The sequence below is a fragment of the Pinus tabuliformis genome, chromosome 7 (genome assembly GCF_031772625.1).
Source record: "Pinus tabuliformis cultivar Carrire ecotype Pingquan chromosome 7, CPIR1, whole genome shotgun sequence".
Classification (NCBI taxonomy): domain Eukaryota; kingdom Viridiplantae; phylum Streptophyta; class Pinopsida; order Pinales; family Pinaceae; genus Pinus; species Pinus tabuliformis.
In genome coordinates, this window is record NC_142293.1 from 1,504,525,873 (window position 1) to 1,505,102,588 (window position 576,716).

At 39.2% G+C, this 576,716-nt stretch overlaps 1 protein-coding gene and 1 pseudogene across 3 annotated transcripts; both read left to right on the plus strand.

Moving 5' to 3' along the window:
• Window positions 1-31,442: 31,442 nt before the first annotated feature.
• On the plus strand, window positions 31,443-442,434 carry LOC149253542 (diacylglycerol kinase 7-like). Of its 3 annotated transcripts, XM_089459952.1 has the most exons (12): window positions 31,445-32,159; window positions 130,520-130,642; window positions 130,781-130,918; window positions 131,102-131,187; window positions 174,151-174,238; window positions 207,032-207,107; window positions 266,661-266,743; window positions 329,207-329,277; window positions 346,896-346,973; window positions 437,686-437,773; window positions 441,782-441,898; window positions 442,092-442,434. In XM_089459952.1, the coding sequence occupies exons 1-12, from the start codon at window positions 31,797-31,799 to the stop codon at window positions 442,257-442,259; spliced, it is 1,479 nt and encodes a 492-aa protein (XP_089316078.1). In that variant the 5' UTR covers window positions 31,445-31,796; the 3' UTR covers window positions 442,260-442,434. The 3 variants fall into 3 exon arrangements, 2 of the variants coding, with proteins under 2 accessions (XP_089316079.1, XP_089316078.1); XR_016267102.1 differs by lacking the exon at window positions 437,686-437,773 and having other exon boundaries at window positions 31,443-32,159; window positions 442,092-442,229; XM_089459953.1 differs by lacking the exon at window positions 346,896-346,973 and having other exon boundaries at window positions 31,444-32,159.
• LOC149253543 (uncharacterized protein At4g28440 pseudogene) lies at window positions 254,637-260,635 on the plus strand (annotated as a pseudogene).
• Window positions 442,435-576,716: the final 134,282 nt, after the last annotated feature.

Here is a 576,716-nt window from a genome sequence, read left to right on the forward strand (position 1 = left end):
GGAGACGATTGTCCAAAAATAACGGTGTCCCTTGTGTTGTCCCAGTTTATTTCAGTTGTTGATCTGTATATTTGTGAAGGCTTCTATTGTGTTTATTTCGATGTTTATATGATTAAATGACTTTTTAAGTAAAGAACAAGCAGGAGATAATAAACCAGAATTAACAATAGGGATTTCTAATGTGTTACATCCATAAATTTTCACATGGTATCAGAGCATTACAGATCATAGGAGGACTGAAGACACCAGCAGAAATCTGAAATTTTCAGCAGAAGCAACTGTCCCGAGAGACAACGTTGTTCCAGAGCAGAAGCAGCAAGAGAAGAAGTGACGCAAAGCCTTCATCATCATTTCGAGCTAAGGAAAGGGCCAATGCAGAGGTAGAGAGAGGCAGAAGAGGCTCACAAAGAGCCACATCATCCTGCTCAGCCAGGTAGGATTAACATAATTGGCCGGAAGGGTAGATTCAGCCTTTGCCAGGATTCCACAGAGCCTGAAAGGCTCAGTTTCTTTAGTTGTCGGGGCTTGGGGAGCTGTGGGAAAATTGTGATTTGAGGAACTGGTGGGACGTTGTTTCTGTCGATACAAAACAATTTCTAAGGAGACAGAACCAAGGTAGAGGGAGTCACTACCTCGATGGATTTCTAGCCAAGGAATCCAGATTCGAGTTACAGTTGCAAGAACAATTAGAGAGGAGCGGTTCGACAATGACCAGAGAATTTCCAGGAGGGAAATCAGGACTTAGAGGGAGATTTCCATGAGGGGAGTCGAGACTCATAAGGAGTCCAAAAGTGGAGCTGAAATGGTAGTGAACGCACTGAGGGATCAGGACAGGTTGGACGGGGCTTCCAACTTTGTCATCTGGAAGGCCAGGATCGTGGAAGTCCTGGATCGACATCACATCAAGGATTTTGCCTTGAAAGTAGTGGCTATCCCAATTGACCTAGCGGAGAATGAGAAGTATGAGAAGGCAATGGCGAGGGCGAAGTGCATGATCCTAGACGGGGTCAAAGATCATGTCATACCACATATTGTTGAGAAGAACATAACAAAGGAGATGTGGGACACCCTCACCACCTTATACCAGGGCTCTTCCATGCAGCGGAAGATGCTATTGGAGAATCAATTGAGATCATATCATATGCAGAAGGGAGAGAAGATAGATCAATTCCTTCTCAGGTTGCAGGAGATTCATGACCAACTTATTTTCTTGGGGTCTACACCAAATCCAGAGTTTATAGTCAGGACCACCCTAAATGCAGTCTCCGAGGAGTGGGAGACATTTGTCCAAAGTATTTTGGGCAAGGCTACTCTTCTCAGTTGGGAGGATATGTGGGTAGCTCTTCGACAGGAAGAGATCAAGGGGATGACCAAGGTGGGGAGTAGTGGTAAGGGAGCTCGAGTCAATAAAGAGGAGGAGGAGGATGTGGCTCTAGCATCTGCAATATAACAAGGAAAGAGGAAGAAGAAGGACATCTCCAAAGTCAAGTGCTTAAACTGTGGGGAGTTGGGACATTATGCATCTCAGTGCCCCATGAAGAAAGGCAAGGGAGAAGCTTCCTATTCAAAGGCAGCTCCAGCTAAGGTTGAGAAATAGGTCGAGACTGATGACGATTGTGCCATGAGTGCTCATGTGCCTCTAGAGAAGAGGTGGGGAGACATCGAATTGTAGTGAGGAGGACTACATACTAGGGATAGGATCCTTGAGGTACCCAAACTCTTGGATCACATCTGGCTATGGGAGCCCTTAACGATAGTAGCATGATGACAGGTGTCAGGTGGAGCAACAAGACAGGGCTAGAGTGCAGAAGTTTGTAGCAACACAACTGAGGTTGCAGCAGTGCGATAGGCACAGAGGTGCTTGCAGCAATGCAGTGGCAACAGAGGGAACACATGATAGAAGCAGACGCAACTTCAGCATCACGAGGCTTCCAAACTGACCAGGATGTCAGTACTTGGGTAAAGTCAGTTACTTACTTCTCGGTAACTGAGTTGCAGTGCAGAAGTTAGCAGTGACAGTGTTATGGGCAGCATGATGCAGCATGTTGAGAGGGAGATGCACTACAGATGTAGCAGTGGTAGCGGCAGTGTCATGGGCAGCAGTACAGGAAGCAGCAGTGCATGGGATGTGAGGTAGTAGGCCAAGCATCAACACAGGTATCGGTGCAGAGGATCAGTGTGATGTTTCCATGGTGAAGCATTATTAGAGCAAATTCCTCACTAAGAGAGAGTGTTGATTTTTGGTAGCATCATATGTGCTCTATCCATGAAAATTGGTGGAGAAGCTAAGGCACATGATATCTCCAAGACCCAAAAATTGTTTGGGGAAATTCCACCCGGATGGAGAGATATTAAAATAATTAATATTTTTAATGTGACCCTAACTCTAAACATAGGAAAAATTAAAATATCAAATGCGTATTAATATAATATGGGTGAGAAAGTTCAAAATAATGAGGATCAAGCCAAATCTAATCTTAGTTGTTGATTAGGGAGTTAATCTCGGCCTTAGAATCATCAACAAGAAAAGTATAAGAGGAGGCTTGAGGGTCAGTTGGAGATACACCAAGTTGATCAAGAATTTGATTTTCTAGGGTAGGGTTTGCTGAGAAATCGATTTAGTGATTTATTTTAGCGAGGGGCAGTTCGGCAAAAGGCCAAGAATACATAGCATAGAGGCAGAGATAGTGTCAGATAGACAATGCAGAGATAACCTGGGTTGACGCAGAGACAGTCAGAGGTGACGCAGAGACTTGGAGGGCTAGCACTAAGGAAGTAGGAGGCCGAGAAGATGACACTGGGCCAAATGAGTTGCGTTGTGTTGTTTTCATGGGGAAGACTGAGAGCTGCTTAGCTGACGTTGAGCCATAGGAGGGTGACGCAGTTCCAGAAGATAGCTTAGAGCATCATCTTTTGTTGTCCAACAAAGGAACAGTCAAAGTTATTGTAGGGCTATTCATCCGATTGTTGATTAGCCATAATATCTGTCTCCAAAGAGAAGTACTACTACTGAGGACAATATCTAAAGGGTGAGCCATTTCTGGCACCCTAGTTGTATCAAGAAAATTGCATAATAATAAAACCCTCATATCTAAGGCACCGATTTTCCCACATTGGGTTTTTCCAGGGACAATTGTCCAAAAATAACGGTGTCCCTTGTGTTGTCTTAGTTTATTTCAGTTGTTGATATGTATATTTTTGAAGGCTACTATTGTGTTTATTTCGATGTTTATATGATTAAATAACTTGTTAATGTAAAGAACAAGTAGGAGATAATAAACCAGAAATAACAGTAGGGATTTATGATGTGTTAGATTCAAAAATTTTCATAAGGCCAAGGAATTCTATGAGCTCAAAATGGGCTCCATGTAAGATGAAGAATATATAACTGTTGGCTTGATGGGCCCTGACCCAGGTTCAACGTTAGTCATCCAAGCAAATCCCTACACTACAAGCTCTTTCGGCATCAGCCCGCGGAGCGCGGACCAAAGTCTCACCCAAAGCAATATGGGGGGCTGTAGGAACCAACTTTCTGCACCCTGAGATGGTCATCATGTTGATTTATACTTCTTGATCCTTCCTTTATGTAGATTGATCCGTCCTTCAGTACCTCCACAAAGGTACCCCACTGATCTTCACGCAATCCTAACCAGAGGCCCAGGCACTTACGCACCTCTGCGGCTACGTTATTGTATAAGTTCCCAAGTTATCTTAAGTGTTACCTAATCTACCATGCATTTACAATTATCTTCGCGTAATCCTATATTCTTGATCATGTTCAATTAACAGATATAATCGAATACATTCGCGCATTAAATAAGCATTATAATGTAAACCCAGATCGTGTCATAAGATAATCAGATGCATTAAACAAAGACAAAATACATAGTGATTTACAGAATAATTTTCTTTATTGATATCTCAAGTTCAGTACAGACTCTATCCACCTTGCGCACACAACTGCAAGGGTCCGCACACTCAGCTGCGGACTTCCACCCTAGGCCTCTGCGCACTCAACTGCAGAACCTCTACCTACGCTAAGACCCAAGAACACTTAGAACTTCTTACCCAAAACTCTTCTTACCATTACTACTTTTTCCTCCTTAGACTCTTCTAAGATTCCCTTTTTTATACAATCCCATGGTCCGCAAACCATGTGTAGTTATTTACAGTTGACATGAGACTTTACAAAACAAGGGCAGACAATCTTTTGACATCTTCGCACTTCGCGACCACAAAATGCGAAGACTTTACATCTTTATTACAAAATTTAGGCCTTCTGCCCCAAAACATGGGCTTTTAGCCCCAAAACTACCTCTTGGGGGAACCTGTTCCCAACAAGCCCCCAACACAAACATGGTGACTCGCCCTCGAGTCACTCTTCGGGTGCGAAGATCTTGGCGCGAAGACCCCCCAGCTCGACCTATACGACTGCTACCTTGGCGGTGCACTGCGCAGCTGCTTGCTTTATTTCCTCGACCAACTGCTCCGTTGCTGGCCCTGCACTGTCAACCTGAAGCTTCTGCTGAGTCTCCTGCAGACTAGCCAACTTGCCTTCAATGGAGGTCGTGATCAAGTAGGCCTCGTCCAACCAAGGCTTCAAGCACGCCTTTAGCACTGCCTCTTTGTGCTGAGCTGCATCTACCTGCTCCTTCAATGCCTTGGCCTCCTACAGCTTCACGAGTCTCTGTGTGAGGGCAACAGTACACGTTGTCCCTTTTACCTCATCGTAGCGCTGCTGCAACTCTTGCGCCTTTATTTCCAACCTCTTCACAGTAGGGTCTTCTTGTAGGCTGGTTAGTACTTTGAACGATTGTTCGAAAAGTGTTGTGCAGTCTACCACTGCACTGTCTACTGCTGCTATTGCCTCTGTTATAGCAGTCGCGCATTGCTCCTTGACTTCTGGCAGAGTCGAAGGCTGGACCCTCAACTGTAATTCTGCAATTTGGAGGTTCAGCTCCAGTTGAACCTTTGCCAATTCTGTGCAGGCGTCACACACCCCCATAGAAAGTTTGTGAATGCACACATCTATCGGCTCATCCGCAAGAATGGCCAACTCTGAGACCATTCAGCATGCTTCCTCCACGACCTCAACTATGCGCTTGTTCTTATCAGTCACATCGTTTGCAGTGGCGATGGCATAATCTCGTTGTACGACCATCTGAGCATTGTTAATGTTCTGCTCGTTGATCACCAGCAAAGTGTGCTGTTCGCGGGCCCTCAGTTCCGTGATCACCCCATCCTGTAGTAAGTGGAGCGCCTCACTAGGAAGCGCTGCCAAGTTCAGACCTACTCCCTTAAGTGCACTGACAACGGGCATGTCAACTTTGGCCTCTGTCGTCAATGCTCCATCTAGCAGCACTATGGCTCGGGAGTCCTTAACATGTAGCATCCCAGTGGCTTCTGAAGTACCAATGGCAAAAAATGGTGGATGACGCGCTGGTATGTGATGCCTGAATCTACAACTTTCGCAGATTCGCCTGAATGGCCCCCAATGCCTGTTGTTGCTACTGCTCAAACTATTGCAGCAGTTCAGATCCCCCTCTGTTAGGGTGATCGGGTCCATGGACGTCTTACTGGCATTGGACTTCTTCCGCGGCCCTACTTTTTCCTGTCCCCTTGGATGCTTGATACGGAACAGAGGCATTTGCGGGTCCGCTCCTCCCTGCTCTATCTGATCGTCCTCTTCTTCTGGGGAGGGTGACTTCTCTTTGTCAGAGCCATGCTCCTCTCCTCCTGCCTGTTCACCTGTCTCCTTTGTGGCAGCGCTATCTGACTTAGCCTTATCCTCAGTCTCCTTTCTCCTTTTCTCAGCCAGCTGCTCCATCTTGAGCTTGGATTCATCCTTCTTCTTCTGCATGGTTGTCTTGCTAGATCACGTCTTTAAGTCCGAGGTAGTGTGCCATTCTGCCGACCAACTGTCAATAACCGCTTGAATCGCATCATCCATCGCCAAGTAGGGCAATTCATGCCACTTCTACCTGGGGTCCTTCCGCATACAGCTGCAATTTATCGAAGATAGTAGGCGACAACCACGGCTTGTGGTTGATGGCCATGTGCACGTTCATCTCCATTAAGATCCAAAATATCCTGTTGTCCTTAATCCACTAAGGATCCTTAGTCGCCCATAGCGAAGCATACTTCACGGCCTCAGGCAGGTCCAGCGCAACCGAGGGAAATTGGTTGTCTTCAAGTAGCTCCCAAGCTACCAACATGATGGACATCAAGAGCCACGCATAGTGGAATGTCTTACTAAGATCCTACGCCTCACGGTAGTTCACAAGGAACTCACCGCAGAGGTAGCACGCCCAATTAAACTGAACCCCCTCCACGCATTGGGCCACTAGAGCTATGACGGGTGCCGGTACTTCATTGGAGCGACACTTAAGCATGACCTTTCTTGCCAATATCTGTGTGGCCACTTTGATCGCAGGGTTGGAAATACTTGTAATCGCATAGCACGTGACTTATTTACTAATTCGAACTTCTTCTTCATGGCCTTCGCCAGGGCCAATTCGCCCTTCTTTCCACCAAACATCATAGCCTGATTCTCCCCTGAATATGGAAACCTCATGATCCTATGGATCAGTCTATCAGTGATGGGTATTAGCTTCTCTAGCCATAGATACCCATCATGTACCAAGCACAGCAGCTGCTTGATTACTAGCAAGGTAATGGGTGTGCGGTTATAGTGCAGCACCCATAGCAGGTTGAGCAGGCTTGCCTTATCCACGCCTTTAAGCCACTTTTGCGATTCCAATGTGGTCATCCCGATGGTCTTATGGAGGACGCGGTGCATCAACTGGTCTGTCGCCAAGGGAGGGAATTGCTCTATGTCAGCTAAGTCCCAACCCTCCAATTTCAACATTGGAATCCTCCCCAAGTGCGGTCCTTCAAAAATAATCTTGTCCGATAGCAGAGGTGTGTACAAGGTGACCTTGCTCTCGTCAATGTCCTTAGGCACCTTTTCCTTTCCCCTGTGCAGAGGGACATACTCAAGTAATTTAGTAATGGGGTTAGACCCCTGAACTTCAACGTCCTTTGTTTCTATACCAAGATCCTCATCGTCCATTGGGATATCCTCAATTTCTTCCTCCTCCGGTTCTATGTTAATTATTTTTCCCTTTTCTTGAGCGGTGGGCTTGTCCTTCGGCGGGGGTCTCCTAGGTGACACGTACAGCGGTCGTGTCGCAGCCTGCTTTCCTTTCTTGCCTTTCACACCTTCCTAGGTCTGGGTAGGCCTTGGTCTAGGCGACCGTGGCGACTTGGGTATCTCTGCAACCTCTAGAGCAGTTCCCTCTACTTCCATAACAACCTCTGTTGCTTCCCCAATATCTATAGTTTCTGTTGGTGTCGACATGACACTACTCAACAGTTCTTGTGTCTCCTTTGGCAATTGCTCAATCACTGAACTCGCTATCAGAGCTTCAAAGAATTCACGATTCATACACATCTAAGAGCTCAACAACTCAATGCTCAAAATGCCAAGTGTTCTTCATTCGGCAGCCACATGTAATTTATAGGCCCTTTTGAATTCAAATCGGATCGTTCCCCCCAAAATTAGTTCATTAATGTTAGATTGGCAGCAGATTTTCAAGGATCTCGCCCATAAATTTTGTCTTAAATGCCACCACCCCCCCCCCCCCCCGGCTCCATTTGGTTGTTTTTTCATCGTTAAATCATGAACAGTGAGTTTAACAATCACTTTCCAACTGACCTGCGCAGGTTTATCCCAAGTAGCGAAGCCTTCTGTGTGGTTGTGTTGTCTCTGTGACATCTCCTCGTTCCGCGCAATTTCTTCATCGGCAGTTCCCCAACCCGGGCAATGTAGTTTATAGCCTTGTGCCTCCTTTCAGTTGCCTAGAGTGCTAAGACTGTGCTACCTTCATATAGTCACCTAACTGGATCACCAGTGTATGGCATCAATCGGCTACCATTCACCTTTCCTAGGAAGGGCTCCCCATTTAACTTAATCAATTGAACTGCTCCATCGTCTGTAATCTCTTTGATGACATAAAGCCCCAGCCAGTGCATCCTAAATTTCCCTGGAAATTTATCAAACTTGTTGTCATATAGCAAAACCAGATCATTTACCTTGAAGGTGCGTAGTTTAATGTGTCAATCATGCCATGCCTTTTCGCACTCCTTTTGAATTTGTTGATGAAATCCAGCTAGAAATCGGTCCTCTTTAAGCTCTGCTAGCTGCACGAGCCTCTCTTCCAAGGCTACGCGGTCTGCCATTCCTGTGATTTCTGCTATGCGCAGACTAGGTACAATGTATTCCATTAGCATCACAGCTTCTACGCTATACACAAGTCTAAAAGTCGTTTGCCCAATCAACTTCTTGCAAGTCGTTTTGTAGGCCCATAGCACCGCTGGTACACACACATCCCAGTCACTTATCTGAGCATTGTATACCTTTGTCAGTGTGTTCTCCAGTATCTTATTGAATGCTTCCACCATCCCATTGGCATGTGGGTGATAAGGCATGCTCTTCTGATGATACACCTGAAATTCTTTCGTCAACGCGCTGGTCGTTTCATTAAGGAAGTGCATACCGCTATCGCTCATCAAGAACTTTGGATAGCCAAATCTCGTCAATATGCATTCAAAAAGAACCCTCGTTGTTGTCGCGTTGATACAGTCCTTCACAGGCTACGCCTCTGCCACCTGGTCAAGTACTCTATCGCAGTGATAATGTACCACGCACCTATTTTCTTTCCCTAAGGCTAAATTGGTCCCACAAAGTCAATCGCCCATTTTTCGAATGGTTGTAATGTCACCTATGGTATCAACGTCAGTTCATCCCTCCGCAATGGACTGTCGGCCCTTTGACATGCGTCACAGGCCCTACAATATGCTTTTGTGTCCTTATGTAGAGTTGGCCACCACAATCCAGCATGCAGAACCTTCTGTGATGTCGCTTTTCCTGCATAATGTCCTCCTACAGCTCCTCCATGAGCCTCCGCGACGATGCTGCTTCGCTCAAGGTACATATCGTCACAATGTTTTATTCGACCCCAATTTGTACAAATGTCCTGCAATGACAGAGAAGTCTGTTGCGCACACTACTAACTCCTTCTTCTGTTGGCTTGTATACCCTTCTGGAGTAGTCCCCGTTGTCAGGAATTGTATGATATCTTCAAAGTGACTGTCTGTGACGCGCACCACAAAGAGCTACACGTTAGGCAGTCCTTCCTCCAAATTAGTGGGCTCCTCTCCCGTTTCGATGCGCGATAGATGATCTGGTCATGTGTTCAATCGTCCAGGCTTCACAATAACTTTGAAATCATACTCCTGGAATAATAAAAACCACCAGCAGATCTTCGCCCCCCAACACAGGCTTATTAACCATGTATTTAAACTCAAAATGATCCGTATACATCTTAAAATGTCCACCTAGCAAATAGTGCCTGAACTTTTGGATTGTGTATACCATGGCTTGTCCTTCGCACTCTACAGTGGAATAGTTCTTCTCAGCCTTGGACAACTTCCTGCTCGCAAATGCTATAGGATGGTCCAATTCCACCTCACCCACCTGTGTCAGCACGACCCCCAACACGATACATGAGGCATCCACGTGCACATGAAATTCCTTCTTCTAGTCTGGAAAGACTATGATTGGTGCGATGACCATTTTCTCTTTCAGCACATCCAAGCTCTTCTGGCATTCATCACTCCAACAGAATGTAATCTTTTTTCAACAACTTCTCCATGGACGTGGTGATCTGGGCATAGCTCTTGATGAACTTCCTATAGTATCCAGTATGCCCCAGAGTTGCACACAGTTGTTTCACATTCCTTAGTGCCTCCAAGTTGATTATCACTGCGATCTTCGCGGGGTCTACCATCAATCCCTATCTGCACACCACATGTCCTAGCAAGATCCCAAAAGGCACACAAAACAAACACTTCTTCAAATTGAGTGCGATCTAGTATCTTCGACATGTATCTAACATTAAGCGCAGACTTGCCACATGACGCTTGACCAATCCAAACATTGTCCAGTCGTCAAAGTACACTTCCAGGAACTTATGAATGAAGTCTTTGAATGCCACAATGACTATGCGCGAAAATATTGTTGGCGCATTCTTCAGCCCAAAAGGCATTACAGTATATTGAAAACATCCCCATTCCGTCACAAAGGTTGTCTTGCTTCTATCTTCAAGCGCGATTTTGATCTGATGATACCCAGAGAACCCATCAGTGAAAGAGTATGCTTCTTGGTTGCCTACATTATCCAGGACTTCATTAGTGAACGGGGTCGGGAAGGGGTCATGCACGCAAGCATCATTCAACTTCCAAAGATCCACGCATATCCTTATTTCTTCTTTCTGTTTCTTTTCCTAGACCACTATCGGGCTTACCCAATCGGATTCTTCTACTTGTTCAATAATTCTTGTCGCGAGCATCTTATCCAACTCAGTGCGAACCCTTTCATTATACTTAGGATTAAGGCGGTAAGTTCTTTGTTTTACAGGCTTCACATCCGGTTTCAGGGTGATCTTCATGACACCCAGGTCTCCTATTATCCCTTTTAGATCAGAAAACTTTGTGGGGAACAAATCCTGATATTCGCGGAGGAGCTCAGCAACCTTGTCTACTATCGCATCATCCCAATAGTCCCCAATATTTGCAAATTTTGGTTCCACCTCTGTGCCAATGTTGACCTGCTTAGTTTTCAACGGCGCGGTTATGTCAGGATCCTCTATCTGTGGACCTTCAACCTTGCAGTGACCTTTAGTTTCCAGAATATTAACTTTTCGGGGATCCTTGTCTTCTTCTTCAACGGTCACATTATAGCATTCCATTGCATGGCTTAGCTGGGTAGTTCGATCAGGTTGGATCAGGTCCAAAGGATCTCTCGGTATCCTAAAGCCCGTTGCTTTAACCTCCTGTAGCGCCGCGTCAACATAATCAAACCCATCCTCAAAGCTGAACGTCATTAAAAATCCCTAGCACAAGATGTCCCATTCTTCTGTGCCATGGCGGAGCTCGGTTTCCAAATACCAATTCATTGGTATGACGCCCAGGGTATGACAAAACAGATGCACCCATTCAGGTTGGGGCTCTACGCCATAAGCCTTATTCCATTTAGCCAAGTGATCGTGTGGGTCATCTCTTCCATCATACTTATCTGTCATTCGCACTTTTGGCTACCCAAAACGTATTCTCATCATCCTCCTACAGTCGCGCTAATCACTGAAACTATCCTTGTGCGTACCCCACCATCTTACAAGCGTAGCGCGCAGTACCCAGTCCAAGGCCTGGAAGCGATGTTTCTCTAGTACTTCTCTTTCAAATGCATCCAAAAAGAAATCAACATCAGTTAGCCCATCATAATGAGGCAGATCCCTGACTTCAGATGACACACAGTGCAACGACTTGGTCATCATATTACAACGCAGCGTCGAAACTTCATGCAGCCGGTTCTGCCAATGCTCCAATTCTTCATCGAATCTGACGAGCAGGAGCTTTCGTGATCCATGCAATGCGTCTATACACTGTCAGATTCACCCAATCCTGGTCTCGCGCCGTTATCCTGTAAATCTGGTCCAGATCGTTATCGCTTTCATAATCTTGAACTGGTTCTGTATAGCGCAGTCCCTCTACGGGATCAAATGGCACCACTACATAGAGCGACTTGTTTTCAATATCATCTTCCACTTCTTCAGGTTCATTACCCCATTCATGTCAGTGGCCCAATCGATTCCAAGGAGAGCAGAGTAAGGATTGCTATCATCCACAATCTCTATTACCTCAAAATCCGCCAGTGCACTTGTGCCCTCGATGTCAACTGTGACCCCTTGCAACCTCCCCATTGGGATAATTTTCTGTTGATTCGTCATCCTTAACTGTATCGGAGACCACTGGAGCACAAGTCTCCCCATTCTTTCCCAGCTCTGTTTTGGCAAAACATTCATGTCGAACCCCAGATCCAGGATAACTTAGTCCATCTCGTATTCCCCTTTCTGCACAGTGAGTCTCATCTCCCACCCAGTCCTTTCCTTGTGCTTTCCAATCTTCCTGACCATGCACAGTTCACTAGTAGCGCCATTCTTACCAGTGCACCGATTGATTAGTTCTTGCAGGCCCTTCACAGCCTTACTATCACGGAGCAGCTTCATGCAGGTCTCCAAGAATGTGGTAATCATGGATGGGTCCATTTCTTCAGTTGGTTTCTCCTGACATCCCGAGGTAGAGGCCTCAGCGAAGCTTTTCTTTGCTTCCATAAATGTTTATTTTGTGCACTCCAGATCAAACCCAGTCTCCTTTTCTAGTGCTTTGTGGACCCATTCGCCTTCTACAGGCTGCTTACTTTTATCCTCTCCCATTGTAATTCCGCTTCATAGCATAATGTTTACCTTGGGGTCTTCCTCGCGGGGCTCAGCCCTCATCATTTGGAGGATCTGTGTCGGCCACAGAGGCTAAGCCCCCTTTTCGTGAATCTTAGCCAACAATATTGGGCAATCCTCAGTCGCATGGTCAAAATAAGTACAATAGCGACATAATAATCGTGTCAGATTTAGATGGTCCCTCGCGTAGTGTCCTAGCCCTCCACAATTGTAACAAATTAGTTGTCCTTGGCCTCTCCCAGGCTCTCCTCCACCTCGACCTCGGTCGTGCCTCTGATACTCACCTCGTGTTCTCCCAACGCCTTGGTCTAGAGGTCACGTTTCTGTCTACACTCTATATGTGGGTGTCCTATCCATCATCAATTCGTAACTTCGACAATTGCACTCATCATGGCCTACTGATTGACAAAAATTGCAAAACAGTTGTTGCGGTGTTTGTAAAAAATTCTATAGTAAATGGCAATTATCAGTCGTATGTTTCCCTACTACCTGACATATAATACACCATAGCGCAGGCCTTGCACTTGGCCTTTCCGCGGCCTCTGGTCGTAGAGGCATTGGTCCTCCTGCTGCAACATAGTTCATGAAAACTCAGCATTGATCCTTGTCATGCCCCTGACCCTTGCATTTTATGCACCAAACTTCTTCGCGTGCCTATGCTCGAGCAATTCTGTCCTACTTCAGACTTTGCATTTTGAGACAAAGTTTTTGCAACTATGCATGAATCTGCTAAAACCCCAGATTCGGATCTTGCATTGGCATTTCATGCAGTCTTGTTGCAATCTCCAAGGATTTTGCCTAAGTCGTAATCTTCTGTTGTCACAATGCAACCCTTAGGTGAGGCGGGAGCGAAGCCATGAGCCATTTGCAGTGCTGCCCATTCGTCAAATTCATATTAGCTTCGCAGATTTTACACTTCAATCTCTGATCTAACTCCCAAGGGGTCTCACCTGGTTTCATTGTGATTTCCTTGAATCCCACAATCAACTGCGCTTAAGACTTAGTCCTACTGAATTCTTTATTCAGCACGGTTTGGATCTCTGCCAGCGTAGCTGCCTGGTTATCATTAGAGTACTTGATGTACCAGGTTAGCATGCGATCCTGCAAAGCACTAACCAACGTCACCTTTTTCATGTGATCAACCACGATGCCCTGAGCTTCCCATATAGCCTTTATGACGAACCAAAATTGGTTCGGGTCCTCATTCCCTACGCCCTTGAATACAGGTAGCTTTACGGAGTTCGCCATATTGAACATTGGAGGTGGTAGTGGTGTGGGTGATTGGGTGAGCACTGGAGGCAAGGATGGAGGTGGTGTGGATGGATGTGATAAAGGTGGAGGTGGTGTAGGTATTCGCGGGAACCCTTGTCTTATCAACTGACTAGCGCTCAGGGGAGAAATATGCAGTGTTCCTTCGTTTTCACTTAAAGGAGGTCCGATCAGTGGGTTGTACTCAAGACCTTTTCTTTCTTCACCCTTGAAAGTTTTTCCGCTTCGCGTAGCTCCAAACATCAAGGTAACTGCATAACCGGTTGTTCACACAAGAGCATCTTAATCCAAGTATTCAGTGATTTTAAATACTTACCTCTTAGTCCCTTGAAGAAGCGGCGCTCTGCTTCGCTGTAACTAATAGAGGTATCGACCGCGAACTCTGTCACAAATCCTCCTATGATGCGGTCGAGCCAATGGTCGACAACGACGATTTTATCTTCAGAAGCTTCCAACCCCCTTACTAGCTTCGATGTCCAAACAATCGCCTTGTCAAGCCTCCATCTTCCTTGGTCGTCTGCCAACTTTGCAATCAACTCATATAACTCAACCGGGAAGGAACAGAAGAAGATTTCGTGTATTTTTTTTACCAGGTTTCAATTTCTTTCTTAGTTGGATTCCAATGATACGATATCACACATCTCTCATGCAGATCCTAGTCTCGGAAACAAAAAATTTGTTGGCTTGATGGGCCCTGACCCAAGTTCAGTGTTAGTCAGCCAAGTAAATCCCTACACTACTTGCCCTTTCGACATCAGCCCACAGAGCGCGGACTGAAGTCTCACCCAAAGTAGTATGGGGGGATACAGGAACCAAGTTTCCGCACCTTAAGATGGTCGTGATGTCGATCTATACTTCCTAATCCTGCCTTTGTGCAGATCGATAAGCTTTTAGGGTTATCGATGTTCCCTCTCTTTTGTCCTTCATACCTCCGCGAAGGTACCCCACTGATCTTAGCACAGTCCTAACTCGAGGCCCAAGCACTTACGCACCTCTACAACTACATTATTGTATAAGTTCCCAAGTTATCTTAAGTGTTACCTAATCTACCATGCATTTACAGTTATCTTCGCGTAATCCTATATTCTTGATCGTGTTCAATTAATAGATATAATTGAATACATTCGCGCATTAAATAAGCATTATAATGTAAACCTAGATCGTATCATAAGATGATCAAATGCATTAAACAGAGACAAAATACATAGTGATATGCAGAATACTTTTCTTTATTGATATCTCAAGTTCAATACAGACTCTATCCACTCTGCGCACATAGCTGTAGGGGTCCACGCACTCAGCTGTGAACTTCCACCCTAGGTCTCTACACACTCAGCTGCAGAGCCTCTACCTACGCTAAGACCCAAGAACACTTAGAACTTCTTACCCAAAACTATTCTTGCCACTACTACTTTTTCATTCTTAGACTCTTCTAAGACTCCCTTTTTATACAATCCCATGGTCCATGGACCATGGGTAGATCTTTACAACCGACATGAGACTTTACAAAACAAGGCAAGACAACCCTTTGACATCTTCGCGCTCCGGGACCACAAAATGTGGAGACTTTACATCTTTATTACAAAATTTGGGCCTTCTACCCCAAAACATGGGCTTTTAGCCCCAAAAATACCTCTTGGGGGAACCCGTTCCCAACAATAACAAAATTTATAGATATATTGAGATATGTGCCCTATCTCAAGGATGAGAAAACAAATATACAAAGGTTCATCATTGGACTGCCATTATCATTTAAATACCATATTGAGTTTGATGAACCTCAGTCATTAGAGGAAGCCATCAAAAAGTTGAAGCATTGCTATGAACAGTAAAAGTGCAAGCCTGAGTTCAACTGTGATTGGAAGGGTAACAAGAAGACTAAAGGAAAATGGCTCAAGAAGCGAGGAAGATCTTAGGATGTAGGTGAGAAGGAAAATATGCCTCCTCATAAGAAGTTCAACGCAACTGAAAAAGAGAACGGGTCTCAACCTTTGGAGCAGCAAAATAAAGGCAGTGGCATACAACCATTGAAGTGTTGGATTTATGGTAGATACCATCACAAGAAGTATTAACCATTATATCAAGGTGTCGTGCCTAAGATCTAGAGTGCTCAGGAGGCGTAGACTGTTGGATATGTAGCTCATGGCATTCCTAGGATCAATGCAATAGTTGATAACAGGCAAGCAGACCATTAGGCATCCATCATCGAGATGGAAGGTAAGATTTGTGATCATGGATCAACTTATAACTATATTAGTCCTAAACTGGTGGATCAATGTCATTTAGACAAGGAAGTGCATGCAAAATCTGGTTGGTGCAGTTGGCCACAAGACCAAGAGAAGAGTTCACCATTGGGTGAAATCTTGTACATTTGAGTTTAATGGCATGCCTACAACAACAAACCTAAATTTTCTTCCGCTAGCTACATATATCATGTTTTTGAGCATGGATTGGTTGTTTATTAATAGGACTAAGGTAGATTGCTACGAGAAGTCCTTTGAGTGCCTGGATGAGGTTGGAGAAAAGAGAGTCTTACATGGAAAGCAGAATCCTGCAATAGAGAGAAGGATTACAACCATGCAAACTAAGCGCAACTACAGAAAAGGATGTTTATTGTTTGTAGTACATATTTCTAGTGATAAAGGATTGGATAATGAATATGGTGAAGTATTGAGGATGTATATTATCTTACAACAGTTTTAGGATGTGTTTCTTGTATAGATTCCAAACCTTCCCCCTCATAGGGAGGTGGGTTTATCTATTGAGTTAATACCAGGATTAGCACTGACATCTAAGGCACTATATAGGATGAGCACTCCTGAGTTGGTGGAATTGAAGTTGCATCTTCAAGAGATGCTTGATAAGGGATACATAAGGCCAAGTGTATCTCCTTAGGGAGCACCAATGTTGTTTGTAAAGAAGGACAATACTCTTAGATTGTGCCTTGATTATAGGAAGTTAAACAATGTGACCATCAAGAAAAAGGTATCCATTGGCCCAGATTGATGGTTTGTTTGATCAACTAAAGGTTGTTGTAGTATTTCAAAAGATGAATATGAGAATCATGATATCATCGGGTCCTCATTAAAGAAGAAAACATATATATGACTGCATTCCATACAAGGTATGGGCACTATGAGTTTATGGTAGTTAATTTTGGTCTTACCAATGCTCCAACCACCTTCATGTGTTTGATGAACAATGTCTTGCTCCCTCACCTGAAGAAGTTTGTGATAGTCTTTGTTGATGATATTTTGGTATATTCAAAGAATGAGTAAGAGCATGCAAAGCACCTGGCAGCAGTATTGAGATTGTTGAGATCGCACAAGTTGTATGCCAAACTCAACAAGTATAGTTTCTTTTAGTCTTAGATTCATTACTTGAGACATGTTATTTCTAAGGAGGGGATATCAATGGATCCATAAAATATTATGGCTAGTATAGAGTGCCCAACTCCAAAGAATGTGAATGAGGTCAGATAAAATATGGGATTAGTAGGTTATTACAGTAGATTCATATGAAACTTATCCAAGATTGGATATCCTATCACATCTTTGTAGAGGAAAGGAAAAAAGTTTGAATGGATTGTTGAGTGTGTATCTAACTATGATAAGTTGAAGCAACCGCTTACCATTGCTGCAGTTTTAAAGATTGAACATCATGATAAGGACTTTGTGGTATGTACAGATGCATGCAAGGAAGGACTTAGTGGATTCCTAATGCAGGAACGACGTGTCATTTTCTATGAATCATGGAAGTTGAATGAGCATGAGTAAAATTATGTGACTCGTGATCTTGAGTTGGCAACTATAATTCATGCATTGAAGATTTGGAGACATTATCTCCTTGGCAGGAAGTTCATTTTGATGAATGACCATAGTGGACTGAGGTACTTGTTTGACCAACCCAATTTGAATGCAAGGAAAGAAAGATGGTTGGCTACTCTTAGTGAGTTTGACTTTGAAATAAGGTATATCAAAGGCAAGGCGAAACAGGTTGTAGATGCATTCACTAAGAGAGTACAAGTGAATCATATTCTAGTTGTGAGCTCTTATGGGACAAAATTGAAGGAGCATATCTTACATGCATGGTAAAATGATGAGAGGTACTAGCAGCTGAAGCAAATATTGTAGTAGCAAGGCAAGGGTTATAAGGATTAGAAGTATCACCTCACAACATATGGCTGGGTTAGATTCAGGAGCAAGATCTATGTGCCTGATAATAGTGAATAAAAGAAGCTTATTTTGAGAGAGTTTCATGGAAACCCATATTCAAGCCATCCCGGATACCAGAATACTTTAACAACTATCAAGAAGTTCTACTCTTGGCCTAATTTGTAGAAAGAGGTGACTAAGTTTGTCACAAAGTTCTTGGACTGCCAACAAGTGAAATCTAAATGAAATCATTTAGTCGGTTTATTACATCCTATTCAAATTTCGGAATGGAAATGGGAGGTCATTTCCATGGATTTCATTATAGGATTGCAAAGGACATCAAGGCAACATGATTAAATAAAGGTTGTGGTTGACAAGTTGAGTAGGGAATCTCACTTCATTACAGTTAAGTCTACTAATTCAACTAGTGAAGCTACTCAAATATTCATTAGGGAGATAGTGAGGTTGCATGAAGTTCCCAAGAGGATTATATCAGATAGATATACGAAGTTCACTTCCAAGTTTTGGAATGAATTGTTTGTAGGCTTTGAGACAAAAGTAGCCTTCAGTAAAGTTTATCATCCGCAGGAAGATGGATAGACAGAGAGGATCAACAAGATCCTTGAGGATATGTTGAGAATGCATGTCATGCATAAACAAAGGAAGTTGGAGGAGTATCTTCCACTGGTAGAGTTTGCTTATAATAAAGGGTATCATGAATCCTTGAAGATGAGTCCATTTGAGGCTCTCTATGGGAGGAGTTGTAATACTCCTATCAGTTGGAGTGATCCAGTGAGCAAGGTGTTGATTGGACAAGATATGTTGAAAGAGATGGAGAAAGAGATGCAAGTTATGAGAAAAAATTTGAAGGCAACTCAGAATAGGCAGAAGAGCTATGCAGATCAAAATAGAGTATTTAAGGAGTTTCAGGTTGGAGAACATGTGTACTTGTGTATCAAGCCCAAGAAGAGTTCCTTGAATATTGGATCATGTGCCAAGTTGGAACCTCGTTATTGTGGACCCTTTGAAATCCTTGAAAGGATTGGACCAGTGGCATATAGGCTTGCTTTTCCTCCATTAGTGAAAATCCATGATGTTTTTCATGTTTCTTTGCTTAAAAGATATGTACGGGATGTTGATCATGTGATTGATTGGTTTTCATTACAGTTGGAACTAGAGGGAGAGTTCCATCCAAAACCTTAATGCATATTGCAATGGAAGAATCTCATGCTCCGAAAATGAGAAATAGAGAAATTTAAAGTGGAATGAAAGCACCTTAGGCCCGAGGAATCTACACGGGAGATGGTTGAACAGATGCGGGTGTTATATCTTTCTTTATTTGTTGGTTGAAGCAAATGTGCTATATATATATATATATATATATATATATATATATATATATATATATATATATATATATATATATTATTGTAAATATTGTATCAAGTTGTGATTATAGAGGTCCATAAGCAATATGTTTTCATGTTTTCAGTTTTTAGTAGTTTTGTCTTGTCATAAGAGTCATAGAATGCTGAGGATGGTGTTCCCCCAAGGGGGAAGGGTTCGTAACCACCTTAGGTTAAATTTTCATGTAAATAAATAATGTATGGACATTATAAAAGAAAAACTCAAACCAAGGTCATGTGACACGTATTCCAAGTTGAATGAAAGGAAAAACATTACATTGAGATCCACTTGTGGTTAACTATTTATTGGCTATGGAAATTGGCATTGGTAAGAGGCAATAAATGGAAAATTAATTATTACAGGTCAGCAAGGACATGAGACAATGATCCAAGTGGATGTTCATGGCCACCCACCCATTCCATTTGGACCCCCACCATTGTCTCTTTCGGTATTTCAGTTTCCTTAATTGTAGCACAATTTACTATTTTTGGCAGTTTTTCGAGTCCTGAACTTCCGGAGTCGTTTTGAGGCCCTAAACGATGTTTTTTGGGAAAATCGGGGCGAACATGGATTATGGATTGATGTTGGCCACTCGGAAGTTGTAGTCCTCAGATAGATATCTCTAACAAGGTATTGTGTGCATCAAACAGAGATTGTATGCCAACAGAGATCATATGCCAAAGTTACTACCCTAGGAAGTTGATGTACCAATTTACCCAAACGAGGCCCATAGTTTTGGCGCTTCATCTCCTAAGGTTGTATTTTTGGATGTTTATGGTTTTCCATTGTAATAAATAGGCCTCTGAGCCTCATTGTAACACAGTTCAGAGGCATGTAGTCGCCACATATCTTCTCAGAGATAAGCTACCATCGCTCAAGCTAGTCTTATTTCCATTCTCTTTGTAAGCATATTTCAATATTTGATATTAATGAAATGATATGTATTTTCTAATGCATCTCTGTATTTATGGTTATATCTGTAATTTGTTGCGTTCCTATTTAAGTTTGGATCAGTGGGATCAGAGCGGTCTGCTCTTTCTCTGTTTTTCTTTTCATGTCCCCAACGAGGTCGGGATATAAGGAGTTAGGGCTCGAATTGGTCGAACCTTTTCAGGACCAGCCTCACAAATCCCAACGGCCTCCCATGACGAAAGAGAAGAAAGACGAGGGGGCAAGAAATCCTTTCAAAATCTTGCTCGAAGAAGCCCTCAAGCGACAAAGGAACGTGATGATGGACCACTTTTCCCAGATCCTTTAGTGGCTACCCAAAGACGATGCATCTCCTTCCATCAACTACTCTGGAAGCGCCACGCCCTTTAAGGCACAAGTTAACTTTGACATCCCCATATTTGAAGGTCAAAAAGATGTGGACGTGATAGATAAATGGTTAAATCTGTTAGAGGGATATATTTTTGTTCATGATTTTTCCAGCCGGGAAAAGATTACTTTTTCACTTCTCAAAGTGGCCCCCCATGTCAAGGACTAGTGGGAAACCTACTGTGAGAAGGACGAAAGTACACCCTCAATATTTTTAGTCGCACCCACATAGAATTCATTTCGAGATGTCATCAAGGAGTAGTACTACCCTGTCGAGATCAGTGAGGATAAATACATAAAGTGGACCATGGTGCGGTGGGGAAGGGACCAAGACGTGCCAAAGTTTACCAATGTTTTTCATACCCTTCGCACGAAGTTGGGTATCAAGGATTCTGAGCACCATTTGGTACTCAAGTACCACAGTTTTCTACACAAGTACATCCAGGATGAGATGGAATTCTTGGACATCTCCTCGCTTGACACGGCGTATTGATACGCTGTCAAGATTGAACAAAAGCTTAAACAGAAAAAGAGAGACTTTGTATCTATGAATCTGAAGCAAGGGAAAGTCACCCCCAAACCGTATAACCAAGGACAAAGCCAAGGCGGGGTGACCCAAGACAACCTGTCGAAGCCGCAATAAAATAACAACACCACAAATTCAAAGAAGGACACATGAAAGTGGTGTGATTTCCAAAACAGCCCCACTCACAACACAAGTGAGTGTTGGGCCAAGAAGTCATTGGTGGCCGAGTTGAAGGCTTTAGAATCAGATGCAGGTTCTAACTCTAAATCAGAACCCGACAAGAGGAATGACAAAGGGAAGAAAATTATTGATGCGGAGCCCAGCGCTACTATTGTAACCACCAAGATCCAGAAGAATGAGCGCAAAGATCGAGAGGAGGGGGAACGTTTCTTCCACTCACAAATGTGGGTGAATGGTTCGCCGTTGCAATTCATTGTTGAAAGTGGGAGCCAAAGAACCTCATTTCAGCAGAGGTCTTGAAGTGGTTGGGCCTACCAACCACACCACACCCAGAGTCATACAACATTGGGTGGCTTCACCAAGGACGAGATCTTCAAGTCAGTCAGCAGTGCTGCCTTCCCTACAAAATCAAGCCTTTCACGGATGAGGTACTGTGTGATGTTTCTCCTCTTGAAGTTTGTGATGTATTATTAGGACAACCATGCTTGTGGAAGCGACATGCTATATATGAGTCTAGACCTTGCTCTGTTATTATTTCTTTGGGTATCCATTATACAGGATACCGGAGGTAACCCCTCCTACCACCATCTCTTTGATCTCTGCTAAGCAAAGCAGTAAGATCATCTCCCAGACTGGGAAAATTGTTTTCTTTCTTATTTACTCTCAAAGTAAGGGGAATGTCGTAGCCACATCCATGGCCCTGGGGAAGGGTTCCTCCACGCAACAGAAGTAGGTTGCGACTACAAAGACAGAATCCACTCATGTATTGTCCGAGGTTGATAAAGCGACTAAATTTATTGAACGCATCCAACACATCTACCAGTAGATTCACGACATCTTAGAGAAGTCAAATGGAAAGTACAAGCAACGACATGATCAACATCGGGTGCCACATAGGTTTCAGGTGGGCAACAAAGTTTGGTTGCATTTGCAGAAAGAACACCTTACCAGAGCCCATCGGAAGCTTAGACCACTGCGATATGGTCCTTACACCATTACTAAGGTTATGGGAGACAATGATTTTGAGCTCAGTATTCCCCCATTCCTTGGCTTGCACCCAATGTTCAATGTGGACCGTCTTCAACCATACTTCCCATCATTACCAGACACATCAGCATTGCAGAACAACTCACACCAACGGAGTTAAACCTAGACTGCATGGAACATGCCACAACTGATCGTATTATGGACACACAAGTTAAGAACACTCGCTAGCATAAGATCCAACTATATCGGGTTGTCAAAGTGGCCAACTCCTGCACTAAGGCAAGTGGCTCACTAGAATCCAAGTTCGGCAGAAGTTTCCCCATCTCATGGAGGCACTCAATGCAATGGGGATCATTGCTTCCTAAGGTGGGATGACTAATCTAGGTGGATGTTGGTGGCCACCCACCTATTCCATTTGGACCCCCACCACTACCTCTTTCAGTATTTCAGTTTCCTTAATTGTAGCACAATTTAATATTTTTGGCAGTTTTTCAAGTCCCAAACTTCCAGAGCCGTTTTGAGGCCCTAAACAACATTTTTTTTTTTGGAAAACCAGGGCCAAAACGGCTTTCAAATTGATGTCGTCCAATTGGAAGTTGTATTCCTCAGATAGATCTTTCTAACGAGGTATTGCGTGCGTCAAACGGAGATCGTATGCCAAAATTATGACCCCGGGAAGTTGATGTACCAATTTACCCAAATGAGGCCCATAGTTTTGGCGCTTCATCTCCTAGGGTTAGGTTTTTGGATGTTTAGGGTTTTCCATTGTAATAAATAGGCCTCTGAGCCTCTTTGTAACACAGTTTAGAGGCATGTAGCTGCCACATCTCTTCTCAGAGATAAGCTACCATCGTCCGAGCTAGTCTTATTTCCATTTTGTTTGTAAGCATATTTCAGTATTTGATATTAATGAAATGAAGTGTTATTTTTGTTGCATCTCTGTATTTTGTTGTGTTCATGTTTGAGTTCGGTGGTATCAGAGCGGTCTTCTCTTTCTCTATTTTTCTTTGCATGTCCCCAACGAGGTTGGGTTATAAGGAGTTAGGGCTCGAATTGGTCGAACCTTTGAAAGACCAGCCTCGCAAATCTCGACGGCCTCCCATGGCGAAAGAGAAGAAAGACAAGGGGGCAAGAGATCCTTTCAAAATCTTGCTCGAAGTAGCCCTCGAGTGACAAAGGAACACGATGATGGACAACTTTTCCCAAATCCTTAAAAGACTACCCAAAGGTGACACATCTCCTTCCAACAACTAATCTAGGAGCATCACACCCTTTAAGATAAAAGTTAACTTTGACATCCCCATATTTGAAGGTCAAATAGATGCATATGTCATAGATATATGGTTAAATATGCTAGAAGGATATTTCTCTATTCATGATTTTTCCAATTGGGAAAATATTACTTTTTCACTTCTCAAAGGCACCCCCCACATCAAGGACTGGTGGGAAACCTACTGCGAGAAGAAGGATGAAAGCACACGCTCACTATTTTCAGACGCACCTACACGGAATTCGTTCCAAGATGTCATTAAGGAGCAGTACTACCCTGTCGGGAGCTATGAGGATAAATACATAAAGTAGACCACATTGTAGCAGGGAAGGGACCAAGACGTGTCGAAGTTTACCAATGTTTTTCATACCCTTCGCATGAAGATGGGTATCAAGGATTTTGAGCAGCATGTGGTACTCAAGTACCGCGTTTGTCTACACAAGTACATCCAGGATGAGATGGAGTTCTTGGACATCTCCTCGCTTTGCATGATGTTTTGATACGTTATAAAGATTGAGAAAAAGTTTAAACAGAAAAAGCGAGACTTTGGATCTGTGGATCTGAAGCAAGGGAAAGGCGCCCCCAAACTGCGGAACCAAGGGCAAAGTCAAGGTCAGGTGACCCAAGAAAACTCGTCGAAGCTGCAAGAAAAGAACAATATCACGAAGTCAAAGAAGGACATAGGAAGGTGGTGTGAGTTCCATAAGAGCCCCACTCACAACACAAGTGAGTGTCGAACCAAGCAGTTGTTGGTGTCCGAGTTGAAGGCTTCAGAATCAAATACATGTTCCGACTTTGAGTCAGAACCCGATAAGAGGAATGACAAAGGGAAGTAGATTATTGATGCGGAGCCTAGTGCCACTGTTTCCACCACCAAGATCTAGAAGAATGAACCCAAAGATCCAGAGGAGGGGGACCGTCTCTTCCACTCACAGATGTGGGTGAAGGGTTCGCCGTTGCAATTCATTGTCGACAGTGGGAGCCAAAAGAACCTTATTTCAGCAGAGGTCATGAAGCAGTTGGACCTACCGACCATACCACACCTACATTCATACAACATCAGGTGGCTTCACCAAGGACGAGATCTTCAAGTCAGCTAACAGTGTTTCCTTCCCTACAATATCAAGCCCTTCACGGATGAGGTAATGTGTGATGTTGCTCCTCTTGATGTTTCTGATGTATTATTAGGATACCCATACTTGTGGAAGTGACATGTTATATATGAGTCTAGACCTCACACTGTTATTATTTATTTGGGTAATACGTTATACAGGATACCTGAGATAGCCCCGCCTACAGCCATCTCTTTGATCACTGTTAAGCAAAGTAGTAAGATCATCTCCAAGATTGAGAAATTTGTTTTCTTTCTGATTCTCTCTCAAAGTAAGGGGAAGGTCGTAGCCACATCCATGGCCCCCGTGAAGTGTTCCTCCATGCAGTAGAAGAAGGTGGATACCATTGTGGGAGAATACAGGGACATCTTCTCCTCACCCACAGGGGTACCCTTGCACTGTCAGGTCAAGCATCCACGAACCTGGGATGAGAGTCTTCCCTATTTGCAACACAGTTATAATAGAGCTCTCCATAGCTCGAATGGTCGCAGTCCCTTTCAAGTGGGTCTAGGATTTCAACCATTGTGTCTGATTGATGTTTCCATGCCTCATGCGACTATAAAGACAAAATCCACACATGTATTCTCCGAGGTTGATAAAGCGACCAGATTTATTGAACGCATCCAACACATCTGCCAGCAGGTTCACGACATCTTGGAGAATTCAAATGCCAAGTGCAAGCAACGACATGATCAACATCAATTTCCACACAAGTTTCAGGTGTTGCATTATTGATCTGCCTACATCCCTATCATAGTGTCTCCAGTTATTATTAAGTAGGTTTACGAAGATTTCATCTTGTAACCATCCAATGTTCATTTTGAAGGGGATTGTTGACTTTTGTGACCTTCCCTTTATTTCTAAAAGGATTTGAGAGTGATCATAATCATCTCCTCCCCCAATCCATTGATGAAGTAAACTGTGCCTATGGACCAGGGCCTCTACCAACAAAAACCTATTGATGTGTTTAGCCTCTCTGTCTTCTCCAAATCAATGGTTCCCTCAAGCAGGCTTGATTTTGATAGGTTTCAAATAAATGAGATTAGAAGAGGCAAGATGGTGGGCGAAAAAAATTGAGAGGATATAAGGTTTGGCTCACACCCCCCCCCATATTCAACAAACCCTATTGAGAAATTAAGATCCCATCCCAGAATTAAGTTGTCTCTCTTTACAAGAGACTTCCTTAAAATACCAGTCTAGAAACTCATCTGCTCTTCATGCGTACCATAGATATTTAGAAAGGTAAAACTTATTTCCAATTCCACAAAAAAGCCTTCTAACCCCAAGGTAGAAGGAATACTTCGAGTACCCTGAATCTTTCGGGTATCCCATCCTAAGGCCATACCCCCAAAGCACCCCCTAACATCCATACTAATGAAACTTCAAAAAGGTAAAAGTATTTCAAGAAGGGTTGTGACATGATTCCCTACCCCCAAGTTTTCTTGAAGAAATATAACCTCAAGACCTTCAGTGTGAATGAATATTTTGAATGCAAGTTCTTTGGGATTACTTGCTAACTCTATACAATTTAAGGATAAAACAATCATTGGATCATCACACATTGAACCTTCAAAGCTCCAAGGGCCCTATCCATTGAAGATTGTTTACAAGAGGCAAGCTCCTCCCTAGCTCTAGCATGTGTAAGAGAAATATTTGACTTCCTTCCCCTACCTTTCCCAGAACAAGGAGAAGCAAGATTGTGACCTAAACCTCCCTCAAAAACTCCAGGAGCCAAAATGATTTGTCTAGGTCTTAGATTATAATAGAAGGATTTAAAAACACTCCCTTCAAAAGATTCAGATTCTAAGGATATAATCAGGGATGAACAACCCACAAAGGCTCATAAGAGATCAAAACAATAATGTTGCAAAGAAAGTGAAGTAACAAGAGTTTGAATATCTGCGACCTTCTGTTCACAATGGATCTCATACCAATTCTTATCCAGATTAGATACAAGACAAGAGATAAGAGAAACATGAGGGGGAGGAAGAGGAGTACCCATCGGATCATGTGTCCATGTCCATGTTCTCGGAGAGTGTGTCCATGTCCACGACTCTCTCTGGTTGAGTGTCCATATCCGCTACTCTCCCTGACTGAGGATCCATGTCCACTTCTACCCCTGTGTCCTCGAACATTGGTTGTTGCTTCAAGTCAGGGGCTTATTGCAACTCCACTTCTCCTGAGGTTTGGTTACCTTGTCCTTACATGCCTATATACTCCCCCTCTTTGGCTTGTACCCCCACACTAGCCTTCGTTGACTCTCCACTTTTTTCTTCCACGGACTCTCTACTAACCGCTGTAACATCCACTCCTCCAAATTTCCTCTGCCTCTTATTTTACCCTGATTGAAATTGCTTCGGACTGAAAGACAATGCATAACTACCTGCTAGGTGTCCATGCTTGTGACCACTATTGCATCTAAAGGGGATCCCTTCGTAATCCATATCCACCAACCATTCCTTCTCCTTTCCAATGTTCAATGACTAGTATAGTTTTGCCCTCATGTCCAAATTGATTAGAATTCTAGCCAATTGACCATTCCTTTGTCTCCCTAAATGAATAATCAGCCATAGGAATTTCCACAAAGTGTACCTATGTTTGTAAAGCTTTGTGTATTCCACATATGCACCAAAAAACCTAGCAAATGAACCCAGATTGGCATTACAACCATTCTCTCTCATTGGGCATCAAAAAAGGGGTTCCAAAACTTGAAAACCACAAGGGTTGAGTCTATAAACCATACCTCTTTGACAATCATGATTACATCCTCCCGATTTTTGAAAATCAAATGAAACCACCCTTTAGCTAATCACCTAACCTCAGGGGAGACTGATACCTTTCCATTAATGTTTTGGTCTCTCCAAGCCTTCAGGGTTCCCAAACTGAAAACCCTTCTTCGTGCTCTTCCAACTATTGATTTCTTAGCTAGGTTTGCAACCTCGTTCATCTCCACGTTGTCCCCAACACAATGTTTGTATTGGATTGACCTGCTCTCTCCCTTCAGCACCTTCTGCTTTTTCTTTTTCTTTGCTTCTTTTTTCCGAGTTCTCTGAACCTAGTCGTCCCTATTTTCCCCTTCCCTAGTTTCTTCCTTCTCCCCACCCACTTTCAACTCTCTCTGAACAGGGAAAGGCTATGGAGTAGCCTCTGTTGTATTTCCTACTCTTTTCTCTAGGACTTTTCTGGCATTTTGCTCCAAATTGGGGGGAGCCTTTGCATTGGATATCCCTGGTTGGATGATAAGGCTAAAACCCTCCTCCACTTCCCCCCTTGCCTCTCCTTATTCCAGTGGTTTCCTTACAACTTTATTTGGTCAAAATATATATGTGAGATCCCCACCTCTCAACACTCCAAAAGACCCTAAATCTGAAAAGAGTTCAAATCAAATTTATTTCACAATCCTAATCTTCTCAACACCAAGTTCCTCACCCTTGTGAGGTAGAAGTGTGTAGCAAACGCTATGGGAGACCGACAAAGAGAGCAAAATCATTGCTGCCTAGATCCAGGTCTCTTCTTTCCCTTTTGTGTTCACGACTGCCTCCTCCAGGTGTTCTATCACATGCAAGCCATATCTAACAGGTACTTCCAAGTGTGGTAGTAGGTTCCAACCTAGACTTTCACTACCATCCCTTTCAAGGCTTGAAATCCCAACATTCGCCAGAGAAATGAAAATAGACCCCAGCGAGGCTTTCCAGATCATGGTCCAATAAATCCATACCAAAACAACTTCAACCCATGATTGCCACCTCAGCGCTGAGCACTTTTGTGAGAGAAAGCTTGCTAGAAAAATGCTGAGATAGTAACTCTGTAAAATATAGCTATGTAAATAGTGAAAAGTTTAAAATAACCTCCCTTCCTCGAAAAAAATGTTTACACAACTGAACATTCTCCAAACCTTGCAAACTGTAACAGTTCCGATGCACCCTCCCAAGACGGTTAGCGGGGTGGTCCGCCTTCAAATCCTAGCCTTAAACGCTCAAGGCCTTCCCATCCTTCCCCGGGTGATTTTATATATTGCTTAGAAAAAAGAAAGAAAGAAATTATTTTAACGTCCACAAGGCTAAATATAGCCTATGGGGCAGATTGCTTCTTCATTTGCTTGATGTATTTGGCCCTTTTTTTGTGAAGCTTCACAATAAATTCTCCCAGCTTCTTGACAAACCCCTCGCTAAATAGATTATCCCAAGAGCTAGCTACCAGCATATCTGCATAACTTTCCCTGTTGTCTTTGAAGGCCTCACATTCTAAAATGAAATGTTTTTATGTTTCCACTTTTTCGGAAAAACAAAAAATGCATACCCTTTCCTCCCACACTTCCTTTGGCCTTTTCCAGCGCCCTGTTTCACAACGAAGTTGATGAGAATTAGTCATTACCTGAGCAATAAGAATTTTGGCTCTCCAAGAGATATTGGCCTCTATGTATGCTTTTGGTTGATGATTATGAGTGGGATTAAACACTTCAATATAGTAATTTTTCTTTCTTCCTAGCTCCTTATCCCAAATACGTTTATGGAACTTTTCCATAACAAAAGCTTTTATCTCTTTGCTGTTTATGGGACATGTGTTTAAGCAAATACCCCATTTACTAAACCATTTGTTATTTTGCTGCATCCAATTTTTTTTTCTCTTGCACAATCTATCATTAAAGACAACCTTAGGCCATCTACCCTCTTCCATTTGATCAATTTTTTTTAAATACCTTATGACTCGCACCATAGCAATTGCTTCAATAGGAGCAGTCCCTGTTTCACTTAACAAAATATCATAAGGAACTGCACTTTTAATCTTAAATTTGTTTGTAATCAAACGCTTCTAAATTTTCTCAATTTGTCTCCACTGCATGTCGAAGGTACTGCTAGCCCACAGTTCACAACCATAGAGAATCACTGGAATCACTAGAAGCCCAAAAAGTGTTTGAGTGGTCTTCCAGTCCCATAACTCTGCCTCTCTACACCTATTTTGAAAAGCATAAAATGCTTTCCAACCACCCAAAGTTCTTTTCTTTCTACAACCATTCTAGCTTAGATTTTTGTTGAAGTCAATCCCAAGGTATTTGTAATCCGCAACTTCTTCCAGAATGTTGCCTTCAAAGTAGAACTTATGTTGTTTATGTTTTCTTTTCTTAGAGAAGAGCACTACTTTCGTTTTGCTGATATTGATTTGCATCCCCAAACTTCTACAAAAATGCTCAAGGGATAGTAAGTGCTCTTGCAAACCAAGCGCTGATTTAGCAATCATAATAAGGTCATTTGCATACAAAAGAAGCCTTATAACAAACTCGCACAAATAGATACCATCACCCCCTTGCGAATTTAAGCACTCCTCAAGCTTGTTGATATATAAACCAAAAAGGGTAGGAGACAGTGGGCAACCTTGCTTGACTCCGATATCACTTCTAAAAATTTCAGGAATGCCTGCTGGAGTTCTAATTTTGACTTTCACATCTTCATACAACCTATGCACAGCTGCTCTCAAATGTTTAGGAACCCCAAGTTCCTCCATTCTCTGCCAAAGTTTATCCCTAGGAACCGAGTCAAACACTTTTCTGAAATCAACAAAGCAACAAAAGACTTCTTCCTTTTTCTCCCAAACTTTTTCAATGATGTGCCTTAAAGTTATGCAATGATCAACTATGGAATGTTTAGGTCTAAACCTGCTTGCCCTTTAACACGCTTATCTCTTTCTTCTGCCCACTTGCTAATTTTGTTTTCTAGCATTCTTCCAAATAGCTTTGCAAACAAAGGGTTTATCATGATGGTCCTATAATTGGAGGGATTATTGATGTCATCGCTCTTGAAAAGAGGTATTGCCAGACTAGTTGACCAATCTGTGGGGAGCCCTTGTTGTATGATGTTGTTGAATATTTTTTTAATGTGAGGTGCAAGAATCTTTGAGCCCCACTTTAGATATTCTGCTTGGAGTTCAGCTAAGTCTTTTGCTTTTCCAACAGCCAACTTCTTGATACCCATCTCTACCTCTTGTATCGTGAAGAGTTCAGTGCCAGTGTTGACGAAGGGGGGAGGGTCAACCTTGGGAACTTGCTCATAGAGTTGCCTTGCATAGTCAAACCATTTAGACGCTGTAATATTATTTCCAATTTGTATCTTTTTCGGTTGGAGCTCCTTCCAAAATAATTTGGGATTATTTTTCCCAAGGAAGATTAGTTCTTCCCTCCTTGAAACCAGGAAATCACCCTTTTTCTTGCTTAATAACTGCTTGTACGATTTGAGCTTTATGTTATCCTTGTTTGACTCTTTCCACATTCTCCTTGCCTTTTTGCATTACTCATCAAACCAAGCATTAACGGAAAGCAATTTGTTTCAGAGTTCTTAATTTTTGTTCTTTTGCACTTTGCAAGTGCGCATTGAATTAAATGTGTTAATTCATGACTATGAAGGCTGTGAATTGTAATTTTCTCCTCCTCAAAGAGCCTCTCTAGCGTTATTTTGAAGGTATTACAATTTTCTGGCATCAAAGAGTTCTGCCCCGTGAGAGATTTTGTTGAACATGCTGAAAAATTAAAAATAACTAATAAAAAATTAACTGGTCGCATAACTAATAAAAAATTAACTGGTCGATTTACGAAGTTCCGACATAAAAAAGAAGGTCGGTAACACGATTAACCATGGAATTTTTTAATAGTGGAATGTGTTGACGTTAAACGAATTTTTTATGATGTGAAAACTAAAACTACTCTGGGCTAATACAGAGAACCTATTTATTGAACATATTTGTACATTTTGTCTTTATTTACTTACTAGACACCATTGAAAGGAGCGGCCATACCTACGTAATTAAATACCGCGTTTCTTAAAATCCATGCTTCTCTAGAGTCTTACTAATTACACGCTGTATCTTCTCGGACCTCCAGCGGCTAGGTTTCCCATCGATAACTTGTAACTCACACACCCTTTTATCAGCGAAAAAACTCTCTGCCAAATTGCGCGGACCTGCCCGTTTGATACCTTCAAACAGACGGCCTCGTCACAGACAGACGATCCTCATAAAATCAAGACCCCACAAAATTTATTTCCATTCGCGAAAGTTGGTGGAAGCATTTGTAGTCTCTGGGTACCTATACTACCCATGGCAGACTCCCAACCATACAGACAATCTATGCCGAAGATCCTTGACATTCCGTTCACCTTTATGCACTGTCCTTTCTCACACTAACCTTACGTTGATCCTCTGAAACGCCGCTATAGGGTTGTTAGTGCCATGGAAGAATCACAGGCAGGAGCTTCTGCTTCTTCGCATGTTAACGGCAAGCAAAATGCCAAGCTCGCCCACACGGCGGTCAAATCTACCTTAATGGAGCCTCCTGGAGGTCTTTGTCTGCAGGGGCGGAGCATAAACACAGAAGAATTACGGAGGCACACTGTGATTCCTGAGTATTTGAGAAATGCCATGGCCGATGCCGTTCGCTCAAAAGGATTTGTGTACGAAGAAAGGCGTCATAAAGGGACTGGAGAAGAAAATTCACCGGAGGCTCCGGTTGTAGTCTTTATCAATTCAAAGAGTGGCGGTAGACTGGGACCAAAGCTTAGGAATCGGCTTCAGGATTTAATCAGCCAAGAACAGGTCCATTTTGTTTTTGAATTTTCTTTTAATTTTTATGCTGTTGTGTTGCTTATGGTTTTTTACGCAATTTCTGTGTAGATCATAGCGCATTTATATATTCACTTTAATACTTAGCTTTATTTTTCTAAAACTGGATTGCACTTGATCTTTCCAAAAATATTATTTGATCATAAGAGATTTTGCTGCACGGCACAATACAATACATTCTAGAGAATATACACTATAGGAATCCGCGGGCTGAATTTAATTGCCGGTCGATTACGTTATATTTGTTTACAGATCCGCCGGCTTAATTTAATTGCCCAAACGTCAACCATTTAAGCCAAAATAAGGTTACTTCAGCAACTGTTAAAGCTTATTATTTGTCAAGATTTTATGAGTAAATCCTGGGACTAAACAATCTCCTTTCTGGTTCTTCAGGAGTTAGTTAGCCGAGAACGACTGTAAACATATTTATTTGTCAAAGTTTTATAAGTCAATAATGCTGTTGCAGTTAATTAGCAAAGAACAAATCAATCTGCTTTTTCTGTTGTTAGTACTAAGCTAGCCGAGAACGACCGTTAAACCCATTAAAAAAACCTAGAAGTCAAAGATGCGGTTGCAGGAATTAACCAATAGCAAATCTATCTGCCTTTTTGTTCTTTGGGAGTTAACCAAGAACGGATCAGTTTTGATGAATTATTTGAAAGCTTTAATGTTTTTTCAGAAGAAATGAAAGCTTTAATGTTCTTCAGAGGCTCATGAAGAACATTAAAGCTGCAGACTGTAGTCCATTTATACCTAGGTTAAATTTTGGTTGCGGTTCATCTTTTTAAAATATCATGTAAGTTTCAAATATTTTGGGAGACAGCAGAATACCAAGTGGTCGAGATAGATAGACGAGAGAAATCGGTGGGATTAATTTAATTGCCGGTTGATTAGATTAAATAAATTAAGTCTGCTTTACGTGCTTTTAATGCTAACAATGTGTTCCTGTTAAAACGCAATTCTAAAAGGGGAAGATAGGCTATTTAACTTGCTGTAGCATAATGCCCCCTGGTAAAGCCCGTTCAGGCAGATCCATTCGAATGAATAACATACTGATCCCGTGCTTGTTTACCCGAAAGCAATCTGGATTATTCACACACACTTGTTCTTTTAGAGTAAAACCTCAGGGTATATTGTTCACAATTCTTTAAATCTGACGTGACGGGTCTTGTTTGCCCAAAGGCATCCAGGATTACTCACGGCACATACGGCTTACTCAAACGCACCTGTGCCTTTGGAATAAAGCTCGGGGCATTTTGCTCATAACTTTTAAAATCTTACGTGACGTCAGAGCCTTGTGTGCCCGAAGGCATCAGTATTGTTCACAGCTTACTCACACGCACATGTGCCTTTAGAATAAAGCTCAGGGCATGTTGCTCATAAATTTTTAAATCTTACCTGACGACAGGGTCTTGCTTGCCCCGAGGCATCTAGGATTATTCACCGGTTACCTACATGTACCTGTGCCTTTGGAATAAAGCTCAGGGCACATTGTTCACAATTTTTTAAATTTTATGTAACGCCAGGGCCTTTTTGCCCGAAGGCATCCAGGATTGTGCACGGCTTACTCACACACACCTGTATGCCTTGAGAATAAAGCTCAGGACATGTTGCTCACAATTTTTTAAAAATTGATGACATCAGGGCCTTGTTTGTCTGAAGACATTTAAGATTATTCACGGCTTACCCACCACACCCTGAGCCACACCCCTGAGCTTATGTCTATTCCTCAAATATTTGGCAATCGGACAGACGCAGTTAAAAATTTAACCAGGCCATGTCCGTCGGATTGCATTCGGGAATCGGTAATCGAGATAAAAATGCCCCACTCACAGGCACCTCTGCCTTTGGATAAAGCTCAGGGAATACTCACAATTTTTAAAATCTTACATAACGCCAGGCCCTTGTGCCCGAACACATCCTGGATCATTCACGGCTTTTTCACAAGCACCTGTGCCTTGGGATGGAATTTGATGGACATTGTTACAGTGTGTCTTTGGTTGGAATTCGATGGCAATTGTGACAGTGCGATTTGTCCTTCACTTTTTTTGGGTTAAAAATGATTAAAACGAATATTAGAAGGGTTTCAGAAATTGACGGTGATTCAGATTTGAAATTCCTACTTTTCCCTGTCATTTTGATTTTGGAATAAAGCTGAGAGCCTATTGCTCACAATTTTTTAAATTCAGATTTGAAATTCCTACTTTCCCTGTCATTTTGACTTTGCCGGTCACTTTGACTTTGGAATAAAGCTGAGAGCATATTGCTCACAATTTTTTAAATCTTACATGCCAGGGCCTTGTTTTGCCAGAACGCATCCGGGATCATTTTGGTTTAGAATCAGGTCAAGGATTCGTTCACAAATTTTTAAAATGAAAATAAATAATAATCATTATTCTATTTCGTCATATATTAATTTCATACAATATTAATACATGTATGGTATTGATATTAAATTTATGTACGATATTTGTGTGCCAGATAAGGATTTTTTTTCACATATTCAGTTTAATTGCAAAGTAAAAAAATATATGATCTTCGAATTTGAAGTTTAAGAAGAAAAGCCATACTTTTATATAATATAAGTTTAAGAAGAAAAGCCATACTTTTATATAATATAAATGATAGTACTAAATACATCTTTCATAATCAGTTTATTGTGAAATTGTAATTGTAACTAATATCTCTAGAAGCCAAGTTCAATCAGTTCATTGTCAAACTGGAATTGTAAGCAAGCCGGACATAATACCATAATACCATAACTAACGAAGGCTCAATACTTATTGTATTTGCTTTATAATAGCGCAGGCTTGTGACCCGAGCCTGGATGACTTTTACCTTGTTTAGCCACAACTTCCCTTCTAACTTTTGACACGGGTAGGGTTAGAATTGCAAGTACTAGAATTGGATTCCAATTATAAACTGATAGTGTTTGACCTTTTCTTCCATTCATGGTCTCTAATTCAAATCATATTACTAAGGGGCGTAGTATCCGGGAAAGTTAGTTCCCATCCATTCTTAAATGTTGTTGATCTTTGATGATATGGATTTGTTTAATGAGGAAAAAGCTTTTAATGGTATTGTTTTATTATGATAGATTTTAGATCATGATATTTATGTTTAAGGGCATTGTTTTTTAGAAAGAAAAGCGATATTATATTGAGGCTGTTAGATCTCATGATACCACATTGATATAAGAAGACAAATAGCTTACAATAAAAACATTCACATAGGATCACAAGATGAAAACCGTTAGCATCAGCATTGCCAAAATGTGCTACAGATATGGCAAAATACAAAAAGAAACCACATGTTCCCATAGCATCCAAATTAAAGCAGGCAGAGATCTATCCTTGGCACAAAAACGAAACTTGAACGACAGACATACTGCATTGATATAAATTTTAGATGATGATATAATTTTGTTTATGTTTAAAATTTATGCTGGATTCTTATATGATTTGTGGTTGAAAAGAAGATTTATTGAGAAAATCAGGGAGATTTAGATAATAGGTTAGAATAGATGGATTTTTAGGCCATTTTTCCCTTTTTTTTAAATGCAAGGTGAAATGGAAAATCACCAACAAATTCAATTCCCATTGGTTTGAAGGTAATGTATAGAGAAATGACAATTTGAAAATGGAAGTTCATTGATCTAAGCTTAGGGGATTGTGCTATGAAAGGGTTTTAGGAAATTTGATGAATTTCAAAAATCTATATAAGGAACGGGCTTACAATAAAAACTAATATAGATCTATTTTAAGCATGGATCTTTTGAAAAAAATACATAATTGACATTAAAATATTTTACATAACATTTGAAACATTTTTGAAAAGTATAGGATTCAAACATCTTACACATTTTTTTTACTTCTAATTACTTCACCTGAAATTATATTATGTCATATGGACAAATTCAACATGCATAGAATATTCATTTTTGTTTTTTTAGAGAATATTTTATTTTTATTTTATGAGGGACACATGTCAATTCCACGTTGAGCATGGACAAAATTACACATCGCCCTCATATTAGGTTGTAGAGTGAGCTTCTTGGCTCAACAAGCAATCAAAAGCAAGGCTAGAAGAACCAAAGAACAAATTGGAGCACCTAAATGACCAAATAGTGAAATGAAGAATAATATAGGACATGAAAAAGGAGATGGAAAATATGGAAAAAGAGAGACTAGGATTGTTGACATGGGGAGGAAGCATTATGGTGACATAAAAGTAGGGTTATATGTTTGGGTGAAGCAGACAATAATACCAAATTCTTCCATTGATATGTACAAGAAAGAAATGTCGATAACATTATAGGTGAGATAAAAGATGCAAATGTCATTATTCACATGGATCATGAAGTCATAGCAAAGGCAGTTTTATCACATTGCCATGATATATATGTAGATCTAAAGAAGATAAACATTAAAGACATATTAAACATTCGATCAAAATTTAATAGAACGATGAACTAGGAATACAACATGATTTTAATGCCCCCTTGTGGATGAGGAAAAGAGTTGGATAAGGTATTAGGGGCTAAACACTAGCCAATTATTTAGGATTTTTAAGGTTGTGCTATAGAAGGATCTTGTTGGTGTGCTTAAAGGGTCCCGAAATAATGGAATTTTTTTTAGCCAATTAAGGAGTCGATAAAAAATGAAGTTTTTGGGGTGTCATTCAACTAATAATCATAGCTAATAACCCCAAGAGAGAGGATATAATCTTGCCATGTAACATCTATAGGATTAAAGCCAAGGTAATATGAAGGATAATGACGCCAATCCTTTTAGAGGCCATAGAGGGAGTAATTTGGGTTCCTAAAGGGAACATTGATACTTGACATGATGGAAGTGGTTGAAGAGCCCAACAAAATATAAAAAGAAGTGCCTATGACCTCTTTTATTAAACCAAATATATTGAAGGCATATGACATGGTACATTGGACCTGTCTGAGCTTATTCATTTTACATATTGGATGTAGTGTTTTAGTGGTTCTTTGGATTGAGAAGTGTTACCCAACAATATCTTATTTTGTTCTAATTACTAGAACACCGACAAGATTTTTCAAATTCTCATCTATCGCTTAAGGAAGGGTTGTCCTCTATGGCTTTTATAGTTTCTAGTGGTTACTAGGGGGATAAGAAAGTTTTTAAAAGCTTAAAATTAAAACAGCTTCTAAAAAGAGTCAAAGCAACAAGAGACATGGCCATTACTCGCTTGTTGTTTGTTGATGACATATTATTCTTTGAAATTGGTTCCCTATAGGAAGTTGAGACTCTACAAAGGGTACCACAAACATTTCACTTGACTTTAGGGAAGCAAATTAACTTTTAAAAGTCAACCTTTGTTAATAGATGGGATGAATCACAAATCTTAACCATGAAAATCATTTCCCTCTTTCAATCAAAACAATTTATTGAGTGTATGAAATACTTAGAGATCCACATCAAAGCAAATGATTACTTAATAAAGCACTAGATGTGGATCCTTAAAAGAGTAGAAAGGAAAATAGATGCACGGTACAATAGATGGTAGTCCTTGGGGGAAAGGCTAACCCTTATAAAATTGTTATTGAAGCTCCTTTGTATATTGGAAGATGATGACAACCATTTGGTAAACATAGAGAAGTGTTTTAGATATCTGAAAGACAAAAATTCATTCCTTTGGCTAGATGGTGAAGAGTGTCAAAACCAAAGTGAGAAAGGGGTTGGAGATTGAAGGGCTCAACCAAATTCTCTAACACTTTTGTTCTGAAAGGAGAATGGAGTATGTTGATAGTGGAGGGGTCATGGTAAGATTTAATGAAGGCCAAATACATACACCCATTAGTCATAGAAGGATGGATCAAATTGTCTATTAAAAATACTAGTGGAGGGTGTATATGTTGGAAAGCAATGATAGAATCATATATTATCATTGGGGAGAATCTGTGATCATTGATAAGAGATGAAAAAGGGTCATAATAGGCATAGACCCGTGGATTGGAGAGAGTGAAGCTCCAAGATTGTTTTAGGCGATAAATTAACTAATGGCATAACATAGACATATATATTTTATAAGATGCATATGATAGAGTGGAGCAAGGCTTTTGGTTAGTAGGATAGAAAACATTGGAGATATTTGGATTTAGAAAAAATATGGGCTATAGATTGGGAGAGTTGTAGATTAACCTTCAATACATCAACAATAAGAGATAATGTGAATGATCTTTGATGGTTTACGCCTTTAACAAAGCTAGAGGAACCTATAATGTAAACATTAGGTATAAGATGACCATATTAAATAACACGTAAGGAGTGGAAAATTGGAATTAACTAAATCCCCCCTATGAAATGAGAATTTTCTATAATTGTATATAATTAACAAAATACTCACATGGGACAACCTGCATAAGGGATTGTAAAATGGCTTATGCATTGTGTGAAGATTATGAAGATATTATATATAACTCCCTTTTTTGACATACTCTTTTTCCAAAGAGGTGTGGACAACATTTAGGAAGCTCACTAGAAGGAGCGGTGCTTGGTATCAGTTGGAATTGGAAGACAAAGAGACAAGTAAAGAACATCAAGCTCCCCTAGTGTTCCTGCTTTGCGCAATTGGCTAGTTACAAGATGTTGCTATTTTTCAAAAGGCTTTGGAATTTAAAAGTGTTTTACAAAATCCAAAGGGCCCACATAGCCTATGGACATAAAAAAGAGGAAAGTTCCAAGGAAAACTCATTAATTGGAAATAGATAAGTTGAATACTTATGGTTTCTTTAATGGAGCATCACATGTCCAAATATTTGAGAGAGTGGAACATTTGTAGACATCAATGTCTAAGTGGACACACTTTCAATGTCATTAGGGGGATAAAACAAACAATGAAATAGAGATTTGGGTAATGGCAATGCTTATATCTCTAGCATTGGAAACATAGCTAAGAGAGTTGTAGGAAATTAGTGATTCTAAGTTGGTCATCTTAGGGATGGAGTGCATAATAGAAAACATGAACTCGACTCTTTGTTGCACTATGTACAAAGCATTAAAATTTAAATGTAGTTTCATGAAATCATGTTCCATAATGTGTTAGGGAATATATCAAATCACATATAGTTTCTTAAAGCAAGCACACAATAAACAATTGGGATAAATATCAAAGACTAGTGATTGGGATGGTGAAGTGGATGGTTTGTAATCCAAAATAATCATTGTTTAAAATTCTAGATGATGTTTAAGCTAATTTTATTCAGTTCATAAATATTTGGGTGGACATTTTTAGTCCTGGATGATGTGGTATATGATTGTGAGCCTTATTAGTACCCCAAGCTATGACTCTAGCAATCCATTAGCTTGTTGACCACTATTAATTAGCATTGACCAATGTAACTTATAATGTTTAACATTGAAAAAAAATTAAGAAAATATTTTTCAAACATTTGATTGGACCATAAGTTAAAGTTCTAAGTGTAATCTCTGCACACTATAATGCCATGTCGATAACTGTCTCACATATTTTATGCCATAATTTATGGATATGGTTGCAATTTTCATGCGTGATTTATAGATATTTGTGTAGTGGTTTTCTATTCGCAAGCTTTGTAGGAACCATAAAAAATAAAATTCTTGAAAATAACTCATAGTGAGGTAAATACCATATCTATCTGCAGTTACTTCCCACCATAATTTAAGCAAGTTTTCACATAAAAAATGGATAAGAATAAAATGGAGATAAATATACTTACCTAGAGTTACTTCTCACCATTATTTATGTTTTCTTTATGTAGGATTAAAACTATAAATGTGTAGACTTACTAGTGGTTGTGACCCAATAAAGATTATGCAAGTCCTTGTGTGTGAGAAAACAATTAATTTATCCACTTCATATATCAATTCATTAGTTCCTACAAAAGCCAAACTATAGGATTCGATTTGCCTCTTGACCATTATTAATTTAGCATTGACCATTCCAGGTTATAATTTTTCCTGTAATTTTTACCACAACATAATTTCTAACTTTAGTGGCAAGGAACACTTATTTTATGTTGTGGAAATTTTTTGAGTCTCATGGATTGTGTTGTGAAACATGGTTTTATTTAATTACACCAATAAGTGTGTCTATTTTTAGAGGATAGGTGTATATTTTGGAATAAAGCTTCTATAAGTTTAATTTAATTATCAATAATTATTAGGTAGATTTAAGCTCCACAAATTATTCCAGAATATTCTTAATAGTAATCACAGATAAAAAAAATGAGTTTTATCTCAAAAGTAGTTATGCCCTTATGCTCTTTTAATTAATATGTTTAATCAAATAAATATGTCATATGAACATGAGTTATGGCATATTTATTGGCTTGTGATATTGTAACAAAGCTTATTTACAGATTAAGAATATTCATGGCAAAGTGAGGGTGAATCTGCATGGTTAAGAATTTTGTTGTCTGTTTTGTTTTTTAAAATGTATATATGTATGAGTTCAAGCTTATGTGATTCATAATGTTTTGAAATAATTCTTCGAGAATGATGAACCACATTGATTGGTTTGAAACGTCGACTCGAAATTGTTGGTGTGATTAATTCGAAAGAATTATTTCAAAAAATGTAATATGTTCAACTCGTATATTGATTGTTTTTATAATTAATAATAATAATTAGCCTAGATCCATCTAAACTATGGATCTATCAAGTGTTGAGAGGGATCAAATCTCTCGAGGTGAAAACCTCTTTTTTGAGTGCAAAACTTGAGGAAATGTTTGCACCTCGAAAGATTTTATCTCTCTCGGCGCTTGATAGATCCAGAGTTAAAATGGATGTAGACTGGTTTGAGTGGTACACAACCACACAAAATTTATCTAACATATGATTAATCTAATCATTTTAAACATGTTAAATATGTCTAGGATTAATCTGATAAGTTCCTTATCTTCTACATCTCATGTACATTAGGCATGTATTTATATTAAAAAAATGATTTTAGGTTGAGCTTGGGCATAGATATCTTTTAAACATCTTTTTTTCATAGGATTTTTCTTTTGCATCTTGTACTGTGCATAAGTTGGTTGAATATTGTTTTTTTTATTGATATGCTCTTTGTTATTCATATTTTTGTTTCCTCTATTTTTCAGGCTTTTCAATTGTCATTCCCTTTGCCTTTTTTTGGTCGATTTCCTCTTTATTGTGCATTTTTTTTTTTGTATTCTTTACTCTTGACACTATTCAATTGTCATTTGTTGTGCCCCTCTTTGTCAATATGATCCTTGATATTTTCTTGGATATGCTTTTTGTTGTTTAATTGTTTGATATTCTCTTTAATTTGTTATTGTCGTTGTTCAGTTGCCATTTGTTGTGATTATCTTTGTTGATATCCTTCTCCCTTTGTTATTGACACTCCCCATTGAGTTCCATTTCTTATGTCTTATTTTGTTGATACATTGTTTGTTCATTTCTATATAAGATGGATCTAGACTAATGACTAAGATGGATCTAGACTCTTTGGTTTTCATTTTAATTTAATATGAATCTAGGTTTATGAGTATTGTAACACAAAAGTCAATGCACACTATTAATCTAATTACTGTGAAAGCAATACACATTATTCATCTAGTTACATTAGATTGTAATTTAACATCTACACTGAAATCAATGCATCTAGTGCAAACAATCAAATAGGATTAAAAGTCAACATTTATGCTGAAATTAATGTATCAAGTGCAATTAATAAAATATGATTAGAAATCAACATCGACACTGAAATCAATGCATTGAGTTCAATCAATCAAATAAGATTTAATTCAACATCTATACTGAAGTCGATGCATCTATTTTAGTAATATATATCTAATCTAAACTTGAGCTAATACCTTATATATCTCTTTACTCCTTTAATTTAGTGAAATTTCAATAATATTTAATATCTTATCTTTCTAATTTTGAGAATTTGAAAGATTTTTAAATCGAGCTTCTTTTACCTTTGTAAAGACTTACTTCTTCTTTCTTTATGATTAATAATGTTCAATATTATATAACATCATATAATGTTAAACATAAATTATATATTATTATGTTAAATATTATATAATATTTTATTTTAAACCATTAGAGAACTTTTAAGGTCTAAAATGGGCCTCCTACAAAAATGTACAACCAAAATAAACTTTATAAGAACCAATAGGATTCAAGATGATGATGTCAACCATGGGGGATGATTCACCATTTTTGGAGTAAAAAAGTAAAAAGGTTAAAAAATAATAAAACTACTTTTTCAATTTGTATTTTCAACTTATCTCCTTAAGGTTTTACTCAAATTTCGAGCGAGAGTATTCATTGGATGCAAAATTTAATTCTTCATCCAAGGAGTATCCATGTTGCATACTTTCGATGGTCACTACTACACAAAAATGAGAAATGCATGAAAAAATGTGTTTGTAATCACTTTTTTCATGTATTTATCATTTTTCGTATAGCAAGGTCCATTGAAAGTATGCAACATGGGTACTCCTTGGATGAATAATCGAATTATGCATCCAGAGAGTGTTCCCGCTCGAAATTTGACTAAACCCATAGGGAAATAAGTTGAAAATACGAGTGAAAAAATAGTTTTTTCTTTTTTCCCTCTAAAATTTAATGATGTAATCTAATCTTATTTTATTATTTCCACTATTATTTTATAATTTCTTTGGGAGGCCCATTTTAGAACTCAAAATTCCCCTAATGCATTATAATAATATGTTTAACATTCTAACACTATGTCTAATATAATATGACAAAATCATGCTATCTTCAAAGCCCAATGACATTCTTGTCTTTGTGTTGTTCTTCAAAGTCTGAGTATTCAGGGAGCAGTGTCTCCCCCTCACAACAAAACTCCACTGCTTCCCAACATTGAAATTGTGATCATAAATTGGGCATTCTTTATTGAAGTTTCTCAACACACCTCGCCAAAAGGAGGAATTGATGGCCAAATCTCCATAAACAATTCACATTTCTTCTCTTTTTATGGAAACATAGGCACAACAACCAACAAATATGCACAATCATTCGCTTTGAACATCCTTTTGAGAGTTGCGAAGGATCTGAACCTCTTCCCCATTCATATCTATGGAGGCTCCAAAGTTGTTATAGACTGGATGAATGACACATCTCGATTGAGGAACTACACATTATTGTTTGTATATCAAAGAATTATTACAACTCTGATGCACCTCACTTATATCACATTTGATCACATTTACAGGGACATGAATCAATGCATTGACAACCTCTCAAAGAGTGGACTAGAAATGGATAAGGGTAGTGCAAAGCTCATTGAACAACAAGATGGCCACACCAAAAACATCTTCTCAACCTATGGCAATAATTAAATTAAGATATCTCAAGAATTTATGCTTATTTATTGCTATGAAAACTCAAATGGGCAGTATTTTATTTTTCTCATTCTAGATGCAAGATGCATGTGAACAACTTAGAAATTAGAATCTATATTTTAGATGCACACCCATGGGAAATTTTAGGATTCTTCCCTTTGGTTACTTTTTGTGGTTGTTCAATAATCCCCACCAATATCATATCAACAATGTATAAAAAAGGAAGGAACTATAAAAATTTATCATAAGGCGATGATAAGATCTATTTTTATATAAATATAAACAATTGATACCATTTGGGCTACAATAGCCTTTGGAATGTTAAAGGCATATACAAATGTAAATAATATTACTAGTTTTTTTTTCCCACATAAAAGAAAACAAATAATATAATATTTTGTATTATACTATTATCTTATATTAAAGCTCTCTAGCCTAATGCATTGATATATATTATAATATATTAAACCTAATAATATTATATAACAATATGTTAATATTAATATTAAACCCAATATTATATTAAAACTCTTTATATTATTCAAATATCTAAACTTGTAGTCATCTCTCAAGTTATAGTAATGGCAATCTAGATAGAAATGTCCAAACATTCACCTCTTTTTCTATCATTTTGAAGTTTATTCCTTTTACTTCTATCTATTTTATTCATGATTACTTCTATTTATTTTTGTGCTAAGAAATACATAAATAATGGTGGGTAGTAACTCATGGTAAGTATGCTTAATTACATAGGAATCCCACTAATTTTAGTGAAAATACTAATTTAAATATATATATTTACATGAATATATACCCATTTTTTATAATAATACATTTTGAAGTTTATTCATGATTACTTTTATCATTTGAGATTGGAGTCTAATCATTCTGAAGGTTATTCATGATTACTTTTATCATTTGAGATTGGAGTCTAATCATTCTGAAGTTTATTCATCATTACTACTATCTATCTTTGTGCTAAGAAATGCATAAATAATAGTTGGTAGTAACTTCTGGTAAGTATGCTTAATTACTCCCCGGATCTGGGTGATCACGTTACAATCGAGGTGAGGTAGTTACATGCCAACACTACATGAGGACTTAATGGGAATGGATGGGGGCCAACCATTCTTTGAACTCACCACAGGCCACATTCATTGTAGCCACACGACGGAGGTTCAGGCGAGGACAAGGCATTTATGCATCAAGCGAGACATGAATTTTGTTATTGTTGTGCAACTCGACATTCATTCCCTTAGCTTCTCTGCTCCGCGAGTGATAGTTGTTGGGGGTTAGGAGAGGCAGTCAGACTCAAGTGGTTTCTTATCAGAGGCAAAGATTACATAGGTTTGTTTATCATGGTGAGGGAAAGGGTTCAAGTTAGAAGAGATGGTAGGGGTTGTGGGAACCAACCTCTCCCTCCCTAGTATGGTTAGGGTGAAGAACAATTTGATGAGGACATGTTAATGCATATCCACTACCTCGTTGTTGCCATGGAGGCAAATGAGAGAAGGAACACAGGAAATAGCCACTGGGCCATTCATAATTTGCTTGGTAGAAAACTATGGGAGCAGGAAGAAGCTAGGGAGAGAGTCGAAGGTGGGATATCTAAAATCAACACTCACTTGTTCACATGTTGATCCAGGGGATAAAAAATATGCCCAAAAATCAAAGTGCTCGAATTCTCACGAAACGGGCGCTAAATCATATATCTTAGCATTTTGATTCCAATGACACTTGAATCACCTCAATCTAACACCGTATGAGAAAGTTATCGCGTTCTGAAGTTTTTGGCAAACAACGAAAAAGTCAACTTGCAGGGTTGACTGGGTAGACCGTAGGATGACATGGTGCTAATGTCAACAGGGTGACTGTGTAGTCTGGTGGTCAGACAAGCCAATCAGGATGCGACATGTGGCATGATCATACAATGGAAATTGGCGAGTTTCTATTGGTTGTGGTGATTGTGGTTAGGCCAACCACAAGCCACCACATGGCCCAATGAAAGGCCGCCACATCGCCCTATGGAAGGTCACCACGTGGCTTTGGTTTTGGCACCAAAATTATGGTTTACGGACCGAGTGACCTCCACGGGGTTCGACCCCACGACCTCACTGGCACAAGCTGCCCAGCTAACCACTAGGCCATGCAATGGTTCTTATTATACATAGTAGAAAATTTTTTTTTTTTATTATAAAGCAGTTTGGTAGTTTGGGGGGTGGGGGGGGTTGGGTTGACGGGCTCAACTAATGGGCCCAACCCCGAGTTATATGGCATGGTGCATAACTGTGGTGGAAGGGGCAGGGAGTTGGCCCCCAACCCCGATTCTATTGTTTAATGGGTAACCAACAATGGACAAGGTGAGAGGGGAAAGCACGTGGCACCCAACCCGAAGTCATATAATAGTAATGCGACTAGGAGCGGAGGGTCGGCGGGTGCGTGGCCTCTGCACTGTGCCCCAGGTCACATTGCACCTGGAGGAATAGGGACGCGACCCTATTAGCGCACTTAACCGTCCTACAATTTGCACCTTTATCGATAGATTTGTGGTCGAACCTGTACAAAATTGTCATTGTGTAAGGCCGACAAAGACAAAATTTGTTGCCAGTTTTGACAGAGGGTCAATTTTTGCAAAACAATTTGCAGGGAAATGAGGAAGAAGGCCTAACTTGGCCATTTTTCAGCCTTTTTGAGCCTAAAAAGAGACGATGCAGGGGTTTTTGGGTGTTCTGGACACAATGAAAGTGTTATTTTTTGCAATTTAAGCATTGTATGTTGATGTAATTTCAAATTTGAGCATATAATATAAATGGCTAACATTGGAAGCTAGACCCGAAGACATAGCCCAGGAGGGGTGAACTCTATCATCAAATTATTGTTTTGTTAAGTTGCATGTTGTTTATTTTTCATTGTTTAAGTCTACAAAACTTAACTAAGTTTACTAAGTTTATGTGCTTTTGCAATTTCAATCCATTTCCCATACGACATAAACTAGCCTGCAAAAGTTTACAAGAAACCTTCAATTTTTAATTTCAGATCTGTTTGGTATTAGAGCATGGTTGTTTTGAAGGTTTGACATGTTTTCCAATTGTTTTCTTGAATGATTACAAGGTCTAAATTGAGAAGTAGAGAAGGAGTGCTTGAAGAACCAAACCCTCAAATTGATTCAAGGAGGTCACAAACTCCACCAGTCATGGCACATGAAGAAGAACAAGAGCTAATGTTTGAGGATGAGAGAGCTTTTAGAAAGGCTTTCTATGATATGTCTGAGATGGTAAAAGTGTTGTACAATAAGAGGGAAACAAGGCTACAAGGAGAAAGTTAAATCATCCAAAAGGTAATGGTGGTGATGGGAGAAAGCCTCCAACTCCACCTCCTTCAACTCCATCTACACCTCCATCCACACATCCTTCTTCACCTCCTTCATCTCATGGACCTACTCCTCCTCCATCTCCAAAAGGACACACTAAGTCTCCTTTAATGGAGCTTGATGTCAAGTTTGAATTGCCTATGTACAATGGGGAAGTAAATGCTGAAAAGTTGGATAATTGGGTTCATCAAATTGAAGTCTATTGCAGGATTCAAAAGATTGATGATGATGTTACAAAGATCCAACTTGCTTCTCTTCGTTTGGAAAGTGCAACCCTCATCTGGTGGGAGGCCAGAACTCAAGAAGATTTGAAGAAAAGTGGTAAAATTATCTCTTCTTGGAATGATTTTATAGTTGCATTAAGAAGGCAATTTTATCCATTAGCTTACATGCAAAAAACAATTATGGATTGGAAAAATTTTAGACAAGCTAAAGGTTAGAGTGTCCAAAGTTACACATAAGAATTTAGAAGAAGAGCTTTAATCTTGGGTGTTGATTTGTCTTCACAAGATACTCTCCTTAAATACATAGGTGGATTACATAGTTATTTGAGACATACTATACTTATGTTTAATCCCACCAATCTAGATGAAGTATGTGTTCAGGAAACTCATTTAGAATCAAGAGGCATGGATGTTCCTCAGGAGACTAGCAATAAACCTTCCAAATCTAGAGACAAACGAAAGGGGAAGTTTAAAGGCAAAGGCAAAAAGAATGCTACTGTCAAGAAAGAGGGAGAGAAACATACCTGTAAACAATGTTCAAAAGAAAACCATGATGAATACCATTGTTGGAAATTACATCCATAAATGAGACCAAAGAAGTTCAATAACAAGGGGAAACAAAAGACTGTTGCTACAACTCGACAAGATCTAGGATATGATTTAGGCGATGAAACCAAAATCACAACCATGGGAATGAAAGGTATAGCTTCTAATGCAAGTACCAGTTATTCTAGTAAGCTTATTGAATCTCAAAATGATAAAGAAAGAAGTGAGCTTTTTCATATCAAGGTCCTCATAAAACATACCAAAGCTGATACATTGTTTGATAGTGGATCCCAAGCCAATCTTATCTCTGAAGCAATTGTCAAGAAACTAAATCTAGAAACTACACCTCATCCTAAACCTTACCCTTTGGGTTGGGTATGTGATGATGCCAAATTACAAGTGACAAGAAAATGTAAACTCAAATTTGTCATTACTGTTAATTTTATAGATGAGATAGAGCTTGATGTTATACCACTTGATATTTGTGGAATTGTTTTAAGGAGTCCATACTTGTATGACTGAAAAGCCATATTCTATCGTCATGAGAAAAAATGTCATCTTTTTAAAGACAGAATTAAGTATATTGTTAGAGGACATCGCAAGAAGATGAACTTATCTCTTGTAAGTGCTGGTCAGATGAAAATGTTTGTAAATGCTAATAAGAATTTTATGTTGTTGATGATTAAAGCTAAAGATATTGCTGAATCTGAAGCTTTCACGAGATTCAATTCAAAACTCAAGCATGAATTAGTTGAAGTTGTTAACACTTATGACAAGATGTTTCAGGAACCTGAAGGGTTGCCTCCTAAAAGAGGAATCCAACATGAGATTCACTTGCAGCAAGATGCACCACTTCAAAATATTGGCATGTATAGAATATCAGTTTTGGAGAATACAAAGATCAAGAAGCAAATTCAAGAGCTGCTTGACAAAGGGGTCATTAGGTCTAGCACATCTCCTTGTGGGTATCCTATTGTTTTGGTTCCAAAGAAAGATGGTACATGGCACATGCGACTGGATTTTCGAGTTTTGAACAAGATCACGATAAAGAATCATTATCCTCTTCCTTTAGATCAGTTAAAGGAAGTTGTTTACTTTACTAAGTTAGATTTGAGAAGTAGTTATCATCAGATAAGGATTGTTGAAGATGATATTTGGAAAATTGCTTTCAAGACAAAAAAAGGTTTGTTTGAATGGTTAGTTATGTCGTTTGGGCTTTGCAATGCACCTGCAACATCCATTAGAGTTATGAATGATGTGTTGCGACCATTCCTTGATGATTTTGTCATAGTCTACTTAGATGATATTCTAATTTTCAATAAGACTCGTGAAGAGCATGTCAAGCATGTGAAACAAGTTTTAGATGTCTTGAAAAAAGAGAAGTTGTATTTGAAGATGTCTAAGTGTGAATTTTGGAAAACCTCTTTGGTTTATTTGAGCCATATTATAGGAGGGGATGAATTGAAGATTGATCCTATTATCACCCTAAAATCTTTGTCTCTAAGCTTTGGAAAGTTGCCTTGTTTTTAGTCATAGTCTTATAAGTTTTCAGTCATCTCATCACAATTAGTGTCATTCTCATTTACAAACCCTTCTTCTAGTCATGGTGTTAAAGGGTCTCTAGGTCATTTCATGCTTTAAGGGTTAGGTCATAAGGTTAGAAGTCTTTTAAGGTCATATCTCTTTTCCAAATAAAGTTTCACAGCCTCATTCCATGTTCTAGAAGCCTTACCAGGTGTTTAGAAGTCATATCTCACATCATTTTGGAGAAATTTTGAAACTAGCTATGAAATCACTAAACTAGGAGTTTTCGTAGCGTGCTACGAAATCCCTGAAAAAGCCTGTTTCAGCATAAAAAAACTCTGCTTTCTGCGTTTACTAGTCAACTTCCAGAAGGGGTCCTGAGCAGCTGAGAACTCAATTTTGAAAATTGAAAGAGGATTTTCTTCCTAACATACCAAACTACAAAAACCTCTTTCAGTTTCTTCAAATTCATTCTGAGGTGGGAGGAATTTATGGTTAAACTTGCGCTACGAAACTGCTGAAAGTCAAGCTTGGTCTTCTGGTTTTAGCAGTCTTTTTCAAGATCAGTTTCTGGTCACATGAAAAGGTATTTTGGAATTCTGAAGGAGGTTTCTCTTCATCAACTCTCCAGCTACAATAACCTATCTCACTTTCTTCATAAGTGTTTTCAGTTGGGAGATAATAAGCTTTCTTTGAAACCCAAAATTCAGAGAACGGATTTTTCTTGTTTGACACGTGTTTTTCAAGGATAGATTCTGGACAGCTGGAGAAGTGTTTTAAAAAACCAAGAGAGGTTTTTGTTCTAGACAGCATGGACTACAAAAACCTCCTTCAGTTTCGAAAAATGTGTCATGGATGAGGAGATAAAGGCTCTGTCCCACGTGCCATTTTCAGGGATCCTAAACCTAAAAACAGGGAAACATGTTCCCTAATTTCTAGGGTTTGTCTTCAGCAGTCAGATGACCACGTGGGAGGCTTCATCAAATTCGACTTCTTGAGGTTGAAAGTTGTCAAAAATGCTTTAAATGCTTAGATAAGGTTGTTGTAATCATGATAAGGAGTTACACTCCTAGTTGTATTAGGTCTCTAGGACTGCTAGTTAGGTGTCATTTGCATTTAATAGTTAGTTTTAAGTATCAATAGGTGTCATAGTAGGATGAATTCGAATTCCCCTCATGCTGGAGGAGGAATCTCAGTTATGTAAAGGGCTCTATATATAGAAGAAGATCTAATGTACAAAGGGTTGGAAATTTTCAGAGAAAGACTCATATTGTGCCATTGTAGAAGATTATGTTTTTATGAATGCAGACTTTGGCTTTACTTCTCAGGATTCAGAAAGAGTTCAATGGTGCAATGGTGGCTTGTTTATGTTTGTCCTTATCTCCTTATTTGTAGTAGTATGAATGTATGATACTTAGAATTCATTGGTTATGCTCTAACTTCCTTCATACATTTGTAGACTATGTTTTCCTTTATGCTACTGATGTACCCTTCATATGTTGAATTCTAGATGCCCTGACTTCCATGTAAAGCTAATTTTATTGTCATACTAAAGCATTTATTGACTCCATAAGCCCAATGGATGCTTACTGATCATGTTCAACCATTCATATTTCTTCACTTGTTTCATAGAGTTAGCCATCTAATTCATTATCAAAAATCTTTAATCTTGTGAGAGAGCCCTCTCAGGTTGGGGAGGCTAAGCCTCAGCCAAAAGTTGGTTTGAAATAGTTACTCAAGGTCTACCTGATTATTAGCCTATCAGGGATTGGAAGCCTATCAGGGGTTGGATTTTGTGATAACAGATCCCTCGAAAGTTGATGTCATTGCGAATTGGCTTTAACCATATAATGTACAACAAACAACAAAAAGCCTTTGACACATTGAAAGAGAAAATCAATACAACACTAGTTCTAGCACTTCCAGATCTTAAGCAACTATTTGAAATTTAGATTGATGCAAGCGATTATGCTATGGGAGCAGTTTTGATGCAACATGGTAAGACAATTTGTTATCATTCTGAAACCTTTACCAATGCAGTAATTAACTATCCAATGTATGATAAAGAGTTGTATGCTTTGGTACAAAGTGTGGAGAAATGGAAGAATTATTTGATGGGTAAAGAAATGATTATTCATACTAACCATAAACCTTTGAAATATTTACAATCGCCAACCAAGCTACAATAAGCTAAACATTTTAGGTGGATGGGATTCCTACAACAATTTCATTTGGTAATTAGGTATAAGAAAGGTATATACAACAAAGTTGCAGATATGTTATCAAGGCCTATTGTTAATGCATCTGTTATTCTTAAGCATAACTCAATTATGCATGAAAATTATATTGAATAGTATGTTAAAGATGAATATTTTAAGGATGTTTATGCAACTTTGAGTCAAGGTAATTGTTATCACTATAAAAAAATATTGGACAACTTGTATGGTTTCAAAGTTGTAAGTCAGTCTTGGTCAAGTCATTTCTATTGTTTTGTTTAGGGAGTCTAAAACATAGGATAGAGTCTTGTTCCCATTGTTAAATAAGGTCAACAATCTTGTTTTAACTATCATTAGTCCCACATTGGTTCATAGGTGTCATGTGTTAAGATTGTTTTAAAGTTGGCATGCGCTACAAAATCAACTAGGAGTTTTCGTAGCGCAAACTCATAAAAATACAATGTGCGCTACAAAAACAGGGATTCGTAACTAGGAGATTTCGTAGTGAAAAACCCAGAATTTGCACTGGTTGCGCTACGAAATCGGGGATTCGTGCCAGATCTTGTCTAGTTGTCTTTTCCATCAAAATCCGTTAATGTTTCATCACCATGTGTCAGTCCTTGAACCATGCCTATCACATGCAGCCATTCATTCTCATCATTAGATTCGTTAGATGTCTTGTACACATTATTTCAAATTTCAAAAAAAGTAAGGTGAGGTGAGTTAGTCTTGGTTTTTCCCGTGTTCCTTTCATGCATAAGAAGACAATTGGAAAGCTTAAGGACGACACTCATCAGAACTTTTTGAAAGCTCAAGCGAGGCAGTTCTCAGTTTCAAATTCAAGCGAGGCAGTGTTCAAACCAATACAGTGCAGGTTTATCTTCAAGTTTCTTTGCAGGGATTTCATAGACATGTCTGAAGAAAGGAAAAATCACAGATCAGGCCGGTGTCTTAGAGCTGAGCCTGAAGGTTTAGATGTGCTCATGAGAAGCAGAGAGGTTGAACATGCATTCAAACAGGTGGGCTGTTGGAGATTCTGCGAAAAACTTCAAGGTGGTCATGTTCAAGTAACCAAAGATTTTTCTTTCAATTTCGCTGGTTTGAATTCAAGAGTTGGAGTGCTAGAAATTCCAATTTCTCTTGAGGTCATATCTGCAGTCACCAAGATACTAAGAGGCTAGGAAAGATGGTTCAAGAACTTTAAATTCGAAATGGCACCCTGCCAAGAATTTTTGAAGCTAGAATTCATAGGCTCGGACTTAACCAAATCAGTGCCCAGAAGCTATGTAAAGGATTCATATGCCAACTTGCTGACATGCATCCAAAGATATTTTACCTGTGAGGGAAGATATCATAAGGTGTACTCTTACCATTTTAAGCTCCTCTTACATTTCACTGGAAAGATATCTCTTGATTTACCTTTTTATCTGTTTCGTAGCTTAGGCAAAATGTCTGATAAGGTTCAATTGAAGAAAGAAGCTTGTGAAACCTCCTTATTCCATCATGGGTTGATCAAGTTGATTGTTTTACATGAGCTTCAGAAGATTGGAAGAGAATGGTCTGCTTTCTTGTTTATGACAGGCTTTAAAACTGAAATAGGACTTAGTCCTAAGGCTAAGGAGATTTCTTCACCAGCAGTAAGTCATCAAGAGGAAACAAGATCAAGAAGATTTGTGAAATTGAAAGCCAGAAAGCAGGTGAAGGAGCCTATGACACCACTAATAGTTCAAGACACACCCCAACAGTCACAGAGAAAGAAGGTTCAGATCAATGAGGTGGTACAAGAGCAGTTTGTTGATAAAACTGTCCAAAGAAGAGTAACAAGAAGTCAATTAGCCAAGGAAAAGGGGAAGACTGTGATTGCTGATGAAAGCCCAGCCTCAAAGGGAAATTTGAACGATCTACTCCAGGCCATCATAGAAGAGACTCCTCTGGTCCAAGCAGAGCTACTTGAAGCCAGCAAGAACAAAACCAAAAGAGTTAAATCTTCCAAAAAGCTTCAATTTGGTGATCAGGTCTCAGAGTTTGTGTTCAAGCCAAGAAGACTTGTGAGAAGGCATTCAAGAAGGATACAAGAGGCACAGCCAGAAGCAAGTGAGACAGGGGAGGTAGTAGAATTACATAAGGAACCTGTGGTTCTATCAGAAACATCATCACAATTGCACAAAGATGACAGAGGTAAGACAATTATCACTCATAAGGAAGAATGTAGCTTCGAGGAGGTTAAGAAGAAATTGAAGCTTGCCAAGGAAACATGCAGTTAAGGAAGGAAACATACAACAAAAAAGCAAGGAAACATACAGTTAAGGAAGCCAATTTCAACAGAATGGAGGCTCTGTGAGAAGATAAAAAGGCTTCAATACCTGAAGTAGTTCGTTGTCATGCTCAATATTTCACTTGGAAGGTCCCTACAATAAAAGAGGCAAGATATATCAGAAGGGTCAATGAAAAATTAAGAACTAGTATCCGAAGGATGAAAAGACAGATTGAAGATTTGAAGATTCAACTAAATGAACTAGAAGAACAGCCTCAACATAAATGAACCTGATAGTAAGTGAAGAAATTTTGACACAATTTTGATACGAAACTTACTTTTTGAAGATTGAAGATTATTTTTGGATGGACAATGTCAGTTTTGGTTGGCTCATTAGCATATGGAGAAGCCATTAAAAATCCCAAGAATGACAAAAAACTGTGTTTTTGACTCACACAGCAGTTTCATAGCGCGCTACGAAACTGTTGAAGCTGCCAGTTTTGTTTTTTGAATCAATTTTGAAATGAAAAAGGGGGAGCCATTATGAAAGAATGCTGCTGTAGAAGACACAAAAAGGCCACCTTAGAAGTTTTGAATACTAAGCAAAGGAAAATTCAAAGAATGAGAGGCATTTAATATCTCCAAACTCTGCGCTACGAAAACAACAGTCATTTCGTAGCTCAGACAGTTGTCATGCTTCAACCAGCTTCTAAGGGGTTTTGTCTTAGCACGAGTATATAAGCAGGACCTTTGGACTAATTCAAGGCATCACATGTTATTAAAACGGATAAAATGGTTAGCAGAATTCGAGGAACCACTTTGAAGACCACAGCGAAAAAAATAGGGGCAGTTTTCCTAGTATCCAGGGACAGTTAAAGGACAAGTAATCAAAGGCCAGCATGAAGTTTAAAGTCATCACTCAAGCCAAAGATGAAGAGGGACAGATGTCAAAGAACGAGTTTGTTTTCATAGCTAAGGTTGTTGCCAACATAGATAAGGAGTTACACTCCTAGTCAAATTAAGTCTCTAAGATTGTTAGTTTATAGTCAGTTGTAATTAATAATTTGTTTAAAGTTCAATAGGTGTCAAGATTAGAGAAATTTGAATTCCCCTCTTGCTAGAGGAAGGAATTCAAGCTTGTAAGGAAACTCTATATATGACAAGAGATGTAATGCACCATGGGTTGGAAATTTTCAGAAAACACTCATATTGTGTCATTGTAGAAGATTATGTTTTTATGAATACAGACTTTGGATTTGCTTCTCAGGATTCAGAAAGAGTTCAATGGTGGCTTGTTTTATGTTTGTCCTCATTTCCTTATTTGCAGTAGTATGAATGTATGACACTTAGAACTCATTGGCAATGCTCTAACTTCCTTCATACATTTGTAGACTGTGTTTCCTACATGTTTCTATGTGTTAACTGATATATTAAACTTTTGATGCCCTGACTTCTATGTTCAACTAATATTGTTGTCATACTAAGCATTTTCTGACTCCATAAGCCCAATGGATGTTTATTGACTATGTTTCAACCATTTACACTCCTTCATTTGTTTCATAGAGTTAGCCATCTAATCGATTATCAAAATCTTTAACCTAGTGAGAGAGCCCTCTCAGTTTGAGGAGGCTAAGCCTTAACCAAAAGCTGGTTTGAAACAATTACTCAAGGTCTACCTGATCAGCAGCTTGTCAAGGTTAGGTTTTGTGATAACAGTAATCATGTTGAAGAGTTGGATTATCATGTTCATAACAAGTTGTTGTATCGTTTTAGCAAGTTATGTGTTCCATAGGGTAAAAGAGTCAATGTCATAAGGGAAGCCCACACTTCTCTTATTGTTGGTCCCTTTGGTATAGGTAAAACAATTACTCAAATTCGGAGGTATTGTTATTGGCCTCACATCACTAAAACTATTTCATATGTAAAAGGATGTTCGATGCGTGCTACTAGCAAGCCAAGCAATAAGAAATTGGGTTTGTACACTCCACTTCCTATTCCTTCTCATCCTTGGGAAAGTATTTATATGGATTTTATTGGAGGACTACCAATGTTTAGGAAAGGTCATGATTATCTATATGTTGTTGTGGATCGTTTCAGCAAAATGTGTGTGCTAATGTTGTAACACCCACATCCCACATCTACCCAAGTAACCAACCAACTGGGGTAAATATGTGACGAGAGGCCACTATAATGGGATTCAACCTCCTAAGTGACCTTAAGGAAGTGGAATCAATGGAAAAACACCACACAGACCTTCCACATCAGCAACAAAACTCCTAGGAGCCATCCCAACCACTTAGATAGCCAGCCCGTGAGACCAACTAAAGTTTTAGACCACTACACCCCCAGACGCTCCCTTGATATGGACAAAGGTGCATCTGGGAGGCTCCAAATGCTCCCACAACATGGGTATGCATGCATCTGGGGACTTTTCTCCTCAGACCTGTGCCTGTGACTCTAGGATTTGTGCCACTTTTTTCAGGCCCAGAGCCCAGGTCACTCCCTGAACTCAATGACAGGTTCATAAATGAATTTACACAGAAGAACAATGATACATTTGCAAAAATATTGACAAGGTCTAGATTGGACCCCTACTAGCCATGACAAGCATTTCGTCAAACATGTCACAAATATGTAATCTATAGGTTTAAACAACATATCTGAGCATAGGGGTCTCATACTTATCTGAGAATCGCTAAGAAGCATTGTTCCCTTATATCATTAGCTGCATTATCATCTATTCGGTCATAGATACAATTCATTCATTTACAATTCAAAACATTAGGAGAGCCATATATCATCACTGTCATAATACATGCTTATAACCAACATAATAACAACAGAAATATCAAGGATACATTAGCCATAGAATCCACATATAAACCAATACATTTACACATAAGATACCAAGGAAAGAAACTCTTATTAATGAATGCAAAAGCTAACCCGGGATGGGACTACCACGTCCCACCCAACCATAGACTGGCATAGTCAAATCTCTCTTAAGCCAATCACCCCTGTGCCATATTCCAAGCATGAATGTGGGACTCAAACCAAAAGAACCAACTAGGGCATCCCGAGGCTAAACTGACTCACCCTCATAAATAGAAACCAGGCTTTATCGCAATCCACACCGAATCACTAGGCCAAAACAATAAACATGTAATAACAGGCTTTACCATGATCTCCACCAGATCCTTACGCCAAAACAAGCATGGATGCCACCTGATTTCTCCACGTGAAGAATTTTCCTGTCTCCTAGTCTCTTAGGCTTTACCGCAATCCACACCGGATCACTAGGCCCTAAACCGAGACTCCACCCTCTAGGCCTTACCATATATCTTGTCATTCACCAGCAAGGATTCCTAGGCCTAATCAAGGGCAAACACCTCTAGGCTTTACTGTATATCCCACCATTAACTGGTCAAGGATTCCTAGGCTCACCGAGGCACACAATACCTAGCTTTACTGCAAACCACAATCCGATTCAAGGGTCACTAGGCCAATGGCTTTACCAGAATCCACAGTCTGGTTCAGGGATCACTAGGCCATGTGTTCTTTCTTTCAGAGATCCACCTCACTCAACTTCAAATCCATCTGGAAATCTAGCTCTCAACCAAAACATGAGAACTCCATCACACCATGGCTATTTGTAAATGGAAAGGCTAGGCTGAAAACACTGTCACACTTGGAAAAACCCATGCCATGATAGTAAAGAACCACACGCAATACCATGCATGCCAAATCTAGAAAGGAAAACACACATTGAAATCGATACCTACAAAGAATCTTGTTGTAGTTGCTTGATCCTGCTCTTCCTTGCTTGCTCCTTCATTCCTCTTGCCTCCTTTGCCTTTCTTGATCCAATGCCAAAGTGCTCCAAGAAAAATCTAAGTGTCCAAGAGTGAGAGAGGGAGAGAGAATAAGGAGAGAGCTCCGAAGCTAAACTGACAAAAGGTACCAACTGATCTGATCTGGACTTAAACAGGAACGCAACAAATTACAGAGATAACCATAAACACAGATATGCAGCGGAAATAATGCTTCATTTCATTAATGTAAAATACTGAAATATGCTTACAAACAGTAATGGAAATAAACCAGCGAGGGCGATGGTAGCTTATCTCTGAGAAGAGATGTGGTGGCTACATGCCTCTGAACTGTCTTACAATGAGGCTCGAAAGCCTATTTATTGTTGAGAAACAATGGAAAACCCTTAACATTCCAAAACCTAAACCTAGAAGATGAAACGCCAAACTGTGGGCCCCGTTTGGGTAAATTGGTACATCAACTTCTCGGGGTTGTAACTTTGGCATACGATTTCCGTTTGACGCGTACAATAGCTCGTTAGAAAGATCTATCCGAGCACTACCACTTTGGGAAGCGCAACAATGGTCCATGGACCCCAAAAAACATCGTTTAGGGCCTCAAAACGGCTCTGAAAGTTCAGGACCCAAAAAAATACTAAAAATAGTAAGTTGTGCTACAATTAAGGAAACTGAAAATGCTGAGAGAAACAATGGTGGGGGTCCAGGTGGACTTGGCAGGTGGCCACCAATATCCATCTGGATCATTCCTCCCCCCTTAGGAAGCAATGGTCCCCATTGCGTTGAGTTCCTCCATGAGATGAGGAAACTTTTGCTGAACTTGGTCCCTGGTGAGCCACTTGCCCTGGTGAAGGAATTGGCCTGCTTTGACAACTCGATACAGTTGGATATTCTGTTGGCGAGTGTTATTGATATGTGTGTCCATGATCCGATCAGTTGCAGCTTGTTCCATGCAATCTGGATTTAATTCTGTGGGTGTGAGCTGTTCTGCAATGTCGGATGTGTCTAGTAATGGTGGAAAGTATGGCCGAAGGCGGTCCACATTGAACACTGGGTGCAGGCCAAGGAATGGGGGAATGCTGAGCACAAATGCATTGTCTCTCACAGCCTTGGTAATGGTGTAAGGAACATATCGGAGTGGTCTCAGTTTCCGATAGGCTCCAGTAAGGCGTTCCTTTTGCAGATGCAACCAGACTTTGTCGCCCACCTGAAACTTGTGTGGCACCCGATGTTGATCATGTCGTTGCTTGTACTTGGCATTTGATTTCTCCAGAATGTCATGGACCTGCTGGCGAATATGTTGGATGTGCTCGATGAAGCTGGTTGCCTTATCTGTTTCGGACTAGACATGAGCCGAATCTATGTGAGTAGCTGCAAGTGGCATGGCCACGTCAATGGGGCATAGTGGCTGGAATCCCAAGCCCACCTGAAAAGGGCTGTGGCCAGTAGAGCTGTGAAGAGCTCGGTTATAGCTGTGCTGAACATAGGGGAGGCTCTCGTCCCATGTGCGTGGATGCTTTGAGTTGTACATGCGCAGAATGTGCACAATCATCCTATTGACAACCTCTGTCTCGCCATCAGTTTGAGGATGGAAGGCTATGAAAAAGCAGACCGCTCTGATACCACTGATCCGGACTTAAACAAGAACGCAAAAAATTACAGAGATAACCATAAACACAGATATGCAGCGGAAATAATACTTCATTTCATTAATGTAAAATACTGAAATATGCTTACAAACAGTAATGGAAATAAACCAGCTAGGGCGATGGTAGCTTATCTCTGAGAAGAGATGTGGTGGCTACATGCCTCTGAACTGTCTTACAATGAGGCTCGAAGGCCTATTTATTGTTGAGAAACAATGGAAAACCCTTAACATTCCAAAACCTAACCCTAGAAGATGAAACGCCAAACTGTGGGCCCCGTTTAGGTAGATTGGTACATCAACTTCTCGGGGTCGTAACTTTGGCATACGATTTCCGTTTTACGCGTACAATAGCTCGTTAGAAAGATTTGGGAAGCGCAAGAGTGGTCCATGGACCCCAAAAAACGTTGTTTGGGGCCTCAAAACGGCTCCGGAAGTTCAGAACCCGTAAAACTGCTAAAAATAGTAAGTTGTGCTACAATTAAGGAAACTGAAAATGCTAAGAGAAACAATGGTGGGGTCCAGGTGGACTTGGCAGGTGGCCACCAATATCCACCTCGATCATAATCCTTAAAAGCCTTTTTATCAATTAGGCCTCTATTTTCTTCATTTTCTTTTATTTTCCTTTATTTTCCTCCTCACATGCAACATGTGACCTTTCACCTTCCTTTCCTCCTAATTTCCATTATTTTCATAAGTAAATGTGCCAAAAATGCCATTTTTCCTTTCTAAAATCTTTGCGATTGCCTTTGCCAATTTCTTTAGCCATAATAAACCAATGAACACCCACACTAGGATGTCTTGCCCAACATTCAGCTTGGAATAAGTGTCCCATCAACCATGGTTATTATTTTGCCTTTATTAACTTTTATTACATGGAATTTTCACAAGGGCTATTACAAATGCCATGTAAGAAATAGATTACAGTTGAATAGACTGCAAAGATGTTCTTCCAAAATGTACAGGTTCACTTTGGGTTACCCACTTCGATTATTTCTGATCGATATTCTTGATTTGTTGGGAAGTTTTGGTCAAGTTTCTGCGAACTCATGGACACTAAGTTGAAGAAGAGCCCTGCATTTCATCCACAAACCGACTGTTTAGAAATCTAGGGCATCAAGATTAGATTATTTCTCTATTAATGATAACTAATTGTGAATGCTTTTTACTTCAATAGAGTAGGATCTTCTCTTTAGTTAGATTATTATAGTGTTTTTCTTCATCAAACATCTTCCAAAGCATAAACAATAAAGAGACAAGAGACACAGAATGTAGGCTATCAACCAGACCCAAAACTTATCCCACTTGAGAGGAAAACCCAAACGAATTCTTCTTCTCATAGAGACTTCAATTGACGAATACCAAGACCAAGACCCTTGACCTATTTTCCTTTCCAAGACAGAGTCACAAGGCTTCCTTGATGAGATTCTTCTTCCTTGAGTCAACGATAGTCAACCCCTTGCTTCTTCCTCCTTGGTCATCCTTCAAAGTTTTCGGCCCCTTGATTCAGGTCTGCAACTTTTAGCCCTAATTCAAAAACCCCAGTTGCAATTTGTATCTCAAACTTCTTCGCTTTGAGATGAAAACTATTCCTCCTTACCTCAGCTTGATTCTTCAATTGAATTTCTCCTTGGTTTGACCTTTGATAGTGTCTTCAATACCTTGGCCCCTACTGCAGCATACAACACCTGTACTTGACACGTGTGGAGTGTACTCAACCCAAAGCAGACCCAAAAACGATGCTAAAGACTTCGCTCTTCCTTTTCCTCTCTTTGTTGGTGATGAGGCTTCTTCCCAAGTGATCTTCGCACTTCTTGTTGCAGACTTGTTCTTGACCGAATTGCTTGTATCCAAATGAATGTCGAGCTTCCCTTTTATAGTGATTGCCCATGACAATTAGTCAACTTGACTTGAGCTATAGGCCGACATGTCTTTGGGGTAGTTCCATTACTTCATTTTGAAGCCGACTTGTAGGAGGTGCTTGAGCATGGCCTTAGAGGGCCTTTTTATTCTTTTAATGACTCATACAAATATGTAACATGCCCAAGAAGGGTCCTTCATACATGACATTGACTCAATTTGATTTTTATGACTTGATGACAAAACCTAAAGGCTCACAATGGGAACCTTAACTAAAATAAAATTCCTTGATCAGGAAGCCCATGATTCAAGTATTACAAAAATAATTTTATTTTTTGCTTTACATCAATTACATAAAATCATTATTATACATGTCATTATGAAGACCGACCCTAGTTACATTATTCAACACCGACAACCAGACAGAAGTAGTGAACAAAACAATAGTGCATCTCCTTCGAGGATATTGTGGTAAGCGTCCTAAACTTTGGGCTGCGCATTTGCATTACATTCAACATGCCTACAATCGTGTCAAGAACTCATCTACGCAAGTATCTCCATTTGAAGCTTGTTTGGGTTATTTGTTAAAGTCTCTTTTGGATTTCATCTTTGGTAAAGATAGCAGTAAATGGACATAGTGATGTGGACAAAGACAAGCATTTCATTGAATAAATTCAGCTAGTGCATCAAAGAGCACAAGAAGAACTAGAGAAAAGCAAAGCAAAGTACAAAGCAAGACATGACAAGCATCGGGTAGATCATGATTTCCAAGTGGGAGATCAAGTTGGGTTGTATATCAATAAGGAAGAACTACAAGGTGAAGGTAAAAAGCGTAAGTTAATCAAAGATGGTCCTTTCAAAATCTTGGAGAAGATTGGTAACAATGCTTTCTGATTAGATTTGCCACCTTACATGCAAATTTATTCTGCTGTGAATGTGGAAACTTGAGATTGTATGAGCCTCCAATGGTTGATGATCATGAAAAAAATGTTCAGATTCCATCTATAGAAGATTTTGCTCCTGAATATTTAAATGAGTTGCAGGAAGAATCAATTCTTGACAGGAGGATCAGGACTTCACGCAGAGGCAATGTGGAGTATCTTCGAGTGGGGCTCAAAGGCACCAATCCAAGTAAAGCAAGGTGGATTGAGATCGAAAAAGTGAGGGAGTTGTACCCTTACTTAGTTGTTGAGTAAAAACAGACTTTTGGTGGTGTTGAAAATAGCAACAAGAAATGCTAAAAATAGCATTTCAGGATATACTTCAACTTTGTTGAAAATAACACAAAATAGAAATGCTAAAAATAGCATTGCTATAAATAGCATTTCGGGATATATTCCAATTTTGATTTGTCCTTGAATCAAAATTGAGAATTAAAATTCTAATTTAGTCTCACTAGCTATTTGAAAAATAAATAATTAATTCATTTTGAGTTAATTAGTTGGAGAAATTCAAACATGAAGTCTTTGTGAAGACATGCAACAGTTATCCCTTTAATTGAGGAAGTTATCCCTTAATTAAGAAAATAAGGATGAGTTGTAATAAGTTAGCTCAGTTAACTGAGTTAAGTCCAGTTAAATTAGTTCCAAACAGTTTGTGGAACTAATTGTGAGTTCAGTCAGCTAATGCATGCATGCATGCAACTAGTGTTCTCCAGATAACTGAATATTCTCTCATAAATAACTCATGCATGTCAGTTCAGTCAGAGACCTAGTTGAGATTAAAGACAGGGACATTGTACTATCAGTTGGAGGAATTTTCCTATAAAGGAAACTCATCCATGCAGAAGGAAGGTTCCTTGAGGATTGCGCAGTTTGTGTTAGAGCAGTGTGAGAGCAGTGTTACACTGGGTGAAGGAGATCATCCCAGAGGTAACTGCGCAAGGAAATAGGAGGCTTGGAGGACTGAAGGAAGGCATATGTGTTGTCTACTCTGTCTATGAGCAGTAGTGAGGGATTGTACTAAGAGCTAAATAGCTTGTGAGCTAAAGCTTTGTGTAATCCTAAGATATTTCCACTTGTATGATAATACAGATAGCGGGGTTTTTAGTTGAGACTTTCCCCAGAGTATTCTTCTGTGTTTCATGTGTGATTGAATCTTCTTCTCTGTTATATGTGTTCTGGTTGATCTTGCTCAAAATCGATTAAGCTTCCGCAAGTTTGATCGTAGAAGTAGATTAAGTATTTTGCTTTAGTACATTGCATAATCAGTTTAATCTACATTTTCTCTACAAGATGTGTAGAGAGCAAAATTTCTACATGGTATCGGAGCGAGGTTTTGTAGAAAAACTCCTACATAGTATTGGAGCAATGGTGAGTCTTGCTCTCCTCAGTCTTCCTAAGAGCTGGCATAGCTACCAGAACTTAGTGAATGGAAGAGAGAAACTGCTAGATTGGGAACGACTGTGGTCGGATCTAATGCAGGAGGAGATCAGGAGCAACACCAGAGATGGTTCTTCATACAAGGAGGATGAAGAAAATCTAGCCTTAGCCAGTAAGGCAAGGAAAGGGAAGGAGAAGGATTCTCATTCCAAATCGAGTTCTTCCCATGGTGGGAAGAAGTTTGACAAATCTAAAGTGAGATGCTTTAATTGACATGAGGTGGGCCATTATGCAACTAATTGTCCATTGAAGAAATCCAAGAAGGGATCCTCGAAAGGATCTGAAGGTGAGGCATTGGTGTCTCAGTTCGAATTGGATTTTACCCTCATCGCATGCATGGTTTCATCGATAATGGGTTGTGGTTGGTTTCTTAATAGCAGAGCATCATTCCACATGACTGGCGATAAGAGTTTGTTCAGTACCTTGGAGGAGAAAGAACTCCAGATGCGCATAGAGATGGGTGATGATGGAAAGTACCATGTTTCAGGTGAAGGTACAGTTGTGTTTCAGAGGGAGCATGGAGCTCCTCTCACCCTGACTGATGTGAAGTATGTGCCAGGACTGAAAAAGAAGTTGGTATCGATTGCGAAGTTGGAGGACAAAGGCTACGATGTTGTCTTCAGTAAGGGAAAGGTTTTCCTTAGACACATCACCATGGGACAGGTGAAACAGATCGGTTCATGGGTACAGAACCTGTATGCTCTTGAGGTTCAAGATGCATGAAAAGCATTGAGGAGTAAAGCAAATGTTGGAGATTTGGTGGTTGAGAGGGAGAGTACATTACCTCTCAACATGCAGCCTCAGAAGAAGTCTCAGACAATTGTGGAGGAGCCACAATTGGTGAAGCAGTTTCAGGAGGTTGTGGAGCAGCCACAAGTGGAGAAGCCGAGAGGAGATCGAGTGGAGGCATCCACTCATGCAGAGACCTCCAATAGGGGGAAATGTCGAGCCAAATGGGCAGAAGGATCACATGTAGCCATACCTCCAGGTGTGAGGTGGGGGGATGTGAAGTGATAGTCCCAAGAAGGTTGAAATAGGGGCAGGATCCTTGAGGTAGCCAACCTCTTTGATTAGACCTTGCTACGGGAGCCCTGACGAGGAGTAGCAGGACTGGCTGAGTGGGTAGAGACAGATGCAAATGGAGCGGCAGAGAGAGCTACAGTGCAGGAGTCCCAAGACAGCGCAGAGCTAGCAGGCTGCAGCAATGCGAGAGGCACAAGAGTGTTGCACCAGTGCAGGATGGCACAGAGAGGTGTGCAATGGTGCGAGATGCAGGGAGTTGTTGCAGCAGCGCAAAGGTCAGAGAGGGAGCACTTGTCAGCGGTAGAGGGAGCTTCAACATCAGAGGGTGTTTCTAGCCCAACAGGGAGGTCAGTTGGGAGATCAATTACTTACTTCTCAGTAACTGAGTTGCAGTGCAGCAGTGGGCAGCACGATGCAACATGATGAGAGGAGGTGCAGTGCGGATGCAGTGCTGGGAGATAGGACTAGCAACAACACGGATGCAACAGGAGGAATCAATGTGATTGATGTAGTCAGAGATCAAAGTGACAGAGGCTAGAGCAGTCAGATACTGAAGAGCATAGAGGTGCAGAGTTTTCAGTCGACAGAGGCAATAGTAGTCAGAGACTTTGATGACAGAGGCATCATTCTAATTCAGGTTGGATATTTTTTGTGTTTCTAGAGTTGCTGGAGCAACAACACTTGAGAGAAGTGTTGCATGCAGAACATTCCAAAGGTTCAGGATCGGGTTCGAGTTGAATGCCTTTCTTGTTGAGAGGGAGTGTTGAAAATAGCAACAAGAAATGCTAAAAATAGAAATGCTAAAAATAGCATTGCTATAAATAGCATTTCAGGATATACTCCAACTCTGTTGAAAATAGAAAAAAATAGAAATGCTAAAAATAACATTGCTATAAATAACATTTCGGGATATATTCCAATTTTGATTTGTCCTTGAATCAAAATTGAGAATTAAAATTCGAATTTAGTCTCACTAGCTGTTTGAAAAATAATTAATTAATTCATCTTGAGTTAATTAGTTGGAGAAATTCAAACATGAAGTCTTTGTGAAGACATGCAAGAATTATCCCTTTGATTGAGGAAGTTATCCCTTAGTTAAGGAGATAATGATGAGTTGTAATTAGTTAGCTCAGTTAACTGAGTTAAGTCCAGTTAAATTAGTTCCAAATAGTTTGTGGAACTAATTGTGAGTTTAGTCAGCTAATGCATGCATGCATGCAACTAGTGTTCTCCAGATAACTGAATACTCTCTCATAAATAACTCATGCATGTCAGTTCAGTCAGAGTCCCAGTTGAAATTAAAGACAGGGACATTGTACTATCAGTTGGAGGAATTTTCCTATAAAGGAAACTCATCCATGTAGAAGGAAGATTCCTTGAGGATTGTGCAGTTTGTGTTAGAGCAGTGTGTGAAAGCAATGTTACACTGGGTGAAGGAGATCATCCCTGAGGTAACTGCGCAAGGAAATAGGAGGCTTGGAGGACTGAAGGAAGGCATATGTGTTGTCTATTCTGTCTATGAGCAGTAGTGAGGGATTGTACTGAGAGTTGGATAGCTTGTGAGCTAAAGCTTTGTGTAATCCTGAGATATTTCCACTTGTATGATAATACAGATAGTGGGGTTTTTAGTTGAGGCTTTCCCAAGAGTATTTTTCTGTGTTTCCTGTGTGATTGAATCTTCTTCTCTGTTATATGTGTTCTGGTTGATCTCGCTCAAAATCGATTACGCTTCCGCAAGTTTGATTGTAGAAGTAGATTAAGTATTTTGCTTTAGTACATTGCATAATTAGTTTAATCTACAGTTTCTCTACAAGATGCGTAGAGAGCAAACTTTCTACAGGTGGTCCAAAAGCTTCTAGTGGGGAGGAATGATCCAGGGGATCAAAAATCTGTTCAAAAATCAAGGTGCTCGAACTCTCCCAAAGCTAGTGCCAAATCATAGATCTCATCGTTCCGATTCCAACGATGCTTGAATCGCCTCAACCTGACACCATATGAGAAAGTTATCACGTCTTGAAGTTTTTGGCAAACAATTAAAAAGTCAGCTTGTAGAGTTGACTAGGCAGACTGTACGATGATGTGGCACTCACGTCAGCAGGGTGACTATGTAGTATGGTGGTCAGGTGAGTCAATCAAGACGTAACATGTGGCATGATTGTACGATGGAAATTGGCGAGTTTCTCTTAGTTGTAGTGATTGTGGTTGTGCCAACCACAGTGTGCCACATGGCCCAATGAAAGACTGCTATGTGGCCCTATGGAAGGCTGCCATGTGGCTCTGGTTTTAGTGCTAAAATTATGGTTTATGGACCGACCGACCTCCATGGGGTTTGACCCCACGACCTCACCGACACAAACCGCCCGCCTTACCACTAGGCCACGCAATGGTTCTTATTATACATAGTGGACAATTTTTATTTATTATAAAACAATTTGGCGGTTTGGGGGGGGTGGGCCAGCGGGCTTACCTGAGCTGCCCAACCTTGGATTATATGGCATGGTGCATAACCGTGGCAGAAGGAAAAAGGGGAAGGGTGTTGGCCCACAACCCTGATTCTATTGTTTAACGTGTAACCAATGACGAACAAGGCAGGGTGGATAAGCACGTGGCACCCTGCCCGTGTCCAAACCAACTTCATATAACTATAATGTGACGAGGAGCAGAGGGTTGGCGGGTGCGTGACCTCTAGCTCGTGCCCCAGGTGACATTACATCTATATGACTGAACAGGGCGCGAAGGAAAAGGGACGTGACCTTATTGGCACACTTAACCGTCTGACAATTTACACCTTCATCGACAGATGTGTGGCCGAACCCACACGAAATTGTTGTTGTGCAAGGCCGCCAAAGACAAAATTCTTTGCCAATTTTGACAAAGGGTCAATTTTTGCAGAACAATTAGCAGGAAAATGAAGTAAGAGGCCTAACTTTGCCATTTTTCAGTGTTTTTGAACCCAAGAAGAGCCTACATAGGAGTTTTTGGGTGTTCTAGACACAATGATAGTGTTATTTTTTGCAATTTGAGCATTGTATGTTGATGTAATTTCAAATTTGAGCATATAATATAAAGGGCCAACATTGGAAGCTGGACCCGTAGACGTAGCCCAAGAAAGGTGAACTTCGTCATCAAATTGTTGTTTTGTGATGTTGCCTGTTGCCTATTTTTCATTGTTTAAGTCTGCAAAATTTAACTAAGTTTACTAAGTTTATGTGCTTTTACAATTTCGATGCAGTACCCACAAGACATAAACTAGCTTGCAAAATTTTACAAGAAACCTTCTATTTTTAATTTCAGAGCACATGTGCATGACCTTAAGGATTTTATCGAGAGCAATGGGAATTCCCTTTCACTCGCTTCCCCCTCTTCCGACATCCTCCAATTCGAATGATGGGATAAAAGAAATTGTATTTTCCCATCAAGCATAAACACATGCCAGTCTAACTCACTAAGAACCTCAAGCTAAGAAACAAAGGTTGTCAACTGCCACAACTCTCCTAAACCAGCAGGACAAGCGCTGACCTTAGCCAACTAGATTGGTATTGAGGGCCAAACCAAGGGAGAATCCTCATGGAGGGAGGCCGACTCTTACATTGGAAAAGCGTTCATCAAATGGGGGCGTCCCCCTTGGCATCCTGAAGGACACAATGACCTCATTCTCCACCTAGAGCACTAGTAATAGGTTAGGAAGGAAAAGGTTCAACAAGGTAAGGTTCCGAGGGAGCAAGTGCATCTCACCCAGTCCAAGACTGACCAGGGCAAATAACAAACCAAATAGACATGTTAATTTCCCAGATATTCTCAGAGTCTCAATTTTCCATCTTACTTTGTTGCCCTTGTTTACTTAATTTTAGTACATCACCATTATGGTTCATAACTCTTTGGGGGACCATATGATTTCCCTCTAATGGGAATATGGTCTCTCCAATTCTCTCCCTAGGACACCTTTTTTTTATCTACAAACAACTCCTTGATATAGACTCTTGTAGACCTCCATGAGTATATTTTATGTAAACGTTTAAATATTTTGGCTTTCTTACGTAAAAAAAAATATGCTTAATTACATAGGAATCCTGCCTATTTTGGTGGAAAGACTTGCTTAAATTATGTTAGGTAGTGACTATAGGTAAATGTATTTATTTACATGAGTATATATTTATTTGTTTATATTAATAAATATGATATAAGTAATTGTTATATGGAATTCAAAGCCTAATATGGACATATATAATCTTTGAAAGATATTTTTATTGAGTCAACATTTAAATGTTTACACTCATTTATGAACACTACAACATCTCCCTCATCCTAAATTTTAATTAAGTGGACATTAAAATAATTTGACCTAGTTAACATGACGTTAAATTACATTACATTACATAACCTTTTACAACATTGTTGCCATATTAGGCTGTAAAGCACCTCTTATTACGATAATTTAAAATAAAGTTATAAGTTAGTTAACTTTTGTGATTTTTTCAAACCTTGGAAATATAAGATGTTTCACGAGGTAAAGAAGTAGTTTGATGCCTATTGATATTTCTCTACACTTAGTGTAAGTAATAGAAAAATGTGTGAATTTTTAAATGAGAGAAAATTGTTATATACTGTACTAAATGATATATGAAATTGTGCACTAATTAAACACACAACAAATTAACAAATATAAGTTTTCACACCATGATGTTTTTAGATTTAAACTTTGTTAAAATTTAATAAAATATAGCTCTTCTATATACATATATAATAAAAGAATAAAAAATTGTGCTTTCATATTTTCTTATTGTGTGAGAGACACTCTACACCCCAATATGGTAGTAATATTGTAAAATGTTGTGTTGAGTTGATTAAATTATTTAAAATAAAAATAAATTTTAAAACATATTGATACTTGATATATATATTTACGACTTGATGCACTTACCACCTCATTTTTAAAGGAAATTCGAAAAAAAAACCTACTCTCTTTCCGTTCCCCTCCTGCATTTTTTTCCATCCCACCCTATTTTCTTTGCAATTAATTGTGATTGTGGTTTATAAGGGCTTCACAAGGTTCTATATTTTCATCTACTTGCAAAATAGGGTTCTCTTTTTCCTACCAGCTCGAAGGGCACAACCTCAACCCCATGGTTGACCTCCGGAAGTTTGCGGCTATGGCTGTCAAGCCGATGGTTTTTCCTTCGAGGTTGTGCGTTGCTTCATTCTGCCACTTCCTGGCCTCCAGAACATGGATCCTCCTCCTGTTCGGCAAAATTGCATTCCTCTTCTCATTGCACAACATCAACTTCATCTTGAAGACCTCGTGTCATTTGGTTAGAATTCCGAGTGAAGGGTTTGGATAAGTGCAGGATTTACATGTGATTTACACACACAATGTTAGATTTGAAATTAATAAAGTTTAATCTAAATATAAATATAGTTAACAATAGAGCACAGGGTTTGGATGAGTGCAGGACTTACATGTGATTTACGCACACAATGTTAGATTTGAAGTTAATAAAGTTTAATCTAAATATAAATATAGTTAACAATATATATTATATATTTTGGTTATTACATTGAAGGATAACAATTAGACATTTAATTTTAGGTCATGTACAAAGTTTAGATGTAAAGTAATGTTATTTTAAAGATAAGTATATTATTTTTATTTAGATAATCAAGTAATTAATGTTTTTATTTATATATATAGGTTATTTTTATGTAGATATATATTTTGAAAAAGTTTTAAAATTATACTTAATTTGTATAAGGAAATAAATAGTAATCTATGAAAACTAAAAATATAATATGGTATATCTTTTTGCTTACATCCATTTTAATTCTGAATTTATCAAGGGTCCAAAGGATCAAATATTTTAAGTTGCAAATCTCTTTTGAGTGTAAAACTTGAGAAAAAGTGAGCCGAGAGGGATCAAATATCTCAAATTGCAAATCTCTCTCTTTTTTGAGTGTAAAACTTGAGAAAAAGTTTGCACCTCGAGAGATTCGATCCCTTTTGATGATATATGGAGAGTTAAAATCGATCTAGTCTAGCCATAGAAAATAAAACCCTAAAACATTGACATTTTTAATGAAATCTATGATAATATAAATCTAAAAAATTAAAAAATATAATGATTTTTTTATAAATAAGATTATTTTGGATTTTTTTTTCAAAATTTGATGATTCAATTATTCATGACATTGTTATTTTTTATTGGTTAAATCATATTTTTGAATCTATAAATAGATTCAATGCAGTAAAAAAAACCCCAAAACACTAGAATCGTACAGAGTCTACAACTCAGATTTGCAAATCTTATAATTTTTTACCAAATTTCAAGCATAATTAATAAAAAGTATACTAAAAAAATCAAATTATAGAAAAGTTAAATTACATAAAGAAATACAATACTTAACCTTATTAAAAACCAAACAACTAATTACTCATACATAATTAAAAAAATGCCTAATCTAATTTATAGAAGAAATCCAGGCATTTTCCAGTTAACTTTACTCAAATCCACCAATTTTTTTTAATAACTTTAATTTAAGTTGTTTAATCTTGCCGCAATGATTTTTCAAAGTTCTAATCCATTATACATTCAAAAATGTATTTTAAATAACAAAAAATCATAATTTTACTTAAAATTATATAGCTATAAAAAAACTATTTCATTTATAAATTAAACTACACCTTAAAAAATATTTTATAAATTAAATCTCTTAAATATAAATATTAATTTAATAAATACACGCCTAAGTTACTCATGACAACTCATTAAGTCACACACAATATACACACCTCCAAAGTTAAAACTTCTACCCATGTTTTGAGCTCATAACCCATTACAGTAATATGCGGAACGAAAGAAAATAACATAAAATGTGAATGTTTTATTTATCTCTAAAGTCATAACTAGATGTAATTAATATAATAGTTTGATGAAGTAAGGCTATTTAATTCTCGACCATGATTAAGAGTAATATATAAATATAATTTTAAAAATATATATTAATTATTATAGAGAAGTTTATAATATTATATAATAATAATAACGCTGTGCAGGGAATAATTATTATAATTTTTAAAAAAATAATTAGATATGTTTTCAACAACTAAGTAAAGGTATATGTTTTGTTTAAGGTTATATAATTTTCTCTTGAAAATTTAGATATGTTTTCAACATTTAAGTAAAGGTATATGTCTAGCTTTTGAAAATTTAGACATGCTTTTAACAATTAAGTAAAGGTATATGTCTTGCTTTAAGGAGTTTCTACAGCGGCATAATTTCTTATGGGTAATTTACTCATATTAAGGGATTCCAAAAACACGATAAGGCACTTACATTATGACATTTTCCCTATCAACCCTCAACTCTAGTTAATATTCTAACATATATAATTGGATTTGGAATCTCTTTTGGAGATAAGTTATCTTCATGTTTTATGCTCTACAAACTTCGCAGCGAATGAGTTATTTACCCAAGCAGTGGAGCATCCCACCGAAACATTGTGAATGAACTCAAGAGTGTCATTTTGACTAGTCCCTTGATGAATAATTGGTAACTCAGTTGGTATCTATGTTGAAATTTTTTATTGTTCATAGACTTCAACTCAGTGCATGGGGGATGAATTGGGTTTCCTTCAATCTGGTTAAATTGACATGTAGGTCAAATTTTGTCTCATTTTAGGGGTGTTTTACAAAAGGTATACAAATCACTTCATTGCTTTGATATAGTTAAGTATAGTTATAAACTAAATGATTTGGATCTGGACTAGGATGATGTTTTTCCTAAAATTAATATAATTTCACTAAGTTGATCTTTGCATAACTTTGCTATGCCTCCATGCACATATTTTGTTTAATATAAATTCCCAGTTATCATTAAAAATATACCACATAAGTCCCCTAAGGAAGGTGTAGTAGCGCGAACCTTCCCCTCCCATCCTTACATCATGACCGCATATAAAAGAAGACACCGCAACATGCAAGCTACCTGGTGAGCTGCATGCTTGTGGGTCACCTCAGAGGCTCACTTAGAGATGAAACTAAGGCTCTAGCATCAAGCCAAGTGCCATGTTGCACATGTTAGTTTTATGGTGGATGGTGGTGGAGTTAAATGCTTATACAAGCATGATGGATCACACTCATAGCCAGAGTACTTCATCACAATCTTCTTAGGAAGTGGCAATCATGGAAGTCCTTCACTGTAGGATTGATGGCACATTGCACAAACAAAGCAACAATTCAAGGCTACACGTAACATTCTCATATATTGATTGGTGCACTCAGACTCCGGGCCTTGTGAACATCCTTGATATTTTTAATATTGGGCGAACAAAGGCACCCCTGAATCTATATCAAGAACATGTCGAATTACTAGGGAGTTGTTTCCCTTCTCACTAAGAGTTTACATTTTGTCAATTTAAGTGTTCTTGTTGCCGACCATGTAGTGGGCTCCTTGGCATTCCGAGTAAGCCTATTCTCAATCAAATTTTGCTTCCTTTGCATTGACTTGTGTTTGGTGTGAAATTTCCTTAATTGCAGTAACTGGACATTTAATCTACTATCTATTGGAGATTATTTGTCTTCAAATAATTAATTCGGAAAATAACAATTAATTCACCACTGCAATATTCACAAATTTAAATTCAAGAACTGAGAAAAAATGCACACATAAAAATTTGGACACCAAGATCTTTGGACAATAGTCCCTGGAAAATCCCCAATGTGGAGAAAACTAGTTCAGCAGATAAGGGTTTTATTATTATTATTCAAGAATTTGATAAATACAACTGCTTGCTTGATACTAGCAAAGCTCCAACAAATAATAATCTCCACTGGCTAAATAATTTGGAAACATAAAGTCTCCTCTGCAAATCAATTCAACCTCCTCCCAACCTATTTGCACTCCTCCAGGCAATTCACACTGTTAGTTGGAAATGCGCACTGGCTCCTCCAGGAAAATTTGCTTAGCCTCTGAAAATCACTCCCTGCAAGTAAAACGGGCTCCGACAATTTGGTTGACCCACTCTCTCTACTTTTGGGTAATAGATCCGACAATGGCACACTGAAACGAGCTTCTCTCTGCAACTTGCATTGACTAACTACCTAACTCGCACCGTTAATTTACCCTCCTCTTATGTGGATAAAATTGATCTCCTTCCCGCATCTGAAAACTGGAAATCATTATGGAAATATCCTCTAGAAATATTTTCCCAAATCTCTACTGAAACCCCGTTGCTGGTGTCTCCCTCTGCTTCAACTGCGCCCTTGCTAATTCGATGCAACTGGGTATGTCGAACTGCTCAAGTGTGTCTCTCCAAACCCCATCGACTTGATCTTATAATCTTTCGTTGAGCAACCAACAACCATGATCTAATCACAATCGATGGCTAAGACCATCTTGACCCCACTAAGTGACTTTTTTGAAAGTCTCTAAAGCAAAATCGATTTTCCTCAATTAATCCAATTTAATTAACCAAATTTCCTAAGTTAGATTTAGGAAAATTTTAATAATTGCCTAATTAATCTAATTGAAGTGTTTTCTTGCAAAACCTTTTCTGGGTATTAGAGAAAATGTGTACCTCAACCTCATAGACACCATAGGGACTAGAACACTTGTCCACCAGTACCAACAACTAACATTTGGTTGGGACATTCTGTGGATTTGTATCTCCTTTGCAAATTCTTTGATTCAGATTGGCCTCCTCACCATCCTTTGTTCTATGTAACTCTCCCTTTATAGCTAGTTCGTATCCCTCTCAATTGTCGTCCCCTGACTCTTTGGAAAATTCTCATCAATTTATGCTCTATCACCTCCCCTATTAGCCTCTCTCATGCTTTCTTGTCTCTACTTGTCCATCTTGACTCGCTAAACTCTGAGCCTATTATCTTTTCCATTGTTAGTTATTCCCCTCATTGTCAAGCTTGTGCCCTTAAGTTTCCCTAGATCACAATGCCTTGCGAAAGATCTGTGGTTTCTTGCAAAGGGAGGGCCAAGGGTCGTTCCTCTGTCTCTTCACCAAACCCCAACTATATGGTATCAACTTCTCAACTGGGAGCTCAGGCACAAGCAAGGTAATCTATGGCCTGTTACGAGCAGCTCATCCTTGAGCTTGTCTGCTAGGAAATTGTGTGTCAAGAGTGGCGTTGTTCAAGCTAAGATTAGAGACTGGATTCCTAGTCTAGGCACCACCTATCAATTGATATTCTCAGTCTATATGTAGGAAATCAATGTTTATTGGCATAAAAAAGTCCTTATGGGGCGCATCCTCATAAATAACAACAATGCTCAACAAGAGAATGCTTACATGTTGGCATAATTGGAGGAGAAATTGGGACGGAATGGATCATAAAATAAACATCCTTGTCAACAAAGTGTATGTACATCCTTTTCCTTGGGAATGAAGTTGTTCCACAGTAGATCGCCAAACTGGACAAGTCAGGACAATAGCTTCTATGCATTTTCAATTTTTTGCTTTCAATTCTCGTAATGTTTTCAGTCTAGTTAGACCATGGTATGTTAGAAGCGGGTTTCATCAGTCTATGTATTATTATTTTTGTTTATCAAATGTTATCGTCAAGTGAGGTATATGTAATGTAACCACCCCTCCCGTATTCACCCAATTTCACTGGCCTACTAGGGTAAACATGAGATAGAGAGCTACTATGACATGACCCGACGGCTTAGATCCACTTAAGGAAGTGGGGACGACAAACTGACCACATACTATAGGGGTTACAAGTCACTAGAGGTTGAATAACCACCCCATATGGCCAAGCCTGAGTTGGAACCTTTTTTCTATACCTTGGGCCCACAACTGCACCTACAACAAGGCATGCATGCGGTTATAAGCCTCCAATCGCATGCACAACATTGCATCCATGCAGTTATAGCCCAATTTTTCTAGTTTTGAGCATGCGGTCCCGGGTTCAGTGCCACCTTTTCAGGTCTGCCTCCAGACTACTGCCCATAGTTGCTTGAGACTTTCCAGAATCATATTTAACATGGCAACAAAGCTAAACATTCAATCTCAACTCAAAAACTTGATCTAGACTGCCTAAAACATAATAGAGATTTTGTCAAACACACAATAAACATGTAATTTATAGGTCATGAATGCATATCTGATCATAGAGTCTGAAATTCATCTGAGAATCATCGATAATGCCCTATGCCCTCTCCACATAGCTGCAACAACACTTTTTTTCCGAAGAAAGAGAATTCGTAATTTCCATTAATTTCAGAAAATTACATGCTGTAGATGCTGAACGCATATGCTGTAGTGTGGATAAACCACTTACAAAACAATACTTCAAGAGAAGTAATGCAGAAAAGCCCTCAAAAAAGGGCAGCAAGAAAAGGGTATGTAAACCCCAACAGGAGGATACCCCTACCCATCTCAAGCAAAATAAACGAAAATAAAACAAAAAGCTCCTGTAGAATGAGCAGAAAGTTCGAAATGGCCGCCAAAGACAAGGAGTAGAGGCACGAAATGGAAGGGAGCAGCCAAGGTAGCCACCCCCCCCACCCCCTCAAAAACTCTCCTCCCGAAACCGAAGAAGCCAGAAGAAAAAAACCACCCATATCTCCAAAGAAGCCAGAAGAAACCCACCAGAAACAGCCATTGAAGAAGCGGCACGAATCGGTGCAGGGCAGACTCCACACCTCCGATCCCTCAACGCTCCCAATAACTGTAGTGGTAAGCCAGCTAAAGGCCAAAAAAAGGATCCAAAGCCTCAGCAAGGGAACCCATCAGTCCCCAACCAGAGCAGAGGCGTTCGGATCCGGGGGCAGAGGCGGCTAGGGCAGCCACCTCGCCCCCCCGAAGAGAAAGAACCCCCGCCCCCGCTCCGCGGCACAGCACCAACTAGAAGGGACCGTCAAAACAGAGAGACTGTAGTACCAAGACCGCTGAAGACCGGAAGAAATAAGGGCACGCTCCGCCGCCGCCCAAACACAAGGCCGGAACGCAGCCTTATCCGCCGAAAACCAGAAGTAAATGGGCACGCTCCGCCGCCGCCCAACTCAGTGCACAGAATAAGGCCGGAACTCTGTCAAAGATAAGCAGAGCAGGCCACCAACCCGGGTAACGTCCAACGAGGATGATTGATTCAGAGTCGCGCTGAGGAAAGGAGAAGAAGCACGTCGCAAGGGAATAGAAACCCCCGGAGAGAGGTGAGCCGAGTCCGAAATCGCAGGACCGCAGACCGCCAAAACCCCAGACGCAGCGAAAACCTGGCCTCAAAACAAGACTTTGCCGCACTCCGAAGAATCAAAGCACCAAGCGATGGCGGTGGGTGGGCTCCCGGAAACACCAGAGGCAAAGCCCCGCCGCCGCAGGCGAAAAAACTCAGCAACCAGGGCCGAGAAGAAACCCTAGCGCGCCGCCTTCCATGTAACTTGCGACTTAGATCAGTCTTCATAGCTGCAACAACACTTATTAGTCCATACATTCATTAATCGATTAATAACTAAACCATTCATGACAAGAGCCATAGGAGATACTCATCATATGAACAACATATAACTAGAAAATAACAAACATATAAACCATGGAAACTTAGCCATAATATCGCCAACATAATCTCTACAAATATACATGAATCACTATAGAACAATAGCTCTTATTAACTTATGAAATTACCAAGTCAGGGACTTCCACGTACCACCCGACCATAGATTGGGTTGAATCGAATCTCTCTTTCAGCCAATCACCCCTACGCCATATTCCAAGCATGAATGTGGGATCTCATGGAATAAACCAAACAAAACCAAACCAGGGCTTCCAAAGCAAAAACCACCTCAACCCTCAACCATTGATTACACCTCACGGTCGGACATGACTAACACCAATTAGATCGGTCTCTACCCAAGCTGTCCAGGGCTCTAGGAACTAGTGACTCAACACACAACTTTCCAGGGCTCCAAAGCATTTGTCCAACCCTGCTTAGGGACTAATAACTCATTTCACTAAGGGCTTTAGAGCGTTTGTTGCAACCTAGGCTCCAGGACTAGTAAGTCAACCCAAACTGTTCTAGGGCTTCCAGAGCGTTTGTTTAAACCCATAGCCATAAGGAATTATGAGCATCAACCAGAAAACAATCAAGTGGAAAAACCCACAACACCAAGGTCATCCAGGAAATAGCAAGGGAAGGCTAAATCCATTGTCAATCCAGGCAATCCTCCATGCCAATGACAACACATAACTAGATAATCACATGCATATACCATGCATCCATAAATTAGCAAGGAAATCACACATGCAACCTGTTACTTGCAAAGCAATCTAGCTGTAGTCGCTATTCACCTATTCCCTTGCGCTTTCTTGCTTTCCATTGCATTCTTTCTCCAAATCCAATGTATGCTAAAGTGCTCCAAGAATTCTCTAAGTGTGCAAGAGTATGAGAGAGTGAGAGAATACAATCGAGCTCCAAGCTAAAACTGAAAAAAATAATTGTGAACTGATCCTCATAAGCTTTTTTATTACTGAAGCCTCTATTTTCTTCATTTTCCTTCAATTTTCCTCACATGCAAATATATGACCTTTCATCCCCCTTTTTTCCTATTTCCCTTTACTTCATATATAAAATGCCAATTATTGTCACTTTGCCTTTGCCAATTTCCATAACCATTAATTAATCACCAGTGATACCCCATCACTCTGTTTTGCCCAACATTCAACTTGGAATACTTGTCCCATGATTTTGGTCTTATTTCTTTATGTACATAGGAAAATCAACTAGGGGATATTACATGTAAGCTCAAGTTTTTAAAACTAAGTCTCTAATATGGTTTCCCACTAGGGAAACTAGAAATAGACAATCACGAATTATGTAAATTTTTGTAGTAATAATACAAAGTGCCTTATTTTATATATATATATATATATTACTCAAATATAAAAAATAATCTGCATTGTATATTACTCAAATATAAAAAATAATCTACGTTGTATTAATTTTTTTTAAAAGAAACAATTTACAATTTTCTATTAAATACTTTAGTAAATACATTTATCAACCTTTACATTTTCAGTAAATACTTCATCAACAATGTTTAAAATCAACCAAAAGAAAGCTTATTTCTTTCTTGCCTAACTACCGTGCACACTTTAGATATAAATAAATTGAAGGAATAGATTAGAGGAATAGATTGGAGGAATTGGATGAAGAAATTAGATTGGGGCATATAGCTCAGCGGTAGAGCCTGAGTGTCGCATGGTTCGAGTCCTGCTATGTCCATCGGAAGGGACAGTCATTGGCTGGCCCCATGACCCTTCATACAATCATCGGGCGGGACAGTCTCGGGAACAGTCATTGACCAAGGTCAATGGCTAGGTGGAGGAGCTGGCCCCATGGACCCACATGTTGAGACGAGAGAGCTTGTGGTATCATTTTCATGCTTGGCAAGCCAGTTCTCCTTCTACCCTAACCTTCAGGACTGGGTTGATAGCAAGCCCCATTGACCCACATGCTTTTTATCTTGGAGCTTGTGGTATCGCTTGAACTTGGCAAGCCTGCTTCCTCAGCCCTAACCAGATGGACAGCCTCAACAGTGAGGTTGAGAGTCATGTCTGTCCCCTCCAGGCCCACTCGTCTGTCACTAGACGGGTGGTAAACCTCCCATTGAGGCAAGGCAAAAAGTATTCATGGCTCCCTAACGTTAGTCCGTTTCAGATAATGTAGTGGAGGAGTGTTTTGTTCATTTTTCTATACCCTGCGTGCAGACGGCTTACGAGTACTAAGCTTTGAAAAATAGGTTAGGGGACAGTCTTACAAGGCATGGTGTTCCTGGGTTTGTAAACGCCATCTCAGGAATGAAATTGACTATACTCATATGCGGCTCACTCCATGCAGGTAATATTGAGCTTGAAGCAACACTGAGCCGTAAGCCATTGGGTGCAAATAATAGTACGTCACACCTTTAAAAAGGGCCTCAACACCCCTATGCCTTGTCCTTGGCTCTGAGTCATTCTCTAAGTAATTGATTGGGTTGATGAGCTGGCCCCATAGACCCACATGCTTTTGATCCTGTGAGCTTGTGGAGTCCTAGGAGTATGGCAAGCCAGCTTCCATCAGCCCTAACCCTTCCTGTTCCTTCTAAGCTTAGTCCGGAGGTTGTTTGTGGAAGGGAGTGTTTGTAAGTGGGTTTTGATCATTTTTCTAAGCCCACCCTACGCTCTTTTTTGACAAATTTTTTTTACCCAACAAGGTTTTGTTCATTTTCCTATACCCACCCTACGCTCGATTTGGTTGAAGTTTCGGAGAAGCACCTGAACTCTAGGAACTTTGAGAAAAGCATGACCTCGGCGAGGCAACACTCTGTTAGAGCTAATGCCCTCCTAATTAGAGCTAGGGTGTGGGCCCTATCTCAAATAGAGATAGGAACAGACATTGACCTTGGCCCAGAGGTAGAAGTTTTGTTAGGAGTTTTTGCTCAAAGTTAAGGGAAATGACAAAGGCTCAAGGCTCAATGGGACCCGTATCAGGGGATCCCCTCTGGGCCAAAGGCTCAAGGGTCAAGGAGGGGCCCCATCAAGGTTGGCCGAAGGCTCAAGGACTTGCCCTTCGGGCAAGACCACTGAAATGAAAGAAACAATTTACAATTTTCTATTAAATACTTTAGTAAATACATTTATCAACCTTTACATTTTCAGTAAATACTTCATCAACAATGTTTAAAATCAACCAAAAGAAAGTTTATTTCCTTCTTGCCTAACTACCTAACATGCTAGATATCTAATAGAGTTTATATACTCGCCCAAAAACCCCTAATATAACAACATACATGCAATACATTGTTTAACAAACATAAATATTAACTAGCCAACTCCATAACACTGGAATCAAGACTGAAGTCTTCTTTATTCTATGCCATCTGCCCCAACTGTTTAGGAGCAATGCTTAGACCTTCCTCTGCCACCTCAACAACAATGTGATGCTCCTCTCCTCCTGCAGCCAAAGTCATCGTTGCGTTTCCTCCCTCAAACTTTCCTCGTCCACTTCCATCTATCCCAATCCCAAACAAGGCTTCTAATTTAGGGACGCGATGCTCCATGCAATCAAATACATTGTATTAAAATTGTCAATGATGATAAAGTTCGAATAAGGGAATATGTTATCACTACAAAATAAAATAGTGTTAATGTGAAATGAAACATCAACTTGGTATGTCACTTCTTTTTAATAATGCTATTATAATTATCGTAGTATTGCATTGATGACAACATATTAAAGAGAATAAGAATTGCCATTGCATTATATAAGATAAGAATTGTACTTTTTATAATCATTATATAAAAAGCAACCACATGAGAATATCTCATATTAATATGAAATGTGCATTTTTTTTCTTTGGGAACAATATATTTCTTATTTTAGTTGAAATTTGAAATATATTTAAAATAGAAATTTTATGGAAGTTTTGGCTATCATTAAAATGAGGTACCCTGCTCATTAAGCCGTTGCCCCTCCAGTGTATTACATGGATTAAAACTTTAGAAAATAGTTGTTAATATCATTTGTTACACCTGAGCCATTTAGAAAGTGTTCACTATAGACTTTCACAAAAGTGAAATAAGGCTTCATCTGAAATCACATGGTTAAGAATATGCTAAAAAAGACATAAAAACATAATCGACATAAGTACATGATATCCCACCCATAGATGCTTAATACACATCAAAACTTAAAAATTCGTTAGAGATTATGTCACTCCCCTCCAATGTTCCTTTTTTGAAACAAAATTTTGTGGCAGCTGTAAAACCATCTTTGGAGAGGGAGTTCACTTGAGCATTATGTTTCTCTTACACATGAGATAAAGATATGCTAATGAACTGTCTTGAGATGTCCTTCAAATTCTACACCAGAGAGAGTAGACCTCTGTTGTAAATATGTAATTGCTCATACATCCATATAATAACTAAAGTTAAGAACCTGTAAACCTAGAGAGTGCTAAGATCCTTGTTCAAAGGATATTTTAAGAGATAGTAAATGGCCTTGACTTCATTCAAGTTTTTTATTTCCACCCCTATGTTTACCTTAGTGGAGAAAATGTGAGTGTTCATCAGATATAAAACAAACCCCAATTCATAGACTTGACCTAGGCTCTTGTAAGCACCAATAAATAAGCTCTGGGGAGAATTATTGTTTTCACAAAATCACCAATGATGCGCGGGCTTTTGGGAACATTGGTGGACTTAAAGGAAGAAAATAAGGCCAAAGCATGAGCTTGTAACCTAAAAGGATGAGGGACGACCATCCTCAAAGATGCTAGCACTCTGAGCTAGCCATTTCCCTCATACAACTAGATACAAAGGTGCCCTATAGGCATTTAGGTCCCTTTATATAAACTAGTCCTTGAAATTTTCATCCACCATCCCCTTTTTCCACAAATAAGAGAGGCCTAAGTGGTCTTCCACCTCCCTTAGACTTGCACCGAGAAGGGGCTGCCCAGATATAAATGAGAGCTAGTTCCATTATGTTGATCACATAGTGAACACTGGCTCAGACCTTGGAAATTTCTCCTTTGGATTAACCACTGCATCAACACCTTGTTGCACAAAACAAGCCACATGAAGAGGACATATTTGGAAGGCACTCTTACGTTCCATAGCTTAGCCTACCACTAGTGTTCCTTGGCCCTAACTCACTTCCAATCAAATCATTGCTTGGTTGAGTCATTTGGAGCATCCTTCAAATGAATGTGTGCTTTTCAAAGTTCTTCCACAAATTCCTCCCAACTACATCCCATCTCAACATCCATGCCTAGTTCTTGTGCTAAGCACTAGCCTTGAGCCCAAAGAATTGTAGGCTAAGGTTTTCCAACTTTATTTAGTGTGCATCTCCATGGACATTAAAGATAGGTTACTAGTATTGTTGGAAGAAAAATGTTATGACCACAACCTATAATGGCATTCGAGCCAATCTTCACTTGTGTGTGATTCCTAGCGTGTTATCCCATGTATTCCCCTATCACCAAAAAAGCTTGTGTCAACACTTTCTAGTGATTAGAGACATTGAATGCTCTTACTTTCCATCTTCAACCAATCCATCAATGTGTTTGAGGCCATATACTTTCGAATAATAATTTCTCTTTACACGCTGTCCCCATAAATCAATTGCAACATAGATTTTGCTATTAAAAGTACCCATTTTTTTTTTCTTGTATCAAACACAATATCAACATAAACACATAATTTCAATAATTTATATTACATAAATAACCAATAATAAAGACGATCTTAATAAAAATATTCACACCTAATAAAAATAAGAATGAAAAGAATTAATATAAAAATATATCATACAACTACATGCAATATATAAAACTGTTTTTGTATGACTAAGAGCTTGTTTTTTTTGGAGGTAAGGAAACAAGTTAACAACGTAAGACCCAAATGCATTTTGCAGGAGTGAAAGCGTCCCCTTACAAACCACCAACAAATACTTTCAAGTAGTGTAATTGGCGTAATTTTCCTTGAATAACAGTAATGAGTCAACCTCCATTATGAATACTATTTAATGATGTTAATGATTGTTATTCATTATTGATTTTGCAAATTAATTATAATTTTTTTTCCAATAAACCTAGAAAAAAGAGAGCGAAAGCAATGGGATAACAAGATGAACCAAAATCGATGATACTGTTAAGGGCATCTAACCCATAAAGATTACGACACAAGATGTCAGTACGACACATTTTGAAAACATACGAGTGTACCAGTAGAGCCAGTGGCTTTATGTTTAAAAAAATTCCCGGGTGATGTTATAGTTCATCCACGGTCCTTTCCCTCAGGTTTACTCATGGTATATTTTCTTGAACATTTGGCGAATTCGTTTTTTATCAGCAACTTAGGTCACCACACATCCTTTTACGAGAGGAGAATACGGAAAAATGCCCCAGGCAAATGGCGTGGACAGCCTTTTTGAATTTCTTTAAACAGTCCCCGCCTTACACCGCCTTCCGATGATAACAGAAGAACCTACCAAATTTTATTCCATTCGTAGAGGTTGGTGAAAGCATGTGCAGTAACTGCGTACCTATGGTCATGGCAGACTCCCAACAACACCGGCAATCCATGCCGAGGATTTTTCACATTGCGTTCCCCCGTAAGACCCCATTTATCCTGCCACCAACCTTACGTCGATCCCATAAAATTGAGCCTTGTTCGACGACCTCCCGTCTAGGGTTGTTAGTGCCATGACGGAATCACATGCAGGAGCTTCTACTACTGCGGATGTTAACAGAAAGCAAAATGCCGAGCTCGACAACACGGCCATCAAATTCCCTATAATGGAGCCTCCGAGAGGTCTTTGTTTGCTGGCATGGAACATAAACACACAAGAATTACGCAGGCATACTGTGATTCCTGATTATCTGAGAATTGCCATGGCCGAGGCCGTTCGCTCAAAAGTATTTGTGTATGATGAAAGGCGTCACAAATGCAATGGACAAGAAAAGTCACCGGAGGCTCCTCTTGTGGTCTTTATTAACACTAAGAGTGGCGCTGGCGCTAAACTGGGACCTAAACTTAAGAATCAGCTTCAGGAGTTGATAAGCCAAGAACAGGTCAATTTTGTTTTATTATTTGAAAACATTTCCGTATATATTAAAATAATAGTTATGCGATATATATTAAAATTTTATTAGCAAAGATGTTAATGTAATCATTTAGCCAAGAGTGAATTGGCTTTTCTGTTCTGCAAAAGTCAATTTTATTTTATCACTCTAATGTTCGCTTGTGGCTTTTCTGTTCTGCTGGAGTCAATTTTATTCTATCACTCTAATGTTCTTCAGATGCTTGTGGATTTTTTCTCTTTGCGGCAGAGCAATTTTTCGCAGTGTAGATTCTAGTCCTTTTATGTGGTCACTTAAATACGTAGGCAATTCTATTTTTCAAAAATTAAATTGCCCGTGATGTTGCTTAAAATGTTTGTGCCCATAGTAGTCAGGTGCTTTGCCCAGGAAGCTAGTTTTGGGGTGCAAATCCCTAAGTGGATGCGAGATTACATGCCTCATCCCAGTGTGAACATTGCTGTCTATTTCATTTTCATATGTTGTGGTTATTACATTACAAGCTATAATCTCATGTGCCTAACAATTGTGAGATGAAGATAGTTTATAAATTGTAAGACATTATCTGCACCAAAGGTTTTACCAATTTGGAAGTTGACTTTGGCATATAAATCCCAGGTTGATGTGGTAGCATCCTCCCTCACTGTGGTACTAACCTTCTTGACATTTTCCAGTGTCATGTCATGTTACACACTGTAATACTAAATCCCTGGCGTCATGTGATAACATCTTTCCTCACTTTGATACTAACATTGTTGACAGTCTCTAGTGTCATGCCTTGTTACACGGTGCAAACTTGAAAAGTTAAACTAAAGATAAATCTGCAGATATGATTTTCTTTTTGTCTTTTTGCCCTACAGAGCGCAATGCAAGCTGGACAAGATAAACCATACAGATATTCACGCTGTGTTTTCCAGACATCTTGGGCATATTATTGACGTTTTTTATTATCAAAATATATATAAAACCTGCAACATGTAATATTATATGACGCCAGTGCCGTTAGATTAAATTTGAAAAGCATACTACTTACATTTTTTTTGGATCGAAATATAAATATATATAAACTTTGTAAGGAGTTCTAAGAATGTCCTACCTAATTAGTCTAGTGCAAAATTGGGACTCCGGCTACTGCCTCTATACAAGATAATTACATACATTTTCAGAACACAGAACCATACTTGATAGAACAAAAAAAGGTTTGACAATATTCAAAACAAACCAAAAACATCGCTAACCCGTTACATAGCTATCATACATGTGGATCCTTTGAGCCAATCGACTTGCCAATATCAGGATGCTGGCCATTCCCATCTGCTACAGGGGTCGGAATTTCTTCTTCAATAAGGGCTGGTAGTTGTCTGTGTTGTGCTTCATTCATGATCATATTCAGAGAGAAAACATGCCATCCTCTTCCTGAAGGCAGCGTCCTCCATCTTCTCCTTCTCCAATCTTGTGCTTACAATCACTGGATAGAGTTGTTCTGGCAAGGATATGTCTTTCTTCTCAAACTCAAACCTCTGACGAGCTTGAAATTTGTATATATCCTGCAGCTTATCCCTGAATCCTACAAGTGGATGGTAGATGCTTACATTGGTGAGATAGTTATTCCAGCAAGGATGTGACTTTCTTCTCAAACTCTGACCTTGATGAGCTTCTTGTCATACGTGTCCTGCAGCCTCTCCCCAAATCCTACAAGTGTTGAAAATGATAGCAGGAAATGGTTCCTTAATCTGTGCCTTAATCAAAGGGACCTCAACATGTTCTTCCTTAGCATGCTCGAATTCCTATAAGTTAGGAATCTATTCCTATAAGTTAGGAGCTATTTCCTATAAGTTAGGACAAATTCCTAAGATTTAGGATGAGTCCCTACAAATTAGGACGAGTTCCTATAATTTTGTCTCTTTGAGATCACTGAAACTATTTCTGATGCGATGTCCTTAGGCTTGTATATATAGTAGTTTGTCCATCATAAATGAGCCGATGTGTGTTTATGAACAATTGTGTCTTCATATAAAGTTATGCCAACTTGTAGGTTGACTTGTAGATGATTTATTTGAGGCCGACAACAAGGAGACTTGATGGAAGGGTCTTTGACCAAACAATAAATTGATTTTGACTTAAATAAACAATCCTAAAGCCTATAATGGAGGCTTGACCTATGACAATTGACCCAAGCATGAAAACCATGCTTTAGCAAGTTAATTAAAATAATAATAAAATTCTTTTTGCTTTCTTTTGACAAATATTACATTTTGACTTCAAGCACTGTTATGAAGACTGAACCTAGTTACATTCTTCAACACTCCCTCTTAACTAGGGAGGTATTCATATTTACATATAACCATAGAGGTACATGGAAGATCTCAAAACACATCATCTATGAAGAAGTTTAGGCACCACAATGCTATGGACTAGATTCTTGACTAGGGTAATCTATCCATTGGTCTCTCAACAATTTAGGCATCGCAATGCCACGAACTAGACTCCTGACTAGGGCAATCTATCTGGGTGGGACTAAGATGGACTCAAGCTTTCAGACTCTCTAGGTACCATCAAGCTTACTTACTAACCATCAACCTAGGGATCCAGGTGTGTATCCAAGGTCAGAGCTCTATGACCAACACCACCCTTCCAACTTCGGGACCTAGACATCAACACAAAGTGCCGGCAAGATGTCTTCCTAGGCAATGCTTCATTCACAAAGCTTCAACACTCCTTGATCTAGCAAATCAAGGACAACAAATCTCTCATGATCAACCTCATCGGTAACCAACATGCTATCAAACTTCGAGAGATTTATTTGTACAAACACAACCCCAATCAATAATATATTTTCACATGTTCATAAACAAATACAAACCTTTGGGGTCTTCCAGACAACTTGATGTTGTTTCTCAACTTTTCACAGTAGGACAACTTTCCTAATGAGTCTTGACAAAAGATTCCTTAATCATACAACTTCCTTTCCTATTTCTCATGCAACAACATATTTCATAAATCGATCTGGCTTCTCAGCAACCCTTCAAAAATACATTCTCCAATTTCCTTCTCTCACTCATGGCCTTCACTAAAACTTATGGCTGTTAGTCCTGGTCTAGTGCATGACACATGAAGTAGAGAACCATATCAGTCACTCCCTCTTAGTCAGAGAGGATCTAATCATTCCTGTATAAGGAATATTCTCAACGGTCCTCTTATCCTAGGGAGATTCCTTTCATTCAAGCTCCCTCTTAGCTTAGGGAGATTTCATCCAGGTTCCCTCTTAACTTAGGGAGTTCTACTTCTTTTTTATGACATCAGAGAATCTTTCATGGCTTCCATCCTTCTTATCAGAGTCATTTATATATCATGCTTATCACATCAACTTTACTTTCGATCATCTTCACCATCTTGAAGATGATGTATCTGCACAACTTAGATAGCAAGTACAACCAAAACTATAGAAGCATGAAGTTAGCCATATCAAAAATTTATAATAATGGAAGCATTAGACTTTACAGATATAATCAACTAGAGACTATACTTCAATACTTCAACTTCTTGCATAGGTTTAGATACAAATCGTAAATCACATTCACAACTCAAAATATTAAACTCATCTAGGGTTTCAATATTCTTTCAACGATATGACAAGTTCTTTCATATACCAAACCCTAGAAACAATTCAAACAATTAATGTGTCTAACAACTATCATAATTCATATGTTAGACTCCTCACTAGGACTTCATACATATCTTAGATTTCATGTAATAGACTCAGCAATCAAAACCGATTACAGCTCAATCAACAACATCATCCTAGGGTTTGATGTACACCCTAGATTTCTCATATACACAATCTTAATAATCACTATATAGATAGATTCCAGATTGTCATATCACACATATTAGAGAATTTAACTACTACTAGGGTTTAGCTGCAAAACCTTAGATTTCGCAAACAACATCATCCTAGAACATCAAACATTGACTTGGGCTTGTTTCCAAACCCTAGGATTCATGACCATCAATAATTAGGTCAACACTCATATCTAGGAAATCATCATTATGCATAAGCACATCATGTGTCAGGCAATATTAATACATTAGACATATACCGATCTAGACCAAGCTAGGGTTTCAATTAAATGAACAAATACCTAGGGTTTCATTCCTAGGACTTTAAATACATAACAAGGGTTTTGCTTATAGACCCAACTAAACCCTAAGGATCTAGGGTTTCAATTCATAAAGTAAACCCTACTTTACCACACCTTCAAAGGTTCAGGATTTCAGACAACATCATTTCAACCCTAACTAGTTAGGATTTTCATGATCATACCAAAACCCCAAACATGACATCAATAACAAAACTTCAAATAGCATTTCACAATAACCCTACGTAATTTTAGGGTTTTAGAGATTAACATTAACATACCCTTAGGTACAGTGATGTGTGGTTTAACGGTAAGACACATGGGCGAAGCCCGGGAGGTCTGAAGTTCAAATCTCATTGAGTACAGTGACCTGCTGTGGTGGCGGCTAGAGGGGCGGACCCCCCTACCGTGGGTGTGCTCTTGCTAAAACCATAGGATCTTAGTATACCCGACTTGCAGGTGGTTGGTTATGCTCTTGGTGTTATAGTGGCAGCAATGAGGTTTGATCCTGGGTCTCCCGTGGATTAAACTTGATAGTTACCGATTCACCATGTGGTTAAAAAAAAAAAAAAACATTAACATACCCTTAGGTTAGGGTTTTCCGAAGAACCAATCTAGGGTTCTAGAAGAACAATCAAGGATGTAAGGAGGGTAAATTTATCAAAAGATGAATCACCCTAAATAAGAATCTTTCTGATTCAAGACAACAAGATATAACGATGTTAGTAATATAATGCAAATTTCAAAATAAGATGAAGAGAATTTTATAAGATGTATAGTCTAAGACATACCTGGAGATGTTTCTTGACAAACCTTGTAGGAATTTCTTGAAGTGTAAGCCATGATCTTCTATACGTGTGATGCATATTTACAAGCAAAACATGTAATACCAAGAACATGATTTTAATCTAGATTTTCTATGTAATGGAGGATGGAATCAAGTTATTCTATTTTGCTTGACATCTAGATTACTTTATAAATCCTAGAAGATAAGGGTTAAGATTCTTTATGTTCTTTTATCTAGACTAGAAATATGTGGACCATCTAAGATTAGATATAATAAAAGCTTATAAATAACCGTACCTCGAGTTTTTTTTTTTTTTTGTAAAGGTTTAGCAGGACTTTATATTAATATGATACAATAGAATACATGATGCAGAGTGGGAGTCGGGGGGACCTCCCTGTGTCTGCCTTTTTATAGCTGAGCTGGTCTAGTCTCTGTTGTTGTTTTTTTTTTTTGATTAGAACATGTACAGCCTGTAGAATTATCGATAGATGCATTCTTGGGAGAATCAAAGGAACATCGCGCCCGTTATGCTCGATGGTCTGCAATGTTTATGGTGTTGCACTTTGCTTTGAGTTCCCCCTCCTCCAGGTCTTGCCAGAGGATGTGATAATCTTCAAGATTGGATTGAACGCCAGCATTGGCCATGGCATCGGCCAGCTTGTTTGCTGTTCTTCGAACCGCTTGAAAGGTTATACCTTGGATGTTGCTGAGATGGCCCTGTAGATCCTTCAGGATTGCCGAGAGCCTCTAGCTGGGTGTTAGCTTGTCCACCTGAGTGCCGTTTTGGAGTTTTCGCATCATCTTGATGACAATCTCCGAATCTCCTTCCACCACCAGCGGTAGAAATTTGTAGCGATCAGCCAAGGTGATGCCTTTGATGAGAGCGATTAGCTCTGCAACATTGTTGGTGTTCGTGCCCAGATTGCCATGGTAGATGAGATGGATGTTCCCGGCGTGGTCCCTGATTGCTCCACCGTAACCAGCTTTTCCGAGGTTTTTCTTTGACGTCCCGTCGAAATTTAATTTGAACGATTGACATGGAGGCATACCCCATTTTTCCTGCTTCAGCGCAGCGGAGGCCTGGTTTCTGCCTGTAGGAGTGGGCTTGGCTTTGAGATTTAGGATCTGGATTATCCTTTGGTCATTCGGAGACGTGTTCCCTTCTTGCTGCATTATATCCATGGCATGGATCGATTCTGTGATTAGCTGTCGCGTCTTTCTTGTTAGCCTTTCCGCTGTCATCGTCGAGTTCTTGAAGATTCTTGCATTACGCTCTTTCCAGATGATCCAAACTATGGCTCCCGGAATGAGATTCCATGCCCTGTTGACCAGATTGTTGGAGGATATGGAGGATCTCCAATTGCTCAGTGTAAGACAGATAGAGTTCCTGTTTCTGTCGGATTGTCTGAAAACAATGGCCATGTCATCCCACAGAGAGTAGGCAGTGGGGCAGGTGTTGAGAATATGATTGAGAGATTCCTGATCATTTTCACAGAGGACGCAGCGAGAGGGCTCGATGAAACCTCATCTCTGAAGATTGTCCCAAGTGAGTGCTCTATTATGCAGGACCAGCCAGGAGAACAAGGTTATTTTGGGCCATGTTCCTCTATTCCATAGAGCGTGCCATTTGGGATCCGGTTGCCAGTCAGGAGAAGCCGCTATGATTTTGTATGCTTCTTTGAGGCTGAAAGTTCCTTTAGGATTATTTCCCCACCGAAGAATATCTTCTCTATTCGATGTGAGGATTCTGCGCTGGTCTAGTTCATGTAAGAGAGGGTATATATTCTCATTGTGGCCTTGGGATAGCCATTGCTCTCTAGTTAGCCATTTTTGCCATGTAGTAGCCGATGTTCGAGGTTGCCAGTAGTCTGCTACCTTCCTCAACCCTGCCTCTTGCATGTCACTTTTAAGAGTAGTCCATTTTGGTTGGTCCAGGGGGGGAGTTGTTGCCAAGCATCCTCCCAGAAGAGGGCGGTGTTGCCTTGGTGCACTTCCCAGAAGCTGTGCTTCTGAACAATATGTCGATTTTCCCATACTTTGTTCCAGAGGGGGGATCCTTGAGTGTTACCAGTGAGCCTTATAAGGTCTTTGTCTTGGACTTGATTTGTATACTTTGCTTTCCATAAGGTGCCCCAGAGGGAATTAGGATTTTCCACCCATCTCCACCAGATTTTCGCTGCCACAACCTTGCTTAGGATTTCAGGATCTCTTAAGCCCAGTCCTCCTGCCAATTTTGGTTTACATATGTCTGTCCACTTGAGGAGGGCCCATTTGGTTTTCTTAGAATCTCCATTCCAGAGGAAGGATCGCTGGATGTTTCGAATGGATTTATACACTGTTTTAGGTGTTGCTAGGGCCGAGAGCATGTAGGCCGGCATTGTTTGAAGAACTGATTTGACCAGCACCAGTCTGCTGGCCATGTTTAGGGCTCTGTGAGTCCAGCTACTTAATCTGGCCTTCATTTTGTTAAGGAGGTCTTCCCAGTTTGCAGCTTTGGGGGCATATTCCGAAAGAGGGATGCCAAGGTATTTGGTTGGAAGGGAGTTCTTCTGAATTTTGAGAATTTTGCTGAGATTTCTCTGCACAGGAATAGAAGTATTGAAGAAAAATAGTTTGGATTTTGTGAGGTTAATTTCCATACCTGAGGCCTCCGTGAATGTCCTTAGCACCTTGCTGAAGGTTCGAGCTTCCTTCACCGTGGGGGTGCCCATGAGCATTGTGTCATCTACGAATTGCTGATGTGTTACTGTGGGGCCTTGATGTGCAACTCTGATGCCTTTGAGCTGATTCTTTTGGATTGCTTGGGATAGAGATCTTCCCAGACCCTCTGCCATGATGACAAAGAGAAAAGGTGACAGGGGATCTCCTTGTCTAATACCTCTGGACGGGAGGAAAGGTTGTAGGGGGCCGCCATTCAACATGATTGAAAAGAATGCTCCTGAGACCATTTCCATTATCCAATTTATCCAAATCTGACTAAAGCTGAAAGCCTGGAGGATTGCTCTGATGTAGGTCCAACTAATTTTATCAAAGGCCTTGGAGAGGTCAAGCTGAATGAGCATACCTGGAATCCTTTGTGTTTTGATAGAATGCAGCATTTCCTGGGTGAGAATTATGCTGTCTGTTATCTGCCTGCCTTCAACATAGCCTGACTGTTCAGGAGATATGATAGAGGGAAGGATGGGCTTGAGTCTGTTGGCCATCAGTTTTGATAGGATCTTATAGAGGACGTTGCAAAGGGCTATGGGTTTGAACTTGTTAGGGGAGTCAGCATGATCCGTTTTTGGAATTAGGGTGAGGAAGGTGGCATTGATGGCTGGCAGCACTCTCTTGGTTCTGTGAAAGTTCTTAATCAGAGTGAAGAGGTCGGCTTTGATAATGGGCCAGCAAGCTTTGAAGAATTCAATTGTGAAGCCGTATGGTCTAGGGGCTTTGTCAGTGGCCATGGTAAAGACCACTTCTTCAATCTCCTGCTCTGTGAACTCTCTTAAGAGAAGGGAATTTTGCTCCTCCATGACTAAGGGGGGAATAACATCAATGATGTTATTGATAGCTTGGGTTCTATCATGATTGGAATCAGAGAGAAGCGAATTGAAGTATGAGCGAAGTTCAGATCCTATTTGCTCACGGGTAAAAACTTTATCTCCATCAGATTTTGTGAGGGATAGAATACGGTTGTTGGCTCTATGCTGAATGGTTGACTTGTGGAAGAAGCTTGCATTGCGTTCCCCATGTTTTAACCATTGCACCCGAGATTTTTGTTTCCAGAGTAGCTCTTCTTGTCTTAGCCTTTCTTCCCATTGCTTTTGAAGGTTTTATTCCTGAGTTAACCTTTCCTCATTGGGTCCTTTTGTGATTATTGTTTGTTAGGGGCTCGCCATTTTCCCCTCGAGCTCTCTTTTGGCTTGAAAGATGTTACCAAAGGTGTTCTTGTTCCAGCGCTTGAGACTAGCCTTGATGATCTTGAGCTTTTGCTGGAAGATGTACATGATGTTGTCGCTCTCTATGGTGGTTTGAGTCCACCAGCTCTGTATATTTTGCATGAAGGTTGGATGATCTATCCAAAAACCTTCGAATCTGAAAGGCCTGTTTTGAGGCTTGTCCATATTGGTGAAGTGCATCTGCACCGGCCAGTGATCGGATCCCCCAATAGGCAGAATGCTGGCTTCCATGTCCAGATTTTGGAGCATGATGGACTCCGAGATAAGGAACCTATCGAGCCTCGATGCAACCTGCCTATTTCCCCCTTGCTTATTGTTCCAAGTATACAAACCGTTGACCGTGGGAACATCTATGAGTTTAGATGTAGCTATGAAGGTGTTGAATGCTTCCGCATCTTTATCTAGTCTTCTTAAGCTTCCTTTCTTCTCCTCTAGGGTGGTGATCATGTTGAAATCACCACCTAGGATCTAGTGGTTGGCTCCATGGTGTTGTCGGATCTCATCCAGGTCTTCCAACATCTTGAATTTTTCTTGGATTCGCTGAGGTCCATACACATTGGTAATGCATATCGTTTGATTTGATTCTGGCATGTTAAAGATGATTGATAACGAGTGCTTAGTGGACAGAGCATTCTGCATGAAGAACTTGTTTATTCCAAAACATAAGAAGCCCTCCTGCCTGCCCAATGGCTTCTGTGCTTATGCAATGATAGCCTTTTGCAAAGAGTTTCTTAAGCGTCTCTATGCCGTTGGAGGAGCATTTGGATTCTTGAAGAAGGATAAGGTCTGGTGATTGCATGAAAAGACGGTTTTTTAAGATTCGTCTCTTGGAGGTGCCATTTAGCCCTCTGATGTTCCAGGTTGTAATCTTCATTGAGTAACCTTCGGTGTGGATAGGACCAGAGCCCTAATTTTGCCTTCATTGATTAGGCGCCTGCCGAGTTCTTGTATTTGTTGTTTTGTCGATTTTCTCCCCCTTTTCCTTCCCGGACCTTTCGGCTTGTATTGGTCCAGATCCAGGTTGGCTTGGATGCCTGTTTGGCTGCTGTTTCCCCATTGCTTTTTAGTTGCATTCTGATTGATATATTCTAACTGCAGATATGCCATTTCGATTTTCTCCAGGTGTTCCTGGGGAATGGCATCCACTCCCTGTTTGGACCATTGCTCGTTGACCGCTTGGAGATCTAGGTCACCTAGGATCTCTTCCAGGGGATTGGAAGGAGTGGTTGAGGGTGGCTGGTCTGAATGTGTTTCTATGCAGGGAGGGGCTTGTAATGAGATATGGCTTGTATCATTCTGGATGGTATTGGGTTGTGGGTTTTGTTGCTGTGGCTGGGCTTGGAGTGAGTCCAGGTTTGGGATGGAGGTGTTTGTAGGGTTTGATGACTGAACATGCGTGGGTGGAGCTTGAGCAGAGGGGGCGGGGGGTTCCAAAGGGTTCTCGTTTGGATCAAGGTTGCCCAGCACTTCAAAGCTATTCAGCTGGGTGGGGTTTCGGTTGGAGGAGTATTTCAGAGGATTTTTGCCCTTTTGCTTTTTGTTTTTCCTGGAAACTGGGATGAACTCTGGGGGCGGGTTATCCACCTTGTCTGCTTGGGTTTGAGGTGGGGGTTGATTCAGGGGGCACCCATGACTGAGATGTCCATGCTGTCGGCATTTCCTGCATCTAAAAGGGATGTTTTCATAGTCGATGGATTGCTTCCAATGAATTTCTTTGTGGATCAGATCAATATGACCTGGGAGGGGTCCTGAGACGTCCATGTAAACGTAGATTCTAGCATAGGCAGTGTATTTACCTTGAGATGTGAGATCTGAGGTTTTGATGAAGATGCCCAGCTGATTCCCGATGGCTTCCAAGATGCGCTTATTCCAGTAATCAACAGGCAGGGAGTAGAGTCTGAGCCAAACTGGAACCTTTTTGAAGTCTTCCTGTTCAGGAGCAAAGTTGGGTCTCCAGAACGTCATGTATAGTCCTGCCGAGTTGTAAAAGTATGGGCCTCCTTCAAAAGTGTGATCTCTGTCATCCCTGTGAGCGAAGATGACTGTGAAAAAACTTCTTGCCCCCAACTGAAGTTCATAGTTCCCTTTGGGCTTCCATTTCTGGTTTATCCACCAGCAAAGAGCCTTTTCATTGAGTCGCACTCCCATGAAACGACATATTAGGGCATGTTTACTCATGTGATCTCTATATTCTTCGATCCAGGGGTCTTCGATGATCAAAGATGGTGTTTCCTCCGATAACGGTTTGCAGGGGGATGGGCCTGTTGCCCTGTTCTGGCTGGTAGTGTTCCCCGCGGCCGTGGATCCATTGGCATTTGAAGTAAGGTTTGCAGCCGGATCTTTGCCATTGGCCCTAGATCAGGAGCCTGATGGGGTATTGGCGGGCGAAGAAGGAAAGCTGCCGAAGACAGAAGAGCCGAAGGCTGGGGGGGTCGATCCCCCCCCAAAGGTGGTCATGGAGCGATGCGGCTAGGGTTTGCTTCAGGGTTTGTAATGCTTTAGAACCAGCGTCCCCCCAAATTATAAAAAGCCAGTTGCTGATCAACCGTACCTCGAGTTTGCATAACTTGAACTTCTTTAATTGAGAGATCAATGTTTTATAGGACTTGATGCTCTCCTTGGAAACTGTAAACACATTGTTAGATGACTAAAGCATAGAAATCACAATACTTACTTGAGTTAGAAGTTGTTCTCAAACTGTTGAATGTTGTAGAGAAGGCTTGCAAGAAAATAGCTGCTACAAGACTTCATATAGGCTACTTCTTATGTTGTCATAAACGACTTATTTTTGCTGATTGAATTTAGACCTCATAACACGTCTTATTGTCATCTTTCTAGGATGGATTCTTGTCTTCTTCATATTGGTGTCGGTTCCTTCTTGAGTGATAGTATCTTTGGCCTGTGCTGCAGACTCAAATATATCTCAAATAACTAGGACCTTATTATGCAGTAACTTTGGATCACATACTTCTTAAATTGTAACTTGCTTTAAAGGTTACTCATATTGTATGTCTCAAATAATGACCTTGTCTTTTCATGCTTCTTAGAAGGTTCAGATTACCATTGTATCTAGGATCTCCTCGGACTTATACATCAGTTTTAGATGATCACAAGATAAAGAGTGTATTTAATCTGAACTAGATAAAATAACAGAATCGATCACTCTGAATTTAATCTGAACTAGTTCACTGTCGTATACTGAAACTGTGTCACTTGATTCCACCGAAAACCTTTTGAGCAAGATATATCTCTTCTAGATTGTGAATTCACATATCCTTATTCTCTAAAGGTTGATCCAAATTCCTTTACTGTGGTTAGCATAGCACCGAACTATGGTTACATCGAATCTGAAGTAGCACCGTGACCTTCTCCCTGTGATATCGTTGAGACTTTCTTACTGTGATGACATCAAACCCTTCTTCAAACTGCCTCTGACCATGACCATAACTCTGATACCATGTTGAGAAATCCAAAGAGTGGCAGTTAAACGATTTCTCTTATCCTAGCATTAACTTGTGATGTTTTTCATTATTATTATTTGTTCTTTCGAATTATCTTTTCTTATCATCAAGACTAATGCCAAACAAATAAAAGGAGAATACAAGATATAGGTACACTGCCAAGGAAAAACCCCACTCTAGGGGAAAACCCAGTCCAAATTCTTCCTTTAGTAGATTCAAAAGATGAGACGACCAAGACCCTTACAATTTAGACCCAAGACATCCTCCATCAAGTCATCCTTGAAACTGTGTGAGCACCGAGTCTTTATCACTGTGATAGACCGAATTCTTATGATTGTGAGAGCAACGAAATCATCTTCACTGTGATATCATCGGGACCTTGTCACTGCACTAAGACCTTGTCATTGTGACAAACCTAAAATCTTGTCATTGCTCCTAGACCTTGTCACTGTGGTATCACCGAAACTTTGTCATTGCACCTAGCCCTTGTCACTGCACCGAAATCATCTTTGCAATTATAGTGAAGTCATCTCTTCATTATACTATGCCTTCACGGAAATTCTCTCTCTGAGTCGCCGAAACCATTTCTGAGATCATTGAAATTCCTCTCTGAAATTCGAGCTCTGAATTGTGTTTGATGCGAAGTCCTTAGGCTTCTATATATAGTAGTTTGTCCATCATAAATGAGCCGACATGTTTATGAACAATCGTGTCTTCATATAAAGTTAGGCTGACTTGTAGGTTGACTTGTAGATGATTTATTTGAGGCCGACAACAAGGAGACTTGATGGAGGAGTCTTTCACCAAACAATAAATTGATTTTGACTTAAATAAACAATCCTAAAGCCTACAATGGAGGTTTGAACTATCACAATTGACCCAAGCAAGAAACCCATGTTTTAACAAGTCAATTAAAATAATAATAAAATTCTTTTTGCTTTCTTTTGACAAATGTCTTACATTTTGACTTCAAGTACAATTATGATGACCAAACCTACTTACATTCATCAACAATAATAACATTAATTATGAAGACCAAACCTGGTTACATTCTTCAACAATATAACATTACATTGTAAAGTTTTGTGAGTCCCATGATTTTTGTTCCCTCTACTTGGCCACTATGGCTGAAATGTACTTTATAATATGGATTATGTAAGGCCTAGAAGGGGTGCCCTTCTTTGGTTTAATGAACTAATCACACATGAAAAAATGTCCATGTGGGCCCAATGTCAAGTGTGTGGTAGCGTGGTAATAGGCTTCATTTTGACTTTTGGGCATCTTCTCAGTTCTCAAGGAAATTCACATATCTTGAGGCAATTTATGTTTTTGAAAGCATTGGTCAAAACGGTTGAAAAGTGTAACTACGTTCGGGCTTCACAATGACATGTAAGTGACTCTTATAAATGATGTAATGAAGAAAAATAAAATTATTATTGTAAGCCTTGCTTCATGGATTTCATGAGCAAGTGATTTTATTTTAGATGACTCCCATTGAGAGTCGTAGGATTTGTCATTAAGGTCAAACAATTAACGTCATGTATGAAGAGCTCTTCTTGAGCATGTGTAAAATGTATATGAGTCAATTAAGTGTCTAGAAAGCTCTCCAAAAGACAAGCACGATTCTCCTCTCTCGAAGTCGGCCTCCAAACAAAGTAAAGATCACGTCGGCCTACCTTATGAAGTCACATCGGTTCACATGGTTCATGTCGGCTTAATATGACATGCAAACTACTATAAATAGGTGTGAAGGCACCTCGCATCAGCATAGAATAGAATTCAGATATCTTCTCTGAGTTTTTCGGTGATGAAGACAAAATTTCGCATGAACAGTGGAAGGATATATTTCGCATATCTCTTTGATTTTGGATGGGTAGAACAAAAGACAATTTCGGATCTTTGGCATAGTGAGAAGGTTCGGATATCTCTGAGATTTTCAGAGGTAAAACAAAGAAGCAAGCTCGCATAGGAATGTAGAAAAATATTTTGGTAAAAGAGCTTAGATCAGGGTACTAAATTGCAATAGAAAAATTTGGTATTGTCTCACAGTCAAGAGTGGATCTTGGTCTCGGTACAGCAAGAGAAGTTTTGATGATATTACAGTGATGTCTCCCCACTGTCTCACGAAGAAGGTCTCGGTCTAGCTATGATTCGGTGCTACTGTTGAAGAAGAAGTTTGTATCGCTATAGTGATTTCAGTGCAATGTCTTCTCATGACTACAATGATCTCATATGGTGCGAAGTCTGAAGTAAAAGAAACCAAGAGAAGAATGAACGAGAAGAATCGAGGACTTGTGTCTTGGTCTTGGAGAGGATACTAGGTCAAGGGTCTTGGTCTTGCCATCTGTCAATTGGAATCTCTATAAGAAGAATTTGTGCGGGTTTTCCTCTCAAAGAGTGAGAGGTTTTGGCCCTGCTTATAGCATACATGATGTGTCTCTTGTCTATTTATTTTCATGTATTGGTTACTGTTTGATGAAGAAGAATACTAATAATCTAACAAGAAGAAGATCCTAATCTATAGAAGTAAAAAGCATTCACAAATAGTGACTAATCAAAGAGAAATCACCTAATGATAATGCCCTAGATTTCTCAACATGGTATCGGAGCGAAGGTGCTAAAGCCAAAGGAAGGGCATCTAATCAAAGATACACTTAAGGATCGAGTTTCAAGAAAGGAATCTAAGCAAGTCGAAGGCTATCAAAGCAAAAGATCAAGATGTACATTGAAAAATAAAACCCTAGATCGAAGAATAAATCTACTACAACAAAAGTTTTAGATCCTCTAGTCATCATCAAAAGACCACAAAGACCCTCATCAAGTTATATACAATGCAAGGTAGCTCAAAGAACTTTAAAGACAAAGATCACATCATCTTGAAGAAAGTCGAAACCCTAGAAGCAATTCTGATTTGCACTCATTCACTACCAAAGAAGTCGAAGTATCTTGAAGGCTAGAAGGCATTGTCATCATCTTCAAGGTTATAAAGCAAGCAAGGATCCTCTCCTTGTCCTTGAAGAAGATCATCCGAGGAAGCAACAAATCATCCTCATCAAAAGGAGCCAGATCAAAAGGTGTTGTCATCATAAAAGGAGAAATCTTCTTTATTGAAGAAAGGCTTTTTCATTTGGAAGAAGATCATCCAAGAGGGAGCACTAATACGTCTTCTTCAACCATCAAAGTGATCAAGTAGAAGATTTCATCTTCACTTGTCAAGTAAGTATCTTTCATCCTTTAACTAAATTTGGTAAAATGACTTCATATTTGCAAGGAGATCTATAAGCTGGTTGGATCATCAAAATTCCTTGCATGAAAAAGGAGGATAGACATAGTCCTCGAAGGAAGTGAAGTCATTAAACACATCAACGGAAAAGGTCTCCTCTGAATTCAAGGAATGGGATTCTTACGAAAAGTCCACTCATATAACAATATTGGAGACAACAAAGATATGATAAGCTCGTACGACTATTCTTTGAAGATGCGATAAAGAAGGTCACATAACTTAGATTTGATCTACACAAAGTTGAAGGTATCAAAGAATGAATGGATATCTCCATAAGATCTCAACTGTAAGATTTGGGAAAGATGATAAGAAGATAATCATCATTGTTCTAAATGCACTAACTAATGAACAAGGTAACAAATATCCATGAGGATAAGAAAGTTACCTCATTCGACAACTTGTGGTTTCTATGCAAGATAGAAGAAGACAAGTTGAGGGCAAAAATGTTGAAGGTTAAAGGACTCAAACATTTGCAGGAAAGAAAGGGAAGAAAAAGAAAGAAGAGCATCGCTGAGATTCAATGCTATGGATGTAAAATTATGGACATTACAGGAAAGATTATCCTAAAGAGACAATATCAAAAGAGGAAGAGAAGAAGCCCATATCACCAAAGAAGTGGAGCCTAAGAAAAGAAGTCAAAGAAAAGAGGAAGTAAGAGATCTCTACTATGCTGAGATAGTCTCCCTCACAAAAGGTCTTGTCATAGCTCCTAAATATTTTATAGGATATGGCTATAATAAATAATAAGATGCATCGTGGCATCATGGAAGCATTAGAAACAAGAGCTTGTGACATCACCATAGGGAATCATGAAGGACAAACAGAACAAAATCCATGGCAATCAAATATGAAGGATATATCTCTTGGGAACCTCATTGCAAACTTAAGGAAAGGAAGAAGTCATCTAGGACAAGGCTCATTTTACATCAAGTCAAAAAGGAAACATCTACCGGATAGGGATATACAAAATCCTCAAGATTCTATGATGGAATCCTCATCGAAGGGTTCACCAATCTAGAGAGGAAGCAAGTGTTTCATCAGGAACTCCAACTTGTGGAGTGCATGGGATGATGGTATGATGACATAAGCGATGTAGCAGATAAAGGGGTTGAAGATCTTTTTAATCAAGGAAGCTGCTGAAAGAAGCCTAGATGACCTAAAGGTAAATGAGGTATGTATGCTTGTATTTAATATTATAATGTTATGTTGTATGGTTGCAGGCTTATGGATCACTACTTCTATCTTGAGAAGCATGAGCATGGGTAAAAGATCTCCTCCTCTGAAAGGATGCAGGAAGGCATAGGTCACACTAGATGAAATCAACATAATATGTCCTCATATGAAGTATGAGGTGGTTGACTACAATTAAGGAACTCTAATTGGAAGCTCCTGGGAATGAAATGTGTGAAGAAAGGAAGGAAGAGATTGTGATATATGCAACCATGATAAAGGCAATCAACATCCAAAAGACCAAGAAGATTTGACTAGGAAATCTCCCCGAAAGATATGAAGACTCTGACGGAAGTCTGAAAAAGATGGAGACCCTTGACAATGGATATCTTTGGGAGATGTGTCAGCATGTATGCAGGATGTTGATACCTACAGGAAGATGTCATGATGAAAGACCATTAGAAAGGTAATTTTAATTTAAGTGTTCATTTCTTATTTTTGAAGAAAATATTTGGATGGGCTTATGCAGGACTGCCAAAGGGAAGAACAGTGGATGACTTCCAGGAGGACCATATAGAAGAATGTAAGATCCTTCTGAAAATATGGCATGAAGAAAGCAACATGACATGAAGCAAGCCCGGATGAAGACTGATGGATGACTTCTTGATGAAAGAAATGGTGACATGACTGACTTGTGGATGAAAGTGATGGATGGTTTGTGCCTTATAGAGAAGCTACAAAAGATGAAAACTCCTTGACAAAGAAATTCATGACATCGAAGGAAGGAGCTCTTTGAACAGCTGGTTGTTCCATGATCTTCACATGAGGAGCTGCTGTAGGTCCCTAGTTAAGAGGGAGTCTGAAAAGAAGTTTCTTACTTGGAAGAAACTTGGAAATTCCTAAGCCAAGAGGGAACTTAGGTACATTCCTTTTGTAGGAATGAGTGCATTCCTTTATTGGAATATGTCCTCCCTATTTGAGAGGGAGAGATAGACACATCATTCTGGTCTTCACCTGGGAAGACAGAATGGAGGATTGGGTAATCATCTGGCATTTGATGCTCTTTGAGGATGGGATAGGGCATCCAAGGTAAGCGTAGTTGTAGTGGACCAATATTCTTTTAGGATTAGCTACCCAAGAGAAGAATAGTCCAAAGAAGGTCATACTCTTTGAACACCTAGGTGGAGTATGTACCTTGAGAGACAATGATTATGGTGTCTATTAATCATTGGTCTCGCGAGCATTGTGCTCTGAGCATGTCGATAGAGCTGTTAGTCAAGGCCATTCCATGTGACAATGCTGGTTGATATGATGCTAAATAGATGGGTTACCATTCCAAATCTTCTTATGAGAAATTCTTCAGATTGAGAATGACCAAGTACCATTATGAATACCTCCCTAGTTCAAAGGGAGTTATGAAAAGTCTAACTAGGTTTGGTCTTCATAATGACATGTAATTGTGACTCTTGTAAATGATGTAATGAAGAAAAATAAAATTATTATTGTAAGCCTTGCTTCATGGGTTTCATGAGCAAATGATTTTATTTTAGATGGCTCCCATTGAGAACCTTAGGATTTGTCATTAAGGTCAAAAGAATTAATGTCATGTATGAAGAGATCTTCTTGAGCATGTGTAAAATGTATATGAGTCAATTAAGTGTCTAGAAAACCCTCCAAAAGACAAGTACGATTCTCCTCTCCTGAAGTCGGCCTCCAAACAAAGTAAAGATCACGTCGGCCTACCTTATGAAGTCACATCGGTTCACATGGTTCATGTTGACTTAACATGACAAGCAAACCACTATAAATAGGTGTGAAGGCACCTCACATTAGCATAGAACAAAAGTCAAATATCTTCTCTGAGTTTTTCTGTGATGAAGACCGAACTTCGCATGAACAGTGGAAGGATATATTGTGCATGTCTCTGTGATTTTGGATGGGTAGAACAGAAGACAGTTTCAGATCTTTGGCATAGTGAGAAGGTTCGGATATCTATGAGATTTTCAGAGGTAAAACAAAGTAGCAAGCTCGGATAGGAAAGCAAAAAAATGTTTCGGTAAAAGAGCTTAGATCAGGGTACTAAATTACAGCAGACAAATTCGGTATTGTCTCACAGTCAAGAGTGGATCTCGGCCTTGGTACAAGAAGAGAAGTTTCAATGATATTACAGTGATGTCTCCCCATTGTCTCATGAAGGTCTCGGTGCCACTTATGAAGTAGGTCTCGGTATAGCTATGATTCTGTGCTATTGTTGAAGAAGAAGTTTGTATCGCTACAGTGATTTCAGTTCAATGTCATCTGATGACTACAATGATCTCATATGGTGCGAAGTCTGAAGTAAAAGAAATTGAGAGAAGAATGAATGAGAAGAATGGAGGACTTGTGTCTTGGTCTTGGAGAGGCTACTAGCTCAAGGGTCTTGGTCTTGGCATTCGTCAATTGGAATCTCTATAAGAAGAATTTGTGTGGGTTTTCCTCTCAAAGAGTGAGAGGCTTTGGCCTTGGCTCATAGCCTACATGTTGTGTCTATTGTCTATTTATTTTCATGTATTGGTTACTGTTTAATGAGGAAGAACACTAATAATCTAACGAGAAGAAGATCCTAATCTATAGAAGTAAAAAACATTCACAAACAGTCACTAATCAAAGAGAAATCACCTAATGCTAATGCCCTAGATTTCTCAACAAAAACTATTTTGAGCTATTTTGCATGTATTAGAGCTTCTCATGCCATGCCATTCACTAGTTTTATATTTCTAACCTTGTTTGCACATTTTGAGACATGTGTCACCTAATTTGATGGGATGTCCAACTTAGAGAATGTATTTGAGGCTTTCTTATGGCATGTGTGGACTTATTTGGATCTCCCATTTCTTGAGTGCTTGGTTTGCTTGATTTTGAGTTGGGCTCCACCTTGTAGAGGTCACTCATTTCTTTTTGGAATTGTTTTAGTTGGGCTCACCCTTCTTGAATACTTTTATTCATGATGCATGACAAGTTTCACCTTGAAGACCACAATCTCATATTGGAGGAACCCCAGGATGGTTAACTTGCATCCCCCAGGATGGTTAACTTGCATCCCCTATGGAAGGTTTTGATCTTGCAAGCCTCACACATGGCCTTGATGCTGATTTGTATAAGGGGATTTTTTTGATGCTTTAGAGGGACGTTTTACCTTGGAAGTCACATGTCTACAGTTGGAGGAAACCTAGAGGGGTCAACTAGCATGATTGGAGGACTTTGTGGAGGATCACCCCTTTTGAGGCCTTTGACGGCTAGACATTGTACATTGGAGCCACATTCCTCCTCCTTTGGAAAAGATGCCCCTCTTCCTTGGGGTATTTGACTTGGTTGTTGTATACGTGGCTTGACAACCTTTTCTTAATTTCTAATTTATTGCTTTTACTTCTTCATAGGCTTAATTTACGCTCTCACATGAAATTATGTTATTTTATTGTAAAGGAAGGTGAGCGTCATTGTAAATAGAGATCCCCTTTGTCATTATCACTCATGGTTAGATTTTTGGAGGTCTCACCCCTTGGATCTTCTTGGAGCATATGGTTGTGTAAAGGGTTCTTTCTTTATGGATGATTGTTGTCAACTCTTGAAGCTTCTATATCTTAGTGATTATTTATTGCATAAGGATTAATGGTGAAATTCTCAAGTCTTCTACAAGTTTTCAATATCGATCCATTTCAGGGGTAAGTCTACCGGTTGGAGGAAGATATTCTAGGGTATCCACTTCCCTCTTCCTTTGTTGGTTTGGTGATTATTTGGTACCTTGCTTTTCTCTTTATTTTGGCTCCCTATTAAGGAGTACTAAGTACATTCATCAAGTCATAGTTGATCGTGTTGGTGAAGGTTTTTCCATTGAGGTTCCTTCTTGTAGACCTTGATACTGATTGTTGATCTTGATTGGGTGAGTGATTACTCTCCTTCTTGGTTCTAATGTCGAAGCCCTAATCCTTGAAAGAAATAAGCTAATTCTTAGGACAACTTCTTCTTAACTTCGTAAGCCATTTTATTCACCTTTAGTTCGTTGCCATTGTTGGATTTGTCACTAATCTCTACTTTCTTCCATCTCCTATTTTAATAATGTAAAATCCCCAACACTCCGTTTTATTGAGACTACTAAGGCCCAACAAATTTTACAACAATTTTATGTTTCTCTCATCAACATACTTGCACATATCACAATAATATCATTATTATCGTGATATTATCACCAAAACTAGACTTTGCGATATTATTGCCTCAAATTATTGCAATAATTTGCCCAATCAAAATTATCACGAGTCAAATGGAAATTATTGCCTTGCTGTTGGAAAAGGCAGTATAAAGTTCCGATTTGGTACTTTTAGGGTCATTTTCGTTTTTTCTTGTGCTGAGATTGAGCTCCGAGTGTTGTGTGAGTTTTGTGATCACTTTTCATCAAGAAAACAAGGGAAGATCCATAGTTTTCTTTGCTATCAACTGAGCATTTTTGGAGTGGAGATTTACTCTATTATACCATATCTATATCTCCAATGTAAATTTTTTTTGCCTTCCTTTGTTTTCCAAGATTAGTATAAATTTAGATTTTGCCTCTTCTTACCCTTTTTTTGAATTTCCAACAGCTCACTATGCAAATGAATTGGATTTTGGGGTAAGAAGAACTTTTATAGGAAAACCCTAGTTTTTCTGTCGCCCATTGTGACCAAACTGTAGCTTGGTTTGACGAATCGTCAACACCATTGGAAAAGTCTCACTGAGTTCTATAATAGGTCTATTTTTGTTTTTGGTAATTTAAAACTTCACTAGGAAGCCATTTTTTCCACGAGGCCTCACTTTGCCGCCTATTAAAATCAAATTTCTTCATATGAGCCCCCTGTACTCTAGTACCACTTTACCTTTGCATTGGTTGACGCACGTGTCAAATTTCATCATGAGTAACCATTTTTACTCATGTTTTTATGGTCCCCTTTGGGCGTCCCCCCATGTGGGAACATCATCAAGTCTTCCTTGTCTAGAGCATCAGAGTTGAGTCACCTTTGCATCTATGGAGTCTGTTCGAGTCCCCTTGAGTCCTGTTACAATGTTGCATACATGTTTTTGTTGCATTCATCCCATTGTGCTTATATTTGGCCGCCAGCTATACTGCTCCATCTCTAAAACGCCTCCGTTTGAGTAATTGACCATCTCCTTAGGAATTGAGTCAGTCGTTGCCAGCTCAACCATGCATATTATGCTCTGACAAGGGAATTCGTTAGCCCACCACTCATATTGTTTCCATCCATCATCATCCTTGGTGTTAGTCCATCAGTCACTTTACTATGATCGCTCGTGCCTTTGTTGAGGACTTCTCATTGCCTCAACTTTGGCTGACCCTCTTCTGTCGACTTCAACACATTTTCCAGAAGTGTGGTCTAGAGGGCGGTGTACCTTGGTTCCAACCTTCATCTTTGTTCGGTGCCTCAGATCATCATTGCCTTTTGACTTGGTTGTTTCTCACGTGCTTAACCCTAGCTCATTATCGCATGATCGAGAATTGTACATTTCATGGTCCGGTGATCCAACAGATTGTACCAATGTTTCCCAGGTGTGTGTGAGATGTTACAGACCTCATGAGGGGGTGACCCTTCAGGTAGCCCCCCACATGCCCAGATGTTTGTAGATTTTGATCTAGCCTTAGATGTAGTTCTACAGATTTGATGGGTTTGGTTTCAGCCGCTTGCAACGCCCACAACATGCATGTCTCCTTTAGATGATCTATCAGATTTTCAGAGCCCTTTCCTGTTCAACATGGCTTCTTTCGTTGTGATCCCCCTCACCATGTCAGCGTGATGGGCATTTTGTCTCATATGCTCAAATGTTATTGTATTCAGTCTTGGCCTCTATTTTTCTAGGCACATTATGTATATGGGATTCATTGTATTATTTTCTGGCCCATTGATGCCAACATATCATGTATCATGTACTTTGTTGCTCATACCCACATTGCTGGGTGCACCATTATTATTTGTACTTAGTTATCTCAGCGGGTATGGGTATGCCTCCCCTACCTCATTTGAGATCATGTACTCCAAAATAAAAGGAGACTTATATCAATTTAGTAGGTCTCGCCCCCTCCATTCCTCCGTCCTTCCTTGCATTGCTTCAACTATATATCTCTCTCTCTCTCTCTGACTCCCATTTGGTGTCTCATGGAAGTGTAACCTACAATGTATTTCGGTCATACGATTTGCTCCTAACACTCATACATTGGGGGACAATCTGTTATCACCTAAAAAATGATCACCTAGCCATTTCTAACTAGGTGGATTGAAATACACCATGTAGGATTAATTTTACCATAGTAAAATCACTTTCACCATGGGAAATAATTTAATAAACCATTTTTATTAAATTATTTCTGATTAAAATTAAAAAACCCATGAGAATAATTATTAAATCACTGTTTGATAGTTATTCCTTGTCACATTTGACTAAATCACCTAGGAATAATTAATAAATCACTATTTATTTATTATTTCTTCATTCTATTTTTGGAATAATTGTTAAATCACTATTTGATAATCATTTCAATTTCACACCATTCTTAATTCTCGCAAAATAATTAATGAATCATTTTATTTGTTAATTATTTCTAAATAAATATATTTGACCATTTTGAATATCTTTTCCCTCTCCAAGAAATATAATAAAATATTTTTAACGGTTAGATCTTGATTTGGTCAATATTATTTTATTATTTTCCATTTTCGAGATCAACCCAATACTTTGTTATAAATAAGAGGGTTTTCCATTCATTCTTCACCATGATCATTATCATTGTCACCATTATCGTCTTTTCACATCTAAGCTCCCACTAGAGTATTCATTGTTTTGGGTTTTTCTCACATTGAGAGAGAGAATAGATCACTGAAGTACAAGGACATCAAAAGACCCATCCCACAGAGGGGGATTTTTAGACCCTTGTTGTAGATCTTTTTCACCAGGTTTTATTAATAAAGATTATTCATTTAAAAAAAGTCTTTCCATATTGGGTTATTACATTGGATATCTATTGTTGTTTTCTGTTTTGGATTGCATACATCTTTTTGCTGCAGGGTTTTCTTGTTTTATTATTGCAAATCTTAAGAATAAGCAACGACATATTGTTGTTAGGGTCACTTGTCACCAGTGACTTAAGTGAAGTGTTTTTTGTACATCTTCTTGAAATCTTTACACTAACAAATGTTGACTCCACAAGGTTTTTAGCTACACGGTCGTCAACAAATGGCGACTCCACTAGGTCTTTAGCTACACGGTCGTCAACAAATGGTGACTCCACTGGTGTAGTAATTCCGATCCTTGGTGACTGTCGTTTCAGTGGTTTTTTGTATTTTCTTAGCTATTTTTAACCCGTCAATTTCTATTTTTAGTTTTTTATTTGTCGATCAAATTTTTGGATTTTGGTGGTTTTCTGGTTTTTTCCGCAGGTCACAGGTACTAGTCGAGAAGGAGACAACAACATCTGTGCGAGATCTGCCAATCGAAAGTCCCGGGAGCAAAACACACCTTTCAACCTTAGATTTGCGTTCTAGAATGCCCTTTTTGCCCAGATTTCTGTGTTTCCCACTGTTTCTAGGTCAATACCCGTGTTTTGAATTTTTTTCGAGATTTTTTTTTTTTTTTTTTAATCAGAATTTTTTCAGATTTGTTGAGTGTTGTGTGCGGACTGGGAAGGGTTTCTTATCTCCTTTTGAGTCTCCCCTAGGCCTAGATTCTCTTGGTTTTTCTCTGAGGAAGGAAAAAGCCCCCTAGGGTTGAGGAGTCTAGGGTAAAACATTTTTAGCCACTAATTTGTAGGGTCTGATCCATTATTTTACAACTCTTTTGGATAAGTTTATTTGCCCTTTTCTCCCTCTAGAGTTTGGGTTTTGCCTTTCCCCCATAGGATCCCCTTGAGTATCCTAGGTTTTGGAGCTTCTTACCTATCTTTTTCAGTATTTTCCACTTCTGATTTTCGCTGTTTGTCTGCACCTTTACAACTGATTAGTGCCTCTAGATCACAGTCCTTTCGACATTAGATCTTTTAGGCCATTTATGTGTCTTTGAGTAACTTGTTTTCCTTCTTTTGCTTAGCTATTTCATAGCCTTTTTAGGTGGGGTTTTGTGTGCTTGATTTGCAGTTTATTTTTTTGTCCATTTTCAACGTTATTTACAATATTTCAACACTTTATTTTGAGCAGCACATGGCATCATAAAACATGCTCAATTAACTCATCCACTTGACACATCATTTTCACACACTCACACCCCAAGCGAACGTGAGCTTGGTTAACACGGCCAAGCCTAGACTTGAAACGCTACTCCTTAATAATTCAACGCACAGATTAAGCCCACTTGGGCACCGGGGCCAAATAATCTGTGCAGTTTAGGTGTAGGATTAGTGGGATAGGCTTCCAAGAACACCCATCGATCAGTTACATTGAGACATAGAAGTTGACATATTAGGGAGCTTAAAATCCTTCACTATCCCACTGTCCAAAGCTGGAGTGCATCAGAAACTCGATTCAGAGGGGGTTAGGCTAGGTCATCTTGCGGGCGGTTCTCCTCGGGGCTACCCAACCGATGGCAGGGAATCCTATGCGGTGGCTGATCATTAAGAAGCTCAAGACTCGACCATCCCCGTGGGACAAAGGTAACTATAGTGACCAATCTTAGGAAAACACCCTATAAGACTAGCTGTGGGCAACACTTGCTTCTCTACTCCACCTTTCTCTGGACAACTCTGCTTGTGGGGACTAGATTTCATCAAGTAAGAAATTTTTTGGAAGGCCACATGAAACAATAGATTTAGGAATTGTTTGAGGATTTAGATCACCTATAGGTTAGAGGTCATTTTTCTTTGATAGGACGCGTTTGCTTGAATTAGAGTGGCATCTTAATATAGTGAGTTTACACTTGGCACCACTGCACTAGGTGTTTGCTTGCTGTTTGTTGCTCTTTTTCTCTTATCATCAGCCTTTAATTTATTGAGTCATCTTTGTCTTGACATCATTGTGCCCCCTAGACGTTTGTCTCGGAGACTTCGTGGCCTTTGCCCCTAGTTTCCTTTAGGACATCTTAATCCTCCCTATCGAGTTAGAGTTCATCCTCCTTGTCCTCCATTGATTCCTCATCCTGACTCTGATTTTGCTGATTCTTCTAGTTCTTCCTTTGATTTTGCGTCTTCCCAACCCCGTATCGCCACCATGCTCAACACCGATGTGGCTGTGGGAAACCCAGGTGGTAACCCGGGTAACCCCACAAGCGGAACCTCCACCAATATGGTCAATCCTACTCCATTGCTTCATTTTATCGCTTGTTTGAGCCTCCCTGATTTTAGCTAGCTCATAAACGACACTCTTCTCCATGACCATAGTTGGCTTGCTATGCCTACCAAGCTTCCTTTCGACGTTCCCAAGTTCGAAGGTAATCTTGGAGAAGATCCCACAAATCATGTTTGCTCATTTCATATGTGTTGTTCATCTAATTCTATCACTGAAGACTCCATTCGTCTTCATTTGTTCCAACGCACCCTCATTGGAGTTGCCACCAAATGGTATGTGGACCAACCACATGCCTCTCATTCCACTTTCGCTACTCTAGCCAAAGTTGTTCTGTCATATTTCCAGTTACCTCTTTGATACGACATTGGTACCGAACTCTTAACCTCTTTCTGTCAAACTTCTGCCACCCTTCTATTTGACCATGTTCAAGAATGGCGTAAAAGGAGGAGCATATGTAAAGCTTTTGAATTCGAAGGCTGTGTCTATATGAATTGGTTCCTTAGATCGCTTTTGGCCCCCATTGGTAAAGATGTTGCCTCCCACTTTCCTTAGTCTGAGGAAGATGCTCTCCAAGTAGCCTTGAAATATGACTTAAATGCACAATCAAGATATGTTTATACTGTCATTCCTGATTTGCCTCGGCCTGGTGCTGCCAATGCTCCGGGGGCATCTCATGCCATTGATGGTATCGTTGGATCCATTTCACACCCTCAACCTCAACCATATGCTCCACCTCCGATGAGTTATGGTCAACCCTAGGGGGGACTAGTTCCTCTTCCTCCTATCCCCCTCCCAATACTCCTCATGGCAACGCTTATCCAGGTCCCAACTCGTCATATGCATATCCCCATCTGCATCAGTTGATGGTTGGGCTAGCTGTTGCTCCACCTGTTTATCCCAATGTTGTCCCCTCTCCTTACTATCCATATGCACTGCCTAGTGCTCTAGCCCCTCCGACACCAGCACCCCAACCCCCCATGCCTCCTCCACCTCTGCCACAACAACAACCTCCTCCTCAAGGTCAAGTGTATGCTCAACAGAGCGCAACCAATCCACCCAATCCCAAGAAACAGAATAAGGAGAAAGGTAACTGGAACTACCCATCTCAAGGTCATCAGGGTAATCAGGGTCCACCACATAATGCACCTCAGGGAAACTAGCCTAATCTTTCAACCCAGCAATAGGGCAGACAACCCAAGCAAAATAAGGGTTTTCACACGAATAAACCTTGTCCCGGTTGCGGTGTATTTGGCCATTATACTCATGAGTGTCCCCTTTTACCTCAGATGCGTCAAGTATGGGAAGCTCAAGCAGCTGCTTCTAGAGGAAAGCATGCTAAAATTGGCAACTAGGGCCAAACTCCATGTTGGTCTTCTTATTTATGGCATTTGATATTTTTCTTGGATTCCTCTCGTTGAGAGGTGTAGGATTGATCTAAAGATCATTTGATTCCGACATGTATTCATGGAGATATGAATTTATTTGTGTTACTTGACAAATTGTCAAGGTCGGCCAGCAACCAAATTACCCCAACTTATCCTCAACGTTTTATTATAAATAGAAGAGGTTTTCAAGTCATTTTGTACACACACTTCTCCTAAGATCTCTCTCCACTTGTTTGGGTCTGGTGGCTAGAGAGATCTAGAGGGAGAAGCCCTAGACGCAGTGAAGAAAGGGTCTTCTAAGAGAGCCCTAGATGCAGAACTAGAGATGCCCTAGCCGCAGATTAAAGGAGACCCTAATTCTCTGTCCTAAAGGGGATAAAACCACAGTGAAGAGAGGCTCCTACGTTGTCCAAAGGAGCCCTAATCCACAGCTTAAGAAGGCCTATATCTGAAGTCTATTGAGCCCTAATTCACAGCTAAAGAGTGACCCTAACTCCGCAGCAATTATACCCTAATACACAGTTACAGGAGGAGACATAATCCGCTGGTCAAAAGCTGTTCTAAACATAGTCAAAAGAAGGCTTAGTCACAACAAGAGGGAGGCCTAGTTGCAGCCTAGAAGGAGACCTCATACGCAACTCAAAAGGGAGCTAGTTGCAGTCACCTAAGTCGCTGTCATGATAAGTGATAAATCCATATTGTTGTAGGTGACATCGTGGACTATTTTGGGCATGATCAAGCTGTTCTTGAACTCGGTATGTTGGGCAGGAGAATCCGCTCAAAGGAGGAGCTAGGGGCTGCTATGTAAGGGCTGTTTGGATCACTGCTTAAAGGAACCTAAGTTGCAGTCCAGTGTTGGGCTAGGCTGTAGGCCATAACCGACAGTTGGAGGCCTTTTAGTAGTTGCGTTCAGAAGGTAAGCAACCCTATAAGGCAACGTATCATTGGAGGACAGTATGAAGGCTATCTGCAGTAAATAGGTGGACTTTGGGGTGTGTTTAGGGTGCTGTAACACACTGAGTTTGTGCCCTAACCAATGATAAGGTTTGCCAAGATATGCTTTAGTCCTTGCAGCATATGAAAGGTGCCAGATTAGCAGCCTTGTCATGATCAGTGAAGCAGCGAATGAAAGAGAATCTCGTTGAAGGAAAGCCTCAGTATTTTGGGTAATTGGTTGAGCTGTTCTAAGCCTATCATCTGCTGCATATCTTCAGTCCTTGGTATCAGATCTGCAACCTCATTGTGTCATCGTTACGGAGAAGATCTTTTATTTAGCAACTCAAGTATTGACTTCAAATCATTGTACTCTGTCTCTCTCTCTCTGCTGAACTTTTGAAGAATATAAGAAGAATTGATTAAGGGTTTCCCCACATTGGGGTTTGTCCCTGGCTGGTGCCACATCTTGTGTCCTCTTGTCTTGGCCTGTCTTCTACTGTTTATGTATATGTTCTATGCCACATGATGTGATTGCTAATCTGAATATTGTCATTGGGCTAATATGAAAAATTGAAGTAAATTGCTCTAAACATAGAACATACCTAAAATTAACAAAGCAGCCCATCGCTCCACCTCCTGTTGCTGCTGCTTCGTCTCAACCGACTGTGCTTACTAATCCTTTTCCTCATCAAGGATATATTGCTGCTCAACTTGCACAAGGTCATGGAGCTCCTCCACCTTCACAATTTGGTCCCAATGATTAATAGATCCTTATGATGAATTCTGACGAAGTCAATACCAAACAAGTCAACCATCAGACTCGATCGTGCCAATATGACAAGCCACCTGCTAAGTCAGCCACTGAGTACCAACCTCAAGTTTCCACTAAGCGTCTGTCATCATCAAATGGTACCTTACAAGTCCCTCTGCGTAAGGTAGAGGTTATCCCTAAGCTCTTGAAAGGTCCATTACGTCAAAACACTGCTTTTTCTAAAGTTGCCCATACTTGTAACATAGTAGATGACATGGCGCAGTCTCTTGTTGCCATGCCAACGTTGGAAGTCCTCCAGACGTGCCCATTCCAACGAAAATCTCTATTATCTCTTTGGATCCTTCTGACGATCTTATGATTGTCTTTAATGTTGACAAAGCGGAACATCCCTCCCTTCCTTCATCTGCTACCTTTCAAATACCAGTCTCCATATGAAACGCCATTGTTCAACAATGTATCATAGAAGAAGGCGCTTCCACCTGTGTGATGGCCGCTAGTGTTTGGAAGCAACTCAGTTCACCTTGTTGAGAAGTCTAGGGCATAGAGATTAAGTGATTTCCCTTCTATGAGTAATTGCTTGTGAGTGCTTTTTACTTCTTTAGATTAGGATTTTCTTTTACTTAGGTTGTTAGTGTTCTTCTTTATCAAACAACTACCAATGCATAAACCATAAAGAGACAAGAGACACAGAATATAGGCTATCAACCAAGGCCAAAACCTCTCACTCTTTGAGAGGAAAACCCGAACAAATTCTTCTTCTTATAGAGATTCCAATTTATGAATATCAAGACCAAGACCCTTGACCTATTTTCCTCTCCAAGACCAAGACACAAGTTCCCTTCCACTACTCTTCGTGCCCAAGTCAATACTAGTCAAACTTCTGCTTCTTCGTTCTTTTCGGCTACCCTTCAATCTCGGCTTCCTTCTGCTTCAGATCTGCACTGTATTTTGGCCCTAATTGCAGCATGTGAGAAGTTTTGCAGTAGCAGGATGGACTAGTGTCGGATAGTGCCGAGGAGTGTCAAGGAGACAGTTGTAGTGGCTAGGAGCGCAAGAGTCTGAGCAGCGTAGAGCAGAGTTGGCAATAATGCAGATGGCACAGAGTAGAAGTCAGCAGCAGCACAAGTAGATTCAGAGGGTCAACGCAGAGACTAGCAGCAATTAGTTCTAGCATTCACATGGTATCATACTGAACACAGTTTTTTCAATAATTTTGGATGTTTTTTTAGTTGCTTCTCTCAGCAACTGAGTTGCAGTACGGATACAGTGCTAGCAGCATAACAGATACAACATTTGAGAGGGATCTATAGTATAGATGTAGCATTGGCAGTGGCAGTGTTAAAGGCAACAATACAATTTGGGTAAGGGGGCATCCACTTTTGAGAGTCCAGGAGAAGAAAAAATTTCCCCAACCCTCCTAGTGCATCTGGTAGTGTCGACTCTAGTCCCATCCTTCTTCCGCATGTTGAAGAACCTCTAGAGTACCATATCAGTTCAGGTCACCATAGGGATGATCCACTTAATCATTCCTCCATCTTACATCAACAACCAGTGCCTTAGACATTGTTGTTTTCCAACAACCGTGTTGTCTAGGTGAGTATTAATTCATTATATCCAAAGCCACTTTTTGGTATAGTGACACCATGTATGCGCACCCAGAAATTTAGTCCATTTAATTCATATATGCAGTGCCAAGTGAGATTGGTCATCCACCATTTCCTTTCTCATATTGCACCCACCATACATTCTTCCCACAAGAAGACATCCATAACATAAACAAATGGCGAACCACCTCATCAAAATGTGTTTGGAGTCCACTACTCTAAATACATCAGGTATGCCCATAGCATGCTACATCTATCCATGCCGATGTTGCAGTTATCGTTATCGGGATATTATTGGCAAGGGACAAAATCGTGAAAAAATCGAGAAATAATCGGGAAAAAAGCGTAAAATACAAAAATATTCCTTTTTTTTTTTCAATTTTTTTAATATCTAAAGCATCTACAACATAAAATAAATACATTGACACATAAATATGATAAAAGAACTAATATATAAGATGTGTAATATCATTTCTAGTGCTACATCACACATAACAGTGAATCATGTCCTGAATAGTAAGTCTTGACTCTTGACTCCTGAGTCCCAACTCAGCTTCAAAATATCAACAAAAAATATAATAATGTATCTCATATCATGAGTCATAATGTCATATACAATGAAATGAACAAAATAACTAAAGTCTAATAGACTAATACTACTGATTTCCTTTGCCCCTCTTGCGAGAAAATGCAATAGCTTTCCCTTTCCCTCTAGATGTAGATGCCGATGGAGTTGGCAGTGGACTCTGCTGTGCTCTAGAAGCTGAAGAACTAGGAGCTATAAGAGGTATACCACATCCTCTACTGGTGGTAGGGGTAGCTTGGGTAGGTGGTGTCACTTTCTCCTCCTGTTGCTCCTCCCCCTCCTCCTCCTCCCCCTCTACGCCTTCCACTACCTCCTGTTCTAACCAATCATCGACAGACTCCATGAGAAGCCTCTCGGCCTCAACCCTCCATGCAGCAGTGGTGTCAATCCCATCCAATGATATGGCCTCCATATCAGGTGTCCTCTCAAGTTGCCTCACCCACAATCGAAGATTGTAGTAGACGTAGACCATGTCATTAAGTCGCTGGGACTCCAACCTGTATAAAGATCATGAAATAATGACTATAAAAAAATTATTGTTTAATGAATTCAAAAAATTATTTGGAAATTTGCAATATTTTAAGTTTTAAGTTTAACTTGTCGCGCTTCTTGTTGTGTATTTTTTCAAATACACTCCAGTTGTGCTCGCAACCTGAGGAGTTACATGTTTCGCTGAGGATTCGAATGGCAAGCTTTTGCAGATGGGGTACCCTGGCACCATACATTCTCCACCATGGATCTACAACAAAATTACAAATAAAATTTTGAATAAACATAAGAAAAAAATGAAATTTGAAAGTTGAAGCAAAGTATGAAGTTATGAACTTGAAGAGACAATGAAATTTGAAACAAACTAAAAAATACTTGGCATTTTAGTCGTCCTATCAGTAACAACCATCTCAAAGCTAAATGTGCCACTTGCCATCCTGTATGTCTCCATTTCTTTGGAGATTTTTGTACGTTCTGTTGGAGATCACACCATCCTTTGAACACAGGTTAAGAATCCATCCATGATTTCAGCATCAAATACGAATCCACATGGGTAAGAAAATGTGGGGTTCAAGTAGATCCCTGCAGCATGAATGGGACGATGGAGTGTGTTGTTCCATCGTTCATGAATCACTTCCCATAGGAGGAGTTGTTTTTGAAACCCCTCATCTCCCTTATCATCATAGTAGGCCCGAATGGATTCTTTGGCTCTGTCCATGGCTTCATACAAATAGCCCATTGCGGGCTTCTCACCATCAACTAATCGAAGAACCTTTACCAAAGGTTCAGTAACGGTGCACACCTCCTACATTCCCGCCCAGAAGTCTTTCTGGTATGAAACTTATCTGCATATGGCCTCTCCCTTTGGTTTGCGGCTCATTGTCAAAGCACGCCACTGCTCTGAAGGAAACATTCTTTTCACATCCCACATAGAATTCAAGAGGGATTGAAGAGATATGAAACTGGTGGCAAACCGTGTAATGGCGGGGAGCACCAACTCTTTATTGTTGGTGAATTTTCTCATCAAGTTAAGCACAAATGCATGATTATATATAAATTTTGTAATGCTTTTTGATGACTCAACAATATCTTTGACAAAGGAATTTTTTCCTATGCCCTTCAACATCAAATCAATACAATGTGCAACACAAGGTGTCCAAAATAAAGTAGGATGCCTCTCCATAAGCATCCTGGCAGCAACAACATAATTTACAGCGTTGTCCGTTATGGCTTAGACAACATGTTCTGCACCCACTTCCAAAATAAACACATCCAGCAAATCACATAAAGTTTTTGCATCTTTGATATGTGAAGATGCATCAATAGATTTCATAAACATTGTCCCCTTGGGACAACTAACCAAGAAGTTTATAAGGGTTCTGCCCTTTTGGTCGGTCCAACCATCTGACATCACAGTGCATCCTGTTTGTGCCCATGATGCCCTAAACTCCTCCAATCTTTTGGTGCAGTCAACCTTTTCATTTTGAAGAATCCGACCTCTAAAGTCATCATAAGAAGGGATTTTGTACCCTAGGTCAACAGTCGCAATAACATCAACAACAGACTGGAAAAATGGATTATTCCTTGCAACGCTGAAAGGAATATCACTCCAAAGGAGAAATTTGGCCAACAACTTGTCAGCTTGTTCTTTCTCAGTTTTTTTAAGCATTGAAGTGATAGATGGTTGTGAACCAGGCGTGGTTTTAGGAACAAAAAATGATGAGGCAGCGACCGGGTTGGTTGTAGATATTGATGCTGAAGTAGAACCAGTGCCACTTCCTTCACCTGAGCCTAACACCCTCTTTGCTAGTTGCCTCTTCATTTCTGCTTTGGCCTCTCTGTCGTGCTCTAATTCTTCCAATGATCTCATGGCTCTTCGGATGATTTCCAGATTTGTATTTGTGCAAGGCCCTACATCAAATCCAGGGATTTGTGCAAGGTGATACTTCAATCTATAAACCCCCCCTGACATATGATGCCCACACAACTTGCAACTCAAGTTCATTCTATCAAACCCTCCATCAGGTTCACCAAATTCCCACAGAGGGTCCAATTTCTTCTACAAGTTTGTAACTTGGTTGAACTCTTGACTCTTGAGTTTTAAATTTGTAAGATGAAGTTTGAAGTTTGAACTTTGAAGTTGAATGGTGAACCTATGGCAAAATAATGATTGCAAGTTACAAAAATTAAAAAAAATTACATATATGAGTAACATGACAAAACACATGGAATTTTTGACAATTTAACAAACAAAAACCCCATCAAATCAATTCAAAAATATTTGATAAACAATGGGTTATCCAAACCCAACCAAAAACATAAAAAAACCAAAACAAAACACATAAATTTGATGCCCATGCCGGTTTGCTGGAGAAAATTGATCCTCTCCTCCTCAACTCTCAATCCACAAGGGTTTTTGAGTCGTTTTTCTCCTCCAATCAGCTTCCAATCGACAAGTTTTTTCTCCTAGGTCACTCCCAATCCACTGTTGCCCCTGTTTGTCGAAATGAATAAAAAAAATATCGTTTTTTGCTAATATAAACCCGCTGTCTGCGGGCCCAACGATTTTTACTAATCGAATCGCGATTTTTTGCGTTGTTATCGCCATTATTTCAAAAAATCGCGAAAAAAATCGGTTTAATAATCGGGCGATTATATCGGGAAAAAATAAAAATCGCGAAAATCTGATTAAATCGCGATTTTCGCATCACTGATCCATACAGAATTGGGGGGCACATATGCCCTTACATCTCCTCATGATCCTTTACAGGATCTTGTGACAGTAGGGACGAATGCTTGAATCCATTATTTGAGCACTTGGAACACACTGGAACTCCACAAACTCATCCAACTAGGGGCATCATTCCCACCTTTGCATGCCAGGTTAGTCCCCTCCATCACATGTGCTTGGGGGCATGATGGCCCCTGGCCACCTTCTCATTTGATTATCATAAGTCTCGGCCTAGACCCCACCGATCTAGGTATGGTCGATTATCGTCTCATTCCTTGGATAGTTTGTCCTGTTGATCTCTCCGACGAGCCATATACACATTGCATTTTGCAGCTCATTGATACCACATATTCAAATATTCTACTCTATGTGATGCCATATTTACCATCTCGTCCCCATGTTTGACTTGGTGGTCAGGGATGACTCTTGACCACTTCTAGTAGTTCATTCCCTCATCTTCTTTACTTAATTCTTCACCAGGAACCATCTTTCCAAGAAGCATTAAGGCCATTTTTAGACAAGTAAGTTCACCTACCTGAAAGTCGCAGATCTGGATTCCAACGGTTAGTTTGTCTGCTACGATCTCCACATGATTTAGGGCCTTCTCCTCCTCTCCAAATTCTCCAACAACTAACTATGCAAATGAATTTGGGGGCAAGAAGCCCTTTTATAGGAAAACCCTAGTTTTTCCGTTGCCCATTGCGATCAACCGTAGATCGGTTTGACAATCTGTCATCACCGTTGGAAAGCTCTCACCGAGTTCTATGATGGGTCTCTTTTTGTTTTTGGTAATTCGACACTTCACTAGGAAGCCATTTTTTCCATGAGGTCTCACTTTGTTGCCTATTAAAATCAAATTTCTTCATATGAGCCGCATGTACTCTGGTACCACTTTACCTTTGCATTGGTCGACCCACGTGTTGATTTTCGTCATGAGTAACCATTTTTACTCATGTTTTAATGGTCCCCTTTGGGCCTCCCCCCATGTGGCAACATCATCGAGTCACCCTTGTTTAGAGCATTAGAGTTGAGTCACCCTTGCATTTATGGAGTTTGTTTCGAGTCCCCTTCAGTCCAGTTATAGTGTTCCATACATATTTGTATCGCATTCATCCTATTGTGTTGATATTTGACCTCTAGCTATATTGCTCCCGTCTCTGAAACACCCCTGTTTGAGTAATTGACCATCACTCAGGAATCGAGTCAGTCGCTGCCATGTCACCATGCATATGATGCTTTGACAAGAGAAGTCGTCAGCCTGCCACTCATCTTGTTTCAGTCCATTGTCATCCCTGGTATCAGTCCATCATTCACTTTATTATGATCCCTCGTGCCTTTGTTGAGGATTCCTCATTGCCTCAACTTTGACGGACCCTCTTCTGTCGACTTCAACACATTTATTCCAGAAGTGTGGTCTAGAGGGCAGTGTACCTTGGTTCTAACCTTCATCTTTGTTCAGTGCCTCAGATCAAGCGAAGGGAATCATCGTTGCCCTTTGACTTGGTTGTTTCTCACCTGCTTGATCCCAACTCATTATCACACGATCGAGAATTGTACACTTGATGGTTCGGTGATCCGGTAGATTGTACCAGTGTTTCTCGGGTGTTCGTGAGATGATCCAAACCTCATGAAGGGGTGGCCCTTCAGGTAGCCTCCCAGATGCCCGGATGTCCGTAGATTTTGATCTAGCTTTAGATGCAGTTCCACAGATTTGATGGGTTCGGTTTCAGCCGCTTGCAACGCCCACAACATGCATGTCTCCTTTAGATGATCCATTCATATTTTCAGAGCCCTTTTCTGTTCAACAAGACTTTTTTGGTTGTGATCTCTCCTCACCATGTCAGCTTGAGGGGCATTATGTCTCATATACTCAGATGTTATTGTATTCAGTCCTGACCTCTGTTTTTCCAGGCACATTATGTATATGGGATTCATTGTATTATTTTTTGGCCCATTGATGCCAGCATATCATGTATCATGTACTTTGTTGCTCAGACCCACATTGTCGGGTGCACCATTATTATTTGTACTCAGTTATCTTGGTGGGTATGGTCTCGCTTCATTTGACATCATGTACTCCGAAATAAAAGGAGACTTATATCAGTTTAGTAGGTCTCGCCCCCTCCATTCCTCTGCGCTTCCTTGCATTGCCTCAGCTGTATCTCTCTCGCCGACTCCCCTTTGATGTCTCATGGAAGTGTAACCTACAACGTATTTCGGTCATGCGATTTGCTCCTAACACACATATGTTGGGGGACAATATGTTATCACCCAGTGTGGAAAAAGTCTGCAAAAAATCGCGATTTAATCCTAAAAACGCGATTTTTTGAACTAAACGATTTAATCCCCCAAATTTTTGGCGACTTTTTCACAAAGGAAAAAATCGTGATTTTTTTGTTATACTCTTGATTTAATCGGGGGTTGACCCAAAAAGTCGGCCTCCATTCCCAGGCCGCGGACAAAGAGGTCGCAAAGGTGAAAAAACTGTAAATTGAAGCTTCCATCCATGCATTTTCAAGTTATTGCATTGTATTGTTTGTCATACTTCTTGCGAGCATAGCAGTCTCATTTGTAATCTGTTAGTTTTGAGGTTGAGATATGTTTTTGTTTTCCAGGGAAAAACAAATCTTTATACTTCATATTTCTAGTTAGAAAACAAACTATACATTGGCTAAGCCTCCAGGCTTTCAGTGATCCAGACTCTAACAGCCACTGCCCCTTCAAAAGATTACAAAAGTACCAAAAGGACAGGCATACAATAGTCTTCCGTAGAAAGAACCCCACACCATCAAAAACATTGTTACAGTTGTTGAACGCTCCCAGAAGAAACAACAAAGAGGAGGTCATGAAGATCAAACATCAACAACCTGTCCAAAAAAAACAAAACCAGTGCCTCAAAAAAGAACCCATTTTTTAGACAGGAACAAAGTACCTGTGAAATCTTGTGATAGCAAAGATCCTTCCTTCAATGGGAGCACGTTTTGAAAGGGAATCTTCTTTAGTGGTGAACTCCTTGTAAATGTGGGGAAAGGTTATGTATCAGAAGTGGGTTTTACCTCCAAGAGTTTTTGAATAATAGATGCCAAGGCTAGGTTAGTAATCTGACATCTACTGTTTTCTCAGAAAATAAGTAGCTTGGAGTCACCAAGCGTTAATTTTCACATCTACTGTGATACTCACTGTTAATTTTCATTGGACCTACCACCTGACACCTTATTACCCAAGCAGATTACAATCCACTGAATAAATGCATGACTTATTTCTTAATACAATTAGCGGAAACAAAAATTAAAAGGGGAAGAGGATCTCAGTCACTGATTACTTGATGACTCATGATATACATTTATTATATTTTTTGTTGATATTTTGACTCTTGAGAGTTGAGATTTAGACAGGACTCAACTTCATATACATATTATATATTAGCTTTCTTTACATGTTTTTGTGGAAATGCATTTATTTGATGTTGTGGATACTCTAGATGTTAAAAAAAAAGAATAATTTTGTTTTTTTTTTTTTTAAATTTTGCCGACTTTAACAAGTTTTTCAACTTTTAGACCCTTGCCGAATTAATCCCGACTTCGACTCTTTTCACATTGTTATCACCTAAAAATTGATCACCCTGCCATTTCTAACTAAGTGGATCGAAATACACCATGTAGGATTAATTTTACCGTAGTAAAATTACTTTCACCATGGGAAATAATTTAGTAAACCATTTTTATTAAATTATTTCTGATTAAAATTAAAAAACCCCATGAGAATAATTGAATAAATCATTATTTATTTAATTTCTCTAAGAATAATTATTAAATCATTGTTCGACAATTATTCCTTGTCACATTTGACTAAATGATCCGAATTTAAGCAGGAACGCAATAGATTACAGAGATAACCATAAATACAGAGATGCGATAACCATAAAAACATAGATGCAGCGGAAATAATACTTCATTTCATTAATGGCGAATACTGAAATATGCTTACAAATAGAAATAACCCAGCTAGGGCGATGGTAGCTTATCTCTGAGAAGAGATGTGTCTGCTACATGCCTCTGAACTGTTTCGAACTGTGTTTACAATGAGGCTCGAAGGCCTATTTATTATTGAGAAACAATGGAAAACCCTTCACATTCCAAAACCTAACCCTAGAAGATGAAATGCCAAATTGTGGGCCCCGTTTTGGGGTGAGTTGGACAGCCAACTTCCCGGGGTCGCGAATTGGTCGTATTATCTCCGTTTGACACGCATGATAGCCCGTTGGAAAGATCTCTCCGAGGACTACAATGGAAAAGACGATTTTTATCAGAAAAATCGCTGGCGGTGGATTTCCCAAAAAATGTCGTTTAGGGCCTCAAAACGGCTCCGGAAGTTTAGGACCCGAAAAACTGCTAAAAATAGTAAACTGTGCTATAATTAAAGAAACTGAAAAACTGAAAGAGACAGTTGTGGGGGTCCAAATGGGATAGGTGGGTGGCCACCAACATCCACCTGGATCACTAAATCACCTAGGAATAATTAAATAAATCACTATTTATTTATTATTCCTTAATTTTATTTTTTGAATAGTTGTTAAATCACTATTCAATAATTATTTCAATTTCACACCATTCTTAATTCTCGCGAAATAATTAATAAATCATTTTATTTGTTAATTATTTCTAAATAAAGATATTTGACCATTTTGAATATTTTTTTCCCTCTCTAAGAAATATAATAAAGTATTCCTAACGGTTAGATCTTGATTTGGTCAATATTATTTTATTATTTTCCATTTTCGAGATCAACCCAATACTTTGTTATAAATACGAGGGTTTTCCATTCATTCTTCACCATGATCATTATTATCGTCACCATTATTGTCTTCTCACATCTGAGCTCCCACTAGAGTTCTATTCATTGTTCTGGGTTTTCCTCACATTGAGAGAGAGAATAGATTGTTGAAGCACAAGGACATCAAAAGATCCATCCCACAGAGGGGGATTTGTAGACCCTTGTTGTAGACCTCATTCACCAAGTGTTATTAATAGATATTATTCATTTAAAAAAAGTCTTTCCATATTGGGTTATTACATTGGATATCTATTGCTGTTTTCTGTTTTGGATCACATACATCTTTTGCTGCAGGGTTTTTTCGTTTTATTATTGCAGATATGAAGCATAAGAAACCACATATTGTTGTCGGGGTCACTTGTCAGTAGTGACTTAAGTGAAGTATTTTTGGTACATCTTCCTGAAATCTTTACACTCGCTGTAGGTCCAAAACTTAAAAATTTAATCAGAGCTCTACAAAATGGCAAAGCCATTGGACCAAATGTGGGAGTATAGTGAACCATGTGTGGGTGATAATAGAACAATGTTAAGTTGCAGGCTATGTAGAATGGAAATGTATGGCGGAATCACCCGCTTGAAATTCTACCTTGCCAAAATCGCAAGGTAGGAAGTGGATATTCGCCCTATCGCTAACCCAGACATTTTCCTTATTGTATTGAATTCAATTCTGTAAAATATGTAACTAGTGTCGGTGTTCATAATTATGTCTAAGTCATGATGTAATGTATTTGTCAAAATAAAAGAAAAAGAAATTTTATTGTTAAAGAGATTAACTTATTAAAGCATTGGTTTCATGCTTGGTAGATAAGGTCATTTGTTTTTAAGTCAAAGCCTCCATTGAAAGCTTCTAGGGTTTATGTCAAGTATGCTTGTCCATGTCATAATGTATAAGACCCTTCTTGGGCTTCATTTGTTAAGAAAAAATTTTATTTTAATGTAAAATATGTCAATTAGGTCTCCTCCACCAAGTCGGTCTCAAGAAAGGACAAGTCAACCCCAACAAGGGAATTCGACTTGACAAACTCACTATATATTGGAGCAACTCGACTCATTTGGACATACACTCTTAACAAGTTCGAATTGCTGTAGCTGGAAGCAGAAAAAGTGCGAAATTCAAGAAGGAAGAACGAAAGGGCTAGCGAAGGAGAAGGAGGTCGTTATTTAGCTAATGAAGTTGAAATTTTCTCTACCTTGCTCACATGTGTGAAGGAACTAAAGCTGCAGGAGGTCCGAAATAATAGTCTTGAAGTTGGGCGGAAATTTTGATTCAGTAGGGTTGAAAATCTGTCTTTGATGCAGTATTGAAGCAGTGTTGATGCAATATTGTTGCAGTCGATATTTGAAGGTTGGAAGAACAGTTTGAGAGTTGACTTGGTGGAGGAGATAGGTCTTTGGGTCTAGGGTCTTGGTTTGTCTCAATTTGAATTTACTGAAGGAAGAGTTCTGACTGGGTTTTCCCCTATTAAGGGGTTTTAGCCCTCGCTGAGTGCCTACCTTTGGTGTCCCTGATTTTCATGATTTTGCTTTGATGATTGCTTAATGAGAAGAAGATAAAGAAAGAACATAAGGAAGTTAATAAGAACATAATAATATCACAAGCAATTATCAACATAAGAAAAAAGTTCTGCCTTTCTAATTTTCTAACATGGTTTCAGAGCGAAGGTAAAGAAGAAAGAAAACGGAAAACTAAAGATCTATTGAAGAAAAGGGGATCAATCAAAGGTCATTAAGGAAAATGATTATATAAGAAGAGAAGCCCACTATCTACAGGAACTATGACAACTTTAGTGAAGGGAGAAAACAAGCTAGAATGAGCCTCCAACTATAGGGCATGGAAAAAGAGGATAGATCTTATCCTCGAAAAGCACAAAGTTTTGAATCTTGTTCAAGGAAAAGTCAAGAAGCCTACTGATGAAGTAAAGAAAGAGAAGTTCAGAGAAATTGAAATCTTGGCCATGAACCTAATAGTGGATGGAGTAACGAACATACTAATTCCATACATATCCAACATAAGATTCCGCTCATGAAATGTATGAGGCTCTCTCCAAATTATTCACCATCAATAACACTGGTCAAATAACAAGCCTCAAGAATGAATTAAGAACTATTAAGATGACAAAAGACGATACTGTATCATCCTACTTTATAAGGATATCTAGAATCAGAGATGAACTCCAAGCAATAGATGCAGTTGTACCAGAAAAGAAGCTCGTTACTACTGCTCTTTTAGGAATACCAAAATCTTGGAGTGCTTTTGCATCAGAAATCAATAGTTGGAAGGAAACTCCAAAATTTGAACGAATGTGGAGTGCATTTAGTGAAAAAGAAGCTCAAATGTCATTAGTAAACAACAAGGAGGAGGATGAAGAAGAAAACACCTCGAATGCATATTCTGTTCATCACATAAATAAGGGAGCGTTCAACAAGTTCAAGGGACCAAAGAAGAAAGTTGACCTATCAATGATTGAATGCTACAATTGTAATAATATGGGTCATTATAAAAGTCAATGTCCCGAGAGTCCAAGGAATAGGAAGAGAGAAAGAGAACATGTGAATGTTGCTGATGAAGCTCCACCAAAGAACAAGACAAAAGAATCCGAAGCCAAAGACTTATTTGCTAGAGACTCTTTGGGATACTATCCCTTGCATATCCTTCTACTTTAAGTTTTCAATGTTTTCATTTATGTTTTGATTTTTAGAATTTGTAGGTCTAACATGTCGAGTTAGAACATTTTTGAATTATTTTGACAAGTTGTAGGTATTACTGAAGATTTGATAAAGAGAGAGCCTTCACCATTTTACTACAGATAAGTATCTTGTTCCTTATTTCCTCTTTTATGTTTAGTTTGCCTCTCATATCAAGATTTTCTTGTATTATATGCTAATAACCCTTCTCTTTATATTTTCGTTGGTTAGGAAAACTTGCTAAATGCTCAAAGGTTATGGAGGAGACTTCAAAAGATAGACTTGGAGCATGGAAGAAGTTTTGTCATTCAAGAATTGATGTGCTACAAGGTTTGTTAAAGAACAATTCAGGGTATGTCTTAAACTACAAGTTTTGTAACAACGTTCTCTTCATAAAAGGTATATTCATTCTCTTTTGAAATTTTCTTTACATCCCTGACATTGTTATGTCTAGGGTTTTGAATCACAAATATTCTTGTTAGGGTGATTAATCATTAGATTGAATCTACCCTCATGATATTATTTGATCATTCTTGTGTAACACTAACCTTTAGGGTTCACTATAAAACCCAAGCCACTTTTTGCTAAGGGTCTGTTGATATTAATTATGAAACCCTAGTTTAGTTAGGGTTGTTGATGAAATCTGGAAATCCTGTTCTTTTGATGTTTAGGATTTTTGTATTATTATGATAGAAATCCTAGTTCTTTAGGGTTCACTGTTAATGTCTAAGTTATCTATTGAAATCCTAGAGCTTTAGGGTTTGGTGAATTAGGGTTTATGAGCAAGACCTTTGTATTAGCTAAAATAAGATTCTAGGAATGAAGCTTCATCTGATTGAAACCCTAGCCTGGAGAAATTTTTTGTATATCTGACTTTGATGTATTGATGGTTGTGTCATGGGTCTACCTAGTACATGTGAACACTGATATAAAATGCTAGTACATGATAATGAAATCCTAGATATGTATATGCGAGTATGCTAACCTAATTGTTGATGCTCATGGAATCTAGGGTTTGTAACAAAACCCTGGTAGAAGATTGATATTCTAGGATATGATGATATTGTCTTCGATATAATTTAGTTTTGATGATAAAATCTGGGATTTGCAACCAACCCTAGTAGTGTTTAAAATTTTGGTTAAAACTTAGATGTATAGTAGAACTGTTGATTTGATGATATCTAAGGCTTTGTGTCTCGAAGATGGATTCTAGGGTTTGTGACACGACCTTAGCAAGAGGTTGAAATCTAGTATGTGTCTCTTGCTGATCATGAACCCAACTTGGTTTGTGTGTTTGAAGTCTAAAAGTCAAAATGCTTTCATTATGTTTATATGATTTTGATATTGTTAACTTCATGCTTCTGTATGTTTGTTTTTGGTTGTACTTGCTATTAAAGTTTTGCAGGTACATAATCTTCAAGATGTTGAAGATGTTTGTAAGTGAAGATGACTTGATAATATTGGTAAGCATGATGAAGGAAGTTATATGAATGTTAATGATCTATATGCTGTAAGAAGGAATGAAGCTGTGAAAGGTTTTTCGATGTTATAGAAGAAGGAAGTGCTTGATCAACCTAAGTTAAGAAGGAGCCTGGATAGAAGAAAGGGTATATCTCCCTAGTTAAGTGGGAGGGCATATTATGACGATGAATACCTTGAAGTAAGCAAAAGTATCATAGATGAATGTTGATGAAGTTGCAAACAAAAGACTTGAGAAGATCCGAGGATGAATTTGGTGTTGCTCAAGAAATGAAAGAAGAAGAAAACTTCTGACAAGTTGTAGTTGGATAAGTTGATGATGATATAAGCAACATCTGAATGAATGAGGACCTTGAAGATTTGTATTTACTTGTATGTATATTTGAAAGTTTATTATTGATTGGGGTTGTGTTTGTATAGGTAAATCTCTCCATAAGAAGAATGAACACTTGGGAAGCATGCTTGGACAAATGGATATATCTGATTTAGTTTATTAGGGAGAGATGAAGCATCTAATGGCAAGATGCTTGGGAGGACATCTAGCCGACCTATGTGTTGATGTCTAGATCCCAAAGAGGGAGGGTGGCATTGGTCATGGAGCTCCGACCTTGGATACACACCTAGATCCCTGGGTTGGTGGTAGAGATTAAAAGTTTGATGATACCTAGAGTTGGCTATACCCGAATAGATTACTCTGGTCAAGTATCTAGTCCGCAACATTGAGTGTGCTAAAACTCTTCGTAGTTCATTTTGAGATCTTCCATGTACCTCTATATATATATGTAATTATGAATACCTCCCTAGTTAAGAGGGAGTGTTGAAAAATTAAACTAGTGTTCGTCTTCATAATTATATCTAAGTCATGATGAAATGTATTTGTCAGAATAAAAGAAAAATAAATTTTATTGTTAAACAGATTGACTTATTAAAGCATGGGTTTCATGCTTGGGTCAATTGATTTTAGGTCAAAGCCTCCATTGAAGGCTTCTAGGGTTTATGTTAAGTATCCTTGTCCATGTCATAATGTATAAGACCCTTCTTGGGCTTCATTTGTCAAGAAAGAAATTTATTTTAATGTAAAATAGGTCAATTTGGCCTCCTCCACCAAATCAGACTTAAGAAAGGACAAGTCTGCCTAAACAAGGGAATTTGACCTCACAGACTCACTATATATTGGAGCGATTCGATTCATTTGGACATACACTCTCAACATGTTCGAATTGTAGTCGCTGGAAGCAAAAAAGTGCTAAATTCAAGAAGGAAAAGGGAAAGGGCTAGCGAAGGACAAGGAGGTCGTTATTTAGCTAAAGAAGTAGAAATTTTCTCTATCTTGTCTCACACGTGCGAAGGAAGTAAAGTTGCAGGAGGACTGAAATAGCAGTCTTTAAGCTGGGTCAAAATTCTGATGTAGTAGGGTTGAAAATCTGTCTTTGATGCATTATTGATGCAATATTGAAGCAATGTTGATGCAGTGTTGTTGCAATCAATCTTTGAAGTTTGGAAGAACAGTGTGAGAGCTGACTTGGTGGAGGAGAAAGGTCTTTGGGTCTAGGGTCTTGGTTTGTCTCAATTTGAATTTACTAAAGGAAGAGTTCTGATTGAGTTTTCCCCTACAGAGGGGTTTTAGCGCTAGTTGAGTGCCTACTTCAAGTGTCATTGATCTTCATGTTTTTGCTTTGATGATTGCTTGATGAGAAGAAGCTAAAGAAATAACATAAAAAAGTTAATAAGATCATAATAATATCACAAGTAATTATCAACATAAGAAAATCTTTTTGCCTTTTTGGTTTTCTAACAAATTCTAGATACTGATAGAAAGAGAGATTAGAGGAAGGAACTAAGGAATTACACGAGAACCACAAACTTTGTTGGACATTGGGTTCAACACTCCCCGTGTGTTTTGCGACATCAACTAGCAACCTCTCGTGGATCCTAACTCTGGCGATTGTCGCAGAGATTAATGCTTGCGGGTTTTGGTCTAACGACAATCGTGATTTCAACAAGTGGTATTAGAGTGACAGGTCTCGAGTTTGAAATTCACCCGACTCGTGCCGGGGGAGGGGGGGGGAAGATTGTTGGACATTGGGTTTAGTGCTCTTTGTGTGTTTCACAACATGGACTAACCGCCTACTGTGGATCCTAACTCTGGCGATTTTAGTGGAGACTAATGCCTATGGGTTTTGGTCTAATGACAATTGTGATTCCAATAAGCTTCTCAAGGGCAAGGGAAACCTAATCCTTGGCCACATCGTTCTTATTACGTTATTATTATTGGATTATCGTTATAGTATCTAGATGCCTCATGATGATCATCTCATAAGAAACATTTATTTTTGTTTTAATCTGATTTTGTATTATCTTGTTAGAACCTATGACTGAGGACAAATATCATATTTCAGTATCTACTATCAATGAGTGATGTACCACTTGAAATCTTATACATTTTATTTTGTAGTTTTATTTTCATATTTGTGTGACAATGTGTTTGTTTGAGGTTGATGTTGCTTTATAAGAATACAAATTAAAAAAAAGGGTGATTATTTTCTGTTTTTTTAAGTTTGCTGATAATTTCTGATATTTTCCACGATATTGCCAATAATTTGAATTTTGGACCCCCGGTGATAAATTGACAATAACAATAAATATAACATCGCTCATCAGGATGTTCAAATATTGTCAAAGACTAGGGTATACATTTCTTATGTAGGTGTTTTATAATAAGCGGCGACTTTGATGGTCAAGCAAATATTGTTCACACGGTCTATTGCTTTCTATATGTGTTACGGTTGTAGATCATTCTTGAAAATAGATCATTTACTCTGTGTTGTTAGAAAATCTTGTTATAAAATCTTTTTACAATGTTTATGTTGTAGATGCTATGATTTGCTTGGATTGATGAATGTTTCAGATTAATAAAATGCTTTTCATGTTCAACAATTAGTGTAACTTATACACATGATATTTTTGGCAGGTCTTTGACCTTTCAGTTGTTAAACCTGAAGAATTTTTTCAGTATGGTCTACATTGCTTGGAAGAACTGGCAAGCAATGGTGACCTTTGTGCACAGGAAACTCGTGATAGAATACGTGTTTTGGTGAGAAATTTTGTTTCGTAAACAACATTTGTGGCCTTGGGCTTCAAATTGAATTTTGTGTTGACTAAAGTAAATTTTTTTGATATTGAAGTCATTATTGAGTGAAAAGATGTCATTATTCATTCTATAATTGTACAGGTAGCAGGAGGTGATGGTACTGTTGGATGGGTGCTAGGAAGTATATCTGGTCTTCCATTGGAAAAGTGTAAACAAATACCACCTGTGGGAATTATTCCTCTTGGCACAGGCAATGATTTGGCCAGATCTTTTGGCTGGGTGGGTGTTAATTTTTGTTTGAGACCAAAAGGTCCAAAACCAGTGAATGTGGTTCTGTGTTAGATATCTTAGATATGAGAAAATTACAGTTGCTAGCAAATTTGAGTTCTTTGGTTGATTTGTAAGAATTTTATCTGTCGTGCATCCATGCTTGTGCTGTAACTTCATTGAAATTTCTTTTAGGGTGGAACATTCTCTTTTGCATGGAGATCAGAAGTTAAGAAATATTTGCTTAAGGCTGTCAATAGTCGAGTATGTCCACTTGACAGGTAGGCTATGTCCCTTGAATGGTGTCATTATATCTAATATTCTGAATTATGCTGAGAAGCAAATGATAACTGGCAATGTTGTTTTTGGGTACTAAATTTAATGTAACTATTTCACTTCATGTTGGCTTTCTTGCTGGGCACTATTGTTTTTTTATGAATAAGTAAAACTTAATCATTTTCGTTGTTAACACTTATTTTGTAGAAACTTCTAGAATCGTGTCTTTCCATAACTTTAATTGAATGTTTAGTTTTGCCATTTACTTTATTATCCTTAAATATACCAGGGGCATTCTGTTCACTACAATTTTTTTCCCGATTTTTAAGACATTTGGTAGCCACTTTACCACAAATAAAATGTATTATCCAAACTAATAAATAACGACAAGGGAAAAAATATATGGATTATGAAATTATAAGTTTTTCTAAAATAGTTTCTTTTTATTGCCATTTTCACTATTAATGCTCTAATTTTGTAAACCATGTCCGTGTAAGGATTAGTTTGGTATTACATTTGGCAGTGGACCAAACATGTCTTGCATCAATATTCACTAAAGTGAGTGGTGACATGAAACTGAATTCAGGTATGACGATTAGTTAGAAGAATCTTAGAGGATCCTTGGCTTAGGTTTTTAGGAAATTATTAGTAATTGCAAAGAGAACATAGTGACTGTAAAGGGGAATGGAGATACTGATCAGCGCTGAAGAGCTCCAAAATGTAATGAATTTCATCAATGTGAAGCAGATATAAATACATTTGAGTTATGACCTGAGTTTCATCTTCCAAGAGGCCCAATGACTATTCCTATTCACCTATGACTATTCATAGTTGTTGGAAGCATAATCCTCTTGGGTTATGCAAACTTGGCTCATTAACTTGAATAGAAGGTGACAATCCTCAAGTGAATGTCAATACTCATGAGAAGTCCAAGAGACCTCTTGGAATATGAAACCAAGGGTCAACCATTTGTCAGGGCGAGGCGAGATGAGGTGAAGTTGCTTGTGTGCATACATTTTTTAGGGGATATTCATTTCTAGAAGGCTTTTCTCACTGCAAATTTGGAATTGATTATTTAAGTGGGTGTTATAAAATATCATTACCAAAGTGTTGATTTGTGCAAGGAAGGTGGTGGCATGCAGACATTGTTGGAATTTCTAAGTCTAACCCGTTAGAAACCCTTCATGTACTTTCTGATTTATTTCTGCCTACTTGTTTTGATTAATTAACAAGTTATTTACCATGTAAACACTGAAAATAAATACAAGTACATGCTCAACACATTATAGATCATCAACTAAAGGAAACAAAACAAGCACACAAGTGACACCGTTGTTTTTGGACCAATGTCCCCGGAAAACCCAATGCGGGAAAACCGGTGCAGCTATCTGAGGGTTTTAATTATTAAGTAGTTTCAGAATACAATTTGGGTGCCAACGCCGACTCACCCAACAGAGAATAATCTCGGCAGTAGTACCTCTCAGTCGGAGACAGATGTTTCCGCTAATACCCCGGATAAACACTCCGATAACTCCCAGCTCCAATTTGCCCCACGAAAACCCCAGCATTAGCCTTTAGGGACAGCATCAGTTCTTTCTGGCCCAACGTCACCCTAGCTCGCCCTATGTTAGCCTCTGGAGGCACTGCGTCAGCCCTTAGAGCCTCTGCGTCACCCACGCTGGCTCTCTGAGGCACTGCGCAGCTCCTGGCTGCCTCTGCGTGAGCCCTGGATGGCTCTGCGTGAACCTCTGGCTGGCTCTGCGTCCCTCTCTCTCGGCTTCTACGTTGATCCTCCTGGTACTATCTCTGCCTCTCTGCTTCTGTGTTCTCTGCCCCTCAGTGGCAACTTTGATCACTCTTTCGACTTCCTCAGCAAACCCTGCCCCAGAAAATCGAAATCTTGATCAACTCGGTGTGTTCTCCAAGTGACCCTCAAGCCTCCTCTTATACTTTTCTCATTGACAATTCAACGATAGAGATTAAGTCCCTAATCAACGACTAAGATTAACTCTTTCTTGATCCATGACTTTTGGACCCTTGTAACACAGTTTTATATTAATTCACATTAATATTTTGACTCCATTAAAAAAATTAATTATTTTAATATCTCCCAAACTGGTTAGATTCTGCCCAAAGCATTTCTGGGTATTGGAGATCTCATGTGCTTTAGCCTCTCCACCAATTTTCGTGGCTAGAGCACATCCGATGCTACCCCAAATCAACAATCCCTCTTAGCGAGCACTGTGCTCTAGTAATACTCCTCATTGAGCATCACCCTGATCATCCGGCATCGGTCCCTGCATTGATGCTAGGCCTGCTGCCCAACATCCTCTGCACTGCTGCATCATGTACTACTACCCATGGCCCTGCCACTGCCGCTGCCACTGCTGCATCTATACGACAGCTCCCTCTGCATCCGTGCTCCTGCCGATGGCCCTGCCACTGCCACTGCTGCATCTGCACTGCAACCCCTCTTATCATGTTGCATCGTGCTACCCATAGCACTGCCACTGCTAACTGCTGCAATGTAACTCAGTTACTGAGAAGTAAGTAACTGATCTCCCAACTCTGACATCTCCGTCAGGCTAGAAACACCCTCGATGTTGAAACTCACTCTGTCACTAACAAGTGCTCCCTCTCTGACCTCTGTGCTACTGCAACAACTCTATGCATCTCACACCGCTGCCTCATGCTGTCCTTGGAATCTTGCACTGTAGCTCCCTCTGACGCTCCATCTGCATCCATCTCTACTGACATCTGCCAGTATTGCTACTCCTCTTCGGGGCTCCCATAGCAAGGTATAATCCAAGAGGCTGGTTACCTCGAGGATCTTGCCCCTCATCGCCTGTAGTCCGTTTGACTACAACTCGATGTCCTCCCACTTCCTCTCAAGTGGCGTATGAGCACTCATGGCACAATCATCATTTGTCTCCACTTCCTTCTCCCCCCTTGCTGGCGCAGCCTTGGTCTCGGAAGCCTCTCCTTTGCTCTTCTTCCACGGACACTGGCTCGCATAGTGACACAATTCCCCACAGTTGAAGCATTTGACCTTGGAGAGGTCCTTCTTCTTCCGTTTCTCCTCCTTTCCCTTAGATGCTAGGGCAACATCCTCCTTGCCGCTGCTTCTCGCCTTGCTTAGCCTTCAGATCTCTTCTTGGCGAAGAGACGCTCACATTTCCTCCCAATCTGGAAGGGTCGCCCTGCCCAGTATGCTCTGGACAAACCAATGTTGCGAAAATCGTGATTTCATCGCGATAACATCAAAAATATTGCGATTTTTTTCATTTTCTTGATAATATCGCTTGGTTTTTTGCATTTTTTTTTTTGCCAAAAAATCGTTGAAAAAATCGCGATTTGATGGGAAATAATCGCCAGGCTCTGGGACAACGCGTTTTATAAGGAAAAAATGAGTTTTTTTTGTCATTTTTAGCAGACAGTGGAGTTGTTTGAGAGTTGAGGAGGAGAGAAAGGCGTCTACTAGGGCAGAGGAGGAGAAAAACGAGAGATTTTAGCATCCCAAGCAAGAGAACTTTGTCTTTAGATCAAATTTCTTCGGCAAATCGTGGTTTCCAGGTATGGGCACCAAATTTGACCATTTTGTTTTTTTTTTTTTTTCTTGTTTTGGCTTGGGTTTCTATAACCCATTGATTATCAATGGATTTTGAGTGGATTTGATGGTGTTTTTTCTATTTTTGTTGCATAGAGTGGAGAGGGTTCATTTTGGAATGAGTTGAGGTTTTTTTTTGTTTGTCAAAAATTCAATGTGTTGTGTCATGTATGTAATTTTTTTTAAATTTTTTTTCAATTTGCAATTCTTATTGTGCCATAGGTTCAACTTCAAACTTCATCTTACATTAAAACTCAAGAGTTCAACCAAGTTACAAACATGCCAAGGAAATTGGACCCTCCGTGGGAATTTGATGAAACTGATGGAGGGTTTGATAGAATGAACTTGTCTTGCAAGTTGTGTGGGCAGCATATGTCAGGGGGGGTTTATAGATTGAAGTATTGCCTTGCACAAATCCCTGGACGTGATGTAGGGCGTTGCACCAATGCAAATGCGGAAATCATCCGAAGAGCCATGAGATCATTGGAAGAATTAGAGCAATACAGAGTGGCCAAAGCAGATCTGAAGAAGCAACTAGCAGGGAGGGTGTAAGGAGGTGAATATGGAAGTGGCACTGGTTCTACTTCCGCATCAATGTCTACAACCAACCCTGTAGCTACCTCATCATTTTTTGTTCTTAGAACCACGTCTGGTTCACAACCACCTATCACTTCAATGCTTAAAAAAAAAGGAGAAAGAACAAGCTGACAAGTTGTTGGACAAGTTTCTCCTTTGGAGTGATATTCCTTTCAGCGTTGCAAGGAATAATCCATTTTTCCAGCCTGCTGTTGATGTTATTGCAACTATTGGCCCAGGGTACAAAATCCCTTCTTATGATGACTTTAGAGGCTGCATTCTTCAAGATGAAAAGATTGACCGCACCAAAAGATTGGAGGAGTTTAGGGCATCATGGGCACAAACAGGATGCACTGTGATGTCAGGTGGTTGGACCGACCAAAAGAGAACCCTTATAAACTTATTGGTTAATTGTCCCAAGGGGACAATGTTTATGAAATCTGTTGATGCATCTTCAAATATCAAAGATGCAAACTTATTATGTGATTTGCTAGATGTGTTTATTTTGGAGGTGGGTGCAGAACATGTTTCCAAGCCATAATGGACAATGCTGCAAATTATGTTGTTGCTGACAAGATGCTTATGGAGAGACATCCTACTTTATTTTGGACACCTTGTGCTGCACATTGTATTGATTTGATGTTGGAGGACATAGGAAAAAATTCCTTTGTCAAAGATATTGTTGACTCATCAAAAAGCATTAGAAAATTTATATATAATCATGCATCTGTGCTTAGCTTGATAAGAAAATTCACCAACAACAAGGAGTTGGTGTGCCCCGCCATTACACGGTTTGCCACCAGTTTCATATCTCTTCAATCCCTCTTGAATTCTATGTGGGATGTGAAGAGAATGTTTCTTTCAGAGGAGTGGCGTGCTTTGACAATGAGCCGCAAACCAGAGGGAGAGGCCATATGCAGATTAGTTTCATACCAGGAAGACTTCTGGGTGGGAGTGCAGGAGGTGTGCACCGTTACTGAACCTTTGGTAAAGGTTCTTCGATTAGTTGATGGTGAGAAGCCCGCAATGGGCTATTTGTATGAGGCCATGGACAGGGCCAAAGAATCCATTCGAGCCTACTATGATGATAAGGGAGATGAGGGGTTTCAGAAACAACTCCTCCTATGGGAAGTGATTGATGAACGATGGAACAACACACTCTATCGTCCCATTCATGCTGTAGGGATCTACTTGAACCTCGCATTTTCTTACCCATGTGGGTTCTTATTTGATGTTCAGATCATGGATGGATTCTTAACCTGTGTTCAGAGGATGGTGCTATCTCTAGTAGAACATGCAGAAATCTCCAAATAAATGGAGATATACAGGATGGCAAGTGGCACATTTGGCTTTGAGATGGCTGTGGTTGATAGGAAGACTACAATGCCAGATATTTTTTAGTTTGTTTCAAATTTCATTGTCTCTTCAAGTTCATAACTTCATACTTTGCTTCAACTTTCAAATTTCATTTTTCTTCTTATGCTTATCTTATTTGTAATTTTGTTGTAGATGCATGGTGGACTCGCTATGGTGCCAGAGTGCCCCATCTGCGAAAGCTTGCCATTTGAATCCTCAGCCAAACATGTAGCTCCTCAGGATGCGAGCGCAACTGGAGTGTATTTGAAAAAATACACAACAAGAAGTGCAACAAGTTAAACATAAAACTTAAAATATTCCAAATTTCCAATTAATTTTTTGAATGCATTAAATAATATTTTTTTTATAATTATTATTTTATGATCTTTGTACATGTTGGAGACCCAACGACTTAATGACATGGTCTACATCTACTACAATCTTCGATTGTGGGTGAAATGACTTGAGAGGATACCTGATATGGAGGCCATTTCATTGGATGGGATTGACACCACTGTTGCATGAAGGGTTGAGGCCGAGAGGCCTCTCATGGAGTCTACTGATGATTGGTTAGAGCAGGAGGTAGTGGAAGGCATAGAGGGGGAGGAGGAGGAGGTGACACCACCTACCTAGGCTACCCTTGCCACTAGTAGAGGATGTGGTCTACCTCCTCTAGCTCCTACTTCTTCAGCTTCTAGAGCACAGCAGAGTCCACTACCAACTCCACCAGCATCTACATCTAGAGGGAAAGGGAAAGCTATTGCATTTTCTTGCAAGAGGGGCAGAGGAAATCAATAGTATTAGACTTTAGTTATTTGGTTCATTTCATTGTATATGACATTATGACTCATGATATGAGATACATTATTATATTTTTTGTTGATATTTTGAGGCTGAGTTGGGACTCGGGAGTCAGGACTTACTATTCAGGACATGATTCACTGTTATGTGTGATGTAGCACTAGAAATGATATTACACATCTTATATATTAGTTCTTTTATCATATTTATGTGTCAATGTATTTATTTTATGTTGTAGACGCTTTAGATATTAAAAAATTTGAAAAAAATGAATATTTTTGTATTTTCCCTATTTTTTCCCCTCGCTGATTTAATCCTAATAACGATTTTCGCAACATTGGGACAAACACCTCCCAGTCTTCAGGGACTGCGTTCAGGGTTGTTCTCACCATCAATTCTTGATCCGGCGTGGCCTCGATGGAAGTTAGCTGATCCCGTATCTGCTTCAATCGACCGAGGAAGGTGTCGATCTGTTCTCCCTTTTGCATTTGGTATGGCCACTGTTGATTTTATAGTAGCATCGTTCTTTGCACAGAAGTATGCTGGTACAATTTCTTTAGGGCCTCCCACATCTCATTTTCCATGTCCTTTTCGGCAATATGTGGTACTACATGGTCCTTGACCCTGTCAAGGATGATGCTCTTGGGCCTCGCCATTGCCTCCTTGTAATTGATGTTTTCCGCTGGGTCAACTGGGATCGATATTGTCCTCAAGGCGAAGTGCTTGACACGATTCCTATCTAGAACGGACAAGATTCTGGCCTTCCAGACAAGTAAGTTTGAGGCTCCGTCCAGTTTGTCTTAGTCTCTTACCCTGTTCACTGTCATCTCGTTGCTCCTCTACTTCCCTCTGGAAGTTCTTGGTGTGACTCCCTCTGAGCCTTGATTTCCCTCCTGGAAACCCTTCTGCCAATGTCGAGATGCCCCCACTCCGATCGTTAGTGCAGCTCCCTCCTCCTTGGTCTTGTCCTGTTAGGTACTATTCTGACTACAATACCCCACCAACTTCACTCTGCAACTTATCCACAACCTCCTAAGCCCCAACAAACTGAAGGTTAGAGCTTTTAGGCTTTGCGCAATCATGGCACCAGCAAAATCCGCACCTCTTGGCCATGGGCGTCAATCTTTCTTGACTAAGAAAGATGACCGAGCACTACGTAGGTCAAGTCTACTCACCTCTGCGACTGTGCTGATCCTCTTCCCGGCTCAAACTTGATGACGCAGGCACTGCGCCACCCCTTCCTTGTTGCTTCTCTGCTAGGAACAACTTTTGGCACTCGGGACAGTTGTTTTCTGCTGCTGTTGCTCTGCTTGGCTGATGTCCTTAGTTCTCCTGTGATCTGCAACCATGCTTTGATACCATGTTGGAATTTTTAAGTCTAACCCGTTAGAAACCCTTCATGTACTTTCTGATTTATTTCTGCCTACTTGTTTTGATTAATTAACAAGTTATTTACCATGTAAATACTAAAAATAAATACAAGTACATGCTCAACACATTACAAATCATCAAATGAAGGAAACAAAACAAGCACAAAAGTGACACCGTTGTTTTTGGACCAATGTCCCCGGAAAAACCCAATGCGGGAAAACTGGTGCAACTATCTGAGGGTCTTAATTATTAAGCAGTTTCAGAATACAATTTGGGTGCCAAAGCTGGCTCACCCAACATAGAATAATCTTGGCAGTAGTACCTCTCAGTCGGAGACAAATTTTCTGGTTGAAACCTCGGATAAACACTCCGATAGCTCCGAGCTCTGATCTATGCCACGAAAACCCCAACGTCAGCCTCTAGGGACAGCGTCAGCGCTTTCTGGCCCAGCGTCTGACCTTTCTGGCCCAGCGTCACCCTAGCTTGCCTTGCATCAGACTCTGGAGGCACTGCGTTAGCCCTTAGAGCCTCTGCGTCACCCACGTTGGATCTTTGAGGCACTGCGCAGCTCCTGGCTGGCTTTGCGTGAGCCTTGGCTGGATCTGCGTGAGCCTTGGCTGGATCTACGTGAACCTCTAGCTGTCTCTGCGTCTGTCTCTCCCGGTTTCTACGCTGATCCTCTTGGTACTATCTCTGCCTCTCAGCTTTTGTATTCACTGCCCCTCAACTGCAACTCTGATCACTCTTTCGACTTCCTCAACAAACCCTGCCCTAAAAAATCAAAATTTCGATCAACTCGGTGTGTTCTCCAAGTGACCTTCAAGCCTCCTCTTATACTTTTCTCGTTGACAATTCAACAGTCGAGATTAAGTCCCTAATCAACGGCTAAGATTAACTTTTGCTTGATCCATTACTTTGAGACCCTTCTAACACAGTTTTATATTAATTCACATTAATATTTTTTCCCTAAGATTAGACTTAGGGACTCCATTAAAAATATATATATATATATTTTAATATCTCCCAAATTGGTTAGATTTTGCCCAAACCATTTCTGGGTATTGGAGATCTCATGTGCTTTAGCCTCTCCAATTTTCGTGGCTAGAGCACATCTGATGCTACCCCAAATCAACAGACATAGATGCAGTTAATCCATGGGGCAATCAAATAACTGAGAGAGGTTCTCCATACTGCAAATCAAAGAGGTTCACATTACCAGCCAGAGAGATGGTAGAATAGGAGCCTGTGGCATCTCTTCTTGTACTACTTTGCGATGAAATGGGTTGCAGGGAGCTTCAAATTTAAAGGATATTGCAAATAATTCGATGATTGTTAGGTTATTCTTATGGTCATGCAATTTTGCTAATTTGTCACCCAATGTTGGTGGGTTTGTTTGCTTTCATCTCTTTCAAGAGCTCTGTTGGGCTGACCCCAAGATAAATAGTTTGTTGCTCAATACTAATTACTTCTGAACATTTAATGTAAAGCTTACTTTTTATGTAAGAGTTGCAGAATTCATTGTCTAGGGATTGGCGCATAAAGAGGAAGTGTCTGAAATGTAAAGGTGACATTGGCTCCCATCAAGATCTGAAAATCAAAGAGAGCACTTATTAAAGGGGATTCATTGCTAGGGGCTTGATTTTCCGTAAGCTTTGGGTATTCTCGTCAAAGTTCCTACATTCTATGTGCTTGAAGTTCTATCTCTTGATGCCCTTTGTAATTGATAGGTGGTGGAGGACTTGCCTCCAAAATTTCCAGTTGAACCTTTGACTTCTTTGAGTTCAAAAGACTATCACAAAATGAATGTTGCATAATTTAATGTAGCAAGGTTTGCATCTTGACATAGTCTTTCGTGACCTATAGAAAGGGATACTTTTACTACCTTCATCGCTGCATTCTCAGTTTGTGTAAAGAGAACATCAAAATTGAAGTGGATGAGGGCCAGTAGGTATTGCAGATAAGAGGGATTAGCGGATTTGGAAACAATTAATGGCAAGTTTGTTGATTTGGGGTAGCATCAGATGTGCTCTAGCCATGAAAATTGGTGGAGAGGCTAAAGCACATGAGATCTCCAAGACCCAGAAATGGTTTGGGGAAATTCTGCCCAGTGAAGGAGATATTAAAATAATTAATATTTTTAATGGTTCCCAAGTCTAAACTTAGGAAAATAAAAATATTAATGGCTATTAATATAAAACTGGGTTAGAAGGTTCTAAATGACATGGATCAAGCCAAATCTAATCTTAGCTGTTGATTAGAGATTTAATCTCAGTCGTTGAAGACTCAACTGAAAAAGTAGAAGAAGAGGCTTGAGGTTCAGTTGGAGATACACCAAAGTGATCAGTCAGTTCGATTTTCTAGAGTGGGGTTCGCTAAGAAAAATTGAACCAGTGATCAGTTGCAGCGAGGGCAGTGAGTGCATCGCAGAGAGGTAGAGATAGTGCCGGAAGACTAGCGCAGAGGCAGAGAGGCAGACGCAGAGCCAAAGGAAGCCACGTAGAGGCCAACAGTGACTGCGCAGAGGGCCAGAGGGCCTGTGTGAGTGACGCAGAGGTTGCAGAAGTGACGTAGAGGGCCAGAGAGGCTGCGCAGAGCCTCAGAAGGCTGACGTAGAGGGTTTCAGGCTGACGCAGAGGCCACGAGGGCTGACGCAGTGGCTCAGAGAGGAGCTGGAAAGGGTTTCGTGGAGCAAACTTTCAGAATATTTGCTTCCGAAGAGAGGTATTACTGCTAGATTATTTTTCTCTATAGGGTGAGCCAGTTTGGCACCCAGTTGTACTAAAAAAAGCTACATAATAATAAAACCCTCAGAACCACTGCACTGGTTTTCCCAAGTTGGGTTTTTCCGGGAACGATTGTCCAAAAATAACGGTGTCCCTCGTGTGTTTGTCTATTTCTATTAGTTGATGATCTATAGATGGTTGCGACTGCATTGTGTTTATTTCAGTATTTATATGGTTAAATAATTTGTTTAGTAATTAAACAAGTAGGAGAAATAAACTAGATAGTGCAGGAAAATTTCTAATGGGTTAGACCTAAAAAATTTCAACAAAGTTTAGCCTCGACCATGGACCTCAAAGCTAGAGGGGCCATTCGAATCTTTTTGCATTTAGTGGAATGAGTATGTTTGTTGTGTAGTCAACCTTTTTATTCAGTGCTAGCCATAGAGTGGTTGGATAATTGTTTTTGCAATTAATTGTTTGCTTGAAATACTGCAACTTTGATATTAGGTGTTACAGTTATAGTCCATTTGGTGTGGTCATATTTTGTTGCATGGTGCATTCTATTTTTTGAAAACAAGGAAAGAGGCCGTATGTTATGCCCATGAAATAAATATCATGAAATTGCATCCTTTGAAATTGTTTAGATTCAACGGGTTAATTCTATTTGGGTTTAGTCTTCATGCATTACCACCTTTCAAGAGTGGTTTTATTCAAAAGTAGTTTTATTTGGATGTGTGTGGTGTCTTAGTATTCGTTAGTCCACTTTGTCTTTTACATTGTTGGTGTGTGCATTTTCGGTTGAAGCCAACACCTTTAATTTTCTAAGCTTGAGATATTATAAAATGGCTTGAATTACTAATGTATTAGAGCTATTGAATACATTGATACACTCTACTATGAACAATATAGTCAAAATCGGCAAGGCCACTCTCTCTGATATTCAACCTATTTACAAAATGCACAAGACAAGATTGAGTTTCTACAACTAGAATCTCAGCTCCAGCGAGATGAACAACAACATAAGAGTCATAATTCTAAACTGGTTCTTGTTCAGAACAACTCTCTTTTAGAGGTGTAGAAAGACTCTCATGAGCAACCAACACATGATGAAATTGATGATGATGGTTTAGGAGCAAATTTAAATGATGATGAAGTTTAGCCTGCACTTCCCAATCCCATCATTAGACCTTGGGAAGAAGTTATTATCAACAGGCATAAAATTGGTCTCAGATATGAAAACGATATGTCCTTTTACATTCTAGACTATTCCAAACCCATAATGTTTCAGAGTGTTGGGTTTCTTCAGGATGGTTCATCTTCACCTGCTCCTCTTCTACAACCACTTCAAATTGTCAGATGCCAACATTGTGATCAAGTTGGCCATGTGAACGATCAATGTTTTGATCTTCACCCTTGTGAGCATTGTGGCAAACATACTCATCATTCAAACAAATGTTCTAGACACAAGACTCTTGCAAGAGAAAAGATTCACCTTGGATGGACTACTTCTTGGCAATGGTCCTCAACAACCAAGAAGGTGTATTGGTCATACCTCAGAGTTTAGTCTTGAGTATGGACACATCTTAAAGTAGAGATATCTTCATCTTCTCACCTGTAACGGATAGGGGGGAATTGATGGTCAACTACTAGCTTCAAAGAAATGTTAAGCGAGACTAAGCAATATCGTAAACTAGAGCTAGTTGCCAGAGTTAGCTAGTGCCAAAGTCATAGCTGTAGGCAGAGATAGATTCATGTTACATGAGCATGACTTGGTTGGTGGCCTACCTTAAACCACTACCTGTAGAAGACTTCAACTTCTACTACCCATCATCAGGGAGTACTTCCACTTTGTAGAAGACTTCAACTTCTAGTGAGATTCAAAATTGTATGAGGAACTGCCTCAAGCCTAGTTCCCAAGTTGGTGTTCAGCCTTAAACCACCACTGTTAGAAACTTCGGGTTCTTCTACCTCATTTGGTTTGTGTTATTTCTTAAACCACCATTTCAGACAACACATCTAACCATTGGCTGCCATGTACTTTGTATTTCAACTCTCTTTCTTGGAGTCATATACACGCCTTTTGATTAAGTGGGGGGGTGAGGGGGGATATTGAAAGCATAACCCTCTTGGGTTATGGAAACTTGGCTCATTCACTTGAATGGAAGGTGAAATGCTTCAAGTGATCGACACTAGTCATGAGAAGTCCAAGAGACCTCTTGGAATATGAAACCAAGGGCAATGAATTGTATTAATATGTACATCTTGCGAGTAATATGAAAAAAATTCACGTTTATCTAATTCTGATCCATTTTTGTATGAGTTCAACAATATTTTTCCTAAATGAATAATAATAATATTTACAATACACCATAATCCCTAGGATTAGATATCAAACACCCTTCCTTAATTCGAAGGGGTGTTTGTGAGTCCAACCATCTTTTTAAACTTTTCAATCTTATATCTTCCAAGTGCTTTGGTGAAGATGTATGCAATTTGCTCAATTGTGGAAGAATGTATCAAATGAATTGTATTGGCCTCTACATGATGTCGAATCAGATGGTACTTCATGTTGACGTGTTGTTAGCACTAATTTTTATGCCCTTAGAGTTGATATAAACTTTTAAAATTAGGTGCAAAAATCAGCTAACGTATAGGAAAATCTGCCCTATGTGTCATGGGAAAATCCTCCTCTCCGTTTGAGGTTGTGCTTGCGAACCTTAGCGGGGTGTCCCTACCTGCTGTTCTAACATGTTAATATGCAACAAGACACTCAAAAACAACAAGATAAAAGTTGTTTGACCAGCAAATTAGTGGCCTAACAAGTGAGTAAAACTTCGAAAATTTAATGTGGAGTAGTCCTTAGCAAATCAAGCTATCACGTGAAAAAATAATGAAAGAAGAAAGTGTATCTAAGTGGCTAATTGCCCAAATAAATAGCTGAAAACTCTTAATAATTTGCCTAGGATAACATTGAATCAAACAAATTAGAGTGAGTGGATCAGAAATGACTTTATTTCATGAGAGCCAAAAGATTGGTTGCACCAAGATGATTAACATAGAACTTAAATACAATGATACACAAACATAAAGTAAAAAGAGCTAGAAAAGAGAGAGAGAGAGAGAGAGAGAATGGCTGCAGAATATGGCTGCTTGCTCTTGCTTAAGACTATTTGAGTTGGAAGGTCTGCCTTCCACTTGCTTAAATAATAATTCCCTTCACTAATTCGACCCAAGATTAGGGGAGGTCGAATGGCTTTTATTGGGCTTTAGTTCACTTGAATGGAGAAAAAATTGAGTTAATAGACCCTCTCTCAAAGTTAAGATGAGGCAAACATCATTCTTTGACAATTTTGACAATTAAACTTGAGTGTTTTTCCCTCTATTTTATATCAATAAATTCGAGTTGGCTGAATTTTCTCTCAAATCCCCATTTTTAGCACTTACCTAGCTTTAATTTTCTTTAACCAATTCAAATTCCTTCTTTTCTCTCTTGTATTTCCAATTTTAGAATGACAACTTGAGTTACTTATAATTTCCCTTTTTATCACTGGAGTTAAGAATTCGAATTCTTGGAGGAAAGATGGGGAGAATTTTTATGAAAAAAAAGGGGGAAAATAGGGAGAGTTTTAAGGAGTGAAATTGTGAGATATTGGAGGAAAAAAATTAGGGGAACGAGTGGAGGGAAATTAGGAGAGATTTTAAGGGAAGGAAAAGAGAAAATTTAGGAGGGAAAATAAATTTGCTCAAGTGCCATGTTACCAATGACTCATCCAATTCTAAGCCACATGTGCATCCTCAGTTGCTGCCACATGTGCAACCTTGAGACTGCCACCTCATGTTGTTGAAAATAGACATGCCTAAAAATAGTCACTGCTAAAAGTAGTAATATGTATGCATGTCCATGCTATTATACTCATTAGGCTCAAAATTTGATGGGGAACTCAGATATGCTATCAACATTGTCATCTCAAGATTGTTAAAAATAGAAAGCTCTTAGAATTGGATGAAACCACCACCATCGGACTCAAATTTCAGTGGGGAGGCAAGATATGTAATCACTGGTGCTTGGCTTCAACTACTAAAAATTGGAAGTTCTCAAATTTGGATGAGAACACCACCATTGCATTCATAATGTAGTGGGGAACCTGAATGTGTAATCAGAGATGTAACCACTACTAAAAATAGAAAGTGCTCTAAATCACATGTAAGTATGCTCATTGGATTTGTCTTTTAGCAAGGAATCCAAATCTGTGATCTGAATCAACATATAGAAAGTTCTTGCATATCGCTTGGAAGTAACTCATTAAACTCAAAATCTTGCAAGGATTCTAAATAGATAATTATCTTTGACATGCGAGGTTTTGGATCCAACCTTCTTAAAATAGTAAGTGCCATGCATTCACATGGAAAGTGCTGACTGGAATCTTGAGTTCATAAGAAATCTAAAAGTGCAATCCATACTACTGTATCATCCCTGCAACACCCAATCCTATAAAAGTAGGGAACCTACAAAAAATAGAATCTCTTCCAAAACTTTACAACAATTTGTTTGGACTATCATTGAATCAATCTTGAAGCTAGTGATACTGGGATCCTTCCCCTAGCCTAGCTCTGTATCAGTCTATGAACCTCTAGCTGAATGAAATGTAATGGTCGTTAACCCTTTGAATTTGCAAGGGGAAAATTTAGGGGTTAGCATGTGCTTTGTTGGTTCATGGAATCTAAGATTCTTGGCTAAGATGATTGTAGAAGTGTTAATCAAAATTGGAGTAGCATTCACCTGTTCTCCTACAAATCTTCAGGTATCTTTTCAAGCTACACTATCTTTTGTTGCTTCTGTAACAACTGCATACACTTCCTCTGTAGTTGAATTTGTTGGAATATTTTGCTTGTGTGATTTCCAAGAGATACTTGCCAATCCAAGACTCAAGAGGTATTATAAAGTAGACATAACATTCACCTTATCGCCATCGAAGTTTGAATTTGGATATCTAGCTAGTGTGAGTTCCTCCATCTTTGAGTATTTGAGCCCAAAGTCTTAAGTTACCTTCAAGTACCTTAGAACTATCCTTGCAACACACCAATCTCCTTCGCAAAGTTTTGTATGAACCTAGAAGGATCCCAATTGCAAGTGAAATATCTGATGTAGTAGTCGTAAGGTAGATGAAACTTCCCACAAGTTGTTTATATTTATTTGCATCCTCAAATTCATTCCCTTCTTTTGATGTTAGCTTCAAATTTGTTCAAAACTCGAGAACCCAAGAAAAAAGATAGAAAATCCCCAAGAAAGATATCTTTGATAATAGAAAATAGGGAGCTATGTTCATTTTGCCTCTTTAGATGGGCAACTTCCAAGTTGTCTATATTTATTTGCATCCTCAAATTCATTCCCTTCTTTTGATGTTAGCTTCAAATTTGTTCAAGACTCGAGAACACAAGAAAAACGACAGAGAATCCCCAATAAAGATATCTTTGATAATAGAAAATAGAGAGCTATGTTCATTTTGCCTCCTTAGATGGGCAACTTCCAAGAGCAATGCGCTAAATACAATCACAATCTTAACAAAACATTAAATGACCTATTCAATATATATTTATCCATAGAGAATATTAACTACTCATGGGCCCTCTTATAATGAGAGCCTATTAAGAAATTTGGGCCTTTATAAGCAAGAGGGTCCTTTTATAATGAATGACCATTAACTAAAGTGGGCCACATGCATTAATAATGTATCAAAGTAAGAGGATTAGGGTAGGAACCCAACATGCCCTCTCTCTTCGAAAGTAGTGTTGTCTTGAAAGCTGAAGGTGAGGAAATTGTTGGAGAATCACTGCTAGTTTCCATGTGGCATTTTCTTTTGGTTGCATATCTTTCCACTTGATCGATACTTTGTTGATAATTTGTTGGCACGATTGGTGCTCTCTGATATCCAATGCTGCTTCTGGCTTGAGCCAAATGGAACCTTCTTCATTGAATTCTAGTATGTTGGTCTAGACTTTTCAATTTGATCCCACAACCTTCTCCAAACAAGACACATGAAGGACTGGATGAATCTTGGAGTGGGCTATGTTACCAATCAGTTTAGTAGGGTTGCTAAGGTCCATACAACTTGCTATGATTAGCAGACACATGATGAGGGCCTACTGTCACCTTGGCCCAAATCCCCACTCTCTAAGGTCAACTTTCTTCAAATAGGCTATGGGAGAATTCTTGTTTGAGTAACCTCAGCCAACCAAATAAATACTAGTGCCTTAAATGTGGTCTATGGATGAGGTGGAGGAGTTATTTGTTTGCTGTACCACTAGTTTTTGTGTATAATTCCGTAGAGGATACTTACAAGAAACAAGATATAACACTGAAATGCACAAGATATCAATTTGAATAGTGAAAATGAGTGTACTAAAAAAAATACTAACCAAATCTAAAGTTAGTTTTGTGATTGGAGCTTTTGTGAGAGGGGTTCTAGTGTTATTTTGCTTGCTGTCCTATGGCTGCATACTGTAAAATCTGTAGTAAAATCTAGGACAACAACAAGTGCCTTTAGAATTGCCTCCCAAACAGTGCTTGAGCACTCCTAGATAGACCCTTTAGAATCATTCCAAAGCATTTTACTAGCAACAAAATGCAATTTCTAGGAATTGTTGAGGTCCAGGAATTAAATTCCACTAGGTACTATGCCTGGAAATTTCTAGCAAATATATTCAACTTATAACTGGAAAATATTGCTTTTAGATTCTAAAAATGAAATAAAAGCAAGGATAATTTGTATAGAGTTTATTGTCACAAAATCTAGCAAGCCTTGTGAAGTGGTACCCTACAAGGCAAGAACTAGACCAAGTGACAACAATAAAGTAGTAGCCCACTGTCACCACAACTACTACCCATTGCTCTTTATGGATTTTCACCAATGGGAGGAGTCTTGGTATATAGGTCACCTAAGAGATATTATATGCTCAAAGGTATAAGGTGACACACAAAGCTTTAAAGGGAAGACTTAACTTAGGTACATGGCTCAAGCGATGAAGAAAAGGCAATGCACTTCCCTTAGACAAGCCAAACTAGGGCACGCTGGAATTGGGGTTTGATGTAATGGCGTGGAAAAAGAAATGTCCCAAGGTCAAAGTGTAAAGAAAAGATTTCCAACAATGAGTATTAACACAACAAAGGCACTTGAAACCTTCAACAAGCCCTCAAGTTGAAGCTTAACCAAACTATGGTTTCTTCTAGGGCAAGAGAAATTATGGATGGAAATGGAGAGATTGGCCGCCAAAAGGAGTGATTTTGAGGCAACCACTATTACCCTTGTTGTTGAATCCCTCCAATTCCCAATATTCCCTTCCCAAGCAAATTCACTCTAATCCTAATTGTGTTGCTTGGCCTTAAGAAGACCTAATTAGTGAAAGATGACTTGATCACCAACAAGACATGGCCAATGCTTAGTCCTAGGGTTGATGGAGTCTATGGATTCTTAAGAATGGGTAAAACTTGCAAAGGGGTAAGGATATTTTGATGCCCTAACAACTAAACCCTAACTATCACCTTTGTGATGGATCAAAATTTACTTGGGAGAGCTAATGTAAGATTCACCAAGGGGATTGTCATTCACATATCATACAATGAGTAATGCATGGAATAATGAGATTCCATATAGTTGATATTCAACAAATTAGGGCATAATAGAAAGAAAACCTAGATCATTAATTTATTCCATACACTAGACATAAATCAGAAATTTCCAGTAATAAAGAACTCACAAGACAATATGCATGAACAATCCAATTATTGATACGAGGCAACTTCTCCAAAGACAAGAATATAACCCCAATACTCAAAATGCTCCATAGATCACATCTCTCCAAAGGTACAAGATGGCTGAGATTCTCCAAGAGAGGTCGAATTGCACAAGTGACGATGAATAGAAATGAAAGGCCTCCCTTTATCTATATAAGGAGGACAATGTTTAATTTTATCCTAAAAGCCCCTACTAAGAAGTAAAATCACAGTGAAACCCTTGGGTTATAAGGCAACCCAATTAACCTTGACACAAATACTAATAAAGCGCACATGTGTGAGTCACAAGGCCTATAAGGCTAATGTCATCCATAAAATGAGCTCCAAACGTCAATTGTTGATGCTATAAGGTGCCAAATGTGATGTAGTAGCATCTAGAAATCATGAATTGAGGATTGGTGCTCAAATCAACTTTAATATCTCTCTATGGTCCCAAATCGAGTTGGGCCACCACAAAGGGGTCTCCATGGGTCTCCCACTGCTTACAATGCCCATCTTTGCTTCAACATTGAGGGATTTCTAGGTGCTACTAGACATCCCAAGTCCTTGAAGGTGATACCATCCTCATTTGGGCCCTGAATAAGCTGCCATCCCTCATATGGTGCTAAGGACGACCTAGTGGTTGTTGGGTTATGCTATATTCTTTCATGACTAGCGGGGGGATCATAGGGGGGCCGGTAGCCCCCCTATCAAGGGGTATGCAGGGGTCATCGAGTGGGAGATCTAAATCTAGAGGGAGATCTAAATCTTCAGGAAAATTTGTAAAGGTGTGCTGGAAATGTGGAAAGGAAGGGCACTATAAAAGGGATTGTAAATCTAAAGCTCTTGACAAAGAAAAGGGATTTGATGATGCTCCTTCTGCAGAGGCGAAAACCACCTCAGTTGAAGGTGGGGATATGTACTTGGCTTCTTCTTCAAGTACACATGTAGATCATGAGGCATGGTTGATTGACTCAGGTGCATCCTTTCACTTCACTCCCCATAGAGAGTGGTTCTGCGAGTATGAGAAATATGATGGTGGTGATGTCTTCTTGGGGGATGATAGGAAGGATAGAATCGTTGGTTGCGAAAAAGTTAAGTTGAAGTTGCAAGGTGGAAGGATTAGAACACTTCTAGGTGTTCTGCATATTCTTGCATTAGCCAGAAATCTGATTTCTGTAAGCAAGCTAGATGATGCAAGTGTAAAAACAGTGTTCGAGAACGATACCTGCAAGATGGTTAAGGGAGCACTGGTATTGATGCGGGGAGTTCGAACTGGAATTCTATACAAGCTGCAACGTAGCACTGTTATTGATGGGTGCAACAGTTCTGTGGTTCCTGAAAGTGGAGCAGAAAATCTAGTGGTCTCTGGAGAAAAGACCATGCTATGGCATCAAAGGTTTGGACATATTGGAGAGAAAGGCCTTCAAATACTTCATGGTAAAGGTATGGTAGAAGGTATGACTAATAGCTCTCTGGATTTTGATTTCTGTGAAAATTGTGTATATGGGAAGTAGAATCAGGTGAGTTTCCCCTTTGGTGGTAAGAGGGCGAAACAAATATTAGAGTTTGTGCACAGTGATATTAGAGCTTGTGGTTTATGGATGCTTCGGCATGTATATATATGTATTGTAACATTGAAAGGAATATAATGAAAAATCAATATGGTAGTCCCGGTTTTGGTATCTAGGGGAAAATCTCTGTGTATATTTGTTTTATGTGTTATGCTCTCGCCTTTTGTTTATTTTCTGTTATTAGAATTCGCATGCAGGGAATTTCTGTACGGGGTTAAAACCTATAATGGCATGCCATGTGTAGGTGTGTCATCCTGAAGAATCATCCAATGTATTGCAGAAAGGCTGAATGTTTTGGGTGCAAGAGTTACCCAGGGTCATGTGTGATGCACTATTGTTGCTCGAGGGCCCAAGTCTTTAAATGCGTCACTTGTGGCCGCCAATATACTAATTTGGTGGCGTGGTTACTTGTGGGTAAGGTGGCTAGGACATGGGCCATTGAACCACCTGACAATCACAATAGAAATTCTAGTGAAAGCAATTAGTCATCAGGGATAATAATAACTATTGCATCTAAGTGAACCAAGCTTGAATGTAATGGTCTATTTAATACAAAAAATAAGGATTCTCTTCCAAAATCAGGGCCCGATAGTCATAATGGTGTTTCCTCCCTAGGTAGGAGTGGCCAAAGGACAACCCTATAAGGTGTTCCCAGCGCATAAGGGTAAGTAACATTTCCTCAGTCCACCCTTCAGTTGATAGATGTTAGTGAAGAATAATGATAGTATGGAAGGGAGAAGACTTCATGGCCAAGTGCCATGGTCAAAGGGACCAACATGATGGGGATCAACATGATGGGGATCCACATCTGTGTATAGATGTGAGGAGGGAGTAATCATGGATGCATGAGTTACCAACTCATCCTTTGTTTTCCACCCCTCTTGTGTGCCTTTTACTTTTTCTTGATTTTTCTTTGTATTCACTGCCTGTAGCTAAAAAGATTAGAGCTTGCTTTGAAAGATATTACAGTTGTAATACCCCTTAATGATGAGTCATTTTATTGCTCATTGGGGTTGGGGCATGCAAGTGTTCCATTTTATGATGTAATGGAGCAACATGTGCTCAGGAACTGGGTGATTGCCATTATGAGTGAGGTGGAGCCCATGCTAGGCTTTTGCCCACATGCTATTTTGTATGACCAGACCATCTTTTGCATTTCGATATTCCTTTCTTTGATTTGGCTTTGTGGCCATGATATGCTTTCTTTTTCTTTTAGCTGCATCAACTTCCCAGGGAAAAGTTTCGGGCCCTACCGATGTATGAGGATGTATGGGTGCCAAATCCTAGAGAACCAATGGTTTGTCAAACTTGAAGAATGGATGTGAGATAAGGGCTTGTAATGTACGATGGAATGTGGTATGTACGGAATAGGCATAGATGGAACTACGCTATCTCAATCAAGGTTTCCCGAGTAGTACCCCTCCTATACCCATTTGACCACTAGGGGAGGTCCTACTGGACTAGGATCGAAGATTAACCCCCATTTAAGGTGAGGGAACAAGATCATGGTCAAAACCCCTCCTTTTAGTTCACCCCCTAATCCATATGAAATGCCCAAATACAAACAAGCATAAGTACCCGATTGCAAAATGTGAAAATTTCACTCTATTGTAGCAATTGGAAATTATTCTTCTAACTGAATATAATTATGTGCAACTTATTTTCTACTACGACAAACAACGAATAAAATTACTACTGCAATTTTCACCAAAATAATATGCATTGTGGAAATAAATCTGTAATTGAGAAAAATAAAGCCACATATAATAAAAATGACACCATTATTTTTGGATAAAAGTCCCTAGAAAAACCCAATGTGGGAAAAGCAGTGCTAAAAATTAGGCTTTTATCATTATATGCAACAGTGAGATCTAAGTACAAAAATATGGATGCCAAATTAGTAATCCTAAAAAAAAAAATAATTTCGCCAAAAATCATTGAGACAATTTTTGTCTCACCCGACACTGATCTCAACTCTAGAACTGGCTCAAACTAGCTGCTCAAAAACACTTGCGTCAACCTCTGCTGAGGACAATTCGTACTACCTCTAGAACTGCTTTGATGTTGTCGTTCGTCCTGACTCAGTCTTCAGAAATGATTCGCTTGACCTTCTGGAAATTTTCCTGGCCTCCAGCAACTGAATCCTTTTCCTCTCAAGCTAAATTGAACCGTCTTCTGAAGCTACTGCTTGTGCAGGCCTTGTGCAGCCTCATTGAGGAAAAACTCGGCCCTCTTGTTGCTGACTCTCTCGCACTAGAAATTCAATGAAATTAACTTTCTTTGCTCCCTCTCTCTCTTGTGTCCCTTTTGGCTCAAATAAGTATCTATATATTTGGAGACTACAGAGCCGTAGACTCCACATGATCGAAATTGCAAGATGACTGTAGCTTGAGATCTATCATTCAGAGTGTCCTCAAACTCAGTCTAGGCCTGTATAGAAATATAGTATCTCGACCCCTCTTTACTGATCACTGTGATCAATGATTTTGGCTTTCCAATAAGTATAATAAGCCCAAAACTGTTTAAACACTCAGATCTAAAGATATCTCTGTGATTTTGACTTCTTGAGATGGTGGAGATAATCAATGTTCAAAGGCTTGCTTCCTTTGCCAAAGAACTCAACCTACTCAGGGTTGATGCATTAGGCCTTCATATCTTTTAAAGTGATATCTATTCAGAGATCTTATCACTTGAAATAATGCTAAGTTCGACGCACAGGACTTTGATCTGCCTTTTGATGAGATCAACCTTCCCATTGCTTGAGAATAGGCTTCTCTATCCTTTTGAGAAGTTTGCAGCCTTGACATGGAAGGAAGGGTTAATATGCATGCCTATAAAACTTCGATCTACCTAGCAGAAGATGTGGATTTGAGAGACCTATTCTATTAGCCTTAGGTGCTACCTCTAAATGTCTAGAAATCGATCTTCTTGCTTTCATAAATTCGACCTAGAGTAAACGACCTTCTTTCTGTCCACTGTACAAAGCCTTAGCTCTAAAACCATGTTGGAAAATTTCAGAATTAGGGCAGCTTATTATTTCATTTTCCATACATGACATTTATCTGTGATATTTAGTTCTTCTTTCTTTGTTTATTATGTTTATGTTCATCATCAAATAAATGCCAAAACAATGCAGATCACAACCATAAGAGAGAGACACCAGAAATAGGCTCCAAGCCAGGGCAAAACCCCTCCACAAGGGGAAAACCCATGAGAACTTCTTCTTATAGAATCAAATCAAAGGAGACTTCCAAGACCAAACCCTAGACCTTTGCTTCCATCAATCAATCAGCTAGACTTCCTCCACAAGTTCTCCAAGGACAACGAAATTAGGGCTCTTCAAAAGAACGAGTTGTAGTACTTCCTTAACCTCAAACCTGAGGTAACCCTAGGTACTACATATGTAGAGTAGAACCTACCTCCTTCGCAGACCTTTTTCCACCTTCGCACCTCCTTCTAGTCGCAGACCCAAACTCTTTCTTATACGAGTTTCTTGTCTAGCTAATGAAGGTCGAATTGGTATCTTTATATAGCCTTTACATGAGGCCTTCAAGCCCTCATAAGGGCAACTTGATTTATTGGAGCATCTAAATATTTCTAATATACAAAATAACCATTTTCTTTTCTTGATACATGAGCCCTCCAAGGGACTTTACATCATGACCTTGACTCTTTGACTTTTTCTTCATAACCCCTAGAGCACTCAATGGGTGCTTTGACCTAGGACAAATAACCATGGACAAGAAACCCATCTATAAATAAATAAATTTTCTTTTACAAAGATTACATCAAGTCATGATACAGTTATGAAGACCAACACTAGTTACATTTCAACAGGTTTCTCTCAGAAAGAAGGAATAGACTATGATGAGATCTTTGCACCGGTTGCTTGTTATACAACCATCTGATACATTGTGGCTCTAGCTACAAGCCAAGGATGGTCTCTTTACCAAATGGATGTGAAGACTGTTTTTCTACATGGCTTCGTCAAGGAAGAAGTATTCGTGGAGCAACCACAAGGCTTTGAAGTACCTGACCGGAAAACTCATGTGTGTAGACTGAAGAAAGCCCTCTATGGTTTGAAGCAAGCTCCAAGACCTTGGTTTGGCCGCATTGATAACTTCTTAATGAAGCTTGGTTTTACTAGAAGTAATGATGATCTTTACTTCAAGACAGTACAAGGTATGCCTTTGATTTTAGTATTATATGTTGATGATTGATTTCTGACCGATAGTGAACCTCTTATTCTCCAGTGTAAGAGGAAGTTACTTCTGAATTTGAAATGAAAGATCTTGTTTTGATGCACTACTTTCTGGGTCTGGAGGTATGGCAGAAATCTGGTGAGATTTTCCTTTCTCAAGGAAAATATGTTGTCAAACTATTAGAAAGATTTGGCATGATTGACTGTAAGTCCATGAATATTCCAATGGAAATGAATTTCAAGAAGATTTGTGGTAAAGCTGCATGACTTGATTTGGCTAATCCTTTTGAGTACCCTCAACTGATTGGGGCACTGATGTTCTCAGTGAACACTAGACCAAATATATGCTTTGCAACCATTAGTTTGAGTCAATACATGATTAAGCGTGCTCATGCACACTGGGTCGCTGCAAAGCATGTCTTGAGGTACTTGCATGGGACCATCAATCTTAGATTGAGATATACTGCCAAATATGTAAGGCTACATGGATACTCTAACGCTGATTGGGTTGGTAGCTCTACTGATAGAAAGAGCACATCAAGGTGCTTCTTTAACTTAGGATCTGCCATGATATCTTGGATGAGTAGAAAACAAAAGTCTGTTGCCCTTAGAATGGCTGAAGCAGAATACATTGCTGCTAGCATGGTTTGCTGTGAGGCAGTATGGCTAAGGAAGCTCTTTGGAGAGCTGTTTGAGCAAGTGTTGGATACTATAGTAATTTACTGTGACAATAAGAGTGAGATTCGACTTGATGAAAATCTCGTGTTCCATGTCAGGTGCAGACACATTGAGATCAAATATCACTATATCCGGATATGTTGCAAAGAGGAGCAGTGAGACTCCATCATATAGTGACTGATGATCAGATTGCTAACATTCTTACCAAGCCTTTACCAAAAGGGAAGTTCTTGGTTTTCAAAGTGCAACTTGGATTGACAAAGGTGACCCTTCCTAGAGAGGGCAGTGATGGACGATGAGCCTTGGATGTGCAAGATCCTTCCCTTGTGTTGACAAGGGGATTTCCCCAAGCAGAGAGGACTCTTGGTTGTGCGAAGATTCTTGTCATGTGTTGACAAGTGGATCCCCCCAAGTGTGTATAGGGTGATGGATATATCTCCTCGATGATGATTCTTCTTCATTAGATTGTAACATCATTGTTCCAAAGCAGAGATAGCAAAGATCCTTGTTTCAGAAAGAAATTCCTCCCTAGTTGAGAGGGAGTGTTGAAAATTGGCAGCTATCGGATGAATTTCTTTGAATAAAATTTCATTTAAGACGTTTGTAGAGTGACTTTCTAAAAATAGAAAGTCATGTCTATTTTTACAACCATGACTTCCAAAAATCGTAAATTAGCTTCCATCAATTCGTAATCATGTATATATATATGTGATGGAAAATCACTTAACTTGTCCTTACTCAATCTCAATTGTTTAATTTTTAACTTAATCATCAATATTATAATTATTATCACTGTTATCCTCTTTATGATATTATTATATTATTATTAAAAAGAAATTCAAGTCTCTTAATCATGGGAATCAATCATTTCATATGTAACTCTCCTCAATTAATGCATATGTTTCTCTCTCTTTTAATGGATTCATTTTTCTCTCTCTCTTTAATGCTCTTACGCACCTCTTACATTCTCTTACACACTTTATTGTTTCGTCATAAAAAGATTCCTCTTACGCCTCTTTAATGCAAAAGTTACACTTCTCTCCTAAATTCATAAGTTACACTCCTCTCCTTTATGGCATAAGCTACAATCCTATTTTGGCATGTGTAACTCCTCCTCAAGGCATAGGAGTTACTCCCTCACGAATTCAACCTCTTTTCTCTTTCTATATATTTGTGCCTCTCATCCTCACTTGACACACTTACTTGTGCTTGTGAAAGGAGAATTCGAACTTGAGAGAGAGAGTTGGAGAGTCTAGAGGAAGATTGAGAGAGAGAGAGTGTCTTGAAGAGGAAGAGTAGATCTTGGAGAGCCAAAGTGATTTTTGAAGAATCGGTTACCCGATTCCTACTGTAGCAAACTGATAATATTTCACCTACTTGTTGAATTACTTGAACAAGTTACTTGCAGTTTTCTATGGCAAATACTGAAATACATACACTGTAGCCTACACAAAATAAAATGTTGCGGAAACTAAACACTGCACTGGAGAGAAATAAACACACACATATACACTTGTTTTTGGACAAATGTCCCCGGAAAAACCCAATGTGGGAAAACCAGTGCAATAACTAAGGGTTTTATTTATTATGTAGTAGTAATCTGAGTACAAATCGTTAGATGCCCAAACTGGCAATCTGATATAGAGAAATACTGACAAGGAGATAGTGAGGAAAAATCTCACACTGCTAGGCAATGCGAATTTGATCCAGGCTCTGGATGGCTGGCCCCATGTTGGCTCTGTGCAGCGTCTGCGTCAACCTATGCAGATCTGCGTCAACCTCTTTGGGGTTTGCGTCACCTCCTCCTTTGATCTCTTGCTGTTTATAACTTCGTTCCTCTGGCGCTCTAGTCTCAGACCCCGACTTCTGGTTCAAGAATTCAACTTCCCAACTGAATCTCGGACTCCCTCTGAAGCTCTGCGCTACTTCATTGAATTGCTCTCTTCCTTCTCCGCCTTGCACTCCCCGGATCTGGAAAACTTCCTTCGGTCTACTATCCCTACCCCTCTCTCACTGCTTCAACTTTACTAAATCACTTCCGAAAACTCTCAACTGCTACTCAGGAAATCGATTCTCTAGCAAAATTGAACTGCTCAAGTGTATTTCTCCAAGCACATCAAACTCCTTATAATCTCTCGTTGGGGCTCCAATGGCCAGGGTTAAAACATAATTGATGGCTAAGATTAACTTGGAGTTGATCCTCGTCTTCTTCTAGAAGATTCACACCTGATATAATTAATACTCTTTAATTAACCAGATTTTCTAAATTTAGACTTAGGGAACCATTTAAAAATGTTAATTATTTTAATTAAATCATCTCTAGGTGGAATTTCCAGAAATTATTTATGGGATTTGGAGAATGCATGTGTCTTAGTCTCTCTGCAAAATTACAAGGCTAGAGCACATACGATGCTACAAAAATCAACATGATTCAGTGTTTTCATCAACTACTGCTATCAGATATCTTCTTCATATTTGGGTGAACTTCTTCATTCTCTCATTATACTTTGTATCACCGTTGAACAATTGATTTCTAATAGAAGAAGAATCTGGTTGGGTTTTCCCCTTGTTGGTTTTGCCGTGGTCATTGACCTATTTTTTTGTGTCTCATCAAGTTCTTGGCTGTCTTCTATTGTGCATATGGTTTATGTTCTATCTACAATTACTTAACTTATATTGCAACATAAAGAAGTTCAGAACTTAAGTGATTGTAATAACATAGAACATCTGATTTTTAACATTGAATTGCTATCTAAATGAATATTGCATGGTTTACTTGTACATACCATGTAATGAATTGTCCTAGTGGTGAACTCCTAAAAGCTCTTCCATGAAAGTCCATTGTCCCATTGCATAGGCAAATGTTTGGAATTTCATTGCTAGAGCATCACATTTTGACCTCCTTATAAACAATTTTGGCTAATCTATCTCATCCTAGACTGCATATTCCTAGGGAACAAAGGATTGGTCCAATTGGTTGGTGATCATTCTCTATTTTTAATCTATAATTTCTCTCTCCCAATTCAACCCTTTCAACACCAAGCTAGGAAACTAGGTCTTGGAGCGAATCCGAGGAATGTAGAGTTTTGTTGGTTGGAGGGCCTAAACATCAAGGGGATAGTATTTGCCACAAAATATATCCTTTTGGTGGGCATCCACTTCAATTTCATCGATAAACTTTCTTACCCTAGTTGTTTTCCCAAGAGTGAAATTGTAGTTTCCGTTGCTTCTACTTAAGGGCTTTCTTGAAGGTTTCATGAGCCTTGGCATAACTAGTAGACATTGTAGGAAATCTTTTCTCTTTGCCTTGACCTTTCGATACTCCAACACTTGTCAAATTTATGAAGTTGTATGTCTCGTGCCCTCTTTTAATGTCCCCAATTAATTTAGTTTTGTTAAGAAGAATTTCCATTTTTGCAATTTGGGTGTTGGGAGATATTTGGGTATTTAAACTTAGGAAAAGTAGGTGGAGGGAGTCCCCACTTAATTTTTGGAGAAATGAAGGCCACCAACATTAGATAAAAGGAAAAATTAAATTGGTATTGGGATGTGGGGCCACCTAAAAGGGGAATTCGAACCCCTTAGGAAATTGAGCTAGGAAGAAGGATGTCGAATTGGTGGGGCTCACAAGGAGAGAAAAGGGGGCAACAAAGATAAATAGAGGGAATAAGCATTATTTTGGGGGCCTTTGACAAATGGAATTTCTGAGTTAGAGTACTCTTGAGCTACTTAGCCAAGACTACTAGTGTTGCTTAACACAAGGAGATTTCCAGGTGGAAATCTTAGCTCTTTCTTCGATGGACTTAGAGTGCCCCACCCTAGGAGAGAATTTCAGAACTTAGTGGGAAGATTTTTGCTAGAGTTCGCGGGTCATATTAGCGCTTGCTTAAGCCAGTTCGAGCTTACAGGAGGAGGCTGTAGCAGAATTCGTTCCACTGAGTTGAGGGGCTTCAAGGGGTGTTATGGCCAACAAATTTAGGAGAAATCTCCTTGAGGGTGGACTATAATTTTTGAGAATTTCAGGGTTGGAGGTTGCTGCTTCAGAGAGAGCCAAATTCACCAATTTAGGGCTTATGCAGAGGTATCACTGGGCAAAATTTGTGTGGTAGAATTCATCTCATTTGTGTCGGGTTTGTGGAGGAATTTCACTCATATCTTTCGGAGGAGAATTGCAGGGCAATCCTACAACCGATTGAGGAAGGATTTATGGCATATTCAATAGTAGTAGATTGTGGGGGACGCAAAACCAGTCAAGGAGGGCATAGTACGAAATTTGGGTAATTCCGGGAGGTCGGAATTAGCCCAAATCATTTATGGGTTTCGCTAGACTAGCCTCAAGGAGGCTACTCCTAATTTTGCAAAATATTTGGAGGAGTTTTGGTGCCCCAAACAACAAATTTTTTCTGTAGTTATTTGGCAGCCAATTGAGAAGAGTGAGCTTAAATTTTGGGTCCCGGGTGGTCGGTTAAATTTGCCCAATCCCTTTCTGGGTTTTATGTGGGGAGACCCCAACAAAAATTGTAGAAATTTCTAAGCACTTTTTAAGGGTCAAATACAGGGCTGTTTCCAGTTGCAGCAATAATTTACACCATACAAGGCACAATTTTTTCTAGAAGCTTTTCCGATTCTTGGAGCGATTGATTTGACACCTGGGTTTGGCCTTGCTTGCTATAGCAAGCCCAGGTTTCTCTTGTCATAATTATTGTACACATAATTTATTATATTAATACAATGGCTCAAGTTTTTGCCCACATTTCAGTGTTTACTTGTGTATGGCCATGCATGCTTGAATTTTATAACTGTAGTTAGTTCTTTGCTTCTGTTATCTACTATAGTTTTCCATGTGGAACATTACAGTGGTATTAGAGCATGATCTTGGCCAGCTGTGGGGAAGCTAGCAAGATCATGGAGGTCTTGGCCATGCATGCATAATGATTGGTGAATATGGGCACTCCAATGACACAGAAAGGGGAGAGTACACAAGGGATCATGGAGGAGTTGATGAGGTAGAACTGATAGTTGAGGAGGCAAAACCAACAGGTCCTAGAGAGGATGCAACAAATGATGGGGACGTTGAGACATACCCAACAGAGAAGCCATGCGCATGCACGCGCAATCCAGCAGAACAATACCCATGGCCAACCTAGCCAACCTACCATGCCTCATTTTCTGGATGAACCGGAGAAGGGGAGGGAACCTGACACCTTTGTAGATTTGAGGAGGTCCTTCATGGATAAGATTGATGAGTATGAGGCATTGGATCCTAGGATCAGGAGGGCTTTCTCGTTTGAGGAGCATAGAGGAAGACAGTTAGAGGATGAGACCAAGGGGTGATTTTGCTGGTGGAGACTTGGTTTTAGATATCAAGAGCCCGAGGAGGAGGATGAGCATGAGGCTGAGGGTATGTAGGGTTGTGAGGAGCATGTAGATACACCTAGTGTGACACAGGAGCCACCCTTGTGGGAGTTTCATTTGGTAGCCCCGATTGACACATTGGTGGAGATAGTTGAGCACACACCCATAGGACCATCCATTGATGAGGTGCGGGTAGGCACAAAGGTACCTAGAGCTGTGATAGAGTTCTTGGATGACAACTACCTACAACAACTTGGAGAGCACCTTGAGGAGTGTGAGCTAGATGAGGATGTTATGCTTGAGGAGCTACCTGTGGTGGGGCAACTCGCGATTCTTGTTGAGCCCATGATGGAGGAGGACGAGCAATCATCTTTTGCACGAGACATTGATTTAGAGCAGACAAATGCATAGATCGTCAGCAAAGCTATAATACCTTTAGAGAACATCTCTCTTCAGGCCTATATAGACGGGGCTTGCAACATTGCTAGGCTTTCCTGCATAGTGGAGAGAGAGATGCAGAATCACCCTGATAGATTTTATGTGTTGACCAGATCAATGAGATGAGGTGACATGAGTTACGCAGGGGGAAGCATTCGCAGGATGGGGGTCTAGTTCCGTGTATGGGAGTTTGTGTTCTTGATCCTTCCTTTGGGGTTGGATGGTGAGGGATTCTGAGTTGGTGTTCGATGGAGTGGGCTAGGCATATAGAGTTGGTCATAGGTCAGGGTAAGAGCCAAGTCAGGGATATTGGAGGCCTTGTTTGGCATTGGGATCTAGGGGCGACTACCCATCACTTACCAGGTGCACAGATTGACTACAACATTGGTGGTATATTTGACCTAGCGATCAAGCGCATGGTTTCGTTGGGGGAGTCTCAATCAACGCCGGTAGTTGATCAGTTTGTGAGGGGACTTCCTGGGTCATTTTGGTATGATGGTTGTAAATGGGATCACAGGATGATCAACATACTCTGGTAGGAGTTTGTCGGAGGAGGTGGCATTGGCAGGCCACCAGATAATGCCTTGTTTGGGGCTAGGGACTCTCTGCAGTTAGTTGGGACTCAACAGTCACTGAGGAGCAACACAATGGTGGCATCGACACTGGTGCATAAGGGGATTCACCTCTTGTGTCTCTCAGGGATGATTTGGAGGCGAGGCCCATGCATCAGAGGGTACAGTGATATGAGAGTGGAGGTGGCGATAAAGGTAGGGTGCAGGTTGATGCGTACTATCTCAGTTTTAGATCTTGACATCCAGTGGCATGTAGGAGCATACAACGTTGAGTAGTGGTTTGCAGGTGAGCACGTAGATGCATGGCGATGTGTTGTGGTGCGCAGGTTTACACCATGGAGTGGGAGGAGGCATACCATTGGATGCAACTCACCTCAAATGCATGGGGGCGCTGGTTGTTCAGCAGAGTCAGGCCTTTGATGGAGTTATCAACAAGACCAAAATAGAGAAAAGGGCATCCATGGGATTACCATTTGGTGTCCATGCAGATTGTTGGTCATACTGGTGGGGACATACATGCCTACTGCTCTCTAGCATGGCTTATAGTTGCTGAGGTTTAGGTTGCTGCCCCATGATGCCCTCAGTTAGGCAATAGGACATGGGAGGCTCACCCTAGATAGTTGGATGAGACACAGTGTGTCATTGGCAGGTGGGAGACTCTCTAGTTGAAGGATTTGGTGGGTGCATGGGTTGACGAATACAGGCTTAGGGATGGTGTGGTCTACTGTTGAGGGAGCAATGACCCCCCCTAAGCTCACATTTCGGGAGGTTGTGAAAATTCCAAACTGGAATCCTATTACAACTACTGGAAATTAGTCTCCTAATTTTTAATTTAATTTAACAATTTATTTATTGTTTGCTATGGCAAATACTGAATAAAGCACATTGCAATCTACATAAATAAAACTGCGGAAGAATAAATGCTGGAAGAAATGCTAGCGCACATAAAAATAATACAATTATTTTTGGACAAAAGTCCTCGGAAAAACTCAACTTGGGAAAACCAATGCAGCAGTTGAGGGTTTTGTTATTAAGCAATAGTGAAATAATTCGAGTACAATCGGGATGCCGAACACTGACAATCCTACAGAGAAAATACTGACAAAAATCTAGTGAGGAATTTTCCTCACCTCACAAGCAAACTTTCGACACGACTTGCCCTATGCTGCTCTGCGCAGCTTGCTAGACGTCTAGCCTCAGATTGGTCTTTGATGAAGTCGTTCATCCTTCTGTTGATTGGTAAGACGCTTCTCATGTAGTCTGGGACTCCTTCCTGACCTCTGGAACTGAAAACGTCAATCCCTCTCAGCAATTCGACTTTGCCTCTAGAAGCTGCTGTACTGCCCCAATGTCAGCCTCTTTGTGGCTCTTCTGCTTCTTTGCAAATGCACTCGCTGGATCTGGAATGCCTCCTCTAACCTCACTGTCTCTGCCCCTCTCACACTGCTTCAATCTCTAGCTCTCTCTTCGGCAACTGACTGCTGATACTCTGGAAAGCGATTTGGCAAGAAATTGAACCTCTCAAGTGTATTCTCTATCACCACATCAACCTCCTCTTATAATCCTCTGTTGGAGCACCAACAGGCAAGATTAAAACATAATCGATGGCTAGGATCATCTCTGGATCGATCCATGTGAGTTTCTAGATGATTCCGCCTTGACTTAATTAATACTGATTAATTAACCATATTCCCTAAGTTTAGACTTAGGAAATATTTAAAAGCTGGTTAATAATCTAATTAAGTCATTTATAGGCAGAATTTCTGGAAACGATTTTTTGGGTTTTGGAGATCTCATGTATTCTAGCCTTACCACAAAATTTCAAGTCTAGTACACATTCAATGCTACAAAAACTAACAGTCCCTCTTAGCGAGAAATGTGTTCTAGTGCTACTGCACACCCTGTAGCAACACCTTGTCTTTGCATCGTCACGCTCTTGATGTCTAGCCATGCTGTGTTGATTTGGGGTTGCATCGGATGTGCTCTAGCCACGAAAATTGGTGGAGAGGCTAAAGCACATGATATCTCCAATACCTAGAGAGGGTTTGGGCAGATTCTAAACAGTTTGGGAGATATTAAAATAATTAATATTTTTAATGAAGTCCCTAAGTCTAAACTTAGGGAAAATAAAATATTAATGTGAATTAATATAAAACTATGTTAGAATGGTCCAAAAGTCATGGATCAAGCTAGATCTTATCTTAGCCGTTGATTATGGACTTAATCTCGGCCGTTGATTTGTCAATGAGAAAAGTATAAGAGGAGGCTTGAGGGTCACTTGGAGAACACACTGAGGGAGACCAGTCAGTTCAATTTCTGGAGCGGGGTTAGCTGAGAAATTGAACCAGTGGTCTGGTGAGCAGCAAGGAGGCAGCAAGTACGGAGTAGAGAGGCGGGATTAGCCACTAGAGATCAACGCTGAGGCAGGAGAGGCAGACACACGGCTTTTCAGGCAGACATAGAGACAACAGAAGATTGCGCAGTCACTAGTTGGGCCTGCGTGGGTGATGCAGAGAGGCCCAAGGCTGATGCAGTCAAGCAGGTGTTGACGCAGAGGGTTTGAGAGCCACGCAGAGGTCAGTCGGGCTGATGCTGGGATTAGGAGAAGTGCTTGAGAATTATTTCTCTTTGTGGGTAAGGCAGTTTGGCACCCTGTTGTACTGAAGAATTGCTGAATAATAAAATTCTCCCTTGCTGCACTGGTTTTCCCACTTTGGGTTTTTCCAGGGACTGTTGTCCAAAATATTTGTGTCAATGCTTGTGCATATTTTTGTTTCTGTATTCCGGTGTGATATCTGCAACATTGTTTATTTAAATGTTTATTGAAGTAATTTCATAAATAACTTATTATGGAATAAGTAGGAAAAATAAATTAGTTGCTATAGTGATAGAATTTTCACATTCTACCCACCAACCACTGCGCAACTCTGATATATGCTGCATCTGTGTTGCTGCTGACACTGCCACACTGTTGCCAACACTGCATCTGCACTGCAACTCCCTCCCATCTATCGCTACTGCAATTGCAACATTTGCAACTGAAAAGCATCCAAAACACTGAATCAACTGTGATCAGTATAATGCATTTGTCACCTGAGTCTCTAATCACTGCTAGTATCTGCACTATCACTGAAGAATTTGCGCTGCTGCTGACTCTGCACTGTGCCAACTGCACTGCTGCCAACTCTGCATTGCTGCCCCCATCATCTCACTGCTACTAGTCTCTGCAACTGTCACTTTGGAATCTCACTGCGTCAACTGTCATTGATCCATCCTGCTACTAAATACTGAGGGCCCTTGTAGCAAGGTATTGACCCAAGAGGTGGACTCGTCAAGGATCCTGCCTAATCTTTGTAGCTCTCTGGGGCTACAACACCAAGTCTCCCCACGTCACTCCTGGAGGTATATCAACAAACATGGTGAAGTCTTCCTCCAGCTTGGAGGATAGCCTATCGATCTCTGTTGAAGCTACCTGTTGGTCATGCTTCTCCTCCTTGTCCTTCTTTCTGAGATGACACTTAGTACTGTAGTGACCAAGCTCACCACATCTAAAGCACTTGACCTTCGACAAGTCCCTCTTCTTCTTCCTCTGCTCCCCTTGTCCTTGACTGGGACCTTTCGATGCGAGGGCCACATTCTCCTCCTCCTTCACTTGCTTCGATCCGTTGCTGCTGCCACTGATGGAGCTCTTTAGAAGAGCTCGCCTTAATTCCTACTGTTGCAAATCGGCCCACATCCTATCCGACCTTGGCAAGGTATCTCTGCCCAAGATACTTTGGACGAATACCTGCCACTCCTCGGAGACATTGTTGAGTGCCAATCACACTAGCTCTGTGGGTTGAGGCGTTGCCCCAATAACTGACATTTGGTGTCGGACCACCTGAATCCTTGTAAGGAAGGGATCTATGCCTTCTCCCTTTTGCATCCGGATGCATCTCAACTTCTCCTCAAGGAACATCTTCCGTTGCTCGAAAATTCCTTGATATAACGTGGAGAGAGCATTCCACATCTGTTTGGCAGTGTCTTTGCCAGCTATATGTGAGACTATATGATCTTGGACTCCATCCAGGATCAACAACTTCACCCGCGCCATTTCCTTCTTGTATTCTTTCTGTTGATCTGCATCCTGGGGAATTGCTACCACTGCATCAATATACATCTTCAGGCCAAACTCATCCAGAAGGAAGGACATCCTTGCCTTCCAGATGAGATAGTTGGAAGCCCCATCCAACCTGTGCTGATCAAAAAGCCCAACAATGGGCCTCTAAAAAAAATGTCGAAAACCTCCTCTTTCCTTCTGCTCAGCTGCTGCTCAACTATTGGCACTCTCTTCTGGAGTGAAAATCTACTCACAACGACTGCTGATCTGCAAGGAAAAATCGATCTTCTTGTGACTAGGAGTTCTCTGAGGAAAATTTTCCCTCCATGTGTGTTCTTCTTCCTTACACTCGACACTAGCTCTCCTCAACTTGCTGCAGAAAGTTAAAACCACTACGTCCTGCTAGAGATCTGCACAACGAAAAATTTGGGTTGTTCCCTCTACCTTTGGAATCCCTCGATCTGGTAGGATCGAATTTTTCTGTTCCTCACGCAGAAAAATTTAACCTCGTCAAGCAACTCGACCTCCTGGCAGAATGACTGTGTTGCCCTTGGGAATTTCAGCGTGTTGCGTACAATGAGTAGTGAGATCACTTCTCTCCTCGCCTTTGAGCTCTCCGGCTGATCAACTACGCTTTGATACCATGTGAAACTTCCGAACTTGAATCCTATTGCAGCAACTGGAAATTATTGTCCCAAGTGTTAATTTAATTTAACAATTTATTTGCTATTTGCTATGGCAAGTACTGAATAAATCACACTGAAATATACAAAAATAAAACTGCGGAAGAATAAATGCTGGAAGAAATGCTAGCACACACATAAAAATAATAGTTATTTTTGGACAAAATTCCCCAGAAAAACCCAACTTGAGAAAACCTAAGTCACCTGACACGGGGATTCGGGACACGTAGGATTCGAGATTCGTGGTGTCGGATTCGGACACGCTGACCCCCGGAATAGGACACGTTATATATTATTTTATTAAAAATATATATATATATATATATATATATATATATATATATATTAAAAATTAGATATTATCATATTTCTTACACAACTTTTAATTAATGATACAAATTTATTGATTTCAAACATAGATCTTCATCTATAGCTATTAGCATGCAAATTACATACAAAATTCAAATAAATGTCAGTGGCACTGGTCACATAAATGATAAATCTATTAAAAATTTAAATCATGATTCATAATTCATAACTGAAAGACAACTTACAACTACAAGATAGTAAGATAAACACACTGACAATTGTAGTTTTCTCATTAAGTCATCAAATCAAAATGTGTTACATAGGTAGTGTTGGTGCAATGCCAATGGCAAATAGAAATAGAAAATATAAAACAACTACAGGTATACAAGCCTCAAGGCATCAATCAGCATCAGAATTAGCATCACTGTCCCCATCATCATGGTCCCCAGTGCTCTCCTCTGCATCCTCCTCCTCCCCTGTATCCATAGTCGCCTCTACATCTGTTGGTATGGAGGTTGACCCCTCTAAGTCATCAAATCTAACAGGCTCTAGCACTGGATCATTGAGATCCATGTTGGCCAATGCCAACTCAACAGTGGTGTCCAGACCCATATCATTAGGAACAGTGTTACTTGGGAGCGGGAGTGAAAGCGGGGAGCGGGAGCGACATATTCAGAAGCTCTTGGTTTGGTGCTCTTGATTAAATATGAGTACCATACCCTAATACATGACAAAATTCAATGGAAACATTGCAATCCCCCAATCCTAAAATCCTGAAAAACTGACAAGTCTGCTGGATTTTAAATGAAATCTAAAATTCTACTTTCTCCATATGAAATCCAATGAGGCCGGAACCACTCTCAAACATCCTGAGTCATTTCATGGTAATGTTAAAAATTTAAGTAAAAGGATGAAAATGAAGATTAAGGAGAATGTCATTTTTACTTTAAGAATTTAACATTACCATGAATATCATATCAATACTAGGGCCTAGACTTGATCATGAAGCTGCCAAAATGCTCTACTCCTTGCTGCAACAGCACAAATCACTTGCCAAATGAAAATATTAATGAGCAAACACGCCCTTTTCTTTCCCGCACTGAGCTTAGCGAGTCCTGGAAACCGGACACGTGTCCTAAAATCGCGACACGCCCTCGGACACGACGTGTCCAAAACGGACACGACGTGTCCTGTGATTTGGATACGAATCCGGACTGAATCGTGTCGGATTCGGGATTCGCAGGGGGTTTAGGACGAATCCGGTGACTTAGGAGAAAACCGATGCAACAACTGAGGGTTTTATTGTTAAGCAACAGTGAAATAATCTGAGTACAATTTGGATTCCGAATACTGGCAATCTTGCAGAGAAAATACTAGTAAAAATCTAGTGAGGGATTTTCCTCACCCCACAGGCAAACTCCCGGCACGACTTGCCTTTTGAAACTCGGCCCTCTGACACTCTGCGGTAGCCTCTACGCTGCTCTTTGCAGCCTGCTGGATGTCTAGCCGTAGACTGATATCTGATGAAGTCGTTCATCCTTCTGCTGACTGGAAAGATGCTTCTCCGACACTTTAGGACTCCTTCCTGACCTTTGGAAGTGAAAACGTCAATCCCTCTCATCAATTCGACTTTGCCTCTAGATGCTGTTGCACTATCCCAACATCAGCCTCTCTATGGCTCTTTTGCCTCTGCAAATGCAATTGTTGGATTTGGAATGCCTCCTCCAACCTCATTGCCTCTGCCCCTCTCACACAACTTCGATCTCTAGCTCTCTCTCTGGCAACTGATTGCTGCTACTTTGGAAATCGATCTGCCAAGAAATAAAACCTCTCATGTGTATTCTCCATCACCACATCGACCTCTTCACCTAAATATAACACATTTTTGAGTGTCCTTAAATATAAGGTGGCTTATGTAGATCTAACCTTTTGCCTTATTTCTTTGCGGCTGGGTTCTAGATCTAATCTTCTGTTTCATAGACGAACCACCTGTTCAATGTGCGGCTAGATCTAGATCTAATCTTCTGCCTTATTTCTCTGCGGCTGGGTTCTAAAAATATGACTCCTAGTTTCGCGAAAATAGCTGCTGGCTCAGTTCCGTCCGCTTCTGGAGGGAATGCTCCTGCCCATATTGTCAGTGAAGCCCTAGCTCCCACTGTCCAGGTGGTCCAGGCCTCACTTGATGAGGCGTTGAAGTTTTCCGAAAGTGCCCTAATTTGCCGGTTCAATGGTTTTTGGCTGCGGCTAACAGCTCTCCACAATTGGATCTCGAAGGTATGGAAGCCTGTCATTTCTGATGAAATTAATATCTACCCCTGTGCTAGGGGTTTCTTTATAATAGATTTTGAAAATCCTGAAAGCAGACAATGTATTCTAGATTCCGACCCTTGGTTTTGGGAAAACTCAGGCCTATTCATGAAGCCATGGAACGCATCATTCGATACCTCAACAGCAGTCATAACCTCAGCACCAGTTTGGGTGAGATTGCTAAGCCTACCCTTGCATCTCTATAATCTCTCCTCGCTAAAAGCCATGGGAAATGCAATTGGGAAATTTTACTGTAGGTGCCCAGAAACAGAGGAATATGCCAGAACCACCTATGCACGCATCTGTGTGGAAATGGACTTCAGCGTCGGATTCCCAGCTGAAATAAACCTAACAAGTAAAGACTATGTGTGGAACCATAAACTCGATTATGAAAGTGTCCTCTTCAGATGTCGATCTTGCTTTGAGACAGGCCATCTAGCCAAAAATTGCCTAAAAGCCTCCCAGAAAAATTCTGCTAGAAGAAACCACCACAGATCTACATGGTGGAAAGGAGCACAAAAAGAACACTAAACTGTCATCAAAGAAGAATACTCTAGAAAAAACTCTGAATCATAAGAAAGCGGGCAAGAAAGAAACAACTCTCAAGACAAGCAGGGAGAAAGCCCTGCCCAACAACAAAAAAGTGAACTCGACGACCCCTCAAGCATCAACAGTTATGAGGATTCGACTACTGCACAAAATAAATCTTCATTTAACAGCAAATCAGATCTCCTAGACCAAAATTCTTCTCCGACTATCTTCAAAAGGACGAACACAATAGATCGCGAAGCTAAGACACCAATGTCCCAAGAACCAGAAGAGATGAAGGAGATGCAAGATAAAGGAAGTTAGAAGACCGTAGAGAAAAAAAAGAAAGCTACAACACCACTCTCGCCAAGAAAGACGAGGAGCTAGACAATTAAAAACTAAGAAAATTATAGGTCCGATAGACCAATTTGGTCTTAGTGGACGTTAACCATCATCATCATCATCATAATCCTCTGTTGGAGCACCAACGACCAAGATTAAAACATAATTGATGGCTAGGATTATCTTTGGATCGATCCATGTGAGTTTCTAGATAATTTTCACCTTGACTTAATTAATACTAATTAATTAACCATATTCTTTAAGTTTAGACTTAGGAAATATTTAAAAACTGGTTACTAATCTAATAAAGTAATTTCTTGGCGGAATTTCCAGAAACAATTTCTGGGTTTTGGAGATCTCATGTATTCTAGCCTTTGCACAAAATTTCAAGGCTAGAACACATCCGATGCTACAAAAAATAATAGAGGTGATCGCTAGGGTGCTGCACGATACACTTTAGGCGATGCAGTTTGAGGTGATACATGGGCATGAGGGACAGTGGATGGTAGACTTCATCTACAGGAGGGTTTCCAAACTCCAAGCAGTGTCATGGTGTATCATCAGGCGTTGGGATAACAAATTTCATTGTGTGGTTTGGCTGGAGTAGGGCATATTGGCATGTGTGGGACAGATTCTTGATACTTGGGGTCCACCTATGGGATACATGCAAGGGTCAGAGATGAGGGTCAGATGGATTCTAGCAGGTAGCAATGCTACATAGCGGCAACTCGTGAGGAGTGGGAGTTGTGAGCTCCCAATATGGTTGGGGGATCCAGGGGTTCGGTTGGCGAGTGGATCACTCCACTTCTCGATGGGCAAGGTTACGATGGACGGTGATCTAATTCTTTCCCAGGCTTTCACATGGGGAGTCACTGAGACCTTATCATATGGAGAGGCAAGTTGCTAGTCAAGATCGAGGCTACCCGTGGACTAGTGGACTTGAGCATTGTTGAGTTGCCCTTGCAGGTTGGGCATCACCGAAGAGGAGGATCCGGTATGAGCATGTTGAGTCATCGCGCATGACCGAGTGTCATGATGTCAGCAAGATAGGTTCATTATGCGACGTCAGGGGATTTTGGCATAACAGGGCTTAACAGTTCAGCTACCCGTAGGGGTGAGCAAGTTTCTACATGGGAAGGTCATCCAGATCTTCCATTGGGTTTTAGTGATTCATAGATGGTGTGGGGTACTTCACCAGTGTGGCAGGGTGATCAGCAGGAGGAGATCAAGCATACAAGGGTTCAATCCCACAGGGATTGGATTGCATCTTTAGGAGTCCACTCTTGAAGTGAACGAGGGAGACTAATCGGTAGAGCAGTTTCACAAGGAGATGATTAGGATTTTGTACTACCATGATGCTCTGCTTCGTGGTAGTATGCAGAGGGAGTTTGGTGCTTATGCTGAGCTAGACAACGAGTGGAGCAAGGGATGCCTCACGCTGATTTGGATGGCTTGGGATCCTGGCAGGACGGGGTAGAGATCAAGGATGATTGGGTGGTACATTTGGGTCCCCGATATTATGTGCAGTGACTATTTGGGTCAGCTGATCGAGAGGGTGCTTGTTCAGGCATTGCTTGAGGACAAACAATATTTGGTGGGGAGAACTATAATGTCCCCAATTAAGTTAGTTTTGTTAAGAAGAATTTCCATTTTTGCAATTTGGGTGTTGGGAGATATTTTGGCATGTAAACTTAGGAAAAGTGGGTGGAGGGAATCCCCACTTAATTTTTGGATAAATGGAGGCCACCAACATTAGAGAAAAGGAAAAATAAAATTGGTAGTGGGGCCACCCAAAAGGAGAATTCAAACCCCTTGGGAAAATTGAGCTAGGGAGAAGGAGGTCGAATTGGTGGGGCCCACAAGGAGAGAAAAGGGGGAAACACAGATAAATATTGGGAGGAGGCATCATTTTGGGGGCCTTTGACAATTTGAATTTCGGATTTAGAGTACTCTTGAGCTGCTTAGCCAAGACTACCAGTTCTGCTTAGCACAAGGAGATTTCTGGGCAGAAATCTCATTTCTTTCTTCGGTGGACTTAGAGTGCCACCCTAGGAGAGAATTTCAGAACTTAGTGGGAAGAGATTTGCTGGAGTTCGTGGGTCATATCAGCTCTTGCTTAAGCTAGTTCGAGCTTACAAGAGGACGCAGTAGCAGAATTCGTTCCACTGAGTTGAGGGGCTTCAAGGGGAGTTCTGGCCAGCGAATTTAGGAGAAATCTCCTTGAGGGTGGACTAGAGTTTTTGGAGAATTTCAGGGCTGGAGGTTGCTGCTTCAGAGAGATCCAAATTCACCAATTTAGGGCATGCGCAAAGGTATCTCTGGGCAGAATTCGTGGGGTAGGATTCACCTCATTTGTGCCGGGTTTGTGGAGGAATTTCACTCATATCTTCCGGAGGAGAATTGTAGGGCAATCCTACAGCCAATTGAGGAAGGATTTGCGGCATATTCAACATTAGTAGATTGTGGGGGACACAAAACCAGTGAAGGAGGGCGTAGCACCAAATTTAGGTAATTCTGGGAGGCCAGAATTAGCCCAAATCATTTCTGGGTTTTGCTGTACTAGCCTCAAGGAGGCTACTCCTAATTTGCAGAACTTTTGGAGGAGTTTTGGTGCCCCAAACAACATAAATATTTTGTAGTTATTTGGCAGCGAGTTGAGAGGAATGAACTTAAATTTTGGGTCCCGGGTGGTCGGTTAAATTTGCCCAAATCCTTTCTGGGTTTTTGTGCCTTTTATGTGGGGAGACTCCAGTGAAAATTGCAGAGAAATTTCTGGGCACTTTTGAAGGGTCAAACACAGAGCTGTTTCCAGTTGCAGCAACATTTTACACCGGGCAGGGCTCAGTTTCTTCTGGGAGCTTTTCCGGCACTTGGACCCATTGATTTGACACCTGGGTTTGGCCTTGCTTGCTGTAGCAAGCCCAGGTTTCTCTTATCACAAGGATTATACTCATAATTTATTATATTAATACAAGGGCTCACAGTTTTTGCCCACATTTCAGTGTTTATTTGTGTATGGCTGTGCATGCTTGAATTTTATAGCTGTAGCTAGTTCTTTGCTTCTGTTATCTACTGTATTTTTCCATGTGGAACATTACGCCTCTTTTCTAGGCCTCTTCACAGAAAGCGAATCACTTTCTTGTGAAGCCTTGAGCCTAAATTGTGTCTTTCTCAAAGAGCTACTAGTGAGATCATTTCACACATTAAACTTAGAATATCTATCATAGGTGATCTTTCTACTACCGGGACTCCTCCCATCAGTTAATGTCTATAAAGAACGAGGGGTTTTGGCTGTGTTGATTTTGGGCCACTACCTCATTGTTGCCTCTTGGTCTAGTTTATGTTTTGTAGGGTTTTCCTCTCCAAGGCCTGCTGAATTTTGTGCCAACATACCTCTTTGTTATTTCTTTGTCATCATTTTTTTTTGACCTCAGGAATTTCAGTGAGGTAAGAATTAACTTTGCTATTGATGTTCTTGTCATAAGTTATTTTCAGTATTATCAGATATATCCCATAAGATAGATACTTGTGAACATAAAGCAACTTGAAAGATGCCTCCTAATCTGTTACATATTTGTTAGCACGAAAACGATACTCATGTAAACATATTTGTTTCAAGTGACACATTTTTCATTAGTTGCTTTCAGACCAGTAAAACTTGTTCTTTAATGTTGCAGTTGGCATGTTGTGGTGAAAATCACAGATGGACAAAATGTAGCTTTTCCTCATGCGTTGAAGCCCCAAAAGCAATCATTAGTAACTCAGGTCAAATCTCATTACTAGTTTATATTCTTTCTGCTCGTGTTATAGCTTTACTGAATGGTTGTGTCTAGTTCGTTTTCAGGTTTTCTTGTCATGTGCTGTCGAGTAATACATAAATAATGATGCTTCTTAGTTTGTGTTTTTCTTCAAGGATTTTTTTAAATACCTCTATATTGTTTTCTGGTAATCATTTTGTTCCAGGCCTAAAAAATTTCAGCAAGAATTAACCATGCTGTCGATGTTCTTGTCATAAGCTTTTATCAGTAACTTCAGATATATGTCATATCAATATTAAGAGATATAGGTCATAAGATGTATATCATGTGCCATAAAACATTGTGCACTGAACTCACATTCCTTTTATGTAAATCTGTTGTTTTGATATATTCTTTTATAAATATGTATAAAGATATTGTTATCCCCTCACATCTAGGGGTAAGTAGAGGAGATTTTTTCTCCTATGATTCTGATAACAGACAGCAGTTCCAGAATTGACATCCATGATTCTCCACAGATGGTTTCCCAAAGACGCTTCCTACTCCATGCTCAGCTCACACATTTAATTATTTGGTGTCCAACAGACATGAGGTAGATTTGTAAAATTACTTCATATCAAGTGTTAACGGCATACATATTTGGCATAAAAGTAGTGACAATGGGCTGAGATTGGGTAATAGATCATGATGCTTTGAAATTGTGCCTCTTGCCTTGTTTCACCTTGGTGGTCATCATCATGTCCTAGTCAAGTGTTGTCACTCTTGGGTAGAGGGGTACCATTGGGGGACTTGATAGGAGTAATGTGTCTATGTTCCAATCCATACAGAATGTTTTCTGTCTTTCCCATCTCTGTTGGCCCTCCTTTTGGGTTGGTTGTTTCATGTCACAGATATAGGTTCATGATTCATAATCCCATGAGGAGGAGCTTGAATACTTGAGGTTGATGCAGCTTTATAAAATAAAGGAAAGAACAAGATATAAAGTTTAAAATGCAAAAGAAAATGAAGAGATATGAATGATAAGTCAAAAGGAAAAGTAAATCTTGAGCTGTACCCACTCGCTATGAGGTCATTGCCCCAAGTCCTATGCATTGAAACACATATCTAAGAAAGACTAAGTGAAATTATGCCAAACCCTCATGCAATAAAATATATATGCAAGAAAAATTTACTCTGAAATGAAGTGAAAGAAAATGGAATACACGAAACAAGAAAAAGGCAAGAAAGAGGTATTAAGATACAATGTCGAGCAATGTCTAACTCAATGCATAAGTTCTCTCTTAACAAAGGCACTCATGTGGATGAATATCCTACATAACCTAGCATAACTATGTAACACCTCTCAGGAAGTTAAACCTAAAACCATTCCATTTATCATCGCACATACTTGTTGATGGGTTTCTTGGGAAAAAAGTTACATCTATTGTTATTGGCAATTTATCACTGTGGGTTCAAAATTTAAATTATCGACAATATCGAGGTAAATATCGGAAATTATTGGAAAACATAAAAAGAGCACAAAAATATTCATTTTTTTATTCTTTTAAAGCAACATCAACATCAAACAAACACATTATCACAAAAGTATGAAATCAAAACTACACTATAAAATGTATAAGTTGTCAAGTGGTACATCAATCATTGATAGTAGACACTGAAATATGATATTTGTCCTCAATCATAAGTTCTAACAAGATAATAGTTAATACAAAATCACATTAAAACAAAAATAAATGTATCTCATGAGATGATCATCATGAGGCATCTAGATACTATAATGATAATCCGATAATAATAATGCACTAAGAAGGTGTGGCCAAGGACTAGGTTTCCTTCACACTTGAGAAGCTTGTGCTTCCATTGCAATTCCTTAGTTCCTCCCTCTAATCTCTCTTTCTAGTAGTATCAAGAATTGAGTTCTTTGCAATAAGGATAATATATGGGGTAGCTATAGGGAAAATATCCACTTCATGCCCTAAGATTTTGGCAAGGTGGTATTTCAGGCAGATGATTCCACCAAACCATTCCACTTAGCTTGCAACTCAACTTTGTTCTACTATCACCCTCACATGGTCACCATACTCCCACATTTGGTCCAATGGCTTTGCCATTTTATAGAGTTTTGATTAAATTTTTAAGTTTTGGACCTACGACACAAAACAAATGTGGAAATTCAAAAAAGGGTAAGAAGAGGCAGACTCTAAATTTATAGTATATACTAATCTTGGAATAAAAATAAAAAGAAGTCGATTTTTATTTTTTTACATATCTGTAAATATGGATATGGTATACTGGAGTAGATCTCCACTCCAAAAATGCTCAGTTGATGGCAAAGAAAACTATGGATTTTCCCTTGTTTTCTTGATGAAAAATTGTTACAAGACTCATGCAACCCTCAAAGACCAATCTTAGCACAAGGAAAAACGAAAATGACCTAAAAAACCCCAAATTGGAACTTATATCCAACAACATGGGGATAATTTCCTTTCGACTCGTGATAATTTTGAAATTAATCTGTGAAAATTATCGCGATAATTCCAGGCGATAATATCGGTGAGTGTGGTTTTGGTGATAATATCACGATATGTGCAACATTTCTTGGCAAATACTTCTCTTATTGGGTATTTACTATTGACATAACTAATAGGGGTTAATGATGATTTTCCCATACCTAAACCTAGCAAGTGGCGTAAATTTTATATTTTACTATGGATTTTGAAGTTGATACCTCATGAGATCTACCTATTGGCATTTACATATGACATGAGTCAATGACACACTTTCTATGTTGCATTGACTTGTGTACATGACATAGATTGCTGGTCACATTTGGAGACTTGGATTCTCTCCTTGGACAATTTATTTTGCATGGACACGATGTGGACATGAGCCTTGAGTTATTTGGAGTATTTTGACGAGGTTTCTTGCCCACTTGATGGAGTTTGTTCCACACTTTATGGAGGACATTATGCCTTTCCTCGAGGATGACACACTTGGAGATGACGTTGCACCTTGAGATAGGAAATGGCATTTGGTTGGAGGGGAAGTTGCACTTGTTGAAGGTGACTTTACACTTAAGGATGGAATGTTGCACTGTTTCGAGGGAATGCTTCAATTTGGTGCCATTTGCATAAATGAATTGACCTATGGTTGCATCTTCCATCTCCTGAGTATCATTATTAATACTCTTTTCGAGCGGTCCAAAATTAGATCGCTTTGAACCAAGGTTGCCAAATCCATGAGAGCGAAGTGGAGGCTTTGATGAAGATGCTCCCAACCTTGTTGGTTGTTTGAATTGAGAGGCAGGATTTGCCTCATTTACTTTAGCATTTGCCTCGTCTTGTTCTTTCTGATATTTTGCAAGTTTTTCCTTGCTTAAACCATTTCCGTCTGTCCCATTCTCTTTAGGTGGGCCAATGCATATTCGAGCTCCATTGCCTTTCAACCCAAGTAATTGTGCTTTAACTCGGGTATATGATCCATTATATTATTTTTTACACTCATTGCAAACCCATGCCAATGATCCCCTTCCTTGGATCTTCCCAACAACAATTACATATTTCCAAAGTGGTGACTTTAGATCAACTTTAGGGTCAGATTCAATTTCTTGTTCCTCTGCCTCATGAATCGCTGAACTTGAAGTTGCCATGATGATGATGTAAATGAAATTGTAAAATAAAATTGACAAATTCAAACTCAAAATTTTATTAAATTGACAAATTCAGATTTCAAACAAAAAAACAAATTAAACAAAACTGAACAGAAATTTGGAAAGCATTGTACACTTCAATAACTATTTAAACAAAATTTTAAGTTTTAACCAAGCATAGGAACTCATTGTAGTTGGTTGGTAGTAAGAAATATCTTGTGATAAAAGCAAATGAATTACAAGGAGTTGGTTGAAATTACAGAGAGCTGGTCAAATTAAAACTCGTGGTACTAGAAAGTTGAGTAAGGGTTTCATTGAAATGCTCATACATCTCTTCTCTCTGTCAAGCAAGCACTTGTTCTATGAGTTGCTCAATCTCATTATAAGCGTTCATGTTTTCTCTTTCAAATACCACCCTAGCTCTAGGGTTTCAACTTTCAAGCAAATAGATACTTAGAAGTAGAAGGCATAAGCAAGCTAAACAATTGTCTTCGAACATGTTTGAACTTTCAACATGTATAGGGTTGCTAAGTATGCAACTAGTGTTTAGCAAAGGCTTAGAGCTTATAGTCACAGTGTGATGTGGAAGCCATTATCAAAAACTACACTCTATGACCAATGATCCATGTCACCCAAGTGAGGGTAGGCCACAACAAAGTGATCTAGCACTAAACTAATGGTGAAGCTTGTACAATGTAAAGAAACTAATCGCTGCTAATGCCATGCCTAAGGTCCAGGCTCCAAATCAATATTTGCATGACCAAGCTGAAGCCTAACAGCCCTCACGTGAAAATCAAAGGTGTTTCGTTTCAAAAGAAATCCATAAAATCTATGACGAGTAAAACAAATATGAAACATCTTTTTTAAAATTCCTTCGTCTATAGTTTTCTTGACATTCCGATTCTCTAAACTAATTGCTGCTAAGTCATATGAGAGTCGAGACATGGCTAGTCGCTAAAGAAATCGAGCTCCATTATGCTGAATATGAAAACCAAATCCACAAACAACCAGATAGAAATACCAATTACATGAAGTTGGCCTTTGGAAGTTGGTCATCAAAGTTTGCAAGTAGAAATCTCGAAGAGATGTGGACTAAGTTGATGGACTAGTAGTGGTCTCCAACTTCCAGTGATTCCAGTGACTCCAAGCACCTGTAGGCTAGTTGCGACTTGTCAGTACTCCTGGCTCCAACAACGGCTATAGTCTGGACTCTCAAGCAACGAATCCATTGACTTTTCCAAGCTCCAATAACGACTCCTCCAACGCTCGAATCTCAAGCAGTGATTGTCGACTTCTCATGGCTCCAACCTCCAATAACAAATAACAAATGAAATGATTCAATGAAGAGCGACAACATGAGTAAAAAGTCAAAACCTACAAGATAAAACATGGCGATTTTAAACCAAGGGAACCATTAAAAGTTAAATCCATTCTCGACGTGGTTTTTTTTGGCATGATCCATTCTTGGCATGCATCTTTTTGCATGGATCCGTTCCCGGTGTGTGGTTTTTGGCAAGGATTCGTTATGTATCTGGATTTATGGGAATAGATCCAAAACTGCTTAAATTCCTTGATACGTCACAGAAATCGGATTCGCCGTTTTCGGAAAACCTGAAACAACGTGCATATGCTTTGATCTCGTTTTCAACATGGTTCGTATCTGGATCCATCTCTGTTTCAACGAACAATGTTTTCGAAGTTTTTGCTAGGCGTTTCTAGTAACTTAGGCAAATACTCTTCCTCAAGTAAGCTCAATGCAACAAAAGAAAGAAGTTACAATGCTTATTACAAAAGTAGAATGATGAGTGCCCAAATGAAAGAAATCGCTCTCCTCAAGAAGGTACAAATTTGATGGATTGATTTCTTGGTCTTCAAGAGGAACTCTTGTGCAAGAGGTGAAGAGAGAAGAATGGTTATGGAGGAGCTTGATAGACGAGAGGGGTCAAGTGAAATCTCGTTGGTCCTCTAATTTCCACCTACAAAACACCTTCAAGTGATATTTCAACCAACCCCTAAGTTGCACGAAACGGGGAAATGGGTACGAGTTTCCGAAACGTGCACGGGTACGAAACGTGACCCCCCCAAATTTTGGAAACGGGGAAACACTATATATATATATATATATATATATATATTAGGACATTTAAGAAATATGTGCAATCATAAAGCATATATGATACATTCTAATTTATTACATTATGATTAAATTGTCAATTGTCAATGCATAAACTATAAGTCTCTAAATTTACATCACATTTACTCATGAATGATCACATAATGAAAATAGAAATATCCAAAATCAGCCACGAGAAATTTCTAATTTCTTGTCTCGTGTTTGATTGGGAGTCTCCTCCTACATAGTCGAACGACCTTAGTGATCTTGATTAAATACAAGTTTCATACCCTAGTACCCTACATGCTCTTGATTATTGGGAGTCTCCCATGCATAGAGGGCTTGGTTCTCTTGATTAAATACAAGTTCCATACCCTAGTACATGACAAAATCCAATGGAAACATTGCAATCCCCCCAATCTTGAAATCCTGAAAAACAGATAAGTCTGCTGGATTTTGAGTGAGATCTAAAATTCTACTTTCTCCATATGAAATCCAATGAGGGCGAAACCACTCTCAAACATCCTGGTCATTTCATGGTAATGTTAAAAGTTTAAGTAAAAGGATGAAAATGAAAAATAAAGGAGAATATCACTTTTACTTACCATGAACTACATATCAACACTAGAGCCATAGGCTTGAACATTCGGTTGCCCCACTCAAAATAATCCTTTTTTTTATAACTTGAGAGACATCTAGAAGCATCTAGAGGATATTTGAGTTGCCCAATAAAAAATTAGAAGCGAAAAAATTAAAAAAAATACAAGAAAAAGTCAAGTTACAAGAGGAAACTCCGACGTACGGCCCGGAAACTCATTTCTAGCTGTACTGGCCACGTTTCCTCCTTGAGAAACGTGCCAGTACGGCCGGAAATGAGTTTCCAGGCTGTACCGTACGGGTTTCCCCGTTTCCGTTTCATTTCCGTACAGAAACAGACCTTGGACCCACGTTTCCTGCAAATTAGACCAACCCTTTCAATCCTCCCTCAAATCTGCGAAAGGCATGAAAGGAATAAAAATTTGGATTAGAAATGATCACAAATGGTAATGTACACTAATAAACAAGTGCATGCAACAAGAGAAGGAAGAGACTTCCTCCCTTGCGCAAGCAAAGAAAGGCTAAGCCTTTCCTACAAGCTCTAGAAGATAGATTGCATGAAGTAAAACACACAAGATTCATCAAAATAAATTTTAAATTTGATGATTTTTAGAAAACTATTGTAAGGACACTCTATTCTCAATCTCGTTTGATTAGCCCCTTGAGAGTAGCTTGCTTTGGTGTGGGTTTTGTTACCCACCGTTTTATGGTTAATATTCCGAGGATAATTTTTTCTCCAAGATGGTCCTCAGCCGACAGCTAGCAACCCCTTGCAGCCATTAGCTAGCTCATTGTGCCATTTTCTCCGACACCTGAGCCAGCCATGTGGTCCCTCGCCCATCTTCCATGATCATATGTTTGAAGGTGGGCCTCCTGTATCTAAAGGTATGCCTTGCCATTTTGAAATTGAGTATCGTAGTTTGTTTATCATTGACACATTTGGGTATGGATTAATGGGGCGATTCGGTGGGAAGAATGGGCTAGGTTTGTGCTTCTGTCTCCTAGACCCCTTTTAGGCATTAACATTGGATTCTAGTCCCGTGGGATCTCTTTTATTGACCATTTAGTTTTAGGTATGGTATTTCATGGAAAACCCCGATTTTGTTTGCGTGGTCCTGCTCCCTTATCCGCTCATATTACCTCCTTTCCATTGATTGCTACCCCATCCATCATTTCTCTCACCTGGGTCCACATTCCTCCATCGGGTCGGCATAGGGTTAGCTCACCCCTTCCCCTTACCCACATCTTGGGTCATGGCTTGGAATGAAGCTTGGAGGTTGATGCAGCTAAAAAGAAAGTTAAAAGAATATATGGCGACATTCAACAGGAAAAATACCAGAAAATGCAAAAGATGGCCGAGACAAAAACATTTAGCACGTGGGCAAAAGCCAATACATGAGCTCTGCTTAATCATGGCCATCACCTTGGTTCCAATAGGTTCTATGAGCCTTCTTCATCATATAGGAACCCATGATTGTCCGAATCCCTGGTGGGCGATGAACCGCCCCACCTTAAAGGGGGAAATTCACTGCTATATCTTATACATAATGCTCTAACCCCTTGAGCCCCGAGCAGTTAATCAAAGAAAATCATAAAAAGACAAAAGATACATAAAGAAGGGTGGAAAAATCAAGCCCGGGGGACCTCACATACCACGATTGCTCCCTCCTACACCTTATAAGCCCAAGTGTGAGCTTCCCTCTTGTTAGCTACCTGTTGTCGCACAAAATGTCTAGGCACTACGACAACGACTCAGATCGGGCGCTGTCACCCTGATCCCCAATATCTTCGTTTAAGTTGTCTCCCTACAACAGGCTAAGGGGGGTAGACCCTACGATAATGGAATGAAGGAGAACTAGTTGGAAACCAGCCAGTTCGGGAGACACAGTGAAGTGACTAAGTACTTGATTTAGATTTAGCAAGATTTATAGGATTTGATTAGATTTTAAGCGACTGATGCTAGTGCCTTATGGAGTCAACTATCTTGCTAGGAAAGTAATTGGTTTGAAACTGTTGCTTGGATGAATGACTATCTTATATGAAGTGCAGATCCTAAAGCTAATATGAGATGCAAGAATCTTGGTTAATTTTAGTTAAATGCCTATCTAAGTTTTAACCCTTCGATCCTTTCTATATTGAGCTTGATTTTATAGTAATTGATAGAAAGAAGATAAAGTGAAGCACAGTAAAGTGTGATTAATGATATCTCTCTTGAAAATATAACATATTCGGTGCCTCCGGCGTTGCAGAGAGCTGTGGCTCTGGCGACTACAAGGTCACCGTTTTAAGTACTATTAAAAACCAAACTTTTCAAACAAAGATGGATAGGTACCTATCTCTCTATCGACCAAGCTTATGCTTGGAAGTAAATTTTAGTTATGTAGAACTAACTTAATATGTAGACGCACAAGATGGTTAGAAGATGAGATGAAGGTAGATTCAAGATTCAGAGTTATATATCAAAGCCCTTAATTGTCAAAATGAATGTTCACTTCACTAGACAAACACTGAAAGATAAACTTCTTAGCAATATCACAATTAGACCACAAGCTTACTTCAAATCTTCTAGATTCTTTCAAATGCAATTATAGCTCAAAGAGAACAAAAACGTCTTCACAAATTAATATCACATGCTAAAAAATACTCAGTTTATGAAACAAAGATATGCCTTTTATCACAATTCCATGAGAAAGTACTTAATTTTCAGAAATTAGTCTTTATGACAGGTCACAATTGCAAGAAAAACTTTATGACAGTAACAATATGACAATGAAAACATTAAGTTATCAATGCTATCTTTATGCCAAAAATTTACCGAAAATTTTCCAAACTTGCCCACATGAATATAAAAATTTTTGAGCCTGTTTTGATGTGATTTCCAGAATTATATTAGATCTGATATACTTATTACAACCAGCATTTAAAACATGAAATAAGCCTAATGATGAATGCCCAACTCAAGAAATTAATTCCTTAATGTATTAGACAACTTAGGAACTGATTTTAGGCTAACCCATACCCATATGAAATTTTTTCACTGTTATATTTCAGACTTAAGAAACAGAATTATTCAGAGATAACAGTCACCCAAAATGTAGATCTGGGCCAAATTTTTGATACACATCAAACATAAATGACTTATTAATATATTTAACAATTTTTGTAGTTAATTTCAAACCACTTAGATGTGTTTTTCACCATTATTAGAAATGTATATGACTGTTGTAGCAAACAATGAGGAAAAAGAGGGTTTAGAGATCAAACCCTTAGGCCCTATGCCTTGAAGATCACTTGCCCAAGTTGCCAAAAAAAATTTCAATACCCGAAACACAAATTTTTACCAAATTTTATACAAAAACCCACCAATGATCAGCTTTAGAAAATTAAATATTCAGATAAAAAATGGAGCAAGGAGAATCTAGGGCTAATGAAGGCTAGCACTAGGCCCAATAGAACTAGCGTTGGGCTAGGAAAAGGAAGATTTGGGCTTAGGAGCCCCAAAACTTGAAACCCTTGTTTTGAAAAAATTATTTTGTTTCAGATCTTCAGATTTATTGCAAAATCTTTAATAGTTGACCCTGCAAAAATATTTGGGACCCAGATCTCCTTGAAAAAATCTCAGATCTTAAGATTTACTTGGTTGATTTCTCAGATCTATTCCTGCAAACAATCTTTGAGTTCAAATATTTCCCTCCAGCGGCTAGATCTGGCTTAGATCTGAAGATTTCCTTGGCTGATTTCTCACATCTATTCTCACACAAGTGAAAAGAGAAAGACCCAATACCCAGTATGTACAAAAATAGAGAAAATCTTAAAAACTCAAGTATTAAAATTCAAAATTATGTTATAAAATTTGAGACATATACAAGTAATAACAAATCTATACAAATAATTTACAGATCTATACAAATAATTTATAGATCTATTAGATTTGAGGAGTACAAGTCCAACTCCGCTCCCAGATCTGATAATCTAAGGCTCTTAATAGCCAAATCTATCAATTTTTCCACAAAATATTTAAAAGATTTTGAAATTTTAGAGAGGTACTAGCCCAAAAATATCCTGTAGAAAAAATTTATCGTTAGATAAATCTTGGAGCTTATATGAAGTAGGCTATTTAGAAAATATGTGTTGAGAGTTGGCTGGTCCAACTGAGGATTATCCCGAAACGCTCAATGAGAACTTGAGAGATATTCTGTAAACACTAGATCAACCATCAAACCAAATAGAGAAATAAATTAACAATAAAATTCTAAAGAAATAGAGATACCTGTTAATTCAATAAAAATTAAAAATGTTACCTTAGATCCAACAAACTGAATAAGATACTTGTATTCAAATTATTCTAAGAGAACTATTGATTGATAGTTTTCACATAATATTAAGTAGAAATTAAAACATTGTTACCATATATTCATGAAGAGGAACACCACAGTAGTTGAAACCTCAAAGACTTTTGCATTAATTCAAAAAAGTATATAAGAGAGCTTGAGAGCTTAGTACATGATTCAAAGATCGGATGAATCAATTGACAAATGACTTCCTATTTAAAGATAAATCCTCCAACAGTTAGTTCGAGTGATCCTCGTCAAAGCAATCTCGATCGTTGATGAAGATTAAAATTTCTTTTAATCTCATCCGTCGAAATATTTAAATATTTGGGAAAATTCGAAATTTTTAATTAAATGCATTTTAATTAACTTAGAAATAGAAATTTTGAGTTAATTTCCCAAAAATTTTGACTTTGACTTAACCCCGAGGGATTAAAGGTTTAAAATTTATCAAAATAATTAATTTACCTTAGTCCCGGAACATTTTAAAATTTATTTTTTCAGGACCAACAAATTTTGCCTTTAGAGAATTTAAATTTACTTAGGACCTAGAATTAATTAAATTTTTGGCTTAGGATTTTAATTAATTTTTGAACAAAAAATTTAATTAATTAACCTATGAGGGGATAAATTATTTTTCCAACCCTCAAGACACTCTACATCATGATTTTTTTTTTTTTACATCATAAGGGGGAAAACCCATTTGTAATAGACCCTCACAAGTTACTCATTTTTGCGACAACAATATAATCTAGCAGACCAAGTAATCTGTAATAAAATAATCTAACCAAATAGTTAGGATTATTCCCAAATTACTTTTACACAGACTTGATCTAAAACACTAGGACTCACCTAAGATCCTAGTGACAAAATCCATTCCAGCTTTGGGGTAACACTGGAGGGGAAAACTTTGCCAAGCATCCGAGAATGGATCAGTGAGACGAAAGACCTCTTAGAATGGAGATCGTCACTAGAAAGGTAGGTTTACCTAGGTTGTTACATACATGATACGGTTATGTTGAGATTATTTACATCATATACATGCAGAATGGGTTTACATTATAACATAATGATCAGACTGATGATGATAACTGGACGACACGGACACATCGATCAAGTGCTATCCCTTGTGTCGAAAAAAGGGGGTGTACTGCTATGGGTCGTTGACACATAGTGGTCAACACTACCCTTGTGCCCCATCATGTGACCCAGAGCTGCTCCATTTTCCCTACGTCATTCACCTATTTTCCACATGCCTCCACCTTTTGACGAATGTACCTTGACTATATTATCCCCTTTAGAAGCAGAAACCACTTGATAGGGTACTTGGTTAACCCCATTGGGGGTTTAGGAGACATTGACACATCCCGAAGCCCATTATGGAAGAGCAGGCCATTATGAAGTCCTCACCTGCGGTCCATGATTAGGTAAGCTCATTTCCCCGATTGCTCTAATGACTTGTTGTATTGGAAGCCTAGGGGATGCATTAGATCTTATGCAAGATTGCATATGTTTTCCATTTGGGGTTTGGTCTCCCTATACAGGGTCCTAACCCTTCAGAAGGCTACAGTGGCACATATAGGGTGAGCGTTGAGAGCCATGGACCTTCACACCAACATATTGCACTTCATGGATCCCCACAACCATTCAGATATTGTTTGTGGTTCACTCATTGGATGAGGAGGAACTTAGGAAGCACCCGATCCATCATGCCCCAGATCTACACCATACACTTGGCAGATGATCTAGGACTTCTACGATGATGTGGCATCTCCCACATTATCATTCTAGCCCTTGAGGGCAACCTACATACATCTTTGATTTGTTTGGAAACCCAGAGGACACTTGTGTGCCCCCACAGTCATTTGGAACACCATAAGTTATTACAAGGGGCCAACCCCTTGTCCATTGCTTTTGAGGGTCCTATTTTTCATTGTGGCACCCATGGATCTTAGTAGGTCTCTTAGAGGGCCCTATGAAGCAACAAAACTTATAGCTTGTTGGTTGCTATGTAAAAATACACAAGAGTATTTGTAATAATAATTTATTATATATATAAAATGTACAAGTGATCAATGTTACAATGAGGACCCTGCGTATGTATATACCTAAGCAGGTGTCCTTTTGTGACTGGGCATGTCTTTTAGACATGCATTTTCACTTAACTTAATGACTATTTAACATAATCACTATTTGATTATTTATTATCTACATTATTTATATTCATTTTATTTTAGGTAATTTATATTTGTAACATTGCCCCTTCTTTCAAAAGCTTTGTCCTCAAAGCTATATTGCTGACAATTTTGTTCATTTTGCATTTATCATCTTGGCATATGTAACTCGATGTCACTGGTGCCTCCGTCTGTATACGTTTGTTGGTAACACTGTCTTGAATCCAAGTTTATCGATCTTTTTTTTTTTAATAACATATATATATATATATATATAACTTTATTAAATTAATTGTTAATTAATAGAATTAATTCATAACATTATTGGAGATCGATTACGAACTATTACGTAATTATACGTAATTATATGTTATGAATTAATGTTTTGATGTCCCGTAAAGTCACACCGTTTGGTTGACCTCTATTGGAAACATTTCCTGGATAGCATGACGAATAGCCCTCTCTGTATTTACCATCACACCATCGGCAACGTCAATGACCAAGACGACCTCGTCTGCGAGTCGAAGAGCTGCAGTCATCTCATTAGAAAGGTTAACATGGCCTGGAGTATCCATAATATTACAGAGATAAGACTTGGCATTGCCATCCTCCAAAATGAGAGACATGGGCATTGCCTTGATGGAAATATGCCTTTCCTGCTCATCAACCTTGGTGTCGGTATACCGCATGTGCTTCTCGCTGTTAACATCAAATTTCGCGAGATGATGGGTTTACTCAATCAGCATGTCCATGAACAAGGTCTTTCTGTGCTAAAGGTGCCCGACAAGTGCCACATTTCTGACCAGAGTAGGGTTTGACATCAAGCCCAACAAGAAATCAGTGGAAACATGTGGTGGAGTCCTTTGACACCCACCTTGAATTTAATGTTTATGACGGGCTTGACGATGGGCTGCTCTAAAGGTTGGGCGTCCCTCTGCATGACCAGAGTTTCGACGCCCTCGCCATAGACTCCCTCTGCAGTTGGATAGTATTTCTTGTCCTTTGCAAGAACCACTTGGCCTTCCATGTCGACGTCGTCATCGTCGTCATGGCCTTTGTTGATTGTGGTGGTCGAGGGAACCGTGGGTGCGAGCGAGCCAGGTGATGTCTCCATGCTCATTTGCATCTTCTTCGTTGTGGTCGTGCATGCGAACATGTCTGGACCGATATAGTTCCCGAATTCGTCATATAGACTATTGTCCATCTTCGACAACACAACAACGGACGCTCAGAGAATTAGTTGGTGAATTTGTGACTGTTGTTAACGCAACGTTGAACAACGGATAGGGGTCTTCGATAGGTGACGACGGTGAAAAAGCATCGAACATTTTTTGCTATCAGAGGGTGTCGGTGTGATGGTTTGGCGTTTTCATATCTTTCGATCACATCATTCGGGAGAGTCCTCAAAATCTTAGACAAATGAATTGTCTTATTTTAGCCAGATTCTTCACAATATTCAAGCATCTGCCCAAAATCACTAAGACATTTCTTGCGCATGACATCTTCAAATTTCTTTTTATTTTTTTTTTTATTTTTTTTGTTTTTTTTAAATTTGTGTTTATTTTGGTTTGTTCCCTTATTTTGTGAGGAGTTACTTAAACTGTATTCCATGCTCCTTCGATCATCAAAGCCATAGTAAATTAAACTTCTTGATGGTTTTTGATCACATCTTACTTTTTGATTTTTGGTAGCATCGGATGTGCCCTGGCCTTGAAATTTGGAGGAGAGGCTAAGGCACATGAGATCTCCAAGAACCAGAAATCGTTTTGAGAAATTCCCCCCGGATGAGGAGTTATTAAAATAATTAATATTTTTAATGGTTTCCTAAGTCTAAACTTAGGAAAATAAAAATATTAATGGGTGTTAATATAGATAAGGGTAAGAAGCTTCTAAGAGACGAGGATCAAGTATGTTTTAATCTTAGTTGTTAATTAGAGACTTAATCTCGGCCGTTGATTCATCAACAAGAAAAGTATAAGAGAAGACTTGAGGATCATTTGGAGACACACCGACAGATACTCAGTATCTCTAGGTAAATTGGTTCTCAAGTAAACGAGATCTATTTCAGAGGGAGAGTTGCAGGGTGGAGGAAGAGGAGGGCATCAGTAGCGGGCAGTGACTGAGGAGGAGGTGACGCAGCGATAGTGGGAGACAACGTAGAGAGAGACGCATTCCAGAGGAGAGACGCAACCCTCACGCAGACTGACATAGAGGGATGCAGGGCCACTTAGAGCCACGCAGGAGTGGTCGTAGGGTCTCCAAAGTGTCAGAATGTCTCAAAGGGAAAGTCTCAGGTGTTTTCTTTCAGTTTCTCTATAAAATCATTCCTTGTAAAAGCAATTGCTACTAAAGATTAATAAAGCCCTCATTTGCTGCGCCGGTTTTCCCACATTGGGTTTTTCCGGGGACAATTGTCCAAAAACAACTGTGTTGACGTGTGAAGTGAAAACTTCTTGATAAACAGAAATATATATATATATATATATATAAATGTCTTATTAATAAATGAATACTGAATTGAATGATTACATTTTTAGAGAGAGGCCCAGTTATATACAACCTTAGGTGCCTCTTGGTGAAAGGGCATGATCTTTGGTCATGCCCTTTTGCCTAAATAACTACAGCTAATCTAATTTTACATAACCCTAACTAATTTTTACATAACATTGCCTTCCTCTTGAAAGAATGCTTTGTCCTCAAAGCATACGTAACGACGGATGTTGTTGACAAAATGATTCATTCTCCCAAGAAGCTTCTTCTTCGAGTAAGTCCTTCCACTTGATCAGATATTCCTTGATATTATGATGTCGAAGCTTTCTTTCTCTAGTAGACAAAATACCTTCTGGTTCTAGAATGACTCTTCCCTCATCATCTAGGGATGGAAGCGTTGTTTGCGCTGATTGATTGTTGCCTAGTGCCCTTTTAAGGCAAGATACGTGAAAGACGTTGTGAACACGACTTATCTCTGGAAGGCTTAAACCATACGCAACTTGGCTAATATTTTTGTTGATCTGATAAGGTCCATAGAACTTTGGTGCCAATTTGTTTTTTCCTTTCTGTTTTAAGGATAACTGTTTGTATGGTTGGAGCTTGACAAACACCCATTCTCCGACTTCAAACTCTCTTTCGGTTCTGTTACGGTTTGCTTGTTGCTTCATACGATTCCTTGCATTATTCAAGTTTTCTTTTAATATTTGGATGATTTTTTGGGTTCCTTCTAGTTGATCTTTAACAGCAGGTAGATTTGTCTGGACAATAGCTAGATCCTTCCATTTCGGGAGTTCATACCCATATAAAGCTTGAAATGGCGTCATTTTTGCTGATGTATGATAAGTGGAATTATACCACCACTCAGTAAGATGTAACCATTGAGCCCACTTATTTTGTTTTTCTGTAGCATAGCAACGTAGGTAGGCCTCCAAACATTTATTGACAACCTCTGTTTGGCCATCTGTTTGAGGGTGATAAGCGGAACTCATATTTAGGTAGGTTCCTATATGGTTGAACAATTCCTTCCAGAAATTACCCTTGAACTTGGCATCTCTATCACTCACAATGACTTTCGGAAAACCGTGTAACTTATATATATTTTTGCAAAATATTTCAGCGATTTCTTTTGCTGAGTATGATTTCTTTATTGCCATAAAGTGAGCATATTTGGTGAGTCTGTCGACTACTACGAAAATCTTGTCCTTGCCTTTAGATACTGGTAATCCTTCGATAAAGTCCATCGAGATTTCTTCCCATTTCTGATTTGGAATGTTTAAAGGGTGAAGTAATCCCGGTGTCGTAATATTTTCACTTTTATTCCTTTGACACGTGTCACATTTTGCTACATACTTCTGAATATTGCGATTCATTCCCTTCCAAAAGAAGGATTGACGTGCATTGTAGTAATTCTTAAAGAATCCTACATGTCTAGCTGACGGTGAGTCTTGTGATTCCTTCAGTATTTTAAATTTAAACTTGGAATTTGTGTTTAGATAGATTCTTCCGTTGTACCAAAGGATATTATTCTTCCACTCAAATTTTGAGTTTTTGGGAAGGTTATTGATTATTGCCGTTATTTTTGGATCTTTGGCATACTCACTTCGAATTTCGTTAAGCCACTCAGGGACAACAACCAAAATTGCAAGTAGTGTTGGTTCTTCATCTTTCCTGGATAGGGCATCTGCTACTACATTGTCTTTACCTCTTTTATGTAGTATTTCCAAGTCAAAAGCGGCAATTTTTTCAATCCATTTTTGTTGTTCTTCGGAAAGTGTTTTTTGTTGAAGGAGATGCTGGAGACTATTGTGGTCTGTTCGAATGGAAAACTTACTTCCCAAAAGATATTGCCTCCACTTAGCTAGTGCGTGCATGATAGTGAGCATTTCTTTGTTGTATGTGGATTTGAGGCGTTCTCTTTTGTTGAGCTTCCTACTTTCAAAAGCTATTGGATGTCCTTGTTGCATTAATACTGCACCTATACCGAAACCGGAAGCATCACACTCAATGATAAATGGTTTAGAAAAATCTGGTGTTGCTAATACGGGAGCATTAGACATAATTTCCTTTAATTTTTCAAAACACCTTCCTGCTTCCTCATCCCATAGAAACAAATTCTTCTTTAAAAGATTTGTCAGAGGTGCAGTTATATGTGCATAGTTTTTAATAAATCTTCGGTAATATCCAGTCAAACCTAAGAACCCTCTTAGCTTGGATATATTGACAGGTTTGGTCCATTCTTTTATAGCTTTGATTTTATTAGGGTCCACCTTTATGCCTTCATGGGATATAATGTGTCCAAGGTATTCTACTTCTTCCTTTCCGAAGGTGCATTTGGATTTTTTTTGCGTAAAATTGGTATTATTTAAGTAGTGTAAGAACTTTGTCCAAATGTTGCAAGTGCTCCTTCCAAGTTTTACTGTAAATTAGAATATCGTCAAAGAATACTAATACAAACTTCCTAAGATGTGGACGAAATAATTCGTTCATAGTTGCTTGAAACGTTGCTGGTGCATTGGTTAATCCAAACGGCATTACTTTAAATTCATAGTGACCTTCGTGTGTTCGGAATGCCGTTTTTGGTATGTCTTCCAATTTGATTCTAATTTGATAGTAGCCTGATCTTAAGTACAATTTTGAGAAATACTTTGTGCCATGTAGCTCATCCAACATTTCATCGATAAAGGGAATTGGGAACTTGTTTTTGATTGTTATTTTGTTTAATCCTCTATAATCAATGCATAGCCTGAATGAACCATCCTTCTTCCTTACCAATACCACTAGAGCAACGTAAGGACTTTTACTTTTCAAGATGATCCCACACTTTAAAAGGTCTTGGATTAATCTCTCAATTTCCGTTTTTTGGTGATGTGGATATCGGTATGGCTTGATGTTGACGGGGTCTGTTCCTGCCTTGACTTCTATTGTCTGCTCAATTTCCCTATTAGGCGACATCTTCATAGGTAGGTCTTGAAATACTTTTTCATGCTTCCGAATTAGATCTTGTATCTCTGGTGACTCTTCACTAGTCATATTTGCAGATAACATTTCTAATTGGTGACATTGTACTACATAAGCAGGTGCTCCTTTTCGAATCATCTTTATCATCTGAGATGATGATACAATTTGATTCTCTGGTTCTTGGAATCCGTGTAATTTGTACTTCTGACCTCCCCATTTGAATTTTATAAATTGTACTTGATGGTTGGTGGCATAAGTACCTAAAGTTCATAGCCATTGGATACCTAAGACTACATCTACTCCTCCTAACGGTACCATGAAGAACGAAGACTCTATATTAAAGTCTTGAATCTGCAAATTGACCTTATGGCATTTCCCCACCTTTTCAATCTTCTTACTGTCAGCTACCATCACTTTCATGTTTGGTAAGGGAAATGAAAAAATATTGAGTCTCTTTGCCATGGTTGCATCTAAAAAATTGTGTGTGCTACCAGAGTCGATGAGAACCACTACGTTGTTCTTCTTTATGTGTCCTTTTAACTTTAAGGTCTGAGGTTGTGATATACCTGTCATAGCTGATAATGACACTTGCGGAATACTTCCGTCATCTAATTTTGGTGAGAATTCTGGGGCATCTTCTGTTTCTTCTATGTCAGAATCTTCACTGTTTGAATCATTGGTTGCTTCACAATTATATAGGTTCTTTGGTTCTTTTCCTTTTGCACATCTATGTTTGGGGTACCACTTCTCACCACAGCGTTTGCATTTACACTCTTTTATCCTTTGTGTTTCCACATTAGATTTTTCATCTTCACAACGATGTGGTGGAACATATCTTGTATTGTTTGAGTCCCCATATTGGGGTATTCTTCGTCTTGATAATGTTTTTTCTGATTTTGACCAAAATATTTGTTCGAATTTCTTTTCGGCTGTTTTTGCTTTTCGTCTTGCTACTTCTATTGATGTAATGTCATGCATCTCAAGTTCTACTTGTAAATGGGTTTTGAGTCCCGAAATGTATGATTGAATTAGATGAGATTCTGATAACCCAGGTCCTTGTGTTACCAAGGGATCCCATTCTTGAGTGTATTCGTCCACACGTCCTTTTTGTTGTAATTTGATGAGTTTTGAAAAGAACTCTTCTTCCTTTACACCTTGGAATCTTTTAAAGAATGCATCCTTAAATTTTCTCCAACTAATGACGTGTGTTGTCTTTTTCCACCACATATACCAATTATATGCTTCCCCTTCCATTTTCATGGATGCGTGCCTGAGCTTTTCGTCATCGTCATTGATGTCATATATCTCAAAGTATTCTTCTGCTTTATTTATCCATGCAACATTGTTTTTTTCGTTTCCATCGAATTTAGGCATCTCGACTTTTGCCCTTCGCTGGTATGTCGCTAATGGTTGAGCGAAAAAGGGGTGTTGATTGGTAAAGGTATCCCAGAGTTGCTTGTTTGTAAGAGTCGCATTACTCATTTCTTGGTGGGGTGTCGCTGATTTTTTGGGGATTCAACGTTTTCATGAGTCTGTTGATTTCGTTGGATTTGATGAGTTGTGCTGTTGATTTTCTTCATCTTCTTGTAGTAGTTGTGCAGTTGTATAATTCATCTTTTTACACAAAAGTTTTAGCAATGTTAAGGACTCTTTGAGATCTACTTCTGTTTGGACACGGTGATTTTCCATCTTTATTTCTATTCAATTTGTTGTATCCTGAAAATTTTTGATATTGTCAGCTTGCCCCTTAAGCTTGATCTGGAAATCATCTAATCTTTTATTGACCTCATCGTGGTTGTTATTTATCTTATGCTCCGCGTCTACCAATTTTTTTTGGAAATCCGCCATTGTCATTGTCGACATTGAGCGAGTTTGTGGGGGCGTGTATTTATCTGCGAGCTTAAAATTATTATTATTATTATTTTTTGAATTAATTAAAATAAATTTAATTAATTAAATTAACGTTATATATATAACTTATAATTAAATTAAAGTTATGTATTATATATAACATATATATATATATATATTATATATAAATAAACGTTATATATATAATTTTGACGTTATAAATATGTTATATATATCTACCGCTGACAGTCACGCCTGCTAGTGGGGGGTCACCTCTCGTTTGACTGTTCAAAAGAAAAACCTTCGAGCAACTAACACCGTTGAGCTCACCGCAAATGAATAGAACACGGATATCACCCAGAGACTATTCCAACGTTGCTGCAAGTCCACCACACGGAACCGCATATCCTTCCGTAGAGAAAACGACGCCGGTTCCCGAGGGTTCAGCGTCTTACCGCAGGACTTGCCGCAGGTTACCGTAAAGGGTTCGATCTTAATGACAACAACAGCCTTCCGCGGATGTCTCAAGCCTATAACAACACACTCCAGCAGAACACGAATAATCCACACGCACTGCTATTTTTTGAAAGCCTGTAGGGTCTAATGGCCAGCGGAACTTGTGGGTGTCACCAATGTCGTGTTGGCTCTAATACCAGATGAAGTGAAAACTTCTTGATATATATATATATATATATATATCTTATTAATAAATGAATATTGAATTGAATGATTACATTTTTAGAGAGAGGCCCGATTATATACAACCTTAGGTGCCTCTTGGTGAAAGGGCATGATCTTTGGTCATGCCTTTTTGCCTAAATAACTACAGCTAATCTAATTTTACATAACCCTAACTAATTTTTACATAACAATGTGATTGGTTCTTGTGCATGTATTTTTCTCTGGGTAATTGTGTGATAACTGCAGTAGAATTTATTTTAATATTTGCTGAAGGGATTTCATAAATAACTTATTGTGAATAATAAGTAGGTGAAATAAATTAGTTGCTGCAGTAGAATTTCAGTTTAGAAATTTTCACACTACTCTTCCGGATTCTTGATAAAATGACTCCATAGACTTTGGAATATTAAAATGACATACAATCTGCACATCTTTTCGATCTATTTCCATCCCAAAGGCTATTGTAGCCACCTCAATTGGGACTTTTCCCGATGCCCTAAGTTGCACGAAATGGGGAAATGGAAACGAGTTTCCGAAACGGGAAGCGATACGAAACGCGACCTCCCCAAATTTTGGAAACGGGGAAACGCGAATATATATATATATATATATATATATATATATATATATCTACATGTATATATATTAAAAATATTTAAAAATTATTATATATATGTGCAATCATAAAGCATTAATGATACATTATAATTTATTACATTTAAACATTAAGATTAAATTTACATCACATTTACTCATGAGTCATGAATGATCACATAATGAAAATAAAAATATAGGAAAATCCAAAAGCAACCTTTATTATATATCCAAGGGCAAAATTTCAAAATCAGCCTTTATTTATATTAGTATATGAGACTGCAAGTACAATAAAGACTATAAGGCTGCAAGAACTATAGAGACAAAAGACTAATCCTCATCATAACAATCCTTATCAAAAATAGAAGCAGCACAATGCTCAACAGTGGATGGTGGTGCTGAAGAAGATGATGCACCAATTCCACTTCCAAACTCGGCCTCAATATTCAGGGCAGCAAGAGAGAGCTCCAAATCAGGATTTTCTGCATCCACATCCCATTCCAATGTTACTTGGGAGCGGGAGCGGGAGCGGGGAGCGGGAGCGAAAACGGGAGCGGGAGCGACCATTTTCAGAAGCTCCCGGTTTGGGAGCGAATCCGGGAGCGATTTTTAAAAAAAAAATATATTTTTTATATTTTTTAATTTTTGATACATATATGTCAACAAAAACATGTAGAATGATGAATTAGACATAAAAAACATAAGAAAACATAGATTGATCATTGAACCATATCACATCAGTCATCTAGAAATTATAATCATCATCAACCATGTCCACAAGTTAGTAAACTACATATTACAACTGCAACATATTGAGTCTTATAAATCATGATTCATCAAATTCAATCTTAAAGTTTCAACTTCAATCTTTCAGAATTGAAAATTCAATAACATTTATCATCATTGATCACCAAAGTTGTACTTGTAAGCTAAGTTTAACCATTACAAGAAGTAATATCGAAGATATTTCTAAGTCCTAACTTCTAACTGTTAACATGATATGAAATGTTAAAAATTTATAAAATGAAACATGAATAATGAGATGAAATGAAACAACTTTAGTCTTTCACAAAGCATCATATTCATAATTCACAATCATTACCAATGAGTTATAATTGCCAAGGCCCAACTTCAAACTTCAAATTTTCATTGTCACAGTGATATAATGTTTACAAAAAATATCATTATGATATGAAAGAGTCAAGAGTCAAGAGTCAAGGACTCAAAACTCAACAGTTATGAAAACTAAAGTCTAATAGAAACTAAAAAAGACAAGTAAACTGTAAATCTACATGTGGCCCTTGCCACGAGTCTCCAGGAGTATAAGCAGGTCGTGGTGGTCTTCTAGGAGTCTCCCGCACAAACCGACGACCAGAACTAGAACCTCCACGCGAGGGTGTAGATGGAGGTGGCGACATCAAAGGAACAAGACTCGGACCTCGAGCACTGCTACTTGATGGTGGAGGTGGAGGTGGAGGTGGCATGGCCGCTGCAGCTGCTTCATTTTCATCCCTTACAAGTTCCTCTTCTAGTTCTTCAATATGTACAATGCCATCTTCCAAATTGTCATCCTCTGGGTGATTGTCCCAAATTTTATATGTGGGATCCTCATTAGCCCGATCACAGTAATGACTCAACAACCTCAAGTTGTAGTGCACATAAACCAAGCTTTCTGCTCGGTTTTCATTGAGTCTGTTTCTTTTCACATTATGTATATAGTTGTAGGTGCTCCAACACCTCTCTGCAGAAGAAGAATTTACAACCTGTGAAAGAAATTTTTTTGCCAATTTTGGCAAAAGTCCGTGGCCGCCATATGTTTCCCACCATGTGAGAGATTCAAATTTATCTTTGTCGTCCATTGCATGGAAGTTATCATACAAACCAGTGCCACTGAAGTATCTACCTATTTCAAGGAGCACAGCTGCATATTCCTCCCTGTCAGGTACCAACTTTTCTAATGCTTCCAAATATCCTTTAGTTACCTCTGGATCTAAATGGGGTTTGGTCCTAACCCCACCCCCTGCTGCAGGTTGGCCCAACCAAGATGTAGAGTAGTATTTTGGCGTAAGGATATACGCCAAGCAATGTAGTGGAAGGTTAAGCCTATTCCACCGTTCACACACACAATCATGAATCAATTTGTACAAGTTGGGATCTCTATTATGAACAATGTCTTTTATTTCCCCCAACATGGTATCCATTTGCTCATACACCTCGCCAATCACTGGTTTGTCTGTATCTGCAAACCGAATCATGTGATAAATTGGCTTGGTGAAATCCAATACCTGCCTCACACTTGTCCAAAACTGCCCATCAAGAGCGGCCTCCTCCACCATTTCAAAACTTGCGATGTCAGCTACATTTGTAGCCCTTTCCTTTAACACCTGCCAATGTGGACTTGATACCATGCTAGCTAATGCCTCTCTTACCTTCAAAAGGCGCCTGAAGGTGAGGTAATAGCTACCAAATCTAGTCTTCGCAATCTTCAGCAACTCCAATCTCGAGTGACTGCGGAAAAGGCCATGGGTATTGCTATGATTTGTAATAAATTTTATCATTTGTTTGCCTTTCTTGTACAAATTACCAATCCATTGGTATTGTTCATTTTTGTTTTTGACAATATCATGCAACAGAAGGTTCAATGTGTGAACCAAACATCCAGACCAAAATATGTTGGGGTATTTATCCTCAATAATTGCTCCCGCTGCCTTACAATTAGGAGCATTATCAGTGATGACTTGGATGACATTGTATGGGCCAATACGCTCAATTGTTTCAAGTAATGCTTCTGCAATGTTGATGGCGGTCTTGAACTTGTCTGAGTAATCATGTGCAGCTAGAAAGATGGGACCACTAACAGACACAGCAAGAACACTTATCAATGGCTTGCCTTTTACATTTGTCCATCCATCAGATACAATGGACACCCCATGGTCAGTCCAAGAACTTGTCATTTTATTCAAAGAATGTGATATTTTTGCTTTTTCATGATCAAGGCCAACGGTTCTTGCCTTGTCATACCCAGGGCTCTTGTATCCTTTAGGGGCATCATTTATGGCAGAAACCATTTCGTGCCAATAAGGTGAGCGAAGAACATTGAATGGTATCCCACATGCATAGAGAAACCTGTAAACTTTTGAATCCACATCATTCCTACACCCCTCATCAAGGAAATCTAATATGGTTCTACGCCTTAAAGATGATGACCCTGTGCCTCCATGTCCATATCCACTGCCTTGGGAGGATGCTGAAGGAGTTCTTTGTGATTGTGAGCTTGGTTCAAAGAAACCCCTTGATTTTTTTGTTCTGTATTGGGCTTCCTCCTCTTCCCTTATGTATATGGCTCTCTCCGCTGCTGACACCGCTGTACAAGTTTTGATTCCTATTTGTTTTTCTCCATCCCATGGCCTTTTCCCGCAGAGGTGTCTTCTAGCACGGGTGTATGAACCTGTGTAATCAGTGTTGCAATGGGGGCAATGAAATTTAGTGGTTCCACCCCCTCTCCCTGTTTCAGCCCTGTTAACATATTTCCACAATGGAGTTTGGTCTTGTTTAGTTTTTTGAGGGTCATGTTCACCCTCCTCCAGCTCCTCCTCATCGGGGTTTTCACCCATTTGACTTTCTCCGGCTTCTTCATCCCCGTCTTCAGTTTGAGGCTGGCCCCTCCGTTTCCTACTCTCCAGCACCATAATAACCATAAAAGGGACCAGGAAGAGGAAAATGCCAAGAAATATAGCCAGGTCCATGGTGTTTGATGTTTTTAGGGTTTTGATTCTTGAATCTGCAAATTAATTTAATTTATTGGGATTAATTAATTTAATTTATTAATTTAATTTAAATACATGATTTTTAAACTCAATAAGCTAAATTAAATTAACTAAATTACTACCTAACCAGCTAAACTAACTAAATTACTAAGTTACTTACCTCTGCAGGCTTGCTCCTCGCTCCTTGGCACTTGCTCCTCGCTCCTCAGCACTTGCTCCTCGCTCCTTTGCTCTTGCTCCAGCTCCAAACTCAAGCTCAATGAAGTAACAATGAATATTTTTTTGGCCCATTGGCCTTTTAAAACCATTTTTTTTTTTTTAAATTTAATTTTTTTTGGGTCCGCGGAATTTTTTTCCGCCGACCCGCTCCCGGCCCCGCGCGAATCGCTCCCAGAGCGATTTTTAATGCCCGGGAGCGATCGCTCCCCGATCGCTCCCGGGCGTTAAAAATCGCTCCGGGAGCGCCGGAGCGATCGCTCCCTAAGTCGATTCCGAACAGACGAGGGAGCATACATTTTTTTGAGGGAGCGCGCTCCCGAAAATCACTCCTTTTCGGGAGCGATTTTGGGAGCGCGCTCCCGCCCGGAGCGCCATTCGTGAGCTGGTTCGAGGGGGGTGGGGGCGCTCCCCCGCAACATAGTCCCATTCTTTAGAAGGACCAGTGTTGTATTCTGGACCCCTACGAGATGCAAGGCGAAGGTTGGAGTGCACATAAACAAGATCCTCTGCGCTCTGTGAGCCCAACCTATTGCGCTTCACAGAATGAATAAAACCATAAGTGCTCCAATTCCTTTTTGCTGATGAAGAGCTTGCCACTTGTGAAAGAATACGAATGGCAAGGTTTTGCAAATGTACATCATTTGCTCCATGACAAATCCACCACCTAACTGGATTCATGGTGCTTCTCTCCTCCAAAGCTGATATATGTGCATAATCATCTATTCCTGCAGCAAAACTGGAAAATTCCTCCTTTACCTCCCTGTGTAGATGAAAAGGAAACATTCTTATAAGGGCTTTTTTCACCCCATTAGCCACCTCTCTATCCTTATGGGGTGCCTTCCTCTTCCCATTGCTTTGAGCAATAAGCTCCTCATCATAAAATTTGGGGTTCAAAGCATGTGCTAAAGTGTGGAATGGAGTATTGAAATTGTTCCACCTATCAACAATGATTTTCTTGATCAAACCAGCAAAATGATCATCAACAAACAAAAGTTGTGGAGACTCTTGCGAAATGATTTCCATAGTTTTCTCAACCATGGAATCCATGCCATCATATACCTCTCCCAAGAAAGGTTGGTCAGTGTCAGCACTCCGGAGAAGCTCAAATGCAAGGGTTGTGAACTTTAGCAAGAAATCTACCTTGCTCCACCAATCCTCATCAAGGCACAATCTATGCACCATAGATCCCCGCTCTGAATCTGCTTGTCTCCACTCAATCCAAAGTTGACTCACCACCATAGAAACTAATGCCTGCTTAACCTCAACAAGGCGGCGCAACATCACGAAAGTTTGAGGCATATCTTGTCTCAGCAACTTTTAACAACTCCAATTTGGAGTACTCTCGAAATATGGCCTGAGACTGGTGGTGGTTGGTGATGAATTTGATAATCTCCCTTGCTTCCCCTGTGAGTTCCTTTATCCAGGAAACTTTGTTGTCGATCTCCTCTAAGATCAGATTCAGATTATGGACAATGCATGGTGTCCAAAAGATGTGGTCTTACCTCCCCTCAATAATTAAACCTGCAGCTTTGCAAACTGGTGCATTATCCGTGATAACTTGCACCACCCTGTTAGGCCCTATTTGTTCAATAGCTTTTATAATAACATCAGCAATGAACTGTGCATCCTTCACCTCTCCTGAGCAGTTTTCTGCCTTGATAAACATTGCTCCTTTGGGGGAAGTGGCAATGATATTTATCAATGGTCCGCGCCTTATATTTGTCCAACCATATGAGACTATGGTAACCCCAGAGCTACTCCAGGAAGAACGAATTGGAGCTAAAATTTCCTCCAGAAGGTCCTTCTCATTTTTGAGAAGCTGGGTTCTGACTTTCTCATAGTTGGGCCCCTTGTACCTTTGAGGAGCTTTGTTAACTGCCCTTATCATATCTTGCCAGTAAGGAGAGCGAACAACATTGAATGGGATACCACATGCATAAATGCACCTAGCCACTCTGGAATCAGTTTCTTCTCTTGCTTGCACATTCACCAATCTAGCAATTCTGCTATCCTGAACTGAAGGGGATGCCCCTGGGTCTCTGGTATTTTTGGGTGCTGGTTGTTCATGTTGTTGAGTGTGACTGGCTCTCCTCTTTCTTGCTTCAGCTACAATCCTTGGCTCAATGTTAGATGGAGTTTGAGTAAGGTCATCATGCCTTCTCTTAGTACCATCCGCCTCATCTTGCTCTCTTTGATATGCCCTCCTTGCCAATGGATTTGCTGTTTTTGTGCAACCTGAAACCCCTTGTCCTCCTCCATGCAATAGATGTGCCTTCACTCTTGGGTAGGATCCCTTGTACGTATTATTGCAAAGATTGCATCGCCATTCCCATGAGCCGCAACCTCCACATTTTTGAAGCTTCGTCACATGCCTCCAAAGAGGATAATATTCAGCCCTTGGGTTGGCCCTAGGGCTTGAACTTGCAGCTGCACTTTGGCTGGAAGCCATTGCTGCAAAAATAAATTAAAAAAACAAATCTGTAAATAAAAAACGTTTTTCATATTTTTGGCTGCATAAACCCTAGAAAAATTGAAGAAATAGTAAGAAAAAACTAACAAAATGAATGTGGCTTACCCAAATTAATTTTTTGTAGCTGAAACTACCCTAAAATGACAGAAAAGAGGAGAAATATGGCTGTAGCTGAGCCAAATCTGCTGCAAAAATAAATTTAAAAAACAAATCTATAAATAAAAAACGTTTTTCATATTTTTGGCAGCATAAACCCTAGAAAAAGTGAAGAAATAGTAGGAAAAAAATGACAAAATGAATGTTGCTTACCCAAATTAATTTTCTGTAGCTGTAGCTACCCCAAAATGCCAGAAAAGAGAAGAGAAATATGGCTGTAGCTGAGCCAAATCTGCTGCTGAAATCTCTTTCTCTTGCTGCTGAAATCTCTTTCTCCTGCTGCTGAAATCTACTTTGCTCACTGCTCAAAACACCCTAGCTGAAACAACTGCCAGTCTCCAAGAGAAACGACTTGCTGAATAGTGTGATGAGAGAATGAGACAAACTTCTCTTTTATAAGTTTAAACAGGCTTCTAGAACTCACTAGATAACCCTAAAAAAATTAAAAAACAAATTAAAAAAAAATTTAAAAAAAACACAAGTTATTTGGGAAACGTGGGCTGTACGGCCGTGAAACGCGTTTCCGGCCGTACTGGCCACGTTTCCATTTCGGGAAACATGGCCAGTACGGCCGGAAACGCGTTTCACGGCCGTACCAAACGCGTTTCCGCGTTTCGTCCCAGTTTCTGTACGGAAACGGGCCTGCCCCCCGGGTGAAGTGTATAGTCTCCAGAGGCCCTTCAACAGCACAACTTCTTCCATAAGTCGTCGAATTTGCTACCAAAAGCCCTCTAAATTGTGCACAGCCCCAAAATCCTCTTCCAAGGTGGACAAGTGTACTCCAAGAAGCATGTCCAGTCATACAAGTGGGCAGGTAAGGTGCCAAAGTGGACTGTCTAGCCTTTGAGGGAGTGGCAAATGCAAGAGTCACACCGCCTCCTCTTCCTCCACAAATTCTGTGTGTACAACTTCAAATATGGCCAAAGAGAAGCCCAAAGTGTGCTTCAAAAATGACAAATATCCTTCACCAACTCTCCAAGAAACACCCCCAAGTACTTTCCTTTTCCATATAATGTGGTCACACTGATTCAAAACAACTATCCATCCATCAAAACTGGAGCAAAACCCTCCAAAATTGGCCTCCTCAAAAAGCAAAACCTCCCCCGAGTTGACACTACCGCATCAAATGATACAGTGCTTCCTTAAGTCACCAATCAACACCATTACATGGGTTAACCTTGCATGTAAAATCATACTTATACAGGTTGGATCACACAGGTTCCTCTTATTTCTCATAAGCTTCATACAGGTCAGCTCCAGTTAAGGCCAGCGTGTCACACATATAAATACATCTTGCCAACAGAAAATACACTTTCTTTATGCAAAATTGCTCTGAAATTTTGGCCTAGCCTGTTTGTATGCCATTACAGGTCTGAGGTACTGCAGGGTATCTCCTAATGCCCTATGTCTGAGGTAGGTCTGCTCTGTACTTGGGTTGATGTAGCAGGCAGTCTGTTTTCTCATGCTGATGGTGCACAGTCATATATAAACGTCTACGAATATGGGAGCCCTCTTACGAAGCAATAATCCTGTCCACTCTGTCTAGGGTACTATTCACAGGTCTGATGTAGGCTTACCAGTTTTTTCAAATATAGATTACGACTGAGCAAATATACACCATTAAACTGCAGGTTCAGATGATAGGTCGGGGGTGTTGTGAAGCTGCCTTTGCACCATGAAAACATATCTGAAAACTCATATTACAGTCTGCTGTGCATTATTCTAGCCGGGTACACTATCCTGTTTTGAGAATGTTTGATTTCCTCTTCAGGTCCATAACTTTTTTGCACTTCTCTAGATCTCTGATATCTTCAAAATTCCTTCAAATATCTCCAAATAGAATCGAATCAGCAACCATTCATCAACGGCGATTTGTTTAGTTTGAATCCTCATCCTGTACATCCTTCACATGAGTAGACCCAGGAATGGGATTTTATCTTTTTTCCGTTGGGCCTGAAGGTCTTTGCCCTACAAACCAGGTACAGTATCCTGTTTTGAGAATGCTTGATTTCCTCTTCGGGTCCATACCTTTTTTGCACTTCTCTAGATCTCTGATATCTTCAAAATTGCTTCAAATATCACCAAGTAGAATCAAATCAGCAACCATTCATCAACAGCGATTTGGTTAGTTTGAACCCTCATCCTGTACATCCTTCACATAAGTAGACTCATGAATGGGATTTTATCTTGGTTCCATTGGGCCTGAAGGTCTTTGCCCTACAACGATGCTTATATCCTTTGGTGGTTCAAGTTTACCTTTAGGGTTTTAGTGTTTAAATTTTTATTGACTGCTTCAATTTTTTTTTGTTTTTATGGGGGGGTGTGGGTTTAAGTGGGACCATGCACTGCCCCAGTATAGAGAACTGACTAGTTCAAGCAAAAGTGGTTGGTTTTGTTTGGAACTAGCCATTTTTGGTTTAGTGGTACGATGTGGATTGGAAATGGATTGAAACTAATTTGATTGGTCAGTTTGACTGATTTCTATCCATTTTGATAACCATGGTGCATGGTTAGCGAAGCTTTGTTAAGGGTTCTTCTCTTGGTTGATGGAGTTAAGCTCAATGGCTCTTTTTATGGGGTTATGGATAGGGCCCAAGAAGTTGCCCGATCTTATCACTTGGGCAATTGTACCCTCAGATATGAAAAATATATAATGATTTTGAATTTTAGTGATGATTAGTGGATTGGGGTGCCTGATCATCCAGTTCATTTAGCAGAACTTGTCCTTAACCCCGCCTTTGCTTACTCATGTAATTTTGATTTAGATTTAAAGGTTATGGAAGGGTTCCTTCGTCTCTTTAGAGGATGTCACATGATTAGGAACTCGCAGAATGTTTAATCACAACATGGAGATGTATTGGAATGTGAATTGGTTATTCGGATTTGACGTTGTTGTGTAAGAAAGGAAGGTTTTAGTGCCAGGTAAACCATTAGAAGTTATTTTATTTATGTGTTTTATTTGAAAATTGAATTATGTGTTGTTTGTTTCCTATTTGTTATTGTAATGGAATGTCATATATATATATATATCAATGTTCCATAGAGTGTTTGGGACGGGGAAACATGAGAGTGCGGATATGCACAAGGGGGACATATATAAACAACCCCAAAATTTAGGGAAATTTCAGCGAAACGGGGGGACGTCAGAGTCACAAAAATTGTAAAATTATTAGAAATTTAATTAAAAAAATTAACATCCCAACAATATGTCAATAACTAAATATAGTAAATAGTAGATCTGAATAATTATGAAATGTACATCTAAATATGATCATCATTTCGTATTAGACTATTATGGATCAGAATTATCTTTTGACATTTATGCAATCATCAATGTAAATCCAAAATTAAATTACTGAAGTGAATCCATCATTTGACATTATGCAATGTTCCATCTAAATTCATCATTTGGCAATGGACATTAATATTATGCAGGTTACATCTAAATTAAATTCATCTTTTGACAATTGAAATTACACAATGCACATCGAAAAGTAAATTCATCATAGGACAATGACATTATTCTGAAGTCTAAAATAGCCATAGAATACTAAACTAAAATTAAACATAGAAAGCAGTGAAATACTAGTAAATTTCTCAAAAAGTACTAAATAATTACTAAAAGAGGCAAGGACTCAATCATCAATTTCTAGGGTAAAATGTTCAAACTAGAACAATGAAAAACATCTAAAATAAATGAACATCATGATCAAATAACTAATAAGCATCAAGGAGTGTGCTGATGCTCTAATGATTGGTCCTCTACATCCATCTGCTGCATGGACGCATATTTAAATTTCTATTTTTATTTATTTATTTATGTTTTTAATTGTTATTAGCGAAAAAATTTGGGGGGACATTTAGGCGTCCCCCTTGCATCCCCCATCCTCCCATCCCCCCCACAAGAGAGACGTGTTTTGTCACCAAAAAAATGTCCCCCCAGATTTTTCTCGAGTTTCCCCAAAAAAGGGGACGTGGGGAAATGTTTCTCCGTCCTGAGAGCGTGGGGGAGCAAGGAAGCATGGCCCCCACCCTGGGGGATGTGTCCCCGTGGAACACACACACACACACAGATATATATATATATATATATATATATATATATCAGATGTTATTTTGTATTTGTTATCCTGTTTTGAGTCCTTGGTTGGACAACTATCAAGATTCTTTATCAAATTTGACGTATCATTTGAAATGCATTGCTAAATGATATATATGAATGTTTTCTCCATATTAATTTGCCATTGTGCATTTTTGGTGTTGTTGTTGGTTTACATTTTCAGAAAATTGGAAAACGAAAACGAATATATTTTGTATTTTTCAATGCTTGTTGTGGTTTGCTTATTTTTCTGATGTACAACCCTTTTCGCTTTTTATCTAGTAACTATTTTTCATCAATGATTGAAAGATGCATGGCTGCTGAAATTTTAGCATAGATAAACTCTTTTTTGTTGTATTGTCTATTTTGTAATACCATCCGAAACAAAGATATGAAAGCATCTTCTAGGACAATTAGAGAGGACTTCCCTTCTAATTTGAAATAATTTTTGTACAAAATAGATAAATGTTCATATGTGAAAGTCTTTAGATTTGAGAATGGCATAAAATTTTGTAGGTGGTCTAACTGGCTCTTGTTATCTTGTAGTTTCTTTGAACACGAATTATACACTTGTAGTATCTTAAATTATCTATTTGATGATGATTTACTATTCTTACTAATGTGAGGGCATATATTATATTTTTTGACCAGGATGGGGAATTAGACCACAAATCACATGGCAATGTTTCTTCTTTTGATGGTGTATTTTATAACTACTTCAGCATAGGTATGCCATGCATCCAATCTTGAAATCATAAATACATTTTGTTGTCTTCTAATAAAAATATACTATTGATACAGAGTAATGGTTCTTTTGTACATTGCATTCTATGTGTTGAACAATCTCACTTGTGGTTTGTTCATTCTATAACTCTTGCAACCTTTTCGTGAGATTTTGTAGTTCAAGATTTTATACATGTTTGTCTTTGACAACTCATTTTCATTCTCCTTATATTTTTGAGTCTTCCAAATGGCAAATTCCGATTAGTGAGATGAGTATACTTTTCCAAAAGGGAACCATATATTTCCTAACCACTGAAATAAGCTTGATTGATTTCTTGTATTGCAAAAAACTTAATGTCACAAGATACACCATTCAATTTGATTGGTTATTTGCATAACGTTTGGCCAAATATTTAGCTAGGCGATTTTGCTTGAGTTTTAGAGGGCCACTAGAGGGGAGCTACAACATTGTATATTTTGTAAGTACCAAGAAGTTAAGTATAATATAGGTTTTAAACTTAGAAACAAGGTTCGTGGATAAGGCTCATGTGCCTAATTTTGCATGTTAGACACATGAATGCAAGTCTTGTTGTATGCTAAGAAGTGGGGTTTGTGGGATATGGCTTGTGTGTCTGATTTTTCGTGTCAAACACATGGATGTAACTATTGCATGTTTGACATATGTTTTGTCCTAGACATGTGTTCCAACATATGTCAGACAATTATGCCTTGTTACCCATTCATATACGAGGTTAACCCTAGGACAGAAATTTTCTCTTAGGATGCAATTTTCTAGACAACAACGTCATGTGATCCTTCGATAGTAGCTCTTCTTAGATGCATATCACCCACTCATTGGTCAACACATCTCCTTGATTAGATTTCTCACAAGATGAAGGTAGGTCAACGAGCACGAGGTACATTAGCCATTGTTTCATATGCAGTGATTACATTTAATACTTCATTGTTTCATATGAAGTGCTTACATTTAATACTTCTAACATGTAAGCAAGGATCCTGGGTTGAAATTAGATAATGGATTATGATGCTTGGAAGTTATACTTGTTGCCTCATTTCACCTTGGTGATCATCTTTTCCTTCTAGTAATGTACAAACTCGTTGGAGCTTTTATTTCACTATTGAAGAGGGGCACAAATTGGAGGCATTGATTGATGTAGCATGTCCACGCCCCTTAATACTTGCCATTTATCCTTGATCCCTTGTCATTTCTTTTGTTTGATTGTCATTAGTCATTTTTAATGGTTTCTTGTTTGTCTCATTTAATGAGAAGATGGGTTTGGAAAATGCATAGGGGTTGATGTTGTGAAAATTCCTAGACTCGAAGGAACCCTTACTACAGCAAATCTGAATCTACTTCACCTACTTGATTTTATAAATTACATTCATCAAGTTATTCTTTTGAATACTGAAGCAAATTACTTCTGCAGCCTACACTAATTAAATTTTTGATCTCATGAAACAAAAAACAGAGCAAAGAACACGATACATAGGACACACTTATTTTTGGACACAATAGTCCCTGGAAAAACCCATTGCGGGAAAACCGGTGCAACAGTTCTGAGGGTTTTGTTATTATGCAAGAGAAATATCTGAAGACAAATCTAGGATGCTCATCTAGCAATCCTTTATAGAGAAAAAATATTGGCGGAAAATCTGAGTGAGTTTTACCTAACTTCACTCGACATAATTTTGGCTGATCCGGAACAACACTGGCTAACCTCGTCTATTTCTGCATCACCTCTTCTGCCCTCTACGTCAGGTTTCCCCCTGTTCCGGTAGTTCTAGCTGTTCCTGACAGTTTTGTCTTCTACCCTCTACGTCAGCTTTCCCGCCTGTTCTGGCAGTTCCCAGTAGTTCCGACTGTTCTTGGCAGTTCCGGTTTTTGTGTGACAGACAACTTTTCGGCTCTGCTGGCTCACTCCGCCTCTCTGTCTATATTCTCCGGAAAGTCCTTCTCCTAGATTCTCATTGCCCCTTTGCTTGCAGAATGTTCACTTAATTCAAAATCCTTAGCAAACCTTGCCGTAGGAATCGAGTTCTTGGTCAATTCGTTCTCTCCGTGTGTTTCCAAATGAACCCCAAGTCTCCATTTTATACTTTTCCTGTTGAGTCTTCAACGACCGAGGTTAAGTCTCTAATCAACGACTAAGATTAAAACATGACTTGATTCGCCTTCTAGATCATTCTCACCCATATTTTGATTAATACTGTTTAATATTTTAATTTTCGTATGTTTAGACTTAGGAACGCCATTAAAAATATTAATTATTTTAATAAAATACAATCCGGGTGGAATTTCACCAAATGGTTTCTTGGTTCTTTAGAACTCATGTGCCTTAGCCTCTCCACCAATTTTCAAGGCTAGAGCACTTCTAATGCTACCAAAAAATAACACTCCCTCTTAGCGAGGAAAGTGCTCTAGCAACAATGCCCAATTGCATGCTGCTCTGCTTCTGAAGCATCTCCTTTTCCACACTATTGTTGCCACCAACACTGTGTTTCTACTGCTACCCATGACACTGCCACTGCCACTGCTGCATCTGTACTACAACTCCCTCTCAAACGCTGCATCTTCTATGCTGCTAGCACTGCCACTGCTAACACTGCATTTGTACTGCAACTCAGTTGCTGAGAGAAGCAACTGAAAAACATCCAAAATTAGTTGAACTTAACTGTGTTCAACATAATACAATGAATGTTGGAATCTGACTGCTGCTGATTCTGACCCTCTGAATCTTCTGCGTTGCTGTTGACTCCTGCACTGTGCCAACTGCACTGCTGCCAACCTTGCTCTGCATTGATCAGTCTCTGGTCCCAAGCTACTGCATCTGTCCTCCAAACAATCCACTGCATCATCTGACACTAAGTCCATCTCGCTATTGCTGAATCTTGGGCTCCTGTAGCAAGGAATTGATCTAGAAGGTGTACTCCTCAAGGATCCTGCCCACATTTAGTCCTCCCAACTACAGATCAATATCGCCCCATCTCCCTCCTGGAGATGCGTGGACACTCATGGCATACTCTTCCTCGACAATCTTCGCGGCTACAACCTTAGGATCATCCTTCTCGTCCTTATCCTTTTGCTTCAAAGGACACTGAGAGGCAAATTGACCCAACTCGCCACATCTGAAACATTTCACCTTCAAATGTCCTCCTTCTGCTTCTGCTTCTGTTGTCCCTTTGATGCTAGAGCTGCGTTTTCCTCCTCCTCCTTCGTCTTTGAGCCACGCCCACTGCTGCCACTGAGTTTGACCTTCACTAGGTCCCTCCTTAACTCCTCCTGTTGCTCGCATCTCCTCCCATGAAGTTAGTTTTTCATCGCCCAATATGCTTTGGACGAAAACTAGCCATTCATCTGAGACTCCATTCAGGGCTATCCTCACCGTCGTGGTTAGCTGGGGAGTGGACCTCACTGCAGAAAGCTGGTCTCTAGTGTCTTGAAGACGTTGAAGATAGAGGTTCACCCCTTCTCTCTTTTGCATCAAAGTCCGCTGCAACTTCTACTCCAAATACATCTTCCGTTGTTTAGAAGAGCCTTTATATAGAGAAGACAAGGCTTCCTACATCTCTCGGGCTGTATCCTTGCTCTGCAAGTGTGAGACCACATGATCTCAAACTCCATCGAGAATCAACCTCTTTGCCTTCCCCTGCGCGACCTTGTATTTCTTCTTCTGATCGTTGTCACTAGGAACAACCACAACGCTTTTGACGTAGGCCTCGAGATCGTATTCCTAATTTCCTCTCGAACAACTAAGATTTTGGTCTTCCATATGACATAGTTGGAGGGTCTATCCAACTTGTCCTGATCTCTGAGCCCATGTGATGCCATCTCACCCAACTGTCGAACTGACTCCTCTAGTCATTGCTTAGCACAACTGCCCAGCAAGTGACAAATTCGATCTTTCTAGCGGAATGTTCTCTGAGGAGAAAATTCCCCTACTATGTGTCTTCGTTCTTTTCCAACGGATTTCTGCCCCGGCAGAAACTTCTCCTTTCTAGCACTGTGCTGAGGCTCTGCATCACTCCCTCTGCCTTTGTAAGCTTACGATTTAGAAATCGTACCTCTCTGTCGACTCACTCAGAGAGAGATTTCCTTGGATCAGCTTCCCGGTAAAGATTGCGCAATCCCTACAAGGGGATTCAAACCACTGCCAAGTGCAACTTTCGCCCTCACTGTTTAGCACTGGATTTGCTCTTCCTATTTCAAAATCAATGCTTCGATACTATGGGAAAATTCCTAGACTCGAAGAAACCCCTACTGCAACAAATCTGAATCTACTTCACCTACTTGATTTTATAAATTACATTCATCAAGTTATTCTTTTGAATACTGAAGCAAATTACTTCTGCAACCTACACTAATTAAATATTTGATCTCATGAAACAGAAAACAAAGCAAAGAACAAGATACATAGGACACACTTATTTTTGGACACAATAGTCCCTAGAAAAACCCAATGCGGGAAAACCGGTGCAGCAGTTCTAAGGGTTTTATTATTATGTAGGAGAAATATCTGAATACAAATCTAGAATGCTCATCTAGCAATCCTTTATAGAGAAAAAATACTAGCGGAAAATCTGAGTGAGTTTTACCTCACTTCACCCGGCAGAATTCTGGCTGATTCGACACATGATTGGCTAACCCCGACTATTTCTGCGTCACCTCTTCTGCCCTCTACGTCAACTTTCCCGGCTGTTCTGACAGTTCCCAGCAGTTCCGGCTGTTCTCTACAGTTCCGACTTCTGCCCTCTGCATCAACTTTCCTAGCTGTTTCGGCAGTTCCTGGCGGTTTTGGTTGTTCCTGACAGTTCCGGATTCTACCCTCTGCGTCATCTTTCCCAGCTGTTCTGCCAGTTCTCGACAGTTCCAGCTATTCCTGGCAGTTCCGGCTTCTGCGTGACAGGCAACTTTTTTGCTCTGCTGGCTTTCTCTGCCTCTCTGTTTGTATTCTCTGGAAGGTCCTTCTCCCGGATTCTCATTGCCCCTTTGCTACAAAATGATCACTTAATTCGAAATCCTTAGCAAATCCTGCCCTAGGAATCGAATTATTGATCAATTCGTTCTCTCCGTTTGTGTTTCCAAATGAACTCTAAGCCTCCATTTTATACTTTTCCTATTGAGTCTTCAACGACCTAGATTAAGTCTCTAATTAATGATTAAGATTAAAACATGGCTTGATCCTCCTTTTAGATCATTCTCACCCATGTTTTGATTAATACCCATTAATATTTTAATTTTCGAAAGTTTAGACTTAGGAACTCCATTAAAAATATTAATTATTTTAATAAAATAAAATCCGGTTCGAATTTGAACAAACAATTTCTGGGTTTTTTAGAACTCATGTGCCTTAGCCTCTCCACCAATTTTCAAGGCTAGAGCACTTCTGATGCTACCAAAAACTAACAGATGCAATTGCAAAAGAAAAGAATGTTTAAAACATTTGCCAATTCTTAAAATGCAAAAAAGTGGTAGGGGATGAATAATGATTAAAAACTAAGTAACTTGAACTTGACCCCCTCATGTGAGGGCATTGTCCTAGTCCCATGTATATCATGCCTATCAAAGTAAAAGGGACTTAAAGAAACATTTCAACCACTGAGTGATAAAATATCCATACAAAGGGGGTTTGAAATGAAATGAAAGCTTTCTAAGCAAGCGAACTAGAAGCAAAGAAAAAGGCTAAGTAAAGGGTAGAGAAAATAGTGCCGAGGAAAGGGTAGCTTAAGTAATGCAAGTGCTCTTTGCACAAAGGTGCTCATGGATGATGGTCTTGCATAATGCATGTATAAGACAATGACATGTCTTGTGAAGCACACCCCATATCACTTATCACTCACACCTATTGATTGAAGGGCCGACCTAGGAATTGTTCCTCCCCTTACGGTTGGGAGCATGTGATAGGGCATTTGATGATTCTCCCATACCTAATTTTGAGAACTTGTATAACATCAAAAGGTGGTGTGAAGTTTGAAGACGATACTTTATGTGATATATGGCTCTAACATTGAATATGGTCCACTTTTTGTGCTTCATTGACACTTGTGTACACACTAGAAGACCTTACTTGATTCTTTGGAGCTCTCATTTGATGACGAGGCATGGTCCTTTGGAGGACGTTAATGATACTTCACTCCTACCTCTTGGACATTGATGACATACCCTTCGTAGGGCCTTCTAGTATGCTATCTCTCTGACACTCCTTCGATGAAAGGCTCTAATCTCACTCACTTAAAATAAGGATACTATTAAGTGAATCACTACCTGTTACCTATGTGTTTCACTCCACTCTTTAGGCTGGGAAATTTGCCAAGGAAAGGGAGATTCCCTTAACTAGTCCCAAGTTTTATTGAAGAATGTAACTAGTGTTGGTCTTCATAATTGTACTTGAGTCATGATGTAATATATTTGTCAAAAGAAAGATTTTTTTTTTTTTATTCTTCTAGTGGTTTCTTGTTTAATGAATGAAAAATTGTTTATTAAGCATGAGTTTCATGCTTTATTATTTTATTTTTAGGTCAAAGTCTCCATTGTAGGCTTTTAGGATTTATGTCAAGGATCCTTTTCCATGTCATCATGTAAAAGACCCTTCTTGGGCTTTATCAATTAAGAAAGAAATTTATTTTGATGTATTTTGAGTCATTTAGGCCTCCTCCACCAAGTTGGCCTCAAGGAAGACAAGTCAGCCTAATTGGTAGGCAAAATCCACAATATAAAGGCAATAACTCGACCTCATTTGGAGCATATTCTCAACAAGTTTGATCGGCAGTTGCTGGAGAAGGAAAGAGGGTGTGAAGTTCTTGGAAGGAGAAAAACCCTAGCAAAGGAGAGGAAACCCTAGAGAAGAAGTTTGGAGACCATTTTCTCTCTCTTGTGACACATGTGCGAAATTCTGGAGCTATAGGAGGGCCGAAGTTGCAAGGCTGCAATAGGGCCGAAATTCTGAAGTTGAGAGGCCGAAATTCTGTGTTGTTGCTAGGTTGAAGTTGCTAAACAAGAAGAGACTATTGAAGTTTGCATAATCATCTTGGAAGGCTGACTTGGTGTAGGAGGAAGGTCTTATAGTCAGGTCTAATGTCTTGGTTTGTCGCAATTTGATTTGAATCTAATAGTGGAAGAGTTTGATTTGGTTTTTCCCTGCATAGGGGTTTTAGCCTTGGCTGAGATCTTACTTCTGGTGTCATTGATCTTCATGCTTTTGATTTGATGATTGCTTGATGAGAAGAAGATAAAAGAAGAATATAAAGAAAATTAATAAGAACCAGTGTTGCGAACATCTCAATAACATCCCGATTTTATCCTGAAATCACGATTTTTTGGCCTAATTGATGTTTGCCGATTTTTAAAGATATTTTTATGGAATCTTAATTTTGCTGATGTTTGTCGATTTTTACCAATATTTTCTTGATTTTTATGATTTTTTGGTTTTTCAGACCCTTGTCGATTGTATCCTGATGCCGATGTTTGCAACATTGATAAGAACACAAGAATATCATAAGTAATTGTCAATATAAGAAAATCTTTCTGCCATTTTGATTTTCTAGCATGGTATCAGAGCTAAGGTGAAGGAGGAAAGAATAAAGCAGCTTGAAGGTTATTGAAATAAAGGGTTAAGAAGGAAGAAATAAAGGAAGATCATTAAGGAAAGGATCATGTAAGAAGAGAAAGGCCTACTATCTATATCAAGAAAAGGAGACATTATAAAGTCTATGGCAACCTCAATGAAGACAAAAAAAATAAGCTAGAAGGAGCTTCCAACTATAGGGCATGGAAGAAGAGGATGGATGTTATTCTTGCTAAGCATAAAATTTTGGATTTTGTTCTAGAAAAAGTCAAGGAACCAATAGATGATGCAAGAAAAGAAAATTATAAGGAAACTGACATCTTTGCCCTAAATTTAATTGTAGATGGAGTGAAGGTCAATCTAATTGCATACATATCTAATATAGAATCTGGAAAAGAGATGTATGAAGCCCTCTCCAAGTTGTTTACCATCAAGAAAATTGGTCGGATAACTAGTCTCAAGAATGAACTAAGAACAATAAAGATGATGAAAGAGGACACTGTATTATCATAATTTGTAAAGATCTCTATAATAAGAGATGAACTCCAAGCTATTGATGAAGTTGTATTGGAGAAAGAGCTCGTGAGTGCTGCACTACTACGTCTACCAAAATCATGGAGCTCTTTTGCATAAGGCATTAGCAGTTGGAAAGACACACCATCTTTTGAACAAATGTGGAATGCATGCAGTCACGAAGAAGCTCACATCTTACTAGTATGTGACAAGAAGGAAGATCAAGAGAAGAACAACTCCAATGCATACTCTACTCATCACAAGAAGAAGGGAGGATACAAGAAATTTAAAGGACCAAAGAAGAAGATTGATCTATCAAAGATTGAATGCTACAATTGTCACAAAATGGGACACTACAAGGGTCAATGTCCTAAAAATCCAAGGAAAAAGAAGAGAGAAAGGGAACATGCAACTGTTGCTGATGAAGCTCCACCTAAGAAGAACAAGACTAAAGAATCCGAAGTCAAAGACTTATACTATTAAGTCTTCTCTTACATATCCTTCTAAGTCTACTATTTCTAAGTTTTGTAATGTTTTTTGTTTTGATTTTGGGAGTTCATAAATCTAATATATTTTGTTAGAAATTCTTGGATTGTTTTTGATAAGTTGTAGGTATCCCTCAGAAAGTTTGGATTAAGAGGGATCCTTCACCATTTTACCAAAAGATAAGTACATTGTTCTTTGTCTTCACTTTGATGTTTGATTTCCTCTACACATCTAGATTTGTTTATATTGCATACTCATAATCTTTTCTTTATATTTTCCTTGGTAGAAAAGCTTGTAGAATACACAAAGGCTATGGAGGAAACTTCAAGGGAAATATTTGAGGCATAAAAGAAGCTCTGTTGCAAAGGAAGTCCTTCAGAATGATACTCGACGATGTTTGTTAAAGAAAACTCAAGGTATGTCTTAGACTACAAATTTTGTTGCAAGGTTTTCTTCATACAAAAGGTATGGTCATTGTCTTTTGAAATTTGTTTTACATTACTAACATCTTTATGTCTATGCCTTTAACTTTTGAATCATAAAGATTTTTGTTAGGGTATTTAATCGCTAGATTGAATCTACCCTTGTCATACTATCACTTGTCATTTTGTTCATTTTGGTAAAACCCTAACCTTAGGGTTCACTATAAAACCCATGATGAAACCCTAGTCCTCTTAGGGTTTGTTGATAAAGTTTGGATCTCATGATGAAATCCTACTCTCTTAATGTTGAGGGTTTTGGTGATGTTATGGTAAAGCCTAGCCTTTAAGGGTTTGTTGTTGATGTCTAAGTTATACAGTGAAACCCTAGATTTTTAATGTTTGGTCAATTAGGGTTTATGAACAAAACACTTGTAATAGCTAAAGTAAGGGCCTAGGATTGAAACCCTAGGTGTATATTCTTTTGTATGATGGAAACCTTAGCCTGATTAAAATTGTATATCTAACTTCGATGTCTTGATATGAGATTGTAGTGCATAATAATGTAACCTTAGTTATAAAGTGCTTTCACTGTAAATAGATTGTTAACTTGATTATTGATATTCGTGATTAGTGAAATATAGGGTTCTTAACAAAACCCTAGTAGAATTTGACATGAAGTTCTAGGGCATAATATTGAACCCCCAGATGTAAAATGCTATGATTGATTGCTAACTTGATTTAGTTGCTGATATCTAAGACTTTGAGTCTCAATGATGGAATCTAGGGTTTATAACAAAAACCTAGAAAAATTGTTGAAGTCTAGAATATAAAAGATGTGACCCTTGTTGATTATAAACCTATATAGCTTTAGGTATTTGAGGTCAAAAGATGATTATTTTGATGCTTCCATTGTAATTTTGATTTACTTGACTTCATGTTTCTATATATTTGTACTTGGTTCTACTTGCTGTTGAAGAATTGCAGGTACATAATCTTCAAGATGTTGAAAGATGTTCATAATTGAAGATGACTTGTTAATAATGATGAGCATGATGAATAAAGGAAGATATAAGGATGATGATGACTAAGATGACCTTGTTGCCATAAGAAAGAATGATGTTCCCAAAGAAATGAAGCCTTGAAAGGTTGAAGTTTCTCCGATGTTATAAAAGAAGGAAGTTGTTGATCTCCCAAGTTAAGAGTGAGGGCATATTATGACAATCATAGTAAAATACCTTGAAGAAAGAATAAATGAAAGCACTATAGATGGATGTTCGTGATTCACAAAGTTATAAACAAAAGACTTGATTGAGTTGAAAAATACTGAGGCTGTATTTGGTGCTGCTGAAGAAATGAAAGAAGAAAATTTCCGACAAGATGTATTTGGATAATTTGATGATGATCTAAGTAGCATCAAAATGATTGAGGACCCCGAAGGTTTGTTCTTACTTGTATATATTTGAAAGTTTATTACGAATTGGGGTTGTGATTGTGCAAGATCTCTCCAGAAGCAGGTTGAACGTTTTGAACCATGGTTGGACTAATGGACATATTTGATTTAGTTGAAAAGGAGAGATAAAGCATCTTGGGGCGACAAGATACTTGGGAGGACATCTGGCCGACCTATTTGTTGATGTCTAGATCCCGAGGTAGGGAGGGTGGCGTTGGTCTTGGAGCTTTGACCTTGGATACACACCTCGATCCTTGGGTCGGTGTTAGAGCTTAAAATCTTGATGGCACCTAGATTGGCTAAAGCTTGAATACACCTTAGTTCCACCCGATTAGAATGCCCTGGTCAGGTATCTAATCTGAAGCACAACATGTGTTGTGACTCTTCATAGAGCATATCATTTTGGGATCTTCCATGTACCTCTTATATATGTAATTATGAATACCTCCCTAGTTAAGAGGGAGTGTTGAAGAATGTAACTAGGGTTGGTCTTCATAATTGTACTTGAGTCATGATGTAATATATTTTTCAAAAGAAAGAAAAAGTTTTTTTCTTAATGAAAGAAAAATTATTTATTAAGCATGATTTTCATGCTTTATTATTTTATTTTTAGGTCAAAGCCTCCATTGTAGGCTTCTAGGGTTTATGTCAAGAATCCTTGTCCATGTCATCATGTAAAAGACTCTTCTTGGGCTTTATCAATAACAAAGAAATTTATTTTGATGTGTTTTGAGTCATTTAGGCCTCCTCCACCAAGCTGGCCTTAAGGAAGACAAGTCAGCCTAATTGTGAGGCATAATTCACTATTTAAAGGAAACAACTCGACCTCATTTGGAGAATATTCTCAACGAGTTCCATCTGCAGTTGCTGGTGCTGGAATTTCTAAGTTTATCCATTAGAAACCCTTCATTTACTTTCTGATTTATTCCTACCTACTTGTTCTGTTAATTAACAAGTTATTTACCATGTAAATACTGGAAATAAATACAAGTACATGCCCAACACATTACAGATCATCAAATGAAGGAAACAAAAACAAGCACACAAGTGACACCGTTGTTTTTGGACTAATGTCCCCAGAAAAACCCAATGCGGGAAAACTGTTGCAGCTATCTGAGCGTTTGATTTATTAAGCAGTTTTAGAATACAATTTGGGTGCCAAATCTGACTCACCCAATAGAGAAAAATCTCGGCAGTAGTACCTCTCTACTCGGAAGTAGATATTTCGGCTGAAACTCCGGATAAACACTTCGGCAGCTCCACAGCTCCAATCTGCCCCACGAAACCCCAACGTTAACCTCTAGGGACTGCGTTAGCCTCTCTCTGGCCCAGTGTTAGCCCTGCGTCACTCTGGCTTGGCCTACGTTAGCCTCTGGAGGCATTACGTCAGTCCTCTGGCCCTCTGCATCACCCACGCTGGCCCTTTGAGGCACTGCGCAGCTCTTGGCTGCCTCTGCGTGAGCCCTGACTTGCTCTGCGTGAACCCTTGGCTGCTTCTGCGTCCCTCTCTCTGACTACTGCGTTGATCCTCCCGGTGCTATCTCTGCCTCTCTGCTTCTGTATTCACTGCCTCTCAGCTGCAACTCTGATCGCTCTCTCAACTTTCTCAACAAACCCAGCCCCAGAATGTCGAAATCTTGATCTCTTAGTGTGTTCTCCAAGTGACCCTCAAGCCCCCCTCTTATACTTTTCTTATTGACAATTAAACGGCTGAGATTAAGTCCCTAATTAACAGTTAAGATTAGATCTAACTTGATCCATGACTTTTGGACCATTCTAACACAATTTTATATTAATTCACATTAATATTTTATTTTCCCTAAGTTTAGACTTAGGGACTTCATTAAAAATATTAATTATTTTAATATCTCCCAAACTGTTTAGAATCTGCCCAAACCCTTTATGGGTATTGGAGATCTCATATGCTTTAGCCTCTCCACCATGGCTAGAGCACATCCGATGCTACCCCAAATCAACACTCCCTCTTAGCGAGGACTGTGCTCTAGTAATACTCCTCACTGAGTATCACCCTAATCATCAGGCATCAGTCCCTCTGTTGATGCTAAGCCTTCCTGCCCAACATCCTCTTCACTGCTGCATCCTGTACTTCTACCCATGGCCCTGCCACTGCCAGTGCTGCATCCGTACTACAACTCCCTCTGCATCCGTGCTGCTGCCCATGGCCCTGCCACTGCCGCTGCTGCATCTGCACTGCAACCCCTCTCATCATGTTGCATCGTGCTGCTCATAGCACTACCACTGCTAACCGCTGCACTGCAACTCAGTTATTGGGAAGTAAGTATTTGATCTCCCAACTCTGACATCTCTGTTAGGTTAGAGACACCCTCGATGCTGAAACTCCCTCTGTTGTTGACAAGTGCTCCCTCTCTGACGTCTGCGCTACTGCAACAACTCCATGCATCTCGCACCGTTGCACACCTCTTTGTGCTATCCTACACTGGTGCAACACTCCCGTGCTTCTCGCACTGCTGCCTCATGCTGTCCTGGGAATCCTGCACTGTAGCTCCCTCTGTCGTTCCATCTGCATCCGTCTCTATTGACATCTGCTAGTATTACTACTCCTCTTCGGGGCTCTCGCAGCAAGGTCTAGTCCAAGAGGCTGGGTACCTCGAGGATCCTGCCCCTCATTGCCTGTAGTCCGTCTGACTATAGCTCGATGTCTCCCCACTTCCGCTTAAGTGGTGTGTGTGCACTCATGGCACAGTCATCGTCTGTCTCCACTTCCTTCTCTGCCCTTGCTGGCGCAACCTTGGTCTCGGAGGCCTCTCCCTTGCTCTTCTTCCTTGGACACTGGGTCGCATAATGACCTAGCTCCCCATAGTGGAAGCATTTGACCTTGGAGAGGTCCTTCTTCTTCCGTTTTTCCTGCTTTCTCTTAGATGCTAGGGCAGCATCCACCTCCTCCTCCTTCTTGATTCTGATCCCCTTGCCGCTGCTTCCCGCCTTGCTCAACCTTTTGATCTCTTCTTGGCGAAGAGCAACCCACATTTCCTCCCAATCTGGAAGGGTCGCCCTGCCTAGTATGCTCTGGACAAACACCTCCCAGTCTTCTGAGATTGCGTTTAGGGCTGTTCTCACCATCAATTCTTCATCTAGCGTTGCCCCTATGGAAGTCAGCTGATCTCGGATCTCCTTCAATCGACCAAGGAAAGGGTCGATCTGTTCTCCCTTCTGCATTTGGTATGATTGCAGTTGATTTTCTAGTAACATCCTTCTCTGCACAGAAGTATGCTGGCACAATTTCTTTAGGTCCTCCCACATTTCATTTGTCGTTTCCTTTTCGGCAATATGTGGTACTACATGGTCCTTCACCCCGTCAAGAATGATGCTCTTGGCCCTCGCCATCGCCTCCTCGTACTTGTCGTTATCAGCTGGGTCAACTGGGATAGCTATCGTCCTCAAGGCGAAGTGCTTGATACGATTTCTGGTTAGAACAGATAGGATTTTGGCCTTCTAGACTACGAAGTTTAAGGCTCCGTTCAGTCTGTCCTGGTCTCTTACCCCGTTCATTGCCATCTCGCTGCTCCTCTACTTCTTTCCTGGAAGTTCTTGGTGTGACTCCCTTTGAGCCTCGATTTCCCTCATGGAAACCCTTCTGCCAATGTCGAGATGCCCCCACTCCGATCGTTAGCGCAGCTGCATCATTGATCCGGATTTCGCGGCTAGAAATCCTCGGTAGCAACTCCCTCCTCCTTGTCCTTGCCTTGTTAGGTACTGTTCTGACTAAAATAGCCCACCAGCTCCACTTTGCAACTTATCGATAGCCTCCTAAACCCCAACAAATTGAAGGTTAGAGGCTTAGAGCTCCTAGGCTCTGCGCAATCCCGACACTGGAAAATCAACTTCCTTAGCCAACTGCATTAGCCCTTCTGGCCTCTGCGTGGCTTTGCGTGAGCCTCTCTTTGCCTCCCTCAGCCTCTGTGTTGCCTCTTCTTGGCTCGAGCTTGATGACGCAGGCACTGCGTCACTCCTTCCTTGCTTCTACTCTGCTAGGAACAACTTCTGTCACTCAGGACAACTGTTTTCTGCTGCTGCTGCTCTGCTCGGCTGATGTCCTCAGTTCTCCTGTGATTTGCGACCACGCTTTGATACCATGCTGGAATTTCTAAGTCTATCCGTTAGAAACCTTCACGTACTTTTTGATTTATTCCTACCTACTTGTTCTGTTAATTAACAAGTTATTTTCCATGTAAATACTGAAAATAAATACAAGTACATGCTCAACACATTACAGATCATCAACTGAAGGAAACAGAAACAAGCACACAAGTGACACCGTTGTTTTTGGACTAATGTCCCCGGAAAAACCCAATGTGGGAAAACTGGTGCAGCTATCTGAGGGTTTGATTTATTAAGCAGTTTCAGAATACAATTTGGGTGCCAAATCCGGCTCACCCAACAGAGAAAAATCTCAGCAGTAGTACCTCTCTACTTGGAAGCAGATATTTCGGCTGAAACCCTGGATAAACACTCCGGCAGCTCCACAGCTCCAATCTGCCCCACGAAACCCTAATGTCAGCCTCTATAGACTGCGTCAGCCTCTCTCTGGCCCAGCATTAGCCCAGAGTCACTCTGGCTTGGCCTGCGTCAGCCTCTGGAGGAACTGTGTCAGTCCTCTGGCCTTCTTCGTCACCCACGCTGGCCCTCTGAGGCACTGTGCAACTCCTGGCTGCCTCTGCGTGAGCCTTGGCTGGCTCTGTGTGAATCCTTGGCTACTTCTGCGTCCCTCTCTCCGACTACTGCGCTGATCCTCCCGGTGCTATCTCTGCCTCTCTGCTTTTGTATTAACTGCCCCTCAGCTGCAAATTTGATCACTCTCTCAACTTTCTCAGCAAACCCAGCCCCAAAAAGTTGAAATCTTGATCTCTTGGTGTGTTCTCCAAGTGATCCTCAAGCCCCCTCTTATACTTTTCTCGTTGACAATTCAACGACTGAGATTAAGTCCCTAATCAACGGCTAAGATTAGATCTGGCTTGATCCATGACTTTTGGACCATTCTAACACAATTTTATATTAATTCACATTAATATTTTATTTTCCCTAAGTTTAGACTTAGGCACTTCACTAAAAATATTAATTATTTTAATATCTCCCAAATTGTTTAGAATCTGCCCAAACCCTTTCTGGGTATTGAAGATCTCATGTGCCTTAGCCTCTCCAATTTTTCATTGCTAAAGCACATTCGATGCTACCCCAAATAAATAGCTAGAGAAGGAAAGGTGCGAAATTCTTGGAAGAAATAGAAAAACCCTAACGAAGGAGGGGAAACCCTAGTGAAGAAGTTTGGAGACCATTTTCTCTTTGTTGTGACTCACACATGCGAAACTCTAGAGCAGCAATATGGCCAAAGTTGCAGGGCTGTAGTAGGGCTGAAATTCTGAAGCTGGGAGGATGAAATTTTGTGTTGTAGGTGGGTTGAAGTTTCTAAACAAGAGGAGACTACTGAAGTTTGCATAATCATATTGGAAGGCTAACTTGGTGGAGGAGGAAGGTCTTTTAGTTAGGTCTAAGGTCTTGGTTTGTCTCAATTTTATTTGAGTCTAATAGTGGAAGAGTTTGACTGGGATTTCTCCAGCATAGGCGTTTTAGCATCAAATGTGCTCTGGCCATGAAAATTGGTAGAGAGGCTAAAGCACATGAGATCTCCAAGACCGAGGAAGGGTTTGGGTAGATTCTAACCGATTTGGGAGATATTAAAATAATTAATATTTTTAATGGAGTTCCTAAGTCTAAACTTAGGAAAAATAAAATATTAATGGGTATTAATATGAAACTGTGTTAGAATGTTACAAAAGTCATGGATCAAGCCAAGTCTAATCTTAGCCGTTGATTAGAGATTTAATCTCGACCGTTGATGGACCAACGTGAAAAGTATTAGAGGAGGTTTGAGGGTCAGTTGGAGAACACACCCAAGTGATTAGTCATTCTATTCTCTAGAGCGGGGTTTGCTAAGAGAGATGGAATCCGTGATTAGCAGCGAGGGGCAATGAATACATAACAGAGAGACAGTGCAGAGTCGGGAGAGGTTGACGCAGAGGCAGCTGGGTGCTACGCAAAGGCAGCGAGGAGCTCCGCAGAGCCAAGAGAGGCTAGCGTGTGAGACACAAAGGGTCTAGGGGCTGACGCAAAAGCTCCAGAAGTTGACACAGAGGCTAGCAGAGTTGACGCAGAGCCAAAGAGGCAGCGTTGGGAGGATTTCGTGGGACAGACTAGGAGCTAGTGAACTGGGTAGGGTGACGTAGAGCAGTGGGGACTGCAATTGTAGTTGCAGGATTGTTCATCTGGTAATTATTCAGCCGGAATATCTGTCTTTGAGGAGAGGTACTACTGCAGAGGGAATTCTCTGTTGGGTGAGCCATTTCTGGCACCCTATTTGTATTCACAAAATTGCATAATAATAAAACCCTCCAAATAGCTGCACCGGTTTTCCCGCATTGGGTTTTTCCGGGGACATTGGTCCAAAAATAAAGGTGTCATTTGTGCGCTTGTTTTCTTTCAGTGGATGATCTGTAGATGTTGATACTGTACTTTTGTTTATTTTCAGAATTTACATGGTAAATAACTTGTTAAGTAATTAAACAAGTAGGAAGAAATAAACCAGACAATATAGGAAGAATTTCTAATGGGTTAGACTTAGAAATTCCAACAGTGTATATTTGAAAGTTTATTGCAGATTGGGGTTGTGATTGTGCAGGATCTCTCCAGAAGCAGGTTGAACGTTTTGAACCATGCTTGTACTAATGGAGATATTTGATTTAGTTGAAAAGGAGAGATAAAGCATCTTGGGGCGACAAGATACTTGGGAGGACATCTGGCCGACCTATTTGTTGATGTCTAGATCCCGAGGTAGGGAGGGTGGCGTTGGTCTTGGAGCTTTGACCTTAGATACAAACCTCGATCCTTGGGTCGGTGTTAGAGCTTAAAATCTTGATGGTACCTAGAGTGGCTAAAGCTTGAATACACCTTAGTTCCACCCGATTAGAATACCCTGGTCAGGTATCTAATCTGAAGCACAACATGTGTTGTGACTCTTCATAGAGCATATCATTTTGAGATCTTCCATGTACCTCTGTATATATGTAATTATGAAGACCTCCCTAGTTAAGAGGGAGTGTTGAAGAATGTAACTAGGTTTGGTCTTCATAATTGTACTTGAGTCATGATGTAATATATTTTTCAAAAGAAAGAAAATTTCAAAAGAAAGAAAAATTCAAAAGAAAGAAAAAGTTTATTTTTTTAATGAAAGAAAAAATATTTATTAAGCATGGTTTTCATGCTTTATTATTTTATTTTTAGGTCAAAGCCTCCATTGTAGGCTTCTAGGGTTTATGTCAAGAATCCTTGTCCATGTCATCATGTAAAAGACTCTTCTTGTGCTTTATCAATTAAGAAAGAAATTTATTTTGATGTATTTTGAGTCATTTAGGCCTCCTCATCCAAGTCGGCCTCAAGGAAGATAAGCCAGCCTAATTGTGAGGCATAATCTACTATCTAAAGGCAACAACTCGACCTCATTTGGAGTATATTCTCAACAAGTTCTATCTGCAGTTGCTGGAGAAGGAAAGGCGTGAAATTCTTGGAAGAAATAGAAAAACCCTAATGAAGGAGGGGAAACCCTAGCAAAGAAGTTTGGAGACCATTTTCTCTCTGTTGTGACTCACACATGCGAAACTCTAGCGTTGCAAGATGGCCGAAGTTGTAGGGCTGCAGTAGGGTTGAAATTCTGAAGCTGGGAGGCTGAAATTTTGTGTTGTTGCTGGGTTGAAGTTGTTAAACAAGAAGAGACTACTGAAGTTTGCATAATCATCTTGGAACGTTGACTTGGTGGAGGACGAAGGTCTTTTAGCTAAGTCTAAGGTCTTGGTTTGTCTCACTTTGATTTGAATCTAATAGTGGAAGAGTTTGACTAGGTTTTCTCCTGCATAGGGGTTTTAGCCCTGGCTGAGTGCCCATTTCTGGTGTCATTGATCTTCATGCTTTTGATTCGATGATTGCTTGATGAGAAGAATGTTAATTTTTGCAACTGTGGTCAAATTCCACCTTGGACAACTCAGATGACAGAGATAATGATTGCATTAGATTCCTCTTTTCGAGAGGACCAAATCGACCTAAAGATCACTCAATTTGGTCAAGCGGAAGTTGAGTTTTGAATTATTTTATTCATACATGTATTATGGAATGGGTCGACCATAACAACATGTGTAACTTCTTAGGTCGGCCTCAACCCTATGTGGACCCTCTGGAAAGCCTATAAATAAAAGAGACCTCAAGCTCATTTAGACACATTGATGAAGCCCTCTTCTCCTCTCTTATTGTCTTGGTTTGCACAGGTTTGTCGGAGGAAAGTTTGCACAAGGGTCCGAAATCTCAGGGGTGATGTTCACACTGATCTAGGGTTTCTTGGATCCTTGACGCTGGCACAAAACTAGGCATTTTAATTCCTAAACGTTGGCACACAGTGGTCCTGACATCGTCCAGGGAGCCTTGGACCCTAGCACAATGTGTTATGGGAGCGTCCAGGGTTTTAGAGACAGATTAGGTTGTATTAGTCCCCGGACGCTCGCACAGTGTGGTCCTGAGAGCATCCAGGCTTCCATAGACACTCGCACAACATCCTTATGAGAGCATTTAGGGTTGAAGCATATCTGGGTATGTTTATCCCCGGACGCCCTCATCCAGTTCACTTGGGAGCGTCCAGATCTGTTTTGGACACGACCATCCAGTAATGCAGAGAGCGTCCAGATTTGCTATAGATGCTCGCACAACTCCTCCTCCCTGCGTTCGAGACTCATGGATGAGACTTTTGTATTCCGAAGATTCCGTTCAGTAACAACAATGTTCAACAGTATTCAGCGATTGTCTACAGTTAGTGACAACATATTACAGTCATCAGAATCAGGGTTTTGATTTCAAGCATGATTAGATCTGTTTCATGGATATCATAGTTGTTTTGTTGCATAGATGAAGTTATGGATCATTGTACTCTCTTTTGCTGAATCATTTGATGATGATCTATGAAGAAGAAGATTTGCAAGGGTTTTCCCCATAGTGGGTTTTGCCTTTGTCTGAGACGAATCCTAGTGTCTCTATGTGTGTGCATGCTTTTCTTCTATTGTTCCTTTATGTTCTGCTGCATTGATGATGATAATGATGTTGTTCTTTCTATATAATGCATATGCTGATGAATAAGGGTGTAGATCTGAATAATGTAATGATGATATGGGGTGAACTTAATATATTAATGAAGAAATGCAATTATGAAAGAAAAAAACAATGTGGCCCTATGAAAAATTAACAAAGAAGATAAAAGCATAATATAAAGAAAATTAATAAGAACACAAAAATATCACAAGTACTTGTCAACATAAGAAAATCTTTCTGTCTTTGATTTTCTAACTAAGTTTATCATCGGGATAGGGGAGGAATGTAGTTTAGTATTAGTGTACTCAACCAAATCACTTGAGAAAACTTTTCCAAAGGTGTGACCCAAAAACAATAGTTGTTTTTAATGTTGAGATGATGTAAGTTTAAGTGTTGGTGCTTATCAAATTTCATTGTTGAGAAAGTACACATTGATAAATATGATTGTCTTTCACTAATACCTTTATAATTCAACACATTCCATAGAACCATTGATCATCATGAGAAAAGTAATGAGGTTTACTAAACATGGAAAGAACCTGTAGAACTTGGCTCAGGAATCATGGATCAAATGAATAAATTGCAAGCTCAAATGATGTAGTCTTTTGGAAATGACATCATCAAAGTATGTTCAATGAAAATAATAAATTCGAGTGGAAAAATTAGGTGTATTAGCGCTGCATAAATGATTACCATCAGACTCATGATATCGGTCTCACATCATATGTTTATCCCAATGTTCAACAAAATTATGAAATAGTTCTGAACATGTCAGATTCATATTAACCCACAGAAAATATAATTCTGGAAATTATTCCTTTAGGACAATGATGTGTGTTAGGCGATGAGTTAAATGACCAATCAAGAATGTTGCACTTTTAATGTGAGGATAGTTGTGTGATTATACCAACTAATGAAACAAATTTTGTTAGAACCTAAAGGCCTTTTTTATGTAATTATTTTGCCAAAGTTAAGTTTCCGTTTAGAATGCTAATTTGCTCTATAGAAATAAAAAAATATATGACTAGTGTCTTAACTAGATAGAACGTGCAAAATGTGGCATTTTTTCCCAATTGAAATTTGTTTCCAAGTTAAAGAAGTTGATTCATCTCGAACATAACTTAGGAGCATAATAAATTAAAGCACAGAAAATGATTGTATGCAAAATATGCATGTAAGGGTTTAGTTCAGATCTGGAAATGCATTTAGCTCTCATTGATTGTGAGTTGGTTTGTGAAATGGATTAAATGCCAGTAACCAAAGATTTAAATTATGAAGAAAACTATCGACATCTTAAATGAAATCAATCTTTCTCATGATTAGTAGTCTAAATCCTAGATCATTTTTTATTCCCCATGTTAAAATTGAAACTCAGTGATGTAAAATTTCTAACCATAGTATAGTGTAAGCTACGATGAAATAAAACCTGAAAATTATTGCTTCTTGTGAAAATTCCTCAAACTGCAACTACTGGAATTTATTCTCCCAACTGGTTATCAATTTATTATTTTTCTGATTAATATCAAATAAATTTCACTACAGTTCTTCACAACAAAATAAATATGCTGCAGAAAATTAAACTGGAACTGAGAAATTCATGCACACAATTAACACAGTTAATTTGGACTAACGTCACTGGAAAAACCCTGAAGGGAAAACCGATACAATAGATGAGGGTTTTTATTATTATTATGCAACAGCAAAAATCTGAGTACATTAATATGGATGCCTCACTGGCAATCCTCTTACAAATAATTTGGCAAAATTTCTAGGCGAGAATTTTCTCCCTCTGCAAAATCAACTAGCCTCCTTCTGGCCTACTCGCACTGTTGGCCTGCGGAAGTCTGGACGACCCCTGAAACTGACTCCAACTGGGCTGTCTAGCCTCCCTCTGCCTCTGGAAATGATTTGCTTTGTCTTCCAGGTGGTCTCCTGACCTTCAACAACTGAATCGATCTCTCCTGACACTCGCACTGGGGTTTTTGGCTCACTTGCATTGCCTAGATGACTTTTCTGCAAAATAATTTGGCCTCCCTCTTTCCTGCCTGTCTGACACTGGAAATCTGTTGGGAAATTCCTCCGGAATTCTCTCTGCTGCTCCCTCGATCACCGATGCTCCTCCACTGGCTCAAATTCTTCCCTCACTGAATCTCTGTGCACTGGGAAATTCAAACTGCCTATATAATGAACTGCCATACCTTTAGGATTGGAAGGTCTGCCTTCAAACATACGATCATGACAGAATGGGCGAGGGCACATAATGGCTGGCTCAAGTGGCAGAGATGGTGGCACAGCGAACTATCTGGGGGTTGTCGGCTGAAGACAATCTAGGAGAAAAATTTCTCATATGGGTGTCACCCTTTGGTGGTGGGTAACATTGGCTCCAATTGGGACATGATCTCTTAGTAGAGTGCATGAACGTACTTGAATGGGGAGGTCAGGAGAACAAAAACAATTTCTTGGGACCGTAGACTTGTTACCTGCACATCAAAGACTAAGCACACGGGGCAACATGGTTTTGCAACGTCTCGTGATCGCACATGCTTATGTTTGGCCATAAAAATCAACAAGAAATAAAATTTTAAAATTCTATTGCAATTCGAATCTAAATGCAGCTACTCTAGCATGATAAAAGAATATGATATTAGTTCTAATGCGAAAATCAACATGCAATGCATCCTACTCTAACATGCATATAATATAATGTCAAGTATCAAGGAAAGCGGTTATACGACTTAATTTTACCGGTTGTGGCCAAAGTTCATCGTCAAGTCTAGCAATGTAATAGTAATCTTCACTGACCTTCCCATGAATCTTGATGGGAATGGGGTTTTTGTCAACCAACACAACGTCCCCAACTTTGAACTCCTTTTTAGGCCTCCATTTCTTATTTTTCTTTTGATTTGGCCTTTTAAGGATGCAGACCTCTTGAAAGGGAAGATTAGGGGACAGTTTCTCAGCCTAAGGGATCTTGTAATATGGAATTAGCCCGATTTTCCCACGAGTCAGATATAAAGGTTCTCTATAGAGATTGAAGAGGGTTCCATCGGATTGTGGAATGGTGACATAAGACAGATCCATTTGAAGTTGACCACCTATGGTAGCACCCGATTTCTTAGATAATAGCATGCTCCATACATCAGATATGTTTATGACCACAACATCCATGAGCAATGATATGTCCGGTTTCGTAGCTAATGACACCTCGAGATATTTTATAAGGCCTTATACTTCAACAGGTTTTGAGTTGAAACCAAATACACTCTTGTACCTCCATGTGATGCTAAGATATGGTTGCTTCATGACTTTTAATGGCATGATGTTAGTGGAAGCCCCTGAATTCAACTTACAATTGTGCAAAAGGAGGTCGTTAATAACTAAGGTGAGTAAGAATGGCTCATGCCCAGGGTTAGTATTAGGGAGCTGTATATTTTGCAATGTGATGGGTGTGTCCTCTTCTTCAAAGCCTAAGGCTTTTTTGGCTTACCATTGCTGGCGAGGGAGTTTCACTGGCTCTTTTAAGGGAACTTGCATAGTCATCTTTCCTATAGCAGTGCTTACATCAACATCAAGCTCGACCTCCTTACCTTTAGCTTCATGCTTGGGTTCCCCTTTTTGAGGATCCTTTTGGGCTTTGTTATTCTTGAGAGGATCCTTCTTTGAAGGCTCCTTAAGAGGAGGTTCTTTTGGAGGAGATTGCGTAGGACGAGATTCTTTCTGGTTGGGTTCTTCGGAGCTTGTGGGGTCTTTGTCTTTCGCGAGTATTGGACCCCTTTAAAACTCCAACTATCATCGACATTGAGGATTTGCTCATCCTTTTCTTCTTTGAGGGTTACTTCACTAACCGAAGGATGATTGTATGTGCCACCCTACATAATGTTGAATGCGCGAGATTTCACAATGTTCGCTTGCTCATAACGCTCCTCATCTTCACTTTCTTCTTCGTCACTTTGTTCATTCTTAGAAGATGATTGTTGTTCCACAACATTAGTATGGGCTAAAGTGTTAGGAACTTGGGATGAGCTTGGCTTGCCTTCCCAGGGGCTAATGTGTCTTGAGCTTGGGATGAGATTCCTGTTTATTTTCCCAGTTTGAGTTTGCAAAAAATGGCCTCAACAAGATTTAGAGATCAGGATAGTCTAGATGGAGCCTCAAATTATCATATATAGAAAGCCAAAATGACTTTCCTGCTAGATGAGCATGATCTGAAGACATATGCAGAGAGAGTCGTAGCCATACCTATTACCGCTCAATTTAGTAGGGGTCCTAAGAGGGGTTACAAAGGGACTACTACTAGATAAAGTGGCAACAATGGGACAAGGAGCCACTATCACCTCAATTGATGCCCCTTGCTCTTTACAGACTTTCACCGATGGGAGGAGTCCCGGTAAAAAGGAAATCATAAGAAGGGATAAATCGATGATATGAGATATAGTGATTCCTAAAGCCCATTCACAAGAGAGACTCAAATAATAGGCTTACTTGCTTTAGGGGCAAGGTAAGGCTTAAATGAGGCTTAGACCTAGGGATTATGGGTATTCCATGATAAGGGATGTCCTAGATCTAAGACTGTTTGGGAATAGAAGGACCTCTCTTTAAGGTCTTATAAGATGACAAGCATATAAAATTTTGGGACCGCAAGAGAGACCTAGGGGGTCCAAACAAGGCCTAGGGTTTTAGGATGGCCATCATCAATATGACTAGGCTGAGCAAGGATAGGAGAAAGGGGTCAAGAGGATTAGCTTCCTTTTAGTTTTCAAGCACAATAGACCCCTTGGAATGCCACTAAGCTAGAAAGACCTAGACCAAAGCGATTTTGGAGCTAGGGCTTGGTGTTTATGACAAACTGACTGTGGGATTGACTTCAAATTTGGAAGTCGTATGGAGGACACCCTAACACAATTCCTAGCCAACTCGCTGAGCAAGATGATGGCTATAATGGAATTTGTTGGATGCTTTAGCTAGGCTGTCTAGGGTTAGGGAAAAAAATTGTGGAAAGAAGAAAGATTGAGAGTGATCACCAAGGACTTGAGACTAGTGCCTAGCCAATTATGGAGAATGGAGTCAAATGAAATTGATTTAGGATTTTCGCTCCTTCAAGGAGTTCTATTGCAACTACGCTAGCCTTAGAGAGGCAACTACAAGGTTACAACAAGAATTTATACTTTGATATGCAAATTTAATGGAGTTTCTGTTGAAGAATGTAACTAGTGTCGGTGTTGATAATTGTATTTGAGTCATGATATAATGTCTTTGTCAAAAGAAGAGAAAAAGAAATCTTATTGTAAAAGGAAAAATATTTTTGAAGCATGGGTTTCATGCTCTTTTATTTATTTTCTAGGTCATAGCCTCCATTGAAGGTTTCTAGGCTTTGTCTTTAGTCAAAAGAGTCTTTGTCACAATTATTAGTGTTTAAGAATGTATCTAGGTTCGGTCTTCATTATTGTATTTGAGTCAAATGTAATATATTTGTAAAGCAATTTTTTTATTAATATTATTAAATTGACTTGTTAAAGCATGGGTTTCATGCTTGGGTCAATTATAGGTCAGGCCTCCATTGTAGGCTTTAGGTTGTTGTCAAAGTCATTTATTGTTTGGTCAAAGACTCCTCCACCAATTCATCCTCTTCAGCAAAGTCATCAACTCGACCTCTTCATCAAAGTCTTCAAGTTAGCCTCTTCAAGTCAGCCTCAAATAAATTATCTTCAAGTCAATATATTCATGTTGGCCTTATACAATGATACATCTATTCATAAGGTCATGTTGGCTCATTTATGATGGACAAACCACTATATATAACAAGCTGAGGTTTTCACTTTATAGTACTACATATTTTCGGATAAATTACAGAGACAAGTTCGGATGGTAATTTCAGAGATAGGTATTTTGGTGGAGAAGCTCGGATCATCTCAGAAAATTTCATTACAGTGGAGATATTTTCAGTGCATTACAGTGATAAAGGTTCAGTATCATGACAGAAGGAAGATCTCTTAGTTTCGCTGTCATCACAGTGAGAAAGAATCGGTGCCACCACAGAAATGAGATCTCGGTGTCATGGCAGTGATAAGATCTCAGGAATATTACAGTGAGGAGATCTCGGTGCCATGACAATGATGAGGTCTTAGTGCAAACACAATGATGATGTCTTAGTGCAAACACAGTGACATGGATCTTGGATGACTTGATGGAGGAAGTCTATAGTCTAGGGTATAAGGGTCTTGGTTGTCTCATCATGAATCTACTGATGGAAAAATTTTCACTGGGGTTTCCCCAAAGAGTGGGGTTTTTCCCTAGCAGCGTGCCTACATCTTGTGTCCTCTTCTATTTGTTGCTTGGCATTAGTCTTGATGATAAGAAAAGATAAATTGAAAGAACACATAATAATAACGAAGACATACCAAGATAATGTCGTAGTAAGAGAAATTGTTTAACTGCTACCTCTTTGGATTTTCTCAACATGGTATCAGAGCTATGGTCAAAAGGCAGTTTGGAGATCACTTGGGTGCATTTGTATTAAAGATCAATTGGGTGCATTTGTTGAGCATATTTGTATTAAATATCAAGTCAGAAGGAATTCAAAAGCATCTTGAAATGCATAGTGAGACAGTTCGGCCACTTCATAAAATGAGTAACCATGTTCATGTTGGGAATCACCAAAACCCGCAGGTGTTAGTCAACGATCACATCGCCAGAGATAAGGATCCACGAGAGGCGGTTAGTCCATGTTGTGAAACACACGGGGAACATTGGTTTATCCAATGTCCAACAATCTCCCTCCCAACGCAAGCCGAGTGTGTTTTAGACCCCTGACCTACGCTCTGATACCAATTGTTGGAAATATTGAGAGGGGGGGTGAATCAATATTTCTTTACAATTGTTATTTTTTACCAGTTTAGGTCACTTATAATTAGAACACAAAATGAACAATGATATAATAGTTTTATTAATCAATGACGAGGACTCCAATCCTGTTTATAATGGATCAAGTACAATAATAATTAGGGCTCCAACCCTAGATGAAGACACCAATCTCCAATCCACTAGGGTCCAACTTGTACTTTGCCAAGCACCGACTTGGACTTTGCGAGGATCCAACCTCTAGGGCTCCAACCTTGTCAATTCGAGGCACCAACCTCTAGGGGTCCAACCCTATCTCTGGTATAGGCACCAACCTAGTCTTCTTGAGGACTCCTATCCTCTAGGGCTCCAACGCACAACTTCAATTCTTCAAGTTTAGTAATTCTTCATAGCTCCCAATATCTTTTGCAACAAGCCTTGACAATATCTACACCTTTAGCATTGCCCTCAAACGATCTCCACGACACATAGCTCATCAATGACAACTTGGTATTCTCATGAAGGTGTCATCACTGCTCTTCATGGTACCCAAAGAAAAACTTCAAGGTCACCTCATGATCGGCTTCAATAAGCTTCTCCAAGAGTGTCTTCAACAGGGTTCTCCAAGAGTGTCTTCAATGGGCTTCTTCAAGAGAGTCTTTAATGGGATTCTCTAAGAGAGTCCTCAATAGGTCTGCACACTGCTTTTACAATGTCCTTCAACACGCTGCTTCAATAAGACTTCAAGGGGTCCTTTTTCAACATCACACCATGAGGGCTTTAGTTGTGCATCATGTCACCTCGCAAACTTCTCTAATGTTCCAACTATCAAGCTTGCTCTAAAAGTACAAACGCTGTCCTCAATAGATCTGCACAATCTCAACAAAGGTCTCTTACATCTGCCTTCAATACACTTCCAAGAATCTGCTTCAAGTCCTAAAAAAATATTCCCAAGGCAACTTCAAAATGTCTCCAATGGATGTTCCAAAGAAACCTTCTAAGTCAACTCCAAGGGCAAGGATGTATGCTCTAAATATGATGCCCAAAACGAGTCCAAAGAGTGTGATGCTACTATTGTAATCTGAGCTTCTTCAAAGCAACAAGTCCGAGCCCTTTTTTAAGATGATTGTCCTTGAGTTAACTTCAAAGTTCTCAACAATGCTCCAGGACCTCTGTTGTTGTCTCCTTATTTTAGTGAGGTGACAACTTGGATGTGGCTGTCATATGATGCCACAAACACACACAAAGCAGTCTTAAAACTTTGGCTTCCACAGCGGAAGTAACCCCAACAAGTGGTGGTGACAGGAGCCAAAGTAATAGTCCCAAAAATGCCTGCCCACAGGAGACTGCAATCACTGTTCTGTCAGTTCAGAGATATGAATCTGAGTTTATTTGAGCCTTTCAACGCTGTCACAGGGTTACCAATCCGAGCTTCCAAGTGGCTGTCCTTCAGGTCAGAGAGTAGTCTGAGGTGTCTGGCCTGAAAAGGGAACTGTGCAGTAAAGAGGTCTGCAATCTGAATCGTGACTGTTCTTGCAGATTTGAGGTGCTAGGTGTAGAGTCTAGACCTAAGCCACAACACAAATCCAACACATGATCCTAGCCTTATTTCATTGGTCCGAAGGCTTGTTCCCACAGGTCTGTGCCCTTTATATCTCTGATCTGAAGTCCTGTAGGTGGCTACTAGTCCGAGACTGTAATTTCTGCACTAAGTCCGCAATATGGAGACACCTAAAACGGGTCCGAGTTCTTCAGATTACCCAGACCTTCAATTCTTCTCTCCTCGGCCTTATCTAGTTCACAAGTTGTAAACATTCTCCTTCTGCATCATGCTCAGAATGTTCTACACCGAATTGATGGGTCTGAAATGAAGTGTCAAGACTTGTATTTATAGTGATTTTGTCTAGGCATGAAGAGACACGTCTCATGGTGAATAAGCCGACTTATACAAGTAGGCATAGGTCGGCTAGGGTGACTTTTATATTATATTATCTTAAAAATTCAATTTCTCCCATTCTAGAAGGAGTTGGAGGGCGTGTAATAGTTCGTTGGAAAGGGCTTGACCTCCTCTACACTTCTATGCCAATTCCACTCTTAGATAAGGTCATTTGATAATTAATAAAATAATATTTGTGAAACTGTCATCATTATTTCATTTAGGCAACCTTTAGGATTTTATGTCTAGGACAGAGTTTAGGGCTTCTTCACTTGTGTTCTCCATTAGGATAGGCATCCTTATTTCATTAAATACTAGGGGACTATGAGCATCAATCAAGGAGGGCTTGTCATCATATAGATAAGGGCTAGGGATTCATCAATGTATATTATTATGCTATGGCATACAAGGTAAAGAACATCATGAGGCTAGGGCATGTTATCAAGGATCATTATAAATTGCCCTAGGGTTGACTTCATCAATGGATTGACCTCATATTGACTTAAGCGACATATGCACATAGGAATTTATTCTAGGGTGAACATGAGGATAGGGCAACATCACGCATCACAAGAATATTTGTCATCACAATCAATGCCATATTGACATCAAATACAACCTTGAACAACAATCTCGCCCTTTGTCATTGATGACAATATTCTTGCCCTTCCAACAATTTCTCCCCCTTTGACATCAATGGCAAATGAGGTGCCCAAGAACTCCCCTTATTGATCTGAAATCACTCGTAGATGACCTCAGAGAAATAATGAAGGTATTGCAGACTCAAGTGATGGGTTGTGCCTATGTTATTTCATGCAACGGATCGATAAGATTGCGAAATACACAGACACTGAAACAATAAGAGAACATAGTAAGCAAGCACATACACAACAAATTTAATAAGGAGTTCACCCAATCCTCCTAGGCTACGTCTCCTGGTCCAGCCTTCAGTGGTGGCCTTTCTATTGTGTCTTAAAGCTGAGTTTTTACAATAAGGAGCTCAATTTGAGTCTCACTTAATAGATGATGATCAGTAGGATTGTACTTGGATTCCCCAAGTCTCTAGAGTACACAGATTCCCCTTACTGAATCTTGACCTCAATTGGTCTCAGTGGTATGAGTCCAATTTGGTACTCAATACCTGACAGGTATACACAGAAGAGTTGGTTTAACCTCTCAAGCCTTCTCTGGAGTTCACAGATTCTCGGACTCTCTCTGTCTCTGTCTGTTCAATGTTGCCTTTGCTCTGCAGGTCAGCTCGGCTTCTCTGTTCTCTGCAATTCACTTCTTTCTTGCCTCTCGACTTTCTGGTTCTCTTTCTCTCCTTGCCTTTACTCTTTGTCTGTTCATGGCTTAAAGCCAATCTACTCCCTGACTGTTCGTTTCCATTTCCCGGCTCTCTGGATCTCCTGCCTCTGCTCGCTGGAATTCCCCTGCTCTGCGTCATCATCACTGTGTAATGCTTCCCAAAGAGGTGGCCACTTGTTTCCTCACGAACTAAGTGTCAGTTCTCTTTGAACGGTTGTTATTTCCGTTGCTCCAAGATTGCTCGCGAAACTGATTCCTCTGCTAGCTCAGCGGTCATGCCGGACCTCAAATCTTATATGACTCAGCCTATTTCCCTATCGAATCCGGTCATCCATCGGATCATTTCTCCGCCGTTGATCTGGAGCCTCCAGATCCTACAGTCTCCGTCCATATCGGGCGGGTAAGTAGCATGACCTTTACCCGCGCGATGTGAGCGGTTTTCTCTCTCATCCACTGGACGCATGTTGCCCAGTGTATGGCATCGGGCGAGACTCGGTCGAACCCGCTTACCGCTTGAGGCCCTTCCGATATCCTGCTGGTTTTAGCACGGGACCTGCCTTCTGACGAAATCGGCGATTTCCATACGGTTTTATGCTTTTCCTCGTGACTGAGTGCTTGGGGCTTTTCCTTCACTGAGGGGGACGTCCTGCGATCGCGTATCAGAAACTGCCTCTGTTTTTGGACTTGATCTCCCGTTTGTCAATTTGTGCCAGTGCGCGGTCATCATGGGCCAACGGTCTGCGTGCTTTGACCAAGGGTCCTTGTTGTTTTGTGTTGACCACAAATTGCCATCGTTTAGAGGTTATTTCTGATAAGCTTGATATCCATAAGATTTTGAAGCTTGACATAATTTGAAATAGTCATGAAAACTTAGAGAATGTTTAAGGATCCAATTCAGATCACCTATCAAGTTGCTTCTCTTCATCGTATTTTCTTCATCAATGATAGTTCTTCATAGATATGTTGTTCCTGTTGTCATGGTGAACTTGCTCCCCCTAAGCCTTTGCATGCCTTCATGGAAATAGATGATGTATATGATTAGCCAACTGCCCCTACTTGCATAAACTCCTCTAACACTTCTTTTCGTTTTAGACAAGAAAGATTGTTGCCTTGGAAGACATCTTCAACAATGGTCCATTAGATGAGTAAAAGATTATGTTCTTCAATGGAGTTGCTCTCGAAGGATGATCTATCAAGATTTTCCATGTATGACTCATCAAGGGTTTCATAAGGCTCTTCTCGTATAGCTTCTGCAAGAATATTTAAGAATCACAAGCTCCCCCTAACTGTATGTGTGGTCTCCTTTTTGGCAGAGTCTCATTATCAAAACTTGGAATATCATATCTGCCAAAGATGTCTTCATCAAGTCAACAACATGTGTTGTTGGCTTGGGTGTTCAAGAGACTTTCAGATCCAATTTTCTTCCTTCTTTGTACTTGTGTAACTTTCTTTTCATGCTTGGCAATCATGGTTTTATCTTGTTTAGGGACCCAATTCAAGTTACAATTATGAGCCAAATGTCCAATGTTATGACATTTGAAGCATTTCCTTTTGTACATAGATGAATAGGCATGCTTTCTTCTTGCAAAGTTGCTTCTAGGACACTGATGGGGACCATTATATTTATTCTTGTGGTATGCCTTACAATCCTTTGCCATGTGCCCAAAATTTGTACAAGAATAACGATAACCAAAAAATATACTTTGGTACCTGGAGGATGATGATTGCCTTTATGTACTTCTAATGTCACTCTGTCTTGGGATCCTTTGATCAATTTTATCGCCTCTTGCATTCTTGACACCATCTGCATATCTTCTTGGAGTAGGGTTTCTTCTAAGGCCATCTTGACTCTTCACCTTACTTTTGTTGGAACTGGCGGCATCAATATTTCTTCCAAGCTTCTTCACATCCTTGTTGTTTGAAGTATTAGGGTTTGCATCATTTCTATTTGTGTGCTCACCTGCATAACCAGGACCTGATTTATCAAGAGGAGATCTTTGATGACTTAGGATGTCATCTAGGGTTTGAGAGCTCTTTAGACTCTTGTTCAAATGATCAACTTCTTTCTTTAGGAGATCAATTTCTTCTTTCATCATCTTGCATTCTTCATCCTTCTTTGCTATATGATTCTCCATTTCATCCTTCATTCTTGTTGCTTCACATTTTTTGACCTTAAGTGAGGTGATTTCTGATTTTAATTTGGTGATGTCTTCATCCTTTTCTTCTAGTTGGCTTGTCATGGCATTTATTTCTTTTTCTGATTCATCGACTTGTCCTTCTAGGAGTGCTAAAGCTTCCATTACCCTTTCAACTCCTTGTGCTTGTTTCTTTGCTTCTTCTAGTTGAGATTTAAGGGAGGAGACCTCTTCCTTGTATTGACCAGTTTTTGCTTCAAGTTTGTTCAAGTCCTTGTGTCTTTGTTCAAGGTGGCTTGACAAAGTGTCTTCCCTTTTATTTGCTTTATCCAATTGATTTGTCATGGATATGACTTCTTCATGATGCCTTTTCTTGTTTTGATGAAATTCCTCCTTTAGCTTGGTGAGCTCCTCATCTCTTTCTTGTACCTGAAGCTTGAATAGGTCAACTTCCTTCCTTGTCTTGTCAAGGTTATGGTCACCATCTTGTGATTGCTTCTTGAGCTCCTCATTTTCCTTTTTCAAACTGCTTATCTCTTCTAGGGCGGCTACAAGTTTTTCCATGAGATCTTCTGTGAAGTCCTCTTCATTTTCTTCATCTTCTAGGTCTTTTTTGGTCTTGATGTCTTCTCTCTTATTTTCAGCTTCCTTAATGGGTTCTGGATTTCCTTCTTGCTTTCCATCATCTTCTTGACTAGAGGTCATGGTCAATGCTCCTTTTGAGTGAAGATCTTGAAGTTTGTCCCACATATCTTTTGCCGATGAACATTTCTCCACTTTGGCCTTTATAGGATCTGGTAGCCCACTCAAGATTGCCTTCATTGCTCTTGCATTATATTCCTTGGATTCTTCTTCCATCATGCTTTCAGTAATCACTGATTCCCAGACTTCAAAACCTTGAGCCATTAAAAAATTCTTCATTCTTGCCTTCCATATATCAAAGTTTCCATTGAACAATGGAGCTTTCCCAATTTGATTATCTTTTGTTTTCATGGTTGAAGAAGAGACATCTTTAGAAGGATTGGAGGCTTTCTTCCTTGGCTTTGCCATTTGTGTTCTAAGGATCTACCTTCAAGCTGTTAGGCTTTGAGTGAAGGTACTGGCTCTGATACCACTTGTTGGGAATCACGATTGCCGTTAGACCAAAACCTGTAGGTGTTAGTCAACTATCGCATCGCCAGAGATACGGATCCATGAGAGGCGGTTAGTCCATGTCGTGAAACACACAAAGAGAGTTGGTTTATCCAATGTCCAACAGTTCAGTACAACTTCAGTGATACAAGATTCAGTGTAACTTCAAGAGATAAGTTTGGATAACATTTTCAGAGAAAAGGTCTCGATGATGAAGAAGGTTTCGGTACTATCACAGGCAGAAGAAGAAGGGTCTCGGTGCTATCTCAGTCACCATATGAACATAGTCTCGGTGCTTCCACAATATTATGATCATGTGACCTCAACTTAGTGCTATTTCAATGATGCTAATATAGTGTATGAGACTCAGTTCTATCACAGTGGTGCTATGAATACATTTCAATATTGTTACAATGGAGGAGTTCAGATTGGTTGATGATCTCTTCAATTCGATGCAACCATAGAAAGAAAAGGTTTCGATGCCTCCAGAGTGACAAAGAACTCGGACTTGGTGCTATTGAAGTGATATGATCTCGTGAAGAAAAATCACAAAGATTACTTCGGTGCTATCATCAGTAAACTAACTTTAGTACTACAAGTTCAATGTTGTTACAATGATGCCTATCATAATTTCGGTGCCCATCACAGTAAATAAGTATCACTACAATGGTGCCTATCATAGTCTCAGTCATATAGATTTCAGAATTTGGGCTCAAGAATATGTTGAAGCACTAAGTGCTGAAGATAAGGTCAACCCATGTCTATGAGTTCAATAAAGAAGTACATTTGATCCACATCTTGTCAAAGGAAAGGAACTTGATTCTGTCACCCGTGGAGATCTATGTCTACATGAAATATGATAAGGGCTACTAGAGGACCATGGACAAGGCCATCTCGACATAACTGAAGAATTCGAAGTTTGTTCTAATTCAAGCCTTAAGGAAGTTCAAGTAAGTATTGTCAAAATGCACATGCAAGTCTAATAAGTTATCAGAGGTATGTAATCACAAGGTACATATAACATAATCGTTTAACTTTTCGATGATCCTTGTTTATGGCTAGTCTAGGATAAAGATTTTAATATGCATTCTTATCCTCTAGGGATTACAAGTAATCTAGGATGTCAAGTAGAAGTCCTTGATTGAAAGAAGGAATAACTTTTATAGGATACCATACTCCATGGTTATATAGGAGATCTAACTTAAGAAATTAAATCATGTTCATGGTATCACATGTTTTGCTTGAAAGTATGTATTACAGGTATAGAAGAGCACGACTTACACTTCATGGAATTCCTACAAGGTTTGTCAAGAAACATATCCAGGTATGTCTTAGACCACACACCTTGTAAAATTCTCTTCATTTTATTTTGAAATTTGTGTTACTAACATCGTTATGTCTAGCTCTCTTGAATCATGAAGATTCTTGTTCCTGGTGATTCATCATCGGATAAAAAAACCCTAGAAAGGTTCTCTGGAAAACTCTATCCTAAGGGTATGCTAATAATATGTAACCTACTTAGGGTTATTAATGGAGAAATTGCTAATATGTTTGATATATTGATGATGTCATGTTTGGGGTTTTGGTATGATAATAAGAACTCTAACTTGTTGGGGTTGAAATGGTGCTGTCTGAAATCCCGAACCTTAGAAGTTTTGGTAAAGAAGGATTTGCTATTGTATGAACCGAAATCCTAAATTCTTAGGGTTTGGTTGAGTCTATAAGCAATACTCTTGTTATGTCTCTATAGTAAGGTCTTAGGGATGAAACCCTAGGTATGTGTCCATTTTGTCGAAACCCTAGCTTGGTCTAGGTTGGTATATGTCTAATGTATTAATATTGCCTGACATATGTAATGCTTATGTTTGATGAATGATTTCCTAGATTTGTGTGTTGACCTAATTATTGATGGTCATGAGTCCTAGGGTTTGGAAACAAACCGTCAAAGTTTGATGTTCTAGGATGACACTGTTTGATAAATCTAGGGTTTTGCAGCTAAACCCTAGTAGTAGTTAATTACTCTAGTATGTGTGATATGACCATCTGGAAACTATGAATCTATACAGTGATTTTTGAGAAATTTTCAAATTATAGATGGAAATCTAGGGTTTTCTATGTGAAAGATCATGTCATGTCATTAAAAGGAATATTGAAGCCCTAGATATAATGAGTTTGATATCTTGATAAGTTGTGGACGTGATTTAGGGTTTTTAACAAAAACTTGGGCAAGTATTGAAGTATAGTCTCTTGTTGATAATGTTTGTAAAGTCTAATGCTTTTGTTATTATAACATTTTGATATAGCTAACTTCATGTTTATGTAGTTTTGGTTGTACTTGATATCTAAGTTGTGTAGGTACACAATCTTCAAGGTGGTGAAGATATCGAAAGAAAAGGTTGATGTATGAACGATAATGGTAATGATAACTCTGATGAGATGGATGGAAGCCATGGAAGATTTTCCATTGTTGAAAAGAAGAAGTTGATTTCCCTAGGTTAAGAGGGAGCCTTGTTGGAGAAAGTGTAACTAGGTTCGATCTTGATAAATGTAATTTTGATATTTGTACTTATTCAAGAAAAGAGAAATTATTTTTGTATTATTTGTCAATGAATTTCTTGCTCATTGAAAATAGGTTAAGCACATTTTGAAGTGCTTCTTGAGAATCAAAGTCAAAATGTAATTCCTTTTAGGGCATGTTAGATCATGTAAGTCATCATACAAGGTGAAGGAAATAACTCCAAGCATGGTCAAATCCTCTCCTAGCACCAACGAAGTCTACAAGCAGCAAAAACAATGAATAAATGTGAAATATAAATGCAACTGTCAAGTCGGCCTAATGGACAGTCATGTCGGCTTGAGAGAGGGGGGACAAACCTCTATTTATAGAGGTTGTCCACTCCTCATTTGGACATACTTACACTCTAAAATCCGCATACAAGAGAAGGATAAAAGAGACGAAGACAAGGGAAAAAGAAGTCTGTTAGGGCAGCGAAGATAGGAGGAAGGACAACGAAGGTACAGGTCTGCTTTCTAGGAATCAACAGCCACACGTGTGAAGAGATAAGGTACAATTTGCGGCCAGAACAACAATGAAGTGACAGAGGTATATACCTTATAGTTTGGGCTAGTAATTAGGCCTAAAAGGGCCTCATAATCCAACGTTGAAGGCAACCCTACAAACAAAGAAGAAAAGACTGTCTTTAGGGCATACACATAGTCACACGTGCGAAGGAGTAAGCGCTGCCTGCGGCTACAACAAAAGTAAGGTGCAGGTCCTTATATCTCCTTGTTTTTGGGTGCAATCTAGTCCTAGAAGGTCTGTCTCTCCAGCGAAGAAGAAAGGAAATAAAGATGAGGAAAAGGAGGATTGTTCCAAGGTTCTGTTCACATGCGCAGCAAGCAAACTTCACAGGTCTGACAGCAGTCAAGGGCAACAATATGATAAGTCTCACTTGAATGTACTTTAAGGTCTACAAGGTCTCTCAAAGGAAGCAAAGAAGGTCCTCCTTATAGCGCAGTAAAGGAGCCCTAATATTCTAGGGTTTTTTAACCTAGGAGACAAAGTGCTGGAAGATGTGTCGAAAGTGACACTTCAGAAAGAGGAAGGATTTGAATCATGCTTGGAGGAGATCTTAGTCAAGGGTCTAGGGTTTGGCAGTTGTTCAAATAAGAAGCTTCAATAAGAGAAATCTTACAAAGGGTTTCCCTCTCAAGAGTGGAGAGGGTTTGTCCCTGGCAGAGAGCCAGATTTTGTGTTCTTGTTATTTTGTTTTGGTAGCAGTTTGATGAAGCACACACATATGCACTAATAATAATAAGAAGTATAAGCTAACTAAGAAAAAATAAAAAGACTTCAAAAATTGTTATCAAGTCTCAGAGAATCATCACAACACTACTTTGCCCTAGATTCTCTAACATGGTATCAGAGGGATAGGTGACACATCAAGGAAAGGGCCACTCAAGAACACTCAAGCATCTACAAAGTTGAAGCATCAAGCCTAGAAGTCTCAACTACTTCAAGGACAAGAAGGGTCTACAATCCATCATTCATCAAGGAGGGCTACAAAGCTAGAAGGAGAGCCTTATATAAAAGAAGAAGCAGATCTACATCAAGCTACAAGTCCTCAAGCACACCTCATCACCAAGCAAGTCCACTTGGAGAAGACAACTTGAAGGACATCAAGATCCAGGGAAGACAAGCCATCAAGCTTTCAAGGAGGAAGCAAATCCATCAAATCTCAAAATCTATCAAGTAAGTACATGTCCCCTTCTGAATATACATCAATGTCTTTTTGCAAGGAAAGAAATAAATTGGTAGGCACCAATAACTTTCTTGCATGGAAGAAGAGGACTGATCTACTTCTCAAGGAGAATGAGCTCCTAGAATATGTCAAGGGGAACATCATTGTCCCTGCTAAGGAACAAACTCAAGCCTTAGCCAAGTACAATAACGATGAGACAAGAGCTCAAAGGATTTTGATAGAATCAATCAAGGACTCTCTCATTCCCTATGTCTCCAAGTTTGAGACATCAAAAGAAATTTATGATAAGCTAGTAGAGCTATTCACGGTATCCACCACCGGAGAAGTATTATCTTTGAGGAATGAATTATACAAGATGAAGATAACAAAGGAAGGAATATCTCCCTACTTCATGAAAATCTCTGAGATGAGAGATCAACTTCAAGAGCTTGGGGAAGTCATGTTTGACAGAGAGATGACAACTGTTGTACTCAATGCTCTACCTGAGGAGTGGGGAAACTTCACATCAAGCATTTATGCCAAGAAGGAAGCAACCACTCTCAGTGATATGTGGTCTCTATGCAGAATAAAGGAGACAAGAGTTAAGGCGAAAGAAGATGTGGGATCAAAGGAGCAAGCATTTGCTACCATGGCCAAAAGAAAGGATATATTTGGCAAGTTTGGTCAACGAAGAACAAACAGCAAAGACATGTCCAAGATCCAATGTTTTGGATGCCAAGAATATGGACACTACAAAAGGAATTGTCCCGAGCTTAAGAAGGACAACAACAAAAAGAGAAAGAGAGAAGAAGCTCATATAACTCAAGAGGTGGAAGAAGAAGGAAAGAAGCAAAAGAAGGAAGATCCTCCAGATCTCTACTATGACTAGGTCAAACTCTTTCCTTCTAGACTTCTTTCAAAGTTTTGAGTAGAATAGGAGCATGTAGGAATAAATTAAATTGCATGGCTAGAATTACCCTCTAGAATCTAGTAGCATGATGTACATGGAGTTCTAGACACTCATGTAGATGTAGCATTTATGAGAAGAACAAAAATGCATAAGTAGAAATATCTCCTAGAATATAGGAGCATGGAAAATATAGCTCAAATATATTCATGTAGAAGGAGCATACCTAGAATAGGACCTCATATATGATGGAAGAAAACTTGATCATGACAAGAATCTTAGAAGACCTAAATCATCAAAGGTAGGAAACATTTGCAAGGCGAGGATCTTTAAGATCCTATGATGGAATCTTCAAGAGAAGGTTCGTGAACCAAGGTAGATGTCTCATTGGAAATCCCACTCATGGGATTCAAGAAAAGGGAGGATATGCACGTAGGCTTAGATGAACTCAAGAAGGGCTACACCAAAGAATGAACAAGGAGGATCAAGATGAGGTATGTATGCATCAAAGTTTAAGTCATGTCATCATTTGTATATTATTGAGTCATGGGTATAGTTCTACAACATGATCAAGCATGAAAGGATCTCTTTCACCAAGAACATGCTCGAAGGCATTAAACATGATGCAATGGTCAACAAAAGAACATGCTCACATAAGGAGCATAAGATTGCTGGCTAAGAAGCAAGAAGAAATGCTGACAAGTCCATAAAGCAAGGGATGAAGGAATGCTTCCACAAGAAGCATTAGGTGGTTGACCGATCTATTTGAGAAGAAGCAAATGGAGAAAGAGATCAAACATGTGAAGAACACCATGATCACTGAGAATCACTATTTGACAAAATGCCTTGAAAGATATCTCCCGAAATAAGGTAGGATAAATCTGATGAAGGAAGAAAGGACCCTTGACACCTATGAAGGCCTTGGAGATATAAAAGGTGCAGATAACTAATTCTACTCTATGAAGATGTCGTGATGAAGAAGCCATCCAACAAAAGGAAAAACAATGTTGAAGCAATATTAGGATGAAGTCATGATGGGATACCAGGTCAAAGCATATAACCTAGCAAGTATGATGGAGCATCCATGAGGAGAGCATTCTAAAGCATGGACAAGATGACAAAGGAGTAGCCAAGATGACTAGAAGAACCTGATAGTCACTTTCCACGAAGCAATGACATGACTAACCAAGAAGGAAAGTGATGGATGGATGGTGCCCTACTGAGAAGAAGTTCGATTGAAGACTTCATGACATCAAGAAAGGAAGGAGATCATGCAGCTGAAGGACCCACGAAGAAGAAGCTGCTGATGAAGGAAAGAGTTCCCAGTTAAGAGGGAGCTCTGACAAGTCCCTGATCAAGAGGGAGTTTTGAATCATCCCTGATTACAAAGGAGTGACTATTGTTTTTTCCATGTCATGGGTCATGCCAGACTAACAGCCGTAAGTCTAGATGAAGGCCATGAATGGAAATGTAGACATAAGATAGACACAACGTTCTTATCTTCACTTGGGAAGAAAGAATGGGAGGATTAGGTAATCATCTGGCATTCGATACTCTTTGAGGATGTGTAGGGCGTCCAATACAAGAGTAGGCAAGAGGACTGATATTCTTTGAGGGTTGGGAACCCAAGATAAGAATAGTCCTAGAATGTCATATTGGAGAACACTCGGGTGGGTATGTACCTTGAGAGACAATGATGAAGGTGTCTATAAATCATTGGTCTTGCCAACATTGTGGCTCATGGTCTCGTAAAGAGATGGAGCTGTTAGTCAAGGCCTTGCACTATGACAATGTTGATAAATATGATGCTATAACATATGGATTGCTAATCTGGTTTCTCTTATGTGAATTCTTCAAGATTGAAAATTGCTAAACACCTTGTAATGTTGTATGAATACCTCCCTAGTTAAGAGGGAGTGTTGGAGAAAATGCAACTAGGTTTGGTCTTCATAAATGTAATTTTGATATTTGTACTTATTCAGGAAAAGAGAAATTACTTTTGTATTATTTGTCAATGATCTTGCTCATTAAAAATAGGTTAAGCACATTTTGAAGTGCTTCTAGAGGGTCAAAGTCAAAATGTAATTATGAAAAGACCCTTTGAGGGCATGTTACATCATGTAAGTCATCATACAAGGTCAAGGAAATAACTCCAATCATGGTCAAATCCTCTCCTAGCACTAATGAATTCTACAAGCAGCAAAAACAATGAATAAATGTGAAATATAAATGCAACTATCAAGTTGGACTAGAAGACAGTCAAGTCGGCTTAATGGACAGTCATGTCGGCCTGAGAGAGGGGGGACAAACCTCTATTTATAGAGGCTGTCCATTCCTCATTTGGACATACTTACACTCTGAAATCCGCATAAAAGAGAAGGATAAAAGAGATGAAGACAAGGGCAAAAGAAGTTTGTTAGGGTAGTGAAGATAGGAGGAAGGACAACAAAGGTACATGTCTGCTTTCTAGGGAATCAACAACCACACGTGCGAAGAGATAAGGTTCAATTTGTGGCCAGAACAACAATGAAGTGACAGAGGTATATACCTTATATAGTTTGTGCTAGTAATTAGGCCTAAAAAGGCCTCATACTCCAGCGTTGAAGGCAACCCTACAAACAAAGAAGAAAACACTGTCTTTAGGGCATACACACTGTCACACATGCGAAGGAGTAAGGGCTGCCTGCAACGACAACAACAGTAAGGTGCAGGGTCTTATATCTCCTTGTTTTTGGGTGCAATCTAGTTCTAGAAGGTCTGTCTCTCCAGCAAAGAAGAAAGGAAAAGAAGACGAGGAAAAGGAGGACTGTTCCAAGGTTCTGTTCACATGCGCAACAAGCAAGCTTCACAGGCCTGACAGCAGTCAAGGGCAGCAACATGATAAGTCTCACTTGAATGTACTTTAAGGTCTACAAGGTCTCTCAAAGGAAGCAAAGAAGGTCCTCCTTATAGCAAAGTAAAGTAGCCCTAATATTCTAGGGTTTCCTAACCTAGGAGACAAAGTGCTGGAAGAAGTGCCGGAAGATGTGCCGAAAGTGACAATGTAGAAAGAGGAAGGATTTGACTCATGCTTGGAGATCTTAGTCAAGGGTCTAGGGTTTGGCAGTTTTTCAAATAAGAAGCTTCAATAAGAGAAATCTTACAAAGGGTTTCCCTCTCAAGAGTGGAGAGGGTTTGTCCCTGACAGAGAGCCAAATTTTGTGTTCTTGTTATTTTGTTTTGGTAGCAATTTGATGAAGCACACACATATGCACTAATAAGAAGAAGAAGAAGTATAAGCTAACTAAGAAAAAGTAAAAAGACTTCACAAATTGTTATCAAATCTCAGAGAATCATCACAACACTACTTTGCCCTAGATTCTCTAACAAGCCTGAATAGAGAAAATCTCCTTGGTTGAGAGGGAGCATAGTCTTGATTCTAGAATGAAGTTTGAAGGATATGTTGTTGTATGAAAAGAAAAAGTATCAAAGATTCGGTTGATAGGCCTATTGTGTTTGATAAGCAACATCAAGAAAACCTCAAAGTTTTGTGTTTATTTATGTATATGTGAAGGTGTATTATTCATTGGGGTTATGTTTGTACAGGTAAATCTTTCGAAGGTTTTAATAGCATGCTGGTTACCAACCAATGTGATTGGGAGAGATTGGTTATCCTTGATTTGGTGGATCAAGGAGTGTTGAGGCTTTGTGAGTGAAGCATTGTCTGGGAGGACATTTGACCGACACTTTGTGTTGATGTCTAGGTCCCAAAGTAGGGAGGGTGGCATGGGTCATAGAGCTCCGACCATGGATACGCACCTAAGTCCCTGGGTTGATGGTTAGTAAGTAAGTTTGATGGTACCTAAAGAGGCTAAAAGCTTTAGTCCATCTTAGTCCCACTTGGATAGATTGCCTTTGTCAGGAATCTAGTCTGTGGCATTGCGGTGCCTAAATTGTTGAGAGACCAATGGATAGATTTCCCTAGTCAAGAATCTAGTCCTTGGTATTGTGGTGCCTAAACTTCTTCATAGATAAAGTGAGATCTTCCATGTACCTCTTTGATTATATGTAAATATGAATACCTCCCTAGTTAAGAGGGAGTGTTGAGGAATGTAATTAGGTTCGGTCTTCATTATTGTTTTTGAGTCAAATGTAATATATTTGTAAAGCAAAAATAATTTGTATTCTTATTAAACTGACTTGTTAAAGCATGGGTTTCATGCTTGGATCATTTATAGGTCAAGCCTCCATTGTAGGCTTTAGGTTGTTGTCAAAGTCATTTATTGTTTGGTCAAAGACTCCTCCATCAAGTGATCCTCTTCAGCGAAGTCATCAACTCGGCAAAGTCTTCATCAAAGTCTTTAAGTCAACCTTTTCAAATCGGCCTCAATTAAATTATCTTTAAGGCAATATATTCATGTCGGCCTTATACAGTGACACATCTATTTATATGGCCATGTCGTCTCATTTATGATGGATGAATCACTATATAAACCAAGATGAGGTTTTCACATTATACCACCACAAATTTTCAGATAAATTACAGAGACAAGTTCGGATGACAATTTCAGAGATAGGTATTTCGGTGGAGAAACTCGGATCGTCTCATAAAATAAGTTCATTACAGTGGAGATATTTTCAATGCATTACAATGATAAAGGTTCAGTATCATCACAGAAGGAAGCTCTCTCAGTTTCGCTATCATCACAGTGAGAAAGAATTGGTGCCACCACACAAATGAGATCTCGGTGTCATGGTAGCAATGGGATCTTAGGGATATTACAGCGAGGAGATCTCGGTGCCATGACAGTGATGAGGTCTCAGTGCATACACAGTGATGATGTCTCTATGCAAACACAGTGACATTGATCTTGGATGACTTGATGGAGGAAGCCTACAGTCTAGGGTATAAAGGTATTGGTTGTCTCATCTTGAATCTATTGAAGGAAGAATTTTGACCGGGTTTTCCCCAAAGAGTGGGGTTTTTCCCTGGTAGCGTGCCTACATCTTGTGTCCTATTCTATTTGTTGCTTGGCATTAGTCTTGATGATAAGAAAAGATAAATTGAAAGAACACATAATAATAACAAAAACAACACAAGATAATGTCATAATAAGAGAAATCATTTAACTGCCACCTCTTTGGATTTTCTCAACAATTAGACTCTTCTTGGGCTTTTGTATCATGTAAAGAAATTTATTTTTGAGTCAAAAAATAATTTTACCCCTCCTCACCAAGTCGGCCTAGTTGGAGGCAATTTGACCCTATGGAAGTAGTATAAATAGAGGCAGTTCGACTCATTTGGAAACACACACTCAAAGGTTTGATTTGCAAGAGAAAGAGGACGAAAAAGAGTGAATTACAGGAGAAGCAGACTTAATCCAAGGAGAAAAGAAAATCGAAGACTGCGTGTCCTTCTCTTTTGTTCTGCAACACCTGCCTCTATAAATGCACCGACTCCTTTAGGCCACTGAACTCAGTTACCCAATCTGACCTCTAGGTGATCATAAGTCCATCTATAACCAACACGTAGGGTCTTCACGCTCACTAGCTGCTCCTTCGTCCTTCAAGGCAACAACACTTTGCGACTTCTGCCCACTGCTGCTGCTCCACTGCTGCTGCTACGCTGCTCTAAAGAAGACTAACATAGGGCAAGAGGGCTGCCACTTATCATCATCTAATGTCGCTTCTCCAACAATGAACACGGGCTATCAAACTGCTCCTTTGGCTGGCCAAATCATGAGCTACAACAACTGCCACTCCTAGTAGCCCTTAGAGTCCATCCTAAGGTCTGCACTTAGGGCTCCAACTTGGGCACTTTCACGCTGCCCTCCAACAATCCTCAAATGCCCAATAACATACAAACAACTGTGCTACCTAGGACCTCATCCTCCTAGCATCAATTCAACTCTAATACATCAATACATACCTTAAAAGTTAAATCTCCTTTGTTCTGGGTGTGCTTCTCTGCTACAGGTTTTGGTGACCTGGTTAGGGCTAAGAACCAGCACCTTAGCCCTCTTCCACTGCTCCAAAACACCTCGAACAGCTGCGGCCAGCCTCCAAGCAAGGTCTGCGGTATATATACTGCTGTTCTGGGCTAAAACCAGCCCTGACTCAGACTTGTGGCTCCTCCTTTTGCTAAGGTATGGAGCTCAGCCCTCCTACAACTCCTAATATAGGCCTGTGGCTCCATGTTTAGTGACCTTTCCACACAAAACAACCCTCAAACAATGCCCAGAATTACCCTTAACCACAACGGCTGCCCTTTGCTCCTATTCGCCCCGCTGAAAGGGACAGAAAAGACCTCAAACAGTCCTCTTCCCAAACTCGACCTTCCTCCTTGAGCTGCTGCTCAAATCAGATTGATGTATTGCTATGAAAGATGCTCATTGGATGTGAGAAAATGACCTCACACATCTTCTATTTATACAAATTGATGTGGCTTCAGGTGGTGTGCTCCAACTTGTCTTGTGACACACAAAATAACCAGGCAGACCTGACTTTTGTGTCACAAAAACCCACCAGCAACTTCAAAAATTATTATTTCAAGTTAGACAACTCGGATTCCGATGATTTTCATTGCCTTTGGTTGCTCTTGAAGTCTTCTATCATCTCCATCACTTACATGTCAAATACTCCTCACAGATTCACACCCACACGCTTGGGTGCAAAGTCCACATATTGGGTTCCAAACCCACAAAGTGCTTTTGTGGCACTCCAACCTCCAAAGCCCGAACCCTAAGGCTTGGAGTACCTCCCAAGCTACAAATCTCAACATGGGTGGCCAGTGTGATCATGGACGTGAATTAAGCGTTTTTCGGGGTTGAAAGTGACTTTAAGCAAAACTCCGAAATTTAAGGGGATTTTGAGATATTCCTAAAGGTGTATCTTGTAGAAAACCTTTGGCTCTGTAGCCCACCCCGGTTACAATTTGTTTTGCGTAGAAAGTTTAATGCCCACATCCCATCATCCATGGTTAATTGCTGATATCTAAACTTGCATACAAATCACAATTAAAACACCAAAAAGCTACCACTACTCTTTCACTTTCACTTTGAGCTAATAAGAAATTTCACAAGCATGCACAATAAAATTTGGATGCTTATTTTTGGTCATGATGACCCTGGAAAAACCCCGAAGGGAAAACCAGTTTGAAAAGGATTTTTATTTTCTTTTATCTGAAAGAATTTACAGCATTAAATACAAACTCAGAGGTACTTATCTCACTCCCTTGGAGTTCAGGCCTGCTCCTAGAATCTCATGCCACAGATCTGGAAATTCATGCTATTGCTCAGCACTTCAGCACCTTGAATTTTGTGCCACTTTCATCAGACTCTGCCCTCGATTTCAGTGCTGTCAAATTAACACAGTCGTCAAAACTCATGCTCAGTCCTGCAATTCCTCCTTGAATTGTGTGCCAGACAAACTTGAAATTTTTGCCTAAAATTTCGTGTCAACAGACCTGCATTAAATGTGCTGACACTGCCTAGAAAACTGTGATGTCAGACCTGACTTCTGTGTCTCATAATGTGTACTATCAGACTTGATTTTTCCTCAAATTTTTGGCCTATTAGACCACCTTTTCTGGCTGGAAGTTCACCCTGGAAACTCTGCCCTTCCCTCGGGCTGCATGCCACTATCTCAGCGTTGACACTCAGGACTGAGTGTGGTATTCTCCTTGTTGCAATTCGACCTCTACCTCAGCAAATGCTATCTCAGCTTGTCATTATGACTTCTCGTCTTCTCCTCTTCACTTCTCCAACTCTACACTTGAAGAATGAATGTCCTCTTTGCCTTTTTGCTCCTTTTTAGTCTCATAATGATGAGAAGTCGTATCTCTAGAATCAAGGGCTGTGATTAGATCCCAGCTGTCCTTGATCTAATCTTCCATTGACCCCCTCTTATGTACCCCCCTTCATTAATCAGCCCCTCTAGTCACTTTAATAACTTTTTGTACCATGCACCTTTTTCTCATAAAGTCTCTTTAAAAACATAAAATAAAATGTACTTTTAAAACCTCATAAAGTAACTAAAAAATCACATGACTCTAATAAGCACATAAAGTCACACTATAAAGGTAGGTTCACTTTGTGTTCTTAGGCTTAGGCAAAGAACACTAGGAAACACCTCCATGGTACCTTTTTTCAACATATCTTACAGTGGAGCGTGTTAAAAATCGTAACTAGGTTCGGTCTTCATAATGACATGTAATTGTGCTTTATGTAAGAGATGTAAAGAAGAAGAAAAATAACGTTATTGTAATGCTTGCATCATGGGTTTCATAAGCAAGAGATTTTATTTTTAGTTAAGGCTCCCATTGAGGGCCCTTAGGGATATTGTCATCTAGTCATAAAAATCTAAAAGAGTCATTGTCATGTAATGAAGGCATGTTACACATTGTAAAGAGTCATACTTGTAACGACCCATTTATAAAAGTTAAGAAATAATAAAAATAAATAACTAATATAAAATTTTAAACTTTATATTTAAAATAATATTAATAAACTTCATATTTAAAATATAGATGTAAATCAAACCTTATATTAAAAATACAAATCAAACTTTATAAATTTAAAATTTAAATACCAAAATGAATTATCTTAAACTTAATACAATTTAAAGGCAAAACCAAATAAAGTGAAAGATTCATAATAAACTCAGGGATTAGCTTCTGGTCTGAGGGACGTGGACAGGAGCGTGGCATCAGGGAGGGAGGCGGTGGTTGCATGCAGGAGGGCGGCCACCGCCAAGCCCGTGGTTAAAACTGGAAATATGAACCGAGTACGGGGAGGAAAAACGGAGTTTGAAACCAGAGGAGGAATTCAGTAGTGAGAGAGCTCTGCCATTGGAAGAGCTTTAATCCGTCTGAGGTTCTGGGCACGGGGGACAGTGAGCTTCTGTTGGGAAGCTTACTGGATTGAGCAGCCAGGCTCTGTTCAGTCTGGCTGGGTGGAAATTGGTCTTCCGGTAATTGGATTAGAGTAGCCGCAGCATCATCACCAGAGCAGGCAGCACGCAGCAGTTCAGGTAGGTACTCTAAATATTTTACGGTTCCTGTATTTCAGCTTTATTTATTTGGTTATTACACATGGTATCAGAGCTGTCGTTCAAACCCTTCGGGACCTCACAGGCCCTAAGGTCGTGTAAATTTGGTGGTTAAATTCTGCTGCGTAAAAACTTTTAAGAAATTATCGGTTACATTTCTGCGGTTTGAATCTAAAACCCCATGTTTACAAGCACTGTGTGTTATGAGAAAAGGGAAATCGGTTCAGCTTCCTGAGGGCGAAACGTTTCTTCGACACAGAAATGTTGGAAATCATCTGCTTAAATCGCTGCCGTCTTTTCCCGGACCTTGTTTCCACACCATCCGATCACGCATTCTTTAGTGTTTTGTGTTGAGGAGTGAGAGAGATAATGTCGTCTCCCAATTCCAATCCTAATTCGAATTTGAGGAAGCCGTGTTTACCAAGATTGATCAGCTTCGACCGGGAACTTCCGGCCACAATTTGATAGTGAAGGTAACAAGTGCCAAGATTGTGCTTCAGAAGGGCCGTCCTGACAGCCAAGTACGTCAAATGCGGATCGCTGAATGTGTGATTGGCGACGACACAGGCATCGTTATTTTCACGGCCAAAAACGATCAAGTGGATCTTATGAAGGAAGGGTCTACAGTCATCTTGCGCAATGCTAAGAGCGACATGTTTAAAGGTTCAATGCGACTTTCTGTTGATAAATGGGGTAGGATTGAGACTCGACCGATGTTGCTGGTTTCGTATTCATGGCTAAGTGCATCTAGACGCAGCGCAACCTCAGGAGGAGTCCCAACCAGGGATCTAGCGAAGACTGAGTTATTTCTTTTAAAATTACCTTTCAATCTGCTTCTGTTACAAAGTTTCTTCAGAAGAGAAAATGGACCTCAGAATCACGCAAGTGAGGGTAGAAAACCATCAGACTATGCTAGGGCGCATAGAGGAGAGAACGTTAACGAGCAAAATCAAAATTTAAAGAAAAGAGGCGCGTGTATGTAACACTGTATGTCCAACTCCTATTCCTCAAACATTACAATTTATGACGTATAATATGCCAAATAATTTAGAATCGATTGATGGTCATAGCCCTGTTATTTGAATATTGTCATTAAAAATCGTTTGAAAACTCTTCAACTTTTATTTTAGTAAGCAGAGGCAAATCGTTGGAAAGAATTGAGTTATATATTGTGAATTTTGAGTCTTAAATATCTGATGCTTCCGATCAGTTAGACGAAATACCTGAGATTCAACAGATCCTCTGTTTCTCGGGGTTCGATTTTACACGAAATAATGTTAATTACAAAGTTTTATTGTAATGTGGAATTAGTATTTATAAAGCCTTTTAAAAGATATTTTAAAATTCATGGAGAAAGAAAATATATGAGTTCTATAGGATAAAATGGCAAGCAGATTCAAGGAAAATTATTTAGCAGTCACAAACAGATTTAGGGCACTGAGGCTCTATTCATAGGCAGAGAATCTGCCTATGAATCTGTTGCTGACATAATGTTAGGGTGTCAACATGGTACAACAACAATCTGCAGCTATTACAATTGCAAAAGCACATAAATTGCAGAAGAAAAGCAGAGTCTGAGAGATACAAGTGCAGAATTGCTGCAGAGAAGAGTCTCAATTAGTGCGAAGACCTGTCACACATTGTCACACATGCAGAAGACATAGTTGGGCAGAGGAGAAATGCACCAGAACAGGTATATCTGTCGCACACACATAGAATTATTACAAGCATAGTAATGTTCTCAAAGAGATGTTCTTGTTCCATCAATTTACATCCATCTTGCATGATTTGATTCTTATATGTCAACGGAATACTATAAGTGTAAAGGTTTGGGGCATAGTATTACTCCTAAAGAGATGTCCCCATTCCATAAATTTACATTACTTCCATTTTGCATGATTTGTTTCTTATATGTCAATGGAACACTGTAAGTGTAGAATTTCTATTCTCCAATATTCCTGTTATCTTGCACTATATATATGTATGCCACATGGGCATTCGGGATGCTAAATCCAACCTTCAGGTAATTTTTGTACTAAGGATGTTGGCTGATTTTGTTGACCTTTTACTTTAGGGATATGTTTATTCTTCTTTTATTTTTGTTTTCTTCCTTCAAGATAGGCGTTTGCAGGGAATCCTTTATGCACTTAAAATTTATATACTATTTGTTACCATACTCAGCTATCCATTGACTATTTGTAGCATTGTGGATATTGATACGATTCTTTGTTCTATTTCCTTTTTATTTTGTTAATGTGAAGGTGGGGTGGTTAATTAAGATTTGCATGGCACTAAATGAGATTGCAATGTCGTCTGTTATCTATTGCTTCGTTTGAAAGGTGTGCTTTGATTATTTATATAGTCATTTTGCTAGGCTTGTTAAACCCATGCTTACGTTATATTACTATATTAAATAATGCAGTATTTCAAATTCATCTTAGATTCTGATGAACGTCAAGCTGAATGCTTCATATTTGGGTTAAATCCTCGCATTAGGGCCTTGGTAAGCATGTGGAAACCGTCATCAGTAGCCGAGGCGGTTGAATGTGGTCGTTATGCAGAAGAGCACCTTGGAATCAAAAAAGAGATAGGGCTAGCAGAACCTTTACAATCAGGATTTCCTGGAAAGACTCCTCGAAACTTTATCAACGGAGGTAGCTCAAGGCCACCTTACGATAACAGGTCTACCTCGAGAAATATAGTAACAAGAGCTCCCATGGCAGTAAACACTATAGCCTTGGAATCATCAAACGCTAGGTCATGGTCATCTCGAGGGACTGCCAGCAGAGGAAGAAATTCGAGAGAAATCAACATGAGAGGACGAAGCTCGTTCTCTAGAAATTCACGTCCTAAGTCAAGAGGATCAATGCCGCTAAATTGTTGGGGATGTGGGGGACCGCATTTTCAACGGGATTGCCCTGAAGCTTCGTCGAATATGTCGCTTAGGACTGGAGAGGGACCAATATCAAACAATCAAGATAATCATAGAATTCATGCAGTAATCAGCAACGACCAAGCAGCTCATCAACCCACTATAGCGGGATCTTCAGGTACGGAACAAGGGAATCGTAACGGTCGAACCATTACGTATACTGGGACGTAGGGTTTGATAGCTGAGGAACCGTCTGGTGGACCAAGTTAGGGTCCAATGGGACAAGTATAGTTTTGGATCAGCGACTTGGGAAAATACAGAGGACATATGTCAAAGATACCCTAATCTATGTCAATTTTGAAGAACTTTAAACTATGTTTAGTATATATTTACTTCACTACAATCAGAGACTCAGAAACTTTTTTAATGATTATGGATAAACGTGAAATTTTGTGGCATAATACATGTTTAATTCCTGCTGGTACATGGATACCAAAACAATATATATGGTTCATTTTACTAAATTATAGTTGTCGAAGTAAAGTTAAGACAGTTGAATGATGTTACTTCTGATAGAAATTAAGATATTATAGATCTGATTTATTTATACATGTCAATATGATCAATGGGATAGAAATCAGGAAGTGAATACATTCTAGATGAAAGTCAAAAGACATGCATGGAATATGGAAAAATATGTTGTACTGTAGTATCATAAATGAATTAATAAGGGAATAATATGTGAGTTATTTTGAATATGCTGATGCACATTTTACGGATGCATGGATAAGTGTATGATTGCAGGTAATAGACAGTTACCGGGATGACCACGTGATGACAGAACCTCAGAACAATTAAAGCTCCAAGTGATTCTATGATAGGGTGTTAGCCCTAAGTTCTATTGGGAGGGGTGGAGGTGTTGCCCACCGTTTATCCTCCGAACCCTGGAGTCATGGGAGGACTGTGTGAATCACGCTCCCCTAGACGTGTGATGATGACTGCCAGATGCCTACTGGGAATCAGGTTGGTATAACCGACGCTGTCACCTTAGAGTTTATGAATGGCCGAGTCAGTAAAACTGACGCCATGGCATACTCCAGTAGAGGACGGATAGGATGGGAGCGGAAGAGATTAGAAAGGATAGGTTGATTTTAGAATAGCTTGGGAACCTGGATGGAGCACGATATGTCCATTAAATCGTAAACCTAAAATTCTAATTTTGTTTTAGTCTCTTGATATTAAAATAAAATTTTAAAGCTAAGAAAGGGGTACTAATTACCATCATAAGTAATCAGATAAAATAAAACTCTAACTTCGGGACGAAGTTTTCTGAAGGGGGAGTGTATGTAACGACCCATTTATAAAAGTTAAGAAATAATAAAAATAAATAACTAATATAAAATTTTAAACTTTATATTTAAAATAATATTAATAAACTTCATATTTAAAATATAGATGTAAATCGAACCTTATATTAAAAATACAAATCAAACTTTATAAATTTAAAATTTAAATACCAAAATGAATTATCTTAAACTTAATACGATTTAAAGGCAAAACCAAATAAAGTGAAAGATTCATAATAAACTCAGGGATTAGCTTCTGGTCTGAGGGACGTGGACAGGAGCGTGGCATCAGGGAGGGAGGCGGTGGTTGCATGCAGGAGGGCGGCCACTGCCAAGCCCGTGGTTAAAACCGGAAATATGAACAGAGTACGGGGAGGAAAAACGGAGTCTGAAACCAGAGGAGGAATTCAGCAGTGAGAGAGCTCTGCCATTGGAAGAGCTTTAATCCGTCTGAGGTTCTGGGCACGGGGGACAGTGAGCTTCTATTGGGAAGCTTACTGGATTGAGCAGCCAGGCTCTGCTCAGTCTGGCTGGGTGGAAATTGGTCTTCCGGTAATTGGATTAGAGTAGCCGCAACATCATCATTAGAGCAGGCAGCATGCAGCAGTTCAGGTAGGTACTCTAAATATTTTACGGTTCTTGTATTTCAGTTTTATTTATTTGGTTATTACAATACTTGTCTTTTTAAGTAACCCTCCAAGACCTTGTCACTAGCCCTCACACAAGTCGGCCTACAACGAAGGAATAATTCTAGAAGATGAAGTCGGCCTACTCTAAAGATCATGTTGGCCTAAAGACCATGAACCAACGATTATATATACCCATGCTCAGCCTCATTTGGAGACAAGCAATTCGGTGAAGCAAGTCCAAGAACAAGTGGCAAAATCATACTAAGAAAGAGCCTCTAGATCAACGAAGGAGGAAGAGAAGATAGCGAAGGAAAGGGCCATCATTGGAGGACTGTTTTTGGGCCAGATTACCCTCACACGTGCGAGAAATTGCAGGTCTGAAGTTGTCAAGAGGAGGTCGAAGGATTCCTATCATATTGGGGTGATCTTGTTTGGGTGGAAGATTTCGCTAAAAGAAGCCGAGTAGAAGTGTACCAAGTCTCTCTCTTAAAGGAGAATATTCAAGGAGCGAAAGTCATCTAGGGTTTCTGTTGTAGGGTTGTAGACCTACAAGAAGAGGCCGAGAATCTGAAGGAAGCCTAGGAGAAGAAGAGGAAGAGCAACATTGAAGAGGAGGATAGTGACTTGGTCTTGGGAGGACTCTAGTGTCAAGGGTCTTTGTCATGGTCTCAGTACTCGTCAATTGAAGGTTCTATAAGAAGAATTTCGTTTGGGTTTTCCTCTCAAAGAGTGAGAGGTTTTGGGTTTGGCTGACAAGCCTATATACTGTGTCTCTTGTCTCTTTATTGTTCATGATTTGGTAATTTTCTTGATGAAAAGAACACAATATTAACTCAAGAAGAGAAGATCGTAATCAAAGAGTAAAAGTCTATCACAAGAAATTATCATAAGTAGAGAAATCGCCTAACTATTGATGCCCTAGATTTCTCAACATGGTATCAAAGTTAAGGCGTTAAAGTCAAGGAGGGTCATCTAATCAAGGAGACACACAAAGATCGAGTTTCAAGAAAGTGATCAAAGTGAGACAAAGAATACCAAGCGAGAGATCAAGATCTTCATCATACCGATACCCCAGATCGAAGAAATCTACTTTAGCAAGAGTCTTGGAATCATCATCAAGCTGGAAGCAAAAAGAAAGACTAAAAACCCTAGAAGCATTTTTGAGATCATCACTCATCAATCATCTAAGGAGTGGAAGCTTTTCAAAGACTAAGGAAGGCTAGATCGAAGAACATTGTCATCATCTTCAAAAGGGTTTTTAAAGCAAGCTCTCTCTCATCAAAGAATCTTTCAAGGAGTAGTCTTCTACTATCTATATCACTATCAAGATTAAGAAGGAAGCAAGTGGAGAAAGCATCATCTACTCAAGTAAGTATATGACTTCATCTGAATCTATCAAAATGTCTTTTTGCAAGGAAAGCAATAAATTAGTTGTAGCTTCAAATTTTCTTGCATGGAAGAAAAATACCAACCTAAACCTTATTGAGAATGAAGTCATGGATCACATCAAGGGGTCAATAACTCAACCTCCTAAAGAAGCTGCTTAAATTCATGAAAGGGGAAGTGAGGGCCCAAAGGATTCTCATAGAATCCATCAAAGACTCTCTCATTCCAAACGTATCAAAATTAGACACTTCAAAAGAAATATATGACAAATTGGTAGAGTTGTTTTCCGTAAGTACTGCAGGAGAAGTTATCTCTCTTTGGCAAGAATTATACAAATTGAAGATCTCAAAGGAAGAGGGAATAGCCTCGTATTTTGTGAGGATTTCAGAAATAAGAAATCAACTTCAAGATCTGGGTGAAATAATGTCTAACAAAGAAATGACCGCTATAGTATTAAATGCACTACCGGAGGAATGCGACAACTTCACCTCAAGTATTTATGGGAAGAAAGAAGCCACCCCTTTCCAGGATGTATGGTCATTGTGCAAGATCAAAGAAACTAGACTTAAGGCAAAAACTAATGTAGGATCAAATAAGCAAAATCAAGCATATGCTACTATGACAAAAAGAAAGGGGAAGTTTGGTAAATTTGGTCCTCAAAAGAAAAAGAAGTACATGGCTAAGGTTCAGTGCTATGGATGTCAAGAATATGGGCACTATAAAAGAGATTGTCCTAAACTTAAAAGGGACAATAACAAGAGAAATAAGGAAGAAGCCCATATTACTGAAGGAATGGAAGAACCTAAGACAAATAAGCCTAAGAAGGAGGAAGTGAAAGATCTCTAATATGACTGAGATAATCTCCTTCACTAAAAGGTACTCTTCTGTTATGTAAACTATAGATAGGGAGCATTGTAAAGAGAATAGGATGCATCATATTAGAAGTTGGCATCATGACAGAAGCATTAGAAGAGCTTGTGACATGTCACATAGGCAACGTGAAGGATGTCTGGAACAAAATCTATGACAATCAACTATGTAGGATATAACTCTTGGAAACCTCATTGAAAGCTCAAGTGATACTTATGGAAAAAGGAAGAAGTCATCTAGGACAAGGTTCATCATACATTTGTCAAAGGTAACATCTGCAGGATATGCAAGATCCTCAAGATTCTCTGATAGAATCTTGGGAACGAAATGGGTGACAAAAGAAAGGAAGAGATCATGGAATATGTAGCAATGGTAAAGGCAGTCAACATCCGAAAGACCAAGAAGATTTGACTATGTTATCTCTTAGAAAGATATGAAGACTCTGATGGAAGTCTAGAAAAGATGGATACCCTTAACAATACATATCTTTAGGAGATGTGTCAACACGTACGCTGGATGCTGAAGCCTACAGGAAGATGTCGCAATGAAAGACCATCACGTAGGTAATTATGATTTAAGTGTTCATTTCTTATTTGTGAACTAATATCTGGATGAGCTTATGCAAGGCCGTGAAAAGGAAGAATTGTGGATGTCTTCCCCGAGAACCATGAAGAAGGTTGTAAGATCCTTCTGAAGAGGTTAATATGAAGAAGGCAGAGTGACATGAAGCAAGGCTAGATGAAGACTAATGGATCACTTTCTGATGAAAGGAATGATGACATGACTGACTCATGGAAGAAAGTGATGGATGGTCTATACGCTATGAAGAAGTTCCAAAAGATGAAAACTCTGTGACAAAGAAGAAATTCATGACATCGAAGGAAGGAGTTTTTCAAGCAGCTGGTTGTCCCATCATCTCCACTTGAGGAGCTACTGTAGGTCCCTAATTAAGAGGGAGCCTAGAAACAAGTTTCTTACTTAGGAGAAACTTGGAAATTCCTAAGCCAAGAGGGAGCTTAGGTACATTCCTTCTGTAGGGATGAATACATTCCTTTATTGGAATAGATATGTCCTCCCTAATTAAGAGGGAGAGATAGACAAATCATTCTGGTCTTCACTTGGGAAGACAAAATGGAGGATTGGGTAATCATTTGGCATCCGATGCTATTTGAGGATAAGATAAGGTATCCAAGATAAGAGTAGTCGTAGAGGACCGATATTTTTTGAGGACTGGGCATACAAGATGAGAATAGTCTTGATGGAACACACCCTAAGAACCTAGGTGGGGTATGTTCCGAGAGAGACAATGACGAGAGTGTCTATAAAGCATTTGTCTCACCAGCATTGAGCTCAGATCTTGTGGAGAGATAGAGTTGTTAGTCAAGGCCTTGCTATGTAACAATGTTGGTTGATATGATGCTAAACAAATGGGTTACCAATCCGATTCTTCTTATGAGAAATTCTTCAGATTGAGAGTGACCAAGTACCATTATGAATACCTCCCTAGTTAAGAGGGAGTGTTGAAAAGTGTAGCTAGGTTCGGTCTTCATAATGACATGTAATTGTGATTTTATGTAAGACATGCAAAGAAGAAGAAAAATAAAATTATTGTAATGCTTGCATCATGGGTTTCATGAGCAAGATATTTTATTTTTAGTTAAGGCTCCCATTGAGAGCCCTTAGGGATATTGTCATCTAGTCATATAACAGTATAAAAGAGTCATTGTCATGTAATGAAGGCATGTTACACATTGTAAAGAGTCATACTTGTCTTTTTAAGTAACCCTCCAAGACCTTGTCGCTAGCCCTCACACAAGTTGGTCTACAATGAAGGAATAATTCTAGAAGATGAAGTCGGCCTACTCTAATGATCATGAACCAACAACTATGTATACCCATGCTCGGCCTCATTTGGAGACAAGCAATTTGGTGAAGGAAGTCCAAGAAGAAGTGCAAAAATCATACTAAGAAAGAGCCTCTAGATGAACAAAGGAGGAAGAGAAGACAATGAAGGAAAGGGCCATCATTGGAGGACTATTTTTGAGCCAGATTACCCTTACACATGCGAGAAATTGCAGGTCCGAAGTTGTCAAGAGGAGGTCGATGGATTGCTGTCACATTGGGGTGATCTTGTTTGGGTGGAAGACTTCGCTAGAAGAAGTCGAGTAGAAGTGTACCAAGTCTCTCTCTTAAAAGAGAATATTCAAGGAGCGAAAGTCATCTAGTGCTTCTATTGTAGGGTTGCAGACCTACAAGAAGAGGCCGAGAATCTCAAGGAAGCCAATGAGAAGAAGAGGAAGAGCAACATTGAAGAGGAGGATAGTGACTTGGTCTTGGGAGGACTCTAGTGTCAGGGGTCTTTGTCATGGTCTCGGTACTCGTCAATTGAAGGTTCTACAAGAAGAATTTCGTTTGGGTTTTCTTCTCAAAGAGTGAAAGGTTTTGGCCTTGGCTGACAAGCCTATACACTGTGTCTCTTGTCTCTTTATTGTTCATGATTTGGTAATTGTCTTGATGAAAAGAACACAATAATAACTCAAGAAGAGAAGATCGTAATCAAAGAGTAAAAAGTCTATCACAAGCAATTATCATAAGTATATAAGATAAGATAAGATAATAAGATAATTTTATTAATGTCCAACAAATGACCATAATAGATCAATGGGATTGTCGGTTACAATGATTACATCATGCCAAGCCGGTGGACCAAATGGTCCCCTTTAACATTTCTTTTAAAAAGCAGAAAATACATCTATAATCTAAGTAAATGTAAATGTAGAAGCTAGAAGCTCTCGGCTTCGAAACAAAGCACTGCGATGAAGCAGAGAAGGAGAAGAAGAAGAAGGAAAAATGGGGGAAGGAGTCTCCTGCCTAGTTCCTACTCCTAACATCCGAGGTCGAGAGAAGAAAACTGAGAGAAGCTTGTCAAAGTCTGCTGTCCTGTGGGCATACTGGGTTGTCGCTGTTGTCTTCTAGAGGTTCTAGGGCGCCTCCTAAGGGTGGATCCAATCCTGGAGCGCTGGTGCAGTCTAGTGGGTCAGCCCCCCGGGGATCGCATTGATCTGGTCTCAGTGTCTGTGGGTCGGTCAATGGTTCTTTTGGTGCCCCACACTGATGGTAGCGCCCTAAAGAAGTCCGTGATCTTCTGCGTGGTGTCCGATCTGGTGGGGGGCTGAAGAGAACGGGCCCGAAGTCTGAAGGCTTCCTGGAGATAAAGTGCAAGGCATCTCTGATCAACATATCTGAGGAAGCTGGTCAAAGTCTGAGAAGACCTGAAGAGACAATGGAAACGACCTCGAATCTCATAGTAAGCAGGCCATCCGAAGATGAAGTTTGTCTATGTCTCTATCTCCTGTAAGTGACAGAGCTGGCAAATCCTATCTGCCCTATCGATGTGGTGATCTGTCTCCATCCGGAGTCTGTGGGACCCAACTCTGAGCTGCCCAAGGGGGATTCTAAGGGCATGCATCCAATGTTGGAACGTGTACTGGGGTTTGATGATGAGCCTATCCCTGATCTCCAGGCAATGCTCCGCATAGAAGGCCATTTTTGGACGCAGCCCATTGGGAGGATTGGTCCATGTAGTTTGAATGTATCGTCTGTAAATATCCTCCTTAATGATTTTATTCAGCTCTTGTTGATTGGGGAGGAGGTGGCTTGGAGCATTCAGGGAGTACTGAAGAGGAGGGAGATGGTCAATCTGGATTCCTGAAGCCTCCAGAAGCTTTGTCACACCAGTGTACCAACATTTGGATCGGCCTATCTGCATATGGGCGATGTTCTCCGAGGAGCAATATGCTAAATATGGGTATCTGTCACGACCCTTCCTCGTGTCTGCCAGAGAAATCACCTGACTATCGATGCCCTAGATTTCTCAATAGAGCGTACGTAGGTTTCTCTACACTCATTATATTTGAACAGCCTTTATATCAGTCCATAAACTCAAAGTTATATTGCTATTGTTGCTTATAGCAGAGGACTGTACCATTTTCTGAGTGTTGTATAAATTATATGTTGCTGGTCTGAAGTGTTTCTTGAGAATTTACTTGTACTATGTGCATTTATTTAAATAAATTCAAGAAAATTCACCTACAACAAATGGCATGGAAACTGTTTGACAATATGACACAGTGACATACTCAAGAAAACTTGTGGAAAATTTTTTGATATTCCAAGGGAGTATCTTACATGCTCATGATGAAGAGTTGTTACATAATATATTATTCTATTCATAGACCATATTATAAATTGATATATTTAATAGAGCAATATACTGGATTAGGTACATTACAAGTCATTCATCCTTAAGGTGCTTTGTTCTTAATACTGTAATAAGAATGGTTGTTGGAGTTCAACTTCCACCGTGACTCAAAAAGAGATCATATTTTTCATATGGCACACAAAAGATATATTTTCATGAAAATTTCCAATTTGAAGATGTAAACAATGATCAAAGAGACAGCATGCTGATCCAGGTAAAGTAAATGAGGAAAACCGTAAGAGGCACAATGTCCTAGCTCAACATCACCATCATCACTGACAATACATGTAGAAGTTGAGGAGGGAGAGGTATTCCTACCTTTGTTTATTATTGTTAAGTGATTGATGTGCATCCTAATGATGTGCCCCAGAGAGTGCTTGGAGTTTTGCTGATGAACTATTTCTCCTGAGTCCCAACATCAAAGTTTAAGGGGAAGAACATCTGATAGACATATGGCTGCTTGAGTGGACTTAGTGGGTAGTCGTTTGGATGGTGTTAGTTTGAGATGGTAGAGGATAAGTTTGATGATACATAGTGATGAAATGAGGCACTGATGTTCCTTCGTATACATCAAATTAAATGTTTATGACCCTAGAGGTTGAGTTAAACCTCTCAACAATGCTTGCATTCAATGTTGTTGACAAATACAATATGTAATCTGTATTCACTACTTAAGTGGGTACCACATGTGCTTCCACATTTATTGTTTATTTGGTTTATTAGGTGTTAGAACAGTTTTGTTGGTGCGAGATGAGCAATTATAGGGCTACATGACATGCCCCCTTTAATGAGATTCATTGATTTCAATTGCTATGAAACTGCTTTGATTATGTTGACTTATGTGTAAGAATGTCAAATGCCCAGAGTTGTTGTTGCTCTATACTTTTTTGGTTATTATTGAAGACTTTTGGTATTATGTTTTATGTAATATCTATAAATTAATGCTTGTTGATAGGAAGCCAAATATTTGATAAACTTTCATAGGATTGCCATTTTTCTAAATGCCATTTTGATAAAATGCTGGCATCTTCTTGAATGTAATTTATATGTTGTAGGCATGGATGCTCAAGTTGCATATGGATTTCATCATCTACGTAATAAGAGACCATATCTTGCTCGGGGACCGGTTTCAAATAAAGTATGTTTAATAGTCTTCAATTATCTTCCAGTAATTTAGTTTGTTAGATAATATAAGATACAATCATTTTATTAATGTCTAACGAGTGACCACAAGTTGGTCAATGGGAGTCAAAATTATAGCCAATGTGGATACACAATGGGATGGGAATCTTTTGTGTTGTAGGCTTTCAACAAGTATAGTCTTTCTTTTCTTTACTATCGTTAAGTGCCTTGTATTGTCTTGACTATGATAAATAATTTCAAGCCTTTTGCTGAAAATTTCTTGTTGAGACAGCCAATCAGAAGGATTAGTTGATGACAACTATTGAGGCAGAAAAGTGGATATTGTAAAATTTTGTATTTGTAACTCTATTCTAGTAGACATTTGTTATCTCACTTGACACTTATACCTAACACTTTGCTTGATCCCCCCTGATTCCCCCTAATCTCATGCAACACTTCATCTAACAATTTTGTATGCTTATGCATATTTTACTGGCAATAGAGAGTGTACAGTGGATGCCGTCTCATCTTGCATGCCTGCATTTTTACGAGTCTTTTTTTGTTGCCTTGAACAAACATTATTAGTATCAAGTCATTATTTAGAGAGTAAAATTCATTGGCTTGCAAGAAAAACTATTCATCCATTCAAAACCATGCAAGGGAGATTGTTTTCTTTAAATTAGATAAAATACAAAACAATGCTGTCCAACTTACAATGTCGTCTATCACAAGAGAGTCAACAATTGCATTTGCTACTGACAGTAAAAATAACATTCAGAACATATGTCAAGAGCCAAGATTATAACCACTAAGCTAAGCAAGCTAAAACACAAAGTGAGATTGCACAATCAATTGTTCATAAAGAATGGTATAAGAAAGCCAAAAAGATAAAAGTTAGACTATAAAGACAAAGTAAACACTAGCGATTTGACAATCCTCGAGGAAGCTGAGTGTGGAGATCAATGAACTTGTCAGAATTATGTTGTTGGATACCTAAGAGGTAGAGGTGGTTAGCTAGAGCTATTTGGATATCGTTATGAGGATTAATTGTAAGGCCGCATGTATTCAGTGAGCATCATTAAATTTTGGTTCTTTTGGATTTATTATCTCAAGTTAACTCCTTGGACTGACCAACTATCCTCATCAAATACTTGATTATGTGGAGGCTCTGTTGATGCCCAAAATAGTATTTTAGACAATAACATTTCAGCACTCTTGTGGGTTAGAAGAGAAGATTGATGGGAATAGTACTTGGTGCTTGAAGCTCCTAGGGTCCTCTATGCCCCTTGGTGCTTTACTTGCGAAAAGTACTTGTGTAGGAGAGAGTATCTACTTCTTTTCTATTATATAATTTCTTTGTGTTTTCTATTTTGTAGGAGACCTTAGGTATAACTAAAATGAAGAAAACATTGAACATGAAGCTTATAAAATTGAATGGTAATGACGGATCTTAAATATCGTAAAAAGTTGCTAGTGTTCTCCTTATTTTCGTGATTTTAATATAATTGGCAATGCTGATTAAAGACAGAAAATGAAAATGAATGGAGAACAACAATTATTTGGACTGATTTCAAGAACCAATAAACTTTTAAGCTGAAGTGGAAGAAATATATATCTAGTCTTTTTTCTGCAAGCATATATATCCAATATATGAAAGAAGTACAAAAGTTGTATAGAATGGAAACATTGCGACATCAGGATGGGCACACTACTGACCCAAATTCCATATCTTTATCTCAATAGATGATCCTTACATCATGGTATTTCTTGGATTATCCGTAGAGGAAAATTCCCAACCTCACCAAGGGTTAAACCTAAGAACACAGCAGGAATGCTGCCCACTGTCACTTCGCCAGCCTTGCCCCTCATTTGCAGGTCTCAGAAGATGGTTTCGTACATTACAGAGTTTTCTCTAGACTAAATCCTAAACCTATTGCTTCAGTAAAAGGGAGTGAAGGTGGCTAGGATTTGATTATATTAATGGGCTTAAACAAAAGATTTATGGATTCAAATGTCTTAAATGGTAGTGTTAAATATGTATGAGTAAAGAGATTAATCCTTAAACATTATTTCCAAGGTCATGCATATGCAAATATTATAAAATGAAGATGTCCTGGGCAAGACACAAAATAAAAGGGAAAATGGCTTGTAGTCAAAAAACGTGCCGTGTGCTACAACCCTCAAATGTGTTAAAACTCGTAATACCTGCCCAGATTTATTATCTCACAACAATTATGTATTCCTAGCAATTTATTTTATTAACTAAATAATTTTCGAATTGTTTGAAAATAAAATCATTGGTATTTTAACCTCTAGAAATTGATATGTAGCAGAAATAAAATCAGAGAGAGATCAATCTTGCATTACAACAAATAAACACGCACAACAATTCTCCATTAATTATTCTCAGGAAAATCAAGGTTTCGACCAACAAAGAATTACAAGGAAATATGCACTAGAACCTGCAACTTGGCTCCACTAGAAAAATTCGGCCTTAGGAATTATGGCCAACTAGAAATCGACCTCTAAAGGAAATCGACTGGGCGAATTTGGTCCACATCTTCACTAGCAACTCGGCCTTGCACCTTCCCCTTGCATGGTCTTTTTGCCCCATGAAATTTGACCATAGCAAATCAACCTCTCCAACAAATTAACCTTATTCTCGTTTAAGCAATTCGGCCTCCAGGTAACACTGTCACATCCACCTGCACTCTTTGTCCTCTACGCTACAGTCTGGTTGAACCTCCTCCTCTATAAACAAATTGCTTTCTCTTGTTGTTTGTCTTCCCCTCTCCCTTAGGCTTATTTTATAATCTTCATTAAGCCCAAATTCCAAACCCTAATCGCCCTTCTAGAAGATCTAGGAGATGAACGATTGAGTCATTTCTAAGTCACTTAAATAAATAAATTATTTATCCTTGAAATTGACTTAATAGTCTACAATAAGTAATTGACTTTAATTATTCTATGTTTCCTGAGTTAGAGTTAGGAAAGAAGACATGAATCACTTATTCCATCAAACAAGCACCTAAAGAGACAATTAATCATCTTCTACATGCTAAGACACCAAGCCTATGACAAAGGCTTTCTGAAGTTGCCATAAGCTTCAACACTCCCTCATCGTAAGGAAGGGATTCTCCACTAACCCCAATTTCTCTATGTACTTCACAAATTTCCCTTTCACTAGAGGCTTAGTGAGAATATTTGCCACTTGCTCCTATGGGGAAATATACTACATTCCCACATCACCTCTCTGGACTTTGTCTTTGATTAAGTGATATCTGATCCCAATTTGCCTTCACTGATTAGACACATAGGATCCTAAGAGAGCTTAATGCAACGTTGATTATCACAGTGAATCACTGTTGGCCCAATATCCAGTCCAAATAATCCTCTAAGCATCTTTCAAAGCCATATTGCCTCACAACTTGCCATACTTGCAGCCATGTACTCCGCTTTTGTTGATCTAAGTGCCGTTTTATACTGCTTCTTGCTATACCATGAGATCATGGCTGATCCCAAGATGAAACAACATCCATACATGGATTTTTTGTCCATAGCACTCCCAATCCAATAAGAATCTGTGTACGCCTGCAATTGTAGTCCACCAACTCCAATATATTTGAGCCTAAAGTTCACTATACCTCGCAAGTACCTCAGCACATGCTTCATTGCCATCAAATGATCTCGTCTTGCCTCCACCATGCATTGTGGCTGTTGTATCTTTGTAGACAATTCTAGGCCGAGAAACTGTGCCAAAGCATCTAAGTAAGGTTTTGATTTAATTGGATGACCAATGCATTAAACCTTTAAACAATTGTAAATTCTAAGTATTTCTGAGAAAACTAAAGGGTTGATTTTCATTCCTAACAGAATTAATCTTTAAATTGATTTGAAAAACAGAAATTAAGAAGGTATATAATTGTTAAACATTCATATTGAACATCTAATTTATCATATACAGTAGATGCGTGTAGAAGCTTTCTACATCCAAACAATACATATCCAAGAGATGACAGAAGGCAACAATTAAAAGATTTAGAGGAATTAACTAAGACAAATTGTTCAGTTAATTAATCTATTTTAATAATTATAACTTTGTAGGGGCTTTCAGGGAGATTGACATTCAATCTAGCCTTGCCCAAACTCCTATGTTACCTTGAACATGTGCATAAATAAATATGAAAAACATAATTGAATAACAAGACAAACTCACATAGATACACAAGTTGTTCAGAATGAATCCATAATCCTTCAATTATCTTCAGAAATAGCTTAGAACATTACAATCATGTCACTGATTCATCACAAGGGTTCAACCTTGTCTTCTTCGAATTACAAAATATTTATAGAGTCTAACTCAAAATATCTGAATCTCAAAACAAAATTTATTACAAACTGAAATATTATCCAAAACTGATTTGGATATTTACAAAAATAGAACATAAAAATAGCTATTCTAAACTGATTTGAACACTCAGCATACATTTCGAGGCTGCTGTTTGATGACTGCTGCTGGAAATTGGATTTTCTGTTTACTGCCCCTGCTATTTTGTTGTCTTCTCCTATTTTTCTGCCTTTTGGTCACTGAAATTTTGCATTCTGTTCTATTCGATGAGCTCAAGTAATTTATCCCATCTTTTATCATCTGGGATAGAAAATTTGGTTAACTTCCTGTATGACTCATCAACTTCTGTATACTTTTCAAAAGTAGGCCTAGTTAAAAATAAATGTTGAATTTCATGTTTAATAAACAAATCATATTCTAGGCCCTCCATGAAAGCTTTGCCAGTAATTATCCCTCTAACTTTGGAAAATTTGGTTTTATCTGCTGCTATCTCATGTAACCTGTGCTGATAATTTTCTAGTGGGATCAATTGGCCACTAGAATCTCGTAGATTTGGGAGTCCTTTTTGGCACAGAGCATTAAATTTTCTATGGAATTTCTTGATTTGTACTTCTAATTGATCACATTTATTCTCCAACTATAACATTAGATTTATTTTTGTTAAAACTTTTTTTTTTCTCTATGACTGCGTCAATCTTGTTTTCATTTCCAAATTCTTCAAGTTCTTCCTTTGTTTTGGAATGCAGGACTTTGATTATCCTAGTAGCTTCTCCTGGTTTATGATCTAGATCTTCTTTAATCTCTGTTACTGCTGCCTTTGACCTCTGCAATAAATCTTCTTGCTCAAAAATAATTTCAATTGATGGCCATAATTCAGTCAAAGATGCATTAATATCAATCTAGATTTTCTCTTTGGCTTGAGATAAAGTCTGTGCAATCAATGATTCATTTTCATAGATTTCTAATTGCTTAGTTAATTTGTAATTTTTCTGTATTTCAGCGAAATATGCATTATCGGTTTTAATTTTACTATCTTGAATCTTCTCAAGCTATACTTTAAGCTTCTCAATTTCCATATCTTTCAAAGATAGATCTCCCATGGCTTTTGACAACTACTCTGCTGAATTTTGACCAGTGGGCTGTGCCTCTGCTGTAGACATTGCTGCTGTAGAAGTTCTTGTTGTAGAAGTACCCATTGTAGCTCTCTTTCCTTAATCAATTTTTCCATTTCTGCTTCCATTTTCTGAATTTGTATGTTCTGCTCAATAATTATTCAAAGCATGTTCTCTTTCTCCTTCTCTAACTCACTGACTTCTTGAGCCTGTGGATGTTCAGTTGTTGGCAGCTTCAACTGTTTCCTTAATGCTTGGATATCAACATTCCTATTTTTGATTATCTCTTTGTTGCTTTTACATCTTTAGGATCCAGTCCTAATTTCAAAACCAGGTCTTCAAGTCCCTTAATTCTAGTATCCTTAGCTAGAGAAGACATTTTTTCTAGCTTTAATTGAGAATGAATATTATTTAATGATGCTTACAGCTTAGAAGCTTCCATGGTAGAACTTGTCAAAGATGTATAAATCATCTCCCCTGCTTCTTTGTGTAGATCAATCTGATCTATGGGATGAATCTGTTTTGTATCAAAGGAAAACAAGGAAGTTTTATAGTCTTCAACAGTTTTAGGTACAGGGACCTTTGGTTCCAAAAATGCCAATTGGAACTATCCCCTTTCACTGTCTAATGCTGAAAGCAGTGTTGCGGGGGAGCGCCCCCCCGATCCCGCTCCCAATCCACGCTCTGGGGGGGAGCGATGGCTCCCAAAATTGCTCCCAAAAAGGGAGCGATTTCGGGAGTGTGCTCGCTAAAAACAATTTACGCTCCCTGCCATTTTCCAATTCAAACTAGGGAGCGTCGCTCTTGTTATCACCCCAAGAAACTCTCCTAGGTTGTAACTCGGAGATGCTCGAGAACATTGCAAATTCAACTTATTGTTGCAAATGGTTGAATGGAAGGAATGATGCTTGTCCAAGCCAGATAACCACTTCTATTTTGCTCGACCCCAAACATGCGTGAACACCCCCAGACTACAAGGCTTTAGACCAACAATTACTCACAGTTCAAGGATTGGGTGAATACGAAGAATCCTAACCACACCAGCAGATGCACAAGATCATGTGATGGCTGGCTGCAACTAGTAAAGAGGTCTGCAAATCTAATTCCCTAATGTACAGACAGGATGACAACTCTCTGGAACTCGGTGAAAAGAAACCCGAATAACTCATTCACTGATACATACAAGACTTTAACACAGAGATAGGATGACAGCTTCCTCTAATGCTAAACATCAAGAGTTCAGGAAAACAGCATATCAGGCACAGCCTGTGGAAAGTGAGCAATTGACAGCAAAAGAAGCTTGTATTAGCTGAAAATGAAGACAAGACGCTGCAAGTATCAAAATAGTTACAGTCTCCAGAAGTTGAACCTTACATCAAAATAACAACCATCAACCCTGATTACATCTTGTTTCTGGGTATATATAGAGTTTCATTACGAAGGTACTCGGCCATTCTAGGTATGGAGAGGTCATAATCTGACCACCAACCGCTTTAACTGCTTGATGGAGTGTCTGGTGCACTTGCTTGCTTCAGTGGGTAAATCTGATCTTTTCCTGCACTTTGCTGTCCTCTCAGGTGGCTGGAGTGTCGTATGGAATGAAGTCCTATAACTGTTAAATGCATTCACTTGCTCGGGCGCTGTCCTTTTCCTCCTTGACCATACTGTCAGTTAAATATGGTGGTTGAGGAACAACTGCAAATGGTACTAAAAACTGGTCACCTTCGTCCTTCGGGAGCACGGAATAGTTAAGAGACGCGGACTACATAGCAGGTGGATGAGTAGGGGGAAGGAGTAAGATTGGCCGTCGGATCGGACGGATAGACGGCGGGGATGATTTGGCGGGGGTATCAGAAGAAGCGGGAGCGGGATGATCGTAGGCCGTTGGATCTCCAGCAGGCAGATCCAACAGTCGTCGGGCGGTGGAAACGCGCGGACGTTATCGGGCGAGGACGGAGGACCGGGAGGTAAGTGGTATTGCTCGCACCACCATTGATAGTTGGGTGGTAAAAGTACAATGGTGTGCGATCCCACTCGGCGCGTGACGCGTGGCAGCGGCGGAGAGAGGAAACTGCTCTCCGTCGCGCGTTAACGTGCCATTACTTCGCGGGTGCGGTGAGAGTGGACACCATCCGATCGCGGTGGAGATGATCGGACGGTGGAGGTTTGATCACATGAGTTACTGCGACAGGAGCCATCAGATCAGGGAATGGAGATCGACGGCGGAAGCTACAGGTGCAAAGTTTGTGAAGGCGCGCTATCGTATGGGTGCAGGTTCACAAGGGTATGGGTTTAAGCGCTTGGAGCTTAGGAACAATGGGTTTTATATGATTTTTAACAAAAAGCGAAGGAAATGGTGATGAAAGGAGGGTGCGAGAGGTAAAGGGAGAAGGTGAGGGCAACCATTATAATCCTTCTTAGAGCACAACCAAGGACCAAGTTTACCTCCAGCTTTCATAGAATCAATGTTATATAGCAGAACTAACAGCTCCCGTCGCTCTGGGAGCGATTTTTCCAACCTGGGAGCGGTCGGGGAGTGATCGCTCCTGATCACTCCCGGGTTGAAAAAATCGCTCCTGACGGCAGTGAGCGACACCTGCAAGAGAAGAAAAAAAATGCAATGGCCGGCTGGGAAAAAAAATCCGACAGCGAGGAAAATAAAGGGAGGGAGGGAGGGAAGGGAGGGGAGGGGGTTAATATAAATAAACCCTCTCCCTCATATTCATTTCATTTTACATTTGAGAGAGAGAGTGAGAGAGAGAGCAAGAGAGTGAGAGAGCAAGAGAGAAAGAGAGAGCAAGGAGCAAGGAGAGGCATCCAAGGGGAGATTGAAGAGCTTGCAAGAGCTTGCAAGGGGAGATTGGAGGCCAAAGAGGTAGGCTCTACACTCTATTCTAGCAATTTTTTTTAATGTTCATTCCTAAATAAATAAGTAATTTTTTTTCTCTATTTCCCATTCCCATTCCCATTCCCATTCCATTTTTTTGTAGATTCAAAACTTCAAATTTCAAACATCATGGTTATATTTCTTGGCATTTTCTTCTTCTTGGTTCCTTTTTTGGTTATTATGGTGTTGGAGAGTAGAAAAAGGAGGTTTGAAAATGAAGAAAGGGATGAAGAAGTGGGTTATAGTGGATTTGATGAAAACCCCAGAGAGGAGTACCTTGGTGAGGAGGACCTGGAGGATAGTGAACATGAGTTAGCTCAAAAAACTAAACAAGACCAAACCCCATTGCGGAAATATGTTAATAGGCCTGAAGCAGGGAAAGGGGGTGGAACCACTAAATTTCATTGCCCCCATTGCAACAATAATTACACAGGTTCATACACCCGTGCCAGAAAGCACCTTTGCAGGAGAAGGCCATGGGATGGAGATAAACAAATAGGAATAAAAACTTGTACAGGTGTGTCAGCAGCAGATAGAGCCAAATACATAAGGGAAGAGGAGAAAGCCCAATACAAATCTAAAAACTCAAAGGGTTTCTTTGAACCAAGCTCACAATCACATGCACAAAGAACTCCTTCAGCATCCTCCCATGGCAGTGGATATGGAGGCACAGGGTCACCAAGTTTAAGGTGTAGAACCATATTAGATTTCCTTAATGAAGGGTGTAGGAATGATGTGGATTCAAAAGTTTACAGGTTTCTCTATGCATGTGGGATACCATTCAATGTTCTTCACTCACCTTATTGGCATGAAATGGTTTTTGCCATAAATGATGCCCCTAAAGGATACAAGAGCCTTGGGTATGACGAGGCTAGAACCATTGGACTTGATCATGAAAAGGAAAAAATATCACATTCTTTGAGTAGAATAACAAATTCTTGGACTGACCATGGGGTGTCCATTATATCTGATGGATGGACAAATGTAAAAGGTGAGCCATTGATAAGTGTTCTTGCTGTGTCTCTAAGTGGTGACATCTTTCTTTCAGCATATGATTAGTCAGACAAGTTCAAGACCGACATCAACATTGCAAAACCATTACTTGAAACAATTGAAAGTATTGGGCCATACAATGTCATCCAAGTCATCATTGATAATGATCCTAATTGTAAGGCAACAAGAGCAATTATTGAGGATAAATACTCCAACATATTTTGGTCTGGGTGTTTGGTTCACACAATGAAGCTTTTGATGCATGATATTGTTAAGAACAAAAAACAACAATACAAATGGATTGGTGATTTGTACAAGAGAGGCAAAGAAATGATAAAATTTATTACAAATCATAGCAATACCTATGGCCTTTTTCGCAATCACTCAAGATTGGAGTTGTTGAAGATTGCGAGGACTAGATTTGGTAGCTATTACCTCACGTTCAGGCGCGTTTTGAGGGTAAGAGAGTCATTGGCTAGCATGGTATCAAGTCCACACTGGCAGGTATTAAAGAAAAGGGCTACAAATGTAGTCGATAGGAAAGGTTTTGAACAGGTGGAGGAGACCGCTCTTGATGGTATGTTTTGGGCACGTGTGAGGCAAGTATTGGAATTTGCCAAGCCCATTTATCACATGATTCGGCTTGCAGATATAGATAAACCAGTGATTGGGGAGGTGTATGAGCAGATGGATACCATGTTGGGGCAAATAAAATATATTGTTCATAAAGATGATCCCAACTTGTATACACTGATTCACATTTGTGTGTGTACATGGTGGGATAAACTTAATGTTCCACTACATGCCTTGGCGTATATCCTTATGCCAAAATACTACTCTACATCTTGGTTGGACCAACCTGCACTAGGGGGTGGGGTTAGGGTCAAACTCCATATAGATGAAGAGGTATCTACAGGATATTTGCAAGCATTAGACATGTTGATATCGACAAGGAGGAATGTGCTAGTCTGCGTCTTGAATTAGGCAGATACTTCAGTTGCACTGGTTTGTTTGGTTCCTTCCATGTAATGGAATATAGAGACAGATTTGATGCTCTCACATGGTGGGAAGCATATAGTGGCCAAGGACTTTTGCCAAAATTGGCAAAAAAATTTCTCTCATAGGTTGTAAATACTTTTTCTGCAAAGAGGTGTTGGAGCACCTACAACTTCATACATAATGTGAGAAGAAGCAAACTCAATGAATACCAGGCAGAAAGCTTGGTTTATGTGCACTACAACTTGAGGTTGTTGAGTCATTACTGTGATCGGGCTTATGAGGATCCAACATATAAAATTTGGGACAACCACCCAGAGGATGATAATTTGGAGGATGGCACTATACATCTTGAAGAACTAGAAGCAGAACTTATGAGAGAGGAAGATGAAGCAACAACCATGCCACCTCCACCATCCAATAGCAGTGCTCGAGTTCCGAGTCTTGTTCCTTTGCTGTCACCGCCTCCATCTACACCCTCACGTGGAGGGCATGTGCCTTCTGGTTCTAGTCGTGGGTCTGTGCGGGAGGAGACTCCTAGAAGACCACCACGACCTGCTCAGAAATTAGACATTTCTCGTGGCAAGGGCCACATGAAGTAGTAGATAATAGATTTACTTGTCTTTTCTAGTTTCTAGTAGTTTTCATAACTATTGACTCTTTCATATTTATTATGATATTTTTTGTAAACAATATATGACAATTTAAGTTTGAAGTTGGCAATTATAACTCATTGGTAATGAATTATGAATATGATGCTTCATGAAAGTTGTTTCATTTCATTTCATTTTATAACATTTCATTTCATGTTAGATATTATTTGTTGTAATGGTTAAACTTAGCTTACAAGTACAACTTTGGTGATCAATGATGATAAATGTTATATATTGAATTTTCAATTTTGAAAGCTTGAAGTTGAAACTTTAAGATTGATGAATCATGATTCATGAGACTCAATATGTTGTATGTTACTAACTTGTGGACGTGGTTGATGAAGATTATAACTTCTAGATGATTGTTGTTATATGGTTCAATGATCAATCTATGTTTTTTTTGTTTTTTATATCTAATTCATCATTCTACATGTTTTTGTTGACATATATGTATCAAATTATAATTAATATATATATATATATATATATATATATATAGATATATATATAAAACGCTCAAGGATTCTCTCCCAAATTGGGAGCTTCTGAAAATGTCGCTCTCGCACCCGTTTTCGCTCCTGCTTCTCGCTTTCGCTACCGCTCCCAAGTAACACTGGCTGAAAGTAGTTTAGTATGCGTTGTAGAAGACTATTTCCAAAATTCTGCATATGTGAAAGTCTTCAATGTTTCATTCTTTTTTATTTCTAGAAATTTTGAAAAATTCTTTGTTGCTTTGAAGAAGGAGAATAAGGAGAAGGAGAAGCTATTATAGTTTCTTCAATTTTCTGCAGTGAAAATGGTGATTCTCCCGTAAGAAAAATTGTAGAAGGACCTTCAGAAGTATGAACTTCTAAGGATTCTTCTTCCTCATTAGTTGTTGTCTTTCTTCTTTTCATGACCTTGAAAGTTGTTTGTTGTAAATCTGATCCTGATGGTGACTGAGTTTCCCTTGGCCTTTTTAATTCTTTCTCTATGGTCTTTGGAGTCTCTAACACTGTCTGACTGGATATTGCTTCCTCGACTTCCTGTAAAGTGTTTTCCTCCCATTCTTCTTTATTGGCAAATTGCTCAATCTTTGGTTTAGCCACATGAACATAAGGTACTGATTTTTGTGCAATTTTGGCTTACGATATAATCTCCAGTGGGTCATAAGACCAACTGAAACTCAACTTGAACTTCATCTGTTTCAATAAATTATCTACCTCTCTCTCTGCAACTCTTGTGTTGGCTATGAATGGGCCAACCTGTGCTTTCAATTTAAATTGAGCTTTTTGTTTTCTAGAAACAAAATGAACATCATCTACATTCATCATTTGTCTAATATATTCAAGAGCAAAAATTCTCATTGGGAGGAAGATAGGAAACTTGTATGGTTGTAGCTCACATCCATAAATCCTAATTTCTGTAAAATTCTGGTATAAATACCAGTCTCCAACCTTTAACTATTCACTAAGATGTAAAATTCTTTTAATTTCAGTAGAAATCCTAGGAACAACATCACTGTTTAATAAACAATTTTCTACATACAAGAATTGATTGACAAAATCACTAAAGGAGAACTCTTTAGAAGTCTTTCTCACTAGTGAAGTCCAATGAATAACTAACTGTGGGCTTCCTGTAATATCCAACTTCTGCAAAGGAAACTTAAATCTCTCTGACTGATGATATAGAAACAAATAGACCAAACCTGATTGGTTCTTGAAAGAGCCTTCAACACTGAACTTCAAAAACTGCTCATGAATAATGTCTGAAAGGAACTGACTGTAATTGAACATAACTGAAGGCTTTTTACCAGAGGAAAAGACTGATAAAAATCCTAAAATTACTTCATCGACCCATTGGTCACTGGGGTATCCTAATAGACAAGAAACTAAAGAAATGACCTGCCTAGACATCTCAGGGAACATGGAAGCAGAATAGGGAGGATTGGTCCTGGGTAATTCAGAATTCTCAGGCATAAAAGATTAAAAAATATGAGCTCTTTCAGAAAAGGAAAGTTTTTGGTAAATCTCCATTAATGCATCAGTAGAAAACAGATGTAGGGATTCTTGAGAATTCAATTGAAGGGCTTGGAAAATTGACTCAGGGGTTACATAAAACAAGGTTTCATTGTTTTGAGCAATGATAACTCTCTGACTTGGGAGATAGTGAGCTTTACACCAGGCAATGAAATCTGGAAAATGGTAGGTTTGAGGGAAGACAAATTGAGGTAATAGGGATTCCTAGAATGAAAATTCATCACTAGCATCCTAGTATTTTTGAAAGGCCCAATTGTGTAGTTCATAGAGGTCGAACTCACAATTGGTCTCTACAATTTTAAATTGAGTGTCAACTAAAGGTAATTCATCTAAATTTATTACAGAAGGAAGCATTGGACTGTCAACAAATACTTTGGATTTTCCTTTATGAGAAGCCATTAAGGAAAACATAATTGTTGGGGATTAGTAGAACAGTTACCCGGAAATAGGATGATCGTAAGCTGGAAAATTGTTGGCGTTCACTTGCAGATTCGAGCTAGAAATCTTGACTATAAGGAAAATGCAACAAAGAATGTATTTTGCAAAGGGATAGGCTTTTAATCAAATGCTGATAATGGGTGAAAATGGGTAACGATAAATGGCGCGACAGAATTGAATATCTTGAACGTTGGCGAGGAAATTAATGCATAACGGTTCTTTGATAAATTTATTGGGGATGTGGCGATGGTCAAACGTAGTAGAGGTTTTGCGATAGGCAAAATTGGCGGGAGGAATAGCGGAGGGAAGAGTGGTAGAATGGTGGTTTGCGGGCGGGGGGACAGGCACGAGGGAGGAAGTGGTATATGGTTTTTGGCAAGGGTGTACTGCAATGGATGCATGGCTACCATGCACTCGAAGGTGGGATTAGGAAAACCACTTTGCAGACCCCCACCTGCCCATTAACTGTCGACAACGCAGGTGGTCCAGCGAATGATCGGAGGCCGTTGATCTGGGCGGGCCCGATCTCGTCTGTTCAGAAGTAAACAATTTTTAAATGCTATTTGACAATTCTGATCAAATCAATTTATTACATATAAATAATCCTTTTAAAATGGCAAGGATTTATAAAAATAAAATAATAAAAATATAAAAATGAAGCGGCATTTTTTATCGTTTTTTTATTCTTTCTTTCTTTTGTTTTTTTCTTTTATTTCTCTTTTCTTTTCATTCATTTATTTCTTTTTCTATTTTTCTATTTTCTCTCTCTCTCTCTCTCTCTCTATATATATATATATATATTTATATCTATATATATATCTATATATATATATATATATATTATTATTATTATTATTTTTTTTTTTGAAAATAAAGGAAAAATTACAAGATATTACAAGGGTAAAAATAAGTTGCAACAATGGCCTCCAATAATATTGACGTCATTCCCTTTTTGGGCTCCAAATGCCATGCCAAAGTGTGATGATGTGTGAAAATGTGTCAGAGTTTCTAGATCATCCAAAATTCTGGGGAAATGCCCTCAAATCCACTTCAAATCCTCCTATAGGGTCCCAAGTTTAGCTGGGGTGCCATCTTGTGGGCTCCATGGATCTCCAACTGTTAAAATGAGGTGCTCTTTCTCCAACATTAGAGCTTCTCCAAGTGTAACTAGCGCTCATAAGTCTATCAATGGGAGACCATCCTTATTTGGGCTCTGAATCAAGCCCTACTCAACAGGTTCTGTCAAGGCCAACCTAGGGGCATGTTGGGTTCTATGTGTCATGATGAAGAAATCCTCTATGCTAGGTCAAAATGGACCAACGTCTTGGGTCCTAGAGGTGCTTTTAGACATGTAAAATCTACTCTTGTTACGAGCCTCAACACTCTCAATGCTGGATTTGCTAAGCCATATATCTCCTTGAAAGGCCTGGGTACTAGTCTAGTGGGTGCCCTCAAGGCCTAGGCTGCAATGGACCACTTGAAAAATCAACATGCACTGAAATGAAAGAAAACATGCGTCAAAGACTAAGATCATATATAGATTTTAGTGAACCAAACTTGAATGTTAAGGGCATGTTAATACTTCAAACAAGGATCACCTTTCGATATCCAACTAGACCAAATCCCATAAAGGTGTTCCCTACCTTGATAGAGGTGACTGACGGTGAACCCTATTAGGTGCTTCTTGCGTTCAAGGACAAGTGACAGTTCAAAGGTCAACCTCTCAATCAATAGGTGTTAGTATAAATATGTATGGTAACAGAAGGGAAAAGGTGTCATGGCCAAGTGGACCGATTTGTTGACCACTAGAGTGGCACCTAAAGATTATCTGAAGACTCCATGCCCAAGGATGTGCCAAATGATGCTTGTACCATCAGAGATCATCATATTACCAAAGTTTTTCAACTCTACTTCTTCTTATCATTTTCTATTGTACCCATATTCCACAAGCCCTATGGGGATGATGTAAAGTGATGCTAGTATGATGAGTTTGAGTCATGTAACAGGCCTAGGTAGCTTGGGACCTTGTCATCAAGTGAGTATTACTTTGGGAGGTGTTTTTCACTTGGTTAATTATCATCTCCCTACAAGGACTTAATAACTAATTGAATTTTCCCTCCAAACATACCCCAAAGCCGGAGTATGACTTGATGGTGAGGCTTGGGTGAGTCCTAGTGTCTAGAGTCATTGTATATTACCATACTAGATCACTTGTAAAATTTCGTGGAATTTGGTTAGGTCTAGGGGGTCATTTTTTAATTTTTTAAAATATCCGCAGGGCAGAAATTGGAATAAAATTTGTATTTGAAATGTAACAGGTGATGTCTAGAGAAGTTGTATGGGGTATGAGTAATAAAAATTTCACCTCTCACCGTCAACTTTCTATTAAGACACACTTTGAGGGGTTAAAAATGTGTTTTGGACCCTCAAAACCCACTTTTCCTAAGTTTAGTGGAAAAAGTGGCAATAAATTAAGCCAACAATTAAATAAATGGAGAAAAATAAATATCCACACATGCTAAATGATGTGAAAATGAGGTGGAAAACATGGAGGAGTTAAGGTGAAGTCCCAAGGTGATGTGGACTCATCAAATCAAGGAAAATACATGTGCTCCAAAAAATTCAAATTTTTGGAGGGGACCATAAGGGAAAAACACATTTAATGAAGGAAATTCGAATTGCCTTGGCGAGTCAACTTTTTGGTGGGCTTTGACTTGGAGTTCTACTGGAGAAGAGCGAGGTGTGGTTTCCTACCACTCCACTCACATCTACACTTGTCCCTCTTCAACTACGAGTTAACTCTTTTCATGTGTTGAAGAAAAGTGTAACTAGTTTGGTATTTGTCAATGTAATTTTGATCTTTGTACTTGTCAAGACAAATAAATATTATTTTTGTAAATTATATGAATGAGTTTCTTGCTCATTCCATAGGTCTAGGAAAGTCAAAGAGTCAAAATCATGTTAAAGAGCTCTTCTTGAGCATTTATGTAATGTACATGGGTCAACCTAGTGTCAAGTATCCCTCCAAGACAAGCACCATCCTCCAAAGAAGTCTGCCTGCGAAAACGATGAGAAAGACAGTCATGTCGGCCTCAAAGCATTTACAGATGTCAAGTCGGCTCAAAATTGGTGTCACAACGATCTACTATAATGTCGGCTTGATATGGAAGACATGATCACTATATATATACGACTAAAGATCAGCGTTGAAAGAAAAGAACTCGAACTCCTCTATAAGTCTCGGTGATTACAACGAAGTATAGCATCTCAGCATTCGATGGATACTCTGTCTCGGTGAAAGGAGGAAACACTATCTCGACATTTCTATGATCACAGTCTCAACGCAAAACACAATCACTGTAATCGTGGATGACAAACTAAATGTAGTCACTGTAATCTCAACGCAACTCAGATTCCTCTAATATCTTGTGGACACCGAACTTGGATCTTCGCATACATTCATGTAACTTCTGGATGGGCATAGGGAGACACATTCTCGATACAAGGAAGGAGATTAAGTCTCGACATAGTTATAAAGATCTCAATACATGGAAGGAACACACCCATGGTCGCGTTAATGATAATCTCTGTGATCACATAGTAAATTCACACTCAGCTATACACAAAATACTCTGTCTTGACATCTCACAGATGTTAGGGTCCTATAATTTATAGGATCTCAAGGTAATTGAGCATTGTATCTCAGGAATCTCAGTTTGTAAATACTTGTCAATCTGCCAATGATTTCCAAATAAAAATGAAAATAGAATAAAAAATGAAAATAGGGTATAAAGAAGAAAAATAAAGAGAAAAACAAGAATATTGAAAAAGAAGAAAAGATTGAACCCCACCAAAAGAAAGAAAAGTCAAAAAGAATAATACTGAAAGTGTTGCAAGTCTAAATGCCACTACTCATAAATAGTTTTTGCTTCATTCCTGTAAAATAAAGTTGTGTGCAGCTTGTTCAAAATGCCACAATCACTAGCTTTAAGTTTAATCATACAGTCTAATCATGATTAAACTCCTTTAAATTTCTATAAATTAAGATAGAGAATAAAGGTTTACCCAACAATTTAATCTGGGTAAATCATTAGTTAGGTAGAAAATGATATTGATCCAATTGTTTAATCTGGATCAATAGGAGAAATAAGGGATAGGTTAGGTAGTTTTTCATTATGCATAAAAGAAATAAAAATGGGTTTTCTAGTCTAAGTGCACCCTAAAGACAAAAATAAAAATGCTAGTCTAACTAAGGGTAGGTAGATTAGGTGATTTGGTAAATATTTGCATATATAAATTTTATCCTAAGTTTTGAGGATAGCAGGAAAAGGTCATAATTTGTATGATGGGATAAAGTTTTTTATACGTTTCATTATTTATCCCTTACCCTAAGTTCAAAAGGGTAAATATGTGCGCTATGGTTGACATTTTTCATTTGTGTCATTTTCCCTTATCCTAAGTCGGGAAGGCAAATATCAAAAGCGCAAGTGGCCAAAAATCTTGTTTGTCATATTAAGGCTAAAGTACATCCCACTCTGCGCCCTCGGGATTTGATCCCCCACTTCATCCATGGACCTCGTCCTTTTTCGGCCCCCCTTTCCATTCTGTCTCTACTGCCAGGGGGGTCTGGAAAGCAGTTTCCCCTGTCGGGCCCCATCCCTTACGTGTCGCCCTCTGGTGATTTTGCACCCCCCCCAACTAAAACCGTTAACTGCCCGCTACCCCCTCCAGAAACCGCTTTCCCTCATCCATCCTGCCACACCCCCATCACTTTTTCTCCACCACTCTCCGCCCGCCACATGGCATGACCATTGGACCAATTAAATGCGTTCCCAGCCAAAACAACCATTCTTCATTTATTTCGATTTCTCTCGGGTAACCGTTCAGCCTAACAGTCCCGCGCCATTTCCAATGGGACATTCGTTGTAGTTTTTAAATGCCTTTGAGCCTGTCATTCTCACCCCTTTTCACTTCTGTTGTTTCTGTTACTCACAGTTTCCCACAACAATCTCTATCAGAGCATTTCCGCGGCCAGATTACGACATACACTGACATTTCCTCTCATTTTCACCTGACAAACTGTCATCTTGTTGTGTTCGGTAAGCTCCTTTGCAAATTCATCTTGTATTCAGAATTTTACAGTCATGCCTCCTAGAACTAAAACTCAAGATAAACCTATTAATCCTTTAATTCCCCCTTCTTTAGATTTAGATCATGTACCTTTAGCTGATAGGGATTACAGAATAAGTGAAACTCTATGTGACTGCGATTTTCTGGAGTTGTATTGCTAGTTAGAGGATAAGCACATAGATAAAACCGATGAGATTGGGCTCTGGGAGTCAAACCTCCCCCATTATATTTTCCCCTTGACATTCCAAGCCCCAGAATTTACCAGAATATGTCAAGCTTGTTATATCCTTGCTCAAAGAGCCGTTATTGCTCCTATAGGTGACATTCTTTTTACTATCACAGCGCACTCCATTGACCAAATGATGCTAGCCCCCACTATGGAAAATGTTGCCCCTTTCTCCCTAGAATCCCTCACCCAGCTTTATCAAAAGCTGGAATTTGCCACCAGAGCCAAAATTTTTGAGATTTTCTTGCCAGAGAATGCCCAATTACCCAAAAAGAATCCTCCATATCCTTCTTCCATTTTCCCTGATCATGCCAAGTAGATTATTTCCATGATTTCTCACATTTTAGGCTATGATTCTGATTAGTGGGTAGATGAGCCCATTTTAGGATTCCTTTCTATATTTTCCATAGACAGCAAGCCCTCCTTGGTGTTCAACTTCAGTCAATTTTTGGCTGATAATATCCATGAACAGTTCATAAAGTTTCCAACAGAACAGGTGTTCAATTACACCTCAATTTTGATTTATATGTTCCTCTACTATCAGGCAGACAAGTTCAGTTTTGCATTGCAGAAGCTGGATGATGCAGGAAACCAGCAGCCAATGATCTTTGGACCTCATTGGTCATGAGAGAACAACAAGAATTCAGTTATAAGCAGTTTATTGAAGACTTTGTTCATCCAGCCATGAACATTCTGAACAGTGCAGTACAACCCAGAATCAGTGAGGAGATCAAGAGAATCTTACATTTGTCAGACCAAGCAGACTGGAGATTGGTACCTATACCAAAATTACACAGAAATTAGGGTATACAGTTGTGAATTGGCCCCATATAAACTCCCCAAATACCTCCCAATGAGGATCTTTGCACTGGAGTATATCAGGCAGATGCTGAACTCAGATGACATTCACTTTGTAGTGGCCAAGAAGAAGGCACAATTCAGAATAAAGACACAGGTGGGCCCATTTGTGTGCAACACAAGGACAACAGGTGAGGAGGCAGATAGAATACTTAAAGAAATGAAGTTCAGTTTGAGATTTACATGGTCTTATGACCCCTGTGGCATCATTTCAAAGCTCAGAGTGGAGAACAAAAACACTCCTTACATTCATACTTCAAGGCCAAACATAGAGCAATATGCCAATCAGCTGGAGTGGTCAGAAAATACCTTGCAGGAAGCTAAAGAACAACTTGTTTCTACTTCTAGTTTGCAGACTCCTGTTCCTCAGGAAAAATCAAGCAAAAGACAGAGGGAGGAAGGATCATCATCTACCACTGGAAGTGAAGCTAGAGAATTCAGAATCAGTTATAGAAAGAGAGCAAAGGTAACTCCCAGAGCAGAAGTGGACAAAGAAACTGAAGAGCAGGCAGCCATCATCATCACAGATTCACTACCTGTAACTACCAAATTCACTACATATCCTTCTGAACCTTCATCTTCACAAGGTCATAAGGAGACTAAGCTGGAATAACAAACTGCCCAAATAGAAAAAGAAAAGACAATTTTTGATAGGTATAGGGAGATAAAGCTCAAGAATGAAATTCTGATAAACAACACTTATAACCAATTCTGGAAGTAGACCTCCAGCTCATAGAGTAGGTTGCTATCAGCGTTTGATACAGAACATGGCAAAATGCAAATGGCCTTTCTTGAGGCCCAGATTCCACAACCAAAATCAACAGCAGACTACAAGAGCACCACCTTTGAATTCAGCACAAAGGACATACATCCCATTGATCAAATGGAGATGCACAAGCAAATTGGTGAAATGATATCCTCCACTCTAACTAACACTGCAATGTCCTTATCTAAATTGTAGGTTTCTTTTGCAAATGTCTAGTCACAGTTGAAGATGGAGAAAGTGTCCTCCTTGGCCAAAGATAACAGGATCAAGTCTTTGGAAGACTTGGTGATTAAGATAGGGTATGACCCTAAAGATGTCAATGCTGCTGAGGAGATTGTTAAAAAGAAAAACCTAGACATTGCAGCATTGAGGAAGTAGCTCAAGCTGCCAGCCACAGAAGATCCAATGACCAAAGATATTGAAGAAGGGGAAGCACAGAAAGCAGATATGATGAAATTAATCATAGAACAAAATGTACAGATTAGGCAGATGGAGGTAGAGTTGGAGAAAATGATAAAGGAGAAGGAAGACAGTCTGAAGATGGCCATTGTCCCCTGGATGCCGTACCTATTTCCCAGCTTCCATCAACAGGAGCAACCACTGCAACTACTTCTTCCCAATGTTGCACGAAGCAGGGACGAAGCGGGGACGTTTTTTGGAAGCGAGGACGCGGAAGCGTCATTTTCCAAAAATCTAGGAAGCGAAGCGTCTGCTATATATATATATTTATATTTTTTTGCATTTATACTCAAAACAAACATCCCAAATACCAAATTATTTGTAGAAGACATGAAAACATGCATATTTTTGCATAAATCAAGATAGATATAGCATCCATTGTACATTAATGATTAATTATTCAAGCATCAACCATTTAGATGCATCAACCATCTAGAATCTAGATTGTCTAGCCTTTGCCTCTACCTCGATTGTCTAGGGATATTAGTCAACATTGCCCAATTTTGATCAAGCTACCTAATTCAAGACTTAAAATATGGTAGAAAAAGCTTAACATGCTTGATCGATGATTTTGACTTGATTGAAAGGTAATTTTTTGCTAAGGGCGTGACAAAGGAGTTCAAAAATTAACACCACCAACACTAGGGTACATATAGGTCTTGGTGCTCTTGATTAAATGCTAATCGCATACCTTCATACTTGATATAATTTAATGAAATGCCACAATCCCATTGATCCTGAATTCCTGAAAACTGTTAAGTCTGCTGAATTTGGAATAGGATATGAAATTCTATTTTCTCCATATGAAGTCCAATGAGGCTGGAACCACTCTCAAACATCCTGAGTCATTTCATGGTAATGTTAAAAATTTAAGTAAAAGGATGAAAATGAAAAAAAAAGGAGAATGCCACTTTTACTTTAAGAATTTAACATTACCATGAGGGAGCATCTGCTATATTTATATTTTTTTAATATTTTTTGCCTTCATTCCTCACCTAACCCAAGGTGGACCCACGGGAATTGTACGGAACCGTATGGGAAGCGTACACTTCACCCTCTGAAGCGCCACGCTTCGTACGACCGAAGCGCCGTATGAAGCGCGCTTCGGAGATTCGGAAGTGCGTTTCAAAGGAAAGCTTCGGAAATTTCCAGGAAGCATCCAAAATAGGTGGAAGCGCGCTTCTGGGGACGCTTCCTGGACAAATCCGCACGGGACGCGCTTCGGGCCTTGGAACCGGGGGGGGGGGGGGCGCTTCCTGCAACATTGCTTCTTCCACTCAGACTACAAGTGCTAAACAGGTAACCTAGACACTGCAAAATATGTCACTACAGTTAAAGGAGATTGAGACTTTACAGAGCCAAATCAAAGCTTTAGAACTCTAAAAAGCCAAAGTTGAAGCTGCTCGGACTACTGAATTGGAGAAATCCTAGAGACTATTGGAAAAATTGCGCTAGGTAGAGAGAGACACTTCAATTGGTCAGACCTTGGCCCAAGCCAAGGAAACTATTTGGATGAACATATTAGACTCTATGAATGAGATTTGGCCTTCTATCCAAATCATATTTGAGCAGAAAGAGCTAATAGAGAAGGCTATAGAAACTATTGTGCAAGGAAGAGAAAAGCTGGGAGAGATGCCAATAGAAGCTGCTAATATAATCAAGTTCTTAAACTCAAAGTCCAGGTATGAGTTGGAGGAAGTAGGAATCAGTGATAGAACTGCCACCATTCTAGAAGTCAAGAAAGTCTTGACAAAGAGAAATCTCATTGATCAGTTGGAAGAAAGGTGTGAAACCTTAGAGCTGCAGGTAAACATGTTTACAAACAGAATTGAAGCCTTAATGCAAAAGGGATTGCCCAGTATCTATGTTATAAATGATAAATTGATCACTCAGGAAGACTATATCCTGAAGATGAAAGAAGTGGCTAAAAGCAACATTAAGTTCAGTGGAATTAAGGGAAGTATGACAGCCAAGGTGTTTCTGGAAACCATGTCAAATGATTTCCATGTGCAGAATGAGGTAAAACATATTTTTACTATAAAGCCAACTTTTGCCAAATACACAGAGGTAGATGAAATTTACCGTAGGGTAACCAAATTGACAGTGCCAAATGAAAAGAGATGGGAAGAATTGGTTGATTTACTGGATTAAAGCATAATTCAGGAGCAGTAAAATAACTTGCCAGTGCAACTGCCAGCACGACGGTCAGTTCAGCATCGCAACACTGTTTCAGGTTGACTCAGCAACCGAAACCATCAAAACTGGGCCACCTCTCTTTTCAACAACCTATGTGGCCTATTCTTCTGCCAAGATTAGATGATATTGTTTGTAATTAGGCTAATAATACACTGTCAGTTTGACAATGATTTTGTAAAGCATTTTTGAAATTTTCATTATAAATACTTCACTGTTTGAAGTATTAAGGGTTGATTTCCGAATGTAATTTCCTTTTGCATATTGTAATTTTCAAAGCACTGGAGCATCAATAATACAAGGACCTTTCACAGGATTCATGTGGTGTACTAAATGGTGATGTGTCTCTTCTGTCTATTTGTTTAAACATTGTTTTTCCTTTCTTTGTTATTCTAAATTTCTGAATTAATCAACAGAAACTGTGATAAATAGGATTCGTTACTCAGAGCGCCCTATTTTGGCTGTTGTTAATTTTAATGTTTTCCACTGAAGTTAGATCAAGGAATTTTCAGTTGCTCCTTGATTTCTACTGAACCTTTACACTTCTGCTATTCCACAATTCACTTAATTTCTGAAAAGATCTAGTTATTGCAACCTAGCTTGCCCTGTGAGAACTCTAAAAATTGATGTAGAATCTAGTTTAATTTATAGACTCCATAGCCCAATGGAATTATAACACTCAAATCAACCAAACCTTTCAAACAAAACAAACAAGTACAATCATAACTAGCCTAAAATTTACATAAAAACAAAGCTAAATTAAATAGAGAGATCCCTCTCTGAAGCTGGCAGGGCTAGATCCCAGCTTCCAAAGTGGTTTTGATGCTATCCTATGTGTTTACTCCCTCAACCTCAAAAATACAAAACGAAAACAACAAGAAATACATTCGTGGTATAAGTTGAGATCTCGGCATAATAACTATGGTTTCAGTCATAAAAACAAAGTCATGATTATGATCTTTGTGTATCGATGATGACATGAAATTAAAGTCATGATGAAGATCCTGAAGAAGGTAAGATCAGTATAGTAATCTCGTGAACGTGATGATGATCTTCCAAAAGGGACAAAGATGATTTCAGTGAAGGTATAATCTCAGAGAAGGTGCAGTAATGATCTCGATGATGGTAACCTCAGTAATGGAATTGAACTTCGAAACACAGCAGTAATGATGATGATCTCAACAGTGACAAAGAAGAGGATTGGTGTCTTGGTCTTGGAGTGGCATTATAATTCAAAGGTCATGGTCTTGGCGTTCGTCAATTAGAATCTCTATAAGAAGAATTATGTATGGGTTTTCCTCTCCAAGAGGGAGAGGTTTTGGCCTTGGCAGAATGCCAACTTTTTGTGTTCTTGTCTCTTTGTTTTGATAGCTATTTGATGAACTAAAGAAGACACACTAAAGAATATGCTAATAAGAACAATGTTAAATACCTCCCAAATAGTTATCATGTAAGAAGAATCTCATTAACTCCTTGCCCTAGATTCTTCAACATGGAATTAGAGCTATGGTTGCAGTCAAAGGAAGGGCAGAAAAGAGACATTTCAAGGACCAAGTTTCTAGCAGAGCATCAAAGCAAGCTAAAAGGATATCAACGCCTACATTGCAAGATCAAACCCTAACCTTGATCAAACCCTAGCAATCAAGGAAACAATCTACCACAACAAGAACTTGTGTCTCCATAGTCATCAATGAAAGGCCACAAAGACTCTCATCAGGATGTCTACAAATATATATAGCTTGAAGGATTTCAAAACGAAGATCACATCAGCTTGGAGAAAGTTGAAACCCTAGCAACAATCCTGATCCACACTACGAAAGAAGATCATCTGATGAAGCAACAAATCATCCTCATGAAAAGGAGCAACCTCTCTATTGAGGAAAGACTTTCTCATTTGGAATAATATCATCCAAGGAGAAGCCCTCATAAATCTTCTTTATCAACATGATCAAGGTGAAGATTTTGTCTTCAAAAATCAAGTAAGTACTTTTCATTAATCAGTTTGGTAAAATGACTTCATGATTGCAAGGAGATCTACAGGTTGACGAGTCATCGAAAGTCCTTGCGTAGAATAAGGAGGATTGTCATAATCCTCGTAGAAAAGAAAAGAAAAGTCATTGATGTCTATGGAAAGGTCTCTGAAGGTCAAGCATTGTTTGAATGCAACAAGAGACTCATAGGATTCGTATGAAATCACTCAAAGGTCCTCTCATGCCTATGTAGCAGAAGAAGAGACATAAAGAGAGATATATGAAATGCTAGAATATATACTCTATGAAATTGTAGTAAAGAAGGTCACATCACTTAGACTCACACAAAAATAAAGGTATCAAAGAATTAATGAATATCTTCATGAGATCTCAATTGAGAGATTTGGGAAAGATGATAAGAAGGTAGTCATCATTGATAAGCAAGGTAACAATTGTCAATGAACAAGAAGGTTATCTCATTCGACAATTTGTGGTCCCAATGCTAGATAGAGAAAGACAAGTTGCAGACAAAAGTATTAAAGGTTAAAGAACTCAATCATGTGCAGAAAGGAAAGGAAAGGTTGGTCCTTAAACAAAACAGAATAGTATAAGGTTCAATGCTATGAAAAGAATATGGAAAGAAGTTCATATCGCCGGAAAGATGGAGGAAGCTGAAGAAAAGGGCCAAGGAAAAAGGGAACAACAGATCTCCACTATGATTAGATGGCCTCCCTCACAAAAGGGGTCTTATCATAAGCTCTTAAATCTTTAGATATGGCCGTGATATTAAGATGCATTGTGGCATCATGAAAGCATTAGAAGCAAGAGCTTGTGGCATCACCATGGGAATCATGGAAAACGAAATCCATGACAATCAAACATGAAGGACATAACTCTTGGGAACATCATTGGACATTGAAGCAAAGGAAGAAGTCATCTAGGACAGGTCTCATCATACATCAAGTCAAAAAGGAAACATCTGCTAGATGGGGATATGCAAGATCCTCAAGATTCTCTAATGGAATCCTTATCGGAGGATTCACTAATCTAGAGAGGAAGCAAGTGTTTCATCAAGAACTCCAACTTATGGAATTCATATATGATGTTATGGTGACATAAGAGAAGAAGCAGATCAAGGGGTTGAAGACACTTCAATCAAGGAAGCTGCTAGAAGGAGCCTAGATGACCTAATGGTAAAATGAGGCATGCATGGTTATGTTTAAATTTTATAATATCATGTCATATGGTTGCGGATAATATGGATCATTAGTTCTATCTTAAGAAGCACGATTGAGGGAAAAGGATCTCCTTCTCTGAAAGGATGCAGAAAGACATAAGTCGCAGTAGATGAAATCAACATAATATGTCCTCATATAAAGTATGAGGTGGTTGACTATGATTACTTTGATTAAAAACCCCTGAGAATGGAATGTGTGAGGAAGGAAGAGATCGTGAGCTATGCAACCATGATGAAGACAATCGACGTCCAAAAGACAAGGAACATTCCATTGGTATATGCTATCTTAGGTGATTTGATTCACAATATGATCTAACAATTTTACTTTGAGAAAATTATAGAGATTTATAGGTACGCTAGTCCTTGGACTCCAAGTTCACATAATGTGGGAAGAGTCGACTATGTTTGGGCACTGAGATTTCATTGTGGTAATTGATTTTGCAGGAGGGCTTTGGCCAATATCTATTTTTCGAAATTATTCGTCCATTGCTATTTATTCAAAACTATTTTTCCAAAATTATTATTTTGTAAATATCATACATTTGTAAATAATTCGTAAATTATTTCCTAACCCATTTTATTTTGCAGCACTTGGGTATTTAGGGTTTTATATTCTTTTATATATATTTGGGGTTTGTCATTCTTTGATTCATTTTTGTAGGTGATAGCTCAAAGGTTTTGAAGCAATTTTTTTTGTTTTGTTTTCTCTAGGGCTATTCAACTGAGCAAGGAAGGTTGATTTAGGCCCTTGAGGGTAAGATCTAGCCTCCTAGCTTCCAGCAACTCAATGTCTAGCTGAAGAAGGGAAGTCGTCCAACATTTTGGCAACGATTTTTTGGCGTTTTGACAATTGCAAGTTTCTGGAAAAATTTTTGGCCCTATGGCCTAGCTGTCTAGCCTCCTTTATCCTAGCCGTGAGGCCTAGAGGCCTCCTAGGGCTTCATCCACCCTCCTTGCCTTGGCCACAACCCTTTTAGGGCTTGCTGTGGGCTCTTAAGGCCCTCGACCCCCTTCCTTTCCCTAGCCACAGGCCTCCAAAGGCCTTGACGTCCCTTATTTCCCCTTGTCGCAGGCTTGGGGAGCCTCCTAAGGCCCTCGACTCCCCTTTAGCCCCTAGCCGTAGCCCTAAAAGGGCTTATCCTTTGGCCGCTATCCCTTTTATGGCCTCCTCTAGCCCAACGTCATCCCTTTTGGGCTTGACGTCAACCCTAAGGGGTTTATTTTCCTTGGGTGTGGATTTTTTCTGCCGTTGTTTGCCATTTCCAGTCTTTCATTGGCCCTTTTTAGACTTGGTGTTGGGGTTTCCTAGCCCTAACTTGTCATCCTAACCCTTATTCAACCATTATTGAGTCATTATTTTAATTTTCTATCTCTAACATTTGGTTTTGCAGTGATTTTTTTGAGCTAACTTGGTGGTTGCAGGTTGTCAAGTTCATTGGGATCCTCTCTAACCATCTACAAGGCCACTAGGCCTCTTGGTTTGCTCTCTAACTCTCGAATATCATCACTGATCTCATTTCAATTTCTGAAGCATTTGTGACAACAATATATTTAGGGCCTAAACACATTTTTAGTAAAGCCCAAATTCATTAATAATTGACCTAAGGCATTGAGAATTAAAATGACAATTGAATGCATATAAGTGAATTTATTGTGGACTGTTGGGTTAATTTCAGATCTGATAGCCACATAAAAACATTTACAACAATGACAAAATCATATAACAATGGCATAACAACTCATTGGCAGTCATATTTTATCATTATGTTGTCATTTGCACTCATTGGGTTTGCATCTCTTGGCATATTTGATCATTTTTGAGGACTCTAATAATAATTTGAGGTCTGAAATTTACTGCATCAAGGTCTGATATAAATATTACAGTGGTTTTAAAAGTGGTTGACAGTCATCTAATTTCACTTAGCTCTTGTTTCTTGCATCTTGTGGATCTTCGATAATTGTTTAATTGTGTAATTGGGTGATTTTCTTATTGCTGCAATCATGTTTCCTGGCTGATCCATATTGCATTTCTGCATCATTGGCATCTATTTACACTCTTGCATTAACACACATAAGTGCTCTACTTGATTTAATAAGTGTTTAATGAGATTGGCTAATTGCTAAAAGCAATATTGTGGATTAATGCTCTGGTTGTGATCATTGGTTGTTGGATAAGTGGATACATTGCTCTTCATTGATATTGTGGATTTATACATCTTGTTAATCAAATACACTCTGGAAGCATCTTAATCGAATTTAATCATAATTGTGATAAGAGATCTAATTGCATCCATAAGGAATTTAATCTCTTTCTTGTTTATCTAATTGGCATATTGATTTTCCATTGTTAAGATCTTGAAGATGTTGATTTTGGGTAGCATTGGATGTGCTCTAGCTCCGAAATGCTGTGGAAGGGCTAGAGGAACACATGAGATCTCCAAGACCTAGAAATCTTTTGGAGAAATTCCACTCAGATGAAGAGTTATGAAAATAATTAATATTTTTAATGGGTTCCTAAGTCTAAGCTTAGGAAAATAAAAATATTAATGGGTATTAATAGGAATATGGGTGAGAAACTTCTAAGTGACGAGGATTATGTCTGTCTTAATCTTAGCTGTTGATTGGAACTTAATGTCGATCGTTGATTCATCAACAGGAAAAGTATAAGACGAGGCTTGAGGGTCAGTTGGAGACACACCATATTGATCGATTAGTTCAATTTTTCTGGGGCGAGGTTTGCTGAAAATCGAATAGGTGATTTGAGTTGCAATGAGAGGGGTAGTAGCAGAGAGTTGGATCGGAAGGGAGTTTCGAGCCAACGAGTACCAGGCAGAGAGGCAGCAGTAGCATCAGAGAGGCAGCGCAGAGGCCCACGTAGCCCAAGAAGGGGCTCACGCAGAGCTGACATAGGCAAAGAGGTTTCTTGCAGTGGCAGTGCGAGATAATAACCAGAAGTTTGAGATTTCGCTGGGAGTTCGACGTTCTGAGACGGGAAGGATGAAGTCGAAGCTCTTGAGAGCAAATCGATCCAATAGAGAAGTTGCACAGTCTCTCAGAGGCAAGAAACTGGTCCACACAGAGCAGATTGTGTTGGGATTTTTGCAGTGCTTGCTGTAGTTAGCCATTCAATGGATCAGTTGAGACTTGGAGAACAAGGTAAACCCTCGTATGTATTTCTTGCTGCCGCCATATCTCTGAAAGGTTAGCCGGTGTGAGAGGCAACTTCTTGTACTCATATTTTGCTTGCTTAATAATAGAAACCCTCTATATGCTGCACTGGTTTTCCCGAATTGAGATTTTCTGGGAATGATTGTCCAAAATTAACGGTGTCCCTTGTGTATTTGTCTCATTCTATTTCAACTCATGATCTGTATGTATGTATAGTCCGCAATAGTGTTTTCATCGCTATTTAAATAATTAAATAAGTTGTTGAATGTAAAAACAAGTAGGAGATAATAAACCAGTGACTGCAGTAGGATTTCTGATGTGTACATTCAGAAATTTTCAGAAAAGATTTGCTAATTATGGAATTGTATGAGCATTGATCTTGCCTATCTGTTAAAGCAATTGTCTATCAGTAACATTGGCAACATTTTCTGGCACCGTTTATTTTGAGCACTTTCTCTTGTGGTGAAGTTTGCCATTATTTATTAAGTACTACATTGTTGTAAACTAAGAATCATTGTATCATGTCTCTAATTACTTAAGAAACTTAGTAATCACATTAAGAGCATTGACTCATAATTTGCATTTGCATTTTAGGCCTAGTGTTGCATTAATTAACTTACTTCCAAGCAAAAACTTGGTCGATAGAGAGATAGGCCTACCTTTCTCACCCCAACTTGTGAACTCTAGAACCTCTTTAGTGGTTAACACAATGACCTTGCAGTCATTAGAGCCATAGTCTTAGCAGCGACGGAGACATCGGGTGGTTAGAACTCAAGGGGAGGGATCGTTAATAAAGCCATACCTTGCTTCCCCTTGGTTTCTCTCTCATAGCCTATTCTAGAGACTAGCTTCAAAACATTTGAAAAGAAAGATTCACCTAGATAGACATAATTTAAAATAAACAGCTATTTTGCATTTCAGTTAGATCGTAAGATTTGTATTTCATGCTGATTTGGGGTAGCATCGGATGTGCTCTAGCCACAAAAATTGGGGAAGAGGCTAAAGCACATGAGATTTCCAAGACACAGAAATGGTTTGGGCAGATTCTAACCAGTTTGGGAGATATTAAAATAATTAATATTTTTAATGGAGATCCTAAGTCTAAACTTAGGAAAAATAAAATATTAATGGTTATTAATATAAAATTGGGTTATAATGGTCCAAAAGTCATGGATCAAGCCAAATCTAATTTTAGCCGTTGATTAGAGATTTAAACTCGACCGTTGATGGACCAACGAGAAACTTATAAGAAGAGGCTTGAGGGTCAGTTGGAGGACACACTGAGGGAGACCAGTCAGTTCGATTTTTGGAGCGGGGTTAGCTGAGAAATTTGAACTAGTGGTCTGGAGAGCAGTAGGAGGCAGCAAGTACGGAACAGAGAGTCGAGAGCAACACCAGAAGACCAGCGCAGAGGTTGGAGAGGCAGACACAGCCTCTCAGGAAGACGCAGAGGCAACAACAGACTGCGCAGTTAGTGGAGGGCCTCCGTGGGTGACGCAGGGAGGCCCAGGGCTAGCGTAGATAGGCAGGGGTTGACGCAGAGTGTCTGGGAGCTACGCAGAGGTCAGCTAGGCTAACGCTGAGACTGGGAGAAGTGCTGGAGAATTTTCTCTCTGTTGGGTAAGCCAGTTGGGCACCCTATTGTACTGAAGAATTGCTAAATAATAAAATCCTCCCTTGCTGCATCGGTTTTCCCACATTGGGTTTTTCTGGGGACTGTTGTCCAAAATATCTATGTCGATGTGTTGATTCTTGTGCAGGTGTTTGTTTCTGTATTATGGTGTGATATCGGCAGCAAAATTTATTTTAATGTTTATTGAAGGAATTTTAGAAGTAACTTATTGGAAAGTAAGTAGGTAAAGTAAATTAGTTGTTGCAGTGATAGAGTTTTCACATGGTATCAAAGCAAGTAATTCGAGACCATGATGCAAAGGCATCTACGTCAGTAGACTCGCACAGATTTTCAGAAAATTGCACAAGAGAAAGTGATTTCGCTTTCTCTATGTTGGCTTCTAGGCTGGAAGAAGAAGTGGCTTGTATGACTAGTTCTACATCATCAGAGGTATGGTATACAGACAGTGGAGCCTCTTGGCATATGACGAGAATCCGGGAATGTTTCTCAGATTATCGGGAGGAAAAGATGAATTTTCAGATCACCATATGGAACAAGGCAAAGTGTACTCCAGTAGGGAGGGGTACCATAGTTTTTCAAATAGAATCGGGAGAACGGTTTTGTGCTACCAATGTGCTGCATGTACCAGGATTGGGGATGAACTTACTTTCCGTGTCGCAACTTCAAGGCAAAGGCTATGACGTCTTCTTCATCAAGGAGAAAGTATACGTCAAACACCTGAGCTAGAAAAAGAAAGTGCAGATCGGGATCAAAAGTAACAGGTTGTATAGACTACAACTAGAATCACCAATGGCACTAATAGGCAGTCATGGAGACAAAGATTTGAACAAACTATGGCACAGAAGAATGGGACATTTGCACCATGGGGCTCTGAGAATTCTCAGGAGCACTGTAATAGGAGTTCCGGATCTTAGTACAGAATGAGATGATGTATGCAGAGGATGTGCTCTAGGAAAGTATGCCAAAGCAACATTTCCTAGAAGTAAAAACAGGGCCAAGAGTGTACTAGGATTGATACACTCAGATATCTGCGGACCTATGTCCACTAAAGCTCTTAGTGGTGCTGAGTACTTCCTTACCTTCATTGATGACCACTCAAGGAAAACTTGGATTTATTTTCTAAAAACCAAGGACGGGGTTTTCTGTCGATTCAAAGAGTTCAAGGCTTTGGTGGAGAATCTGAATGGGAAGAAAATAAAAGTTTTGCGCTCAAATAATGGTGTAGAGTATGTTGATAAAGACTTCACTGATTTTTGCGCTAAGGAGGGCATCAAAAGAGAGTGGACAACTCCTTACAATCCGGAGCAGAATGGAGTAGCAGAAAGGAAGAACATGACTATTGTAGAAGCAGCTAGGGCCATGATGTATGATCAGGATATGCCAAAATTCCTGTGGGCGGAAGCATGCAACACAACAGTATATGTTCAGAACATGACTCCTCATCAGGCATTGGGCAAAATTACTCCAGAGAGTTTTCACAGGGAAAATGCCTGGAGTCAGTCATTTCAGAATATTCGGGAGTTTAGCATATTGCCGCGTACCCGAGGAAAAGAGGACAAAGCTGGATCAAATTGCGGAAAAAGGGTATCTAGTGGGATATAGGGAGAATGCTAAGGCATATAAAATCTATCTTCCAGGGAGCAAGAAGGTAGTGGTTTGACGAGATGTGAAGTTCATGGAGGATAGAACCTTCAGAAAATCTTGTGAAATGCCTTTCGAGGAGCAGTCAGAAGAGGATTTGTTGGTTAAACCTCTTCAATTGACGGAAGTAAAAAATTCTTCCTCGAATCAGGGAGATTCACAGGATGAGGAGGAGCTAACAGAAGCACCTGCTGGTAGAGGAAGAGCAGGGAACTTCGTCAGATTCTGTGAGATGCAGAGGACTTCACCAGTGCGGCAAGAAACAATAAGAGGGAGCGAAAACATCTAGATAGATGTCAGGCATTAGTAGCTCAGGGTGGGGGGCCTTCCAGTTTCCAAGAGACAGCTCAACATCAGGTTCAGCTAGATGCGATGGTAGAGGAGTACAACTCCATTATGGTGAATGATGTCTGGGAGGTAGTGGCAAGGCCTCAAGACAGATCAATGGTAGGTTTGAGATGGATCTCCAAGATCAAATACGCTGTAGACGATAGTATAGAGAAATATAAAGCCAGGTTTGTGGCTAAGGGGTATGCTCAGAAGGAATGAATTGACTATAAAGAGACCTTTGCCCCAGTAGCCATGTATACATCTATTAGAACCGTGATATCTCTTGTAGCACAAATGGGGTGGGAGATTCATCAGATGGATGTCAAAACAACATTTCTGAATGGGGTGATAGAAGAAGAGGTATACCTTGAACAACCAGAGGGCTTTGAGACACATGAGAAGAAGTCTCATTTATGCAGGTTGAAGAAAGCTTTGTGTGGGCTGAAACAGGCACCTAGGGCAGGGTATGGTCGAATCGATGGCTACTTGCAGAAGATGGGATTTGTTAAGAGTGACATAGATCCAAATCTCTACTATCTGGTTGTAGAGAATGAGTTGTTGATCTTAGTATTGTATGTGGATGATCTCTTTCTGACAGGATCATCCAGGCTAATCGGGGACTCTAAGAAGAATCTACCCATAGAATTCGATATGAAGGATTTCGGACGAATGCATTATTTCCTAGGGTTGGAAGTTTGGCAGCAAAAGGGAGAGATCTTCCTTGGGCAAGGGAGATATGCTACAAAAATCCTGATGAGATTCAGGATGGAGGACTGTAGACCCATGGCTACTCCAATGATCACCAACTAGAAGAAGATTGATGCATGAGAAGACAAGGATGTTGATCCCACCTTATATAAACAGCTCATAGGGTCCCTGATGTATCTGGTCAATACCAGGCCAGACATTTGCTACACTGTCAATACCCTCAGTCAGTTCATGGTGGAACCGAAGAGGGCGCGTTGGGCAGTAGCCAAACATGTTCTCAGGTATTTATAGGGAACAATCGATTATGGACTCTTGTACACCAGGACTAAGGATATCAGATTAAGTGGATTTACTGATGCAGATTGGGTAGGAAGTTCAGTGGATCGGAAAAGTACCTCTGGGTACTATTTCAACATTGGATTATGAATGACCTCTTGGTGCAGTAGGAAACAGAAGTTCGTGGCTTTGAAGTCATCTGAGGAAGAATATATGGCGGCGAGCACAACTTCGTGTGAGGCCATATGGCTTAGTAAACTGCTTGTGAACCTATTCCAAAGAAAAATGGAGGCTACTAGGATCATGTGTGATAATCAGAGTTGCATCAAGCTCTCTGAGAATCTAGTGTTTCATGATAAATCAAAGCATATCGATATCCAATGTCACTTTGTCAGAGACTGTGTCCAATGAGGAGCTGTACAGTTGAGCTACAGTCCTACAGGAGAATAGGTGGCAGACATCCTCACCAAGGCCATTGGAAGAACAAAGTTTGATTATTTCAGGGAAAAGATGGGGATGATAAAGAATCCATTTCAGTAGCAGAAATGGGGGTGATGTTGCAGTGCGATAGCAGTTAGCAGTAGCACGGTGCAATGTGGCAGAGGGAGTTGCAGTGTTGGGAGAAAGGACCAGCAACAACATGGATGCAGAGGGAGTTGCCGTACAGATGCAGCTATGGCAGTGGCAGGACCATGGGCAGTAGTGCAGGATGTAGCAGTGCAGAGGATGGTGGGCAGGGAGGCCTAGCATCAGCACAGGGACTGATGCTGGAGAATCAGGGATACTCAGTGAGGAGTATTACTAGAGCACAGTCCTCACTAAGAGGGAGTGTTGATTTGGGGTAGCATCGGATGTGCTCTAGCCATGAAAATTGGTGGAGAGGCTAAAGCACATGAGATCTCCAAGGCCCAGAAATGGTTTGGGCAGATTCTAATTGGTTTGGGAGATATTAAAATAATTAATATTTTTAATGGAGTTCCTAAGTCTAAACAGAGGAAAAATAAAATATTAATGGGTATTAATATAAAATTGGGTTAGAATGGTCCAAAAGTCATGGATCAAGCCAAATCTAATCTTAGCCGTTGATTAGAGATTTAATCTCGGCCGTTGATGGACCAACGAAAAAAGTATAAGAAGAGGCTTAAGGGTCAGTTGGAGGACACATTGAGGGAGACCAGTCAGTTCGATTTCTAGAGCGGGGTTAGCTGAGAAATTCGAACTAGTGGTCTGGAGAGCAGTAGGAGGCAGCAAGTATGGAATAGAGAGTCGGGAGTAGCACTAGAAGACCACTGCAGAGGTTGGAGAGGCAGACACAGAGCCTCTCAGGAAGATGCAGAGGCAGCGATAGAGTGCGCAGTCAGTGGAGGGCTTGCGTGGGTGACGCAGAGAGGCCCAGGGCTGACACAGATAGGCAGGGGTTGACGCAGAGTGTCTAGGAGCTACGTAGAGGTCAGCCAAGCTGACGCTAAGACTAGGAGAAGTGCTAGAGAATTTTCTCTCTGTTGGGTAAGCCACTTTGGCACCTTGTTGTATTGAAGAATTGTTAAATAATAAAATCCTCCCTTGCTGCACCGGTTTAGCCACGAAAATTGGTGGAGAGGCTAAAGCACATGAGATCTCCAAGGCCCAGAAATGGTTTGGGCAGATTCTAATTGGTTTGGGAGATATTAAAATAATTAATATTTTTAATGGAGTTCCTAAGTCTAAACATAGGAAAAATAAAATATTAATGGGTATTAATATAAAATTGGGTTAGAATGGTCCAAAAGTCATGGATCAAGCCAAATCTAATCTTAGCCGTTGATTAGAGATTTAATCTCGGCCGTTGATGGACCAACGAAAAAAGTATAAGAAGAGGCTTGAGGGTCAGTTGGAGGACACATTGAGGGAGACCAGTCAGTTCGATTTCTGGAGCGGGGTTAGCTGAGAAATTCGAACTAGTGGTCTGGAGAGCAGTAGGAGGCAGCAAGTATGGAATAGACAGTCGGGAGTAGCACTAGAAGACCAGTGCAGAGGTTGGAGAGGCAGACACAGAGCCTCTCAGGAAGATGCAGAGGTAGCGATAGAGTGCGCAGTCAGTGGAGGGCTTGCGTGGGTGACGTAGAGAGGCCCAGGGCTGACACAGATAGGCAGGGGTTGACGCAGAGTGTCTGGGAGCTACGCAGAGGTCAGCCAAGCTGACGCTAAGACTAGGAGAAGTGCTAGAGAATTTTCTCTCTGTTGGGTAAGCCAGTTTGGCACCTTGTTGTATTGAAGAATTGTTAAATAATAAAATCCTCCCTTGCTGCACCGGTTTTCCCACATTGGGTTTTTCCGGGGACTGTTTTCCAAAATATTTATGTTGATGTGTTGATTCTTGTGCATGTGTTTGTTTCTGTATTATTATGTGATATCTACACCAGAATTTATTTTAATGTTTATTGAAGGAATTTCATAAATAACTTATTGAAAAATAAGTAGGTAAAGTAAATCAATTGTTGCAGTGAAAGAATTTTCACATTTCATATAGGATAGTGAAGCATCTTTAAAGCACCAACTATTCATTTGGTGTTTTGTTATACAATTTTTCTTAAACAAGTAATTGACTCCATTAAGGCATTGGTCTTTCATGATAAATCTAATCCAATCCTTAAACTTGCTAAATTCACCAAATTGCTAGGCCACTTAGTTGTGTCTCTTGTACTTGTTGGTTGCCAACAAGTATCTCATCTTCACATTTTATAGGGACTAGCCCCCATAACTTGCTGTAGGAAGATAGCTAGAACAAAGAGGGCAAGGATAAGAGTGACCACCCTCTACCTGAGCATTGTCACATCTTGCCCTTACAATTTGAGTGACAATAGGATGATTTCATGTATCACTTAAGACTCATTTTGGCTACAAGGATTGATAAAACAAGAGCTATAAATATCACAACAAAAGAAGTATGCCAAAATCTGTATTAACTTTTTATTATGGAATCTATAAGCAACACTCAAATTCATGCCAATTCTTGTAGAATGACAAGTTCAAAATATTATGTATACCCGTGAAGGATCGTTCAAGTATCTTTGAAGGTTATTTGCCTCTGTTGATGAAGAGAGTTCTCCTGGAAGGTTTCAATGGAAGAGTTGCAATATCTAATTTCATAGCACCCGTCAACAAGGAACCAAGTTACAACCATTACTTGGATCATTATATATCTAATTAACAGGGCATACCTTGTTTAAATAATGACATCACCTCATCAACAAGGAGAAGCATGGGACTACATGGCACACATTTTGATCTATTATGGTTTGGATAAGTTGTCCAATCTACATTTGCACATGATTGATTCGATGACCTTATTTTGTCTCAAGAGACCTTACAATTATGTATTGAATAAAGTTTTTTTTTACATGTCATAATCCAAGTACTCGTGAAGCTCAGTGTTATCATACATAAGGCCTACCCCAAGGCAAGATAAGCCATGCTAATTGGAGGATGAACCAAATATACACTTGTGATGGGATAGTCTGGCATCATGATGTGCGATATGTTGATTAAAGTTTTTGTATGGATGTTGTTGTAGAATATTACTTCCATGGAAGATGCTTTGTTTGGTATTGATGTAATCATGACTGTATTGGGTAAGTTATGCTTGTACTATGGTACCATCGCTAGATTCTGATTGTTGCTAAGAATTTGTGAAGGTTACTCAGAATCAGAGGAAGCTATGAAGGACATTGGAATTCCATAAAGACATCTTGCTTTCATGAAGTATTTTGACATGACATTTATAAGTTTACAATGAAGAAGAGGTTGAGTTCCTTTTGGCCTCCTAAATCTACACGTAAGGCTAGTGTGGAGAAAATCCCTAACTCCACTTGGTGTGGCCTTGGAGGCACACCGTGAGTTGGGGCTGTCACCCAATTCCCAACTCCTCCATCTAGGCTCTCTCCTAGTCAAAGCCAAGGGGGGTAGACCCTAAGGAAATTCTAAGTCTTGGTTAGTGCTACACTAAGCAAGTTCTAGGAGATAAATGATAAGTTAGCCAAGAGATACATCAACCATCAAATTGCAAATTTACAATAAACCACTTGAACCATGTAAATACTTCAACAGGTAAATAAGATTACCATGAGCGTATAGAAAAAACCATTTATGAAAAAATATATAAAGCAATGATACCAATACGAAGGATACTTTGCAAGCAATACAATGATGAGACCAGTGCCAAATAAGTAAACTTGCAAAATGAAATGCTCAAGGGAAGAATAATACTTGTAAAGTAAGAACATGCAAGTGAAAAATATAGCAAGTAAAATGATTGAGATACAATTGTACTTGAAAGTAAGATTTGCTCACATGAAATATATTTGAAAGTAAAATTTCATCAATGAAATAAGAGATACTTCAAGATAAGCGAGTTTCAAATGAAAATATTTCAAGTACAAGAATGTAAATGCTTGAAAGTAAATTTAAAATACTTGCAAGTGTAAAATGCTACTTGAAGGTAAATAATGCCTAAAAGTGAAGCTTGATCAACTATAGCACGAAATAACTTCAAGATGGCATAAAGATGAGAGATATTGCAATGCTGTAATGTGTCATGTAAAGCGCTCTTGGTTTAACTTCCTCTCTAGACCTTTTCCCCTGTAAGAATAGTGGTGGTTGCAAGGAGCCTCAAGTGGAGAAGCTTAGCTTCATTAATGAGTATCCACCTAGTCTACCAAGTCAACCCACGTGCAAGTGCTCCAACACTAGACTAGCTGAGCGTGAACTACCAAGTCACGTGTTTGCTTTTCTCCAAACTTGGGTAAATGAATATTGAGGAAATTGTCCTATTGTTTATGCAACCAACTTATATTTGAGGTTGATTTTAGGGAACGAAAATGATCAATTGCATATACTTTAGATGTGAAGAGTGCTCAACGTAAAATTGCAAATGAGATGAGACAAATTGTAATGAGTTAGTAATCTAAATCAAATGAAAGCAAAATTATTTATACAACATGTAATTGGAAATTAGAAATCTTGCATGTAAATGAAACCAAACTAGTATGAAGGAAGATAACTGCATGGCTAAGTCACCGGATTCACTTCTCCCCCACCTGTCATGAATCCATCGTGTCAGACATGATTCTCAAGAGACATGTGTCCGATTCGAACCTAGAGCGTGTTACAAAGTTGGGATTGATGCCCTGTAGGAATTTAATTCGCACCCACGAAGAATCTTGATTTTCGAACACTTTTCCATCAAAAAGTGACTCGTGGGCTTGATAAAAGCCAGAATTGGGCTGCTTTTTCTCATTTGCAATTGTGTTTTGGGAGTTGTAGGACTGTGGAGCGACCAACAAAGGAGATAGGTGTGTTTCGGAGGTGGTTCTTGGGCAAAGACAATGGTGTATGTGCACATCTACCTTCGTCTTATTTACAGGTAGAGGGAGTAGTGGTTGAAGGGAAAGACAAAGATGTGGGATGTGTTTCCTAACAATGTTGATAATATTGCTGAAATATCGTGATATATCATAAATATTGCGATATTTTTGGAAAAATGATATATTGGCAACAAAATATAATGATATTTACAATATATTAGTGATATTTGTCCAAAATATCGCGTGGCGACCCTATTTATCGCTAGGCAAGAGGGGCTGCGGCTACAAAACATTTTTTTGGCCTTTTACTTGCTCATTTTGCTTTGTTTGTCTTGGAGAAGGAAGGGGAAGAGCTTTGTGGTGGTTTTCAATGAGGGATTGAGGATCTAACAACCATTATCATCACCAATCAATTTTTTTTTGTGGATCAAAGAGTCCAGATTAGTGAGACAAACTTCATTTCTTCCATCAATAGGTATGTTCTTAAAATCCCCTATGTTAATGATTTTTTTCATACTTTTAGGGTTTTGCTTGCTTACCTCTTTGACTATCATCATTATGCTTCTTTTCTTTTTTGTCATTTGCTATGATTTTCATGCCAATGAACCAATGCAAGGGTTTTCTCCATATTTGGAAAACAAGCTTCATTGTTTTTTTTTTTAACTTTCTTATTCACCCTCTTATTGCCATTTTTCATTGCAAATAATGTAGTAAAAAAAATATTTTTTAAAATGAGGTGGCTATTATTTTTTGTGTATAGGGGTTAATGCCAATTTTTTGTTTTTTTTGGTGCCCTAGATTTGAATTTTGACACTGTCCATTAATCCTTTAAAAATATGCCAAAGCCCTTGGATCCATTTTGGGAGTATGGGGAACCTGATGGTGGGACAAATCGGGCATATCTATCGTGCAAATTGTGTGGGGAGAAGATGAGAGGAGGGATTATGCGATTGAAATACCATCTGGCTAGACTCCTTGGACATGATGTTAGGCTTTGTATGGTTTCTAGTGTGGAGCTTATACAAAAAGCTCTTGAAGCAATTGATGCAAAAGACAAAAATAAAGAAGAGTAAAAAAGTAACAAGGCTGAACATGCAGGTAGATCTTTTAGGATATCTTCTTCTGAGTTTGAGGCTGAGGGTAGTGGGAGGGGCTCCACAACGTCACCTGCTAATGTTACTGGGAGTGGGAGGACATCCATTTTTGTTCCACGAACTGGAATTGGAGCATAACCTTCCATAAAATTAGTTCTAAAAAAAAGAAGCAAGAAGTAGATAGATTTATGGGGAGGTGTCTTTTTTGGAGTGACGTACCTCTCAGCATCACCAAAACCAATCCATTTTGGTAGCCAATGTGTGTTGGTATTGTTATTGTGGGCCTAGGGTACAAAAGTGCTACATATGAGGCGTTGCGAGGGCTCATTCTTCAAGCAGAAAAGCTAGACATCAACTCTAGATTGGTGGAGTTGAAGCAAACATGGGAGTTGTCTGGACGCACGATGATGTCTGATGGTTGGACAGATAGGGAGGGTAGGACCCTTCTAAATTTCTTGGTACATTGTCCTAAAGGTACCGTGTTTATTAAATCGGTAGATGCATCAACACATATAAAAGATGCAACATTGATATGTGTGTTGTTAGATGGGTTCTTCTAGGAGATTGGTGTGCAAAATTTGGTGCAAGTCATAACAAATAATGCAGCTAATTATGTGGTTGCCGACAAGATGCTTATGGAGAGACATCACGCATTGTTTTGGACTCCATGTGCAACACATTGTATCGATTTGCTGCTTGAGGATATGGGGAAACTCTCCATCAAGGAGATGATTGATATGGCTAGCAGCATCTCCAAGTTTATATATAACCATGCTTTTGTTCTTAGCCTCATGAGGAGATACACTAGAAACAAGGAGTTGCAGTGTTTTGCAATCACACGTTTTGCCACCAACTTTATTACTCTTCAATATTTGCTTCAATGCCAGTTTGACTTGAAGCAAATGTTTGTCTTTGATGAGTGGCATCATTGTAGATACAACATGAGACAGAATGGGAGAGATATTGCAAAAATGGTGTAAATTAGCACATTTTGGCAAGGAGTAAAAGAAGTTTGCTCAGTTAGTGAAACTATAGTAAAGGCTTTGAGATTTATAGATGGGGAGAATCTTATAATGGCTTATTTGTATAAGGTCATGGATAGTGTTGATTTAGGGTAGCATCGGATGTGCTCTAGCCATGAAAATTGGTGGAGAGGCTAAGGCACATGAGACCTCCAATACCCAGAAACGGTTTGGACAGATTCTAAATAGTTTAGGAAATATTAAAATAATTAATATTTGTAATGGAGTCCCTAAGTCTAAACTTAGGGAAATTAAAATATTAATGTGAATTAATATAAAACTATGTTAGAATGGTCCAAAAGTCATGGATCAAGCCAGATCTAATCTTAGCAGTTGATTAGGGACTTAATCTCGGTCGTTGATTTGTCAACGAGAAAAGTATAAGAGGAAGCTTGAGGGTCACTTGGAGAACACACGAAGATATCAAGATTTCGACTTTTTTTGGGGCTGGGTTTGTTGAGAAAGTTGAGAGAGTGATCAGAGTTGCAGCTGACGGGCAGTGAATATAGAACCAGAGAGGTAGAGATAGCACCGGGAGGATCAACACAGTTGCCGGAGAGAGGGACGCAGAAGCAGGCAAGGGTTCATGCAAAGGCAGCCAGGGCTCACGCAGAAGCAGCCAGGAGCTGCACAGGGCCTTGGATGGCCAGCGTAGGTGCACAGTGCCTCAAGAGGCTGACGCAGGGCAAGCCAGAGTGACGCTGGGCTAATGCTGGGCCAGAGAGAGGTTGGCGCAGTCCCTAGAGGCTAACGTTGGGGTTTCGTGGGGCAGATTGGAGTTGTGGAGTTGCCAGAGTGTTTATCCAAGGTTTCAGCCGGAATATCTGCTTCCGAGTAGAGAGTTACTACTGCTGAGATTTTTCTCCATTGGGCGAACCCTAATTTGGCACCCATATTTTATTTTGAAATTGCTTAATAAATCAAACCCTCAGATAGCTGCATCGTTTTTCCCCGTTGGGTTTTTCCCGGGACATTTGTCCAAAAACAACGGTGTCACTTGTGTGCTTGTTTCTATTTCCTTCAGTTGACGATCTGTAATGTGTTGAGCATGCATTTGTATTTATATCCAATATTTACATGGTAAATAACTTGTTAATTAACAAAACAAGTAGGTAGGAATAAATCAGTGAAGTGCATGAAGGGTTTCTAATGTGTCAGACTTAGAAATTCCAACATGGTATCAGAGGGTGGTTGCAGATCACAAGAGAACTGAGGACATCAACCGAACAGAGTAGCACCAACAGAAAACAACTGTCCCGAGTGACAGAGGCTGTTCCTAGCAGAGTAGCAACAAGGAAGGGGTGACGTAATGCTTGTGTCGTCAAGATTGAGCCAGGAAGAGGCAGCACAAAGGCTGAGGGAGACAAAGGTAGGCTCATGTAGAGGCCAGGAGCGCTGACGCAGTTGGCTAAGGAGGCTGATTTGGTGGTGCCGGGATTGCGTAGAGCCTAGGAGCTTTAACCTTCAGGTTGCTGGGGTTTAGGAGGCTGTGGTAAGCTGCAGAGTGGAGTTGGTGGGGTACTGTAGTCAGAACAGTGCCTAATAGGGCAAGACCAAGGTAGAGGGAGTTGCTGCCAAGGTGGATTTCTAGCCAAGGAATCCAGATCAGTGTTGTAGTTGCACAAACAATTGGAGAGGGGCATCTCGACATTGGCAGAAGGGTTTCCAGGAGGGAAATCGAGGCTCAAAGGAGTCATACCGAGAACTTCCAGGAGGGAAGTAGACGAGCAGCGAAATGGCACTACACGTAGTAAGAGACCAGGATGGACCCTCAAAATTCGTATTCTGGAAGGCTAGAATCTTATCCGTACTAGACAGGAAGAGTGTCAAGCACTTCGCTTTGAGGACGATAGCTATCCCAGTTGACCCGGCTGATAATGATAGGTACAAGGATGCAATGGCGAGGGCTAAGAGTATCATCCTTGACGGGGTCAAGGATCATATAGTACCACATATTGCCGAGAAGAACACGACACAAGAGATGTGGGAGGCCTTGACCAAGTTGTATCAACATACTTTTATGCAGAGGGAGATGCTACTAGAAAATCAGCTGCGATCATACTAGATGCAGAAGGGAGAAAAGATCGACCCATTCCTCGGTCGATTGAAGGAGATCCGGGATCAATTGACTTCCATAGGGGCAACGTCGGATATAGAATTGATGGTGAAAAGTAAAACAACCCTGAACATAGTCTCAGAAGACTGAGAGGTGCTTGTCCAGAGCATACTGGGCAGGGCAACCCTTCCAGACTAGGAGGAATTGTGGGTTTCTCTTTGCCAAGAAGAGATCAGAAGGCTGAGCAAGGCGGGAAGCAACGATAAGGGGATCAGAATCAAGAAGGAGGAGGAAGAAGATGTTGCCCTAGCATCTGAGGGAAAGCGGGAGAAACAGAAGAAGAAGGACCTCTCCAAGGTCAATTGCTTCCACTGTGGGGAGCTGGGTCATTATGCAACCCAGTGTCCAAGGAATAAGAGTAAGGGAGAGGCGTCCGAGACCAAGGTAGCGCCAACAAGGGCTGAGAAGGAAGTGGAGACAAACAATGATTGTGCCATGAGTGCTCATGTGCCACTTCAGAAGAAGTGGGGAGACATCGAGTTGTAGTCAAGAGGACTATAGGCGATGAGGGGTAGGATCCTTGAGGTACCCAGTGTCTTGGATTAGACCTTACTACGGGAGCCTCGAAGAGGAGTAGCAGTACTGGCGATGTCAGTAGAGACGGATGTGGATGGAGGGATAGAGGGAACTACAATGCAAGATTCCCAAGACAATGCGAGGCTAGCAGGCTGCAACAGTGCGAGAGGCACGGGAGTGTTGCACCAGTGCAGGATGGTACAGAGAGGTGTGCAACGATGCGAGAAGCATGGAGTTGTTGCAGCAGCGTAGAGGTCAGAGAGGGAGCACTTGTCAGTGACAGAGGGAGCTTCAACATCAGGAGTGTTTCTAGCTTAATAGAGATGTCAGAGTTGGTAGATCAGTTACTTACTTCACAGTAATTTAGTTGCAGTGGAACAGTTAGCAGTGGTAGTGCTATGGGCAGCAGGATGCAACATTATTAGAGGGGTTGCAGTGCAGATGCAGTAGTGGCTGTGGTAGGGCCATGGGCAGCAACACGGATGCAGCAGTGGCAGTGGCAGGGCCATGGGTAGCAGTACAGGATGCAACAATGCAGAGGATGTTGGGCAGCAAGCCTAGCATTAGTACAGGGACCGATGCCGGATGATCAGAGTGATGCTCGGTGAGGAGTGTTACTAGAGCACAGTCCTCGCTAAGAGGGAGTGTTGATTTAGGGTAGCATCGGATGTGCTCTAGCCACGAAAATTGGTGGAGAGGCTAAGGCACATGAGATCTCCAATACCTAGAAAGGGTTTGGGCAGATTCTAAACAGTTTGGGAGATATTAAAATAATTAATATTTTTAATGGATTCCCTAAGTCTGAACTTAGGGAAATTAAAATATTAATGTGAATTAATATAAAACTGTGTTAGAATGGTCCAAAAGTCATGGATCAAGCCAGATCTAATCTTAGCCGTTGATTAGGGACTTAATCTCGGCCGTTGGTTTGTAAACGAGAAAAGTATAAGAGGAGGCTTGAGGGTCACTTGGAGAAAACACCAAGAGATCAAGATTTCGACTTTCTGGGGCTGGCTTCGCTGAGAAAGTTGAGAGAGTGATCAGAGTTGCAGCTAAGGGGTAGTGAATATAGAACCAGAGAGGCAGAGATAGCACTGGGAGGATCAACGCAGTAGCCAGAGAGAGGGACGCAGAAGCAGGCAAGGGTTCACACAAAGCCAGCTAGGGCTCACGTAGAGGCAGCCAGGAGCTGCGCAGTGCCTCAGAGGGCCAGCGTCGGTGACACAGAGGGCCAGAGGGTTGACGCAGGCCAAGCCAGAGTGACGTTGAGCTAACATTGGGCCAGAGAGAGGCTGACGCAGTCCTTAGAGGCTGACGCTGGGGTTTCGTGGGGCAGATTGGAGTTGTGGAGCTGCCAGAGTGTTTATCCGGGGTTTCAGCTGGAGTAGTTGCTTCCGAGTAAAGAGGTACTACTACCGAGATTTTTCTCTGTTGGGCGAAGCCAGATTTGTCACCCAGATTGTATTCTGAAACAGCTTAATAAATCAAACCCTCATATAGCTGCATCGGTTTTCCCGCATTGGGTTTTTCTCGAGACATTAGTCCAAAAACAACGATGTCACTTGTGTGCTTGTTTCTATTTCCTTCAGTTGATGATTTGTAATGTGTTGAGCATGCATTTGTATTTATTTCCAGTATTTACATGGTAAATAACTTGTTAATTAATAGAACAAGTAGGTAGGAATAAATCAGTAAAGTGCATGAAGGGTTTCTAACGTGTTAGACTTAGAAATTCCAACAGATAGGGCCAAGGAGACCATTCATGCTTATTATGCAGACAAGGGTTCTGCTAGGCTTTAGAGACAGATGATGTTATGGGATGTGATTGATAGTTAGTGGACAAGGATGCTTCATCATTTCATTCATGCAGCAATACTCTTCTTCAACCCCTCATTTTCATACCAATGCGATTTTGATTTTGATGGGGACATGATGTAAAGGCTCCATTCCTGTATTCATAGGATGGTACCTGATTCCGAGCTTCGCAACAAAATCAATCGCGAGATATAGCGTTATCAGGATTGTGTTGGCCTATTTGGCTTTGATGATGCTATTCAAGAAAGGACCCTTTTCATGCCACATTAGTGACAAGTCAGGACTCACTAGAAATTCTTCAGATTGAGAATGACCAAGTACCATTATGAATACCTCCCTAGTTAAGAGGAGTGTTGAAGAAAGTGTAACTAGTTTCGGTCTTCATAATGCCATGTAATTATGACTGATGTAAATGATGTAATAAAGAGAACAAAATTTGTAATACTTGCATCATGGGTTTCATGAGCAAGGAGTTTTTTTATTATAGTTCAAAGACTCCTTCTTGATGTCTATAGGGGTTTGTCATCTTGTCATACATGTATAGTTTAGAGTCATGTATATGAAGTGCTGTTACACTTGTAAAGAAGTCAAAAAGTCTATGTAAAAGCCCTCCAATAGACAAGAACAATCATCCTCTTCTTGATGTCATCCTTCGAATGTATACAAATGACAAGTCGGCTCACATATGGAGACACACCCTTTCAAATGGTCAAGTCGGCTCAAATGTAGGGGCAAACCACTATATAAAGGAGCCTATACCCCTCGCATTTCCAAAGTGAGATCTTCACATATCTCCGAAACTTTGGATGGCAGAATCAGTGAGACATTTCAGATGGGTAACAGAAGTTAATGTTAATTTTAGGTAATAATGGTATGTTCTATGCTTAAGAGCAATTATACTTCAATTTCTTTATTAGCCCAATATCAATATCTAGTTTAGAAATCACATCAACATGATAGTAAAATGCAGATAGAACATAAACATAAACAGTAGAAGACAAGGGAAGACAAGAGAACAAAAGACGTGGCACCAACCAGGGACAAACCCCAATGTGGGGAAGCCCTTGATCAATTCTTATTATATTCATCAATAGTTCAGCAGAGAGAGAGAGATAGTACAATTTACAATCTGATAATTTATGACAGCAACAAAAAGCCCCAACTAAAAAATTCAATGCTGGTCAACAGGGCAGATTCCTTCCTCAATTCAGCTCGATCAAACCCAATCAAATTCGACCTCCAATAACAAGTCTAATAAGCCCAAAACAGTTCGAAAAAGTCCAGTCAAAATTGGTCAACAAAAGTCAACTTTGTGGCTAGCCCTAGTACAATCAATGCTGGTCAAAGGAGAGGTCAGATAGCCTCGGTTTTAGTGCCTAGATCTGTGGCCTTCTAGGACAGAGATGCTTCACCCAAACCGAAGTGAAAACAAGTCAATGAAATCAAATAACCTCCCTGCAACTCGGTCAACACTGCTCAACACAGTCAACATAAATCTGTCCTCCTTTCCTTCGCACGTGTGAGAGAGAAGAATGCCCAGAAACGCATACCCAGTCACAAGAGAGAGAGAGAGAGATGTGAGATGAGATGATGGTGAAAATGAATTGAGGTCTCCTTGTTTTATATGAAACGTTGAGGATGAGTTGGGGGTTTGAATACCTGTTTTGCTTGCTGGCCGACCTTGACAATTTGTCCATAATATAAATAAATTCATATCTTTATTGTATATGTTGGAATCGGATGATCTTTAGATCAATCCTACACCTCTCAGAGAGAGGAATCCAAGAAAAATGTCAGCTGTCATAAATAAGATGACCCATGTGGAGTTTGGCCCTAGTTGACAATTTTAACACTCCCTCTCAACTAGGGAGAACTCCATTTGCTAATCCATATTCCTTTCGGTACTATCTCTGCCATCAATGCACTGCTTTGCTCTGCTGAACTATGAAGAAGAAGAAGTGATCGAGAATGTATCATACCATTCTCTACTGAACTGAAGTCAGCCCCAGATAAAAGAGAGTGTCTCATACCTCTCTTACTGACCTAAAGTCAGTTCCAATTAAAAGAGTGTCTCATTCTACTCTTACTGACCGAAGTCAGTTCCAATTGATCCCAGATCAATATCAGTCATCCTAGCATAGGGAGTACACTAGTACACGATGCGTCCATCAGTAGTACTATGGTCCCTATCCTCATTTCCCTGCTCATTGGCCAGATAAGAGGTACTTCCCATGAGTCCCAAACTGCATGGGAAGGATGTCTCAACAGGAGAAGGATGAAATACTCATCCTGCCTACATGTCGCCACGGGGTATCACAGGGGAAGGCTGAACCACTCACCCTGTACACAACAAACCACTAGGGGAAGGCTGAACCACTCACCCTATGGTTGCTCATCGCTCCAAGAAGTACCCCAAGCCCCTCGGAGCTTCCAGAGCTCAATGTCCATATCATACAGGATCCTCACAAGAGGGTCTCTCCACGACTCCAAGCCGTTCTCGGGAGGCCAAGAACTTGACCTTCCCCAGGGGCTTTGTCAGAATATCGGCGGCCTGCTCATCAATCCCAATGTGATGGAGCCTTATTTCTCCTCGTTGTACCATATCCTGAATAAAGTGGGACCTGATATCTATATGCCTGGAGCGATCATGAAACACAAGATTCTCTGATAATCAGATTTTATTCTGGTTGTCACAGAGGATCACGGTGGTATCCAACGCATGTCCAAACAGCTCACTGAAGAGCTTTCTCAACCAAACAACTTCACAAGAGGCCATACTGGCAGCTATGTATTCAGCCTCAGCGGTGCTCAAGCCAACCGATTTCTGCTTCCTGCTCATCCAGGATATCAAAGCAGAACCCAAAGAAAAACAACATCCAGAAGTGCTCTTGCGATCCACCACATTGCCAGCCGAATCAGCGTCAGAATAACCATGCAACCTCACTTCTCCGGCAGTGTATCTCAGTCCATGAATGGTTGTGCCCTGAAGATATCTCAGAAGATTCTTGGCACCAATCCAATGTATATGATGAGGCTCAACAATATATTGGTTCAACGTGTTAATTGCAAAACATATATCTGGACGGGAGTTCACCAAGATCATCAATGCTCCTATGAGTTTACGATACTCAGAAGCATTTCCCAATTCAGGTCCAACAACACTACCACATAACTTCTTAAAGTTAAGTTCCATCGGGGTAGTCACAGGCTTGTAGTCCACGATCCCAAATCTTTCCAATATCTTCACAACATATTTTCCTTGAGATAACAAAATTTCACCTGGCTTTTGCTAGACCTCCAACCCTAGGAAGTAGTGCATCAGTCCTAGGTCCTTCATCTCAAATTTAGAAGCCAATTCCCTCTTACATTTGTGAATGAGAGGGTCTTCACCTGTCAGAAAGAGATCGTCCACATAAAGTACCAGAATGAGAGGTTTATCATTTTCAGCCTTAAAGTAAAGGCTTGGATCGGCTTCACTTCTAGTGAATCTCAGCTTCATCAAATAGCTATCAATCCTCTCATACCAAGCCCGAGGTGCTTGCTTCAAACCATAGAGAGCTTTCTTCAACCTGCATACATGAGATTCTCGGTCATGAACCTTAAACCCCTCCGGTTGTTCCACATAGACTTCCTCTTTGATTAGACCATGCAAGAAAGCGGTCTTGACATCCATTTGATGTAGGTTCCATCCTTGCGAGGCAGCAGGGGCTGTGATTGAGTGGATGGTGGTGTATCTAGCAATAGGCGCAAATATCTCATCGTAATCTACACCTTCCTTTTGAGAGAAGCCTCTAGCAACAAAGTGAGCCTTGAATTTTTCTGCACTTCCATCAGCTCCATGCTTGATTTTGTAGAGCCACTTAGAGGTGACAACTGATTTGTCCTGGGGTCTAGGGACCACATCCCAGACATAATTCTTCATAATTGACTTGTATTCTTTATTCATAGTATCCTTCCATATTTGTTGCTTCACGGCTTCTTCGAATGATGAAGGCTTATTTTGAATGATAGTGATCATGACGGTCAAGTATCCTTGATACTTGTTCGACTTCTTGCTTTCACGGAATGTCCCCCTTGGTGCAATGTCTCTTGGCATCTTCGAGAGTCTCCCTAAGCCATGATGGTCTCCTCTTAGAGGAGGAGGGCTCTTGAGGAGGAGGATCAATAGGATCTGTAGGTTCATCAACATCTGGCATTGTTTCATCTTCTTTTGCACCTTGTTTTCCTGTGTCAGCTTCTTTGTCCTTCCTTGGGATAGGAAGGCTGTAGATCTTCTTGAGGGCCGTATCTTCGTCGAAGGTGACATCATGACTTATCTCAACTTCCCTTTGACTAGCCACATAAATTCTATATCCCTTAGAATTTTCACTATAGTCCACAAAGATTCCTTTCTTCCCTGATGCACCAGATTTTCTTCTTTTCTCTTTCGGCATATGAAAATATACGGGGCTTCCAAAAATTCTAAAATGAGAGACATCGGGTTTCTTACCAGTGAACACTTCTTCGGGAGTCTTGGAGTCCAATGCTTGATGAAGGCATCGGTTTTGAACATACACGATGGTATTTGCAGGTTCAGCCCATAGGAACTTCGAAAGCCCTTGATCATGAAGCATGGCACGAACGGCTTATACAATAGTACGATTCTTCCTTTGAGCTACACTATTATGCTCGAGAGTGTATGGTGTTGTAGTCTTCCCCTTAATGCCAGCTTCTCTGCAATAATCATGGAATTCATTGGATTCGTACTCAGTCCCATTATCAGTCCACAATATCTTGATTTTCTTCTTGTATTGCTTTTCGATCAAGGCTTTGAAGTAATGGAACCAGGTGAAAACTTCATACTTCTTTTTCAAGAAGTAGATGAAGGTCTTGCGAGAATAATCATCCGTAAAGGTGAGATAATATAAGTATCCTCCCAAAGTGTTTACAGGCATCATACCAGATATGTCGGAGTGGATCAATTGCAATATATCTGTGGTCTTGCTATTACTTGAGGGGAATGGTCCCCTTGTAAGTTTTCCTTCGGCACATCCCAAACATACACCTTCGTGCTCTCCTTTGAACTCGGGCATACTTGTCACCATTTGTCTCACGTCGGGTAGAGCCTTATAATGAAGATGGGCAAACCTCCGGTGCCATAGTTCAGATTGTAGAGATGTGTTGCAAGACATGGCTCCCAATTGAATTCCTTCAACTTGGTACAAAGTGTCAATCCTAAACCCAAGAGTAAAAGCATCTTTACAATTTCTTTTCCAAACACGTACCTTTCCATCAATGAATACCACCTTGTATCCTTTATCTTCGATTGTCGAAATGGACAACAGGTTCTTCTTGAGATCAGGTACATATAGTACTTCTTGTAAATGAATAGTGTTATCTTGATTCAATTGAAGGGTAACATTCCCTACTCCCTTCATGGGATAGGTGGCATCGTCTCCAAGGATAATCTCCAAGTTTGTCTCTTTTTCTATCAGATTAGAGAGAGTTTCCTTGTATCCGTGAAGTGCCTTGTAGCACCACTATCAATTAGCCAATTCCCCATAGTGTCCGGTGGAGAGGTAGTGGAGAGGGACGATATAAGATAGTACTCCTTTTGCTTATTGTTAACAACATTTGCTTCTTCGTACCTGAAGTTTCTTGCTTTCTTGGAAGGTTGACCATTTCCTTGATGTCTCGCATTCCTTTTAGCCTTGCCATAGGACCTACTATTCCTTTGATCGTTGTTGTTGAAGTTGCCCCTGGAATGATTGTGATCATCATCATGTGATGTGTCCCTTCTATTTGGACACTCCCTTGCATAGTGGCGATACTTATTGCAAACAAAGCACTTGCCCTTCCTTCCTCCCTTAGATCCAGGGTTTCCATTGAGATTACCTTTGGATCTTGCATTGTTTCTCCTTTTGGCATGACTGAAGAAAGCAATGGGGTTTCTTCTATTAGAAGGCATTGCTTGCTCCACCATTCTTGTTTCTTCTTGAATGCATCTCAACATCAATTCTTCAAACCCTGGAATTCGATCATTATTGAGAATAATGGTTCTAAATCTATACCACTTGGTGGGAGTTCTCCAAGGGTAGTGATAGTAAGTTCCCTGTCAGGAATGACCTCTCCAATCGAAAGTAGATCATTCTTGATCTCAGTGATCCTTAAGAAGTAGGATTGAATATCCTCATCCTTGCCCTTCTTAATATCCTTCAACTTATTTTTGAGAAATAAAAATTGATTACCATCACTAACCTTGAACATGCTGATCAACCTGTCGTAGATGTCCTTGGAGGTGTTCAAATCGGAGATGTAGGCCACCAGACGCTTGTCAGTGGAATCTCTGATAATTTTCTTTGCTTTGACTTCAGCGCTATTGTACTTGGTCTTCGCAGCATTTGAAGGAGGCTCAAGGATTTTACCCTTCACATAATCCAACACTTCTTGTTCTTCGAAGGTCAAATCAAGAGACATCTTCCATCCATGATAGTCAGATTTTTCACGGAGCTTTTCTTCAGTCGAGAAGTGGGATGAGGAACCCATTGAGCCTTTTGTCCTTGTCCAACTGTGTTTGGTGATTGCTCTTTCACTCTTGCTTGGGCTTTGTCTTCACCTCAACTTTGATACCATGTTAATTTTAAGTAACAATGGTATGTTATATGCTTAAGAGAAATTTTACTTCAATTTCTTTATTAGCCCAATATCAATATCCAGTTTAGCAATCACATCAACATGATAGTAAATGCAGTTAGAACATAAACATAAACAGTAGAAGACAAGTCAAGACAAGAGGACACAAGATGTGGCACTAGCTAGGGACAAGCCCCAATGTGGGGAAACCCTTGATCAATTCTTCTTATATTCTTCAATTGTTCAGCAGAGAGAGAGAGAGAGAGAGAGAGAGAGAGATTCTACAATTTACAAATCTGATAATTTATAACAACAACAAGAAGCCCTAACCATAAAAGTCAATGCTGGTCAACAGGGTAGATTCCTTCCTCAATTCAACTCGGTCAAACCCAGTCAACTTCGGCCTCCAACAACAAGTCTAATCAGCCCAAGACAGTCCAGTCAAAACTTGTCAATGAAAGTCAACTCTGTGTGTAGGCTTAGGAAAATCAACGTTGGTCAACGTGGTCAAATAGCCTCGGTTTTAGTGCCCAGATCTGTGGCCTGCTAGGATAGAGATGCTTCACCCAAACTGAAGTCAACACAAGTCAGCACTTGAAGTCAACGTAGTCAAATAGCCTCCCTGTAGGTCGGTCAACGCTGGTCTACACAGTCAACAGAAATCTGTCCTCCTTTTATTCGCACATGTGAGAGAGAAGAATGCCTAGAAATGCGTACCCATTCACAAGAGGAGAGAGAGCGATGTGAGATGAGATGATGATGAAAATGACTTGAGGTCTCCTTGTTTTATATGCAACATTGAGGATGAGTTGGGGGTTTGAATGCCTGTTTTGCTTGTTGGCCGACCTTGACAATTTGCCCATAATATAAATAAATTCATATCTTTGTTTGTACATGTCGGAATCGGATGATCTTTATATAAATCCTACACATCTCGGAGGGAGGAATCCAAAAAAATGTCAACTGTCATAAATAGGATGACCCATGTGGAGTTGGGCCCTAGTTGCCACTTTTAACAGTTAAGGATCTCGGATGCCTCTGAAACTTCAGTGGTAATTGCTATCTCAACAACTAGGATTCTCTGAAATTTCGGTGGTTCAGTATTTCAGATAAGTACAACATTTTGGATGAGTACAGTGGTACAATGGTTCTGTGTTTTTCGAATGGATACCCAAAAGTACAGTCTCGACATATTTATGATGATATGGATCTCAGTGATACACTCTCGACATGCTCTCTAGACAATCCCAGTCTAAGCATCATTGTGAGGAGAAGGATCTTGATGATCCTATAGTGACTCACTCTGTCTTGGCATACTTCTAGACGCTGTCATAAGTCTCGGTGTATCTAGATGCTACATTCCTATATGTACACATCTCAGTATAAGATCTCGTTGTAATGATAAAAGATCTCTATGAAGCTGCAATAGTGTTGCAAGAATAGTGATCTAAGTGATGGCCTTGATATTGCAGCAGTAATGAAGATCTCAGTGGTGCAGTAGTGATGTCCTCAGTGCTGCAGCAATGATGATGATCTCTAAAGTGACAAAGAATAGGATTGGTGTCTTAGTCTTGGAGTGGCTGTTAGGTCAAGGGACATGGTATTGGTATTTGTTAATTGGAATCTCTATAAGAAGAATTTTGTGCGGGTTTTCCTCTCCAAGAGTGAGAGGTTTTGGCCCTTGTAGAAAGCCAACATCTTGTGTTCTTGTCTATTTTTTTGGTAGCTATTTGATGAACTAAGAAATCACACTCTAATAATATCAAGAGAAGACTGCGCTAATAAGCAAAAGTTAGAATACCTTACGAATAGTTATCATGGCAAGAGGAATCGTAATAAACTTGATTGCCCTAGAATCTTCAACACTATCTGCATTTACTATCAATGTGTTTAATTTAATGTGATTTCTACTGGAAATAATTGGAAATTGTCATTGGGTTGATAAGGAACATTGAAGTAAATTGTGCTAAAGCATAAAACATTTGATTGTTATCTAAAATTAACATGGTATCAGAGCTAAGGTGAAGACAAAGCTCAAGCAAGAGTGAGGAAAAGCAATCAATAAGGGACGTTGTTGGACAAGAACTTGGAATTAGTCCCAATGACGACTACATCTTACTTCAATACCGAGGATAAGCTTAAGGACAAATCCTACTATCATGGATGGAAGATGTCTCTAAATTTGACTTTGGAAGAAAATGACGCCATGGACTATGTCAAAGGAAGATTAGTGGAGCCTCCTTCAAATGCATCTTCAACTGCACAAAAAAGTACAAGAAAGGTGATGTTAAAGGTAGGAAATTTATTGTTGATTCTATTCAAAAGCCTTTGGTTGCCTATATTTCTGATTCGGAAACATCTAAGGAGATGTATGACAAGCTGGTTGGGATGTTCAAAGTAAATAATGCAAATCAAGTTCTATTTCGTAAGAACAAGTTGAAAGACATCAAGATCAATAGAGGAGAATCCATCCAATCCTACATGAGGATGACCGAGATCAAGAATGATCTCCTATCTATTGGAGAAGTCATTGGTGACAAATAGCTCACTCTTATTGCACTTGGAGGCCTTACAAGAGAATGGGATGTGTTCAACACTACCATCCTCAACAATGACAGGATTTCGGGTTTGATGAATTATTGGCTAGATGCACTCAAGAAGAAATAAGGATGATAGAAAGAGACAAGCCCTCCAATGGAAACAATCCTACCGCCTTCTCCGCTCATGCTAAGAGGAAGAACAATGATGGTCCAAGAAGACAAGGTCAAGGGTTTTCAAAGAAGGAAGAAAGGGAAGATGCTTCAATTGCAACAGATTTGGACACTTCGCTAGAGGGTGTCCTTACAAGAAGGATACTCCAAGAGATGGTGACAACCATAACAACAACTTCAAAGGAAATGGAAATCAAAGGAACAACAAGTTTAACAACAATGGAAAGAGGTTTGCAACCACTGTTCGAAATGGAAATGGTCGTCCTCCCTAGAAGTAGAGAAACTCCATGTATGGAGAAGTTAATGTTGTAAAGCAAAATGGATTTTATCTTATTTCTGCTCTCACCACCGCCTCTCCTCCAGATACATTAGATCATTGTTTGATTGATAGGGGTGCCTGAAGGCACTTCACTGGGCCCAAAGAGGCTCTCTCAAACTTGATTGAAAAGAAAACAAATATGGAGATTATATTTGTGGATAATGCCACTTATCCTGTGAAAGGAATTGGCATTGTTACTCTTCACTTAAATCAAGGTCAAACCCTTCATTTACAAGAAGTATTGTATGTACCTGATTTGAAAAAGAAGATGGTCTCTATTTTTGCGATGGAAGTTAAAGGTTTCAAGGTAGCATTCATTGATTAGAAGGTTCGTGTTCGGCAAAGGAACCCTAGAGATGCATTCACTCTTGGATTCAGGGTTGAAGGTCTCTATCAGGTTGGAGGAAGTCCGTTGGGAGCAATGACATGTGATACTTCTCTTCAATCCGAATTATGGCGTCGAAGATTTTCTCAGCTTCATTTCAAAGCCTTACCTAATGTAAGGAAGATGGTCACAAATATGCCTGAATTTAACTTAGGTCATGAAGGTGTTTGTCAGGGTACTAAAGTTGGAAAAGGTACAAGGGGACCATTCCCTCGAGTGAAACTCAAACTACCGATATTCTTGTTTTGGTCCATTCTGATCTAAAAGGTAAGTTTCCTGTAACATCTTTGGGTGGATATTTGTACTGTGCTATTTTTGTGGATGAATTCTATCGTAAAACATGGATCTATTTCTTAAATAAGAAGGACAAAGTGTTCAAATGGTTCTGCTCTTTCAAAGCCTTGGTTGAGAATCAAACAGGGAAGAAGATTTTATATATATATATTTTAAATATATAAATATTTTTTAATAAAATAATATATAACGTATCTGAACGTGTCCTGTTTCGGGGGGTTAACGTGTCCGTATCTGACACTCGAATCCCTATATCCATCGAATTTCAAATCCCCATGTCAGGTGACTTAGCATATTTGTAATATAGTTTTTATTTTTTAAATATATTCTATCTTTTTTGACCCTTTTTTTTCTTAATATAAATATATATACCGTTTATATATATATATATATATATATATTTTTGTGTATACCCTCTTCGATAAGGAGAATATCACAATTCACAAGCTTCATAGTCATGAATTAACACATTTAATTCAATGCGCACTTGTAGAGTGCAAAAGAGCAAAAATTAAGAAGTTTGAAACAAATTGCTTTTCGGATAATGCTTGGCTTGACGAGGAATGCAAAAAGGCAAGGAGAATGTGGAAAGAGTCAAACAAGGATAACATAAAGCTCAAAGCTTACAAGTAGTTATTAAGCAAGAAAAACGCCGATTTTATGGTTTCAAGGAGGGAAGAACTAATCTTCCTTGGGAAAAATAATCCCAAATTATTTTGGAAGGAGCTGCAACCGAGAAAGATACAAACCGGAAATAGTATTACAACTTCTATATGGTTTGATTCTGCAAGACAACTCTATGAGAAGGATCCCAAGGTTGACCCTCCCCCTTTGGTCAACACTGATACTGAACACTTCACGGTGCAAGAGGTAGAGATTGGTATCAAGAAGTTGGGTGTTGGAAAAGCAAAATACTTAGCTGAACTCCAAGCATAATATCTAAAGTGGGGCTCAAAGATCCTTGCACCTCACATTACAAAATTTTCAATAGCATCATACAACAGGGGCTTCCCACAGATTGGAGAACTAGTCTGGCAATACCTCTTTTCAAGAGCGGTGTCATCATAATCCCTCTAATTATATGACCATCATGATAAACCCTTTGTTTGCAAAGCTATTTGGAAGCATGCTAGAAAATAAATATAGCAAGTGGGCAGAAGAAAGAGATAAGCGTGTTAAAGGGCAAGCAAGTTTTAGACCTAAACATTCCATAGTTGATCATTGTATAACTTTAAGGCACATCAATGAAAAAGTTTGGGAGAAAAAGGAAGAAGTCTTTTGTTGCTTTGTTGATTTCAGAAAAGCATTTGACGCGGTTCCTAGGGATAAGCTTTGGCACAGAATGGAGGAACTTAGGTTCCTAAACATTTGAGAGCAGCTGTGCATAGGCTGTATGAAGAACTGAAAGTCAAAATTAGAACTGGCATTTCTGAAAGTTTTAGAAGCGATATCGGGGTCAAGCAAGGTTGCCCACTATCTCCTACCCTTTTTGGTTTATATATCGACAAGCTTGAGGAGTGGTAAAATTTGCAATGGGGTGATGGTATCTATTTGGGCAAGTTTGTTGTAAGGCTTCTTTTGTATGCAGATGACCTTATTTTGAATGCTAAATTGGCTCTTGGTTTGCAAGAGCACTTACTATCCCTTGAGCATTTTTGTAGAAGTGCGGGGATGCAAGTCAATATCAACAAAACGAAAGTAGTGGTTTTCTCTAAAAAAAGAAAAGATAACTAGCATAAGTTCTAATTTGAAGGCAACATTTTGGAAGAAGTTGCGGATTACAAATACCTCGGAATTAACTTCAACAAAAATCTAAGTTGGGATGGTTGTAGAAAGAAAAGAACTTTGGGGGGTTGGAAAACATTTTATGCTTTTCAAAATAGGTGTAGAGAGGCAGAGTTATGGGACTGGAAAACCACTCAAACTCTTTTTGGGCTTCTAGTGATTCTCTATGTTTGTGAACTATGGGCCAACAGTACATCCGACATGCAGTGGAGACAAATTGAGAAAATTTAGAAGCGTTTGATTAGAAACAAATTCAAGATTAAAAGTGCAGTTCCTTATGCTATCTTCTTAAGTGAAACAGGGGTTGCTCCTATTGAAGCAATTGCTATGGTGCAAGTCATAAGGTATTTAAAAAAAATTGAGCAAATGGAAGAGGGTAGATGGCCTAAGGTTCTCTCTAATGACAAATTGTGCAACCAAAAAAAAACTTGGACGCGGCAAAATATCGAATGGTTTAGTAAATGGGGTATTTGATTGAATACATGTCCCATAAACAGCAAAGAGATAAAATCTTTTGTTATGGATAAGTTCCACAAGCGTACTTGGGATAAGGAGCTAGGAAGAAAGAACAAGTACTATATTAAAGTGTTTAATGTTGATTTTGATGTGCTCTGGCCTTGAAAATTGGTGGAGAGGCTAAGACACATGAGATCTCCAAGACCCATAAATAATTTGAAGAAATTCCACCCGAATGAGGAGTTATTAAAATAATTAATATTTTTAATGGGTTCCTAATTCTAAACTTAGGAAAACAAAAATATTAATGTGTATTAATAAAATATGGGTGAGAAAGTTCTAAGTGACTAGGATTAAGCTAGTTCTAATCTTAGCCGTTGATTGGGGACTTAATCTCGACCGTTGGTTTGTTAACAGAAAAAGTATAAGAGGAGGCATGAGGGTCAGTTGGAGATACACCAAGTGATCAAAGAATTCGATTTTGTAGGGCGAGGTTTTCTGAGGAAATCAAGTTAGTGATCAGAGTTGCAGTGAGGGGAAATTCAGCAAGGGATTTTCATCTGAGGTTGAAGAATACATAGCAGAGAGGCAGCGCAGTTCCGTGAGAGATAGTGCACGCTCTAGAAGGGCTGACGCAAAGGCCGTAGCGCTGACACAGAGGACACAGAAGGCTGACGCAGGTGACGTAGAAGCCGTAGAGGCTGACGCTGGGCGTCAGAGGCAGCGTTGGGGAGATTCTATGGGGCAGACTGGCAACAGATCAGCAGATTTTGAACCGGGAGAGTGTGACGCAGCTCGTGGAGGAGTGACGCAGTTCCAAAGCAGTGTTTGGTGCAGCTTTCGCTGTCCAGCATAGGGAACAGCCGGAGTCGCTGTGGGGTTTGATCATCCGGTTGCTGATTTGCTGGAATATTTGTCTCCAAATAGAGGTACTACTGTTGAGGATATTCTCTGTTGGGTGAGCCATTTCTGGTACCCTAGTTGTATTCATGAAATCTGCTTAATAATACAAACCCTCTATATGCTGCACCGGTTTTCCCGAATTAGGTTTTTCTGGGGATGATTGTCCAAAAATAATGGCGTCCCTTGTATTATTGTCTCAGTTTATTTCAGTGCATGATCTATATATTTGTGAAGGTTGCAATAGTGTTTACTTCGATGTTTATGCAATTAAATAACTTGTTAATGTAAAGAACAAGTAGGAGATTGTAAACCAGTAATTGCAGTAGGGGTTTTTGATGTGTTAGACTCAGGAATTTTCACATTTAATCCCACTCATAGTCATCAACCAAAAGCATACATAGAGGTCAATATCTCTTGGAGAGCCAAAACTCTTATTGCTCAGTTAAGGACTAATTCTCATCAACTCCGTTGTGAAATAGGGCGCTGGAAAATGCCAAAAGTAGTGTGGGAGGAAAGAGTATGCATTTTTTGTTCTTCGGAAAAGTGGAAACAAAAAAGCATTTCATTTTAGAATGTGAGGCCTTCAAAGACAACAGGGAAAGTTATGCAGATATGCTGGCAGCTAGCTCTTGGGATAATATATTTAGCGAGGGGTTTGTCGAGAAGCTGGGAGCATTTATTGTGAAGCTTCACAGAAAAATGGCTAAATACATGAAGCAGATGATGAAGCAATCTATCCCATGGGCTATCTTTAGCCTTGTGGACATTAAAATAATTTCTTTCTTCTATTCTTTCTATATATATATTTTAATTCTTTTATTTCTAATGGGCAAAAACCACCTTTTTTAATTTTATTTTAAATGGCCAAATGCCTAAATGGCAAAACCACCAAAATGGAGAATCTCCAACTATGTAGCGAAAGACTTGATCACAATGACAACAAAGTTGATGGATAGTTGATGGCCAAAGGGCGAGATCAACCAACATGGCTCTAATACTAATGTTACTAACAAAGTTCGTACCTCATAATAATCTTCAGAACACTTGGTACATGAAAACATTCATTGAGGATAAAAATATATAATATTGAATAGTGTATAGGAGAATTGATATGAGATGATCAATGTCACATAGTTCGGGTTTGAATTTGAGTTCGACAATGATTAAGTTTGATTCGAATTCAATTTTTTTAATAAGGTTTGGATGAGGTTCGCGATTGAATTTGTGTGAGTATATATATATAGAGAGAGAGAGAGAGAGATGAGGTTTGCCTTTAAATTTGTGTGTGTGTGTGTGTGTGTGTATATAATATATATATAGCTTGAGTGAGCCTAATGGTTAAGAGCATGTGTTTCTTCCTAAGAGGTCACAGATTCAAAACTAGAGGGGGTAGAGTATGTATGCCTTCGTAGACCTAGCAGTCAAATCGCTGCACGGAGGTGGGTCCCTTGCCCCACAAACAAGGGAGTCTCATACACCAATTTGGTGTCTGGCTTGGCTATGACCTTAAAATTGGATAATAATAATAATATATTATTTAAAATAAATTTTAACATAAAATAATAAACCATGAATTATTAAATATTTATCTATTTATATAACTTGAATAAAATTATTTTCAAAGCATATAATTAATTTTCACAAACTTGTGAATAATAAAAAAATGAATTTCGATGATGTAACATAGGTTATATGATATGTTAAAATTATATGTCGTTAATTTATTTGATATTTGCGTTCGAGATTGATGAGCTCATCGAACACCTCGAGCGCCACAGATGGATTTTTCATCGACAACGATAGCGGCCGAGAACAATGCTAAGGTGCGGGTTAGAGGTGACAACATTTGTAATGCTCCCCAAACTAAATAGAAAACCCACCACCTTAAATCTACCCTGGGCTGAACCTAAGTTGATTGTGAAGATTTTGTTGAGGTTTGCCGAACTTCGAACCACAAGGTTCAAGTTCGGTGAACCTTGTGACATTGGAGATGATTACAATTGAGGGTCTCGTATATATACTTAGGCAGGTACCCTTTCATGAATGGTTATGTCCTTAGGGACATACCTCTTCTATACTAAACACTAATTAATTAATCATATATATATATATATATATATATATATTTTATTCATAACATTAATGTATATATGTCAATAGTCAAAATGAGTGCATTGAAAATGTACGAGCCAAATGTATAGATATTTATGTGATTGGAGCTTTGGTTGGTGGGGTTCTTTTGTTATTTTGCTTTTTTCCAGTGACTGCAGGTGTAAGATATGCAAAAAAAACATAGGGACAACAGCAAATCCCCTTCAAAATGACCACCCAAATAGTGCCTTAGCATTCTATATCAAAAGTTCTAGGGGTGGGGAAGCTAGGATACGTTAGGTAGATTCTTTAGGATCACTCCAAAGCCTATTACTAGCAACAAAATGTAATTTCCTGAAAGCTGAAATTTGATTTGTTGAGGCAAAGGGATCAAATACCACTAGGTACATTGCTGAGAAATTTTCTAGCAAAGAAATTAAACTTATAGCAACTGGAAAATTGTGTTATTTTTGGACTCTAAATACAAGATATAAAAAAGTATAATGAATATAGAGCTCACGTATGAAATAAAGATTAGATGCATTTTGCAAAAAGAAAAGAAAAGGAATTCGTCTGTATTGAAACTCTCTGGGGCACTGTAATTTTGTTTTTTGGGAAAATCATTGTAGTATATCTTACTCCTTAAAACATGGCGAGTTTTACCCTCCAATTCCTTGTTTTTTGATTAACTTGTCAAAGATTCACATGTGGTGATTGATTGATTCACAAAAGCACTGAGTAATCAACTATTTTTGCAACACTGTGATTTGATATATGTCGTTGTTATCTATGAGATATATAAAATGTAAAATGTTTTCTCTATCAATATTGATCACATGGACATATTTATGTAATTAAATGTACATTGAATACTGTCCATTATAATTCTTATGTTTTGTGAGCAATGTTGTGATTCTTGTTAATGCTTAATAATTTATATTTGTACATATTTTGATCTTTTTGGGTGTTGATTTGCAGATGGTCTACTCTGTCTACAGTTGCACTCAAGGGTGGTTCTGCACTTCTTGTTCAAATAATCCACAACTAAGGTCATATGATTATCACATATTGTTTTGTATGTTATGACTCTTCAATTGATTTTTTGATTTTTCTTGTCAATGCGTTTTGAAGAATTTGAGTTATGGACTCATCATTTTACAATGTTTGTAAATTATATTTGATTGGTATTTGTATTTGGATACTCTTTTCATCTAAATTTTGTTTTATGTTACAAATTCCTTAGTGGCATTTTTTAGAAGAGGCCTTTTCCCTTCATTTGTGAAACCCTTTTGTTTTTCCTTTTTTCGCTCATCTTCTTGCATTGTCGCTAGCTTATATTTGTTACTGTTTTAGGATATGCACTAGGTTCTCCTTAGATGTTATTTGTACTGACTCTACTCTTGAATCCAATTACAACAAAATCTAGCAAGTCTAATACAAAGCCTCACTAGGCAACCTAGGTTATGGCAACAAAGAGGTGAACCACCACTATCACGTCAATGGCCTCTCTTCAACTATTTAGTGGTGGATTTTATGCCCACAAAGGAGGCTTCCCTAAAGAAATCACCAACAAGATCTTCAACAAACAAGGGCTCAAAGGTGATAGAAGTTTTAATGGATATGGAGGAAAGTGTTGGCAGGGCCTTGATTGCCATGATAAGAGATAAAATTAAACGAGCACACTTTCCACCAATTCAAATGCAAAGAAGAGGGCTGCTACAAACTAGGGTTTTATTTATATGTAAGTGTACAACATGCAAAGCATAGAGGTGCCAAGAAATAACCTCAAGAGATAGATTCAATAAAGTATCAAAAGCTGTCAAGGGTTAAGCTAAGGAAAAGTAAAATTTTGGAGTTTTAAATGGTTTAAAATGCATAAAGAAACAACCTAAGCCTAGACAAAAATCCTAATTTGGGAATAAAGATGCAATAAATGCTATATTTATTCTTTTTAATTTATTCAATGCATTTTTTATTGATAGTATGAAAAATAGACGCAAATTTACGATATCATGCAAAGTTAAACCAAACCCTATCCTTAGCTACCAAGATTTGAGAGAAGAAGTAGAAATCTCAAGATGGTCACCACAACTAGACTAGTACCTTCTCTCAATTGGGCAATGAAGTCAATTAGGGCAAGGTCTATGGTAATGGGCCTTGGATGAAGAGGGTGGTAGATTAAATTTCTTCTCTTATAAACCCTAATGACTTCTCTATATGGGAGATTTAAGATGAAAGAATTCATAAACAAAGTTCCTTTGATGTATTCTTGGAAAACAAATTTCACATACCATAAAGAATCAATATTTCATAAAGAATATTACACTTTTTAATGTGGCACAAATAAAAACCCTAATTCCATAAATATAGCATTCAAAATGGAAGATAATAGCAATAAACTTACACAATTTTCCATGACAGGTCGAAGCACATCGAGATCAAGTACCACTTCATTTGTGACAGGTGCAGAAGGGAGCAGTAATGTTGAGAATTGGGGTAGCTATGGGACGAATTTCCCCATAGGAACCCAACTACCCTAAGGGAAGCCCATCTTGTCCCATAAGAAAGAAGAATTCAAATTGAACAAAGAGAAAAAATATTATTCATGTGTTCTTGGCACTCCTACTTGATGTGACAACATTATTTGGGCAAGAAATATCTAAGGCACATGGTGAAATATATTTAATATTATTAAAGATCAAATTAAATGGGCACTTCATAAAGCCAACCTCACTTAAGGAAGGGTCGTATTGGCAAATAAGAGACCCCTTGTCTCCTCCATCAAATTTAATAAATAGAGGACCCTGGAGATCATTCAAATCACATCCTTGTTCAATCACTCTATTTGAAATAGCCACAATACTAAAGGATGTCTCTTGGAGCGAAGAAGGAAGATCAAAACTCTTTGTTTCCTCTTGATCTAGACAGGTCAAATCTAGTAGAAATTATTGGTCAAATTTTGTGAAGGTTTTTTTGTTGTGTCTTTCATGTGGCGAGGTCTGTATCATTTGAGAGAAGGTTGCATCATCTAATTAGAATGTCACAGTACTTTGTTTAAGGACTGGTTATCTTAAGAACAACGCCGAGGCCTTGATAGTTTGACTCTTGGCAGTTCTTGTTAATTTTAGGTATGTTCTATGCTTGGAGCAATTTATTTCAATTTTCACAGTGAGCTCATTACCTTTTCTAGATTAGCAATTACATCAACATTTAAGTAAACTGCAGATAGAACATAAACATAAATCGCAGAAGACAAGCCAAGACAAGAGGACACAAGATGTGGCGCTAGCCAGGGACAAACCCCAATGTGAGGAAACCCTTGATCAATTCTTCTTATACGTCTTCAATAGTTCAGTAAAGAGAGAGATAGAGAGAGAGAGAGATAATACATTTACAACAAAGGTCAACGCTTAGACTTTCTAGATAAGAGAATAGATCATCTCTACATGAGATTAGTTGAAGACATGCTGCTTCAACTGATTCTCCAAGGTGACTTCTTCACCTATCATTGTGCTGCATCTCGACATCATGCTACACCTCACCGTGCTGCACCATGCTGCACTCATCATCACATTGCTGGACCTCATGTTGCCACTGCTGTCCCATGTACCATACTGCTGTCCCACTGTTAGTGATATTGCCATTCCATGGTTGCCATACTGTTGTCCCATTTGCTTGCTCCATCAAGCTTCATTGCTATCCCAAGGCTACACCATATAGCACCATATGCCTTCATCATGCTACCACCTATCACATCATTATGCCACTGTACATACTGTGCATAGATCTGCCCCAAGCCTATCCACGTTGTCTCTTGTTTGAGGTGATAAGGCCTGCTGCCTATCACAGTATAGCTGTCATCTACAACTCACTTCAAAACCCCTTGATTGCAGTCCAAACTATCTTGATTTGGGCTTGGTCTTAACAACCCTACACACAGCTCCTTGATCCTTGAGACAACCCTGTTCAAGACCTGTTTGCACCCTCAAACAACCCTTAAACTAATCCACACTTCCACAACAACTTGTCCTTTGAACTAAGCTCTCCATGCTGTCCTGAAGTGACATTACCTTGCTGTCTCTTCTTGCTGCGGCTAGGGCATCCAATCATCATCTTTGGATTGTGTTTGGCTATATATAGACTGCGGCTAAGTCTCATGGTTGTTGCCTCCAAGCGCTGTCCTAAGCCCTTCCAAAAATAGTGTTAAGGTCTTACCTTGCTGCGTATAGATGATCGTCTAACAACTCCCTTCTTGCTGCGGCTAAGTAGCCTTTGTAGACTGCTGTTAGGGCATTCTTCTAGACAACGAGTTAGGGCAGGCTAGGGTTGCGTATAGGAGCAGGTTAGGGCAGTATATAGGGCAAGTTTCTTCTCTCTTGGACTGCGGCTTAAACCACTCTCTTTAGGACTGTGGGTAGGGTAGTATTGAACTTGCCATTAGGACTGAGTATAGGGCAACATTAGCCCTTCCTTAACAACTGATTAGGGCATGTTTGGACAACAACTTGAGCTCCTAGATTGGACTGTGGCTAGGGCATTTTATCTCCATTAAGACAACATATAGAACCCTTCTTGAATGCGTAGAGGTGTCTCCTCCTAGGACTGTGTAGAGGTTGATTTAGGGCTTCTCCATTAGGGCAACGTAATCCCTTAGGATCTCTCCTCCCACTAAAACCCAAAGACAAGTAGAGAGGAAGAGATCCCAAGCGTGTGTGAAAATGACTTTCAAGGCACCTCTATTTATACTAAAACGTTGAGCACATGTGGGGTTTATTTGGTTGCTGGGCGACCTTGACGAAGTGTCCCATAACACAAATAAATTCATATCTCGATGAATACTTATCGGAATCGGATGATCTTTAGATCAATCCTACACCTCTCAATGAGCGGGATCCAAGAAAAATATCAGCTGCCATTAATAAGATGACCCACATGGAGTTTGGCCCTAGTTGCCAATTTTAACAGCTCTAGACATTAATACTTAGCACACTTCCTCAGTGACAAGGCCATATCATTCTTGTGACATTGCAGGGGGACTGAGCCCTTAATTTGAGTTGGTGTGAGGTTGATATAGACCTATTCTTTGAGCCGAAATTGCTTGAGAGGCAGCACAAGTCTGGAAGGGTATTGCAATTGAATTTAAGGGCTGAATTGGGCTGTTCTGGTGCCCTAACCAGGGTCAAGTATCTTCAGATTTTCAGTGCACAGAACTGAGATAATTGATGTCATTCTAAGAGGTATGTATATGTGTCTCTCTGCATAAGGTTTTCTATGGTAGAATTGTATGTTTGATCTTGAGCAGTGCTTGGAATAATGTGTATAAATGTACATGAGAGTCCTAGTTCTTGTGAAGCCTTAATTTCAGAATTTAACAAGGTTTAACAAAATTGTTGCTCTGTGAAGCCTTAATTTCAGAATTTAACAAAGTTTAACAAAATTGTTGCTCAAAATCCAGACAGTGAAATTTTTAAAGCAAAATTTATCAATTAATAACATAGGTACATACCTGGCTTCTGCATTTGAAGTCGATCTCGAGCTGTTGTAGCTCCAAATTTACACTTGTTACCAAAATAACCAAAACCTCCGTGCCAAACTGGGCACAATCTTGATACCCAGCTCCAAAATACTTCAAAATTGAAGTACTCTGGTCCTCGTGCCCAAAGCTTCAAGAACAGTTACTCAAATCTCCAATTGTGATTAAATTCTTGTCCAAACTGCACTTCCTTTCCATCTAGTAGATCCCTCTCCCTGCATTCCTCCTTTGCCTTTCTTATATAGAATTTCCCCCACCTGCCTCCAAATGGTGAATCCTGTTCGTGGTTCCTCTAGCGGAGGGATAAGGTGATAAGCGTTAGGTTTAGGTTGAACAAGCATTTGATACTTGGGTCAAAGATTGACGAGTTTCTTTTATACCTTATTTGTATTCTTTGTTAACTCTTTGTGACTTTACATTATGATCCTCTTTATTGCATTATATATTAATAGGTTCTTTTTTTTGTTAGTTTGGTTTGTATTCTATAATTTCATCTTTTAGATTATTTTAATATATATTGTAATTACTTGTATATTTTGGATATTGTATCTCCTTTGTTATTTTATATAATATGCATTATATTCAATGAATTTTTACCCTTTTATTTCTATAATACATTCTTTTTCCTTTTATTTTGTATAGTTACATATATTAAGGTGGTGGTACATACATCAAGTACCTCCCTCAATATACTAAGTTAGGTATTCACTTAGAATTTTTGATAATTATTTCGTTTTATCTTTTACTAGGCAATTCCATAATAAGTTAATATGAAGTACATGCAATGCATGCATATGTAGCTATCATATGCATGCTTCGTATACATGCTAATATCTCAATGTTCCTTTTAGTTTGAAATGGTTCATTATAGTTCTGTGCTACTTAAGGAGAAAAATTGTATAAGTATGGACTGTGGGTCAAGCAGTTGAGGAGTATGTTCAAAGGTCATCTTCTATCCTATATGATGAATATAACAGTGATAAGTATGATAATGCTGTATGGCATGCCAGTGATAATGACAACAATGAAAGGAAATATCTATGGCAGTGATAAAGGATAGTGGCCTTTGTGGCTATGATACTTGTGCTCATGAAAATGTTATGATAGTCATGTATTCCAGTGATGTGACATTGATTTATTGTAATGACATTGAAATGGTAGTGACCGTTTGGTGTATGACAGTAACACCTTGATGTATGGTGGTATATATTTGATGTATGGTTGTGTCTCAATACGATAACGCAATATATGGCAATGTACAATGATATGTATGACATGATCCTATGGGAGCATCCTTTATTACAGTGATATGTGGAAAGTGACCTTATGACAATGATGATGGTAGTGATACTTGACAGTAACATGATTTGAGACATGGATATGTGATGTTTATGACAGTGACTTCAGATGTCTAGTGGAGGCCTTGTGAATGCCTCCTTGTCAAATATGTATGCTACCATCTTTTGAGGGTTGGCCTTAGGAGGCCTAATGTGTTTGATGTGGAAATATTTATGTCTCATGAATCATGATGATATTTGTACATTGTGTCTTCGTTGAACATTCAATGAATGTCTAAGAAAAAGAAGCTGGTTGGGTTTTACACTTGTCTCTGACCTAAATATTTTAGCCCTTGAAATATATAATATATTTGTAAGACATGTTCTTCATGTCATTTCATTGATTAGCCCTTGAAAGAATTATTATAAGACATGTTTTTCATGTTAGATTTTAAAGAGAAAATTTTGAAACTTGAATTTTGAATTTTTTGGCTCTAAACTTGTCAATTCGGCCCTCTCTCAAGTCAATTCAGCCCTAGTGAAGAGTAACGCCCATTCAAATAGGAAGAACACTATATATAGAGCATTCAACCTCCTCCACAAGGCACCATTCGACTTCTCATATGGCAAGTAATATTCTGGGCATCTCAGTGAGGAAGAAGGACATGCTCATCTTTAACATTTATCTCTCTCTCTTGACTACACACGTGTGAATTATTACCCACCACTAGTGGGTGACCTCTATAGGAGAATTTTTCTCGCAAGTTTGTCTTCAACCGATAACAAACAACCCCATTGCAGCTACCAGATAGCTCGATGTGCCACCATTCTTTGCCGTTTGAGCCAACCATTATGTGCCCTCGCCCATTTGATATGATTGTATGTTTAAAGGTCGGACTTCCAATCCCGAAGGTATGGATTTTCATTATGCAATTGGGTGTTTAGGCTTGCTTTTCTTGGACACATTTGGACATGTATTAGTAGGGGGATTCAGCAGAAAAGAATAGGCTTTGATTTTATTCTTGTTCCCTTGTCCCAACTTGGTGGTTAATCTTGTATCCTAATCTCGTTTGATCTCCTCTATGGGCTACTAGCTTTAGGAGTGGCACATGGGAAACCCTAATTTTGGTTGCGTGATCCTACTTCCTGATATCATATATCTCGCTCCCTTCCGCTCATTATAACCCCTTTTCATACTTTTCCCATTCGGGTCCACATTTGTCTATTGGGTCAACAAAGTGTTAGGCTCCCCTCCCCTTTGCCCACAATCTAGGTCGGGCCTAGAACGATGCTCCAGAAGTTGATACAACTAAAAGGAAAGCTAAAAGCATAATTTAGCCACTTACAATAGGAAACGTACCATTAAATGCAAAAGATGGCCGAGGCATAAAAATTTAGCATGTGGGCAAAAGTCAGACATGAGCTCTACCCCCTATCACTATAGCCACCACTCTGGTTCCTAGACCCCCTATGTGTGCCACCTACATCATTTAGGAACCCATGATTGTTCCAAACCCTTGTGGGTGATGAACTAGCCAACCATAAGGGGTTATTCACTGCTTTATCATACACATCATGCTCTGATCCCTTGGAGCCATGAGCAGTGAAGAAAAAAGTCAATAAAAGGCAAAATGCATGTGAAGAAGGATGGAAAATCAAAGGTCGGGGTAACTCATGTACCACGATTGCTCCCTCCTACATCGATACACCCAATGTGTGGGCTTCCCTCATTATGGCTAGCCTTGTACAATGGCATGTGGCTTGGAGCCTTCCTTGTTACCCCCACTCCGTTCCACCATCATTTCAGATGACACTTACCATTTGACGAATGTACCATGAACTTGTTACTCCCTTAGAGGTCGAAACCACCTACTAGGGTCCTTGGACCTTGATTCACCTCTCTTGTTGAGCTTGGTGATACTTGTACACTCTAAATCCCATTAGGAGGGGCATGCCACTATGAAGTGTCCACTTTTTTCCCTCGTTAGCAAGCTTATTTACTCAATTACACTAATGAATTGTTGTACTGGAAGGTGAGGAGACACATTGGATCTTATATAGGATTGCAAGTGGGTCACCATTTGGACTTGGTCTCTCTATACGGGGTCCAAGCCCTATAGAGGGTCATAATGGCACTTGTAGGGTGAACTTTGAGAGCCATGGGCCTCCTCCACAGTAGATCATTGATTGCCATGCCTTGGGCTTCTTTAGCACCACATATTGCTTGCTCATGCCACAGTTATAGAAAGATGATGATGCACCAACTGACGACATATTTGCACCTGACAATTGGCAGCAAATATAAAGCCTAATTGGGGTTTTGTCTCACCCGGAGGGACATGGGAGGGCTTGTTTCATCATTCTAGCCCTTATTGATGGAGCATTGACATGTTTGATCTAGTTGGAGACCCGTGAGACCATTGATTGTGCCCTAGAGCCAGTTGGGAGCACCATAGGTGTTTTGCTTGGAAACCAAGGGACTGCCCCCCTTGGTCATCATTTTGAGAGCCCTCCTTTTCATCATGGCACATGGAGGACTTATCTTGCCCTTGCAACGACCGTTCGCACAATTATTTTATCATTTTGCCTCAGTACGAAGGCTTGTTTTGTACTTTTGAGCTATTTGGTGGGCTTGTCACCAATAGGCTTGGTATTTTGCACATTAGAGGCTTATTAGGCTAATTAGATGAAATCGAATTTGTGGAGGCTCATATAAATAGAAGGAGAGCCTCATTTATAAATCATCATCACTTGGATTGGGATTTTCTCTTGTGAAGGAATTCGGACCTGTAATTGATGGACGAAAATGGATGTTATTGATGCATTTTGATGTTTGGGATTTTCACTATCTTGTCCTGGAGCTTATTATTGCAAATGTGATGGATGGATAATAGCTTGTCAGAATCTTATTTGTGCCCTAATCTGATGCGAATTATTGAAAATGACTTGGTTATTTAAGCATTGCATGCATTACTCATAAGGAAATGTGATTCGTAGAAGCTTGTCTAAACTTGCATCCTTGAAACTCCATCATATTTTGCCAAGCGAAGTATAAATTCCTCTTGTAATCAACTTGCTGACCCCTAGGGTGAGCGAAGGATAGATGGGACTCCTTGATAGAACAAAGTCTTTTCATCAAAGGAAATCTAGACTCCATTTCTGCCAATTGTTAAGGCACTGGGTCTCATTCCTAGGTGATCAACTCTCAAACCTCTCTCTTCACCTTTTTCAACTTTCTGCCCTAACCCTAGAAGGCCATCTAGGGCCTTGTGAAAATTTCTTTAGAGAGGTCTCCTTGGGGTGCGAGTTGGTAGGATACTGTGTTGTGGTTTCCTCTAGCTTCTCTCAAGATTTGAAGCAATTCTCGTGGCTAGTTTGAGAGAAATATCAAGTCCTCGCTTCAAAATTGATCCTATCCTTGAACTTCTTTGGTTAGCGACATTCCAAAGGTCATTTGCTCTTGAAAACTCAAAGGAAGTTAATCATTGTTTTGTCCTTTCTCATCTTTGCTTGACTTAGATATCTCATTAAAGATCATCCTCTAACCCTAGGCCTTGCGTGGATTCTCCTGGGTCTTGTTGTCACTCAGATTGTACAGGCATGGTGCGATAACGGCTTAGGTCGGGGGCTGTCACTCTTGATCCCCGACCTCTCTATTCTATTTGTCTCCCAACAACAGGGTATGGGGGGTAGTTCCTAATAGAAGAGAAAAATGAAAGACAAGTTGGCAACCAACGAGTTCGGGAGACACGATTGAATGGCCTAGCCACTTGGTTGATTTAGCAAGATTTATAGATTAGATTATATTTAGATGTGAGACCAGTGCTTTATGGAGTCAATTTCTTGTTTTATATTGATTAAAGACCAAGTAAACGGATGAACAATCGTTGCTTGAATGCTTAACTATCCTATATGCTATGCAGATCCTAAGACTTAGGTGTGATGCAAGAATCTTGATTGCTTTTAATTAGATGCCTATTCTAGGTGTATCTTTCCTCTTAACTATTTTGAAGCTAGTCTCTAGAGTAGGTTGTGAGAAAGAGGCCAAGGGGAAGGAAGAAAAGACTTGATTAACGATACCTCCCCTTAGGTACTAACCACTTGGTGCCTTCGACGCTGCAGAGACTGTGGCTCTAACGACTGCAAGGTCACTGTGTTAAGCACTAAAGAGGTTCTAGGCTCTTCAAGCTAGAGGAGAAAGGTGGTTCTATTCTCTATCAACCAAGCTTATGCTTGGAGGTAAATTATTAAATGCAGAATGAGCTCTAGAATGAGATGCAAGGTGAATGAGTGTTTCTTAAGGTGAGATTGTTAACGTTTCTTTAAGTACTTAATTAAGATTTGATCTTGAGTTATGACAATAGGTACTTAACAATGGTAAATAAGGGACAATCTCAACCGTAAGAATATGTGCCAAATTAACAAGTGCCAACATGATAGAAGATATATCCACAGAACAATTGCTTAATAATCTCGTTAATAAAAAATCACCAATATGCTCAAGATAAAGTTATCATCCACAAAGATATTAACCAAGAAATGATGACAATGATAACAAGTAAAGAAACTAGAGCACTTATCCACTTATAACAATTAGCCAATGAGACAATATGAGATTATCAATGTTCTTAGAGGCTTTCCAAATTAGATTTTTTAATGCCATTTATTCCTTAGATATTCCACAATTTTTCAAGTTAAAAACACTTAGATCATAGATGATTCAATGCTCCTTCAAACAAGTTACTTCAATGCCAATTAGATTGATAGGGACAATTAGATTTCCAAAGAAGCAATTGATGTAACACAGATACTCAACAAGATATTCTTGAGATTAATGCTAAGTGCTTTATTGAGTGAGCTTCTAAGTGCAAACTTGAAATTTATACAACTTACAAGAAACAATCAAAGTGTTAGTGTCTTCTTAGCAACAAGATACTTCGTCAATTGTCAAATCCTTTAGCAACTTAATGTAAACAACGCCTTCAATTACTATGAACCAATGAAAGTAGTTATGCTACTTATGTTCCAACTTTATCCAAATGAGCAATAATCCAACTTTTCTGACAACAGTAGATTACTCGATGAATTATTTAATGCCAAATATATCAATCAAGCCCAAATTACTCAATTTCATAGGAGTACTTAAAATGCAAAATGTCCTTAATGTACTTGGCCTTCTTATGATCCTAAAATTCACTGTTATAGACCCGAATTATTATGCAGAGATGATAGTGACTTATTTTCCATGAATTATGCCAAAATATGAGTGCCCAACCAATGCAATATGTTACTCAATGACTTAGGCGACTTATGGATTAGTTACATCCCAATTTAATGTGTCTTATGTCACTGTCATGAAGAGTTTATCTTGCTGTAGAAAAAGAGTGAGGAATCTTAGGGTTTAGAGGTTAAACCCTTAGGCCTTAGGCCTTGAAGAAACTAGCCCACTTGCCAAATTTCTTTCAATGGCTATGGCACCTAATATCACAATACTTTATTCCAACACCTCTGCAAAGTACACCAAAAATCAGTCCTAAAATCAAATGCTTACCACAGAGAGGGAAGGAGGGAAAATCAGGGAAGGTTAAGGCCAAAGAAGAGGGACAAAGTCCAAGGCAAGGCAACGCCAAGCCTAATGAGGCTTGTGGCAGAGGCAAAGAGGCCTTATATGCTTGCATTAAGGCAAGGGAAGCCCAGGGATGCAGATAGGGGTTTAGGGGCTGCCAAGCCCCATGACAATCCTTAGGAAGCCTGCCAAGGCTTATGACAGGGGTTACAAGGGTAGGCCCAGGCCTTTAAGGGCTTGTGGCTAGGTTACAAGGGCAGGCCCATGCCTTTAAGGGCTCGTGACTAGGTTACAACGGTGACCAGAGGAGAAGGAAAGGACGAAAAGGTTGAGCAGATGAGGAAGTAAGTAGGATGGAGGAGAAAAAGGAGGGCCGAGAGGGCTAGAAGGGCACTTAATCCCACGACAAGGGATGGGGAGGCAAGCCAAGGCCCTTTAGAGGCCCGCGACTAGGTTGAAAGGCCTAAAGGAGCCCACAACAAGGAAAAGGAGGTTGACGACTGAGAAGAAAGGGCCATGCTAGGGCTTCATGTTGAAGAATCAAGGGCAATTAGGTGTAGAGTGGTTCTTCTTGACTTGATAACAATTTGTGCAGTCTTTTTACTTTTTCTTGCTAGCTTAATCTTCTTCTTCTTCTTATTAATGCATGTGTGTGTACTTCATCAAACTGCTACCAAAAACATAAGAACAAGAACACAAGATGTTTGCTCTCTGCTAGGGCCAAAACCTCTCCTCTCTTGAGAGGAAAACCCTTCGGTGACTTTCTCTTATTGAAGCTTCTTATTGATCAATGCCAAACCCTAGACCCTTGACAAGAATATCCTCCAAGCACAAGTCAAGTCCTTCCTCCTTTCTGCACTTTGTTCCCCAACACTTTCTTCTTCCGGCACTTCGTTCTCCGACACTTTGTCCTCCTCCTTCCGACACTTAGTTCTTATTTCAACTGTTGTGAAACCTTGTTGCACTTGCTCTAGAAGAGGCACTTATTCTTGGTCTATGATCAGACTCCTTATTCGTGATGATCCATTCCTTCCTCTTGACCAAATGAGCTTCTTCCTTGAGATGTAAGTACAAACTTGGTAGGACTGTCCTGCAGCCCTAATTTCTCGCACATGTGATGGTTTACTTGATGTTGTATGCTCTTTTATACTTTGCTTGAGTGCCCTTCTTCTTTGCTTGATTGGGAGGCCTTATAGGCCTAGTTTACTAGCCCCAAATAGTGAGATATATCAGCTGTGAGTTGCTGTTGTCATAACCGCAAAGACAACCCTCCCTTTCTCGCATGTGTGGTTGTAACTTGCCCTAGAAACGATCTTCTTAAGCTCGGTTGTGTACCCTTCTTGTTTTTTGCACTTGGAGATCCTTTCTTCGTCCTTTGTTCACCCTTATCTTGCCTCCTTACTTCACTGTTTTCAAAGATATGAGTGCATTGCCTTTTGAGGGAGTGGACAACCTCTATATATAGAGGTTTGTCCCTCCTTTAGGGCGACTAGCTGTTTGTAGGCCGACTTGATGTCTTTGCTTCGGATAGCTTCTTTGATGGTGCCTTTGCTTTGGAGGAGACTTGAGTTTGCTTGGAGGGATATTGTTTGACTCTTCTACAAACATATACATTGTGCAACATGCCCTTAAGGTCTTCAACATCTTCTTTTGACTATTTGACTCACCTATAACACTTTATCATGCGCTAGACTTATTTCAATGCGCAAGAAACTCATTGACATATATTATAAAAATATTATTTCTTTTTCTTGAATAAATGCAAATATCAAAAGTACATCTATGAAGACCGAACCTAGTTACATTTCCTTCAACTCTCCCTCTTAACTAGGGAGGTATTCATACAACATTACAAGGTGTTTGGCTATGTTTCAATCTTGAAGAATTCACATAATAGAAACCGGATTGGAAATCCATCTGTTATAGCATCATACTAACCAACATTGTTTTTGCAGCAAGGCCTTGACTGACAACTCTATCTCTCAATAGATCAGAGCACAATGTTGGCAAGACCAATGACTTATAGTCATCTTAGTCATTGTCTCTCAAGGTACATACCCACCCAGGTGTTCACTGAGTATGAACTTCTAGGACTACTCTTATCTTGGGTTCCCATCCCTCAAAGAATATCGGTCCTCTTGCCTACTTTTGCCCTGGATGCCCTACACATCCTCAAAGAGTATCAGATGCCAGATGATTAGCCAATGGTCCCATTCTTTCTTAGCAAGTGAAGACAAGAATGTTGTGTCAATCTCTTCCTTTCAATTGAGGAAGACATGCCCAAGTATCCTCTGACAAGGTACTTGTCCAAGTTCCTTTGTAATTGGGAACTTGTTATAACTCCCTCTTAGCTAGGGACTTGTCCATTCATCAAAACTTCTTCTTCGTGGGTCCTCTAGATGCTTGATCTCCTTCCTTTCTTTGATGTCATGAAGTCTTTGTTCGAACTTCTTCTTGGTAGGGCAGCATCCATCGATCACTTTCCTTCCTGGTTTGTCATTTCATTGCTTCCTTCGTGGAAAGTGGTGTTCTTGTCATATATCAAGCTCTCTTGTCATTTGGTTATTCTTTGTCATCTTGTCGATGCTTCAGACTACTCTTCACATGGATGCTTCTTTGTATTTGCTCGTTACCATGCTTTGATCTAGTAGCCCTTCATGGCTTCATTCTGATATTGCTACAACATTAAATGGTGCTTTTGTTGGATGCCTACTTTATGCAAGATATTTTGAAGCCCCAACCAATTTGTTACATTCCTTGCAAAAAGCCAATTTTGATAGATTCAAATGTGGACATAAATATACTTACTTGATAGGATGCTCCTTCTCCTTATTGCTTCCTTGATGTTGATGGTGATATAGAGGATAGAAAACTTCTTCGTGAAGAAGATAGTTTTCTTCAATAATGATCCTTGATCTCACAAAGAGAGAGATCCTTTGGATCCTTTGGTGGTGATGTCTTTGTTAATGAAGATCAATGATGACTTCTTGATTATGTCTTTAATGGTAGGGATCTTGCTTCAATGAGAGAGAGATCACCTTAGAATCTTGATGACAACGTTCTTGGTCTTGCTTGATGTATAAGTTCTTTAACTTAATTAGGTCTTTTGAGATCTCTTGAGATGGCTTGAGGGTTCCAAAACTTCTTTGTAGACTTGTTTGATCTAGGGTTATGATGCTTCCTTTGTAGATCTTAACTTCAAGATGATCTTCGCTTTGATGCCTTCCTTGAGATTTAATTCTTAAGTGTCCTTTGATAAGATGCCTTCCCTTGACTTAGTCACCTTAGCTCTGATACCATGTTGAGGAATCTAGGGCATCGAGATTAAGTGATTTCTCTTTTATTGATAATTTCTTGTGAATGCTTTTTACTTCTTAGATTAGGATCTTCTTTTACTTATGTTAGTATAGTGTTATTCTTCATCAAATAGCTACCAATGCATAAACCATAAAGAGACTAGAGGCACAGAATATAGGCTATCAGCTAGGGTTAAAACCTTTCCCGCTTGAGAGGAAAACCCGAACAAATTCTTCTTCTTATAGAGACTTCAGTTGATGAATACCAAGACCAAGACCCTTCACCTATCTGTGAGTCCAAGACCAAGACACAAAGCTTCCTTGATGAGATCCTTATTCAACGATAGTCATCCTTCTACTCCTTCCTCCTTCTCGGCTTCTCTTCAACTTTGACTTCCTTCTGCTTCAAACTTTCGCTTATTTCAACCTCCTTGAATTAGGTTTCCAATCTGTCGCCGTAATTTAGAAACCCTAACTCATGCATATGACCTTCTCTTATGTCTTGATTTCCTTCGGTTTAGTAGGAGGTCTCTTCCTTGGTAACTCGTCTTGTAATATACCTTGATCTTCTCTTTGTTATGACCTACGAGTATCACAACAAGAGCTCGACTTCTTTTGCAGTGGAAAACACTTTTTCCTTGCATGTTTGGAGTAGATTATCCCAAATCAGTTTCAAAAATACTGCTAGAGACTTCGCTCTAACTCCCCTTCTCTTCGTTTTTTATAAGACTATCTTCTTTGACACTTTGACACTTCTTGTTTGAGTCCTCTTCTTCACCAAAAATTTGTGTTCTGAAATAAGGTCGAGGTGCCTATTGATAGTTGTTTCCCAGTCAATTATACTGACTTGAGAGAGGGTGAGCCGACATGTCTTTTGGTGGAGATCATTTATTCCATCTTGTAGTCGACTTGTAGGAGGTGCCTTTGCTTGGTCCTAGAGGGCCTTCTTATACATTTAATGACTCATACAAAAATGTAACATGCCCAAGAAGGTGTTGAAGAAGATGTAACTAGGCGAGGTCTTCATAAATTGAATTTTGATATTTGTATTTATTCAAGAAAAGAGAAATTATTTTCTATATTATTTGTCAATGAGTTTCTTGCTCATTGAAAATAGGTGAAGCACATTTTAAAGTGCTTCTAGAGAGTCAAAGTCAAAATGTAATTATGATGAGACCCTTTGAGGGCATGTTACATCATGTATGTCAATGTACAAGGTCACAGGAACACCTCCAAGTCAAGTCAAATCCTCTCCTAGCTTCAACGAAGTCTCCAAGGAGCCAAATAATGAATAAACAATGAATTGTGATGAAACAGTCAAGTCGCCCTAATGAACAGTCAAGTCGACTTGAAAAGGAGGGACAAAGCTATGAAATCAGCGAGGAGATAAGCCGAGAAAGGAAGTTAAAGGGAAGTATATATGGTCTCCAAGGACAGCGAGGAAGAAGGGTATACAACCGAAGTTAAGGAGACCATTTCTAGGGTAGCTACAACCACACATGTGAGGATAAGGAAGGTTGGTTGCGGTTATGACAATAGTTACTAACAGCTCCCATATCTCATTGTTTAGGGTTCAAACCAAGCCTACAAGACCACTCTCTCAAGCGAAGGATCAAGGAAAAGACAATGAAGATAAGGGGACTGTTTTAGGGTTCTGTCCACACGTGCGAAGATTTCAGCAGTGTACTTTTTGCGGATTTGACAACAGTTGAAGGAAGCACATTTAGAAGCCTCATTCGGATGTGTAACTAGGTCTACAAGGTCTCCTAAGGAAAGTGAAGAAGGTTCTCTCTAAAGCGAAGTAAAGAAGCCTTAATATTCTAGGGTTTCTCCTAAGAAGAAGAGAGTCTAACTTAGAAAAGCAGCAAAAGAAGGACGAAGTGCAGAGGAGCAAAGTACCGAAGAAAGAGGTACATGTGCCAGAGGTTATAGTGCAGAAAGAGGAAGGCTTTGACTTATCCTATTCAAGGGTCTATGGTTTGGCAGTTGTTCAAATAAGAAGCTTCAATAAGAGAAAACTTACAAAGGGTTTTCCTCTCAAGAGTGGAGAGGTTTTGTCCCTAGAAGAGAGCCAAACTTTGTGTTCTTGTTATTTTGTTTTGGTAACAGTGTGATGAAACACACTCACTAGTAAGAAGAAGAAGATAAATTGTCAAAGTGCATCACAAATTGTTATCAAGTGTGAAGAATATTAATAAACACCATTGCCCTCCATTCTTCAACAGAAGGGTCCTTCATACATGACATTGAATCAATTTGACTTTTATGACTAGATGGCAAAAGCTAAAGGTTCACAATGGGAACCTTAACTAAATTAAAATTCCTTGAACATGAAACCCATGATTCAAGTACTTACAAAAATATTTTTATTTCTTCTTTTCATCAATTACATAAAATCACAATTACATATGTCATTATGAAGACCGAACCTAGTTACACTTTTCGACATACCCCATTTATATGCTCGATATAGTATGTCATTTCATCCTCATATATCCCCCAATATCAATGCACGTGGTATGGTATTGCTCCCCCAGTGAATCCCCCGTGAGACTTGTAATTTTCTCTAATGATATGGGTCAAATCATCATACAATGCCCTTATTTTATAATCACCCTGGCATCATTGCTTGAGTAGGTATGCATTGCACCTTGACTTTGTAATTATATTTTTCACTTTTATCATGTGCCGTGACCTTGTAACTATATCTTTGATATTTATCATGTGCCTTGAGTGATGAGATAAATGCTTTGTAACAACTTGGCTAACATGCCTAATGTGTTTGTTATGTGTTTATTGTGTAAGCTTATAAACAAATATCTAATGATTATTTCATTTGAGATGACTTCCATAAGATAGTGACCATCATAAAAAAAATAGTTTTTTCATTTTTTTGGTTGGTGTTTTTCAAATATGAAGAAACTGCATTGTTAATTTTCGTGTTAAGGTTTAAAAGATCTATTGAAATTGTGACATGAATATTCAATTCTTGCAGTGGAATTAATAATATTTTACGACTTTACATTAGAAGGAGAAAAGGATCTGCATGGGAAGAAATTGCTATTCCATCAAGGTATTTCCTTGGACTACAAAAATATTAGAGTTTTGTTTTTTCTTTACTTCTTAGAAATTATATTTAGAATGAACATTGCTTCAAAATTAATAGGCCACACTTTTAATTCTTTTTAAAATTCAAACAGTTTTGTAAGATTATGTTTCATATATGGCAGCGCAATGAACTTCGTCCTTTTGCTATTCACTTGAAATATGTTTTCATTTATCATATACATATGTTAATAGAAAAATAATAAATTGTTTTCAATGTACCCCTTGAACCTGGGGTGGTGTTATTGGGTATTTTAAATGAGTTTGAAAATATCCAATAGCTTAAGTCATAATTTATAATTGAAAAATTACATATAACTATCTATAAATTATAATAGAACACTATTAGTTTTGTTGGCTTTAATCTTCTTTCTTAGATTGGTTAAAGTCAATAAAAGTAAAGGCTATCTAAAAAATTGGTATGGCACGTAACCATTTGTTCCATCTCCTTGAGAGATCTAATATTTATTCTTATTTAAATGTGTTCATATCTTCTTACTGTGTTTAAAAAAACAAATGTAGCTAGACTAGTTATAGATTAGAATGCAATGGTGTTAGTTCTTTTATTTAGATTTATTTGAATTTTTTTAGATCAAATTATATGTTTCTGTAAACCCTTTTTACTTAGTTATATTCAGTACTTACGATAAATCCTCCCAACAATTTAAATAAAATAACTTTTTAAGTTTATTTGCATGGAGAAATGTGCAAGGTATTGATGAAAATGTTGATCAGTGGTTGTCATTGATGTCAACCCAAGCAGCACTAGGGGCTAACCCGATCTTGCATGGGCATTTTGGCTTGACAAATTACTCTATTCTTAGTCAAGGATCTTCTAGATGGATTCTACTCGTTGAGATGTTTCTATTGATATATGTCATGCCAAGTAATTCTTTATGGTTTGAGAGATATTCATGTTTGAAGTTAGTAACGCCAGTTAGTGGGCTAAAACCCTATGGGGTTGTGGCATAGCACTGATAATTGGTTCTGGTCGTTGAATAGTCAATAATTAATAAAAAAAAATTTGCTCCTAAAATCCCTCCAATGTTCACTTGTTGAGGACCCTCTCAACTCAAGAAATTCATATAAATAATGACCCTCATATCCTCTTCTTGTAGGGATTATGTGGCTTCAAATAGGTAATCATGGAATTTTCGCTAATTTTTTTTTGTTTTGTTGCGAAGCTTTAGAAGCTGAAATTAAAACCCATTTGAGCCGAAATATTGATGAACCTCGTGACAGAATTTCAGATCTTGGTTCACTATATTTTCGGAGATATGATTTGAGGAAGTTAGGGCTTTCGTAGGCTCCCTAATTCCATGTCAAACAGGTGACGTTGGGAAAATCGTCATAACTTTCTCTCTGAGCATTGGATTCAATTTTCGTAAATACTCACAGAAAGAGGACGAACTGTAGTTTGTTGAGTAGCGTTTTCAGGGCCAAAGGTCGAAATAGTGACACATGGTACTTCATACAAGTTCGCTCTACTGAACTAGTCTATAATCAGGCATCGTGGGAGATTGGGCATAACTCTTTCTTGAAGAATCCAATCTTGATCAGACTTGTGGGGTTGGAAAGAGAACTGAGAGGGCTACCACATGACGAAATTTCAGACCCTAGTGATCTAAAATTACATAGATATAACAGGTTCAATGTCGAGCTCCTAGAATGCAAGAAAAAGCATGCATTCAAGGATCACTACAATAAGGACCACACATCAACAGTCAAGGGTAAGTCTCCTACAACAAGGTATGTATGATTAGTGTTTACATTTGAATTTTGAGTATCATCTCTGACATATGTTTTTGTAGGACAATGTAAGTATATACAGAGTCTTGGTTATATCTCTATGTCTCTATATGTCACAGTTAGTTTTAATACCACATTTCGGATGTCCTATTCTTGATACTACACATTTGATGCTATACCAAGTCTGCTAATCTATATGATGTTGTAAGTTCATGTTACTTGTCTTTTCATAGTTGATAGAATGGTTTCTATTGTTGTACTTAGAACTTGGTTCATCACAAATCTAGGGTCTGTCATCAGTTTTTATTGTATATATCTTTAGGTCAGTTTTGGATAAAGTCTTGCATAGAGTCCATGCCTATATCAAGAGTGGGAGTCTTTGTCTACTGCTGCAACAAGTCAACAACAAAAGTGACAAGAACACTCCAGGTACGCATTGTAATTTTAATTTGTATTTATTCATTATTATGCACTTATATGTGTTTTGTAGGCAGAGGTAAGTTGAAGGGTATTTTGTTTTGTTTTGGGTTTGGTTTCGTCGGGAAAATTTTGCATAGATTCAAGCACAACATCAAACAAGCATTCAAGAGCTGAAGTATCAAATCAAAGGAAGCATTGCAGCGGGACATCCTTTGAAGACATGAAAACCATCTGCATATTGTGAAGAAGTATCAAGGCCAAGAGTCAATGGGACATCCTTTGAAGACATGACAACCATCTGCATATTGTGAAGAAGTATCAAGGCCAAAAGTCATTTGTAAAAGAGTCATCATTGTAAAGTTGTAAGAGATTCATTTGTAAAAGAGTATTGTAAAGATTGTAAAAGTGTCATTTTGCCTAGAGTCGAAGAGGTAGTGTTGGGAGGTATATGAGTCAATGTTGGGATGATGTCATGGTTGAGTTGCAGGTCATAGAGTGATTGGGTATTTGGTCAAGTACACGAAAATTATTGTACATCTTAAAGTATCGTGGATTGTTGTCCGTGGTTTGGGAATCCACAGTCTTGTCTTATTTCAGTCATTATAGGGTGGTAGGGAGGTGCTAGGCAGGTGTATGAAGTCGCCTACAGGTTGGGGCCTGTGAACACTTTAGGGTGGTAGGGTGGTGCTAGGGCGAGTTGTGGCTCGCTAGGGTGTTGGGGCATCCATTCAGTTGATTACTAAAGAAATCAGGGCGTTGGGGCATCCTTCCAATGGGAGTTGGAGAAGAATGCTTTTCTAGAATTCTAGGAAGTTGTTGCTTTCATTTTAGCTGGGGCTGAAGAATAAAGAATTTATTAGAAAAACATTCGGTGGTTTTTGACCCGGAGGGGGTTTTCCACCTTAAATTCTTGTGCCTACTATGTTCTTTTATTTACTATTATTACCTCATAAACATTAATAATAATTGAAGATTAACTAATGCCTTGAAAATATTTAAAAGTGCTAATTGCTAATGAATACTGATTCACCCCCCCTTCAGTATTTCCAACAGAAAAGCACTGTTCCACCAAGACTGAGACTGGGATATATATATATATATATATATATATATATATTCCATAAAGAAAGTATAAATACATTGATCCATACATAATTGAATTAAATAATGAAATACAAGAATCCATACTCATCATTCTAGAATCTAATTAGTCCTAAGCAAAATAGACTATAGCAGATACTAAAGTCTGAAGACTAGAATGGTAAATTGATATAACTGAAACTCAAAAATAGTAAAGAGTGATGAGTCAAAGTATCAGTCTAAGCTCATTGATATCTAGAGCCAAGACTTGACAGCTAAAACTGAAAATTAAAAATGGACAATGAACATTGAAGGAGCATCACGGCGGAGGAGAGACAATCGTTAATTGGTAAGTCAGATAGCGTTGAATGGTAAGCCAAGTAAAGGTTAGCTTGTTAAGTCAAATGAGTGAGTTGGGGATTGCAAATTAGTTTAGGTTTTAATATTTGTTAGGTATTTTTCTTTTTAGTTTTAATTTTTGTTTTCGTTTTTGTTTTTTTTGTTTTTAAATTTCAAGGGCTATTAAACAAAATTGAGGGGCACATGTCTCCTCTCTAAAGGGGTGATTCTAGGCTTGGTGCTCTTGATTGAATGCTAGTTCCAAACCCTCATACTTGGTAGAATACAATGGAGACATTGCAATCCCCGCAATCTTGAAATCCTTAAAACTGTTAAGTTTGCCAAATTTTGAATCGGGCATAAAATTTTATTTTCTCCATATGAAGTCTGATGAGGTTGGAACCACTTTCAAACATCCTGAGTCATTTCATGGTAATGTTAAATATTTAAGTAAAAATAATCCTTTTACTTTAAGAATTTAACATTACCAATAATTACATAGCATTAGTAGGCCCCTAGGGTTGAATATTAAGCTTTCTCCCTTATAAATTATTGTTTTCAAGGAAAATTAAGGGGGGACACTTAGCCCTTTTTGAGGAGGGATGCCTAGAAGCACCTTTTTGTGGAGTCATGCCCCCCACACTGGGGAAACAAATGTTTCCTCAGATGCACCCTCATCCTAGATGCATGGGCTGCGAGGGGTGCATGCATGCAACTCTAGGGGACGTGTCCCTATGGAACATTGACAAAAAGTGGTTAACAATAGAATGGCTGCAGACCAATATTTACCTGTTTTGTAAGTTTTGGTGCTTGATCCTCTTTATCATTTGCAAGTATAACAACAAAGGGTGTTTCAAAGATTTATCTAGGCTCTTTACATTTTTAAATTTAAGCTATGTTGCAAATATTAGTTTGGGGAATATATAGTTGAGAGTTTGAAATGAAGCTTATTGGAAATATTAGGAAAAACATGATAAAATTTCAAAAAGTATTAGTAAAAATAAACTTGGCCTCGAAAATTTGAAAATTATTGAATAAAACAGAAATCTGAAAAACTTGAAAAATAAAAAATATTTGCAACACTGAATTCAGGTTGGAAGATTTCAAGATGCAAGGGGGGATGACTTTGAAATATGCTTTTCTAGTCTGAAATAAATGTCTTATATTATATTAATACTCAAGTTATTAATGTCAACCAAAGCTCAAGGAAGTATCAATATCTATCTTGAAAAACATAGGCAAGGAAGGGAAGGATGTGAGCCTTAACTTTGTAGTATAATATCTATCTTGAAAAACATAACCCTTAACTTTGTAGTATAATATCTATACTGAAAAACATAACCTAATTGTGACTTGATATTTTAATTCAATTTCATTACTTTCCCAAATTTAACTTAGAGGAGCACATACTTTGAAAAACATAACCTAATTGTGATTTGAGATTTTAATTCAATTTCATTACTTTCTGAAATTTAACTTAGAGGAGCACTTACTTTCCCAAATTGAACTTAAAGGAGTACTTGATAAAACTTTCCTACATCTCCATAGGAATGAAAGACCCATAAGCTGAATGCTATTCAGAATGTCAGTACCATGAAGTTTTAACATCTAGTTGTCGCAAAAAAATGCTTCTTTCAATTGATGTTAGTGAAAATATAACATCAAGTACTTAATCATGATTTAATCTAGGCCATGTTGCAACTCCAAAAGGCATGGTTCACCATCTCTTTATTAAAAATAACATAAGACTATTTGACCATCTAGTGTCATGCAACAAAGCTCGCAATAGACTCTCATGCAGTGTTATTACCCCTGAAAATGCATGAGCATCTTGAGATATGCTTTCTAGCAATACAACCCTTGTTGTCATGATGATTTTCAGCAGATTAGAACTTGTAGCTTGAACATGTGTTTGGAACCTAGTCGTTGGGGAAATTTTGAGGTTTAAAATGGGCCTTGTTACCCACCAAATGGGTTAAGCAGAAAACTTTTGTTCCTATTTTGGAGAGTCAACTAGCCAGTAGCCCTACACATTGCTTGATGATGATGAAATTCCAATAACTCCACTCTCTGCACCAGTCATACAACTCTCACCATATGGCATTCCTATTGGATAAAGGTAAACTACCGCTCAATAGGTACTTTGATCATTTTGCAATCTAGTGCTTTTACTTAATGTTTGGGAATTTAGTATGTATAAACAGTTGATTTGGATGATTGACCTATCTTGACTGTAAACTTGTTCTCTCACCTTACAAGGGGGATTAATCTTTAACCCTAGTCTAGTGGGACCTGCCCTAAGTCCTTAGGGTTATAGGAGGGGCAGTATTGGAAGACATGAATTGAAATAGCTTGTTCATTCTCCCTTTACCTTACTTAAAATTTTCAATGTCTCCATTCTTTAGGTTTAACTATGATTGGTTCATTGGGATTTGGTAGCCCCTTATCCACATCCTTGAGTAGCTCCAGAAAACATTGCCCTAGAGGTTGACGCAACTAAAAGAATGGAAAACCATAATATGGGTGCGATGAAAGAAAAAGAAAATTCAAAATAAAAAAGATGGCCATGACACAACTTAGCACTTGGGAAAAATACTAGCATGAGCTCTACCCTTCTCAATCGCCATTGCCTCATTCATGAGCACTTGATGCTCCATCTCGTCAAAAGAACCCTTGCATGTCTTAGCCCTGATGAGTGATAAACTGCCTTATCTTAAGGGGTGAGTTTGTTAAATTGGCAACTAGGGCCAAACTCCATGTGGATCAGCTTATTTATGACAGCTGATATTTTTATTGGATCCCTCTCGTCGAGAGGTGTACGATTGATCCAAAGATCATCCGATTCCGATAAGTATTTATGGAGATATGAATTTATTTTGTTTATATAATTATTACCAAGCCGACCAGCAACTTGAGTAGGCTCAGAAGCCCAATAGACGTGTCTATTCATCATCTACGTTCTAGTATAAATTGGTGAGGATTTGAAGTCATTTTAACACACATTCTTGGTGTGTTCTCCTCCTCTCCACGTCTTGGGTTTTTGGAGAAGGAGGGACACCTAAAATATACATTTGCTGATGCCCTAGCCGCAGTAGCTGATGCCCTAGCCACAGTTCAGTTGTGCCCTAGCCGCAGTGCAGATGATGCCCTAGCCGCAGGCTTATAAGAAGATCTAAATGCAGATAAGAGGAGACTTATGTGCAGCATGAATAAGCCCCTATATGCTGTCTCAAGAGGCTCAATCCGCAGATGAGAGGAGGGCTAATATAGGCCCTAAATGAAGGTCTGAATCCATTGTCTATTGACCCTATATGCAGCAAGAAAGAGACTCCTTATCCACAGTCATAATCTGCCTTAGCCGCAGTCAAAGGAGGAGGTTCCAGCCACAGCAAATGGAGGTCTTAAGCAGCTGTATAGTAGTGCCCTTAGCCGCAGTAAGGGGAGCCCTTATACGCAGCCCAAAGAGACCCAGTTGCTGTCACCTAAGCCGCTGACATAATGCTACATTGCTGTAGGTAACATCATGGCCTATTTCAGGATTGTTTGGGCATAATCAAGCTGTTCTTGATCTCGGTGTGCTGAGCAAAAGAATCCGCAAAAAGGAGGAGCTAGGGACAGTAGTTTAAGGAGCTGTTTGGATCACTGTTTGAAGGGACTAAAGTTACAGTCCACTGATGGGCTAGGCCGCAGGCCATAGCCAGCAGTTGGAGGCCTTTATTTAGTAGCTGCGTTCAGAAGGTAAGCAGCCCTATAAGGTAGCGTATCATTGGAGGATTGTATGAAAGCTAGCTGCAGTAATCAGGTGAACTGTGGGGCATGGTTAAGGTGTTGTGGCTCTCAGAGGGTGCCCTAACAAATGACCAGGTCTGCCATGCACCAGTCCTTATGAAAGGTACCAGATTAGCAGCCTTGACATGATCAGTGAATCGGCAAAGGAAGGAGAGTCTTATGGAAGGAAAACTTCAGTAATATGGGTAACTGACTGAGCTGTTCATCTGCTACATATCTTCAGTCCTTGGGATCAGATCTGCAACCTCATTGTGTCATCGTCAAGGTGAAGATCTCTGATGTCTGATCTCCTATTTGGCAAGTCAAGTATTGACTTAAAATCATTGTACTCTATCTCTCTCTCTCTGCTGAACTTTGAAGATAAAAGAAGATTTGATCAAAGGGTTTCCCCCACATTGTGGGGTATGTCCCTGGCTAGCGCCACATCTTGTGTCCTCTTGTCTTGGCTTGTCTTCTGCGTTTTATATTTATGTTCTATCTGCAGTTTATCATAATGCTGATGTGATTGCCAATTGTGAAAATTTAAATAAATTGCTCTAGCATAGAACATACCAAAAATTAACAGAATTAAATGTTATGCCATAAAAAGAAAGCTTTGGTCCTTGAGCTATGCACCAAAATACAAAGCATTATCAAAAAGCAGTAAAAGGCACACTAGAGTGGTGAAAAAAATGACCCAAGCAGGTTAACTCATGTATCCATGATTTCTCCCTCCATTACATCTATACATCGGATGCGGTTTCCCACTAGCCAATACCCTAACCATGGCACTTGGTCATGAAGTATTTCCTCTCCATTGCCACTTACTTGCACCAACTCCTATTCATTGAGGGGTTAACATTGGAAAGGCCAGCTCCCCTTTGGGGTTAGAAGCGCCTAATAGGGTTGACTACTTAGCCACCCATATAAAGGCAAGGAACACCTTTATGGGACTTGGTCTAGTTAGATATTTGAAGGTGATCTCGATTTGAAGTATTGATATGCCCTTAACACTTAAGTATGGTCCAATTAAATGCATTTATGATCTTAGTCTCTAATGATTGGTTGCTTTCACTTGAGTTTGAGTTGGTCTTGCCAAGAGGTCCAGAGCAATAGAGGTGTTGAGGGCATACTACTTCACATGATGCCCAAGCCATGCATTACATTCCAGAGAGCATGTTGACTTAGTAGATGTAGTGTTGGCCACTTTTGGCAAAATGTTGGACCATTCAATGACTTGAGCAGTTGATATACATTCTAGAGTATCCTTAGGAGCCAAAACATTGAGCTTCTCTTGCCTAACATGGAGGATTTTGGTTATGTACCAGTGGACCCAGCATGCTGTCAGGCTTGCCTTAACTCTACTTGATGGGCATGCCATGATCTACAACCCAAATGAGGATGGTTTGTAGAAAATTTTTAAATCTGTCTAGCCCTCCCCGTTACAAGGTTTTTGCATAGTGTTTAATGCCCACATCCCCAAACAAGTTAGCTGATATGTAAACTTTTGATACAATTTCTTTTGAAACATTTAGGACTACCCGACATCATTTGATTTCCCAGCTGATAAGAAAATAAATAAAAAAGCGCACACAGAATTTGACATACTTTTTACACAATTATTTTTGGTCAACAGTGACCCTGGAAAACCCCACAGTGGGGAAAACCACTACTAAGGAGAGGACTATATTAGCTTATATTAGAGGAAATAATTACAGAGCTTTTAACACATCAAGGTACTTATCTCCCTTGAATATCAAGCCTGCTTCCCTGAAGTTTGTGACAAAGCTTCAACTCTAGATCTGAAATTTGCCTCACTGTTCCATACTTCTGACAAGACCACAGTCAACTTTCTCTACTCAAAATTTGACCTCGGATCTAAAGATACCCTCTTTTGAAATGTGCCTCGAATCTGGTGCAGAAAACCCTCTATATCAACCTCAACCTGCATGCAAGAATATCTGATCACTCTCCTGAAATTTCGGGCCAGCAGACTGTATTTATCAGAAAGTTGAGCTGGAAACAACTCTGTTCTCCAAGGATTTTTGCTGAGAATCTTTCTCAACACTCCACAAAATAACCAGTGCAAAACACACAAGGAATTTCGACCTGTCAACACAACTCGAACATTGATTTGTGTGCGAGGAACTTTTGCAGAAAACTCATATTAATGGTGACTTTTGTTGTACATTTTTTCTCCTACCCATCCTTGCTATGCCAGCGTACTGCTCCTCTCCCCTTGCTCTTCTCTTCACTTCTCCAACTACACATGAAGAACGAATGGGTTTTTCTCCTTTTTCCCCCTTTTCAGCGCTCATTAGATAGGAAGCCCTAACCCTTTTTTATCAAGGGATGAGATTAAAGCTCATCCCTCTAGATCATTGGTGGAGATCATTCCCTCACTTGAGCCCCCTATCATGTGGTCCCCCTCATTAGTGACTCCTAGTCACTTTATCACTTTATATTTTGTACCATATAAATTTTCTCCACATACAGTTAACTTTAAAACATAAAGCGACTTTAATATTAAAAGGTACATAGTACATAAACAAGAACAGCAAGGCCTATGCTTTGATTGCAACATTTGTAAATGAAGAAGTGAGTTGCCATATTTCATCATTTTTGAATGCTTTTGAAGCCTTACAAAAATTGAAGGAACTCTATGGCTCACACTCTGCGCTTGAAATTGTTCAACTGATGATTAAATTGTTCAGCCTTGAATTACAAAATGATGATCGTCTTGCTCTTGCATCAGAAGTAAAATCTATTATGCATGATATCAAAGTCACTAATTTTGAACTAGACATTCCTCTGATAGCTTTTGTCAAGGCACTTTATCCCACTTATTCAAATTATCTTGAGTCATTGCAAGCAAATGGAAACCTCAAAGAAATTATCTTTTACTCCCTTGTGAATAAATTTGCTGAGAGAGAGAAAGCTTTTGGGAAAAAGACAACTCCTCAGTCTTCTGAAGAGGTTGTATGTCTTGCACACCAAGAGAAGAATCATGCTCAAGATTCCTCCAGAGGAAGAGGTGGTCGGAGAGGAAGAGGAAGAAGAAATTTCAGAGGCAGGGGGGGCAGATTCTCTGAAGGAGAAAAGTCTGATTTGCATTGCATACATTGCAGTAGAGATGGATCACATGATGCATCCACATGCAAGTTGCGTTGGGACATAATTGAGCAGGAAAGAAATCAACGCAAAGGTAAAACCAATGACAAAGAGAAAGGTAAAGCACCTGAATCCACTCACTATGTTGTGGCACATTTTAATATTGGAGTAAATGAAGACTTGTTTAATGCTTCACTTGCTTCTTGGAAAAATGATTGGTTGCTTGATTCAAGAGCAACTTGCCACATGACTTTTAGAAGATATTTTTTTGAAGAATTTATTGATAATGTTGATGGAGCAGTATATTTTGCAGACAAATCAAAACTCAAGCCATCAGGGCTTGGCATAATTAGGCTCAAATTGCCTGATCTTCCAAACTTTCTTCTGCATCATGTTTTATATCTCCCACAACTGAGGAGAAATTTCCCGTTCTTGATCCACATCCGCGAGCAAGGACACTCCATTTATATGTTTGATGGCAAGGTTAAGGTGAGAAAGGCATCAGATCACTCACTTGTCATGACAGGGATAGAAGAAGAAACGCTTCTCAAGATGCAAGCTACTTCTGCTCGTGCACAAAATTTCTCATACAATTCTCATTATGATGAAGGTACATTTCCATCAAGTCTATTATGGCATGCTAGATTTGGACACTTGAACTATGACAACCTTCGCTTGTTGAAGAAAAATGGTGTTACTGGTTTGCCTACAATTCCTAGGAAACTTAAGCAATGTGATGCTTACATTCTAGGAAAGCATAGCAAACAATCTTTTCATGACTCACATTCCAGAGCACATAGAAAACTTGAATTCATTCATTCAGATTTATGTGGTCCAATGCCTGTTCCTTTTGCAAATGGAAATAAATATATGATGACATTTATTTATGACTACACCAGAATGTGTTGGGTTTATTTATTGAAGAACAAATCTGATGCTTTTCAAACATTCAAGAACTTTCATACATGGATTGAAAATGATGCACAATCTCATATTGGCTTTATTAGCACTGATAATGGGAAAGAATACACTTTAAATGAATTTGAAAACTATCTTCGCCAACATGGGATCAAACATCAAACAACTGTGCCTTATAATCCCCATCAGAACAGAGTAGCTGAAAGAATGAATAGGACAATCTTAAATATGGTACGTTCCATGATGTTTTTCAAGAATGTTAAATTGATGTTTTGGACTAATGCAGTTCTATGTGCTTTATATGTAAAGAATAGATGTCCATCTAATGTTATTCGAAACAAGACTCCCTATGAAATGTGGTATGGCCACATTCCTTCGGTAAAGCATCTCAGAGTCTTTGGTTCTACTTGTTATGCCTTGATACTAAAGGTACATAAAAACAAACTTGGTGCAAGGAGTCGTAAGTGTATCTTCTTGGGGTATTCAAATACCTCCAAAGCATACCGTCTCTATGATGAAGTTAATAAAAAGTTTGTTGTATCTAGAGATGTAATCTTTCTTGAATCTTCCAAAGCTGACAATGTTGTTGAGCGGCAACTTGATCGCTTGGATAGATTCGGAAATGCAAAATCATTTCAAGAATTTGATAATCAGATTCCACATCTTGAAGGGGGGATTCCTATACTGGATCAATCTGTGGAATCTTCTTCTGAAGCACTCTCTCCCCCACATGAAACTCCAACCACTGATGATACTTTGAGTGATGTGATTGACAGAATTGGGAGACTCAATCTTGATTCAGTCCCAACTCAATCAAATGAGTAGCCTGGACCATCTCAGAAAGGTCCCCCAAAGTGGTTGACAAAGACACTTGAAAGTGTTCATCTTGATGAGGTTGGAAAGACAGGAACAAGAAATTCAACCAGACAAAATGGAGGTGATATAGATGATTCTTATGCACCTGTTGATATGGATGTTTCTTATGATTGTGCACTGAATTTGTCTATGGATTTTGAACCAACTTCCTTCAAAGAAGCCACTTCTCATGATGAATGGAAAGAAGCAATGCAAAAGGAGTATGATGCCTTGATAAAGAATGGCACTTGGAAGCTGGTTGATCCTCTATTGGGAACCAAACCAGTTGGTTGCAAGTAGGTATACAAGAACAAGTATAAAGTTGATGGCTCACTTGACAAGCACAAATCCAGGCTTGTGGCAAAAAGGTTTTGGCACAGAAAGAAGGGGTCGATTATGAGGAGACTTTTGCCCCCACAGCAAAATGGGCTACCATCTGGACACTCTTTGCCTTAGCAGCTCAGAACGGTTGGAAAGTCCATCAAATGGATGTAAAAACTGCTTTCTTGAATGGAGATCTAAAAGAGAATGTTTTTATGTCCCAGCCTAAAGGATTTGCTGTGAAAGGACATGAACGTAAAGTATGCAAACTTGTGAAATCCTTGTATGGCCTCAAGCAAGGACTGCGAGTCTGGTATGAAAAGTTAACTGAGCATCTTCTGAAACTCAACTTCAAACATTATGATCATGATGATGCAACTTTGTTTGTCAAGAAAGTTGGCAAAACAATTGTATATCTTGTGGTACATGTAGATGATCTTTTGATGAAAAGAAACAACGAGAGTTACATTGCATCCATAAAGAAGGAATTGAGGAAAGGTTTTGAAATGACTGACTTGGGCTATGTTTGCTACTATCTTGTTATTGGAGTAACTCAACATCCGAAGTCTATATTCCTCTCTCAAAAGAAGTACATTGGAGATCTGTTGAATAGGTTTGGCATGGCTGAGTGCAATCCTCTGACTACTACAATGGAACAAAACTTAAAGCTCACATCCATTGAAGGAAAAGAATTTGATGATGCAATAAAGTATAGACAGCTTGTAGCAAGTCTCAATGATCTGACTACTACCAGAACAAACATTTCGTTTGCTGTTGGAATCCTCTCCAGGTTTATGCAAAAGCCTTGTGAGGGACATTGGTCTGTTGCAAAAAGAGTTCTAAAGTACTTGAAGGGAACTCAGGACTTTGGACTCAAGTATACACAGGTTGGCAACTTCAGCTTGATTGGATACTCTGATCCAGACTTCGATGGTGACAAAGAAACTGGGGTATCTACTTCTGATTATGCTATGAGTCTTGGATCAGGAGTTGTCTCCTAGAGATCACGCAGACAATTAGTTCCAGCAGATTCCACAACAGAGGCATAATATGTGACAGTAGCAGAGGCAACAAAATAAATTATGTGGCTCAAGAAAATTCTAGAAGATTCGCAGGTAAAACAAGTACATTCAACTCCACTCATGATTGACAACACCTTTGCAATAAAGTTGGCCAAGAACCCAAAGTTCCATGATCGAACGAAGCACATCAATACAAATTACCATCTGATTCGACATCATGTTGAGGCCAAGACAATCCATCTACGCCATTGTTCCACTAATGAGCAGATTGCAGACATCTTCACCAAAGCACTTGGAAGAGAAAAGCTTGAAAGATTTTGAACGATGCTTGGACTGACCAACATCCCTTCGGATTAGGGGGGAATGTTGACACCTAATCATAGGGATTGGGTGAACACTTGTAAATAATGTAAATAGTAAATAATGGAAAATGAAGGGTCATCGAGGGGTGAAACCCAAGAGTCACTCCCTTATGTATATAACAATGAGGAATCCTAATGAATAAACACAGTTAATTTGAGGAGTTACCTCCTAGCCTGACAACTTCAATGTTTCTTTCATAATAAGTTCTTCTAGTTTGTTTTTCAATGATTTCTTTTTATTTTTAAGTTTGTTAATTTGAGTGAGTAGATTTTGATTGTGATTTCTGAGATGTACGAGTTCTTTAGTTTCTTATTCATCAACCTTATTTTCAGAGTTTTGGCATTCAAGATTTCCATTTTTTAAATCTTGAAGTAATTTTTCTCACTCTCTACTTTTGTTCCTTTCTTGACCCTTTTTTCTTACATAATTTTAAATTTTAGATATATATATTTTTCCTTTATGTGATTTTTTCTTTTCTTTTCAATGGCCAAAGGCTTGATGGTGAATCTGACTGAATGGGTGAATTTGAGCGAATGGAGAACCTCCAACTATATAGAAAAACACTTGATTGTGACGACTACTACGCTGAGGAACACTTTAATGGGCAATGGCTGGGATCATAGAATGTGGCTCTGATACCACTATAACGAACAAAGTTCGTATACGCAGCGAAATAATTGAAAAAAATCGAAATATGTAAGTATCCATCGTAGGACAAGTAGTAATTGTATATAAGAATTGTTGAATGTGCAAAAGATGTGTAATGATTACAATGAGGGCCCACTTATATACCTAGGCAGGTGCCTTTCATTACTAACATGCCTCTTCATTACTAATTAACTAACTATTAGTTAATTAATTATTATTATTTACTATTATTATATTTATTATTTTTATATGAATTATATTCATAACATTTTCCTTTTGCCTTTTATTTTTTTTCTTCATTTTACTGTTCGGGGCTTGACGAGATGAGAGCATGATGTGTAAGTTGTAGCAATGATTACCCCCTTTAAGGTAAGGAAATTCACCGCCCATCAAGGGTTGGGACAATCATGGGTTCCTTAATGATGCAAGGGACACTCATAGGGGCCCTAGGAACCATGTTGATGGCCATAATGATAGGGGGTAGGGGTAGAGCTCATGCTTAGCTTTTGCCCATGCACTAAATTTTATTGTCCTAGTCATCTTTTGCATTTTGTAGTATAGTTTCCTGTTGTATGTGGCCATATTATGCTATTATTTTTTTCTTTAGCTGCATCAACCTCCGGGGCATCATTCTAGGCTTAACCCAAGGTGTGGACAAGGGGAAAGGGAAGCTAATACCTTGTGGACCCAATGGACAAATGTGGACCCAGATGGGGAAAATGTGAAAAAGGCTTGTAATGAGCAGAGTGATGTGAGGTATATGATATTGGGAGTTAATTTTTCATAAGGTTATAGTTTTTTGCTTTGATAATTGCATTTCTTCATTAACACATTAAGTTCACCGCATAACATCATAACATTATTTAGATTTACATCATTATTCAACAACATATGCAACTATGTAGAAAGAACAATATCATCATCATCAATGCAGCGAAACATAAAGGAAGAATAGAAGAAAAGCATTCACACATAAAGACCCCAAGATTGGTCGGAGACCAGGGCAAAACCCACTACGGGAAAAACCCTTTGAAATTCTTCTTCTTATTAGATCGTCATCAAATGATTTAACGAAAGAGAGTACAATGATCCATATCTTCGTTTATGCAACTATTCAACAAAACAACTACAACATCCATAAATGAACCCAACAAAGCTTATACTCAAAAATCTGATTCTAAAGTCACCGAGCGAAATCTGAGTGAAATCTTCGGAAGATTGAGATTTCATTGTTTAGGTCCTGGTTGCACGAAGGAGGAGTTATGCGAGGGATTATCGTTGCCTAGTTGCTTCCTTAAGCCTAGAAAGCAAGTGACTGGGGTCAGATCTACACTGCAAAAACCCTAACTCCTAGTTGCATGCTTAGTGAGTTCTCTGTGCGATTGGAAGGGTCCAGTCGCACACATGAGCCTCTATGGGAACAATTGTGGTCAGATCCATCCTGTGTTGTGCCTGCGATTGTGGCCCAAAACCCTAAATCAGAGATGCGAGCTTCAGACCCTACAATTTCACTTCAGAGCGAACATGATCCTCCATGGACAAGCCTCAGACTTGTGTGAGCCAAAAACCAAGATAGAAGAGTGTCTTATAATGGTGTCCAGACTCCAAATGAGGTAGAGAACGCTTGGATTTATAGCCTTCCAAGGTGGTCCACTTTGCTTTAGGGTCGACCTTGTCAAATGTGCATGTGTGGGCTTTTCTTCATAAATACACTTTCCCTTATCCGATTGGAGTGATATTTAGGTCGATTTTGGTTCTCTCGAAAGGAGGAATTCAATGCAATCATTATCTTCATTAGGTGATCTATCCCAAGTGGAATTTGACTGCAATTGCATATTTTTAACACTCCCTCTCAACGAGAGAGAATTCCACCTGTATCATGTCATGTGAATCCTGTCATCAAATTGTATCCAATCTCAAGTATCTCATCATTTTGTATCATCAGTGATCATCTCAATTCATCTCTTGTTCATTGTTTCTTATCTCTTGATTGTCCCTACTCATATGCTGAATATTCTCGAATTGAAAAGAAGAAGAATTTTGACATCGGAGGGGAGCTCAGTCTACCACCCTCTATCCATTGGGCTACTACCTGGAATCTCTGTCAGCGGGCTACTACCCAGAATCTTTGTCGGCGGGCTACTATCCAGAATCTCTGTCGGAGGGCTACTACACCATAATATCTGTCGGCGGGCTACTACCCAGTAATATTTGTGGGGAGTCAGATCGACGACCCACATCATCATTGGAGAGCATATCATCAAGGGGCACATCTCAACTTGAAACCACATTAGGGAGCTCAATCTTAACCAGGAATCTCATGGGGGAGCTACTACTACGACCCCATATCGGCCAATAGGTGATATAGGGGAGCTACTACTCAACCCATCCTATTGCCTACTGATCTTCCCAGCAATGACCCTCAATAGTCATGTGGTAGAACACCTGCGTCATAATCTGAGCTTGGACTAGATGCTCGACTTACTAAGAGGTAAGGATCACATGCCTCCAAGCCTCCTCAACCTATTGGGCAAACGGGGAGGGATAATCCCAACAAGCCGAATCTGCAAAGACCAAGATAGGGTGAGCTACTACTCCAACCCTATGGGTAATAGATAGGGGTGATACCCTATTGTCCAGAGTTCCCTCAACCCCACGAGCTCTCTATCTCAATTCCTCACCTTGGGAGCTCAAGCAGGGGGGAAGAGCTGGCTCAGTGTCCTTGATCAATGGTGCTGTCATCATACTCATATTTGGTATCATCTTGATCATCATGTAGCAATAGAAGCAGTCTCTTGTTGATGTGGGTCATCAAATCAAATATCATATTATAACATAAATGATCACATATATATCACAAAAAGGATACCATAGTTATCCTCCCTCTTAAGGAGGTGCCAACCACAAGCTTGAGCTTGTCACAATATATGAAGGTAACCCAATCCTAGCTATATGCAGGATTCTCTGCCAATCAGTTCCCACTTTTCGTCGTCATAATGTATCCATGTCATATCCAATTCTTGTTCAAACAACTCTCCAGGGAGCTTCTTCATTCTGCCACATAGATAGGCATGATAGCAACATTGTATTCAACCTCGGTCGTGCTACGAACCTCTCATCCAAGATATCATGGTAGATCTCATACTAGGGCAACATCCAAATGTGCTCATCGATAATAATCCCAAACATCACCAGTACATCCATGCAGTCACATATCGTAGAATGAATGTCTCAGATCAAAATTGATCATCCCATGCAAGTATCTTAAGGATGCTAGGCAACAAATCGATGTGAATGAAGCGGCTCAATCATGAATTGACTCAGGTTCTATGCACATCATGTATATATACGGACGAATGTTCAAAACAAAACATTAATGCTTCAATCAATTGTCGGTTGCCAAGTTGAGTTCAATAATATCTCTTCACAACTTCTTGAAATTCAATCGGAGTGTCCAAGGATTTGCATTTCCTTTTTTTTTCAATACTTCTTCAAAAGCTTCGTAATATAGATTATCTTTTCCCAACTTCAGAAATGCCATGATTCATCATTTCGAGCTTCAAACACCATCTCCCTCTTACTTAGATCATCAGAGGCTCATTACCTGTCAATAGTAGACCACTAGCATATAAAACCAAAATCAAAATCAAACTCATACCTTGGAACACTTCTGAGGTAGAGGTTTGGATCAACATGTCTTCTTTTTGGCTTCACTAGATAACTGTCAATGCAGACATATCTGGATCAGGGAGCTTGCTTCATACAATGCTCTCTGCAAATATAACACTTTACCAAACCAATGTAACACTTTATCAAACCAGTATGCTTAGCCTCACATGAATCAATGTTGTCAGATCAAAACTAATATCAAACTCATCAATATCATTTGTATCAAATCCTTTAGACGAGGTGACAGGTATAGCTCTCATCAAGTCATGCCAACAAGTTGTCATAAACAATATCAAACCAAACTTTATCAAGTCATTCTCATGATCATAATATAAGTCATTTTTGTCACCAGATGCAAATGCTTATACTAAGGATAAGTCATGCAGGTTCCATCCATAACTTAATACTGGATCACAATTGTCAATATTTCAACCAATGTGCTAAGACCGAGAAGGCCAATACAAAACCATTATTGAATACCAATATTAGTCAATGAAAGTCACGATGCCCACATAGTATTGACATCAAGGCAACTCATTAGTCGTCAAATCAAATCATTAGACATTAGGTCAAATCCCAAATTTCGCTATCATAGAGAGACCTATAGTCCAAGACATCTCAACATCAAGTGAAAGCTCTAAGTCATTATCAAGTAGCATGTCAAAACTCCAAACACTGCTCATCTATATCAATCAGCCAAATCATGTTAAACTCTTGTAGCACAAACTTCAAACATATGACATATCTATATGTATGTCTCAGTCACCTGCAAACACAAGTTCGGTTTATATATTCATATTATAGTAAACATTCAGACATTCCTACTCACAGACCTTTCTATTGTCTGCTTCACATCTGTAGGACTGACATCCTTCAGGTGAATATTTGATTTCATGCACAAAACTTCGTTTTTGTGACCAACAAGCATAGTCGCACCCATAAGTCTTCCCTACAGGTGATTGGGAGACTACAGTCGCACCCTTGACCTTACTTCCGTGCACTGAAAGGCTACAGTCACACCTGTGAACTTGCTTCCATGCGACTGAGGTTTAGGGTAGGGGAAAACTCTCTCTTCTTAAATCACAACTTTGATGCAGATCAACAATGTAAGATATTTGTCTATTCATGCTCATAAATCATTCTTCAACAATATATATATATATATATATATATATATATATATAATGTAAATGACAATAGGAGAAGAGATCTTATGGAGAGATTCTCCCTCTGAATGGGAATCCACTTCAGTCATCTTCATTCATGCCATCAACCTGTCTATAATACTGTCATACATCGGCAGATCTGTTAGATCATATATGTTAGCATCAGCTACTTCACCATTACATCATGGCATCAATCTTTCATCAAGGGTTAGTTTCAAATAGCTAATAGGAGCATACTTCAAGAATCATGATCACAACATTACTTCTTTGTCACGTAACTTAATCGATCAAGTCAAGGCATTCAATTTTACCATATGTCATAATTACTAAGCACATCAAAGCAAAACCATGGTCAACAAAAGATCATGAATACCAATCTCATTGTTACATTTCTATCATCATGGCTATCACGCTTTCCACAAACAAAATCAGTAGCATCAAGTTACCATCTGTTAGAATCAATGAGCTAGCCTTCTTCATGGGATCAAGATATTAGATGATAGCCAAACATAAAGTATACCAATATATCAAAGATCAATATTAATTAGCCTCATAGAATCAAGAAGTTCATCATGATCATGAAGTAAGATATTTGTTCAATACTAAGTGCACGTTTTCTGTTGAAGAATCTAGGGCAGTTAGAGTTAATTAGATTCTTCCTAGCATGATAACTATTTGTGAGGTGTTTTCAATTTTTCATCTTATACCAATCATCACTTGTTACTATTAGAGTGTCTTCTTTAGTTCATCAAATAGATACCAAAACAAAGAGACAAGAACACAATATGTTGGAATCTTGCTAGGGCCAAAATCTCTCCCTCTTGGAGAGGAAAACCTGCACAAAATTCTTCTTATAGAGATTCCAATTGACGAATACCAAGACTGTGACCCTTGACCTACTAGGCCACTCCAAGACCAAGACACCAATCCTCTTCATTGTCACTTCTGAGATCATCATCATCATTGTTATACCATGACTGCTTCTTTAGCTAGATCACTGCTGCACCATTGTTGCTCCTTCATTGAGATCTTTATTACTACTATATCAATGCTACACCTTCATTGAGACCTTGACGCACCAATGCATTACCTTCTCCGAGAACCTTATCTCATCAATGAGATCGTCATATATATATATACACACACAACTGTAATGAAATCTTCATCTTTGTTAGTATCATGACTGTTGTCATAATCATAATGATGACTGTGTCTAGGATATATGTAGTGCACCGAGATCCTCCCTCTATCATGGATGCTGAGGTCATGATCATATCTTCTTCTACACTCTAACCTTCACTGAGATTGTAGCCCTGTTCTTCTTGCATCGAGGTGTACTGCAATTATGTCGAGGCTATATTACAGTGACCCTTTAACTAGGTCGAGACTGCAAATAGGTATGTGAGGAGATCACTGTACTTATCACCGAAATTTTGTACCTTCCTGTACCTATCCGAGATTGCAGACTTGTCCGAAAATCTGAGCTTCTGTGGTGACCCTAGCTGGGTATATATAGTTGTTGCGTCTCCATAAATAAGCCGACATGACAATGAAGTGTTGTGTCACTTCATTTGAGCTGACATGACTATTCTTCATATCATTTTGCTAGCCGACTTGACTGTATTTGACATCGTTTTGTTTGCTGCTCATTTCAAGAGGATTGTGCTTGTCTTGGAGGGCTAATCTAGTCACTAGGTAGACTTATATTCATTACATATATGCTCAAGAAGAGCATGACATTGACTCTTTGACATCCTAAGGCTCTCAATGGGAGCCATCTATAAAATAAACCTCTTTATCATGAAACCCATGCAACAAGGAATAATAAATTTATTTTCTTGTTTTACAAAAATCATAATTACAATGTCATGAAAACTGAACCTAGTTACATTTTTCTTCAACATTTCTATCATAAGAACCGTGAATCCAAATCACTTTCATATGTAAGAGCTATTTGTGAAAGAAACATTCTCATCATACCTTAGGGCTTACCTTGCCATCCAATATTACAGCTGAAACATAACATTGAAACAATATATCATGCATACCTTGTAGTATTCAAATACATGTGCATCTTTTCATTTAATATAGGCAACTTGTAGCACTTAGTCATCTTTTCATCAGGTGCCTCTTTACCTTTTCCAACTCTAGCTTTTCTTTCTTGCATCTCAAATAATCCTCAAGAAGGATTCACTTATCATATCTCATTAAGGAGGTTAGAAACATCCATATACCCAAATATCTTTGCTACACAGGAACCCGTCCCCACAAAAATTCACGGCGTTCCCGTCGTCTTGACGTTCCGGGTACTTTGGAACTCGTCGGAAACTTCCCCAATTGGCCGGGGACTCCATTGGGGACTCAAGGACTTCCAGGCCGTCCCTCAAAAAATCAGGGACTTTGTGGGGGACTTAGGACGTCCCCCAATATCATGCACATTAAAATTAAAAAAAATAAATTAACATAACTAAATTTGAAAACCTAAGTTCTAAATTTTAAAGTCAAAAAATTAAAAAAGAAATTTTGAAACATAAACTTATCGACCGAACTAAACCTATTGCATACACACTAAACTAAACCTATCGCATACTACACACTATACTACACGATGACACCGAAGGTAAACATTGTTACAGGGACATGACGACGAAGGTAAACACAAGTTGTGAAGGTTGTAGGTAAACACTGTGCTCGAGCGAAGGTTGCAAGTAAAGACAGTCTGCGAGGGTTGTAGGTAAGAGTCGAGCAAAGTCTGAGATGACAGACGAAGGTAAACACTGAACAAAGAACTCCATTCATGATGACAAAGGTAAACAAAGCTGAGAGAATTCGAGCAAAGGTTACAGATGAGGTAAGAGTTGAGTGACAAGGTGAAGTTTGAGACTCTTAATTTGGGATTTATAATTAAATTTTAATGACTTATTCATGTTTACAGTTTAAAGTCACTATACTCCATGAATTAATTTGCCTTCAATTTGAAATTGTCTCTTTCTCCATGTCTATGACAAACCTTTTCTTGGCATGAATCTTTGAAATTTCCCTATGCCACAATCACCATGACTTTAATACCATGTTAAATATATGCAAGAGACAAGCAAGAGAGACTAGATGAGAGATAAGATGATATATCAATGTGCTACTAAATTACTAGTGGTGTTGTCTATATACATAGCAAGTTCCATTATTCATTTTAGGAACCAATCAACTAATTCCCTGAATACATTAACATAAACATCATTTATTATATATAATTTATTTCACTTTATGACATTATTACTTTTGTACATAACATTTGTTACTCCTGAAATAAACATTACAATGGCTAACTCATCTTTAACGCTTAATGTTATAAGGTAAATAGATGGGATGGTAATACTCTTTGTGCTCTGTAAATAATAGTGATTCTAAATGATTATGATATACATTACATTGATGACAGGTCTTGAAAGGTTCTTAATTTCTAGACTCTTAATTTGGGATTTATAATTAAATTTTAATGACTTGTTCATGTTTACAGTTTTATTAAATTTTACTTTTAGTCTTTAAAGCGGTGTTGTTAAAATTGCGATATTATCCCGATATTATCATTTAAGCGCGATTTTTTCAACAAAAAGATAAAATCATGGTTAGTACTCGGGATTTTTTTTATAGCCGATTTTTTCGGTAAAAATCACGGGTGGCTCGGGCAACACGATTTTAAAAGGGAAAACACAATTTTTGTTTATTTCATTTGGACAGCAGAGCGCGCGGTGGGGTTTGGAGACTTGGAGTGTTGGAGAGGCTTGGAGATCTTGCCATTTTGGAGCTAAATCAACTACGTGGAGGAGAAAATCAAAGAGTGTGCTAAGGAGGAGACCGATTATCTCCATAAAAACGGTATGGGCACCAATGTTTTTTGTTTTCATTGTTTTGAAACTTTGTTTTTGTTTTTTTTCATTGTTTTTGGTTGGGTTTGGAATGGGGTTTTTGACATTTGTCCAATGTATTTTTTTTTAGTTTTTTTGGTTGGGTTTGGAATGGGCTTTCTTAAATTGTATGTAAATTTTTTTTTTAAATTTTTGTACAATGTAAATAGTAAAATACTAAATTGTAAGTTTTTAGCTTGTAAATACTAAATTGTAATCCTTATTTTCCCATAGGTTCACCAAAACACCATTCAAGTTTTCAACTTCAAAGTTCAAAATCAAACATGCTAAAGAAATTGGATCCTTTCTGGGAATTTGGTGAACCTGATGCTCTGGATGATAGACTAAACTTGACTTGCAAGTTGTGTTGGCAACATATGTCCGGGGGGGTGTACAGATTGATGTATCACCTTGCAAAAATCCCTGGATTTGATGTAGGGCCTTGCAAAAATACAAATCCTGAACTCATCCAAAGAGCCATGAAAGCATTGGAAACTTTAGACCAGAATAGAGAGGCCAAAGAAGAAGTGAAGAGGCAACTAAAAAAGTCCGCTGAACAAGCAAGTGGCACTGGTTCTACTGCAGCATCAACCAATCCAGTAGCTGCCTCATCATTTTTTGTTCCTCGAACCACATCTGGTTCACAGACATCTATCAGTTCAATGCTAAAAAAAACTGAGAGAGAACAAGCTGACAAGTTGCTGGCAAAATTTCTCCTCTGGAGTGATATTCCTTTCAGCGTTGTAAGGAATAATCCATGTTTCCAACGTGCTATTACAAAATCCCTTCTTATCATGATTTCAGAGGCCAGATTCTTCAAAATGAAAAGCTTGACTGCACCAAAAGATTGGAGGATTTTAGGGCATCATGGGCACAAACAGGATGCACTGTGATGTTAGATGGTTGGATTGACCAAAAGCGGAGAACCCTTATAAACTTCTTGGTTAGTTGTCCCAAGGGGACTATGTTTATCAAATCTGTTGATGCATCTGCACAAATCAAAGATGCAAGAACTTTATGTGATTTGCTAGATGTGTTTATTTTGGAGGTGGGTGCAAAAAATGTTGTCCAAGTCATAACGGACAATGCTGCAAATTATGTTGCTACTAGCAAGATGCTTATGGACAGGCATCCTACTTTATTTTGGACACTTTGTGCTGCACACTGTATTGATTTGATACTGGAGGACATAGGGAAAATTCCCTTTGTCAAAAATATTGTTGAGTCATCCAAAAGCATTACAAAATTTATATATAACCATACATCTGTGCTTAGCTTGATGAGAAGATTCACTAACAACAAAGAGTTAGTGCACCCCGCCATTACACTGTTTTCCACCAGTTTCATATCTCTTCAATCCCTCTTGAATTCTATGTGGGATGTGAAGAGAATGTTTCTTTCAGAGGAGTGGTGTGCTTTGCCAATGAGCTGCAAACCAGCGGGAGAGGCCGTATGCAGTCTAGTTTCATACCGTGGAGACTTCTGGGCGGGAGTGTAGGAGTTGTGCGTTGTTACTGAACCTTTGGTAAAGGTTCTTCGGTTAGTTGATGGTGAGGAGCCCGCAATGGGCTATTTGTATGAGGCCATGGACAGGGCCAAAGAAGCCATTCAGGCCTACTATGATGATAAGGGAGATGAGGGGTTTCAGAGACAACTCCTCCTATGGGGAGTGATCGATGAGTGATGGAACAATACACTCCATCGTCTCATTCATGTTGCTGGGCTTTTACTGAACCCCACATTTTCTTACGCATGTGGGTTTGTATTTGATGCTGAGATCATGGATGGATTCTTATCCTGTGTCCAAAAGATGGTGCGATCTCCAGCAGAACGTACAAAGATCTCTAAAGAAATTGAGACATATAGGATGGCAGGTGGCACATTTGGCTTTGACATGGCTGTGACTGATAGGACGATTAAAATGCTAGGTATTTTTTAGTCTGTAACTTTGTTTCAAATTTCATTGTCTCTTCAAATTCCATTTTTTTCTTATGTTTATTTAAAATTTTATTTGTAATTTTGTTGTAGATGCATGGAGGAGAATGTATGTTGCCAGGGTACCCCTTCTGCAAAAGCTTGCCATTCGAATCCTCAGCCAAACATGTAGCTCCTCAGGATGTGAGCGCAACTGGAGTGTATTTGAAAAAATACACAACAAGAAGCGCAACAGGTTAACACTTAAAAATTGACAATATTGCAAATTTCTAAATAAATTTTTGAATTCATTAAACAATTTTTTTTTTTATAATTATTAATTATTATTTCATGATCTTTGTACAGGTTGGAGTCCCATCGACTTAATGACATGGTCTACGTCTACTACAATTTTCGATTGTGGGTGAGGCAACTTGAGAGGACACCTGATATGGAGGCCATCTCATTGGATGGGATTGACACCACTGTTGCATGGAGGGTTGAGGCCAAGAGGCCTGTCATGGAGTTTGTTGATGATTGGTTAGTGCAGGATGTAGTGGAGGGGGAAGAGGAGGAGGAGGAGGCCGAGGAGCAGGAGGAGGAGGTGACACCACTTGCCCGGGCTACCACTGCCACCAGTAGAGGACGTGGTCAACCTCCTATAGCTCCTACTTCTAGTTCTTCAGCTTCTAGAGCACAACAGACTCCACTACCAACTCCACCAGTGCCAGCATCTACATCTAGAGGGAAAGGAAAGCTATAGCATTTTCTCGCAAGAGGGGCAGAGGAAATCAATAGTATTAGTTATTTGGTTCATTTCATTGTATATGACATTATGACTCATGATATGAGATACATTATTATATTTTTTGTTGATATTTTGAGGCTGAGTTGGGACTCAGGAGTTAGGACTTACTATTGAGGACATGATTCACTGTTATGTGTGATTTTAGCACTAGAAATGATATTAAACATCTTATATATTAGTTCTTTTATCATATTTATGTGTCAATGTATTTATTTTATGTTGTAGATGGTTTAGATATTAAAAAAAATGAATATTTTTGTACCAAACGATTTTTTCCCGATTATTACTGATTTTTTCCCCGATTATTATGATTTTTTCTGATTTTTTCCTCGCGTCGATATTATCCCGATAACGATTAGTGCAACATTGCTTTAAAGTTTAGCTACTATTTAAATTTTGAAATGATTCATCATGCATCATAGAATGATTATGTAGACAATAGTAGATTGTAGGTTGTAGTAGACTAAGAGTACTTTTTAAGTTCTTGACAATGGGCAATGATGACGAGATTTGTTTTTGTGATGCGCAATGATGATTAGATAGTATTGGACTTTAGTATTTTATTTTGTAATTTGAATTTCAAAATTAATAATAGTTCTAATATTTATATTTTAATTTATCATTCATGTTTATGCTGAAATACTGAATTTTGTTTTAATTTTAATTTTTTAATAAATATAAAAATTAGTTGCCACACTTGTCGTCCCCTGAAAATTTTTGGGTGCGCTCTAGCCGTCCCGGAAACTTGTCTCTTCGTACCTCTCGTCCCCCCATCCCCACAGCTAGTGCAACATAGCCAAATATACATGCAGAATGTATAAGTTATGATCAAAACAATAATCAGATCTATAAGTCTAAACAAAAGTAAAGACATATAATTCAAGAGATGCTTACCTTCAATGAGAGGTGATCCTCTCCCTCTTGAACCAACCTTCAAGAGCCATCACTGTCCATTGTCCATATAACAATGTTGCCTTCAATCAACTTTATCAACAACCAGGCCTACTAGAGACTATCCCATCTAGGGCTTCATCAAATCTATCACAAGTGCTTGAACATATTTATTTTGACCATGTTATGGTTTCTAGATTTCATATCTCAAATATTTGCCATAAACCAGGGTTTCTCTCAAACCCTCACTTCATGATATCCATCAAACCCTAATACACAAATTGCTTAAGGTTATCTTCAAACCCTAGAATTCTTTTAGGTCTCCTCCATTTTCTCTTGCTTCCATCAAAGGTGTCTCCATGGGGGTGATCTCCATGACTTTTCTTCAGCCCAGCTTTGATACCATGTTAATTTTTCATATGGCTATATTGTTCTTTGCTTTGATAATTCAATTTCTTCATTAACACATTAAGTTCACCCCATAACATTATTTAGATTTACAACATTATTCAGCAACATATGCAACTATGTAAAAAGAACAATATTATCATCATCAATGCAATGGAACATAAAGGAATAATAGAAGAAAAACATTCACACATAGAGACAGCAGGATTGATCGAAGACCAGGGAAAAACCCACTATGGGGAAAACCCTTTCAAATTTTTCTTCTTATTAGGTTGTCATCAAATGGTTCAACAGAAGAGAGTACAATGATCCATATCTTAATTTAAGCAACTATTCAACAAAACAATTACAACATCCATAAATGAACCCAACAAAATTTATACTCAAAAATATGATTTTGAACTCTGTAATGAATTGTAATTGTCTGCAATCAATTTCCGAACCTTGTGATCACCGAGTGAAATATTCAGAAGACCAAGATTTCATCTTTTAGGTCTCGGTTGCACGGAGGAGTTATGCGAGCGACTATAACTGCCCAGTTGCTCTCTTAAGCCTGGAAAGCGAACCTCTGGGGTCAGATCTCGACTGTAGAAACCCTAACTCCCAGTCGCATTTATAGTGAATTTTCTGTGCAACTGAAAGGCTCCAGTGGCACACATGAGCCTCTGTGGGAGCGACTGTGGTTGGATCCATCCTATTTTGTGCCTGTGACTGTGGCCCGCCGCCCAAAACCATAAATCTGAAATGCGAGCTTTGGACTTTGCAATTTCACCTCAAAGCGAAACTGATCCTCTGTGGACGAGCTTCAGACCTGTGCTAGCCAAATACTGAGATAGAAGAATGTCTCATGATGGTGTCAAAATGAGGTAGAGGACACTTGTATTTACAGCCTTCCAAGGTTGTCCACTTTACTTTAGGGCCAGCCTTGTCAAATGTGCACATGTGGGCTTTTCTTCATAAATACACTTTCCCTTATTCGATTTGAGTGATCTTTAGGTCGATTTCTGTCCTCTCAAAAAAATGATTTCAATGCAATCATTATCTTCATTAGATGAACTATCCAAAGTGGAATTTGACTACAGTTGCATATTTTTAACATTGGGAAGCGGGACCATGCAACCAAAATCAGGGTTTCCCATGCAGTGCCACTCCTAAAGCTAGTAGCCAATAGAGGAGATCCCACGAGACTAAGATATGGGTTAACCCCCCAAGTGAGGTAAGGGAACAAGAGTATAGTCAAAACCTTTTCTTTTTTGCCAAATACCCCTACTAATCCATGCCTAAATGTTCCCAGGGAAAGCAACCATAAATACCTATTTACATAATGAAAAATCATACCTTCTGCGTTGGAAGGCCCACATTCAAACATACGATCATGATAGATGAGCGATGGCACACAATGGCTAGCTCAGGTGGTGGAGAATAGTAGCACATCGAGCTATCAAGTGTCAGTGAAAGACAAATCTATGAGAAAATTTCTCGTATAAGGGACACCCACTGGTGGTGGATAACGGGCTTACCTCTGTAGCTCTACATCTACATGTGTCTAGTCCATTGACAGTGGAGTGTCATGTCACATGATGGGGGCTAGAGAATACTTTTCGAAGTATCAGGAAGAGGAGATTGGCTTCCAGATTCAAATGGGAAATAAGTCCAAGTGCAATGCAGTTGGGAGAGGGATAGTTACCTTTCAAAGGGAGTCAAGCAAGAGCACTAATGTTACAAAAGTGTTGGATGTGCTAGGTTTTGGTATGAACTTGATTTCAGTGTCAACTCTTCAGGATAAGGGATATGATGTCTACTTTCGAGGGCCAAAGGTGTACATTTAACACCGGAGTTGAAAATCAGTAAAACAAATTGGGGTAAGGAGCAACAAGCTATACGTGCTGCAGTTGGACGCTCCAAAGGAACTAGTAAGCAACAACAGTAGCAGAGACATGGGAGAACTATGGCATAGGAGGATGGGACACATCCATCATGGAGCACTCAGATTGTTGAGGGAGACAATGACAGGGGTTCCAAACATTTGCATGGAACATGTTGATGTGTGCAGGGGGTTAATGTAAAATAAAATTAGAAGTTATATAAAAAGATGTATCTTATATTATGGTTCGTGCACTTCTTGAATAAGATTTGGGTGAATGTTGCGTATAAGGTTGTTTCTTAAGTAACTTTTGTGGGAGCTGCCAAATGTGCTTGATATGCAAGTATAATGCCAAAAGAGGAGTGATGTTGTTTTTTTTCAAGAAACTTTTCTGAGAGATGCTAGATATGCTTGATTTGCAAGTATAAATCCAAAAGAGGGGTGATGTTGATTGATGTTGGTTTTCTATGAGGTTGTTTTTTAAATAAATTTTGTGGGAGTGAATTCTAGGTTGGGAAATACCTCTAAAATGTAAGGAACTTTTATAAAGAAAATAAAAAAATAAAAATAACTATGTATATAAAGGTTTGTATTTTTAACATAAAATTGTTATCATATATTTAATAGGTATTTATAAATGAGTTTATATTTTCAAGAAAATAAATTTTTTATTTTTGTTATTATTATACTTTTTAGAATTTGAAAATAAGTTAAGAAATTGTTTGTTACTTCTCAAACTCTTAGAGGTGAAATAGTTGATGAGCAATTAATGGAAAGGTTTATTTATTACAATCAATGCATTAAAGCATTTGGTTAAATAAGGGATAAGTAAACAAGGGATCCCAATCCAAAAAGTTCAAACATTCAAAACCTTAGCTAACTTACTTGACCCCTCGAGTTATATGGTTATGATTAGTTGCGTTCCAAATGACTATGATTCTGTAGCAATGAAATGCTTGATGGAGAATGAAGATATATTTTTGTCATTGAAGCACCTGGTCAATCTTTAACTTCCTGCTCTAGAACTAAACCCCTTGATGATAGCTTTTAAGCCACCCCATCCCAATCGCAAAAATTAGGAAAGTGAAGCCAATTTAGTTCAAGAAAGCTTTTCTTTGTTCAATATTGTTACTTGCTTGTACATCAATCATGGTTTTCCCTAGCCTAGGGGTAAGATGTTTGGTTACGCTTAGTACCACTATGCTTAACCACTCTCACCTTGCACGATGGGAAATTACTATTTCCTTCTATCCCACAGTGACAAATATATATGTCACTGTTTGTTAGGCATGATGATAGAATATACTTGCAATCACACTTTCTATAATTGACCAACAGAGGAGGGACTAGCCCAGCTAGATTGAAAAAAACCATTTTCTCTTGTTCATGTGAGGAAAAGTCTTGAGATAGAGTCCTAAAGCTCATGCAAGGCCTTGAAGGATTTGAGAGGGAAGCCAACATCACCTCACCAACCCTCTTCACACTCTAGGCCATCTCTCCTTCCACTCAAGGGGGGTGTTACCCACCACCAGTGGGTGACACCCCTAGGAGAAAATTTTCTCCTTGGTTATATTCAATCGACAGCCCTAACTCAAGGGGGGTGTTACCCACCACCAGTGGGTGACACCCCTAGGAGAAAATTTTCTCCTTGGTTATATTCAATCGATAGCCAATAACCCCTTACAACCCCCAGATAGCTCGATGTGCCACCGTCTCTGCCACTTGTGCTAGCCATTATTTGCCCTCACCCATTCTGTCATGATCGTATGTTTGAAGGTGGGCCTCCTAGACCTAAAGGTATGGCTTTTCATTTATGTAATTGGGTATGTTTTCTTACTTATTATGGAAACACTTGGACATGGATTATGGGGGGGGGGTTCGGTGGAAAGAATGGGCTTGGTCTGTACTCTTGTTCCCTTGTCCAATTTGGTGGTTAGTCTTTTATCCTAGTCCCATGGGATCTCCTCTACTCTATTGGCTACTAGCTTTAGGAGTGGCACTACATGGGAAACCCCAGTTTTGGTTGCGTGCTCCCGCTTCCCAACACCACATATGTCACTCCCCTTTGTTCATTATAGCCCCTTTCCACATATTTCCCATCTGTGTCAAGATTTGTCCATTAGGTCCACAAGGAATTAGGCTCCCCCTCCCCTTGTCCACACTTTGGGTCAGGCCTGGAACGATTCCACATAGGTTGATTCAGTTAAAAAGAAAGTAAAAAAGCATATTTTGGCGACTCTCAACACGAAATATACCACAAAATGCAAACGATGGTCAGGACATACAAATTTGGCACGTGGGCAAAAGCCAACATGAGCTCTACCCCTTATCATTATGGCCATCACCCTAGTTCTTAGGGGCCCTATATGAGCCCCCTGCATCATTAAGGAACCCATGATTATCCCAAGCCCTAGTGGGTGATGAACTGCCCAACCTTAAAGAGGTAGTCTTTACTATATATTACACATCATGCTCTCATTCATTGGAGCCCCGAGCAGTTATAAAAGGAAAATTCAATAAAAGGCATATGAAAAAGGGTGGAAAAGCAAAGGTCAGGGTAACTCATGTACCACGATTGCTCCCTTCTTCATCTATACACCCATGCGTGGGCCTCCCTCATCATTGCTACCCTTATACCATGGCATGTGGCTTGGAGCCTTCCCTGTTGCCCCCTAATCCATTCAATCATTATATCACATGACACTTGCCATTTGAGGGATGTACCATGGACCTGTCACTCCCTTGGAGGCTAAAACCACCTAATAGGGTCTGTTGTCGCACAGATTGTCACGACAACACTCAGACCGGGGGCTGTCACCCTGATCCCCGATCTCTCCGTTTAAGCCTGTCTCCCGCGGCTAAGGGGGGTAGACCCTATGAGATGATGAAGACCAACTGTGGAACAGTTGGGTTGGGAGACATGAAGAAAACAAGCACTAAATTGATTTTAGTAAGTTAATAGACCAGTGCCTTGTGGAGTTAATGTTTAAACGATTAATTATCAGATGTTGCAGAAATATAAACCGTGTAAAGCAATCATTTATCATCAAAGCTTAACTTTCACCAGATACGAGATAATCAATAAATGCTTAATGGTTTGAAGATACTCTAGCAAATTTAAAATTTCGAAAGATAAAGGGCTTTAAACAATCACGTAAAATATTAACCAGAGATCACATTCATGCAGTTAATCTTCAGATGAACATTAAATCATATTAAACATTAATTTCCACATCAAAATTTTAGCCTCAGCATAAAAGACGAAACCTAAAAATTCTCGAGCCAAGACTGAAATTGGCAAAAATTTTCCCGAAATATTTTTATATTTTTCAAAGAAAACAAAATTTGAAACTAAAAATGAAGCTTTAAATCTAAAATCTAAACTATAGAACAAAAATAAAAATAAAAACCTAAAAATTATTTTTTATGCTTTTTTAAAGTTTTATAATTTTTTTATGAATTTTTTATTTGTTATATATTTTTTTTAAAACAAAACTTTAAGTTAAAATCTAAACTAAAATTAAAGTAAAAAAAAATCTAAAATCTATCTAAACACTAAATTCTAAACTACATAAAATCAAAGTAAAAAAACTAAGGACTAAAACTTTTATTGCTTTTGATTTTTTAATTTTTTATAATTTTTATACTTTTATGATTTTAATTATTAAAATCTAACAAAGTTAAATCTATTTAACCAAATCTAAAGCTGAAAAACTTAAAATTTAATAAATTTAAAACTGTCAAACTAAGCTAAATTAAAGATTTAATTCCTAAAACTAAAACAAAACTAAAATCTATTCTAATATCAAAAGCTAATAAAAAATCTCAAACCTAAAATATATATACATATATAACCTAAGTCAAAGAACATAAAAATGAAATTTAATACATATCAAAATCTAAAAATCTAAAAAAAGCAGATCGAATTTTTATTTAAATTTTTATAAAGTCAAAACAAATCAAAGAAAAGGACCTACGTTAATTCTAACCATATCAAAAATAAAAATAAAAATCGAAACCTAAATCATCATCTTACCATATGAATACTTCTGCAACGTGATTCCTGCGTAACCGATTTACCTTTTGGCTGCACGTTACGGGTGTGTCTGTGCAGGTCAGCGGCGTTGGAGCAGATCGAAGGGTTCAGCAAAAATGCAGGTGAAGAATGCGTATTGCAGTTTCGATGATGCAGAGTTTTGTGACAGCGTGGGCGGACGCAGGCAGAGAAGGCTGCGTGAAAAGACTCGGGCTGCCAGAGGGAGAAATAATGTTGCGTGAGGGTAAGGTTGTTGCGTGGAGAAGAAATAGACTGCGGCAATGAGGACTGCTTGAGGTAATACGCAGGTGATGGATTGACTGCGCGCAGAGGGCAGCTTGGTGAGGAACGATGCAGGGACGCGTGAGTGAAAGAAAAATAAGGCTGTGCATCAAAGACATAGATTTACTGATTTGCTGTTTTGTTATTGCAGGTTCTGAAAAGCGGCAGCGTGAAAGGGTGAACCAGTTTGATGCATTTTGCAGGTGTGTTGAATATTGAATATAAACTGCTGCTGAAGAAGATGCGTTTGGAGAGGAAGAGAAACACTGGCAGCGTACAGGCAGAGTTGGAATTTGATGGGGAGCACATAAAAATTAACTTCCTGTAAATAATGAAACCCCAGATTTGAAAACAACTGATATCTGAAACCCCTGGACAACAAAATAGCAAACCCTCGGAAATCTTCAGAAAACCCTGCAACCTGGAATGAAAAATCACCCAAAAATGATATGTGCATAAAACAAAACTGAAAACCCTAAACCCAGCAAAAATTTACAGTATTTACAAACTGAAAGCTCTTAAGAAGCCAGATTTATCAATAATCACAGTAATATTATCAGAATTTAATTTTTGTGTAAAACGTTTCAGAAAACCCTGCATGCATTCATTAAAAAAAAAATATTTCGAATGATAAGCCTGGGATCAAGAACTGGCTGGGCTCTTTCAGAAAACACAACCTGGGAGTTGGCTGGTTCAACCGAGAACTTCCCCTAACGCCCGGTAATCTGAAAAAAAGATTTCCTGCACAACTTAAAATCGACCATTAACATGGAAGGAGAAAACAATAGTGAAACCCCGATCAAATGGAGATCCCTGCCACTATATTTCAAAATCTAAACTATCATTCAAACCCCAAAGATCAGACAAGATACCTGTGCCTAGATCAATCTTCATTAAGCTATCATCAATGGCTGAAAATAAAATTATGCAGAAAAATAAAAATAGAACAATCTTACAGCATTTTCAGAAGAGTAACACCAGCGAGATTTTTAACCCCAAAGTCTTCTTTATTGCACAAAAAATGACTACAAGAGAGCTTTCTTTAGCACCAGACTCTCAGATCTAATCTGATCTCAAATGACCCCTAGCACCCTATTTAAAGGAAAAATTCCCAATAGCTAGTTCGAGTGATCCATGTTAAAATGATCTCGACCATCGATGAGGATCAAGATATCTCTTAATCTCATCCGTCGAATTTTTAATGCATTAAAAATTGAAATTCTGCATTTATTTACTCAAAATATTATTATTTTATTATTTTTTAAGTTTTTACTTTATTTTATTATTTTTATTTATTATTTATTATTTTATTTTATTATTTTTATTATTTTTTTTAGTTTTTCAATTTTTTAATTTTTTTAATTTATTTTTAAATGGATCCTCGAACTTAGCCTTTGGAAAAATCACCTAGGACCTAGGACTTAGGACTTATGAGGGGATTAAAAACATTTTCTAACCCTCAAGACACTTTACATCATGACTTTTACAACTTTACATCTCAAGGGGGAGAACCCATTTGACATAAACCCTCATAAACCAGCCAGTTCTGCGACACAACTGTAATCTAGCAGATTAACACACTAGGATTCTCCTAAGATTCTAATGACAAAATCCATTCCGGCTTTGGGGTTAGGCTGAAGGAAAACTCTGCCGATCATAGATCGGTGAGACAAAAAACCTTCCGGAACGTAGATTATCACTAGAAAATTAAGTCCACCTAGGCAATTTACATACACGACTCAACTCTGCTAAGATTATTTACAATTAAATATGCAGACTGGGTTTACAACATAAATTGATCAAGCTGTCGATGACTGTCGAATGGCACGGACATGTCGATCAAGCGCTATCCCTTTTTTGCGAAGAAAAGGGGGTGTACTGCTATGGGCAGTTGACCGGTAGTGGTCAACATCTGACTCTACTTGGGGACACGTTGCTGCACTGTAGGAATGTGAGAATCCAGAATTTGCACCCATGCAACACACAACAAAACATAAGTAGCGTCCATCTAAAAAATCATCATATAATGTTAAGCACAGGAAAAATATAAGCTCTTCATTTATTAACTATCTAGTAACATGAAAAGTAAATCTTAATCCTAAAACAGAAATGAAAATACTGAAAAAACAAGGAGTAAGGTTAGAAATACAGGGGATGCCCCATGGCATCAAATGTGTTCAATATAGTGTATACTGAGCATTTGCCTGCTTTCAGGCAAATCTGTCGGCTGCTTGTCGGATGTGCCGTGTCCAATTCTACATATGGTAGGACTTTTTCCTATCCGAAAATCAAGCTGCTCGCGGCCGTCTGATGCATCAAATCTTCTTCTCATTCTCTTTCTTTTGCACTTTTTCTTCCTGGTAGGTTGCATCACTGATGACATGGAACTTTCTGCTTCAAAGTTATCAGATGAAGTATGTAAGATATGCATGTCATGTCTTTCTTTATCCTGCATCTGATCTTTATCATTTTTAATTCTATCTGGATCACCTTCAATTAACCAACTTTCAATCGAACCAATGACCTCCTCATAGTAAGATGGAGCTTGTTGCAGTGGATGAGAAGGCTCTTGATCTATTGATTTTTCCTGGTTTCCTTCATCTTCCGACTGCTGTTGAAATTTTTGAAACTGTATTTTAATGGCGTCTATCTGACTAGAGTGTTCAACCCTTATAGCACTGATTTCCCTAGCATGGTCTTCTTCCATGGTCATCAAGCAATGCTGCATAGAGTTTATCTCTTTCTTATGATTTGCTTGCATGGTCGTCATATTTTCCTCTAAGCCTGACATCTTGCTTTGCATAAAACTAATTTCTGTGTCATGATTAATCTTCATGGCTTCAATTTCCTTACTATGTTGATTTTGCATGATCTCCATCTCCCTATTACGCTTTTCCAGGTGAGTGCATAAAGTTCTCACATCATTGGCGTAATTAGTTTGATTTATCTCCATATTTCTTACCAGTAGCAATAGATCTTGTATAATTTGCTTATGATCTTCCTTTTCATTGTCAACACTACTATGATCTGCAATGGTACAAGTGGATGGCACATTCTGATATGAAGAATTGTCTTGGACAGCTGGACCTTTTACACGATTACTTTCATTTTGTTGCACAATTTTAGGGGCACAAGGCGAGCTATCTGGATCACCATATCTATCTTTAAAAGCATCGACAATGTCTTGCAAAGAAATGAAGGAATCTTCAGGACCCTTATGTATATTGCGATTTGTAGCACCTGACACTCCTCAAGACCATAGTTCCCTTTTCTATCGGGGGATCACACATCATCTCTTCCAGATCCGCTTGTGCAAAGGGGTGCAGCAGCAGCAGACATCAGTCCCGCAGTCTCGAGTTCGCAGATCAGCCATTCCGATCTATTAGATCCATCAGATCTGCAGAAGCAGTCAGTTCCGCCGCGCAGAGCTATCAGATCCGCCATTCAGATCTCTCAGATCCACCAAATCGGAGTCGTTGTGAAGGGTTCCTATATTGGGGTATAATTTTCGCAGGACTTTTGGCTGCATTGACATTTTGAGGATTTGGCGACTGTAGTATTGATAAGGAAGGAGTAAAACTCCGTTAGGAGTTTTCAGAAAAAGTTATTGGTGATCTAGCCCATCAGAATCAGGACGACGAGCTGAGCACAGTGGTACCATTCACTTCTTAGTGAAAATTTTTTAGGCGGTCCCAATTTTCAAAAAATCAGGTTGGTGTATGGTAGAAACTAGAGCTCAAGCGATGGCCAATGAAAGGATGGACAAACTTTAAGAATCAGTGCAAACCCTCCACATTCAGCTTAGCAGACTATGTAGCATGGTCGAGAAAATAATCCCGAAGGGCAAGGAGCAAGCCCACGAGGAGGCGTATCGTGGCAATGGACACAATGAGGGTGAGTCTAGCCACTCTCCTCACGTCTGGCACACCCACCAACAACCCAGTTAGCGACCTCCCAAGTTGGATATGCATAAATTTGACGGTTCTCACCCGTCGGCATGGATAGCACAAATGGCGCAATATTTCAAACTGAATCACATCTTAGATGATGAGACTCAGCTTATGTTGGAGAGCATGTACTTGGACAATGAAAGGTGGGAATGGTGGGAATGGGATCAATGTTGCACTGAACCTTTTAGGACTTGGACCAAATTCACCAAAGCTCTTCAAGATCGCTTTGACCAGGAATCATCTTTTTTGGGTCGTCTTACTAAGCTCCGACAGACTGGTACAGTGGATGAATATATTACAGCGTTTGAAGCCTTAGCCTTCCGCACTTGGGGTCTCTCAGATGTGTTCTACACAGAATGTTTTATCAACGGTCTTAAAGAAGCCATCAAAGCTCAAGTCCTACTGCACCACCCTCCCAAATGGACGGAGGCTTGCAAGGTAGCTCGTAACGTGGAACGTGCATTAGCAGCCCAATACAGTCGCCCAAATTTCTCCGCTAAAGGTCGCCCCCCACAGGCTCACAACACGACTCAAACACTTAAGGTCCAAAAGGTGTCACCTACAGAAATGGCCGACAGAAGAAAGCAAGGACTATGTTACTACTGTGATGAAAAATACTCCCCAGGTCATAAATGCAAGGAGCCCAAATTTTTTCAAATAGATGCCACTGACTACAGCTCAACAGAGGAAGATCCACCACTTGAGGAACATGAGGCGCTAGAAGACGACAACCAAAAGGACAATGTCTCTGACGAACCAGTTATTTCACTGCATGCGTTGGCAGGGATTTCTTCCCCTCAAACTCTCAAAATCAGAGGTTTTCTTAAACATCGCCCAGTAGTAGTCTTGATTGATAGTGGAAGTACACATAATTTCATCCATCAAAAAGTTGCAGAAGCAGTGCATTGTTTTGTACAAGCAGTTTCTAACTTCCAAGTTCAAATTGCCGATGGAGGCACAATGAAATGTGAAGGCTGCTGTGAAAATGTCAAACTTCAAATGGGGGATTATCAGTTGAAAACCCACGTGTTTGCCATACACATGGGGGGTTGCAACATTGTCCTCGGCGCTGAATGGCTTTGCACTCTTGGGCCAATCACAATGGATTTCCAGGAGTTATATATGAGTTTTAAGCAGACAACTACACACATACCCTCCGTGGACTCCAGGGGGGAGCCCCCTCTATCATCAGCTCGCATAGGATGGAAAAATTGTTAAAAAAGGGCAATCATGGAGTTGTAGCTCAATTTAATGCCATCCAGGCAGTCGAAACCAAGCCTCTGCCAATTCATCCTGAGATGCAACAGATTTTAAATAACCATCTGCCGGTCTTTGACAAGCCTCATGAGCTTCCACCCTCACGAGGGGAACATGATCATAGCATCACCTTGGTTCCAGGGGCCCAACCCCCAAATGTGCGCCCATACAGATATCCGTTCACCCAAAAGAATGAAATAGAAAAAATAATCAAGGAACTTTTGGAAGCAGGTGTCATTCGTCCCAGCATTAGTCCTTATTCATCCCCAGTGGTCATGGTGCTCAAGAAAGATGGGGAGTGGTGGATGTGTCCCGACTTCAGGGCCCTCAATAAGTTGACAGTCAAAGATAAATTTCCCATCCCAGTGGTTGACGATTTGCTAGATGAACTCAATGGGGCTCAATTCTTCACTAAGCTGGATCTTTGCTCAGGCTACCACCAAATTCGCATGAAGGAAGTTGACATTCCCAAGACTGCTTTCAGAACTCATGTAGGCCATTATGAATTCCTGGTCATGCCATTTGGTCTTTGTAATGCCCCCTCTACTTTTCAGAGCCTTATGAACCACATTCTCAAACCATATCTCAGGAAATTTGTCCTTGTCTTCTTCGATGACATCCTCATCTATAGTTGCACTTGGGCCGCACATCTTCAGCATGTAGATCTACTCTTGCAACTGCTCCGCAAGCATAAATTATTTGTCAAGATGTTCAAGTGTTCATTTGGCATGGCAGAAGTAGAGTATTTGGGCCACATTGTGGGGCGTGAAGGTGTCAAGGTGGACCCCAAAAAGATCCAGGCAATGCAGGAATGGCCTCAACCTAAGACCTTGAAGAGCTTGAGAGGATTTTTGGGTCTCATAGGCTATTATCGTAAATTTGTCCGCAACTATGGTCGCATAGCGAAGCCCCTCACCCAACTCCTAAAGAAAAATTCATTCTTCTGGAATGAGGAAGCACAACAGGCCTTTATAGCTCTAAAAAATGCCATGTGTTCCACTCCAGTCTTAGCACTACTTGACTTCACCAAATCTTTTGTCATTGAATGTGATGCTTCGGGTACAGGTATTGGGGCGGTCTTAATGCAAGAAGGGCGACCTTTGGCCTTCACAAGCCAACAACTAAGTGGGAGGAATCTGGGCCAATCTACCTACGAGAAGGAAATGATGGCCATCTTACATGCAGTCGAGACCTGGTGACCTTACTTATTGGGGCGACGTTTCCAAATCCGCACAGATCATCACAGTCTTAAATATTTTTTGGAGCAACGCCTACCCTCCCCACAACAAAATAAATGGCTAGCCAAAATGTTGGGATATGATTATGAGATCATTTACAAGAAAGGGAAAGAAAATAGTGTAGCAGATGCATTATCTCGCCAATTTGAGGAGGAAAGTACTCTGCTAGCAATTTCCCTCCCCATTCCAGAATGGATTGAAGAGGCTCGCAGGGAATCACACCCCGAGCTCTCCCAACTCATTTCTCAATTGCAGGTAGATCCAAATTCCACCAAGGGCTACTCGTGGCAGGATGATATTTTTCGCTACAAGGACAGAGTCGTAATATCACCAACATCCACCCTCAAAAGTCGCATTTTGGCAGAATTGCACTCATCTCCCATTGCAGGACATTCGGGCTTTCAGAAGACGTATGCTCGCACCAGAAGATCATTTTTTTGGACAGGCATGAAAAAGGACATCCTTACTTTCGTAGCAGAATGCGATGTCTGTCAACGCCACAAAGGGGAAACCGTCAACACACCAGGCACATTACAACCATTGCCCATTCCGGCATCAATTTGGACGGAGGTTTCTATGGATTTCATTACAGGTCTTCCAAAGTCAGGGAACAAGTCAGTCATCATGGTGGTTGTGGACCGACTGTCGAAGTATGCTCATTTCTGCGCCCTACCCCACTCGTTTACACCAACTTTGGTCGCTCAATCTTTCATGGATCAGATCTTCAAATTGCATGGCATGCCCACTTCTATTGTGTCCGACCGCGACCCGATCTTCACTAGTAATTTTTGGCAGGAACTCTTCAGGATACAAGGCACTCAACTAAAACTCAGTACTTCCTATCATCCGCAAACAGATGGTCAAACCGAAGTCGTCAACAAATGTCTAGAAACCTACCTTAGGTGTTTCACTTCAGAAAAGCAACACCTTTGGGTACAGTGGTTACCTCTGGCTAAATGGTGGTATAACACCAACTATCATGCCACCTCCAAAATGACTCCCTATGAAGCAGTATATGGTCAACTCTCGCCTTCACCTACTTCGTATCTCAAGGGGTGCTCAAAAGTACAAGCAGTGGATCAACTCCTACAACAACGCGCAACCATGCTCGCCCATCTTCGAGAGAATCTTCATCAAGCTCAGAACCGCATGAAGCAACAGGTAGACCAGCATCGCTCAGAGCGCCAATTTCAAGAAGGGGATCATGTCTTTTTACGGCTACAACCATATAAGCAAACATCACTCAAAGACAAGGGGTGTCAGAAACTATCTCCCAAATTCTACGGACCATATCAAGTACTTCAGCGCATTGGAGAAGTGGCTTACAAGTTGGCCTTGCCACCTACTGCAAAAATCCATCCAGTTTTCCATGTCTCATGCCTCAAGAAAGTGATTGGGAACAATTGCAGAATTCAGACCAGTCTATCTGAATTGGACGAAGAAGGGTCCATCTGGCTTCAACCCGAACAGGTCCTAGACACACGAGACAAGCAACTGCGCGGCTGCATGATTAAGGAAGTCCTCGTCAAATGGAAAGACACCTCTCCGAAAGATGCAACTTGGGAACCAGCCACTATTCTTCAGCAGTTTCCGCAGCTTCAGCCTTGAGGACAAGGCTAGTATTAAGGGGGAGGGCATGTTAGGGTCCCACCCTAACCCCCTTATTTATGTAATGGGATCACGTCATAGTCAAGAGTCAATAAAGCCCATATTAATAATTGTAAGTGGTTAATCCGCAATTAATGACGGGACCACAGTTAGTTGCAAATGGGCCGTAGTATTAGATAGATGGTATTAATAAAACCCACGGTATTGGTCCATGGTATTGCATGTATGAGTCATATATAAAGGATAGAGACTCCCTGCGAGGAGCATCGTGTCTTATTTTGTAATCGAGCTCTACTCTATTGGAGGTTGCCCCCTCGAAGAGGCAAGTGAACATTACTCTCTGAATAATAAAATCATTGCTATTCTGTGTTCTGGGTATCTTTTCTTCGCATATTCTATATTTGGGTATCATTTTGCAGGTTAAGAGCATAACACTGCAGCCTTCTTTGTGTCACCTCTGTGTTATTTGCGTGAGGACTGCGTCCCTAGCTGTGCTGTTTGTCAGAGCTCTCCCTTTGCACTGTCTCTCTGATGCACTGCGTCACCTCGTCCTCAGTCTGTGACTGATGCTGATGCCCTCCTCTTCCTTCACCTTGCAACTCTCCCTCTAAAATCAGATTCTTACTCCTTGAGAATCGATTTCCCTCGGGTTACTGAGTATTTGCCCAGTGTATCTCCAACTGACCCTCAAGCCTCCTCTTATACTTTTCTTGTGGATGAATCAAAGGTCGAGATTAAGTCTCTAATCAACGACGAAGATTAAATTAGACTTGATCCTCGTCTCTTAGAAGCTTCTCACCCATATTTTCATTAATACCCATTAATATTTTTATTTTCCTAAGTTTAGACTTAGGAACCCCATTAAAATTATTAATTATTTTAATAAAACACAATCCAGGTGGAATTTCACCAAACGATTTATGGGTCAAGGAGATCTCATGTGTTCTAGCCCCTCCACAAAATTTCGGAGCTAGAGCACATCCGATGCTACGCAAAACAACACTCTCTCTTAGCGAGGAATGTGCTCTAGCAATATTTCCCAGTAGAAGTATCACAATGATCCACTGCATCGGTCTTTTCCGCTATTGATGCTCAGTGTGCTGCCCTTCATCTATTGCGCTACTGCAACCTGTATTGCTGCCCATGACACTGCCACTGTCACTGTTGCATCTGTACTACAACTTCCTCTCAATATGTTGCATCATGCTGCCCATAGCACTGCTACTGCTAATTGTTGCACTGCAACTCCCTGCACTATCCGCTTCTGTTTCTGAAACGGATTATCAATCATCCCCATCTTCTCCCTGAAATAAACAAATTTTGTTCTTCCTAGTGCCTTGGTGAAAATGTCTGCCACCTGTTCTCTTGTTGGATTGTACTGTCACTGTACACCTCCTTGCTAGACATAGTCTTTGATAAAGTGACACCTGATGTCAATGTGCTTTGATTGATCATGGAAAACTGGATTCTCAGAGACCTTGATGAACTCTGATTATCACACAAAATGTTAGTCGCTTCCATCTTTCTCCTGAGTAGATTCACAAGCAACTTCCTAAGCCATATGGCTTGACACGATGCTGTGCTCGCTGCCATATATTCGTCTTTAGCTGAGCTCAGAGCTACGGATTTCTGTTTCCTACTACACCAGGAGGTCATTCTTGATCCAATGTTGAAACAGTACCCAGTGGTACTTTTCCGATCTACTGAACTTCCAGCCCGGTCTGTGTCAATGAACCCACTCAGCCTGATGTCATTATCTCTGGTGTACATTAATCCATGCTCGACTATTCCTCGTATATATCTGAGAACATGCTTGGCCGCTGCCCAGTGCGCCCTCTTTGGTTCCACCATGAACTGACTGAGGGTGTTGACAACGTAACAAATGTTTGTCCTGGTATTGACCAGATACCTTAGGGACCCAATGAGTTGCCTGTACAAGGTGGGATCGACTTCTTTGTCTTCAGACGCATCAATCTTCTTTTAGTTGGCAATCATTGGAGTAGCCATAGGTCTACAATCCTGCATTCTGAACCTTTTCAAAATCTCTGTAGCATATATTCCCTGTCCAAGGAAAATTCCACCCTTCTGTTGGCAAACTTCCAACCAAAGAAAATAATGCATCCGTCCCAAATCCTTCATGTCGAATTCTATAGCTAGGTTTTCCTTGCAATCTTTGATGATCCTGGATGAACTAGTTAGGAAAAGGACATCCACATATAACACCAGAATTAGAGTCTCATTCTCTACAATCAGATAGTAGAGGTTGGGATTTGTGTCACTGTTGACGAATCCCATCTTCTGCAAGTAACCATCAATTCCACTGTACCATGCTCTAAGCGCTTGTTTAAGCCCATATAAGGCTTTCTTCAACCCGCACACATGAGATTTCTTCTTATGTGTCTCAAAACCCTCCGGTTGTTCAATGTACACTTCTTCTTCTATCACCCCGTTTAAGAACGCAGTCTTGACGTCCATCTGGTGAATCTCCCACCCCATCTGTGTTGCAAGGGATATCACGGATTTGATAGAAGTATACCTAGCTACTATGGCGAAGGTTTCTTCGTAGTCTATTCCTTCTTTCTGAGCATACCCCTTAGCCACGAACCTGGCTTTGTATTTTTTAACACTGCCATCTGCAGCATATTTAACCTTGTAGATCCATCTCTAACCTACAACTGACCTGTCTTGAGGTCTAGGTACCACTTCCCAGACATTGTTGATCATTATGGCACTGTATTCCTCCACCATAGCATCTACCCATACTTGATGCTGAACGGTCTCATGAAAACTAGAGGGTTCTCCAACCTCAGCCAAGAAGGCTTGGTACCTATCTGGTTCTCTACATTCCCTTTTCTCGTTCCTAGGAGCTCCAACGAAATCCTCTGCATCTCGTAATATCTGTCGAAGTTCCCGGATCGTTCTTCCACTGGTAGTGGGTAGACCTATTTGCTCCTCCTCTTGAGATTCTACCTGCTGTGATATCTCTCGATTCTTGTCTTTTGGAGAAATACTGGTGCTGGTTTCTGCTGGTCAAAGTGGCTGGACCAATGGATCATCCTTAGACTGCTCTTCAAAAGGCATTTCTCAGGATTTCCTAAAAGCTCCGTCCTCCATGAACTTTACATCCTGTCGTACTACGATCTTACTATTTCCCGAAAGGTAGATTCTATATGCCTTAGCATTTTTGCTATATCCCACATGATATCCTTTTTCTGCAGTTTGAGCATTTTTGCTATATCCCACAAGATATCCTTTTTCTGCAGTTTGATCCAACTTCTTCCTCTTTTCTTTGGGTATATGGCAGTATGCCAAACTCCCAAATATTCTAAAATGACTCACTTCAGGGTTCTTGTCGGTGAAGACACTCTCTAGAGTAATCTTACCTAATGCGTTGTGAGGAGCCCTGTTTTGGACATGCTGCTGTGCTGCATGCTTCTACCCATAGAAATTTGGGCATATCCTAATCATACAACATTGCCTTTGCCGCTTCAACAATAGTCCTGTTCTTCCTTTCTGCTACTCCATTCTGCTCTGGATTATACGAAGTTGTCCATTCTCTTTTGCTTCCTTCCCTTGTGTAGAAATTAGTGAAGTCCTTATCAATGTACTCTCCACCAGTGTCTGAGCGCAACACCTTTATCCTCTTCCCTGTCAGAGTCTCAACCAGAGCCTTAAACTCTTTGAATCGATCAAAAACCTCATCCTTGGTTTTTAGAATGTAGATCCAAGTCTTCCTGGAATGGTCATCAATGAAGGTGACAAAGTATTCGACAACTCTAAGAGCTTTTGTGGACATGGGTCTGCAAATATCTGAGTGTATAAATCCCAGAACACTCTTAGCCCTACTGTTGCTTTTGGAATAAGTTGCCTTGGCATACTTGCCTAGTGCGCACCCTTTGCATACATCGTCTCTTTTGGCACTTAATTTTGGAACTCCTGTGACAGTTCTTCCGAGAATTTTTAGAGCCCCATGGTATAAGTGCCCCATCCTCCTGTGCCATAGTTCATTCAAATATTTTTCCCTACTATTGCCTATTAGTGCTATTAGAGATTCTAGCTATAACTTATACAACCTATTACTTCTGACTCCAATTTGGGCCTTCTTCTTCCAACTCAGATGTTTAACATATACTTTCTTCCCAATGAAGAAAACTTCATAGCCTTTGTTTTGTAATTGAGATACAGAGAGTAAGTTCATCCCCAATCCAGGCACATGCAACACATTGGTTGCTCGAAGCCAATCCCTTGCTTTTGTTTGATAAACTACAGTACCTCTTCCGACAGGGGTACATTTTGACTTATTTCCCATGGTGATTTGGAAGTTCATCTATTCTTCTTGATAGCTCGAGAAACATTCTCGTATTCCTGTCATGTGCGTAGAAGCTCCACTATCAATATAACAAATTTCAGAGGAGGTAGAACTTGCTAAGCAAGCGACTTCTTCTCCCAGTCTAGAAGCTAACATATAAAAGTCGTGATTCATATTCTTCGTGCTTTTCTCTTTCCCAAGAGAATTGCGTGAGTCCTTCTGAGTTGCTGCTCCAACATCATGCTCCCGACTCACTGCAGATTCTCTAATCCAGTTGCCCAATCTCAGCTCTGATACCATGTGAAAATTTATAATACGAAATTCTACTGCAGTAACTGAGTTATTTGTTTTACTTGTTTTCCACAATAAGTTATTTACAAAACCCTTCAGTAAACATCAAAATAAATTCTACTGCAGTTGTCACATAATAGCATAGAGAAAATAACAGTGAAACACAAACACACAAATCAATCACATCAACACAGTTACTTTTGGAAAATTGCCCCCAGAAAAAGCCAATGCGGGAAAACCGGTGCGACAGATGAGGGTTTATTTATTAATCTTCAGCAACAATCTCTTTACAAGGAATGATTCTGCAGAACATAGAGAAACTTCTGAGAAAACACCTAAGATAATTTTTCTCCTGAGTTTGGAGAAATTTTGACAGCCCAGAGACCCTCTTGCCTTCTCTGCGTCACCTTTGCGTCATCTGCATGAGGACTGCATGAGAACTACGTCCCTAGTTGCGCTGTCTCTCAGAGCTCTCCCTCTGCATTGTCTCTCTGATGCACTGCGTCACCTCCTCCTCAGTCTCTGACTGATGCTGATGCCCTCCTCTTCCTTCACCTTGCAACTCTCCCTCTGAAATCAAATTCTTACTCCTTGAGAATCGATTTCCCTAGCGTTATTGACTATTTGCTTGGTGTATCTCCAGCGGACCCTCAAGCCTCCTCTTATACTTTTCATGTTGATGAATCAACGACCAAGTTTAAGTCTCTAATCAACGGCTAAGATTAAATTAGACTTGATCCTCGTCTCTTAGAATCTTCTCACCCATATTTTCATTAATACCCATTAATATTTTTATTTTCCTAAGTTTAGACTTAGGAACCCCATTAAAAATATTAATGATTTTAATAAAACACAATCCGGATGGAATTTCACCAAACGATTTTTGGGTCTTGGAGATCTCATGTGTTCAACCCCTCCACAAAATTTCAGAGCTAGAGCACATCCGATTCTACCCAAAATCAACATACAGCAACTCCAGAGTCCAAACCCCAACAACTTCTACAACTTCTATCTCCAACTACTTCTGCAACTTTGACCTAGCATCTTCTCCTGCAACTTCGACCTATCAACTTTACTTGTAACTTCGACCTAGTAGCATCACTTACAACTTCACTTGGACCTAGCAGCTTCACTTTCAGCGTCACTACTTCGACCTAACATGTTTACAACTTTGACCAAGCATCTTCACAGCGTTGACCTAGCAGCTTTAGAAACCCTATCTCTCCTTCGCACGTGTGATAGAGATAGAGACCCAAAAGCTTTGATTTCAACTTCCTTCCTTCTTCTTGCTCTTCATCCTTCTTTCTTGCCTTCTTGTTTCTTTCTTCTTATGATCAAGTTTTTTTTTCTTTTTCTTGAACGAATGTCTTGGATGTGTTCTTCAAATGAGGTCGAATGCACTTATATATGGGCTTTTTAGGAGGTCGAATTACCCTTCATGAGGCCTACTTGGTCTTGGATGAACTTTTGACACAATTTTGACTCAAATAAATTCTTACGACTTGTTAGAAGATGCCCAATGGGGTCTAATACATATGGCAATGACTCTTTCGACTCTTTGACTCTATGACAAACCCTAGAAGCACACATGCGTGCTTTGACCTAGAAATAAATTGACCTTGAGCATAAAACCCATGTTATAAAATAACAATAATAAATTATGTTTCTCTTTACATCAAATACATAAAATTAAGAATACATAAGATATTATGAAGATCGAACATAGTTACATATTTCAACACCATGGAAGAGCGAAAATCCTAAACCAAATTCACTTTGACTCCATTCTCCACAATTGGCAAAGCACTGGTCTACGAGTCGTTGATGATCGCCATAAATTCGTATCCTTTCTTAATTTTTCATACCCTAACCCTAGACGTCCTACCTAGGGCATCCAACGATTTCCATTCTAGCCATTGGTTTGCTCGGCGAGTTGTTGAGGAATTGCGTTGGGGTGTCCCCCACATTCCATCCAAATTTGAAGTCAATCCCATGTACGATTTGTGAGATACACAAAGCACTAGCTCCCATATTGTTTGGGTCTTGGTCCTTCTAGGTTAGCGGCCTTCAAAGGGATCTATTTTGCTAGAAAACTCAAAAGAAGTTCACTTATTTTTTAATCCCTTCTCCGTGGCTTGGTCTAGATCTTTTGTTTGAAGATTTACCCAAAACCCTAGGCTTTGCTTGGGTCCTCTTGGACTTCTTTGTGGTCCAATATCTCCATGATTCCTTATCTCACAAGGCTAGCTAGAAACCTTGTTCATCGAAGAGTCTTAGGTGTAGGACATCTTTTATTTGAGGAATACCTTTAATCCCTAGGTCGAAACCTCCTTTGAGCCTTTCTTAGAGAGCCCCTCACCTTGTTTCTAAAGCAAGCAAACCCTATCATTTGAGTCTCTCTTGTGAATGGGCTCTAGAAATCACTACCTACCGAATCATTGACTCATCATTCCTAGTAATTTTTGTATATTGGGACTCCTCCTATCGGTGAAAGTCCGTAAAGAGCAAGAGACATCGACTAAGGTGATAGTGGGAACTTGTCCCATTGTTGCCACTTGATCTAGTAGTAGTCCCTTAGGAACCCCTGCTAAATTGAACAGTAACAAGGGGCTTATCTAGAAAGGATTGTTGGAATTTTAGGCTATGAATTAAAGGTGAGATGAAGAGTAAATTCCAACGAAACAGTTTTGTGGCTTAAGTAAATAAAATGGATGAATGAATTGGACTAGTGTTTTCGTATTGCATAAATGGGTTCAAATCAAAGCCTAATTGGATGTATCTCTATTGAGGGAAAGAAGAATAATATGACTGCAAAGTACAATCTTTATTAACCCTTTCCTTGTTGTCCCAAACCTATGAAATTTCTCAAGGAAGATTACCAGTGTATATATACTCCAATGGCTATGAAAATTGTTCCTATCAGGAATTGGTTATATATGTGTGTGTGTGTGTGTGAAACTTCCTCACCCATTAAACAATTTGTTTGTCCTCCAAATACATCCAATGAGTGTTCAACTAAGCTCTAAGGGATCTTTCCCAAATTCAACCATGTCAAATGAGGGAGAGGGAAAACCCTTATATAAGTTTGAGCTCGACTCTTCTCACAATAAAAAGGTAATTGTTTCCTAGATTCATTAATTCTTCAAGGAATGCAATAAAATGTTGCATTTCTAACCTTTTCAGCCAACTACTTACTAAAAGTAGAAGTGAGTTGTCAAGATTCACTTTCCCCACCTAAATGAAACAAATAAATAATGAACCTTGTCTCAAAAGAAAGCAACATGATGCTCTCATGTGACTAAATCTAAGAAACAAGTCAACAATAATTAAAGATTGAAATTGGTTATCTCAAATGTGCTCCAATATTTATTCTCAAACTCCTCAAGGTAGGTTGCTCCTTTACCATCCCTTAATGAAATTACACCTAACCACCAGAAATGATGTGTGATCATTCAAATGACATGCTCATCACAAAATTATGTAATAAAGGCTGCATACAAATGTATCAAAAAATCTCCAAGAATCAAGCAACGGTAGTAAAATAGAAAATCCACTAAAAATAGTTGTAGTCTAAATCTTCTGTTTTTGGTTTTTTTCTGGACATTTTACCCGAAATCCAGTAGAGATTTGTAGTAATGACAAGTTTGGGCTGTGAAATCTGTATACTCTTTGAGTGTTCCATACTTTTTTCACAATGCTGAATCCATTTATATTAGAATAATGCTACTTTAGTGATTATTGTTGTTTCTATTTTCTGTCTTATTAGCAATTTCTTAGACGAAACTTGATGTTTCTATTTCTTAAGTAGAAACTTGTTGTTTCTATCCATGTAAATACATTTGTATTATTTATTGAGCTTCATAGCTCATTGTAAATCAATTCAATCCATTCATTGATTATGGTATCAGAGCTTAGGTATTTTTTCGAAATAATTTTTCATTGTTTGAAAAATTTTGTGTTTCATTTCGAAATCGCTCTCTAGGAGTCTGATTTTTTTTTTTCTTTTTATTTTGTTTGTTCTTTATATTTTGGGCACATTCACCGAGTTTTTAATCGAGCGGTTATTGTTTTTGATCCAACGCTGTTGATCAAACCGTCAATTCAATATTCCAGGACGTGAATTTTTTTCATAGTCGTAGAATTGAAGTGGATGATTTCTGCGAGGGAAAGGGATTCTTCGTTTTTTCGTTCTGCTCATTTTTGCATAGTCGGAGGCTACGATTATCATTGGTATTGTTCTGTATTTCTTCTTTCCTCCTCTGCCGTGCCGTGCCGTGCTCTGGAGAAAGTGAGAAATCTGTGGCCCGTGAACGGCGACCACCATCCCCACAGGTCCGGGTTGAGCAGAATCTGACAGCCAAGTCTGGCGTGCTTGTCGTATTCCTCTCTCAAGGCCGACAATTTAAGGACGTAGATCTCGTCTTCAGAAGGCGGGGGCAGCTTGTCGAGCCATTCGATCAGCCCAACGTTGGCTAGGGTCTTCAGCACAGTCTGTCCGGTCAAACCCACCACGGAGTGCCGACTCCCTTCGGGATCTATTGCAATCAACTTCACTAGCCGATCCGCGACCTTCAACGTGCGGGATTCGAATTAGGGACGACAAATTAATTAACAGAGTAGTGTGTAAACGTTGAGCAAATCAAGGAGCCGTGGGCGTTTCTGTTTGGCGTAATACACTCGTAACCAAGGCGTCGGTTACAACACCGTCACGATCCATTTGCTACATAACAGGAATACTCTGGTCGGATTTATTGTGCAAGGGAAAACGAAATACCTCACCGTCGATTAACTGCAGTTCCGTGCTATCCACTATTTGTTACATCGCCACCTTCTGAAATTGTCGTGCGAGAGCTTCAATCTATGGGTTTTGGTGAGTTTGCGGAGGATCAATTCACTGGTGTCACGTTCTATCAAAACACAACCGAAATTCTAATTCCGGTGGCTCCAGCTTGAGAATCCATCCATTAGTGCGGTAATTTTTTTTCTCGTGGCTCAGTTCTTTTCGACCAAAGTATTTTATTTGTCGATTTTTTTTTTTTTTTGATTACAGATTTGATGTGGGTTTTGTGATATCTCAACTAGGTAGTCGTCAGAATTTTCTGGGTGCATCGTTTTCTGTGCCTCGTTTTTTGAGCCAGCAGATTTGATTTTTGTTTCCAGCACTTGTCAGATTTTCTCTGGATCAGCCGGCATCTGCATTGAAATCCGTCCCAAACTCCTTTGTTGTTTTCCATGTCTTGGGAAATGTGCAGATGGCCTCGCTAACCATTCTGATGTTGGAAGGCAATCAACGCTTTAATGGCACCAATTACATCTGGAAACAGGGAATGTTGACCATTTTTGAATATAAGCGTCTTGACCAGCTTATTTTGGGTAAAGAGCTCCGTCCTGGTACAACTGGTACCGATCAAGATAAGTTTGATGATCGAAATCGAGAGGCTGTTATGCTTCTCAAACTCTCTGTGACTGATGATCAATTACCGCAGATTCCTTCCAGCAAGACAGCTGCCAAAATCTGGCAACATTTGAAGGAATTGCACGAGACATCCGACAAGAGCAGAGCTTTCTTTCTCAAGAATCAGTTCTCCATCATGATGGACGAACATATGTCTCTACAGGAACATCTTAACAGTATTAAAGACCTTCGAGATTAGCTAGAAGCCATTGGTCGGACCATGGAGGAAGAATATATGGTAGCCATCACTCTGAAAAGTCTACCAAAATCTTATGAGCAGTTCATAGAAACACTCAACATTACCTCCACTAATGTTGATCTGAAGTTTCCGAAGTTATGCACCAAACTCATGCAGCAGGATTGTTGGAAACAACAGTTTGGTAGTGGTGCTTCATCAGCCTCCTCAGAAAATGCTTTTGCTGCCAAATATCAATCCTCTCAGTCCTTTCAGCAGAAAGGTTCTTCTCAGCTTTTTGATCCTACTAGGAAGAAAAATGTGCAGTGTAATTACTGTCACAAATTTGACCACATGAAGAAAGATTGCCGACAGAGGATTGCTTCTGAACAGAAGAAACAGGGAGGGCCCCATCAGACAGCAAATGTTGCAGAACATTCCGAGCAGACAGAATCTGCCTTTTACGCCTTATGGCGAAAAGGTCTTCAGATCATGTTCCGTCTTCGGCTTGGTACATTGACTCTGGTGCATCACGCCATTTCTCTCACAGGCGTGACTGGTTTATTGACTTTTCACCTTTCAATGATTTAGTAGTATTCGACGGAGGTGAAGAGTACACAGTGGTTGGCAAAGGTACAGTTCAAATTTAGTCTGGTGGGTGCACACTCATCTTCTTGAATGCGTACTATGTTCCTGGTATGGAAATTAATCTGATGTCTGTCACCCAGATTATGAGGAACTCTCCTCAGCTTGATGTAGTGTTCAGTGTGCACAAGTGATCCATTATCGACAGGGACATTAGTCTTACGGTTGCTGTTGGCCTAGAGGATCATGGTCTATACAGGCTTCTTGACACTAGAGATTCTCCAGAAGTAGCTCTAGCAGCTCGTGTTTCTCCCATCAGCACTCTGTGGCATCAACGATATGGGCATCTAAACATGCAGTATCTCTCTCAGCTCTCTCGGGAGGGACTTGGCTCAGGGTTACCTGATATTCAGACTCAGCAGTTGGGAGTATGCGGCGCCTATCAAGCTGGTAAGCAACATCGGTCCTCATTCAAGGATGGAGAATCTTGGTGCGCATCTAAGGTACTCCAGTTAATACATGCTGATATTTGTGGTCCTACGCATACATCTTCTATTACTGGTTGCAAATATTTTTTTCTTATTGTAGATGATTTCAGTAGAAAGATGTGGGTATATTTTCTAAAATATAAATCTGATGTATTTAGTATCTTTCAAAAGTTTAAATCCTTAGTTGAAAAAGAGTCTGGCTCTAATATCATAACTCTTAGGATAGATAATGGGGGGGAATTTTGTTCGTCTGCTTTCTCCAACTTCTGTGATACTCATGGCATCAAATGCCAATTAACTACACCCTACACTCCTCAGCAGAATGGTGTTGTTGAATGTCGCAACTGTACGGTTATTGAAATGGCTCGTTCCATGTTACAACACAGGAATGTTCTGAACAAATTCTGGGCTGAAGTAGTATTTACTGCTGTCTATCTTCTTAACCAATCTCCTACTCAGGCTATTAAGGGGAAGACTCCCGAAGAGGTTTGGTCTGGCCGTAAGCCTAAGATCAATCACCTCAAAGTATTTGGCTCAGTGGCATATGTTTGGATTCCCGCTGCTAAGCGCTCTATGTTGGATTCCAAAAGCCAGAAACTCATGATGACAGAGTACAGTGATCATCACAAGGCCTATAGGTTGATAGATATGGCCACTGGTCGTTTTAGCTTCAGTCGGGATGTAGTATTTGATGAAGACAGAGGATTCTTTCAGTCTCCTTCTTCTGCGCAGTGTTTTGAGGATTAGCCTCACAGTGTTCTTCTTCCGGTAGTTCCACCTGATGGGAGGGATGATGCAGCATCAGTATTTGATGATGCACTACCTGAGCTTCCTTCGGAAAATAACCCTCCTCTTGTTGCTCCTATTGTTCCTGAGCCTTCTCCATCTCCTCCTGATATTGGTTCCTCTACTCTCCGGCCTAAATGGTGGGCTAAAACCATTGTTGATCTCTGGGATAATGAGCTCCTTGAAGGTAGAACTTCTAGACATAAGAGCAAATAGCAGTCTACAGTAAATTTTGCTCTTATGGCTAACCTGCACAGTATTTTTGAGCCTCAAACCTGTTCAGAGGCTAAGGGTACACCTGAGTGGGAATAGGCTATGGAAGCTGAATTCTAGAGTCTTCAGAAGAATCACACTTGGACCCTTTCTGATCTTCCTGCAGGGAAAAAGCCCATTAGCTGCAAATGGGTGTATAAAGTGAAATATAAAGCTGACAGAACCCTAGACAAGTATAAAGCTTGCCTTGTTGCTCGAGGGTTCTCACAGAAGGAAGGCATTGACTATGAGGAGACCTTTGCTCCTATAACCAAGATGAGTACCATACGGCTTGTCCTTGCCTTAGCAACTCAGTTCAATTGGAAAGTCCATCAGATGGATGTAAAGAGTGCTTTTCTGAATGGTGACTTTCAGGAAGAAGTATACATGACGTAGCCTCCAGGATTCAATGTTGCAGGTCAAGAACAGAAAGTCTGTAGATTAGTCAAAGCACTATATGGTCTGAAACAAGCTCCTCGGGCTTAGTACATGAAAATTGATCAGTACCTCATAGATCATGGTTTTCAGTGGAGTCCATCTGATGCAAACCTATATATCAATCATACTGGTGATGATATTCTGTTTGTGGTTGTCTATGTGGATGACCTTATCATTACTGGCAGCTTAGCACATTTGATCCATGGGATCAAACAGAATTTGTGCAGCACTTTTGATATGACAGATTTAGGACTTCTTCATTACTGTTTGGGGGTTGAAGTCTGGCAGACTGAGAACAACATCTTTCTCTCTCAGTCCAAGTATGCCAAAAATCTTGTGGACAGATTTAGAATGTAGGATTGCAAACCTGCCACGACTCCTATGGAACTAGGGCTCAAACTTTCAGCTCAGTCATCCTCACCCCTTGTGGATGAAACTTTATTTAGGCAATTAGTGGGCAGTCTCATCTACCTTACTGCCACTAGACTTGACATCAGTTTTGCAGTGAGCTACATTTCTCGCTTCATGTCAGCTCCTAAGGCTGATCATTGGATAGCAGCGAAACGTGTGCTGCGTTATGAGCACGGCACTCCTGATTATGGAATTTTGTACACTCAAAGTTCTGATCCTATACTCAGTGGTTACACAGATTCTGACTGGGCCGGTTCGGTTGATGACCGTAAATCTACAGCTAGGTATGTGTTTAGTCTAGGATCCGGTGCTGTCACATGGACTAGTAAGAAGCAGCAGGCAGTGGCTCTTTCCTCAACAGAAGCAGAGTATTGGGGAGCTGTTAAGGCATCTTGAGAGGCAGTTTGGCTTCGACGTATGCTTGCAGATATGCATGTTTCCTAGGCCGGTCCTACTCCTTTGTTCTGTGATAATCAAGGAGTGCTCAAACTTGCCAAGAATCCAGTCTTCCATGAACGAACAAAGCATGTGGAAACCCATTGTCACTACATTCAACAGCTTGTTGAAGACGGATCCATTCAGTTGTTATATGTTCCCACAACGGACCAGCTAGCAGACATCCTCACCAAGCCCCTTGGTCTTGATAAATTTGTAAAATTCAGAGGGTCTCTAGGCGTTGTAAATAGATTGAGCATTAAGGGAGGGTATTAGAATAATGCTACTTTAGTGATTAATGTTGTTTCTATTTTCTGTCTTATTAGCAGTTTCTTAGACGAAACTTGCTATTTCTATCTATGTAAATACATTTGTATTATTTATTGAGCTTCATAGCTCATTGTAAATTAGTTCAATCCATTCATTGATTAATTTATTCATTCAAAAACACAATTTAAATAACAATGAACCATATATATATATATATAGAGTTAAATTGCACCCTAAAAATATGATAACAATAATATTTTGTAAATACTCTGTAAGACACATTAAAAAAAATTAGTACTTTGTGAATATTCTATACCACACATTAAAAAAATAAAAACTAATTGTTAACCAATAGTAATCCATCACATCAATCTACTATAGGTGAGAAGAAAGCGAGAATGATGGGATGTGCCCCGTACACTATACCAAGGCAATCAAATAATCTAGACACAACTTATCGTATCATCAATACGTGTCATCGAAGGTATATGACGCCACCTCCATAAGAACTCACAAACATGACAACCAATACGCTCGATTAGTCTACATAATTCTTAAATTTGAAAACGGCTTCATATCACAAGAGGTCACTCCACATGTATGATATTAAGTCGATGTCGAACGACTCCATATAAAAAAGGCGTTTCTACAAATATACGATATTAAGTCCATGCCATAAGCGCCCCTTTTTTATGCATGAATGAAAATCCACAACTCCATATAACAATTCATGCATGAGTGAAAGCACGTCCGTCACTGATTCTGATGTGGGTCGATCGTTTATTTCGATGTATCCGGTGATCGTATAATAGGAAGAGCCTATCAAGGGCAGTTAAGAACCCTTAATGAGTGGACAGAGGTAAGGTGCTGGAAGCTGAATCTGGATAGGAAATGAAATAAGTTGATTTAGCGAGCAGTCGACAAGGGTTTAAGCGAGCAACGACCACAATGGGGAGCACACAGTGGAACCATAGAGTGAGACTAGCGACCAACGACCACGAGTCCAACAACTGCAGGTGTTTCAGACCCACATCTCTCTGTTTAAAATTACTTTTCTTTTGTGCATTACTGGGGTTTCAAACCGATAAACAAAAACAATAACCTTTCAAACCGTGGTCCCTTAAAACTTCTGTTAAACCTCGTGTAACCGACAAGTGAAGTGTTAAGTTAACCAGATATGGGGGTAGGGGGGCCTAGTGTAGAAAAAACGCCTGTTTTGGTGGAAACTAAATACCTAGGGAACATAGAGTTAAGAAAAAACACTTCAAACAGGTGGGAGGTAACAGGTGGGTATCAAAGGCAAATACTGAGTTCAATACTATGGAGTTTTTTGGAGGAAGGCAGGTGCACATTTTGGAATCCCAATCTCCAAATCTCAGGAGGGGATAGGGAGCCATACTACAACACTATTGCAGAGAGTATAAATGGGAATTGGAATCCCTTTCTCCCAAAGTTTTCTCAAGCCAATGCATTTGGCATAAATAAGAGAGTGATCTTTGTGAATGAAAAACAATACAAGGGGATTTTATAGTGAAAGCAGAACAAAAAGCTGAGACAGTCACAGAGAAAAAAACTCACTTGGATCTTACCAAAAATAGCTAAAAACAATACAAATTTCACGGCCAAAATGCATTTGTTAGTAGAAGAGAAGACAAACCAAGATGGGGATATTAGCAAGAATAAAGAGGTCTTATCAAAACAAAAGGAACCTAGGACAAAGCAAAATGAAAGTGAAGATATTTCAGAAACAGAGAAGAGCGCAATAAGGACACATACAGCCCCACAACCATTCCGTTGTTATGGTTGTTGGAGCTCTATGTAAGCGAACTCATGAGCATGAAAAAAAGTATTGAGTATATTGAGCTAAAGTGAAAACATGAATTTGTCAAATTAAAAGAAATTTTGGAAGTTAGTTAGAAACTTGAAAGGGAAAACAAGGTTCTTAAAGAGCAGGTAATAAGCTTACAAAACAATTTGGAAGGAGGGCAACAAGAGTTGACCATGCTAAACAAGAATTACAGGAAACAAAGGAAGTAGAAGAAAAATACATAGAGACAGGGAAAAACAGCAGAGCAAATCAGATGGAAGAGATTCAATCAACAATTGCAAACATGGAAATGAGAGAAATCAAATTAAAGCAACAAATAGAAGAAGCTAAATCTTGGGCTCAAGTGGTAAAGGAACTGTTTGTTGAGCAAAAAGAAACTATGGAGAGACAAAGAAGAGAAGAAAAAGATAGGCAAGACAAAGCCACAAATTTCATCATCAAAGGCCTAAAAGATTATGGAGAAAAAGAAAGAACAAATATTTTAGCAAGGGATTTTCTCAAGGACAAGTTGAACTGGACAAGTTATATTCAGCAAGCAAATAGGATTGGTAGGAAGGCAGAAAATGGAAGGGATAGGCATGTTAGAGTTTCATTAAAAAGTATAGAAGACAAGATGGATATCCTAAAGAATAGAGGGCTACTTAGAGGCACTCATATTTACCTAGATGATGACTTGACACTTGAACAACAAGATGAGCGAAGGAAATAATGGGAGAAAGTGAAATCAGCAAGTGATGCAAGAAAATTGGCGTGGCTGAAAAATGGGAAAGCCCAGGTCAGCGAGCGCTTAACAAATAAAAAATAGGGACTCGGGGCCCACTTGGCAGTGTCTAAACATGGTGAGTTGGAATTGTAAAGGTTACCCATAGAGGAGAGGACCGAGATTGGGGCCCATAGCAGAAGGGAAATACATCATTATACTTACAGAAACTCATGAGCATGATGGTTGCAGGGTTCCAGAATTCGAAGGATACAATAAAATTTCAATGTGGAACGAAGAGACTAGTACGGGGAAAGGGCATGGAGGGATCACTGTTCTAGTAAGAGAAATATGGAGTGGAATAGTGAAAGTGGAAAAAGAGAATCCGAATTGTTAATCTAGTTGTCATTGATGTCAATATATTGAAGAAGGCAGGGACTTGGTGGCAATCAATGAAGGAACCGAACGATGGAGAAGCCCAACACTCAAAAACACTATGCCCTACTTCCATTTCTACACTAATGATGATCAGTCACATTAAATAATATTTTTCTTGTCTTTATTAAAAAGTATAGAAGACAAGATGGATATCCTAAAGAATAGAGGGCTACTTAGAGGCACTCATATTTACCTAGATGATGACTTGACACTTGAACAAGAAGATGAGCGAAGGAAAGAATGGGAGAAAGTGAAATCAACAAGAGATGCAAGAAAATTGGCGTGGTTGAAAAATGGGAAGGCCCAGGCCAGCGAGCACTTAACAAATCAAAAATAGGGACTTGAGGGCCCCTGGCAGTATCTAAACATGGTAAGTTGGAATTGTAGAGGTTACCCATAGGGGAGAGGATCGGGATTGGGGCCCATAGCAGAAGGGAAAGACATCATTATACTTACAGAAACTCATGAGCATGATGGTTGCAGGGTTCCAAAATTCAAAGGATACAATAAAATTTCAGTGTGGAACAAAGAGACTAGTATAGGGAAAGGGCATGGAGGGATCACTGTTCTAATAAGAGAAATATGGAGTGGAATAGTGAAAGTGGAAAAAGAGGATCCAAATAAGCAATTCATATGGCTAAATATAACATACAACAATGTAACATTCAGGTTGGCTGCATGTTACTTTGCACCCAAAAACTCAAAGTTCTACAAGAAGATAAATTTAGATAAAGAAGATCCTTATGCAACTTTAAAAAGAGATATTGTTGCTTTCAGGAGTTTAGGAAATATAGTTCTAATCGACGACTTTAATGCCAGGACAACAAATAATCAGTGTATTCAGTTGGGAAGCAATGGGAATTTGGACAACAATCCTCTTTGGTTAGAGGAGAATGAAGAGCACACATGGAAAAGGATTTCTCAAGATGGGAATGGGAATGTGTCACACTTCGGCGCTGAGTTGTTAGGCTTATGTAGCCTCTATGACATGGTAATTTGCAATGGCATGAAAGTTTGGCCAACATCCGGTGGCATCACGTGTAAAACATACAATGGTCAAAGTGTGGTGGACTATGTAATATGCTCTTAGAGCTCTATTTGCAATTTGTTAGAGTTCAGTATTGAGGACTGTCCTATTGAGATGAATTCTAACCATATGCCTCTATGCATTAAGTTGGGCATACGCATAAGTGAGATATAGAAAGGGCAAACTCAACAATGCCATAAGAAAGTGCATGCAAATGGAAGAATCCTCGTAAATAAAGAAAACCAAGAGCTCTTTGTTGTTGCTCTAGAAAAAAGCCTCCAGTGTGAAAAAAACAACACAAAAAACGAGGAAGACAATGTAGAAATAGAATATATTGGCGACAATATTTTGATCCCTGTAATCCACAAAACCTTAAAGGTGTGCAAAATATCTCGGCCTAATAAAAGGGTCTCAAATGCTTTTCCAACTAATCCTTGGTATGATGAGGAGTGCAAGGCTGCTAAAAGATCCCATAAAGAGAAAAAGGCAAACAATGAAAGCAGGAAAGAGTATAACAATGTGATAAAAACAAAAAAAGACATGTATGTGATTTCAATGAGAAATGAGTCAATCTCTTTGCACAACCCCAAAGGATATTGGCGGGAACTGCAACAAAAGAGTAAGCAAATAGAGAATAATATCTCGGATACTCATTGGTTGGAATATGCAAAGCTCTGCGATGAGAGAAAACAGGAGAAAAGTAGCCCCCCCTAATCATCTTTACAACCGTGTTGTTTTAAGAGAAGGATGTCAGGCATAGTATAAAAAATCTAGCAAGTGGTAAAGCCCAAGACATTGATGGGTTACAGGCAAAATTTTGAAAATGGGGTGTTGAGATCTTGGCCCCATTCACCAAAAGGATCTTCAACAACATCATGCGAGGCAATTTTCCAGTTGAATGGAAAATGTTGCTATCCCTTTTTACAAAAGTGGAGACATCAATAATTTGTCTAATTATCACACTATTATGGTCAATCCTCTTCTTGGAAAATTGTTTGGGAGCATGATGGATCATAGAATCAGTAGTTGGCGGAAAAAAGAGGGGAAAAGAGAAAAAGGGAAGGCTGTTTTTAGGCCACAACACTCTACAATTGATCATTGCATCACTCTTGGGCACTTCATCGAAACAGTATGGGACATTCAGGGTGGGGAAGCCTTTTGTTGCTTTGTTTATTTCAAAAAAGCTTTTGACATTGTTCCTAGGGATAAGATCTAGAGAGGAATGGAAGAGCTTGGAATCCCAAATGAATATAGAATTGTTGTCCATAAACTGTATGAGAAGGTTAGTGCTAAAATTAGAACTAAAGAGGGCTTCTCGGAATGCTTTGGTAGTGACATTAGGATCAAGCAGGGGTGCCCCCTCTCCCAAACTCTATTTGCTTTATATATTGATAAGCTAGAAGAATGGCTAAACAACACCAGCAGAGAGGGTACTCAACTAGTGGGTTATGTGGTGAAGCTACTTTTGTATGCTGACGATCTTATCCTAATTGCAAAATCTGCTCATAGTTTGAGAGAGCATTTGAAGGCCTTAGAGCTCTTCTGTCAGGAGGTTGGGATGCAAGTAAACACTAGCAAACCCAAAGTCATGATCTTCTCTTTGAAACAAAAAAAGCAGCAGGTTAGCTTTATATTTGAGGAAAAACCCTTGGAGATAGTGGAAGAGTACAAGTACCTAGAGGGTTGGAGAGCTTCCTACATTTTTCAAAAAGATGCAGGAAAGCAGAATTATGGGATTGGAAAACCAAGAAAACTCCTTTTGGAGTGTTGGTTACCTTAGTTGTCCTCTATGGATGTGAAGTTTGGGGGAGTAGCATGTCAAATCACAAGTGGAGACAACTGGAAAGAATTCAAAAGCACTTAATCATTAGTAACCTCAAATTCAAGTCAACGGTCCCATATGAGATCCTACTAGCTGAGGCTGGAATGTTCCCGATGGAGGCTTCAACAATCATTCATTTGTTAAGTTATTTAAAAAAGGTGGAAAACATGGATGCACATCGTTGGCCCAAGATGATTGTTGCAGAGGAGCTAAAGCGTAGGAAGAAAACTTGGAAGAAGCAAAATGACAAGTGGATGAGCAAATGGGGAATTAATTGGAAAGATTTTCCTAATTCTAAAGGGGAGATAAAAAATTGGGTGCTTGAAAAATTTAGATTTGCCATGTGGGAAAAACAGGTTGGCAAAAAAAAAGTGTTGTATGTCAAAAATTTCAACCAATCACAATCGAATTATTTGAGTGTCGTAATCAAGGGAAAGGCTAAGATTTTAATAGCCCAATTGAGGACCGGATCTCACCATCTTAGGTGCGAAACAGGTAGATGGATAACCCCCAAGGAAGAGTGGGAAGAAAGAATTTGTATCTTTTTTAGGACGGGAGCAGTGGAAACCGAATGGCATTTCATCATGGAATGTTCTACTTATGAGGACATTCGTAATCAGTTTGAAAGTGGTCTAAAGGTGGATAGTTTGAGCAAACTGTTTGAGGAAGCAAGGCTTCACAAAACGACAATTTTTTTGATCAAGATTCATGGAAAAAGGGTGGTTTTAGAGGGAAACTTGAGATTGTGATATCTTGTTTAGTATGGAGTTTAGGTCCCTTAGACCTCTGCGTCTCGTGGACGTCATAAAAATATATCATATCAGTAAATATGGTTAGCTTCGACATGTGGCTTAGGGTGCATGAAGGGGACTCATCATTAAAATAATGCTTGCCTTCCCTCCATGTATGTGATATCAATTTCATATCATGCTTCTTTGTATTAGATTCGTGGGAAACATAAAGCATATCACTGCCTTGGGTGATATTTATATGAAATGGCCAAAAACTGATGTAACATAACTTTTAATTTTCTTGCCTTACTTTACAATGGTTTAAAGTATAACGGGGTGGTTTTATTTAAATAATAATATATTTTCCTTTACATATATATTAATGGGTCATTGGGTATACCTCATAAACATTTTGTATCGTGAAAATAAAAGTGCTTTCTCTTAATAAACCCCTTAATAAATGAAGTCATAACTAAAAGTAATAATGTGTTGCATGCTTATAATATCAGCATGAACTAGATTCGGATAATGGCACTTTTGATCCATCCATAAACATTAACTTATTCCATAAGTGGGATACTGTTGGAAAATCAAGATATTTGTAGATTATTGTTGATTCTCCTTATTTGATAGTTATTTGTGATATTTGTTGGCTTTTTATTATTTAGTTTTACTTCTTCGTTAAGCAATTACGAAAACATGAAGACCACAGACAAAAAGAACATAAGATAAAGGCTCCAAGCTAGGGAAAAACCCCACAATTGGGGATAACCTAAACAATCTTCTTCTTTTAGAATCAGATCAAAATGAGACCAAGTCCAAGACCTCCTCAAGCCCCAAGTCAAAGTTCTCGTTCCTCTTCCTCAGGTGTGCAATTTGGCCTGCAATCTTTGGCCCTTCAACAACTATAGAAACCCTAGGATCTTCGCACATGTGAGAGAAAATGATAAAAAAAATTCAGATTTTCCTTCTTCTCTTTGACTTGCTCATCCTTCCTTGTCCTCCGCTCTGCTTTCTTCCCGTCTTGGTGCATATATCAAATGCTTAAGTGAATGTCCAAATAGGTTGAAGTCTCTTCCAATATATACCCTTCTCAAGGGGTCAAATAGGCCTCTCCTAGGCTGACTTTCTCTGGCAGGGTCAACTTGGTCTTGGGTGGCAAAATTGACTTTCTAACATAAAAAGTATTTTTTCTTTCTTGTTACAAATTGCCCAAACAGGTCTTATACATATGACAGTCTTTTTAACTAATTAAACCCTAGGAGCATGAAGGACATGTTTGACCAAGACTTAAGCATAAATTCCATGCTTAAATAAAATTCCTTTTTCTTCTTTTACATAAAATACCAATTGATACAAGTACAAAGATAAATATGAAAACCAAACCTAGTTACTTTTCCAACCTAGGTTAAGTTAACCATAAACGATATTCATTAATAATATGCATCTTGTAATTATCAATCGTGGTAATATTAAGTGAAATTATTAACTTATAAACTCAAATTTCCATCAACCCAACCATGATAATGTCAATGGATCACAAAAAGAGCATTGTATCTCCCCCATTCAACTGTACCTTAATCAATCAAAAGCTCCGTAAGCACCATGTTACAAATTGTATCTTATATGAAAATCACAAAAGTTACTTCCTAGTTTGGAATCCTTCTACAGCTCACTCAAAGAAATCCAGGGCCCTCAAGAGGAGGGTTGATGCACATGAACAGTTACTTCCTAGTTTGGAATCCTTCTACAGCTCACTCAAAGAAATCCATGGCCCTCAAGAGGAGGATTGATGCACATGAACAAGACAACAGGTTATTGAAAGAGAAACCACCTATGGTATCTAAATGGTTAGAAGTGAAGAATAATGACCAGAGGAGGGCACAATTGTATTGTCATCAAATGAACTCTTGCATGCTTTCAGTTCTGTTTTTCGTGGTGACCATCAAGCAAGAAATGAAGGCCATCCTAACGGAGACATATCTTCCTAATCAGTTATCCCATGCATGTTCGACAACAACAGTTCCTGCCAATCTTGATATCAAGTTTTTGACATTTTCTGTATTTTTCCCTAACACGGCGGAATCCCACTGTTGACATAGCCGACTACAACATTGTGGTTTCTAGATATCTCTCTGAAATTCTGTCATCAGAAATCAGATGGTAGCATTCTGGATATATGATTTTTTCATACCTATTAGCAAAAGGAACGGCAAAGATATGCAAAACAATATCTCTATTCGTATGCCCAAACTGTTGCTGGGATAAGCACTGGACTATCTCATTTTGTACCTTTACATCTATTATTAATTTATTTTATGAAATTTTAAGCTTCCAAAATATGCTCTCAATGTAAGCTTTTCCACACTTAAAATGCATGTGTTTTTTCCCATATATATATATATATATATATATATATATACAAGTGTATCCAATTTATGCATGCGATCAGTTAGTTAAATAATGTCCTTCAATATGTAACATACAGTGTATATACATATTAACTCTCAAACTATAGCGATGGGGATTGCACCATTATATGCCTCTATTTAACTGGTTAAGAAATACTGTTTTTAAATTAAAAATTGAAATTTAGATCCTTTCCAGTCTCTTCCAGATTTGGAAGGTGGTCACTCCTAGCCAAATAACAAATGCAGTACCTCTTTAATAATCCAAGGCATAACAGTGAATACACAAGGAAACATTTTCTTTCTGGAAACAAGCATCCTGATTGTATCACTTGCTAGCCCCTTGAATATAGTGGCGCTATTGGAATCAAGCGAAAACAATAGTTTCAGAGACTTGAAATATTTAAGCCATATATGCATTCCAAGTAATCATTTGATCATTTTGAATAAATGCAGAATACACCGGCAAACAAACGATAGGAGCACTTCAAATAGATGCTACAAGTTATTTGCATGAAGTGGAACATAGCAAAATAAATGTTCTTCTAGATCGACACTGTGAGAGTTGCACATTGAATTTTCTACAAGATGTACAGTAAAAACCAATTATCTAATCTGATAATTACTCCCTAATGATTTTTAAACAATTTATCTCATGCCACTAATATCATTGAGCAATTATGCACAGAAATTTCAACAGTAAATGCAGCGGAAACAGTAAGATCATAAAGAGAGAGTCATGCACAATAGACACAATAATTTTACCGTGGGAAGCCCAACCTTGGGAGAAAATCCAGCAACTTTTTTTCTGGGAGAAATTATTCTTCAGCAAGGTTTACTAATCCAAATTCTCTAGAAAGTTGTGCCAATATCCAAGTCCAGATACCAGTCAAACTTGGTCAATTTCCAGCAAGTCAATGTTGGTCAAACCAGCCAAAAAATATATAAGTCAATGATGGTCAAACAGTCAAATTTTGACCTGTAGTCAAGCTCGGTCCTACAGTCATTGACCTGTGGTCAGATCTGTACTGCAGTCAAGTCTGATCAATGGTCAAACTCTAACTCAGTCAAATTTCAGTGAATTCTGCCACTTTCTGTCACACATGCAGCCGTCTAGAAGAGAGAAGATGTGATGATGATTGATCAAAATGAAGATGTCACATTATGTATATATACTTGTCAAACGAGTTTGAATTTGACCAAGGGACACACCCTTTCATGGGAGGGCTGACTTGTCCTTTATTTGAGCCTACGTGATGCCCCCAAAAAAATAAAGATTTAATTTTAATTTTTCACAATTCTTATAGGCTGACATAGGAGACCTCTCGGCATGCAGGAATACCTCCCGATGCTTCAAAAAACCAACATTCCCTCTTAGTGAAGGATGTATTCTCCTTGGCTGCAACAAATTTCACCTTAGTTGAAATTTCTCCTCCGCAAGAAAAGCCCATGAGCTTGCTATGTTGATGCATGTCTATAAATAACTCCATCTCAAAGTAAGCAATGTAAGTATCCTGGGCCATTTACTCCTGGCCAAATCAACATGGCCTCGCCAAATGTCCTTAATGGCTCTTAAGTAAATGTATCAATCCCCTTTGGTCAAATCAGCATGACCCAACCAAAGTCCTTTATGGTTTCTCAGGAGAGGGTTCTCAGGAGAGGGTCTGCCCCTAGACCATTCATCCCTAGCCAAATGGCCCAACCAAAGTCCTTCACTGCTCTCGACTGAATCTCATCTATCTCCTTTGCTCAAATCAACATGACCCAATCAAGTCCTTCTAGCTTTTCAAGAGAAGATCTGTCCAATCTGCAATTTCCCTAGGCCATTCACCCCGATTCAAATCACATGACCCAACCAAGTCCTTTTGGCTTTTTAGGTGAATGTATCCATCTCGCTTTGTCAAATCAATGTGACCTAGCCAAGTCCTTTTGGCATCTCAAGAGATGGTCTGCCCGATCCTACAAAGACATCAACGCTCCCTCTCAATGAGGGAGACATTCTACAACACGCCAAGCTTGTCTCTGAAGTATACAAACTCCGCTCTAGACCAAGTCTTGGTGAGAATATCCACAATCTGCTGATCTGTGTATATGTACTAGAGCTCCATTGCTCCTCTATGCATGATGTCTCAGATGAAGTGATATTTGATTGCAATATGCTTCGACCTGTTGACCTCCACTGGTCAACTACCCATGCAGTACATCCCCCTTTTCTTGGCAAAAAGGGGCAGCACCTGATCAGCATGTCTGTGCCATCCTCTCATCATCAGCACCTTGATCTTTTTGATTGTAAACCCAGTCTGCATGTACTGATTGTAAATAATCTTAGCAGACATGAGTCATGTATGTAATTTGCCTAGGTGGACTTAACTTTCTGATGATAATCTACGTCCTGGAAGGTTTTTCGTCTCACCGATCCACGGATCGGCAGAGTTTTCCTTCAAACCTGACCCCAAAGCCGGGATTGATTTTGTCATTGGAATCTTAGGAGAATCCTAGTGTGTTGATCTGCTAGATTATAGTTGTGTCGCAGAACTGGGTGATTTGTGAGGGTCTATGTTAAAGGGGTTTTCTCCCTTAAGATGTAAATTGTAAAAGTCATGATGTAATGTGTCCTGAGGGTCGAAAAATGTTTTAAATCCCCTCATGAGTCCTAAGTCCTAGGTCCTAGGTGATGTTTTCCGAAGGCTTAGTTCGATGATCCATTTTAAAATGAATTAAAAAATTAAAAAATGAATAAAAATAATAAAAAATAATAAAAAATTAAAAAAATAAAACAAAAACCCTAACTAATAAATAATAATATTTTAAGTGAATAAATCGACGGATGAGATCAAGAGATGTCTTGATCCTCATCAACGGTCGAGATCATTTCTACATGGATCACTCGAACTAGCCGTTGGAGGCATTTCCTTTAAGTAGGGTGCTAGGGGTCATTTCAGATCATCTGATCTGTGAGTCTGTACTGAAAAAGCTCTCTTGTAATCTGATTTCTGGTTAATAAAAGAAGACTTTGGGGTCCAAATCGTGCTGGTGTTACTCTCTGGAATTGCTGTGAGATCTTTAATTTTCTGCATATTTCAGTTTTCAGCCATTAGTCATAGCTTGTTTTTAGAGTATTGTGAGCACAGGTATCTTGTTCACTTGCTAGGGTTTGAGTGTTGCTAGGGTTTCTGAAATAATGGCAGGTATCTCCATTATTTCCTGAGATCTAGCAGCATTCTCTCTCTCTTTGCTGATGGTTGCTTGAGATGTGCAGGAAAACCTTTTAGTAGAGAATATTGGTGGGCGTTTGGGGAAGTTCTAGGCTGAACCAGCCGACTCCCACAGGCTTTTCTTGCAGAGCCCAGCTGATTTTGGCCCTGGGTTAATCATTTAAAGTTTATTTCCTGTTTTGCATGAGAGATTTTCTTTCTGTTCACAGCAGAATTTAAGTTTTCTGATATTTCGAAAATATTACTGTGCCTATTGATGAATCTGGCTGTTAAGGGGCCATATCTGTAAATTAATCAGCTGTTTCAGGGTTTCAAATTTATTTTTGGATCTAGGGTTTCAGATTTTTCATTAGGGTTTTTGTTTTTCTTGAAATTGCAGGTATAGGGTTTTTCTCCAGAGGTTTCTGAATGATAAAAACAGAAAGTTTTGTGATCAGGTTGCCAGATTTCAATTATTATTACGCTTCACTGTTGTCATCATCCTCAGCTTTTTCAACCGCTTGTGCACCTACTGTTACTGGGACTATTCAGCATCATTATTATTTCGATTTGCAGTCTCAGATTCTATCTATCGCTTGTCTGATCGCATGCATACGAAGTTTCGAAGATAATCAGTTGTTGGCTGGGTAAAAATTTTCTCTTGGGCGGCTCTCCAAAAAGAGGCATCGAATGCCAGGTAATCTATTAAACGGCTTGCTGACAGCGCATCACTGTGATCCCATACCCTTTCCGCCTGCAAGCCTTGCCTCATCAACGTATTTCCACGCTTGCATTCCTTTTTTTTTACGCTGCAGCAGTCCCCCTCTTCTGATATCGTTCAGGCTTCTGCGTAATATCAAATCTGGGTGTCTATGCACCTGAATCACCTAACGTCCACCAATGAGCACGCAATTGTAAAACCCTCCCACGCTCTTCCTATTCACCTGAGTGTGAATCCGCTGCCCAAACCTGCGTTCTTCCTTTCTGCTGCAACTACGTCCATCCACGCTGCTATTCTACTGTCTGCCAAACTTGCGTACGTCCCTTTCTCTGAACTCTGCAAACAACAAATGCAAACGTGACTCTTCTGCGCCCGCGTCTTCCGCTGTCTACTATCGAACTTTCCAGGTGCAACGATAAACAAAATTTCAGTTTCAAAGTTTTTTGCGTGTGGTAAATGTAATATAGGTAGAAATATAGTTTAGTTCTGCTTCATATATGCGTAGGAATATAGTTAATTCTATTTCATATATAGGTTAGAGTTTGTCTATATAAAATGTGTTTCAAATAATAATAAAAAATAAAAAAGGATTTCGATTTTTTATTTTTAGATTGTAATTAGATTTTGATTTTTTCTTTTAGTTTAAATTAGGTTTTATTTTATTTAGGTTTTAATATAGTTTTAAATTTTGTTATAAAAAAAAAAGAAATAAGAAATAAAAAGTTTTTGTTAGATTTTTTAATTTTAATTTAATTTTTTGTTTAGTTTAGTTTTAAAAATTTTCCTTAGTTTAGTTTTTTTTTTTTTTTTTTTTTTTTTTTTTTTTTTTTTTTTTTTTTTTTAATTCTATCATTTCAAAAAATAAAAAAAATAAAAATTTTTCGAAAAAAAAAAAGTTTGTGGAAAATTCTCTTCGTCAGATCCAGTCATTTTCGGGATTCATCATCTTTCATGCTGAGATCTAAATTTTCGAAGTCGAGATGCGAAATTGATATCTGGTTAATGATTTATGATACGTGGTGGTTTAAAGCATTCATCTTTTAAAAACTTTCAGTTGCTGGATATCGTTTTGGTTATTCTTAAAGCATTGTCTTTTAGTTGATGCCTTTGATGACAAATGATTGCTGTTCACGGTTTGTTTTTTCTACATCATCTAACAAGTAATCGTTTTAATAACAAACTCTTAAGGCACTGGTCTGCTAAATTAATCAAATCCATCGAGTGCTTTTTATATCGTATCTCGTGTCTCCCAACCAACTGGTCGACAGTTGGTCTCATCATCTCACAGGGTCTACCCCCCTTAGCCGCGGGAGACAGGCTTAAACGGAGGGACCGGGGATCAGAGTGACAGCCCCCGGTCTGAGCGTTGTCGTGCCAATCTGCGCGACAACACGACCTATTATGAAAACTTTGATTCTCTAAAACCTTGATGCAACTTTGATTATCACAAAATGTCAAGTTTAGGTTGAGCTCCGAATCAAATAGTCCTGCAATAGCTTTCCAAGCCATACTGCTTCTTGACTTGCAACACTGGCTACAATATACTTTGCCTCTGCTATAGGAGTGCGATTGTAACAAAAAAAGTTCCTATACTCAGAGGAATGCTCTGATAACAATGTAACGAACAAGGTTCGTATACTCCAATAATTTTCAAAATACTTAAAAGACAGACATTCATTGTAGGACAAGTAATATATATATATATATATATATAAGAATATTTGAATATAAGTGAGATGATGTGAATGTTACAAATGAGGTCTGCTAATATACCTAGGCAGGTGCCTCTTCATGAATGGTCATGTCCTTAAGACATGCCTTTTCATTACTAATGACTATTTAGTTTACCTATTTATGATTATTATTGTTTAAATTAATTTTATTATTTCTATATGAATTATATTTATAACATTTCCTTCCCCTTCAAAAAGTTTTGTCCCCAAAGCTTATTGCTGACAAAGTGTGTCATCTATTTCTTTGTCTTGTAAACTATTTCCATTTTTCGATATTCTTCAAGTTGTCATCTTCATTGACACAAGATGATAAAATCCTTGGAGTGATAAATAAAATTTCCGAACTAAGAAGGGATCTGACCATGCTAAGTTAATCTTCTGTGGAATCTTGTGGTGACTGGAAACTTGTAATGAATTGTTATCATAGGACAAGATTGCATAAACTTTAGTATTCCTTGGAACATAAGTTGTTGCTTATGTTTTGAGTTATACTGGTACGTAGATTGATTGAAAAGCCTTTTCTTTGATTCAGATGTCGATAAGGAGTTCTTCTATTTTGACTTTACCTTGTCATGAATGTGGCAATTTCCCGATTTACGTCAAGTACTAATGTTGCTGAATTGGATACAAAATTTTCACTTGGAATTCCCACTGTCTACACTACAACGTCTGAATATGTTTTTCCTTCAATCGGCTTGTCATTTCCTGTTGATTTTGGGTAGCATTGAATGTGATCTATCTCCGAAATTTTGTGGAAGGGCTAAAATTCATGAAATCTCCAAGACCCAGAAATTGTTTGGAGAAATTCCATTTGGATGATGAGTTATTAAAATAATTAATATTTTAATGGGGTTCCTAAGTCTAAACTTAGGAAAATAGAAATATTAATGGGTATTAATAAAGATATGGGTGAGAAGCTTCTAAGAGACGAGGGTCAAATCTGTTTTAATCTTAGCCGTTGATTAGGGACTTAATCTCGGTTGTTGATTCATCAACATGAAAAGTATAAAAGAAGACTTGAGAGTCATTTGGAGACACACCGGGAAAATACTCAGTAACCCGAGGGAAATCGATTCTCAAGGAGAAGAAGTTCGATTTCAGAGGGAGAGTTGCAGGGTGAAGGAAGAGGAGGGTATCAGCATTAGTCAGAGACTGAGGAAGAGGTGACGCAGAGCATCTACGAGACAGGACAAAGGGAAGATTAGTGAGACAGCACAGCTGGAGACACAGTGCTCACGTAGGCTGACGCAGAGGAGGGTAGAGGGTCTCCAGGGTGTGAAAACTTCTCCAGGAGGAGGAGGAAAATTGTCTCAGGTGTTTCTCTTAGAAGTGTCTCAGTATTCTGTAGAATCTTTCCTTGTAAAAAGATTGTTGCTGAAGATTAATAAATAAACCCTCATATGCTGCACTGGTTTTCCCGCATTGGGTTTTTTCGGGGACAATTGTCCAAAAATAACTGTGTTGATGTGATTGATTCTTGTGCTTTTTTATCACTGTTATTTTTCTCTATGCTATTATGTGATCGCTGCAGAAGAATTTATTTTAATGTTTACTAAAGGATTTTGTAAATAGCTTATTGTGGAAAATAAGTAGGAGAAATAAATTAGTTACTGCAGTAGAGTTTTGTGTTAGAATTTTTCACATGGTATCAGAGCATGATGTTTGGGCATCAACTCAGAAGGACTCATGCAGATCTCTAGCAAAAGAAGAGAGCATGAAGAACAAGGATCATGATTATTCTATGTTAGCTTCCAGACTAGAAGAAGAAGTGGATTTCTTAGCGATTTCTGCCTCCTTTGAGGTTTGGTATATAGATAGTGGAGCTTCCTGGTGCATGACAGGAATACGAGAATGTTTTTCGAATTATCAGGAAGAAAGGATGAACTTCCAGATCACGATGGGAAATAAGTCAAAATGTACCCCTGTAGGAAGAGGTATTGTAGTCTTTCAAACAGAAGCAGGGGTTTGACTTCAAGCAACCAATGTGCTGCATGTGCCAAGATTGGGGATGAACTTACTCTCTGTATCTCAGCTTCAAAACAAGGGCTTTGATGTTTTCTTCATTAAGGAGAAAGTATATGTCAAACACTTGAGTTGGAAAAAGAAGCCCTGATTGGAGTCAAAAGTAACAGGCTGTACAAATTACAGCTAGAATCTGCAATGGCACTGATAGGCAACAGTGGGGAAAGAGATTTGAATGAACTATGGCATAGGAGGATGGGGCACTTACACCATGGGGCTCTAAGAATTCTTGGAAGAACAATAACATGTCTTCCAGAGTTGAGTACTAAATAAGATGATGAATGCAGAGGGTGCGCACTAGGCAAGTACGCCAAAACGGGATTTTGTAGAAGTAGCAATAGGGCTAAGAGTGCTCTAGGATTGATACACTTAGATATCTGTGGACCCATGTCCACAAAATCTCGTAGTGGTGTCGAATACTCGTCACCTTTCTTGATGACCATTCCAGAAAGACTTGGATCTACTTTCTAAAAACCAAGGATGAGGTTTTTGGTTGATTCAGAGAGTTCAAGGGTCTAGTTAAGAATTTGACAGGAAAGATGATAAAGATATTGCGCTTAGACAATGGTGGAGAATATATCGATAAGGACTTCACAGATTTTTGCGCAAGGGAAGGCATCAGAAGGGAGTGGACAACTCCCTATAATCCAACATGGAATGGAGTAGCAGAAAGGAAGAACAAAACCATTGTTGAAGCAGCCAGGGCGATGTTGTATGATCAAGATATGCCCAAGTTTCTATGGGCAGAAGCATGCAACATTGTTGTTTATGTCCAAAATAGGACTCCTCACATGGCATTACGTAAGATCACTCCGGTGAGTGTCTTCACCAGTAAGAAGCCTGAAGTGAGTCATTTCAGGATATTTGGGAGTTTGGCATACTACCATATACCCGAAGAAAAGAGGAAGAAATTGGATTACACTGCAGAGAAAGGATATCTTGTGGGATATAGTGAGAATGCTAAGGCATATAGAGGTTATATTCTGGGGAATAGGAAGATCATAATTCGACGGGATGTAAATTTCATGGAGGACAGAGCTTTCAGGAAATCCCAAGAAATGCCTTCCGAAGAGCAGTCAAAGGATGATCCATTGGTCCAACCACTTCAACCAGCATAAACTAGCACCAGTATTTCTCCTAAAGGCGAAACTCCAGATGTATCACAACTGGTGGAGTCTCAGGAAGAGGAGGAGCAGATAGATATACCCACTACTAGTGGAAGAACGAGCCAAGAACTTCGACAGATACTACGAGATGCAGAGGAATTCGTCGGTGCGCCTAGGAACGAGAAAAGGGAGCATAGACAACTAGAAAGATACCAAGCCTTGGTGGCTCAAGTTGGAGAACCCTCTAATTTTTAGGAGGCCATTCAACATCAAGTATGGGTAGAGATGCTATTGTGGAGGAATACAGTTCCATAATGGTCAATGATGTCTGGGAAGTGGTACTTAGGCCTCATGACAGGTCAATTGTAAGTTCGAGATGGATCTAGAAAGTCAAGTACACTGCAGATGGCAGTGTGGAAAAATACAAAGCCAGGTTTGTGGCTAAGGGGTATGCTTAGAAGGAAGGGATAGACTACGAAGAAACCTTCGCCCCAGTAGCCAGTTATACTTCTATTAGATCTGTGATATCCCTTGCAGCACAGGTAGGGTGGGAGATTCACCAGATGCATGTCAAGATGGCATTCTTGAACGGGGTGATAGAAGAAGAAGTATACATTGAACAACCAGAGGGTTTTGAGACACATGAGAAGAAATCTCATGTATGCAGGTTGAAGAAAGCCTTGTATGGGCTTAAACAGGCACCTAGATCATGGTGTTGTTGAATTGATGGTTACTTGTAGAAAATGGGATTCGTCAAGAGTGACGCAGATCCTAACCTTTACTATCTGGTTGTAGAGAATGAGCCTCTAATCTTGGTGTTATATGTGGATGATCTTTTAAAGACATGCTCATCTAGGCTCATCCAGGCTCATCAAAGATTGCAAGGAGAACCTAGCTACAAAATTTGACATGAAGGATTTGGGACGAATAAATTATTTCCTGGGGTTGGAAGTTTGGCAGCAGAAGGGTGGGATTTTCCATGGACAAGGGAGACCTATGGCTACTTCAATGATTACCAACTGGAAGAAGATTGATGCATCCAGAGATAAAGAAGTCGATCCCACCTTGTACAGGCAGCTCATAGGTTCCCTGATGTATGTAGTCAATATTAGGCCATAGATTTGTTACATTGTCAACACCCTCAGTCAGTTCATGGTGGAACCAAAGAGGGCGCACTGGGTAGTAGCGAAGCATGTTATTAGATATATACGAGGAACAGTCGAGCATGGACTAGTGTACACCCAAGGCAATGACATCAGGCTGAGTGGGTTCACTGACGTAGATTGGGCTAGAAGTTTAGTAAATCGGAAAAGTACTACTAGGTATTGTTTCAACATTGGATCGGGAATGGCCTCTTGGTGTAGTAGGAAACAAAAATCCATAGCTCTGAGCTCAGTTGAAGCTGAATATATGGCAGCTAGCGCAACTTCATGTGAAGCCATAATGCTTAGGAAATCGCTTGTGAATCTATTCAGGAGAAGGATGGAAGCGACCAATATTTTGTGTGATAATCAGAGTTGCATCAAGCTCTTTGAGAATCCAGTTTTTCATGATCGGTCGAAGCACATTGATATTAGTGTTGATTTGGGGTAGCATCGGATGTGCTCTAGCCACAAAAATTGGTGGAGAGGCTAAGGCACATGAGATCTCCAATACCCAGAAAGGGTTTGGGAAAATTCTAAACAGTTTGGGAGATATTAAAATAATTAATATTTTTAATGGAGTCCCTAAGTCTAAACTTAGGAAAATTAAAATATTAATGTGGATTAATATAAAACTATGTTAGAATGGTCCAAAAGTCATGGATCAAGCCAAATCTAATCTTAGCCGTTCATTAGGGACTTAATCTCGGGCGTTGATATGTCAACGAGAAAAGTATAAGAGGGGGCTTGAGGGTCACTTGGCGATCACACTAGATGATTAGTCATTCTATTCTCTAGAGCGGGGCTTGCTAAGAGAGATAGAATCAGTGATTGGAGTTGCAGCTGAGGGGCAGTGAGGACAGAGAGACAGAGAGGCAGAGATAGTGTTGGGAGATCAGCGTAGGAGCGAAAGAGAGTGACGCAGTAGCAGCCAGGGCTCACGCAGAGGCAACCAGGAGCTGCGCAGTGCTTCATGGAGGCCAGCGTAGTTGACGCAGAGGGCCAGAAGGCTGATGCAGGGCCTCCTGAGGCTAACATAGGCCTATTCAGGGTGATTCAGGGCTAGCGCTGGGCAGAGAGAGGCTAACGCAGTCCAGAGAGGCAAACGCTGGGGTTTCTGGGGCAGATTGGAGTTGAGGAGCTGCCGAAGGGTTTATCCGAGGTTTCAGCCGGGACATTTGTCTCAGACTGAGAGGTACTACTGCCAAGGGCATTCTTCGTTGGGTAAGTCGGATTTGGCACCCATATTGTACTTTGAAATTGCTTAATAAGAAAACCCTGAGATAGCTGCACCGGTTTTCCAGCATTGGGTTTTTTCGGGGACATTGGTCCAAAAATAACGGTGTCATTTTGTGTGCTTTTTCCTTTAGTTGATGATCTGTAATATGTTGAGCATGCACTAGTGTTTATTTTCAATATTTACATTGTAAATAACTTATTAAGTAACGGAACAAGTAGGTAGGAATAAATCAGTAAAGTGCATGGAGGGTTTCTAACTGGTAGACTTAGAACCTTCAACATGGTATCAAAGCATGGTTGTAGATCACGAGAAAATTGAGGACATTAGCCGAGCGGAGCAATAGCAGCAGAAAACAGCTGTCCCGAGTGACAGAAGCTGTTCCTAGCAGAGCAACAACAAGGGAAGGGTGACGCAGTGCCTGCGTCATCAAGGGTGAGCCAGGAAGAGGCAGCATAGAGGTTAAGAGAGGCAAAGGGAGGCTCATGCAGAATCACGCAGAAGCTAGGAGGTCTAACGCAGTTGGCTGAGGAGGCCGAGTTGCTGGTGCCGGGATTGCGTAGAGCCTAGGAGCTCTCACCTTCAGGTTGCTGGGGTTTAGGAGGCTGTGGGAAAGTTGCAGAGTGGAGCTAGTGGGGTACTGTAGTCAGAACAATACCTAACAGGGCAAGGCCAAGGAGGAGGGAGTTGTTATCGAGGGTTTCTAGCTGAGAAATCCAGATCAGTGGTGCAGTTGCACAAACGATCAGAGTAGGGGCATCTCGACATCGGTAGAAGGATTTCCAAGAGGGAAATCGAGACTCAGAGGGAGTCACATCGAAAACTTCCAGGAGGGAAGTAGAAGAGCAGCATGGCACTACACGGAGTAAGAGACCAGGACAGATTGGACGGAGCCTCAAACTTCGTAGTCTGGAAGGCCAGAATCTTATCCGTACTTGACAGAAATCGTGTCAAGCACTTCGCCTTGAGGACGATAGCGATCCCAGTTGACCCAGCTGATAACAACAAGTACGAGGAGGCAATGGCGAGGGCCAAGAGCATCATCCTTGACGGGGTCAAGGACCATGTAGTACCACACATTGCCGAAAAGGAAACGACAAATGAGATGTGGGAGGCGCTAAAGAAATTGTACCAGCATACTTTTGTGCAGAGAAGGATGTTACTAGAAAATCAGATGAGGTCATATCATATGAAGAAGGGAGAACCGATCGACACCTTCCTCGGAGGACTAAATGAGATCCGAGATCAGTTGAATTCCATAACAGCCACGCCGGATCAGGAATTGATGGTGAGGACAGCCCTGAATGTAGTCTCAGAAGATTGGGAGGTATTTGTCCAGATTATGCTGGGCAGAGTGACCCTTCCACCTTGGGAGGAGATGTGGGTGGCTCTTCACCAAGAAGAGATCAAATGACAGACCAAGGCGGAAAGCAACTGTAAGGGGATTAGAGTCAAAAAGGAAGAGGAGGAAGATGTTGCCCTAGCATCTGAGGGAAAGCAAGAAAAATGGAAGAAGGATCTCTCCAAGATCAAGTGCTTCCACTGTGGGGAGCTAGGTCATTATGCGACCCAGTGTCCAAGGAAGAAGAGTAAGGGAGAGTCTTCCGAGACTAAGGCAGCGCCAACAAGGGCAGAGAAGGAAGTGGAGACAGACGATGACTGTGCCATGAGTGCACATTCACCACTTGAGTGGAAGTGGGGAGACATTGAGCTGTAGTCAGATGGACTACAGGCGATGAGGGGCAGGATCTTCTAGGTACCCAACCTCTTGGATTAGACCTTGCTACGGGAGCCTCGATGAGGAGTAGCAGGACTGGCGGATGTGGGTAAATATGGATGCAGTTGGAGTAGCAGAGAGAGCTAGAGTGCAGGATTCCCAGGACAGTGCGAGGCTAGCAGGCTGCAACAGTGCGAGAGGCACAGGAGTGTTGCACTAGTGCAGGATGGCACAGAGAGGTGTGTAATAGTGCGAGATGCAGGGAGTTGTTGCAATAGTGCAGAGGTCAAAGAGGGAGCACTTGTCAGTGGCAGAGGGAGCTTCAACATGAGGAGGGTCTCTAGACCAACAGAGAGGTCAAAGTTGGGAGATTAGTTACTTATCAGTAACTGAGTTGCAATGCAACAGTGGGCAGCATGATAAGAGAAGATGTAGTGCAGATGCAGCAGTGGCAGTGGCAGAGCTATGGACACCAGCACGGATGCAGAGGGAGTTGCAGTACGGATGCGGCAGTGGCATTTGTAGAGCCATGGGTAGCAGTACAGGATGCAGCAGTGCAGAAGATGTTGTGCAGTAGGCCTAGCATCAGCACAGGGATCGATGCCGGATAATCAGAGTGATGCTCAGTAAGGAGAATTACTAGAGCACAGTCCTCACTAAGAGGGAGCATTGATTTGGGGTAGCATCAAATGCACTCTAGCCACAAAAATTGGTGGAGAGGCTAAGGCACATGAGATCTCCAATACCCAGAAAGGGTTTGGGCAGATTCTAAACAGTTTGGGAGATATTAAAATAATTAATATTTTTAATGGAGTCCCTAAGTCTAAACTTAGGGAAATTAAAATATTGATGTGGATTAGTATAAAACTATGTTAGAATGGTCCAAAAGTCATGGATCAAGCCAAATCTAATCTTAGTCGTTGATTAGGGACTTAATCTCGGGCGTTGATATGTCAACGAGAAAAGTATAAGAGGGGGCTTGAGGGTCACTTGGAGATCACACTAGATGATCAGTCATTCTATTCTCTAGAGCGAGGTTTGCTAAGAGAGATAGAATCAGTGATCGGAGTTGCAGCTGAGGGGCAGTGAGGACAGAGAGGCAGAGATAGTGTTGGGAGATCAGCGTAGGAGCCAAAGAGAGTGACGCAGTAGTAGCCAGGGCTCACACAAAGGCAGCCAAGATTTGCGCAGTGCTTCAGAGAGGCCAATGTATCTGATGCAAAGGGCCAGAAGGGCCTTCTGAGGCTGACACAGGCCTATTCAGGGTGATGCAGGGCTAGTGGTGGGCAGAGAGAGGCTGACGCAGTCTAGACAGGCAAACGTTGGGGTTTCTGGGGCAGATTGGAGCTGACGAGCTGCCGAAGGGTTTATCCGGGGTTTCGGCCAGGACATTTGTCTCAGACTGAGAGGTACTACCGCCAAGGGCATTCTCTGTTGGGTAAGCCGGATTTGGCACCCAGATTGTACTATGAAATTGCTTAATAAGAAAACCCTTAGATCGCTGCACCGGTTTTCTCGCATTGGGTTTTGCCGGGGACATTGGTCCAAAAATAACGGTGTCATTTTGTGTGCCTTTTCCCTCAGTTGATGATCTGTAATATGTTGAGCATGCACTAGTGTTTATTTTTAGTATTTACGTTGTAAATAACTTGTTAAGTAACGAAACAAGTAGGTAGGAATAAATTAGTAAAGTGCATGGAGGGTTTCTAACTGGTAGACTTAGAAACTTCAACAATTAGGTGTCACTTTATTAGAGACTATGTCCAACGAGGGGCCGTATAGTTGAGGTACACCACGACAGAAGAACAAGTGGCAGACATTCTCATCAAGCCTCTAGGAAGAATAAAGTTTGTTTATTTCAGGGAGAAGATGGGGATGGTTAAGAATCCGTTTCAGTAGCAGAAGCAGATAGTATAGGAGTTGCAATGCAACAATTAGCAGTGGTAGTACTATGGGCAACATAATGCAACATTTTTAGAGGGAGTTGCAGTATAGATGTAGCAATGACAGTTGCAGTGTCATGGGCAACAATACAGGATGCCGTAGATGAGGGGCAGCAGGTCAAGCATCATCAACACAGAGGACTGATGACGTGGATCAGTGTGATGCTTCTATTGGGAGGCATTGCTGGAACACATTCCTTTCTTAGAGGGAGTGTTGATTTTGGGTAGCATCAGATGTGATCTAGCCCTGAAATTTTGTGAAGAGGCTAAAATTCATGAAATCTCCAAGACCCAGAAATCATTTGGAGAAATTCCATCCGGATGATGAGTTATTAAAATAGTTAATATTTTAATGGGGTTCCTAAGTCTAAACTTAGGAAAATAAAAATATTAATGGGTATTAATAAAGATATGGGTGAGACACTTCTAAGAGACGAGGATCAAGTCTATTTTAATCTTAGCCATTGATTAGGGACTTAATCTAGGCTGTTGATTCATCAACAAGAAAAGTATAAAAGAAGACTTAAGAGTCATTTGGAGACACACCAGGCAAATACTCAGTAACCGAGGGAAATCAATTTTCAAAGAGAAGAAGTTTGATTTCAGAGGGAGAGTAGCGGGGTGAAGGAATAGGAGGGTATCAACATCAGTTAGAGACTGAGGAAGAGGTGACGTAGAGAATCTACGAGACAACAGAAAGGGAAGATCAGTGAGACAATGTAGTCCTCACGCAGGCTGACACAAAAGTGACATAGAAGTGACGCAGAGGAGGGTAGAGGGTCTCTAGGGTGTCATAACTTCTCAAGGACGAGGAAAATTGTCTCAAGTGTTTCTCTCAAAAGTGTCTCAGTATTTTGTAGAATCTTTCCTTGTAAAGAGATTGTTGCTGAAGATTAATAAATAAACCCTCATCTGCTGCACCAGTTTTCCCACATTGGGTTTTTCCGGGGACAATTGTCCAAAAATAATTGTGTTGGTGTGATTGATTCTTGTGCTTGTTTATCATTGTTATTGTTCTCTATGTTATTATGTGATAACTGCAGTAGAATTTATTTTAATGTTTATTGAAGGGTTTTGTAAATAACTTATTGTGGAAAATAAGTAGGAGAAATAAATTAGTTATTGTAGTAGAGTTTCATGTTAGAAATTTTCACATTTCCTTGAAATGTGATATTGATTGGATCGACATTCATATATTTTTCTTCAACATGGACTGAATACTTCGACACTTCTTTTGTGATAATTTCTTCTAATTTGTGGTTCAATGATTTCTTATCATTTTTAAGTTACTTACTTTGAGTGAGTAGACTTTAATTATGATTTTTGAGACGTAAGAGTTCCTCATTTTCTAAGTTGACTTTACATTGGCATTCAAACTTGTGATCTTTTAAACACTTAATTTGCTCTAATAACTTTTTATTAAGGTTCTTTAAGCATGAAGTTTCCTCTTCTTTCTTTGATAGACTTTTGTCGGAACTTTCCTTTTCTTGTTCTAACTTGTGCTTCTTAGTTGTAGACTTTTTGACTTGTGCAAGTAGTTTTCGGATATGATCTTTTAAACGAGAATTTTTTTTCATTTTTATTGGATATGACCTCCTCAAGCTCTTTTTTCTTTTCTGATATTGTGTTTTGATTCTTTTGAGGCATCAATTTTGTAACATCTTTAAAGTATTTTGATGAGGGTACTATTGATTGTAACTTCATTTTCATGTCTCGGAATGTGATTGTCTTTCCCTTACGAGAAAACATCAAAAAAATGTTCTCTATGTTTAACATGAATGTACGCAATTCTTTAAACCAAGGTTGACCAAGAATTACATCAACCTCTCTGTGATACATTTTTACAACAAAAAATTGAGATATGTACTCATAATGATTCACTGTTATTTGTAAATCACTAATTTCATATTTTTTTCCAAAATGTATTTGTTGTTTCGCCTACATTGTCATATGAAATTAATAGTTGATTCGCCAAAGTAATATTTATGTAATTTTCGTCGTTGCTTGTACTAATAGCGATATTAACCTTTTTCCCTTGGATGTTCCCATTTAATGTAATTAACTCATGATGTGTGATTAAAATACCCTTATAGAAAAATCAACATTCCTTCATTTCTGAATTAGACTCCATTTTTTTTCTTTTCGAATAAGCCTGTGGTTTTTTAAAAGTAACCCTTTTTTATTCTATATTTTTTTAATAATTTTTGTTGTTTTCATTATATTCTCTCTCTTTATATATATATATATATATATATATAACACCTTAATATTCTCTTTTAATTGAATTTCCTCTTTCCCTTTTTTATTGTAATGTATTTAACTTCAAATAGATTATTCTTAACTAATTTTCTTTAATACTTTTTAATTCTGTGTAAATTATAAATAGGTCTAGTAATCTTCACCTTATTTTAGTGGCAACCTTAATATTATACGTTTCGTCCAAGCTTAAAAGAAATGATGAGATGTGACTCTTGTGATGGGTTGCCTCCACTAGGATGTTTGGAATTTCATTGATTGATAGAACTGGAATGTAGTAAAAAAATTTGTACGGATAGGGCTGACGACTGTGGCCGACAGAACAACAATAGGAGCTATGTGACGACTCTGTGGCTAATGAGAAGGCGACATCCTGATTTAGTTTCCTCCGTCTTCTCTTGAAAATGTGATAGCTTGACTAAACTGGTATACAACAGTGGTGTGAGTGATAGCTAGAGATACAACCTTTTCGTCTTCTTTACTAACTTGCGTTGCAATTTCTCAATTGATTCTAGTAACTCGAGGCTCACTTTGTTGAAGTTTCTAAGTTTACTTAGTCTAGAAACCCTTCATGCAATCTTTCTTGTTTATTCCTACCTACTTGTTATTTTTCTTTAACAAGTTATTTACAAAGTAAATACTAAAAATAAACACTAGTGCATGCTCAACATATTACAAATCAACAACTAAAAGAAACAAGAACAAACACACCACATGGCACCATTCCTTTTGTACCAATGTCCCCGGAAAAACCCAATGCGGGAAAACCGGTGCAGCTATCTGAGGGTTTTCTTATTAAGAAATATTAGAGTACAATCTGGGTGCCGAAACTGGCCTACCCAATAGAGAATTTCCTTAGCAGCTATACCTCACAGTTTGAGAGAAATCTCCTGGCTGAAACCTCGAAAGATCCTTCCGGCAGCTCTTCAGCACAAAACTGCTCCTGCAACCCCAGCATTTGCCCAATCTGGACTGCGTCAACCCCTCCCTATCTCACACTGGCCCTGTGTTAGCCCTAGGAGGTCCTGCGTCAGCTCTAGGAACCTCTGCGTCAGCTGCGCTGGCCCCTCTGGTGCTCTGCGTAGCACTTGGCTGCCTCTGTGTGGCCTTGCATGAGTCCTTGCTGGGTCTGTGTGACCTTCCTTGGCTACTGGGCTGCTCTCCTGGCACAATCTCTGCTTTCTCTGTTTCTCTGTACTCAATGCCCCTCTGCTGCTCTTCTGATCATTGATTCTATCTCTCTTAGCAAACCCCGCTCTAGAGAATAGAATGACTGATCATCTAGTGTCTTCTCCAAGTGACCCTCAAGCCTCCTCTTATACTTTTCCTGTTGACATCTTAACGGCCGAGATTAAGTCCTTAATCAATGGCTAAGATTAGATCTGGCTTGATCCATGTCTTTTGGACCACTCTAACACAGATTTATATTAATATACATTAATATTTTATTTTCCTTAAGTTTAGACTTAGGGACTCCATTAAAAATATTAATTATTTTAATATCTCCTGATCTGTTTAGAGTCTGCCCAAACCCTTTCTGGGTATTGGAGATCTTATGTCCCCTAACCTCTCCACCAAATTTCATGGCTAGAGCATATCCGATGCTACCCCAAATCAACACTCCCTCTTAGCGAGGACTGTGCTCTAACAATACTCCTCACTGAGTATCATCTTGATTATCCGACATCCGTCCCTGTGCTAATGCTAGGCCTTCTTGCCCAACATCCTCTACACTGTTGCCTCCTGTATTGCTGCCCATGGTTCTGCCACTACCACTGTTGCATCTATACGACAGATCCCTCTGCATTCGTGCTGCTGGTGGTCCTTTCTCCCAGCACTGCATCCGCACTGCACCTCCTCTCATCATGTTGCATCATGCCGCCCACTACTACATTGCAACTCAGTTACTGAGAAGTAAGTCACTGATCTCCCAACTGTCCTCCCTGTTGGGCTAGAGACACCCACTGATGTTGAAGCTCCCCCTACCACTGACAAGTGCTCCCTCTCTGACCTCTGCACTACTGCAACAACTCTCCTGCATCTCGCACCATTGCACACCTTTCTGTGTCGTCCTGCATTGGTGCAACACTCTTGTGCCTCTCGCACTGTTGCAACCTGCTAGCTCTACGCTATCTTGAGACTCCTGCACTGTAGCTCTCTCTACCGCTCCATCCACATCTGTCTCTACCCACCCAGCCAGTCCTGCTACTCCTCGTCGGGGCTCCCGTAGCAAGGTCTAATCCAAGAGGCTGGGTACCTCAAGGATCCTACCCCTCATCGCCTGTAGTCCGCCTGACTACAGCTCGATGTCTCCCCACTTCTGCTCAAGTGGCGTGTGTGCACTCATGGCACAATGATCGTATGTCAAAACTTCCTTCTCTGCCCATGCTGGTGTTGCCTTAGTCTCGAAAGATTCTCCCTTACTCTTCTTCCTTGGGCACTGGGTCGCATAATGACCCATCTCCCCACAGTGGAAACACTTGATCTTTGAGAGATCTTTCTTCTTCCGCTTCTCCTGCTTCCCCTCAGATGCCAGGGACACATGCTCCTCCTCTTGCTGAACTTTGATCCCTTTGTTGCTGCTACCTGTCTTCGACTACCGTCTGATCTCTTCCTGGCGGAGAGCTGCCCACATCTCGTCGCAAGGTAGGAGAGTCCCTCTGCCCAGGTTACTCTGGATAAACACTTCCCAATATTCTGAGACAACATTCATGGCTGTCCTCACCATAAGCTCTTGATCCGGTGTCGGTCCTATAGCAGTCAACTGGTCTCGGATCTCATTCAGTCCTTCGAGGAAGGTGTCATTCGATTGACCCTTCTTCATCTGATACGACCTCATCTGGTTCTCGAGCAACATTATTCTCTACACATAAGTATGCTGGTACAGGTTCTTGAGAGCTTCTCACATCTCAATTGCCATTTCCTTCTCGGCTATATGTGGTACCACATGATCCTTGACCCCGTCAAGGATAATGCACTTGGCCGTCGCCATCGCCTCTTCGTACTTGTTATTATCATTTGGGTCGACTGGGATAGCTATCGTCTTCAAGGCGAAGTTCTTGACACAATTCCTGCCAAGTACTGATAAGATTCTAGCCTTCTAGACTGCAAAGTTTGATGCTCCGTCGAGTTTATCCTAGTCTCTTACCCCGTGTAGTGCCATGACGCTCCCCTACTTCCTTCTTGGAAGTTCTCGGTTTGACTCCTCTGAGTCTCTACTTCTCGTCTGGAAGTTCTCTTCTGGACTCCCTTTGAGTCCTGATTTCCCTCTTGGAAATCCTTTTGCCGCTTGTCGAGATGTCCCCTACTCTGATAGTCTTGTGCAACTGCATTGCTGATCCAGGTTCCTCGACTAGAAACCCTCGGTAACAACTCCTCCGGCGCTGCTCTGTTAGGTACTGTTCTTACTACAGTACCTCACCAGCTCCACTCTGCAATATTTCTACAGCCTTCTAGACTCCAACAACTGCGTCTCTGTGAACTGTGTCAGCCCTCTTTGCCCCACGCTGGCTTTGCGTTACCCCAGATGGGTCTGCGTCAGCCCTGGGATGCCCTGCATCAACCCTCTGGCTCTCTGCGTTAGCAACGATGGCCTCTCTGAGGCTTTGCGCAGTTCCCGACTTCCTCTGCGTAGCTCTGGCTGGCTTTGCGTAACACTTCCTTGGCTTCTGCGCTGCTAGAAACAACTTCTGTCACCTTGGGACAACTGTTTTCTGCTGCTATTGCTCTGCTCGGCTGATGGCTTTTAGTCTTCCTGTGATCTACAATCACCCTCTGATACCATGTTGAAGTTTCTAAGTTTACTTAGTTTAGAAACCCTTCATGCACTCTTTCTGATTTATTCCTACCTACTTGTTATTTTTCTTTAACAAGTCATTTACAAAGTAAACACTGAAAATAAACACCAGTGCATGATCAACATATCACAGATCAACAACTAAAAGAAACAAGAACAAACACACCACATGACACCATTATTTTTGGACCAATGTCCTTGGAAAAACCCAATGCAGGAAAACCGGTATAGTTATCTGAGGGTTTTCTTATTAAGAAATATCAGAGTACAATCTGGGTGCTGAAACTGGCCTACCCAACAGAGAATTTCCTTAGCAACTATACCTCACAGTTTGAGAAAAATCTCCTGGCTGAAACCCCGAAAAATCCTTCCGGCAGCTCTTCAGCACAAAACTGCTCCTGCAACCCTACGTTTGCCCAATCTGGACTGCGTCAGCCCCAGGAGGCCCTGCGTCAGCTCTAGGAGCCTCTGCGCTGGCCCCTCTGGTGCTCTGCGCAGCACTTCGCTGCCTCTGCGTGGCCCTGCGTGAGCCCTTGTTGGCTTTGCGTCACCCTCCTTGGCTGTTGCACTGCTCTCCTTGCACAATCTCTGCCTTCTTTATTTCTCTGTACTCAATGCTCCTCAGCTGCTCTCCCAATCACTAATTCTATCTCTCTTAGCAAACCTCGCTCTAGAGAATAGAATGACTGATCATTTGGTGTCTTCTTCAAGTGACCCTCAAGCCACCTCTTATACTTTTCCCGTTGACATCTCAATGGTCGAGATTAAGTCCCTAATCAACGGCTAAGATTGGATCTGGCTTGATCCATGTCTTTTGGACCACTCTAGCACAGATGCATATTAATATACATTAATATTTTATTTTTCCTAAGTTTAGACTTAGGGACTCCATCAAAAATATTAATTATTTTAATATCTCTTGATCTGTTTAAAGTCTACCCAAACCCTTTTTGGGTATTGGAGATCTCATGCGCCCTAACCTCTCCACCAAATTTTGTGGCTAGAGCACATCCGATGCTACCCCAATTCAACACACTTCTATATTATCTTTTATTTGTTTTGGTCAACTGACATGATGATCGGCCTTTAATAGTTTCAAATCATCACACTCTTTCCTTCAAAGGTCACAGCGTGTAAAAGTTGTGGCGATCTAACGGTTCACCTTCCAGTGGCAATTGACACAAAATATTGTAAATGCTCCCTAAGCTTGAGTCAGGTTCGATTTTTGGTAATGACCTTTCACTACTATTATTTCAATATTTACAGTGGTCATTCAAACTTGGCTAGTTTCTTCAGAATTACGAATTCAATTCCTGTTTGCTCAAACGAATTTTGACACAACTCATAATTGTCCTATGTGCACGAACCTCACAGATCCTGGATGAGTGGTTATGCAAGTTGTTTGCAAAGCAAAAATATATAGCGACTATGGTTGTGCCTTTGTTCAACCATTGTACGGTAGTTGTGTGATTTGGATTTTAAATTTTCTTTTTTCTTTTTTTTGTTTTATATTTTTTTTTTATGTAATTTTTTAAACCTTTATATATATATATATATATATATATATATATATATATAACATAAGTTTTGACCGATTTTTATTTTTATTTTCTTTTCATCTTACTTGATTTATTTTTTACCTTTTAAAAAGAAACAAATTGAATTATTATTATTATTTTCTTTTACTTTTTTTTATTAACCTTATTTTTAATTCTCTCTCTCTCTCTCTCTCTCTCTCTCTCTCTCTATATATATATATATATATATATATATGTAAATACTTTTTTTTCTTTTATTTTTTTTATATTTTTGTTAAATGGCCAAAGGCCTGAAACTACAAAAGTTGTGTAGTGAAACGCTTCAATTGCGTGACAACAACGTTGACACAAAGTTGATGGCCAAAGGCTGGATCAGATTAGCTCTGTGCAGTGGTTGAGCGGCCAAAGGATTGAACAATTCTGATACCAATGTAATGAACAAAGTTCGATATGCTCAGAGGAATGCTTTGATACCAATGTAACGAACAAGGTTCGTATACTCCAATAATTTTCAAAAGACTTTGAAGACAAAGACATTCATTGTAGAACAAGTAATATATATAAAAATATTTGAATAAGTGAGATGATGTGAATGTTACAAATGAGGTTTGCTTATATACCTAGGTAGGTGCCTCTTCATGAATGGTCATGTCTTTAAGACATGCCTTGTCATTACTAATGACTATTTAGTTAATGTATTTATGATTATTATTGTTTATATTATTTCTATTATTTTTATATGAGTTATATTCATAACAACGACAAAATTTTGCTTCTTGCTAAACCATGATATCATAATTGATCCCACGCTGAAGTAGCACCCTATTGAGCTCTTTCTATCCTCTGTACTCTCTGCCCAATCTGAATTTGTATATCCCTACAACTTCATGTCACCACTTGAGACATATCTCAAACCGTATTTAGCTGTACCCACATAGGTACCTCAACACATGCTTTGCTGCAACCAAATGCATCTGCCTCAACTCAACCATATACTGGCTCAGGGTGTTCACTGCAAAGCAAATATTCAGCCTGGTGTTTACCAAGTACATCAAGAATCTAATCAACTTCTTGTACATGGTGGGATCTGCCAATTTTGAATCTAAAGCAGAATCACTCAACTTCTTTAGATTAGAAAACATAGGTGTAGCCATGGACTTGCAGCCCATTATACAAAATCTTCTCAAACTCTAGACTATGTACTTCCCTAGTCCGAGGAAGATCTCATCAGGTTGTCGCCACACTTCCAATCATAAGAAATAATGCATCAAGCCAAGATCCTTCATCTCAAACTCTGAGGCCAACTGAGGTAGATCTATTTTTGGTAAGAAAGTCCTTTTGCCACTGTTGCTCCCTCTATCACGTTGGCAAGTCCTTCTGCCATTGTTACTACCTCTATCATTGAAGCATATCTTGATTTCTGATGTTGCTTCCCTCTATCATGTTGGCAAGTCCTTCTGCCATTGTTGCTACCTCTATCATTGAAGCATATCTTGATGTCTGATGTTGCTTCGAAGAGGGCATATTGTTCCTAGAGACCTCGTGTCTCTAAGCATCTTAACAATCTCAACCTATGATACCCTCTTGGAAGGATGCTACTTCCATTCTTCCTGATTGTCTGCTTTCCTCGAATTGGAATCTCTTTTGGTCATCTAGCATGGTCTTGGACGTCGTAACAATCTGTACAATTTCTCCCTTTCAAACACCAATCACTCTATTGAGTCTGTGCTCAATCCCTTGGGTCATACAAAAAACTTATCATCTGGTAATTGGAGCAAAAATCTCCTTATAGTCCACTCCCTCTTCTAGGAGAACCTTCTTGCCACAAACATCTTGATGTTGTTAGCTGTTGCATGAATCATTGCATTGGTAGTCACTGCAATGTTCCCATTCTTCTCTGCATTTAGGAGGCCTTGGAAAAAAAATCATAGCCAAGCAAAATACAAGGACAAGAGGTTGACCAACAAAAATAAAAATAAAAATAATATTGATCAAGGGAGAAAAATATGAAGTACTTATCTCTTAATTAAGAAAGAAACTTCTGAGGGTTGTAGGGAATTGTCAACTCCCTCTTGATCCTTGCCTCCTTGTAGAAATCAATGACGTCCATCTGCAATCTCATCAAACCTGGATTCCTTTTGACTTCTGTTGAGGCAGATGCTCATCTTCTACATCAATTGCTGATGCATGTTGCTTTCATTTCCTTTTTCTTGCATTAACTATAAGGGTTGGGGTTTCTGCATCCTACGGATTCATCGAGCTATCTAGCCACATCAAAGGTTCAACAACAAGCTAGCATCAACAGCAAGTCATTCCACATTCCATCAAGGAGATAAACCAAGTAGGCATCAAACAAACTTGCATCCAGCATTCCAAGTCTTGATCTAGGGTTTCATCCCATAAACCCTAGGACTTTCTCATCCAAGACTTCAATACAAGTTGTAACTTCCAAGTCTTGTCTAGGTTTTACAAACCCTAAGTTTTCCAACTCTTGTACCACACAAGCATAAAGACTCTAAGACAAATACACCAATACTGAAAGCACATACTTTAATACAAATGTTATGATAGGCTCTCTTCTCACTTTCTATAATAGTAGGTGAGGGAGGATTTCTCCTCAACTCCCTCTGGCTCTAGAGCAACTTCCTTCTGAATAATTGTAACACTTTCTTCCATTCTGAGACTTGGCACCAATTGACAGGAAATCAAAATCTAGTCAAACCGCTGAACGCTTGTCTCTTAGGCTGACTTCAATGGTTGCTCTTTCAACAAAGCTCTGATACCATGTTGAATTTTCTACAAGATGTGTAGTAGAAAGCAATTTTGCGATATGATAATTACTACCTAATGATCTTTAAACAATTTATCTCATGCCACTTATATCATTGAACAATTATACACAAAACATTTGAACAGTAAATGCGGCAAAAATAGTAAGATTATAAAGAGACAACCATGCACAATAGAGACAACAATTTTACCTTGGGAAATCCACCCTTGGGAGAAAACCCAGCAACTTTTCTTCTAGGGAAAATTATTCTCCAGCAAGGTTTACAAATCCAAATTCTCTAGAAATCTATGCCAATATACAAGTCCAAATACCAGTCAAACCTTGTCAATTTCCAACAAGTCAATGCAGGTAAAACCAGCCAAAAATACAAAAGCCAATGCTGATCAAATAGTCAAAGTTCGGCCTGCCGTCAAGCTCGGTCCTGTAATCAGATCCGTACTTTAGTCAACTATGGTCAACAGTCAAACTCAAACTCAGTCAAATTTCAGTCAATTCTGCCTCTTTTTGTCACAGGTGCAGGTGCTCTAGAAGAGAGAAGATGTGATGATGATTGATCAAAATGAAGATGTCACATTATGTATATATACTTGTCAACTGTGGTTGAATTTGACCAAGGGACATACTTTCATGGTGGGGCCAACTTGTCCTCTGTTTGAGCTTACATGATGCCAAAAATAATAGAGACTTTATTTTAATTTTTCACTGTTCTCCTAGGCTGACTTAGGAGATCTCTTGGCTGCGGGAATACCTCCTGATGCTATAAAAATCAACATGGTACCATTGGGACCTGCATTGTTTGTACATCATCTATATTTTTTATATTATTCCTTAAATGAAAATGTGATGTTTTCCTTTGTGTTAAGTTTCATGATATTTATCCCTTCATTTCTTTGTTATAAAATTATGAAGTGAGGTTTTCTAGCTTAAATGATTAAGCATATAAATAACAAATTAATCTATTCATATTCCAAACGTTGCATTTCTTTGGGATGCATTTTTTAGAATCTCATCCCATTATGGCCAGCTAATGGTTAATTACTTGCAGTGTGCGGGCAATTGTTGCTTTGAATCTTCAGAATTATGCAAGTGGGCGAAATCCATGGGGACATCCAAACCCAAAGTACCTTGAAAAGGTATGTAATTTGAATGCTCTTCTTGGTGCTGGATAGATGATGTAATCTCAATTTCATATATCAGTGGTCCTTTATGGGGAGTGGTCTCAGTTCAATGGAACTTATCGAGTACTTAGCCAAGATAAAATTAAGGGATAAGCATTTGGTTTGATAAAATCAAGAGATTGAAGTCACAAATAAATTTCAACAGGGTGGATGTTTTCAAAAGGTCGTACATATCACTGATTCATGTGGTGGGCTACAAAGACTAGAGGCTGAGGCAGTAAATTTGCAAACGTTCACTTTAACTTTTACAAAAGTTTCCAAGGCGTCGAATAACATGATATCTTCTCAAAACTTACTCATTTATGGAACAATTGGAACAATATAACAGAATGGAAAATTCTTGCAATTGATGTCTGAGACCTGATAGAAGATTTAATGTTTTAGATGATTTACATCTTTGGCACCAAGCCATGCATAAGAAGATAGGAACATACCAACTACTAAAGAAGGCACTATATGAACTCCTCACTAATGGAACTCCATAGTGGAGATAAAGAATCAAAAGGGGGAAATAATTGTTACAAATTCAAGGCTAATTAGAGCCTTAGTCATAAGTGCAAAGCCAAAAAAATTGTATTATCGCAAAGTTGAGAACGTTGAGATGATGACTTTGATATTTTTATTGATAGCCTTGATTAGGAAGACGTAGATGATGTCATTTGTAAAGATAAAAAGAAATTTAGGAGGTGAAGAGTTTGTGCCAAAATTTTCATTAGCAAACATGATGGGAATTACCCAACCATGAATAGTGAAACGCAGGGAACCTGTGAAAAATGATAATGTTATAGTCCTTAGATGTCATTTGTAAAGATGAAAAGAAATTTAGGAGGTGAAGAGTTTGTGCCAAAATTTTCATTAGCAAACATGATGGGAATTACCCAACCATGAATAGTGAAACGCAGGGAACCTGTGAAAAATGGTAATGTTATAGTCCTTAGACGTACCCACAACTTTATCCACATTGATTTTGCGTAAAGATTAAATCTACTATTTTATGAAGGATTTTGAGGCTATGGTTGTAGACGAGAAATTTATTTCGAGGGCTGGCAGATGTCACAGGGTATTGTTGTCTTTACAAAACTCCAACTTAGAATTTGATTTCTATGTTGCATTGCTAAGATGAGATGACATGGATTTCTATGTTGTATTGCTAGGATGAGATCATATGGTTTTAGGCACTGAATAATTAGTGCAGTTGGTCACATCTGGCATGAAGCTTTAAAATTGTTCATCAAGTTTAAATGGAATTGTGAAAGAGAAAAACGGTGAAAGATTGAGTTTTTTGGTTTCTTTCCTCCTTTTGTTCACATCAAATGAAGGAAATGATTTCCAATGGAACACTAACATACATAGGATGATGTTATCATATGGAAGCACTTCATGAAAAACTAATAAGTTCTAATCGATAAAAAATCAGATATTTGGAAGACTTAATGATGTATTCCAAATCAATAAATAAATTACATCTATGGAAAACTCAAGGATGTATTCCGGGACTTACCAGAGAAGTTAATACCTAGTCATAAACTCGAACATAGTATAGAGATACAACTAAGAGGAACAACAGGGAGACCATATCCTTTTACTACACCATCATAAAATTGAGATTAAATAGTCTATACAAGAACCTTTGAAATGTAGCATCATTACAATAAGTAAAGTCCTTATTTTGCCCTAGTCATCTTGTTTACAAAATGTACAAGTCCTACATTGGTGCATACCCATTCCTAGATGTTATCTGCATCTGACCAGTTGCTCATAACTTGTTGGGAAGGCTTCAAGGTAGCAGTTGGGCTGCATACCCATGCCTGGATGTTTTCTGCATCCAACCAGTTGCTCATAACTTGTTGGGAAGACTTTAAGGTAGCAGTTAGGCAACCATTCTGGATGCACTATTTGCTCGTTGGTTGAAGCTTCAACAGCTACTAGGGCCAAAAAATGCAATAATACATTCATCTCTTCAACAAGCGCTCTATCAAACTTGATTTACAAGATCCTTAAAATGTTCTTTGCGTTAAATCTCTTTCGGGGTTATTTCTATCTAGTAGTAAGGAGATAGAAGTGTTAATTATTACATCCTTGGAGCATATATAGCAAATGGTTTCCAGACTTGTTCTCCAGCTAGGCAAACCCTCTCTCTCCAAAAGAAATTTTTATGCTTACTTTTCAACATCTTTGTCAGCCAGTGATGTAGACTGTAGCTTTCACTTCTCTCAATTCCTCCTATTTTGATGAGAAGAATAAGCCTCGATGTGTTGTTACTACATGAAAAATGCAATTTCATCGTATGTTTTTGTAGGCATTCTTTTCAGATGTACTATACCAGGAGATGTGAATGTTGGGAGCTTGGTATGGGACATTGGTCTGAACATCACCTTGTTTATAATGCATGGGAGAGATAGTGTTAGAGATCAATGTGATTACCTTTTCCTTCCTTATTCATGGATGTTCACATGCTTAGACTGTTTTATTGTTGAGTTCACCTATTTAGAGGCACTATTTTACATGTGGCAACATCTAATGTTTGGGGCACTTTGCTACATATTTTTATGCATATTTCTTCAATGATGGTAGCTTTCACATTCCTTGGCAACGGTGCCATGTGCCTTAACCAAAGGGCAGAGAGTTGGGAGATGTATGAACTGATTGGGATGAACTTCAACAAGGAATAACCCAGCTAAACCCACGAATCTGTATTATTTTACAGGTTATAACAGATCTGAATATTAACTTACAGTTAAGTATTAATTATCAATTCGATACACTAACACAGATCTAACTTGCTTGCATTAGAGAGATGACATCAGATATTAACATGAAACAATGGGACATTTTTCCATTGAATAACAGCCCTCAAACATTACATTCTCAGATCTAGTATCAATCTTGGCTGAAGAGGATCAAAAAATCTCTATTCAGCCTTTCTTTACTAGTTAAGAGCAGTAGAAATAGCCTAGTACAATATTCCAGCCAAGAAATCAGAGGAAAGCATAAAAGTATCGGCCTTATTTGAATGCTACAGCCTTGCAAATGATTGATGCAATCCCAAATCTGCTCTATATCAGTGCCTTAATTGTCGCCGTCAGTGTTCTAGGATTTTCTCCAAGTTGAAATCACGACTAATAGAAAACTATAAATTTCTATTTTGTCAAATCTGGAAGTTATAAAGGACGGATTTGACAATCGTACTTGAGAATCTTCCCTTGTCTCAAAAAGTAGCTGGCCTAAAGTAAGAAAGATGACAGCCAAGTTGACTGCATGCAGTGTCTCCTCGTTTCCGTAGGGTTTGTTCTTAGTGATTGGACTTATATTTTGAAGTGGAGATTGGGAGATAACAGTATCCTGTGCACAAACAATTTGGTTGCCGCATTGAGATTGTCAGGAACTTCAAGCCAAGAAGGCTACAATCCTCCTCATCAAAGAACAAGACACTTTAGATTTAGATCCATACATTAAGAGTTCCATAGAATTCGACAATGAAAATAAACATGTTAAGAAGGCAAAAAGAATCTTTTTGTGCAGTAATATTTCTTAACATCTGCAACAGAGCTTGCAGATTTCTAGAATATTTCAAATTGTTAACAAACTGATGGGATGCTCAGTTTGTGCCCATGGGCTACACGCTATTGGAGATTTCCCTGGAGTTTGGATGCAAAAGAATAATCAGTTTGTGCTAGGCTCTCACGAAGAGACACTTTAGGACGTGGATATTAAAGTCTGTCTTGTGGACCTGCCTTCCAAAAAATATAGCAAGCATAAATGAATCTTATAAGTAGCGAAACATCTTTATAACCACTTTTTCATAATACTGCTCATTTCGCATGCAATAAGTCACATATATTATGGTTTACTAAACAAGCTTGCTCTTTTCCTTCATGACTTTAGTTTATGTTGCACAAACTGATTTTTATACACAAAATTTTAGCATCTTATTAATGAACTTTTGTTTTGGATTTTTCACAGAAAGGATTTGTACAGGCCCAGGCCGATGATGGATTGATTGAAATCTTTGGCTTGAAGAATGGGTGGCATACATCCTTTGTCATGGCAGACCTTATTACAGCAAAGCACCTTTCACAGGTCTTCTTTCAGTTATAACTTTTCAAAACACTTCTTCTTGACTGTATTGCATTATATTGGACATCTTATTTGAGTAATGTGATTCTAAATTATTTAAAAAGACGAGTAGTTTTTCATGAATGCATTTATTGAATGTCTTGAAAAAGATCCAGTTATGGATTCCGGTCAAATCTCATATTTGTTGCTTTTGCAGGCTGTAGATCTAAAGTTGGAATTGGGAGGGTCTCAGAGGAAGCAAGCCTATATGCAAATGGATGGTGAGCCTTGGAAACAACCACTAAGCAACATCCATTCAACAGTAATTGAGATTGCAAGAGCTCCTTATCAATCACTTATTCTTAATGCAAACTCAAATAAATAGGCGGTTGTCCTTCAAATCTATTATGAAATTATAACTGCTTAACTGAATCGTATCCAAAGCATGCAGCCTTTTGCTTCTGCATATTGGATTACATCATTGCTTTGTGTTACTTATTGAAATCAGCTTCTTGTTGATTTCATGTCTTTATCAAAAGAGTTGTTAGTTTTCACTTCAATTGAAATGGTGCGGTTCAGCTTGTGTACCAGAAATGTATGTGTGAAACCTCCATAAACATTTTTTTTTCAAGATGTAGGGACCTTCCCTATGATGCCTCACAGACACACACAATAACCCAACACAAGATAATATCAACAAGTTACTAGATACAAGAAACGATGGTCACATTTTTTATTAACAATAGATGGTACATTCTAAGTTATTGAACTACAAGTAATATGCGAATGAAGGTTTCCCCTTTTTAAAAATAACCATCCATTGAGTAACCACATTGAACATGAGAATCACATAATAATTAAAGGCACATATAACAACAATCCAGAATTTTACAACTATTCATCGTATCTTTATCATTTGATAATTATATACAACAAATAATCATGTAGGGAAATTTTTGAATACAACAAAGATACTATGCACCAAAAAGGATGGAGTCTCGATCTAAGGTTTGTTGATCCTTGCGCTTTTTTTTGTGTTTACGTACACATGTGGAGAGTGTTGTGTCTCGACTGAACGTTGTTGACTCACCAATTGACCTTCTGGCCTACTCCTTGGGTACTCTTCTTCCCCACGGACCCCCAAGCTACAATGGGGTTGTAAAGTAGAGGAAAAACATTAGCAAGCGGAGAAGAACACTCTTGACTCAAGAATTCCCTCTTTGATGGCCTCCACTTCACTAAATTCACTATATACTCAGTGGTCACTATCACAATAGCATTATGCAAGTCATCCAATAGTAGGGAAAAAAGTGACCCCTCTTGCATAGCTTGCTTCCTAGAGGCTTCATAGGTGACACTTGTCACTTCATGCAAAAAGCAGTTATTTTTTATTAATCTAAAAATTGATTATTTACCCATCCATGTGTCAACATTTCATCAAGGCTCTCCTAAATTATTTACTTAAATTTTTATTAAAAAGCATAATTTTCTCACCCAAGCATGACTCCCTATTTCCTCTCTTAGTTATGTTTTGATCCCCCCGTTTTACTCCTTATTTTGTATTCATTATTGAAGTCAATTGTGTTGAGAAATTTGGGGGCAACCATTGTAGGTGATTTCTCTTATAATGATAACTGCTTGTGATGTATTTTTACTTTCATTACTTAGCTTCTACTTTCGTTTGTTCCTTATTAGAGTTTTTCTTTATCAAACAACTATCAAACCATAAAGAACAATAAGACAAAGGACACAAGGTATAGGTGATCAGCGAGGGCCAAAACCTCTCCAAACTGAGAGGAAAACCCACACACATTTTTCTTCTCATTGAGTGTTCAATTGATGAATTCGAAGACCTAGACCCTTGACAAAATGCCCCCGCCCCAAAGACCAAGCCACAATTCTTCTTGATGTGAAAATTCCAATACAAAATCTTATTGCAACAACTGGAAATTATTGTCCTAATTGTTAATTTATTCTAACAATTTATTTACTGTTTGCTACAACAAATACTGAATAAATCACACTGCAGTCTACGCAAATAAAATTGTAGAAGAATAAATGCTGGAAGAAATGCTAGCACACACACATAAAAATAACATAGTTATTTTTGGACAAAAGTACCCGGAAAAACCCAACTGGGGAAAACCGGTGCAGCAGTTGAGGGTTTTATTTTGATTACTAAGCAACAGTGAAATATTTTGAGTACAATTTGGATGTTGAATACTAGCAATCTTGCAGAGAAAATACTGGCAAAAATCTGGTAAAGAATTTTCTTCACTCCACAGGGAAATATGGACTCTAACCATGACTCCAAGTGAGTTGTCCAAACTGCCTTTGCGTAGCTACTGCGTCACCCTAGCGCAGTCCCTTTTGCACTCAGTCTGAATTAGCCTCTTCTCAAGCCTTCTAGTTTGCTATTGTCTAGGAAAATGTCGCTTCTGGCCTCCGCAACCTTTGTCGAGATTCTAGCATTGAAACTCATCTTTCCCCAGCAAAATCGAAACTGCCTCTAGAGGCTTTTGCGGTTGTCCCAGTGTTAGCGTCTCTGTGACTCTTTTGCCTCCCTACAAATGCACTCACCGGATCTGGAAATCTTCCTTCAACTTCACTATCTCTACCCCTTTCTCATTGTTTTGATCTCTAGCTCTCTCCGGCAACTAACTGCTGCTATTTTGGAAATCGATCTGCCAAGAAATCAAACCTCTCAAGTTTCTTCTTCATCACCACATCGACCTTCTCCTATAATCCTCTGTTGGAGCACCAACGACCAATATTAAAACATAATCGATGGCCAGGATCATCTTTGGATCAATCCATGTGAGTTTCTAGATGACTCACGCCTTGACTTAATAAATATTGATTAATTAGCCATATTCCCTAAGTTTAGACTTAGGAAATATTTAAAAATTGGTTAATAATCTAATTAAGTCATTTCTAGGCAGAATTTCCAGAAACGATTTATGGCTTTGGAGATCTCATGTATTCTAGCATATCCACAAAATTTCAAGGCTAGAACACATCCAATGCTACAAAAACTAACACTCCCTCTTAGCGAGGAATGTGTTCTAGTGCTACTGCACACCTTGTCTCTGCATCATCTCCTATCACGCTGCTGATGTTTGGTTGTTGTTGCCCACCAACCACTTCGCAAATCTGATATACGTTGCATCCATGCTGCTGCTGACCCTTCTAAACTACTGCCAACACTGCATCTGCGCTACAACTCCATCTCATGTTGTTGCTGCAGCTGCAACATCTACAACTGAAAAGCTTCAAAAAGTCTGAATCAACTATGATTAGTATAATGCATATGTCACCTGAGTCTTTGATTGTTGCTAGTATCTGCACTGTCAGTCTGGCATCTCACTGCATCAACTGTCATTGATCCATCCAGTTACTGAATATTATGGGCCCCTATAGAAAGATATTGATCCAAGAGGTGAACTCCTTAAGGACCCTGCTCATCTGTAGCGCTCTATGGCTACAACACCAAGTCACCCCACCTTACTCCTAGTGGTATATCGGTAAAGATGGTGAAGTCTTCCTCCAACATGGAGGAAAGCCTATCAATCTCTGCTGAAGCTGCATGTTGGTCCTGCTTCTCCTCCTTGCCCTTCTTTCTGAGAGAAAATTGGGTATTGTAGTGACTGAGTTCACCACACCTGAAGCACTTGTCCTTCAACAGGTCCTTCTTCTTCTTCTGCTCCCCCTATCCCTGATTGAGACCCTTTGATGCGAGGCCCACATTCTCCCCCTCCTTCACCTACTTCGATCCATTGTTGTTGCCATTGATGGAGCTTTTCAAAAGAGCTCGTCTAAACTCTTCCTGCTGCAAATCGGCCCACATCCTGTCTCACCTTAGCAAGGTATCTCTACCCAAGATACTTTGGACGAATACCTACCACCCCTCTGAGACACTGTCGAGTGCCAATCACACTAGCTCCGTGGGTTGAGGCGACGCCTTAATAGCTGCAAGCTGGTCCCGGATCTCCTAAATCCTGGTGAGGAAGGGGTCTATGCCTCCCCCCTTTTGCACCCTGATGCACCTTAGCTTCAATTTTAGGTGCATCTTTCGTTGCTCAGAAGTACCTTGGTATAATTTAGAGAGAGCATCCCACATTTCTTTGGCAATATCTTTGCCAGCTATATGTGAAACAACATGATCCTAGAAACCATCTAGGATCAAACGTTTCGCCCGTTCCATCTCCTTTTTGTACTCCTTCAGCTGATCTGCATCTGGGGGAACTACTAGCACTGCATCAATATATGTTTTCATACGATATTCATCTAGAAGGAAGGACATCCTTGCCTTCCAGATGATGTAGTTGGAAGCTCCATCCAACCTGTGATAATCACGAAGCCCAGCAATGGCCATCTCAACAAAATGGTGAAAATCTCCTCTTTCCTTTTATTCAGCGTCTACTCAGCTATTCGCATTCCCTTCTGGGGTGAGAAGATTCGCTGACAACGACTATTGATCTACAAGGAAAAATCAAACCTTTTGAGACTAGAAGTTCCCTAAAGAAAATTTTCCCTCTGTGTGTGCTCTTCTTCCTTCCACCCGACATTAGCTTTGCTCTAGCAAACTGCTGCAAAAACAACTGCCTGTAGCTAGAGATCTGCTCAACAAAAATTTGAGTTGCTCCCTCTACCTCTGGAATCACTCGATTTGGAATGATCAAATTTTTTTGCCCCACTCAGAAAAATCGGATCTCCTCAAGCAACTTGGCCTCCTGGCAGAATGACTGTGCTGCCCTTGGGAATTTCGGCCTCCTTCCCACAATGAGTAGCGAAATTCCTTCTCTCTTCGCCTCTGAGCTCTCCGGCTAATTAATTGTGCTCCGATACCATGTGAAAATTCCAATACAAGATCCTATTGCAACAACTGGAAATTATTCTCCTAATTGTTAATTTAATTTAACGATTTATTTATTGTTTTCTATAGAAAATACTAAATAAATCACATTGCAATCTACACAAATAAAACTATGGAACAATAAACCCTGGAAGAAATACTGGCACACAAACATAAAAATAAAAATAACACAGTTATTTTTTGACAAAAATCCCCTGATAAACCCAACTTGGGAAAACCAGTGCAACATTTGAGGGTTTTATTATTAAGCAGTGTTAGGATATTCCGACACATAGGATATAGTTAAGTTCAACTTGGTCTAGTATAGAGTTAGGTTAGAGTTAGGTAAAGTGTGTTTCTTTACCGTTGTACATTTTGTAACCTTCAATCCGACGGTCACGATATGTAGTGATCCGACGGTTCACTCTCACCTCGGTATTACCGACACTTGATCCGTGGCTTGACACCCGATTGGTCCATGAGTTCTATTTAAAGCGCATGGAGGGTCATTGTTCGGGTAATCCGTGCATGAGAGAAGCTTATGTAAATTTTCATTCTTTGATTAATAAATTGTCTGTACCCACGTTGGGACAGGCCGTGGACTGTTTCCCTCCTTGCACTCTGAGGGTTTTAACCACGTCAAAAATACTGGTGTATTGATTTGAGATCTGGTTGTGAGCGGTGTCCTTTTGGTATTCTTCTGTGGAACTTACCCTGTAAATTCCTACATGGTATCAGAGCTATTTGAGGGCCGCGTCCGTTGGTGATCCAAATCTGAAGCCGGTAGAACTGCATGCGGCTGTCGTTTCCTAGATCTGCTGTTTCTGACTGCTTTCGGGCCGAGAGGACTGCTCTGTTGCATTCGGAGCATCTGTTTCAGTGAGGAACCCCTTTCGTTTCACGCGAAAAGGTTTCCGGTAGCCCTAGCTGCGTCATTTTTCAGATCGGGAGGTATACAGTGTTTTTTTGCAGTTTACTGTCATTTTCTCTCTGCTTATTTCGGTTTCGGTTTATTTAGCCTTTTTTTTTTTCCCGGATCTATACCTTTCATTTCTGCGTATGCTCTTTGCCCTGCGACTCTGTGCGATCTGGGCAAATCAGAAACAGAAAGAAAGGATTTTTCTCATGCGTATGCTCTTTTCCCTGCACCTTAGTGTGATCTCGGAAAATCAGAAACATTGAGGAAAATATTTAGTTTTTCGGCTAAAAGCTAACTTTGAGATTTTTTTTAAATTTCTAGTTTTTTGGCTAAAGCTAACTTCGAGCCGTAAGGTTCGTTTTTCTTTGGATATTCGTGTTGGGTTTTGTGTTTTGTGTTTTGTAGGGGAAAAGAGTCTTCCCAAGGCAAGCACGCAAATCGAGGCCCCCCCCCCCCCCCCCCCCCCTCTCTCTCTCTCTCTCTCTCTCTCTCTCTCTCAAATCTTTTGTATAGATCAATTGGTTCAAAGACCTTTTAAGAGAGTAGAGGTCTTGGGTTCAAGTCTCCATTTTGTGGGGGCGGATTTTTTCATTCCCGCACATTCGCGCACTTTGCCGGCAACGTCAACAATTTTTTTTCAAAAAGCCATAACTTCTTCATCCGGAAGCCTTTTTCAGAGCCGTTTTTTTTAAAACCGCCTATTTTTTCGAGATCTATCCATTGGACCACTTACTTTCAGCATCTTCAGCTTCAGTTGTTTTTCAAAAATGGAAAGTCCATGCCAAGTCATTCTTGACAGCACTAACTACTTCCAATGGGTAGCCTACATGGGAGATTTACTTAGAAGTAAAGGTCTCTTCAGAATAGCCACAGACCAAGAGAAGAAACCCAAAGATGAAGACAAGGCCGAAAAATGGGAAAATCGACAAGATCAAGCACGTGGTTTGATAGGAATGTCTGTTTCTCCTGATCTTAGATTCCACATTGCAGAAATTGAAACTCCTCATGAAGCATTAGAAAAACTTGCTAAAGTTTTTGGGATTAAAAATGAAATTAGAGCCCATCAACTTGAAAATGAGCTGCTTACTTTGGATCCTAATAATTTTTCTTGCATTGAAGATTTCTTGTCAAAATTCAAGAACCTTAGATATCTCTTGGAAGGTGTTAAAGTTAAGAAAGATGATGGTAACCTTATTTATTCCATCCTTACTAAGTTGGGCCAGCCTACTCTGTATTTGTTTCCACTTTCCATTCTACCAGGGAAGCTTTCATTTGTCAAGGCAAAGACTACAAGCCCCCTTCCTTTGACTCCTTTTGTGATTCCTTAATAAGAGAACAAGAAAAACTCTTACACCTTGGTCTTCTTAATCTTGGAAACTCTTCCACAAAAGCGTTAGCCGCCCAGCAGCAACCAAATTCAAAGAATCCTAAGAAGTCTTATCCTCAAAGGAATGGTCCTAAACCAACTCAGCCTCAAGATGAAAGATCATTTCAGCAAAATGATAAGACCAATAAAAACAAATGGAAGAAGACTGAAAGACATTGTAACTTTTGTAATCGAGATGGCCACTTAGAATCTAAATGCTTTAAGAAGATGGAAGCCTTGGAAGCCGCAATGAAGAAACATAACATCCATCTGGAGCCTACTTCAACTTCAACTTCCGGAACGGCATTTTCTGCATGTCATCGTCAATCATCTCAGTCTGGTTATGCATTAAATGTATCTTCTTCTTCTTCTCATTCTCATGAGTGGCTCATTGATTCTGGAGCCTCTTGTCACATGGCCAAAAACCAAGCCATGTTTTCTTCTTTAAATGATTGTAACACCAAAAATATATATGTTGGTGATGATAGATCTCTTAATGTTGTAGGGACTGGAACTGTTCATCTAGACAATGGTCAGTTCAATGATGTATTATGTGTTCCAAACTTATCCTGCAACCTTCTATCTGTCTATCAGATAACTCATTCAGGTGAAGGTAAAATTGTTGAATTTTCACCTCATGATGTTGTAATCAAGGATCTAAAAGATCCTAAACAGATTCTAGCTACTGGTCTTGCTGATGATTCCAAAAGGTTGTATAAGTTTCACAACTTTGGGTCATCCCATCTTCCCTCAGTATTTGTTGCTCATAATGATGAAGTGAGCAAACTTTGGCATGAGCGGTTTGGTCACTTAAACTATCGCTCCCTTCAGCATCTATGTAAAGAAAATATGGTGACAGGTCTTCCTATGGTATCTTGCAAAGATGGTGTTTGTTCCGGATGTGTACTCGGAAAACATCATCGGGACAGTTTTGACAAACGTGCCTCTTGGCACGCCTCAGCCCCTTTACAGCTTGTGCACAGTGATTTATGTGGTCCTCTTCCTGTTGCTTCATTCTCTGGCTGCAAGTACTTCTTAACTTTCATTGATGATTTCTCTAGACGCACTTGGGTATACTTCTTAAAACTCAAGAGCGAAGTATTTACCACCTTTTTGGCCTTCAAAGCATTTGTTGAAAAACAATCTGGACATCAAATTCTTAAGCTAAGAACTGATAATGGTGGAGAATATGTTAAAAATGCATTCATCAACTTTTGCACCGAAAATGGAATTCAAATGCAACATACTGTTCCATACACTCCACAACAAAATGGTGTAGCTGAAAGGAAAAATCGCACCTTAAAGGAAATGGCTAATTGTATGCTGCAATCTAAAGGACTCAGTCTTAGTTTTTGGGCCGAAGCAATTAATTGTGCAAATTATATAATCAATCGCACTCCTACTAAGGTTCTAGAGAATATCACTCCAGAAGAAGCTTGGAGTTCCATTAAACCAGATGTAAGTCACTTTCGTGTGTTTGGAAGTGAAGCATGGGCCCATATTCCAGATGAAAAGCATAAAGCTTTAGAACCTAAGAGTGAGAAATGTACTTTTGTTGGATATTCTGAAGATGTAAAAGGTTATAGACTTATTCCATTTAAGTCCAAAAATGTTATCATTAGAAGAGATGTAAAATTTGATGAAAATAAATCGGCCTGCGAGCCTAGTCCGGCGGATGTGCCACCTCTTCCTATCTCTTCTATCTTTGAAAACATTTCTTCTTCTGATGATGAAAGCGAGGATGATAATCCTTCCCCACCTTCTCAGGATCCTCAACTTCCAAGATGGGTCCGTGCTACTCGGGATGCAGCAGGTGATCTTGCCGGTGATCCTACAGATCAGCGACGTACACGTTCTCAGTTTGAAAGAGCCTCTTCTTTACTGGCTCAAGCTCCAGTAAATCATGATCCTGACACTTTTGCAGAAGCTTCAGGCCATCCACATTGGGAAACAGCTATGAATGAAGAATATCATTCATTGATGACAAATGATACATGGGATCTTGTTCCTCTACCAAAGGGACGCAAACTTGTTAGATGCAAATGGGTTTACAGAACCAAGTATGGACCAGATGGGAAAGTTGATAAACATAAAGCTCGTCTAGTTGCTAAGGGCTTTTCACAGGTTGAAGGCATTGACTACACTGAAACCTTCTCTCCAGTTGCCAAAATGAACTCTATCCGCCTTGTTCTTTCCCTTGCTGCCTCTTTAAAATGGGAAGTCCATCAAATGGATGTTAAATCTGCCTTCTTGCATGGGGACTTGCAGGAAGAAATCTATATGGAACAACCCATTGGCTTCATACAAACAGACTCCAGCCTCGTTTGTCGACTTAAGAAATCCCTTTATGGCCTCAAGCAAGCTCCTCGAGCTTGGTATGCCAAAATGGATAGCTTTCTTTTAGAATCTGGCTTTTCTAGGTGTCATTCTGACAATACTGTCTACACCAAGAAAGTGGGCAACTCTCTCATCATCCTTGTTCTTTATGTTGATGATCTTATTCTTACTGGTAGTGATCCCAACCTTATAAACCATGTGAAGTCCAGCCTTAAAAAGAAATTTGAAATGACAGACTTAGGACACTTACACTATTTTCTCGGTCTTCAAGTCTTGCAATCCCAAGAGGGTATTTTCCTTTCCCAGTCCAAGTATGCTTGTGATATTCTTCGTCATTTTCACATGGAAGACTGTAAGCCAGCCCCTTCTCCCTTTCAGTCTGGAGTCAAACTTTCAGTCTCTTGTACTTCTCCTGAAGTTGATGCTACCTTATACCGTCAACTTGTCGGAAAACTCTTGTATTTAACCCATACTCGTCCTGATCTTTCCTTTGTTGTTGGCCTTGTTGCTCGTTTTATGCAAAACCCCCGTGAAAGTCATTGGAAAGCAGCTAAAAGAATACTTCGTTATGTTCGAGGTACAGTACAGTTTGGGATTCATTACAGTGCCAAAGCAGCTCCTCTGTTAGTTGGTTTCACTGATTCTGATTGGGCTGGTGACCTTGATGATCGGAAGTCTACTGCCGGTTATGTCTTCACTCTTGGTTCAGGACCTATTACATGGGCTTGTAAGAAACAGGCTGCCATTTCTCTTTCGTCAGCAGAAGCAGAGTATCGTGGTGCCGTGGAAGCTAGTAAGGAAGCCTTGTGGCTTCGTCAGATCCTATCAGAGTTTGGCTTTGAGCAGCAGCATCCAACCACACTTTGGTGTGATAATCAAAGTGCCATTCAGCTATGCAAAGATCCAGTCCAGCATCAGCGCAGCAAACACATTGAACTACACATGCACTTCATCAGAAAGCTCATTCATGACCATGTTCTTGAAGTGCAATATTGTCCAACGGATGATCAGGTTGCAGACATCTTCACAAAGGCTCTCACAGAGGCGAAGTTCACTAAACTTCGATATATGCTTGGAGTTCAGGAAGTTGTCACTAAGGGGGGATAGGCTCTAGTGCCTCCTTCCTTCTCCTATTGTGTCATATTTGTAAATCCTTCAATCCTATCCCAAGTTGTTCTTAAGGGGGGATGTTAGGATATTCCGACACATAGGATATAGTTAAGTTCAACTTGGTCTAGTATAGAGTTAGGTTAGAGTTAGGTAAAGTGTGTTTCTTTACCGTTGTACATTTTGTAACTTACAATCCGACGGTCACGATATGTAGTGATCCGACGGTTCACTCTCACCTCGGTATTACCGACACTTGATCCGTGGCTTGACACCCGATTGGTCCATGAGTTCTATTTAAAGCGCATGGAGGGTCATTGTTCGGGTAATCCGTGCATGAGAGAAGCTTATGTAAATTTTCATTCTTTGATTAATAAATTGTCTGTACCCACGTTGGGACAGGCCGTGGACTGTTTCCCTCCTTGCACTCTGAGGGTTTTAACCACGTCAAAAATACTGGTGTATTGATTTGAGATCTGGTTGTGAGCGGTGTCCTTTTGGTATTCTTCTGTGGAACTTACCCTGTAAATTCCTACAAGCAGCAGTGAGATAATTTGAGTACAATCCAGATGCCGAAAACTGGCAATCCTGTGGAGAAAATACTGGCAAATTATGGGAAGGAATTTTCCTCACCCCACAGGGAAATCCGGGCTTTGACCACAACTCCAAGTGAGTTGTCCAAACTGCCTCTACGCAGCTACTATGTCACCCTAGTGCAGTCTGCTCTGCGCTCAGTCTAAATGAACCTCTCCTCAATCCTTCTAGTTTGTTATTGTCTAGGAAAATGTCTCTCCTGGCCTTTGGAACCTCTGTCTAGCTTCTGGCACTGAAACTAGTCTTTCCTCAACAAAATCGAAACTACCTCTAGAGGCTTATGTGCTGCCTCAACGCCAACCTCTCTGTGGCTCTTTTGCCTCTTTGCAAATGCACTCACCAAATCTGGAGATATTCCTTCGACTTCACTGTCTCTACCCCTCTCTTACTGCTTCGATCTCTGGCTCTCTCCGACAATTCACTGTTGCTACTTTGGAAATCGGTCTGCTCAGAAATCGAACTGCTCAAGTGTCTTCTCCATCACCACATCGACCTCCTCTTATAATCCTCTGTTGGAGCACTAACGACCAAGATTAATACATAATCGATGGCTAGGACCATCTCTGGATTGATCTGTGTGAGTTTCTAGATGATTCACGCCTGGACTTAATTAATATTGATTAATTAACCACATTCCCTAAGTTTAGACTTAGGAAATATTTACTCTCTCACTGCTTCGATCTCTATCTCTCTCCGGCGACTGACTGCTGCTACTCTGGAAATCAATCTGCTCAGAAATCAAACTACTCAGGTGTCTTCTCCATCACCACATCGACCTCCTCTTATAATCTTTTGTTGGAGCACCAATGACCAAGATCAATGTTGCAGAAAACGTCCCCCTCCCCTCCCGGATCTAAGGCCCAAAGCGCGTCCCATACGGATTCGTATAGGAAGCGTCCCCGGAAGCACGACTCCAAAATTCGGAAGCGCGATTTTGCTTGTTTTGGACGCTTCCTGGAAATTTCGGAAGTGTCCCTCCAAAGCGCGCTTTCGAATCTCCGAAGCGTACTTCTGAATCTCCGAAACGTGCTTTGTATGGTGCTTCAGACGTACGAAATGTGGCACTTCGGAGGGCGAAGTGTACGCTTCCCGTACGGTTCCATACAATTCCGGAAAAGCGTCGTGTTGTTTAGAAATGCGATTTTTTTTTTGAAAATTTTAGGTGACTTCGCATAAAGTGGGTGGTTCCACCTTGGGTTAGGGTGAGGTTAGGTTGAGGAATGAAGGGAATAAAGCCCCCATTCATTTCTCATTTGCTCACTTTGAGTTTATGAGAATTGGAGAAGAGAAGAGAGGAGAGAAGAGAGGAAAGGAGAGGAGAAGAGAGGAGAGCTTGGAGAAGTGAAGGAGGAGGAGCTAGGAGAAGGAGGAGAAGCTTGGAGGACTTCATCTACAAGAGCTAAAAAGGTAAGTTCAAACCCCAAACTCCCTTCTTTTTTTGACATATTTTTTGTATTTTTCTCCTCCTTCTCCTACCCTTTCCCATTGTTTCTACTTGTTCCTTTACTTGCAGGTTGTCCACCACCTATATCCATATTCCAAGATGGTGTTCTTTTGGCTTGTATGTATCATTCCACTCGTGGTTTTAATGATGGCAAGGGGGAGTACGAATAGAAGAGAAGAAGCACAAGAGGACAGTAGGAATAGAAGAGAAGAAGCACAAGAGGACAGTGGTCCCAATATGAGTGACCCAATGAATGATGAGGAGGACGAGTTTGAAGAGGAAACGGATGAACCTGAAGGAGAAACTGAAACACTAGAGGGGAAAGCTGCATTAACACCCTTGTTGAACTATGTGACCAAACTTGATGGGGGAAAGGGTGGTGGAAGCTACAAATTTGTGTGCCCTCATGGTTGTCATGGAGGAAAACCATATAGTGGTTCATATCCCCGTGTGAGGAGGCATCTTTGTGGGGTGCTGGATAGTGATGATAAAGAGGGTCTCGTGGGGATACAAATTTGCCCAAACATTTCATCTGAACAAAGAAGAAAATACATCCAAATAGAGGAGGCTGCACAACAAAAAAACAAGAAAGAAGAAACTCATTTTGAATCAAGTGCAGCCTTTAAATTTGGTAGCTGATCTGCTCATGGTACTTCTGCAAGCTCTGGAGGTAGAAGAACAATAGGGGATTTCCTTAATGTTGCTGGGAGGGATGATGTGCATGGAAAGATAGTCCGTTTTCTTTGTGCTTGCGGTGTACCATTCAATGTGCTTCGCTCTCCCTATTGGCATGAAATGGTAAAGGCCATTAATGAAGCCCCAAAAGGATACAAGGCCCCCAACTATGAGAAAGCTAGAATAGTGTTATTAGAAAGAGAAAAAAGCTAAGGTTCAAAGAGCTTTGACATGTTTTACAAATGAGTGGGTAGATTCCGAGGTATCCATTGTATTAGATGGGTGGACAAATATTAGAAACCAACATTTGATAAATGTTCTTGGTGTTTCTTCTAATGGTGCAGTATTTATTACATGTCATAACTCCTCCTCCATCAGTGCATCTGCACAAAAAAATTGCAGATCTCCTATTGCAATCAATCAAAGATGTTGGTCCGAATAATGTGGTTCAAGTGATCACAGATAATGCAGCAAATTGTAAGGCAGCAAGAAAAATTATTGAGCGTACTCATCCACACATCTTTTGGTCTGGGTGCCTAGTTCACACATTGAACCTTTTGATGCATGATATTGTGAAGCACAAAGAATGTGGGTGGATTACTGAGCTTTACAGGAGAGGGAAGCAACTCATTAAATTCGTCACATGGCATACAAGGGTAAACTACTTCTATGGCACTTACTCGAAGTTGCAGTTGCTTAAACTTGCAAAGACAAGATTTTCCAGTTATTACCCCACCTTTAGGGGGCTAGTGAAGGTGAGACAAGCTTTAACTAATCTGGTGTGTGCTGAATCATGGGATGAAATTAACACTGACAGAGATGGTGCTAATGCAGTTAAGGACACTGTTCTTGACATTTACTTTTGGTCACAGGTTAAATATGTTTTGCAATTCACCAAACCAATTTATTACATGATCAGGTTTGCAGCTTCAGATCGATCAGTAATTGGGGAGGTGTATGAGCAAATGGATAGCATGTTGGGGCAGATTAAAGACATTGTTGAGCCTAGAGATATCAACTTGTACAATTATATTCGTGTAGAGGTGGAAAACCGATGGGAAATGCTAAATGTTCCATTGCATGCATTAGCATATGTTTTGACACCTAAATACTATCATCCATCATGGCTTTCAACACCAGCACCTGGGGGGGGAAGCAGGAGAAAACCACATCGGGATCAAGAGGTTCACAAAAAATATATGGGTGCATTGAGTAAATTAATCCCTGATGAGGAGGAGGCTGCATTGGTACGAAGACAGTTGAGCAACTATATGCTTAACACTGGTCCATTTGGGAGCATGCATGCAATTAGAGATCGAGAGACTTTTTCTTCTCGAGTGGTGGAACATGCATGGAGGGGCTACTCCACTTCTACAGACTTTGGCATTGTGGGTGCTATCACAGGTGGTAAACACTTCTTCTGCAGAGAGGTGTTGGAGCTCTTATTCTTTCATCCACAGTGTTAAAAGGAATAGGTTGAGTTTAGACCGGGCAGAGAGCTTGGTTTATGTTCATTCCAACTTGCGATTGTTGTCCCATTACTGTGAAGATGCAAAGTCTAATAAAGACCTATTGATTTGGGACAAGAATCCAGAGGAGCCCAATTTGGAGGATGGAGTGTTGTGATTAGAGCAATTAGAGGATGCTCTTATCCAGGTATGTCCATCGTGGTTTGAATTTTCCTTATAAAGCATTTCTCTAATTCATGTTTTTAATTTTTTTGTTAACTAGTGTTTTTTTTTGCATGAATTTTTTGAGCGATTCTAGGATGATGATGATCGTGTTGATATGCCACCCCCACCCCCATCTGGTCCCTTGGTTCCTACGTTCCATGGTTCAACACCAACAGCAGGGGGTTCTTCTTCATCAGTTTCAGTGCCATTGCCACAACTTCCACAGGCACCATCTTCTTCATTGCCACCACGTGGAGGCCCGCCGCCACATTCTCTTCGTGGTGGAAGGAGGAGAGATTAGTAGATATATTCACAATTTACTACTTTTGTCATAGATTACTCATTAGACTTGTAGGCTTGTGAATTTGAATTTTGAACCTTTTTTGTCTTGGCGGTGACCAAGTGACATATTTTGTAAACATTATTATTTGAATTTTGGACATGTTGATAGTTGCTCACTTGCTAGATAAATCATAATATGCTCTATGTTTTATGTTTTACAATATGCTTAAATGTTTTATGTTTTATAATATGCTTAAAAAATTGATGTATGTTTGTAATCGCTAGAATATAGATGGTTGATGTACATACTAGTAACTACAATGGAATCATAGATGCCATATCTATCTTGATTTATGCAAAAATATGCATGTTTTCATGTCTTCTACAACTAATTTTGTATTTGGGATGTTTGTTTTGAGTATAAATGCAAATATATATATATAGCAGATGCTTCGCTTCCTAGATTTTTGGAAATGACGCTTCCGCGTCCCGCTTCCAAAAAACGTTTCCCCTTCGTCTCCGCTTCATGCAACATTGACCAAGATTAATACATAATCGATGGCTAGGATCATCTCTGGATCAATCCATGTGAATTTCTAGATGATTCACGCTTTGACTTAATTAATACTAATTAATTAACCATATTCCCTAAGTTTAGACTTAGGAAATATTTAAAAACTGGTCAATAATCTAATTTAGTCATTTCTGGGCAAAATTTCCAAAAACGGTTTCTGGGTTTTGGAGATTTCATGTATGCTAGCCTCTCAAAATTTCAAGGCTAGCATACATCTGATGCTACAAAAACTAACACTTGATTTCTAGCGAAGTCAATCCAAGTCTCTTTGCTTCAAATCTGTCTTCCCATCAAAAACCTGGACCTTCACCTTGACTGTGATTTTTGGCTCTCCCCTGCAGTAACACTAGTTTGCATGGGGAAGACAACTCCTCTTCTCCTTCGCTTGGGCGACAATTCCTTCCCCAATGACTCGACTTGTATTCCCAAACTTCGTTAACCGTTGATACTCCTCCTTGATCTGACTATAATTTCGTCCTTTTGCAGCTGAAAGCATGCCCTAGTTACAGTTTGCACATGTGAGAGAGATGATCCAAAACTATTAATTTTGGCAACTAGGGCCAAACTTCACATTGGACAATGCATATGAGGCAACTCATATATTTCTTGGATTCCTCTCTCCGAGAGGTGTAGGATTTGATCTAAATATCATCCCATTCTGACATGTACAAATGGAATTATGATTTTATTTTGATTATGGAGAAATTGTCAAGGTCAACCAACAAACTCATGTATTCTCAGAAGCCCAACAATCACATCTATTCATCCTCAACGTTTGCATATAAATACATGGTGCCTTGTCCTCATTTGGACACTTCACTCACAATATTCTCTCCTTCATTCGTTTGGGTACGAAATTGAGAGGTTGCTCTCCACACATGTGAAGAAAAGAAAGGGTTTTCTATTCCAGACATTGACTAGAGTTGACTGAAATTGCAGCAGTTGTTTTAACTTGTGTTTACCAAGCGTTGACCTGTTTTGGTGTGGTTTTGGGTGGAGGATTTCTGTTTGAGCAGGCTATAGTTCTGGGCACGAAATATGAGGCAGTGTGACCTCAATTTGAGCAGTGTTGACAGTGCTAGGGCAGGTTGTTGTGTTGACTAGGTTTGATTGAACTTTTTCAAACTGTTTTTGGGTTTTTGGACTCGCTGTTGGAGGTCGAAGTTGACTAGGTTTGACCAAGCTAAATTGAGGAAGAATTCTACCTTGTTTGACCAACGTTGACTTTCAGGTTAGGGCTTTATATTTCTGCTATTTGACTGATCAAATTTTCATTGTAATTGGGCAAGTGAATATTATATATTGTACTTTCTCTCTCTACTAAACTTTTGAAGAATTGATCAAGGGCTTCCCCACATTAGGGTTTGTCCCTGGCTGGTGCCATATCTTGTGTCGTCTTGTCTTCTACTGTTATTGTTTATGTTCTATCTGTATTTTACTGTCATGTTGATGTGATTGTTAAACTGGATATTGATATTGCACTTATAAAGAAATTGAAGTAAAATTGCTCTAAGCATAGAACATACCACTGTTATCCTAAAATTAACATGGTATCAGAGTTGAGGTGAAGACAAAGCCCATGCAAGAGTGAGAAGAGAAATCACTAAGAGGAGCGATCACTGATCAAAGACAAGATTCAATGGCTTCCACATCCTACTTCAAGTTTGATGATAAGCTTCATGATAAGTCCGATTATCGTGCATGGAAGATGTCTCTTGATTTGACATTAGAAGAACAAGATGTGATGGATTATGTGTAGGGAAAGATTTCAAAACCTCCTTCTAATGCATCGACTGCTACTAAGACCAAGTACAGGAAGGGTGAAGTCAAAGCCGAGAAGATCATCAAGGATTCTATTCATAAGCATTTAGTTGCTTACATTTCCGATTTGAACACATCAAAGGAGATATATGACAGGTTGGTTGGCATCTTCAAATCTAGCAATGCAAATCAAATTCTTTTCCTCAAGGACAAGCTAAAGGATATAAAGAAAGGAAGAAATGAAGATATTCAATCCTACTTAATGAGGATTATTGAGATAAAAAATTATATTCTTTCGATTGGAGAAGCTATTGATGATAGGGAGCTTACCCTCATTTGTTGGAATTTCTAAGTCTGACACGTTAGAAACCCTCCATGCACTTTACTGATTTATTTCTACCTACTTGTTCCGTTACTTAACAAGTTATTTACAATGTAAATACTGAAAATAAACACTAGTGCATGTTCAACATATTACAGATCATCAACTGAAGGAAACAAAAACAAGCACACAAAATGACACCGTTATTTTTGGACCAATGTCGCCAGAAAAACCCAATGTGGGAAAATCGGTGCAACTATCTTAGAGTTTTCTTATTAAGTAATTTCAGAGTACAATCTAGGTGCCAAATCTGGCTTACCCAACAGAGAATGCCCTTGGCAGTAGTACCTCTCAGTCTGAGACAAATATCCCAGCTGAAACCTTGGATAAACCCTTCGGCAGCTCCTCAGCGCCAATATTCCCCAGAAACCCCAGCATCAACCTTTCTGGATTGTGTCAGCCTCTCTCTGCCCAACGCTAGCCCCGCATCAGCCTCAGGAGGCCCTAAATGGGTCTGCATCAGCCTCGGGAGGCCCTGTGTTAGCCTTTTGGCCCTTTGCATTAGCAACGTTGTCCTCTCTAAAGTATTGCGCGGCTCCTAACTGCTGATGTGTGGCCTTGGTTACTACTGCGTCACTCTCTGGCTCCTGCGCTGATCCCCCGACACTATCTCTACCTCTCTGTCTCTCTGTACTCACTGCCCCTCAGCTGCAACTCTGATCTCTGATTCTATCTCTCTTAGCAAACCCTACTCTAGAGAATAGAATGACTGATCACTCTGGTGTGCTTTCCAAGTGCCCCTTAAGCCTCCTCTTATATTTTTCTCGTTGACATATCAACGGCCGAGATTAAGTCCCTAATCAATGGCTAAGATTAGATTTGGCTTGATCCATGTCTTTTGGACCATTTTAACACATTTTTATATTAATCCACATTAATATTTTAATTTCCCTAAGTTTAGACTCAAGGACTCCATTAAAAATATTAATTATTTTAATATTTCTCAAACTGTTTAGAATTTGCCCAAACCCTTTCTTGGTGTTGGAGATCTCATGTGTCCCAACCTCTCCACCAAATTTTGTGGCTAGAGCACATCCGATGCTACCCCAAATCAACATCATTGCCCTTGGAGGACTCCCTCGTGAATGGCACGTGTTCAATACTATTATTCTTAACAACGACATGATTCAAGGTTTTAAAGAATTGCTGACTAGATGCTCTCAGGAAGAAACAAAGATGATAGAACTAGAAATGTCTTCAAATAGGAATGATCCTACTGCATTCTCTGCTCATGCTAGAAAGAAGAACAATGCAGGTTCAAAGAAGCAATGTCAAGAAAGGTTGGGTTTCAAAAATGGAAGAAAGGGAAGATGCTTCATTTGCAATAAGTTTGGTCACTATGCTAGGGAGTGTCTTAATAGAAGGGATACAGCTCATGATGACGATAACCTCAACAACAAAAATTTCAGGGGCAACAACAATGAAAGGAATGGCAGATTCAAGAACCAAGTAAAAAGGAATGCTCCCGCTTCTCATCAAGGAAATGGTCGCCCTCCCAAGAGGTCAAGAAACCCCAGGTATGATGAATCTAATGTTGTTGATATCATGCAAAAATAATTCTTTCTTATATCTGCCCTTTCCACTGCATCTCCTTTGGACACTAGGAAATTGGTCGATGAATAGTGGTGGCTCAAGGCACTTCATGGGGTATAAGGAAGCTCTTTCAAATCTGATTGAAAGGGATACAAAAGAAATTATCCTTGGAAACAATGCCGCCTATCCCATGAAGGGAGTTGGGATTGTTTCTCTTCAATTGAATCAGGGTAATATCATTCATCTACAAGAAGTAATCAAGGATTCTAAGTGGCATTCATCGATAGAAAGGTACGTGTGTGGAATAAAAATTTCAAAGATGCATTTACACTTGGCTTCAGGGTTGATAACCTATATCAAGTTGGAGAAAGCCCATTGGGAGTTATGTCTTGTGACACATCACTTCAATTCGAATTATGGCACTAGAGGTTTGCTCATCTACATTATAAGGCTCTACCTGATGTGACGAAGATGGTGATCATACACCCATGATCATTCCTTCCTTTCACTAAAACCCTCACTAATTTCATCATTTCACAAGAAAACTTCTCCAAGCTTGTTAAGTAAATCCAACCATCTCACACTTTGGTTTTGAGTTCTGAAGTGCTCCTAGGCACTCCCTTGCCTCATTCCATCCCCCAACCACCTTCCATAAGCCTTCCATCACCTTCAACATCCCTCCTTTTACTTTCGGCTGTATCCTGTAGAAATACAGGGGATCTTGTAGGTTTTCAGGACATCCTATAGAACACATTAGGACATCCTGTAGGCTTACCTGTAGTGGCATGTTTTGAGGTTGAATTGAGGAAAAAGCCTCTAGGAAGCTAGAAAAGGACCCCTACTGGTATCCCAAGCCTTTTGACCATTCATCATCATCCCTAAGTCACCTGTCACATCACCAAAAGAGATTAGCTTTCACACTTTCACATAAAAAAGGACAAAAAGAAAAACAGATTTATTTTATTCATTTACATGCACAACAATAGAATGTTTGATGTTTTGAATTTGCATGCTTAGGACAGTAGGATTGCATACATGTTAACTTAGGATTCTTTTGAAACATAGCCTCTCAGTAGTTATTTAGAAAATGGTGTGTTTAAGCATTTGATTTCAGTCTTTTTTCTTACCGTAGTGGACAAGATTTCTCTTAGTGTATATTTCTCTTTTCCTCATTGGTAATCGAGCTTCTTCTGAATCCATAGAAGTCTGGTTTGAAAAAACTTGGTGGTCTATCACCAGCTTAGCAGTGACAAAGAGCAAACCCATCACATTTACTTGTGTATATAGCACTGTCACCTCCAAGGTTGTACGAACCCCGGGTTGATAAAGTAAAGTTGGTAGCCCCAAGAGTTGCAGCGTTCTTGCTGCAATACTGGTGCTCATCACTTTTTGGCGCCACTGCCAGGGAGGTGTCTGAGTAATATGTGATTACTTCTTTCTTTCTTCCATTTCTTATCTTCGACATTCTTTTATTAGTTTCATTTCTGCAAAAGTAATTTAGTTTGCTTTCTTTTCCATTCTGCATTCTTTGCTTTCTTTTCCATTTTGCAAGTAAGATTTCATTCAAGCAGTTAGTTTTCATTCATTCAGTTTGTAATTTCAATTCTGCAATTATTTTCAAAGCTTGAAAAAAACACAAAACAAAACAAAAACAATTTTTTCATGCCTCGTAGAAATAGGGATAACTTAGGGAATTTTTTGCCAAATACCCCACCGCTTCAAACAACTAAACTTCCCTCTTTTTCGGTCGCTGTGAATTGGAGGAACCCTTAGGTGAAGAATCAGAGATATTTGAAGAGCCTACAGGGGGAAAAAAATAAAAAGAACCCATTCCAATTGACCCAATGGCTGAAAATAGAAATGACTAGAGTAAATAAAGAAATAGTTGAGGGTGCCTTTCCCATCAGAGAAACTAATGGGGATACCAAGATGAAGACTATAAGTCCCTCTGCTCTTCCTCATTTCCATGCCCTGACCTCAAAAGATCCATACACTTTCTTGTTTGAGTTTGTTGTCATATGCAGAACCTATGATTACACCAATGATGAGCGAAAGTTGAAACTATTCCCATCCACTTTCAAAGATGCAACTTTGCGTTGGTTCATGGATTTACCTGGGGATAGCATCATAACTTGGGCTTTGATGCAACAAGCCTTCAACAACAAGTATCGAGATTACTGCAGGTCCAAAGACACCAAGGAAGAAATTTTTAGGATGACCTTAGGGCATGATGAATCCTTAGAGGATTATGAAGAAAGATTCCAGCTTAGCTACAAAAGGGCCAGGTGCACACTCGACCTTGAGTCACTGAAGCTAGTCTTGCTTAGAGGTGTAAGGGAAGATCTTCTGGATACCCTAAACCTGCTAGCAGGAGGGGACATCTACCAGCTACCCTATGAAGATATCAAGACTGTCTTTAGGAACCATTCTAGGGAAGCAAGGAAAAAGGGTAGGGGTAGTCAACTTACGGTAAGTCCATCCTCTTCCAATACATCCATCAAGGGTGAAATTGGAAACACGCTGGAAGATTTCAAGAGTGAGATGTTGCAAACCTTTGCCCCAAGATGGACACTATGTACATTAAGAGAAAACAAGAGGAAGCAGAGAGAGCCTTAGCCATTCTCTGCTCGTAATGCACAAGGAGGCACCCGAGGAATGAATTTCCATTGAACTTCACTGAAGTCTTCTCAGTCTGTGAAGAGAACCACTCCACAGACAAGTGCCCTCCTCTACCTGGACTAAAAGTTGTGTATCAGGGAGCTGAAGGGGTGATTGAACAACTTTTCTACATAAATCAGAGGAGACCTCATGGGTCTTTCCCATTCCAGTAGGGCATGCAAGGGTCATCCCATGTCTATTACAACCCCAACCAGACCACATCCATTCCCTCTTGGGGGGGCCTGCTCATCCTTCCTTGTCTACACCTCCTTGGTCCTTTGCACCTCAGTACCATTCCCAGCTGACCAGTGAGTCATTTCAACCATATGCTCCACCACAGCCTCAGTGGTATGCACCGCCCCAGGGGTGGAGGCCCCCGTACAATAATGCTCCAGCTTTATTGCCTTCACCACCTACTCAACCACATCTTTTACACCCTGCTCCACCTTAAGAACTCCATATGCCTGCCCAGCCAAATCCGAACCCGAACAACAGATAGGAACAACAAATATACAGTGGAGAGACATCCTATCCTGCTTATGCTGTGGAGATTCAGGAAATCAACTTGAGATCTAGGAGACTACTCCCAGACAACCAACCTCTACCTCCACCTAGGGAGAGTGAGGAAGAAAGAGAGGAAAGCATGCCTAAAGTAAATCCACCACCCTTTCCTGAGAGATTAACTCATACATTTCAGCCTATGCCAGAAGACGCTGAAATTCTGGGAGAATTGAAAAATCTATGTGTCAAAATTCCACTTCTCTAAGCCATAAAGGATTTACTTCAAGTTTATTAAAGAGAAGTGCTTCAAACATCTAGGGAGGCTAAAAAGTGACACCCCTACTATTAATGTCATTGGATCGCTGTCCGACTTAATGTTGGGGCAGGTAATTTGCCCAAAGTATTTGGACCTTGGAAGCCCTGTAGTAGATGTGCACATCAATGGCACCATTGTCCCACACACTTTGATTGATCTTGGGGTTGCCATTAATGTGATGACTAAGGACACCATGCTCAAGCTCAACCTCCAGGGTTCATTGAGAAAGACCACAACAGTCTTGCAACTTGCAGACCATTCCACAGTGACCCTTGAGGGAATTGTGGAGGATGTGATGGTCACCATTGACTCTTGGGAGTACCCTGCAGATTTCCTAGTCGTCCAGCCTAAGGCTAAGCTTCTTCATTACCCTCTCATCCTTGGGAGGCCCTGGTTAGCCACTGTTGATGCCTACATCAGTTGCAGGGCTGGAAATATGACTATTAAAAATGGGCATATGTCCAAGAAGTTAGTCATGTACCCTCCTGCTCAGCCATCTCTAGAACATGACTTACCTTTATGGTTGGAAGAGGAGGAAGAAGATGAAGTTTATTCAGCCCAACTCTATACCTTAGAAACAGCCATGGGAGGAGGACAACCGGATGAAGATGATTTGATTGAACACATACTCCAAAGTCCAACTCCCAGCACATTGTCTTTAGAGGAAGTAGTAAAGGAAACCTAGAACAACCATCAAATTGATCTATGCTTAGCTGATTCAAACCCTACCTGTGTCAAAACCATAGAATTTGGCCCTGAGAGAACCTTGAAAATCAACCCATCTCTTTCTATACACCAAGAAGAAAAGTTGTTCAACATGCTAAAGGAACATCTATATGCCTTTGCTTGGAGTTACAAGGAAATGAAGGGAGTGCACCCATCGATGTGTACTCACCACATTTATATCAAAGAAGGTTGCAAACCAGTCCGACAACCCCAAAGGAGAATGAATCCAGCTCTCAAGGATATAGTCAAAGAAGAATTGCAAAAGCTGCTAGATGCAGGATTCATTTACCCTATCTCAGACAACGAGTTGGTCTCTCCTTTGGTGTTGGTTCCAAAGAAAAATGGGAAGTGGAGGATTTGTGTCGATTACATAGAGTTAAACAAAGCAACAAAGAAGGACCATTTCCCTCTACCTTTCATTAACCAAGTGCTAGATGGCCTGGCAGGGAAAAAGTTTTTCTCTTTCCTAGATGGGTTCAACAGGTACAATCAAATCCAGATCAGCCCGGAAGACCAAGATAAAACCACCTTCACTTGTCCTTGGGGTACTTTCGCCTATAGGGTCCTTCCCTTTGGCCTATATGCAATGCCCCTGCCACTTTCCAAAGAGCAGTGCTGAATATCTTTGTCGAGATAGTCCATGATGCCGTAGAGATTTATATGGATGATTTCACACCTTATGGGTGTGATTTCCACGAGGCTCTGTCCAACTTAGGTAAGGTGCTGAACAAATGTATTGAAATGAACCTGTCCCTTAGTCTCGAAAAATGTGAATTCTTGATGACTGCAAGGACTGTTCTAGGTCATTCAATATCCCAACAAGGATTGCAGGTGGACCCAAACAAAATAGCCATCATCTAAAGGGTCCCACCTCTGCAAAAACAGAGAGATGTCAGAAGTTTTCTAGGTTTAGCTGGATACTATCGGAGGTTTATAAAAGACTTCAGCAAGTTAGCTTCTCCTTTATTTGGGTTGTTGGCCAAAGACTTTGAATTTGTATGGTCAAAAAGTTGTCAAGAGGCCTTGGACACCCTAAAGGACAAGTTGACCACTGCACCTATTCTCCGAGGCCCAAATTGGGCCCTTCCTTTTCATATACATGTTGATGCCTCACACAAAGCCATAGGAGCAGCTCTAGGCCAGATAGATGACAAATTGCCTTATGCCATTTACTTTATTAGTAAGAATCTGTCAAAGGCCAAACTGAACTACACAGTGACCAAAAAGGAGCTCTTAGTTGTTGTGCATTCATTGAACAAATTTAGGCATTACATTACAGGTTATCAAACATTTGTACATACTGACCATGTTGCAATTAAATATTTAATGAATAAACTTGATGTGAATGCCCAGATTATTAGATGGTGACTTTTATTACAGTAGTTTGATCTAACTATTGTTGATAAGCCTGGAAAGGAAAATATTGTTGCAGATTTTTTGTCTAGATTAACTTTGCCTGTAGGGGAGGAAGGAATGGTTGATGATCAGTTACCGAATGAACAATTATTCGCTATTTCAGTTCTTTCTCCATGGTTTGTCGACATAGCAAACTACTTGGTGTCTGCACAGTTCCCACCAAATTTGTCCTCCAAAGAGAAATTCAAGATTGTGAGGAAGAGAGCCCCGTTCACTTGGATTGGGGGCAACCTCTTAAAACTAGGCCTGGATCAAATTCTAAGAAGATGTGTCAGGGAGGAGGAAGGCTTTGACATCCTTTTGACCTGTCATGATGAGCCTTGTGGAGGTCATTTTGCAACCAAGAGGACAACATTCAAGGTGTTACAAGCTGGTTATTATTGGCCCACTTTTCATCAGGATGTGAGAAGGTATACTACTTAGTGTGATCGGTGCCAAAGGATGGGAAAGCCTACTCCAAGGGATGAAATGCCTCTGCAACCTCAAGTGACTTTCGAGCCATTTGACAAGTGGGGCATGGATTTCATTGGACTGATTGACCCTCCATCCAAGCAAAAGCAGTACATCATTGTGTGCACTGACTATTTGACCAAGTGGGCTGAAACCAAGGCAATCAAGGCAGCAACAGAGGAGAAGGTGGTTGAGTTCTTAAGGGAAAATGTATTTTACAAGTTTGGGTACCCTAGAGAACTGGTCACTGATCAAGGTAGCCAGTTTACATCCAACATGATTGAAGACTTGTTAAGCCAGCACAAGATCAAGCATAGAACCTCCACTCCCTATCACCCACAAGCTAATGGGCAAGTGGAGGTGACCAACAGAGCGTTGGAGGGCATTCTGACTAAAGTGGTTAGCAGCAGCAGAAAAGATTGGGCAGATAGATTAGTTGAGGCCACCTGGGCCTACAATACCACTTGGAAGACCACCACTGGATTCACCCCCTATGAGTTGGTCTATGGGAAGAAGGCCCTGCTATCCATTGAATTTGAGTACAATACATTGAGGATGGTAGCCCAACTAGATCTAGATCTCAGCAGTGCACATAAAGAGAGATTGCTCCAGCTGAATCGTTTAGATGAGTTTAGAATGCAGGCCCTCTTGCACACAGAGGTGACTCAAATTCAGAGGAAGATTTGGCATGACAAGAACATCAAGGACAAACAATTTCAAGAAGGTGATTGAGCTTTGTTATATGATTCCAGATATAAAGACTTTAAGGGAAAGTTAAGGACTAGATGGTTAGGGCCTTATGTCAATAGAGAGATATCATGATAATGGTTCAATACAGATTATACCATAGATGTAGAGGCTATTCCTTTACTTGTTAATGGGCATAGATTGAAGGTTTACAAGAAGCCATTGTCAAAGCAAGAGTTCATTGATGGTATTAGCAAAACAATGATGGTGGTGGAGCAAGTCTCAAGTCTTACCTCATCAAGTCACTGAAAAGAAAAAAGAAAAAAAAAAGAAGAGAAAAATAAGGAGACTCAGGTGAAAGCCTCCATGAGGCACTTGAGTCCCACTGTTGGGTTGAAAACCTCTTCAGGGGGCCTAATGGTGTCAAAAAGAAAAAGAAAAAGAGAAATAAAAAGATCTCTGGGTGAAAACCTCTTTTGAGGTGCCCGAGGCAAGCAGCGAGGATGAAAACATGTTGGAGACAGACTAGTTGCTTTCAAAAAGAAAAAAAACAGAAAGGAAAAAAAGAGAAAAGAAAACTTTGAAAATATTAGTTGTAGGTCAGCAGGAGGAGGATTAGAGCAACAAGAGAGAATCAAAAGGGCCCTATCAAACTCATGTTTTTATTTCTCCATTCATTATCATTCCGTCATTCCGTCATTCCCTCTATTTTTCCACTCATTTACCTCAGTTTGCAAGGGTTCTGTGTTTTCTACGTGATTCCCTGTAAACCTACAGGATTCCTAGAAAACCTATAGGATGATCAATGGCTTGGGAATCTTAAAGGAAGTAACCGGAGAGCAAGGGGATGACCTGCCCATGTCAAAAAAAAAAATTCTACTTCACCATTTCATCACCATACCTCTCTCCACCATGATCACCCCTGCATTCATCCAAAAAAAGTTAGTTTCAAAAAAATTTAAATTACAAATTTCAAAGGAAAAACAAAGAAAAGAGGATGAAGACAGAGAACAAGCGGACACCACCTGCAGGCTATATTCCTCACTCACAAATTCATAGACCCCTTCTCTGCCCATGCCGACCATCCTCATGCTCCAGAAGTGGAAAATGATTAAAATTTTGAGGGAGAAGTAGCTACAGGACATCCTATAGGAAACCCTGTAGCAACCTATCCCACAAAACAAAAAATCACAGGTTGCAGTCAGCTTCAAGCATGGAGATCCAGAGGTCAAAGAAGCTCCCCTAGAGCCTAGCAGCAACATCAAGATCATCAACATCAACATCCAAGTACCTGCACATCAAAGAAAATCATCAGATGACAATAAAAAAGGAGAAGAGCACATGCATTAAACACACAACAAAGACTTCATTCTTCAACAAACGACGTCAAGGCATCATTACCATAGGTAAGAATCTCGCTTCCACTTTCTCGTTAGCATAATATGATCAAACATGTAAAAGTTGTGAAAGAGTTATTTTATAAGCAAAAGGTGGCCAGTTAACTTGGCCACCTTCGCTTAGTCAACGAGGAGAAGACAGTTAGTCCTTACACATGTGGAAACAGTCAAGTCAAGGAAAAGGAGAGATGAGGTCAAAAGTGGTTAAACTACGGATGCCTGAAGTGGGAGTTGATTACGAGGTGAGGAGAATGATGATGTGGTAGTGGGACCAACGGTCCAAAAGTAGATATTCGTACGTTGGCTACCAGCACACAACCCCAGTCAAATCACCCATATGAGGAAATATACATTGATCCCCATGTGTAGAAGCATTCACATTCTTGAGGCTGCACACTAGCAAGCTTTCTCTCAGCCCTCATGCAATCTACAGGAAAGGCAAAATTCATTTTTTTTTCCAGTGCAGGACCACCTATAGGATCCTACAAGAAATCCTACAGGAAATTCTACAGGAGATCCTACAGGATACAGTCTAGCATCTACAAGATTGGCAGTGAGTAGATTTAAAAGGGAAAAACAGAGGTTGGCTTCATCAAAGAGTGATAAGGAGGTAGGAGCTGAACTTTCCCACATTTTTCCAAGTGAAAGGAATTTTAAAAACCTTCTATTTTGTTGTAAAAGATTGCAGTCTAAGGGAATTGCATACACAGAATTTTCATTTAAAATTCCTTATTCGTTAAATTGTGTATTAGATATATACACTCGTCCATCCATCAGAGAAAAATGACAGGGGGATTTAATAAGAGGGAACCTAGTCCTCAACCTAACCTTGACTCCTACTACAAGTTCATTGAAGGGGGTAGGGTCATTCCACAGAAATTTTCCATCCCCTTATTCTTTGAGCTTGAAAAAAAAAGGGCAAGAACCCATAGATGGATACAAATTGCCAAATCTAAGGGAGTGGAGGACATACGTCACATGGAGGAAAAAGTTAAAGATATGGGCAGAGAACTGAGCAACCTGAGGGACAGAGAGGCAATGATGAAAGCTCAGTTGGAGGCAGAAAATGCATGGTTAAGAGGACAACTACAAGAGAAAGAGAATCAATTGGCATCCATGGCCAGTCTATCCTTAGAGGCAATCGAGTGCAGGATGCTAGCTAAATCCTATGCATTGTACCTTAAGGAACAATGGTTGCAGTTCCAATCAAGACTTTAGCACAGAGAGGCATTATGCCCTTTCAGGATTATAGACAGTTCATTGATCTTTGTGATCAAAGCACATTGGAGGATAGGGCTAAATTGTCTGAGTTCTACCTACATAACTTAGCCTTGACATATATGAATGTATGGGACTCTAATTCAAAACTAGGGGACTTATAGTTGATGGATTTGGCATCATGGATGAACCATGAGGAAGCAAGGGCTACAGAAATAAAGAAAATAATGGCAAGGGAAGAAACAAAACCTCTTATGATAAGAGCTGAGCAGTCAAATCCAATGGCTGTCATCAGCACACATAACTTGATTACAAATGACCCTCAACTTGCACCCAGGTACCTTGTTGCCCAAGAGCAAGCAATCACACACTTTGAGGATATGTTCAAGCTGTTAGGAGATGACATCATGCAAGCTTGCCAAAGTAAATGGAATACATTGCCTTACAGTTTGAAAATTAGAGAGTACCATTCTCCTCAAAGAATGAGAGAAGCATTGAACAAGACACCCATGTACAAGCAAGCTCTCCAAAGACTCAAAGTCAATTGGATTGGCTTGAGACTCAGTCCACCACTGCTCTTAGGAATGTTAGAAGGAAGGAAGGAAGAGGAAGAAAGAAAGCAATGGGAGGAGATAGAAAGAAAGATAGAATTTTATGCACAGGTAGAGGAAACTACAGCAGAAGCATGGGATGTCAGGAAGGCCACTAGAGCAATGAAAGACATGGATATTGATTGAGTTGCTCAGAGGATGAGAAACACTTTCAGCAGGGGGTGATGATGATCCTCATCATTGGGTAACTATATGGACCTTAATCCACCTCCTAGCTTAGTGAAATCAACTCTTCTCACAATTTATTACATATTTTGATTGTATTTTGTTTAGTGAGATGAGTCAAAGTGAGATATTATGCCTAGTGGACTAATGTGCATTAATTGCAGGTTTTTGAGAGAAAATCATGGAAATTTTGGCTAATTAAAGGTTGAAACTCGAATGAGACAAGGAGGAGAGATTGTAGGAGGTAAATCCTCCTCATTTACTTCTCACTCATTTGAATATTCCTCCATCAACCACACCAGCTCGGAGTACAAGCAGCCAAGTCATGGAGATCAAAAGGCAGCCGAGCAAGTGACAACTAAAGAGCTAGTTTATCTCGAGTTTGGGAGCCGAGCCTCCCTAGATTTAAGGAAGTCGTTGGAGACTTCAGTTTTATAAATAAAGAGGCCTAGAGCCTCATTAGGATTCGAATTTTTGCTGTAAAAAACACTAGTCATTTTCGAGTTCAAGACTTCTTATGGTTTTCATGGTTCTGTTCTTTCAAAGCTTTGGTCGAAAATCAAACTGGGAAGAAGATCAAAATATTAAAGACCGATAATGGAATTGAATATGAATCAAATGAGTTCAAAAATTATTGTAGAGAAGATGGCATTAAGAGGGAGACTACTACCGCATATACTCCTGATAAAAATGGTGTTGCTGAAAGGAAGAATCGTTTTATCGTAGAAGCCACTAGTGCCATGCTTCATGATCAAAGCCTTCTGAAGTTCTTATGGGTCAAAGTTGCAAACGTTGCCATGTATGTTCAAAATAGATGCCCTCATCAAGTGTTGGACTCCAAAACTCCCGAAGAAGTTTTCATCGGTAAGAAAATTGATGTTTCTCACTTCATAATTTTTGATGCTCCATATATTTTCGTGTGCCGAAAGAAAAGAGAAGCAAATTGGATACTTCTGGGAAGAAAGGAACATTTGTGGGCTTGAGAGAGTTGAGCCCATAATTTGATCAAGACTTTTGCTTTGGGTGGAGACACTTCTTCACATTTCTTGTAACCTCTTCTTGCCCCCTTTTGGTCCTTCATATAAGTTATCTTAGCTGTGATACCATGTTGAGAAATCAAGGGGCAACAAGAGTAGTTGATTTCTCCTACAATGATAATTGCTTGTGATGACTTTTTACTTTTGTTTTGTTAGATTTTTCTTCAACTTGATTATTATTGTGTTCCTTTCATCAAATAATTATCAAAAGAATAAAGAACAATGAGACAAGAGGACACAAGATGTAGGTGATCAGCGAAGGCCAAAAGCTCTCCCAATGAGAGGAAAACCCACAAGAATTCTTCTTCATACAAAATTTTCAATTGACGAATTCCAATACCTAGACCCTTGACTATGAACCCCTCCAAGACCAAGTCAAAGCACTTCTTTCAATTAGCATTTCTTCCACAGATTCAATGTTGGTCACACTGAGTATACTGCGACAGACTTCAGCTCTTCTTCACCTTTTAGACACCTATCATAGGCCTGCAATTTCGGCCTACATGTGATCTCTGAAATTCTTCACGTGTGGACTGCATATGACATATTTACTAGGCTTCACTTCTTTGCTATGGGAGATCTTCTTTCATCAACAACTCGAATTCATTAGCAGACCTTGATACTTCATTTTCTCGGCTTTTTGAGATGACTGTAACTTTGACCTTTGCAACCACAGAGAGTAGCCCTAATTAACGTGCACACATGAAATAATTAACCCAAAGATAATCCTTGAAATCTCGGTTCATCTTCATCTTTTCTTCTTTCCTTTTCGTTGGATTTGAGGCTTCTTCTTGTCTCTAAATTGAACTTTTCTGATACTTGAGTGAGTCCCCTGGAGAGAGGTCGAGTCCTCCTTTATATATGTGTTGTTGGGCTCCAAAATAGGTCGACTTCATTGGCAGGTCGACTTGACTTGTAGCTTTTATACTTTGTATTGGAGGGGTTTCCTTGACAATCTATAGACTCATGTAATATGTAACTTGCCCAAGAAGGGTCTCTTATACATGAAAAAGACGCATTTGACTTGCAGACCACATGACAAGCCCTAGAAGCTCTCAATGGGAGCTTTACCTACAAAATAAAATTCCTTGAGCATGAAACCCATGCCTTAAGCATAACAAAATAATTTTATTTTTCTTCTTTACATCAATTACATAAAATCATGTTTACATATGTCATTATGAAGACCGAACATAGTTACATATTTCAACACCTAATATATGGAAAATGAAGAAAAATTAACCTCTAATTCATTTCTAAACCTATCTACAAATTAGCCTTGTTACCCACCACCAGTGGGTGATCCCATAGGAGAATTTTTATCCTAGATTTGTCTTCAGCCGACAACTAGTAGTCACTGACAACCACTAATGTAGCCAATATTGTGCCAGTTGATCTGCGCTCCCTAATCCTATCTTATGTCCCCTCACCCATCTGTCAAGATTGTATGTTTGTAGGCGGGCCATCCAATCCTAAAGGCATGCCTTTCATTGTACAATCAGGTGTTTATGTTTGTTTTTCTTGGGCACACTTGGGTATAGATTATTGGGTGACTTGGAAGGAAGAAGGGTTTTGACTGTAGTCGTGTTCTCTCACCTTAAATGGGGGGTTAATCTTCAATCCTAGTCCAATGGGATCTTCCCTACTAGATCATAGCTTTAGCAAGGGCATTATTTGGGAAACCCTGATTTGGGTAGCACAGTCTTGTTTTCCTGTTTCCCATTTTTCGCTCCCCTTTGCACATTACATGCCCTATTTCATTATCTTCCCTCTCTAGGTCCACAAGGCTCTAGTACTCCCCCTCCCCTTGTCTACATGTCAAGGTTGGGTTGAAACGTTTCCCTTGAAGGTTGATGTAGCTAAAAGAAAAGAATATTAAAAGCATATCATGGCCACATACAAAAGGAAATAAGACCACAAAATGCAAAACATGGCGAGGCCAATATAATTTAACATGTGGGCAAAAGCCAAACATGAGCTATCCCACTTATCAGTATGGCCATCACCCTGGTTCCTAGGGCCTCATTAAGTGCCCCCCTACATCATTAAGGAATCCATGTATGTCCCTACCACTAGTGGGTGATGCACTGCCCCACCTTAACGAGGTACTTACTGCTATATCATGCACATCATGCCCTCACCCCCTAAAGTCTTGAGCAGTAAAATAAAATAAAAATCAATAAAAGGCAAAAGGAAAATGAAGAAAGGTGGAAAAACAAAGGTTGGGGTAACTCATGTACCATCATTGCTCCCTCCTCGTACACCCAAATATGTGGACATCCTTCATCATTACCACCCTTGAGCCCATGGCATTTGGCCTAGATGCCCCTGTTTCTCGGTCCACCGCATCATTATCCACATGACACCTACCATTTGAAGGATGTACCTTGGACATGTCCTTCCCTTTAGGGGTTGGGAACATTTAATAGGGTTTTTTATTAGCCACTCCTACCTAGGGAGGTAACACCATACATGCTCAAAGCCCCAAATTTGGAAGGGAAACACACTATGAAGTCTCATGCCTGCCCTTGATTAACAATCTTATCCACGCAATTGCACTAATGGATTATTGTATCTAAAGGCAAAGAGACGTGTTGGATCTTATACAGGATTAACAAGTCGCTTCATCATGGGCTGGGCAACTTAACTCGAGCCTAAGCCCACCAGTGGGTCATATTGACACTTGTAGGGGAAGCGTTGAGAGTCATGGGTTTCCATCATGTGGCAGAGCATTATCTCATGCCATGGGCAACTTCAACACCTTTAGTAGCGTGTTCATTGCCCACCATTATATGCGAGATGATACACTTGGACCAACTATGCCCGCAACTGTCTTAGCAATATATACATGGTTTGGCAGTTGATTCGAGGACCAAAGGATGTTTGTCTCATCCTTGAGACATGGGATGGCAAGCACCATCTTTCGTGCCCTCATTTGGAGTAGTCTACAAGCTTATTTTCCATCAAAAGATCCATGAGATCACTACTTGTGCCCCATAGCCGCTTAGGAGCACCACATGATGTTTTGCTTAGAGATCTAGGGGCCACCCCCTTGTCTATCATTCATAGAGCCCTGACTCTCATTATGGCACCTTGAAGATTCATTTTGACCTTCCGACGACCCTTCTACACCATGATTCCATCATTTCGGCTCACTTTGGATGGCTTCTTCTTCAATTTATGAGCTACTTGGCATACTTGTCACCAAGGATATGTTATTTTCACATTATTTAATAATTGTAGGGGCTATTAGGGTAATTCGATCTTATTTGGAGCTATCTCACGATTTGTGGATGAATATATCATATTGTCATCTTGTAAGTGCTTCTTGTTGAATATTTTCTTGGAATTATGTCTAATGTATGGAATTGTGGCAACTAGGTTAATGTTGTTGTGCCCTAATTGTTGAAAATCAATTTTGGAAAGCTTCTTGGTTGTCAATTGCATATGTTACTCATTGTGTGAAAAATAATGAATGTTCCTAGTGGATGAGATTTTGTCTTTCTTCCATAAAACTCCATAAATCTTGAGTTTGAAGGTTGATTGCTAGGGCATCAATCTTTAGCCTCCTTAAGGATGGCTTTGGGCAATTTTCAAATCATCTAAGACTCCATAGCCAAAAGAACTAGGCACTAATCCAAGAGTTTTGGTGTTCAAATCCTCATTTCTCCATATTTTCTCCTCCTAAATTTCGGTCCCCTAAAGGTAGGGTAAAAATTTAGGGCTTGCAACAAAATTTTAAGGAAGTGATTTTTCGGGATCGAGGGTCCCAGCATCAAGCCTAGGGTCTAGCCTACCTATGCTCCAAGTTTGGTGGGCATGTGCTTGAGTTTCATCCATAAAATATTTGGCCCTAGGTGCTATTGCAAGAGAGAAAACCTAGGTATTTTTCTCTCACCATTGGGACTTCTTTGAGGGTTGTATGACCATAGTATTCATTGGAATAAATCATAAGAAATCATTTCTTCTTCTTGCCTTGATTTTGGGAGTGCCTTGGAAGTATTTCTTTACACGATTATCCATCAAACCATAGGTCTAGCGCAAGTTTTTTTCTAGGTCTTTCAAAGAAAGCGAAGAGGCTTTTGCAAGTGTAAAATCATCACATAGAGCTTCTTTGGGAGTTCATACCTCATCTCCTAGAGTCTTGACCTTAGGAATATTTATTATCGTCATCATATCTAAAACCCTAGGTCTTGATTTCTTCATCTTCCCAGATCTTTCTTGGAGAGCGTGTTAGCTTTCTTGAAGGATTGAGTCATTATTGTGTCTCTCCTTGAATGGGCTTGGTGGAATCACTTCATACCTAAATGATTGATTTATGCATTCTAAGTGATTTCCTATCTATCGAGACTCCTCCCATCGATGAAAGTCTGTAAAGAGCAGGGGACCTTGACTGAGGTGAGAGTGGGTCATTGTCCCATTGTTTTCACTTGGTCTACTAGTTGTCCCTTAGGTTTTCCTTCACTAAGGACCTGCAACATTGTGTGGCAACATTTTTGGCATCATTGTCGCGAAGGAAGCAGGTCTACCTGCTTGGTTAGATATTTGAAGAGGTAATCACTTTAATGACAATATAGATCCTCTCCTGGCGACTCCATTGGAAGAACGAAGCCCTTGTTCTTCATTGAACCTAAAACTCAATGCTTGTAGGGTGAAACAAGCATCTTCCAAGGCATTTTGAATTCACCTTGGCAACTCTTGCATATTGGATATGTGTAACCTAATAGAATGTCTTACCTTGATGAAATCCTTGCCTTGGACATTGTTGGCATTCTTGGACACCCTAATCATGTCACCAAGACCACAATATGTGGGGTGCCCAAGTTTGATGGTCATCCATATTTTGCAATTGATCATGTGGCAAAATTTGCTACATATGTCCCAAAGGCTGAGGTGATTCATCATGATGTCCTTATAATGTTGTTCTTGAGGTCCCTCCATGGTCATAATTCATGATTGTATAATTGTGAGCGTATGAGCATTTTGTAAAATGAAGCATTCATTAATAACTTTCTTGAGCATTTTTGAGCTAAAGAACGAGCTTTCCAAGCATTAGATACTCAAGAGGAAGCCTTCATTGAACATGAGGAGGGCCTTGAAAAAGATGTCCCTACTAACCCCTTGAAGGTTGACATTAGTGATTACTTGCATATTGAAGAAAGGAAGTGGGATATCAATGGACATCGTTTCAATAAGGCCCCTATCTATGATGCCAATGATGATGATGTCAATAGGGGCCTTATCTTTCCTTGCCTTCCTTACAATCCTGGGGGTATTTTAGAGTCATCCATGGATGCCCTCATCATTCCTCGATCCATGATTTCTAATAATGATGAGCCTTTCCCCCTCCTGAGTATGATATTGAGGAAAAACATCTCATTTCATGTGATCCTTCGTGCCGACATCCTCCTTTTCCTTCCCATTATGACCTTGAGGCAATTATGACACATGACATCACTAAGAAGAACCATGATGAGGATGATATGCCTAAGATAGTTGTTAGTTTTTGTAGCATCAGAGGTGTTATAGTCTCTAAAATTTGTGGAGAGGAAAAAACACAGGAGTTCTCCATAACCGAGAAATCATTTCTAGAAATTCCACCTAGAAGTGTCTCAATTAGATTAATAGCCTATATTTAAATATTTTCTATGTCTGAAGTTAGGGAAATGGGTTAATTAATCAGTGTTAATTGAGAAAGATGTGAATCATTTAGAAACTCACACAGATTGACTATGCAATAATCTCAGCCATTGATTAAGATTTAATCTTGGGTGTTGGAGTCCCATAATGAAATTATAAGAAGTCGATGGGTAGATGGAGGAACACACTTAGTGTGTGAGTTCCTTGGCAGATCGAGCTACCCAGTTGTATAGATCTAGCAAGGGAGATGTTCGAGCCAGAAGGATACATGAGTGAGATTGAGGGTACACCAGATGCAAATACTGAGTGATCAAGGCAGATCGATTTTCCAGTTGTAGGTCATTCAACAGTGACATCAAGCCAGTGATTGAGTAGTAGGTTTCAGAGGGGCAGAGTAACAAATTTCTGGAGGAGTTTCTAGTTTTGAAAGAGTCAGGAGAGTGTAGGTCAAATATTTTTGCAGAAAAGGGCTACACTATAAGAATTTGCGCGTGATTGCAATGATTTGTGTGTAATTGTAGGAATTCATGAGTAGAGGAATTCCCACATAATTACAGGAATTTGCATGTAATTGCAGGAATTCAAACGTAATTGCAAGAATTCATAATTACAAGAATTCACAATGGATTTGCAGAAGGGAAAATATTTCTCTAGAATATTTTTGCCAGTATTTCTCTCAGATTGGATTTCCAAATGGGCATCCATAGATTGGACTCAAAATTTCTGTTGTTGCATAATAATAATAAAACCCTCGCCCATTGCATTGGTTTTCCCATATTGGATTTTTCCGAGGACTTTAGTCCAAAAATAACTATGTCAAATTTATTGTGTGTGTGCCGGTATTTTCTCAGTTTCCAGTGCTTTTATTTTCCATGGTATTTTTGTGAAGATTGCAGTGATGATTTCATTGTTGTTGTTGTATTAATAAACTATTAAATTAATTTATGGATAGAAGAAATAATTTCAGTTGCTGCAATAGGATTTCAGTGTTGAAATTTTCATAGGGTACCATAGCGATTGTGATTAGGCGGGAAGCTCATAAGCGAAATGCATAAATTGTCTAGATTTAGAGGGAGTCTGGCAGTACGATTTCCAGACTTATGTAGAGGTTGATTAGCAGATCAAATTGTTGGGTAGAGGGTTCGATTTTTTCCAGTGCAAGTGGCAGGAAAATTCGCAGAGCTTAGGAGAAGTTCCAGTAGGAAGTAGTGAAGCCGGAAAATAATTATGGTGAATCATATCAGTATTTTCACTGAGCAGATTCCTTGCTTGGGCCTAGAAGGTTTTTGCAGCAGCAAAATCAACGCCAGATGGAAGAGAAAGGTACACACACAGAGAATTTCTCTCAAAGGGTTTCTAGCCTAGAAATATGATTTTCCCAGTTGCGGTTGGCAGTAGCAGCAGGGAGATTTTCTCACTCTAGAAGGGAGTGCGAATAACAGTGCTAGCAGCAGAGCTAGGAAAGAGGAAGCTTCTAGTTTATTTTCTCTAGTTTTGAGTTTCCATAGTTTGCAGCTCTGCAAGGATGATGTTATATACTTAGGGGGGGATAATATGGGGTACCAAGGGATATGAAAATATAAGATAATGCAATTATACCCAAGAAATAACAAGATATAATAGATAGAAATGCTTCACTTTATTGATCAAACCCTTAAGGTAGGGCAACACCATACATTCACTCGTTAAGGAAGAAAAACACTCCACAAGCCATATGCCTGTTCATACAATATTCCTTGACATCTCTCCATGTGGAGTCTCTAGCCTCTATATAGGCCTCATACATACAATACCATGGGTCATTACCATGGTTCCCTCATACTATCGAACTAATACCATGGGCCTATTACATTATTACTAACTACTTGTGGTCCCTTACATGATATGGGTTAACCACCTTATTTATTACTATGGCCCATTCCATTATTACATTATTACCTTGGGTACCTCCCTTTGTACCCCATATTATCCCCCCCCAGGTATATAACAGATGACCGTACGAGATTGCTAGAGGAGGTTGTGCAAGCTAGCCATAATACAAATCTTGGCAGCAGTTCGACCTCTAGTTGTTGGAAATAAGTGCCGGAGGAAGTGCAAGTTGCAAAGAGAGGAAGGGTCCTAGCCAGGGGCTAGGCTCAAAAGGAGATAGTGGGGCACCAATTCCAAGAGGAGTGTAAGAATCCAGTGTTCCATATTGGCCAAGGTCCAACGTAGTTGCAACAAGGAGATCAATTGGATTAGTTCTGGATTGCTGCAGTGGTACCATCACCTTTGCTACAAGAGCCCACAATATCATAGTAGCAAGTTCAATGTTAGGAGACACAATCTGTCATTAGACAGTTGCAAAGCTAGTTGCAGTCAGTTACTGAGAGACATTTGTAGAGCTATATGCGGTGACACAGGCAGTGCGAATTGCCCAATAAAAATATGCAGGTGCAGTTTCAGCTAGGAGATTCACAGTCCAGTTTCTTGTGTAGGAGGACAATGTGAGTTGCCAGGAGGGAGCAGAGAGATTTCTGATTGTGATATCAAGACTCAGATGGAGTCTAGCTTCAGAGGGAGCAACCCTATGGAAGCTAGTACTTCGAGATATAGGGATATCATACTCATTATTGCAGTAGTTGTAGCAACAATGCAGAAATAGCAACAGAGCAATAGTGGCAACAATAAGAGTAGATCATAGTTCGAAGTCGCAAAGGTTGGGCATGATCCTTGAGGTGTCCTTCTCATGGATCATTACCTTGCTACAAGGGCCCACAATATTCAGTAGCAGGATGGATCAGTGTTAGTGATGCAGCTAGATTACCTGAGTGACAGTTGTAGACTAGTGGCAGTCAGGTGCTAAGGAGCACAGTGCAGTGTTGGCAGTAGAGTCGGAGGTTCAGTCGCAGAGTCAACAACAACGTAGATTCTTTAGTGGATAATGCAGTGGTTAGTAGTAGTTAGATGCTTAGGAGACAAATGTAGCACATACATAGTTGATTAAGTATTTCAGATACTTCTCAATTGCAGTTGTTGCAGTTGTAGCAACAACAAATGAGAGGGAGTTGCAATGCAGATGTAAAGTTGGCAACAATATAGCAGTGTTAGCATCAATATAGATGCAACGTAAGAGTTGCGTAGTGGTTGGTGGGCAATGGCAGAGAGTAATAGTGGCCAGACATCAACAACGTGATAGAGGGTGATATAAAGACAGGGTGTTGTAGCAGCAGTGCAACATTAGAACACCTTCCTTGCTAAGAGGGAGTGTTAATTTTTGTAGCATTATAGGTGTTCTAGTCTCGAAACTTCGTGGAGAGGCTAAAACACAAGAGTTCTACTTGACCCAGAAATCGTTTCTGGAAATTCCACCTAGAAGTGTCTCAATTAGATTATTAGCCTATTTTTAAATATTTCCTAAGTCTGAACTTGTGAAAAAGGGTTAATTAATCAATATTAATTGAGAAAGGTGTGAATCATCTAGAAACTCACACAGATCGACTAGGAAATAATCTTAGCCATTGATTAAGATTTAGTCTTGGTCGTTGGAGTCCCACAGTGAGATTATAAGAAGAAGTCAATGGGTAGATGGAGGAACACACTCAGTGTGCGAGTTCCTTGGCAGATCGAGCTACCCAATTGCAGAGATCTAGCAAGAGAGAAGTTTGAGATAGAAGGATGCACGAGTGAGATTGATGGTACACCGGATACATATACTCACTAACCAAGGAAGATTGATTTTCTAGTTGCAGCTGATTCAGTGATGAGATAAAGCCAGTGATCGAGTAGCAGGTGTTAGAGGGGCAGAGTAACACATTTTCAAAGGAGTTTGTAGTTCTGAAAGAGTCAGGAGAGAGGAGGCCGAATATTTCTGCAGAAAAGGGCCACACTAAAGGAATTCGCACGTGATCGCAGGATTTCACATGTAATTGCAAGAATTTGTGATTACAAGAATTCGTGCATAATTGCAGGAATTCAAGATTAGAGGAATTCATGCGTAATTACAGGAATTTACGCGTAGTTTCAAGAATTCACTCATAATTGCAGGAAATCACACGTAATTGCAAGAATTCGCAGTGGATTTGCAGAAGGGGGAAAATTTCTCTAGAATACTTTTGTCAGTGTTTCTCTTAGATTGGGTTGTCAGTTGGGCATCCATAGATTGTACTCAAAATTTCTGCTGCTGCATAATAATAATAGAACCCTCATTTGCTACACCAGTTTTCCCATATTGGGTTTTTCTGGGGACTTCAATCCAAAAATAACTGTCAAATTTATTGTGTGTGTTCCAATATTTTCTCAGTTTCCAATGCTTTTATTTTCGGCAGTGTTTTTGTGAAGAATGCAGTGTGATTATTTCATTGTTGCCATAGCAATAAACTGTTAAATTAATTTATAGTTAGAAGAAGTAATTCCAGTTGTTGCAATAGGATTTCGGTGTTGAAATTTTCACAATAGCGCGTAATCAAAGGTTCATGAGCTTGATTGTTGATATCTCTATCTTTTGGCCAGAAGATATGATCCAATCGTGCGAGTCGCATCCCTCTTGTCCTTCCTCATCCATGATCTTTCATTCATGGTCACTTTATTTTCCCACCTCCCACCCTTGTGACCTAGCACATGAGTACCATGATTTCCATGTTTGCTCTATAATATATATCATAATAAATCATAGGGGTAGGAAATTTGATATTGATTTAATGATATGTTGGTTGCCTTAACTATATGATTACACTAGGTATTTGTATAATGTTATACACATGTTAGAGTAGGGCGCATTGCATATTGATTTTTGCATAGCTAACATCATCATATCATGTTCTCATGCCAAAGTAGATGCATTTAGATTAGACTAGAATTTTAAAATAGATTTTGGATTTCAGAGATCTGTGGTTTGAGCTTTTTGAATTTTTGACCGGAGAACCCACAGTAATGGAATTTTTACACCAACGTTTCGAATCCCAAATGGGATCCATCATCAGGGTAAGAGAAAGATGATAGAAGATGATAAAAGAAGACCGGCTCTTCTTTTATCATCTTCTATCATCTTTCTCTTACCCTGATGATGGATCCCATTTGGGATTCGAAACGTTGGTGTAAAAATTCCATTACTGTGGGTTCTCCGGTCAAAAATTCAAAATAGATTTTATTTTTCTGTATGGTTTATTATTATTTGATGAAAACCTGGGCGATCAAAGTATGCCCAGCGCAGATGCTTCCAACAACTGCTTGTGATATGCAGGATAATAGGTCTGCAGTCCTAGCGGATTGTTGGTCTTCTCATGACCTCTCTGTTCAAGTACATAGTTCACGCACCCCACAGAGAGCTCATGTCCCAGTTGGAGCCAGATGTTGGCCACCACTAGTGGGTGACCCCATAGGAGAAATGTTCTCCTAGATTTGTCTTCAGCAAGCAGCTAACAAACCCTGATAGCCACCAGTGTAGTCAATATTGTGCCAGTTGATCTTTTCTCCTTGAGCTCATCTTATGTCCCCTCACCCATTTGTTAAGATCGTATGTTTGGAGGTGGGAAAAAGCCAAACATGAGCTTTACCCTGTATCATTATGGGCATCACTCTAGTTCCTATGACGTCATTGAGTATCCCCCTTGCATCATTAAGGAACCCATGTATGTCCAACCCCTAGTAGGCGATGAACTGTCCCACCTTAAGGGGTAATTACTGCTATATCATACACATCATGCTTTTATCCCCTAGAACCCCAAGAGGTGAAATAAAAGAAAAATCAATAAAAAGAAAAAGGCTAATGAAGAAGCGTGGAAAAACAAAGGTTGGGGTAACTCATGTACCACAATTGTTACCTTCTACATTCATACACCCAAATATGTGGACATCCCTCATCATTACCACCATTGAGCCCATGGCATTTAGCCTTGAGACCCTTGTGTCTCGATCCACCTCATCGTTATCCACATGACACCTACCATTTGAAGGATGTACCTTGGACATGTCCTTCCATTTAGGGGTTGAGAACACCTAATAGGGTTGTTTATTAGCCACTCTTGCCTAGGGAGGTAACACCATTACATGCTCAAAGCCCCAAATTTGGAAGGGAAACCCACTATGAAGTCTCATGTATGCCCTTTATTAACAAGTTTATTCATTCAATTGCACTAATGAATTATTGTATCTTAAGGTGAGGAGAAGCATTTGATCTTATACAGGATTGGCAGGTGGTTTCATCATGGGTTGGGCAACTTAACTGGGGCCCAAGCCCACCAGAGGGTCATATTGACACTTGTAAGAGAAGTGTTGAGAGCCATGGGTTTCCATCATGTGGCAGAGAATTATGTCATTCCATGGGAAACCTCAACACCTTCGAAAGCTTGTTCATTGCCCGCCATTATATGCGAGATGATGCACTTGGACCAACATTGCTCCCAACCGACTTAATAGTATATACAAGGTTTGGTAGTTGATTTGAGGTCTAGAGGATGTTTGTCTCATCCTTGAGACATGGGAGGGAAAGCACCATCTTTTCTGCCATCATTTGGAGTAGTATACAAGCTTATCTTCCATCAAGAGACCCATGAGACCACTACTTGTGCCCCAGAGCCAATTTGGAGCAACACGTGACGTTTTTCTTAGAGATCAAGGGGCCACCCCTAGTGTATCACTCATGGAGTCCTTACTCTCATGATGGCACCTTAAAGATTCATTTCGGCTTTCTAGCGACCCTTCTACACCATGATTCCATCATTTTGACTCACTTTGGATGGCTTATTCTTCAATTTATGAGCTACTTGGTGGGTTTGTCACCAAGGATATGTTATTTTTGCATTATTTAATAATTGTAGGGGTGACTAGGCAATTTAAACGAGTAGGAGGATCATATAAATAAAGGTGACTCTCATTTGTGAGAGCATTGTCATCTCTTGGATTCTTCTCTTGTAAAAGAACACACACTTTTTCTTTGGAGACTATTGGAGATTCTTAGATGCATTTTGACATTCAGAGCTATCTCATGATTTGTGGATGGATATATCATATTCTCATCTTGTAAGCGCTTCTTCTTGAATATTTTCTTGAAATTGTTTCTAATGTGTGGAATTATTCTAACTAGGTTAATGTTGTTTTGCCCTAATTGTTGAAAATCAAATTTGGAAAGCTTCTCGGTTGACAATTTCTTATGTTACTCATGGTATGGCAAATGATGAATGTTCCTAGTGGATGAAATTTTGTCTTGCTTCCATAAAACTCCATAAATATTATAAATCTTGAGTGGGTAAATGTTAAAGGTTGGTTGCTAGGGCATCAATATTTAGCCTCTTTAAGGATAGTTTTGACCAATTTTAAATCATCTATGACTCTATGGCCCAAAGCACTAGGCACTAGTCCAAGAAGTTTGGTGATCAAATCCCCTTTTCTCCATATTTTCTCCTCCCAAATTTCACTCCCCTAAAGGTAGGGCGGAAATCTAGGGCTTGTAGTGAATTTTTAGGAGGTGATATTTCAAGATTCCGAGAGTCCCAACATCAAGCTCATGGTCTAGGCTACCTATGCTCCAAGTTTGGTGGGCATCTGGCTGAGTTTCATCCATACAATCTCTTGCCCTAGATGCTACTCCAAGAGGGAAAACCTAGGTCTTTTTCTCTCACCTTGGGGACTTCTTTGAGGGTTGTATGATCATAGTAATTATTGGAATAAAGCATAAGAAATAGTTTCTTCTTCTTGCGTTGACCTTGGGAGTGCCTTGGAAGTATTTCTTTCCACGATTATCTAGAAAACTCGAGGTCTGGCGCAAGCTTTTTCTAGGTCTTTCAAAGAAAGCGAAGAGGCTTTTGCAAGTGTCAAATCAGCACATAGAGCTTCTTTGGGAGGTCCTACTTCATCTCCTAGAGTTTTAACCTTAGGAATACTTATTATCGTCATCATATATGAAACCATAGGTCTTGATCTCTTCATCTTCCTAGGTCTTTCTTAGAGAGCATTTTAGCATCCCTAAAGCATTGAGTCATTGTTGTGTCTCTTCTTGAATGGGCTTGGTGGAATCATTTCACACCTAAATGATTGATTTATCCATTTTAAGTGATTACCTATCTACTGAGACTCCTCCATTAGTGAAAGTCCATCAAGAGTAGGTGACCTTGATTGAGGTGATAGTGGGTCATTGTCCCATTGTTGTCACTTGGTCTAGTAGTTGTCCCTTAGGTTTCCCTTCCTTGGGCCCTGCTAGATTGTTTGGCAACAAGCCTATCATTTTGATTTTATAGCAAGACAATGGATGTGGTGTCACATCCATGGCTATCAATGACGTGCTTCTTTATAAACCATATGCTAGAGCAAAACCCACAAGGAGAAAACCTAGTAATCTTTATTTATGAGAGAGAGAGAATTCAAAGTTCATCAATACATCCAAAAACAAGACATCAAGATAATATCTAACCAAGAACAAGAGCTTCCCAAAAAATGCCAAGCCTCTCCTCCTCCTTCCTTCTGAATTGTGGCCTCTTCTTGCTCCTTTCTTTGCTAGAACATAGATGATCAACTCACAAGTCAGTGTGCTAAATGATGAGGAGAGGTCTCTTATTTATTGTCTTCAAAATGGGTCGAAAGGGTGACTCCAAGGGGCCTAGTTGACTTGGGGCTAACTTGTGCAAATGTGGAGTAATTAACTAAAATTTAATTTCCTTTTCTTTTCTTGATGAAAATGTTGACCATGGCTACCATATTTCCAACAAGAGCAAGAGTACTAATGAGTGAAATCAGGGATGTTGCCCCACTCCTCCCATGAAGTTCCTTATGTCTTATACAACCTCATCACCCATGTGTGAGTCGTTTGGTGAGGCACCTAACTTTCACCTACAACCACTAATATGTTGTCAACAATTGTAACACCATTTATGTACAAATCAAATTCTAGCATTACTATACTCAAATGACCAAACTCGCAATTTGTTAACCCATCATGTGCATGTGTGTCAAAGTGATCTCTTCCCACACTTAAACAATTATCAGTGATATTTGATCCCAAAAATAGTCATCCAAGTATATAAAACATGATAGAAAATCATCAAATTCATTAAGAGCCATATAAACATGAATGCAATGTAGATGAAAATTGAAATAAATACATCATAATCATCATCCAATTGGTTTATAATGGTGAAATAATAATTAAATCATAAACCTTGATGTCAAAAATAATGTAGAAGCTATAGAAATAGTCTCCAAAGTCTAAGTAAATAGAAGTGTTGTTCTCATGGTCAAGGTAAAACAAGGCATTACACTAGAGTTTGTATACTTCTTCCTATTCTCCTTTTATCCCAAAGTTCCAAGGGTACCACATTGCTTGCCTTCAGTGATCTCGTGACTACGAGGGGGAAAGCTGGGCACAATGACGAAGATTGGTGTCACCTCTTGTGTCACCCTCTATAATGAGACTAATGGTGCTAGGGATCAAGGAATTCGCTTTAATGTGCACCCTCCGGTAAATCCTTGAGTGACCCAATTCAGGGTTTGCCCTCACAACATCATGATCTTCCAGGAGAAGGTATCACAACACCTTCCAACCCAAGTCACTATTGTTGATATTTCTAGGGTTCACATAAACTAGAAACAATTTCCTTCAATGATAACTACTTCCAATGATCAGTTGGAATCAATTACATATATTTAACATCCAAAATTATTAAGCAGTTATACAGAGGAAAAAAAAATTTAAAAATTCAACAATTAAAGATAATAGAGCAGTAAAAATAACCATGAGAGGAGACACATAGAATTAGGCTTGAGGCTAGGGAAAAAACCATAAGGGGAAAACCCAAAAATCTTTCTTTATGAGGGATAGAGCTCAAAGTTCATCAATACATCCAGAAACAAAACATCAAGATAACATCTAACTAGAAACAAGAGCTTCCAAAAGATGCCAAGCCTCTCCTCCTTTTGAAATTCGACCTATTCTTGCTCCTCCTTCACTAGAATAGAGATGATCAAGTCACAAGTCGATGTGTTAAATGAGGAGAGGTCTCTTATTTATAGTCTTCCAAAGGGGGTGGAAAGGGTGCCTCCAAGGGGCCTAGTTGACTTGGGGCTAACTTGTGCAAATGCTCAAATTTAATTTCCTTTTCTTTTCTTGATGAAAATGTTGACCATGGCTACCATATTTCCAACAAGAGCAAGAGTACTAACGAGTGAAATCAGGGATGTTGCTGTTGAAAAATGTGCAACAAGAAATGTTAAATTTAGAATGTGCTAAAAATAGACCTGCTAAATATAGCAGTTTGGCCAGTGAGATCATTGGCCACATTGGGTGAGAGGTGAAACTGCTAAAAATAGAAAGTTCTAAAATAGCATTTCTAGGTCCCTTCCTATTTATAGCAGTCCCTAGTCTATCTATAGGAAGTAAAATTAATTTTGGTCTTAACAGCAGTTGGAAATATTAATTAATTAATTCAGTTGAGTTAATTAGTTAAGGAAATTCGAATTTGAAGTCTTTGTGAGCATGCACATGAGTTGTCCCACTGATTGAGGAATTTATCCTTAATTTCCTCCACTGATTGAGGAAATAAGTATGAGTTCTATAATGAGAGAATTAGTTGACTTAGTTCTAACTATTCAAGTCCAGTTAGATTATTTTAACAAGTTGTTAAAATAATAAAATATAGTTTGTTAATGCTTGCATGCATGTGACAACTATTATTTTAGATAACTGAGGATTCTCTCATGGATAACTGATGCATGTTAGTTTAGACAAAGACCCAGTTGAGATCAGATGAGGGACAATGTACTATCAGATGCTTGGATATTTCTATTAAGTATTCCTTGCATGGAAAAGGATCTATTATAGGAGATTGGAGGACTTGTGGCCTATATATTGAGGCCTAGGTAGTCCATGATTTTCGTTTTCTGATTGAAGATCATCAAAGTACAGTGAGAGCATGATAGCTATTGAGTGATTCTTTTTTTATGTTGAAGAGGATTTCCACTTGATTGCTAATACAGAGTTGGGGTTTTATGTTGGTGCTTTCCCCAGTGATATATTTTGTGTTATGTGTGATTATTTCTCTTGATTAGTTATGCATGTTTCTACTTGATGTTGCTCATGAATTCGATTATGCTTCCGCTTAATGTTTTGTAGAAGTAGAACAAGTATTATGCTTTAGGACATTGCATATATCGGTTTGTTCTACAGGTGAAATTTCTACATGGTATCGGAGCACAGGTGATCAAGCAAGAACAGTATACTAGCAGGAGAAATTCGAAGTTTATTATTCGGGATATAGATCTCAAGTTCTTATCACATCTATTTCATCAATGGCGTTCTATGGTTTGAGGCTTGAGTATGCCCTTGATGGCAACTCAAACTATATAGCTTGGAAGGATCGCATGGAGGCAGTTTTGGAAGATAGTGATCTTAAGGATTTCATTGATCAAGAAATTTCTAAGCCTACTGACAAGACTGAGCAGGTGGAATGGAGGAAGTGTGTGGCTAGAGCTAGGAGAATTCTCTTGGAGGGAGTGCGAGATCACATTGTCTCGAGCCTCCATGGGAAGGAGACTCCGCATGCAATGTGGAAAACATTGAAAGATTTATATCAGAATAGTAGTGATCAGAGGAAGCTGGCACTGAAGGACAAACTTCGAAAGATCAAGTGTGAAAGGGATGAGACGATTTCTATGTATCTAACCAAGCTCATCACATGCAGGGATGAGCTTGCAAGTGTAAGGGTCGTGACATCGGATGGGGATATGGTGAGTCTAGCACTCCTTGGCCTTCCTAAGAGCTGGCATAGCTACCAGGACTCAGTGAATGGAAGGGAGAAACTGCCATGTTGGGAATGACTATGGTCGGATTTGATGCAGAAGGAGATTAGACGGAGCACCAGAAACAGTTCTTCATCCATGCATGATGAGGAGAACTGTGCCTTAGCGAGTAAGGCGAAGAAGGGGAAGGAGAAGGTTTCTCTTTCTGAATCCAGTTCTTCCAATGATGGGAAGAAGGTTGACAAATCGAAAATGTGATGTTTTCGTTGTCATGAGGTGGGCCATTATGCTGCAAATTGTCCATGGAGGAAATCCAAGAAGGGATCCGGGGAAAGATCTGAAGGTGAGGCACGCACTTCACAATTTGAGTTGAATTTCACACTCTTTGCATGCATGGTTTCATCCATGGTGGGAAGTGGTTGGTTTCTTGACAGTGGAGCTTCTTTCCACATGACCGACAACAAGAGTTTGTTCAGTACTTTGGAGGAGAAAGATCTGTAGATACTCATAGCAATGGGTAATGATAGAAGTATAGTGTCTCAGGTGTAAGCACGGTTATTTTTCAGAGGGAGCATGGATCTTGCCTTACCTTGACCGATGTCAAGTATGTACTAGGATTGAAGAGAAACTTGGTGTCGATCGCGATGCTAGAAGACAGAGGCTATGATGTAGTCTTCAGTAAAGGAAAGGTTTTCCTTAGACACATCATCACTAGACAGATGAAGCAGATTGGTTCACGTGTCAAGAACCTGTATGCTCTTGAGGTTCAAGATGCATGCAAAGCCTTGAGCAGCAAGGCAACTAATGGAAACTTGGTGGTTGAGAGGGAGGGTATATTACCTCTCAACATGCAGAGCCAGAAGAAGTCTCAGACAATTGTGGAGGAGCCACGATTGGTGCAGCAGCTTCAGGAGGTTGTGGAGTAGCCACAACAGGGGAAGCTAAGAGGAGATTGAGTAGAGACATCTACTCATGCAGAGACCTCCAGTAGGGAGAAACTTCGAGCCATGTGGGTAGAGAGATCATATGCAGCCATACCTCTAGGTAGGAGGTGGGGCGATATAGAGTGATCGTCCTAAGGAGGAGGGGCAGGATCCTTGAGGTACCCAACCTCTTGGATGAGACCTTGCTACAGGAGCCCTGATGTGGAGTAGCAGGAACTGACTAATTGGGTAGAGACAGATGCGGATGGAGTGGAAGAGAGAGCGACAGTGCAGGGAATCCCAGTACAGCGCATAGCTAGCAGCTGCAACAATGCGAGAGGCACAAGTGTTTTGCACAGTGCTAGGTGGCACAGAGGTGTGCAATGATGCGAGATGCATGGAGATGTTGCAGTAGCGCAGATGTCAGAAAGGGAGCACTTGACAACATCAGGTAGAGCTTCAGCATCACAGTATGTTCCTAGCCCAACAAAGTGGTCAGTTGGGAGTGTTTTTGTTCCAAGTGTTGTTGGAGCAAGTGGACCGGGTAGATGTGTTGCATGCAGAACATTCCAGAGTTACAGGATCGGGTTCGAGAAAAATACTTTCTTGTTGAGAGGGAGTGTTGAAAAAGGTGCAACAAGAAATGTTAAATTTAGAATGTGCTAAAAATAGACCTGCTAAAAATAGCATGTCTAAAAATAGCAGTTTGGCCAGTGAGGTCATTGGCCACATTGGGTGAGAGGTGAAATTGCTAAAAATAGAAAGTTCTAAAAATAGCATTTCTGGGTCCCTTCCTATTTATAACAGTCCCTAGTCTATCTACAGGAAGTAAAATTAATTTTGGTCTTAACAGCAGTTGGAAATATTAATTAATTAATTTAGTTGAGTTAATTAGTTAAGGAAATTCGAATTTGAAATCTTTGTGAGCATGCACATCAGTTGTCCCACTGATTGAGGAATTTATCCTTAATTTCCTCCACTGATTGAGGGAATAAGTATGAGTTCTATAATGAGAGAATCAGTTGACTTAGTTCTAACTAGTCAAGTCCAGTTAGATTATTTTAACAAGTTGTTAAAATAATAAAATATAGTTTGTTAATGCTTGCATGCATGTGACAACTATTATTTTAGATAACTGAGGATTCCCTCATGGATAACTGATGCATGTCAATTTAGACAGAGACCCAGTTGAGATCAGATGAGGGACAGTGTACTATCATATGCTTGGATATTTCTAGTAAGTATTCCTTGCATGGAGAAGGATCTATTATAGGAGATTGGAGGACTTGTGGCCTATATATTGAGGCCTAGGTAGTCCATGATTTTTATCTTCTAATTGAAGATCATCAGAGTACAGAGAGAGCAGGATAGCTATTGAGTTGATTTTTTTTGTATGTTGAAGAGGATTTCCACTTGATTGATAATACAGAGTTGGGGTTTTATGTTGGTGCTTTCCCCAGTGATATATTCTGTGTTATGTGTGATTATTTCTCTTGATCAGTTATGCATTTTTCTACTTGATGTTGCTCATGAATTTGATTATGCTTCCGCTTAATGTTTTATAGAAGTAGAACAAGTATTATGCTTTAGGACATTGCATATATCGGTTTGTTCTACAGGTGAAATTTCTACAGTTGCCTCACCCCTCCCAAGAAGTTCCATATGTCCTATACAACCTCATCACCCATGTGTGAGTTGCTCAGCGAAGCACTTGACTTGTGCCTGCAACCACTGATATGTTGTCAACAATTATAACAACATATAGGTACAAATCAAATTCTAGCATTACTATTCTCAAATGACCAAACTAGCAATTTGCTAATCCATCATGCGCATATGTGCTAAAGTGATCTCTTTCCACACTAATTGTCAGTAATATCTAGTCCCAAACATAGTCATCCAAGTATATAAAACATGATAGAACATCATCGAATTCATCAAGATCCATATAAACATCAATGCAATGCAGATGAAAATGGAAATAAATACATCATAATCATCATTGCACATGTTTATAATGGTAAAATAATCACCAAATCATGATGTCAAAAATAATATAGAAGTTATAGAATCTGTCTCCAAAGTCCAAGTAAATAGAAGTGTTGGTCTTATGGTCAAGGTAAAATGAGGCATTACACTAGAGTGCGGAAACACTCACACATGGGATTGAAGTTATAGCTTGTTTCAAATTTATCTTTTATTTTTTCGAAGAATATATCTTGTATTAACAAATAGATATTTATAAAGCGAGTAATAAATGCTACTAAAGAAGAAATAAAGTTAGAATAAGCTAGGGCATCCAAATCTTTGGCATCCTTAACCAAAAGGTAACCTTAGGTGGATAATTGCATACAGACCTCTGCCTGCCAAGAGTGACAAAAAATGTTAGACTGAAATGACCTCATCAACAAAAGCATACTTGCACTATAGCTTTTAGATGGTAAAAAATGCCATGATTCTTAGGAATATCCCAAATACTTATGAAGGGATAAAGTACTTTGCATAAAGAGTCTCCAAACAATATTGTTCACCAAGGAAGTTGTCCACCCTAAATAGAACTGGGTTCCTATCTTGAATTTATTTCCAATGACATCTAGCAAAATTGTTGTCCCATTAAATGTGCTTCATTGTCTCTAGTCCCTTCCTAGTATTTCTTAATTTGCATAGTTGACAACATTCTTAGTAAAACATCATTCGTGATTCTTTATATAATCTTCAGTATGCCCATTATCATCCCAATTTGCTTGCATAGATGGCAATGTTCTTAGGAAAATGGGCTTCCTGCTTGTTTAAATAGTCTTTCTTTATTTAATTTTCTTCCTAGTATTCCACTTATTTGTAATAGAAATTTACAATGACTCAATTGGGTTAGAGCCAATCTTGGTAAATGTTTCCATCACAAGTGGCTAAAATGATTTCGTTAAAAGTGGACTCATTGATCCATAACCAAAATCAATGTTAGGTCCCTATAATACTAGTGTAGCCCCTTTATTGTTATTATTAGTGTAGGCCCTATTGTTATTGTTGTGCCCATGTAGCTTTGATATTGTTATCGTTGTGCCCCATAGAAGCCCAGTATTGTTATTATTGTTATGTAGGCTCTAATTATATTGTGACCCCTTAGACTCCTATATATACCAAGGATGTCTTGTCATTTGTATCATCCAAGAATTGTTTATTTATGTAATGTAAATGAGGTTTCCCCCTCGAAGAGGATAATTTTTAAGTCGTTGATGTATTTTTTCTTTTATTTTGTGAATTTGTTGCATAACATTTGGTATCAGAGCTCTAATAAGTAAGCAACCTGAAATCTTTACTATGACGCATGAAGAAGAGGAAGAAATGCAACATGATATATCAAAATTACGAGACCGTGTGCAACAAATTTCGCTCTCGCAAAGAGTAACAAAAAATGAAATGGAAGCTAAGATGGATGGTTTGAAGAATGACATGGAAGGTTTGAAGGATGGATTAAAAGTAGACATGGAAGTTTTGAAGGATGGATTAAAAGTAGACATGGAAGCTAAAATGGAAGGTTTGACAAAGTTGCTACAAGAAATGCTTCCTAATGGTGAAAAGATATTAGATGAAACTCATGATGAGAACAAAAGGAACATCAATCATGATTTCAGAGACTAACTTTAGATTGAATACCCATCATATTCCAAAGATCGATATGGGGAAATATGATGGCAAGGATTCGGTAACATGGATACTACAAATGGAGCAATATTTTGATCTCCATAATGTGCAACACACAAAATGTACGCATTGCATCATTATATTTAGAACCCAATCATTTTCTATGGTATCGATGACTTTGTTCTCGTAAATCACTTGTCACTTGGTCAATTTTTACGGAGGAAATGATAGCACATTATGAGGATACAAGAAGCAACGTTTCTTTAGCCAATTGATAAATCTCAAACAGAAGGGTTTAATTGTGGAGCACATTGAGGACTTCCAAAAATTGGATATTAGGGTAAATGATATTCTAGATGAGCATATGATTGATGTCTTCATAGGGACTATAAATGATAACATCTAACATGAGGTTCGCCTATGAAAACCTGATTCATTGGAGAAGACATTCAAGGTAGCAAGACAAATTGAAAGCAAAATTATGGCAACAAGGAAGTCTACCACTCACAACTATAAAGATGGAAGTGTTGTTGCTCCTAGCTTTCCACAACCTACAAGGTTGACACCAAAATAATTAGAAGAAAAAAGAGCAAAAGGGCTTTGTTACAGTTGTGATTTCAAATACACTAAAGGTCATAAGTGTGTTGAGAAGAAATTATTTACATAAATTGTGAAGAGGAGGAAGAAAATGAACAAGAAACATCTAAAGAAGATGATATACACTAGGAACCAAACCCAGAGAAAAAGGAAATGAACCCTACCATATCTTGTAATGCATTGACCAGAATTACCACTCCTCAAACTCTCAAGATAGAAGGACATATCAAGAAGAAAAGGGTAATAGTATTGATTGATTCAGGTGGTGCCCATAATATTTTTCATTGTAAGATAGCCAAGGAATTGAATTTCTTCCCATATCTAACAACAGAGTGTTAAGTGATGGTTGCAAATGGAGAAACTATAAATTGCTCTGGAAAGTGCCATAATATCAAGCTAACCATGGTGGAATATGTATTGAATAGTCCAATGCTTTCCATTCCAATGGGTGGTGTTGATGTTATACAAGGAGCTCAATGGTTACAATCTTTGGGGACAATAGCTTTTAATTTTCAAGAACTTTTCTTGAATTTTTTTTGGGAAGGAAAGGAAGTTGAATTAAAGGGTATCACAAGAAAACCAGGAAATATAATCAACTCTAATGGCACGACAAAGCTTCTAAAGAAAGAACAACGAGTCATAATTGCACAATTATGCTGACTAGAGGTTCAAACATTGAAGTCACCTATTTCTTCAGATCTCCAAAAATTCTTGGACAATCAATTCCAAGGTATTTGAGACTCCCAAAGGCCTCCCACCTATTCGTGATCATGATCATGCTATTCATTTGATTCTAGGAAGTGTTCCTCCAAACATCAGGCCTTACAGATATCCCTATGCCCAAAAGAGTGAAATTGAACATATGGTTGCAGAAATGCTAGAGGTCGTATAATTCAACCTAGTCAAAGTTCTTTTTTTGCTCCAGTAGTATCGGTGCACAAGAAGGATGGATCATAGCGTATGTTTCCAGATTATATGGAGCTCAACAAGCTCACTATTAAAAATAAATTTCTCATTTCTTTCATTGATGAATTGTAGGATGAATTACATGGAGCAATTTACTTCACCAAGCTGGATCTCCGTTTAAGATATCATCAAATTAGAATGAAGATTGAAGACATTATGAAAACAACAGTCAGAACTCATGAAGGTCATTATGATTTTTTGGTCATGCCTTTTGGCCTTACTAATGCACCTTCTACATTTCAAGGTTTGATGAATTCCATTTTCAAACCATTCCTTAGAAAATTTGTGTTGGTATTTTTTGATGATATACTAATCTACAACAAGTCTTGGAAGGATCATGTTCAACATGTTGACAGGGTGCTCAAACTATTGGACGAGAAACAGTTATATGCAAAAATCTCCAAATGTTTCTTTGGAGTAAAGGAGGTGGAATAGTTGGGTCATATTGTGTCTTATGAGGATGTTAAGGTAGACCCTAACAAAATTAAAGCCATTAAGGAATGGAAAATCCCCACAACCCTAAAGCATCTTCGAGGATTTCTCGAGTTGATAAGGTATTATCGCAAGTTTGCTAATAATTATGGGAGAATAATAGTGCCTCTAACAGCATTACTGAAGAAAGATGCATTTCCGTGGACTCCAGAAGCAACTAAGGCCTTTGAACATCTTAAAGAGGCAATGTGCCAAGCACTGGTCTTGTCTACACCAGACTTCTCAAAAACCTCTATTGCGGAATGTGATGCCTCAGGAAATGAAATTGGTGTTGTTTTAATGCAAGAAAAAATACCTATTTCTTTTAAAAATCATCCAATCAAAGGAAAGTATTTACACAAACCTATTTATGAGAAGGAAATGTTGGCAATATTACATGCACTAAAGAAATGGTGACCTTACCTAATGGGAAAACCTTAAAGGTAAAAGCATATCACAATAGTCTTAAATACTTTTTGGAACAAATATTATCTTTAGAAGAGAAACAAAAATAGGTCACGAAGATGTTGGGTTATGACTTTGAAATCACCTACAAAAAGTGGAAACAAAATGTTGTTGCAGTGCACTCTTAAGAAATGACGAGGATGTGGAAGCATTTCTTCGTGCCATTTCTATTATCCAACCTGATTGGATAAATGAAGCAAGGGATGAATGGAAGAATGACGAAGAGGTGTGGACACTCATTCAAACGCTGCAGCAAGATCCCAATTTCTCTGATACATTTATCTAGAAAAATGATTCATTATGGTACAAAGATTGCTTATATCTTTGTAAGAATTCACAACTCAAACAAAAGAGTTTTTTTAGAATTGCACACCTCCCCTTTAGGAGGGAATTCAGGATTTTTTAAAACTTACTACAGGGTCAAGAAGAATTTTCTTGGGATGGCCTTAAATATGATATTCAGAAGTTTGTGGCTGAATGTTTGGTTTGCCAACAAAATAAAGTTGAGACAATTAAGACCCCAGGTCTATTACAACCTTTAGCCATTCCAAGTCAACATTGGGAGGAGGTCTCAATGGATTTTATCACATGTTTACCCAAGTCTAAAGGAAAGAGTGTCATCATGGTGGTAGTTTACCAAGTATGGACACTTTTGTGCATTATCTTGTCCTTTTAAAGCCAATACAATTGTTACTGCATTTATGGAAACAATTCAAAAGCTACATGGAAACCCAAAGATTATTGTAAGTGACAAAGATCCCATTTTCACTAGTGATTTTTGGACAAAATTATTTTCTTGTCTTGGTACTCAATTAGCTCATAGTTCATCTTATCATCCTCAATCTAACAAGCAAAATTAGACAGTGAACAAATGTTTGGAAGGATACCTTTGTTGCTTTGCATCTGATAAACAAACACAATGGGTCAAGTGGTTACCTCCAGTTAAATGGTGGTATAATACTTCCTTCCATACTACAGCAAAAATGACCCCATTTATGGCACTTTATGGATATCATCCACCCTCTATCACATCATCTTTAAGAGAAAATTCTAAGGTTCAAGCAGTGGAAGATCACATCGAGCATCAACATCAAGTTCTCCGACTCTTAAAGGATAACCTCACTCTGATGCATAATCGAATGAAACAACACGCAGATCAGCATCACAATGAAATAAGTTTTGATGTAGGCAACTGGGAATTTTTACAGCTACAAACATATAAACAAATGTCCCTCAAGCAAGCTAAGAAGGATAATAAATTATCACCCAAGTATTATGTTCCTTACAAGGTGTTGCAAAAGATTAGTACTATGGCATATAAATTGGAGTTTCCTGCATCTTTCCCAGTACACCCAATTTTCCATGTGTCACGCTTAAAGAAGGTTATTGGTGACAAGCTTCTATTTCAAATAGTATTGCCAAAACTTGACGAAGAAGGAAAAATCATATTGGAGCCAGAAGCAATCACGGAAACAAGAACTCGATAGCTACGGAGTCGATCAATTCCAGAGTATCTCATTAAGTGGAATAACTTACCTGTTGAAGATTCCACATGGGATGATGAGAATTTTATACAGAAGCATCCAGAACTACTCAAGTGTTTAGGACAACATTTTTTGAAATTTGGGCAACAATTTCTTCTGGGCAGGAGAATCTTTTGGGATCCTTTGATGATAACCATTTCTTCTTGCATCCTTGACACCATTTGCATTTCTTCTTGGAGGAAGGTTTCTTCCATAGTTGTCTTGACTCTTCTCCTTGCCTTTGCTGGAACTGGGAGCATCAACATTTCTTCTAGGATTCCTCACATCCTTGTTTTTTGAAGCATTAGGGTTTGCATCATTCTTGCTTGAGGATTCACTTGCATAGCCAAGACCTAATTTATCAAGGGGAGACCTTTGATGATTTAAGATGTCATCTAGGGTTTGAGAGCTTTTCAAAATTCTTATTCAGCAAGTCAACTTCCTTTTTAAGCAAGACAATTTCTCCTTTCAACTTTTCACAATCTTCATCTTTCATAACTAGTTGCTTCTTCATTTCTTCCATCATCTTGGTTGCTTCACACGATTAGGCCTTAAGAGAAGTGATTTCTAATTTTAACTTGGTGATGTCATCATCCTTTTCTTCTAGTTGGCATATCATGGTTTTTCTCTCCTTTTCTGCTTCATCAACTTGTCCATCTATGAATGTCAAATCTTCCATAACCTTCTTAGCTCCTTGTGCTTGTTTCCTTGCTTCTTCTAGTTGAGATCTAAGGGAGGAGACCTCTTCCTTGTATTGACCAATCTCTGCTTCAAGTTTGTTCAAGATTTTGTGCCTTTGTTCAAGGTGGCTTGACAAGGTATATTCTCGTTTCTTTGCCTTATCCAATTGATTTGTCATGGATATGATTGTTGGCTTGTTGGGGTTTGACCCAGGTTCAGAATTAATTAGCCAAACAAATCCATGTACTACTGGCCCTTTCAGCAACAGTCTGCGAAGCGCAGACTGAGGTCTCACTCAAAGTAGTATGTGTGGGTGCTGGAACCAGGTTTCCGCACCCTTGAGATGTCTCACGGTTTGATTCGGTCCAACTGCTCGTCCTTGTGCATAGGTTGCTTCGCGCACTTCCCTGGCCTTCACACCCTCATATACTTGCCTTCGCGTAACCCTAACCAGGGGATATGGGGCTTCCGCGCTGCTGGAGCTGTGCTCTGCACTATTTCCCTAAGTTGCACTTGAGATCTTACCTATCTTCCTTCACCAGTTAGTTACCTTCGCGTAAATGGAAGCCTTGTCGTATATTTAATTATACAGCATACACATATAAGTTCACGCAACAAATAAACAGTACACTTGCAATTTATACCCAATAATACATTAAACCAAAAAAGATACACAGAGATATGGTAAACTTCGCTTTATTAATTCTTCCAATGGTTACAGAGTCGGCCTACCCTGCGCACTTAGATGCAGGGGTCCGCACACTCAGCTACGAACTACTAGGCCTCTGCGCACTCAGCTGCAGAGCCTTCTCCTACTCTACGACTCAAAGACACACTTTACACTTCGATTCAATTTCTTAGACTCATCATGATTCTATTCTTGACTTCGCTATATGCTATCTTCTACACTTAGAGTCTCGCTCTATTTATACAATCCCATGGTCCGTGGACCATGGGTAGGTCTATCAAGCCGACATTACATTACAAAAGCAATGGCAGACAACCTTGTGACTCTATTATGACTTCGCGCTCCGTGCCCACAATTCACGGTGCTTTTACAGAGGACTTGGTCAAAACTTGGGCTTTAAGCCCCAAAACATGCTTTGGGGGGATTCCATGCCCAACAATTCCCCAACACAAACATCGTGACTCGCCCTCGAGTCACTCTGTCAACGCGAAGATCTTCGCACGGAGTCCCTCCAACTTTGCCCAAACCGCTGCAAGGTCGGCAACACATTGAGCGACTGCCTGCTGGATTTATTGTACGCATTGTTCCGAGACCGTGGTGTTGGAACTGCTTCCCTGCATCTGTTCCTGCATCCCCTGCATTTTTTTATAGTCTCGCGCCTTCGTCCGGCTACTTGGAGCGCGAAAACTGTGCTTTTGTCGGCTAGTCAGATAGTCGGGCCACCCGTGAAGGGCTTCAATCAGCTACCATTCAATTTTCTTGGGAAATGCTCTCCATTTAGCTTTACCAACTGTACCGCGCCTCTATATGTAACCTCCTTAACCACGTATGGTCCCAGCTAATGCATTCTAAACTTTCCCGAGAATTTATCAAACTTACTGTCATATAGCAACACTAAATCATTTACCTTGAAGGTGTGCAACTTAATATGGTGATCGTGCCAGGCCTTCTCACGTTGCTTTTGTACCTGTTGATGGAAGCCAGCCAGGAACCGTTCCTCTTCAAGTTCTTCCAACTGCACGATTTGCTCTTCCAGAGCTTCGCATTCTGTCATACCTGTGAGCGTTGTTATGCACAGACTAGGCACAATATACTCCATTGGCATGGCAACTTCCACGCCATAAACAAACCGGAAAGGTATCTGTCCCGTCAGTTTCTTGCACATTGTCCTATAAGCCCATAGTAGTGCAGGTACGCGTAGGTCCCAATCACTCCGTTGCGCGTTGCATACTTTGGTCAGCACAGTCTCCAGTATTTTGTTGAATGCTTCTACTGTCCCATTGGCTTGTGGGTACCGTGATCGCTCATCAAGATTTTCAGACATCCAAATCGAGTTAATACGTGGTTGAACAAAAACTTCATAGCCGTGGCGGTCGTGCAGTCTTTGACCGGCTGCGTTTCTACCCAATGAATCAGGTTCTCTGTCACGGTGATAATGTATCTCGCATCCGTCGTTCCCTGAGGTTTGATAGGTCCTACAAAGTAGATTGCCCATTTTTCGAAGGGCTGCAACGTCATTTGTGGATTCAAAGGCATCTTGTCCCTCCGTGATGGTTTACCTGTCCTTTGACATATATCACAGGCCTTACAGTGTGCTTTTGAATCTCGATGAAGGGTTGGCCACCACAACCCTACGCGGAGAATCTTTTGCGCGGTCGCTCACCCTACATAGTGTCCTCCTGCAGCGCCCCCATGCGCTTCTGTGAGGATCTGAATTCGTTCGAATTCAGGTACATACCTTCGCAGTATCTCATCATTGCCCATCTTATATAGGTGCCCCGCGATGACAGAAAAATCAACTATGCGCACCACTAGTTCCTTCTTCTATTGGATGGAGTATTCCTTCGACGCAATCCTCATTGTCAGAAAGTGGATTATATCTTCAAAGTGTTTGTCTGCTACGCACACAACAAAGAGCTGTGCATCAGGTAATCCTTCCTCCAAATTAGTAGGTTCTTCGCCCGTCTCAATTCGCAACAAGTGATCTGGTCCTGCGTTCAGGCATCCAGGCTTCACAACTACCTCAAAATCATATTCTTGGAACAATAAGAGCCACCTGCATATGTGCCCCCCCAACACAGGCTTATTGACCAAATATTTCAGTGCGGAATGGTCTGTATACATCTTGAAGTGTCCCCCTAGCAAATAGTGCCGGTATTTCTGGAGCGCGTACACCATAGCCAACCCCTTGCGTTCAGTTGTGGAATATTTCTTTTCCGCTTTAGACAACTTGCTACTTGCGAATGCGATAGGGTGATCCAAGCCCTCTCCACCCTCCTATGTGAGTACTGCTGCCAACGCTATACACGATGCATCAACATGGACATGAAACTCCACATCCCATTTTGGGAAGACTAGGATTGGCGCGGAGGCCAATTTCTCTTTTAGTACATCCAGGCTCTTCATGCAATCATCATTTCGGCAGAACGTGACATCTTTTTTCAACAATTTCTCCATTGGCGTGGTGATCTGGGCATAACTTTTGATGAACTTCCTGTAGTACCCCGTATGTCCTAGGGTAACGTACAGTTGTTTAACACTTCGCGGTGCTTCCAAATTCAGAAGCACTGCAATCTTCGCGGGGTCCACCATCAATCCCTGTTTAACACTCATAAGACTCATTCATGGATGGCTTCTATAAGAATGCCTAATCATCATAAGCTCCCCCTAATTGTATGCATGGTCTTCCTTTTGGCAGAGTTTCCCCATCAAATGCTTAGATTGTCGAAGATCAAGTCAACAACATGTGTTGTTGGCTAGAGAGTTCAAGATATTTTCGGATTGTATTTGCTTCCTTCTCCATACTTGTGTAAATTTCTTTTCTAGCATAGTTCTATCTTGAGTAGGTGCCCAAGTCAAGTTACAATTACATGTCATATGTCCAATGTTATGACACTTGAAGCACTCTATGTTGTTCATGAATAAGAATTCATGACTTCTTGCAAAATTGCTTCTCGGATATTGATAGGGAACATTATAATTATCTTTGTGATATGCCCTGCAATATTTTGCCATGTGCCCAAAGTTTGTACAATAATAGCAATAACCAAGAAATATACTTTGGTACCTGGGAGAAGAAGGTTTCCTTGATGTACTTCTGAAGTCTTTTTTCCTTGGGATCCTTTGATGATAACCATTTCTTCTTGCATCCTTGACACCATCTGCATTTCTTCTTGGAGGAAGGTTTCTTCCATAGTTGTCTTGACTCTTCTCCTTGCCTTTGCTGGAACTGGGAGCATCAACATTTCTTCCAGGCTTCCTCACATCCTTGTTGTTTGAAGCATTAGGGTTTGCATCATTCTTGCTTGAGGATTCACCTGCATAGCCAAGACCTGATTTATCAAGGGGAGACCTTTGATGATTTAAGATGCCATCTAGGGTTTGAGAGCTTTTCAAGTTCTTATTCAGCAAGTCAACTTCCTATTTAAGATAGAAAATTTCTCCTTTCAACTTTTCACAATCTTCATCTTTCATAACTAGTTGCTTCTTCATTTCTTCCATCTTCTTGGTTGCTTCACATGATTCGGCCTTAAGAGAAGTGATTTCTAATTTTAACTTGGTGATGTCATCATCCTTTTCTTCTAGTTGGCATATCATGGTGTTTCTCTCCTTTTCTGCGTCATCAACTTGTCCTTCTATGAATGTGAAATCTTCCATAACCTTCTCAGCTCCTTGTGCTTGTTTCCTTGTTTCTTCTAGTTGAGATCTAAGGGAGGAGACCTCTTCTTTGTATTGACCAATCTCTGCTTCAAGTTTGTTCAAGATTTTGTGCCTTTGTTCAAGGTGGCTTGACAAGGTATCTTCCTGTTTCTTTGCCTTATCTAAATGATTTGTCATGGATATGACTTCTTCATGATGCTTTCTTTTGTTTTGATGAAATTCTTCCTTAATCTTGGCGAGCTCCTCATCTCTTTCTTGTACTTGAAGCTTGACAAGGTCAACTTCCGTCCTTGTCTTGTCCTGGTCACCAACTTGCACTTTCTTCTTAAGCTCCTCATTTTCCTTTTTCAAATTGTTAATCTTTTCCATGGTAGCCATAAGTTTAGCAAGGAGATCTTCTTCAAAATCTTTTTCATTCTCTTCATCTTCTAGGTCTTCTTTAGCCTTGATGTTATCACTCTTATCTTCACCTTCCTTGATGGGCTCTGGATTTCCTTCTTGTTTTCCTTCATTTTCTTGACTAGAGATCATTGTCAACGCTCCTTTTGAGTGAAGATCATGAAGTTTATCCCATATGCCTTTTGTTGACGAACTTTTTTCAAAATTGGCCTTTATAGAATCAGGTAGCCCATTCAAGATTGCTTTCATTGCTCTTGTATTATGTTCCTTAGATTCTCCATCCATCATGCTATCAATAATCACTGATTTCCAGACTTCAATGCCTTGAGTCTTTAAGAAATTCCTCATTCTTGCCTCTGATATATCAAAGTTTCCATTGAACAATGAGCCTTCACAAATTGATTGACTTCAATTTCGGTGGTTGAGGGAGACACATCTTTAGGAGGATTGGAGACTTTCTTCATTGGCTTTGCCATTCGTGTTCTAATGATCAACCTTCAAGCTGTTAGGCTTTGACTGAAGGTACTGGCTCTGATACCAATTGTTGGAAATACTGAGAGGGGAGTGAATTAGTGTTTCCTTTCAATTGTTACTTTTACCAGTTAGGTCACTTATATTTAGAACATGAAATGAAAAATAAGAATAAATGCTTTTATTATTTTCTTCAATAAATCAATTACAATATATGTAGGACTCCAACCCTAGGTGAAGACACCGATCTTCAATCTCCCAAGCTCCAACCTGTATTTTCCAAGCACTGACTTGGACTTCCAAGGCTCCAACCTTGTCAATTTTGAGGCACCAACCTCAAGGGCTCCAACCCTATATCTGGTTCAGGCTCCGACCTGGTTTCTTGAGGACTCCGATCCTCTAGGGCTCCAACCCTATCTTATCCAAGGCACCAACCTTGAGTTTAGGAGCACCAACTCCAAGGACACCAATCCTATATTTGCCAAGCACCAACTTGGACTTTCCAAGGCACCAACCTTGTCAATTTTGAGGCACCAACCCCAAGGGCTCCAACCCTATAGCTTCACTTTGTCAAGGTATGTTTGGTTATACTTCATGACTCCCAATGTTTTCTTCAACAAGCCCTATCAATCTTTAGCTATGCCTTCACTTAGTCTCCACGTCACATCATCAATGACAACCTTGTTCTTCACATGAAGGTGTCACCATTGCTCTTCATGTTACCCAAACAAAACTTCTTCAAGGTCACCTCATAATGGCTTCAATGCATCATGGTCTTCAATGATCTCCACAAATCTTCAATATGCTACTTCACAAAGTTCTCCAACTCTGCCCTATTCTATTCTCAAGAGAAGACTTCAACAAGCTCTATTTGTCCAATCTCAATAAATCAACACATCAACCACGACAACTATGACAACTTCGACCACGACAGCTTCAACCACGGCAACTACGACAGCTTTAACCACGACAACTATGGCAACTTCAACCATGGCAACTACAACAGTTTCAGCCACGGCAACTACGACAGCGTCGACCATGGCAACTATGGCAGCTTCGACCACGGAAAATACGACAACTTCGACCAAGATTTTATGCCCAAATAGAATTATCCTTTTTTTTCGTCCTAAACAATAGTCTCCTTATTCTGCTCGGCCTTCTGTCTTCTCTTGTACTTCATATCTCTGAATTCATGCCTGAATTGTTGATCAAAATGAAGTGTTTAGACGTTTATTTATAGAGATTTCATTTATAACTGAAGGGACACGCCTATTTGAAGTGAGACCAACTTGTATGACTGAGTGTAGGTCGGCTCACTGTTAGGAATAATTTCCTTAACTTAAAATTTCAATATCTCACAAACTATTGGGAGTTTCGGGGCAAATAAAAGCTCGTTAGAAAGAGGAAAAAATATTCTTTAAGATGGTCTAGGATCCATTTTCAAAGGATGCCTCCAAGGTGTCCAAAATAATTTTTCTTTGTGACTGTCCTTAAATTTTATGCATAAAAAGTTTGGGACAACATGAGGAATGTTTGGGACAGCGTGGCTTCTTCATTCTTTGGCTTCTCCATTGTTATCAATGTCATCATAGGATCATAGAGTCATTATGTAGGAGTGCAACATCCATGTAGCATGACACATGAACAATGTCATGATATACTAGTGCAGTCATAGTGCAACATCATTAGGATAACTCCAAAATAATCTTCCAACCATCAAATGATCTCCAACCATGTTATCAAGACCTCATCAAGTGCCATCATCAATTGTGGTCATTCATCAATAATATGACATCATCAAATGTAGTCCTCCATATGTCATCAAGGGCTTCTAAATACTTGGCACTTCTTAAGACTTCTTCATTAGTGACTTGACATATTAATTGATGACATTCTTATGAAACAAGAGTTATGACATCATCATTTGGAACCAGGCATCTCAACAATATTTTCCATCTCGGCTAGCGCCATATTGACATCAATGACAACCTACATTAACATAGGGAAGAGCCAAAAATTCAGAGGCGATTTTTCAGAACGATGGATTTCAGAGACGGCTAGGAATATCGAGACCTGATATTGGACGGGATAAACCAAGCAACATATTGGAACCTGAAGTTCAGACGGTTGGTCATTTCAAAACTTCAGAGATCAAAGTTTTGTAACATCTTAACAATTGAAATTCTTTGAAAAGTGTCGAAGTTGCAGAGCAAGGTAAATACAAAGGAAATCATTGCAAAGCCAAGGACCATTTCTCTCTCCTCCGAGAATACATATGGTAGCAGGTGATTGGCCCCGAGGAGCAGGCATGGTGGATGATGTTAGTATGACGTGGTCGTAGAGTGGACATGTGGCAAACAGTTTCGACATTTCGGTGTGGCCTTGTGGGGCAAATCCATGTGACACGTGTAACTGCAAAGGAGACGACACGTGGAGATGATGATGTCATTTTAGAGGGAATAGATTTGGAAACTCTTGTGTATTTTCAAATTGAAAAAGTTCCGATGAAAGGGGCTTCTAATGTATGATTGGCACATGGTCATGGGAACCAAAAGGAACCAAGGGCTTAGTGAGGGTTGAGCACCTAAGCGCTATAAAGAATATCAGAAGAAGGAAAAAAATTATTTTTGTTCCAATTTCAATTTGAAAAAACTTCCGATGAAAGGAGCTTTGATTTGTTGGTGGCGCTTGGTTATGGACACTCGAAGAACCAAGGGAAGATAGTGATAACAAAGGGAAATAGGCCCCCGATAGGACCCTGAAGGCTTTAGCACCTAAGTGCCAAGTCGTCGTTCACAACACCCGGTCCAATGAAAGAGAAGCAGGAAGAGGGGCTAAGAAACAAGGAGCTAAATGTCAATCAAGACTTTGTAATATCGTAATTTCCTTTTAATGAAAGTTATGATACAAAGGGATTGGAAATTTCCAATGTAGTGTTGTATGAAAGCCTCTAGTCACGACACCCAGTTCTATGGAAAAAATGTAGTAAGGGGACTAAGAGAAAAGGGGTTGAAGGCATCCAAATTTTATGATTTCATAATGTTTCTTTTAAATAGAGTTACAATGTCTTGTGGCTCCAAAGGTGCACTATGGTGCAATGTTACCAGATAGAAAGGCTATGATACCGCAATACAGAGAGTATGGAGGATGGATGGGTCGACAACGAAGTTATAGAGCACCTCTAACCCCACCAAACTCAATCACGTCCAACTCCAATAAGGGGAAATTCAAGCAGTGAGAGGGAGAAAGTGACAGCAGAAGCGACAGATAACTGTGGTAGGAATATCATGACAGAGGCATAATCAGATTATCAACCCACCACTAATCCAGATAATGGAACCTGATTCCACCTTAGGAAATCAGAGGAATCAACATGGATATATTTTTTTTTTGTCAATCATGAAACCTCTTGTTTCTCATGTTTTGTTTTTTTTGCATTTTCAAGAAAAGAATCGAGTCAATTAGGTAATCATTAGGACAACCAGACTAGTCACATACTCAAATAGTTGTGTAGTTCAGACAATTGTAGCATTTTCAGATATTTTTTAAGTTGTCCTTATTTTCTTTCTCCCTATAAAAGGGGAGAATAAACTCATTACAAAGGTTCCCAAACTCTGTTTTCAGAGGTTATGAATTCTGTGTTTAAGGGTTTTGAACTTTGTGTTCAGAGGAGGTTCCAAGTTTGGTTCTAATTTCTTATTCCTGAGGCTATTATTGTTTTGCACATTTTCGCCAGTTTGGGCCTGTGATACATACTTCATTCTTGAAGATTAATGAAGAAGTTGTGGGTGATTCCAAGCATTGGGATATGTAGTATGTGTTCTACCTTCGTATGTCCTTTCACATGTATATTTTCTTCTTCAGAAATTATGTAATTGTAGTGGTTGGATTCATTGTTAATTCACATATTTACTAATGTTATGTGATAACAAAAGGTACCTGTGAGATTGTATATTTATCTATGTTATTTAATAGCATGTGGTCCCTATGAAATCGCAGATTTACCTATGTTATGAAATCACAGACAATGCCTGTGAGATATTGAATTGAAAGCCTTAAAATGCGCTCCATAATTTCTGCACTTATTCCTTTTATCCCTTCATGATTCTACTGTGATTTGTTGCATGGGATTTTGTGTGTATCCAATCCTCTGCACTAGGTTCCTCCCTTACATTTATCCTTTCCATCTTTACTACAACAACAAAGTTAAGTTGCATTCTCTGTGTGTCGACCACCAGACTCTTAACATTTATTCTTTGGAATGATATGTTTTTCATGTGGATACTGAATTTGTCTCTGAGAAAGGTAATTGAATCAAAATCTAAATCATTATACATTTATCTCTTGAATTGCACTAATTTATATTCAAGAGATACTAAGATGTCTTAGACATTGACCTCTCCTCAACCCGGGGGTTGTCTCTAGTAGCTACAACATGTATCATCTAAGAATTTTTCATTTATGTAATGTAAAAGAGGTTTTCCCTTCGAAGAGGATAATTTTTAAGTCGTTGATCTATCTTTTCTTCTATTTTGTGAGATGGTTGCATAGCAATCAACCTTGCAATATTCCATTGCTCCAAGAAGAACATTGATACTTCCAATGGTCATTTGAACCTCCATGGATTCCAAAGCTCATAGGCACTAAATTTGCACTTCGATAATGCACAAATCAATATGAAATCGTGAATGCTTGTAGTGTCATTTAAGGAAGTGAAAATTTTATTACAGGCATTACCTTGTGTTTGTACCAGTGCAGCCTAATGTTTTTCCAGTTGTTTGTCTACAATTGCATATGCATTAGAGGAAATTTCAACTTAAAAGTGGCCTCCTAAGAAAAAATTAAGAAGTTAATAAAAAATGTCATGAAGACAATTTTTTAATATAACTTTACTTTTGTCTATGTTCCACAATATTTATTAACATGATATTTAATAAAAGAAATTAATATATTAGTTCTAATTTTTTGCTTTTATCAAAATCCCTCAATATATGACACTTTTATTAAAATGCCTATATATATTTATATTCAAATTTAATTCTCTGTAACTATATTTTATAATCCACTTTCTATATATATTTTATATTTATCTATTTTTTGTGTTTTTTTAATGACATTGTCTACTAATAGCACAATTTTACCCTATTTTTTCATTTTGGAATACATTTTTTTAACTATTTAATTATTTTATATTTAACTATAACTATATATATTTATATTTTATATTTAATTGTTTATACATATTTTAAATTTAGCAATTTTTTTGGTGTTTTTTTGGGTGTGGTTATTAACGTCAATGGAGTCGGCGCTCAATTTATATTTTTCACTAATATCAAGATTTACATTGTATTAATAACTTTTTTGATATTCTAATTCATGAGTAAGGTAGATAAATAACATTAATAAAATATTTCATAAATACCCAAATTAATAATAAAATATTTCACAGATACCAAATTCAACAATTTAAAATTATTTAGGATGTGTACCTCTTTTTAAATTTAAAGGATTTTGATTGGTTTACATATTATGACATGGCAATTACATGAAAAGTTCATGGGCACTTTTAGGCTGAAATTTTCTCTAACTTCTATCTTGCACTTTTCCTTTAATGGTGTCATCTATGTAATCGTATTTTTTCCTTATGCACTAGACGGTTCTTGGTAGTATGTCTAATTTTTTCATAAAAGTAACAATCTTTGTTGTCCACCCTTTCACCTTTTGGTTTTTATTCTGGAGGGGACCTAGGCCTCTTGGGTAGTTCTCTTTTGCATCAGGTTGGCTTCATATTGTATACTTCGCAATTGAGACAACCTTGAAGGCTCTTATTGTTGTGCTCCTCTTTGTAGGTCTTTCTTTCTTGTTGTCGTCATTCAAGTTGGAAGGCTGTAGATTCTCAACTTTGTCCTTTAGTGACTTCCAAGGCTTGCTACATGCCTTATTATTCTAATTTGATTTACAATTTTGTAATGAGCATCCTTCATCAATTTAAAGAATTTTATTTCATGCCTCTCAATTGTCATATTTTATTTCACCAACTTGTGGAATGTATTGGCCTTGTCCTTTGAGGTGCGACTCTCTTAGATATTGGTCCTTGAAAATGGGATTCTTCCCTGGCTACTTGTCTCTGCCTAACCACATTCCCTTTAAAGCAATGTTCCACCAAGGTTCCAGGACGAGGGGGCAAGGGAGCAAGGATACGCGGGAGCGGCCTATGCAAAAGCTCCCCGCCAATTTTTAGGAAATGTGGGGGGACGTCAGGGTCTTAAAGCTTATAAATATAAAATATAATTTATAAATTGAGCCCACTATGACAATTGGGTTTGAATTGAAAAGCTACAAAGCATGATCATTGATATCAATATCATTATCTAATATCATATAAATTTAAAATTCTAATTTATAATTATACATCATACATTATGATTAAAGTTTAAACCATATTGATGTTCCACTTCTTACTATGAACATTGAATACTGAACAGTGAATATTGACATAAAATTATAAAAGTCAAGTTTGATACATCAAGAGTCAAAATTTTATAGAGTCAGAATAACATAAGAACATCAACATATCAAAAGATAAACAAGCATAATTTTTCTCAAGCCTCAAGGTAATGCCCTGCTAATCTCTACATCTAGCTATTGCATGAATAAATAAAGATCAACCATATCATCTGAATCTGAATCACTAGCATTCTCAAACATGCTAAGTGGCACACCAACCAACCCCATCTGTCTCTCATCAAGGCTCTCCTCCATATCTACTTGTGCATCATCCTCTGGATCAACATCCCATTGTGTTGCTGGTCCCTTCAAATACTCAGGTGTCTTCCTATGCTCAAGACGTAGGGAATTGTGCACAGCAACTAACTTCTCCACTCTTTTAGAGGTAAGCTTGTTCCTTTTGATAGAGTGGATGAAGCTATATGTGGACCAATTCCTCTCTGTTGCAAAGGAACTAGGAGTGTCTTGCGAATGGAGTGAGGGGCCAGGGTGAATAATGAATTAAATTCATAAGAAAACAAATTGAAACCCTAAAGTATTAAAACTAATGTTAATTTTAATTATAAACAAAAATTTATTTGAAAAAATCGGGCCCCTCGACCCCCCACGTCCCCCCTCAACCCCGCCCCCTTGAACCCCCACAGCCCCCCACAACCCTTCACGACCCCCTTTTCGAAAACGACCCATCAACACAAGGAAACGTCCCCCTGGCACATCCCCCTGCGTACCATGTTTTTTGGGAGCGTGGGGAAATGACCCCTTCTCGTCCCCAAGTCCCCAAAGCGCGGGGGAGCTAGGAAACTAGACCCCTAGGGGTGGGGGCGAGTCCCTGTGGAACACTGCTTTAAAGAGGAGAAAATCTAATCAAATAGAAAATAGTTATCTTTGAATTCTCATAAACATTTAAGTCATAAAACATGAAATACTTTGCGATGGCCCTGTCCTTTGAGGTGCTACTCTCCTAGATATTGGTCCTTGAAAATGGAATTCTTCCCCAACTACTTGTCTTTGTCAAACCACTTTCCTTTCAAAGAGAAACAACTCCTATCAAATGGAAATTCAAAGAGAAACAACTCCTATCAAATGGAAAATGGCTATCTTTGAATTGTCATAAACATTGAAGTCATACAACATGCAATATTTTTCAATGACAACAAGGATTCTACTTCTTACCTCTTATAATTTTGAATGAAATTGGGTGGCTTGTATTTCCCATGCTTATGTTAAGCCCTATAAATGGCCCATGTAACTCTAAAACCCCTCATTAAGTCCTATATATTGAATTATTACATTCTATTGTTATATTGTTATGTAGGCTAGAAGTTAGCATGGTCTCATTTTATTATAATTGTGCCCTTTGACAACTATATACACACTCTCTATCTCACACTAAGGAGACCTTGTCTTAAATTCATCAAGTTTTGTATTGTACATTATATTTATTGTAAAAGGAGGTTTCCCTGTTAAAAAAAACTGTAATTATTGGTTGCTTATCATTTTAAAGGCACATGATTTGTAACATGAAATTCTTCCCTCGCTACTTGTCTTTGCCAAATCATTTTCCCTTTAAAGAGAAACAACTCATGTCACATAGTAAAGCAACTCATGTCACATAGTAAAGGAAAATGGTTGTCTTTGAATTCTTGTAAGTATTAGTCATATAATATGCAATATATTTTTATGACATCCAAGATTCTATTTCTTACCTTTTCTTATAACTTAAAATGAAATTGGGTGGTTTGCACTTCCATACTTATAACTACGTTTGCATCATTTTTATAGTTAACCTTTTTGTTGTGACCTTAAATCAATGTCCCACTGACATTCTTATCCAACCCACCAATGACGGTTGTGGTCATTCTTCCATTCATTTCCACCATATACTCCTTTATAGCTTTTTCTTCATTGACCAAGATTTTATAGTGATAGATGCATCGTGATGGGTGGATTATTCTTCTATCCCTATCTTGCTGTCGTTTTCGCCATGTTCCATTCTTCTAATTGTAATAGTGAGTTTATTAAATCTACTGCAAAATCCTTTTTTTTTTTTGTTTAATCAGTTATAGTCCTGCTTATGCATAAGTATAGGTATATGCATAAATAATTCAAAACAAGACTCATAATTGAAAACCCTAAATTGAATTTGATATATATCAAATAATTTAATAATCCAAACAACGCATCTTCGACTTTTAAGAAACAAAATAATGCAATCTACACATTCAAGTTTACTTAAAAAAACACCAAATATAACATGTTGCTCTGTGGTTGCTACCCATTTGCTAGGTACCATTATTTTAATCACTTATGAAATGTAATGTTTGGTTATTTTTATTTTGATGATGAACTTGATGGTGGTTTGAAACGTCGATATTTAATTATCAAACATACATATTCTTGAAACTTGACTCTGGTTTGAAACATCGATATTTAATTATCAAACATATATATTCTTGAAACTTCACTATCAAACATATTTCTTTGCAGAGCTTAGAAATCACAAACACGCCTTAATTATTTACTAGCTTAAGTACTCAACTAAGTGATGAGCATTTATATTTACTTGTGAGAAAGGGTCCTTAGGATTACTAGCTTAAAGTACTCAACTAAGCGCTGAGCATTTATATTTACTTGTGATAAAGGGTCCTTAGGAGTTCTTATACATTATAGTGAGGGAATTTTACCAAAACATTAACAATTAGAAATTTACTTTTATTTTTTTCCGTATATTTATATTCGAAGAAAGCTTACAAGTTATATTTATATTTTAAAAAACCTTATAAGTTATGTGTAACTATTACATTTAACATAACTTTATATCTTATTATAAATATAATAGTGGGTGAATGCATAAGATGAATTATATTTTTGAGTTAAATGTAGTGATGAAATTTTAAGTTTTTTTTTTTTTTCTTTTCTTTGTTTCTTTTTATTGAATTGAAGCTCTCAAAATTCGTATAAGCATCGTGAATTTTGATTCAAAGTAAAAAACAATATGTGGAGAATTATGTTGTCATCTTAATGATATTTTTTGCAAAAAAAATCGATGTTGTATAAACTCAATTTTCTATTAAATGTAATAATTGTCCTCGCAAATTTTCACACTTAAGAAGTATGTGTGTGTTCATGTAGCATAACATAATCTAAAATGTGTGATTCTTAATATATATATATATATATATATATATGAGCATGATCTACACCGAGATAATTAAGTTTTTCATATTAAAAAAAAAATTATGCCAAATTATATTTTTTTATTATTTTTCCAAGTTGGTGAAATAATATTTCAATTGCAATTTTAAGACATGTTTACATTAAAAAAATAAACTCTTTAAATAAATTGAAAAATCAAGAGTACCCTTTTGAAAAGGACTTGTAAACGAAGATAGTGGTATCTTTTGAAATTTTTCGTTGTGTATATTTTATTTTATTGATTTTTTATTCAACTCTTTGGAAATTGTCCAAAAAAATTTAAACAATTTCATTGGCCTTCTCATACTTCTCATCCCACATTTCTTCCATTTTCTATTTGGAATTATGAAATTCTCTGTAGTTATGATAATTTCTTCCTTTAAGAAAGTTCTTCTTACTATTTTTTTATGGTAATTTTAGTTACACATTTTAAAACACTAAATGATATGGTGCTTCTAATGAAAAGAAGTTTTTCCAACTAATTTGATCTTGTATAGTAGGCTTTCAAATATTAACATACTTAAAAACTAGTTGAATAGGTTCTTTATTGTATCATGGAGTGTGTATTTATGTATTGTATGCTTTTTTAGTCACAAATTATCTTATAGTTGATTAAATTTGTATAAATTTATAGATATAGATTTTGTTTTCTATCGTGAAATAAACTTGGCCCTTCAATTTGGTAACCACTAGCTTGATTTTTCAAGAATCTCTCATTCTCTCAAATTCAAAAGTGTAGAAATTTGATAGAAATTAATTGCTTAAGAATTCGAACTAAAATCAAGAGATACAAATTCAACTCTACTAATCTGCAAAATGGAAATCAAAATTTAGAACAACATGCATAGACATGCAATAAACAAAATCACAAGTACACAGTGATTTCTAGGGGAAACCATTTGGGAAAAACCCCTCAAGCATCTTTGCATTAATCAGGGGAATAAAGAAACTGTTACAATTTATTGCTCCAGCTTTGAGCACAACTTGCAGAAGAATAATTGTTCTCTCTACTAATTGAGGACTTCTAGCCAACATGTAGCCCCTTTGTGCCTCCATTAGTCTCCTATTTCCTTGCTCAATCCTTGCGGAAATTAGCTCCTAAAAGATGAGAGTTTCCTCCTATTTGCTTGCGTAATTTCCAATAATGGATCTCCTTACTCCATGCCAACTATACACTCAACTAGTATACAACTTATGTTACACTGCCTTGTCATCTTCACTTCTATTGAGGAATTTGAATTCCATGTTTGGATTAGCTATTTCGGGTTGACTGATCAGTTAACTGACATATCTCTAAGTTACATTATTGCCCCACTGCATAATTGACCTTCAGTTGACTCTATAAATAGTTAGAGGTCAGTTAACTAAAAATAACTGAACTAGATTGTTAAAATTTAACAATCACACATGTATAACTGAGCTTCAAGTCCTCTAACTCAAATTTGTTGATCTAAGTGACAAGAGCTATGTCACACTAGTTAACTGCCTCCAAGTTGTCATGTTGATGTCGAAATTTGATTTACTCAATTTAACTAAGGCTAAAGTCAAATTGAGTTTTTCTTGCCACATTTTCTAACAAAAAGTTATGTCATATCATTAAGTTCTAAGTAATAAGTCTCTCTGAAACATGTATTAGGGGAATTTTGAGGTCTAAAATGGGCCTCTTAAGAAAAATGTACAATCAAAATAAAATTTATAAGAAGCAATAGGATTCAAGATGATGATGTCAACCATGGGGGATGATTCACCATTTTTGGAGTAAAAAGGTAAAAAGATTAAAAAATAATATAACTACTTTTTCAACTTATCTCTTTAAGATTTTAGTCAAATTTTGAGCGGGAGTACTTGTTGGATGAAAAATTTAATTCCTCATCCAAAAAATACCCATGTTGCATATTTAATATGGACCCTTTTATACGAAAAATTAGAAATACATGAAAATCGCGATTGCAATCGTGTTTTTCATGTATTTCTAATTTTTCATGTAGCATGATCCATTAAAAGTATGAAACATGGGTACTATTTGGATGAGGAATCAAATTATGCATCCAATGAGTGTTATCACTCGAAATTTGAGTAAATCCATAGGGACATAAGTTGAAAAAATAGTTTTTTCTTTTTTCCCTCTAAAATTTGATGATGTAATCTAATCTTATTTTATTATTTCCACTATTATTTTATAATTTCCTTAAGAGACCCATTTTAGACCTCAAAACTCCCCTAATGATTTAAACTTAATTTCTATTAATCTTTAGTCCAACAACCTTGCAAATTATTATACAATATCTCTTCATCAACTTTGTTAGATCTTCATCATCTTTTCATTTTTGAGCCTCTCTTTGGCTTCTTCAGTAAACTCTCCAAATCTTATAATCTTATTCCTAACACCTATTACTGTTACCATTATGACACAGGCTTGGGACTATGACACAGGTGTTGTCCTTGATGGCAATTCATTCAGATGATGGATCACAGTTTAGGCTCTCAGAATGAAGGAAAAAGAGATATACGTGGGTTCCACTTAACCAAGCCGCGTATACATGCGGGATCGCCGATCAAAAGGTGCGTATGTGTATGCATGTATTTTCACGCAAGGAAAAGCGGGTACATATGGGAAAACTTGTTTTTAGTCCATGGTTTTTTAGTCCTTGGTATTTGGACCTATGGTTTTGGACCATGGTATTTTGTCTGAAGTATTGAAACCAGGTATTGGTTCTAAGTGGTTTTGGACCATGGTATTGAGTAAGGCCTAAGATTATAAAAAGGGAAGGAGATCATTAGGCAAAGGCACTCAAGGATTGAATATCTGATGAAGAGCAAAGATCTAGAATATTGGTCATTAGGTTATGGTGCATAGCTGGATCTGAATCAAGGAGGAACTTGAGCGCTAGAAGAAGGATAAGTTATATTAATGGGTCAAGATCTTAAGGCTTGAAGAGAAGTATTTTTGTGTGATTTTGATCTTTTATATTTGGCACATGACTTGATCTGTAAATCTGATGATGTGGGTATAACTGATGTTTGAATAGTTGAAAAGGGTAAATTATCTTTTACAGATCTGTACACAGGTTCAACAAAGCAAAGGCGCGTATACATGTTGGTTCGATAATTCACAACAGCATATACGCAGGTTTGCCTTAATATAGCAGCGTATGCACGCAGGTTCTACATATTTAAGTAACGTACATTTCATAAAATATGTTTTAGCTACTTCTGTTTACTATTGCAGTGTTTTGGGTTTTGGTACTGTTACTGCATTCTGGTTACAACATTCAGAGAAGTGATTGTGTGATTCAGTTTTTGGTTGGTGCAAAGGAGTTTGGTAGACGCAGATATATTTGATGTTTGATTGATGTTATTGATGGATCCAGTCTGAAAATTTATGAAATGTGGTCCTTAAAAGAAAAGAGAAGGTTGTAGCTTTCTGTAGGTCAGCACCTACGTACTAGTACATCAGCTAGTACAAGAGCTAAGGGGGTTGTAGCTCCCTTCCAGGAGAAGCTAGAGAACGAGAGAAGGTAGTAGCCTTTTGCAGGTAGAAACCTGCATATTGGTATAAAACTACACCAGTATAGAAATATTGTAAAAAGAGGTTTCTTATTAAAAGAAGATAGAGACGAATTGCGGCAGGTGGTTTTCACCCACATTGGGTTTCCACTTTATATCTTGTATTCATGTGTGTGATTGTGTGTACTGTTTACTGCACTTGATTACTGTTTTATGGTTCTCATACACAAATTAAGATCAGCTAACTAAATTAGAAGTCTGCAAGATATACGTGGTTTTCTCTAAGCACAGTTGCGTATATACACAGGTTTAATTAACAGAAGTAGCGTATATCAATTTGTTTATGGAAATGAAAAATTGTTAAATTGCTAATACTGATTCACCCTCCCTACCCCCCCTCAGTATTATTTCCAACGATTACTGTTTAATCACTTAAATCTATTTCATTGTCTTCTCACAATGCTTTTTACTTGACATTGGATTTAAATAATTGAAATGTTTGGTAAATGAGATATATGAACAAAAATATAATATCATTCTTGTTATAGTAGGGATCACTTTCAGTTTGGGATTTATATAGTCTTTTGAAGGAGTGGAAAATTGTTGCTAAGAAGAATACTTTTGAAAAGCCTTGAAACACTTCACTTGGTAAATGTGACTTCTTGTGAAACCAAACAAAGCTTCAAACATAGATTTACTAGTAAAATTTCGGCATTACATCTAACAATAGATCACCCTTATCACACACCCTTCAATCCTATGCCCAAATGGTTTTTTTTTTTTTGGTTCAGTTTTTAAACATGTGTTGGGGGGGGAGTGAAGAGAGATTATTGCTTGTGGGACTCGATTACTTGGGAAATAGGTATATATTGAAAATTTACTCTCCAATTTACCTAATCATTTATTCTTTTTAAACCAATTTTCTCTTTCCTTCTGTTCTCAGAATCCCTTTTAGTTGACATTGGATATTAATTCAAATGTTTGGTGAATGGGATGTATGAACAAAATATAACACCATCCTTGTTGTAGAGATCACTTTTAGTTTAGGATTTATATAGTCTCTTGAAGAAACAAAAAAGTGTTGCCAAGAAGAACTAATTTTGAAAAATGTCAAATGTTTCACTTGGTAAATAGAGAAATGGAAGTAGATATATTTAATATATATATATATATATATATATATATATATATATATATATGTATGATTTTTTTTATTTTTTTTTTGTTACGTTGTTAAATGAATAAAGCAATTTCAATTTTTTTGTAGTGGTATGTTACATTTTTTTGAAAAAATTATTAAGTACAATAATTTTATATAAGAAAGATTAAAATATAAATTAACAATTTTGAATTATGATGTTGGAAAACTTATAAAAAAAAAATTAAAAAATTTGACAATATTGTCTTTTATTAACCGTTTATAGAAATATATAACCACACATTATAAATATATAATACAAATTTCAAATGTCAATTTTTAAACACTTAATTTCTGTTTTTATTGCCAACACAACTTCATCATTTAACATAAAAGATAAATTAATTTTTTATCATTAAAATTTATATATAAATGAATTAATTTTTCACTGTTAACATATTTAAAACGCAAAATATAAATCTTTAAGTGTGCAAATATTTTACAAATTGCATACCTTCAACTAATCTGCAATTTGTATCCCTTACATGGGGTTTCCTCTATTGGGTGTTCTCAGTTGTGGCATCCTTTGAAGTTAAATCATAATTTATGCATAAACAACAAATTTTAGTTATTTAACTAAATCAAGTTACGTAATTCAATTTAGTTGGTAATGGAAATATAATGTTTCCCAAAGCACTAATCTTTCATCTCCTTATATTATGCTCACATATAACATAATTTAGAAAAGTAATTGGCTCATTATCCACATCTTTTCTTTTCTTGCAAGGAACAAACATCACATAGTGTAATTCGGGGAATTGTATTAAAATATCATGAACCACATATCCACATACTTTCAATTCAAACATTTGTATGTGCACTAGATTCACCTTGCACACACCATCACTACTAACAAATTTTCTTTATTAATCATTACAAATAAAGTAATTGCTCTTATTTTACTTTGAAATTTTGCGCACAAATATATGCTCACATAATATAATTAGGAAATAAGTAAGTGGCCCATCATCAACACATCATTTATTTTTTTGCAAAGAACAAACATCACATAGCATAATTACGGGAATCGTATTAAAGGATCGTGAACCACATCTCCAGATACTTGCAATTCAAACACTTTGTATGTGCACTAGATTCACTTGGCACGCACCATCACTATTAACCCATTTTCTTTACTAACCATTACAAGTAGAGTAATTGCTTATATTTTACTTTGAAATATTACACACAAACATATGTTCACATAGTATAACTAGAAAAGAAGTGGCCCATCATCCACACATCATTTATTTTCTTGCAAAGAACAAACGTCACATAATGTAATTAAGAGAATTGTAAAGGATCACTGCATATTCACATCAATTCACACTTTGTATACACACAATTTCACTTGCACACACATTCACCCTACACAATAAACTCAGTTAAACTTTATATAAAATGTATCCTCTTTCTGGAATCTTTGTACCTAATTTATTTGAGCTTATATTTTGTTGCACACCTTAAGTGAAGCAAAACCTTTCTAAAAACAACCTTAACCTAAACACACTAAATTTCCCACATGAACCACAATATAATTTATAGTTCAGGCTAGGACTATGGCGATAGGTAACACATAAGTCGTCATGTTTTTTTTCTTCATATTGAAACATAGAAAGTTGTCTTTTAGGGAGCTTAAAATCTTGCATTATTTAGTGACAAATCTGGTACATGGAAATAAACTTGTGAAGGGGGTAAGGCCTAATTGGAACCTTCATTTGTCTCTAGACACGTGGTATGGTTTTTGGGTCCAAAAATAACAACCAAAAGCTGAGATTAATCCATTCCCACTAGACGTAGGTAACGTAGTGGTTAAATCTTATGGCATCTTTCCATATAGATTAAGGTGCATGAGAACTTAGATTGAGGTGATCTTGGTCAGGCTACTCGAAACATCACCAGTTCTTTCGATATGTAGCCCTGGTACATTTGGCCACTATAACCCTCTCCATACTTTGGTTGGTTTTTTGGTTGTTGGAAGTGTCACCAGAGATATTTATGATGTGGCCTCGATACCCTATTTTAAAATATTCATAAGGCCCAATTACTACTTGAGCGAAAGGACGCACGTCTTTTTAGGAATTTTTCTCATACGTAAAACCTCACAAGGCCTTTTTTGTTGATTGTTCGACACACTACAATTAAAGGGAAAATTAAATATTAATTTTTCTTTTTGTCTTATGGATGTGATTCATTTGGTTTTCCTAAAGAAAATGTATGTGTTCGGGTGTGCTTACAAATGCAACAGTCTCAAGTGTTGTTGATTTATTTCCTTTCTTGCTAATCAATTTCCTTTTCAGAATAGAATGTTTTTCATTAGTTACATGTTTCATAGGGATTATATCATCTTCAGGTGCCTCTTACATACAATTCACATCATCATGACAATTCATCTACCTTTCATACATGTTGAATGCTTTTACCTTTCATCATATTTTGAATCACCCTTTACTTTTACTGGTGCACTCTTCTTCGACCCATCTTTCCATGAGCTTGAAACCTTTTTGTTTTCATGTTTCAACTTAAAACCTTTGTTCCATGTCAACTTCTGATACCTAGCTGCCAAGTCTCAGCGTGTTTTTCATTTAACATTTCCCTAGGGTTTGTGACTAGAACCCTGAGGTTTCCAAATTAATTTTTATTGACAGAGGAGTGTTTTTCCTTTCATCATATTTCGAATCACTCTTTTTGTCAAGATAGGGGCTAATACTTTCACTGACCTACGCTCTTCTTTAACCCATATTTTCCTGAGCTCGAAACCCTTTTCTTTTCATGTTTCAATTTAGATCCCTTGATTCATGTCAACATTTTCTACCTAGCTACCAAGTCTCATCTTGTTTTTCATTTGAATTTTCCATAGGGTTTGTGACTAGAACCCTAGGGTTTCCAAATTGATTTGCATTGATTAAGGAGGAATGCTTTTATCTAATTTGGAATCACCTGTTTTGTTGAGATAGGGATGAATAATTTTACTAACTTGTGCTCTTGTCTGACCCATCTTTCCCTGAGCTCGAAGCACTTTTCTTTTCATGTTTCGACTTAAAACCTTTGGTCTATGTCAACTTTTGCTACCTAGTTGTCAAGTCTCAACTTATTTTTCATTTAATTGTTCCCTAGGGTTTGTGACTAGAACCCTAGGGTTTCCAAATTGACTTTTATTGACTAAAGAGAAATGCTTTTACCTTTCATCATATTCTGAATCACCCTTTTTATTGACACGGGGATCAATATTTTTATTGACTGATGCTCTTCTTCAACCCATATTTCCTTGAGATCGAAACCTTTTTATTTACATGTTTCAACTTAGAACCCTTGGTTCATGTCAACTTCTGCTACCTAGCTACCAAGTATCAACTTGTTTTTTATTTAACTTTTCCCTAGGGTTTGTGACTAGAACCCTAGAGTTTCCAAATCGATTTTTATTGACTGAGGAGGAATGCTTTTACCTTTCATCATATTTTGAATCACTCTTTTTGTTGACACGAGGATCAATACTTTCACTGACCTGTGCTCTTCTTCGACCCATGTTTCCCTGAGCTCAAAAACCTTTTCTTTCCATGCTTCAACTTAAACCCTTGGTCCATGTCAACTTCTGCGACCTAGCTGCCATGCCTCAATTTTTTTTCATTTAACTTTTCCCTAGGGTTTATTACTAGAACCGTAGAGTTTCCAAATTGATTTTTATTGATTGAGGAGGAATGCTTTTACCTTTCATCATATTCTGAATCACTCTTTTTTTTTACAAAGGGACCAATACTTTTACTAACTTGTGTTCTTCTTCAACCCATTTTTCCCTAAGCTCGAAACCTTTTTCTTTTCATGTTTCAACTTAAAACCCTTCATCCATGTCAACTTCTACTACCTAGTTGCCAACTATCAAATCATATCATGACATTCCACCTATGGTGATTTCTTAAATGAACATGTGTAGATCTACTATTCACTTGTCTTATGATGATGATTCACTTGACTTACAAGAATATTTTGTATCCCACTATGCAGGGATGGAAATTGAGCAGCCACATGAGGGAGGAGATGTGTCCAATCACGCTGATCAACTAGATGATGATGAAGATGTGCCCTGTGGACCTGATCAACCACTAGAGGAACATGTGACCTATCAAGTTGATTAACTGTCACTAGGGAAATAATATGTGCCATATCAAGCTAATCAACCACTAGAGGAAGAAGATTTTCCCTATCAAGATGATCAACCACCGAAAGAACGAATAGTGTCCTCTCAAGTTGACAGGATAACATTGAGTTGTAGTGGTTTAGAAAGGGGTGGACCATTTGCAGAAAATTTGGATGCAAGCACAATAGAGGACCTTGGGAAGTCTATCCTTGCTTGCATTGTTAGAGAGCATGTCAATAGCATTAGTTGGCAATATTATGAGAAACATTAAGTTGTTGCACAAGCTCAAATATTACATGGTTTGATCAAACATAAGAAACTAAAACATGCCACAAAGCTTTTGGGTGTCCAAGATGCTAAAAGAAAAAAGACATATGAATGCCACTGAAAATATATCAAAGGCATTCACTATATTTGGAAAATTAAGAAAAATCGATGTTTGAGCTGCGCGTAGGGAAATTATAACTTCTATTGTTGCACCAAGTACATCAAGACAAAAACCATTGGCAACAATGTCAAAAATTTTCCATGTCTCGAGAAAAACATTGCACAAACATACCAATTTCAAGGTTTGAGTAAATGAAAATGATGAATTTACTTGTTGGGATCTTATCACCATGCAACCCTACCAAGACAAGCTTACAGAAGGAATTAGAGCACTTGTGGTAGAGTTTTGGGAGAGTCATTCCCGTGTTATTTTAGATAGAAAACATGTCATATGTCATTGCATAGTTAAAGGTGAGTATGTGGAATACACTAAGCACATCGTAGAAATGACATTAGTTGCATTGTTCAAGGAATTTCAGTAAAGCAATCACCATGTGAAGATATCCATCAGGATGTTTCAAAAATTGAAACCATGGTTTATTAGGTCTAATACAATCTGTGACACGTGTTATTGTCGATATGATGTTGATTTCAACTTCATTATGACACTTTCTAAGGATTTTACAAGAAGAACTGTCATGGCGACCCTCCTCCTACAGTGCGCGATTTTGTTTCATCAATATTGTGCAGAAGGGGACTAGAAGAGTATTTTACAAGAAAATATGTATAGGTGGGAGAATATGCATTGAATGTGGTGATTTGGCATTGTTCCATAGGAACTTTCTTATTGATCCCAACTAGTCTAGGATGTCAAATGTCACTGTCACATGGAAGCATTATGAGTATGCCATGGGAAATCAACCATCTTCTTCAACTCTAGTGCCTAAGAGGATCAACTATGTTGAGGATGAGATTCCTATTTCATAATTCATGGGGTTGTTTCAAAACCATATCTATAAATATATGAAACACTCGCACATGTCCAAGTGGCAAGCGTATGATTTCAAGCATTCTCATGAAGTATTCCAGCCAAGCACAATCTTATCAGTGGTGGACTTTGCTGAGAATTACACATTTTCTCCTCAGACATCGATCCAGAGTGAGTATTATCACTCAAACCAAGTGACCATATTCATACATGTTATGTACAGATATGCGCAATATAATCTTGATGGTATGGATAGCCCTGACGAGTCACATGATGTGATTAAGGAGTATCTGTTTTACATTAGTGATGATTGTGAGCATGACACATTATTCGTGCAACATTGCTTTGATCTAATTTATGAATCATTAAAAAAAATGACATATCATTCAGAAAACATTGGATATGGTCAGATGGTTGTGCAAGGCAGTTCAAGTTAGCACACAATTTTTATTGGTTGATTTGACTACACAAGAAGACAAAAAATTAACATACTTGGAGCTACTTTGAAATAGGACATGGAAAGGGTCAGCATGATGGTGCATGTGCTTGTGCGAAGCAAGCACTTAGGAGGTACCAAATGTGTCATGATGCAGATCGACTCAAATCATCATAGGAGGTGGTGAACTAGTGCAAATCCCATTTAGGACATGAAGGTCACGAATCTATTAGGCATGTGCGCAGGTTCTTCTAGAATGTTGAACTTGGCGAGGTGAATAGATCCATTCCTTGGTATCGTAATACTGTAGAAGGAACAAGGGAATCACACTCAGTGCGGAGCAAAGACACGGGAAGATATTTGTCATCGAGACAAGAAAACTCGCATGTTTTTGTGAATTTTGCATTGGTGTTTATGGAAGTAGGCTTGATCACTGTGAAAGACACAAGTACGTGAAAGGCTGGAAATATGTACCTCTTAATCCAAAGGGACCTCATCAATTCTGATGTGGCAAGAGATGCACGATAAAGAGGCCATCATTTCACTTGATCATGATCAGGTCTCTGATCTTGTAAGAGAAGGTATGTGATATGTCTATCATTAACAATTTCATTTATAAATTGAAATCTTTAATGTATTTAACTAATAACTCAGGAAACGAAGAGAATGTGGTAAACTATTTGATGTGATGCATACAGGTGAAAAGTAGGTTGGTGAGAATGTATGAAGATGGACATTTCACATGCCAAATTTGTGACATGGTTTTGATGGGCCATTTTTTTGACAAGGTTAAAAAACATGATGATCACATCATTTATAGAAATTTTATTCTTGAATATATATATTGTCAATACAGTTATCTAGTCATAGTAGCAAAGATCAATCTCATAGAAAAAAAAAAAACAAAGAAAGGTGAATCAAGGAAATAGAAGATGACAGAATCAAACCATGAACGTATTATGGGAACTTGCATTCATATGACCCACTGGTCAGATGAGTAGATGATGCAAATGGAAAGCCTTGAAGAAAAATCTATAGTAGTCCAATGTAATCTAATCTAGCATAAGAAATCTCAAATGTATGAATTTTTTAATTTATAAATGTGACCGTTGAATACTCTTGTAATTTTGTAATTTTGAATAGAGAAATGTTTCCCTCTGGTCTAGGATGTATTCATAATGGTGTACATATATGTTATATAAGCTTTAGTTTCCTTGAGGTGCTTAAGTTTCCAAAGTACACCAAATTTCAAGGGGATTTTAATTTTAGGGATAAGATCCTTATGTGAAACGCAAAAATCTAAAATTTAATTAAAATTTAGAATCAACAGATATTTAGATTTAAATTTAAATAAAAAGTTTGATGTTTTTTTTTAAATGTCATGTATAGTAGTCATGTTGAGAATGGAAGAAATTTTATAGATATATATACATGTCACACTTTTGGTTTCTAGAAAATCCATTTCAATATGTAACAACCAAGTTGATAAAATATTATTTTACTTAAAATGGAAATTCAACCATCTAAATTATGAACAACATTGGAATATTTTTATGTTATTAATAAATTTCATGTGTCAGTTTGATATAAAACATGAAAAGAGTTGCACTCATACTTCATATTGGATTGTAAAAAGAGAAACAAATATAATATATATATCATGTTATGACTATTAAGCTTTTTTAGATGACCTCAATAGAAATAAAATCGAATAAAACTTATTTGTAGTTTACACTTTGACATCTTTTAAAATCATTGTAATTTAACATACATTGATTGTGTACTAAAAGACACTTTCTAAAAGCCAATATGACAACTAAAATTGTTATTTTGTAAAATTTTATTTCTTGAATGTTCTTAATTGAAGGTCTTGAGATAAAAAAATTGATTGAAATACTTGGATAGGCAAGTAAATTTAGGAAAGTGCATAAAATTGTAGAAACATAACATTAATTGTTTAAACTAACATGCATTGACTACACTAAAAGGCATTTTCTACAAATTTAGTATTAAATTGATGTACATGATATATTTTAGTTCATTTTAAGTATCAAAGTGACTTGCATCATAGTAAGATTGTACTTATTTCTTTAGTTTATGAAACTAGAATTCAAAATTGTTATTTTGTAAAATTTTACTTCTTGAATGTTCTTAATTGAAGGTCTTAAGATAAGGAATTGATTGAAATACTTGGATAGAAAAGTAAATTTAGGAAAGTGCATAAAATTATAAAATCATACCATTAATTGTTTAAATTAACATACATTGACTACACTGAAAGACACTTTTTACAAGTTCAATATTAAATTGATGTACACATGATCATATTTTAGTTCATTTTAAGTATCAAAGTGACTTTCATCATAGTAACATTAAGTATTTATTTCCTTAGCCTATGAAAACAGAAATCTAAAATATTGTTTTATAAAATTTTACATCTGGAATGTTATTAATTGAAGGTCTTAAGTTAAGGAATTGATTGAAATATCTGGATAGCCAAGTAAATTTAGAAAAGTTCATTAAATTATATAAAATTATCTAAATACATATCATTAATTGTTTTTTGATATATTAAAGTCCAATACATATGACGTATACCATGTTATGACTAAGCTGTTGTAAATGACCTCAAAAGAAATAAAATATAATAAAACTTATTTATTGAACATTATTGGTTGAAGACATCTTTTAAAATTGAATTTAAAACTTATTTCAATCATATTTGTGTTTTTTAATTAAACCATGATATATTTTAGTTAATTTTAAGTATCAAAGTGACTTGCATCATAGTCTAAGAGTGTACTTAGTTTATTTCTTGAGAAGTCAAAATTCTTATCTTGTTAGTTATGTATGATGATAAACTACCCATATTAAGATATATGCAAATTGCATTGTATATGAACATCCATGAACTGAAATAATAAGCATCCATAAATTGTCCATGTATGAAAATATACAAAGTTTTTGCATCACATGTGAATACACCCTATGAAATGGGCCTAAAAATATACAAACTGTCTATGATCCACTCTAGAAAGTATCACTTCTATAACTCTTATGTGTGTCCGCTACACAGAGTGAGCGTCCACAATCGAGTACTGAAATATAACACATTCAAATTCAAATTAACTAGAACATTATTTGTACAAAATAAACAATTTGGAAATAAATGATTTTGAACTGTGCATTTAATTATTCCCCTACCTGTGACTCAGTCAAGTGAAAATGGAAGTCAGGTGGGATGAGGGTCTTATCAATTTGGGTTTGGTGCTCCCTTGCCTGTGGCTCAATGCCTCCATACCCAGCATCCCATTCATGCGTCCACATAACTGCGACATCGACACCACTCTGCATCTGGGCTTGTATACACAATGGAAAAGACAAATTATAATTAGTCTATGAAGTAGCATGCATACATGTAACTTAAAAAAAAAATGTTGAAATCTTAGGAATGAATTTTTTTACCTCAATTGTTGGTCCATGTGGTTGTACATAGTGACTCTCCTCCACATGAGTGTTATGAGGTGGAGGTGGAGGTGGAGGAGACTGAGCCATGGAAACATGCACTAGAGGAGGTTGCTCTGGTTCGTCAACTGCCCCCTCAAATGACCTCAGAAGCTCATTTATGTAGTTGGGTTGTGCATGCATGTTATCATGAAATTATTAATATAAATGTAATTTGATACAAACTTATTAAAATAAATAATATATAATTTGATGATAAGAGTCAAAAGTTCTGTATATATGTACCTGGTATGTGTCACGTGGATCTTGCACCCTCTAAGTGTTATAGATGGTATCAAGACACGTACGTGCATATGACAAAAACTTGACACACCCTAGAATCTTGAGATATGAATCATCATGTAATGAACTAGTGGGCTACAAGACAACGAAGGTGGTATGCTCATCTCTCCACGCAATGCGGCATGTGTAATGGCCAATGTCCTTTGCATGCTATCTGCAATGGTATGCCTAGTCTCAGTGTCAAATTGTGATGATTGCTCTAGCTCTATCGGCAATACCACACTTTGAGATGGTCATGGAAACAATCTCGGAGGTGGTGCTACATGCGTAGGGTCCCTACGAGCCCCAACACATTCATAACTACATTCCAAGCTGGGACAATAAAAATTAGAATCGGTGTTGGTGTAATCTAGCCTAGTATGTAGCACAAACTCCGCATATATATGCTTTGCAAAGTAAATGGGGACCTAGTCATGGTGGGGGAACTGACCCTAAGCTCCAATGAATCGATCATAAACAAAAGGGGTTGCATCAACATTCTTAAAATATTTTAGCAGAATTGGACCAACATGTCTAGCATGACAGTCTAGAGGGATGTCAAACAACTCCCCACGAACATCAATGTTCTTGGTGGCATCTTTCACCACCTTCCAAGTATGTGGGCCTCTAACCTCCATCCTCCTAATCCTATGTATAGAATATAAGAGGTGGCTCTGGGGGCCTGCCCTCTAGTATGTCCCAATCAGCTTTTTGATGCTATTTAGCATCAAAGACAAATTATGCCTAGTAGGAAAACTAGCAGAGATTGTATCCAGCTCTCGTGTGATCCATGTCTGATGGGCCCTAACATCCTCAATAGTGATACTGGTTATAGCGTCATTCCACGGAGGGATCAACATTGCAATGTTAACCTCATCTCCGCCCTATTGAGGGTTTGCAAATCATAAACATTATTTAATATATATATAAAAACTAGAAGCATAATAACATATACGTTAAATTGAAACACAACAATTGAAAACGATTTAAAAATTAAATATATTTTCACGACATAAACACATAAAGTCTAAAGAGGATTTACAGTGCAATATGTGTACCTGCAACAAGTGAAGAAGGTTCACTATCAGAAGCAAGATTATCAATAGACACAGAAACATTGTCTCTCGCACTCTGACTAGTGTCGGAGGGAGGATCTATGAGTGGAATGCACACTCTAGTTGGGCTATGTGATCTATCATGAGCCCGACCACATATAACAAATCCCACAACACTCTGGTGGGCTGCAGTTGGGGGGCGTATAGGAGATGGCTTTGTAAATTACATATAATACATATAAACTAATCCAAGAAAAAAAATGTTGACATAGAAATAATGTTGACAAGAAAACCATTTATAAACTCAAGTAGAATAACCTAGGTTGAAGTCCTAAACTAAATAGAGTCTCTTTTTTGATAAATTATCAACCAAGTATTGAGTTCCATGTAAAAACAATCAAAAGAAGTAATCAAATCTAACTTGTACTTTTTGTCATTTCTAAATAATGAATTTTATTCATAGAGCATAAATATGTAAACATATGTAAAAAATTGAAATAAACCTGTTTGTAAAACTAACAAAACTTCATGCAAACCAAATACTCCATAATACAAGTTTTTATAATGTTTAACCTTGACACATGACATGTACTAGGTGCAAGCACATGAAGACAATGTTTCCAGTACAACACACTACATAATGAAACAATATGGTACGAATTAGAAAAGAGCCAAAATGTTTATATTCACTTTAAATGCATTTTTCATCATGTATTTAATGTATGTATCAATGATGCATTGTTGAAACTTCAACATACACACACACACACACATATGATATGTTACATTATATAGTTAATTAAAAATATCGGAAGTGTAAATTACAAAATCATTACTCAATTATAAAATTTAATAAGGGTGGGAACTAAGAGATATATAGTTTTCATATCATTATATCCAATAAATCTATAAATATGAGTAGTTGAAACACGCACACACACACATATATGCTATGTTACATTATATAGTTAAATAAAAATATAGGACGTGTAAATTACAAAATCGTTACTCAACTAATAAATTTAATAAGGGTGGGAACTAAGAGATATATAGTTTTCATATCATTATATTAAATAAATCTACAAGTATGAGTAGTTTAAACACACACACACATATGTTATGTTACACTATATACTCAAATGAAAATATAGGAAGTGTAAGTTACAAAATCATTACTCAACTAATAAATTTAATAAGGGTGGGAACTAAGAGATATATAGTTGTCATATCATTATATTAAATAATTATACAAATATGAGTAGTGGAAATTTTAAGAAAAATTTTAGTTTATGGATAAACTCAAGTTTTAAAAAGTTGTTGACCATCACCCATCTTATGTTATTATGAAGATCACATTATTTTAAGTAGGTATAAAACTATATATATCTGTGCGTGAGTGTGTTGTTATAGCTATAGCTATGTTATATAGTTATATAGTTATGTTACATGCTATATATATATATATATATATATATATATATATATATATATATATATATAGATATAGATATATGCAGTTAATAAAATATAATTAAATAGGGGCGAACAATCACATAACGATGAAGGGGGGCGATGGAACTAGAGTTTCGGAACTGCGGGAACTGACTGTAGGTGGGAGACCTATAGAGTCAAGAAATTGACAGGGAGGTGGTACGGGAAGCAACCAGATGGCGTTGGCAGGCTCAAGGTCGTCAGGCACGGGAGGACAAAGGCAGACAGGTGGAAGGCGATAAGCATGAATGGTATTCGGTGTAGGAATCACCATAAGCCCATGAACTAAGGCAGAGAATGGAAATTGGCGGAATAGAGTTTAGGGTTAATCAGAGATGCGCGACCGTCCTCTACCCACATCACACGCCTGAAGTTGGAGCAGAGAGGATTGTTTTCCTCACTAGGCAGTTAACAAGGAACAACAAGGCAGAAGATGATCAAACAGAGCGATGTTGTTGATTTGGACCACAAACCTAAGGACATACTATTAGTTTAGGGTTTGGAGGTAATGGACCAAAATATAGAGAGGTATATTCGTCCAGATGGACGTTCAGGGAGGAAGAAAGGAGGTTTGGAAGCGGGTTGGAAGCAGAGAAAAACCCTAGGACTCTTGGAGGAAAGTTTAGGGTTGTCATGCCTAGAACGCTGGGAAGGGTAGCAGCTGCAAGAGAGGTCGTCCCTGTTGGAGCACAAAGCAGCGGAGAGCAAAGGTTTTCAAGTAAGTCATGACCCCTCTCATCCTCTAAGTCATTTTTACTCAAGCGGGTTAGAGGATATTGTAATTTTTGGGTTAAAAAGCCAAGAAGGCCGGAGCACCTACCAGGCGGTGGGGTTAGGGCCCGGAAAAGAGGAAATTGGGCTAAGATTGATACCCATGCAAACAGAATCCCTCACACAAATGGACATAATAAGGCCCTGTGACAAAACCCATTTACAGGGGCAGGGATTGTTGGCTTGCTAGAGATAGCAGAGGGCTCGCCAGAGGGCTGGAAGGTGGTTGGAGAAAGTTTGAAGGAGGATGGGAAGAGAGGAGTAACTAAGTTGATAGAGGCTGCAAAAGGAATTGCAAACAGAAGGGAAGGGTAGTTGGTTGACAAGGTACTAATTACAGGAGCGGAAGAGTCAAACCAAGAAGGCAAAGGGATTTGAGAAGGACTCAGCATATTTAGGAAAGAGTGGCAAGCTGGAACACTCCCGGAAGCAACAACCAATGTGGAAGAAAACACACAGAACAGGGAGGAAGGGTTTCCCCAACGACAGGCGGGGGAGAAGAGGAAAAAACATAAAATAATTAAGAAAAGTGAAACTGTAGCAAATTTGGTCTTGGGAATGGATGTTCAAATAGACGAGGCCATGGAGGTTGCAGAACTAACCCTAGCAGGAAGGGCTAGAGGTAAGAAATACTCCGCAAACTATATTCAAGAATGGACCTCAAAAAATTAGCAGGAAGCATTGGACATAGCTTTTGTGGTCACAACACTGGTGAAAGGATGGTTCATGGTCAAGTTTGGGAAGAGAGAATCATTGGAATGGGTCATGGCGAGGAATTGGTGTTTCGGGAAGCACCCGATATTTTTTAAGAAATAGAACCCCGTGTTTGATGCACAGAGGGAAAGGGTGGATGAGTTACCTATATAGGTACGCATGCCTGGTGCTGTAGGATAAAATTCACAGTGTATGGAGAATGAAGATACCCTCAAAGGTCTTCCCGAGACCTTTGGCAGACTATAAGATTATTTGCAACTATCAAAAAGTTACATGCATGTTCATAAACAATAACTAACTATCAAAGTAGGACAAATAGATTACCTCAAGCCTCCATGTAGATTTGCTAGAAAGCGAAATGCAGCTAGGTGGAAGTGCCTTGAGCCGACTCTAGATCAAGTCCTACACATAGAAGAGACAAGCATAATCACAGCATACAACCCTGATAACTAATACATGAATACATAACAGAACATATATTTACATATAACTAAGCTACTCATGCTAAAAGGTATTGGACAAACAAGCTAATGAATGATAGTACCAACACCACGGAGTAGACAATACAACTGCAGTTCTATATTAATGTCAGAAGAGTGATTACAACCATCTGTTGCATTAGCCTTCCCTTACCCCTCCAGCTTCTCTCTCTCTCTCCCTTCTTACCAAATTCTTCTGATTTGAGACAATGCTCAACAATCAAGTATGTTATCCTTTCAAATGATCTAACCTTTATCACCATAGCCCTAGCTTTGCTTATGTAGCAATTGAGTTAGGGTTGCCAAGTTCCTCCATGAGTTCCTTAGGGTAAAAGAAATGAAGTTGCCATGCTTTTCAACTCTTTCCCATTTGCCTCCTTCATTAGGATTAGAAATCCCCCAAATAGGTCGAACTTGAGATGTTTCCTTGCTTTTCTTGAGTATATCTAGGAGCAAATATCTAGATATTTATGAGTCAATTCGCTCCTTTGACCCTTAGAACTTCATTAGGGTCCACTAACGTTGTTCCAAAACTAGCAACTAGAGTTAGTTGGGTCACTAATGCACCCTTAGGCTTGCAGAGAATCTTTATAAAGCAGGTTGTCAGTGCATAGCCTGCCTTAGTGTGGAAACAAGTCATGTGATCTTGGTCTTTGCTTCAACTATCATGTCTTTCCGCTTTGAGTTGATGAGGGGGTGAATTTGCTATATAACAGATGCCCCCTAAAGTGTGAGATCAAAGGCTACGACGATGGCCAAAATACTTTACTTAACTATAATTTTCCTTCTTCGACAAAAAGAGAGAGAGGATCAGAGCTTCGGGTGGTACGGGAAACCTGATACAACACATATATATAAAACTACTAAAATCATTTCCTGAGTCGGGCATTCCCATGCTCTGTAGCTATGTTAGATTGATTTTTTCCAAAGAGATATGATGATGTTGGCCACCAATAAGCACAATGCAGATCCGGTGTCATAATAGAATCATCCTGATAAGCTGTCGCCAAAAAACAATATACGTGACTTGGGAGAGGAAACAAGGCTGAGTGATGCAAGCCTCTACCAAGGTCTTGATTTCTGCTTCACCGAACAACATAGATCGATACATGTGAATATATGAGTTGATGTCAAACATGCACGAAATCATCTGATTACCAGTCAATAATGGAGACCGTTAACATATGTGAGGAAGGCCACCAATAATGGTGATGGTATGCAAGATGCACAATACAATCTAACAAGTGTGAAAGATGTTTTTGTCGTCGAACACCCATAGAATCGCTTAACCAGGACCCAATAATGAGAACCCCTGATCAAACACAAGGTGACCTGCCATTGATGTCTGCAAGTACCAAGGCATTGAATGTGTCTCTGGGTTGTCTTCCTAGATAGAGTGTTGAAGTTGAGAGGAAGATACTTGTTGAAAGGTACGCAATAATGTGTCCTACATCAATCGACATGAAACGGGACAAGAATGATTTGTTTTTTGAGGAATCTTTGAGCATTGGGTCTAAACAACAGAGGGAATGATGAAAGGATATGCTTGATGGGTTGATGGAGGAAACAAAAGGTTAACCCTTGAACAATAGAAGTCATGACAATGGTTTTAACCATGCAGCACTAGACTCATGAACACCAAAGAGTGTTAGGATACAGAGATGCAGGAACATCGGGGTATTTAGGCTAAACTCATAGGATGGTAGGATTCATATTGAGAGGCCGTCACAAGGAAGGTTTATCTGAGGGAGTGCCATGTTCAAGGGAACGACTGCTGCCAAACCATGCTTTCTAATACTGAATGCAGTTGTATTGTCTACTTTCCCCATCTGATTAGTTTAGTGAGTCTAGACGGGTAAACTCGTTGATATTTTCATATTTTAAGAGTCTGAAAAGGATCGTGAAAAGAGCGACTCTATGCCCTATCTGATTAGTTTAATGAGTCCAAACAGGCAAACTCGTCGATCTTTTCATGTTTTGAGAGTCTGAAAAGGATCGTAAAAAGAGCGACTCTATATCTTGCCTGTGTAATTTAATGAGTCCAGATTAAACAACTCGGTGGTATTTTCATATTTAAAGAGTCTGAAAAGATCATAAAGAACGACTCCATGGTGGTCCCTTTGTCATAGTTGTTAATCGGGTGCGACAAAAGGTTAATATAATACCTATATCGGTTACATTTCCGTGAGTTAATCCATTGAATCTAGATAAAGAGAAACCTATGTTCAATAAATGTCAAACTTATTTTGTTACGAGTACGAGGTGACGGACTAAACTCATTTTTCGTCGTGAATTTTTAATGAGTCACATGACGACAATCTCAATACCTTCATCAAATTTTAACAAGTCAAATGAAGAAAACTCAAGGTATCATTTTCAGTTTATTGAGCAAGGAAAAAGAGGTAAAATAACTGCTCATTCCTTCTTTGTAGATTTAACGAGCCCGAAGAAGGGGAAAAACTCGGGGATTTTTCGATTTTTAAGAGCGAGGAATGGTCCCAAAAAAGCAAGTGCTCTTGTTGCTGTCGTAGATGTTCAACGAGCCTGGTGACAAAAACTTGGGATTTTTCAGTTTAACGAGCGAGAAAAGTACCTAAAATAATTCTCGGGTTATCTTTATAAATTTTTAACGAGCCTAAAGAAAAAAAACTTGGGATTTTTTCAGTTTTATGAGCGAGAAAAAAGTGCCTAAAAAGAATGCTCTAATGGTATTTTTCAATTTAATGAGCTAGAAAAAGAGCGAAAAAGAGTTGCTCAGACCGTCGTTGTATGTGTTTAACGAGCCCAACAATGACAAACTTGAGGATTTTTTAGTTTTTGAGAGCGACAAAATATCCCATAAAAGAAAGCACGCATATCTTCTCTGTAGTAGTTTAACGAGCCCAAAGAAGGAGACTCGAGGTTTTTCGGATTAACGAGCAAGAAAAATACCATAAAAAGAATGCTCACTCTTCTTCATGGTAGTTTAACGAGCTTGAAGAAGGAGAATCGAGGATTTTTCGGATTAACGAGTAAGAAAAATACCATAAAAAGAACGCTCGACACTTCTTGATCTCATGCTTGACAATAGAAGGGTCTATGCCATGCATTTCCTCATAAGTCCAAGGGAAAACATCGCGGAAGTCCTTAAAAGGATAGGTGAAGCTCACAATTTCCTAAGGATCGCGATTGGCTCCAATCTGTATGTTTTCCACGATGCATGTCTTGACTGAAACGTCGATGGGAAATGTCTTTGAAATATTGCCCATGTTTCCTTCCAAGTCCAAAGTTTGGATAGTCGTATATGGTGAGGAAATGATTTCAGGTGTGTTAGGTGACAAGATTTGAAGAGGCATCATATCTAAATCGGATATCGAAACACGATGGTGCGATTTCTCCCAAGGTCACTCTTCTAAACTCATGATCTCTCTAATAGGTTTGTCCTTAGGTAGGATTTGATTGATTGGATCGAAAGAAGGAGCCGTTATGGGAGGGGCAGTGGTACCGTTGGCCGTGACCAAAGTGACTGGAGACTCGGATGCAGATTGAATGGCTTCGTAGGCCAATTCAGCTGGTGACAGTGGCATTTGTTCTCCATAGGTGTCAATGTCTGAAGGAGCTAGTAGGATCCATGGATTGGTCTGTTCATGAGGAATAGATGAAAGCATATTGACTGTCTATGAAACCTTGGGCAGCTGAAGAGGGAAAAAACCCATGAGGGAAGAAGCCTTCAGTAGACCAGTACCGATATTGACGTAAGAGTCAAGTACACCACCCATTAGAGGTACAAAGCCGCTTGGTAACGGGGAGTAATCAGGGGTGCAGAAAGACTGTTGGTCTACTGTAACTACCTTTCCATCCAATGGAAATAGGGTGATGCAAAAGACAATAGATACGATGGTTGCCATGGCATATGTCCAACTGCGACCCAAAAAGAGATTATAGTCAAGCTTTTTATCTACGACTTCTATGTCCATCGTTACTATTTTCTCATACAAAGTGATGGGGTAGCTATCTAGGTAACCTTTTGGGATGAAAGTGTGGCCGTCGAAAGCTTTAAGGGAATTCAACGATGGGGATAGGGTTAGAGAACCCAGAGCGAGCCAACATGAAGCCGATATGACACAGGTAGAAGCACCTTCATCGATGACAGTTCTGTGTATACCTTTACCTTTCGGAAAAAAATTCACTTGAAATGCAACCTGGTGGGAAAGGGGAGGTTTACACTTTTCCATGTCAAAAATTGTAAGCATGGAATCCTGTGGGTCAATAACGCCAATAGCTGAAAGCAAAGCTTTCCTTTGTGCTGGGCATGTGTGTAATACTTCGAGCGCGTACGTAGCAGACGACGCTTGCGCCAAGTCTTCTACAATGTTGTAGTTTTGGGCAGCACGTGCAGATGTATTATGCGTTGTGCATCGAAGTGCCCCTTTGGGGGGGTGAATTACAAGGTCAACAACCGACTGTTCGATATGCAAATCGTTGGGCGACGGTTAGTTTTGACATGAGGAAGGTTCCTCTGCATGAGCCATAGGAGCTCCATAGAATTTGGCTCTTGTTTGTAGATCTATTGTTTCAAGGGTGTAAACGGTAGAAGATCCTTCACCAATTGAAGGATGTTGCGAACCACCATTGCCCCCTTGCGGGGGTTCGGGTTGGTTTGCAATAAGGTTTTGTTGCTGCTGAGTGGGGAAAGGATTATTAAGGACAATGGGGGTCCTACCAGTATCCTTTTTAGCAATGTATTATGTGCATTCCTGAAGACGCGGGAAACGATAGGTCATGTGGTCTTCAACACAGATTTTGCAAGGGAATCTGGCCGAGTTTATCCTTTCCATCGTCAGGAGGCGCAGCGGCCTTCTGTTTTGGGTTTTGTTGCTTTGTTGACTGCTCCTCAGAAGGAGCAGTCTTTTTCTTATTCTTCTTGTTCTTACCACTGGGTTTTTGCGTAGACTGCACAGAGTTTATCACGGTGGTAGGAAGAGCAGTCAATTTGGTAGAGGGGTCCACTAACATCTGGGCAATGTGACCGCTGAGTTGTTTTACAACAGCCCCAGAGGTTGCGCCAATAATCCCATCGGCGTGCACTCTAGGGTGCTGAGTAGCGGAAACATTGGAGTTACGAGGGGCATTGGGGATTACATCGTAAAGAGTGCCAGACTATGAATATATCAGATCTAAGTGTTGGGCACGACGTATGGATTGGTCTTCTGTGACCGCACCACCTAAAGCGACATCTTTAGTGATTTGTGGGAGTAGGGACTTGCAGAACCAGTCCGCTAAGAGATAGTCTGGGAGGGGAGCTTTGACTAACCTCCACTTACGTCTCCATTCATGTATATGATTAGAGATGTGGGTGGCGGTATCCTGACGTAATGAAGTGAGGAGCTCTATCCCAGTCTCATAGCGGATGGGTAGTTGGAAGTGCTTTAAGAATTCCATCGCTAGAGCGTCGAAGGTATTTACTGACACGCATGGTAACTCAATGTACCACTTAGCTGCGTTGCCAGTGAGGGTGTGGGGAAAAAGATGTAACTGGACACTATCATCCACCATGGAGTTGGAAACACACCAAAGATGATAGGTGGTGATATGAGTGCTCAGATCCTCCCCTTGTTTCCCTTCGAACTTGGGGATGTCTGTTGGTATTTTATGCAAGATCAACAGCCAAAGTAAGTTATGATAGATGGGGTCATTTGTAAGTTTGTACAAGTCAGGGATATCCAACGTTGCCAAGAAAGGCAAAGTGTGTGGTGCCCCCAACTCAGACCAAGGCGATGACATATGACTTGAGGAACCTTGCGGTCCTCCCATCGTTTGAGTCCCAATATTATACATAGGCTACGTGGTATAGTAGTTGCCTTGGGGTATGGTGTTGTAGTGTGGATTTCCATGGGGAATTTGATGTTGGGGTATAGAATTACCCCCAGGATAAGCAGTTCCCCCTTGAATCATTTGAATTTGTGAGTAGGGTGCCCCCATGGATTGGTTGGGACCTCCATGACGATTCCCGCTCACCACAGAACTAACCATATGTCCTTGATTGACATAAGGAACACTCATGTCAATCAATGACTGACCATGCATGCCTAAGAATGGAGGGGGAACTGTTACGTTCCCAACTGGTATGTGCATATTGGGAATGCCCCCAGATACTTGAATCTGGGGGATTGAACTGTACAATGGCTGTTGACCATATTGTTGGTGGACGAGAACCGCGCTAATAGTGTTATATTGGGTGATATAAGGAGCGTTGTATGTAGCACTTGTTGAAGGTATACATTTTGACACTAAAGGGGTGGAACCTGGAATCAGCTAGGTTCCACTCGTGGAGGGTGTCATGTGAGTGGTTGTACCTGGGACAAATGGGATAGCGGGGTTCACCATCAATGGTGTGGTGGTGACTGTCGACTGGGGAAGTGGTGGAGGACCAAAAGTGTCCACAAAGTTCCACGACTCATTAGTCGTTGACGGGATGGATGGAAATGTTCCTTCTAAAGAGACAGGGAGTACAGGTGCCACAGGAACCAAGAGTGGGTCCAACGGATTCATGAGCGGAGGGTTAAAGGGAGGAAGAAATCCTTCGGTAAAGAAATCCTCCGGCAAACTTGAATCGTTGGTTGTCCAAATAGATTTCGTGTGAGATCTAGGAGATTGATTCCCTGAAGATGGGGAATTCGATTCACTGGAGCCCGGTAGATCTTCCACAATGAGTGGAGGAAGTCCTAATAATCATCTAGATTGACGACGAGGGCCAAATGTAGCCACGATGACTGTTATTTTTTATCAATAAATTTTATCGTGATATTTGTTAAAGTCTCAATGATAGCACACGAGTACCTAAAAAATATAAAAAATACACTAAGTTGATCAATCAGCAAACAGAGGGAAATGACCCTGTCTGATAAGCACCAATCACTAGAGATGAAACCCAGTATCACAATGAATAACAGAGAGGGCTGGCCAAATGTACAGTTACAGTTACTCTAGAGCTTCACCCGAACCTTAGATTGAGGGGCCAAGTACTCTCATGAAGACGAGCACCCTCCCAAAAACTAAAGACAGAGTAGGTCCATCTGTGTCAGGTACCAGGGCAGCCCGCCCCAGTCACCTTATGTAAGTCCCTAAAATCTTGGCCACTAAGGATACCTCAGATCACAGACACTATCGGGGGGGACATAGTCGCAGACAGTACGCTGTGTGGGCAGGATACCTAAGTCCCCAACTCAGCTCTGAAATCCCCGAAGGGATCCCCAATACATAGAATACCCAAAGGATTTGCAAGCGAAGGCGGGCTACCTTCACTTACAGTCTAATGTTGTCTCATATTTAGCTCCGCTTTGACTGGAGTGGTCCCGGTAGTATGAGTGCAAAAGGAATTTTCGCTCTTTTAATGACACTAGTTTTGGTTTTTGATCTTGGGCAGTTTACTCACACTGCCTATCCTAAGATCCTAGCCTGAACTAATGTTTGTTTGCTCAATAAAGAGTTACTGATTGATTTTAGGTAAATTTTATGTGTACTTTTTTATTGTCTTTAGTAGGGGAGTTGACATATGAAATGTGATGGGACTCTGACTCAAAAATCATGCACAAGACAATGCTTTAAAAAATATTCAATTCGATGAAAACAAGTTGTATTCTACAGGTGAGAGTCTTTCACATATTCATATTTGTTCCATGCATCTTAGTCATTTTAACACATGCATAACCAACAGAAATCCTTCTAATGCTTTCCTAACAACTATTTGAAACCAAAATAAAGTAGCTTTTAACAAGCTAAACAGAAGAATGAATAAAAAATGTGGATCTTATTTTCATAAGAAATGTTTGAAGAAAGAAAAAAAACTTATTTCCTAAAAAAAAAAAAAATCTTTCAGGACATCGATCTTGCTAACAAAATGCAGTTGTAGACCCTCTTTTAGTCCATGAGCAGGCTTCCTATCCCCTTGAGTTTGCAGACACAGCTGTATATCAAGATTTTAAGGGACTAACGCTCTGTAGAAGTGGCCACAAAGAGTTACTGGGTCCACTAACACTCTGTGTATGCAGACAAAGTGCTTTATAAAGCACTGTGTAGTCTGCTAACCTGCGTTAGTGTGGGAAAACAACTCAAAACAGGGCCTTTTGGATCAGATTCAAGGTTGAATATGTGAAGGCAAAATGTAGCAAGGTTTTGGTGGGTCAGAAAGGGAATGTAGAAGTATAGGGAGGTCTTAGAAGGAGGAGGAAACTGAGAACTATCTGGGTAAACTGGGAACTAGATGTATAGTCCCCAGCAGAGTCGTCAATTCTGTTTTAGGATAAAATGCATGGTGTATGGAGAATGAAGATACCCTCAATGTTCTTCCTGGGAACTTTGGCAGACTATAAGATTATCTGCAACTGTCACAAATTTACATGCATGTTCATAAACAATAACTAACTATTAAAGTAGGACAAATAGATTACCTCAAGCCTCTGTGTAGATTTGCTGGAGAGCACAATGCAGCTAGGTGGAAGTCCCCTGAGCCGGCTCCAGATCAAGTCCTGAACATAGAAGAGACAAGCATAATCACAGCATACAACTCTAATAACTAATACATGAATACATAAAAGAACATCTATTTACATATAACTAAGCTACTCAAGCTAAAAGGTATTGGACAAACAAGCTAATGAATGATAGTACCAACACCATGGAGTAGACAACACAACTGCAGTTCTATATTAATGTCGGAAGAGTGATTACAACCATCTATTGCATCAGCCTTCCCTTACCCCTCCAACTTCTCTCTCTTTCTCCCTTCTTACCAACTTCTTTTGATTTGAGACAATGCTCAAAAATCAAGTATGCTATTCTTTCAAATGATCTGACCTCTATCACCATATCCCTAGCTTTGCTTATGTAGAAATTGAGTTAGGGTTGCCAAGTTCCTCCATCAATTCCTTAGGGTAAAAGCAATGAAGTTTCCATGCTTTTCAGCTCTTTCCCATTTTCCTCCTTCATTAGGATTAGAAATCCCCCAAATAGGTCAAACTTGAGATGTTTCCTTGATTTTCTTGAGTAGATCTAGGAGCAAATATCTAGATATTTATGAATCAAATCGCTCCTTTGACCCTTAGAACTTCATTAGAGTCCACTAATGTTGTTCCCGAAATAGCAACTAGAGTTAGTTGGGTCACTAACGCACCCTTAGGCTTGCAGAGAAGCTTTATAAAGCAGGTTGTGAGTGCATAGCCAGCGTTAGTGTGGAAACAAGGCATGTGATCTTAGTCTTTGCTTCAGCTATCATGTCTTTCCCCTCTGAGCTGATTAGGGGGTCAATTTTCTGTATAACACTCGGACTACCACCGTTTCTCTGGGTTGAATCAGTAATCAAGGCCATTGGGAACCACCTGGTCAAATTCATGGAAGAAGACATGACTTTTATACAAACAAGAGATCAGGGGATGGCCCAAATATTGGTATGCTTAAACCCTCGTACAGGATTGGCAGAGTACATCAATCTACAATACAAGGAATTCAAGTATGCCCAAATTTTAGATTACGAACACCTGCCGTTTAGATGTCACAGGTGTCACAAATATGGACATCTGGAAAAAGAATGCCCGTTGGGGTTCAAGCGAAGAAGAAAGCAAAGGAAGGCAGAGGGAGGGAAAACGGCAGAGGAGGAGACCAAGGAAGGAAAGTCGAATAAGGGCTCGGAGGACGATCAGATGGATATAGATAAGCCTCAGGAGGATTCAGTGGAGAATATGGAAGTGCAAGAAGAAGGTCATCCAACAATTCAACCAATTCAGCAGCAGAAGGAGACAAGGTCGGAACCAGAACTAGTAGCAGTAGAGGTCGAGAGCCATACTCATCCAAAAGAGGGTACGGTTCCGGTTTCTACCCCTCCTCATTTTACTCCTGCTCTTTCTTTGAATATTTCAAAATCAGTGTTTGGTCCCTCCAAATCTCAGAATATTTTAATTCCCATTTTAAACATAGAAAATGAACAACAGGAGAGTATTATTACATCAGTCCCTGGTCTAGATTTGAACCGAAAGACTGGGAAGGGTGAAGAAGGCTCGAACCTTGTAGATACCCTTGTTGTAAAACCCTCTTACAACCTCAGACCCCGAGAGAAAAAGCCTCCTCCTTGGGAGGCGGTGGGTGGAATAGAAATGTAGAATCCACAAGAAGGGGACCGGAAGGCTAGAGGGAGGAAATCAAACTTTTCTAAGGCTCAGTTGAGAGCCAAACTGGACATAACAGATGGAAAGAAAATGTGCATCTCCGGGGTGCTTAGAGCAGCGAAAACCCCTCCTGAGGTAATCCCATGATTATTCTATCCCTGAATTGTAGGGGTTTAGCCAGTTATCCTAAAAGACTGGCTCTAAAGGAGGTAATTCACAATTATAATCTGAACATTCTTCTACTTCAAGAAACGTTGTGTGCAAGACCTGAAGTTTTAAAAACTCTGTCCAAATTAATGCCTGGATAGTACATCTAGACATTGGATGCCAAAGGTCATTCGGGGGGGCTGGAATTGGGAGTAAAAAAAGGGAAATTAGGAGTTTTGAACACTTCAAGGCTAGACCAGATGATTGGAATAGAATTTTACTCCTTAGAGCTCTGCACTAACCTGTTGATTCTCAATATTTATGGGCCCTATCAAGACAGAGTCCAATTTTGGAATAATCTCTGCTCAAAGTCTTTTATGGAAAACCTGAATCTGGTGATTGGGGGTGACTTAAACTTCTCCCTGGGCACTGTTGAAACGTGGGGCCCCTCTGTTCGAGTAAACTTGCTCTCGGCCTTTTTCTAAAAAAAAATTAGAGAAAAAAAGCTGCTAGACATTAATCTGCTAAAACCAAGACCAACCTGGAGAAATAGGAGAACAGGGGAAGATAGGGTGGCCAAAAAACTAGATCATTTTTTCATGAGAGAGGAGGTAGCAGCAAAGATCCCAGTGTTTCGTCAATGGGCATGGGAGGGAAGTGATTTTGATCATCTTCTTGTCTTGTTAGAACTAAATAGGCCCCCTAAAAATCCGGCAACTCCCTTCAAATTCAATCCAGCTTGGCTAATGGAGGATTCATATAACACCCTATTTAAAGAAACCTCGAGACCTGTGAGGTTTAGAGAGAATGGGGACAAATATTACCACTTTATGGAGAACCTAAAATGCCTTAAGAAGGCCACGATGGAATGGTCTAGAGTCAAGAAAATGAAAGAAGATGAAATCCTTATCCGAATAGGGATGGAGCTCGATGAGCTCGAAGGCCCAGAAGCTGATGGATATGAGACATTGGAAAAAAGGGATAGGATCAAGCTGTTGGAAACCCAAAGGAGAAAAATCCTTTTAGCAAGAGAAGAACAATAACGCTTGAAAAGTAGGGCAATCTAGTTAAGGGCAGGGGATGAAAACACTAAATTCTTCCAAAATTATTCAAAAGGAAGGAAAAATTCAAACACCATTTGGTCTCTAAAATTAGAGGAGGGAAGGCAGGCATAATCATTTGAGGATTTATCATCAATGGGAATAAGACATTTCAAAAACCTCTTTACAGCACCTACGGAAGTGTCGCTATTTGAAGTGATCCGGATAGCTCAGGCTTTCCCTCGCTACATGGATGAGGAGGATTTAGCTGAGCTCATGAGGGAAGTCACAAGAGGGGACGTTGAAGGAATCATAAAATCAATGCCGAAGGACAAGAGTCCAGGACCAGATGGTTGGACAGTGGATTTGTTTCAACACTTCTTTGAGACTATAGGTAGTGAATTGACTGAAGTGGTTGAAGAGTCCAGAAGAAAATGAGCAATTTATGCCCCTTTTAATGCCATTTTTATAGCCCTTATTCCCAAAAAGGAAGACCCGGCCTCTTTCGAGGATTTTAAACCGATCTCTTTATGAAAATGTATCTACAAAATTATAGCAAAGGTGATTGCTGTCAGATTGAAGCCTTTGTTATCCAAACATATTTCAAAAGAACAATTTGGATTCTTGGATGGGAGACAGATTCATGAAGCGATAGGAGTGGCTCAAGAAACTATTCATAGCATAAAATTAAATAAAAAAAAAACAAAGGAGAAGTAGTGAAAATTGACCTATCTAAAGCTTATGACAAAATTAGTTGGTTGTACCTTTGTATGCTTCTAACCCACTTGGGGTTTCAATGAACTTCATAAATTGGGTGATGGAGTGTTTGATCAATGTGAGTTTTGCGATGCTAATCAATGGAGTGACATCCCCCTTCTTCCAAGGCCAAAGAGGGTTGAGACAGGGATGCCCCTTATCTCCCCTCCTTTTCCTCCTGGCAACAGAAGGTCTTAGTCAGTTGCTATTAGAAGCCAGAAGAAAAGGAGATATTCAAGGAGTTGAAGTGGCCGTAAACTTATACATAACTCATTTGCTGTTTGTGGACGATATACTTCTCTTTAGCAATGGAAGAAGGAGCGAAACAAAGGAGTTAAAAAGGCTACTGGAACTCTTTCTCAAGGCGACAGGCGTGCTAGTTAATAAGGAGATATCCCATCTACTTCTGGAAGGATTCACTAGAATGGAAGCAATGAATATAGCAGAAGCCCTGCCCTTCGAAGATCGGAAGTTAGAGGATAGTTTCAAGTACTTGGGATTCTTCCTAAAGCCATGCTCATACAGGAAACAAGATTGGTTCTTGCTGGTAGAAAAAATAGAATCTAGGATCAATCATTGGAGTTTCAAATGGTTGTCCAGAGCAGGAAGATTAACACTCATTAAATCAGTCCTATTAGCCATACCAGTATACTGGGCGGTATTAACATGGGTTTTGAAAGGAATTCTGGAAAGAATCAGATGAGTATGCAATCGATTCCTCTGGGCAGGTTCGAAGGAGGAATCGGTGTTGCCTTGGGTGGCATGGGATAAGGTGGCAAGACCAAAGGAGTGGGGAGGATGGGGAATAAAAGAGTTATCTGCATTTGGACCATCTCTAGAAGCCAAGCTGGGATGGAGGTTAATAAAGGTGGAGAACCTGTGGACAATAGTAGTCAAATGGAAGTACATCGATCCCATTCCTCTAGACGATTGGATTAGGAAGCCAAATAAGAAGAAAGGGAATGCTTCAATGGTGTGGAAAGCCACCATAGACACCTTCAATATCATAGAACAAGGCCTTTCCTAGAAAATAGGAAATGGAGGACAAGTCAGGATAGGGAAGGATCCATGGGTGGGGTGCAACGAAGGATTTGCACTATCCCCGAGTCTTATAAACCAATTAGGCTCTAGAGGCATTCAACACATAAGCCATATTGGAAAGAACGGTCACTCCACGATATGGGGACAAACCTAGTTGATAGAGACTGACCTAAATCTCAATCAACAATGGAGGGAGGAGTGGCACAACTTCACCAAGGAACTAACTAGGTCTAATGTCAGGATAAGAGACAGACCAGATCAGCTCGTATGGGCACATGCCCCCATGAGCTCTTATTCTCCAAAACAAGGCTATAAATTTCTCATGTCAAGAAAGGGATGGGGGAATCATGAATGGTGGGTTAGCCTCATCTGGAAGCTCAAATTCCCAGCCAAAGCTCGAATGTTCTTCTGGTGCATACTCAGAAATAAAGTGTCAACTTGTGACATATTACAGAGGAGATACAAGTGAGGCCCAGGGAGGTGTGCTTTATGTAAAAATGATGTAGAAATGATTCACCATCTCTTCCTAAAATGGTCGTTCACAAACGAGGTATGGATGGAATCAGGGAGACCGATGCAAATCAGGATGACTTGGGAAGGGGATTCACTAGTTGAAGTATGGAATAAATGGTGGAAGGACCATCCTGAAGGAAATTTGAGGAATTTACCCCTAAGTATACCTGAGCCAATTCAGGAAGTAAACCCAAGACTTGTAAGAGAGGAACAAATAAGGGATGGAATTCCATGGGCTTATTTTGATGGGGCATATGATCAAAATAGAAAATGTGGGGGAGGACTTGTGATCCACTTAAATGTACACAAAAGCCTCAAAGCCTCAGTTGGATTGGGGAATGGAACCAATAATTATGTATAACTTTTTGCCTTAAAATTACTCCTTTGCTGGCTTACCCACCTGGGCATACATTCAGTTCAGATCTTCGGAGATTCGATGAATATCATTAAATGGTTCAATGGCGTGAGCAGATGCTAGAACTACATTTTATCTCCATTATTAGAAGAAGAAAAATATTTAAAATCTTTTTTTAATGATTTTTCTCTATGTCATATATACAGGGAATGTAATAGCACAACATACCAACGTTCTAAAGCGGGTCTACAATAAGATATGGACAGTTGGAGGATAGAGGAAGCAAGTTGAGATGAGATCCGTGTGTTGGATCAACCACCATTTTGACAAGCTTGCCACACATACTTGGTTTCGGCATATGATACTTTTTTCTATCAGTTATTTTGTTTCCTTTTATCAACAATCTAGATTAAAAGCAACAAACACTATTTTTTCTTATGTAAAATTGTTACTAGTAAACATCAACATTGACTTGGTTTAAACTGTTAGTTGAACTCATTCTTGTTTGGGCTATTTTCCTCAATGAGGAGGCCCGGGAATGGCTTGCGAATGGTCCAGGACATATCTTTTGGTGTTACTTTTATCAATTATCAAATTTTGCTTATGCTCTTTTTGGAGTACATTTTCTGGAAGCTGATCAATATCCTATTTGGGTTGTTTTCCTCATTGAGGAGGTCTGGGATAAAATTTTCAGCGATTTTGATTTAGCAAAAATGAGATGGTAGAGTTAGAAGATACTCAAACTTACCATTTCAGAACAACTCTATGATTTGAACAAAGTCATACAGTTAATTGAATGCTTAAATGCATATACTATGTAACTTTTTATTATCTTAATAAAAAGTTCGATTTTTTCTCCGAAAAAGAAAAAATAAAAATAAATAAATAAATAAATAATATATATATATATATATATATATATATATATATATATATATATATATTATTTATTTATAAATATATATATATATATATATATATATATATAAACAAAAAAAATCATTTTGGACTTTTAATATTTAAGTGTAATCAAATTTTTAAAACAAATTACTTTATTTATTATTAAAAAATATTTAAAACATAAATTAATTTAAATTTAAAATAAAAAATGAAATAAAAATTTCTTATTTGATTTAATAAAGGTTCACCATGAGCAACCATATTCATTATGTCAATCTAAAGCTCCTAATTTATTTATTTACTGGTTATAATTTATTTTTATTTTTTTTGGAAATTTTTGGGCATATTTGGTCACAATTGTTCGAAATTTAAAATGCATTTTAAATAACAAAAAAACAATTTATTTATTTCACTAAATTCTTAAGAAAAAATTTAAAACCTAAAATAATTTAAAAAAAAAGTTTTTACCATAGAAAATATTCATAATAAATATGCTACCATTGCAGATAACTTAAAAAAAAAAAAAAAAACACCTAAATTATAGTTTTTTTGGGTGGTTTTCTAGGTTGTTTTTGGTCTTCAAGGGTTTACTTGGTGGTTTTCTAAGTCAACCTTTTTCTGTTTTAAGGGTTTACCGACAGTTTTTTGTGGCTTTCATGTTGGTTTTCATGATTGTTTTTTTTAGTTTTTGTAGGGTAGGATTTTTTTCAAATTAACTTATTTTATTTTGAAGAAAAAATAAATAAGAGACAAAAATGACATGAAACCTACCTTGGATTGAGCCTCTAGGTCATTTGCGGGGTTGATGGGCGGTTGGATTGAGTTCCTCCATCTCGGTCGAGCTTATAAATCTTCCGTCAAACTCCATTTTTCTAATGGCCTAAGAAAACTGACTTGTGCAGGCCTCAACTTGGGGTTAATAAAGAAGGGCACTCGATCAAGCCAAAGAATTCAATCGAGCCATAGAGCTCGATCAAACCATATAGCTTGATCAATCCCTAACTCTCGATCGAGCCTCTAACTCAGGTTAGAAAAGAGCTCAATTGAGGATTTGTTTAAATTCTCAATCAATCTATTTTTAAGCAGTTTGATCGAGAATCCTTTTTTTCACCAAAACGCGCCCTTGCTTTGCCAAAAAGTGTAACCTAACTCCATGCGCTCACCCTAGTCTCAACTTTCTTTAGACATGTTATGCAAGTATAGATAGTACACATCAAGAAAATGTTTATGTATATTTAGTATGACATGCATTTCCATGCACACCTAAATTCTCATAATTTGGAGATAATGTTTAGAAGGAAATAAGTAATAAAATAATAACTTTGGAAGATAAGATAAAAAATAAAGATGCATATGCCTTAGCATCTACAAAATGTAATTTCTTTATATCAATAGAAATTACGACTTTTTTACATGGGAAAAAAAAGAAAGATAAAAAATAAAGCTTAGACTATTATAAATGGGATAAAATATGATGAAATAAGACAACAAATTCAAGGAGAGGGGTTGTGAATTTAATAAATCCTAGAATGAATGACAATACCAAAGGATTAGAGGATGAGATAAAAGATAATTTAGTCCTGAATAATTTCGAAGGCACATTTTATATCAAACGTTATAAAGAGGAAGAAAATAAATTAATAGAATATAATCATGGACATAATAAAATATATTTAAATTTCACAATGTTTGGCTTGAAATATGAATGAGAGAGCACATTAGAACTAGTCAAGAAAGACCTACCAAAGAGGTTATAAATTGAAACGGCATGCTTCTAGAATCAAAGAGTTTTTGAAAAATGATGTAACATAACAATGGGTTAGTACTAGTTAAGATAAACTCTATCAATAACAAATATGGATACTATGGAAAACATCTAATATAAAACGGCCTCCAATAGAGATCTCATCTTAGTTGTATCACATTGAGTCATAAAGTGAAGAGAAAAGAAGGTAAATGGACAATAATAAAATAGAGAAAAAAAACTATTAACGGATAGGAATTCAATAAATTCAGAGAAGGGTCCTACATTTTACTGGATTTCTTTAACAAATGAATTTTTTACTTATAGAAAATTGGAAATATGATTAATTGTATATCCCTAATATGGATGGGTTTACTATGTGGTTGATATGAAGTAGAATATCTAATCATAGAGGACGAGGAGGAATAGATTCTTGCATAAGAAATGATTTTCCATCTTATTTTAGAGCTTAAAGTTCACAAGAAATGTTCTTTCGGCCAATATGCTTGGTTATAAATCTTAAGTTGTAATGCTTAGAAAAAAAATAAAAAAACAAAAACAAGAAAACTTACCTATATGTTATGTTTCACCCATAACCTCAATGTTACACATACATAAAAATTGTTATTTCAATGAAATCCCTTAACTAAGGAATGAAGGTAATATGCTTTTGTTAGCACGCAATGTTGCAAGCACTATAACTAAGCAAGCCATAATCTTACACATTTGTAACACATGGTCTCTATGACTGGAAAATCTTGATTTGGCATACCCCTACAAAGTAATCTTGGAAGATTAAATTGAAAACTTGTTTGGTACGAAAATCAAAATATGTAGTTGCAATGCTCTAATAATTTGTGAAGTTTTAATCTAATGACCAAATTCCAATAATGAGTTGCATCCATTGTCTTTGTAATGGTGTAATTGATTATGTTATTTTGTCCATCTCATTAATTAATTGTGTTGTTAGCATTTGTATTTAAAAAAAAAAACAAAATATCTTAGTTAAAAGTCACTAGACCTAGTCTTATCTCTAAGCATAAACTATTAAAAGAAAATCACATAAATAAATCCTAATGGTGAAAATCACAAAAATAAATCCTAATTGTGAAAATCATCTAATGTTGTATAAGACCAAAAGTGACCATTTTAACAATTTCAAGATTTTATATAATAGTAACAATATCGAAGACTTGTATGAGTACTTTACAATAAACCTTTCAACTTGCATTAAAAAAATTTATTTACGGTCTTTAAGTAAGAAAAACCTATTGACTAATCCATACATGATAAATATTACAAATTTTCTAAGAAAAGATTAGAAATGTCTTATATAAATAACTAAAAAATATCAAATAAAATAGTTAAAAAAAACCTTCTTAAAAGAAGGAAGTGGCAATATAAAAAATTATAAAAAATGTAAGCTCCCAAACCTCTCTAAATTTGAACCGATAAAGTTTTGATGAAATATCTTATGGTTTGAAAGGTTTAATAGAATTGTAAGATAGCTATGGATGAGTGGAACTTGCGTCTCAAAAAATATATGAATCTTCTTTTGTTTTAGCAAACAACCAAATACTTTTTTATAGCAATAAACATTTCCACTATAAAACACCACGTGTGGAATTAAGCAACTTATGAAATTGAAAGCTAAAGACACAAGTTTATTAGGATGAAATTTTGATGATGAAACTCTTCTAATTTCTCACATTCATAAACTATTTAATATAGAAGTCATTGAAGGATAAGATTTGAATGGAAAGCCTTAATATCTTTATTTTTTTTAAGTAGTGATATTAATAATCTTTGAAATTATTTTATGAGTAAGTTTTAGGGGTTAATATTGGAGAGTAATATTATTTCATGGCTTGAAATTCATGAGAAAAGAGCTAAAGGGTAAAGTAGCTAGGAAATTAGCTATTTGATTTTAGAGTATCTAATTACTCTTAGGGTTTAAAGTAAGAATTGTCAAACTAAAAAAATTAATCTCCTTTGTTGTTTTGTTGACTTTAGAAACTATTTGAGTTCACAAAAAAAAACCTCTAAAAGAGGTTTTTGTTTCCTTTTTAGTTGAGGGATGCAATAATGAAGCTTTAAGAGAGGGTCATTGACAAGTTTAGAAATAATTAGGATTATCCAAGGTAGTCATTTGTAATATTTGGGTTCAACAAGATTTTCTTATGTTGGCTACTATTTATGGTGTCTTTGTGGACAAGGTAGAAGATTTCCTAAATAAAGCAGGTTGTGCAAGAATAATTTTGGCAAGATTAGTTATCATCCTTCTAATTGTGTATGATGTTTTGATTTTAGAAAGGTTCGCCTTTAACCTTGATAATCGATGTAAAATTCTTAGTGATTTATATACTAACTTCAAGATTTAATTGAAAAAATCATATACCTTGATTTTTGTTTATTATAATAGCAATTTCGAATAGGTCCATTCTTACAAGTATGTGTAGATTTATTTTCATCACAAGTTGAATTTGAACTGTAATGTTGAAAAGGAAATCAATGGAGGTTAATATTGGAAGAATTTGTCATTGATGTCAAAGGGTGAATGGTCCATTGATATCTTATATTTGTTTGATGATATGCATGAAAAAGTCGGCTAAATTTGGGCACATTTCCACCCTATATTGATAGCCCTCATCAAACCATTTCATGTGATAGGTTGCATGCTTTAAGGGTCATCTTGGTTGGAGAGATATTAAAATTTGAAGGTTGATGCCTTGAATGGGTGGTTGTATCTCCAGTTCATTCCCTAAGGATCCATGGTCTCAAAGTCTCATCAGAAGAAGGTCCAGATTATAAATCAATTTGCTCCAAGTCCATTTGTCCAAATTAGCCTTGAAAGCAACCATCAGGAAAGACAAAAATTAAGTTTTAAAGAAGCCTAATCCTCTTCTTGAAGTCAGTCTGATAAAGGTTTTCTTTCTAATGATAAATACCTTAAGTTTTGTGTATATAAGTCGGTCCTAATTGGTTCAGGTTGACTCTAGAGAAAGACATGTTTTTTAAAAGAGAAATTTTATATTTAGTTCAATTCAACCCTAAATTAGGGCTCCCTCCAAACATGTGTGTGTGTGTGTGTGTCCTAGTCATGGAAATCAAAGGGAAACAAAGCAAGCATCGAATCATTAAGAAGTCTCTGACTTTATACAGGTCGAGCCCTAGAGTGAAGTATATGAAGAAGGTCACATTTGAGACACCTCTTTTGAAGTAGGTTTGAGAGTATTTCTTGGTAATTTGTTGTGATTTGTTTGTTGGTTATGATATTGTGTTTATCATTAGAGAAAAAGACCTCAATCTAGACTGCGTTTTATGAACAAAGACCAAAGATTTTTTATTTTATTTTATCCTTTGTTTCTGTGATATTGTCAGTAAAATTTGTCATTTTTTAGGTAGATCTGAAGCATGTCCTGAGGCTCTTTTTGAGGTAGATCAAAGTCAATTTTGAGGCAAGTCAAGGCCTCACAGATCCGAATTTCTGAGGCAGTCAAAATTTCATACTTGTGTAGGCCATAAGACAAAGGTCGAAATTTCCTTATGGAAGAAATTGAGGAAGAGTTGAATTTATCCCTTTGTTGCAGACCGAAATCATTGTTATTATAGACCATAGAGGTCAAGTTATTTATGTTCCTACATAAGAGTGACCAAAGAATTTTATAGAGCCTATTATGTAGGATCACAACCATAGAAGAAGGCCTAAGGCCTCAGATTTGTGAATAGGAGGGTTGAAGTTCTTCAAGCATGTGGAAAGACCAGTTGTTCTGAGATAAATAGGGTGTTGTTCTAAGATAAGGTAGTATGTTGAATTGTGTAGGGTTGTAAGAAGTCAAAAGGAGGCTGAAGGGTTTGGTTAGGCCATATCCCAAAGGAAAAATTAATTAGCATATTAAGGGAAATCCTAAAGGCATATCTCTGATTAAGGACAATGTGCAAGGAACCCTAAAAATAGTCACAACCACATCAATGAAATCCAGACCTCTTGAAAGTTAACGTGAAATACTGAGGTATGAGCCGTTTGTTTAAATATTTTGTTCTATACATTGCTATAGGTGAATGTTTATCAAGTTCTAGTACAAAAAGAAATTGGAGATCGGTATAAAAGGAAAGAGCTTCTGTAATTCTAGATTGAGTTTGAGGTAGTTAGAAGTTGGATATGGGGGAGACCAAAGGCACATTGAATTGTGTTTGAAAAAGAAGCTTGAGGATGTGAATTTTCATGAGTACAAGGTTCATTTATGATGATAAAATGTGATGGTAGTTGATGAGAAACAATGGTTGAGTAAGAGGACAGTGAAAAGATTGTATGATTGTTGAGAATGTTGAGAGTTGTTGTAATTGGGTCATTTTTCCTAGTATGAGAGCCCAAAAGGTCTTGTTCTATTTTTTTATTAAGGGTTGCAGGATGGTGCTAGGCAAGGAAGTTATAGCTTCCTTTAGGAGGTTGACGCCTCCTTCCAGTGGATGATAGTAAACTAGGGGTGGTAACTCCTTCCAGTAGTTGCTGGTAAATAATCAGGGGTTGTGGCTCCTTCCGGTAGTTGCAAGTAAAACTAGAAGTCGTAGCTTCCTTTCAAGATATAAATAAATTGTTAATATAAATATTGTGTATCTTTTATGTGATGTGATTGGTTAATTCTCCGTGATCTTTAAATTGTTGAAATTTATGAAATATTGATTCACCCCCCTTAGTATTTTCAACAATTGGTATTAGAGCAAGTTCCTTCATTACAGTCTAACAATTGGAGGGAAAATCTCGAGAACAAAGGTGGGAAAGGAAAAATGGCTAGCCTCCAAATGCTCCAAGAAAAAAGAAAAAGTCTCCTTCGTTGCAATGATGCCAAAACATACTAAAGTCATTAATGAAGATAAAGTTGACCCAGTTGTCATGTCTCCACCACCTCCTGTGTTTCATGGAACAAACTATGAGTTATGGAGCGTGTCTATGGAAAACTATTTTAAAACCCTATATTATATATGGTTCATAGTTGTTACCAAAGATAAAACCACAAAGGAGTCTAAAGAAGATGATACAAGAGAAATGGATACCATACTAAGAAGCTTATTAGATCTCGTAAAAGACAAGGTGGGACAATGCTCCTCAGGTAAAGATATTTGGTAAAGGCTAGAAGATATTTATACAAAATAAGTCAAAAAGGAAGTTACTTGCTTAAATATCGGGGTACAAGAGGAAAAAGGTAGAGAAGAAATTTTGACAAGTCATCTTAAAGAAAAATATGAAGACTTGATCAAGCTACAGATTGAATTTGATCAATAAGAGAGAAGGCTTGAAGAAATTATATCCTTGAAGATATAGCTTGAAGAAACAAGAAGAATTGAATAGGTGACCAAATGCCAACTAAAGAATTTTTAGAAAATGTAACTATCTCTGATCTTCATAATGATATTTGTACTTATGTGTTAGGGTCCCACCCTAACCCCCCTATTTATGTCATGGGATCACGTCATAGTCAAGAGTCAATAAAGCCCATATTAATATTTGTAAGTGGTTAACCCGCAATTAATGACGGGACCACAGTTAGTTGCAAATGGGCGGTAGTATTAGATAGATGGTAAATGGGCGGTAGTATTAGATAGATGGTATTAATAAAACCCACGGTACTGGCCCGTGGTATTGCATGTATGAGTCATATATAAAGGATAGAGACTCCCTGCGAGGAGTATCGTGTCTTGTTTTGTAATCGAGCTCTGCTCTATTGGAGGTTGCCCCCTCGAAGAGGCCCGTGAACATTTCTCTCTGAATAATAAAATCATTGCTATTCTGTGTTCTGGGTATATTTTCTTTGCATATTCTGTGTTCTCGGTATCTTTTCTTCGCAAATTCTATGTTTGGGTATTACTTTGCAGGTTAAGAGCATAACAAGTGGTATCAGAGCACTTTCCAGGGCTCGGTGGGATCTCCAAATTTTAGCAAATTTTTTTGGCTAGAGACGTGTTCCGGCGTCTTTAAACCACGGGATCTGTCGTTAAGCGCATAAACCTGCGGATTTGGGGAGGCATGCACGCAGGAAATACAAGAGGTGGTCACGTCTGTTGGACTCCCTTGTAACCCCTGTGGGTACCCCTTCGAGTAGTAGCGCATTAGACAGAACCGCGCACGGACTGTCTTCCACGTACCCTTTGGGTATATAGGAAGCCCCCTAGCTCCCTTGAAACCTCGCCATAGATAAACCTTCGGCCGTCTTGTGGCTACAGTACACCGAGAACAGCACTCGGAGAGATTACTCGCCCATACGATAGGGTAGTCGGGTTGTACGGCTAAGGGTACGGTCGATCCTCCTTAGTTAGAGCCCTGAAACATTGGGTCGAGTACTACTGTCAGACCCTTATGTATATTGCGATCTGTAGCACCTGACACTCCTCAAGACCATAGTTCCCTTTCTATCGAGAGATCACACATCATCTATTCCAGATCAGCAAGTGCAGCAGCAGTAGACATCAGTCCCACAGCTCCATCAGATTAGCAGCAACAGTTGTTCCACCATTCATATCTCTCAGATCCACCAGATCGGAGTAGTTGTGAAGGGTTCCTGTACCTGGATATAATTTTCGCAGGACTTTTGGCGGCATTGACATTTTGAGGATTTGGCGCCTACAGTATTTATCAGGAAGGAGTAAAACTCCGTTAGGAGTTTTCCAAAAAAAAAAAAAAAGGTCTGAGATCTTCTGAGGCGCTTATTGGTGACCTAGCTCATCAGAATCAGGACGACGAGCTGAGCAAGGTGGTACCATTCAATTTCTTAGTAAAATTTTTTTGGCAGTCCCAATTTTTCATCAGGTTGGTGTATGGTAGAAACTCACGCTCAAGCAATGGCCAATGAAAGGATGGACAAAATTGAAAACCAGGTGAACTCCATCCAATTTTCGGTGAACGAAATACAACATGAGATTAAAGGAATAAGTATCCAGATACAGAACGCACTGAAGGGCAAGGAGCCAGCCCACGAGGAGGCGAATAATGGTCATGAATACAATGAGGGTGAGTCTAGCCACTCTCCCCACGTCTGGCACACCCACCCACCACCCAGTCAGCGACCTCCCAAGTTGGATATGCACAAATTTGACAGTTCTCACACGTCCGCATGGCTAGCACAAATGGATCAGTATTTCCAATTGAATCATATCATAGATGAGGGGACTAAGCTTATGGTGGGCACCATGTACTTGGACAATGAACGATGGCAATGGAAGGAATGGCATCAGTGTTGCAATGGACATTTTCAGAATTGGGCCCAATTTGCCAAAGCTCTTCGAAATCGCTTTGAACAGGAAGACTCTTTTTTAGGGTGTCTCACTAAGCTCCGACAGACGGGTATAGTGGAGGAATATATTACTGCTTTTGAAGCCTTAGCCTTCCGCACTAAGGGTCTCACAGATGAGTTCTACATGGAATGCTTTATCAGTGGTCTTAAAGAAGCCATCAAAGCTCAGGTTCTACCCCACCACCCTCCCACATGGACAGAGGCTTGCCAGGTAGCTCGTAAGGTGGAACGTGCATTAACAGCCCAATCCAGCCGCCCCAACTTCCCCGCTAAAGGTCGTCCCTCACAGGCTCCCAACACGACTTAGACACTTAAGATTCAAAAGGTGTCACCTGCGGAAATGGCCGAAAGAAGAAATCAAGGACTATGTTACTACTGTGATGAAAAATATTCCCCGGGTCATAAATGCAAAGAGCCCAAGTTTTTTCAAATAGATGCCACTGACTATAGCTCCACCGAGGAAGATCCACCACTTGAGGAACTAGAGGCGATTGAAGAAGATAACCAAAAGGAGATTGTATCTGATGAACCAATTATTTCGCTAAATGCATTGGCAGGAATTTCTTCCCCTCAAACTCTCAAAATCAGGGGTTTTCTTAAACATCGCCCAGTAGTAGTCTTGATTGATAGTGGAAGTACCCATAATTTCATCCATCAAAAGATTGCTGAAGCAGCACATTGTTTTGTCCGGGCAGTTTCTAACTTCCAAGTCCAGATTGCAGATGGGGGCACAATGAAATGTGAAGGTCGCTGTGAAAATGTCAAACTTCAAATGGGGGATTATCAATTGAAAACCCACATGTTTGCAATACACATGGGGGGTTGTGACATTGTCCTAGGCGCGGAATGGCTCCGCACTCTTGGGCCAATCACAATGGATTTCCAGGAGTTATATATGAGTTTTAAGCAGAACAACTCCACACATACCCTCCGTGGACTACAGGCGGGAGCTCCCTCTATCATCAGCTCGCATAGGATGGAAAAATTGTTAAAAAAGGGCCACCATGGAGTGGTAGCTCAATTTAATGCCATTCAGGTAGTCGACACCATGTCTCTGCCAATTCATCCTGAGATGCAACAGATTTTAAATAAACATCAGACGGTCTTTGACAATCCTCATGAGCTTCCACCCTCGCGAGGGGAACATGATCATAGCATCACATTGGTTCCAGGGGCCCAACCCCCAAATGTGCGGCCATACAGATATCCGTTCACCCAAAAGAATGAAATAGAAAAAATCATCAAGGAATTGTTGGAAGCAGGTGTCATTCGTCCCAGCATTAGTCCTTATTCACCCCCAGTGGTCATGGTCCTCAAGAAAGATGGGGAGTGGCAGATGTGTCCAGACTTTAGGGCCCTCAATAAGTTGACAGTCAAAGATAAATTTCCCATCCCGGTGGTTGACGATTTGCTGGACGAACTCAATGGGGCTCAATTCTTCACTAAGTTGGATCTTCGCTCAGGCTACCACCAAATTCGCATGAAGGAAGTCGACATTCCCAAGACGGCTTTCAGAACTCATGAAGGCCATTATGAGTTCCTGGTCATGCCATTTGGTCTCTGTAATGCCCCCTCTACTTTTCAGAGCCTTATGAATCACCTCCTCAAACCATATCTCAGAAAATTTGTCCTTGTCTTCTTCGATGACATCCTCATCTATAGTGGCACTTGGGCGGCACATCTTCAGCATGTAGATGTACTCTTGCAACTGCTCCGCACGCATAAATTATTTTTCAAGATGTCTAAGTGTTCGTTTGGCATGGAAGAAGTTGAGTATTTGGGCCACATTGTGGGGCGTGAAGGTGTCAAGGTGGACCCCAAAAAGATCCAGGCAATGCAAGAATGGCCTCAACCTAAGACCTTGAAAAGCTTGAGAGGATTTTTGGGTCTCACAGGCTATTATCGTAAATTTGTCCGCAACTATGGCCGCATAGCGAAGCCCCTAACTCAACTCCTAAAGAAAAATTCCTTCTTCTGGAACGAGGAAGCACAACAGGCATTTACCGCTCTCAAAACCGCCATGTGTTCCACTCCCGTCTTAGCACTACCTGACTTCACCAAATCCTTTGTCATTGAATGTGATGCTTCGGGTACAGGTATTGGAGCGGTCTTAATGCAGGAAGGGCGACCATTGGCCTTCACCAGCCAACAACTAAGTGGGAGGAATCTGGGCCAATCTACCTACGAGAAGGAAATGATGGCCATCTTACATGCAGTTGAGACCTGGCGACCTTACTTGTTGGGGCGACGTTTCCAAATCCGCACAGATCATCACAGTCTTAAATATTTTTTGGAGCAACGCCTATCTTCCCCACAACAAAATAAATGGTTAGCCAAAATGCTGGGATATGATTATGAGATCATTTACAAGAAAGGGAAAGACAACAGTGTAGCAGATGCATTGTCGCGCCAATTTGAGGAGGAAAGTACTCTGCTCGCAATTTCCCTCCCCATTCCAGACTGGATTGAAGAGGCTCGCAGGGAATGGTTTTCACATCCCGGGCTCTCCCAACTCATTTCTCAATTGCAGGTAGATCCTAATTCCAGCAAGGGCTACTCGTGGCAGAATGATATTCTTCGCTACAAGGACAGAGTCGTAATATCACCAACATCAACCCTCAAAAGTCGCATTTTGGCAGAATTGCACTCATCTCCCATTGCAGGACATTCGGGCTTTCAGAAGACGTATGCTCGTACCAGAAGATCATTTTTTTGGACCAGCATGAAACAGGACATCCTTACCTTCGTAGCAGAATGTGACGTCTGTCAACGCCACAAAGGGGAAACCGTCAACACACCAGGCACATTACAACCATTGCCCATTCCGGCGTCAATTTGGACGGAGGTCTCCATGGATTTCATTACAGGTCTTCCAAAGTCTGGGAACAAGTCAGTCATCATGGTGGTTGTGGACCGACTGTCGAAGTATGCTCATTTCTGCGCCCTACCCCAACCTGTTTACACCAACTTTGGTTGCTCAAACTTTCATGGATCAGATCTTCAAATTACATGGCATGCCCACTTCTATTGTGTCCGACCGCGACTCGATCTTCACCAGTAATTTTTGGCAGGAACTCTTCAGAATACAAGGCACTCAACTCAAACTCAGTACTTCATATCATCCGCAAACAGATGGTCAAACCGAAGCCGTCAACAAATGTCTAGAAACCTACCTTAGGTGTTTCACTTCAGAAAAGCAACACCTTTGGGTACAGTGGTTACCTCTGGCTGAATGGTGGTATAACACCAACTATCATGCCACCACCAAAATGACTCCCTATGAAGCAGTCTATGGTCAACTTCTGCCTTCCCCTACTTCTTATCTCACGGGGTGCTCCAAAGTACAAGCCGTGGATCAACTCCTACAACACCGCGCAACCATGCTCGCCCATCTGCGCGAGAATCTTCATCAAGCTCAGAACCGTATGAAGCAACAGGCCAACCAACATCACTCAGAGCGCCAATTTCAAGAAGGGGATCAGGTCTTTTTGAGGCTGCAACCATATAAGCAAACATCACTCAAAGCCAAGGGTTGTCAAAAGCTCTCTCCAAAATTCTACGGACCATACGAAGTACTTCAGTGCATTGGAGAAGTGGCTTACAAGTTGGCTTTGCCACCTACAGCAAAAATCCACCCAGTTTTCCATGTATCGTGCCTCAAGAAAGTGATTGGGAACAATTGCCGAGTTCAAACCAGTCTACCTGAATTGGACGAAGAAGGGTCAATCTGGCTTCAACCTGAACAGGTTCTAGACACACGAGACAAGCACCTACGCGACCGCATGATTAAGGAGGTCCTCGTCAAATGGAAAGACACCTCTCCGGAAGATGCAACTTGGGAACCAGTCACTATTCTTCAGCAGTTTCCGCAGCTTCAGCCTTGAGGACAAGGCTAGTCTTAAGGGGGAGGGCATGTTAGGGTCCCACCCTAACCCCCTTATTTATGTCATGGGATCACGTCATAGTCAAGAGTCAATAAATCCCATATTAATATTTGTAAGTGGTTAACCCGCAATTAATGACGGGACCACAGTTAGTTGCAAATGGGCGGTAGTATTAGATAGATGGTAAATGGGCGGTAGTATTAGATAGATGGTATTAATAAAACCCACAGTACTGGCCCGTGGTATTGCATGTATGAGTCATATATAAAGGATAGAGACTCCCTGCGAGGAGTATCGTGTCTTGTTTTGTAATCGAGCTCTGCTCTATTGGAGGTTGCCCCCTCGAAGAGGCTTGTGAACATTTCTCTCTGAATAATAAAATCATTGCTATTCTATGTTCTGGGTATATTTTCTTCGCATATTTTGTGTTCTCGGTATCTTTTCTTCGCAAATTCTATGTTTGGGTATTACTTTGCAGGTTAAGAGCATAACATTATGTCCTTGTATATTTTATGTAAAAGCAAAAACAAGAAAAAGAAGAAAAACTATTATTATTATTTATTAGTTTAGCATGTTCTTCATGCTCCTAGAATTTATTAAGTCAAAGATTCAACGTCCTATTTGGACCTATTGTAAAGAAAAAGGAAAAATAAAATTTCAAATTGTAATTTGGGTTAAAAACCCTCTAGATGTTAAGTTGACCCTGCTTGTCAAGTTGGTCCTACCTCAAAGACATATCTATTTGAACCCCTATGGATAGTATAAATATAGGTTGAGTTGAGCTCATTTGCACACACACAATTCAGTTAATCTGTTATGAAGTTTCATAGAAGAAAGAACCGGAGGGTCAAAATATGAAGTTGACAAGAAAAGAAGAGTTTGGATTTGTGGAAACTTCTGCATTGGAACATCTCTTATTGAAGGATTATTTATGATTTTGTACTTGTTTTTGGTCTCTTGTTATTGATGGATTTGTTGTGCAAAAGGAGGGGTTGACTAGGCATCTAGAAGGTTGGAATCTTGTGTCTTGGATATCTCACTTTGATCTAATTCTATACCCTAGTACAAATGGGGCCAAAATCTGGCAGTGATTCATTGGATATGTGACTTATTGGTGTCGGATATCGCAGGGACTTTGTTGAATAGTCGACACTTTATTAAGAGTTGGATATTTGAGGGGCTAACATTGAATATCTAACACCAAAAATGGCTAAAAATGTCATTAAAAATCTAACGCTTTGAGGTTGGTTTTGTGACGCCCACATGTGTCAGATATGTGATGGGGCAAACATTGATGGCAACACCCACATTTGTCGCATATGTGATGGTAAAATTTCAAATATCCTCCACCTTAGATGGAAAAATGGTGACATTGTAACATTAGATATTCGACGCCTTATTACTCTAGTCCGACGGGACCCGATGGTTCATTCTCAAATATAGAGTAGCAAGTCTGATGGTTAGGCATCGGATATGTGACAGGAAAACTTCGAATATCCTCTACCTTAGATGGAAAAATGGTGACGCTTTAACATCATATATCCAATGCCTTATTACTCTAGTATGACGTGACTCGACGGTTCGTTCCATCGGTATGGAGTAGCAAGTACAACGGTTAAGCGTCAAATAATCAACATTAAAATAATTTTGTGTGATGGGAGTGTTATAGCTCTACCTCCCTATATGCAAAAAATGGCAAAACTTTTCCGTTGGATATTCGACGATTTATTAGTCTAGCCGATGGGAGCATCTGACGGTTTAGCATCAGATAATTGACATTATAACAAGTTTGTGTGATGGAAGTGTTATATCTTTGACGCTTCATTTCGTTGGTAGAGCATTGAATATCCAATAGTTGTCCAATCAGGTAAGAGTCAGATAGGTGACATTTTCCACATACCGTCAAATATCCGATGGGATTTGCGCATTTAAAAGAAATAATAATAAAAATAAATAAATAAATAAATTGAGAGCGCCCACATTTTCGTATTGCCTAATACTTGTGCCCAAACAATTGTCAGCCAACTAGTTTTTTGTTATTGACTTCCATCCACTTGCGTAACTCAAGTGTAACACATGTGTTTTGTTAGGAAGGGTTTGACATTATTATTGAGATACATGGAAATTCAAGCATTGGGTTTAAGTGGATCTTTATAGATATAGATTAATTACCTCAATTGATTGAAGCTATTCCAAAAATAATTTCATGGATCTTGAAAGAGAACATTCTTACCATATTCAGTGTACCTCTCAAGTTGATTACAGATGTTAAATATATTTTCTAACCTATTGAGTGGGTTAATTTTTGTTCTAAATATAGCTATATATCAACATTCTCTTACTAAATTATTCATATTAGTATCCATAGGGAAATGGCATGGGAAATCTAGTTACACAAATTTAATTAGGATTATCTAGAAAGTCCCAAAAGAGAACAAGCACAATTGGGATGGTAAGCTTGAATATGGTTTTTGGGTAGACATCATCACAAGCAAAAGAGCCACAAGTAAGAGTCCATTTGGATCAGTTTATGGCATGGAAATATCTCTTTCCGTTAACCTTGAGTTTCATGTATAAAAGTTGTTACATGGATCCACAACAAATGAGGAAGTTCCAGGTGCATGGATCAATGAATGGGTTGGTTTGGATGATGTTAATTTTAGGTATGTTCTATGCTAGAGCAATTTATTTCAATTTATTTTCCACATTAGCAATCACATCAGCATAAAGTAAACTACAGATAGAAAATAAATATAAATCGCAGAAGACAAGCCAAGACAAGAGGACACAAGATGTGGCGCTAGCCAGGGACAAACCCCAATGTGGGGAAACCCTTGATTAATTCTTCTTTTATGTTCTTCAAAGTTTAGCAGAGAAAGTGAGAGAGATAGTACATTTACAATAGAAGTCAATCACTTTGAATTTTGATATCGACATGAGATCAGTTGAAGGCATATTGCTTCAACTGATTCTCTAAGGTGACTCGTTCACCTATCATAGTGCTGCATCTCGTCTATTTGTTGCAAATTACCATATGACACCTTATTGTATTGTCACATGTGTTGAACCTTGATGACTGAGTTGCTCTCATCTTCATGCTGCTCATCATGTTGCATCTTCCATGGTCTTATTCATCATCAACCTACCCATGCTCATAATCTCATTCATCATTACGCTAATCGTGCTCATATCATCATGCATCATTATGCTTCCCATGCTCATATCATCATGTTGCTTATTATGTTGCCCATGATCTCATCCATCATGCTGCCTTCCTTCAGAGACAGATGCTCCGAGTGTTTCGACAGTTCCTGGTAGTTCTAGCTTTTCTGGCAGTTCTGGCTTTTCCGGTAGTTCCGACAGTTCCGGCATTTCCGGCATTTCCAGCTTTTCTGGTTTTTCTGGCTTTTCTGGATTTTCAAGTATTTCTGGCTTTTCTAGCGTTTCCGGCCTTTTCGGCAGTTCCGGTAGTTCCGGCTTTTCTGGTAGTACCAGCAGTTCCGGCTTTTCTTGCTTTTCTAGCTTTTTTGGCTTTTTCGGTATTTCCAAATTTTCTGGCATTTCTGGATTTTCTGGTAGTTCCGGATTTTCTAGCAGTTCCGGCTTTTCCGGAGGTTCCGAATTTTCTGGTTTTTTCGGCAGGTCTGGCTTTTTCGGCTTTTCCGGAAATTCTAGCTTTTCCGGCTTTTACAGCAGTTCCGATTTTTCCGGCTTTTCCTTAGGATCTCTCCTCTTACTAAAACCCAAAGACAAGTAGAGAGATGAAGAGATCCAAGTGTGTGTAGAAATTACTTGAAGTCCTCTTCTATTTATACTAAAATGTAGAGGTTGAATAGACATGACTGTTGGGCTTTTGAGCCTACATAAGTTGTTGGCCGACTTAAAAATTTGTCCATAACATAAATAAATTCATAACTTCATAAATACTTATCGGAATCAGATGATCTTTAGATCAATCCTACACCTCTCAATGAGAGGGATCCAATAAAAATATCAGCTACCATAAATAATATGACCCACCTGGAGTTTGGCCCTAGTTTCCAATTTTAACACTCTCTCTCAACTAGGGAGAACTCCATCCACTGATCCATATGTCCAACTGTACTATCTCTGCTATCAGTGCCCTGCACTGCTCTGCTTAGCTCTGCTCGGCTCTGCTCAACTCTGCTAGCTTTTCTCAACTCTCCTGGCTCTGCTCTGCTTTGCTCAGCTCTGTTGGCTCTGCTCTATTCTGCTGGCTCTGTTGGCTCTGCTCTGCTCTACTCAGCTCTGTTAGCTCTACTCAGCTCTACTGGCTCTACTCTGCTCAACTTAGCTCTGCTAGCTCTGCTCAGCTCTGCTCAACTTAGCTCTACTGAACCATGAAGAAGAATAATTGATCAAGAATGTGTCATACCATTCTCCACTGAGTCCCCGAAGTCAGTCTCAGAGTGTGTACCACTGGTCCTAGACCAGTCCTAAACCGACCCGAAGTCAGTGTCATAATAGGTACAAATCCTACCACTGGTCCCAGACCAGTACTATACTGACTCGAAGTCGGTCTCATAGTATGTACCACTGGTCTCAAACCAGTCCTCAACCGACCCGAAGTCAGTGTCATAGTGGGTACAACTCCTACCACTGGTCCCAAACCAGTATCATTGATCCCAGATCAATGAAGGTCATCCTAGCATAGGGAGTACGGTAGATACAACAATGCGTCCATCTGTACTACTATGGTCCCTATCCTCATTTCCTGGCTCATTGATCAGATGAGAGGTACTTCCCATGAGTCCCAAACTGCATGGGTAGGATGCCTCAACAGGAGAACTTAATCAATCTTGTCCTCACAGGAGAACTAATCATCTTGTTACACAATCACCATGGAGAACACATCATCTAGGCCTCACAGGAGAACTAATCATCCTACTACACAATTTTCATGGAGAACACATCATCCTGACCTCACAAGAGAACTAATCATCCTGCTACACAATCGTCATGGAGAACACATCATCCAAACCTCACAGGAGAATTAATCATCCTGCTACACAATCGTCATGGAGAACACATCATCCAGACCTCACAAGAGAATTAATCATCCTACTACACAATCATCATGGAGAACACATCATCCAAACCTCACAAGAGAATTAATCATCTTGCTACACAGGACATCGAATCATACTGTCCCACAAGAGAGCGAATCATCTTGTCCCACAAGAGAGCGAATCATCTTGTCCCACAAGAGAGCGAATCATCCTATCCATAGAAGAGCGAATCATCATGTCCCACAAGAGAGCGAATCATCTTGTCCCACAGGAGAGCGAATCATCTTGTTCACAAGAGAGCGAATCATCCTGTCCCAGTGCGCACCAGCAGGGGAGGGTGAGTCACCCTGTGGTTGTATGTTGCTCCAGTAAGAACCACAAGCCCCCAGAGCTCCTAGAGCTCAATGTATACAACATGTAGGACCCTTGTACAAGGGTCTCTTGATGACTCCAAGTCATTCGGGAAAATCACAGATTTGATCTTTCCGCCGGGGCTTAGACAAAGTGTAGTGACCTGTACATCATCTCACATCGATGGGGCTTCCTTGCTCATAGACTTACCCTATCCCATATAAGGTAGTATCTGATGTCTATCTACTAGAGCAATCATTGAATATGGGATTCCTCAATAATCAAATCCCACCTGTAGTTGTCACAGAGAATCACAGTGGTACAAACAACTCACTTGAAGAGCTTCCCCAACCAGGCAACTTCATACGAGATCATACTCATAGATATGTATCTGGTCTCAGTGGTGCTTATAACAACCGACTTTTTCTTCCTGCTCATCCATGATATCGAAGCAAAATCCAAAGAGAAACAACACTAAGTGCTCTAATGATCCTCCACACTGCCTGCCCAATAAACATTCGGATAATCATGCAGTTTCATATTTCTGGTAGTGTATCTCAATCCATGAGAGCTTGTGCCCCAAAGACATCTCAGAAGATTCTTGGCACCAATCCAGTGAGGTTCAACCAAACATGAGCTCACCATGCTAACTGAAAAACATATGTCCGGACAGAAGTTCACCAAGAACATCAACACGAATGAGTTTATGAGATTCAAAGGCATTTCCCAAATCTGGTCCGACATCACTACCATATAACTTCTGAAAGTTAAGATCCTCGAGGTAGTCACAGGCTTGTAGTTCACCATTCCACATCCGGAATCCAACTCCCTCTTACTTCTGCAAATGAGAGGGTCTGCACCTGTTAGAAGTAGGTCGTCCTCATAAGGTGTTGGTATGAAAGGTCTATCATCCACAACCTTTGAATGATTTGGATCCGTTTCACTCCTAGTGAATCTCAGCTTTATCAGACAGCTATCGATCCTCTCATACTATGCCTGGGGTGTTTTGCTTCGAGCCATAGAGGGATTTCTTCCACTTGCATATGCGAGATTCCTGATTATCAATCTCAGACCCCTTGGGTTGTTCCAGACCTGTGGACGTGCTACATGAGGGGAATGGTCCGTTTGTAAGATTTTCTTTCGGTACATCTCAGACATGTACTTTCATGCTCCTTTTGAATTCATGCATCCCTGTCACCATTTGACTCACAGACCTTCGGTGCTGCGTGACAATGGACATGGTCCCTAGTGGACTTCCTGCAATTTGATACAACCCTAAACTCAAAAACATCTTTGAAAATTCTATTTCCAAACACGTACCTTTCCATCGATGAGTGCCACCCTGAAACCTTTGACTTCCATTTCCGAGATGGACACCAGGTTCTTCTTGCGATCAGGTACATAAAAGTGATTCGAGGTTCCTTGCTTTCTTTGAAGAGTCAACCATTTCCTTGATGACCTGCATTACCTTCGAACACTCCTTCGCATAATGGCCGAACTTATTGCAACCAAGGCATCTGCCTTTCCTTCCACCCTTAGATCCAAACTTCCCAATGAAGTGATCTTTAGATGGGCCATCAGAAACTTCCGCTACGCCATTCTGATAATATGTTTTGCTTCGACTTCACCCATTGTGAACTTAGAAGAGAGATGTGGAACCCATTGATCCTTTTTCACTCTTGCTTGGGCATTGTCTTCACCTCAGCTTTGATACCATGTTAATTTTAGGTATGTTCTATGCTAGAGCAATTTATTTCAATTTCTTTTCCACATTAGCAATCACATCAGCATAAAGTAAACTACAGATAGAACATAAATATAAATCGCAAAATACAAGCCAAGACAAGAGGACACAAGATGTGGCGCTAGCCAGGGACAAACCCCAATGTGGGGAAACCCTTGATCAATTCTTCTTTTATGTTCTTCAAAGTTCAACAAAGAAAGTGAAAGAGAAAGTACATTTACAATAGAAGTCAATCACTTTGACTTTTGAGACGGGAATGAGATCAGTTGAAGACATATTGCTTCAATTGATTCTATAAGGTGACTCGTTCACCTATCATAATGTTGCATCTCGTCTATTTGCTGCACATTACCGTGTGACACCTTGTTGTACTATCACATGTGTTGAACCTTGATAACTGAGCTGCTCTCATCATCATGCTGCTCATCATGCTGCATCATCCACGGTCTTATTCATCATCAAGCTGCCCATGCTCATGATCTCATTCATCATTATGCTGCCCATGCTCATATCATCATGCATCATTATGCTGCCCATGCTCATATCATCATGTTGCTTATTATGTTGCCCATGATCTCATACATCATGCTGCCTTCCTTGGGAGACAGATGCTCTGACTATTTGGGCAGTTCCCGATAGTTCCGACTTTTTCGGCAGTTCCATCTTTTCAGCAATTCCGATAGTTCTGGCATTTTCGGCTTTTCTGGCTTTTTCAACTTTTCCAGCTTTTTTGGTATTTCCAGCTTTTCCGACATTTTCGGCATTTCCGGCTTTTCCGGCAGTTCCAGCTTTTCTAGAAATTCCAGCAGTTCTGGCTTTTCCAGCTTTTCTGGCTTTTTCGTTATTTCAGGATTTTCCGGCTTTTCCGGCTTTTCTAGTAGCTCCGGCTTTTCCGGCAGTTCTAGCTTTTTTGGCTTTTCTGGCAGTTCTGGATTTTTCGGCTTTTCCGGCAGTTCCGGCTTTTTCCGACTTTTCCATCTTTTCCATAGGATCTCTCCTCCTACTAAAACCCAAATACAAGTAGAGAGAGGAAGAGATCCAAGTGTGTGTAGAAATGACTTGAAGTCCTCTTCTATTTATACTAAAACGTAGAGGTTGAATAGACATGACTGTTGGGCTTCTAAACCTACATAAGTTGCTGGCCGACTTAACAATTTGTCCATAACATAAATAAATTCATAACTTCATAAATACTTATCGGAATCGGATGATCTTTAGATCAATCCTTCACCTCTCAATGAGAGGGATCTAATAAAAATATTAGCTGCCATAAATAATATGACCCACATGGAGTTTGGCCCTAGTTACCAATTTTAACAGATGAGAATAGGAAGAAAGGTTTTGGTATGTTTACTAAGTATTGAAATAAGATTCAAGAATATTTGAAAATAAGGGTAGATAGAGGAATTTAAAGGTAATAACCTACTTCTTTTATGGGTAAAATCTAGAAAGTAAAATATCCATGACACTAAATCCTAAAGAGGGCTACCAATCTCAATTTTTATATTGAAGATATCAAAAAGTATGAGAATTTGTCTGCAATATTTAGTAGAACAAGTAGATTTTCTAGTTTATAATACATATGGTGTGCAATTATAATGAAGAACGTGTATATGAGGTTTTCTTGAATTGTTAAGGATGTTATGGGGATGAATATGGAATCCAAGGGTGTGAATAATGTTTTGGATTTCTTTCAAAATTTTATTGTTTTTAGTGAAAATTTAAAATATTACTCACTTTGACTTCTTTTCTTTGTTCTTCCAAATGCATCTGATGTTCTTGACTGGTACGCAAAGGTTGTGGATATTGGCTTTCACAGTCACCATTTTTCTCGTTTGGAGAATTCAAAAGGAAATGATTGTCTTGATCCTGGATTTTCTAAATCTTCAAAGAAAATTAGAGTTAACATAAGATGCAAATTTCCATCAAACTAGAGAACAACACTTCTCACTATGATCTTAAACACAAGCAAAGAGAGGATTGAGTGAAAATCAACACATCCTAATGGAATCTCTATAGCATATGTATTTATGGTTGATTGTTTTTTACTTCAAGTAATGTGTTAAGTCATTTCCCTATGAGGGATCTAGATAATAGATATTACTCATGAAACCTATGGATATTGTGCACTGAGATAATTTGTATTTCATTTTTCATCAAAGACAATTGATGCTCACCAAGGAAAATTCATCTTGTCTATTCTCTGCAAAAATTGCAATGATAATATTCATATATGCTTGCATCGAGCCTTGTTGCACAATAACAAAGAGTTAAAAAATGAACTCTTGAGGACCTAGTGTTCAATATGCTTAGAGAATTTTTTAATATCTAATATGCTTGACTAAAAAACACTAAGGTTTTGAACCATATTTTGATTTTAAAATGTTATGTGCTTAATCGAGTAGGATTGGTGCAAAAGAATAAGTATGATAATTGCATGTCGTGCAGAAATTTGTATGGCTTCAACAAGGTTCTGATCAACATTTTCCTTGTCATTTTTCATTTCTTTAGAAAACTTCTTTAATAAAGCTCCCATTACGTCTGTCAACTGCAACATGTGGTTAAGGATGAGTAAAGAAAATAACTTTTAATTTTCAAGCATGAATAGTTTCTATAACCTTAGAGCATGAAATCAACTCAATAACCACACATATTAATAGAACCTTTAGATTGAAAGATGTCATCGAGTCATTTTTCTCCCTCATCCATGTTTCTAAATGATGGGTTTGGCTGAGTTTCAGGGCCCCTTATAGGCACACAAGGAGTTGAGTGTTCAAGAAAAATTCTTTTGTTTCGTGGAACAATGGGGGACCTCAAAGGGCCAACATATTTCCAAGATCCATTTCCTCCATGTTGTTTCCATTCATAATAAGCCTTAAGCACCAATATAAAATCAACAATATTTGTCGTAGAACCAAGATGCAAGATTTCCTAAAGAAAAAATAAGATTCACGAGGCAGAACAAAAACCTATTAAAATAAAATATTCAATTGCAAGAATCCATACAAATATCAACATGATTGGCATGCTCACCTGCTCTAAATGAGAAGCTTCAAAATTAGCGAAATTCATCTCTTCAACAACTACAAGAAAATTGTTAGGTCCCTATAATACTAGTGATCCCCCCATTACTATTGTCATTGTAGACCTTATTGTTACTTTTGTGCCCCTATTGTCCCCATTTTGCTATTATTGTGCCCCATAGAAGCTCGCTACTATTTTTTGTGCCCTTATATTATTATTGTTATGTCGGCTTTGATTATATTGTGACCCCTTAGACTCCTATATATAGAAAGGAGGTTTTGTCATTTGTATCATCCAAGAATTTTTCATTTGTGTAATGTAAAGGAGGTTTCCCCCTAGAAGAGGATGATTTCTAAGTCATTGAACTATCTTTTCTATCTTTTTGAGAGCTGGTTTCATAGCATTTGATATTAGAGCTTTGGATTCTAGGGTTTCGTTGCTCCAAAACAAGTCATCGTGGTATTTTCGCTATAAATTTTTTTCTGCGATGTTTTAGAAGCAACAAAAAAAAATCCATTTGATCTGAAATCTTGATGATACTTGGGTATGAATTTCAAATCTTGCCTCACTATATTTTTGGTGATATGATCCAAGGAAGTTAGGGTTTTGTGCAGACTCCCGAATTACATCCCAAACAGGTGACCTTGGGAAAATTGACATAACTTTCTCTCTGAGTATCAGATTGAAATTTCGTCAGAAGTTAAAGAAAGAGGACGGATTGTAGTTGTTTTTTCATCATTTTTAGGTCTGAAGGTTGAAACAGTGACACGTGGTACTTCGTACCAGTTCACTCTACTGAAAAAGTGTATAATCAGGCCATCTTGGGAGATTAGGCATAACGCTTTCTTGGAAAATCAAATTTTTATCAGAATGGTGGCATTGGAAAGAGGACTCAGAGGGCTACCATATTTTGCAATTTCAAACCTTGGAGATATGAAATTTTAGAGATGCATCAGATACAATATCGAGCTCCTAAAAAGTGAAAAAAAGTGTGTAGTTTGTTTTTAAATTTTTCACAGGTTTGGTTTGAAAAATGGCTCTAAGGAATTCAAAGGGAATAGTGAAGCATAATTATCATTAATTGATGCCGCAAAGAAAGAAAATGGAAACACCTAGTAAGAAACCTAAAATATCTAGCATGACTCATGAAGAAGAGGAAGAAATGCAACATGATCTATCAAAATTACATGACCAAGTGCAACAAAATTCACTCTCACAAAAAGTAATGGAAGCTAAGATAGATGGTTTAAAGAAAGGCGTAGAAGCTAAGATGAATGACGTGGAAGATAATATGGATGGAATGGAAGCTAATATCGATGGTTTAAAGAAAGGCATGGAAGCTAAGATGGATGGTTTAGAAGAAAAACTTAAAGGCAACATGGAATATTTGAAGATAGATTTGACAAAGTTTCTACAAGAAATGCTTACTAATGGTGAAAGGGTAGTAAAGGAAACTCATGATGAGAAAAAAATAAATTTTAATCATGATTTCATAGACTCTAACGTTGGATCAAAGTCCCACCATGTTCCAAAGATTGATATGAGGAAGTTTCATGGCAAGGATCCCATAACATGGATACTACAGATGGAGAAATATTTCGATCTCCATAATGTGAAAAACACACAAAAGGTACACATTGAAACTTTATATTTGGAACCAAATCATTTTGTATGGTATCGATGGTTTTTATCTCGTAAACAAATTGTCACTTGGGGAATTTTTATGGATGAAATGATAGCACATTACGGACTTCCAAAAATTGAATATAAGGGTAGAAGATATTCCAGAGGAGCATAGGATTGATGTGTTCATAGGGAATTTAAAGGATAACATCCAACATGAGGTTCGCCTTTGGGAACCTGATTCATTGGAGAAGGCAGTCAGGTTCGAAAGAAAAATGGAAAGAAAAATTATGGCAACAAGGAAGCCTACCACACACAATTATAAATATGGAAGTGTTGTTGCCCCTAGCCTTCCACAATCTACAAGGTTGACACCACAACAATTGAAAGAAAAAAGAGAAAAAGGGCTTTGTTACAGTTGTGATAGCAAATACACTAAAGGTCATAAGTGTGCTGAGAAGAAATTATTTTACATAGATTGTGAAGAGGAGGAAGAAAAGGAACAAGAAACGTCAAAAGAAGAGGATATACACCAGGAACAAACCCTAGAGAAAGAAGAAACGAATATAACCATATTTTGTAATGCATTGGCTGGAATTACCACTCCTCAAGCTATCAAGATAGAAGGACATATCAAGAAGAAAAAGGTAATAGTGTAGATTGATTTGGGCAGTACCCATATTTTTATTCATTGTAAGATAGCCAAGGAATTGAATTACTTCCTATGTCCAACATCAGAGTTTCAAGTGATGGTTGCAAGTGGAGGAACCATAAATTTCTCTTGAAAGTGCCATAATATCAAGCTATCCATGAGAGAATATGTATTGAATATCCCAATGCTTTCCATTCCAATGGGTGGTGTTGATGTTGTACTAGGAGTCCAATGACTACAATCCTTGCGTACAATAGCTTTTAATTTTCAATAACTTTTCATGAAATTTTCTTCAAAAGGAAAGGAAGTTGAATTAAGGGGTATCGCAAGGAAACTGGGAAAGATAATCAGCTCTAACGGAATGACAAAGCTTCTAAAGAAAGAACAATGAGGCATAATTGCACAATTATGTTTGCTAGAGGTTCCCACATTGAAATCATCTATTTCTCCAGATATCCAAAAAGTCTTGGACAATCATTCCAAGGTATTTGAGACTCCCAAAGGCCTCCCAGCTATTCATGATCATGATCATACTATTCATTTGATTCCAAGAAATGTTCCTCCAAACATCAGGCCTTACAGATATCCCTATGCCCAAAAGAGTGAAATTGAATGTAGGTTGCAAAAATGCTAGAGGTTGGTATAATTCAACCTAGTCAAAGTTCTTTCTCTGCTCCAATAGTATTGGTTCACAAGAAAGATGAATCATGGTGCATGTGTCTGAATTATAGGGATCTCAACAAGCTCACTATTAAAGATAAATTTCCCATTCCTGCCATTGATCAATTATTGGATGAATTACATGGATCAATTTACTTCACCAAGTTGGATCTTTGTTTAGGATATCATCAAATCAGAATGAAGACTGAAAACATTCCGAAAATAGCATTTAGAACTCATGAGGGTCATTATGAATTTTTGGTCATGCCTTTTGGCCTTACCAATGCACCTTCTACATTTCAAGGTTTGATGAATTCCATTTTCAAACCCTTCCCTAGAAAATTTGTGTTAGTATTTTTTGATGATATACTAATCTACAACAAGTCTTGGAAGGATCTTGTTCAACATGTTGACAAGGTTCTCAAACTATTGGAGGAGAAACAATTATATGAGAAAAACTCTAAATGTTTCTTTGGAGTACAATAGGTGGAACATATGGGTCATATGTATCTCATGAAGGTGTTAAGGTAGACCCTAGCAAAATTAAAACCATTAAGGAATGGAAAGTCCCCACATCCATAAATAATTTGCGAGGATTTCTCGGGTTGACAAGGTATTATCGCAAGTTTTTTAAGAATTATGGGGGAATAGCAGCTCACTCAACATTATTTAAGAAAGATGCATTTTCATGGACTCCAAAAGCAATGAAGGCCTTTGAACATCTTAAAGAGGCAATGTGCCAAGCACCAGTCTTAGCTACACCAGACTTCACAAAAACCTTTATTGTGGAATGCTATGCCTCAGGAAATGGAATTGGCGATGTTTTAATGCAAGAAGAAAGACCCATTGTTTTCAAAAGTCGTCTAATTAAAGGAAAGTATTTACACAAAGCTATTTATTAGAATGAAATGTTGGCAATACTACATGCACTTAATAAATGGCGACCCTACCTAATGGGAAGACACTTCAAGGTAAAAATGAATCAAGATAGTCTTAAATACTTTTTAGAACAAAGATTATCTTCAGAAGAGCAACAAAAATGGGTCACAAAGATGTTGGGTTATGACTTTGAAATCATCTAAAAAAAGGGGAAGCAAAATTTTGTGGCAAATGCACTCTCAAGAAAGGATGAGGATGTGGAAGCATTTCTTTGTGCCATTTCTATTATCCAGCCAGATTGGATAAACGAAGCAAGGGATGAATGGAAGAATGACGAAGAAGTGTGGGCACTCATTCAAAAGCTACAACAAGATCCCAGTACATCTGATACATTTAGCTAGAAAAATGATTTTTTATGGTACAAAGATCTCTTATACCTATGTAAGAATTCCCAACTCAAACAAAATATTTGTATGGAATTGCACACCTCTCCCTTAGGAGGGCACTCAGGATTTCTAAAAACTTACCACAGGGTTAAGAAGTAATTTTTTTGGGATGGCCTTAAATCGGATATTCAAAAGTTTGTGGCGGAATGTTTGGTTTACCAACAAAACAAAGTTGAAACAATTAATACCCCAGGTCTATTACAACCTTTATCCATTCCAAGCCAATGTTGGGAGGAGGTTTCAATGGATTTTATCACAGGTTTACCCAAGTCTGAAGGAAAGAGTGTTATCATGGTGGTAGTTGAAAAAATTACCAAGTATGCACACTTTTGTGCATTATCTCATCCATTTAAAGCAAGTACAATTCTACTGCATTTATGGAAACAAATCAAAAGCTACATGGAAACCCAAAGATTATTGTTAGCGACAGAGATCCCATTTTCACTAGAAATTTTTGGACATAATTATTTTCTTGTCTTGGTACTCAGTTAGCTCATAGCTCATCTTATCATCCTCAATCTGATGGGAAAATTGTGATAGTAAACAAATGTTTGGAAGGATATCTTTGTTGCTTTGTATCTAATAAACATACACAACGGGTAAAATGGTTGCCTCTGGCTGAATGGTGGTATAACACTTCCTTCCATACTGCAGCAAAAATGACCCCATTTATGGCACTTTATGGATATCATCCACCATCCATCACATCATATTTAAGAGAAAATTATAAGGTTCAGGTAGTGGAAGATCACATCAAGCATCGACAACAAGTTCTCCAACTCTTAAAGGATAACCTCACTTTGGCACAGAATAGAAAGAAACAACAGGCAGATCAACATCGCAGCAAAAAAAGTTTTTATGTAGGTGATTGGGTATTCCTATGACTACAACCATATAAACAAATGTCCCTCAAGCAAGTTAAGAAGGATAATAAATTATCACCAAAGTATTATGGTTGATACAAGGTGTTGCAAAAGATAGGTACTATGGCATACAAATTCGATCTTCCTGCAACTTCCTGAGTGCACCCAGTTTTCCATGTTTCATGCTTAAAAAAGGTTATAGGTAACAAGCTCCTAGTTCAAACAATATTGCCAGAACTTGATGAGGAAGGAAAAATCATATCAAAACTTGAAGCAGTCATAGAAACAAGAACTCGATAGCTACAAAATCGATCAATTTCAGAGTATCTCATCAAGTGGAAGAACTTACCCGCTGAAGATTCCACATGGGAGGATGAGAATTTTATATAGAAGCATCCAGAACTACTCAAGCATTGAGGACAATGCTTTTTTGAAGGAGAGTGGCATGTTAGGTCCCTATAATACTAGTGATTCCCCCATTACTAGTATTTTCATTGTAGCCCTTATTGTTATTGTTGTGCCCATATTATCCCCATATTGTTATTATTGTGCCCCATAGAAGCCCACTATTGTTATTTTTGTGCCCTTATATTATTATTGCTATGTTGGCTTTGATTATATTGTGACCCCTTAGACTCCTATATATATAAAGGAGGTTTTTTCATTTGTATCATCCAAGAATCATTAAACATGATTTACAACGACCTCCTAACTAGT

Coding starts and splice junctions, on each gene's coding strand:
- LOC149253542 (XM_089459952.1), top strand. CDS start 31,797: ATGGAAGAATCACAGGCAGGAGCTTCTGCTTCTTCGCATGTTAACGGC. Junction 131,188..174,150: donor CGAGTATGTCCACTTGACAG/GTAGGCTATGTC, acceptor TTAATGTTGCAG/TTGGCATGTTGTGGTGAAAA. Junction 437,774..441,781: donor ACCCAAAGTACCTTGAAAAG/GTATGTAATTTG, acceptor GATTTTTCACAG/AAAGGATTTGTACAGGCCCA.